Source organism: Tympanuchus pallidicinctus, unplaced genomic scaffold, assembly GCF_026119805.1.
Source record: "Tympanuchus pallidicinctus isolate F22 unplaced genomic scaffold, pur_lepc_1.0 scaffold23, whole genome shotgun sequence".
Lineage (NCBI taxonomy): Eukaryota > Metazoa > Chordata > Aves > Galliformes > Phasianidae > Tympanuchus > Tympanuchus pallidicinctus.
The window spans coordinates 8086897-8655224 of record NW_026294740.1 but is presented as its reverse complement, the minus strand read 5'-3'; the positions used below and the strand labels follow the sequence as shown (position 1 = coordinate 8655224).

The window sequence follows — 568328 nt, the reverse complement described above, 5'->3', positions numbered from 1 at the left end:
AATGGATGGGTTCATCCCAGTTACTGCTCAGGTAACTCCTGTGTGGGTGAGAACCACCCCTGTCAGGAGTTGCGTTTGCTCCCATCTGCCATGGAGCTGCCTGGCTCTGCCAAAATGGCTCTTTTCTGTCCTTCTCAGTGAGGTTTTTTCCTGTCAAGGCAATCTCAGTACAACTACTGCCACAGGAGTACAAACAGCATTCAGGAGCTGACACACGCCAAGCAAAAGTGTTGTCACTTACAGCAGCTTGACTTTGGATTGTTTTCACAGAGTTCATTGCTTGCACAGATCTTTCACTCTGGCTGTGCAGCTCTGCCAGCTTCTTCTTCAGTGCTGACTGCAAGAGAGGAGATGAGAGAGCAGTTTAGAAAAGGTGTTGCTGTGCTGTCGGTCAGGTCATGGTTACTGAAGTCAGAATCACAGTTGAGAGCTCTAGATAACCACTGTAAGCATTCAGTACTACTCATTTAAAACCCATAAGCCTGCTCCTTATGCTCTCCTGCATGCATGCAGTTTGTGGGGCCAGCAGCCCCACCTTTTCTAAAAGATGGGCGTCCTTGAGTCATTCTCCTGATAAGGGAGAATGCTCTCATCAGCAGAGCAGCTCCCAGCACTGAAAATAAACTTTGCTTTAGCTTTTACCCTGGACTTTGGGCACTGGGTAAATACTGCTGCTCACCTCTCATTTTAACAGAGCATTTTATTTCTCAGATGTGATTGGATCACTTCTGAGTGCTGTGAGATGCACTGGCCAGCTTCCTTCCCCACTGCCCCATGGATAACAGCTCCTGGCTCATTTTGCTCGTGCTACAGATCTCCCTAAGCTACTTTTATGATTCTTTGCTTTGTTAGAACACACCCTGTGCAGTGTCTGCTTGCAGTCTCTCAGGCCACACAGCAGACCCCGTGCAGAGGGCTGGGCGCTGTGCCGCAGGCCAAGCATTGCTGGGGCCTCTAAGGCACAGAGCAGGGATTGCCCTCAGCACTGCTTTGTGCTCAGCCACAGCACAGCCTTAGAGAGAAGGAACACACGCGCAATGGAGGCACACTCAGGCAAGTGTGGAAGGGCAGACAGTTACCTGCCAAACCACAGACAGGACTGCAGCCCATGTGTGGCTGCTGGCACTCTGCCACCCGTGGCCCCGCACACAACGGGCAGTTCTGCCATCACCCGGGGAGCGTCTGCAGACAGTTCTGCTCCTGGTCGCCCCGTTCTCACCTCGGCTTTGTCTTTGGCCTGCTGCAGCGGGCTGGTGTGGCACAGCTTGTGGCTCAGCAGGCAGAGCGAGCAGATGCAGTAGCTGTGCTGGCTGCAGAAGAACTCAAAGAGCTTGTTGTGCTGCGGGCACTTCCTCTGCTGCAGGTCCCGCACGGGTGGGCACAGCTGATGGTCGCGGAAGGCCGGGCTGTCGTGATGCGGCCGCAGGTGCTCGGGGCAGAAGGAGGCCATGCAGGTGAGGCAGGTCTGCGTGGCGGCTGCCTGCAGACAGCTGTCGCAGTAGATGGGAGCTGCCGCCTTCCGCTCTTCCTCCTCGCACTCATCGTCGTCCTTCTTGTCCCCGGCCCCGCAGCCCTGCAGCTGCTCTACCACCCGGCACAGCACCGTGTTCTTGCGGAGCTGCGGGCGGCCCGGGAAGGTGGCGCGGCACTGCGGGCAGCTGAAGTCCTGCACCTGGTCGGACCAGGTGAGCTCCAGGCAGGAGGCGCAGAAGTTGTGCCCGCAGGGCACCGTCACTGGGACGCTGAAGATGCAGAGGCAGATGGAGCACGTCAGCTCCTCTTCCAGCGCCAGCAGGTTCGGCTCCGATTGAGCTTTGGTCAACGCCGCCATCCTCCCGCTGCTGCCGCCCGGTCCACAAGAAACGAAACTCGGGTTGCTGCTTTCCTGAGTATTACGTGGCGTTTCCCCGCCCCGAGGGCGGCACGGCGGGTGCGGCCTGGGCTGCGCCCAGCGGGAGCGGCGGCCGGGACGGGGCGTGCGGGGCGAGGGAAGCGCCGGGGCAGCGATGTCAGGGGAGGTGCGATGCGCGCCGGGACGGAACGAGGCCGCCCCGAGCCGCGTCCCGCCGGGGGATCGCGAGTGCGGGCGGCGGCTGCGGCGTCACCGCGGGCTGTGCCGGATCGGCTGCTCGTAAAGGTGCAATCGGGAGTTGCTCCGACCGCCCCGAGCGGGATACAGCCCGGCGGGCGCTGGTGCGGGCGGTGCCGGCGAAGTAACTGTTTGTTACTGACACCGCTGAGTGCGGGCAGACACCACCCGAGGTGTTTCCTCTTGTTTTTTTGGGGGGGGCTTTGCTTTTTCCTCAAGCCCACAAAGTGAGTCAGGAGCAAAGCACGGGTTCGCGGCTGAGCAGGGAGCTCAAAGGGCAGCGGCCGCAGCCCTGGCCGCCCGCTGTGCTCGGGAGAAGCGGGGCGGGCCGCAGCGGGGCGCGGGGCTGTCCGGCACAGCAGAGCTTTCCTCGGAACGGACGGGTGCTGAACCGCGCCGCGCGGCTGCTCGGGCGTTTGTTGCAGCCGGTGCGGTTTTCTTGTTTTGTTCCGAGCAAAGGCAGCACAGACACTTCAGCACTGGAAGGGCAGAAGGGTTCGGCTCCGAAGGTTTTCAGAGCCCGCTGACAACATGCTGGGACACCATTTTGTCTGGGATTCATTTGTACCGCGCTGGTTCTAGGCACAGTTCTGTCACCAACACCGTTCATCTTCCTCTCTAAATTACGGAAGCTTAAAATCCTTAAGCTTTTCTTGATGTTTTCAGGTGAACCCTGTACAGAACTGTAAGGTCTAGGCATTTGTGTCACGCTCTGCGGTAAAGGAAGACTCATGAATGTCAATGTATATTGTTTTCAGTGGTGGTTTTTAATTATCCTTACAGCAAGCTCTGTATAGCAGATACACTGCTCTAGACAAAACAGAACATAGCAGCAGAGCTACCAACACAGCACAAGGTCATATTTTATATTTTCTATCAAACCATTCCAGTTTTGCAGCTCGCAGAAGTAGAATATAAAAACTAAGATTCTATTTAAAAAAAAAAATCGAATCTCTATTAAATCTATACTAAACAAAGCATTCTCGTATCAACACAAAACCATACCTTAAGAAAACAGTGTTTATTTTAAAACCATTTACGAAAAATAACCACCAGTGCACCTGCTGCCCTCAGAACTGGAAGGCAGCTTCTCATGAAACAAGTCCACACAAGTATTTACACGTGTTCACATCTCAGACTGCTCCGTTTTCAATGCCTGATCCATTAACTGGAGGCTCAACAATTAATCTGGGCTCAATCAGTGAATCCCAACTTTCAGTTATCTGGAAGCAAAATACAGACAATGTTAGCACGTACAAGGAGTACAGACAGGTGCAATTTCTTCTGCACCACACTGTGGATGTGAACAGCAGCACTACAGAACAAAGGTCACGGATCATTCCTCCAATTCAGTGATCTTCATCAGCCTTGACCTGCTGATGTGCAGGCAGGAAAAGCAGAACCTCATGGATAACTGAGCCAAGAAGTTACACACAATGGTGACCTTCTAAATCTAATTAATTGAAATCATACACAAGAATTTGTTATCTCACGATAATTCACATTCTTGTTAGAAAGGATTTTTTTTTGCTTTCATTTACTTTAATGAAATGCACCATTATAAAAGGACAGAAATGAATTACAACAGTGTTGTAAAGCAGGGCAATGTGCCAGCAAAACCACGGGGCCGCCTTCAGAAGAAGGCAGCACGTACCTTTGTGTCCTGAGGAACGGCGTACTCGATCAGCTCAGCCCCATCTGCAGACTGATAAACCAGATCAAACTTCCCTGGCTCTTTAGCAACTTTTTAAAACAAAGCAAAAAAACAACAGTTAACTATAAACAAAAAGCAAAAGGTTTACATTTTTACCATAGTTATAAAGTGAGGCACAGTTGGATGCATGCTTTTTTTGTTTTGTTTGTTTGGTAGGATGTGGTTTTTTGTTTAAAGTATTACTCCAAGCAGTTCCAATAATTGAGGCTCCATTCCTTCAGGCGATCACCGCATTTGTAGGAGTGTCACTCTGTACTTATCCTTTATCACAGCACTGTAACAGCACCTCACCTTACCAGCCTGTGTGGGATGAGCTCTCTCAGCATCTTTTGAATTGCAAGCATCTCAGCAATGGTTAGAACTCTCACAAAATCTGACAAGAATTGAATTCTACACACCAAAAGTAAGGTGGCTATCTAATAAAACCGTGTGCCTGAGAACATTCATCCAAATGTGCTGCCTAAATTTGAGAAAATGCTCTGGTGATTCATTCCCACCAGTATAAAGGTCAGGTGCCACACACAGCCTCGCTGCCAGGTCATTGCATGGGCTCCTTCCACACCCAGTGGAAGACTTTTTAAGGAAAGAATGGGGACAGAAGGAGGTTAAGAAAGAAGCTGAGGAGATTATATATGGTCCCAAGTGCCTCACACAGGCTGCTCCCCAGTGATGCACAAAGCAACAAGCATTCAGTGTCCCAGGGTACGTACTTTGGCTTGCTGATGAGGAAAGGATCTCAAGCTCGATCTGTTTTTTATCAGCATTCCAACTGATTATTCTCCCCTCCTTCACAAGGGAACAACAAAAGAATCAGATAGGATATACTTCAGCACTGGATAACTATTCCATGTTACAACCACTGTGATACTGGATTACAATTACAGGAAGTATGTGTTTGTTAATTTTTTTCTATCTCTATATATATGTATACAAAATCTGCAAGCTATAACAATTGAGCATTCTGCAGTTTCTGGCATAGATAAACTCATGATCCTGTCACTGACCTGGCAGTAGTTTAAATCATGACCTTTCTAGAAACCAAGTTATTTCAAGTAGGTGCTGAATTACTTACAGCAGAACCAGGAATTTGTCTTGACTTTCAAGAGCAATGCACTCAAATACAGCTACAGTTTTCTCCTTGAAGGCCTGCGTTTGTCATCTCTAAAACAGTGATATCATTAATACTCTAATACTCTTTGTTTTCTTTTTTAAGTAACTGCTACACCTTTCACATTTTCAATTAGTTTCAGGTTTTAGAGTTTTGATTTTACTGCTGCACCAGGAATAGTCTGCAGAGTGACATGAGAGATAGTATTAACCTAAAAATATTGAAGTTCTACCCCACATGATAGTTTTTTCAGTGAATTAAGGAGGGGGAAAAAATAATACCTTATATGATGAAACTTCAGGACTGTAGTTCTCATTTAGTTCCAAGCGCTGTTGAAAGAAACACAAATCAGTGACAGCTTCTCCTGATCCTCTCCCCAGGCACGGCTCCTTCAGCAATGGGAAGCACAGGGACCAAGGCACCCAGCTCCCAGTGCCTATCACTGCCAGGACTCACTGCTCTGAAGGACTCCGGTTCAGGTCAGGCTGTGAAAGGAGATCATGGAGAGGATCCAGTCTCCTCAGCAGCAATTATTTCATTTTTCTTTACTTCTTTCAAAAAAGTCATTTTATTTTGCAGTGAAGTGTAGCTATTTGTATGGCTAATTTTGTAATAATGCTGTAGAAACACTACAGAGAGAAATAAGAACATAGGGATGCTAACACCAAACAGTGGTGTTTTCTATTCTGTGGAAAACTGTTAGGTTAGAAAGACAGCAGGAGAGGGGTGAATGCCTTCAGAGCTGCCTACAGAGATTTGGACAGTTGGAAATTCTGAACCACACACTGAAGTTTAAAGCAGATTTTTGACTAATGAACAAGCAAGCGAGATTAAAATAATTCATGGATTCCTAATTCTTGTACTTTCAAGGCAACAGTCCCAGATCCAATTCTAAAATACAGGCTTTTGGTTGGCAGGACTACGTATGGTTCCCTGCAAAACTTACAGTGCCCAAATGAAACAACACTGACCTACTGACGTTCAGAACTTCCAAAGATGTTTACCTTAAAGGCAATTCTTTCTCCCACTTGTGGTGGGGCAGCTAGAAGTGGTAGAACACTGTAGTCTCTCTTGGGAACATCCACAGCATTCTGCAAAACAAACAGCTGCTGATAAATCCACCGTCTGCAAAGAACTAAGAATAATACAGCCTGGCCACACGTGTGCTAGGTTATAAACAACTCCACAGAGATTTCTGAGTTTCCCAGGGAAGCACTCAGTGTAACCAAGTGTGTGAATCTCACCTGGGGGGGAAGAGTTTTTAAAGGTATAGGCTAAAGAATTCAGAGCAGTGCTCAGTGAGGGGAGGTCGTGCCTTGGGGTGGGGCTGTGCTTTGGTATTATAACGAGTGCATAATGAGCAAAGTTCACCTGAAGGACGGCATTTTGTCTAAGAATGACAGACTGGCAGCCCAGGGTAGCACATCTACAGCTTAGTACCACCAAGTTCCCATGCCAGCATTGCAATTAAAGTCAGTAACATCAGTTCTCCAGATGTTGCCCAGGGAGCTGCTGTGGAACAGGACCTGGCTGTAGTCTCTGCTCCACCCACAGTGCCATCTGCTGGCACATCAGCTGCACTCTGCTCTGCACCCATGTGAACAATGCTGTGCCTTCATTTCCAAGTAGCCCATAGCAATTATTCCACCAGTACAATCACTTAAGTATTGTTTCATAAATGCTTCTGCAGGATATATACTGCAAACATCAGATTTACTGTTCAGATCTACCAGCCTTTACCCTACTTACATTTTTCAGCTTTTCTGAATTACTTTCATGCTGTACTTTATTTGTACAGTTAAAGCTGTGAGAGAGCTGGTCATTGACTGTGTAAGTCACTCACCTGGACAGGAACAGAAGTGTTTGTCACAGCTTCGTGTAACTGCCTCTGTTTCTGGCCTTCACTGCTGTAACTATAGAAGAAGCCAGGGCTTTCTCCTCTGCCCCGGCCCCTCACCATCCCCCGGAACCCCCGGCCCCTCGGTCCTCTCCAGAAGTTCCCCTCTCCTGCTGCACGCCCTCTCCCACGCCCCGGCCCAGCAGCCGGCCCTTGGATTCCCGCTGGTGACTGTTTGGAACCATTTGTTGCTATGGAATTACTCAGTCCAGCATTGGCTGCAGGTTTTTTAATGATGAGTGTTTCCGAATTGGAACTGTCCGACTCGGAGGAGGAGCTCCTGGCTTTGGGAGCACCAGTGGGCCCAGTCTGTGCTGCTGCTGCACTGTTGGGCAGCGCCTGCTTTGCAGTACTGCCTTGTGCTGCTGCTCTTTCATCCTCGGAGCTTGAGTCAGAATCTGAACTGGAGGACTGCGATTTCTTAGCGTTTTTACTAACTGCAGTCTTACTGCAATGTTCAGCATTAGACATTTGATTACGAGCAACAGCAGTCATTGCAGTTTGTGCTTTGTCTCTGGGAAGCGCTGTTGCTGCAGGTCTGTAGGAAGATTTACTGTGCTTTACATTTGATTCACTGCTGTCACTGTCGGACGATGCGCTGGAGGACTCCGATGTTCCCACCCTCTGCTTCCGGACCTCTGGTATCAGATTTTTGGAGGTGCTCTTAGCAGCCATCAGAGTAGCACTGCCATCTGCCCGCCCATGGGCCGCCTTTGCTGCCCGCTGCCCATCCTTCTCTCTGGCTGCCGGCCGCTCCTCCCTCTGTGCCTTCTGGAGCTTTGGGGGTCTGTCAGCACTGCCCTTCTTCCCTTCAGAAGATCTGGGAACCATCCCACTGTTTTCTTCCCTTCTCTTTCTCTTTTTGGATTTTTTCCGAGTGTCAGAAACATCTCCAGTGGTGTCCTCCCTACCAGAGGAACACTCCGGGTTACGTTTACTCTTTTTCTTTTCCTTTTGATGTTTTTCTTCTCCGCTTCTGGACATCCCTTGCGCCTTCTGCCTTCGTTTGTGCCTTTTTCTATCATCTTTCGGTGCGCAGAAGTCATCGTCCGCCTCTTCGCACCCCTCTGCTGCGATTTCCTCCAGCGTAACTCTGCACAAACCCAAACAAACGGCGCTCAGCATCGCCCCCATCTCCCTCCCTCCTTCCCTCCCTTCCTCTCCTTCCCCCCCCCCCCCCCCATCCCGCCCGTACCGCCGTACCGCAGCGCGTCGTTGTCCCGCACGAGGCGGGCGCTCTCGGTGGGCGGCAGCAGCGCTCCGTCCAAGAAGAGGCTGAGGCGGGCCCGGCGGCTGAAGCCGAAGCGGTGGCGGATGATGCTGAGCAGGTCGGTGACCAGGCGCGCCTGGCCGGGCTCCAGCAGCAACCAGCACAGCGCGCAGCCCGGGCTGCCCGGCGGCGGGAAATCGAACTGCAGCCGCAGCCGCACCGGAGCGCCGCCGGTAGCCGCCATCTTGGGGGCAGGGGAAAGGGCGGAGAGGGGCGGGGAGGGGCGGGGGGACGGCGCGCCGTCTGGGACAAAAAGGGCGGGCGGGAAAGGCGGACCCGGAGCTGCAGGAGAGCCGCGGCCGGGATGGTCGCGCTGCGTGCTGCTGTGGGGCTGGCGCTGTTCGCGGCGCTGGCAGCAGGTACGGGCGGGGAGAGGGTCGCTGGGTCGGGTCGGTTCGGTTCGGGGCCGCGTCCCGGGCAGCCTCTGGAGTCCGCGTGCGCGGCGTTTCTTGTGCCCCGTTGGGAGGGCCGTGGCTGAGCGGGGCGATCCCCGCGGCCTGAGCGCGGCGTTGCGGGGTACTTCTGTGTATCACACCCAAGGCTGAAATGCGATGTCCCGGGGCGAGTTCGGTGGGCCGCCCGTTGCTCCCCCCACTGACGGCCGCTCTGCCCGCAGGTGCGGCTCTGCAGCCCCCCCGGGAGCTGTGGGGGTACGTGCAGGTGCGCAGCAAGGCGCACATCTTCTGGTGGCTGTACTACGCCGACAGCCGCACCGCGGGATTCGCCGAGCTGCCGCTCATCCTCTGGCTGCAGGTGAGCACAGCGCGGTGCTGCGCTGCCGGCCGTCCCGTTCCAGCCCTTCAGAGAACGCTCGGGTTAGTGGGTAGGAATGCTGGTGGCTGAAGGCACGTCGCGGCTCTCGATAACCTGTCCCGGTCAAATCGCAGAAGCAGACGCTGCCGAGAGCTGTGGTGCCGCAGCGGTGCTCTGTGCCGTGCTGTATCGCGGCTTGGAGGCTCCGCGGTGCCTGCAGCCCGAGCAGTGCTGTGGGAGGGGGAAAAGCGGTCGGAGATCCGAGGTGAGTTCTGTAAGGGAGCTTCTGTAATCTACCGGGAGAGGCTGATTGTCACCGTGATTGGCCTCGTTCAGTCACAACTAATAGCGATCGTCAGTGTGTGCTCTTCATTCACCTCCAGAACAACGTTTCAGAAAAGAACATTGGATGTGGCCACTTGGTGACTTGGACCTTACCTCTTTGTGTTATTGCAGAGTAAAACGTGTGTGCTGTATGTGCTGCTTAAAAAGAGCAAACACCTTATGACTCAAACTTCTGTATTTTGGCTGATTTTTGTACTTGGGATTAAGGAAATAAGGGTAAAAGTTCTCAAACAGCATCCAGCATGCAGCTCATTGGATGCTTTCACATGTGGGCGGTTACTTCTCTGATCAGAAGCAGTGTGTGTGTAGTGGAAGACAGTGAGGAACAGAGCCCTCTTTGCAAGTTGCTGAGGAGTGCAAAGGGCACTTTGAACTTCCTGTGTGATGTTGTGCTTACTGGGTTGTTTTATTCTGCTCCTGTCTCCCACATCTATGGTGTGCTGCCTTCTAACTCAGTTATTTGCTCTTTCCCCTTAGGGAGGTCCGGGATCTTCAGGCTGTGGATTTGGGAACTTTGAAGAGATTGGTCCATTAGACAAGGAACTGAAACCAAGAAATACAACCTGGGTATAACAGAGTTCAACTTCTAATTATTGATTGCAAAACTTATTGCCTGTGTAAGCAGGTGCTTGCTAGGTTAAAATGCACACAGAACAGGTTTCATTTAAAATTCAACAGAACTGTGGTGCTTTATCTTAAAATAGTCAGACTAATAACAATGGCTTATATTAATAGCCTTCTTAAGAACTGAAGAGTAGGCCTGTTAATTTGTTTTGTTGGAATACATAGGCCTCCATGAATGTGTGCTGGGGGGCAAATGGAGTGAGTGGGGAATTTCTAGGAAAATGTTACTTCTGATCATAGCTTTGTTGCTTATAGTCTTGAGGGCTTTTCTAGGTGGCTGGCAACATATAAACAGTGGCTGGTAATTACAACCCTCTTATGACTTCAAGGGAAACCAGCTGTAATTACAGCTGCCTCTGGAAGTAGAGGTTTATTCACTGAGCTGTGAGCAGCTAAGAGTCTTAACTATCTGGGAGGTCCCTGGTTCATGTGAGTGAGCTGCCCTTGGATGGTTAGGAGTTCTGGGTGCCTTTCCTGTTGCACGCTGGGCAAATTGAAAGATGTTGTATCATTATTATTTTATTTTTTTTAAATAAACCTCATTGCTTTGATCCATCCTAGCTACCTCTGTGTGGATCCCTTGATTTTATTTGTGAGTTTGTAACTCTACAGCTTAGCTCCAGCTGATAGCTTTTGCTGCGTTCTGACAGACAGAAGGCCCACCTGTACCATTCTCTGTGTTGGACTTGTACCCAGTTTTTCTCCAGTTTCTTTCAGGTTTGGGGATGCAGTGGCTGTTAGATCTTTGTGCCATCAAAACTGAAGTTTGTACTGGTGCTCTGCTAGTACTGAAACCTTTCTGCTTTTGCAGTTGCAGGCAGCCAGTATCTTGTTTGTGGACAATCCTGTGGGCACTGGATTCAGCTATGTAGATGACTGTAGCTTGTTTGCCAAAAACCTAACCACAGTAGTCTCCGATATGATGGTTTTTCTTAATGAATTCTTCACACACAGAACAGAATTTCAGGTAGGTGATTTGAACTACGGGTTACAATCCTGTTTTTCTTTGCAATTGAACAGATCTCAAAAGGAATTGGTGAGCAGCCTTCTAGGTGAGGCAGGTAGCGTGCAGGGGAGGCACTGCAGGTATAACCCCACTGTCTCATATTTTCTGCAGTTCAGATGTGATATCATGGATTGCTGGTCTTGGCACCAGTGAGATAATCAGAAGCTGTGTTATTGTCTGTTGTGATCTGAGAAGCACATAGGCTCTTGGCTGTTCCTAGTTCCAAAATACTGAGGGGCCCACTTCAGAACTTGCCTTAGTAATTACACCAGGCTGTTATGGCATCTGAGACTCAAAAATCCCCAGGGTTTGGAAATGAAAGGTGGGGAGCCTACCCCTGGGTGCTGTGGGATGTGGGAGATGGCTGGGGGTCTGTCCTCCATCTAACAGGTTCATTGTGTGGCTTCTCTCACCAGAACGTCCCATTCTACATATTTTCTGAGTCTTACGGAGGTAAAATGGCTGCTGGCATTGCTTTAGAGCTGCATAAGGTAAGTAATTTGAGGATGTAGTTCATGTTAGAAGGTGATGTTCTACAAGTACTTGTGTTTCCTAGATCATGCTGTTTCTGCTGCCTGAGTCAGACCAGTAACTGATTGGTTTTGTGTCGTTTGGGTTTTTTCTGTGTGAAGAAAACTGGTTCTAAGGTCCCAACTAAAAGCAGGCTTGTTTTTGTTCTTCCTCTTATCACCAAGGCTGTACAAGAAGGAAGCATAAAGTGCAATTTTGCTGGAGTCGCTCTTGGGGACTCATGGATTTCTCCCCTGGGTATGTTGAAAATTCTCAGACTGTCATTGATTTTACTTTTTATTTTTTGGATTATTTAATGGATACCTGCAGTCAAAAATGCCAGCCTTGCCTTAAGTAAATGCCATCTCTAGAGAGTCTGGTATATCAAGTCACTAAAAATACTTCAATATATCAAGGAGTGAATGGAAGTGTCTGCCTTTGGAACGTATCTGAATCTTGAGCAACCTGAGAGCCAAGTCAGTGAGGAGCACAGCTGCATTTGAAGTGGAGTGTAGTGAAAAGTCTGTGTAAATTTCTACAGCCACTCTGGTGATTTGCATTTAAAGTGATGCCACCAAATGGTTCACAAGTTTGCAACTGAGGCTTTCTCACTATTTTCACAAGAAGACCTTGTGCTGGGGACCTGATGTCCTTGCTGACCTGAGAAAGGCAGGGTGTGTGTCTGGTGAAGGATGAAAAACTAGTTTGTTTTTTTTTCCCCCCTCAGTAATATTTGCTAATAGATCAGTTCAGGCTGTGCCTGGGAGGGTTCTCTCCCTGTAACGTATTGACGTGTTACAGTTCTGGGGTGAGAACTTCAGCAAGAGCGTGTGTTTCTTTGTTTTTTAAATAAATTTCAGTGACTGATGCTTAGGAGGCTTGTGGCACTGAAGTAATTCTAGGGGTTCTCAGGATTAGTGAAGAACTTTGTGCTGTGCAAGCTTCTGGCAAAACAAGCTGGCTGTACCTTTTTACTGAACAATTCTTGTACTTCTTTTGTCACAACCATTTTTGCTACAGAAAATGAAAAGTAAAGGTTTTTTTTTCCTTTTAATGTTTGTAATCTGTTGTTTTTGATTTTATTGTTTTTAGATTCTGTGCTGTCTTGGGGACCCTACCTTTATAGCACTGTGAGTACCTTAAACTCTTGGCCTTCTCCTGAGAACTTGTACTGCTATGTAGAATAAATGGAGGTTGATTTTTTTTTTTTTTTTTTTAATTAACTCTTGGTATGAAATTTCTGATATCTGAAGCCTGTTCCTGAGAAATGAATGTGAAACTATCAATAAAGCTGTCCTCATGTGTTTGTCTTCCAGTCTCTCCTTGATGATCATGGTCTAGCAGAGGTGACTGCTGTTGCTAAAGAAATAATGGATGCAATAAATAAAAATGAGTATGGACTGGCCACTGAGCTCTGGAGTAAGGCTGAAGGTATCATTGAAGAGGTGAGATCTTTGAGCAGCATTAACAAGAAGTCAGTGTTTAGGGGAGCACATAGCTTCAGGTTTTTCTTTCAGTGAGCCCTGGGCTCGTGTGCATCCCTCCAACATCCTGCCCAGCCATTTTCAGCTGTTTGTGCTTTATGATGTGTTGATGTAAAAGAGCTGTTTGCTGTGCACCACTGTGATTGCAAGAGGCAGTGGGAAGGGCAGCCCATGTGAGCCTTATTGTGGTTTAGTACAAGAAAAACTCTGGCTTCCTCAAACTGAAAGACTCATCTAGAGCTGCTTTTTCTCTCTGGTAACCTTCACATAGTTGGTGTCACTTCTTGCTCTTTGGCAGGAACTTGTGGTTCCCATTTTGTCTTTCTCCTCAAGCCTGCTTGTTTTTCCATTCCAGCTGAGATATCAACATAAGGTGCAGGTACTTCTTCCTGTAGTGTGACTCCTGTGTGCTGATTCACTACCAGTGCCTCTCATCTTCTATGATTCAACAGTTAAAGGAGAGCAGCTCTGCAAAACTTGAGTAACTTCTCTGCTGGCAACATTAACTGCACTTGTCCTATGGATGCAGCATGCTGTCTGCATTGGAGCTGTCATTCAATGATTCTTAGACTTTTCTAGATGTCATCAATTCCAGAAGAGGGGTGAGGGTGATGGCTGTCTGTCCCATGTTTTAGAGGAGGCATTTGGGTTGTTCAGGGGTTGTAGGTTAGGTGGATGTTGAGCAAGAGGCAGCACTGGGCTAGACTGGATCCAGCAGAACTGCATTTGAAAGCATCATCTGGTGTTGCAGCTGTCTCTGTCATGAGTAATAACAATCTGCAGTCACACTTGCAGCTTCCTGTAGTTTCACACCCTTTTCAGAGAAGAGCACAAACCACGTAGTCTGGAGAAAGCTCTTTATGGACTGTAGAACTGTTTCTCTATGAATACCTTCCTGATCTGTAGAAAAGTTTAGGACTTCCTAACCTCTCCATTTTGGAAGGGAATCTGTTTACAAAAACCTTCTGCTGTGAGGAGCAGTGCTGAACATCTTATCTTTTCAGAACACAGACAATGTGAACTTTTATAACATCATGACTAAGGAAGTTCCAGAAATGAAAGCAAATGAACAAGAAAATTTTCATCTTGGTAAGTCATATTTGAGTAGTTGAACTTCTGAGGCTCTGTTTGCATTCCATACTATCAGCTCAGACCATAGGAACAGCCTTGGGTCAGCCCATCCTTAAAGTGGACCTTTGGATCCAGAGGATATTGATGGTCTCTTGACAAGAACTTGATTGCTGTTGCGTAAATAGGGATTAACAGGAATGTGGAGCAACCCTTCTATAGATTACACCTCCACCTATACATTCTGCACAATTACTCCAAGGAAGTAGTTAGGTCATTGTGACATAGTTTTATGACACTAAGTTGCATCTTTATTTCTTTTGCTTGTCTTCAAGCTAGGATACAAAAATGTCCCATCTATATAAACAGTCTGAGTCTAGTTACATGGTGCTAATGCATGTAAAAAAATACTTGGCTTTTTTCAAGCACTTCATCTCTTTCTTGCCTTCAGTGAGGGGAGGAAATAGCACAACTGATTCCCAGAAGTAAAACATCACAGCACAAAAACAATTGTTTTGAGATGTATCTGTGCCAAGTGGCTGAAACAGAAGCTTCTCCTGGAGAAGTGCTGTGAGAGCCAGAAGTGAAAATGGATATTTGGGCTCTTCCCATATTACCTCTTGACTTATATGAAGATTGGCATCAGGGACTTTTACTATAAGTCTACAAACTGTTCTCTGTGGTGGTGCATTTTCACTAGAAGAATTTAGCTGTGACTGGAGCACTGAAAATTGTTATTTATACAGGATGACTGTCTTAAATGTGCAACTAATCCAAATGTTTTGTCTCTTTCAGTTAGGCTTTACCAGCGTCACGTGGAAGTCATGCATAAGAACAATCTAAGTGAATTGATGAATGGACCTATCAGAAAGAAACTAAAAGTTATTCCTGACTGTGTAAAATGGGGAGGTACTTTCCTGTCTGCTAGTGTGGATCTAATGAGTGTATTATGGCCTTCCTCTATATTGCAGTCTGAAGGGAGATATTTTATTGTAGTAAGCAGTCACATTAAATTTTCATTGTCCTCCATCCTAAAAAGAGGACTTACTGTCACAGATGAAAATGTAACAGCAGGCCAGTGGTAGACAGTTCTGGTTCTACTGCTTTTATCTGTCATTAGCCAAGCAGCTAAAAGTACAGGGACCAAAGAAGATCCTCAACTGATTTATGTCCTTGCAGTCTTACTGAGAGAATTTCAGTCTTTCTCTGCCAGAGTGCTGGCGTTGTGCAGGATGGTGTGAAGGGGAGGGTATAAAGCAGACAGGAGGGTTTAGAAGGACTGGTGGCAGCACTCTGTGTGTAATAAGAGCCAGAAGCAGCAGTGCTGTGTGAGCTCTGGTGTGAGTGTGGCTGCTTTCAGGTTCTCTTAGTTCCTCTAACTGGCTGCCTGATGCTTCGTGTGAAGCCTTGCTCTTACACAGCCATGAGCTGTATGTTGAGACCCCTGTCCAGCTGCTTCTGTCCCAGCTTGGGAGTGACATCTTTCAGCAGTTAAACTCTGTCTCCTTTCTGGTTCCATCAGGTCAGTCCACAAAAGTCTTTGAGAACATGGCTGAGGACTTCATGAGGCCTGTCATCGACATTGTTGATCAGCTCCTAGCAGCCAATGTCAGCGTCACAGTCTATAATGGGCAGCTGGATCTCATTGTTGACACCATGGGTAAGAGGCTTTTTGACTTGGGCTGGGAGCAGAACAGGTAATGAGTAGAATGTGCAGTCACCAATAACATTGGTAGCTAGATCTCTCTTCTGCAGATCTCCTTTGTAGCAGGCAAGACAGTTACAAATGAGCAGCTCTTAATGTTTTAGTAACACCCTTGTGAGAGAGACAGTTCTTCTCTCTCCATTGGTTTATTTCTATTTGTACAAAACTATTTGCATCCTTAGTAGCTTTTCTAGGCACAGCAACACTGAATCTGAGCATGCAGGAATCTAAATTCTTCCTAACAGGCCAGGAGGCATGGATCCGAAAACTGAAATGGCCCGGCTTGAAGGCGTTCAGCCAGCAGAGGTGGAAGGCGCTTTATGTGTCCCCAGAATCCACGGATACAGCTGCTTTCCACAAGGCCCATGAGAACTTTGCTTTCTTCTGGATTCTTAAGGCTGGGCACATGGTAAATAATATAGCTATTGGAGTAGGTAGGGTGCATCATTACCAACAAGAAAACTTGAGCATGTGTATGTTCTTGCTGTTGTCTTCTCTACAGCAGCTGCTTACTGTGTGCTTCATCTCCATGCTAGGTACCATCTGATCAAGGAGAGATGGCCCTGAAAATGGTCAGGATGGTGACCCAGCAGAAGCACTAGGGAAAGGGAGGCCAGCTGGTATGGCCTCCTGCTGAGTGCCAGTGTTCTTGTGGAATGCGAGTTTGAGAACAAAGAAGCTGCAGGAGGAACAACTGCTATTTGGACACAGCCTCTCTGATCGTCCTGATGTTGCTTGAAAGTGTTTATGAAAAGGCATATTTCTCCTTGAATAAGCTCTTGCTTTTGAATTTCTAAGATGTGATTTGCTTAATACTTAATGACTTTTCCAAGATAATTCCCGTGTCATAAACAACTGTAAGCTGTAAGCCTCTGCCTTTGTCTTGGGAGGATTTTGTGCTTTTGTAAAAAAGCTGTCCTCCCCATCTTGTTTGTTTGAACATCAAAACTAAAATGGACTTTTGTCCTGATAGATTGGCTGCTTGTTCCCCTCTAAGAGCAAACCTGCTTTATGAGGTTTTGAAGTATTTCCTTTCTTTGTCCTTGGGCCTTCGTCCTTGAGTTACCTGGCTGGATTAGAAGCTGCAGATTTGAAGATGCCAGGATAGAAGACCTGCACAAGAGAGTCTACAGTCCATCTCAGTGAGATGAGATATGTGAATTAGGATGCACAGTTCCTCAGGCTTTCTCACAGCCTCCCCTCCAGGGGAGGACTTGATCTCTTTCATCTGCCTGTTTCTTCATTTTCATTCACTTTTTAATGAATTTTGTCTTTAGCCTTAACACCTGAAGCACATCCAGCAGCAATTCCTGCTTTCCTTTATGCCGAAGGAGGAGCCCTGCTAATACCCTCTTGTGCAGAAGAGAATCCTAATGAAATAAAGCCTCCTACAAGCTTCTGAGCATAGGCTGGAGAGTGGAAAGCAGAATGTTATTGAAACAATATTAGCATAATACTGGAAGTCAATAGGAGTATCTAAAACAAGTGTTTACAAAAAGCCAATATTTATATTACTTTTTCTAGATCTCTTAAGTCCTGTAGAGACTTCCTGTTTTTGGAAGCAACATTTCATATGGAATACTGTCAAAAGAAGACTTGATCAGACATCATTTGACTTCTGCTGTGGAGTGTAAGGTGACCATTTTTTATCACTGTCTGGTAGGAAGCATAACAGCTTGTTCCAGCTGTCAGAATACCAAACGAATAGCAACCAGCCAATTCTTCCTGCAACTGAAACTATCATAAGATGTCTGATATCATTGGCTTAGCAAAGACTGAGGCATAATGATATGTAAACACACATGCAGTCTCCCAGCAGATGGAGTATTGGCACCTACTAATTGCTTTCCTTCTTGTTCTGTGCCTGAACTGTGTTCATGAGAACTTCAGCAGTGCAAATCCAGACTTTTCAAACACGTATCTTAATAAATACAAGAGGTTCAATGTAATTTATCTCTTGAGCATTGTACTGACTTCACTACTTGAAAATCTCTTCTGTTTTGGCTTTTCAGTGTAAAGCCTCTGCAAGTGGGAACAGATGCAGTCATACTTGAGAGTGAAGTTTTCATGGCTGTGTGCACGGTAAGAACGTGCTGGGTCTGCAGCCTCTCCCTCCCTTCCTCAGGATATCTTCCATAAGAGCATGAAGAGCCACCTGAAATTGCTAAGCAGCATCGAATTGGCAATTCGAATTGGTGAACATAAGAGGATAGCTCTAGAGGTGTGTAAACCTACACATCAGCATTTGTGGAATACTTCAAAATAACTCCAAGCAAGCATGTTTGTGTTGGTCTGTAGTCCTGAATCCTGCTATGCACAATACTTGGTGGTATGCCTAAACAGCCAGCACTGCAGGGCTTGGTAGAAGGAAAGAACTGAGAAAATGTTATTGCAGCATTTACTGCTATGTTTTTTCTAATAGGACATTCATTCATACTGCCTCCAGCTTCAGCTCTCTGAGTGCCATGAATACCTGTTTCTTGCCCCAACTTTTAGTTTCTTTAGGTTTTTCCACTTTTGTCAAAGAGATGGGGGGGGGGGGGGGGGTGGGAGATGGCTTCAAGAAGACTGGTGACTTGTTGGTTTTAGGGGCTATGCCAAACCTAAGCATGTTGGCTGCTGGAGACAGGCTCTTAAATGTGGCCATTTAAGTGCAAACAACAAATAAGCAGAAGTCCTTTAATATAAGGGAAGTTTAGTTCCATCTACTTTGCCAAAGGCTCTGTAACTGGTGTCACAGCACACGCTGTGCCTTAACCTGTGTGCTCTGGTGCCCTATGATTGCTAGCACACAGAATACTGGGAAGATGCACCTTTGGTCTGGCTTTTAGAGCTCTTCTGTGCAAGAGTCTGAGACTGTTATGAACAAATGAATGTGGGAGGCAAGAGATGTCTCACTTATGACCATGGCTGTGCAGGGGCAATATCTGTAATGATCTGGCATGAGAGCTTTGCTGGAGGAAGAGCGAATCACATGAGCTTCTCCTAAAGGGAATTTGGTACGTAATGCTCATTGGCTTCATGTCTAAAGTGTGAGGCTGAAGGGGGTGAACATGCAGATATGTGCTGAGCTGTCTCTCTGAGAAGATGAACATTTTGAAATGTTGCAACATCTGCTTATCTCATGATTCAAAGCTGCAGCAAAAGAACATCTGTGTACTGAGATGGGGATCTTGGAGCACTTCTTCACTGTCACGTTATGCCTGTTACCCTGTAAACATTCTGCTGTATGGCAGCACAATTTGTGTGTGTCACTTTGGAGCTCTGGGGTTTGCTCATGTTTTCCAGAAGACGTTCAGGAAAGAAATAACAATTTATTTGACTGGCAGGCAGTGGCAAAGGAATTGCAATAATTTGAGTAGTGTGGCTCACCCTCGTGAGGTTTCTTTGAACACTGCTTTTTGTGGGGCTTTGGTTTGTTTTTGTAGTTGCTATACAGTAGATTTTGTAGTGAGAAGAGCAGCTTATCTCTGCCATCCTGGTTGCTGTTTGGCGTGGGGAGATGTTCTTTATTTCTTACTGTGGCTGATGATTGAGGTAGGAGCAAACTGTGTTGGATATATCTGCAGATGTGGAGATATGCTGGATGAATGGTTTAATGCTGTGCTTGTCAATCCACCCCACTTCACAGACTGCCCGCTTAAAATGCTTCCAAGAAAAGCAAATTGCCCTTAAAAATTCCTTGTGTTGGCTGTTAATTTTCAATAGTCTGATAATCAGGTGAGGTAGTTCAGTACTGGCATTATTAGAGCATTGACAACGTTGATGTGCCAGTGCTCTAAACCAGATGGGAACATTAAGAGGCCTGTAAGGGACCTCAGAATTTCCAGCTTTGGGTTGAAATAGTCTTCAGGCCTTGCTGCAAAGCATGCTAGGACTCCTCCCATCTCTCCCCAGCCCACTGAAAGTAACTGTAAGGCAAGGAGGCAGAAATTATACTTTAGCTGAAACTACTTCAGATCTATGAGTTTATCTCTGTTCTCTTCCCCAGTTTTTATTGTCAGTATCAATACCAAGATTCCTAGGTAGCAACAAGGATAAATAGGGCTGTGTTGGTTTCTTAAATGCTGTGAATCATCCAAGTGTAACAAACAGCTGGAATAATTGCATCTTCAGCCTGTAGATCTGATAATGCCTGCTTCAATCATTTTTCGAAGGCAATTAGCTCAACCAGGCTGCTTCTAGCGGCTTTTCTGCTTTTCTAATTGTTTTGCTGTTCCTAAAAATGTCTTTTTTAGGGCTGTTTCTCTACAGGCAAGCTGCCTGCAGGCTCTCATTGGCACGGTCAGACTGCTCACACCATTAATCCAACAGGCAATTTGGTCCAGTGATGGCCATAGCAGTAACAGTGCTGTGCCTGCATTGTCTCACAGAAATATTCTCGTTCTGTGCTTTATCTCTTATTTGTCAGCTGGGTTGGACTCAGCTCCTGCAATCTGTTTTGAGATGCGAGTAATGGTTGTTTGGCTTTAGCAGCACTGTGCTATAGCGTGTTCTAATTTTATTATTCTGACCCAGATCTTGTTGCTAAATGCAGCAGTGAATGGGAATTGCACTTGTTCAGCTATAATAAAGTCACAGATGGAACGTGCTTTTAGAGCTGTACAGTCCTGTCTAGGATGGGGCAGGAAAGCAGAACTTCAGAAAGCTTTGTTTAGAGCTGTAAGAGTCAACTGAGTGAGCAGTTCATACGCTGCCTGTGCTGTGGGTGAGTCTGCTTAGGGAAATACATGGGCTGCAGGCATTACAGCTGCGAGGTGACTTGCAAAATAGCAGCCTTTGTTTTAACGAACGCAGGGTCTGTGCAGAAGTTCAGGTGCTTTCGAGCACCCTTAAGGCTTTCAGGAGGCTGCTGCGTGTTACAATCGGAGGCAAACAGAAGCTCTCCCTACTGCCTGCAGTGAGAAGTTAGCAGGTCTGTCCCCTCCCTGGAAGAAGGCAGCGTGGTGCCTCTTGGTGGATCGGTGCGCTTTGTGGAACCAACCGCCGTAACTGCAGGGTCTGACCGCTGGGGGGCGCGAGCGGACCTCCGGGTACCGCGGGGCGCCGGTCCGCGCGGCACGGCTGGGAGCGGCGCTGGGCGCTCAGCGGGGGCTCGGCGTGAAACTGCGGGAGCTGAATGGAGCGTGTTGTGTTTTAGGCACATCCTGCCATGACGGCACTGCTGCAAGCGGCAGCTAAAGAGGGAGAAAACTTCCTTACCTCCTGATTAACGGTGATGAGGTTTCAGGCAGGATAGCAATAGAAATAAGCTTGGTTTTGCTGCCTGTTGTTTATGGCATTTTAGTAGAGGATGTAACTGGTGAGAAGTGATAAAATTAAAAAAGGAATAATTAAAGACCAGAGTGCAGCTGTTACCTTGCTAATCAGAGCTACAGCTGCTGATGGGAAGCAGGGTTTGGCTCGGGATGCGGCAGGGGGTGACGTGCTGTTACTGTGCTGGAACACAACCCGAGCTGCAGCCCGTGTCACCAGCCCTGGGAGTGCGATCCTTAAACGCTCTGACACCGAGCTACTAAACAAAGTGGAAGTGGCACTGATGGAGGGTGGCGACTGTAACGAAATGCCGACGCCCGCAGCCCGTGCCCTTCGATGCTCCGTTTCCCTGGAGCCGTTTCTTCCCGCCGTCTCGCGGTCCCGCTCCGCCCGCCCGGCGCGCGCTCCCTCAGCCGCCGCTCGCGCCCGGCGCGCACCTGCCGCCCCGCCGCTCGTCCCACAGCGCCCCCTGGCGGCCGTCCTCCCCTCGCCGCCCCTCCCTCTCCATCACCGAGCTCTGCCCTATTGTTCTCCCTTCCCTCCCTCCCTCCGCCCGGAGCTCTCGTTCCTCCCCGGCTCTCCTCCTTCCTTCCCTCCCTCTCTTCTCCCGCGCTCGCCGTCCCCTCCCGCCCCGCTCCTCGGAGCTGATGTCACGCGCCCGCTGAAGGCGATGATGGCTGCTGCGGCCGCGCCGCCGGCCTCCAGCTAACGGCCGCGATGGAGCCGGCCGGCCTACTGCGGTTCCTGCGGAAGCTCAAGGAGGTTTTCGACGTTTGCGACGAGGATGCGGACGGCTTCATCCGGGTGGAGCATTTCGTCGCCCTGGGGCTGCAGTTCGGCCAAGGTGATGAGGTGAGCGGAGCGCCCCTCCACGCGGCTCGGTCCTCCCCGACCCCCGCGGGGCACTCGGCGGGTCCCGGAGCCGCCTCCCCGCGATGCTCGGCCGGGCGGAGCCCCTCTCGGGGGTCCCGGAGCCCCTCCGAGACCCCAGAGCTCGTCGGATCCCGGTTGCAGCTCGGGCTTTCCCGCCCGGTTCCGGTACGGCCGCTCCGTCGGTGGCACCGCTGTAAATCCGCGCATCGCGGAGCGGGATGCGGACCCGTCGAGGTGCCGACACGCCTCGGGTTCGGAGCAGTTCCCAGTTTGCAATGAAGGGCCGTAAACGCTTTCCCTAAAAAAACCTCGCTCGGCCGCTGCGAGGATCGGAGCGGCGCGGTGCGGGCGCTCTGCTGGCGGCCGAACGCGGCTGCTGAGCGGGGACGGCAGACGGAAGGTTGATTGCCTGCACGGAGCCACAGGTCCGCTAAACGGCTGCTGAATGAGAAGCCTTACTTTCTTGTTTCATGCACCAAAACAAGGCGGGGGGGGTATTGAACAATAGTAGAGAGCCTCGATCTGTGGGTTTATTTGCCTCCGGGTAAGTTGTACGCTTTTACATAAACGAATAGAACTGTTTCTAAACGCTTGCTGCCAGATGTGTTGTGTTAGAATCGCTCCGTCTGCTGCCGTGTTAATTTGGAGGCAGATCGCTGGCAGCGCAGAGGAAGGTCGGTCCCACAGGCTGTCACAGAACGGCTCGGATCGTAACAATCCGTTTTGGTCTTGGAAATTGATGTGTGAGGCTGTGAGGGACGAGCAGGTTCTGAAGGAGGATTCAGGTGGTCCCAGAGGCCCGGGGTGAATCAGAGCCTATTGGGAGGAGAATATTGAAATGAAACAAAGAAAAGAGTGAAACTGATAATCTCAACAGAGATGGCAGTAGAAAAGCATCAGTTGTCAGCGGTGACATCCTGCAGGTTTCAGGGGAGGCTGCGTAGAGACACTGCTGGAGCATGCTTTGCTTTAACGCATCAGGATGTATTTACTGCCGCTGAAAGCGAGTTTGAGGATGTTGCACTTCTTGGGCACAGTGCACCTTGTCTCCTTTTGCATTCAAAAGAAACCTTTCATTGGTATCACTAGAAGATTGGCTGACCCTGGGGCTGTTATTTGCTCCTTTTGTGAATGTAATTCTGGCCACAGAAGGGCCCTGTTTTGTAGCATTGTGGCCCAAATAATTCTGACTCTTAGCAATGGTCACATCTCTGTCCTTTAAGCTGTGCCAACCCGATACACTCAGCTTTCCATGTCTCTACCTTCTCAATCTCTCCAAAGTTTGCAGTCTATACATTCTCAGTGCCTGCTTCCCCACACCTCGTGGCTCAGGCATTCAGCCTTTCTGTCTTTATCTTTCTATGCCCTTTCTACTTCTTACTTTATTCTGGATGTGTGTGCAGGCAACGTGCTGAAATTTATTATTCCTGAAAGATCTACAGCTCTCTGAAAACTGTCCTAAGGAAAAGCATTGCAGCAAGGCAGCAACTTTCTGTTCAAGTAACGGGACTCATACCTGCTCACTCAAAGTAATGAATTTTAGAATTTCTATTTACTACTTTTTTTTTACTGTTTTACTTCAGAGGCCTTCACCTCTAATAATGTGATGCTTTTCTTTTCTCTTTTAACACCACACTGCTGCTGCTGATCCCCCACACAGCAATCCTTGTGCTTGCAGTCACTGAGCCCAGCCCTGCAGAGCAGTGTTTGTGCCCAAGCAGCCGTTCAGGCAAAGTGCTCCAGCTGTGGAAGCACTCTTAGCAAGTTTGCTTCCATGCTGCAATATTCTGTTGTTGTTACTGCTTATTAGCACCAGCTCTAAGTGGTTCTGGCTGTTTTCCAGCTGTTGCTGTGGAGTGCAGAGCTGTGGCCATCCCACATGTCCAGGACTTGGTCCTTAGCAGTGCCTGCAGGCACAGCGCCGGCCTTCAGCCCAGCCCTTATGAACATGGAATAGAAGCAAACCCCTGGCCTACCAGGCACATGTTCCAGTTGGATTAAGAAATGGCTAGGCTATTTAACTTGGCCATGAGCAAAATCACCTCTCTGTGGTGCTTGAGCTATCGCGTGTTACCAACACGGCCGTTGAGCCCTGCTTGCCCATAGAAACAGCTGTGAAACTTCTCACTCTTCCCAGCAATTCAGTTAGCATTCTGGTCTCTATTCTCCTTATCTGACTGTAAGCATCTAACTCCTCCATGGTCTCTAATGAGCAATTGAACACTCTGAGGTAACAGATCCCAAGGATGAAATTCATCCTTCAGAGGTGGTTCTTTATTTCTCCTGACAACAGAAACTCTGAGCGTGAGACATTTTGGTTCAGTGCTTAAAAATAACAGGCTTGGGCCTTGCTTTCCTGTTGCAGGGTCTGTCTGTGGAAGGATCTGCAGAGAGATGTGCAGGGCTGTTTCCAAAGCAGTGTGGCTGGGTGGTGTAAGCACGAGCTGAAGAAACACTTCACATAACACTGAAAGATGCCAGGAGTCTTTTGCCATCTGGTTCCCTCTCACTGGGTCGCACTCACAGCTGAGTGTCTGGGAGCTCTGAGCAACGCGTTCGGCAAACCCTGGTCTGGCAGAGGATTGTGTGAATGTGTATTTCAGGGTAGTGCCAGCTGATGTTTCGTTACGCCAGACTGTTTAAGCTCTACATTCAGTTTTCTGCAACAAGTGGAACACGCTGAATATGTGGACTATTTCTTTTTGAGAGTTGGAGTCATCTTTGGAGGTGTGCAGACTGCGTGGATGCTGAGGCAGTAACCTCATCGTGGTGAGATCAGCAAATGCTTATTGACTTGAGAGGGAAGCTGAGCAGCTAATAAAGTCTGTTAGCCAAAATCAATTATTCTGGTGATTGGACAGTAATGTAATTGAAGTCAGTGGTTTTCTAGTAGCGTAGAACAGAAGTAGCTGAAAACAAGTTGATTTTTTGTGTGGATAGATGAAACTTCTTGGCCAAAAGAAGCTACTGAAATGAGGAGAGCTCAGTTACCATGCTCAGTTGCTTCCATTTGATGAGTATCACTATTCTGGACTGACAGTAAAGGCATCAGCCTTGCATGGTACCCAGCTAGCAGGCAGTGGCTGCTGGCTGAGCTTGCACTGGCCGTCCTAGCAGACACCAAAAGCTCCTTTCTGACTTGTCCAGGGACACGTGGCAGAGCCCTGCCCTGAGCACAGGTCCCCCCATGCCCACATCCATGAGAAAAAAGGCTTTGGCACTGAGACATTAAAATGTAAGTGTTACAGAGTGTTACTGCCGTTCTCTGAATGGAGGCAGAATGGAGTTATGACTTCTCTGATATTCCTGGAAATAATTACTGTAAGTGCAGATCAGCTTGCCGAGATGTCACAGGATGCAAAGGGCTCTCCCATGTGACAGTGTTCTCTGAATAACAGCAAAGCTGCCACGCATACAGACTCCTTAAAAATCTGTTTACTAATAACCCAGATAATTCATATCATTTTGAGTTACTTGGAAAATGTGTAGTTGTGGAACGGTGCGAAGGGGGTATTTGGCTTGTGGATTAATCCTGTTGCTGCAGTTTTATTAATTCAATGCAGCCTCTCAGAGCAATGTGTTTAAGACAGCCTTTTGGTGTACACTGAGTGTGGATTTCCAGACAGCTGACAGAGCCAGCTTAGCACTTGCTGTTAATCAAAGGTCTTCCGAGGCGCTGTTATGAAGAGGAAGCTGTAGGTTTGCTGAGCGCTCAGGAGTTTAATTTGTTATGTAATATGTTTGCACTTCAAAGGTATGGCCGTGTGATTTTTTTTCTCTCCTTTGCTGCCATCCTCTCCCCACACCTCATTCACTCCGCGCGGTTGAGCTGTAAAATTGCAACATGTCTGCTGGTTCTCTAGAAATTTACTCTTGCACATCCAAGGGATGGTTTGGAGTTTCTAACACACACCGATTTTCTTCCTGTAACACGATTAAGCTTTGAAAAGTGAGTTATATGCAATTGCTTCAAGGAGGGGTAGATCTGGGAGAGGGGGGACATGCAGGGCCTTGCAGCCCTGGGGGTGATCCCAGCACGGAGCTTTTGGTGCTTGCTGATCTGTTTGTTACCTGCAGTTTGGCACGGTTGACTCACGCACTGCAGCAGTGCTTTTACAGCAACGTAGCAGGGAAGAAATCGCTTGCCTTATAATGTTTGGATACATAAACGTGATTTTTTTATTTTTTATTGTGTAGTTTACAATATCATTTCCTGCTCATTTTGTCTACTAACGTTTTGCAGTCCCAGAGCGTGGCTTTGTAATATAGCTGAACTGAGTCAGGCTGCCTGTTCGGGAGCTGGGAATGGAGTTCTGAGAGTTCCTCAGGTCTGCAGTGCTGTGTCTCAGACTGAGGGACCTGTGTGGCTGCTGGTGAGCAGCTGGCCATGTGTGGGGCTCCTTGTGGGGCAGTGATAAGAAGGTGAATGGTCAAGGAAGCATCAGGCTCCATCTGTAGTACTGAAACACATGGTTTTACAGCAGCACTGCCAATATAAACAAAGCGCTCTGAAATACATCTCAGCTCCTTCTTACTGAGGCTGCAACTAAAGGGCCTCACTTTGACAAGAGGCAAGTGGTTCCTTATGGCCACGAGTGTTGCCATCACATTCTATGTGCAGTTGAAACCAAAGCCAGCAGGGCTCTTTCCTAAGCCCTGCGTCCTGCTCAGCATCGTGGTGTGTTCTGCTCCAGCGGGAGTGACCAGAATGAGCTGGGGGGCAAAACAGACTGCAGGAGGGACAGTGACTGCACAGCACATGGGCTTGGAAGAAGTACACTGGAAGAAGTGCTGTTCGGACTGCAGAGCTGCTGTGGTGTTTACTTTGGGGTTAGCACTGCAGCTTTGGATTTGTTTCTTCATTAAGTGGAAAGCTTAGAGGTGGCTGAGACTTCCTCTGTTTGGTTTCCTGAAATCAGAGGTGCAGGTGGTGGGATTGCTATGGAGCAGGTGTGCTGTTGGCTTAGAGGAGCAAGAGGTATCAACCAACCCCATTTCTCTCTTCAGAGTGGTCTCAGCTTTTAAAGTACCTATATTGGAATGCTCAAATACATCTTCACAAGTGTAATGTTGCACTTATACCTGCGTTACCACGCTTCTTTTTTTTGCCCTCAGCTCAGGGCTGCCCTTGGGGCTGTCCCCATGGCAGGCTGTGCTGTGCTGCATCCAGCAGCGAGCTCAGGGCATGGCTCAGTGCTGCAGTAGCCCTCTGTTTTAGGAGGATCCAGATGGCTTCTGGAATATGGGGATATTCTTTTCCAATGACACTTCTGTTGTTATGATTAAAAAACCAAAAGAAATGAGCAGATAAAACAGCTCTATCCGTATGTTTGTGTGGTATAAATAGATTTGAGAAACTGTTCCCAAATATTCACTGTTTTTGTAGTAAGTGATTATAGGATCAGTTGAACATATTTTACCTAATTAAACCACATGATGTGTATGTTTGGATGAGTAGCTAGTAGAAGTTCAGAAAGTGAAATGCAACAGTGTAATCTGTCACCCTGAAGCAGTATAGAATCCTCCAGTAAAGGCAGGACTACATTTCTCAGTGCTGTTAGCTATTGGGAAAAGTAGGGCTGTCATTAGGAGGCTCTTGTATGTGTGGTATTGTGTCAGAATACAATAGAGTCTGCTTGGGAAGAGAGATAAAGGCAGCAGCGTGCTCCTAAGGGAGGTGTGCTGTTATGAAGGGAGAAGGGATGTAGGAAGAGAGATGTCACTGTCATTATGGGACGACAAGCAGCATCGGTGGGAGTTGGGCAGTTTGACCCAAGGAATCCTGATCCCATCAGAATCAGGGCCATGACCAGTGTATGTTGCAAAGGAGTAAGTGCTGACCATAGGATTTGCAGCCCTGGAGTAAAACCTGCCTTTGTTGCTGTTTCCTTTGCTGCTGCTTTATTTGCTTTTGATGTCCATCGTGCCACAGGTCAGGCACGGCCTTGTGGTCATGGCATGGCAGAAGTCAGGATCCTGCCATCTCCATGCTGAGCTGTTGTGGATGCTCCCCTTGTTGAGACCTCTGCTCCAGCTGCTGGTTGCTGTAAGGATGGCCTCAGCGTCGCCCAGTGCTGTGGTGGTGCACAGTGTGCTGCAGGCTGACCTGGCCAAGCAGGGATGGCCTCAGCTGCCCAGGCTGGCCTGTCTGAGCTGCGAGGGGCATGGGAACAGATGTGCCGGAATGGGAGCAAAGCAAAGCATTTTGGCCTCATACAAAAATGTATTTTGTGGGAGCGTAATTTTTGTACAGCATGATTCCAGGCTCTGTGCAGACTCTGTACCAATTGCTATATAGCTCTCCACTAGATCCGTGCACTGCTGGGTCCAGTTGTGCCTGGCAGAGCGTTGGCTTGCTGATGCAGTCCAGAGGGGAGTTCTGCTCTGTAAATGGAGGGACAGCCCTGAGCAGTGGCTTGGAGAAAGCGCCCTTGACTTCAGAGGCTGTTTGAAGTGCTGTGCTGAGTGAGGGCATCGATCTGGGAATTCAGGCTGAGGCAAGTGTGTAATAACACTCAGACCCTGGACTTAACTGTTCTTCAGATGTGTGCACAGCATCTTGAAGTACAGATGTTCTCATGGTGCAGTAATGTTTCTCAGTAGAGCCAGCAGTTTGGATAGCTTTGTAAAACAGAAGGGAGTTTTGCATTTGTTGTTAGAGGGAAATCTCAGGGAAAAAAAGGTTGCTGAAGAGTTGCAGTAGGAGCCTGATTTCATTGGTGCAGGTGGTGCTGAAGATAACGCACTGCGAGTGATACAGTGTGGTTGCTCCAATCTAAAGAGAACTTCCAATTTAGTTTTTTTCCTTTCTTTTTTTTTTCCTGACTTCAGGACTTTTCTATCTCTTTCATAATGAAAACTCATCACATCCTGAACCATTCCAAATGGCAAACAAAAAGTGAAAATTCAGCACAAATAATTCTTTTTTTTCCCCTATGAAACAGGAAAAAGGAAAAAAGCTTTTGATTTCTTTTACTTGCGTTGCAAGCTGAAAGAATCAATTATTTACCACATTGTGCATCAGGTACCATACAGAGAGTCTGCAGACTGTGGGAGGGAGAGAAAACAAGCCATTCAGTACATCTCTCTACTGCCTAATTGGAGCTATGTTCAGCACCCAGCTATCCTTGGTGTGGGGAAATAGAGCAACAGGTAAAGCCTTGGAAAGTGTCAAGCAGTCGAAAAGAGACTAGGAGCATGTAATCTTTGGTAAGAAATCTCGTGGATTTGTGCAGGAAGTCGGAGCAGCTCTAAAGCAGGATGGTACAGGAGAACAGAAGATTCCAGTTTTTCTCTGCTGTGTTTGTCGTTGCTCGATCGTTCCCTCAGTCTCTGTCTTTGAGCATTTGAAGCCTCACTTCCCTTGCTGCAGTTGGACATTGGTGAAACTCATGAATTTTAGATTGAAGTGTGAAGGATGAATTGCATTTTTTTGTTCTTCAGTTTTCTGTGAGATTGCTTGACAATAAAGAATGGCGGTGAGGTTTGGGACACGTGTTGAAGGGAGGTACAATAATGTCTGTTTTGCTCTTCTCACTGAGCAGTTACAAGGCATGGAAGCTTGCACTGAGGAAAGCTGCACCTTGCCTTTTCCCCTGGGAATGGTACGCCCCTAACCAAGCACAGTTTGCTGGGCAGTGCTGTGCTATTGCTCTCTGCCACACAGTCCAGAGTGTCACCTGTAGAGAACGAAATGGTTTTGAACAGACTGCTGTTGGAAACTATCATTTGTGGAAGTCTAAATTTGCTTTTTGCCTCTTGCAGGCAGTGTAAAGCAGTGTATAAATAATGTACATCAAGCATTAGGATACAACGTCTTCCTCTTACAGCTGAGACAGTGAGAAGATGTAACCAGAAAAATAATTAATGAATGACAAAATGATATTTGTCAAGGAGGACAGATTTCAGAGGGAATTAAAAATCCATTGATGCACAGGTTTTAATTAGCTTTTAACAGAGCTAAGCTGTGTTGCTGCTGTTGAAGTGTGGGAATCCTGCCATCCATTGGGCACACAAAGGGAAGTTTGCATCGCTTGCCTTCAGCTCCACCAGAGGCAGCTCCTGAGCCCACAACAGCCTTTGTTTCCCTTTCCTCACTATGTAGCACTCACTTGTTTAGGAGCTTGTGTCATTCACCAAGCAGTGGGTTTGGATCCCAGATACTGGAAAGAGTCGTTGAGTTCTGTGTCAGCCCTGGGAGGACTGGGGATGTAACAGACACAGTAGCACATCGTTCCCATGAAAGCAATTTTCCCCACTATGGGAAACTGCTGTTGTTGCTCTGTGAGCAGTGAGGGAGTGCTCGTTTCCTGTAGGTGATGTTTCCATGGTGTCTGCTGCTTGGTACTGTGCAGACCCTTGTTAAGATATGATTCTTGTGAAGATCTCCTCCAAGTGGGTCACTGCATAGCAGATAAGGTGAGCGCGGGTCAGAGGCTGTAAGTGAGCGTGATGGCTGTGTGACTAAATCAATTAGCTTGCTCGTGTGACGCTTTTACACTTTCAAAGCTTTTAATAGATCATGAATATTCAGGATCTGCCATGTGGTAGGAGACCTAAAATGGAGGCTTGGATTCCTACAGCCTGGCGCTTGCTCAGTAGTGTGGTGAGGAAGGAGGGTGTGTTGGATGGTAGGCAGCAGTGCTGCTTCACCCCTCCTTTTTCTTTTTGGTGCTGCTAGTAGGAATGCAGTGGTGCCGTACACTCACTAACCAGTGGCCGAGAAGACAGGTTTTATCGTGCTGTATTACTGCTCAGAGCCCATTGTCCTTTTAGCACTATCTGTAGACATCACATGGATGAGTATCAGAAGGGGACCAGAAGCCTCTCTGGCTTTTAGAAGCGAGTGGGAGCAGCTTCTTACTGCAGCCCTGCAGACAGAGCTGGGCTCCCCTCCTGCTTTTAAGGTAAAACACTCCGCTCTCTTGAAGTTTAGGTGTCTTCTTCAGCACACCAAAATTGCAAACGACTGCTGAGAAACTCAGTTTCCTCTTGGGTGTGGAGCTCCTTAGGTGAGTCAGGCTGTGGGTTTGTCAGGGTGACAGGAGTTTTGTTGGTGACTGCAGGGCTTGGGCTGCACTGTGCGGATCCCTGGGTTCTCATGGTTGGGTCGTGGCAGGCTTATTGGGCAGCAAGTGGACAGGAGATTTATCAGACCTTCCTGAGCACTGCTGAGTGACTTGAAAGCCTGTATTAATTCCTAATGTGTTAGTTTTTAAAATAACAGAAGTAGCAGGGAAGGAAAATAAAGATGCTAGAGTGAAGTTGGCCAAGTGTTTAAGATTTGTTAGCTTATTTTTGCTTGCGGTAGAGGTTTCTTGCCAAAACTTTCTGTGGAATTAATTTTAAAATCTGAGTTCAAGGTAGCTGGATAAGGGAAAAGGATTTGGCAGCACTGTGCAAGCCTTTAATCAAATAGGGTCTGTGCAGCACCCTGGCAGAGTTCTTGACAGAAAACGGAGAGCCAGAAACTTGGGATGACAGAGGATTTGAATCTGCAAGCATCTGATCTGGCATTTAAGCACATGTTTGGCTTTGAGCATCAGTGCCCTGACTTCAGCAGGCCTGCTTCAGAAAACTGTCCTACTGGGCAACTGGGAGCAGAAATAAGCATGTACCCTGCAGCTGTGCTGAGTTGGGGTTGGACTGCTTGGCTGCCCCACAAAGTCAGCTTCAGAATAGCAAAGCAGACTGGGGAGGGAAATGAGCTTGCTAATCCAGGTGTGCCACAGCGCATCTTCAAGGCAGGTCTGAGTCAAAGCTTTGAGATAGTGCCAGGCTAAATGATAACACAGCATATTCTAACAAGCTGCTTGATCTGGAGGCAGACGCTATGAGAAACTGCCGCCAACAAGCAGATGCATTGGGAGCTCCAGTCACCAACAGCCCAGTGCTACCACAGGTCACTGACTGCCTGTTTGGCATAGAACGTGGAAGTATGTAAATCAGGTAAATTCAAGTGAAAGATGGGAATAACTGTGGTGTGTTTTAATGGGGGGAGGTAAGGAAAAATACATCACTTCCACTTTATTAAGTATCTCTGAGAGTTGCCTTAGTTGCAGGCAGCAGTGAGAAAGCCTGCATGCACGTGCCACAAAATAAAATATTAGAGATCTCTGGTATCTGCTTCATTTACAGTTCACAGTTACATCTGACCTTTTGAAATAACCCAGGTGCAGAAAAGGTGCTCGAATCACACCCAAGATGAGCTTTGCATACACTTCCCTGTTTCCTGAGAGCTGTGCTCTTCATAGCCTGGAGCAATCAGTTTAATCAAAATAATCAGAAAAAGGAAAACACGTGCAGGAAATCTTTGGCTTATCCAAGTGCACGCACTGTCTGAATGACTTCCATAGTGAAACCTTGCAGACTTTAAAGGCAGAGACCTAAGACACGGAGCAATCTCACTGATGTCTGTGCTGCTGTTATGCATGCTAATGTGTAATGAAAGCTGCTAATTAGCTTTATATGTGCTCGTGCATAATGAAAAACATATTCTAAACGTTTTCTTTTTCTTCGTGTTTTGCTTTCACTCAGGTCTATTTTCTATTCCTCTGTCAGCTTCTCTTTCTTTTGCTGCCTACAGCACTACTTTGAGGCCCTTGGCAGGGCTGATTCAGGAACAGCAGTCTTTCCAGTTGTCATTTTCCTTTCTGCTGTTAAATCTTTCATATCTAGTGTCCTAAAAATATGTCCTATTCCCTCTCTGTGCTAAAGACAAGCTGCAAGAATCTAAGTAAGAAAAGGAACATGGCAGTGGAATCAGAGCTGTATTTTATATGCCAACATTTTGGGTGGAAGAAAGATGTTCTTCCTATTAGCATAGGTTTCATTAAAAAAAGAAAAAAGAGACAAAACTAGTGTCTGTATGTCAAAGTGCTGTAGTGATGGGTGTGATTCCGGTTAGGAAGGTTTAATCTGAGAGAAAATTGCCCCCCAGAAACTGTAATGCAATCATTTGTCTGCTGCCCACTAATGTCAGACTTGACGAAGACAACAGTAAAATTTAGTAATTAAAAAGAATCTCTTGACCAAAGAAAAATTTTGTCCTTGTCACACGATGAGTTTGTTAGACTGCAGGCAATGTGAGCAGCACTGTGATTGGCAGTGAAAGCAGCGGAGCTCGGTGTAAACGCTGTGAGGTCTTCTCTCATCTGCCTGCTCTTGTTCCTGGAGCCCCTTTAAATACTGCAGTTGTTCCTGGTCTGGAAGCCAGAGCTCCTCTGGGTGCTTCCAGCTAGAGAGGAACCACAGGATTCATTCATCTGGGGTTCTGCATCCTTGGGGAGCTGCTTGGCATGTAAGGGATTTCAAAGAGTGCTCGGACCCTGCAATTCTGAAGTGTCAACAGCACTGTTTATCCAGACCTAAATAAATGTTTAACCATCTACACAGCATCCTCTAAGTGGGGCTTTATCTGTGCACTAGATAATCTGTGTATTGCGAGCAAAAAGACGCGTGCAATTCTGTCTGGTGGGATTACAGTCAGAGGATAAGCGATAAAATAGGTTCCTATCACTACTTGAAGGTCTGTCAACATATTTTGACAGCGTGTTGCAGAGATGCATTAGTCAGCATGAGAGTGCATGATGTGCAGGAGCTGTATCTGTATCTGGCAGCAGTCTGGCTGAGCTACCTGTGACTCTCAGGATTCTTCTTGTGTCTTTTCCTGTGACTGACCACCGCTGGTCTTCTCTGCTGAAAATCCCAAAGGTTTCATGCTCTTTTTTTTATTGGCATAAAGGATAACAACAGAGAGAACCTCTGTCCTCTGATGCTCTTGAGAACACTGGAAGTACAAATAAGAGAAAACAGGCTTCAGTGGCCCAATGGGAAACCACATGAAAAAAAAAATCAGAGTTTCTCTGCTCGTGTTATTGGATGAACAAATTTCTGTTCAGGATTTTAGCACTTAGCTTTGTCCTTGAAGGGTGTAACTGTTCTCCATTACTCTAGTACTGCTGTAACTGTCTGAGCTGTAATGAAATTCTGATAGATGTCACTCTGAGATTGGAACAGGGCCTATAGTGTTTCTATTAGAGTAAAAGGAGCTGTACTGGTTTATGCTTCAAAACTGGGGAGCTCTGTTCCCAAAGAAGCTACGTAACACAGTGAAGAAACAAGAGTCAATTAATAAACCCCATTCAAAACATTAGCAGGTCTCTGGCTTGCTCCAGTGATGCAGGTACAGAGAGCTGTGGGCAAAGCTCCCTGCCCAGCTGCTGTGGGCTGCAAGGAGCCGGCGTGCAGGAGAGGGCAGTGAGTGCTGGCTGTCCTTGGGAAGCATGTGCTCACCAGTATTGGACTGGTCTCCTCCTTCCTGTGTTGCCCGTGAGTACTGCAGCTTACTGGCTGTACAAGGACTGCTAGGATTAAAATCAGAGTGTATTTCTTAGGGCTGCCGTGCAGAGTGGGAGCACTCGTGTGATCAGCTTTTTTCATGTGTAGCAGGGAGCAGAGGCCTTTGGCAAAGGGTCTGTCACTGGTAGGTATGTCTGCCCTTGCTCCTTTTGTATTCACACTGCATTAGCAGCCCAGAGCTTTAAGAACACACGGTACTTTAAGAGCTGTGTCTCTTTCTTCCATTTCTGTGGCTATTTTACATCAGTTTCACGATTTATTTTTGTTGAGCACTGTTTGTGCTCAGCTTCACAGTGACCCATGTTTACAGTCTTTTTCCTCACATACATCAGCTGCTGCTGGTACCATTGTCACTGGGCTGTGTTGGCTGCAGATATCTGTCAGCTTAGCAGTTGGTATGAAGTGCAAGCTTATGTTCTTGGGTGGAAAAAAGGAGTCTGTATTACAATATCCTAGGAGTATCTGATGGATCGTTCTGTGCAATAACTGTGTGAAATGTGGTGTTTTACTGCTGCCATCTGAATATTCCGCTCTCAGGTTCTTATGCTTCAGCCTTCATTGTTTCCTCCAAACAGCCCATGGGTTTGCAGTATCTTGCTGTCTGTGCTATTTCTAACAGCTGTAAAGGGCAAAATTTCCTGTTTGGAGGAAAGTAGAGCCCCCAAATCATTTCACTTGTGCAATGTCCTTGCTAGAAAAGAACAAGTTATGTGTACGTCAGACCCAGCAGGAGCCTTTCTGGACTGTCTTTCGTATGAGGTGACAACTAATAATTATACGAAAGGGCTTCAGGCTGCTTGTGCTCTGTTACCCCTGCACAACTCTCAGTGCATTCACTAGCAGAAAAAGTGGCACAGGGAGTCTGACAAAACCTTTGATTACAGGTGAGAATTTTTTTCCTGCTTGCTTTTACCCAAACCAGCCAACTGCTAAATCTTGCATCTGCTGCAGTGCAGTGTTGGGAGTGTTGCAGTTGTTTCAGCTCTGTGGCTGGAGGAGATCCTCGCACTGAGGCACACTTCTCTCTGTGCTGTGCTGCTCCGTCTCCATTTGGGATGTAGAGCATCTGTGTCAGCTTTAGTGGTACCTTGTGCCTCATTGCCTGCTCTTGCCATATCTGCCCATTTCTCAGCAATAACCTGAAGTCAATGTCAACATTACTAAACAAAGTAGTTGAAAGCATTAGGTAAAGTCTGGGTGTTGTGTCTGCTTGCAGATTGTTCCCAGGTACTCTATAAACTGATGTGATGTAATACAATGTGCTGAGACCATTGATCTACATAGGCATAATTGCTCTCATAACCTCTCCTAGTGCTTTTCGGGAAGCCTTTTTGCACTTGTGCAACTCCTGTGCAAGCATTACAGCTCGCTGCAGTTACATGGCAGTGGTGTGGGAAGGAGTGAGGAGCAGCATTTCTGCTGGTGTGCCATGAGCTTGTGACAGGACCCTGTGACTCAGACCAGCAGAGGAGGAAAGCTTGCACACAAGAATGTGATTTTGCATTGGCTTCAGTAGAAAGGTTTGTGCTGGGGAAGCACAGGGCAGCGTGCAAATGTGGTTCTTCTTATTTTTAAATGCAGTTTTACAGCTCATAGAGAGACCACTAGCTAAGTAGGCTTGAAACTGAATTCCTGTTACTGACTTAGCAGCTACATGTATTTGTCTTAATGGCAGGGTGATGTCCTGCATCGATTCACTGATGGCTAGCTTTTGTCTTGTCTGAGCTCTGTTTTGGCTGATTTGTCTGTCCATAGACGGACCCAAAATCCCTTCTTGTATGTCTTCTGCACATATTTAGGTCATGTTAGGCTTCCTGAAATGATCTGCCACTGAGCCATTAGGGAATGCAGCCTTGCTAGTAGAGCAGAACTGGAACGAGAGTTCCCTGGGAGTTGTGAGCTGCTGCCTCATCTATTGGCTGGGGCAAAGAAACAATTTCTTCTCTATTCCTCTCTTCCTGCAGGGGTTATTTTTAAAATCTCCATCTCTGAATATTGCTTGTGAGAGCTGTGTTGCAGTAAATGATAGTGCAAGCCAAATAGTTTCAAACCAGCTAGTCTTGGTGTCTCTAATGAGTTTTATATAAGACTGCATGAGGCATTTGCTCCTTTTTGTACATCTGTGATACATGCCACTTACCCACTGTAGTGCAGTACTGTAGTGTTATTCCAGTGCATGCCCATAATCAAAACATTGGTTCTGTGACAGAGCTGGTAATTTAACACAACTCTCCTGAGAGCTGAGCTGTTTCTTCAATAACAGAGGCTTATTTTTGTATGGCAGGAGGTGCTGGGATGAGTGAGTGTGAATGTACACGTGTACAGCATCCAGACCACTTCAGCATGGAATCAGCCTTATTAATTACTTGTCCTCCTTTCTTGATAGAGGATTTACTTAACATTTGACCTCCTTTAATGTACTTCAGCAGCCTAAGTTGGCTTTCCCTAGGAGATGAGTGTGCAGCTCTTTATTTGGGCAGAATTCCCTTCATGTGTGCTCATGCTGGAGCAGGGTCAGCAGCTCCTACTCAGGGTAAACCTTGGTCTTCTAGACAGGAGCAGTCTTCCCATCCTTGTCATTGAGTGTTTTATATGCATTGCAAGAATTCTGCTTTAGTGAGGGCAACAGTATGTATGAGATCTTGAGGGACTGTTCATCACTGCAAAAAAGACCATTGTAAGTGGATGGAAAACCAGCTAGGAAATGTAACGCCCACCTTCAGGCATCTTGTTATAGACAAGGCCTCCTGGGCAGATATTCAGGAGAGAGAAAGAGGCTCTCAAAATTGTCAGCTTGAGACCAGAGTCTGGTTCAGGGAGGAGTTACTGATATATGCAGCAATAGAAAATAGTTGGAGGTACTGACTTCCTTCCATCCAAATACCCACATTCCTGCCCTTGCTGCTCTCTTTCCTGATCCCTGTGCTCTGAAAGCTTCAGTCTCACCTTCCCTCCAGGGCAGCTTCCTGGCTTTATGGACCCAGTGGTGCTCCATGCTGTTGTCTCTCCTGAAAGAAGTTGCTCGTGTTGCTCTGGTTTTGAAGGAGGAAGACCCTGGGGCAGTAAATGCCAAGCTATGTTTGCAAAATTCCATGAATGAGCAGTCAGTACATGCAGCATAAACTGTCATGAAAGCACAGCATGGTGTGTTCTTTGAGAACAGCATCGTATTATATTCTTCTTCAAGCAGGTAATTTATTCGAGCAGTGACAGATTGTCTGGTCCATCTGAGGCGCTGGCCTGCAACTCAGGCCTGCGTGTGGCTGCCACAGATTCCCTTTGCTGTCAATGTGTGGAGTCTCCAAGCATTAAACAAGCTATCAGACCACATCTTAGGGCGCTGTGTTCGGTTTGAACGGCAGGATGAGAAACCTTGAGAGGCAGCAGGCTGTACCTGCTGCTATACAGCTGCTCTTCAGGCTTTAGTCTGCAGTTTTTGGCTTAAATTAAAAGTCTATATAGTATAGGTATACGAGAGGGTAAAATGGAAAGCTTCTCAGAAAGCTTCCTTCTTTCAGACTTTCAGCATCCCACCTTGCCTTTCATACACAGAGCTTTACTGAGCCCTATCACTGAAAAGCAAACCACATCCCTGTTACTGAACTGTTTTAGGAGAGCTTGCAGATGCCACGTGAAAGAAATGGTGTCCCAGGAGATGCACACAGAGCAAGCTGTGGTTTCTTGGGGCTGGCATGCATTTAGGTGCTAGGGGTGGAAGGGCTCCTCAGATCCAACGCTGCGCAGTGAAATGCAGCTGGGTGAGGGCCTTGTGCTGTAAATCTCCTGTGCTTTCTGCATGCTCTCACCTCTTGATTGTAACTCCTTTAAGACGTCTTTATGTTGGAGAAAAATAGATACAGGCACTTTTCTCTCAGTTTGAGAGAAGGCAGCAGTAGCTGCTCTGAGTCTGAGAGCAAAACTGCACTGTAGAAGATCGGGCAAACGCACAGCAATCAGCTTTTGCCTATTTAGGGATTTCACAAGGGATCAATAAATTGTCAAAAGCTTTTAAACTGATTAACTGTGAAACAAAGAAGAGTCCAGGAGAGTGTCTGTTCCTTTGTTGTTTTTTTTTTTTTGAAGGGATTTAGTTAGCTTAGAAATAATGTTTTGCTCTGTGTTACACCTATAGTATCAACCAGATGTAAGGATGGAGAGTATAGCATGTACTGTAACATGAAGCTCCACTATTCAGCTTCTAAGGCAGAGAAGAATGTATTTCATATGCATACAGGCTTTACATTTCACCTACACAAGTTCTGGCTAATTATTCCTCTAATGTCTTTCTCAGTGTACATCAAAGGACAGTGTAGATTTGTGTCATTTTATACGATGAGAACTTGCTCCTTTGCCGTTTTAATGATGCATTCCTATATGGGGGAATGGCTCGTGAGGTGGGAGATGGAAGTACGAGGGGGCTTCTGAGCTATTGCATTGCTCAGTGTTATCCTCTGGGCATCAGCAGTCCTAGCTCTGTGCTCCACCACTGCCTGCTCAGCTGTGCTTCCCTCGTCTTGACGTCAGTGCAGTCAGCTGCTGAACAGACCTGTCAGCCTCATTTCATACTTGGTAATTATCCCCCCATCAGGTGGTACTTGCTGCACATTCCTCCTCTGTTTTGCTGGGGAAGGATGCTTCCTCCTAGCCACGCTTTTCAGAAAGGTGAAGCATCTTTCTTTTCAGCTAAGTGGAAGATTGTTCCTTTAATCATACCTTTCAGCCTGATGTTTGTCATCTTAACTAATGTGTCTCCCTGTGCCAGATTCATCCAGTACTCAGTCCTCCTGGGATTTCTGTCAAAGCATTAATTTGCTGTGAAATTTCTTTCATTCAGTTTAATTTCAGGACTGCTACTTAGGCTTTTGCATTTGAGATCAGATCTCATGACCTAGATTTCATCCTCTCTGTCTGTGAGCATGCAAAAGGCCAAGCGTGCTCCCTTTTAACAGCTGGGTTCAAAAGTGATTTTGGGAGAGTGGGCTTAGAACTGAGGGTGTCCCAGTAGTGCTGTGTGGGGCAGCCCTCTGCTGGCTCTGTGATCTTTCCTGTTTGAAAGTTTGGTGTGAAACACAGCAGTGTGTTCTGGCTGCATGTGTATGGATAGTTTTATGCACGGAGGACAGAAAGTAATAATGGAAGCACGTGGTCAAGAGAAGAGACCAAGTGTAACCCCTGCTTTTTGTCTTTGAGGCTGGATATCCAACCTGTAAGGATTCTGCTGTCGAAACTGGGTGGTACTGTGTCTGGGGAGTCTGTGGTTGCACTTGGCCACGTTCCTGATAGAGTACCAGAATACAGCTGACAGAAAAGGGCCTTGTTCTGATCTTGCATATTTCTCATGTAGTTTTTCCATCCTGTTGTGATTCAGCAGCTGATGCTGCGCAGGCACTGGAAGCACAAGACACCGTATCTACAGACTCTTCTGCCATCCATCAGCCTGTATGTGAGTTCTCACTTCAAATCACTCTTGCACAGCCTGGACAGTACCTGTGGCGGTGGCATTAGCTTCAGATTCTGGTTCGGTCTATTTTCTGTAGCTTCGTTTTGGCTTTGGGTGCTGTTTTCTCATAAGTGAGAGGAGCTGGCACGGGGCATGTGAGGTTTGTGCTGTGCCCTGCGGGACAGCTCAGCCTCGCTCAGTTCTGCCGTCCCTCTGCAGCCCCCTCCTGCTGCTGTCTGTCCTATCGTGCCTGCTCTTTGTATCGTGCCTGCTCTTTGTATCGTGCCTGCTCTTTGTATCGTGCCTGCTCTTTGCATGCGACTGCACCTCAATTGGAGTGTGACTACAGATGTGTCAGCAAGGAAGGCGCTGAGAAAGAGTTGGCTCAGGAGCCGGTGCTGTTTGCCCCACCTCTCCCCAGTTTTCCTTTAAAGTGATAATTACTCCTGGAGCAGATCCCATTTGGCTGATGTCTCACAACTGGAGGCCATGAAAACTGTTATTTTGTGGAAGTTCCCTTTATGTTCTGGTGGGGATGATCACACACACCACAAGCTGCAGAGAGGGAGAATAATTTTTTTTTCTGATAATAAATCCATGCTGCATCACTTGTAGATAAGGCAGCTGCAACCCAAACATCTTCCTTTTCATTTGAAGGCAAAGCTTGCTGCGCCCACATGACCAACTGCATCTCTTGAGATCAGACTGTTTTGTGCTATATTTGACATGTGCTAATGGATGAGACAATTCGTTTCAGCTTGTCACAGCTTTTGCTAACAGCCTTATTTTTACAGAAAGACGTGGTTTCAGTTCTGGTAGAAGTGGAGGAGAAGGTGTTAATGCAGCCCTGTTTATTTTAGCAAGTGAGTGAATCAGCGTTCTCCTACGGTTCAGCACATTAACTCTTTGTTTCCAGAACAACACTGAAAAATCACTGGAGAGCCAACAGATGGCTCTGGCATATTTTTAGCCTTGCTCTCTGTTCCCATGGTATTCCAGACTGTGTGGGATTCCCCATAGACTGTTGTACCATCGGTGGGCACAGCCAAACGTTTTGTTTTGCAACACAGCATCAGAGGGAAGGAGGCGAATGGCCTTCTGCTCACGTTAGCTCTCTTGAAGTAACTTGAGTGAGAGCTTCTCACATATGGGCTGATGGATGGTGGAAGAGTCTGTGGAGATGCTGGTCTTGTGCTCCTGGTGCCTGCTCATTGTCAGCTGCTGCACTGCAGTAGGATGGACAAACTACATGAGAAATAGAGTTGTAGTAGTATTGTCTGTAGCAGCAGCTGGTGCAGTTACCTCTGCCTGCAGGTTGGATTTGGAAGAAGATGCAATTCTGCATCCTTGAACCAGTGAAGAGCCAATGAATGGACTCCCTTGAATTCAATCAGTTTTTTTGCACTGCAGCCACAATAGATGGATTTGGCAAGATTAGGAATTAACTCAAAGTCGAGGCAAGACTTCAGCAAATTGCTTACATCGTTTAGGACATTGTCCCAGGATCATCCTTCTAGCTGGTAAAATGGGTGTTCCAAGATAAAGCAGGAACAGTAACAATAGCTGCTGCTTGCACAAAACTTACTGACAAGTCAACTTTCGGCTTGAAGCCCGCTGGTAAAGCACTGAGGGACTGAAATCAAAATTCAAAGCAAACGTAAAGCCATTGTTTCCAGCAGTGATGTGTGTTCCTGCATGTGTTGGGATCAGACAGCAGCTGATGGAAATTCGTGATGCTGTTTGGAGTGGCATGAATAATTTATGAGACACAGTCTGCTGGTACTGATGGGCCGGGGCAGGATGTCTGTGGGACCTGTGGTTCCTAAATGCAGGCCCTCCACAGCTTGCCTGTGTGACATGGGGTCACACTTCATGGGCGTGAAGGCAGGTTCAGAGAGAGCACCAGGTTGCCTAGCATGGTGTCCTTAAATGGCAGCAGCACAGCTTTCAGCCCGCTTGCACTGAGCAAGGGAAATGTCAGGGTTGGTGCATCTTGTCTTCTCAAAAAGTCTCAGATAAACAGGAGTGGACTGCTTCCTTTTTGTAATTCTCATAGGTAACCAGCCCTGCTGATAGAAATGTGTGCCTAGTTTCTATTTTGAGCTTTTAGTTTGTGGTTAATGGCTCTTTGTTTTCCATCTACTGGACCAGTGTCCTTTACAACCTGCCATTTTCTGTTTGCACAAATCCGTATGCCTAGTAATGAATCAGCTCCTGGTCTCCCTTTTACTGTGAAAACTCTTAGCCTGTTTGTACGATGTATTTCCACAGCCCTTGAATGTTATGTCTGTTCTCTAATCTTTCTAGGTTTTCAGCATCTCTCATGAAAATGTTAATAACACAACTGTGCTAGTATGGTCTCTATACTGCAAGATAAAACATTGTACTCATCTTACCCTCCTTTCCAGAATTGCCAGAATTTAACAGAATCCTCATTCCTTTTGGAATATGTAAATCCCAGGCAGTCAGAACGCAGTCCTCCTCTCTGTACATGTGAACAGTTATTTCTTTTCCTTCACTTACGTATCCTTTTCTGTTCGTGCCCTTGTGTAGCAGTGCTTGAAACATATTCTGTCTGTGTGGACTTGGCTTACAAAGCTAACCAAAGGAGTATCAGACTGCACTGCTATCATTTATCAGTCGGAGGGTGGGAACAATCCTACCAACCGGCAGTGAAGATGCTGCTGTTCCATAGCAGTGTGTTCCTGTTGCCCAGGAGAGGTTCAGACAAGGTATTGGGAAAAAATTTCTTTGCTGTGAGGATGGCCAGACGTGGAACAGATTTCTTAGGCAGGTGGTGGATGATGCCACTGTCCCACACCTGTCAGTGTTCAAGAGGCATTTGGATAATACCTTTAATAATACACCCTAGCTTTTGGTTAGCCCTGAAGTGGTTGGTTGGACTCACTGTTAGTAGGCCCCTTCTGCCTGAACTGTTCTGTTCTGTCAGCCTGTGCAGCTCAGATATGGCAGGCTGGTTTTAGTAGCAGCCCTTTCAATGGAGCTCATTCCTAGCTAGGTTCATCATGTTGGGGCTTCATGTAAGCAAGAAAACGGTGAAGCCTGTAATGAACATTGTCTCTAAAGATACTAGGCTGCAACTTGCTGGAGGCTGGATGTCTGCAGCTGGCACAGGGCAAAGTAACAGAGGAATGTGCTGTGCATCCCTGAGCTGTGCCCCCTGGCAGTGATGGTGAAACAAACAGCCCCGAGCAGCGGTCCCTGGTGGGAGAGGACTCTGAAGCCCTGAAGTCCGTTCAAATTGAAGTGAGTACAGTTCTGCTGCCCCCTCTGTAAATTGTGAGGCAACCTCTAATTCCTCCCTGCAGCATTTACATGTGTAATCTCCTTTTGCTGGAAGTCTTTGTAGGCTTTGAACAAACGCTTCTGCTTCAGGAGATCCTGCCCAAATGTCTCCGCTGCAGCACGCTCTGACCTTTCCTGCAAGCACTTGTCTTGCCAATCCTGCTGCTCCCAGGTGCTCCCTGCGCGCACTACAGAGTGAGACGTGCTCACGGACTCCTGCAGTATGAAGGCAGGCTGCTGAATTATCTATTTTAAATGTCCTCTTCTAGCTGTGACTTGGATCCTGCTGAAAGGTTTTAGTGGATGGAGCCAGTGTGGGGGCCCTGAGAAGTAAATTGCAGCTAATTCTAACAGATTTTCTTGGTGTGAATAAATCTCCTCTGTGCTAGCTAGTTCTTGAAGAAAATTAGGGGAGGTCAGTAGAGGTCTGAGCTGCTTCTTGCCTGGAGATGGCAGCAGGATTGAGGTTCTTGTAGGAAAGTCTTTGCTGCAAAATAATGCCTCTCTGCTTTGGCAGCATGAGTACAAGAGCTGGGCAGGAGTCCTGAGCAGGGCTCCTTGGTCAGGAGGTGCCCATACATGAGGCTCTTACCTACAAAGTGTGTGCCACAGCACCTTGCCATTCACCTCTGTGTGGCAGCCAGAGCTTTTGAACTGTTAATGTGCATCTCTGCCACGGTCTGTGCTGATTACAAAACTGCTCCTTCACTCTGAGCTCTGTCCCTTTTCTCAAGGATTTTTTTCCTTCATCATAGAGGCTCTTTAAGTCATTCCTTGGCTGTTCATGTTTATCAGAAGGCAATGGGGAAAACATCACATTGCAGTGCACTCAGAATAGCTGGGAAATGCAATGGAGAGGAGGCGAATGCTTTGGCTGATTACACAGAAAGGATAATCACCCATTCATCCACACAAACCAAACAATAGGGACAAAGGGTATGATTTTCCCCAGTTGTTTCCCAAGGCAGAAAATGATTTATTTTTGCTCTTTGAGAATACTGGATGTCTACCGAGGAGCTCATTAGAGACCCTTGCAGCTGCCAGAAGAGCTGGATAGGCTGTTGAGCATTCAGCTAATTTCTGTCCCCATTCTTCTCTTCATACAATGAAGAAAGAGTTTGCAATCCAGGCCTTGCTTGTGCTGACCCACACGGTGGGGGATTGCTCTGTGTTGTAGTGCAGAGAAGAGTTTCTGGCTCCAGCTCATGTCAGTGATCTATGATGCTCAGCTCTGGAGCTCGTGGCACGTTCCCCATAGGCATTGCAGCAACCACCTGGTTGTTTCAGCACTGCATTTTGGCAGCAGTTGGTGTTGCAGTCCTTTGTCCTTTGCAGAGGGATCTGCACAGGAGGCAGAGCCCTGCACTGCCTGAAGGTGCAGGACCTCAGGAGTCCAACTGCATCCATGGCTGGCGCGTCCCATTCGCTACAGGGCTGAAACACTGCTGCTTCTGTTTGCTATCAGAGTGCTGTATCTGTAAGCCCATGAGGCTGTTGACTGCAAAGAAGGTTTTAATGTTGTGCAGCCCAGCTGTTGGACTGACAAGCCCTTAACCTTCTCAGGGCAATAAATATGTGCTATAACTTCTTCTGATTAATTGCTGGGAGCCAACCCCTTCTGAGAAGGCTAGAACATTATTTTTCCACAAAGTGGAACAGAAGGATGGTTGGCACAATATGGACAGTGGAGAAGATTTAGAGGTAGCTGTGATGGTGTTGCTTATTTGGCCATAGCTTGAAACTGCTGAATTTTAATGCCTTCAGTCTGGAACTAACTGGAAAGCACTGCTTAAACCATGTAGTGGATTTTGCTTTTGTTCTGACCCCAACAAGAAGCCCTGTCTGATGGTCCTCTTAGGTGTTGCAGATAAGATGGTCCCTGCAGCGAAGAATCTCAGAAAGCAGCTGTTAAACGTGCTTGATCGAGTGCACTAGGGTCTCAAAGCTGCACAGCTACACAGGGCTTTATGTACTGTGCACGTGTGTGCATTAGTGCTCTAACTGTATGCAGCTACCTACCTAAGTATAATCCTAGCTGATGAAAATCCTCGTATCCCTCGGCCTCTGCTGGGTGCTGTGTTGGTTAGTGCTGGCTGAGGATGCGAGCATTGATCCCGTGGGCTGTTCTGTAAGTTCTTCATCTCTCCTGAACTGATGTCAGTTATTTGCATTACAGAATCTAATTGAGAACCTGCCAAATTGGATTTGGGGGAAACTGGAGACTGAAGCACTTTGTTTAGGTGATAATTTCATTTACTGCTAAGACAGTGCTCAGACCTAAAAATGAATATATTCTCTGTTCTTCCATAACAAACACATCTGGGCATATAGTATCTCCTTTCATTTGATTAGAAAATGTAATTCTATGTGACTGAGAAACTGGTGGACTAAAATCACTGGATCAGCTTTCGAAAATGCACTTAGCATACCAGGCTTGCTGGGAACACCCAGTGACACTGCTGTGCTGTGGCACAATATTAAATTGTGCAGAGGCTCCCCAGCTGCCTGCAGGAATCTGTATTAAAACGTAAAAAACAGTTTGTTGCCTCTTAGCAAGAGACCTACAGGAAATAGGATTCTCCAGAGCAACCCTGCAAGCATCTGAAATGCTATTTACTTGCATAGCAACAATGGGAGCTTGCCATTTGTCAGGGAGAGTTATGGGCTGGTCTGTAGCCCAGAGGACAGGTGTCTGATCATCTGCTGCTGCTGTGTCTGTGAGGAGATTGATGCTCAGCTGGTGGCCACTCCGAGGTCTTCATCATTGTCCCTGGGATGGGGCTGTTACACCAACTGCCACATCTGTGTGTGGTACTCAGGAAGATTTTTCAGCTCTAAAATCTTGCTGCTGCCAGCCTCAATGGCTGGTGTGATTGTGCTGCTTTCAGTGCATCCAAAAATAGTCTGAAGAAAGGAATTTCTGCTGCTGCTTCATCTTTCTGTAACGTTTATGCTGTCTGTGAAGGTGAGCAGGATAACGGTGACCCTGCTTTCCAGTAGTGAGCCTGTATCTGTTTAATTGGATTCAGGAAGGATTTCCAGCTGGTCTTGCATGCATTAAACCCACACTGTGGTTTCTGGTGAAGTGCCCACCTTCTGGAAGCTTTGCTGCTGATGGGAACTGCAGAGCCCTACGTGCATGTTGTGTCTCGAGGGATGAGCAAGGTGTTCATTAGGACAGGTGTGTTTGTGGCTACAGGACCTGCAGCCCGAATGTCTGTATCTGCAGGGAACTGTGCCTGGTCTTTGTTATACATGGATTCTGCTTGATGTTTTGTCTGCCTGTATCGTATATTGAGCTGTATTTCATGTGTATACAAAATGAGATATCAGTGGGAAAATCCCTCTTGTCCCATCCAGAGAGGAGCCAGGCCTCACAGGGCACGAGTCTGGGCTTTGTCTGGATGCCTCCAAAATGAAAGCAGACAGTCTGAATTAGCCAGGAGATCGGTGGGAAGGAAGGTCTCATGGCTCTTTGAATGTAAAATGTGAATCTTTTTGACGATCCAGAATAAAACATCATGACAGAATTTATGGGTTGAGAGGATGATGTCTAAAGTCTGTGTCTGAATGGAGATCAAAGTTGCTCATCTGGGATATCTTGTGGTTCAGCCCTCCTGCCTAGAATAAAATGTCTCAAGCAAAGACTTGGAGGGAATGTACTCTTTTATCTTCCACACCTGCCATCCTCTGTACTGTTAATTTACTGCTGTGTCAGTGGTGGTACCCAGCCTTCATCCTGAGCAAGGAAAGCCACTGGGATTGTCTCCTATTGCTCTATTTGAATTCTACAACGGTACTGCGGGGTGTATGTTATCAATATAAAGCAATTGTCCGATTGCTGATATTTTTGTGACATTGGTTTCTGATAGTGACCCTGCCTGCACAGTTTTTCATTGCCTGTTATCTGTGTGACAGCATCACTGTTCTGTTCCATGCACAGCATCCAGCAGTGGTGTGGGGTGGATGAAGAGCACCAGGCAGCAGAGCTGGGGAGATCTTCTGCAGTGCTGCTAGGACTGGAGGGACAGGAAACATCCTGCAAGGAGCAGAAGCTGCTGTGTTTTGAGGAATTGCATCTCACTGTCCCAAAACCTTTGTTAGCTGTAGATTTGCACATCTTAAGTGAGGCTTTTGGCTAATTGAAGCATTTATTAGCATATAGAGAACTTAAAAACACAGAGAGAATCTGAAGGAAGGAAGAGGCATTATGTGCACACATTGCTGCTTTGTCTGCAGGGCTTTAAGAAACTGCTAGGTTTCTGCTAGCATGTTTATAAAACAGCAACACAGAACATTGAGAAATTAGGTCACCTGCATTCGTTTGTTGCATATCTTTCCAGCTGGGCTTTTGCTGTTGTGCAGGCTGACATCTCTGAGCTCATGCTGGAGTTACCAGGATGGCGCTGCACCCCACAGTACCTGTTGTTCTCACCTGCTCCTCTCATCTGGCTGCGCTCTGTGCAGTCAGGAGTCCAGCCAAGATCTCAGCAGTGCTGCTGATTGGGCAGTGAGAGGCTGTTGGTGTGAGATGTGAAGGCACAGGGATAAGAGGGGCTTGTACAGTGCCATCAGCAGATTCGTGATGGGAGAGCGGCCAGCTGGGTGTCCCAGCACAGACCCACCTCTCTGGGCTGCTCTGCCTCCCTCCTGGTTTTCCCTCTTCAGCTCTGTGTTTCTGTGGAAAGCTTTGCTTCCTTTATTCCAAACATCACAACACAACAGCCCCTCCTGTCAGACTGCTTTTCTCCCTCTTCATCAGCATCCCCAGGAAAAATCTGCCAGACCTTCTTTGGGGCAAATGCCAATTTGGTGGCTGTGTTTGAATTCAACGTAATCTCATTTTACAGTGAGTAGTGATCTGAACTGCTAAACTGTGAAGCTGAGATGATAAGCAATAACTGCATTGCTTGGCTGTACTGAACACATCACAACTTTTTTTTTTAATGTTCGTGTATTTTCCTGTTCAGACTTGTGCCATCTGCTGTGGCAAGGGAGTTTTTGTTTGATTCCAAGTGGCCAAAGAGCGTTGACTGTTTTTGTCTGGATTCTTCAGGGAATGAATGGGCTGTGCATATCCTTTCTCCTTCCCCTGTAACTTTTGATGAAGATGGAGTGGAGCTCAGAAAGGCTTTAACTTGTTAACTATATAAGCAATGAGGGCCCCAGGGGGAGCAGACCTATTAGCACTGTTCATTACAGATGACAGGTGAGGTCACACGGCTGCCCCCTGTTAAACACTCCAGGTCCGTGTGGAGGAGTACTGATGTGTCCCACGTGTAGAAACTTTGGTCAGAGCATTCTTGACACGGATTATCCAATTGTAAGACCTGATTTCTGCTTGCAGAGTGGTTTGAAGGATTCAAGCTGTGTTCTTGTAACTGTGGAAGTTCTTGTAACTTCTTGTGGAAGTTACAGACCAGTGGGACGAAAGGTGGTTCACCAATATCAATGTGCATTTTTATAATCTTTTCTTTCAGGTGGAAAAACTGGCAAAGTACTTGGACCCAAATGATTTGGGAAGAATCAATTTTAAGGACTTCTGCCATGGAGTTTTTGCTATCAAAGGTATGTGCATGTTTCTTAAAAATAACCCACTTCAATGCTACCAATGTTTCTCTGATTGCAGGAAATGTAAGGATCAAAGCCAGTACGTCAGCTAGGGAGCAGCAGGATGCTTTCCTGCTTCACACAGGCACAAACAGTTATAATCCCCAGCGGTCCATCTTGGCTTTCTTTTTTCGGTCTTTTAGGAATTAGAAAATAAAAACCCAGAGCTGAGTGTGTTTCTGAGCTCTGTGTTTGTGAGGATTGCTGGGTGACCCCTTCAGTGAGAGCTGAGTGTTCCTGGCCACGTCATTCGTGGTGTAGCTGGTGCTGCTTGGTGCAGCAGTGCAATTATGCCTTATCTGAGACTGGCTGATGTTTATGCAGCAGAAAGCAGCACGGCTGGACTGGCTGCTGCTTCTCTTGACTGTGATCATTTGTAGTGACAGTAGGGCAACTCTGCGAACAGAGCCAGTATATTTTTGCTTCTTGAGCAATTCATGCATCACTGGTGAGCAGTGTTAGAGTTCCTGCATGCACAGATGCTTGTATGTTGGTTTACTGTTAATTTTTCAAAGCAGATGTGATGTGGACATAGCAGGAAAAAATAGCAGAAGAAGGAGTAGCCTTATGGTTGGCAGGCAGCACCCAAGTCTGATGCTCTCAGGTTCTGGTTCTGCTGTTGATTTACTTAGGGAAGTTAGGAAACCCTTGAGCATTAATTTCCCTACTAGAAAATTTAAGACTGTTGTACTTTTCTTATCTGCAAGGTACAGCTGCTTCATGTTTTCAGACTACCTAGGTGCTTGTATTGGAATTAAGAGTTAATTACAGGCTGGACATGTTAAGGAGCCTGGAAGGCAGAGACCACTTAGATCAAACCAGAAGGCACAGGCACTGCTGTGCATTTATAGCATTGCCAAAGGACAGTGGGGCAAACGGCAGAGAGACTTCAGTTGTTTTAAGTCTTCTAGCCTCCCATAGCAAAATAACTCAGCCTGTCCTTTTCCAGACACCTGGTATGTCCTTAGTGAATGCAGAATGCCATCACAGCTCCCAGGCTTCGCTTCAGGGGCAAAGGGAATGTCACAGCAACTGCAGCCTGGTTGGGAGGAGTCCTCTGGAAAGTCTGCTACAATTAAACTCTTATGAACCATAATGATGCAAGAATGCGGCACCATAGCCACGTTAATTAATGTTTATGGTAACAGAGGATAGTGTGTAATTATGTGAAGTTAGTGAGAAGTTGCTCATAGTCCGTGTGCATGGAGGCACCTCCCAGGGTGATATTGATGTATTTGACAGGAGGCGCTGAAAAGCCCTAAAGAAAAGTTAACGCATTGATGTATAAACTCTATAGCCTGCACTAGACATTCTCCTTTTCTAAAAGCAAACAGGGTTCTAGGTTAAAGAATACACAAGCTCTATGCACCTGTTAACCCTCTGTAATTCACAGTCTAAAGATGTGCTCCTGGTTCACTCCTCCCCCCTGCTGCATTTGAGCACATCTGTTCTGTAATAGAAGTGCCCTTGTTCTCAGTAAATAGGAGCCAGTGGGCATTAGACTCAGTGAAGGAACGGGCATCTGCATTTCCTTTACTGAGAGGTGGACAGCGTGGGCATATTGTGACTTAGCAGACCTCCACCCCTGCTCACCTTGTGGGAATGGGTCACACATGTCCTTGGGTCTAGCCCTGCAAAAATATGGCTGAACCAAATACCCTGGAATATACCATACTCACAGTTTATCAGTACCTTAAAGTTCTCATGTGGAGCATCTTATGATATGCTTGATGGCTGTTAGTGTGTGAGCAGACACAGAGAAATCTTCCAATTCTGCAGCATCACGTGGAGCTGTCTTAGCACACCGTTAGCTTTGTCAGCATTCAGTGTCAGTGCCAAGTGCATGTATTTGCAGGAGCAGTTGCACCTATTTCTGATAAGACATTGTTACGTGTGCTTTCATAGCATCTCTTAGGAAGATCTGGCTCTATTTTCACATTATGAGCAAGTGGTATTGGTCTTTAGTTACAAGTTATGCTTTTTTCCCTTAGTAACAAAGTGGCTATGTTGAAGTTTGAAAAAAAGGTATTTCTGCCTTTCAGAATGGGAAGCTTCCACCTCTTGCTTTTCAGTGCAGCCACATCCCAACGATAGCAGCAGACTTGTTATTGAACAAAAGCAATTAGTCTTGGCAGCAGCAGAGTATGACTATGACTCTTCCCAGCCTATTGCAATTGCTTGGGGTAATCAGATTAATAGAACAAAATTAGATGCTACTATAAATCAGTGTTTTTTTCAGTGACGGAGTTTGAAGCTGTGTTATTCTTAGCTCATGAAGCCAAATGTCTAAAATCAAACTTTACTATCCTACTGCCTTGCCATATTTCTTATTTATGAGACTTCAGATTAAGTTATCTCACACGTACTTGCCTTAATGGTACACTGAAGAACCTTTTTGCAAAATACAGGGGTTTTTGGTAGTCCAATTTGTCTTGAATTGGTGTTTAAAACATCAGGCTTGAAGCGCCTAGAATAAATTCAAATCCCTTTCAGATCCAGGTATTGATCTTGGCTGAAAGCTAAATGTTGGAGCCTGAAAAAAGTATCCAAACATCAGATTGTTCAGTGTCTGCTCTGTAACTGAGTGGTAGCAACTCACTGCAAGGAGAAACCTCAAGCCCTGTGTCCCAAAACTGCACCTTGGCTGCTCTTCTGTGTAACCAGGGCACTGTTCTGTCTTGCATGGTAAAAATGCCAGGTGTTGTGGTGCTTTACAAGTGGACATCTGGCCTTGCCTTCTCTTAGTGCTCCTGAGCTAGATAAACCTCGTGGTGTGTGAGTCATGTACCTCCACAGCAGCTGCTGGGACTCTCAGGTGGAAGAAATAATCCTCAGCTGCTAAACAGCAGGAACCATGGGGAAGGATGTGCTGAGGAGTCCCACTAACAGCAGACATCTCCAGAAGTGATGGAGAGATCAGATCCAAGTGGAGGTGTCAGAGTGGGGGGCAGAGGTGTGCTGGAGGAGCTCGCTCCTGCTGTTCTCTGGTTGGAACACTACTCAGGTAGCAGCATGTTCTATTTATGGAAAGCTTTGCTTCTTTTTGCTTGTCCTTTGTGGGTTAAAGCACTTTGCCTCAGCATTTGAATGGAGCCCCTACTGTCTAGGCTATTTTCCCCATGCAATTAGGCTCTGCCAGAGCCAGGGACAGGCTTGCCATCAAATTTGAAGCTTTGAAGCAGTTTCACTTGAGTACCAGAGTATGACAGTTTTACTACTGCCTTTGCTATCTGCTCACTGCATGACTTTATTTCTAATAATTGCATTAGTCTGGAGAGCAATTGCCATCAAATAACACCTGTACCCTCTCACCTAGCAGCTGTGTCAAAGCCAGAACAGTGTCTGAAGTGGCACTGTGCAGGGATGTTGAGAGCAGCCAGAACATCATCCTCAGCCTGAATTCCCATTGATTTCAGCAGGGTCAGCATGGGATCCATTACAGTTTGCTCAGCAATGGCTGTTTTTGCTGGGCTGAATTTATTGCACCGTTCAGTAAATATTTTCAGCACTTGTAATGCTTGAAGGTTTGAGTGGAACTATTATCTCTAATGTGCTCGAAAGGCTGCTAGGTTCTGCAGCCAGACGTGTTTGCAGGACCAGGCTCTTGGTCTGTCTAGCAGGATCTAATTTGGTTTGATCTGTGCTTTCTATTTTAAGATTTCTGTTGTCTTTCCAGTAGTCCCTCCGCTTTGATACTTAAAAAAAAACCCAGCACTGTGACAAATGAAGGGCGAGCTCCCCCTGCTGACTCTGGTGTTGCAGCTCAGAGATGAGATGGTACCACGTGAATACAAATTAATGCAGAATCAGAAGAAAAAGGCGAATCTGTTCCAACTTAATAGCTTATTTTAACCACGAAAGCAGCAGTGACAGCTGTGCTGGACAGTGACTTTCATAAGGGGAGAGGCACTGGTACATGGGCTGGCTTTGGGGGGGGCTGCCATGGGTATGATGAAGAGCTGAGCTCTGCTATTGTCATTAATGCCATCACTCTTTAATGAACACTCTTTAATGATGTGGTTTGTTCTTAAAAGTATCGCAGTTTTCTAAGGCTCAATCTGAAACACAAATGAGTCTCATACACCACTAAGGATACAGGGTAGGTGAAGTGAGAAGCTATCAGTCTTAGGAAAAACGCCTGAAACCAACTTCATTCAATTAGGTAATCAGATTTTATTTCCTATGGTATGAAAACGGCTTAATTGCCTGTGAAAATTGCCTGACACAGGACGGGTTAATTCTCCTTCTAGCTTTTGCAGGAAATCAGTTTGCTGCAATTGCACTTATTTGTGGCCAGAATGTCTGTTTGCAAATTGAACGTTAGAGTGTGAAAAACTTTTTTTTTCCTTTTCAAATGAAACTGAAGGCAAATTTGTAAAATGATGTGGGAAGGAAAATCACATCTGGCATCCTGAGCAAACTGAAAATGTTAAAGGTTCTTCCCCTTCAGTGACTTGGAAAACGTTTGCATGATCTTTGCTTAGGGCTAAAGATGATCTTGTCCTTTCTCTGGGACAGGCAGCACTGTGTTTGAGAGTTTGCTAATCTTAGCTGGGTATTTTCAAGGGATATCTGTGTTTTCACAAGAAGAAAGGATAAATGATGTAGTGGTTATGGTATGACATACAATTCTTGTTCTGCAGCAGAATTTCCCTCACCAGAGACAAGTCGTGTCATTTTACTTCACTTTGCCTCTGCAAATAATTCCCACATCACACGTTTCTCCCTCATCCATCAGTGGCCAATGGAGCTGTGCTTACTTCTGCATTTTTAACAGTGTTAAATGGTTGGGGTTGTTTTGTTTTATTTGTGTTAAACTCCAGTAATTTAGACAGAACTAGAATAGAGAGGAACTCGGTGTTCTGTTGGGTGAGAACTGAGAACATGGTGGTATGCTCAGTGCTGGCTCACCTCGCACCTGTCTGGCCAGAGAAGGAAATTCAGCAGCCCCACCTCCGTCCTTCTGTGACCTGGTATTGGTGTTCACCTCCAGAGGTGAGGTTGTTTTGGGTCTGTGTCACCCTTTATGTGATGTGCAGCCGTTCTGCAGGGTGTTCTCCACAGAGGGCAGCCCTTTGCAGAGCTGTGCTGATAAATACGGAAGGACTTGAAGCTGTTCTTGGGTTTGCTCTGTGCCTCTTCTACTGCCTCACTGACTGCAGTGGAGCTAGATCTGTTTGCCAAGTGCAGCCCAGAAATGTACACGAGGAAATTTTCCTAGCCACAGCAAGGCAGACAGAATATTAAGCACGTTAAAATCTTGTGATGTAAGTAGGCATTCAAATAAAATAGCTCCAAACAGCCATATAAGTGGCTTTCAGTTTTTTTGTTTCATGGAAAATGAAATTACAGCAACAATAGAGCATTTCCGTGCAGGAGATCCTTAAAGTAGCCAGAAAGTATTCCTTCCTTTATTTGCAATGGGTTATTTATGGACAGATTGTAGCCTTAAGTGCACAGTGCTGCATGGCTTGAAATATCCATCGTGGCAGTTCTGCAAGCAGAGCCAAAATGTTTTTCCTCAAGAGAGACGGTAGCAGCAGGAAGCACCCTGTGTGCCAGGCCAGAGCACTCCCTGAGCAAACTGCTGTCCAATGCCTTCATGTTTCCACACTGAGATTTGCCAGACTAAACCTTGATTTTTACTTTTTAATTTCCTTTCTGTCTGTGACACTTGAATTTAGCTCACCGCTGTATCCCAGGCTGCAAGCCAGAATATGCTAAGGTAATAAGAAGACACATACACTGTATTTGAGACTGCAGGTTAATGCAGTCCCCTCTTTATGTTATGCCCCTTGGAGTACTTGCAAAATTATCATTCAGATAAGGGAAGCAAAAGGTGAGATGTTTTAGCACTGTTGCTGAAAAACACTTAGCAAGAACACTGATGTACTGACTGACAGTGTGCCAAACCCCACCTTCCTGGTGCTAAGGGTTGGGCCTTCCAGGGTTAAGGATTCCAGTTTGTGTCTTGGCAGGGGGAAAGAGCAACAGAGAATTAATTCTTTAAATACAGTTCTAAACAGGAATAAAAACAGTGGCACAATCCTAAGCTTCTTGGTGCCAATGGGCATCTTTCCATTGATCTGATGGTTGCTGAATCAGGTCCAGATGACTGCAAGAGCGCAGTGATGTTTTAATTATTATTTTAATAATCCCAAAGGAAAAGGACCTCTCAGCATTTTTCTTTTCTCCTTTTTACCAGTTGTAATAACATGCAGATCTTCCCAGCACAATAAGGAGACCCAGGCTGTGATGCCAGCATGCCAACCATGCTAAGCAAACCTCTCTCATAGGGGAACATCAGCTGCTGTGCCCTCAAACATCTTCTTAACAAAAAGTCACCTTTACAGAGATTGTCTCAGATGAACCTACATCCTGAGCCTGTCAATGTCGATAGAAATTCTGTCTGTGACTTCAGTGCAAGCAAGATTTGTCTCCATTTGCCAAACTGAGCTATGCCAAATTGGATTAAATGCCTGGTGATATTCTGGAAATGGATCAAAAGCTTGATTGGCTTCTGTGGTCTTGGACAGGACACAAAGCCCATGCCAGGTGGCTGTCATGAGGAAGTGGGGAGAGCTGCCCCATGCTGGTCACAGGAGAAGGCTGAGGGAGGTGACACATTGCTTATCTAGCAGGCTGAAATAAAGACTGACTGATTAGAGGTCTTCAGCTGGAAGCACTGCAAGAACAATTTCATTAGGAATATAAGGCTTAAATTTATGGCTGAAGGTATAACTGGGAATGTTTAGAATTGTGTAAACACATCCTCATTGCAGCAGTGTACATCCACTGCTGTGCAACTTTTGGCATTTATTTTCTTTCCTTCTGTCCTTTTGTGGAGGTAATTTGATGGGTACATGCCCCATATCACGCAGAGGCCGTTTAGCAGAGCAAGCTGTTCGTATCTGCAAAGATTGTCACAGTGAGTGCTGGCACAAAGCAATTTGATGAGTAATAAGCTTTTGATATTAGTGTCAAAATGCACAAAAGAAAATCCTCTTCTGGAAGAGGACCAGAAAGTCACCTCAGTCAAGCACATGCTGACATACAAAATACTGAAACCAGGGGAAACAAATAGCTCGTACGTGAGTCAGAAATGTTTAGAGACAGACAAGGCAAGTCAAGTAGAAAGATGTCTTCTCAAGGCAAAATGTTTCATATCTTGTCTCTTTTCAGAAGGTCACAGCCAAAGGTATTGCACTGAATAACTGCGGCTTCCAAGTGTGTGTGCATGCTGAGGTTTCACACAGTTTAGGCCCAAGGCTGTAAACTGGTTATTGTAAACTAACCTGGCCTGACACTGCTGCCTTCTGCAGCCCCACATGCCAAGTGCAGTCAGTGGTAATTAATGTGGAATGAGACATCTGGTGATTTCAGTGTTTCTATATCTGTCTCAGGTTTTCAGATGAGAGAAGGACTGAAGGAAATGCAGGCATTGATTTTTCCAGCTGCTCATGTGGTTACCAAAAGCAAACACAAAAGTTGAAAGTCTTCGATGGCAGTGCATAAATGTTTGCTTGCCAAACACTGTGTGCCCTGTGACAGAACCCTTTTTGAAGGGGAAATTGTGACATGTTGCCCAGTCCATCCCTTAGACAGGAGAGAATCAGAAGCAGCTTTGCTGATACTAACATCAGGTAGACACCAGTTAGCACCAGGTCTGTGAATCCTGAGCTTGGCGCTGGTCAGGGGTGGTCTTGATGCTGCAGAGCAAGTCACTGAACCAAATGATGTCCAGCTTTCCATTTCCTTGTAGCTCAGAGCATTCGTGGTGAGTCAACATCAGTGTGATGGTACCAATTTAGTGCCTCATGCTGGAGGCACAGCTTTCTTTCAGCTATTTATATATATATTCCAGAGTTAACTTTCAAATTTCACGCATAAAGATTAGCTGTGACTCTGCTTCTTCCTTCATTGTGCATGTAATCTCTAGGAAGACAAACTCAGCCTGATCATTTGCTTTTGTTCCTATTTTCCAGGCTGTGAAGAGTTACTGAATGATGTTCTGTCCCCTGAAAACTCTGGGCCTCAGCACTATGAGCTGCAGTATGATGATTACTATTACCAGGTAAGAGGAGCATTAGCTTTGTCTCATTGCGCTGAGGAAGTCTCAGGAGTGCTGTGTAGCTGGGTTGTTACAAATGCTGTTGTTTATGATCTGCAGAAGGGCTCTGAAGACTTGTTCACCTGTGAAGTTTGACTGATTTAATTAGATACAATCGGTGTTTTTCACTTGTGTGGTGCCAGGGAGCTTGTGCAGGATGACTCCCTTCACAGCCAAGCAAATAGTGAGGCTTGTAACAGCAATGCTAATCAAATCCTAAATTCTCTGAGGCCAGCTGACAGTTACCCTGTGTGAAATACAGCTTAAATCAGTAGGGAAGACCTGTTAATAGTCGTGAATCTAGGAAGCAAAAGTCTACAGGTCAAGAGCTGCCCAGCTACTGAGCCGAGAAGCTCAGCGGAGGAAGCACCAATCACCATTGCAGCTCTGACACATCTGGCTGGAAAATCAGACTACAAAAAAGAGTTTCACTTTGACTGAAGGTGTGGAGAAGAGATCCTCCCATTACACACATACTTTGTGTGATGAAAATTTTAGTGAGTCAGTGTGGAAGAGATTGGGAACTGAGGCCAAACAACAAGGCTGAAATCCAAATGTGTCATGCTGGTTAGAGGTGTTAACAGTTGGACTGTGTGCAATGCCATAGCTGTGCATGCCTTCCCACAGCATGCATAGGAGAAATCCTCATTTCTACCAAGATCTTGATTTCCCATTTTCCTTGTACTCCTTCGTGTGTAGCTGGGTTCAGCACTTAAACTTAATTGCCGGAGCATGTGGTGGGAGGTGTAAACGCCATGGACCTTGTCCTTGGTCCATGTTATCTGCACTGCTTCATAGTAACACACAAAACAGTTTCCATTTTTTGGGCAGAAGGTAGAGAAATTGCCTCACCTCAGTGCAGAGAATGTCTGTCACAGGACTGAAGGACACCTCTGTGACTGCAAACAAAAGGGCAGAATTTGGCCACAAACATTTTTCATGCACAGAAGTTGCCTGAGCTTGCTGTCTCTTTCCACTCAATAAAGATGACAGGCTGGCTTTAGAACCTGGGTGGTAGAGGGCTGACAACACTGTGTCTGCTTGTTTCTGAAACCGTATTGTTTTGTAACTGGTGACATAGATACCCGCAATGCTGTTGCTTGGTAACCTTAATAGATACCATAAACCAAACTCCCTGTTTTGCAAGAGATGATAGAGACTATAAAATGCAAAGCAGTCTCTCTGCAAACACTAGATGTTTTCCTATTGCTGTGCAGATGTTGCTGGCTCATTAGAAGGCAGGTGGCATGGCTGTTGGGTCTCTATTCCTCTGGGAGTTGCTATTAACCAAGGGCACACTGCAGAGAAGGTGCTTTAAGATGAGCTAAGAGACGTGGCTGCAAAGCTTCCCAGCAGCCAGAAGAGGTGGGAGCTGTGTTTGCTGCTAATGCTGAGAGCAGCTGTTGGCATTCCCTTTTGCATCCTGGATTTGTGCCTCTGGGAGAGGAACAGCTAGCTGTCTGCCCACTTTGGGTCGATGCAGTGTTTGTGTGGCCTCTGAGAAGTGGTGGTAAGAGGACAGGAAATGATGCACGATGTATGCTCCACGCTTATCTCACAGCTCCTCTGCACAGCTCTGCCTTCCAGGAAGAGCATCTCGTTTACCTGCAGTTTCCAGGTATTTCAGGTGCAATTCAGAAACTGTTCACTAGATGTCAGTTAAGGGCTGGGAGAAGGCAGAGAACAGGCTGCGTTAAGGAGCCCCTCCTATGGGGAAGGAAGATGAACTTTTCCATAGAGGAAGTTTTCTGAGGCCTGGGTGGATTTGAGGTTATCTCTGAATTTTGTGCTGAGCTCCCAACAAAGAACTCACTGAGAACATGAGCTCACTCTGTGTTTCCCAGGCCTTACTGAGTGTGAATTCCTGTAGCCAAGCTTATGGGCAGCTCCCAGTGGCACGAACTGCATTTGCCTATTAATCTGACGTTCATCCCAGTACACCCTTTGCACGTCTGTCTAATTCTCAGGTGCAGCCAGGAGAAGGAGGCAGCAGAAGGACCATCTGCTGTGGTGGCACAAGTAGGTACTTTAAAGGGAATGCATCTCTTTTATTGCACCTGAAAGATTGTGCTTAGACAAAGGCAGATAGATACTGAGCTGGTTTGTTGGTATGCAGTCTCTCTGCATTCATGATGTGATTTAGGAGTGAGAAAAGGAAGAGGAGATGTAATCCTCATTTACATTATTTCTCCTCTCCTCTGCTGTCACTTTGACTTTCTCTCCCATGGGCTTATTGCCTGTCCTGTAGCTTTCTGAAGTCCAAAGAAGCAGAAACCTGAGGAAGTGAAGGTAATGCCAAGAAGTGGGATGAGGTAGAGGCAGGAGCCGCAGTAAGGTGCTGAACTCATCAGCCTGTTTGTGTATTTCAAGTCAAATGGGGGAAGATGAAACTGACAAACCTCAAGCCTTTAATTGAAACCAACTGAATGCAATTTAATTTAAATTGATATGCAGGATCCTCAGATACCAGTGGGACATTTCATTTGACATTTTTTAAATGGTCTGTTTTTACCTATTTTTTTCTTTAGTGTAAACAAGAACAAAAACTGATGAGCTTTTAATATCTAAAACCTTTGCCCAAAACAGAAGGAAAAAAATATTCTGTGTATGCAATTTAAACTGCAAAGGCCATTCCATGGAAGGTTTTTAATGGCCTATAATGAGAGGCTGTGTCAGGATGGTATTTCAGGCCAACACAGAACTCATCCACTGAGCTCAGGTCTGTTGGGGTGTGATGCATAAATAGCAAAGAGCAGCAATTGGGTGTTACAGGATTCTCATATTAAAGGGAAGTGTCTCTCTGACTCAGCCCTGAGTCAGACTACACACAGTATGTGAGTGCATGCAGAGAATAGGAAACTCCTGTCAGATTTGAAACAAAATGTTTGAGTCCCTGCTCTGCCATACATCCTTGGAGGCTCTTTCACAGAGGTAGAAAAAGAGTTTGTGAGATGCAGCTGTGCTGGGAGAGGTGGGTTAGGAGGGACTGGGAGCTTCTGCTGAGCTTTTCCTTGGGCTGCAGTGTCAGGAGATGAGGTGATCTGAGTTAGCACCTGTTTGTGCCACTGCCAACCTTGTGCTTACACCACGGGGTTCTGGCACTATGCAGGAGAAGCTCATGTTACTACTGCTACTGAAAGTCCTCTAGGGTGTTAAGGAAGTGGTTATAAACACTAGGGAAGCAGGTCTCTTCTGAAACAAGCTACACAAGTTAGCAGCTGTAGAGCCTCTTGGCTCCAGGACCTGTGAATACTCCCACATTTCTGTGAGTGAATGGAGTCTGTTGATTTGGTATTTCGGATCTGTATTGTGGTCTGTTTGAGGTACTGCATCAGCAAAGTGCTGTCAGTGTAATTTCTGTCTCTTAGAACCCTTAGAGGGACAATAGAAAAATGCCCAGAGTGTGGCAGAAGCCAGTCTATCCACCCCAAATTCTTCCCACTGTTTGCTGTTGTAGCCAAAGCCAAAAGTCTGTGCAGGATTTGCTCCATAGCAAGTTTCTGCAAGCTCCTCAGAGCCCTGGGCAGCCTTTGGAGGTGAGAACCAACAGAAAGTCCACCGCTGAAGTATCTGAGTGAAAACCCAGACCCAGATTCAGGCAGCTCAAACAAAGCAAAGTGCCTGTGTCTCGCATTTCTGAACAGCTGGCTCTGGGCCCTGCTGGGCACCTGGCCAGCTGGGAGCAGGGAACTGGGCTGGCTACATCCGCATCTCTCTGGCCAAGGTTTGTGTTGCAGGCTCAGGGAAAGAGTTGCCTGGCTTCAAGTGCTCTTCTGTCTCAGCTCAGAGGAAAAGGGAATCGGCAAAAGGAGCTGGATTTTTCAGCACTTCACATGGCACGTTTTGGCTGTTCAGATTGGAGTGGCCATCCCCTGATTTGGTAACAAGAGCAGGTTGAATGAAAGATTTGAGAGCCTTCTCCCAGTGAGAGCAGGCAGCAGCATACCTCACCAGCCGCTTGTGAAGAGCAGGGTAGGTGTTCTTATAGATGAGGAATTCCTTCATCTGAAATCTGTGCCCAAATGCTGTACGTGCAAACCAGTGGAAGAGCCTTTGTAAGATGCAATGATCCCAGGGTCCCTGTTTTAAACAAGACCATTTATTTCCTAGTCACTGGTCCCGTATTGAGCTGCTGTTTTCCTTTTTTTTTTTGCTGCTCACATCTGTCAATAAGAGTGACTCTGCCTGTTAACAAGGTGCAGAATGATTGCTGCACGTCAGAGAATGAGCTGCCTTCTGTGTCCTGCATGTGTTTGCTGCCTGCCAAGTGATTAATTACACTGTATGAACAGCAGAAGAATTGTTGAAACATGACAAATAAATCGTGTTTGCCTCTGGGATGGATTTGGGACTACTAACTGATCCACTTCTTTGAAAATATTTTCAGTAGCAATTAGGAGTCCCCCACCGGCTTCAGAAAAGTCAGAAGTCTGTTCTGCCCGGTTTGGGTGTTATCCACCATGGAAATAACAGTCAAGGAATTGTACTAGCTTGATGCCTCAAGTTAAACCACATCTTTCCCAAAGAAAGCACCACACATCCTCCACAGCTTAACTGTTGATAAGGTTTGTTTTGTCTTTGGTGCAGACTTGGCAGGGCTGAGCCCCCAAGAAAATGTCTTTCCACGTGGATCACAAAGGGTCCGTGTGTGCCGGATGTACTGACCTCACTGTGCTTCCTTCTGGAAGCTGAGGCAGTTTGAGTGAAGGATATCAGATCTCCCATCTTAGCAGGAGCACAGAAGTGAAGTTGTGAAGTTGGAAATGTCTTCTAACTGAGAGCAAATTGAAAAACACGACCTACATGGTAAGGAGAAGCAGTGTTAAATACAGCAAATTGAAGCTTTATTTTTTTCTGTTTCTTATCAGCCTCCAGTTCTCTCCACCACCCACACGCTCTCAGTCATTCTTGGCTCCCCTTGTGCTTCTGGCATTGCAGATGCTCAGCGACTGCCTCCCTGTGCTGGGGGTTCTTGAGCTGTTCGTGCTGTGCAGCCATCAGCACAGAGCATGTTTGTCATTTGCTCCCCTTACCAAGGCGCTGGTGGGCTCTCCTGTCCTGCTGTCACTGTGGGACCCGTGCTGTGATTAGGGACAACCCATCCAAATGTCTCTCCTCCAGAAGCTGGAGGCTGGATCTTCGTTCCTGCAGTAATCAAAACTTAGGATGTCGATATATTCCAATAGTTCAGCTGGGGAAGTACTGCTCTGTCTCGCATCTCCCTTGGATGTGTTGATAGAGAAATCTGGCTTATGTTCGATGCTTCTAAATCTGCCAGATTCTCATTCTCCTCAGCTTTTTATTGCATCCCATGGGACAAGAGTGCAGTCAGCATCTTCAGGGATGGCCTTCTGAGGGGCCCAGCCCAGGGACTGATCCCAGCCTCTGCTTCTCAGTCCCTGGTAAATCTAGGCCCACACCATGGCATTCTTTCTGAGGCGTTTGTTGCCTGAATTTCCTACTGGAAAAGGTTTCTAAGCTCAGCTCTGTTTGAAATCTTCATAAAGCACAGCCATGCGGTTACAGGCAAAAATCCCCATGTTTCCAGGTAGGCTGAGGTAGGACTGTACATAGGTAATGGTGTGTTGTCAGAGATTAGAGTTTTGTTATAACCTCTAAGGGCAACACTCAGCAGCTCTTTTTTCCTCTATTTTCTCTAGAGCATCAGAAAGCAATATTAACTACATCTGCCAAGAAACCCCCAGTGAACAATTACCAAGAGCAATGAAAAGCACAGCGTGCTTCTATTTGAGACTAATTTACATGGAAATTGCCTGCTTTCACCTGGCGATGTTCAGAATTATATTTTATATGCTTGTGCATACATACAAAGTGTTCTTGGTACAAAACACCTGCATAGAAATGTGTCTCTCTGGCTGCTCAGACTGACTGCAAAGGCTGTCCTGGTGAGCTGCTGTTCAGAGGAGGAGCAGATTTGCACTCGGGGTAAGGGAGATGTCCTCCAACAAAATATATGCTGACTCCTCCAAAAGCAGCCTTAAAGGAGATTGTTTGAGAATGTTTTCTGTTTCAAAAGCAGTTTGAATTCTGTGATTTGGTGGAACATCACACACTGACATTTTTAGAGGAGAAATTACTTTTCCCTGGACTTGTTTCTGCTTGGTTGCTGTATTAAAGAACAACCTTAAGGTTTGACCTTCTCATCCTGAGCTGGGACAAGAAAATATTTTGAAATCTGGGTGCTCCCAGGCTGGGAGGAATGCTTTCCAATCCGTTCTTTCCGTGCTCTTCCAGATTCAGTCCACAGTCTGAGGCCTGAAGGACCTGGGCTGGGGAGCTCAAATCAGCAAGGGAGCAAAATGTCACAACGTTGTTCCTGGCCCCAGCAGGGTTGTCACCTTGCACATCTGCACCTCAAGTTATCCACAACTGTATTTTGTGTAGTTAGTTCCGTTCTTAGCCCAGGTGGAGTTTTGTATTCAAAAGCTTTACTATTTGAAAGCCTGTCACATTTCTCTCTGACAGAACCTATGTTTAAGAGACGTTTTCCATCTCATCTGTTCTTTCTTTCCAAAGTATTATCTTCAAGCTTTTCCTCTGCCCATTTTCTGGCTGAGCACATATTTGGGGGTGTTTTTTTTCTGGAATTGTCAGTTGCCATGGCAAAACGTTCCTCCTAGCCATGTTTCTCCATGGATAAACTAAGCTGGGCTCTTTGGGTAGAGGCTGGATAACATCTGAGAGCTGAAAGTTGGTCTCTTTCTATCAGGAAAGTTGCATCCTATTGATTTAATCCTTCAGGTAAGCATGGATTCGGTTTAGTCCTTTTGTCCTTTTATTTGCTATGCTGAGAATCCATCCACATTAATTACCTGTATTGAATAAACCATTATTAATAGAAGCAAGAGAAATACTGTGACAGCACACGCTATGCACTGCTCTCCTGTGAAGAAATACAGCTGCTCAGTCAGAGTGGTGAAGCTGTCCTGATTCTGAAATACGGCCTTCTGGGGAATGTCAACATGTCTGTAATAAAAGTGGCCAAATGAGAGGTGGTGTACATAGCATTTGGGGGTTCTTGGCACTTATGTGACGGATGAGGGTATCTTTGCCCTTCAGTTCATGAACTTGAAGCTTACTCGCTCTTTATTTGCTTCCCGTTCCACCTCTTTTCCATCTTTTTATTTTTGCTGTTGGGGAGATTTGTGCTGCGTTTATGGAAGATACAGGATTACACAGTGTTCTTTGCATATATTTGAGCAGGAAGGCGGTGCAATAGAAATATAAGGTCTTCTGTGGACTAAGAATCATGGTCTAAAGTAGGTTTGGATTTGTTTTATGATTTGTCTGTAGTTAGGAGAAAAGCGTGCAGATATGTAAAAGCTGTCTGATAAAGCCAAGGTTCCAGGTGGTTATGAAAGAGCAGAGAGAAAGCCAACCACAAAGAAATGTTCTAGCTAAACAAAGCCAGTGGAATCCCTCCTTGCATGAGCAAACAGAGAGAATTTCCCTGCATCTTTTCTGCTTTTTAGCCTCTCTGATCAGACTGAGAGCAGTGCGTTTTGTTGGAGGAAGCCTCTCTCATTTCTTCAAAACAAAAGTGCTTCATATACTGCTAGGAATTCTCCCATTTATATTTGAAAAAAAAAAACATATATAAAAATCCTCCCAGGGTGAAATCTTATGGACGATATTTCCATCACACAATTACTGCTGTGCTGCCTGCAGTGCTTTACGGTTCAAATACTCCATTTCAATAGCTTCAAGAATTGCCACCAAAATTACCAATGAAGTTAAGGAAATTTCTTGATGCTATTCTAGCTGCGAAAGCTTTGGGATGCCTTTCCAGGTTCCTTGTCCTCACATTTGACACCCAGCTCTTGAAAAGCCCCAGACCCCTTCAGAGCAGTGGGCTTTGGCCTCCCCAGCTCCATGCCCACTGCTGGCTCTGCACTGCTGGTGCTGCCCAGGGCCAAAATGGTGTGAACTGAGCTGATTAGACTTGCACTGTAGCACTCAGCTGGGCTCAAAAAAATTAGATCTTGATTATATTCTAATTTTAGAAGCTGGAGGAGGATCAAAATGCATTTTTTTTTACGTGGTACGGTGGGGAATTTATTAGATGGGGTAAAGGTGCACGTTTCCAGTACTGCCACACATCTGGGCTGTGATAAGCAATTTGTAACTGAACAGGGAAGTAAAGTAGGCCAGACTGCAAGAGAGTATCCACAAACTGCTCCGGAGGGATTTGCGCTGCACTGCCTCCAGCCGCTGAAATAACAGCATGAAATTGCCATTAAAAATTAAAAAGAGATACGGGCTACTTGACCTTCTTCTAATCAGGGACACAGAGGCCATGTCTGGAACAGAGATGCAGAGAAATGCAGCTTCTGTCAGGGAGTGCCATGCCAGGATGAGCTGCTGAGGTTTGGAGCGCAGGGCAGCAGGAGCTGGCACTGCTGCTCCGTGTGCTGCGGAGCCCAGCTGGGTGTGCTTCCAGCATCTGGCCAAACAGATGACAGTTTTTCCCCCTTTTTTCAACTATTACATTCCCTAAGTTTACAGAAATCCAAGGAAGGCTAATCAGACCCTTGAGAGGCTTTATTAATCGGGAGCTTTGCTGTTTGGCTCACTGTTTTGTATGGGCTGATATTGACTGTGGTGTCAGCTGGGGAACGGGCTGTGAGATACTGCAGCTCCTTTGGGTGAGTGTGTGCCCTGGAACTCAGGCTTGTTTTGGTACAAGGCGTTATGATAAGCTGCTGGCAAGATTAAAGTGGAGTAATAATGTAGCCATGGCAGCGTTGATACAGGGTTGATGCAAATAAGGAGTGTTCGGGGCTGACAGCACAAACCTGGCAGCCTGCTCTCCGACCAGCAGGGCTGGGAAGTGTTTGGAAAGGAAAGGCATCGATAGATACAGTAAGGTTATAAAAATGTATATTGAAAAGGCTGATTCCTTGGAGCTTTTCCCAGCCTTTGTCAATAGGGCTGTGATAACAAGCAATTTGTCTTTGCAAAAGAGTTTGTTTTGTTCCTGGTTGTCAGAGGACAGCTAACCCATGTCCTGTACAGCTTTATCCAGCTATTTTGGTAAAATAGTGCTATATTTAGGTAAACTTTCTTGCCCATTGTAGAAATACATTCATAACACTGTATAGAAATCCTAACCTTATTTAAAATTGGTGGAACTTTTAAATTGATACAGACCGAATGTGCTCCCATCATTTCCCAGCTGCAGAGCAAGAGACAGAACCTCAAGTGTTTTTGCCTAGCCCCCACAAGAAGCTTCCTTTAACAGTAACTGTTCCATATTTCTTGCTGGCACGTGCAAGTTCAAAGGCTTATTGCACTTTGTTGCTCCCATCAGTTTTTCATTACCGTGTCCTTGAAGGTTAACCTCATTGAGGAAGATTTGTTGGGGTAACTGGGGCAAGTGCCTTCTGTCTCGAGATGGACCACATGGCTGCTGTGCCCCAAGGAGTGCTCACAGGAGGCCAGGGAAGGGTGGGAAACAGGGCATGTTGAGGAACCATTAAGAACTGTTGGTCAGATACTTTGGTGCTCCTTTATTTTTAAAATGAACCTGTACAGATGTTTCCAAAGAAAGATTTGTGAGTTGCTTTTAATCCTGTGGAAAAGGGAGGAGGAAGACCTAAATAATGAATGAAGTCAGGATTTCACTGCGTCTGTGAGGTCTGATATGAGCAATGCGTGGCACTGTGTGAGACTAATAGATAAAGTTGGCTTTCATAAACATTTGTTTACCTCTGAACTCCCCAGCATGAAGATAACAGCCGTTCCTTTCTGAGTCACCAGCTCTGGGAGCTGCCACAGGTTTCTCATCTGTGAAGCTGTCAGTAAGTGAAAGAGTGAATTGCTGTGTTGTATTTCTGCAGTCTTTAGAAACTTCACACGAAACCTTTCTGGCTGTCTTATCACAAAGCCAACAGTGAGATATTACTGAGGCACCATCAAAGGGAGTGTTGTGCAGTGAATTCAGAGCTCTCACCTGTTGTCTGATAAATCTCTTCACCTGTAAAGGAATTCTGAGTAAGATTTCTCTTTTTTTTTCTTGTGCAGATTACTGCACAAAAGCAAAATGTTGCTACCAGGAAACGTCCCATGTTGTGTTGTAGTACTTGAAGGGGAAAGTCTTTGGACTCGAGTGCCACAGGACGTGCCCTGCCAGGCAGGGAGGTGTGCTTTGGCAGCACTGATTTGGGCTTTGTGAAACAAATCCTAGGGCTGGGGAAAGTCCTGGGTCACTTTCTTTACAATTAGTAAAAACGGCTGTTTTTTCCCCAAGAACAAAATTCTCAGATGTTTCCTGACTTAGAGCAAGGGCATCACTTGCTGTGCTGCTGGGTGGCACACATTTCCTCTAGCTCATATAATCTCTTCAGATCAAAAACCTGTACAGGAAGAGAGGATTTTCCTGGATTGCATTTGTACAGTGCCATTCATGTGGGATGTTGCCTCTCCTGTAGGAGAACAGGGCCTCTTCATTTTAGAATGAAGACATAAGAAAGGGAAGAAACTCTTCTTATTGATACTTACAAGACCAAAATGTTCATGTTTGGTTTGATTCCAGCTCCAGCAGTTTGGGGCTGCCTTCACACTCACACCACTTCCCCAAGAGCTGGTGGTAACAAGAACCACATGGACCCATAGGCATTTCTATTTCCTATGGTAATTTGCCATCTGTAGCTGCTTCACAGATGACGTGGGGTCCCAGAGCTTCCCCCCTGCTGATAACTCTGCCTAACAGGAGCTCTTTTCTGAAGCATCTGAATGCTTCTGTATTAAGTGTAATTAATAAGAAGGGAGAACCGAGCACTGAGGGCAGAGATCAGTGTTTAAGAGCTCTTCAGTATTTTAATTTGACTGGATTACAGAAGCAGAAACTGAAAGGTAACTAGAGGTAGTTTCCTCTGTCCTGAAGTGGTAAGGAAGCCACAGTGCATACAGCACAGGAAGGGTTCTCATAGTGGGGATGAAATCTGTCACAGATCTGTGCAGAAATGTGAAACTGTGGGGTTGGAGGCAGGGTGTCCGTGCCTGACCTATCTCACCTGCATCAGTGCACAGCCCCAGGCCTTTTGCCAGCACTACAGTCATAGAATCATAGAATCACCAGGGTTGGAAAAGATTTCCAAGCTCATCCAGTCCAACCATCCGCCAGCATTGCCCGCTGTACCATGTCCCTCAGTACCATGTCTGAACGATTCTTGAATGCCTCCAGGTACAGGGACTCGGCCACCTCCCAGGGCAGCCTGTTCTAGCACCTGACCACTCTTTTGAAGAACTGTTTCCTAATTTCTGACCTGATCCTCCCCTGGCACAGCTTGAGGCCATTCCCTCCAGTCATACTGACAAAGTCTGGGTTCATTCTTATCTTTGCGTGCGTGATGCTTACAAGCCCCTACAGGTAGCTAGGGCAGCTTTAGTGACAGCATGGTGTCAGTCCTTCCATAGGAGAGCACCAGGACAACTCTGCTCCTCCAACCAATTTAAATCTCCCACCTCTCTTCACTTTGCAAGCTGCTGGGACTTGAATCATGGCTGTCCTGCAGCCCAAGAGGTTCTCCCTGGGTCAGTGCAGCTTCACCTGTGTTGCAGGGCTGTTTCTGCCTACACAGCTGGTCCTGCTGCAGCTGCTGGGGAAGATCTGGTTTTGTTTCCTTTTAATGTTGTATATTCAAAAGTGTCTGTGCAGCACCAGAGCCACTGACAATGCCGCTGATTACTTCACATTACTATTTAATTAGGATGAAAGATAGAGGATGAGCAGACGAGATTTTTTCAGTTGGGAGACAAATGCATGTAGGGAACAATCAGGCTGTTGGCTCAGGCAAGCTTTCTTTTTTTTTAAAAAGCAATTGTTAAAAAAAAAGTGGGAGAAGTATTCCTGTCACGTTAGTTGAGGTAAATCAAGGAGCTTGTGCAAAAATATTCTTCTCTGCCTGTGACTGCAGAGATCTAACAATGGGGCAAAAATTGATCACTGTCAACTTCGGAGCAGCACCTTGGGGCTGAGGCAGGGAGCCTGGAGCAGCACTGCAGGGCCCTGTGTGCTGCTCCCTGTTGCTGGCTCACAGACTGCTCTTGCCATGGCAATGCACTGCTGGTGCACGTTGAAGAAGGTGTCCTGCCTTCTAAGCAGATCTGCCCCTGTCATTCCCTCTCCATATCAGGCCCAGCAGCTCATATGTGATGGCTTACCTCTGTCACCTGAGGCAGAATGTGGTTCAGATCCTCCTCACAGATAGGCTGAACCAGAGGTTATGCTTTTCCAGGTATGTCTGCACCTGTCAAGAAGATTTCTCGAGGATTGTATTTACACCCTTGTCCCTGAAAGAACTGTGAGATAAATGAAAGGCTGTTTTTTGCAACTCAGCCTGCTGCATTGTTTGTTGGCCAGGGAAGTCCAGGTTCAGCACAATTATACCTGTTCTGGCTGTTTGGATGGCAGGCAGGCTGGCAGTGCTCTCCTGCCTAGGAATGCCAAGCAGAACAGCCTCCTCTTCTCTTCCTCCCTAGCTCCAGGATCAGTCTGCATTAAAGCCTCGTGCCTGAGAGCCACAGACATGTCCTCAGCATAGGAGTTCTGTGAAGTTTGTTAGCCCTTCCACTCTGCTGGCATCATTCACTGTGGGTGTTCAAGCTTCCAGCCTAATGGGCATTTTTGAGATGACATTAACTCAGGAAAAGTGTCAGCAAAACCACAGGTCAGACAAGGACATATTATTATGCACCTTTGAAAACATAGGCAGACATCACATATCAGCTTAGCATGCAGCAATCATTAGTCACTCTGCATAATCACCTCGACCTATTTCTTTTTTTTCCCTTCATAGTGTCACATTTGAAAATACTGTCTAGAGCCGGTTGGGCTCACACAGACTCATTAACCAGGAGCTGTCTGGCAGAGGGGTAGCACAGAGGCAAAGTTCACTGCAGGGTGCTCAGCATCAGAGCTGCAAGGCTGTGTTCCCAGGGAGGTGACAGCTGGAGGCTCTGCGTGCCAACATGCATAGGGGTCAGTTCCTGCTGCTTCCAAAGGTGTTGGGCAGCTGAGCACTTTGCTTCATCTGGAATTAAGGATTTGACAGGACATGGCCCAGCAGAAGAGCCCTAATGACTCCACCACGCAGAAGGAGAGAAAGAGCCAAGAGGCCACACATCTCCATCCCAGAGATGTGGTCAGCATGGTCTTTGTCAGTGGGTGATTTTTAAAAGTGCAAAGCATGTGCAAAGCAGCGGAATTCGTGGGCTCTGTGCACTGATTTTCCATCATCTCATGAGAGGCTGCTCTCAGTAGTCCCAGAGAGGCAGCTTTAGGGTGACCATTCACCAGTGGCAAGATATGCAGGTGATCTGCAAACTTTGTACTGAGGCTTGTTACTTCTGAGGTGTTTATTCTGCATGCTATATATCTGTTAAACTCCTGGAGGAGGCAGCCACAGATATGTAGATGAAGGAATTAGCATAGAATCTACAATACCTATTCTATTATTATACTATCAAAGCGCTTCATGGGCTCTAATGAATTCAACTCATGGCGTCTCTGGAAGCTGGAAAATTGTTATTCATCCCAAGTTTGCAGAACACGAATTGAGCTCTGCAGTGCTAAGGCCCAAGTCAGAGGTGGGAGAGTGAGGCTGCTTTGCAGAGGAGCCAGGTGACTGTATGCCTCTGAGGTCATGGGAGACACCGGTCACCACGCGGGGACCTGTGCCTTTGTCTCAGCTGGTGCCTTGTCTGCTGGCCCAGCTTTTGTATGTGAGCACATGTAAAATTCAGCAGTGCACTTATGCACGTAGGTGGAGCTGAATACTAAATTTCATGGGCTGATAACTTTCTAGAAAGCTTTTTCTTGTTCCCTAGCTCTGCAGAGCCTGCCTGAACGAAAGGCAAAGTGCAAAGCAGGATGCTGTGCCTTGACCAAGGAGAAGAGGAGAGTTCTGATGCTGCTGAAGGCTGATTCCTTTCTTGCTCACCTACACTTATTTGTGAAGCCTAGAAAGATTTGTAGGTCTCAAATCTACTTCTACTTTATAAAAGCAATCAAGAGAGCCATTACAAATTTGCTACACCTTTGTACAAACAGTCCTGTTCAACTAATGAGGTCAGGCTGCAAGCTGTTAGGAGCTAGCACTGTACATCTTGCCTCTCCCCTCCGTATCAGCCTTCCTGCTTTTTGCTGGTGTCTAAGGAGCCAGAGGTACATGTGCTGTTATCCTCCAGTCAGGCTTCTATGCCTTATTGCAATGCTTGATGTGGAGCTGATGGTCACAAAGTGCATGCTTATGCTGCAATGCATGGGCTGCCAGAAACTGTTTCTCTCCCCGTGTAGGACTGTGAGTTCGTGGTTGAGTGGTTCATTTGGTGTATTTGAGGATAGTGTGGGTAGGATCTCACCTGGTTCTTGCTGTTTGTGAAGTTGTTTCCTTGTCTGGTTTTGACATGTCATCACAGGACTGGGCTGTGTCAGTCTGCCCTGCATTTTTCTGCCTTCATTAGACCCCTGGGTACTGAGCACTGCTGCCTGTGCTCTTTTGCTATTCCTTTCTGTGGGGATTTGGGACAGAAGTGCTTTATGCTGCTGTCATCATCTTGTAAGGAACGAAGAAGAAATGCAGTGTATTCCCTAGATGCCAGGATAATCTTGACAGAATACTAATGAATCATCTTGTAATCAGGTAATTATTTCCCATGTAGCTGTCCAATTGCCATTCAGTAGCCCAGAATTCAGCCTCCAAATAGCTAATATTTCCAAAGGAGAGCTTCAAGGAAAGAAATACGGTGGGCCATGACTCTTGGTGTAACTCCTCTGTCTTCCTTGAATCACTCGTGGGATTAATTTGGTCTGCCAGTTCTTTTAGGCTGCTGAACCACACCGCAGCCCTAATTATTGCAGGATTGGCAACAGGAAAAGAGTACAGCTCCACTGCTCAATGTAATGGACGTAGTTGCTCTACTGGAGCTGTTAATGTGTTCCTAAGTACACCCATATGTTGGCTCCCTAGGAGCTCTTACTAACCTAGCACATTATGAGCCAACAAGCTTGGGCCATACTTGTGGAATCTTAAAAGGCAATGATACATACTGGAGCATGCTGAATCTCTCCTTGGTAAGGGGAGATTTATGTGTAAGCCAGGGAAGACTGCACAGATAAAAACTGCAGTTTTTCTTCAAAGCTTACTTCTTATTTGTACCTTAAGTGTGCTTTCACTCTTTTGCTAGCTAATCTGCTTCTGTTTTAATTAAGTATCCCAATGTCTGTGCTGTGTGCATGCACTGTGTGTGTGTATGAGTCCCAGTCTACAAATTTAGACTTGTTAGAAAATTTTGGAAGACAGGCAGGTACCTCAACACTAAACTCTTATGGTTCATAACAATAGGCTTTTGTGTGGGTATAGTTAAAACAAGACAGGCCCTAATTTCTGTGGCTTTATTATTTATATTTACAGTGACGCTATTCCCATATGTGAAAGAAAGCAGTGTAGCCTGACACAAAGCTCTCTGCTGCTCGTGGGGCTGGTAATGTTATGTAGGTGTTTGGGGCTGTTGTTGACCATGTCCCACAGGGTCTGTGTCAAAGCTGTACAACTAATCCTCAGTGCCAGGGTACACACGCCTGCCTTGATGCTGCCCATGGACACAATGTCAAGTTAATTCCTCCCATTTTTTGAAGCTGGGAAAACTGTGTGACCCTAACGTCACAACTTGGGGTCAGATTTACCAGAATTGCAGCGATTTTCTCATGCTTTTCAGCTCTCAGCTGCACCCCACTGCCTTGTATGTATTTACAGCCTGTCTGCACCACCAGCTTCACGTTATCTATTGAGATGTGTCCAGACCATCAGACCTTCGCCCATCCCAAATGGCCCTGCAAACACTCTAAGGACATGGAGTATGTTTGCTATCCCCTGGCTTGTTTTCTTTCCACTGCCTATCTTCATGGTGACAAAGGCTGCTGCTTGTGACCTCAGGAGGCTGATGGGCTTCCTTGTGCACTGTGCACAGCAGGAAAGGCATGCAAGGCCTCAGCACCCAGCTGCATGGAGCTGCTCTGCAGGGAAGCAGAGACCGCATAAATAGCAGAGGCTCTCCAAGAATACGTGCTGAAAGAAAAGCAGCTAAAAATAGTCTGTAAGGGTAAATGCAAATCATCTGGAGAATAACTTGTAAAAAGTTCCTGCAAGAAAACCCTGCAAGAGGGAAGCCAGGATTCCCTCCTTCTGCCTGCCACCTTCCTTTACATCACTGCTGTTTGAAATCAGGAACAGAAGCCCTGCTGGGAAAGTGCATTTAACTCGTACTTTAGCCACATTACACATGATGCACACATGGATTTGTATGAGGAGTTCATTTTAAATTACTTACAGGCACAGGATGGTAACTCTGGGAGGAAAGAAGATTAAAGTATATCCCTGCTGAAAACACAAATCTTTGAACTGTTCGACTTCTCCCACTTTGAGAAGCACTCATCAACAAAATTAAGGGTCTGCGCATTTCCCGTGGTGCACAGATCTGAATGTTAGCAGTTCCAGAGCTAAACAGGCTTCAGTTATTGTTCATGTCATGTCATTTGCAGCAGCTCTAGGTGAAGCTGCTGCAGGAGTGACCATGTTGAGGCAGTCTGATGGTACACCTCTGTCATGAATGAGGATGCCCAAATGTAGGCATCTTAAGGGATACACACTGTGATGGGAACTCATGTTGTTTCAGTCTGAAGATAAACTTCAGCTGGTTTATGATTAACTGAGAGAAGAGGGCAGTGAACGTTTTTAAATCGAAAGATATTGAAAAACACTGTCTACTCTAATATGAGATGAGAAGTCATTACCAAAGTGTGATTCACAGGGGAAAAAAAGTGTTTTATATATATGTATAAAACATTTGTTAAATCGATCTGAATTCCAGAATGTAATCATTTTTATTCTTATCAATTTACCTGCAGAGACTAAGATAAGTGTTTAGTGAGAAAGCTGGAGTGTATTCAGCACCAGCTGTAACATACGAGCAATGGAAAAGGGGATCCTTAGATGCCAGCCCATTTCTTTTGGTTTGGTGCAGGATGCCATGAGCTGTGTTTTACACCACTAAGACACGGAATAACCATTGCCACAGTAAAAGCTTTCTGAAGAAAACAAGAAATTCCAATGAGTAGGAGCCTGAGATGTCACCTTGTGACTGGTTTGAGATGTGCAGAAAGATACTATGTTTTCAGAGTGAGGTTTGGCTTTGGCTGTGTTTTAGGCTTGTGACTTCCTTTCTTCTGTTTATTTCTTGCTCTCCACAGAGAGGGTTTGGACTGTGAGATCTTTTGGATAGGGTCTGGGGATTTATGTGGAACTGCATGACCTGACTGCCCAGGATCTGTTCCCATAATGCAAAAGGCGATTCACATGCATTGCTGCATCGCATGCAGCAGCAGGTTGTGTGAATTCTCTGTATTTCCAGACGGCAGGAATTGTTCAACTGCAGGTCGTGAAATTTTGGCATGACAGATTCTTTGAGTTATTCAGAAATAACTGATTCTACTGCAGACTTGGGCAGCAAAGCTGAAGACACACTTCAGTCCTGCCATCGCTTCTGCGATCTGCTCTGTCTGGCTAAGAGCAGAGTGGGAGGAACCGCATTTGTTTTGTTTCACAAGTAAGACAAAAGTAGCTACTTCCAGTTCCAGATAGAAAATGATTTGCTACACAAGCAGTATTTCAAACTGGAAGCACTGTGTGGAAGCTGAGCTGTACCTGCACCAAGGGGAGCAGTGCTGTTCCCAGCCCTGCTGTGCCCGCCGTGCTGGCTGCTCAGGCTGAAAGCTCCAGGAGGAATGCCTGAGCCCGGCGAGAGCACAGGCTTTGCAGTCTGCCCTGGGTTTCTTGGCAACGATGCACTGTGAGAGCCTCATCTGCACCGCACAGTGCAGTTCCAGCTCTGGCTTCATGTCCCTTTGAGCTAAGGCAAGGGAGAAACGCGGCTATTGCTTACAGACTGGAGACCCTGCGGTATCCTACGGAGATTTCCACAGCCCTTCTCAGTAAGTATAGCTTTAAGAAATGATTAATTGTCTTCCCCAGAGGTTTTTTTTTTTGTTAAGGAAGTTGTAGATCAGGGCAGTAAATCATGCTAAAAGACAAAGCTAAAATACACAGAATTCTGCTTTCAGTCAGCGTGAAACTGCTCCAACTAGCCATTAATGGGAAGGGGGGAGATTGAAGGAGATGAGTCTTAGCAGATCTTGCAGAGTGGGAAAGCTGAGCCCAACCCTTCTCCCTTTGTCAGCTTTTTCTTTTCATTGTGTGTGTGTGCTGCCTACAGCAGAGCTGCCTGTAGGAGAGGGCTGGGGCAGCCTCCCAGAGCCATCCCTGCCTTTGATGGGCTCTGCACATCCCTTCCTGCACTGCTGATGCAACAGGGCAGCCCGGCACTGCGGAGGGTGCTGAGCCCCTTTTGCACCCAGGACAGAAACCGTAGTACAGAGGTGTTGTTTCAAACATGAGATCTTAGCTGAGCTAGGCTGTACTTCCTAATTTCTCATGCAGAACTCAAACAAGCAGTGCACTCTGTTCCCCCTGAACTTTTCTGCTTTCTGAAGCATTTGTGCTTGCATTTAATGTGGGTAAAGTGACTGCAGAAACACCAGCCCTACAGAGGTTACCTCAACCCAGAAGAAAGATGACTTTTGTGGTTGTACTGTTGATTGAGCCGCCTGCATTTGTATGACATCAGGGAAAAAAGCTGGTTTTCCTGTGCACTGTAGCTGCCACTTTCAAAGAGAGTGCCCAGCCTTCAGTAGTGCCATGATGTGCTTGTGATTGGAGCATGGGCCTTTCTGCATGCCGTTGGCTCAGGCAGCTCGCACTGCAGGTATGCACGCACTCCTGGCTGAAACATTTCTTGGCCGAGACGTGCACAGACTGCAGCACATCTTCAATAGAAGCATGCTTGTAGGAGTATGTGCTCACTGCAGGGCTTGCAGGCACAGCAGGGGGCTGGGCTGGCCATTCTCCCAGCTGTAAGATGCAGATGACATCCTTACAGTATTTTGCCCTAGTTTGCTGCCATACTTGTTCCCCAAAGGCTAGTTAGGTTTCCCAACCCACTTCTCCCACTTAGATGAAAATGTTATATTTTAGTAATGGAGGAGGCTGTGCACAAGCATGGGGCAATGGGGCAAGACTCTCCTTGTCTGTGCCCTGCTGAGTGCACTTGTGTTCGTTCACTGAGCATCACCTTGGGCAGCCCTTGCCTGGGCTGCCAGCTGTGTGTTTGGGCCTCTCTGTGTCTCCTCTTCATCTCCTCATCCTTCCTTTCTGTTCCTTCCTGTATTCTCCAGTAACAGTGCCACCTAATTAGGTCATGGATTGTTTCAGACTCAAAACCTTTCAGGAGGTTTTCCAATGGCTGCAGGTTTTGTTACTCAAAGCCACTTGTTCTGCTTGCCTGGCTTTCCTGCTTTGTGCCTCTCTTAACTGCTCCTCACACTGAAATATTTCTTATTCATGTGGCTGTGGCCATAAAAGACATGTTAGCTCCGTAACAAGCTGCTTCTGCCTCCTCAGGGAGCTCCAAAAGAAACCTTTTACTCTGAGATAACTCTGCATTTCTACATTCCCTACTGTTTTATTAATAGAGATATTTTCAAGAAAAGACATCTCTCACATGCAGCCTTCTGCAGCTTGGGCTGCTCCCCTGGCAGCGCTGTGGCTCTGAGCTTGGTGTCCTGCTGCCAGCAGGCAATGGGAGCCACGGCTGGGGCACGGTGCCCACCTTCTGTGAGCCCAGCCAAGTGAGGCCAGCAGTGTGCTGACACCTCAGAGTACTGCAGGTTGCATGAAACAAGCCTAATCTGAAGCCTGGTTGTCCCAGATTTTGCGGTTGCTAGGCTGGTGGATCTCATTGAGTTGCCATAAGGTGTTATTTTTCCCTACAAACAAGTTCAGTTAGACCCTCAGGAGTAATTCCATAAGAGGTGCTGGTCACTGTAAGCAAGAAGTGGATATCTGTAACCAAAAAGTGGGAAATGTCAGATGTCCTGATTCCATCTGCAGGCAGAAGGCAGGGCTGCCCAGCAGGCGGGGTGGGCTGGCACTGGGGGGACACTTTGCATGGGTGTTTGTGGCAGAATCCCGGCCCATGGCAGGCATTGGAGCTCAGTGATCTTTAAGGTCCCTTCCAACCAAGGCCATTCTATGATTGTATGAAAGACAACAGACTGACTGACACAAAATGTCTCATAAGTCAAAGGAAGGTCTGTTATTGATGTCAGTAGGTTTGAACCTGGGCTTTGGTAGAAATGCTCACTGATTTATTGCAGGGTGCTGCCTGTATCTGCTGAAGTGTATTTGGATATCAAAGGATCATTGCTTTTCCTAGAAGCAGCAGATAAAAAATAAGTTTCAGCTGAGGAGTTCTGTGATGTACCTTATTATGATTTAATGATAAAATGCTGCTATCACTCAGGAGGGAAAGACAGCCGGTCCTGGCAGAGCTGTTGCACTCTGCTCAGAGCAGTGCTGCACTGCTGCAGATCACTGCCCACAGCTCAGTCATTTGTCTGAGCCCCAGTGAGCAAAAACACAGCTGAAGAACGGAGCACATCCTCTCTGCCACAGCAGGAAATTAATCACGTGAAATGCTCTCTCCCCATAGCACCCAGGGAAAAGGAAGGAGCAAAACCAAACACACAACGACAATATTTCCTGGTTGCAAACAGTTCTAGTGCTGTGCAGCATCCATCCTAGCAAGGTGCTTCGGCACAGCCCCAGTGGTGGCTGACTTGGTAAATCATAGTGCCCTACCTGAAAACAAAGAAAACCCAACGAAACCTCTCCAGAAAACCTTAACAAGCAAAATGCACCATGCAGCCTGTAACAGAATTAGTTGTTTCTCTGACTGAGACCCGCTTCTTGGAGAGAATCCCATGTCAATGTATTAGCAAAGCAAGTTGTCCTATGAATAGTAATGAAGCCTGGTTTATGTTCCTTGTGACATGCAAGTGCAATAACCCAGGTCTCCCCACGTCCCTTCTGGTTCTCTCAGTCTCAAAAAAAGAGCCTTTATTGGAATAAACTTGTAATATATGCAAAAACTACTGCAAAGATCCCAGAAGAAACCACAAACTGCAGGATGAAATCCTGACTGCTTCCAGTGAAGTACAAACAATAGCCCCATTTTACATCAGTTGTTATCACAGTTTGTATTTACCACAGTGATCTTTTGGGAATGTTTAAGACTGCATTTGTAACCTAGTGAAATGGCCATGAGAATCAGATTCAAAATCCTCGTGTTTCTTGCTGCTAGGATTCACAGCGAGGTCGCTTTGGTGTTGATGGATTCATGTGGCCACATCCTCCCTCCTTGCTGCTGCCACTTTGACTTTGAAAAATAACTGCAGAAGAAATGATTTTAGTAAAGACATCTCTGTTCATAATATCTTTGTGGCTATGGAGCCAGAAACTTCCTTATCTCACCAACTCTTGGGTTAATCTATCCAATTCAGAGTTGAATTACACTGTGAATAATTCCAGATTAACTAAACTGCGCTCTTTAGACTGTTCTGGTTAGAAGAATATTTGCATGAGCTGGGAGAGGAGTGAAACAAGGCGGCAGGACAGACACCGTGCAGGGGGTCAGACAGGGCATGGTGCTTCTGTGCCAAAGCAGGCAGTCTGACCAAAAGGGCTGGAGAAGCCCAGGCTAATTTCCCAGCAGAAACTAAAAATAAATTGCATTTGTCATTGTGAGCATTCGCACTTATTAATAGCCGTAATTAAAAAAAGCCCTCTGAGTCCATCTGTTACAGTTTCTGATTCAGGCATTGGATGTTCAGTGTCCTCTGTAAGATTTAAACACCTCTGCCTTGGAAGAGGTGTTCCAGCTGATTTTAAATGGTGACAGAGTTTCTCTGGATTTTCTTAAAATCGCTTCACAGTCCAGCTCAATAACTCGGGACCAAATTCTCTTTGCTACAGCACTGTCTGAGCAACAAATATGAGCAACAAATCAGGCTGTACATCACCATGTTAGGAGCACAGCCCCCCATTATCTGGAGTGGGGGGCATGAAGTAGAGGTCACATACGCAGTGAGTGATTGATAACTCACAGCTCCTGGATTGCTGCTTTTTCAGGGGGCTAGCGAGGAGATACAAGAATTATGCACTGGAAGATCTGTAAGGGAAACAGCCTTTAGGTTTTTCAGTCTGATCACAAGATGCCATAGCTGTGGGACACAAATCTAGATGATGGTGTGAACGTCCTCAGCACCATGCAAGTGGCAGTTTGGACACCAGGCTGAGGGATGCTCTCTGTGCCCCATCTGTGCGCTGGCGGGGGCAGAGCGCAGCGTAGCGCTGCCAGGACCTGCCTTGTTGCAGACAGCAGAAGCATTCGAGGGCGAGCACCTCTTATCAGTAGTTCCCATGCTAGTGGCCGGCTTGTCCCAGTGACTGACAGCTGTGATAATGAGGTTATTGTGAGGAGGCAATCAGTGCACAGAAATGTTTTTATGTCTTGTGGTCTGGGATCTTTGTGTCCCGAGTGAGGCTCTGGCTCTAGTTGGCTGAGCCCGAGCAAAGGGCAGAGCACGGAATCCCTGGACAAGGACAACCTGGGTTGCTTTCTTGTCTCTGTATCAGATGGCCTGTTTCCCACAGCGCTTGTGGAGCAGCTTGATGTGGTATTTGGACTGAGTTTTATGTCTTTTCTTATGTATTACCTGTGCTGTAGAAATACCTGGGGAGCAAGTCCCACTAATCCCATTCACCTGGGCAATACATTCAGGAGGGTTTAGCTTCCAAATCTTGGTGGAACAGGTAACGCTGTACTGGTGTATCTGTCTGGTAAGGTGAAGCAGCTGGAAGAGTGAGGAAAATCAACTGTTCTGAGATGCTGGGTTTCCAAATAAACTCCTTTGCTGCTCGCTCTCTCAGTGATCACTGACCTGTAGTGACTTAGCTCCTGGTTTCCTGCTGCTCCATGTCACAGTACTGTGCTGTGTACTCAGGAGCTTCGGCTCTGGGCAGCGCCTTGATTTATTTTGGAATAAAGTACTGAGAATGGGGTCTGAGATCTGGTGGCTGAGCAAGCATGGCACAGAGGAAGAGGACATGGCTCTAGTTGCAAGGTTTGGCACAGAAGGTTTGTCCGCGTGTTTTTGTGTTCAAAAGCACTACTTTCACCATGGCAAAAATCTTGTTTTCTTTCCTTCTTGCTATTGTTCCTCTCCTTACAGTGCCTCTGTGAGTTGAGGAGAAAACAACCAAACAAAAAACAACACAGCAGTGGCTCTAAGCTCCATCTCTTAGGGAAACCATGAGATCATCATCTTACTCCATCTCATCTTACTTCGAGGTGAAAATTCACCAGGATGAAATGCTGTGCAAAATATTGAGTTGTCACCCTCTGGTGCTGCAGAAAATTGGCTTCCTGTCTGTTCCTGCTACAAAGCAGAGCTGAGGAGAGTCGGTGCCTTGCTGGATATCAATATGAATGCCAACAGGGGTGAATGGGAACACAAATCGCAGAGATAGAGCGATGTGCTGGGGGTGGCCCAGGCTGGAAATTGGATTGTTTTGATGTCTGTATTGAGTCGTTCAGGTTGGAATACAATTCGTGTTTCAGCTGATAAGACTGTCCATGTGTGACTTTCAAATTAAAATCTGTATGTTCTTACCGAGATTGGACTTGTGTGCACAGTATCCAACCGAGCCTCTGAAATGCTTAGTAGGCATTACATGGAGAAAGCAAATTTTTTTCCATCCGTTTGTTAATATGCTGGTGGTTGCTATTTTTTAGCCTTACCAGAGAATGACAGTTCTGTTTCTGGATAGTGTGGCTGAGGCCATTCCTGACTTACCCTATGAACCACGATACTGAAACTAAGGATGTGATTTAGCAGAGGGTTGTTAGAGTTGGGTAGTGTGGTTAGGTTGCGGTTGGACTCGATGATCTTTAAGGTCTGTTCCAACCTGAGCAGTTCTATGATTCTATGAAGCAGACAGGTTTGCAGCAGCCATAACTTGGATATTTTATTAGCATTAATTACTGAAGCACACTTATCCTGACAAGCCAGTTCCTGCTGCCAGTTCTGCTTCCAAATGTTGTTGTACTTCTTGGACAGAAGGAACTAAAAACATCTGGTTCCTCATTTGGTGAAGTGAAGAGCTGGGAATGTAGCAAGAACGGAAAGACAGGGGCTGCAGTGAGTGCCACAGCTCACAGAAAGGCGAAGTAATAGGAAATGGAGCAATTCACATCTCATACATTGCATGGTCATGTTATCAGTCTAAACACTGTCCTGGATTTGAAAATGTCTATAAGCACAGATGTGCTCTGGGCACAGTGAGCTCATTGTCCCTAGAAAAATCGAAGGGAGGTCTTGAATGATGTCTTGTTTTATAGATGTTGCAGCTAAAAGCAAATTCTCCCAGCAAGTAAGTGCAGATTGTTTCTGTTATTGATTGCCACAGTCTTCGCTTCATTGAGACCACATGGCCCACTTTGTTTTTGTAGCTGCCTTTTATTAAAACTGACAAAGAGGTATCAGTGTTTGTAAAGATGAGTCTAGAGAGTCCCCGGGCAGTATTTTCATGGTGTAAAGTGATAGTGGCACATTTGATCCACAGATGCTTTTAAGGCACTAATAAAACAAAAGCCTCACTTCCCAGGGTGGTCTCTTGCACTACAAAGCTTTCTGTATTTGTTCGTGCTTGGCCAGATCCCAAGAAATGCAGAGAACCTGCAATTCTCTTACCTTAAACTGTGCTCTTGGGATTCAGTCCTGTGTTACAAACTGCAGAGAAAAATCCCTGCGTGCACAGTTTTACATGAAACGTTTTGCTGCTTTCCTGAGGGCTCATAAAGTCTTCTATATTCACATGGCTTCCAGTGTTTCTGGACGTTTGGAAAGTTTTTGTCCTTCTTTCTGGTGGCCAGCATGTAGAGCTCCCACACATCTCCCATCCTTGTACTGCCAGGCTCCACAAGAAGTCAGCCACAACTCCAGTTTAACATACAAACAGGAGATTTCTGTTTTGGTGTTGTATTTGAAGATATCTTAAAAAGATTAGATCTGAGACATTTCATATTAGGACCGATCGTGAGTGGATATGTTTGACCTCAATCTGTCTATGCAGCAGCTCCTGATCTGCAAAATGGGAATAGCATCTTCTCTCATTTTGAAGAGGCTTTATGAAGATGAATTAATCTTTGCAAAGCACTCAGATGTCAGAGTGATGAACACCACAGAAAGAGCTTGGGGGGAAATAAAGAGTTCTGTCTGCAGAGCAGGCTGTTAGTAGTAGCCGTAAATAAGACATGAAGCTACACTTTGATCAAGGAGACTAAAGCAGATATTGAATAGTTGCAGATAAATTGAACGCCATCCAACCCGTTTCCTGAATGAATCCAGACCAGTGGGAAACGGCATGTGGTTGTGTGACTGAAGGGATGCATTAATGCAAACAAGCAATAGCACTGAAGGGCAGTTGCACCCATGAGCTCAGTACAGGTGTTGCATGGCTTTAGGTTGCTCTGTTCTGCAGCCTTGCTGTTAGCCGTGTGCCTTGTAAGGCATGCTATGGCATGGCAAGCATGAATTATTCCTGTCCAGGCCAGCTAATTCTTTTCTCTTAAAGATTCTACTGCGCAGAGTATGGGCCAAAAACTTAAAAACTTGTCACTAAGACATGCTTAGAGCTGAAACTTCTGAAAGCTGTGCACTTTGTCTAGCAGCCTGTGTTGCACAGACTGTGAGGAGCAGAGCACCACGTCCCGCGTCCGAACCCACTGCCCTCCATGTGACCAGGGCTCGTCTGTTTGCTTGGCTGAAACAGCCAATAAACCTCCAGCCTCAGAGGAGCAGTTATTTTCCCACTTCAAAGACAGCTGTCTAAGGGTGATTACACCTTTCTGGTGTGACGTGGAGCTGCTTGGCTCCACCTTGGTTTTAGCTCAGAGGTACTTGCATCCTGCTCACACTTTCCTTTCTGAGCTTAGAGCTCTTCTGAGTGAGGTGCACAAATCCATGCCTTCGTTCTGCATACTTCTGGCCCATCTCTAAAGCACAGAGTATGTTTTTTTCCCTTAAGTTCTATCTTGTAGTTTGTTGTTTTATTTCATTTTTTATTTCTGGGCCTTTTAACAAAAGCTGAATAGAACAGATTGTGTGCCTGGCATATTTTGTAATGCTTTTGACAAAGGTGCTTTAATGTGGATTAACAGCTGCTGTTATGAGGCACCTTCAGAGCTTGATCTGAACAGCCTAATGATACAGACAGCAACAATCCCCATTTTGGAGGGGTTACCTCTGCAGCTCTGCTATCTGGCCTCCTCTTGACTTCTTATCCACAGGTTTTTGCAAAGAACCAGAACCTCTCCACAGCCTCATTAGGCAGCCACAGTGCAGCCTACCGATAGCAAAGAGGTTGCAAGCAGCTTGTCTCTAGAGAGACCGATGGAATACCCCCCCAAAACATCTTTATACTGTAATTGCATGCAGTAGTTATGTCCAACTTTGTTACAGGCCCAAGGAATTGATGCTAATGGGCCCTCAGCCAGCCCTGTCCTGCCTCCAGTGCTTTCCCTGCTGCTGTGAGCCCTCAGCACGACCCGTACTGTTTGATCTGCTGCCTGCCTGCCACAGCCGGGATGGCAGCGCACCAGCAAGAACTCTGCTCTTATTAATGTTAATGGGGATCACAGGGAGAGCAGCCCCCCATGGTCTGACCCACAGCATACAGCCTAAAGAGCTGCTTCCTGACTTGCTGGAGCAAGACTCTGCAGGCACTTGGGGCTTTGTTTTTGGAAGCGGGAGCAGGGCTGGAGCTGAGCCTGCTGTGTGCGCAGCATCGATCCGTGCTGCTGGAGCTGTGCACCGACCCCATCGTGCCAGGTGTGCAGCGTGGGGAGGGCAGGGAGCTCTGCCTCAATCTGCATCCAGCTGCTTCTCTGTACCCCAACTTCCTTACCCCTGCTGACTTCCCCACACACCATAGGAACGGGCTGCCCACAGGACAGCCTTCCTGCTGCACTTGCACTGCCACCTCTTCTCTTTCTCGGAGTCTTCGCCCGTTCTGACTGAGATCTCTGCGACACAGGCTGTGCATTCCTGCAGCTATCGGCCTAATGAGGGCTTGTTTTTGGTCGGTGCTGCATTAGTAAATGTGATTCATCATAACGCCGCAGTAATTCACGCCGTTCTCATTGTGTTTGCTTCAAGGGAAGCACTCCAAAATCAGACGAGAGGAGACGAGGTGAAGATCAGAGCAAGTGTGATGTGCAGAAGGGTCTGTGCAAAATACCGACACAGAGAGTGGCGTGGGAGGCCCCGATTGCAGATGCCGGTTCTCACGAGATAATTGAGACGTGGGTTTCAGTCCGTGCATCCCGGCGATGCCATTATCTTCATTATTAATCAGCCTCGCTAATGCACGTTTCAGCTCCAGCTCCTTGCGGCAGGGCGCTGGGGAACAAATTCGAGAACGATTCGTCACGGGAAAAGTCAACCGCTGAAATGGAAGAAAACAAAACAAAAACCAGAAAAGGGGGGAAAAAAAAAATAGAGTGAAAAAAGGCGAGAAAGGCGCAGCCCCCGCGCTGTGACGTCACGGCAGCCCGGTGCCGCGCAGTGACGCCGGACCCCCCGCGTCGCTTAGCAACCGCGGGGCGGGGCGCGCGCCGCCAACTGTTGCCGCGGAGCGGAGCGGGGCCGCCCTGCGCGGGGTGGGCGGCGCTACGGCGCCTCACCTCGGCACCTCCGTGCGGCACGGACAGATGCGGGCGGCGGCTCGGATCGGGCGGGTGAGTGAGGAGACGGCGGTGCCGCGGGGCCGCCTCGAGCCCCGTGCCGGCTCCGTGAGGGTAGGGGGAGGCCGTCCTCGGGAGAGGCTCTGCGGGAGGGGAGCGCCCGCGCGGGGTGCGTGGTTATCTGTCGCGTCCTTGGTGCGATGGTGCCGAGCGCGAGCGGAGCGTTTGGAACGCCGGGCTGCCGGTGGTACGGCCGGGAAAACACCCGTCTGCGGATCGTAGGCGGCCGGCAGCCCGCGTGGTCCGGAGCCGCAGCCCTCGTGTGCGAGCCCCGCGGCCGCCTCCCCGGCACTGCTGGGCGGAGCCGCGCGGTGCTGCGCCGCGGGGTCCCCGCGATGGGCGGCCCTGCGAGTACCGGCGGTGTCTGCGGTGCCGGCGCTGGGCTCGGGGTGGCGGCTCTGCCGTGCTGCGATGGCGATCGTTCCTCCGGCAGGTGTACGAGCTTAGCGGCTCTGCGGGCACCGGCAGCTTGATCTGGAAGAAGCCTCGCGGTGTGGGCTTTGTGCTACCTGTGTTCGAGCCCCTGTGCCAGCATAATGTGGATCTTGCAGTCCCGTTTGGTGTATTACTGTTGCTGCTCCCGTTAAGTATGGTCCCGCTCCTGCCCGGTATGGGATTGCTCTGCCAGTTGGGGCCGGGTTGCTTTTCCCTAATGGTTTCTTGGCTGTCGATGAGAAGAAATGAAGTGTGGTCTCACCAGCGATGCAGAGGACTTTCTACCAACGGCCCTTCAGGTTCCTGGGCTTGGGGGAGCAGTGTGGTGTTGCCACCAGACATTTGGTATCGTGAAGTGTTGTTCATGCGATGGGAGGAATGGTGGAATTTCTCATAGCTGTTTGGTAGTGACTGCCCGAACAGAGAGGAGCCTGAGCTGTTCCCGTTGCTGGATGTGGTAGGCTTTAAGCAGCTTTATAACTCCTTTCAGTTGATGTCCTTTAACTTTGCAACTGAAGAGTTGCAGCGGATGATGGCTGCCCCTGGGAAGCTGTGCAGATGGCCCAGCCTTGTGGGGGAATCTCAGCCATATGCAGAAGCTGCAGGGCTGAACGCTTCCCTTCCAGCACAGTGGAGGAATGGAACAGCTTTGCCTTAGTTATTGATTAACCAGCATGGTTCCCTGCGGGAGCACACCTTTATCCACTCTTTCAGTGTTTCGGATGTGGTGTTCTAGTGAAATGTTCTACGTGACTGTAAAACTCCTGGGGGTTGCTGTGCTGTTAGCTGGGCTTCAGAGTCCAAGTGCTCACTCACTGTGTTTGGGCAGCTGACCCCTTAAATTCTGAAGTGTAGCATAATAATTGAATTCCTGTTGGTCATCCTACAGTCTTTTAGGTTGAAGACTGCACTGAACATAAGGTGCACTCTGTAAGCACTTTCTGCCAGCATAACCATGCTTGGGGCACAGTGCTGCAGCTGTAGGGCTGCAGGGCGTCTTTGGATGTGACTCTGCTTGGAATCTCATTTTTGGTGTGCAGATGAATGTTATTACAAACATTTTCTGCTCAATCCCTGTTTGTTTTGTCTGTGTGGATTCAAGGATAGAAATATCTCCTGCTTGTGCATGGCTGCAAACTCCACAACAAACCATGGTGGGTTGTTTTTAATTTTATCGTGTAAGTGAGAAAGCAGCCTGCTGAATGTGCCCAAGTTCACCGGGATCTTAACTTGTCTTTGTCATGTTTTGAGCACTTGGTCTGCTTAGCAGACTTAAAGAACTTGTAAAGGGAAGCCCATCTACAAATACAGTTTATTCACTTTGTTCTAGGAATTTGAGTCTTTCAATAACAATAAAACAAACCAATCCTTTCAGACACAGATGGGGAGGCTGAAAACTGTCCAAGTTCAGAACTCGCAAGCTTTGCTGCGTGAAGGTTGCAATTCCAGTTCTTCCTGCAGCTCCTCAGCCTTTGGTTTGCTCAGCTGCTGAAGGGCTGCTGAGGTCCTGGAGCTCGTCCTGCTCACAAAGATCTGCACTTCAGCACTACTGCGGTGTTTCCTGAGCATAAAGAGAACTCGTTTTTTCGGCTTGTCTGTTTTCAGGCTGACCAATGAGCTCTGGGAAGTGCTTCCATGTAAACTAGAGCAAAGCCACATCCTTAATGCTTTCCCTCTGTTTGCCAGCATAAACTACTTATTATCAAGCGTGGCTGGATTTCTTTGTGTGCTATGGAAGCTTGGGATGTTTCTCCACCCCTTGGGATCTGAAATCACTCCTGTTCCTCATCTCTATAGACTGTAGTGTAATCTATCCCTCTTGGGTAGGAAGACAGAAATACATGGTATGAGGCAGAAGTCTTGTTTCCTTTATTTATCTTTAGGTGCTTTTATTTCCTGGAGGTCACTTAAAGTAATATAGAAGTACGTGCTGAAGTTCCCCAACTCCCTGTGGAAAAGGAGCTTGACCAGGGCTGCTGCTAAGAGCTTAGACATGGCAGAATTGTCACTGTGTGACAGCATGCTTCGTGCTGCTCCTCACTCTGCTCACTGCTGTTCCTGGATGACTTTTCCCTCCCCACAGCCCAGTGCTGTGTGCAGAGCTCTGTGCCCGCAGCACCTTGCAGGCATGATGCAAGGTTTTGCTGTTTATCCAGCACCCAACTAGGTGACCTTGAGGCTTGTCAAGGAAAACAAGCTATGGCATAGGCTCAGCTGCCTCCTCAGCAGCAAACAGTGGCTGGGAAGGGTATCCTGTAACTCACGGACATGGGTAATTAAACCGAAGTACAAAGTGAGTGCTTGGGCTGTGCTTGTATTAAGAGGCTTAAAATAAAGACACTTCTTTGTGAGCAGCCTCCTGCTCTCTTTCACACAGTACAAGTGTTCACATGCAGAGCTGTTTCGAAATAACGCAGACAGAACTCTGCTCAGACCCTGGTCTGCAGGCTGGTCCATACTGTGTGTCCAGGCTGAGAGCTGCAGCTCTGTGCTTCCTGCATGTCAGTGAGGGCTGTTGTGACACTGGCCTGTGGTTGGCCATGTGGTGCTCAGGGCACAGCAGCCTCTGTAATTTTGTCACTGGCTGTCCCTGCCAATGTGCTGATAAATGCTGCTGTTGGCTTTGTCCTACTGGTAGCTGTGCTGGCACTAAAACAGCATGTGGATCAGGGCAGACCCAAGTGTCAGACCCAGGACACGGTGTCTCAAATCAGAGTGACATTCTCTGTCCTCTCATCATTGCTTTGTGATGAGATCATCTCATCTCAAGGCCACAGCTTTTCAGGAGGCCGTCACACCTTACCTGCTATGGGGAGCTTTTGGGGCAGATACCACAAACACGGATTTTTGCTGTATACCCGTGCCCTTCAAACCAAGGGCTGGTGCTGCTTTGTGCAGAGGTGATGCTGAGCTGAATGTGTTTCAACTCCTGCTGCCTCTCTAGAGCACCCTGCCCCCGGTCAGTGGGTGCAGGAACACTGCTGCAGGCTGTGCTGGGTGGCTGTGGCACCAGGGGGCTGGCAGCTTGCACAGCCAATAGCATTTTGTGCCCAAGATGTTACAGATGCTTCTTCAGGTGATTAGGTTTTGTTCCTGTATTTAGAGGAGTGATTACCGTAGGAGTTTTTAATTGGTACTTGTGACATCCTTAACAGCAAGCCAGCATGAGGCCACTTGGCACTTCTTTTGATGGATATGTGGAAGGGAATGGAAGCTGTCCCGCCATCCAGACTAGGAGTGACCCTGATGGGTATTGGAACAGGGTGCCAAATGGCCATGGTGGCTTTTATCCTGAACTCTGGCTGATGTGCTGACCCCATCCTAAAGCTGCAGGCTGGGATGTTTTCTACTCCTGCAAAGGATTGCTCCCTGTTTTGAGCCTGCAGTGACAACTGGTGAGCATACAATAGCTCAGCAGTGGGAAGCAGCCCGGGGAGTGATGAGATGCAGCTTCAAAGTGCTGGGAAGGAGCCTTTCTTTTTATTGGTTTCTTTAGAGGATCAAATTAGCTGTCTGCTAAAGTCTTTTAATGTTAAAGCTTCCAGAGCATAAGCGATGACCTGTGAAAAGGAGTGTTTGAATCTGGCCCCTGTGCGTGATGAGGTCTGGCATGTCCATTACGGCCAATTACAGTGACAGGTAGCGGACTGTAAACATTCCTGCTCCTGCTGCTCCCAGGCTGGCTCCAGCCTGAGATTCCTCCTTGGAAAAGGCACATCAGCTCCCTGCCAGCACACAGAGCAGCCTTTCAGAACCTCTGCTCAAGTGGTTCAGCATCAGCAGCCCAGAGGCTGAGACTTGGGCTCTTCATCCAAACCTGCTGTCCTTGAATCTTACATTTGTGTGAGGTGCAAATGTTATATATGAAGCATCTGCTTGCAGCACGCTGCAACACATCCAGAATTTGCCCCTGCCTTGGGGCTTTCCAGCATGCTGCCCTGGTGGTAGCATTTGGATCTCAGGGATAAACTTGCTCCTAAGTGGCTGCAGCAGGGATGTGCAAGGGTTTGCCTTAAATGGAGCTTCAAGTGTTAGACTTGAGTAACTACACAATCGGAGGAAGCCATTGCATTGAGCAACCTAATTTGTGGCCCTGAAATAGCTTCTTATTTGAATAGCTTAGTAAAAACACTCTGCACAGTTATCTTGAACCCTTGGAGATTTTAAACTCTCAGCTATTTGGAGAAACATGGTGCCCTTCCCGTGCTGCAGCAGGAGATGGAAGCAGTTTGCACTGCCTCTGCCCTCCATGCTGCCCTGGGAAGCTGTCTGAAGGCTGCGAGGCATGGCAGGACCTGCAGCCATGAGTTCCTTCCTTCTCCTGGGCAGCGCTTCTGTGTCTTCCTCTGACAGTTCCCTCCTATTAGCTCAGAACAAACGGTAGGTGGACATCTCTATACCTGTCTGACAACTGGAAAATATTTTGAGCGAAGAACACGTGCTTTAAAAAGTTTACAGCTCACATGGTGTAAACGTACTGATGTTTATATGGGAGTGGTGTGTTTCTAGAACGCATCGGTTAGAAATGCTTCACACCCTTCTTGATCACCCAGGAATTAGGAGACAACTTGAGTGCAGTGGCTGCTTGAAGAAAGGTGTGTGCCTGCATTTCCTCCGTGTGGGTGTGCAACAGTGAGTACTATTTTATCTGAGACCCCCCCAAGCCTGGCATGCTGCCGTGTGCACCTCTTCCCTTCCCACTTCTGCTGGGAAGGAATGGAAGAGCAGGCTGCAGGGACCCCAGGCTTGCATCTCTCCTGCTGCTGGTGGGTTCAGCTTTCTGATGGCATGGGTCAGGGGCAGGATCCTTCTGAGGGACCTTGTTCAGATGATGTCTGTGGTGGTGCTGGCTCCTGCTGAGTGTGTTGCGCATGGTGAGACTCGGATCATCTTGCCTTCCTTGTTCCCTCTGGAATACTTTGAAGCTGTGGAAGTGTCAGCGGTGCTGGTGATTAGGCTGTGGTGGGAGTGAATTTTAAGTGGGACTGCTCTTCAGCGTGAACATATTGATGTGCGTGTGTCACACAGCCTGTCAGCCGAGTTACAGCTCCCAGCTGCGCTGTGTGCCTGCTTTATGGATTGCTTCCAACCTGGGATAAGCCCAGCCGGGTTGCTGCAGGCAGGGCTGAGCCGTCTTGCCGTGCCCACTGGGCATTGGTGCCTCCTCCTGCCCCACAGATCAGAAGCAGTGCATGGGAATCGCTGGCTCCTGCTTCTGTTTGGGGTGGCTGTGGGAAGGCAGACTGTGCCTGCTCATCTGTCTGCAATGCAGCCGCACAATTGGCTCTCTGAAGGAAGGGAATTCATTAGTTCCCATGAAGTGGCCTCGGATCTCTGGGCAGCAGGTGCTCCTATAGAGCAAACTGTTGCTGAATATTCAACAGTTGCTACACAAGCCTGGCCCGCTGCCTGTGAAGTACTTGAAGATATCTTAAGCAGCCAGTTAGAGTGCAAAGTACTCGGTGCTCACTGCCACTCACAGCTACGTTGTGTTGCTATCATTTAAACTCAGTGTACTTTTAATGGGAATATTCTGGTACCGTAAGCAGCAGTTTCATCTCTCTTAACTCAGCCCACACAAAAGGGTGCTGCATAGAGCAGCGGTGATTCACACTCAGGGCATCAGAACCCTTTTCTTTCTCCTTCTGGTTTTGGGTCATGCATGTGCTCTGAAAACGAGTGACTCAGGACAGAGGTGTCTCCTAATCTATAATATGATGCTTGGGGTTCAGCTAGCTCTTTTAGGAGTGCCTGAATAATGCTTGTTCTTGCTGAGCTCTAAATTGGTACAGTAGGTACCTAATTGTGGACGAGTCAATGGAAAGCACTGCACTCAGCCTTTTTTTTTCTTCTGGAGTTCAGTTCCCTTAGGTGTGGCCTGGAAAGCAGCACTGAAACCGGGGTGCTGTGAGAGACTGTGATCACTGAGCAATTGCACAAATGTAAATATCTCCCAGCATTACTCAGCAACACGTGGGTCCAGTTATTGTAGAGAAGCTCCAGTCCTGACTTCTTGTTGTGGCAGCTGTCTTAACTCGTGCTCTTGCTTTCAAGGTGTTTCATCTGTGTTCTTCTAAAGATTGTTGGGGCTGTGGGAGGAAAGCTTCCCATATCAGCAGTGTGGTGGTGGCTGCACTGAAGGGCAGTGCAATGGAGGGAGCTGGAGAGGCCGTGCTGGAGTTACTGCAGTGTATGGCACAGTCTGTGCTGCAGCTGGGGGTCTGAACACCAATACAAGTACATGGGGTTGCCAGAAAGTGATAGGGAGGGGAAGTGAGCCCTTAGTCTTTATACACAACACCGCACATTTAATTGCTTATGGACTTTTTTTTTTTTGAAGAGCATCTAGAATGCTATTGAATGCTATTATTAGAAAAAAAGTCTGTTGTTACCTACATGGAACTCTTCTTGGCCTTTACTTCCTTGTGAGAGCTTCTTTAATACCAGTGAGATTTCTGTGCTGTAAAGACTTGCTTAAGCAGAGACATCTCCAAGACCTCTCAAAAGAGATGCTAATTGGGAGGTAGGGCTGTGCAGAGTTCTTTTCTTCTTTCCTGCCCTGATTTGCAAGCTCATGCTTCACAGATCCACTGTGTGCTCCACTGTGTCTCATTTCCCAGCTTGGATCCGGCTTTTGCCAGCTGGTGCAATTCTATAATGGCAGTCAGAGCCTAATTGCATTAAATGTTTTAAGAGAAATGGGGGCTCCACGCCTGTGGGGCACAAAGAAGAAATGTTGGAGTAAACAAACACTCCTGGATACTGCTGAAATATTGGAAACGTGAGTTTACAACACGATTTTCAGGCATATAAATATTTCAGGAAAAAATGGAAACCGAGACCTGCATTTCTAATAGCAGTCGGTGCAAATGTGAGAGAGCTGCAGCTTCTGGCTGACTCTTATATTGAGATGGAAAAGCCACTAAGGAGAAATCGCTCTCATTGGCATAGAAAATATCTCTGGTTCTGAAAAAAGAGATTTAATTCTCAGTGGCAGTGGCAGAGCAGTGTCCTGGGCAGCAGAGGATGCCTGGAAGGCAGGTGGGTGCTGAAGGAGCAGCTGGGGCACACAGCAGTGCAGGGCTCTGGGCAGGAGGGCTGAGTGTTCCTGGATGAAATGCTTTGTTACGTGTGCCAGTAAACTGTGCTTTCAGTGTGTGGTTGTCTTGGCTTGCTGGCAGCAGTTCAGAGGTGAAGCTGCCTGTGTGGCTTGCAGGTGAGCGTGAAAGCAGAGCTGTGGATCAGGGCAGTGCTATGGGACCTCAGGTAGCTTTTGTCTCACTGGATGGAGCTGCCAAGACAATATTGTGTCCCCACGTGGCATAAAAAAGGACAGTGAAATCTTAGGCTTTATTTTTTTCATCAAAGAATCTTTTTGTTTGTTTGCCTCTCAAGGACAGGAAAACAGAAAGCAGCTTGCCTTGATTATTGTGAATGTTCATGGGGCAAGAATGAGAGGGAGGGGATGAGCAACAACAGGGGAGTGTTGCAGAGATGAGAATGACGCCTTAGTTTAGTTGATACTTGATGAGGATGTGGTTCCAGGAAGCAGGAACAGATGGCTTTGAAGCTTTTTGTTTTCTCTCTGGCTCTCTGAAATCTCTGATTGCCACCAGGACTTACCATAGTATTATTTTTTTTTTTTTTAAACAACTATAGATTTTTGCCTAGCCACAAAGACAAAGTAAGCTGTTGTATTTACCTGGTTTGCTTCTGTTAATTGATCATATTAATACATGAAGTGGCTGGGAGTTGGTCCTGTGATAATCTTCTTACAAAGGATACCTCTTTCTAGATTAAAAAACGTTTGAGGATATTTACTACTCTGATTGCATTTTGACAGTAAATGGGGGCAAAACTGACTGCATTTCATAACAGTCTTGTTGTAACTCTCCTATAGAATAGAGACAGTGGGTCAGGGATGCTATTCAAGCTGTATGGGAGGTACAAGCTACCCTGCAGGTTTGTAGGACCTGGTCTTTTGTAAAGCACATCAGGCTTTTTGTTTTACGGCTTTAATCAGTCCCATTCTTGCTTACCAGGCAATTTGGAGAGTGGGTTATTGCTTCCCCTGAATCCTCTTAGCTGCCTTAAAGGATGATACGAATTGACTTCTCATTCTTCTTTTGCTAGGGTGGTGAAATCCAGGACTGCACCTACTTGGACAGCGAAGGCATCTACAGCGAGCCGGAGCTGTTCCCTGATGAGGACGCGATGACTCTGGCACAGCAGGAGGTGCACCATGAGTCTGACATGGACAGTGCCATTGAGAGCGCCCAGAGCTCAGAGGCCTCCGACGTGTGTCGGGGCGAGGAGAAGGATGGCATGCTTGGTGTCCTGTTTCTGCCTGGTGACAAGTGAGTGGTGGCTTTGCCCACTGGCAGCCCTGTTTTCTGAGTCATATGTAAAAGCACCAAGGAGGAAGGAGCTCTTATTTGCCCGATTCTTGCTTGGGGAGGCTGAAGATGCCTGAAGGATTTAGAAATTGGGTATCAATTTAAAATATAAGGGAGGTAGATGTCTGAGCACTTAAAGGACCTGGACAGTCTCGTCCCTGGCTTCTGACATGTTCTGTTGACACCTGTAGGAATTATATTTTGTGTGTTGAAGTGACAATTTCAGGTTGTCCCTTTTCAGAAAGGATCCCTTTATTGGCTTCTCCCAGAACTTAGAACCTTCTGTGTTCCTGTGCCTTTTGTGTGCTGGAGTTAAAATACTTTCCACAGAGCAGCACAATATGGGGAATATTGCTTTAGTTTTCTGTATGTGTAATTATCTGAAGATATGGGCACTGCTGATTTGCTTTGCAGCTCCATGTACCAAGTTAATTCTGCATGTTTCTAATTTTATGTGACCATTAGTGTGCAGCAGTAACTTGTGTTTAACACAGGGTGTTCTGGCATGCGTGTCTATAACCACTGTTTGCTATTAACACAGGAATGTCTCAGTAATCCTAACTTGACTCTTTACAGGTGCATATCTGGAGAATGCTGGTAAAAGCTGAGTTGTAGGGAGAGGGACTCAATCTGATTTAATCTTGCTTTGCTGTGTTAATGCAGTACAGCAGGACAGAGCACAGCTGGGCCTGTTTTGTAAGCCTCTGCACTTTCTTCCTTACTTTTGGTTTGTCATCTTGGTTTGCTCCTCTTGAGTTTTCCTCACTTGTCTTCTTTTCTGGTCACTTCAGGTGTTCTCTGTGCAGCCTCATTCCTGCTCTCCTGAGTTTCTCAGCTAGCTGAGATCTGGCCTTCTCCCACTTGCCTTAGCAGTCTCGGATACTTTATCAAGCTAATTTCAGTTTTTTGTCAATTCTTCATCAAGCTTTTCTCCTTGCCTTATGACTCCTGGCTCTTCTAAGCACCTATCCTCAGAGTGATAGACTTTAGCTATATCACCTTTGAAATAAGTGTATTGCCTTCAAAGTGTATAGTTCAGGCTCTTATGAATGGGGATGGGATGTTGTGCATCCTGCCACCTCCATCTAGGGGGTTTGGGAACTCCTGGAAGTTATTACATGCCTACTAAAATCTTGCTTTATTCTCTGAGGTTGTCACAGATAAGGTTATATGTCACTGTAAGAGAGAAGAAGCAAAACTTACGTGACTTAGGATTTGTAGTGGCAAAGTCACAGATAAATAAAGAACAGGGTCAGACAAAACTATTAAGGAGAGTTTCCCATTGTGTCATGAGGTTTAGAATGGACCTGCTGGCTAACAGTTTGTCTGAAATATTTTATGTACAATTAGTGCTTTATATCACTCAAATCATATAGCAAGTCATTAGCAGATAATACGTCTCTCAATCTTGCAGGAAGTTTTGTGAGGCTGGCTAGTAGTCACTGAGTATCTGCTGCAGGTAAGGAATCTCATCCTTGAGGAGTGAGCCTGACAGGCAGCCCTGCTCCAGGGGCAGATCCTGTTGTGCAGCCTGCTGCTGTGCAGGGAGGCTCCAGGCTGTTTGCTTATGGAGCAAATGACTGACTACTGGTCATGTTTGTATCGGCCACGTTTGGTTGGTGCTGTCTCCCCCAAATCCACAGGCAGTTGCATGCATCAGGGCTGCCACGTGCCTGGCTCTGCTGAGCTGTGTGCCTTTGTCTGCTCCTGTTCTCAGGTTGTAGGACGATATTAGATACTAGTGGTTATAAAGCAGCTTCCTCTTGTGGTCTGAATCTCCTTTGAAAGACTCGTTTTGTCATGATGGAAGGAAGGGCCGGGAAATATCCTCAGATCTCATCTGTGGTCTTAGAGACCATCATATCCCAGCTCATCTGGCACGGGGTGAGCTGCAGTTTGGCTCTTGACAAAAGAGCGTGGCTGGAGCTCATGGGCTGTGGGAGAGGGCTTATGGAGGTTTCTGGGAAACTGGTTAGGGAGTGCAGTGAGTGCCTCAGTCTTGTACACATCCCTATTGCTAGCCTGTGCGTTTCAGAGATGTTTGCATTGTTCCTGCCTTCAGCCAAAATCCTATAAGCAGAAGTCTTCACCACCACATGGAAGCAATGGCTGAGAATTGCTGAGCTGTGCTACTCAAAGTGCAGTAGTGTTGATCCAAACCCATCTCACTGGTAGCTTGTTTGTAGATTCTCAGTGCATATCAGATGTGTTTGTCATTTGAATTTGTAACCTGTTTAAAAACTGGAGTGAAGGGACAAGCTGAAAAGGTGCAGCATTCCATGTGAGATGAGATGCTGTCAAAGATGGCCTTCCAGATGTTTCGACCTCTTGTTTCAGGGCAAGTCCTCACAACCCTTCTGCAGCATCTGACCTCTCCACTTATTCCACCGCCTCTCTGATCAGTAATGAAGAGCAGTTTGAAGACTATGGGGAAGGAGATGATGTGGATTTTACTCCCAGTAGCCCCTGTCCTGATGATGAGACCAGAACCAACGCCTACTCTGACCTTGGCTCATCTGTATCTTCCAGGTTGCTCCTTGTTCCTTAACAAACATTTCTTAAATTTTTTTGTTTTCCTTTTGAGCCTGAGTGACCATACTAGAATTTCCAGTGGTTACAAAGACTCACCTCAAAAGGAAAATATTATCAGCTCATTTTCTGCCCTCCAGGTAACAGTGTACACTTGATAATCAGAGCTGTGGCAAATAACTTTGTATCTGATAGTTATTATTGGGTTCTTCTGAAAAAAACTGTGCTTTTCTGCTTGTATAGTTACCTTTCTGTTGCAGGTAGGAGGTATCACAGTTAAGGGTTAGTATTGGAAGTTACTTGATGTAAGTCAGAAACAAGCTTAATGCTTTGAACTAGCCCTGGTGCAGTGGAGAAATCTGCAAGAGAGCTGTTTCTTGTTAGAGTTCAAATACTGCAAATCTTTCATGTTATCTTGTAAGATGAAGTTCCACATACAGACAGGTTGATTTGAAACAAGGCTTTAAAAGACTTAAAAATCTTTCCCCATGCAAGGAATTGGTTGAACAGAGTTGGTGAAGAACCAAGCACGAAGACTTTCCAGGATTTATCTGCTTGAATCAAAAACATATCAAGATCTCGTGCTTCATTGCTGACACAGAACAAGCTCACGCCATCCCACTGTTCCACATGCAACCCTTGCATGCTACCCTCTGTTTGAAGGAATCCTGCAATCCAACCTCGCTACCTTGGTCATGCATGCAGAGCCAGCACCTCTCTCTGCTGCACTTTCATGGTGATGACTTACATCCTTCATCTCTCAGGTTTATGCAGTCCTTTCCATTCTCATTCCTGAGGCTCTATGCATTTTGTGTTATGATTGCTTTCTTTTGAGTTTATTTTCCTCTTTTTTATCTATGTCTGCTTCTTCCTTTGTGTCACTTCTTCTTACCAACTGCTGTTTTTCATCTTCCTGCCTTTCTCTTGGAGAAAGGACTCTTCAGGTTGCATGCCAGACAGGGGGAAGATGGGCAGGATGAGAGAGGGGATATTGCTGAGGTGAAATGTAACTGCTTTTGCTATGTTCATCACCTGGACTCTGTGTGTCTTGAGCTATTCTTCCCATTGCCCAAACTGATTCTTTGCACTGATGCCCAGAACCCGTACTCTGTAGAGACTCAGCTCAGGCAGGTAGGCTTACCCTTAAATTAGTGTTCCTCATTGTTACCTCTAAGGTAAATGAGCTGTGGTGAGAGGTGGCATCTCGCGTCCCTTGTCTGTGATTCTGACACACAGTCAGGAGGAAAACCTGCTGTGAGTTGGTTACTGTAGCCAGTAATATCTCTCCTTTCCTGCAAACAGTGCTGGCCAAACACCCCGAAAAATGAGGCATGTTTATAACAGCGAGTTACTGGATGTTTACTGCTCACAGTGCTGCAAAAAGATAAATCTACTCAACGATTTGGAAGCCAGGCTGAAAAACTTGAAAGCGAACAGGTAAGCAGCCTACTGCAGTGCTTCTAGTAGTGTTCCTGTGAAATAGAACTAGTTAGTGGCAGGAAGAGAGGAAGAAAGAGCCCCTTCTTTCCTTGTGTTCCATTCTATCTTACACATTTTCTTGTTCTTACAAAGCAGTAAGAAACTCAGACCTTGACATCTAGCCTCAACTTAAGTGCAGCTCCTCATGAAGTAATACGTATTTTTCCGACTTGAGTTCATTAAAGCTGTCTACACCTTGAATACATAAACTAATGAGCTGTTTGATCTCAGAGTAAGAGTGACATGTCTGGGATTTTTTCTCTGGAGGTGGGGTCTGCTGTGCTTCTTAGTGCAGACCTGCAGTTAGCTGCCTGTTTCTCCAGGTGGGAAGGGGTGATGTGACACTGTTAGCTGATGTGCATAACCTCACATCTCACAAAGCTATTGGCAATGGAGGTACTTCATTCCTGTGCACGTTTTTATTTATTTTTTTTCCTTGTGAGAACTTGGAAAAAAAGTTGAATCATAGGGCAGAAATGACTTCTGGGGTTCCTTGTAAATTCAGCTGTCTTTACATTTCTATCCCTGTCACTCCAACCAATTCTGAGCTGTGCTGAGCACACAGAACTGCCACCAGTTAGGCTTTTTGAAGGAAATCATTTGATGGGCTTCTAGCTCCCCCTAGAAACTAAATGTAAATCCTGCCTGTCTGTGTAGTCTGTGGCACGGTGCACTGCTTCTTCTTTTGACACAGGAGGATGGTACTTGATCTGAACAGTGTTCCTGCCCTAGCAAGTAGTCTGCTCAAACCCAGACCATGCCTGGACAGATCTTAGGTAGTTTTATGAGCAGAGCTGTGTATACATGGCTGGAAGAGAGCTGTGTGCCTGAGTGTGCCCAGAGACGTGGCATCTTCTGAGAGCCAACTGGATATTTGCCTCTCCCAGATGGATTCATGTGGTTCTAATCTTCTAGTCTGGAGTGCAGTCCCTCCTTTGGATAATAACTGATCTTTGGCTGTAAAAGGAAACTGCAAAAATTGGAAGTATCTCAGTCCCTGTGCTGAATTGGGAAGTATTATGATGAAGGATAAGCTGTCTGTTTATAAAATCATCTGAAATTCGGGAATCCCAAATAAATGTCCACCTCTAACATCACTCGGTGTCCCTTTGTGATATTTCTAATGTTAACTTCACTCTGATTTACACTCACAAATCTGCTGAATATAACAGTACTTGCAAATTGACTTATTAACGATCACAGTAACTTGTGGCTCCACTCACCTTCACATTGTTAGTAACTGCAGCTCTTGCTTGAGGATATTGTTCACAGAATCTTTTTTTTGTTTTTAATTTCACAAAAAGAGTCAATGTTATGTTTCATTGTGCCATTTGGGTAGAGGCTAAACTAAGATTTATTTGATCGCTATTGAATTCAGTGTTTAATTCCTATGTCATTGCTTCTGTATCTTTGTAGCCCTAACAGGAAAATATCAAGCACAGCTTTTGGAAGGTAAGCATCTTCAACTTTTTTCTGAGTACTTCTGGGATCAACTTTAACAATTCCATAACTAACAGAGAAGGCAGAGGAGAAATAAATTTAGGAAAAAAAAAAGATGCCAAGATGGATTTTCAAGAAAAGAGGCTTGTGGTGATATTACAGAACACAGAAGTGTCTGTTAGTTCTGGAGCAGGCCCCTGAACTGGGAAGAGCTCTATTAAGATCATTGACGGTTTCTTCCTTTAAACTGCTGTTCCATCAGTCCAGCTATCGCTTCTGTCCCCCATCATAGTGTGGATATTTGGTATCATTGCTAAAATGCAAAGGATAGCAAGAGCATGCTTTTGTAAAGGGCATATGGAACTGTGGTATGTCATTTGGCTGAATAAATCAGCCCTGGACTGGGGGGAGCTCTAAGTTTCAAGCAGTACTGCAGATAATCTGTAATATATGTATTATGATGTGGTTCTGTGTTGGGAACTGATATTGTAATTTCTTTTGTGCCTGTTTATAAAGAAGCTCTTACTGTATGAAATTTATTCTAAATTAGCCATGCCAACCAGCATACAGTGACAACCTTTAAACTTCTAAAAAAGCAAATGCACCTTGGTATGTAGTGTGAATAAACCTCAGTAAGTTTAAAGCCATGCTAATGCTGATGACGGATCCTATCGAATCCAAAAGAGACTTCACACCCTGGAACTGATGTTGTGCTCTTTGTATGACTGTTTAGTTACCAGTCCTTTGTAAGGCGTGTGCTTAAGCAGAGGTAATTGTCACTGAGATGACTGAACATCTGGTGCTAAAATCTGTGCAAAGTGCAAAACCAGGCTGTAAGGCAGCACCTGGACTCTTTTTCTTCTCTCCTCATCAAGTAAAATAATTATCTTTGTGATCTTTCAGACAGCTCTTCCACAATAGCAACTTCAGCAGCAGTAATGGCAGCACAGAAGACCTGTTCAGAGATAGTATAGACTCCTGTGATAATGATATAACTGAAAAGGTGAGAAGCTGTGTGCATTGCAATTAGATGTGCCTAAACCAAATCCTCCTCGAGACATGCATCAACTGATGAAGCTCTGCTTGCAGTGGTCTGAAGTAGTTCATTCAAAGTGCCTAAGATATTCCATTAATAGTAAAACTCTGCTTCACAAACATGCAAGAGCTGTGAAAGTACAGATCTGGAGTCATTGCATTTGTACTTCTTTACTGTGTCGTAGCACTGATTCAGGCTTAATTTTGCCACCATCTTTGCAGGAAAATATGGTCTCTTCAAAGAGGCTACCATAGCAGAATGTTCATTAGAAACAGTGAAGGGCTGTGTGAAGAGAGATTCAGTCTCTTAGTTCTTCTTTTCCACTTTCTCCTCTTCCAGGTAACATACCTAGAAAAAAAGGTTACAGAATTGGAAAATGATAACCTGACTAATGGTGACCTGAAGAGCAAACTGAAACAAGAGAACACGCAGTTAGTTCACAGGTAATGAATCATGGAGCCAGTTCTTTTTGTGTCACAGTAGAGCCAGAACAAAGTTGAGGGTAAAGAACATCTCTGTGAAATATGGCCACATTTTCTGCATAGAACGGGCAGAACAAAACAAGATAAGGCTTCCTGTGAGAAGTCCGAGTGGAACAGGACTGCCTTCCTACATTTTCAGCAGGCAGATACCTTCCAAGCAAATTTCTTAATACTGTTACTGTAATGAGAACTTAGAATTTTTGTTATAAAAGGGGTTACCATTCTTGCTTTTCTGTTTTTGTATATATTTTTTTAATCCATGTAGAAAGGAAGTCTGGTTATTGTTTCTTGAGACTGAGAATGAGGAGATGGGTGGGTACTGCTATATACTCTGCATGTGTTGGGAAGATTGAATACCAAGAGAACTTTTGGCAGAAGTCAAGTGTTGAGAGAGAGAGAAGTAAAATGGAATAAAAGAGTGAGAAGGAAAGCAGGCAATGAAGTTGCACACATAATTTTATTTAAAAAAATGTGTGAAACTATTACTGAAATGGTTACTGGCTTCCTTAGGGTTCATGAGCTGGAAGAGCTACTGAAAGACCAAGAGACATCAGCAGAACAAACCCTGGAAGAAGAGATAAAGAGACATCGAGAAGCTTATAGCAAGTATGAAAAAGAGAAAGGCACGGAAATTGAACTGCTAAATACGAGGTAACGAAAGTCTTGATGCCTCCCAGGACAGTGTACAAATTTTTGTTCTCTTCTGTTGCATGTGAATGTAGGCTGTTCACACTCAGTGCACAGATGGTTACAGGTTCAAAGTTCCACGGAGTAGCTGTGCAGTTGCATGTCTAATGCCCAAAAGCAAGGAGGATGTTTTACATTAATGCTTTAATCCACATAGCCCATGTAGACAGCTTAGCTGGTTATTTGGCATGGATTCAAGGAGAGAATTGTGGCCAGCTGTACCAGGCACTTGTCTCTGTATTCATTTCATCATACTTGATTTTTTTTTTTATACATCAGTTGTGATTGAATATAAGAATCTGAGAGTCAGTGCAGTGTTCTTGGCCTTAAAAGCAAAAAAAAACCATACAACAGTGATTAAAAATGCTAAGATTAGGCAGAGTTTCTCTGTAATCTTTCTATGAAGTGCAAGTGAAATGGCTTTTTAGAGCACAATGCTTTGCATGTCTGCATTCATGAAAATACATTTTTCTCTAAGACTTTTGTTATTGACACAGGGTTCAGCAGCTGGAAGAAGAAAATGGTGAGCTGAAAACCACCGTCATGCGACTGAAATCACAAACAGAGAGATTAGATGAGGTAACAAAAATCCTGAGTGTTGATTTTGTCTTGGATGTCAAGTGCAATTTGACAGCAGCTTGATTTGTATAAAAGCAGAGTCGTACACTGGTTGGCTCAGGTTTTATAACTGGCCTTTCCTGAACAAGAATGTTGTTGGAATTAGAGCATTGGTCACCTTTAGTATCAGAGGTGCTCTGAGATGCCTCACAGTTTGTCTGGGTGTAGCAGAGATGTGTGTCTGTAGGCTTGTGTTGAAAAACTGAGGGTGGCTCTTGCACTTGCAAACTGGCTGTAAAGTACCCAATTTATTCCAGGAAAGGCAACGCATGTCAGATAGGTTGGAGGACACCAGTCTGCGACTGAAGGATGAGATGGATTTGTACAAGAGGATGATGGACAAACTGCGACAGAACAGGCTGGAATTTAACAAGGAGAGGGAAGCCACACAGGAGGTAGGTATGAGGAAGGTTGTAAGACCAGGCAATTGCATCTTTATCATGAAAGCTCATCTGAAAAAGTACAGGTGTACAGGATGAACACTGAAAATACAACATCTGGTGAATGTATTGTAGGATTGTGCACCTCTGACAGGGATATCCACAGGGCGATGAGTGTTGCAAGAATACCTAATAAATGATGATCTCAAAGGGTTTAATACTCTTTGAGAACTGGAAGCCTTGAATGCATGCCATAAGATTTGCTGTACTGAGCTTGAAAGGAGAATTATGCCTCTCAGACACCAAACTTGGACATCAGAAGGCAAAGGCTGTGCTGTATGAGTGTCTGTCCTTTGTCACAGTGCAAAGGTGCAGCACAGAGATGGCTGCTGCCAGAGAGGGCTGGTTGTGCAGAGGCTGCAGAGATGTGTTTCCTTGCAGCTCATTGAGGACTTGCGAAAGGAGCTGGAGCACTTGCAGCTCTACAAGCTGGAATGTGAGCGTCCTGGACGTGGGAGAAGTTCCTCATCCAGCGTGAGTGAATTCAATGCTAAAACCAGAGAGGTGGAAATGGAGCATGAAATAAAACGGCTGAAGCAGGTGAGCAGGGAAGGGCCTCGCAGTGTGTGGATGAGTCCAAAGGAACTGTGCAGGACTGCTCAGAAAAATCCTGGTAGCTGCATGTGCCAGTATGGTGTCTTAAGGTTTCTGTATCCCCGCTCACTTTAACTTAGGATGTGCATTACTTTTGTCTGGAACTTACAAGTTGTAAACTGTGTACCTAGGAAACACCTGCAGTTCAGGTGAGGATGACTCACTGGTGAAAGAGTTGTTTGCTAACTTGTAGCCTTATTGTATTTCATCCACACTAGCTAATTTTTTTTTCCGATGAATCCATGTAGAAAGAACTTAAAAGCAATTTTTTCATCCTTAAACAGGAGAATCAGAAACTTCGTGACCAAAATGATGATCTTAATGGACAAATTCTTAGTCTGAGTATCTATGAAGCTAAAAATCTCTTTGCAACACAAACAAAAGCCCAGTCACTGGCTGCTGAGATTGACTCTGCATCTAGAGATGAGGTAATATGCTTTCTTCATCAAGTACTGCATCCAAAGTCTTGATTTTTCAATGTAATTAACTGTCAAGGTTGATTTAATTGAAGCTGACAAATGAAAATCTGCTTTGCAAGGAGTTCAGGAATACTAGAAGATTAATTTAAATTGAACAGTGGTTCTGGGTGTTCCTTTTAACATAACTTTCTCACTTTTATCTCAAAACTGGAAATAGAATCTCAGTGAATTATTTTACAGGGGATTTATTTTAACATCTTCTATCTTGCAGGGTACTGTGCTATTGCAGCATTAATTTCATATAGAAATTGCTATAGCTGTTTAATTGAATTTTTACCTTCTGTTCTGGATTTAGTTCTAAGATACTTCAGTAACAAGCTTTTACTTAAATCTAAATCTGCCCTGTAGCAGAGCTGGATTCTTGCAGAAGGTGGGCGATGTGCAAGTGATAATGTGGTAATGCTCTGAAAGGGGACCATTGGCATGAGGGCTGAATCAAGGTGGTGTGAATTCCTTTAAGCTGCAGGGTAGATCATGAGGTCAGGCCAGCAGATACATGAAAGTTCCCAAAGACAAAGACAAGTTAGGGCATTGCTTCTTCTGGACAGAACTTTCTCTCATCTTCAAGAGGAGTTTTGAGACAAACCTTTTTATTCAGTGTGTACCTGAATGGCCCTGTTAGTCCCTGGACAGTCTCTTGTAGTGAATTACGTACTCAAATGTCTTGCTGAACAAAAGCAGTGTGACGAAAGGCTGTTTAATTGTAGAACTCTATTTGAATGGAAGCAAATTGGGGTTTTTGCTGTTGTTGAGACGGATCTTTATTTTTCCTTTGGAATTTCCTGCCTTTGGCTCATGCAGAGAATGCCCAGCACCACCCTATAGAGGAGCAGCATGCCTTGCAGCTGTGACCTAGGCTTAGTAAACCTCACAGACCAGTGTAAATCTTTCTCATTTTTCTCTTTTTCCTATATAATTGAAATGAAGGTAAGAGGCTGCAGGTTGAGGGTGAGACTTCCCTGAAGGCTTATGGAAATGGACACTCAAATCACATCAGCTTTAGGAGGATCTGGGGCTTTGACACGTCTGGGCAACTTTGGCAACAAAGCGATCTGTCTTCATCTTTGGAGGGATTAAAGGGTTTTTTTCACAGCTCAGAAGTTTAGTGGACAACAGCACGTTTTGAATGCAGGACATAGAACATCCCGTGGAATTTTCTTGAGTATACACAGCTAGGGTGTTTATTGTTGTTTTTTTTTAAGAGAATATGCATATGATACAGAGGGAATATGTGTGTTGTTCCCAGTATGTACCAGTGTTCTGTTCAGCAGGCTTGCGTGCAAATCTACTGAAATCTAAAGAGCTTTGTAGAAATTGAGCGCCATGAAGTTCTTCCACTGAGATGAGGAAGTTCATCCAAGGTGTGGGTGCAGGATTGCTGTGTTAGATGTGGAATTTCTATTTCGTATGACCTGCCAAAAGATTCCTGACGGTGACCATTCACCACCTTCCTAAATAATAAAGATCTTTAACATGCAGATCGTTTCTAACAGATAAAGAGAGGAGGCTGGGGTCGAATACTGCATGAGGTAATTGGTGATCTTGGCAGGTGATTGTCTCTTACCTCAATATGAGTTCGTGCTGTTTGGTTAAATGTTCTGCAAGAGTAAATCTGAAATGTTGTGTTTCAGCTCATGGAAGCCCTTAAAGAACAGGAAGAGATCAATTACAGATTGCGACAGTATATGGACAAGATCATTCTGGCAATCCTAGATCACAACCCATCCATCTTGGAAATAAAGAATTGAAGTGAATACAAAAAAGAAAAGCAGCAACTGCCCTATATTTCTGCACATGCCACTGGATCTAAACAACACTCTGATACTGTAAATTAGCCTATAAATATATATATACACTACATGTGAGTGTGGGTGCGCGGGTGTGTTTATATGACATTTGGTACACTGTTATTTGTCACTGACTTGGCTTGGTTAGACTTCCTTGCACTTTCAATACCTGTGTCAAGATAGATACTGTATATTAATGTAATAACAATATAACTGGATTATGCTGTTTTAGATACTGGACAAAATGACTCTACCTCTAGTTGTAAAGGTGGAAGAAAGACAATGGAAACATATGGATGTGACCCTAACTTTAGGAGCAAGATTTGTTCTTTCGTTCTTCCTGGAATTTGGGTATCACAAAGCAAACATTATACCCAGGTTCAGTCCCTAACTGGTACTGACTGTGTCATTTCCTATTCAATTGAGCTTTATTACTTAAGAAACACCCAGGAAAAGAACATTTGTGGAAAAGAGACAAAGTAAAAAGAGAAGTGGAAGAAATGGCTGAGTTTTTGCTATCTGTAAAATCACTATCCATTTGTTTGCCACTGTCAGCACCAAGTTTCTATAGAAAGCTATAGAAGATCACTCTGCTTTGGGATGCTTTGAGCCAACCCACTCTTTTGTGTGTGTGTGTGTGTGTGTGTGGGCACATGTGTATATTTTATGCCAGGGTTCCTGTAGCACTGAGGCTAGGAATCTCTTCAACTCTATTCCCCTATTTTCAGGGGTTCATTGTAGAATGGCGTGGGCCGGAAAGGACTTTAAAGCTTGTACAGATCACGCCACCTACTCTAGGCAGGATTGCCACCTACTGGATCAGGCCAGCCTGGCCTTGAATGCATCCAGAGATGGGGCATCCATAACTTCTCAAGGCAGGCCTGTTCTGCCTCTCCACCCTCTAGGTAAAGAATTTCCTCTGAACAGCTGACTGGAATCTCCCTCCCCTGCTTTTCAAACCCATTCCCTTTGTCCTGTTATAATCAGATTGTGTAAAAATGGATCTCCCTCTCGTTTATAAGCTCTTTTTCAGTACTAAAGGCTGAAGTGAGGTTTCCCTGGAGCCTTCTCCAGGCCCCACAAGCCCAGCTCCTTTGGCGTTCCTTCCCAGGAGGTGATTTGGCCCTTGCATCTCCATGGCCTTCTCTGGACTCATTCTTAACAGCAGCACATCTTGTGCTGGTCACCATATGCCAGGTGGGGCCTTGAGGGCAGAGCAGAGGGGGACAATCAGCTCCCTCACCTTGCTGGCCACCCCTCTTTGGGTTGGCCCAACACACAGTTTTTGTCCATCAGGATCCCCCCAAGTTCTTCTCTATAGGGCTGCTGTCAATGAGTTGTTCTCACAGTCTGTGCTCACGTCTGGGGTTGCTCTGGCCGAGGCACAGCACCTTGTGCTTGGCTTTGCTCAACCTCATTTGGTTCATGTGAGCCCACTTCTTGAGCCTGTCCTTCTCGAGTCCTTCTGCAGCACGTGGGCCATTCAAATGGATTCTGCAATCCCATATCTTCGTAATTTTAAATGTTTCACAGAAGGAGCATATTTCAGTTCTAAAAAAATAATAATAATAAAATATGTGTTGTTTTCTCACCATCAGACACTGCATTGCTTGGAGAGTGGCATTTTGTGGACAAGCTGTGGGAAGGGCCATCTGGGTCCTGTCATGGTGATAGGAGAAGCCTCATGTGAAGTGGCTTTTACTTATAGGGCAGTAAAAAATAGAAGAGCTTGGTCTTGCATAAGTTGTCAACCCGGGCTGAGTACACACGTGCTTGTCTGAAGCTCTGAACAGGGAATGCATTCTGGCTTACGTGAGCAGTTGTATGAGTGCTTAACTTTAAATGCATGCTGTGACTGCTCATAGAAGTCAGTGGGACAGGACATAAAGCTTTAAAATTGAGTGTGTGCTCAGCTGCTGCCTTAAGTAGAGATGGACTTCAACGTGTGCCTGTGTTTTCCTTGGCTGGATCTCTGTGATGTAGTGCTAGGACCTTTTTAATTAGTGATGTAGCTTATGTAGAAGAAGCTTATGGCATTGTCTGATAATTGAATGCTTAGAAGATTTTTATTCCGTGCACTTTTTTTTTTTTAACTAAAAATTTTACACTTCAAAATTCTTTTTGATTGATGCCAACTGGCACAGAAAGTAGGCCCTTCCTCATAGTGATGTGGCTCTTCCCACTGCCCAGAGCTGTTCCCTCTATTGAATGCGCTCCGCAGGAGAATGTGACAGTAGCAGTGACTGTGCTTTTCTGTGTATATCTTGCTGTTGGCAGCCTTGCCCCTAGTATTCTCTTGCTGTGTCTTGGTGTGTGTGTGTGATGCATTCTTCCTCAATTTGAATACATATCTGTATTCAGTTATGGGTGTAAATATATATATATATATTTTTCTGTAGTTTTTGTGCTCTTGCCTTCAGTGACGTGTTACTGGAGTGTTGGGAAGGGGAGGGGGGGAGGTACTGAAATTAGGCTGTCTTGAAGGCAAGAAAATAAAAACAATTTGTTTCTATGTATCTGCAATAGGCAGGTGTAAAGTAACTGGAAAGCCAGAGGGACCAGAGGAATAATGATGGGATGCAGCATCCCAGAAGCAAAGAAGTCAGTGGGACTTCAGTGCGCTGGGAGAAATGTTACAGTCTCCATCAAACAGTGATGTCTCAGGGCTGGATTCCTGAGGCCGCAGGGTAATCTGAAGGAAGGGATTTAAAGACTGTCTCTCTACCAGCTGGGAATGGTGTAAAATGCTCTGTGCTAAATTGCAGCAGCTTCTGTTTGTGGAGAAACAGGTGGATCACCCCTCAGTACGCCCTGTTCCACCACTGCTGCTTCTGGATGTGCCACCCAGCAGGTAGGAGAAAAACAGTTAAAGCAGCTTGGTGCTACCTACAGATACCTGCCAGGAGGACTCCTCGCCTGTGATGCAGTGATGATGTCTTCATCTGCATGGTGCTGTTAGTGAATTGTGCCAAGGACTTTGCTCTTCTTGTAGGCCACTGAGGACTGTTTCAGTTGTTGGGTGGCTGTTGCTAACGTCCTGTGTCGTGCAGGGCTGGGTGAGCCAGCAGCCCTGTTAATGGGGCTTCCTGCTTGGTAAGTTACACTTCTGTCCCTCTCTCCTGCTCTGGATTTACGTGTAAGTGAAGCTGTTGCAGGTCAGACTGGTGACTGAATGTTTTTCTCCTGAATATTTTGAAGTAAACTGGACTCAATTTTAAAATTTTAATAACTTGAAGCCCATTCTTGTTAGGGTAGAACATCAGCAAATGTTGAGGACTAGGACTAGTTTGCAGAAAACTGTGCTGAGCACTTGGGAAGCAATGCGCACAGCTGGCTTCACTGAACCTGCAGAGCTGAAGGACACGAGTGGAAGAAATGAATGTGGTAATATGCAAGATTCTGTGCAGGTAAATATGTAAAAAGTTAATAGTTACTGATAGTAACTCACCACTGAGTGGCTGCAATCCTGGAAATGGCACACTAGCTGAGGGTGCACAGCAGTGAATTTCCTACAGATTTGCAGGACTTCTCATTTAGCTCTGCACCCACTGGCTTTAGAATTTAAAAGGTGTTCGTTCCTTGCTCCACGGTGTTGGCATTTGAAGAGTTTTCTTACCACCACGTTGGTGCTGTTTGTAGCTTTGTTGTAGTGCAAAGAAGTTTCAATTCCGTACGTGTGGAGCTGTTGGCGTGGTACTGCTTTCAATTAGCTCTCAAATACATATGCAGACCCTTACTCTGTGTTGCAGGTGATGTGAGTTGGAGGTGGGAGATCCATTCCTTTGGCAGATACACTTTCCTCTACGGTATCCACCTCTAAAAATAATTAGATGGTAATTGCATCTTTAAGCTGTCTGATAGCAGCTCCCCAGTAACTACAGGCACTAGAACAAACCTGGGAGAACCCTTCTATCCTGCAAAATCAGTCATCACGTCTTATGACATAAAGGTAACTTGGCAGTAAGATCATCTTTGGTGGGTCACTGGAACAGTGGGGAGAGTAATTGGGTACCAGTTTTCCAAAGTATGTATATTTCAGTCAATATTTCGAACAGAAATAAGGTATAATCTCATTCTAGCAATACTCAAATGCAGCAAATGTTCTTGTGTTAAAATCATGATTCTCATTTAACCCTCAGGGATGCAAACACAATCCAAGGTACTATCTCTTGATCTGCTCTTTAGCTCCTTATACTGTAGGATCTGAAAAGCTAAACGATATTCTGATCAAACTAATTGCAAACCACTGCAGGTATTTTTGTATGGTGGAAAAAAGAAAACGAGTTGCTCCTGGCTAGCAGCAGTCCTTGGCCAGGCTGATCACACTCACAGGTGCTGTGGAAAAATACCTCTTCCAAAAGTTGCACTTAGGAGTTCCTGAAATGTGGTCTTTCAAGGTTTGCTGATATTGGCTGCTTCACTCCAAATACCAGCCTTCAGCTTCTGGTTTCAGAGCGTGGTGCTGACTTAAAACTAGATTGACAGCAAAGCATTTTTCAGCTTTTTTAGTAACTTGTAATAAAGACTCAAGTTGTTTGCTGTGTTTTGAAATGTGACAGTGACAAACTGTGGCCATCCAATCTGTTTGTAAGAGTCTTCAATACACAGATTTGTAGCAAGTGTCAAAAAGATCCATACAGTTTTGCTGCCAAAACTTTCCTTTTATGGTCTTGGGAGAAATTCAGATGTTTCCCAGCCAGCTCTGTAGGCATTTGAGTGCAGTGTCACTAATTAATGGGTATATCAGCAAGCACCTTGCTGTCTGACTGCAGCAAGGCTCTGTTCTACTCTCCAGAAGGGATCTTGGCCTGCTGTATTTAGACTGCCTAATCTGTTTAGGAATTGAAAGGTGTGTGTAAACCTCGACCGTGGCCTGCAGCAGTCGCTGTGCAGAAGTCTCCAGGTCATGATGCTAACGGCATGTGATGGGTCTAAGAACTAGAATTTACAAGTAAATACTTCTTTTCAGTGGCAGTGGATAGACAGTGGTTTTTTCTCACATACTGCATGGTGCGGGATGTTTTCCAAGGAAGGAAGGAAGCAGCAGCTGATCTGACACTTTCCAGGTCGGTGGCTTATGTTGATTTCAGTGAAAAGCAGTAACTGCATTGGTTCTGGCATAAGCAGTAATATTCATACTCTTGCTAGGTCGTTTGTTACTCAAGGAACATATTCAAGAAAGCAGGACTGCTTACGTAGCCAGCAGCTGATCTTGAAGGAAAGGAAATGTTCAGCAGCTGCTGGCACGTTGTTCCTTGGCAGCACCTTGGGATTGTTTTCTCAGTATTTCTCAATCCAAAATATTGATCCCAGGGCAGTTTGCCATTGAAGTGTGGAGTGTGTGTGAGTTTCTTCTCATTTATTGAAGCTTTGCACATACATTGGCTGGAATCCTATAATCCTTGCAAGGGTTCTGTTCTGCACAGAGGGAGGCTTCGCTGGGGCTTCTGTGGTTATTCTCTGTTTTAGGAGACAGTGTTGGTTCAGCTGAGCACTACAAACAAAATCTTTCAGTAATTTAACCAAAGGCTTGTGTGTTAGCACACAATAATGCGGAACTTGAGCTGTGGATTATATTTATTAGGGTTTTTTTTATTATATAGTGACTAGAAGAGGTGTGAAATCCCCATTGTGAGTAACTTGTTGTCCTTTTAAAAAGATTTAGAGAAAATTCTCACCTACTGCCTCTCACCCTTTGTTTTCTATAACCACTAAAGGAAGAAAAAAGAGAGAAGGGAAGAGTTCTGTTATGCTTGGGGAAAAAAATAAAAAGAAATGAAAAAGGAAGAACTGATGGCTCCCGCAGAGGAACCTCTCGTGGCTCCCCTTAGCACTGAGAAATGTTTCTTTTTTTTTTTTTCTTTTCCATCTGAGATCTCATTTGTGGTCATTCAGTCTTCTGTATCAAAAAAAAAAAACAGCAGTTGCTGGTTGAACACTGATGGACAAAGTTGAGGTTTACTGAGGGTTAAAATATGGATGAGTGCTTTGCACAGACCAGCTCAGTTATCCGTGATTCGTGCACGTCAGTGGTGATCTGTCTGGGAGGGCACCTAATACTGAGTTGGTGCTCTCAGAAAAGGCTCTTTCAGGCTTGCTGGAGCTCCTTGAGGGTGGGCTTTGTTCATGTGCTCCTCGTGCTTGCACCCCTTCAATGAGACAGGTTGCAGAGCCAAGGGCTCTGCCCTTATTTGCAGGGGAGGACGAAGGAAGCTGTTCCTGCTGTGTTTGCAGCATGCCAAGGAGCAGCCCCTGCTGAGGCTGAGGGAAATGCCACCTCAGTCTCACTGCGAGGCTGAACTCCGTCCTGGACAGACAGCACTGGGGCATCCCTGTAAGCTTTACCTCAGTTCTGAATAGCTATCCAGTGGCATGCTGTAATTGTACACTGTTTGCAGGCACAAACCTACTGGCTTAGCCTAGCAAGCATAACTTACGGATAATGCTGCCCATTCAGCAGGTTGGGTGAGTGCAGGCAGTTTGTGACAGTGTTACATTGCCTTCCTTATGCATTTGTCTTTTTCTTTTTTTTTCCTTTGGTTTATTGGCTTCGGTCTTGAATTTTATTTTATTTTTTTTTCAACTGTGAGAGCAGCACACACTGAAACATGTAACTAGGGAGAGAATATCTTTTAACTTAAACTTTAGCCTAGTGAGGAAAGCATTAATAACCACGGACTTCCTTGGTATATTTTGGCTACCTACCCCTAGGATCTGTGTTTGTTTCTTATGTAGGTGTTGTTAGTGGTGCAACTGTGACATTGGAGCTTTCACATCACTGCTCTCAGCAGAGTGAAATTCACCCTGGCAAACCTCTGCAAAGCCCTCTGTGCCCTGGCCAGGGGCAGGGGTTGCTCTGGTCGGTGCACATTCCATACACAGTAAGTAGTGGATGCAGAAGGGCTGCAGTTACTCTTCCACCTTACACCACCCAACATCAGCTCCATTTGATTTAACGCTTTATCCTTAGCTAAATCATTCTGGCTTTGGAGAAGGGAGATTGGAAGGGAGAATTTGGTATGGTGTGAACACTTCACTGTGCTACGGGACAGTAAATGTTGCACTTACAGTATGTTTCAATACTGTGATATTCTGAGAATTACTGTAAAACCACTTGTGGGAGCCGTTTGTTTTGCTTTGTTGCACAGGTTGTACTTACATTTTTGCATGGTTATACATTTTAGTATTCGTGCCTTTTACTTCTCTGTTGTGAGAATGCATTGTATTTTCACATTTCGTCTGCTGTTTTGGGTACTTTTTATAAAAGCTTTTTTTTTTTTTTTTTCATTTGATCTTCATCTCAGATTTTCATGTAATGTAAATGTCTGTATATATAAAATAGCTCAGATTTGTATTCATGTGCCTGAGATGTAAAAAATACTCATTTTATACAGGTTTTTTTAGAAGCACTAGGTCATGTTCAGAATTCCTTAGCAAATGAAATGTAATTTAATCAGCAGTTCTTTGTCTTGTTTTAGCAGTGTGCTGTCAGGTGGCCGGTCTCTTTATGGCAGTATCTCACACACTCCCTGGATCTGTTCTGGTGTCACTATGAGACCAATTTTATCTGCTTGTTAGTTTTGGTTAATTGGAAATAAAACACCCAGCTGTGTGTTAAGGTCCTGCCTCAGTGGTCGTAGTTTTTATGCACATCAGAGGCTATTTGTTTCCATCTGCACTTGAAATGGACTTCAGACAAAAACCTCCTTTGAACGCGTTGCCCATTTTAGGTTTATTTCAGTCCTGGGGTTATTTTTGTGGAAATGGGTGAGTGATTTACTTTGACTATTGGAATCAAAAAGGACAGCAGTGCCCATTTACAGGTCCTCCTTCTTAGGGTAAACCTCATTGGATTTGTTTCTCTTCCCTTCCTGCCTTCTGTGGCCTCTTTTCCTAAGGAAGGACCCTGGGTCTGCAAGGCTAAAAGTGCATGAAAAGTACGAAGGGGGCAGAATTTCTTACCCAGATGGCAAACTGTGCCTTAAGCACCTCCTGCAGACCTGAGGAATGGAGCGCCTTGCTTTTCACACTTAGCAGCTGCAGGGAAAACTCTTGGGTTTGTAGCACAGCAAAACGTGGCTGCGTTCATTGAGTGCTGACCCCCCCGCCTGGTCAGATGCTTGAATTGTTCCCTCTTGTGTCTCACGGAGCACCGATAAGCACCGCGGATACGGTGAGATAAATGGCGAGGCGTACAAAAAGCAGCACCTACTAAAAGCTCCAAAGCCCAAAGTTTTAATCTATAAAATGCAACGTTCCCTCCTCAGAGAGCTGAAATCTTTAAACTGAATCTGGCATCCACCTCTCAGCCCAGGAAGCTGCCTTGGAAGCAAGGAGGTGGTTTTATTTTTGGCTTCAAGGGTGGCTTGGTTGGAAACTGAGCAAAGTCCATTCGCTTCATTGCTACAGGAAAAAAAAAGCAGCCAACAAAAGCAGCATACAATTATTTGCAACTTCATTCTGTAATTTCCACCACCCGTGAAGCCATGTCAGTCCTGTCACACCCTGCCATTACAGTTTTCTCCTTACAGGGACAATAAAGCTGTCTTCGCTCCCGTGAACCCTTTCCCCTCGCTGTGACAGCACACGGCACCAGTTTGCAGCCCGACTCCCTCCTTTCCCGCACGGTTTGAAGGCATCGCGCGGCGATGCGGTGCCGGCACGCGGCTGTGCGGCTCCTCGTGCAGCGCTGCGAGCAAATCGAGCTCCAGCTGCGAGCTGTTGGCAGGCCCGCGGCCAGCTGCAATTAACTAATTGCTGAGCGGCACCTGCGGCTCTGCGGGGGATCCGTCTGTACTCCGCGGGGCCGCGCTCGCGCTTGCAGAGCGACGCTCCCAGCAGTCCGGGAGCTGGGGGGGGGCTGCGGGAGGCGGGGCCTCGGTTGGGACCCGGACCCGTCACAGGACCTCGCTTGTCCTCCCTCGTGGAACGAGGACGGCGTACCGCTGCCCGCCGCATCCTCCGGACCAGAACGCTGAGGTAAAGTTTTATCTTTATTTTGTAACTTTTTTTTCTATTTTGAGCCTCTTCTCCAGGTTTTGCTTTAATGGCTGGAGTAAAGAAAAAAGAAACGCGGGTCCGGCTGTGGAAATGCAGGGTGGAGTTCTGGAAGGTTCTGTGCCGAGCGGCCGCGTGCTGCCCCTCAGTGCTACCCCACTCTGCCTGTGTGCCCATATATACTGTGTGCCCATATATACTGTGTGCCCATATATACTGCGCGCCCATATATACTGTGTGCCCGTCCCACCGCTGTGTGCCCGTACTGCGTGCTCACACCGCCGCTGCACGGCGCTTCCACGGGATTACGGTTTTCCTCACGAGGAACCGCGCTCCCCCTCGGGGGGCTCAGCCGTGCCCATGGGAGGGTTACCCACAGCCCCCCGATGCCGCTGGGGTCGGTGCTCTGCAGAGATCTGTCCTTGAGGTGCGTAATTTAACGCTGAGGCTGTGGTGAGCTCTCTAAGGGAGAGGGAAGAAGGGGAATGCTCGTTAGCGATGCACATTCTCCTTTCTGAATCTGAGCTTATTTATTGTAGCAACGGAGTCTAGAGGCTAGTTTTATGTTACTGTATAAAAGGAGCGCAGTAATTAGCCTCCTTTACCATGCGGTTCGGTCCTCCTCAGCAATCACAGCACTTTGCTGTGCAGCTGATGGTTCCTGCAGCCGCTGTCTGCACTGCCCAGTATCTGCCTGCCCGCCGTTGGCTGGCAGCTGCTCCCGGCAGTAAAGGCACTGAACAGAGGGCACCCACAGTGCAACCCCTGACCGCTCGGCCTTTCCCTTTTCCACATTCCTTATGGCAGTGAAGTGTTGGATATTCAGATTTGTAACAGCAGGCCTTACCAGTGCCCCTCTATGTCTGTTAAACTGCTGCACCAAGGAAATGTGAAGCAGTTCTGCCCCAAAATCTCAAGAGCAGCTCCGGCTGATGTGCTGCACTACTGACCTGCTTCAGTCCATTACACACTGGCTCACAAAGAAGGTGGAAAATGGAAGGCTGGAAAAATGGACCAGCTGGTGCTGGGAGGGAGGTGCACGTCAGCACTGTGTCACGCAGCCTGGAACAGCTGTAACAAGTGGTGCCATTCTGTGCTCAGAGCCCCGCATCGTCGTGCAAACAGGACTGAGATGCCTGAGCTCCCTGTGGTGATGGTTACCCCTGCTCTTATCTTTTGGGGAAAAGGAGAAAGGAGTCCTGAAACCAGGCAGAGGTTCAGTGGGGCAGTAGCAGAGCAGGAATGAGATTGCAGGAGTTCTGACTCCTGGAACCTTGGGTGGGGGCAAGGAGAGCCTTTGCAGACAGAAAATCCATCTTGTGTGTGCACCAAGGGAGTGCACCGGCCTGGCATTGAGCACTGATCTCATCCTGGCAGATAAGCATTCAACATATGAGTCTCAAAGCCATGTCTGGAGGATGGGGTTCTGGGATGTGTTGCTCCCTTCTGAATCTCTCTTGACCTACACGCTGCAGCAGGGACTCTGCTTACGTAGCTCAGCAGCAGTTGTGCTCTTGGAGCCAGCTGCTTTTGGGAGGCAGGAAAGGGGCTGGAGCGCATGAAGAGTGCATTGACCGTTGTCTAGCTGTATGATGATTAAGAATTTGGGTTAATGGTAACTTTGTAGCATTGATACGTAAGTACTGTGATAGGAGGCATGCTTAGGCATGCTTACACCCCTATTTCATCGCACTCAGACCTCTGTGCATTAGCTAACAGACCTGTATGAAGCAGGTGGGTGATTAATGGGTGCCACAGCACCTAACACAGGGCTTATAAATCACAATTCCAAACAGCAAGAGGGGCAGGTAGCTGGGATGCGGCGCCGCACGAGGGCCGACTTCAGCACCGCCTGCGTGCGCTCTCTCCCACTTGTGCTGTAGCGCAGGCTGCCAAAACGCGGCCGGAATTGCATTCAGCGCTTCGGCGGGGAGCGGGCCGGGCCGGGGCAGCGGAGCAGGGAGCGGCTCCGTCCGGGCGCTGTGCCGGCGGGAGGCCGGGAGGTTCGCGGGGTGCTGCGGGGCTGAGCGCTGGCACTGCCCGGCTGCAGCCGAGCCTCAGCCAGAAGTCCTAGCGTGGAGCCCCAAGGAGGAAATAGGAATAACTGCATAAATCGGTGCTGCCCTGTTGTGGTGTGACGGCATAAGCAGAAGATGTAAAATGTGAAAATTCAGGCGGAGCAGCGGAGCCGAGCGGGGAGCGGGCTGCTTCCCGTAACCCGGGGAACTGAGGAAGGCGGAGGCCCGGGGAAGCTCCGACCGAGGGCCGTTCCCGCGGCCGCCGCCCGTTTCCGTGGCGCCGCCTCGATCCGGCAGCACCCGGCTCGGCCGCCCCTCCTTCGCCCCCGCCCCCCCGCCCTGCCGCCGCCCGGGTCGCTCCGCGCGGGGCGGGAGGCCGCCGCCTTCCACTGGCTGCGCGCGGCTGCTGCTAGCCCGTCAGGCGCGGTGGCCAAGTGGTAAGGCGTCGGTCTCGTAAACCGAAGATCGCGGGTTCGAACCCCGTCCGTGCCTGCTCGAGGGAGCGCGGCTCGCGGTGAGCCCCGCGGCGTGGAAGCCGCCCGAGGCCGGGATTGCGGCCGCTTTTTGTTCCCGGCCGCGGGGCTTCGGAGCGGTGCGGGTGCCGCGTGCCGTAGGATGGGCCGGCTGAGACGGCGGAGGAGCAGCGAAGCGAGGTGGGCCCGGCTGTGCGTCCGTGTCAGAATGGGCCGCGGTCCGTGGGAGAGGCAGAAGCGAGCGGAGTCCGAGGTTTTGCTGGAGGACAGCGGTGTGGGTGCAGTAAATCACGGCCAGACTGCAGGTGATGTGCGGTGAGCTTGGAAGCGCTGAGCCCTCCTTGCCGTTACTCTGCAGGTGCGGGTTTTGGTGTCTCGGGATGGTGGAAGGAGGTTGAATCCAGGAATAAAGCAATGCAGCCACGGAAGGCTCCATGCAGTTTGTACCTCTTACACCAGAATGAGCTCAATTGCCCGGTTCTTGTTGCATAAAGCTGTGCAGAACTTTGCACGCGTCCAAAAGGCATTTCTGCCAGCTATGTATGGCAGCACTTCAATTATTGCTGCTTCCAGGCGGCTCACAGGATGTAAAGAGATGTTTTGTTGCAGGATCTCCGCAGTCAGGTCTTTGGGAAGAGCTGAGCAGCCTCTTCCAGGGGCACCGCACAGGGGGAGCTGCTCAGCCCAATGCTGACTGCTAGGGGCTGCTGTCCTCCATAGGTACTGCGGGTGTGGGTGCATGGGGTGCGTGGGGAGTGCAGGGTATTATTAATGAACCATAAAACGTGCCAGAGTACATTTGATAGAAAAACAGGAAATGCAGTTTAGAACTTGCTTGCAAAAATATAGGCAGCGTTTTAGTAGGAAAATGCAGTGCTGTCAAAACTTTGCTGCAGGCTTCTGAGGATGAAAGCTTCCGCTTTGAAGCACTTTTTATCTTTGAAATTCTGTAGCGTCTCACATCAGAATGTCAAACCAAAATGTTTGCAATGACTCAAAACCCGTCTCACAGCTTCTGCAGAGAATTTCAGAGCTCTGTGGGTTTGCTTCCAGTTGCAAGCAGTTGCAAAAATGAGGCGCTCCTTGAAGGAGGTTTGCCATCAGTAAATCTGAGCAGCTGAGTCCTGCCCAAATGTGTGCTGTGAGCACAGGATAAGGAGCTGGGTGTGTGTCAGTAAGGCTGTGGCACTGCTGCTCTCTGTGGCTGTAACACAGGTGGTTCACCAGCTGCTTCACTTCAGTCTCTGCAGAACAGGAATATTTGCTTGTAACTCTCAGGTGAGTGTGGGAAGGGCTGGCAGGATTTGCTGCTGTGCATCTCACCTGCTGCACAGACTCACCTGCTGCACAGACTCACCTGCTGCACAGACTCACCTGCTGCATAGACTCACCTGCCTGGATCCCTTCTGTTCGGTGATGCCGGGTTCTCTGTGCATCCTGCTGGCTTTGTCACCTTCAAAGCTCCCCAGCTCCTCGCAGACAGCAGCTGTAGTGCACAGGCATCGTAATCTGTACAGAAAGGAACAGGTGGAGGCTTCACTATAGGCACACATCCCAACAGGTAGAGATTTAATGGCAGAGTGTGTCACCCCTGGGAAGTTCTGCTTGGCTTAGTGGCAGGGTTGGGCTGGTGTGTTACTGATGCTGTGCTGAGCCTCCTGGAGGGGGCTGCCAGCAGCCCTGGCTCAGCAGCAGAGGCTGCAGGTTCCCAGATAGCTGAGCGACTTCTTGCAGCAGCAGCTCAGGCTGTGAGCAGCTGGCTCCATATGTGTCCTTGTCACCTCACACACATGTTGCACTTGGCCTGCCTTGGCTGTGTGTTAGCAGAGCTGGAAAAACAACAGACCCCAACGGAGGAAAAGTAGCAGAGATCTGTTCAAACTAACAAGTTTGCATCAGCTTGTTTGGGAGCAAAGTCCAGCCTAAATGCTGAGTAAGAGTACCTGCTCATCACATCCGCAGTGCCCTCAGCTCCAACTCGCCAGCACTGCTGGGGCTCTGCTCAGTGCTGCCTCTGCACTGCTGTGTTCTATGGGAGCTCCTGGCACTGCAGGGCTGTGTTGAGGCAGATCCCTGCCCTCCCACCTCCCAAATGCCCTTCCTTCTTACATGGGAAAGAAATTTGAGTTGGGCTTTAATGTATTATTTAATGTCCTGAAGGTCGGTGAACTTTAATGAAGATGATTACACACTGACGGTAGCTGTGCTGAGGGGCGGTGTGGGCAGGAGAGCCTTGTTTGTTTTGGACACAAAGCCTGACCAAATACAAACCAAAACATTCGGATCTCTCATCCAAGTTGCTCTTTGATTTTGTTAAAAAAAAAAAAAAAAAAAAAAACACTGAGGAGTCTCCCTCTGAATGTGACACTAAATGAGGATTAAAATGAGGCTCCTTTTAGTTACATTAATCGTAATGTGTTTTTATTAGGTACTTAAAATGTGTGTTGCTGCTGAAAATCTTTACATGTGTTCAGGCACGGAACTTCCTGACCTTCTGAGCTGATGGGCTCCTTCACAGCGCAGACACCTTCACGACCCCTTTAAAATTCCTGTTAAAACTAAGTGTTAAAACAAATCACTCATAGCAGCGGTCTTTTCTGACTCTGTATTACGTGTGCTTTTGAGAGGCTGACAGAAAATGCTGGCTTTAGGAAAGCAAGATGTGAATGGGAACTAAAAGCATTGCGTTCTTTGTTTGGATTGTAATAACATTTACAGCACTTTGCAACTCTCCTGAGTGTCTGTCGTGTCCTCCCTGGGATCAGCCTTCAGCAACTGAAAAGCAGCGTTAGCAACGCAGGGGAAGCTGTGTGTTGGATTCAGAAATAGTGGTGAGATCATTCCTGAGCTGTGTGAGCACCTCGTGGTGCACGGCCAGGGCTGTCACAGGGGCTGCAGTTGGGAATGTGTGGAGCCGTCTTGTTAGTGCTTGTGCTTTTTGGGTATCCCTGCACAGGACAGCTGACATCTCTCTGTTGTTTGTTTGTTTGTAATTAAAAAAAAAAAAAAAAGTGGGGAAAGAAAAAAGGCCCAATCCTTGAAGCCCTGAGCTTGGAGGGAAAACCCACATGCCAGCTGTGTGCCAAGGTGAGCAGCTGGGTGCTGCGTGCTGCTGGGAGCAAAGGGGAACTGCTCACCGTGTGCCACGTGGGGCTGTGCAGATTTTCCCTGCAGGATAGACAAGGAGTGTTGAGAGCATGTCATAAAGGTACAGCTGGGTGCTGGGACCGCCAGCAAACAACGGGGGGATGGCGGTGGGTTTGGGTGAGGCAGGAGAACAGCACGGCAGTGTTGTCTGAATGGCAAATATGTGGTTGAGTAAATTAACTCCTGAGTAAATAAACCCCAAACTGTGGAAATCTTCACATGGCCACAGCAATGTGAGTCCTATTTCCATTATGCCTGGAATTTAATGGACTGCTGAAGTTTGACCAAAAGGCATTTCTTGTGTCAGAATGAAAAATTACAGATCAGAAGGGTGACTCTGCAGACAAACATATCGATCTGAAGCCTGGGTGACACAGACTTCCTGGAAGAGAGCCCAGAAGCATGTCTGTGTTTAAAGTCAAATGGCTGCAGCCTTTTATCACTGATGAATAAAAAATGTTTTTGTCTGCATGCCGAAGGCTGAAGCAGAAATGACTTGATTTGTTCTGCGGGAGGAGCAGGAAGGTGTTTGCAAATAGAAATCCATTGAGTGCTGCAGTATTCAGTAATATAAAGAAGTAATGACAGTGTGTAGGAAATAAGGAATTGTTCTGCTTTTTTTTTTTTTTTTTTTTTTCCTTTGAAAGCTATTTTATGGCAGCTGTGGGAAAGGCAAACTGAGCCTCCTTGCTCAGTGTTTGGAGGTTCAGGGTTACAGTGTCCCCTTCCATGGAGATGTGGGGAGGGGTGAAGTGGTGATGTTCTTTCATTGGGAACCATTCAGGAAATTGCACTTCTGCTGTGACAGAGGCTTGGTGCTGAGGATGCTGCTGCTGCACTTAGATGCTCACAGTGAGGTGTGGTTGTGCCCAGACCAGCATGCAGCCCCCTGGGTGAGGCGTAGTGTGGTGCTGGTGGCAGCTCAGGTTTGCTAATGAGCTGTGTGGCACCTGGAGTCCTTTATCCCATGGTAGGCTGTTCAGTGGCTGCCATTGCAGTGCTTGGTGCCTGGGTTCCAGCAGGGAACGTGTGAAAGCAGAATTAAGTGGAAGAAGTGGTGCTGAATGGCAGTGACTGCCAAGCAAGTGCCGGCTGACGTTCCAGGCAGCGTGCCTCAGCCAAGCTTCAGTCATGCAAGGGAAAGAGGAGCAGGGAGGGGGAGTGGACAAGAGATTTACAATCTCATCATCTCCTCCCCTATCATAGCAGCAAGGGATCTGCTGGTCTCAGAAGCCCCGTGTTTCTCCCTCATTCTCTCCCGGGTGCTTACTCATGCTCCTGACTGTAAAGTGTGTGAAAGAAATAGAGACCCAGAGCCCAGCCCTGTCAGGTTTGTGCACCAGGGTTTTGTCTCTGCAAGCACTGCTGTGTACCACTGAGAGATTACTGCAGGATGAAGGCCAGTGACATGAGTGCAGTTTTTGCTGTGGCTGGGTGTAGGCTGGAAAGAATTATACTGGAGCTGATGAAATTGTCTGTTTGCAAATGCAGTGCCATGGGAGCAGTCAGACCTTGGATTAATGTAGCTTCCAAACTATTAGTCTTCATATTTGAATGGGGAATTATTTCCTTTGCATTCAGCACAGTGTGGTTCCATGGGCCTAGAGATGATGGTGGGACACAGCCTGCCCTGTTGTGCCTTCTTGTGGGTGATGCTCAGCGTGGCTGTGGCCTGCTGGATTGGTTGTAGCAGTGATAACTGAAGCAGGAGTGCTGGGTTCAAACAATCAGCTAAACAAAAGAATTCAAACTGTGTACAAATTCAAGGCGAGGACGGCCAAAGATAGGGTTTAGTGTTTGCTGTCTTTGAAGTGCCTGCAATGAACTTACTTGGGAAGCTCAAGAATGAGATTGAGTGATCAGCTAGTGCTGCAGATCTGCCAGAGATCTCCTGGGGCCCCAGCCTGCTGCTTCTGTGTGTCACTGTTGGGCGCCACAAATGGTCACAAGAACATGGTGGCACTGTGCAGAGCATTACTCTGTGAGGACTGTGAGCTGGTTGAATCCTTGTCATTCACTTCATGGCTGTTGTAGCCAGGTTCAAACGCGTATCGCATCACAGGAGAAGGAAAGCAGAAGCAAGTGAGGCTTTACTGGCAGAACTGGGTTCAAAAACTTAGTTTTGTACCCTCAGGGTATAGATGGTGGGAGGATTAGTACCATGGCAACATCTTCCATTTTGTCAGTGTCTTGTATAGGCCCGCAAGCACTGTCCCCTCTCAGCAGTCACTGCAGTGCTTGGTGCCCCTGGAGAGCCCTGCAGAGAGAAGTGAACTCCCACGCCAAGCCTCTGCTGCAGCTGAATTCCTGACTCCTGTCCTTTCATCACTCTGGGCCCAACTTAAAGAGTACTTGCAAAGCTACCAAATATAGAACGCTCGCAGCATATTTCACAACTGAAACTTGCAAATGCTGGAGTGGATTTCATGGACTGAAGCCCCCCGTGGAGGCAGCATTATAGTAAATAATGTTAGTGCATTTGTTTAATCCCTGGGGATTGTGGAATGAAGGATTAAAGCAGGCTAAGGGGATTTCCCAATTGACAGCTGCTCCTCTGTGCACAAACACACCATTTTTTTTACACGTAACGTGTTCAGCCACAAAGAATTCAAACTGCATATGGCACTGTGTGTAACATAACCGTTGTTTCCACATCTGGCTGCACGGATCTGTCTCCCGTGGTAATTGTCTTTAATAGACACAATTGGGGATGAGGTAGTTGTACTAAGAGACGTAGTTGTGTGTTTGAACAGGAAACCATTATTTCTGAGCTTAATCATAGCTTGTTAGTGCTTTGATTTTTCTCCTCTCTCCTGCAGACACACGTGCTGTAAGTATGAAGGCCCCATTTCTGGTGGGACATTCATCATGTATTGACAACTGGCCTGGGGTTCTCAGGCTGGGCCTTGGCCAGCAAGCAGAGCGTGAGCTGCGCTGCTCTGTGAGCTGAGGCTGCAGCTCTGCGGTGGCACAGGGCTGCTCAGAGCTGGGCAGAGCTCACGGAAAGCAGCTCAGGTGGGCTGTGCTTCCATTCGTCCTGATGGACTGCTGGTGTTGTGCAGAGCCTGGGTCAGGCCTGATCCTTGCAGTGCACTATGTTGGAATGGTTCCGGAGTTTTCAATCATGAGCTTGCTATTGATTTTATTTATTTTAAAGAGCTGATTCTGGGCGTCTAGCGTGGATTAATGTTTTCAGGTGAAGGCCTGCAAGTTTCACCCTGTGCCAGCAGTGGACTTTCAGTTATTTCTCTCACTGATCATTGTGTTCAACTACTTTGATGATCCAGTTTCTTTGTCACCAAGGGGTGATGCTGAAATACCAAGCTGCTGGCTGCAAGCCATGCTTGCTCACATGCTGCTTAGTACCACATGCTGGAGAGTTAACAAATCAATGGCTCTGCTTGCAGAGAAAGGCATTGCGTGAGCGTAGGCAGAATTGTGAAAGAAGAACTCAGATTAATGCACGCATTCAGCAGGACCAAACTGCATCCTAGGGTCTGTGCCCCTGTCAGTGATGTGCAGCCCAGCCTCCCACCCACTGTGTACATTGCAGCAGTTCTCTCTGGACCTCAGAGGTGGCACATCAGCCTTCTGTGTGCTGAAGCCTTTGTGAAGACCCAGAAAGAAGCTACTGCTGGGTTATGGGTCTTGTAGAAATGTTTTCTTTTTTCCAAACAGGGCTATTTTCAGAAGCAATAGGATCTGCTGTTCCGTAGTTATTGTTCTGGGCTGCTGTTGGTCTTGTGTTATTAATATGTTAGCCCTTTGGCTGCCAAAACACTTCAACCAAACTGCTGATGTTTATTTTTAGAATTGTGGAAGTTGTGATGCTTTACAACGTGATCTGCTTGTGATGACATCCGAAGTGAATGCGGGGCTAATCCTGCTCCCACCTCTCACCCAGACAGGGGCTGCGGTCACGTTCCCAGCACACGGGTTCTTGCACGGTGTTTGTGGGAGGAGCTGCAGTCCAGAGACCTGACCTCAGGTACAGATGTGTCCCCTGCTGGGGGGGAGACCTGTCTGCCATGTGCCTGATCACCACCAAAGCACCGCCGGTGCCCTCGCTGGAGGCGGAGCAGGCTGTCGGCAGCTGAGCAGCGTCTCGCAGGACGAGGCTCCCTGCAGGCTCCTGCTGGGCCGAAGCTCCATGTGAAAGTCTTTCCCTGATCTCATAGGACGTGCTTGACATCCAGTATTGCCCGTGACGAGAGGAAGACAAGAGGCAACATTGTATGAGGCTACTGAAAATAGCAAATCAAACAGTTGGTTAGGAAACCAGCTGAGGACCGTGCCATGCACTGAACCGGGAAGAGTCTCACGCTCGTCCTTCCATACATGGAGGTAGGACACTTGCTACAATGTTTTGTGCTGGGTGTTGGTCTGTGTTGTTACCAGTGGTTCTTTGTCACAGCTGAAGAGCAAGAGTAGCAAAAAAAAACCCACAAAACTGAGAATAGGTAGTTGGTGGATGAGACTCGCAGTCTCTGCAACAGTATCAATCTGTTCATTTCTAAAGACTGTTGAGGACTTTTCTCTTTAAACCGAAGGGTTTCTACAGTATCCCGTGCCCCTCTCAGGAGGTCAGTGTCCTGCACACGTCTCTATTTCTAAATATTTCAGTACTCACTGAGCACTGCTCAGAACAAATTCCTGAGCATCGTTATTCCAGATGATAACAAATTATCATTTCCATACCTTCTTTTAGTAAATCTTGTTCACAAAGTCCTCGTTCAACTTCTCTCTTTCAAACCTTTTTTTTTTTTCCACGATTCACTTTGCAATCTACTATTGCTTTTAAGCAACATGTTCCTTGGCTCTAAATGTTCATCAGGCTTCCAGCCAAGGAACGTTTCCTTCTGTGCACAGGATGACTTTGCAGCATTGCTTGAGCGTCGCGGTTACAGTACAGACCAGTTCAAGTTCTCTTCATCCCATTCTGCCACACAAACCTGGTGGTCACTTGCCACAGCCATAATAATGCTGGTGCCAAAGCTCTGAGCATGCAAAGGCTTCTGGTGCAGCCTGCATGCACGTGGCTGTGTTATGGTCTCTGTGTAGATGCAGGAAGAAGTCCTTTACAGACACCAGGGATGCACGTTTGTGTTCTGCTGAGCCCAAATGTTTGAAAGATGAGTGCTGTGGGTGCTGGCTGCGATTTTTGTTAGCTTTAGCACCTGGAGCCCAGTTTGGAGCTTCTTACTCAGCTGATGTTTTCCTACCAGGTACAGAAGAGATGATGAAAGCATTCTTGTGTGCTGGTATTCCAGTTCTCCTATGGGAGTTCGTTCTAGTCTGCATTCTCGTAGCTGTGCTGCTCAACTCGATGTGGCTGTTCCTGCTGTGATCTTCAGTGAACATCACCATGATTGCTGACAGCTCGCAGAAACAGTAAGTGATGTCCTCTATCTTTGTATCTCACTGCTTTGCTATCATAAAGTGTCCGTGGGTGCAGTCATGCGAAGGAACCGGAGTGCTTTGCAGTGTGTGTGGGCTTTGTCCCCTGTTCCTCATAGTTTGTCACTGGGAGGATCTGCAGCATTAGATTAACAGGAGGTGCAGAAACTGGCAGCTCCTGTGAGCTGCAGGTAGGGCTCACGTGTGGCTTCACACCCAAAGTGTATGAAGTGATTTTTCCAAAATGTCTCTAAGCTCAACCACACGAAGCAGGTGAGGTTGTGCAGAGGAATAACCTTAAGATTAATGTGCAGGAAGGAAGGATGTTCTCTTTTCTCATGGTGTTTCAGGTGACCCTTCTGACTTAACCTTACATTACTGCAGGTATTTTCTTGTAGTACTTTTTAAAATGTGTATGTGTGACTGTGGCTTTATGGAGGCCTTACAGCTATAGGTTGTACACGTGGTCCAGCTGTGCTTCGTGCTCAGGTTTTCCCAGCAGTGCAGGCTCACCACCCAGTTGTACCACATGGAAGTGAAAAGGTGGTGGACATACAGGAGGGCAGGGTATGTCCTCTGACATCGCTGCAGCACACAGCACATTTACATAGAGAGGACGTGTGAGGGAAGGCTGGGCACGTAGAGACACGTAGAGACACACGGAGCGAGCAGCGTAACGCGTAACGAGGAGGTGCTGCCGGCAGCGACCCTCCGTGGGGTTCCTCCCGGGGCGACCTCCGCGACGTGACGCGGGGCAGAGGGGCTTCCAGGAGCGGCTTGGAGCGGCCGCGGCAGCGCTGCGGGCACCGAGCGGCCGCCAGGGGGCGCCCTCCGCCCTCCGTGGGCCGCGGGGCGCGCAGGTCGGAGCGGCGCGGCTCGGCACGGCGCTGCCCCGGCGGAGCGACACCGGGAGGAGCGCGGGGCGGCTGCGGGGCGGCCGCGGATAGCGACGGCCGCTTGCTGCCGCGTGCGGGGCCGGATGGACCGGCGGAGCTGCGGGGAGGGCAGGGGGTGGAGAGGGCAGCCAGGGAGAGCCTCCAAATTCGCCGAGCCGGGTTGCAGCTGGAGCTGCCCGGCGCAGGGGTGGGGACTGCCCGCTTCCTTAAACGGAGCGGGAGCGGCGGAACGGCCCCGTGTGCCGCCCCGGTGTGCCGGGCCGTGCCGACCCTCTCGGGACGCGGCCGCAACACGTGGATCAAACTTTCGAGGGATGTGACTGCAGCCGGACGGAAACTCCACCGCATCGGGATTGTGCCGTCACGTTGCACGGAGCGGCTCGCCTCTTTCTGGTTTGATGTTTTTGGGTGTTTCGTCGTTGTTGTTATTATATTTTTTCCCCCTCTTTTTAAATGGCTGCTTTGGGCTGTTTTTTCTTTTTTTTTTCTTTTTTTTTTTTTCCTTCTTCTTTTTTTTTTTTTTTTTTTTTTTTTTTTCTCTCTCTTCTTTGCCCTACTTCTCCGTGTTGGGTCGGGACTTTGAAAGCACGCCGGGGCAAACGCAGCGCTTGAGAAGCCGACAGAAATGTTGCAACGTCCCTGGTGGCAACGAATTTATTATTTGTTTCTTTTGCCTTTTGCGAGGGCAAAGAGGAAGGGTGGAAAAAAATCTCGATGTGATCAATACGGGCTTAAATATCCGCCTGCGAGCGGCCGGGGAGGCGCGGTTGGGGGCCCGCTGTGTCCTGCCGCTTCTCCGCACGGACTTCAGCCGAGCCCGAGCCCTTCCCGGGCGTAACCCCGCGGACCGGCGGCCCTGGGGAAAGGAGGAGGCCGCGGGGGTCCCCCCTCAGCCCGTTCGCCCGCTCCCTCTCCCACGGCTGGCGGAGGGCTCGGGCTCTTTCGGCCGTTGGACGCTCTCGGCGTTTTCGCTCTCCGCGCACGGAGTTCCCCCGGGCTGTGCGGTGCCGAGTCACGGCGCGCTGCGGGCCCGGCCCGGGCTGCGGGGAGCCGGCAACGGGGGCGGCGCGGGGCTCTGCTGCGGGCCGGGGCGGCGGCTGCTGCCCGCGGGGTCCCCCGTGGCCGCGGGGCGGGGACCGGGGCTCGGCGCTCGCGATAGGCACCGGCCGGGGAAGGGAATTATAAGAATAGTTTAATTTAAAAAATCGCGATCCCCGCCCGATCGGGCGAGCTGAGGGCTGGGTCTTTGCGGGCGAGATGAGAGGTTCGTGTCTTCAACTGGCCTACAAAGTCCCAGTTCTCGGCTCCCAGGACCTGCCGGGCTCGCAGCGGGCGAAGACGGAGCGGTTGGGGCCGCCGCCCCCGGGACACGGCGCGGCCCGGCCCGGCTCGGGGCGCCTCAGCCGCTGCCCTGCCCTTCCCGGCTCCCCGCGGGCCGTAGCGCTGGGTCGCAGCTCGTTCTCCGCGGACCGTAAGTGCGTCGCGTTCCTTCCAGCGCCGGGAGGCCCGCGGCCGGGCGCGTCGGGTCGGTGCCGTCGGTGGCTGTGCAGGATGCGGGCGGCCTTCCTCAGCGCTTTCACTTTCAGAAAACACAGCTCTTCTTTATTTCCTCTCTTATTTTCCTTTTTTACCCCTTTTTCCCCCTTTTAATAGAAGCAGTCACACAAGCACGGAGCAGCCTGGTTCTGCTACTCCTCGTGTTTATGTCGCTGCTTTCTTCCCTCGTCCTTCGGGTGCTCCTTGTTATTTGCCTTTGGTTTTGATTCTGCATGCTGCACTTCTGTGGATGCTGGTTTGTGCTTCTTTTTGGGTGCCGTACCCACATAATGCTGTATGTAGGGATGGCTGTTTGCTCATCTTGATTCCATGTCCTTCTATATTATGTTACATTTTAGGTTCTTAAGATTAGAATTATTTTGCAGCTCCTCGTGACTGCTTGTTTGTCATAGATGTCTTTCCTTCTCTCTTGTCGAGTCGAGAACAGTGATCTAGAATTAGGAGCAAGGCCAACTGGCAGCAGCGTTCTTGTGGCCACGTTCTATGAAAGCAAATGAAAGTTGGGGTTGCTCAGAAAACACACAGGACGGTTTTAAACAGAATTATTTCTTTGCTGTAGTGCTGCCCTCAGCGTGCACACAGACACCTACACAACTTTTACCCTCAGATCCTAGGAGATTTTTGCAAACAGAACCCATTTTCAGTGCCGCATTCCGCACGCTTTACCCGTGAAAAACATTCACTTTGTGTTTTGCAATTAGTAACAGTTTGTTAATGGCATTAGAGATCACCGCTCAGTTTTTCTCGCTTTCGTTCAGGCCTGTGTATCCAGCACAGCACACACAAGGTGTATTAATAGCTGTCCTGACGTGTGTCTGTGCACACATGGGTGTGCAGCACTGATCTGTGCGCAGTGTTACAGCTGCTGTGGACGCAGTTGGGCTGCCTTGGGCCCGTTCTCCTCTTGGTGCTGACTGGGAGCTTTCTTTGAAACCAGAACTTGAAGGAATTTATTTTTGCACATTTCTTTTCTCTGTTTGCCTCTTTTTCCAGAGGACTCAGCCTAGCAGCCACAAAAAGGGAAAGTATGCGAAAGTAGGGAGGAAAGGCAGAAATACTGCTCCCCGTTTTGGAGAGAACACTGCCAGGGAGGGTCTGCAGGTCTGCCCGTAGCCCTTCCTCCCCGCGGATCTTCAGCTCTTAACGAAATTAATCTGCAGTGAAATCACAGAAATCTGATTCTAATCATCCGCTGTGGAACCAGAGAGCTACAGGACGGCAAGCATGGTGTAAAAATACTTAAAGCATGCGGAGCCATATCATTAACATTAAAACCTGCTGGTGTGAAAGGGGGGAGCAGGGGGGAAGGTTTCTGTGCCTCCTTAGCACTCTCCTTGCAACTTCTTGTGCAGCTTCTCAGGTATCGCTGCCCAACAGTGATCACTGCTGCTGTTCGTGTTGCTGCTCGGTCTGTGTACTGTTGGGTTTTCTCTTTCATAGGAGACTTTCTTAACTGTGGTTTGCTCTGGAAAGCTGGGTGAACTGCTGGGTTTAGCTTTTGCCAGATTTAGCATAATCTGGATATTTTTTTTCCAGCAGTAATTGTTTTCTTCCTGCATGTAAGCAGCTCTGGCAAGTTTGGCCCCCAGAGCCCTGTGCTGCAGCGCTGTGCGGCGTTACTGAGGTGCTGCCTTTTGGTTTGTTCCTTCATTCAAGGTCCAGTCAAAGCGTGCTGCTTGTAGAGCTCAGTGCCAACATCGGGATGCGTTAAATCTGTTTGTTTGAGCTTCTGCCTCCTTATTTGCCTCTGGGAATCTTTTTTTTTTTCTCGTAATGGCATTTGTCAAGGTGAAAGGACACATTTTTGTCCCAGCAATATTCACCCATTTGAGCTAACACGGATGTGGTTGTTCATGGCTGCCAGAACTCTGCTGGTGGACTTTCTGATGCTAAGAATGTAATTTTTCTCCACTCATCTGCACTGTTTGCAGCTATTGTAGCCATGTGTGCCACATTGATAAGTGCTCCTAACTTCTGTTTGTGCCCCAAAGAACACGCAGTGCCACGCAGATGTATTTCTCAGCATCTGTTTTACACTGTTCAGTTTAAACATTCCCTCTGAATTAAAGCTCGGGCTGGAGGAGAGCATTCCCTCATGCCCCAAATGACTTTTCTGTGGGTCAGATTACAAAGCAGAACTATTTTATTTTATTTTTGCATAGTATTGCTCTGAAGGCTGGACTGGGGGTAGGCCACACTTCAGCACTTTCCAAATGCTAACTAAGATGGTTCGAGCTTCTGCTGCAAGTTGTGGACAAGCTCTTAAATTACTGCTTTTAGCTCAGGAGCTTTCAGTAACGTGCTTTGCTCTCTGGGATGCAGGCTCTATTATTTCCCCCCCACACCCCAGTTAATAATAATGGGGCTTTGTTTTATTTTTACTTCTAAACTTTATGCCTCTCTTACTAATGTTTCTGTGTGTACAAATGTGCTTTCTTCATCCGTCAGACTTGGCAATTCTTAAGCCACAATAAGCTAGTTCTGGCCAGTACAGCAAGGCTCTCTATTTATCAGGGCCTTTCTGGGGAAGTTTATTACACTGCAAGAGTGACATTTTCAGCCTGCTGAAAGAGTTGGTAAATATTTGGCAAGTCCTGCTCCTTCAACAAAAAAGGGGCCACATTTTATCTGTGATAAGGCCTGAAAGAAAACTGTCTAGGCATTAAGGGCCTGAGTTGTTGTGCAGAGGGGTGGGGTTCGTGCAGGATATTCTTTGAATTGGACCAAGAGAAGTCAAATGTTTGCCTGCAATTTAGGAACCGCTGGTCCTCTATGTTTGCAAATAGGGACCTTCAAGCCAGGGTTGTATTTGGAGTTGCAGAAGGGCGCTGAGCGTGGCAAGTGCAGTATCTGCATTACAGGTTTATGTGATCAAGGAGGGAAGGTTAGATGGAGGCCGTGCCTGCTATCGGCCCTGTTGTTTGTTCTGACCTTTCGCAGAAGCCTGGCTGTGTGTCACAGCCTTGCACTCTGGGTGTGCAGCCTCCTGTGGGCCTGAAGCACCCACCTCACAGACCTCTCCTTTCCCCTCGTTCTTGGCACCGTCCTCACATGGCAGCGCCACGTGCTCTGTGCCAGCCCTATTGCAGCCTGCTCCTTCCTCACACCAGCTGCAGGGATTGCGCTTTTCCCTCCCTACTGGCTTCATTGCTTTCCTTCCTGGGGATCCAAATTGATGTTCCAAAGGGGAGACGAGAGGCAGGAGTGCTTCCAGGGGCTGCAAGGCACAGCCTTCTGAGGCTTCAGCTGCTTCCTGCAGTCTGTGTGCCTTCCCTGTAAGGGACAGAGATGGGTGGCATCAGTGTGGCTTCAGCACAGTGTTGTCTCCCTTTGCCAGGTGTTATTTTTACTTGGTAGAGAGATTTCACCGTTCTGCCTGGGTTCAGTTGCTTTAGGAAAGGGAGTGAAAAGTGTGTGTGTGCACGTGGTGGTACTGATAGGGGATTGCAGCTGCTCGGATCCCAGAGAGGGGGGTATCAATGTGGGACTGGAAACCCATCCTTGCTGGGGGCACAGTGGGGCTCTGAAATCCTGACACCACTCTGTAGATTCGCACGAAGCTTACTGTGAGCCAGCAACAGTGTGGAAAAGGAATGATGAGGCTTGAAACTCTAGGAAATGACCCAGGGGTGATGCTGGTCCAGAAACAGCTTCTGCTTCCCTGTCTACCCAGTGGATTAAAGGTTAATGGCATATTGCCTTAGCATTAATAATCAAAGTATTTCTGAGGCATTGCTATGATTTTATGTGGATTTCCTGAATTTTACGTGGATCCTGGTGGCCTGTCAGCTCAGGAGGATTAGGTTGTTGTTTTTTTCCCATCCGTAGAAGCAGTGGACCTTTGTTCTTCCTCTCTTCAGACAGAAAGTTTTTCCCAGCGTCCTGCAAGTCCATGCAGGTGTGTGGTGTGCTCACATTGCATGGCATCATGCAGGACTGGAATATTTTTCCAGTGCAGATTAGTGACACCACTTACAGATCTGGGATTGGGGTCTTGACCGTGCCTTGCTGGTGCTGCCATTCATTAACGTTACCTTACCTGTATGACATCCCATCTGACCGAGGTTCTGCAACCTTGATCTGGCAGCCCATGGCACACTGCTGTCTGCCCTCGCTTAGTTGCACAAATGCTCCCATCACAGCAGGGCCGGGGCTGCTCCCATCGGAGTCTCCATGCAGTGAAGTGGTGTCACTGCTTTTTACTGCTGTTTCCAGTATTTCAATGTGCAGTTTGCATTTTTTTTGCAATTGTAGGCATAGAATTTCCTCAAGCTGTAAAATTAGAAAGCAGATTTCATTCAGCAATCTCTCTTTGAGTGGTAACTCATAACATACTGTGAGAAATGTGATTCGAAGTGCTAAAATTAAATTCAACCAGCAGCTTGCAGAAGCTGATAGACACTAGCCTGGTGCTGTGCTGAAGTTAACCGTGCTTTTGTGCTTGTGAGAAGAAAGGTAGAGCTCTTTAGGAGTGCCTCTGTGCAGTGCAGGGCTTGGCGTGCCCTGCTGCCAGGAGGGTTGACTCCCATACAGCAGCACAGGAGTTCAAGAAATAAAACCCAGAAGCTGCTTGATGCTGAGCTTCGTGACAGAGCACTGAGCGGGCCGGGTTCTGTAGAGCAGCTGTAGCTGAAACATCTGGAATAATATCACATTTCCCCAAAAAGGAGTTCTCTTTAAGAGCAGCAGCAATTGCTGATATTTGAGAGGGTGGAGCGAGCAGCAACCTACCAGTGCTGGAAAATGAATTAAGAGCTTATAGGGTGAAATGGTGAGAGTTGGTCGAGAATTCATTCTGATCAAAAGATGAACAAACCAGGGGCAGTGGGACCCGGAGGACAGTCAGCATGCAGGACGGGTTGTAGCAAACTGATCTGTGAGTTTGGAGCCAGAATCTGCATGAAAAGCCTTGCGTGAAAAGAGAGATTGTTTCATAAGGAAGAACTTGAATGTAGTTCAGTTAAAACGTGCTAGATTTTAAACTATTTGTGCTGTTTTGCTATTTTATGAAAGAGAGATTCCTCAGTCGGACGGCTGTGGGTGTATTTTAACTTGAAGGATACTTATAAAAGTAGATTCAAAGACTCGGTTGCATTTAAAATGCTTTAAATTGCAAAATCTGCTTTGACTACAGCAATATTTTGTATAATTGTGATTTTGTTTGTTAATTTTGAAAGAAATGTTTCTGGAGGAGGAGAATATTCCTATGCAAATACAGCTGTTCTGCAGAGCAAGAAGCAGCGAGGAAGGAACTTAATAACAAGCGAGCTTGCCCAGTTCAGTTTAATTTGCAGTTGACCATCAAGCCAAACAAATAATGCAAAGACTGGAAAAATGTAATCAGATATTTATGGTATACGTGGGGTTTTTTTTTCGGTGTTGTGGATTATTCAGCAGTACAGTTAAAGGTATTTTAATGTATTAGGAGTGTCTGTTTCACAGGAGTTACGTGGGCCCCAAACCAGTTTGAGTCTGCATTTTAAAAGCAACTTAGATTGACTTGGCTTGGAAACAATGGCACTGAAAACAAAATTCAGCTGAATAAATCAAAGTGAAATTCTTAAATCTGAGTTAGTGAGGAGCTTCAGAAACACCATCCAGAACAGTGTACCAAAGGAGAGAAGTCCAGCACAGCTCTGTGTGAGCTGCAGCGTTAGCTGCAATGCTGAGAGCTCTGTTTTGATGAGAGCTGTGTTAAATTTAGCTCCAGGATTCACATACTGCACTCACTTCATTGGAATGGTTTGGTTTGCATGTAGCATATTTCAGCTAGCTGTGCATCCCCTTGGGGAGTAAATCACAGCCTGAATGAGAACATTCACACACTTTTATGATATTAATGCTGTGTGCCATTGGAGGCTCTGCGTGCATTCAGACTTTAAAGCTATCACTATCTCTGCTCTGCTTCCTGGGATCCTAGTTTCTGTAACCAACCATTAAGAGCAGTGAGACACAACGAGAGAATGCTTTTTCTGTCTTGCAAACTTCTTTACGTAGCAAGAAGCTTCTCCCTTTAAGATTTCCATGGAGTGAGCTCTTCTCCCTCGCTTCCTCCAAGCGTGGCCCAAGTGAGTAACTGCACTTGTATAACTGTTGTCTCACATGCCCCAAATAAAAGTGTATGAACTCCAAAGAGTAAGGAAAATGCTTAAGAGCCAGTTTGAGGTGTTATGTAATGGTCGTTACATAAAGTTTTGGATGTCTTTATAGTTTAAGACATTACTGCCTTTAAAAAAAAAAAAAAAAAACTAAACAAAAACCCAAAACAACAACCCACAAACTGCAGTTTTGTTTCAAAACATCTGATAGGAATTTAAACTTCTAATATAAATTGGGATTGGAGGTTGTTTGCATCGCAGAATGAGTGTACAGCTCTGCAAAGACACAGCAGGTACACCCTGAAACATCGCTGGGAGCTGTGGGACCCCGGCAGGGTTTGCCAGTGCTGCGTCAGTTTGGTGGCTGGCAGTGATTGTGGATGAGCAGCCGTCAGTGCTTTCATCACTTTACAGCAGTGCCTTCAGAAATGAGCCTCTGCAAAGTCTGCAACTTTTTGAACTTTACCCCTTTTTGAACTTCCAGGTGCATTGTCCAAACAGAAATGCGTTGTAACTAGCTAGCCACCCTCCTTAGACACCGGTGCTGAGTTATGGGCAGTTGCACGCAGCCAGCAAGCACAGGTTTGAGTGTTTAAAAATATGTACAGCAAGGCTGCTGTGAGCATGGCGGGCTGTGCAGGATGCAGGTTGGCTGCAGCCACAGTTGGTGTTGCACAGACTGGTGCAGGGCAGTGATGAGTTCTTCCTCTCCTCCATCATCTCCTCCTTGAGTAAACTTATGTGTGAAGGGAGTACTTTAGTTTGGATGAAAGACATGGAATATATCCCAATTCGGCTTCCGGAAATGATCTCCACCAGAATGACTTCTAGTCAATGAAGTTATGGCCAAATACTTGGTGGTTTTTAGGTGATCCCCCTCACCTTCACTATTCTAGGCACAGCTTTGAGTGTAAGCAGCACTGCTGAGCTGATGGCCAGGAAGGAAAAGAGCTGAAAATAAAAATGAGGACACTGATAAGGTGTCTGACCTGGCAGCTACTGAAGAGCAGCAGGGAGCAGTCAGTGGGAGGCACCGGGTTTCCACACTCAGCACTTTGCTGCCAGCCAGCCCTGGTGCCCCTGCTCGCAATCTGCAACGTCCCCCAGTCTGTGGGGCCTAAGGGAAAATACCAACCTCAGGCTGTCCGTGGAAAGGACCCTAAAACTTGTGTTTATGGAGCTGCTCCTCCGATAGGGTGTGCTGGCAGCGCTTAGCAGGCCCCAAATGATGCAGTTCTGCTTTTCTGGATGTTGCTGTGACTTTCAAGTCTGTGGCAAGTGAATTTGGGTTTCTTTGTCCTGTTCTTATGGCTCTAAAGCATCAGTGATGTTAAGAACACAAGCTCAGCTTCGTGTTGCCAAGTCCTGTCTGGCTGAATTAATGGAATGTAGCAAATGAGGAGGAAGGTCCTGTTATTGCTCTAAGGAGGCTTCTGCAAACACAGGGCTGGACTCAAAACCAGACAGTATTCCCAATGTATCTAGCAATCTGTAGGAAAGCATTTTGAAGTTTACCATTGTGAAGTAAAGCTGAAATGAAAGAACAGATTGTGTCAGTTCTCCCAGAGCAGCATTACAGCTTAGCTGGGGGTTCCCTAATGATGCACTTCCACCCCCTGTGGAAGGAAGATGTTGCTGCATGTTGTACAATGAGCATGGTGAGCAGAGAGCTGCACAGCTCGAGTAAACAAGGTCAGTGTGAGAAGAGCAACCGGGCTCAGTAAGCTGTCTCTCTGGGGAATGGTTTTCTTTGCTCTGCATGCCCTGGCAGCCAAAATGAGCACTTTTTGTGAATGCACTGGCAACAAACCAAGGTGAGATGAGATTAGTTATGAGGAGGGTCCAAAACGTGTATCAACTCTTGTATCTGTTCCCTTTCTCAAAGAAGACCTCCTTTAGAGACAATCAAACCTCCTGTGCTCTCTGTTGCTGGTTGGAAATCGATTTGCATGTGCTGTGCTTTAATTGGAATCTCCTGGCTGGTCAGTGTTAAATGGTTCTATGGGGTGAACATGGGCGTAGTGCTCCCTGCTGTGGGGCTGTGGCACTCACACACCTGCATTTTGGATGCAGCTCTTGTCCATCCCTCCATGTCCCTGTGCATTGTTTTCCTTGGTCACTGAGGAGGCTCTCAGCTGTGCCTTAGGAAAGGAACTGTCTGCTCCCCTGCTCCTCTGCTTGCTCCTTCCTGGGGACTGGAGACAGTCTAGGCTCCCTGAAGTTGTTATGATCTAGGAATAAGCCTTTGCTAGGAAGGTGGACAAGTGCAGTGAGAAAAATGGACAGGGTGGTGTACGCTGCAGCTAACGCAACATGAATTTACATGGCCACCCATAGCTGATGTGTGTTTTATGGTTGAGTTCTTCCATGGGGTGAGTGCTGCTAGCAATGCAGCAGTTCTAATAATGTGCTTCATCATTTTTTTGAGAACTCTGTACACTCCTCAGACATAAAATACTACAGAATCATTATGGTTAGAACAGATCACCGAGATCATCTGGTCCAACTGAGTGAAAATGTTTGTGAATGAGGATAATTGCCTCATGTTTTCATGCTGATAAATAATATCCATACAGCTGTAATACCCATAACTGATACCGGGGAGGGTGTGGGGTGAATGGCAACAAAAATTGCAATTAAAAAAGCCTGAAACCAGAGTTTGGATGAATTCTTAGGAGTGCACAACCACGGGAATATTCTTAAAACCTATCCACTTATTGAGCCTCAAAGAACTGGAAAATGGGGAGCAGTACAATACCAGTTAGATCCAATTCAACCTCCAGGTCAGTAGCATGCTTAAGCACATGCTTAACTTCAAGCATATGATTAATCACATCCCTGGTCCACAGTGTAATTAAATGTGTGCTTAAGTGCTTTGTACAGCACAGTACCAGCCTGCAGGCGTACTCTGCATACTGGTGTGCCTGAGAAAGTGGTGAATCAGAAAGATTTTTGGCTGGAGTTTGGAAACCAGCTTGAAAGAGCTGGTTAGGCACCCAGGTCTCATATTTGAATAGCTATGGAAAAGCTAGTCTTGTTGGCAGAACGGTGTAAGTAGCAAGGTGTGGCCATTTATTTTATGGTAATTCCCTAGTTTTGTTTAAAATGAAGTTATTTAAAAATCCCTTTTGCTTAGCAATTTCCTGCTGTTCTCCTGTAATGCTTTGCTTTCCTTAATGCCAGCCAGACTTGATTCTGCTCCAGCAGAGCTTGCCTGGCTGCTTCTCTCCTAACTTACTGGTCCAAGTGCAGGTAGATTTCGAATTGGCGGCAGCGCTGGTGGGTTGATGACAATAGCACAGCTGCCTCTCCTGTAGATGATCAGTCCAGATGCAGATCTGCAGTAATGCCCTCAGCTGGGACCCAGCAGGTAGGTGTGCAGTGCTGCATGGCTGTACCTGTGGCCACTGCAGAGCTGATGGCCGTGTGTTTGGCGTGGTCCTGGGCAGAGCTTTGGCCTGGGACTTTTCCAGCCAGCCCTGGATATGATGTGAAAGTCTCCGTGGGCCATAGACCATTATTAACAGGCTGTTTGGATGTGGCTGCCCTGTGTTGGTGGCTAGGTGATTTCAGACTGGACTGGCTGGCCCCTGCACTGTTTAATTTACTAGCAGTCATGTAGCCTCTTTTAGCCAGCGCTCCTCCCCTGGCGTTTTTTCCTAGCGTTCTCCCTTCCTGTCCCTTCCCTTGTGCCAGCCACTTTAATGCATTCGCCTTCTCACCAGCAGCTCCTTCTCCGTTGCTCTGGGATTGTTTTGCCAACACGTTTGTTTGACCATGCAATTTGACCGGGCATTGCTGTCATCCTCTTGTGTGCCAGGCTGAGCTGGATAATGGTCTTTTGCTGCTTGAGGTGGGTATAATGTGGAGATTCTAGAAGACGTTTTGGTGACTAATTGTTCTATTTTATATACTTAAAGTCAGTTAGGTGCCATAATTTCCTTGTTCTGGGAGGTCTCTGTATATAAATGCTAGTGAGGTCATGGTAATGAGGCAAGTCAGTGCAGTATTAAATGCTACTATCTGAACTATTGGCTCCTCCATTGCTGAAAGGTGGGAGGATGGTTTTCCAAGTAGGCTCCATGGAAACTCTGTGTAATGTGTTTGATTATCCAACGTTGTCATTTTCAAAGGAACCAGTCAAGATTAACAGGGCCTAAATGTACCATCCCCTAAAAATAACTCTGGCTTTCCAGCTCCTGCTGATGGTGGCAGAGATGTGAGAGCAGAGGAATGATGCTCCAGTCGAAAGAATTCAAAGGAAATGAATTGTAAAATGTCTGTGGCCAAGGCCACCCCTTGCCAGCCCTGGAAGATGGGTTCTCCTCTACCAGTACCCAGGTGTGTGTTAATTGAGTGTCTCAGCACAATGAAGACAGAGAGCTTGATGTTCTGCATGGAAGCTGGGCTGCCATTGAAGACAGCAGCAGTCGGTCTGTTTTCTGATGACTGGCAAAGTGAGAAGCTTCCTGAATTCAACTAATGTCTATGTTTTTGTTTTCTTTTGGGTGAGAGAGCCAATGAGCCCTGCTAGCTGGTGACTTCTAGAACACGCTTGGGCTTGCACGAAGGACAGCCCAATCAGAGTCAGACTGTGGTGGCAGGACCCAAAGCTAATTAATGCCCTATTAGTAACTCATTTGTGGCTGAAGGGATTTCCCAAAGGCCAGGCACGGTTATGCTGTGCCAGTCTCTCTTGAGGCAGGTCTTGTTTGGCATAGATTGGACCGCATTCAGGCATGCATTCGTCCTCTTGCACTGCAGTTAATATTTTCTTGGGGACCTCTTTTAATTTTCAAGATGATGAAGTGTTGCTTTTGAAAGAAAAATCTGAGAAATGCTTCTTTTCAGAGAGCAAATCCCATGAATAACTGGATTCTGGAAGCCTGCTTTGCCAGTATTTCTCCACAGCAGCTCATTACTTTCAGAGCCTTGTTGGTATCGGCTGTCTTCTCGATGCCGTGTCCTGTGGCTCGCTCACCTGGAGCCGGCCCCACTTTTGGAAGGCAGAGTGCACACAGGGTCCCTGAAGCACGGTGCACACTCAGCGGCTCTGAAGGCTGCTCTTTGTCTCCATCAGGCTACCTGGAGTCAGCTCTGTGGCCAGCTGAAACCAGAGGCTGAAGCTGTTGGCTGGGCAAAGCAGGATGGCAGCAGGCAGCCGCTGTCACAAGGGCCAGAGCCTCTGCTGTGAGCGGGTGTTACTCATTTGGTAATACCAGTCTATTCCAGCTGAGGATCTGCCCCTTTGTTTTGTCTATAGGACAATTTGTTTTCAATTTTTGTTTCTGAAATGAAACTGTCAAGATGAAATTCACACTTAAAAAATTGAGGGAAACGGCCCTTTGTGCGTTTCTAACAATCCTCTTCAATGACTAAAGCTGGAGGAATTTTAGAAACTGCATTCACTTCCTACCTTTGGTTTCTTTTTGTGCTGTTCTCGTGCTTTATGAATTGAATTTCGAATCTAACAGGCCAAAAAGCTGTCAGTCCCAAATCTCCCTCCTGACCTGAGTGTAACCTAGGGACTTGCGCTCTGATGCTGAAGTCAGTCTGTGCCTTCTGTGGCAGCAGGAGCAGCACCTCCCTGTGTGGCACACGCAGCCATGTGCTGCCTTTCCAGCTCAAGAAGGAACACGTAGACCCTCCATGAAGGGGGGTTTCCCCAGGGCAGGAGACATCCGTCCTCCAGGAGTCTGCCAGCTACCCAGTGCAAGTAAAACAAAATCATGGTGAGAGAGCCTAACCAGGCTGAAATCTGCAGAGTCCAGCTGCCTGCTGTGCTCTGCCCTGGTGAGCTCCATCTGCTTGTGCTGCTGGGGAGGCTCCCTGCAGGGTCTCATGGGGTTGTCTGCTGAGCAGTGCTGCGGGGACCTGGTCCTCACCTGGGGCTCCTTCCAACTACAAAGAGCTGTCTATTGTCATTCCAAGAGGAAAAAAGAAAAGAACTTTTTTAAAATAATAACAGTATGCATCTCATTTTAATTTTAGTCCTAGAAACTACTTGGTGCTCATTACAAAGGAATTGATTCCTTAAACGAATGAAGCAGCAGTGCTGCTTGCTGTGTGGGACTGCTGACACTCTGACTCATGCTTTGCATCTCACAGGATCTGGCTTTTATGCTTCATTTAGGACACCAACGTCATTAGCATTCAGAAGGCTCCTGATTTTTTTTAATTTATTACCATACTGCTGTTACATTTTTTTTTTTTTTTAAGATGCAAATAATATTTGGATCAGAATCACAGCTCATGTTTTATTACCAAATCAAGGCATAATGGTTGCTTTCATTTAACTTTCAAGCGTTAGAAGAAATTCTAAATGAAAATGAGGTGTGGCTTTGTGTAGCAATGCGAGGAGCTGAGGCATTTGCCGGGTGCCTGGCTGGCTGCTGCCATGGAGCATCATTTGCTGGTGAGAGAGGTGAGGACATTCATCTTGTGCTGCACGTGGCTGGGACCTTGGGCTGCCTGAACCTCAGCATTTCCATTGCATGCAGAACAGCTGTGCCAGCCCTGCCCGTGTCCCTGGAGATGGCATGTTTGAACGGCAGCAACTCCAAACACGGCGCAGCTCTGCAGCTCAGCCCCGTTGTTCTGAGGCTGGATGTGACACAGCAGCGTGCAAGTGAGCCCTGCAGAGCGCCTGGGCCTGCCCAGGATGGCACCCGAGCTGTGTGAGATTGCTGCTCGTAGCACACCTTGTGCTACAGTGCTATAGTGCCGTGTCTGTCCTGACTCGTAACTGCTGGGAATGGCAAAGAGTGTCTTTTGTTGAGAGGCCGGGTGTTTTTAATGCAATAGGGGGAGAAAAAAATAGCACTGCAAGTCCTCAGTGCTTCCCTGCTCTGCTCCAAAGGCCCTTGGAGTCCCGGAGCAGCTCTCAGAGCTTTGTCCTCATGGGCAAGCACTGCTTGCCCAGCCCATAGGGTTTCCCACAGCACGCATGGGGGTGGTGTGCCCATCCAGCACCCCACAGTGAGCTCAGGGAAACAGCAGGGTGGGAGCATGCATGGGAATCTGCCTATGGATTCTGTTGAGTCTGCTGCCATCAAGATTCAAATTAGCAGTGAGTTAAAAGAAAAGTGCTACTCCTCGCCCTACGAATGTGCAGGGTTGGGCTGGGAATTCCAAGAGGATTTGTAAATGAGGGTTGAAAATTCCCAGCCAACCACTTGGCACCTTTTTAGTAGGAGTATAATTTAGTAAGTATAGCTCTTAAAAATCACGTAAACTGAAAGCGGTTGAGAAATCGGTGGCAATTACTTACTTGAACTCTCGGCTTTATTAATAAATGAAGAAGAGCTGCTCGTGCAGCCGGGCAGAGCTGCAGTCACAGTGCACACACAGCAGGTGCCCACCGGCGCTGGGACCTCTGTGTTCCATGGACAAAGCGCGGTGCTTCGAGCGCTTGCAGGAGCGGCCATCGCTTCATTTTGCCCCAGTGATTCGGGGGCACGTGAGGGTTGCTTACAGCGAGGTGTGCTTTGTCTGATGGCACTTCTGCCGAGTGACAGACGAGCCATCTGGCGTTACGCTGAAGTGCAGCGCAGCGTTTTCTTAGGAGGGAGCCTGCAGTGATGACAAAGCAGTTCCACACCTCCGCTGCCTGTGTCACAGCAGGGCTGCTGCTGGCGGATCAGCAAAGCCAGCATGAGATGGCAGAGCCGTGCTGGAGCGAAAGGAGTCCATCAGACCTCTGCCCTCCTAGGGACGTGGAGGGGACTGAGCGGCAGCAAGAAAAATGAGGGACTTTCAGGGGCAGCTGTGTTTTACTAACCCAGTCATAATGCCCCTAAAAATCCTTATTGTTCTTGCAATGGTCAACTGTGACCTCCGGCACGGGGAGGCCTGGAAGGTAAGCACGAGTGCTGGGTGCAAAGCGAGCATGGTAGGGCAGGTCTGCCTTTGGGAAGGATTGCTTGCAAGCTGGAGTGGTGTTACAGGCTGGGGAAAGTGGTGTTACAGGCTGAGTTTCCATCAGAGGTGGATTGGAAAAGCTTCACTGTTAATGGTGGTATGGAGAGTGCATTGTTGTATGAATCTGAAGGCATGAGAACTGGAACACAAAGTGGGAGAAATGAAAGAAACCAAGTACTTTCCCTCTCTGTTTTATCTCTCTCTCATTTCTGGCTATCAGATCAAAATGCAGCCAGGGATGTTCTCAAACCAACCCCAGAGACACACAACCCTGACCACAGCACTCCAGCAGGAGCGTGGCTGGTTAATAGCAAGGGACTGGGGAGTGGGGGAGCACCCCGAGCCACAGAGATTTACTGGTCCTTTATTTAGCATTATAAGTTGCTCCACTGATTGCAGGGCAGTCACAGGACGTGGGAAGGTGGCCATGCAGCATCACCAGTGTGCCTGGGCAGCAGGGAGCCACTGACTGCTCCACTGATGGCCATGGGCTGGGCAGTGCCTGCCTGTGTCACTGTGCCCCTATTCTGTACAGCTGTCTGCTTGCTGATGGAAGGGCTCCATCCTGCAACGTTCCTGCTCATGTCCCTTCCTGTAATATCACAGGACTGTGCTGCCATAAATGATTGCAGTAAGAAGTATTTTAAAAAACTGTTTTTTCAGATTTCAGGGCAGTGATGTCTGCTATTATTGCATTATTACATCTGCATTTCTTCCCTTTTTTTTTTCTTTCGGTATTCAATTTATTCTTTTCATGTTTGGGAAAGTGTTGGTGGTTTTACACTTAATGCCTTTCATTACATTGGGAACTGCCCTCTCCTTGCTAACTCCCTTCTTTACTCCTTGGTCTGCTGAATTGCTCTCAGCCATGGCAGATCTCTGCTCGTTCTCATCATCTTATTCTGAGCTTCATTCCTGCTTAGGGCAGAGATGCAGTGATTGTACAAAGAGAGGCAATTTGTTAAACAGAATTGTAATATTCAATTATTCTCCATCATGCATTCTAACACCTTGTTTGCATTTCTGAGAGCTTGTATGTGTTAAGTTTTTGTTTTCATTGAACTCTACAACAAAAAGCTTTTCTCCTTTAATAACTTTACCTAGGGAGATGGATAATCAAATTAATCTGGCTCCGCAACACTAACTGTCCCCTTCCCAGCGTCTGGTTGTTTTAATCATTACCTGTTTGAAAAGGCTTTCTCTATCAATTAATTGATATTTTTATCAATGAATTCTGCTCCATGTGACTGCGTCAATAGATTAGAAATGCATGCTTATTTTTAGTTTTTTCCTTCTCTCTACACAGACTGCACAGACTTGCCTTTACACATCACTTACCTATTTTTAATTGGGCTGTGTGGCTCCACAGCAAGCATTACTCATTTGTTATTTGTCATTCTCAGGAACATTTCAACTGCTTTTCTTAAAGCTCAACTCTATGTTAAGGAGAAGTGACTAGAAACCCCAAACTGGGTCCTGGGTCTTGCTTAACTCTGTAAAGCACACTGCCTTGCTGACACGACTCCAGTTAAGGTATGGTATGAATCAGGAGCTCCAACAGCCGCTGTGGAATGAGCGCGTTCACGTGAAGTCATCCTGCAGCAGCTATTGCAGAATAGTCAACTGCTCTGTGTAAGCAAGCCCTAAAAGACAATCCTGGTCCCAGCAGTTGTGTGATTAGGTAAGGGAGGTAATGGGCACAAGAAAGGCATATTCTGTCTGCTAAGGATGGGCTGGGAGCAAAGAAACCTGTGCTGCTGAGGGCTGCCTTGCAGGTCGCTGCCTTTGGAGTTGTTTGCTTCAGGACTTTCTGCTTTGATGCCTTCGATTTCCGAGACCGGTCCAGCATACGAAGCCACAGACTGTTTCCTCATGTAGCTGATGCAGTGCCTTCACCTGATACCAAAACAAGATGTGAGGAATTGAACGTTTCCCCTGGTGAGATGTGTGGATGGAACTAACCTGCTTTTAATCCAGTATCTACCGATCAAATAAACAGAAGCACCACCACTACTAACAAGAATGACTGACGCTTAGTACTGGAAACAGGAAGATCCAGAAGGGGTTTTTGTTCCTATGTTACAATTTTTATCTTTAGTATTCACATCTTACTCAAAGTAAGAATATTTGTATGTTAAAATAACCCCCTTTTTGCTTTGTAATACTGGATTGAGCCTGCCCAGCTTCTTCCTATCACAGCTCTGCCCCGTGGAGAGAATCCAGTGGTGGATGTGGAGGTCAGAAGAGCTCCTCCAAATGCAGGGGATGTGCACAGGACAATCCTGCAGCTCTTCCTGAAGCTAGTGCATGGATGAATGGATCGTCTTCTCATGTGCTATGGGAACTCTGCCCATATAAATGTCTGACAGACTCTTCCAGTGCTTTATAACCGTGTTTCTTCTACCTTCTGGTAAGCCACAGTTTCCTGCTTGTGCATCTCTGTCATTTAGCATCTCCAGTCTGGCTTGGAAAATGCAGAAATTCCTAAAATAAATGTGTTTTGAAAAGTAGACACGGGATTTTTTCAGTCAGTCTCAATGGTGCTGCCCTAGACTTCTTGAAGTTGCCATCCCTAGAGTATGCTAAGTAGTATGAACATTACAATAGACCCTGCCAAAATAAAGCATTCCCTACTCGCATGCAGATAATTCTGCATGGATAGCAGAAGATGTACTAAGCTTGAGCCACCATTCATATTTCTTTGCACATCAAAGCAACTGCTCCAGAATCTTTCAAGCACCAGTGTTCCAGGCTGCAAGGAGCCTCTGGCTGCACAGGACCTTTCTGAACTGCCCTGTGATGTTATCAACTGCTTTCAGTGCACAACATCTGCCTGGATAATTTAATCTGGTACATTCATTCAAATAGAAATTGTGTGTCAGCCACATGATCTGAATTAGACCAGTGCAGGAAATAACATTTTGCAGGCGAATTTGGTGCCTTCTGTCACTGGAGCCCTTTGCTACTTTTTGATGAATAGCTGTTTCATGGAGGAAATGTGGTTATTAAGGCAAACTTTCTTCATGATTTAAATTGCTTTCAGCAAAACTGAAGAAATCCAAGCTGCCAAGCAACCTTTAGTTTTAGCAGATTACTGCTGGGCTTTGTCTTTTTAATTAGGCCAGTGTTGATCAAGTTTAATTAAGAGAACTGGTGAGACAGCCAGGACAGCCTTCCTAAGAGCTGGACTCTGTTCTGGGGCCCAGCTGGTATTGGTTGAGATTTAGTTCTCTATAAAGAGAAATAAAACAAAATAAAGCCTTAACAAAATGAATAGACGCCTTGAGTCACAGCACACAAACTCATCAGCTGGCGTAGGATAGTGGGACTTCTCTACCTACCTTTCTCTGCAGCATCAAGTTTTAAAGCTGGTAACAGGATGTGACTTCTGAACCTGACAGCCCTGCAGACAGAAATTCCTCGTTGCTGAGGATGATTCTGCCTTATATGCAATTTGAAAAAAAAAAAAGAAGTACGTAGTTTTACTTGTCTATTAAAGACACAAGAGAAAGATCCATGGTTTTCCATGTAAATAACTGTCAGAAGAGATGAGTTAAATTCCACATTTGAATTCTTGATATTCCTCTGTTTGTCATTGTGCCTTCAAGCTGATGTGCTGTAATTATCCCTGAACAGCTCCCTCATGACCAGGGCACCTGCTGAGCATCACCTATTAGGCTTTTACATCTATAAACTTCACCTGCTCCCTCCCTCTGTGCAAAACCAAACTGGTGCTTTCTCTAAGCTCAAAAGGAACCTGTTTACATATGAAGAGTAAAAGCAGAGAATTCAGAGTTGTAGCAATCAAGTTTATAAATCAGGTAAGCCCAGGGAGAGGGGAACAATACATTTATTAGTCTGCAATTAAGGGAGGGCAGGGAAGTTTTCTCAGACAACTCAGACTCCTGAGGCTGCTCATCTGCCTCGTGAAAGAAGCAAAGTACACAGCTTCACTGTGATCCTGAATCTGAGGCTGAGCAGTTTGTTTTGCCCTTGAGCTTCCTGTGACTTCAGTGCAACATTTTTAAAGGGAAAATTGAACAAAGATTTATGGGTTGCCACAGCCTGCAGTTTTCAAACATACTGCTAGTTCATCCACTCCTCCCACCGTGGACTAACATGCCCTAATTATTGCCAGCACACACAAAAAGCATTTTTAATCATTATATCATAAAGTGGGACAGAAGTGGACTAATGATACAGAAGGGACCAAATACATTTTCAGAGCTCCAGTACACAGGACAGGGTTTGACCATCAGTCTATAGGCAGAAAGGTTGTCACAGACAGCCAGTCACAATATATTCTGATCTTTTGCTCACCACAGATACTACCTGCAGTACCAAGCTTTGGCTCCATGACAGATGAGAAGCAAATCTATGGATTCCAGTGCTTGCACTTCCAAGTTGTTATGGCTTGCTATTAAATGGGGAAAGGAAGCCAAAGGAAATCATGTGCATTGGAGTCAAATACCATTTTTAGGAGTGGGAACTGCATGAGTATTTCACCAGTGATTAAAATAGCCAGGGACCAGGGCACACTAATGATTAATGATCTCTTTCTGCAAGCTGAGGACATGTCCTACAGGATCTGGCCCTCCTGAGAGACAGTCATGAAGTACAGTTTGGAGGAGCATATTTAAAAGGCATGAGCAAAAAAGTACAGAAACAACAGTACAAGGCATTGCTACAAGAAAACTCTGGTTTCAAGTGAGGAGCTTCTGGGAGTTCCTCTTTTTTTTTTTTCCCCAGCTGCAGGGAAGGGTGAAAACTATCAGCTATAAAAATATTACAGTTTATGCTGTTAAACAAATCATAATTTGTCAACAGGTAGCTGAATTATGTCCAACTCCGCTGAGAGCCAAAACTGATCTTTTTTCCCAATGCTGTTGTATAGTAACAGCTGGCAGAACACTGTCAAGCAAAGCTGTGCTGGGCTGATAAATAAACCAATGATCCTTAGTGTAGGAGACAAACCATCTCATGGAAAGACTGCAGCTCATGCTGGGATGTGTTGAACAAATACTTGTTAACAATCTGCACACAGGCAGAGAGTTGCTTTATGAAAAGGTGCTAGAAAAATGTTATTTGAATAAAACACAGCATTCCTAGGGTTATCAAAAGAACCAGCCAGGTTTTAGGTCTCAGAGTCTCTAAAGCACAGCAGCAAACCAGTGAACATTAGCATTTCTTGTTCATTCAAATGGAGAGTTTGGTAACTGGATTCTGGATGAGTGGAAAGACCCAACAAGTTCTAAGATACAGCAAGGCAAGCCAGAAAACCAACAGAGTGATATCTGCTTCTATTTGTTTCAGAGCTCCCAAATTCTGCTGGAGAATTTTTCACTTTTCAGTTGTTTCTGAGGCAGGAGGAGACTTGCTCTGATTGCAGATGCTGTGTTGCCTCTAAGCCAATCAGACTACACTGTCCCATGTGGGAGAAGGAAGGGTAACAAGTGAAAATGTCCCATCAGGAGATACAGCTTTATGCTGGAGCTCAGATCCTTGTGCAGCCACCATATTATGCTCTGTGTTTTGTACTTAACACCATGCTGGTTTTGTCCTTGCTTTGCAGGCATTTTATTTTTATCATGGGTAAGAACAGGAATGTGTGCATTTCTGTGAAAGAACGAGCACAGGGCTGCAAGCTCCATCTCAGTGCAAATAATATTTTGGCAGGAAACCTGCAGGAGATTAAATTAGGGACCTAAAGACTGAATATTAAAACATTTCAAACTTTTGAGTTCTTTTAAATAAGCAGCAACAAAATGAAGCAGTCTGACAAAATTAGCAGGCCCAAAGTGCTAAAGGAATCCTCTAAGGTTCATTTATTTACTGATGCAGATTTAGGAGAACTTTTTAGGCTATTTGTATTAGTAGCTGCATATGTCAACATGCTATTTCCTAAATGCATTCTGAGTCCAGATTAGCTAAAGTTTTAGGTGTTGGCAGACTTGCTACAATAGAAGGGAAATGCCACTGGAATAACTTTAAACATGATCCAATCCCTGATGATTCACTGGATGTGTTAAAATTTCCTTTGAGACCATGTAAGTAATGCAGGGACTGGAGTGCAGAGTGCCTGTGACTCAGCTCTCTGCGAGGCAAAGGGAGGATGTCAGAATTACTCACAGGGACAGCAGGAATCTCATTTATCTATTTATAGGCAAGGCTGAGATGAGCTCGTGCCATTGAAGAGCTGAATTTGCCAGTTCTCCTTAGGGGGAGGAAAAGGGAAGGCCCTACCTTTAGCTTCCAAACCCAAGGACTCTGGCCAGCTGCATTTTCCTGCCCTCGGATGAGCAGCACGGGGCACCTGGCGCAGACCTGTTGGAGAGCAGAGCAGCCCCAGCCCCTGGCACCAGTTGCTACTCAGCCCCTGCTCCAGAGGGGCTGCAGGACGGGGAGGTCCCATGTCCTGAGCTCAGGGGTCTCTTCCCACTGCAGGAGCATCACTGCAGCATGTGTGTATGTCAGCCAGCTTCATTTAAGAGGTGCCGGTTAGATGCCAGCACTCACTTTGCCAAAAGCCTGTTTACTGCTTCTCTTCAAAGAGGCACAACATTATTCCCTGTGCAGGCGTTTTGCCTAACAGGCCATCAGAAAAGGAGAGCTCCAAGGGACAGAGCGGGGAGCTGAGCACACTGCCTGCCTCCAGCCTCTGCACAGCCTGCAAGGCACTGACAGTGTCGAGACAGCAATTCCTGAAGGTGTGCTTTCAGCAATGTATATTTAGGTTTGGGAGGTGAAAGATGGTCACATTTTGGGTAAAAAGCAAGAGCTCAAGCCCACAGCAAAATGTTTTAGTGACACTTTTTCTGGTACAGCCAGCACTTAGCAACACAAACTGCAGCCTTGTTTTCTTACCGAGAAAGAAACCACTCCATGGTACGCCCTGCACACCGCACTGCTCCATCACTGGGAACACCTTTGTGGTGTTGGTTGGGCAGTTCTTTCCACTCCCTCCATTTAGCTGCTGTGGCTAATTCCCTTCCCAAAAAAGAAGTTATCTAGGAATGCAGGGCTCTGGATTACTGATCCAGCCTCCTACTGTTACATTCAATTACATCATATTGTGCTTTTTGGCAGGCTGTCCCAGCACTTCATTTAAAATTTTCAGCTTTAATATCATTTGTTCTTGTGCCAGCATCATAATTTAGTTTAAACAATTCTCTTTTTCCTCTGATCTTTACCTATCAGATATATTTACTGAAAACAATCCTATCTCCTCTAGCCTTTGTTTTGAAAAACTAAACAAATGAAAGTCTTCTAGTCTCCTCTTGTTCTAAACCCTCTGATCATCCTCAGTGCCCTTCTCTGTACCTGCTAATCTTCCTCAAACATGAGTGAACCTGTACCTTCTAGGATTGTGTTTGCCTCTCCATATCAGATTGGTGGCTCACAGTTATCCCTGGGAGCAAGTATGCTCTGCGGTTTTTTTTCCACCCCCCTGCCTTTGTCATCTTCAAGTGAGTAATACGATATTCTCGTTATTAATTTCTAACTGCACGTCTTACTACTTTGTCCATTCTATTTCAGATGAATTCTGTCATTCACTCATTGCTGACTGATGTTCTGATCATCCTCTGTATTAAGAAAGCCCGTGTCCTCAGCAGATTTCTTTACTACATTCCTGCTGCTGTGCCAGACTCATTAATGAAACAAACAAGACTGAACTCAACACTGACTCCTGAGCAGTTCCACTTACTGACTGCCTCTGTCTGGCATTTCTTCTCTTCTCACAGCTCCCCTTTCCTCTGCACTTTAACAGTTTTGCATTCACCATCCACACTAATCCCCATCGTCTCAACTTCAACTAGTAATTTCCCCTGTGGTATAATATCAGATTCTTCACTCAAGTCTGGATAGAGTAAATCACCTGTATTTCATTTACCTAAAAAAAAATCAGTCATCAAAGAGAAATATCAGGGTAAGCTGAACTCATTTCATGTGCCAAATCCTGGGATGGAAATCTGCCAGTGCACCTTCACCTGAGCACACTGAATTCTTCATGCTTTTCTTTCCACCTTACATGCAGTGATTTTCATTCCCTTACATATATTCCCACTAGAAATCCTGTCTTTGTCCCACTGCTCAATATGATCATCTCTACTGAAAATGTGGACAAGGTGTTTTTAATTCATTTTTAGACTATATGTAGTTGGGTCTAATCTCAACCCCATTCTCACTCCATAACGACCACGTTTCTCCTCTTTTTATTTCTCCAGTTGAAACTCTCTGCCATCTGTTCTAATTTCAAGTCCAATTCGCGAGCTCACCTTTGACGTTTCATTCTGTCTCTACCTTCCCCATCCCAGCAACTTCAAATTGGACAACTGAGGCAAATCCTGCCTCCAGTCTTCTGCTCCACCACTTCTCTCCAATGCCACCTTTGTGGCAGTAACTCATAAGGCAGGTCCAGAACTGCTGCCCTGAACACGTCACTGGAGTAGTGGCTGTTCAGGACCTGCAGGGTAAGCTGCTTTGTCAGCCCTGTGATAAGAGTGATGGACTCCATCAAAGAGCAGAGCAGAGCATCGTACTCTGTAGCAGTTCCTCTCCAGACATCTGATTTCAATCCCTAGCTGCATGCCAGCAGAATACCCTCATGCCAGTCAGAACTTCTGCATGTCAGTTAATGCTCCCCATGTGTTTGGGGCTGGTTATTTATCCACTCATCCATGGTTATTTATGGTTGGAGCATTTCCTGTCAGGGTTAAACTTCCTGCATGTTTCAGCTACTTTTGGAATCCAAGTTCCATCACATTCAATTCCTCAGCTCTGCAGTGCAGCTGATTCCACTAATTAGCTCCCTTAATTTCTCAACATTTGCCCTCTTTGAGATGAGTTTGTGTGTCACTACAGACGGTGCTGAAGATTCAGTCCTAACGAGGTGCCTTTAAAAGCTGTGTTTCTTACCCAGAGTCCTCAGAGGCTTTGGCTGACTCACAACTTGGTGCTTTAGAGGCTGTGAAAGAACTGCACTCCCCTTTGTGCACGAGGCAGACTCTGTATAATCTTATCATTGCTCAGTATTATTCAGCATTTTCATTCTGTATCCAACTGAGACCATAAAGAGCCTAAAAGGCCACATTTCAAAACATACTGCACTGGATGGAGAGTCCAGTTAAGTCCCTAAAGTGAAGTCCAACGCTTCCTACCCCCACCGTGATCACTGCAGCACTCTGCTAACCAGCTCTAATTACCAGAACACAGGATGCCCGTACCTGCCTATTTGCTTTGAATTCTGCTAATTTCCTGCAGAAAGCAAAGCCCATCCAGACTGCAGCTGACCAGTCTGTGACGTGCAGACTGGTAGCAGAGGCCTAGCTTAGACTGTGCTTAGACCAGCACAAGAAGAGAGAGCCGTGTCCACAAGGGACTTCTGAAAAACGCAAAGCACCTTTAAAAATCCAGGCCTTATTGCCAGGACTCTGCATGTGACACATGTCCTCTCTTTACCTGCTTCCTCCAGAGCGGCAGCAGCACGGCCCTCTTCCCAAGCCAGCATGCAAATGATACAGCCACAGTGCTGGGGCCACGTTGCTATCTGAGATAGATGGAAGCTGTCTTCTGCTGCCAAACTGGTGCACGTTCAAACTCTGTAGAAAGAGCTGAAATGGCAGAGCAAAGTAAATTTCTCTCCTTCTCTCCCCTCTCTTTCAAGGGGAGCAAATATGCCCCTTTCCCAAAACACGTCTGCCTTGAATGCTCCCTGCTCTGCTGGGCACCTACTGACCTTGGCACTGTCACAGGACTCGTGTTTTTCTGAAAGAGTAACCTCCTTGTCAAGAGGCTTATTGCTTTGGGAAACACAAAGCAGTCTTGTCCTCCAAGTGTCCAAGCCTTCTTTTCACGTCTGTTTATTCCTTCACTAGCATTTATTTTTGGCCCTGAAAAAAAACAACCACACAACTCCACATTAAAGGGATGGCGTCCAGTTAAAACCCACATGCTGCACCACCCCTTCACACCCCTTTGCAGGGGAAGGCAGCAACAAAAAAACTCAAGAAAAACTGTCTCCTGTTGGGCACAAAACTGCCTTTGCTTTCTAGTGAAAAGGCAGCAGAGCATCCTCAGAACCACAGAGCACATTGGTCAAATAGGCCAAATCCTGCATGCCTGAGGCTTGTTTGTATATACAATCAAAAATTCAAGGGCCAAATTTCCATTTGTCCTGGAAAATCTTTCTAGTTGGTATTATAAAAGGAGCCCAGGAGAGCAAGATGCCAATGTTCCACAATGTCATACTGAGTTTGAGGCATGTGTAACTCTTGGGCAATCCCAGCCTTTGCAACACAGCTTATCAAGGATGTAAAATCAGAAAGGCAGTTTCATGCTGCTTCTATGCTGATTCCACACCTGTTTGGGCTACTAGAGCAAGAACATGGCTTCTTATTCAGTATAGAAAAGCTTAAGAGGAGCAGCAGGTGATCGTTGCCTCCTGAGGCCGGTGCCAGCTGTGCTTAACCGCTGCTCAAGGCCAGTGTTAAGGCAAACAAAAGCACTTAGGCCACCAGCAGAGTATGCTCACCTGTTTGACTTTGCAGAGAGGTAATCACAGAGCCAGTGCCAGCTTTGTGCCTGCCACCTCCCAACTGAGAGCTGTGACTGTGTGTGGGCTGATGCAGCTGCAGAAGGACTGTCTAAGGGCTCACAAAGCTGAAGTCCGAGGCACAAAGTTCAAGTCCAAGGTCCTGTATTGACAGTGTGTGTGGTCAAGACCTGCGTTCCTGTTGGAAGATGGAGAGAAGGAAAGCAGGACTGCATCTTGAGCTCTTTGTACTGGCTCTGCAAGAGCAATTGTGCTCACTGGCAGTATCTATGACTTGGACCACCCAGCAGCATCCAGCACCCCAGATCATGTAGCTGTGCTCCATTCCTTTAGCACAGTGACTGAGTTGGGCACCTGAGGACAAAGTCATTAAAGCAGTCTGCTCTCAAGACCTATGTGACAGCAACTGCATCGCTGTCTGCTTTCACTGAAGTCAACGGGACTCTGGCCACAGGCCTGATTCATCTATCTCCTACATCAATAGATTATCTTTCAAGTCCATTGGCTCCTATGAAATTAGAGCTGTCAAGCCCTGGATGTACAATATGGCATGGTTCAGTCAAAAGAAATGGGGGACATGATAGAAATTGAAACCTTTGGAAAGACTTGGACTATCTTGTATGCTTATCAAGTCAGTAGAATATTAATGCTGCATCCATCATTCAGAGTAATGGCTTCTGGATGCTTGGCTGACTTTGGTAAGGGGCACTTTGAGAAGAATAAAACTACATTTTCACTGCTGAGAATCTTCCTACAACATACAATGTGGCCCAAGGGATGCTGACAGCCTGCTGGTATTGTCTTCAGAGTCTACATAGGGGCTAACACTGCTAAACTGTATAAACAAGTGCTTACCCCAGAATATCATTTGAGACCAGACAGGATTTACAAACGCAGAGATGGCCAGAGGTGGGCTGTCCTTCCATCAGTCTGTGAATCTACAAAGAAAAAAGAAGATGATTTTGTATTCTTTCAATTACATATAGAACATAATTAAAGTAATCACAAAAACAGATGCATGATATCAGTAACTGGCAAATTAAGAATTCGGTCACGGTTGTCCAGGAACTCGCAGCCTCCGTGCAATACCAATAATAATTATTTATAGCCTACTATGCAAGGAAATTAGTCCAGGAAAACTGTCTGCTTATAACATAAAGAGTCACCCCAAGGGAGAAGTTCAGTGCAGTGTGCAGGGAGCAAGACATCACACCATTTTCTTGTCTAGTATTATAAACTTTACTGCAAGTAGCATTTGTGTATTTTGCAGAGAATGTCTCGGTTCCCCTGTAACAAATGCCTATTGTATTCCTGCTGAGTTTCATTGAATTTACTCTTGATTTATACTTAAGATCAGAGGCAGATCCATGTTACTTCTTTCTATATAAATCCCTGAGCTGCCTATTCACAAGGATGAGCAACTTCGCAAAAGAATGAGTTGAGAGAATGAGCTGGGTGGCAGGCTAACTATTAGATCTGATGGCATTACCATAGCATCTGGAGAAGCTAAATGCAGTGCTAACTCAAGGTACAAGAAAGCTTCAGCCCTTGAAAAGAGCTAACAAAGACAAAGCACAGAAAGTGGGAGGTAGCAAAGAGGCACAGAGAAGAGAAGCGGCTGTGCAGCATCACAAAGCAGGGAACCCAGAGGGGCAGGAGCAGGGCCCTGTCTCTCAGCACCCTCCAGCTTCACACTGCCTTTTGGTCCTTTCTGCATGTGGACCTCATGCATCTTTAATTAAAAGCACAATCCAAAAATAGAAAATCTTTTTTTTTTGTCAAGGGAACTCCTGCTCTGCAAGTTATTTCCTGTGATTAATACCTGCCTCCTCTGCTGAAGACATCCATCTCTGCGTGGATCAGGTTCTAGTAAAGCAAAGCTCACCTCTTAGGAAAGAGAGCTTTCCATTCTCTTTCTGCTAACATTCCTCCTCACCACTGTCCCTGCTTGGCCCTGCAATCATTTTATGATGCAGCCCAACATAACTCACAGTACTTCCCATTACTGTGTGCCACCAGTGTTAGCAGAGCCCTTTTTGTGGTAGATAGCAGCCTTCAGACACCCCGTGTTTCCTGTTCAACTGGAGCCAATCACACATTATTTGGTACTGAAAGTCCCTAATTAATTTACACACAACAAGGCCATTGTAACGATAACGTAATGGAGATTGGCCCATTAGCAAAAAGTGTGGATAAATTATTTTCTTTTAATGCTTCCATCAATATTAAGACCCATTAATCATATTTTAAAAAACCAACTTTAAACATACACGGTATTTGTAGGCATTTCTGATGGGATGCCCGGCAGCCCTGCCTTTCAGCAAGGAAATCTCTGCCATGTTCTGAGCAGAACTGGATTTTTACTGCACAGAAGATAGCACAACTGGTCCAACTCCTCTGATATCCTCTTTATAAAGTGAGAATATAACAGTTTTTACGAAAAGGAAATCAACATTAAATGCAATATATTCTGAAGGAGGGAAAAATTCCTAGCAGCTGCTGAAAGGAAAGTGAAATTCATAAATACCTCTTTCATCTTTATCAAATTACTATTCAGTACAGTTACATTTATTAATAACAACATCCCTTAAACCACATTGTGAAAATCCATTAGCAAGAAATGCTTTAAAATGTACAACAGGCTGCAACAGATGGTTTATCAAAGGCTGAAACAATTCAACAGTATAAGCAGAGCGGGCATTTTTATGGGCTGCTGAGCGTGCCAGAGTATCACTGTGACACATCCACAAGTGGGCTGTTTGTGTTGTGTAACTAAAACTTTCTCTTGAATCCAGTAATCCACATAACCAAGAGCTAATGCAAACTCGTTCTGTGCTTTGGATGTTTTCCCCATACATACCTGTGCCTGGAAATGCTGCAGGCAGTTTCAGAGCTGAGTGCAGCACTGAGCAGGCAGTGCCACAGCTCTCACTGCTCACAGAGGGAATGCGCACTGACTTCTCCATAACAAACCCTAATGAGAAGAATCCTCAGAGAAGTCATAACTTTGCCCATGAGAGTCAACCCTTGCAGGACCAGCCTGGAGCCAATCACTGCATCACTCTTCAATTTTTCAACACAATTTGCCCTGGAAGTTTACATATTCCCTTCTTCTTTTCTTGATTTTTTAAAAGCCAACAGTTTGAATGTCAATCACTGAGAGGGTATGAGGCGAAATCCAGACGAGGGATTTTGTCATCGTCCTCATGGCAGAAGCTGCCAGCTATGCCCATTGTGCACATCCTGCACCACTGGAGCCGTGTGTGCATCCCGGGAGGGCTGTTACAGAAGGGCTGCTGCCTTGCCCTGCTCTCGGTCGCTTCCAGTTTGCAGCAGAGAACAATAATGGCACAGACAGCGCAGCATTGCTGTGCGCTCGTTCCCCAGCAGTGACTGTATCTGTCACAGCCTCCTGCTGTATCAGGGCAACGATATTTCTGAAGGCATTTTCTTTGTTGCTGAACAAGGCGAAGTCTGAGTTGGGGAGTACAGGAGAGGCGAAGGGACGGAGCGAGGGATGTGTCTGCAGCTGGGTACAAGTGCACAGCAGTGCTGGCAGATCAGCCTACACACATTCTCCTTCCAGATCTGATAATTCCCTAGTTCTATAAAAACACACCCAAGGCAGGGGTCACAAAGTGCCTAAGGTGGATACGCAGTCTGCAGCTAAATGCATCCCAGTTCCCTGGAGGGAGAAGTCCCTTCAAATCCATCAGCTGTACATGTATCTCACCTCAGCAGGCTGTGCCACCACCAACAGCTCACTGGCTTCATCCGTCCCCGCAGTGTGTTCCACTTAGGAGGGCAAAAGGATGGCAGAACAAATCAGTGGCAGAATGTATCATCTGTAATCACACACAAGTCAACTTGTTAACCTGATTTCTCTTCCAACTGAGGTTGTAACTCCATGATTACTTTTGACCGAGCACAGCTAGAAAACACATAATTACATGGACCAAAGCACAGAGAATGGTGCCCACTGCTTTGCTGGTAAAGTGCAGCACATGAGGGGAAAAGAACCACTTGGAAATGAAGTGTACATTCACACCTCACACATCCTCACAGCAGAGTTTCTGGCTTTCAGGCTTGGGTAGCATGAAAGGCGAAAATTTCTCAGGAGCAATGATGGATTGCGTGGCATGAAACACTGCAAATGGTGTCAGTGCTGGGGATGGGGGTTCCACCATCCAGCCAGATGAAAGCAGTCCAGGTGAACGCTGGTGAGACAACACTTGGCACCTTGCAGGAACGATCTTTCTTGGCTGTAATCTCCCCCTCCTGGGGCATTTCCAGTTTTCTCTGTTGTTGACCTGCAGTGAAGGAGGAAAGGGGTTGGACATAGATGGTGCTCTGAGCAGGAGTCGGGTCTGCTGGAGTGGGAACAGCTGTGGGGCTGGGAGGGAAACAGAGATGGGAATGAGACAGATAGGTTCCCCTCTGGGAGGATGGGCTCAGGCAGCCTGAGGAAAATAAAGCTAAAATGAAAGGGAGGAAACCAGAGAAGAGAAGATGGAACTAGGGAGATCACAGAGAACAACAGGAAGCAGTGCTGAGATGTCAGACATGAAGGCTGGGCTTGTAGGAGAAGAGCAAACAGAGTAAAAAAAAAAAATCAGGATTAGTGTGCAAAAGACAGAAAAAAATTTTTTAAAGTCCTATAAAAGTGCCAACTACCCAGCTGCAGTAAGTGAAACTCCAGTACACTTACGTCAACACCACACCACAGATCAGCACCAGGGGAGGAGGTCTGGGGTTTTTTTTTAATTGCTTGGAAAGGCTTTCAGCGATGCAGAACATGAACTCCAGCTTCCACTGATGTCAAAGGGATTTAAAAGTGCTCACAGTCTCTCAAAACCAAGACCCAACTTGTCAAAGTACACGAGACAAGATGCTGCATTAATCCCTCGAGAAGAGCCAGCTTTGCACACTGCCTGGCCCGCACCTCGACGCCGACACACTTTGATGGCACACATGTGGCAGGGACAGGGACACAGCCCAGCTCTGCCCACCCCATGCCAGGCTTTTGCTTTGCTCTCCCTGATGAGCAGCGAGGCTCTTGGTTTGCACAGCCAGGCGTGAGTAGGGGTAAGAGGCATCCGCTTTGCTGGTTGAAGTGAAATGTTTGGCTTATTGGCACAGCTTGTTTAGATTGGCTCCTAGCACTCAGTCGATGTTATTAGAGAAAGCAATAAAAATGCATTAAATACTAGGAACTACATTAAAACAACATGGAGCATGCAACACAAACCAAGAAAAGCAAGAAGCAAGGGGCTGAGTATGGAGTCTGCCATTCCTTCAGTCATGAGTATGAATATGGTGGAGCCATGTCACAACGACATTTGAAGAGGTAGAGCTGGTGAGTTCTTGCATGCTGCAACATGGAAGATTTCATCCCCTTTTCCTCTCCAAACCACAGCTTCTAGAAAGACTTTGAAATGCTGCAGTCAGCTCCTACGCCTCCCTGCTGAGCTCCTTCCAGACTGAGCTCTTAAATTTGCTATGTTTTTGCCAAGACCTAATTTTCTTTTGACCACGTATTAAAGGGCAGATTCCCATGCCACAGGGAGGGACTGTGAGATGTCATCATGGACACATCTGTCACCTGTCTGGTTGGAGCTCATTGCTCTACCCCACTTCGGCAGCTCCGTCAGACATCTTAGTTTCTTCTTTGGTCTTGAGATAGGACTCCAGGGGCTCTGGGATTCCTAACTTATCTGTTCTGTTAACTGATTTCAGCCATAGCCAGATCCTCACTTTTCTACTGTACTATGAAAATCACAACTGCATGTTACGCCTGGTTGAACAGCAAGGTGATTACTGTAAAGCCTGGATTTCCCAAGGGAATAAAGCTTTACATGGAGCACTGTGTGAGCCCAATGTGTGCAAGTAGTTCTTGATCGTGTCAGACTATTTCAAGGAGACAGAGAGGAGATTTCTCAGAGCCCCGAAGGTCCCAGACAGGCAGATGACAGACGGAGGACACGGACACCATTAGCATCCCCTGAGGAAAAGACAGCAGTGAATGCTCCCTCTATACCAGATAGCAGAGATGCCACAAAGGTGAGTGCTGTTCATTCAACTCACTGATCACGAAATTACTCATTAATCATCTCTTTGTGTGATCACCTTCTAATGCCACTCACCTGCCCCATCTGCCTAGGGCTGCACCCTGCACAGCTGTCCGGTAACCACCTTCCTCACCCAGCTGCCCATCACCTCCAAGGCCTCCAGCAGGGATCCATCCGTGTGTTGCTGCAGCAGCACAGCAGAGAAACCGGAGAGAGGATCAACACACAAGGCAACAGGAGCTGCAGCAGGGCAACAGCTGTCCCTCAGCACATCCATTGTTCTTGTGCAGAGAAGCAGCTTTAAGAAAGTGGTGTAAATTACAGGAACTGGATCACTGGCTTGAACAATGTCAGCACGTCCCTTCGAGGGCATTCACTCCCCCCACGCCATGAAACGACAAGTTATTATTTAACAGCAGACCTCACACAGAGGAATGTTTTTCTGTATTCATGACCTCTAACAAGTATAGCAATTGTTTACTATACTCTGAGTGATCCAGAAGGAGCTATAATGTGATAATTATAGAGAAACCTTCCTAAAAATATATTTCTGATGCATCAGCAAAAGCTCAGCAGGCCCCTCCAGCTGGCACTGTACATATGAGTTAAACCCAATTTGAGAATCAGATCATGCACTACATTTTGTGCAGCTGTGCAAAGACTCCAACCAGAAGTTCTGGAGCAGATGTCTTGTAGCAATGGAGGGAAGGACACGAAGAAGAAGAGAAACAGAAGAGGCCAAGGCCACGTTTCTTGATTGAGTGGTCAGCGACATAGGAAAGTATCAGTTCCACTTTCAAGCTGGATAAACTGAGGCTCTGGAAATCGGCATTTTCTAATCTGCTCACTGACCGGTTGGTGTCTGATCTTCGAGGTCCAGCTTGACTCCAGGCTGTGCCTGCTTCCTCACAACTACTGAGCCTCTGCACTGTTCATGAAGGGATACGTTTCATTATGATCATTTTTTATATTTGTATACCTGCTCTGTGCTCACCGTTTCCAAACCCCAGCTCATGCACTTGGAAGAAACACGCAGAAAGGCTTCGGGACGTTCCTGCCTTGTAGCCAAAGCCACTGAAAAGTCAACCTGCTGCTGCTGCCCAGAGGTGCTGACCTAACTAACCCCTCTGCTGCTGTTTCCGCTGATCAGACTGTGAAGGGAAGCCAGGGCACAGGTGTTTGTTTTCTTCGCCCAGCGCAGCACTTTTCTGGAGACAAGCTGGGACTTCACAGTCTCTGTAGCTCCTTGGCAGCATCTACATTCTCCTGTGCCTCAGTTTCCTCACCTACAGAAAGGCCCAGATGACAAACCCTGAACCAAGGGCTGTGTTAAAGTTTGGAAAACACACAGCACCTTGAAAGAGGGCTTCTGTGGAAGCACAAACAGTCATTTATTGCTTCAATTAAAAAGCGTGTGCCACAATCCACAGTCTGTTTATACTTACACTTCTTATGGATATCTCTCTGAAAAGAACCCAGCCTTGGTAGCTCATGGATTTGGCACGGCACACCAAATAATAAGCAGGCTCACCAACCCTTCTACAACACACAGTGCTTCTGTGTAACTTTGCAGGCTGTGTTTGACTTGTCTGAACTTGAACAGTCACCACTGATTGATTGGCTTCTAAAAATACACGTATGCCATGGTTCGGAGTCCAGAGAGCTCCTGTTGATTTAGATGGAGACCTTGCTGGGAAGAGGCTAAGACAGACACCTGACACCAGGGTGCTGCCATTGCGGCCACGTGCTGCCTCCTGTGCAGGGTGCTCTGAATGCGGAGCTCTGCCATGCTCAACAGCCCTCCATACCTCTGAGTGGGGAAAAAAGCAGGAAGAAAGCAGCCCTACGGATCCCTCCCCTTCCTACAACTCCATTTCCAGGCTGCCCTGCCGCTGTTGGTGAAAAGTGGAGCGAAGCTGCACACATCCTGCTGGAGGGCTGAGCTCAGGCACTGAGCCCCTGCGGTTCCCAGCGGTCGAGGGAATGCTCAGTGCCCTGCTGAGCTGGGAGGGCTCCCAGGGCCAGGGATGTGACTGCTGCAAGGGAGATGCATTGCACTGTACCCTGGAGGAGGCCGCAAGCACGTGATTATTGCAACAGAAGCCGCTAGGAGAAAAACCAGATTACCGTTTTCCATTGAAGGTAATAGGTGCCTTGTTGATTTATAACTCTGTCACTGCTGGCCATTAAGCAAACGGTGTTGCAGCTCCTAGATCCCATTCCGTAGCACTCTCAGTAAGCTGCAGTCTCTGGCGCAATGTCTTGGAGAGCTCCACTGTAGGGCATAGGGCCACAGCTTTCCCCCTCAGTGACAATAATGTTAGCACTCCCAGTTACACACACCCAGATCACTACAGCTGAAGTTTCAAAATGCATTTTGGAAAGGGGAGGAGGTGTGGGGCTGCAAGGAGCCACGGCACGAAGCCCAGGAGCTCAAGCCCAGCAGCTTGCCACAGGGAAACTGCAAAAAGACAGGAGCAAAGCAGTGTCTGTGCATTCTGGGTGTGATGCATTGACAGCAGCATCCTGGGCACTGGTGAGGAATGCAGAGCACCAGGTTTGCTAAAGATGTGAAACTGCGACAGTTTCCTACACTGTGCCCTACACTGGCAGGTCTCAGGGCCACTCTGCTCACTTACCTGCTGACATCGGAGCTAACAAAAGACAAAGCAGAGTGCAGTCAAATATATACACTGGATGTTGCCATGCTACTGAATGCAGCTTAGCACAGCAGGACTTTTTCTAAATAATGTATTGTAGCTGAGCTAAAACCTAAATAATAAAGCTTACTTTGGCTCTCTGGAAGATCACAGCTAGACAGCTGCCTGTGGAATTGCAGGGCCAGTGGAAGAAATTATTGGTATTCTAGGAGCACATGGGACTGGAGATGATCACTGCAGCCAGATTCCACTTTCACAGCATCACATGCCAACCTGTTCGTGTGTGGGTTATGCAACAGGACCTGGCTCTGCTCTCCTGATGCAAGGTCTTGCAGAACCTGGTTGCTTCAAGGCCCAGAACCCTCATTTCCAGCGTCAGTGTTTTCCATGCCAGTTTATAGTCACTCTGTCGTCCAAAGATTTACTGTCATTTATGTAACCTTCTTCTTTCTGCTGTGTCTACAGAAGCCAGCGCCCTCTCTTCAGCTCTGCCACACTGAACATCCCACACAGCCACTTCTGTGTCCCTCACAGTCCAGTCGTCTTCTGAGTCCTGCTTCGGATTTCTCCTTCCCAAAGACAGATGATGGGAACTGGCTGTGACTTTCCAGACGGAGGCTGAGCAGTTCCTTGTATGGTGGCAGGAGTGCTTCCCCATCTTTACTGGAAATATCTTGCCTAATAAACCCGATGATCTCACTTGGCTTTTGTGTTCAGTTTTAAAAGGGGTATAAAAGCAGGCTCTCCAATATTTCACTTCATTTTATTTTAGTGTTTGTTATCTGGAAAAAAGAAGGTAGTTAAACGGCCTTTTTAATTAAATTCCTTTAAATCTCTGAAAACAAGAAAGAAAGAAAGATAGTAAACAAAGTAAGACAGAAGAATTACCATGTGTATGAGCAGAGGTATTTTTTTTCCCGTAACACATTTATATATAAATCTCTTTTTCAAAAACTTGCAGAATTTCTCAGTTGCTCAGTCTGTCTCCTGGGCAACGTGACACCTCACAAGAGGAGCCTTGTGGGACATCAGTGCTGGGAATTCTATTGAAATTCTCGTCCAAATAAAAAGTATTCCTAATTTCTTGAAGGTGAGAAGAGCTTGCAGCTCTGCATCCTTCTGTCTTTGCTTGTCTTCACTGTCACACAGCTTATGAAAATAAAAGGCCATGAGCATCAACAGCTTCATTAAACAGGGGGGGGTTCTATGGGGTCCCTTTAGGCATACAGCCTCTTTCTAAAGGTCTGCAAAATGCACCAAAGAATTTACATGAGCAGCAACATAGTAAATAAGAATAGCTTCTTGTAAAAAGAGTTCAGGCCCCCAATGTGAAACATTCAGACTTCCATAAGTAGGAAAAAAAAGTCTGGAAATCACTGGTTTAGCTAAAATAATCTGAGAAAGGCCTGCCTTCACTTCTGCCACCAGCACAGCCTCTACAGGATGAGATCTCACCACGTATGCTGGCTGTGGGAGAAAGCGTGTCTGAAGGCTCAAACCTGCTGTTCATGAGACAAGACCTTACCAAAGGACTTGAGTACAGAGCTGACTCCTGATTAAACCCCAACTGTCAGCACGGCAGGTCAGGGCAACTGGAAGCATCAGCATGGCAAAGCTGGCAACCGACATCTACCTCAGCTACTGCTGGCGACAAGTAGCATGGAGTGGATGTCAAACACTGCAGGTTGTTTCCTTTGAGTTCCGAGGGCATTTAAAAAATCACAGTACCACTGCTGTATTCACTGGAAGCCGGTGTGCAAGTTGCTCCAAGGGAGCTGCGCAGCCCCAGGCAGTGCCACAGCCAGCTCTGATCTGCAGGAAGTCTGCACAGCTCTCCAGAGCTGCAGCTCTGTGGTGGTTGGGGCTGTGTGAGCACCGAGCTCCACCAGCGATCCTTCAGCCTGTCCAATGCACACATTTCAGAAGTAAGACCACAGGGTATCAAAGGCCACTTCCCTGCCTATCAGATGGCTCTGAAATGTTGCCCAGTGCTTGCTTTTAGTAATATTTACTCTATCTTCTCTACAACTTGCCAAATGTACATTTTTTGTCTCCTGTTGCTTTACTCCATTTTTTAAATAAGGAGACGATGCTTTCTGTGTCTCCCTCCTCAGATACCAGCACTCTCCCAGGGAACTCTCAAACACTGAGGCCAGAAACCAACTCCAGGAATTGTAGGTTGCAATTAATCTAAAATTGGTGACTTGTCAATTTTAGTAGTTTTAATTTCCCAGCTGTCTGCTTGGGTTACACACATAAAACTTCTAAACAAAATGCCTTCTCTCTCTCTGCACACGGAAAAACAGATTCCCTGTCCTCCTTGCAGTATGTGACCTTTAGCTGCTCTCCCCTGCTTCCCAACTCAAGGAATTCGTTCAGCAGCCCCACTCACTCACCACCTTCCACTCGCATCCCTCTAAAGGCTCCAGCAGCTCCCTGCTCAGCTCAGAAAGATTTATACTTCTGTGCCCCTTCGTATCCTTCCTCTTTAGGCTTTGATTTACCATTCCAGCTTCCTTATCGCTCTATAGCACTTCCTACATGTTTGTCTTTATCGCTCCTCGTTTTCCCTCTTTGGAGTCACCAATGAGTTTTGTTTCCTTAATTGCAGTGGGAAAAATTCACCCAGCAAAGAGGTCTTTACAGGGAACTGTGCAAGTCCAGGCTCCAGTGGAACATAAATGGCATTTTACTTCTGAGGCGGTCTCTCAGCACAGGAAGAACTTTCAAGCCATATCAAACTTCCTCGTGCAGTTCTCAGACCCTTCCCTGCTTTACATTTCCTGTGCATTCATTAAAGGAAAACTCTGTGCCCCTCACAAGGCACGAGGAAACACGACCTTGTTCACCTATTTTCTTAGTGCCTCTCTCTGCAGAGAGCTGCTCCAACTCTCTGCCAACTCCTCCAGCAGCCCTTCCCACAGCCAAATGTCCTGGTCTTCATTTTCTTCCTGTCCTTCGGTTTGTGATCAGTGGGCTGCCTGTGGTCATCAGCACCCTAAGGACCTCTCATGGGGCCACAGACACACTGACTTGGGGCACTGTGACGGACCAAAGGAACCACAGAGCCCTTTCTGCTCAGCTGCCCTCACTGCTTCATGGTGGGACCTGAGGTTTGTGTTCCTCACCTTTTAACTCAGTCTTTGAAGTTACTTTCACATTTGTTCTCCTACCCCTCAATATTCCTCTCTGCAGGGATTAAAGCTGGTGGTAAAATATCCTGTGAATGTTTACGATCACAATTACACCTGTTCTAGAAGGATTTCACAGTCGATTGAGTCTCATTATTCTTTTCATATTGGTCTTTCCCGCCCTGGTATCCAGATTTCCCAAACACACAATCCAAGCTGAGAGCCGTTTGGTTATGATTTCAGAGCATTTTTAACACAAATCCTGCCCAAATACAGACGTGAAAGTCTGGCAGGTAATGAAATACCTTTAGCTGGGGAAAAAAAAAAAAAAAAGGCAGAGGGGAATGTTTTCTATAAAGATTGCTTCTGTAAAGGACTGGGATGTGCATGACCAAGTAGCCAGGCCAGCTGCTATAAATACTGCAGAGTTCCAAGTTAGATCAATTCTACACAAATTGAGGCATTCCTGCTTCAGATCACACAACTCTGATCCCCTGAGGGGAAATTGCTGATCTGGGTATGACCAGTACTCGAGCATGCAAGATGCTGGGCAAAAAAAACGGGAAATTTTTAAGCTTGCTTTGGCATTAATTCAGGCTGAATTTCCCAATAGAAAAACAAAAGATCGGCACTTTTGGGTGCAGCTCCCCCACAGCACAATAAGGCTGCCTCTTAAATGGGAGTTAAGGCACGCAGAGTCAGGCCACTTGGAAATAAACTCTAAAAAGTCACACCAGCAGCAGGAATGGGAACCAGAGCTGCACTCCTTCACAGCAGGCTGTCAAGAATCCACTGCTCCCACCAAAATCACCTGGAAATCCCAGGTGTGTAAGGAGAGGAAAGACCTGATTTGTAAAATATTCCTGCTGGACGGAGTTCAACTTTACAAAAGATGACTGCCTTTCAGCTCCTTTTCTCTTGTAACCTACTTTAGCTGTTAGTGCCAAGCAGCAATAAAACTACATTCATGTCCATTCAGAAATCATCTTGAAATGTCTTTGTGCAAAGGGAAACAGTTTCATATTCTGCACTTCTTCAGATTTCACATGGCAACTTCTTTCAATTTCCAGCATAGAACAATTTTTCCAACAGGAAAAATCAAGTCCTACAGCAAAGGCAAATCTAATTCAGTATCTGTATTCACAGGGACTGTCCTCACCTGGGAATGCCCATGAAATGAGGCTGGTAGAAGACTGTGGTTCAACTGCATGAAAGAGCTAACAGACAGCAATGGCACTGAAACTCCAACATCTGCCCCAGAGATGGGGACAGCATAATTACCCTGCAGTTAAAAGGAAAATACTGCTTCTCTCTTCCATTGTGATATGGTAACTTTCAGCAAAATGTTCAGGAGTCACAGATCTGTCCTAAATCTAATTGCACAGCATGGTAAAAAACAGATGCTACAATTAAAAAAAATGTACTGCAATGTCAAACACCACTACCAGAAAACACAGTGGCAGGCCTTAGCCCTGCAAAGCCTCACATAGGAATTCTGCTTTTTCACACATTTGGAATAACTTTTCTAAAATCAGTGAAACCATTCAGAAAACAGGCAAGGGCTTTGGCAGCATCAGGGGACTGCTTCACCTGCATTGCCAGTGGAAAATTAGATCTGTTCACTCCTATATAACCTATTTCAAATCATACTGAATTACCTACAAGTTACTAAAATTAGACTAACAAATAAATTACCCTGTAGCTGAGCTGATAAAACGTGACTGTTTACATATGAGTTAATACTGGAGACTAATGCTAAGATTAAAGACTACTTCAAACACAGCCTTTGCCCAATATGTAGCCCAATATAAAATTCTGTTTGGTTTTGGCAGAGCTAAGAACAACTTTAACAACCTTGTTAATCATAGATTAAGAATGGAAAAGATCCTATTTGGCACCAGGCGTGCCATTAATAACAGGCAGGGGTGCAGCAGCAGAAGTGACCTCGCTTAGTGCCAAGGAGAGGGCTTGGGGTGCTGGAGCTGCACCAGGTCTGAGGGCACCCAGCAGCAGCTGGGCACAGTGCTGGGAGGTCTGCTTCGAGCCCTTCACATCTCCTTTGTGTTTTGATGCTCCTCAGTCTGTACTGGATCTGTTTGAAAAGCCAGCAAATATCCCTGGGAATCCAGAACTGCCTAATAAATGTTTTCTAGTCCTAATGAAGTCCGCTGCCTTTCTGAAGGTTTCTGTCCTTGATGAAATGAGGCATGAGGCTGACATTCCTCACACCACCTTTCTCTCTGCAGTGCACAACGTGCATTTCTTTAACACAAAGCTTGGTCCCTGTCCATTCCCAGGCTGTGCATGCAGTGGAGCTCTGTGTGATTCCTGCCACCAACACCCAGCCCTGTGCTCCCCATGGCCGGCTCTGAGCCCAGCACCTGGGCACGTCTTGGACTTTTCTGCACCTTCTGTACTCTTTTTCTGCACTCCCTGCTTCTTGCTATCCTCTGGCTCTCCATCCCCAAAAGGCTCTTCTGCTAGGGTGGCAAATCAGCTCTTTTTGGTTTTTGCAGCATCTGTTTCTCAGACACTTACAGGCACTGTCACCAGAGTCAACGTGATGAAGGTCTAACATTGCCCCAGGATTGCATGACCCAGTGCTATTGATTTCAGCCCTGCATGGTCCTTCCTCCTCTCTCAAGGCCAACGCACTGCATGGGGCAGAAAAGAAAATCTGTTCCGTGTTAAATCTATCAGTCATTTTTATGCATAACTCTAAAGACTTCACCTGAGCAGCACTCATCCTTGTTTCCCATTCAACCCCCAGGTTCCCCAGAATGGTTGAGTGGGACTTTGCACATCAGAACAGTCCAATTGTGACAAACACCCCATGGATAAGCACTGGACGTGACAAGCTTTCCTACCAGCATTTCTCCAGAGTAACCTTTCAAGCCCATCTTCCACCTTCTAGTCCTTGCTCTGCACAAACAAGGTCTGTCTGGGTGGCACGTGGTCCAAGCATCCACTTGGCACCGCCAGCCACAGCCCATTTCCAGCATGCACACATCCCAGAAGGCAGCACAGCCAACCTGACCACAGGCCACTCCCAGTTCTTGTAAGAAAGGCAGAAAAGATAAGGAGGGATGGACCTTTCTTTCCCTGTGATCAGTGTAGAAGTTTTTTACTGTGAATCTCTGAAAGCTAAAAAGAAGATCTGGTATCCTCCTTTCTACTTTGCAGAAGATAAGCTGTGATTAAGCATGGAAGTCCTTCTGAGTTTCGCCTAGTTCCCATTACCACAGTGCCCAAATATCCCATTGTGAAAAGAAATCCCCCCCTCCCTCCATGCACAAGAAACATCAGGGGGTTTTCAAAAGAGAAGAGCAATCCTGGCGCCTCATATTCTGAAAATGCTGTGCAGCCGACCTTTGAAAAGCAATTCTGAAATTCTTCTCATCAAAACAGAGACTCCTAAAATCACTTCTTCTGTTTATTAATGTCGGTCACATCTCTGCCCTGATGGTTTTGCAATGGAATGCAAGTTTATGGTCTGTACTCTATAGCCTTTAGTTGCTGCAATTTAATGCATACTTAAGACCCAAACAATTGCAAAGAGCATGAACAGAATCCTCTTGCTGCTTAGACTACACATGTTTTACATTGCTCGGTTTTTATGGTATATTCCATGCTATTCATGCCTTGTGTTTCTATAGCATCTCCCACGTGAAGGGCTCAAAACACTTCAGAAATGTAAATGGAACTGAAGCGTCCCAGCAGGACTGGCAGAACCCCCTGCTCTTTCTGCTTTTTGGTGCCTTTCTGCTCCCCTGTGAAGCCCATGATCTTCCATGGAAAGCTGCCAAACCGGTGCAGGACCAGACTAGTTCATCCCTGCAGTTCCTCTGGCAGGCACTGGGTAAGTGACTGAAATCTTTGTCCCTCCCAAAGCACAGAGCCTGCGTGCACCCAGTTCTGTGGAGCTCTGGAAAAGGGCAGAGCTGAGAACTCCTCTGCTGTGCAGCCAGCCCCCATCCAGCCCTTCTTCCCCTGAAGCCCACAGCACTTCAACGACAGACACTCTCCTTCCCCCTCCCAGGGGGCTCCTGCCAGCACTTTACTGCTGTCACTACCAGAAAAGCAGGACATTCTGCTGAAACTGCTCTGAAAGAGTCAGGGAACCAGGAACGAATGTACTAACAGTGGTATTTCTTTTGCACAGAGCTGCCATGTGTTCAGTCTTTCCTGGATACATTTTTTTTTTTCTCCTACTAGTTTTGCCTGGCAGAAGTAGAGGGCTCTGAACACTCACCCAGGATTCCTGGATGTCTGGCAGCCAGCCTGCAAGCAGCAACTGTTGGACTTTGGAAATACTTGATTTACATACACAAGGATCGATCCTACACTGTATGTGTGACCCTGGGAGACTTGAGCCTGCTCTGTGCTACAAAAGACCCAATTGACTGCACACACAGGTTGGGTGCTTCCTGAAAGCACTACACTCACCTCACCAATAAACAGATTTCTGCAAGTCTAACCACCAACCTGACTTTTAGCAAGTTCTCTTGTGCCACAGCGCATCTGTGGGACGCTGCCATAAATCTGCAAAGTTCAGCAAAAGCCCAAAAGGAAAGATATCGTTTCAGCTGAATGAAAAAGGGCAGCCAAGAGCAGCACGATAGCACAACCATCCCGATCACACCAGGTATTCGTCACATCTTGTTCCTGCGTGCTGCTCCCACATCTCTCTCTCTGGACTCCCATTGGGCCATCATGCCTCTAACGATGCCCACATACAGAGACATATGCTCTGCTTTAGTTAAAATTGACTTCTTGTCATGTTATGCAACTGAGCTCTACTCAGTGTTATCTTTTGATTGACTCCTCCACTATTCCCCTCCCAGTGCATTTATCTGAGGCCACTGACAGCCAGCAAATACTGACTACATCTCTGCTCTTTGGCAGCTCATTCTGGCAGTGTTTTCAGACAGTTTGAGAAGTGGGTGTCACTTACATTAGCTCACTCTAAAATGCATATAATCCCTCCTGCAAATTCTAGGCCATGGATTTTAACAGAGTTTCCAATGTAGGTGTGAGGACTGCTCTAGCTGTGCTAATTTAGTTCCTATTGATTTATCTTGTCTCCTTTCACGGCAGCAAATTGTAAATACTTCCTATGCTTCACTCAGCGTTTGCTCCCCACATGACAACTCTCTAGCACTGACAGAATGTGTTAGTGAAAAGCACCTTGATGTCTGTTTTCAGTATCACAGAGATGGAGCCATCATCTACTGCCAGTCTTGCTCCAGGAGAGCTGCCTCATCCAACCCCTCCCCGCTTAGGAGAGCTGGGCCACATAATGCAAAGGCTCCATAGTAAGAGACACAAAACAATCCTCACAGGAAGTGAAATAGACCTGCCTTTGGGATGAGATGCAGAACTAAACTACTGACCCTTTTTTATTCCCTATGGCAGATGCTAAACCAGTTACGACCATGAATTTCTTTCTCTGAAGACAGAATCAGTTGTTGCTGTCTTCTTTGGTCAGCAGCAGACTGCACCCTGCAGCCAGACTCCTGCTGCACTTAGTTCTTTATGGGTCCTACTTTAATGTCTGAAATCTAATTTTATCCTCATTTAGATGTGGCTAAAAACTCTAGCAGCTCGTGTTTTCTCTCTAGATGAGCCCCTATTTCTATAAATGGAACAGACATTCTTTTGAAGTTGTTTCAGTTCAGAGATGTAAAAGGAAAGCCTGATGCCCAGCCTCACCCTCTCCCACCACCTTCCTCCAGCACTTTGCACAAGGCTTTCCAGGTAACACTCCTGATTGCTCAGTGGCTAGTACCTGTATCCTTATTTCCTGCACAACTCTGTGGCACCTGGAAGCAACTCTGAGACTGTGCACAAAGGAAGAAGTGCTATCAGGAGAGCACGTGCTGCACGGTGCTCAGCAGCCAAGGTGTCCATGCAGAAGCTGAAGGCTTTACATCAGAACCCACACAGCTGGAAGCTGGGAGGCAGATGGAAGAACACGATCTTCCTCTTCCAGCAGCAGAAAACTATAATGCAGGTCAAACCACATCAAGAAATCATGCCTGAATTCCTATTCTCAGGAGTCATTTAGTCATCAACCTCCAAAGCTGCTTAGGGAAGCAGAGAAAACCAGGCCTGCAACTTGCTCTCAGCAGCAAGGCAAAGAAGTGGAAGTCTGTGGTGTACCAGCATGATTCAGGAAGACTGACACTTCATTAGTGTGAGTAAAGGCGCCACCACCTAGTCTTTAATATGCATGCTTAGCTAGGTCCTGATCCAGCCATGAGATCCCTGTTGCACATGAGCAAGGCGTGCGTTCCAGTTGCTTTTAGTCCTCACTCATGATACTTTTTGCAAACATCACATGAAGCATTCCCTTTAGGGAAGGGAAAGTTTGGATGTACCCTATAAAAACCATACGTTTTCTCTTCAGTCTTAACTACATGTTGCAATAGTGTTGTTTCTTAATTAACAGAACAAGCAACTTAATCTTTATAATTACACACCTTGGGAAAAAAGTTTGCTACAGACGCATTTTGCAGCGAGCCTCCTCACCATCTCCACTGGGAATTCCAACATTTGCCTCTGAAACAGAGATATGTTGGGACTGGCATTTGCCACACTCAAATCCACAAACCTCTGGTTGTGTCCGTTCCTGAATTACAGACCTCATGTCTGCAAATGATTGGTTTTCAAAGCGAGGGCAGCCATCCTTCCAAAGGCTGAGAAATAAATATATCATAAATCCGCGTATGTGGCTTTCATTTATAAAGATCTAATTAAATTTTGTTCTGTAATTTCTCTATGCAGCATATACATGCAGTATATATTTTTTTCCTTTTCTTTTGGCCATAAATACAAGCAATACGTCATATAATTCTCTTCCTCTGTAACGTGCCTGGTTTTTGTGCTGGTAAAGTAACATCTTATGCTTTTGTAGTCTGCTACAGTGCACTATAGAATTTTTATTGTATGTTACAGTCTGGTTTGGAGATCATCCAGCAGAGCTATCTGCTTCCTTTTAAAAATAAAATAAAATACTGTATTTTTCATAAAGTGTATAAAGCCATGCAGAAATCCAAGCATGGAAAATAAACACAGTATTGCCAATACCAAGCATTTACCAGGCCTGTTCTGGGCCACAAAATCATGAGTTTGCCTTACAAATCTTTAGAATTCAAAGACAAGTAATTTCAGGTTTCCTCGACTTGTCTCTTTTTCTTTCGAAACTTCTTGGTTGTTTTCAGGCTATTCCATACAATCAAAGAGTCGACAATTTACCTTCAATTTTAAAGAATGCTGAAACTTGCACATAATTACAGGATTTGGGGAACCAGAGCTTTCAAAAACAACTGTAACAAAATTTGTGGTAAAGCTGCCAAAGCTGGTGCTGCTGTAGGCTGAAATCTGGTACCTGGCATAGGGCTGACACATCCTCATCCCCATTAACCCTCACCACTGAGATGCAGACAAATAAGTGGTGCTGTGACTGACTCCAACGTGTACAGCTGCTTCTCTATACTGCCCTTTGGAAACTCCAACTTTCTGGCTTACTGCTTGGCAGGCTTTCCCCAAACTGCTCCCCAAACTGAGACAAAAGTCCCTTCCAGCCCTTCTGAATGTCATACTGAAGTATGTTTATAACTCATTATTGGCAAAATAAGCAAGCAGACAGACAACACCTCGCTTGCTCCCACACATGTTCATCCTGACCAGGCTGAGGAGTGCCTGAGGTCAGTGCACACCACCCACTGCTTTCAGAGCCCTCTGCACAGTGCCCTTACCTTGCAGGTGTCTCTGAACAGAGTCTCAAACAGCCCTTCCAGCCCAAATTTCCAGGGCTCAGCACAGCCTGCAATGCAGTTACTGCTCTGCAAGGATCAGGGCTCCAGCATCCTCTCACAGACCCTCATCCCAGGGGCAAGGTGTGACAAGAGACCACCAGGATGGGATTTACAGCGCTGGCTCTGGTTTAAAAAAAAAAAAAGGGGGAGGAGGGGGGGGAGAAATTACCAAGAGGTTGAGCTATTTTGCTCTGACATTTGCAAAACAAAACATTTCAATTTTCTGTGTCAAAATGAAACTTTGACTTTTCAAATAAAAAAAGGTAGAAAACTAAAAGAGCATTCCAAACTAACATGAAATTTTGCTTCAAACTAAAATATGATTTCCTTTAACAGGGTTTGAAGTTTTTTGGCTTTTTTTTCCTCTTCAAGAAAACACTGAAATAAAAGATGGTTCTGATCAATCTCAAACTAACACTGCTTCTCCACAGTTTTTCTACATAACTCTTACACTGAAATTAGCTGTTCTCTCTGCTGTGGTGACACTCCCAGTCCCCAGTGGCAACTCACAGCCTATGGATCCATGTGCTGGTCCAGTTCTCATGGGCAAGGTCACACCTGTACCTGCTGAAAGGAACGGCAATGGCCTGACAGCAGTGAGTGCTGAGTGAGGCATTCTGCATGGCTGGGACTCACCATGGGATAGGAGCTGCACCAGGGGATTTGGGGCTGTTTCATGCACAGGAGTCATATGGAGTTACCACATCTGTACAGCAGAGTTCTCAGTTGTGATGTTTGTTAAAGAACAGAAAGGGGCAACGTACCGTCTGAGGTGCACAGGGAGTGCAGCTGGGGAGGGCTGCAATGCATTCCCATCGGTGCCGACATCCTCAGGGGTCGTGGGATTGGCCTGTGCGTGAAACAGGGCTTCCCTGGCAAAACAAAAGCATTTCACTGCAGTCAGCAGAGCTGGACAAACAGCAGAAGATGATGGATCATCTGTTTTCTACAGCCCAGCCCCAGGCAGGACTCAGGGTAACAGCACTGACAAATACGGGTGCCAAGTGCTGTGCCTTGGCTCTGCCCGAGGTGCGTGCAGCTAGATTTTACTGGTGCTAAGAGAAGCACTAAATCCTGTGCAGAGCAAGGCATGTCGCTCACCACTCCAGGCAAGGCTGTTTTCAGTTTCCTGAGACAGTTGTGAATTCATTTTAACTCAAGATTTGAGCACAAGATCATTTTTCCCTTCTCTCATGATGGGAAAGGAGCTCAAGTACACCTCACCTGCTCACCACTGCCAGCCTGCAGTTCTTGCACATTTCCGTGCTGGTTTCATGGGAATCATTCAAGAGTGTGTCAGCTCACATCCAAGCCCAGCCAGCATCATTCTGCAGCTCAGATCTTCTCAGAAACAGCTTTGGTGTGCAAGGCACCAGTTTCTTCACATCTGATACACTGAGTCTGCGGTCTGAGACTTCACATCCAGAAACCAACTTTTGTCATCCAGACACAAATGCTCAGGATCCAACCCTGCAAATGATGCACTAAAGGTGCCTCGCTCACACAGGCAGCCCCACAGCACATACAGGAGTGCCTGCCCCAAGCACAGATCCATTTTCAGATGATTTGTTATGAAGTGCATTAATTAAAGGGCGTCTTTCACTGCGGCATTTGTTGCTAGCAAGTGGGCTGTGTGTAGCAGTGATATGTTTCAGTGTTGACCTGTAAGGGTAGCTTCACTTCAGCAGTGATAGGGAGGTGTTGATGGGATAAAGCCCACCCTCTGGTACCTCCATTTCTGCAGCTGCAGCCATGCCAGACGTGGCATGTTTCTCTGTTCCACAGTCCCAGGGTTAATATTAGCTTAGCAAGTGCCCAATGACTCCACTGAGAGTGCAAAGACCTCACTTTGTGCTGGGTGCTGAATGAAGTAAAAGGCAAACCTTGTATAAAAGCAAAATAGAAAAAGGCAGGTGGGAAAAGGGAGATGCAGGGTCGGATCCAGTTTAGATACCCAATTCCTAGCAATAAGTCACCCAGATTTTGAAGGGTGAGGCATGGAGGCAAGTGAGGAGTGCTCCTGCAACTAATGGCACAGCTTCCACAGCCATTATGAGGGTCCCCATGTGCCCTGCAGGGCACTGTGCCCCATTCCATCAGCTACCTTTGCTCCAAGAAAAGAAAAGTAACACAGTTCTCTGTAAATTTCAGTTGTTAAATACACCCTTACATTTACATCAGGTCACACTGTGAGTCAGTGTGACACATAAAAGAGCCATTTTGCAGCACAGTGCTATGTGCCGTAGAGATGTGATCAATCACACAAAGCAAATAACCAGCTCCTACAGCTCCCAGCTCCAGCAAGGGCAAATGTCAGCCCCGTGCCAGGAACAAGCCCACGAGCTTTCCCACCCACATGGGGCAGAGGCTTCAAAGGAGCCCACAGGATCTTGAAGGAGATGGGCTTTAGGAAAGAGATGGGTGCAGCAGCTTCCAGTGCCATTTCTGCCTCAAGAAAGCAAAGTGAGTCCTGCCCAACCTTTAGTCCAAGGCAGGTCAGCAAGGCTGCGGGGCTCCGGAAGCTGTCCTAATATTTACCTGTGCTCAGGGCACTCACAGAATCACAGTGTTCAGTCACACATGGTGGCTAATCAGACTGGGATGCTGAGAGTCTGCCAGCCCAGCCCAGGCTCACACCGTAGCATGAAGAGTAGGTGAGGAACCACGGAGAGCCAATATACAGCGGAGAACTGTTTGGGAATGACTTGCTGAAACAGCCCCTGAACTCCATGAAGATTTTGTAAGCAGCACTGTAAAGAGTTTTCTTCAAGGCTTTAGCCCTCGCCTGGTAAAGGAGAACTCACAGCTTCAACAGACTGCAAAAGTAGGGAAAACAGCAACCCAAAGCGCCACAATCCCCGAAAGGAAAAAATCTTTATCCTGTGTCCGGGCAAAGACCGAACTCAGATTTAATGGCAGAAGCCTGTGCAGCTGCTCGGGCAAGGTTTGCTCCCCGGGTTCTCGGGGGAAGGAGGCAATGCGGGGAAGCCGCCTGCAGGGAGCGCAGCCTCGGGCGCCCGGGGCCGGCACGGGGCGGGCAGCGATGGCTCGCAGGCAGCAGTGCGGGCTGCGCTCGGGTCTCGCTGGCTGCCGCCTGCCCGGACCGGGCTGAGCGCTGCTGGGCTGGCACTCAAACCGCTCGGGGTTTGCCGGGGTTACAGCAGGCGGCAGCCACTCCGCTTCCCAGCGTGCGAGAGGTCCGACTTGTATCCTCGTAACCTCTGCTCTAAACAAAGCGGCAACGCCATTAGGCAAGACAAAAGCCAATAAAAAATCTGGATGGTGAAAGAGCCCATGTGTGGGGAAAACGCACTATTGACCCAACAGGGCAGGGAGCAAAATTGCAGTTAAGATCTTATCCTGAGACAGTATGGATTACCCTGATTTGTGGCAACACACTTAAACCTCTCTGCCACAGAAGCTGCTTTTCTGCAAGACACCGCAGAGCAATATTGCAGCAGGAGCGCGGCAATACCCAGCTCGAGGATTGCAGGGGTAAATCCTCTCTGGGGAGGAGCCAGCGCTCCAGGAGCACTTAGCGATGCCAAGACAGAGCTACAGAGCTCTACAAAGAGCTCTCCTGCTAATTGAGCAAGTGAAGGCTTTTTGGAAGAAAAACAAATATATTTGCAGACAGGCTGAAACAATAAAGGGAAATTTAAAAAGCTGAAGAAAGGGACCGGAAAGTCAACAATAGGAATTAAAATCTCAGAAGCTGTTGCCTGCAAACAGGCTGCAGAGGGTGTGCTGCCAGAGAGAACTCACAGCCTCCGTCCTTTCCTCTGTGCTGCTGTGCGTTGCCTGCATGGGAGAGGAGGTGGCTCTGCGAGAGGCTGCAGGAATCGACGTGGTGCTTCAGAGAGCAATAAATCAGCAAGCATCAAAGCCAGAATCTATATCGAGGATTTAAAGATCACAAGTGTTGAAACTAAGAACTTTCCTTGGGGAGGAGCCAAACGCCAGGGAAAGGCAGAGCTGGTGGGGTCTGAGCTGCGGGGAAGCACAGGGCCTGAACGGGAGGTGGCTGTGCAGCACGGCATGCAGCTGGAGCCCCACTGCCCCTGGGAACACTACAGCTATGGAGCTACAAGCAGACCTCTTCCTAACAGGAGAATGCCAAATTCATTCCTCCTGTGGTTCAACCATCTCCATCAGCCGCGATTCCACCCAGCTACAGGGTTGGGATGTAAAAGCCCAGGTTTTGTTGCGTTGCTGGGGTGATGGCTGGGGATGGGAGCACTGCTCACAGCCACTCCAGCACGAAAAACCCCACGCTCTATTATGCACTGACATCCAAACTCACACAATGTAGGAATCAGCCACCAGGAACACAGCAGAGAAAATCACATTCTTACAGAAGACATCCATCTAGCAGTTGGCCATTTTCTCCAGCACAAACCACAAGCCTTTGATGGATTTCCAAGGAGGATTAAACCGTTTCTCAGTTTTGAGAAAAAATTAGGGTATGCCTAAAGTCATTTGCAGTGCCCACATTTAAGCAAGATGCTTGAGTGTATGCTCATATCCCTGCATTTCCTTTAATGTCAGAAGAAGACATGAGCTCCCTGTGCCACTCACAGCACCCAGTCCTCAGATGCCCCTGGGATGGAGCCTGCATTCCCCAGCCACAAAGAAGCTCAAGGAGCTGGGTGCCAACCTCATGCAGCACAGTGAGAAGCACCAACCTTCCCAGCCTCCAGAAGCAATTCCTTAATGCAAGAACCCACCTAGATCCTGCTCCAGCTGCTAAATTAGATGCCAATCACTGCCGTGATGCTCAGTTCTTCCTGACACTGCAGTGAGAGCTGCTGCCCACTGCAGTGCTGCCAAAGGTGCTGCAGCTGAGGGGTGATTCAGTCTGCTTAACTCAGACCTTCTCAAACACTGTGGGCCAGGTTCACATGATAAAATCCAGTCATTCCTTTGAAATGACTTTAGTTTTTGCTATTACTGAAAACTACTGGCTTATTTCATCAGTGTTATTCTGGATTTACAGCAGTGAAAATGAAAGAAAAAACTGAAATTGCCTATCATTGTCAGTTAACTGGGGTTAGCACAGGGTGTGAATTTAAAGCAGAACTGTCACTGAATTCCTTCCCAGATTACAGCAGAATTGGAACAAAGACACAATTGGTTCTGGATTAAAATAGCAGGATTTGAGAATGTGTACTGCAGAGCAGCATCCTCTTCTGTTTTGTAAGTCCAGAATAGCAAGAGTAGCTGTGCAGGCTCAGCAAGGTGGCTCTTCTATTCTGACCTTCTGGGCATCAGGGAGACTGCTTCCCACCTCCTTTCTTTTCCAAACCCAGCTGACTCTCCTGAAAAAGGTTTCTGTTCACACATACAGTATGAAATTCTATAGGGCCCACCTGCATCATTTCCTTTCAGCATTACCTTTTATTACTAAACTCTTAATTTATTTAAAATGGAAAAAAAAAAATTCTCACAGAAAAGCAGAACAAGGATTTGTAGGAGCACAGCAACGTTTTCCAAACATGCTTTCCCCATGAGTCAGGGTCCATCCTGTGCACCAACACATCCTGCAGACTTGCACTAACCTGTGGGCAAAGCTGGAGGTGAGCACAGCCCAGGCACATGAAAGACACCAAGAGAAACCAAAAGGAGAACTTTACATCCCAGGAACAGCCCTACAGGATACACTTTCCCAACAATTTTATTCCCAGGATATCAACACACTGCTAATTCTGCTCCATGCTATGAAAACTGCATCCCTGCTGCTGGACTCACAGGGTTTTGGAGGAGCTCTGACGTCTCTGCAAAAGCAGCAATTATAATAATCATAATCACCACTGCCCTGTGCTGCCCTCACTGCAAAGCACAGGGGTGCCCGAGCTGAGGGTTGTGCACTCACACACAACAGTTACTCCTGTAAAATGCCTCACCTGGACATATTTATTCTGAAATAAAATGTGACTTGATACCATTTACTTTATTCCTTTGGACAGTTTGGTTGCTTTCTTTTAAGGTGGATTAGGTTAATGCAAACCAATGCTATTTACTCCAAGAACCATACTGTTTTTACACCAACAACTTACACAGGAGTGACATTATTCCTTAGTTTTAGACACAAAAAGCACACAATTGCATATGTTACTAATCAGTATATATCATTTCAGTGTCTCAAGGACCAAAGAGCCTTCCTGATGAGGACAGATTGGGTGAGTCCCTGTGAGTAAGGCTCCCTCCCCCAAAGCATCACCATCTGATCTGAAAGGCAGGCAGTGATTTTCTAGCATCTTGGGCTGTGATTATAGGACAGCATATCAGCCCAAACATCCTGAATGCTCTTAATTAAACTCTGAGGGTGAAAAATTAATCACCACAGGTATTTTATTATGCATGACCAGTTAAATTAAAAAAAAAAATCACTTTAAATTTACATAATGTTGAACTGAAAATTATTTAGCAGTCACACTGAGACTTAGATAATTATTAATTATTTAACCTGTCTTTCTATCACCAGGGAGGAGCAGGCAGTGCTTTGCCATCACTCTGCTGCATGGGGGATCTCAGGAAGAGGCTGCAATGCTGCATTCCTGCCCTCCTGCAGCAGCCATGCTGCACACCCTGCAACAGCCCTGTGCTCATGGGGACTGCTTCTGCTGCCCTCCCCACAAATAGCTCTTTATCTAACTCCACAAATACTTATGCTCTATGCTACTAATTAATCTCCAAGACAGACTTGTGTGGAAAACACTGTTCAGAGTGCTGGGCAGGATTATAGGCAGGTTTCTCCAGCAGGCAGAGAACGTGATGGGACAGGAGTTCCCATGCAAGTACTTGCCCTGCAGTGCTCCCAGGACAGCCCTGCTCAGCAGCACTGCCATTGCTCTGGGATATCCCCAACACTTGTGCCTGTGGGAGCACACCAGACCTGTGATGCTGGGAAGGGGCACTTCCATCTCCTGAGTGTATTCACTGCTCTGTCCACAGTGCCAACATATCAGCCCAGGAGAGATCCCTCAAGGTAAGACGATAACCCACCTTATCAAATAACCACTTTAATGAGCCAAGATTGCAAATAAGAGACAATCGTGTGCGATAATGCCTGAGTATGAAACCAGATAGAATATGGACTGCCATGATCTCTGCAAAACACAGGAGGCAGTTTATATAGATTTTCCTTAACAACAGGTATAGCAAACATCAAAATTCACCTCAACATTTTGAAACCAGGCCCCAAAATTAGCCTCTTAAAAAGTCCAAGGGCAAATGGTACCAGGTAAATGATTCCCCACTGCACTGCATTTTAAAGATAACAATAGTGACTGTAGCAAATTACTGCACTATAAGAAGCTCTGCTACACATTTCATCGACTGCAAGAAAATCTTGGCCCATGATAACATCAGCAGGAGATCAGCTCAGATCCTTCCTCATCCTAAGCAGCTGCCAGCCACACACCACATGGAGTGACTCTGCTCTCCTTTCCTACTGACACCACATCAAAAAGCCAGTCATAGATTCTCAGCTACTGTGCTGCTCAGGGCCCTCAAGAACTTGAGCAGACAACTTAGGGAACGTGAGAGGCTTTACCATTAGTGGCATCTACCTGCTTGGGTGATTCAACACACCAAAAGTTTCACTTCTAAGTAATTCTCATTTCTGGTCTGTAAGTCACCAAAGCAACAGCATGCACAGGGACTGCATTCTGACACAGCTGGAACCTCCCCTGCTGCTGGATGAACATCTCGGAGCTCTTACAAGTAGAACCATAAATGGCAAGGCGACACCACGAGGTGACTTACGCACAGTTAAATCTCCTCATCTGATAGCCCAAAAGATAATCCAATTCATAACTCGCTGTGTGCCCATGCAAAAATGTGACTGGGCCAAAGCTCAAATAGGAGGGAAAAAAAAAAGAAAGATCTGAAAGCTAAGACTTCATTGGACCTCAGACAGGGAAGAGATGGTGTTAGCCTGGCCTGTATGTATTTATATACCAGCCTTCAGAGAACAGCAATGCTCAGTTGTCCTCATATGTTTGTCTGCCTGGGGAGAGGTTTCCAGTTACACAAATTTATGGCTGGGTGATATTAACAGATCTGATTTCTTGAGAAAGATAATGAAGTCCAGGCAAGGAGCAGAAATGTCAGTACGACAAGCTGATCGCTTACTACACCATAACTTAATACATCCTGTGCATGTTTGGGAGGATGTTTTTGATGAACTAGCAACTTAAATTAGCAAGGAATTTTTAGCATGTGCCTGGTCTTCTCATACGTCAGGTATCAGGATTCACCTTCAGAGGGGAGATCATTCCCTAAGCATGACTCCATTTGCTCCAGCATCACGATTTATGACTGCAAGGTGCTTAGAGGGATGAGTGGAGAAGTGGAAACATCCACAATTATTCAGGGAGAGCAGATGTTATTGGACAAGAGCGTGCACCGTCAGTTTCCAGATAACACAGCTCTCTTCTGAACAGGACAGGAGAAACCACAGCCAGAGCTGCCTGCCTCGCAATGACCAGAATAACAAAACACAGACAGAAGCACCCTGTTCTCCAAAACCAGAGGACAGGTGTGGAGCAATTTGTAACACTCCTGAGCCCAGACAACTAAGTCCTCCTTTTGCACATCCCTGCAAGATCAAGGAGTGAGACTGGTGACTTTCCTCCTCCAGCAAAGCAAAAGACTGTGCAGGGCAACGTAAACACTGCAAAGGTGGATCACGGTAGGATGAAACAGAATGGCTGACACGAGCCTACTGGCAGTTTGTAACAAAACTGTGACAGAAGACAGGTTTAGGCCTCCTGCTTTGTTATCTTACTGTAGTCAGATCCTATTTACAAGACCAGTGAACACAACAGCTAGAGAAGTGAAACTGTTTACTTGTAGTAAACTGCTGATGCTCATAGCTTTTGCTCCATGTGCCTCTCATGTTGCTTTCCCATCCTTCCAAATATAGTCTCCTGTGATAGCCAAGATCTGGAAGGCTTTTAAGCAGGAGTCTGTTCCCAAAGGGCAGCGCGCTGTGCAATTTGGCCTTTGCATATCACTGGCACTCAGGATAGAGAAAGAAATAATCTTCCTGGAGATTAGACAGAAATCTGTACAAACTCAGAAACAGGGAGATTAATTGCTGGAAATATTACCAAACCTGTGTACCATGTGAGGTACATGCTCATGCAGGGTGTTGCGTATGTGGATCTTTATATAGCAGGCATGGTGGGCGTATGTACATACAATCTGCCCAGAATTTCACAACTTAACTGGGTGGAGGGCAAAGAAAGCTGTTGTGTGGAGGGAACAGAAGGATCCTTCCATTTCTTCTATTAACTGTATAATTTGTTAATTCTCAGTGACCTGCTGGCTCAGCTGGCCTATAGCTTTCAACTCTGACCCAATCTATGAATTCAAATCCCAATCCTCTTTTGTAGCCATGGGAAAGTCCACAGACATCCTTCAGATCCAGAGCTAGAAGGAAGCAAAATAATATCCAAGAGCCATAGAGAAAGCAGAGGCCTGAAGACAGAAAATAGTGACACAAGTGACAAAGACTGACCTGCATTTTATCAGCAAAGGAAAAGTACCTCAGGTACTGCCAGAGCCCACAAAGCTGCCCATGCAACAATGTGCTTTGAGCTCCTTGTATAAAGTACTGAGTAAAATGCTGGTCCACTGAAGTCCGTGGGAGCTTTGCCATTGACTTCAATGGTAGTTCCAATCCTGCTCTTTCATTTCTTCTGCTGATAACACTGTAAAGAGCTTCACTAAGTTAGGAAGTGGAAACACACCCAAGGCACTGTGAATGATGAGCTGCATGTCTGGAGATGGTCACTAAACTGTAAATAAAGCTGTAAGTGTTTGGACTTTGCTCACAGAAATGTGTTTGGTTTTTTTTTTCCCCAACTGAAAATTCAGGCTTGATAGAGAGCAGGGAGAGCACAATGACTTTGAAAACCTCCTGGGGCAGACTGACATGAAGACCAAGCTGATGCCAGGAACACAAGTAACTGACCTCTCTCTTAGAAAGTCATTTGTGCTAGCCAAAATACAGGGTATAAAATGTGTATTAGCAAACAATTAAAACTTCTGACAGCAGCTGACAGAAGGACATGCCAGAGAACAGAGCTCTGTGGGCCCTCAGCCTTTTGTTCCTTTCCATATACATTTTCGCTTTGTTTTACAGTTAGCTCCCTGGCCCACACCTCCCGGATCACTGAGCTGTCCAGGAACCTTCCAAATTCCCATCAGTTTTACAGAGAAGGCATCACATCTCTTAATTTTCAAGGGAGAGCTAGAGCTCATCAGACTTGGTAACTATAAAACATTGCTCGCAGTCTGGGCTTTCTTGTGACTGCCTTCCCTTCCCCAGGCAGCAGTGGCAGAGCAGTTGCCGCAGCTGAGCAAACACAGGCTGGTGTGCTGAGCTGGGAGAGCTGGTGAAAAGCACGGCTACACCCCAAAGTCATGGAGCACAGAGGGAGAGGATACCTGTATATGAAGTTTGGTTTCAAGCTTTAAACAAGAAAGGCGTCAGTAATCACAGGATTTTGATATTTCTAAGGGCTAGCAGGAAAACGCAGAATGACGAGGTTTGACGTAATTCCTGAATTACATCTTCCTTCTCTGGTCCATACTGCAAATTCATGCATTTCTAGGCTGTGTCACTCGGAAAAGTAAGTAGTATGGCTTCATCAGACAGCTCTGCCCGACGTCACGCTGACCACAAACACCTCTCTGCTGCTCTCTGAGGGAACCCTTCAGTATCATGCTAGCTGTACACAAACCTGGAAGACATGCAGGTGTTTAGATCTCCTAATCTGAGCTCCAAATCTCACTCAGAGCCATCTTCTGGTTCTCAGTGCATCTTTTGATCTAATCCTTGTCCTGACTTGTATCGGTGATAATGCCACTGGCAACAGGTGAAGTCAGGAATGTGAGAACAAAGAAATGTAGAACAGACGGAGACCATCCAGGCCATAAAGCCCAGCTTTCTGAAAAACTTATGAGCCTGAAAACTTCTAATTCTTCTACCCACTTCCATTTCATCAAAGAAAAGTTTTTAAATCGCCCTATAAGCAGACATGTATTGACATTTTCCATCCAATGAATGAACGGCTGTTCATTTAAGACCAAAAATCATTTTCACATAAATGAACCTAAAATTAATTTTCATCTTCTAGATTAACAAAAACTGAGATGCTGTTAGAAAGTATTTTACAAGGTTGATGCAGACTTAAGTTAGCAAGTGCCAGAGTAGCTGGCACCTCGCTACCATGCCTGGAAGAACTGCTAACCCCAGCAGAGCTCCTCTGACCCCCTTGCACAGCAGCCCTGCTCCTGCCCACCAGTCACCCATTGCAGAGAGCACCCAACGCCCTGCACGCATCTGCTCAACAAACAGCAGAGATGCACACTGAGCTGTACAATGGAAAGTGAAATGAGAAAGGATGCACTCCCTCGATAGCATGAGACTCAAGACATGAGAGCAGTAGATGCCAGAAAAGCAGACAGAAAGAGCTGCAGCATCTATTACCATTTACTGGGTACACTGTTTTTTGCACATAAAACACTAACTCCTGTTCCTGCCAAAGTTAAAAGCAGAATTCCCACTGGCTGGCCTAAGAATCAGGCCCACTACGTATTTTAAAAAGTTAGATCAGCAGCTTTCAAAGTCTCTGGAGGGTTTTCATAACACTACCTAATTAATTCACAGGCAAATAGATTATTTCTCAGGAGGTGAAAAGCAAGAATTATTTAAAAGCAGCCTTTAGGCAAACTACCAGGGAATAAGAAAAATATAACTACTGGTTATGTCAGATTTCATTTTCCAGATCAAAAATTATTCTATCAGCTCCTTCTCTTTGCTGTGAGTCTTAAAAGGTGTAACGAGAACCTGCAAGGGCAGGAAAAGAAACTGCTCCATGCAGCTCCAGATACCCATGATCCACACTGTAATGCACTTCTGCTAACAAATATCTCCTAAATGGGACCACACCAAGGCACGGCAAGGAGGCACAAAGGTGGAAGTGCTTTCCCCTCATCTCCAAGTCTCTTCTGCGTGGGGCAGAAAAGCTTTTTTCATATTGAATTATGCAATGCAAGTGACATTACAGGTCACAGCTTGATGTAAGCAGGACAACTGTAACCCCTTAGCCCAATATCTGCGTAAAACAATAATAAAAGACCTTATCCAGAGGTCTTATTTTCTAAGTGCCATGAGTTAGTCTTGGTGGGAAAGCACAGCTGCTGATGAAGTCCCACAGAAGGTTAGTGACAGTGCTGGAATGAGTCAAGGTCTTCTCACTGCCCTGCTGACAAATGCTGCCTCCAGATTTGCAGTTGCTGTAGTTCAGCACAGATCTACTGAAGCAACTGAAACTACACCTGCTTACACCAGCACTGTTTTGGCTTGAAAGGGTGGTAAATGTTTTTCGAAATTATGTGTGGAACATCAGAAGATGAAAAAGGCATTAAAGTCTGAGGTCCTAGTGGAAGTCAATACAACCAAATTCTATAATATCTCTTCAAAGAAGCCAGCTCAGATGAGAGTGATAGGAGAGCTCTCATGTTAATACATCACTTAGCTGATAATTTAGAAAAGCTTACTTAGTATTAGCTCTATGCATAAGAGGTTTGTGCTTCTTAATCCCACCTAAGCCTTTTAAGACACTGCGTTTTTTAATTCAAGGTTTTACAAAGGAGAGGGTGTTAAACTCTGTCCTACAACAAGAAGAAAATGGTGCAGGCTGGAGAGCAAAGGACCCTGTGAAAAGCACAGCAAGTCAAAGATGTAGCAAACCATTAGGGGCAGCTTTGTGGCATTCCCATGTCCTGTGCAGGCAGTGGGAAGGAGTGGAGGGCACAGCACAGGCTGGTCGGACCCTGCCAGGGTGAGCAGAGATGCTGCAGCCAGGACGAAGGGAGGCTGCTGTCAGGGCAGCAACTCCAAGCGGGGGAAAGCCCAGGATATTCCCCCATCAAGTTCTGTGAGATAACTACAAGAACAAATCAAGCAGATATCAGGTGACCAATAGCTAGATCATCGGCCAGAAAAGCATCTCACTAAGACTATTCTGCAAGTAGCAGTATTATTTCTGATTTGCTGCAATACTGCTGCAGTTGCTGTTCAAAGCTGGTTCTCTCTGCTTTGCCTTCAGGATGTGGGAATCATTCCTATGCAACAGGAGTGGTAAAGGGCTCTGCATTATTCAGCCCTGCTATCCCATCAGCCTTACTCCTTCTCCCCACACACTGAACAAATTTCCCCCACAGCAAAACCAGCTTCTGGAAACTCCCAGGTTGGGATAACAGTGTCTTTGCTCTTGGCACAGCAGAGGTGATGGCTGCTGCTCCCCTGCCAAAGTCTTGGTTTGGGGGAACTCTGCTGCTGAGCTGTTTTTCTTTTGGGGGTGTTAAACAGCAGTTTTGAAAATCTTTAAATATTCAAACTTGGGCTTAGCCAGTCAGATCCAGAAAGCACTCAGAAAACACCAGCTTCTGAGCGGGCTGGCGCAACCTCCTGTTTTTCTGGGATGCCCTCCAGGTACCTGAGGACTGTAAAGCAGAGAAGAAGGGAGAGTCAATAATTCACGCTTTTACAGGACAAGATTCAGATAAGCCTGAGCAAACCATGTGCTCTGCTGGGGCTTAGCTGCTCCAGTCCTTACATATTTTTGGCTGACAGCTCCTTTGAATTCTAAAGGAAAATTAAGAAGCTTGCTGTTTTAAGAGGTTTTGCAAATCTCCTTCCTTTAATTCTCCTCATGTACTCTATATGGGTGTGTTCTCATTACAGTTAGGAAAGACCTGAAGATCTTGTTTCCAGGCTCTTCAGAATGGGGCAGATTTGAATTCAAGTCACGGGAATGTGAAAACAAAAAAGGTAACACTGAAGGATTTCCTTACTCACCATCCTTCCCTAGACTTGACTTAGATCTTGGGAGTTTTACTGATTTCTGTATCTTTTCACAGCTACAGTGCCAAAATTGTATTTGATGTTAACGCACTCCAGACGAGATATTTACATTTCTTCATGGAGTCATCTAGATTTGAACGCATTTGGCCCAAAAAAGCCCCTAAGAGCTGACTCATGGTTGGTCTGTACAGTAAGGCAGGTATTGTGGCAGTCGCAGTCAGAGCCGCGCGGAGTGGTCGAAGGGAGATTCTCATGAGGACACTTAGGATTATTTTAACGATGCGCACAGAAAACATAATGCAAGCAAGGACTCATTTCTGTTACATTCAAGAAAATGTTTACGTTGGCAGAAAATGTATCTCTTCAAAGCCTATTAATGCAGCATTACAAAAGGCAGAACAGTCAGTTCCTCAAACCGGAGCTCAAACCTGTTTACTTTGGTGAAATAAACAGTTAAAGGCAACAAGGGGTGCAGCGCCATTGGACAGTCCAACGCGCCGAGCCCAATCCTACAAATGCTTCCTCTTACGAGGAAGCCAAAAATCAAACTAAATGATACTAATCAAACTTAAATGACGTTAATACACATAGCAGCTCTGTTCTTGCCAGCAGTAGCTAGAAATAAAATTTATCAGGCTATTTGTCAAGGTGCAGTCTTGCAGAACACAATGGCATAAGCCTAAATAACACATAAATAAATAACATTTTCATTAAGTTTTTCAGCTGCTTTAGCCACAAACTGGCAGTCACGCTCACCAGCCAGAAAATGGTTGTTTTTTAATAGGCTGTTCTGAGAGTGGCAGGCAACAGGGACACTTCCAAACCGTATCTTACTATTTTATCAATCCCAGCCATGCCAGGACAGACGCTTGGGCTGCCTCCAGGCAGGACAGCTCTGTGTGACCGTGCTGCTCCCAGCAGGCAGCCACAGCGTCTCCATCCTGCATTCCTGACACCAGGACACCAATCCCATGCTGGGACGAGCACAGTGCAGACATCCAAGCATGTTGCATGGAGCCAGCCTGAATAGGAATTGGTGGTGCTGAGCCAGAGCTAATAAGTCTGGCGAGACCTGAGCTGACTCCTGCAGTCATGAGCACAGGGAGCCAGGTCAGGTCCAGCACTGTACCCAGGCATTACCCTTCCCAGAATCAGGAGCACTGGGAAACACTGCACAGAGAGCAGCTCAGCTCCCACAGAGCTTACTTAGCATCAGTCAGCCTTATATCACACAGAGCTGTCTGCATATTTCACACTGCTCTTTCCAGAACTCACATTAGCCGGTTTCCTTCCTTACCTGAACCATCCCAGTGTCTAACATGCAGTGGTGAGCTGAAACTAATTTGTAACAAAATTAAAATATTCTGATGAGTTGTAGCCAATCTGTAGTGGAACCGTTTGCAAACAGATGGTCAGACTTATCACGACCATTTAGTCTGATCTGCTGGTTAACGTGGGTCACAGAAGTTCCTTCCTGTTGGTGGATTACTTCTGAGAGCTATCAGCCAGCATAGCACTGGGCCAGCACTGTTCTCCATCACCTGTGTGGTGACTTGAACAGTGCAGTTGAGCAGCATGGCTCTTTTTCCAGCATCACAAGATTCAGAAAGGTGCAAGTGGGCCCCACTGTGCTGGGATTCAGTAGGAGCTGTAGAGGGCCACCACCAGCTCCAGGAGCTTGTACTACCAGCTCCCATTGGCAGGGGGCTGTCACAAAGCCCTGCCTCCACTGGCAGAGAAATCAAGCGGAATTGTGCTTAAGTAAGGGCTGAGTCAATCATGAGTCAGGACTCGTGGACTTGGCCCAAAGCATACATACATTTTAAAATAATTGCCTTGAGTGCTTGGATAAGTTTTCAGCAACAGTAGGGAGATGTGAATAATTTTGGTCCAGAATGAAGATCAAAGACTGGTGAACACATCCATGCTACCCAGCCTTGTGGGCACTGTCCAGCCCAACCACAGGAGCTGTTTGCTTCCCAGGGTGAGAACCTCAACCCATGAGTGTCGAAGAGTGAAATCATAGCTACTCTTTGATGTATTTATATGGGTGGAGATTCCAGGTCATGCAATGAAATGGGATTACTCACACCCTTTTGTTCCCAGGGATTAAAGCCTTTATCTTCACATTCTCAGCAGGAATATCATAATGTTTTGGGAAAGAAACCTTAAGATCTATACCAGTTACACACTGCTGTTCTTTTAAATATATATGATATGTGGTTAGCCTTCAGGATAGAATACAGAAGCATAAGAACAAACAAATGAACTAACAGTAAAGGACGGAGTACAACTGAACAACTGAGCACGGTCTATCAGTATGGGCCCAGTCTTTTTTTTTCCCTCACTCCCACAGAGCACTCATCACTTGTAATCATATGGGAAAACTGCACCAGCAAAATAACATATTGTTAATATTCCTACGTTGATTCTTTTCTGCCTGTGATATCTTGCCCTAGCTTGAACTGCCCCAGGCACATCTATTACATTCATCCAGTGGATATGGCTCCTTCAGGTTTGAAGGTAATGAAGAGATCCTTTAAAGCATTTGCCTGCTTGGTACCAAGTTCATATCTCAAAGGATGAGCGTGACCCCAACATACAAAGTCAATTTAGGAGCCAGAAGAATAAGTCAATTTAACAGGTATCAGCACTCCACAGTAAGTATCTCAGTGCTTGTTCTGACCTCTTGGCAAATGCAAAGTAAGCCAAAGTAGTTCTTCCCTTCCACAAAAAAGGGGATAGCCACATTGCTTTTACTGGGGGTATGAGCATGAACAAGGCAATTATGGTGAAGAAGCTGGCATGCAGGAGCTTGCTATGCTCAGGTAATTTGCCTGCACATCAGAGCCCGCAGCACAAGCAAGGCTCAGAACCAGCACAGATTGTAAAGTGGGGTCAGAAATATACAACCTGGGCAGGCACAGCTACAGAACCTCAGCACCGCTGTCATGGGTTACATAGAAACCTTTCTGCTATACATTGAATTCATGCTCTGTCATTTGGCATCACGGTAACTGACATAACATACATGTGAGTAACACACACACAGGTTCGTTAGCAGCTCAGAAATTCTCCTGTGCTAAGAGGAAGAAGAGATGGTATCACAGCACAGATGTAAGAGTGGAAATGGCGCTTCGGTTCAGGACCAGAAGAACAGATCTCTGTGACAGCCCATGGGAATCCCAACAAGATTTCCCTCCAACCCAACTGTTTCTATTTGTATTTGTTTAGGTGATGTCCCTTTGTAATCTGTCTTAGCTAGGCAGAAGAGGCATGCCATAGGGAAGCTATTAGCAGTAATTAGCATTACTGGCCTTCAGCAGATGCTGTGAACCAACTGCAGAGTGCGAGGTGCTGTACAGGTCAAAGCAAGGAACAGCTATGCCCCAGAGAATATGAAGCTAAGTGAGTAAGCAGTACGTGTCAGTTCACAAGTTTAAAACATGCCTTACAGTGCTTCTCAACCAAATAGCAATGACAGACTTCAAAAATCTATTTTAATTCCTCATGTCAAACCATGAGGTGAGCATCCTGTCTCCACTGCAGAACACAATGTCTCGTGCTCACAGTCATGAGGCAAAGTGTAAGCAAGAATCTCAAGCACACTGTGAAGCAGAAAAGGAAAATTCCAATTAAAGACTATTCAGTTAAAAAACTTATCACATGTCTTTCTGACACTATTTTTAAAAAATGTTCAGGCATGATAGCAACTTGGTGAAGTGCAGAACAGGTTAGAGAAAACAGATGAAGAAAGAGAGAGCAGGAACTACATGCAATGAGAACAGCACATCACGCAGCAGCCACACCATGGGCACTTCAATCACTGCTCAGGATTTTGCAGACGTATCTAAGAGAGCCTTAATAAGGGATTTCATGCTCTGTTCCTTAAAAGGACAACCAAAATTGCACTTATCTGCCATCAGAGCAGACCACTGACCATAGGCTCAGAAAAAATGCTTTCACAGAGATCCCAGTGAGAGTCTCTCCCTCATCCTGCCATTACTTGGTAATCAGTGTGACCCAATTGGGACTGAGGGGGCCAAGGACTTGCAAAAGACTTATGCACATGCTTAAGACTGAGCACAAGAATAGCTGCAGTGAAATAAAGCACATTTATGAGTGATTTCATAGAGTAAGCTGAACTCTGCAACTGCTCGGCATTTCTGCTGATTGCACATGCATCAATAAAAGGATTGTTTTGCTAACAAGTATCAGCTGGGCGTTACATGGAAGGGAAAGGTGAAGACATGAGAAATCAGGATGGAAAGTTGGTTGCTGAAGGAAAATCAGAGACTGAAGAAAGAGTGTTTGGCTCTTCCAGCAATTACAAAACCTGCCCAGATCCCAGAAGGGAGAGCTCAAGTGAGCTGCCTGCCATAGCTGTGCTTCTAGTGCTCACAAAGGTCAGCCTGGCCACAGGAAAGTGCGGGCACAGCCAAATGCCAAGAGCTGTGGGTTATTCCTGCAGAACAACCACAGATAAAAGCTCCGCTCCTCAGTTTCCCCCCTCAGTAAAATGGTATTGATCTTTAGTGAAGTTCTACTTGAGAAATCCTCATATTTCAGAACAGTGGTAACAGTGCTCTGCCTGACGGATATATATGTGCTGTAGGGCACGAATGGTGGCATCACAGGGCTGCTGCCTCCATGGGGCTCTGCAGAACACTGCTGCAGCAGGAACCACAGTTAAATGAATTAGCACTGTGTGCAAGGATCTGAGCTACTGCGTTTGGTCAGTTATTGGAAGGGTGACCAGAGCAAGAGAAATTTCTTCTTCTCTGAAGGCAGGGAGCCAAAAGACCAGCAATTACCAAACAATGTGCAGACAGAGCATTGCAAGCATTCCTCATGGGAAACGTAAGCCTCTGCTCCAATCCATGTGTGATGGGGAGCACTGTGGGCAGGCCAGGACCACGCAGAGCCATGGAGATTGCATTTGAATCCTTAAGCCTCAAATTGGGCTCTGTTCCCCACAGGAGTGTCCAGGGCACAAAGGCAAGCTCTGAGCACAGCTTGAGTTCCTCCTCTGGCTTGCAGCAGCAGGGGCTGCCTAGCCCTCTGTTCTGTTCCAACATACCAAAGTGGCTTCTTCTCTTTAGATATTTTTTAAAATGCATTTCTGAGTGCTATTATTTTTACTTTTAACCGTAGGGTTCTGGGAACCCTAGAACCTGGTCCAAGACCTCAGGAACCATCCCAGAACATGCCCTGGAAGCCCAGAGTCCCAGCGGGACCCTTGCAGCCCCTATTCAACTCCAGCCCTGAACCGTGGCCCCTCATTACTCCTCCATAAGGCCAGCAGCCAACACAATTCCTGCTCAAAGAAGGTGGCACATAAATATATACCAGGTGTAGGAATGAGCATGAAACCAATCAAGCAGTGAGAGCACAGCAGCATCACCAGATTGCACAACCACGTATGTGTGTACATACACTCACACACGTATCTACATACAATTTTCCCTTTTCCCGTAAGGCATTTTATTGTTTTGTTAATTCCCAGGATATAATCTGTTTTGCATTAAGTGGGATGTTAAGCATCTAATTGTCAAGTGCTGATAAGCCATGGGAAATTTTATGACAAGATAAACATCAGCTGAATGGAGATAAAACACTTCAGATGCTAAGGCAAGATTCCAGGTGAGATCAGCCTGCACGCTTGTGAATACCAGCATGGAAGGCATGCCAGGAGGAGCTGCAGAAATGCTACAGGTGGAAATGGACAAACTGAAGAGCTGAAGATCAGAATCAACTGTTACCAACTGCTCTACATTCCCAGCTGTGTGGGGCACTGACACTTTGCACCTGGACTGATGTCATCATCTGGGAATGGCCTCAAGTTTCATGTGTTTGATGTAAAACCTGTCATTTACTCCTAAAGTACCACAACACCTACAAATAGTGTCAAGTACCCAGAAGTACCATAACACAGACTGTAAACATGTTTTTTTGCCCTCTTTTATCTCTTCAAATCAGACTTTGCAGCATGGCCCCAGCCCAACAGCTAGAGCCAGTCCCTCGCCATCTGGCCCTGCCACGAGAAGTTCATGCCCTCGTAGGTGAAGATGTGACATTTCTGCAATTCAAACTGAGCTTGTCAGCCCAAGTAACTGCTTGATCTTATGAATGCCAGCATTACGTTCCACTTCCTCCTGTCCATGTATGTCACACTATCCTACTACAGGCAGCGAGCTCTAAGCAGAGACTTCTCACGGCTGCAGCAGCAGCCCCAAGGCTGTGTGAGTCAGCACACTACCTCACACCTACTACCAAGACCCAATATTTGGGTGTCACTTTTACTTTGGGTACTGGCCCATTGGTTTTGTGATTACACCTCTTCAGTTGTCAGTAAGCTGCTGTCTAGAGCAGCATAAGCACAAGGGAAGGAAAACACATCCACTTTGTGCTGGCTCTAGACTAACAGCCCCTCCATCAGCCTCAGTGTTGCATCAGCTGGCTCCTACTTATCTCCATGACCTCCTGCTACTTGCCACTCTCTGTCATGATTTTGGAACAGCAAATGCAGCGATTGGGTTTTGTGATCCTAGAAGACTTTGAGCTTCTTAACCTCAAGCACTGTTTGTTTTGCTTGGCACATTCTCTATGACCGAACAAGAATGGGACTGGCTCTCCAGAGCAGCCTCGGGGTTAGCTGCCTCCAACCACAGCCTGGAAGTGACAGTGATCCTGCCTCTAGCCCACCCCACAGACCTCTGACAGTCTTGTCTGGAGAAGCTGCACAGTAAAGGAAAGGTCTTACATGTTGTGTGAATTGACTGGGAGCTAGAAGAGAGGAGAAACATATTCCATCTGCCTCTGGCACTCTGCTTTCAATGGACACAAATAGACTTTGCAGGGCACCCAGTTGCTCCAAAACAACAACCTAGCATCCCTGTCCTGTATCGTCAATCCACCAGCACAGCTGGCTCATACCTGAGCTTAGCAGGCTCCTGCTGAAACCAAGCTGAAACCAAGGTCTTTTCCTCGCAGCTCTTCCTCCCTCAAGGTTTTGCATCATACAGCTCTCTGTTGAGTGAACAGCTCAGCTGGAATTCTCTTTTCCTACTCTCTGGGCTGCCATGACGATTTTCTCATGCTCTCTGAGACTGGTGGGGATTTCTTCCCTCTTTACAATTCTTTTCTATTTTGTTTAAAAGATGACTATTTTCAGGGACCTGAAATTTCCTGGTAATTCAGCGTTAAAAAGCAACTGGCAATAAGCTCACTTCCAGTACTGAAGAAGCTGCTTTTTTCCTCCTTTTACTTTCTTTTCTTTTCCCATTTTTGCTATACAAAGTGTGAAAGGAAGCCAAGAAGGAAGCACTGTAAAGTTTCTACGTATTTTAGGGACAAAAGCAGTTGTCACTTCAAAGGGTATTTTTACACTTCATCATATCTCAGGTGAGTCTATTATGCACAGTGCCACTGCAAGCCAGGTAACAGTCTTACACTGCATGTAAAATGAAGCTCACATCCCCAGCAGAATCAGAGCTGCGAGCCCGGCCTGGGGCTGGGCACTGGTGAGTCAGCACTGACCATCCCAGAGCTGAATCAGGCCTAATTCCATTTTAGCCTGCTAAGTGAAACACATTTCTGACAACTGCATTTTGTAGCTTCGAGTTATTTTTTGTCTCTGCTCTAAACTAACTTCACCTGTCTTTTTGTCAAAGACAACATCTCCCCACTGGCTTCTTGACCTGAAATGGATTGAATTTCAACACTGAAGCTCTCTGAGCTCAGATTTTGTGAGTGTTGCTTGCAATTACTGTAGGGATCTGAGAGAATTTGACATGAAATCCTTTGGCTCCAAATCAGTGTTTTACAAACACAATACTTTTTTTTTTTTTCCCCCCCTCCTTTTTTGGCCTGAAGGTGGAATGTACATTCTTTGGGTAAAAAAGAGAAAAAAAAAACAAGAAAAAAACCCCACCAATATCTACTTCTATGAGGAGTTCTAGTACACTGCTATTAAATCATTTAATGTAGGATCAAGCACTCCCCAGCAAGCTTAGCATGACTTGTTCACTGATTTGAAGTTACCTCTACGTGAACTGATGGATCACTCCAAGTGCTGCTCCTTAACGAGCTGTGGCTACCGAAAAGCACTGTTGCTACATTAACTAATGCATTAGAAGACTTAATTCAGATGACAAGGCAATTTCTTGCTGGCCTTCCTTTCACAGTAACATCTCTCCTTGCTCCTTCCCCAGGGCAACAGAGGTGCACTCTGCCTCTCAGACCTTCGCCAGCTTTCTCTAGGATGAAATTCCTAGCGGTAAAAGAATCTTGTTAAAAAATGTGAGGGGGAGGGATGAAAAAATTTCAGTTGCTTTGTAACTAATTTTGCTCTGCTTTGTTGCCCCTGATATTTCTAGCTGGCTGACTACAGCCCAGCGCTGCCTCCCCACGCACAGCCTGCAGGAACACCACAAGGACCCAACACTGAATGACCCAGATGTGGACTCCTTGCAGCTTAAGGTTGAAGCCCTACTACAGGACTGGCATCTGAAAGCCGTGTACGTATCTGAAGTCATCTGAAGAAAAATTCTCCTGAGTCACTGACCGTCTGCATGGAGATCACTGCACAGCTGGCATCAGTTTTTGCATTGCCAGGGAGGGCTAGCAGCATCGGGGCAGTGGGGATGTTGCCTATTCTGGCATTTAATTCAGCAAGGCCTAGGTTGTGCATGCTGGGCAGCCGCTCATGCTGATGCCAGCCTGGCTGCACTATGCCAAGGCTAGCCCCTCAGCATGCATATGGGAAAAACACAGCACACCCACACTCAGAGTCACAGGCTCCAGTCCCAGCTGAGTCAACTCAGCCCCATGTTTTTGCAGAGAAGATACGTGGAATCTGATTGGGCTTATCACGTGTGTACAGGGCAGGGAGTGGCTCTTTGACTTCAAAGAACAGATAAGGCCATCAAAGTAATTGCCATCTTTAAACACTGTCTCCTTACTCACTAGATCACCACTGAATTCAGACTCCAAGCCTCTCACTCCAGTAACCAAGTGGATGCATTTACTGCTTGCTGCTCCTGTTTTAGCTTGCAGAGTCAGCGCCGCCCTGGGGAGAAGAGTCATCAGGAATGACTTTCTGCTTAAGGATCAACAGCTTCTGGTTAGAAGCTTTGTCTGAGATACAACATGATATAATGCCCACTGCCTGGGGACTGTGAGCCCCCCATGGGGCTGTAAGCGTCAGGCTGCCCACACTGGGAGCAGGGACTGCCTTTCCTTTATTCCCTGCATAGCACTCCTGTGTTTGGGAAGTAAATGTATTAGGTTATGGTGTGGGCCTGAACTGAGAAGACAGTCACTCGGAAAGAGGGGGGTCCTGTTTAACCCCAAGGGCCTGTTCCTGCAGAGCAAGTGCAAGAGAGCACAGCAAGCAGGCAAGATGACAGGTTCCCCACCCTGAGAACAGGAGATGGGAGACACCACCCTTGGAAGAGCTGGGATGCCAGAGGAGAGGCAGAGGTGGATGAAAACAAAGTGAACTTTGTGGCTGACTCAGGGCAAGACACAGCCTTCTGTCAAGGGCTCTGCTTCACCCAGCACCACCTTGTTAGGACTCAGATGGAAAGAATTTCACTTGCGGGCAGCAGAGCAAGGCAGATACACTATCTCAGCACCCCACCCCATCTCTCACTAGGCTTGTCTCAGGTTTTGATATGCAGCATGCAAATTTGGAATGCATTCATAAATAAATGTCAAATTCTCAGATGTATTGTCAGCCTTAAAGAAAATGAGTGGACTTAATTAAAAATCCCACTGTTTCTTTTAGTCATGACCTGAGTCACATCTACAGCCTTACTGCTATGTAAATGTGTAACACATGCATAGAAGTGCGACCAGTACTTACTGACTGTGAGAAGCCAGCAAGATGACTATGCCAGTATCTGAGAAAATCATCCAGAAGCTGTAGCAACAAGAGGTTCAACAACTCTGAGGATTCCCTGCGCAATATACTTCTAAATGATACGTAGATTGCAATTACTTTCAATTACAAGATGCCAAGAAGTTTTTTTTCCATGTTTCTCATCCAATACATTTTGCTGTATTTCAAATACTTTGCTTCATCGGGTAAAAGCGCAGACCCATACAGATCCAGATGTGCAATAATAAAAAACGACTCATAGTAGGCTGACACCTATAACCCCTAAAAACATATTTGTCCAAGTTGACATTCCTGACACCTATTTGGTTTCTGTGCTGCAGCTCCCGTATTTCTGACCCCCGAAATGCAGCACTCCCGCCTGGTGCTCAGTGGTGGGAATGTCAGCTCCGAGCACTAAGGCTGCAGGACACCCTGGGGCTGGAAAATTCCTGGCCCAAGGGGCTGAGGGCTGAGGGAAGGGCACTGTTCCCCATAGGCTGTATGTAACACGGCCACTGCTGTCCCCTGGCTCATCCTGCCTTGAGCATCACCCTCACTGCTCATGTGCTTTCAGTGGGATAAAAGAGGAGCCAGTATCAAAAGCTGACCCCAGCAACACAACTGACATTAAACCAGCAGAAGGCACTCGCCTCGTGCACACAGGATATACCTGCCCATGTTATCCCATGAGAAGGCTTCATCCAAACCACAACAAAGGCTTCCATGGGCTTTGGATGAGATCTGCTTCAAAGTTCTCCCTTTTCCAGAACAACCTCATTCTGGATTTATGTTGGCTTGTCACAAAACCAGTGGCAAACATCCAATGACTTCAGCAGTAAGTATGTTTTAGCAAAACTCATTACAAATGGGGTTAACTCTCTCCTAAAGAAGATAGCAAGCACTGCTTTTCCTTAGAACACACAGGGGGCCCTTGGCTGGCCATGTCCTGCTGGGCAGCCAGTAGCAAACCCCTGGAGCACCGGGAGGTGGCTTTTTCCTGGCCTGAGCACACTCAGCCTCTTGGCTTCCCTTCATTCAGTTCATCAAGCAGACGCACAGACCAGCTGACCTGCTTTCTACAGTCAGAGTTCCACCATGTTACTGGATCTTGTTTGCTGTTAATAACAGGCATTTACACCTGATGTGTACAGGCACTTACACCCAATGACTTGCACACAGCAAACAAAGACAATGGGCCAACTCTTGTCCTCTTGACACTTACCATTTTTTAGCTCTAGCAGCGTGCATGTAAAAGCAGGCAGAACACTGCTCAGTAATTTTGCAACCCGGGCTGTCAACCTTCAGTGCCAAGAACTCTACCTGTTGCAATATGAACACCACAGCATTATAATATCTGCAGTGCCTGCTCATGTGATTAATAGAAGGTAGCCATCTCCTTTTTTAGTGAAGCAACATGGTTTGTATGTAGGATTTTCCACTTTTAACTCTTTTTTCCAAGAGATTAGAATTTGGTCATAAAAACCATATTCTGGAAAGATGTTTAGCAGAGACACTGCCTTGGCTCAATTGCAAAAAAACCTTTTGATAGCAAACTTAAATCCTCCATTCAAGCTGTGAAGTGGCAGGACTGTGACACCAATGCAAGCATTTTCACAGAGGTTTTTCACATTCCCATCTGTTCCACCACACCCTGGCCCATACAGAAACCATGGTCTCGTTTAAGACTCACAGAGAGCAGTGGGAATTTTCCCATCACATTGCAGGGCTCTACCAACACATAACTCACTGCCCAATTTTCTTTCCTTTGCCTTTTTGCTGAGCATGCTCTTACCTAAACCTGGCCTAAGCTCAGCAGGCCAGCTCTGCTTGGTACAACATCTGAGCATGTGCCTTAGTGCCAGGATTCAAGAATGCTCTTAAAAGCTTTGCTGATATCAGAATTGAGGGGCCTTTAGGTTCAGTTTTCATTCCCACAGCACTGGTAGAGCTGCTTTCAGGGACTGCCTGCTCCTCTTTACCGCTCGTGAAGTGCAGAATCTCCAGCCCTGTTGGCAACTACAGAAATCCCTCTCCACTCTGGGAATGCATCGTTAATTGTGGAATTTGGAAATAGTGGATGTCCTTGCAGTTTTCAGACTCTCACTGTTGAGAAAGTAGATCCTGTAAGAGGACTCTGTGGGACTATTTCCTGCTTAGAAAATAAAGAACATCCAAGTCCAGGAATTTAGTCCACTGTGGATGTACTGAAGACTGAAGGTCAGGCTCTAACCTCAGCCACTCCACTGCCAGTCCAGAACACATGCTGAAAAGTTAATGGAATGACTTCAGACTTTCCCCAGCAGAGCTGAGCGCAGACACGGGCCCACACTGTCTGGAGATGGAGATATTCTGAGCCAGACTCTTCACCCTCAGTCTTGGGAACGTTTTCATAATGGAACATGATGTTTGCAGAAACTAGTCCAGAGGTGGCTTCTCCATCTGTAAATATGTCAAGAGCAAATTGGCAAGCTGACTGCTCCATCCCTGGAATGTGCAGGAAATAGCTGTAACTATACTTACCCATAAAAGAAATAGCTTCATTCCCATCACCAAAATGGTTTCTAACATGCCATGCTCACAGCAGCTTTGATAAAAGGCCGCAACACACTGTATGCCCCTTAAATGGCTTTTAAATCTCAGCCCAAGCGTTTCATTATGAGCTCATTAAAAGATGACTGTTCCTTCAGACTGCTGTGGTCACACAGCAGAACACGAGGTAATTGGAACCACTTCCCCCATCCTGCATCAACGTGTAATATAGCAGTCAATGTAAACGCTTGCTTCGCTTGCCAATGTTGCCATACAAATCAGCACACCAGACTTGGCAGCAGTTCAGCCAAATCTGGCACCAGCTCCAAGCTCATTCGTTTCACTGTTGTTAAGAAAAACAAATCTGTATCATGAACGTGCTTCAGAACCCTCACATTTCTGTTTCGTTTTTGCACAAAATACGGGTGAGATTCTGCTCTGTTTTACTTTGGTGCAAATCCAGAGTAACTGCACTGACTTTAATTCTTCCAGGTTCTCACCAGTCTGCGTGTGATCTCAACGCAGCCCTAGATCTGACATAAGGGATGATTCATCAGCCAGAATACATCCTTTACTATGTCATTAGCATCACAAACTCATTCACACAAAGCAATTCACATCAGAACGAATACAGGAAGCAATATCAAAGCTGGTACGGACACAGGGATTGATGCTGGTGTAGCTGAGTCACTGATCTTGCTAAAAGTCCATGTCAGAAACTTTCTTTAACAATATTGATTTTCAAGTTCATTAACTGCAGGCAATAATCCAGTCTGCATTAGGACAAGCAAGAAAGAACATAGCTTGTTTTACACCCAATTTACATCCACAAGGGACAAGAGTTTGTCTACTGGTTGTTTGTTGGTTGCTTTTTACCCTCCAGAAAATCTTACTAGATATCTGTGAAAAGCTATCACTGTCTTAAATTCGGATTCTTTTTTGTAAGGGGAGAGATACCGTGTGTTTGGTATTACACTGTGATGGGGACTGTGGGTTTGCTCCCACCATGGCATGCAGTGCTGTGCAGAGCCCACGCTCACCCTACAGCTACCTGCACAGCATTTCACGGCACTGTGCAGACACAGCTCACTTCAAAAATCGACGTAAAACACAGCAGGGAAGTAGAAACTCAGCAGAATAAGAAGGGCATCTGGGGAAGTGGCGAGGATGCCAGTGCAGCCCAACCAGAGCCTTTAACACCTTCATGAATGTCCAGGAACCCCAAATCTCCAAGTTCAACGTGCAGGAATTTGTGCCACTGAGGCTTTTCAGATACATGGTAGAGGGAGAGTGAAAGTTAACTGAAATGCAAGGGCCTTAAGAGAGAGGGACCTGAAGCATACGTTCTGTAACAAAGAGGAACTCCCACCCCGTCAGTATGACAAAACAACACATGATGTGTTTGCGCAGAATATCAGTAATATTTGTCATACAGTATTCCTAAATACTCAGTAATTTGGATACACATCATACCCTTGAAATGAAGCTATGCCAGAAGCGTAGAATAGCAACTGCCAAAAATAGGGTTTTTTTGCACAGCAATTACAGGAAAGAGAAGGAATGGGGCACGCTCTTACTGTGCCCCGTGGGACCCTGGGCAGGAAAGAATCTTCCTTCTGCTCCCACCACATTCTGTAGTCTCTATTTTAGCTCAGCAAAGCCTCATCTTAATTCCTTATGCACTCTGGCCACCTCTTTCTACTGCAGGTGGCTTCAGACCCTTCCTGCTCTGTACGGACTTCCCTCAGCTTCCAGCTTAAATCTACCCATGGACAGCTCATAAACACTTGTTCTCTGGCCAGAACTGGGGTTCAAACTGATTCAAACCCATTGAAATTAATGAGGGTTTTTTTCCCCATTGACTTCAACGAGCCTTGAACTAAGGCCCTGTGTGTGGATGAAAATGCTTTGGGCAGCTTTTGTAAAAGGAGAGTTTTATCCTGTTGATCTTGGCCTCTCTCTTCAGCCTGCTGTGAACTGTCTGCCTTATTTTAATGCTGTATTCTTATCCTGTTCTAGTGCAAAACTCCTGTTGAAATCCAGCACGGTCTTGCCAAGTTGTTATTAATTACCGTGGTTCTCGAGGCTCAATCCTGCAAACTGATCTGCATGAGCTCACAGGTCTCTCTTAAAGGATCTCCTTTCAGGATTTCGGCTCTAGGTCTACAAAGCAAGGCCCAGAGGGAAAATGTGATTGGCAGTGCACGCTCTCAGCTCTGCCTGCCCTACCAGCACCACTACAACCTTGAGCACATAAGCCCAGCACTGCTGAGTATTAAAGGAAGGGCAGGAGGACAGCGGGGACACGGGCACGAAGAGCCTTGCCTTCAAACTTTTCAGTCCAAAACAACTTTTGCTTGTTAGAGTTCATTTAAGTAGAATTCAGCTGTGCTGGAGGAGGGTACAGCTCAGGTGCAGCTCTGAACAAAGGGAAGAAGGCCATGCAGCAGGGCTGAAGGGGAACAATTTGATTTTACTTTGGGGTCTGCAGCACAAGATGCTTCTCATCCTAACAAACAGCAAGATTTTGCACAGGATGCATAGGAGCACAAAGTGTTGATGTGTGGGCATTTAATTGTATCTCCAGTACTAGGAAATCCTTCTTTGATTAAAATAGGGCTCTGGATTAGTCTGCTCTGCCTTTATTACTGAACTCAGTACTTGCTAGTGCCAGGATCACAATAAAAGCAGGTTTAAGATATACTTGTGTTGTTCGTTTTAGCTAAATGGTTTAAAAAAAAAAAAAAAAAAAAAAGATGGAAAATGCTGCTTACCAGTGGAAATAGAAAAACCTCAACTAGTTATTAGAAAAAGTTATGAGCTCTTCAATTAGACCACAGGTGCTTTATAAAGCAAGCAGGTCAAGATGTACTTTACTCCTTGAATCTGAAATGTTAAAATAATCATGTCAGGTATTTGCACAGAATCATTCTGGATGCGTTCAGATCTCACTAATCTAGCTGCTCAGATGCCTGTAAAAATAAATAAGACCCTAAAAAAGAATGACATCAGCCATAACTACTTATTCTACTCCAGATTTGGCAGGTAAAAAATCAGCAAGAAACCAACTGCATTATGCTGACTGGGCTCCGCGCCTATTTCCCATCATGTAGGGAGCCATGCCAAATCCTTGACACAATAGCAATTTTTGCTCAATGCCAAGTATTCTCAGCCTGGCAGTGTGAATGCACAGCCGTCTCCTGAGGTCATGGAACTGTAATGGCATCCAAACTGCAGCGAGCATCGCTGCTTTAGGAGGTGAAATGGTTGTTGCATGAGGCCATTTCCACTCAGCCGAGCTGCCAGAAGGTGTGTTACAGTGACACCAAACCAGGGAACCCTTAACGGAGCCACGGTGCATGCCAAGCAGCCAGCAGCTCATGGAGCAGTGGCCTCCAGGGAGCCTGGAAAACAGCTGGGTCAGGAGAGCTGCTGACCACCCCAGTATCAGGTATCTGTGCAAGCTATGACATAGCAACTGCCAGTCACGTTAGGTGACAAGTGGCTTCTATTTAGACGTGCTCTACTCAGTCAGTACAGAGATAACAAAAGTGCTTCACTGCACTGCATCTTTCCATAGGGATGGGGACACCTGACAACAGCACAGCAGAGAGCTTAGCTGCTAGGCTGCAGTGCAGGCACAGACAGTTCTTCCTCCACTTACAGCTGAACATCATGCCCTGCATAACAAACACTGTAGAATCATGCTGGCTTAATAGTATACTTCTACAGAGATGGACATGCTCAAAGGATGTAATTAGATGTTGTCAGCCACTACGCAACATGTCCTGTGCATGTTTGGTCTGTATGGCAGACCCTTGTTTTCGTGCTGGAGAGTCAAAGCAGTACACTGAACCTGCCCAGCTGACAAGGTGCCAAGCCTTTCATAAGTCACTCAGGAAAGTCAAAGCGTCCTTAAAGCTCACAGGGGCATGAGTTATGAATGCTGGAGTACTCAAGAAAGGCAAAACACAACATTGCTGAGTTCCTGTATCCACAGAGCACATAGGCACACACTGCTAGTAGTAATTCTACAGGTACTTTCACCACAAATCATGGGGCATCCCCAGCTGTGATGAGTTCAGCTCATGCAAAAGCCATACGCCTATTCCTATCAGGCCCCTCATTTACCTGCTGCTGTCCTTGTGTGTTCCACTGTAACACAACATGATAAAACATGGGAGCAGCCCTAAGGCATCTCAACTGAATAACTACCAACAAGACATATAGCCAGCAGCACAAAGCACTCTGACCCAGACCCCTGTCAATGGCAATATCTGACAGAGAGGACTCAGGCTCTTCTCTCCACATCTTGACCCTGGCTACAGCAGTTTGGATGATTACTGAAATCTCATGGCCCTAACAGCAGGATGGCAAGAAAAGAAATATTCCTACCACTTTCCCTTGCTAAGTGATCCAATCTATATTCTATGATCATAAAGGAGATGAAAGACATGTAACACCATAAAGAGCTGATTCACGCAGCTGTAACTGGCTTATGCACAGGACTCACCATGGTTCTTTCCCTAGATTAAGCAACAGTCCTGTGCTTTATGCCAAACCCATCTCACGGAGGCACTCCAGTGTGCAAAGCCATCACCTGAGCAGACATGGGCACAGCAGGCACGAAGGAGGCTGACGCACACACGCACACACACACACACCATCCCCCAAGCCAGCAGGAGCAGCAGAGGCAGGCAGCCATGTCACAGGTACCTGGTGCTTTCAGGACAGACTTCCCACCACCCCACACTGCTCCCCTTCTGCTCAGCCAAGTCAGGTGGGAAAGGATTCCCAGTGCCAGAAGAGCCCCAGGCAGGTGGCAAGCAGCTGGGAAGACCACGCTGCTGCTTTCCTAAGGCTCTGTGATCTCTCACTTGCAAGGCTTCTTAAAACCTTTTCTTCCCACCGCACATTAGCAATTCATTGGGTGGTTTCTACAAGTCTGAAAGGGAACAGACAGACAAATTTCTAACATATGGAGAGCTGGGGTAGAAAAACTGCAAAAACTTCCCTGTGAGACCAGCAGCAAACCCCCAGCAGCAGGGCCACTATTGCCCCAGCAGTGCAGGGCTGCCGTTCCCCCAGCAGTAGGGCCACTAGCCTGCAGCAATGCTCCAGGGAAGGCACAGCCAAGGGCACTGGGGAGGTCAGCAGGCAAGAAGCTGGCAGCAGGAGAGCTGCACATCTCCAGCCACCTTGTGCCCTTGGTAAGTCATTGCTCTTCTCCAGTTTCCCTCTCCATAAAGTGGTGATCAAACTTCACAGCAGACTCAATTCATGAATGCCAAAAATATTAAGATACAACAGCAAAGATTCTGTATGTAAATCTGCAAATAAAACAGCATTTGTTGGGGAGGAAAAACCACAGGTGGGGCTGCGAAGATCCAGGTTTTGATGTCTTCCTGCAGCAATCTCCTCCCCCTGGAAAAAGGCTGTTCTGAAACACAAACTGCTTCTGTAATGCGAGTTTTGTCCAGCAGTTTAGTAGTATTATTTTTAAATTTACTAACACTAGATAGAAAGCCATCTGCAAGTTTACAAGCTCTCACACAATTGAGAAATTCCAAACACTGGGCTGTATTTTAAAAATGGCTTTGAAAAATCTGGTTTCGTATCACCTTTGGTTGCTAAATAAGCTTGTCTGGTGATTAACCACAGCCCACACAAAAATAGTTACAAAACAGTTTTATGACTAGAAATGGTTTTATGAGTAGAAATGGGCGTTGGTAAAGCAGACTGTTTTTTATTTTTATTTTTTTTAACTGAAGTTGAAATGTAAAAGAAAAACAATATGAGCTCTGTGAGCAGATTCTTCATGGTAAATAAATATGCAGTGATTTGGAGAATGCTAAGCGATCGTTTTTAGGACATTTATTTTTGGCAGGGTAAACACTTTCAGACCCCAAGCAACTTCCCTGTGTGTACAGAATCTCCAACTGTGAAAACAAAACAAATAGCTGAGTTTCATTTGTTGCGATCAGAATTTTTTTCATGACTGTTTAGAATAAAGTTGGATGGTATTTGGAAATGCACTGTTGAAGCATTATAATCTCCACTGGTAAACATCCTACAGTATGTATATAATACAGAAACTATTCTTGTACTTCAAAGCCTTCCCTCTTAATTTGGGAGAGCGGAGGATACAAACAACCTTTTTTCCCCCTTCCCTGCTTCCTTCACCTAGCAGAAATCCCTCACTGTACTGCTGCAGACTCCACGCACTCACACAGAAAAATTAGACAAACATCAGACAGCAAATTGCACTTGAGAAAAATAACTCTCTTGAGAAATAGGATATAATGGGAGGACTGTACAGTCTGGGAGCCTTAATATTTCCCCACTTGTCTGGGCAAAGGCTTTATTTTTTTTTTGTACAGGAACTCACTGTTGACTCTTCAGGATTGAATATCCTGCTGATGAGGAAATCTGGGACACGAAGGGCAGATGCTCAGCTGGTGAGACCCCAGCCCTGCCAGCCCTGCCTGCCCTTCTTCCCTCACCACCATGGAGGAGCACAAAGCACAGGAGCAGAGCTGAAAAACACACCTCCTTTTTTTGAGCGATCTAATTGAAGTCTGGCTGCTCACCACTCCTGAAAACATCCATCCAACCTGTCCCACGCTGCGTGTCCAAGGAGTGAGCAGCCAGCATTAGTCAACGATCTGGGAAACGTCGGCTTGCCAAGGTCACGTAAGTCTGTGGCAGGAGAAGGAGCAGTAACAGCAATCTGGCTCTTCTCCTGCTTCACAGCCACAAACTTTCTTCCTCCCCTAACAATTACATATGTGGGTTTCCTTAACAGTTTCTTTTTACATTCCTGTTTAAACAGCATGGGGAAAAGGAAGAGGAGACTTGATGTGGAAAATTAGTTTTGGAAATGCTGAGTGCTGTGGATTTGCCAACTTCTGCTCCTCCAGTCAATTCATTTCAGACACTCACGGCTCTCACCGAAATGCTTTTTTTAGGTTACATGTCAGATTTCACAACGGAGACTGACAGGATTTTTCTGAAGGCTATTCCCTGAGAATTAAAAAGGAAAAACAATGTGCAAATTCTGCTGGCACTCCACTGCAGCTTCTCCACGGCAAAGCTGCAACAGACCCCAGCCTGGCAGAAAGAGCTTGCTCGGCATGTACCAGGAGATCACCAGCACGAGGGAGATGTGCAGGCCTCTTACGTGTAATGAAGCCACACAGAGCCTGAAAACGTGCCAGAAGCGCTCTGCAGCAAAGCAAGGTGCAGTTGTGGAGCGGGTCTGTAGAAAGCACAGCTCCTAAATAGAGCCATCAGCTGCTGCAGGCGGTGCCAGGCTGCTCCCAGGGCACCGGGGCTCCTTGGCTTCACCACTGCATTGGCACAGCGCTCCGTGGGACCCGCAGAGCTGCAGTGCTGTTCCTCGGTAGGGGAAGGTCAGAATTGCAGAGTGGCACCTTTTGGTAGAGTTAGCAAGGCCTCCAGCAGAGGCTGCAGTCTCGCTCATATTACTTGTCGAGTCCTTGTCACGCTGTTGGACACGCACATTAAGAAATCATTGTTTCTACCCAGTTATTTCCTGAAGCTAACAGGTGTTTGAAGCCAGCTTCCAACTCTGCCTTGTCATCCCACAGATAGAAACTGAAGCACTGCGGGATCTTCTTTGTTGTTTGTCTTTTTAGGGGCAGACCCTGTGCTTACAATCCTTGCTGGGGCTGTTTTGGCCAGCCCTCTGCACGCTGACAGCCCTTGCTGACAGAACAGGGATGCAGTGGCAGAGTGTCACCTGCACAGAAAGCAATGGCTCGACCTAAAAAAAGCACTGCTGTAAAAGCCATGCCACTGCAGCATCACAGGGCATTTTTATTTGATATCCACGTGGATGTTTAAAACATCATCATAATAGGATAAAGCAGGAAGTGTTTCAGATATTCCAGGGCCACTTCTGCATAAGTTGCTCAGAATAAGTCATCCAGTTACATTTCAGTTTGCACATCAGTGTGTGCAGATATTTGATTACACAGCTCTACCAGAGAAAACGTGGAGTCACTGTGTGAGCCGAGGGCGGTGAGTTCACACAGGTGGAATTGAGCACAGCATTGGTTTCCCAAGGGTTTTCTGGTGCTTCCTGAAGCTGACAAGATTAATTTAGCAATTTGGAAATCTGTTGCCAAGTCCAAGTCCCCAGAAGACTGCATAGCAATAGGAAGATTAAAAGCAGATGGCTCAGCAACCAAGGTTTTATAGTTACACTTTTAACAGACTTAAAATTCTTGAGCTTCATATCAGATCTTCATTCTTTCCTTCAATTGAGAGCGTTAGTACCTTCTGAGAACCTCCGTAGGAAGTAAAGCCAAGCACACATCATGCTAACAATATGACCTCAATTAAAATATATATACCTGTATGATGGGCTTAATAATACGTTAAGGAAATGTTGATTCTAGCTCAACCAAAGCACTATGCAATTAGACCATCCCTATGTTGCATTGCTAATTTCCACAAGAGAACGCAGGAATTTAAAACATGAAGAGAATATTTCATGGAAGTGCTTCTGCAGCTGAGCTTGTTAAACAAACCTTAATGCTGCTGCAGCTCACAAGAGCCTCCCCCATGAAGGTGAGCTACCTGCAGCAGGCTGGGGGTGGCTCCAGGTCCCATCACACCTCCCAGACCATGCTGCCAGCTCAGTTGCCAAGTTCACACACACAGAAGATCTCTACCAGGGGCTCATCCCTCTCCAATGTCTTAGAAAACACCTTCACAACACGAGCTCACAATCACAGCTGACACTATAGCCACCTATGGAGGAGCTGCACACCCAGCTGGCAGGGACATGATGGTCCTTCCCTCATATCACCCACACCAAGTAACCTCAGGATTTCTTTCCTAGAAGTCATTTCAGCGAGCTCTCTCAAAGGCACTCTGAGGGGCCCAAGCAGCAAACATCTCTCCCCTATGAATGGCAAAATGCTGATATGCATTAATAAATGCAAATGGATATTCCTGCCCAGAGCACCTTGTGATAGAGAGCAGCCTTCACACTGCCAGCCCCAGGGGCCTCGGGGCGCAGGGTTGAGGCAGTGTTCAGGTTTCCAGCTCTCTGGCCAGCCCATGTCAGCACGCTCTGCTGTGCTTCAGAGAAGTAAACCGCAAAGTTTGATACCAAACCCTTGAGCCAGAGGACACAGCCACACTGATTTTTCCCATCGCTGCAAAGAGACTTGTGGGAGTGGTTCAGATCTGGGGCTGCCCATGGTTCATTTCTGCTTTCCTCTCTCAAAATTGCAAAATGTACTTTGCCTTCAAATTGACATGACAAAAAATGGCACCTGCAAAAACTGAGAAGGCCTGCTTTGAAAACCCAACCCCCAAAATATATTTGGACACATGAATATAGCGGCCAAACCTCAACTTAAATCTTCCATATGAAGTGTAAGGAATCAAATAACCATCCAAAAGAGATGTCTGCAAAACAACTTGGCTCATAACATTTTCATTTGGATTAAATTAAAGTAATTGTAAATCTTCAGTGCACAGCACGAGAGCTTCATTCTATGTAACACTGTACGTATCCCATTAAGCTTTATACTACAAAAATGCTTTGAGAACCAGACTAAGTTGCCATTCCTTGGGAAAGCGAGTCTACACTAATAAGAAAACTACAAGAAAGCAGAATAAGCTCTGTGAGTAAACCTCCTCCACTGCAGTTAACCAGAGCTAAAAGAGGCAAAGGAAAAGGAGGGGCAGAAGAAACATTCCTTGGAACGAAGTGCAAAAGCATCATTGCACACTGATCTCATTGAGCAGTGTTAAGCGTCAGCTGTGCATGAATTAGAAGCTAGTGCCAAGCTGACTGTCTCACATATAAACATGGTTTATCTAATGATCCATTCTTAATTACCTCCAAGTTATGACTTCCTAGGCATCTCAAAGGTTTCAGGAGAGAAGGTATCCAGCCTCCAAGTCCTCATACACATTCAGCTGAGCCCTGCTTGCTGCAACTGAGCTCTGTGGGGAGCAAGAAACCTCAGCCATCATCTGTCAGGCTTTTCTCTAAATCTAGAGGATCAAGAAAAGCAAAGGAGGTGAAAATCACCTCCATTCATAACCCTGTTAAATCACTGCTCATCACCACAGATCATATTTTGATAATGTGATGAGAAAGCTCAATCCACATGTCAGAATATGAACTTACAGCACTGCATATACGTAGTTGCCTGTGAAAGCCATGCTAACCTCTGCTGCTCCCCCTTCCTTTTGGATCATCATCTCATCTCCACCATCCTGCCTTGCCAAGGATGAGGGTATCTGTAGAATTTGTATGAGCAGAACACAGGAAGGAGCAGCATGCTTGCAGATCCTGCCTTCACTTTCCTAGCCTCAGGATGGTCCTGGGGGGGGGAATACAGACATTCTGTGCAAGAGGGGATTGCTCAGCTTCTTCCCAGACACTGAACAGTTGCATCCGGCCTCGTAAGATGATCCCATAATGCAGATGCTACTGTAAAAGCACTGTCTGCACCCTGGACCATCTCTAACCTGAAGACCTGAGCTCTCTTCGTTAGCTCAGCGAGCTGCCATGAAGGCCAGCATACCTCTACCCTGCAAATACAGAAATTCCTGAAGGCCCACCACAGTGTGCTCTCACTGCAAGAGGAGCTGCACCTAGCAATGGCAGTGAAACACGCTGATACAAACACACTGATATTCCCTACGCCGTTCCTGAACATCACCCTGGGTTCTCCTGGAATCCCTCAATTCCAGCTTTCCTCCACATCACATCATGTAGGCACTCGATCCCAGCCATGCAGGAAAGCACAGGAGTCACTGAGGTCTGGGTCTTACCAGAGCTTTCATTTGATAAGCTTGGAGTTAATCACTCCATTTCTCCAGCCCAGCAGTAAACGGAGTATTAAAATCCCTACCCTACAGTTGTACTGGCACCATGTGCCAACCTAAGGGAGCGTTCAGCAAAGAGTCTTAAAGGAGGCACAGAAGGGGAAAGATTAATGAATAACTGGCACAATTCTGCTCATTAGATCTTGCTGAAGAAGAGTTCAGAATAAGTTAAACCCCAACATATGAATTTATTTCCAGAGCTCTTTCTAAAATTGCTTCTTCATCTTGGTGCCAATAAATCTAACATTCCAGCCATACTTTTCTAATAGATGCAAACATAATTTCTTATTTCTTGTTGGCCAGATCCACAATGAAATAATAATAATAAAAAAAGGAACGAATTAAGCAAAAGCAGTGTCTAGTATTTATCTGTCTCTATCCTGCATCCTTCTTTCTCATTACTCCTGCAGCTCTCCTATTCAAAGGCAGCAGCTCTGAAACAAGAGTTATCCAAGGATTACAAAGTGCTCTGCAGACATTCATAATTTAAGATAACTCACATCCTGCTGAAGGGAATACCGGATCCTCACTTTGCAGATGAAGAGCAGACGTGTTAAAACATTAAGGGGCTGAGGGGCACAACGAGGTAAGGCAGCACAGAACAATGTCCTCACCTATTTAACTGCCTTTATCTCAACCCAAATGTTCACACACACTCTCCCCCAGTTCTCCCTGCACAACCCACCTATGGAGAGCAAGTGAGCAGCTGTGTGGTGCTGAGCTGCCTGGCCTCACACCACTGCTCACGAGTCCACACATCACAACCACCAGGCCTTGTGATGTTCAGGCACTGCAATCTTTGCCATTTGCTTCTGAAGTTTGCTTTGTATAAACCATTTCTCTACTTCATCTCCTGAATTACACTCTTAAATATTGTTATCCCACCCCTATTGCATTCTTCTTCCTTGATCCATTGCTGTTTCATGCCCATGTGATCACGCAGTCTGTATTACACTGTCAACAGTCAGTGATGACAGTGGAACCCAAGGGCATCAGACAATCCACATCGCTCAGATATGATCTGCATTGGTGAAGCAGCTACAATGGTTTAGTTCTTTTCCCTATATCAGACTAGAATTTTACTAATAACCCGTTAAATGTACCCTACTTTAACTTGACTTCTCTGCCCACACTGTGTACTTTCTGACATCTATGTCAGCTATGGATTTTATGGAGCGAGCCATCATTTTCAGGAGGAATTTGAGCACTAGTTGTGTTAAGCAGCCTCTCTTTTAGTGCGGGGTTTTTATTCAGCATAGACTCTGCTTAGAGAATATCTGTCAAAGTCCCAGAGCCATGCTGAAAACTTCTAATTGAAACACAGAATAAGTTTGATAAGACATCTCCTGGTGAACCCCTCCCCACAAACCACACGATCAGGTAACTTAAAAGCAAAGATTTTGCTCTTCTACTTCACTGTCATAGAACATGTCTTCTCACTCTATAATTAATCCCAGTGAAAAGAAACACAGCAGCCTAACAGATTGACCTGTTGTGGTGCACAGTGCAGGGAGGATCACTGAGTACACAGCTGCAGAGATGCAGTTCAGATTTTCTAAAGTACCTCTTTAATGAGCACCACGTACACAGGACAGGACAGAGAGACAGTGACAACAAAAGGATTCTACAGCACTAGACAGAAGTGAAGCAGAGTTGCAGCATGCTAAATTATAGATGAGAAAGGCAGAGTGCATAAACAGGCTGTCTCACAAAAAGCCAAACCCAAATAAAAGGCATGCTCCAGCCAAAGTACAAGCTGATAACAGAAAATCTGGTTTGCTTCTGAGCTGGCCTGAAACAAAAGGCTGAACCCGCAGCTAAGGAAGAGCAATGAAAAAGAGACCGAGCCCAGAAAAGCAGCAGGAAAGTGCATCTTCAGGCCCCTCCTGGGAGCCACCCCAAGGAGCTTTACCTTCCACATGAACGACCTGCTGGCCTCCCTGCTCCCACCCAAAATGCATCCTCTAGATTACAATTCCTTCAAGAGCCATCAGTACCCTAAGACCAAAGAGAAAAGACAACTTTGTGGAGCTTGAGAGCATGGAGATCCCTAAAGACAGAACTCCGGAACTCAACCAAATCTTCTTCAAGGTGAGACCAGCACTGTTAGAGGAGCTATCTGACAGGTAAGCCATAAGCTGACGGCTCCAATCCAGCTGTTATACTTCAGACTCAGTTTTTGATGAACATACAAAGAGACTGCCAGAGGCTGCTAAGTAATGGTGCAGGAGGATCGAGCAGAGACAAAAGATGAATATTATGGAAATGGAATAATGATACTTTAAAAGAATGGGATACAGAGCTGACATTTTGCTGCTGGACTTAAGGAATCAGTCGCCATTACCTAATAGCAATTGGAGTATCCTAGCAAAGGATGTATCACACAAAAAAATCATTCCAATCTCAGCTGAATTTTAACTGTATCGAATAAAGTTGTACAACACAGTCCGACAACAGATAGCAAAGCTTATTTCAGGCAAGTATTTATACAGTGCTATTAAATGACAAGGACTTGGTCAGTAAATGGAGCTGGAGGTTGCTAAAGTAGTCTCTAGCAACCAAGATGATTGCTAGGGCAGAACAAGTTGTTTTACTCTGTTTAGCGTGTCTGCATTTTAAATCTTCCAGACATTATAGTAAATGTAATAATAATATGGCATAATGAAGATTGGTTGAAGTAATGAGTTTGGGAGGGTGAAGCAGTGACTTGTGCAGCAATATTTCACCAGGCATGTAGAGAGAAGCTGATGGAGTTTCTGCCTGGAAAGGGGTGAGGAACAGCGGATCACCACAATAAACAAAATGGGTGTGCTTCAAAAACAAGGCAACCTAGTAGATAACTGGGATGGCTTTTGCCTAGCCTGAAGTGCTGCAGTAGCAAGAAAGCTTAGTGGTACTGCAGGCAAGAGCCAGAGATCTAGGAAATGGTTTAAAGGGATTTGGAAAGCAGAGGCAGAGAAATCCACATTTTTTATAACCTTTAATGCAGCACTCATTCAAATAGACCAGGCATTGTAGCACCCTTCCTTCCAAGAAACAAGATCAAGAGGCTGCACTGGCCACCAAAACACCCTTGCAAATATCAAACAGTTCCCTCAGCATCTCTTTACTCTTCCACATCTCCAAAAGAAGATGCAAATATCAGCAGATGCAAATACATATGGAGTCATGGGCCAGCATAATTTGCAACAGCTGGAAATTTGAGCCACCTATTCAATGCAAGAGAAGAGTCATGAGTTCTTTCCTGCTCTATTGACTCAGCTCTCCCCAGCCCTACTCTGAGAACTCTTTGGGCACTGGGTTATCTACTACAAAAAAGCTGAGTGAAAATCTCCAGCCAGGAGAAAAAACAACAACAACACAACAACCAACAATGTAAGTTTAATAAACTGTTCTTCACAAGAAGAGATGGGAGAGGGAAAAGGTTTGTAGTACTGAGATCGTGAGAGTCCAGCCATGTAAGTGATGACTCAGTGTAATCTTGTGTTTCAACAAGATGAAGAAAAACATGTTTTTGAAATTGTTGAGTCTGGTGTTCCCAGCCAACATATATTCTTTTATTGGCCTGCAAGTGACCCTTTAAACTTGGGCTTGCTTCCAGCAATGGGTCCATGGCAATGATTAGAGAGTAGAAAATCCCTGCTACTGGCCAGCTGTGCTCCAAATTACCTTACTCAGCTGTGCCTATAAATGTAATTGCTTGTTTCCATGGAATTGCATCAGAATGACCTGCTCACCCCTCACATAATTCATATATCTGCAATTTCTCCCTCTGTAGATAAAAATCTCTTTCTTCTGCATGTGTATGAAAGAACTGCGAGGACGCAGTCTATCCTTCATTAATCAGGGAAATGGAAGGAGCCAATAACCCAGAAAGACGCGCAGAGTTGAAAGCACAGGTAGGTGACATCCTGAAACACACACTAAAAATATGGAAGCAGAGAAGATGTGGGTGCTGCTGGCTGTAACACCACACACCAGCGCAGGTGGACACAGTGCACCAAGCCCAGCATACCTCTATGGGATTGCTATGGGGAGGGAGCGAAGAAGACTTCGGAAGGCACTGGTGAAAGCCTGGGTAAACAACGTGGTTCTGAGGCAAATTAAATCTACAGTTCATTTTCAGGTCAGCCATGAAGACAGTTGCAGATAGAGAGTAGAGAGGTAAGAATTTGCCTCCTTTGCTTTTAAGAAAAAAGCCAGAGCAAAATCATATAATGATTCAGATGGTGACACAAGCAAAAGGTCCAGGAGGTGATTTTCCTAGAAGCGAGCTAACTTTAGATCTGTGTTTTAGAGTATAAATGCAACTGCCATAAGGACATAATTGAGCTCCCTCCATCCAGATGATGCCACAGGATGCAGCCATCACTGCACTGCACTCCCTGCCCCGCCGTCATTCCCCACCAGGCCCTCACAGCTCAGGCTCTCCCTAACACTGACTGAGGCTCAGGACTATTGTAACCAAAAATTAAAATATGTTCCCATTAAAAAATGAGGATGATAGCAATTAATTCCACATTTTCGTGAATAAATATCATGTGTCTGATGCCAGAGCAATTTGGCTTGTTCACAGAAGCTAATGGTGACACATAAATCCATTTTCCCTGTTGCTCAATAGACCATCTCACGCTGCAGACCAGATTTTGCACTGGAAAAGGCTTCTTTTGTTTCTGTTTTTCACTTTCCTTGCCATCCACCTTCCTCTCAACCTACGGGTTACATCATTCATTCAAAGCAACTGAAGTCAAGGTTGTCTTGGGACTGTTTGGCTGCTCAGCAGCCACTGACCCAGGTGACTTTACGTCCAGAAGCTGCCCACTGTTTCCCAGAAGTGACGTTACTTGACTGGAGCCAATGACCTGGATCTGTTCCCTCTCCTGGAGCCAGTCCCAGCAGCAGAGATGTGCCAGGAGCATCCCTGCCAGCATGACCAGTCTGCTCATCCTGTGCAGAACGAGGAAAGAGCCCTCTTCCAGCATGTGTGGTCCTCAGCTACTGAGCCACAAGGACAGACCAACAGCTGAATAAACAGGCAAAGCCATGCAGAAGAAAAGCTAATATGCTCCTACCTCTTCTCAACTGTATTATTGGACTCCAATGATTCCATCATATCAAAAATCATTGGCATTTTAGAAGTGTAAAAGGAAAAGCTGTATGGATTCTGACTATTTTGAAGTTTTACAGATGTTTGCTGGCCTAACATAGGAGGAGTATCATTATTTTATTGACCAAACCTTTTTTTTTTGTTTTCATATGGAAAATCTCAGTGGCACTTCACTCCGTTTGTCTTTTTTTCTTCTTTAGTCATATGATAATGTACACTTATAACCAGTGAATCATCCCCCCCCCAAAAGTCATAAAGAGAAAAATAGCTCATATGTGTGCCTCAGCGGCCAATGAATCATTGACGACAGGTATAATGGGAATAATTATATGCTGTTGAGAAACTTTACTCAAAGCCCAGCTCAGAAGGCTAGTTTCAAAACTTCTGAGTTATGCAGTTGGATCCAAGGTTGAGTGTGCCAGGTTAGGAAACAGCCAGGAGAATTTCAGATTTGTGTTACTGCAAGGAAATATCCTCTCCAAGCGTCTGTTATGTGTTGACAAATTGTTTATACTTAATGAAGCAATAATAATGAATAGTCTAAATAGACACTGATTTCTATGTTTTTAATTCACTTTTAGTGGGAAAAATATCCTGGCAACAGAAATAAAAATGTCAAACTTTGAATGCCAGCCACAGTTATAACTGTGCTATTTTAAGCAGTAGTATGTATTATTGAGTGTAACTTATATTTTTAGGGTCTAATCCTGGAAGTTTCTACTCTGAAGAGCTGCAGACTTCCAAAGCAAGTTTCTGAGGGCACGCATATGAATGTGAATTTGTAGCAGACAGCGTCCTGACAAGGAGAGATTCCAGCCTCAGTGGCACTTCGCACCTCCTAGAAATATTGTTCCAAATATGAACAATTGAGAGGCAAGTGCTCCAGAATGCAAATATAAACCCTTCCTAATCCAGCTCAAAGAAACACAGAAACAAGAAGGCATGGCTACTGCATTGAGTCGAGCTACAAAAGGCGGCTCTCCTAACACACGGTACAGTGACACAGCGTGTTTTGAACAGTGTATCTTATAGCCATCAGCCTTTTGCCCATCATTAATCAACATGGAGCCAGGTCCCACAGCCACACCTTGCAGACAAGGCCAGGGATACTTTGTTCTCGCATCTGTAGAAGCCTACTAGAGAGAAAAGATGCACAGCGTGCCCTCTCACAGACATCGTACCTGTGTCCACTCCTCTCAGCCCACAGCATGAATTTTTCAAAGTGCAGAATTCCTCAAACAGGGCAAACTAACATTATAGCTACGGGATAAATCACATCAGCTGAGTGCAGCATGAGCCCAGCCATCTGCCAATGGCAAACTGAAGTCTGCAAGTGCTAAATATGCTGTCCCCCCCAGTAGTGCAAGGGGATGGTGATTAGCACCATGCTGCTTCAGACACGCTATGGAGCTGTACAAACTCCAGCACCCAAGGCAGTGAAACGAGAAAGGTCCTTACTTGGGAGGGGAGGGTAGTGACACCAACTCCTCCAGTGGAGAGAAACGGGCACCTTCTGAGAGCAATTAATCCCAGCTGGCTATTTTAGGACAAGCTGAAATCACCCTCTGAAGGTTTTCATTTCTCCTCATCAACTGCAAGAGGAGTATGGCTCCAGCTCTGACCAGTTCAAACGTAAATATCTGATTTCTGCACGCCCTGAATTTGTGCAAAAATATCTCATCCTCAGTTGGGAAAGTAGTTGAAAAGAGATGAGTAGCTGCTGTTACATTTCTGGGAAATGTGAGATATTATATGACCTGTTAATTTATTCCAGAGTTCCCCTTTATGCTTTAACAATAGTGTTCAGTATTCAATTCAAGTCATAATACTTAATGGCTTGTGGTCAGCTAAGCTTATCCTCCATTTCTGTGCCAGCTTAAAAAATAAACAAAACTGTATCTACTGAATGGCACAATTAGTGGGATTTACCCTGCCCCTGCTACCCCAAAACCCACATTAGAATGTAAAAATACTGTTTCTGCTCAATTTGGAGAAGATGGGAAGAGTCTTACACCCTCCTATGGAAGACCATGAGAGCTGAACAGTTTGCTCAGATGAGAACATCAGGCTTTAGGGGAAACAAACACTGGGGATAGCTTCAAATTAAAGCTACTTTCACTTCAAAAACGTCTGGTGGCCTCAGAGTAGACTGGAAATGAAACATGTTAGGGGCTGCACATTTACTTAGGACTTGTTTCCACCAGTGAGTTGACTCGGCTGATAATCAGAGGGCTGTCCTCACCCCAAGTTCCATTCACACAGAAAGTGTGGAGTCAGGGTGCTTTTAACAAGGTCTGTTACCCTACACATAAGCAAACAACATAACATCATCATATATGAACCACCCCTCTGTCACCTCAAGTCTGTAGCTCACTTGAAAAGAGCAAACTCCGCTGCAGTTAATTCCGTGCTGCAGATAATCACCCCAGCAAGAGATAATCCTTGTCATGAAGAATCTACAACCAAAACCACCATGCAAAGCAGGGCAGAAAGCACAAAGGCAGAAGGAGGCGCAGCAACTCTTACACAAGCTCATCAGTGGTGCAGCTGGGAACACAGTATTTAATACTCAGCTGCCCTACTATGGTGCAAACGAAGTAAGTGCCAACTTGCCAAAGACACTCCACATCTCAGGCAATGGGAACAAAACCAGCTCCTTCAGCTTGAAGATCATTTTCTCTCTCAAAGACACCAGATCTTAAGCAAAGAAGGATCACAAAATTGTCTGAAAGCCAGTACCGGGGTTTGCTCTTAACTCCCATTACTTCTGATCCCCTCAGGTTTCCTGCAGCCCTCTTCTCCAAGCTTCAGTAGCACAGAAACCCACCCGATACACTGCTGTATCCACTGCTAACTGCAGTCAGCCCCTAGAGCTGCAGTCTGAATACCAGCAAGCATCATGCAATGAGACAGGATGTTTTATCCTACCTTACACAGAACTTCAAGTGGTTTCTTAAATTTATCTTAATAAAAGCACAGAATCAAACCACGAGGCTCTTTCTAAAAATTCAAGCTATTTCCCAATCTAAAACCATGTTTCTACCACTGAGAATGCAGATGGCTGATCTGAGAGCACATGTGAGGAAGAGAGGGAATATCTTACAAAATATTTCTGATGAACTTTCCTGTACTACACGGTGCAGATTTCCCACAGATCTGGACTTTTCCAATTGCACACTTTTCTCTTCCCTCCTGTGATAAGCAGAATCTAACTTCTGAGCCTTTTGTTCTCTGTCTTCAACACCTACAGTTCCCACAGCTACATCACTGTAATCTACAGATTCATACCTGATAACGCTGAAGTTATTCTGTAGCATCTTCTGAAGTGATATTTCCAAACTGTGAAGCAAATGCACGTTAATCTGCAGATCAAAGCTTCCATTTTCACTACATTAAAACTGACCTGGTCAACGTTATGCAACACAGATTCAGCAGAACCTTTGGAGCCAGCTTTACCAAGACCACCTGACGAATATCTTCATTTAACAGAAAAGGCTCTGAGAAGCCCCAGTGACTCCTGACAACCTACCTATCAGCACTGCTGCCTTGTTATGAGGACTGGGAGACAGGCAGTGGCTCCCTCCAATCATGGAAGATGACGAAGGGCACATCGTAAGCAGCCGACCCCAGACACCTGCTGCTGTGAGCACAGCTGCTGGCCAAATACAAGATTGAACACAGCTGCTTCACAACACTTTTCTCTAAAATGGAAGAGAGGGAAAGGGCAAGAGTGCTAAGGGGGACATCAGTAAATTCCGAATCCTGCTTGCTCACTATGTTGTTGCTTTTTCTTTTTTTCCTTCTACAGGGTGCTCCACTTGCTGTTTTGTTTTAGATCTCAATAGGGGAAAGTGCTACTCATTTTGGCTAAGCCCCCAAGTTGTGCCACTGCAAAAATTCTTCAGTAACTTGCCTCTGGTATTTTCTATTCTGAACACAAACCAACCAGCCTACTGCATAGCGAGGACTTGATTCAAAGGCAATGGAGGCTGGCGGCTTTTCACTGGGGCTTGGATGCAGCAGGAGATGCCTGCAAGCACATGGCAGGCTTCCATTGCACCAACACTGCCATCCCAGGAACTGTAGAAACTGCTGAGCTGGGCACAGACACAGTGAGCACAGGGAAGATTCGGGGCTGAATGAAAAGCATTGGTCACCAGGAACCAAATGATTCATGCTGCAATGTTGGTCCTGTGCAGGACTGAAACACAGCCTCAGCTTTCCACTGACCAGTGTGCAGCTGCAGGGCAGGCAAACCTTCATGCCTCAGTTTCCAAATCTGTCAAGGAGAGATTACAAACATTTCCCTTGCTTCAGATGGGCTTGTTGAGACTTGGAGGCTTGTGGTGCAAGATCAAAGGATCAGAATAATATTATATGTCCAATACAGGCCCATGCGCTATTTGCAACGTCTGGAGGCGTGACGACTGCTTAGCTTGCAAAGGAAAGCATAAGGTCTGTACATGGCAATTATGTTGGCTTGAACTTGAACTTGTCCTCTATGAGATGGTCAGTCAAACTGTTATCTCCCAATAAGCACCTAGCTCACAAGCTAGCAAGATTTTCTCTAACGTTACACCAGAAGGGAAGATATTGAGCTGATTCCTGTCTGTGAAAGCAGCCTTTTCTTAAGTTTATGAGTTCTCTCTCAACCATTTGTCCCACACAAACTCTGTTCTTTCTTTTTATGGCCCTTCAGTTTGTTGTGAAACAGAATACGGATCTTAGCATTCACATTACTGCTTCAGTTTATGGCACCCAAAGAGGTCTCACATTTCTGAAGTAATGGCTCTTACTCTTGTCACAGTAAGCCAAGGTCCTTCTTGCAGCAGCCACATACACAGAAGAAAATTAATGTATCCCAGGAAAGCAAAAAGATGAGATCACCGTTTCAAAATGAGTCTGCTTTTATAAACAAATACAGACAAATACATATGGTGTGGATCTCTTGTTCCAGCTATCAGGAAAGGTCACCAAAGTTAGCTTGTCTGGGGATCTCTCCAGAGTGAAAAGTTTTCTGTTTCTGTAGCTGATGGAATCAGTTCTGCCACCCTCAACACCAGCACAGCACAAGGGCTCTGTCTCCCCGAGCTGCTGTCTCACAAGTGTTCACACTGATCATCCAAATGAACGGAGAATGGAACACAGGGAACCCTCTGCATCCCTTCCACCATGCTGCCACTAAGATGTAACTCTACCATGGAATGAGTCAGGCCATCACCTCTAACCAGTCCTTACTCCCACCCATCAAAGAAAACAAGCTGTGCTTGGTTTCCTTTGCAGAAGTATTGTTTTGATCTTGGAAAATAACCTCTACTCAAAAAAAGTCCACAGAAGCACACTAAAAATTACACCATGCTCACACACCACCCCAAATAAAGGTCTTTACCACACACCCAAGAGCTTATTATGGCTATCTGGAAGCATACTGACAAGTCAAGGAGAAAAGGAACATGCTTGTCTTCCTGCCAAGTCTTTTAAGGAAGACAGAAATAAAAATAAATGGACAAAAGGACACCATTGCACAATAATATTATAGTAATATAGTGAGCATAAATGAAAAAGAAAATACACTAATAAAAGTCTACAAAGCTGTATGCTGAGATAAGGGACAAAAAGGATATTGGAGAGTGCAACGAGTTGGAATGTAACACTTTCCATCTGTGTGGTGAGAATGTTTCTCACCCTAATATTCACTGAGAAACTGCTGTTCTCATATCCCAGAGAAACTGAAGCAAAGGAAGTTTCCACAACTTGCAGAACATCCTCTCAGACCCAGGAAGCAGCCTGTGGGGCTCCTCACTGACTGCACTGTCAGCAGCAAGAGGGACCCTCCCAGCATACAGCAAAGCTGAGCAGAAACCAGGGCTACCACTGTTTGCTGTGCTCATGATTCACAAGGCAAAGTCCTGCAGATACCTGTCTTAGCACAGAGGTTGACTCTTTCTGATAAAAAAGTTTAGAGTACAGTACAGCAAGCCCACACATCTTACAGATCCCAGAGTCTCATCTGGAATGAATCAGTATCAATTCAGGCTTTATTTAAACATATTGTTTAAATACAGTTTATCCCTCTTGATGCTGGGTTGAGAAGTTCAGTCTTTTAAGTATTCTCTTTCTTACACTGAAATTTTCTTCCATTTAGGAACAACTTGGAAACACATGAACACGGAATTAAACGCTCAGATATCTTAATCCTATTATCAATAATCTGTAATGCTTTTCACAGGCCGTTAGACTGACATGTCTGTATGAGACTGCACATATCATACCAGAGCAGTACAGTTCTGGCTGGGAGTAACTGCAATGGGGACCATATGAGCCTACAGCCACATGCACGACGTACACAGCTTCAGTATCTGGAAAGGAAGCTCCCAGGCCAAGAGACTTTAAAGCAAAACATACAGCACAGCAGCTATAATATCATTTCATTTATAGCATTACCTTTCTCTGCATCAAACAGTATTTTCCTAGGGACTCAGAATTCAGCTTAAGTTTGTCCTCAAATGTTTTTTTGCTGTTTCTCCCCCAGATCATCTCCCGTTGTTCCCTATATTAATTCCCTCTTGGTGAAATACCTAGTATGGTCAAATGAGGGACGGATGGCAAACTTTCCAAGTTTGAGCATGAACTTGTCCAGGAGTAAACCTTTTAAGGACACTTTAAAGAGACAGAAGCTTAAATCCCATTTTCAACAGGAATCAAGGACCAGACTGTAAGGCTAAGCTGGCATCTAAAGATTTAGAGCAGTTCCTATTTTTATCCTGAATGGCCATATACCCTTAAAAAAAAAACCAAAATCAGGCTGCTACAAACCAAAGGCAGTGTTTACACAGACTAAGGAAGGAGAGTACAGACAGCTCAGAACAGCCGAGCCGTCCAATGCCCTCCACAAACTGAAGGAGAGAACCAGGCAGGAATACAGAGCTGGGCCCTGAATCCACCGAGCTGTGCTGGCAGGGCTTCAGCAGCCCAGGGAACCACCTGGTGCCACAGCTCTGCTCGAGCTGCTTTGCTGCTCTGACTCCAGAGTCCTTCTGAAACGGTCTGCCAAAATCTCACCCACACCTGCCAGCCCCTTTTTCTCCTTAGGGCAACTAACGGTCACATCATTAATAAAAGATATCCAATAAACAGCTAATAAGGATTATTAACATTGACAGGAGAGCTGTACCTTGCAGAACTTCACGACCAACAGGTGCTACCCATCCCACGTGCCCCAGCTGTGAGCACTCAGCAGCAATCTCCAAACCCTCATCAGTCAGTAACGTTTACCAAACTGCTTTTTGAATTCTGATGAACAAAACTTACTTTTTAAAGAAATGACTGAGCAAACTGGGAGCGCTACCCTTTTCAGCAGCACAACGGACCCCAGAGGGGAAGTATTGCCATTGACAGTATTCCCCATGAGAGCATATTCTGTCCTACCAGGGTGGGAGATATTTTTGTCTTCTACAGAAGGCAGCACAGGGCAGAGCAGGCGCTGCTGCACACACGTGGGCACTCAGACCATCCCCTGCTTCCTTGAGTGAGTTCCTTTGTTGCAGCGATGGCACAAGATGCCCAGCCTGAGGCAAAAAACCCTCTCATCCAATGCAGTTACCCAGAGAATATGAGTTCAAGAGCTGTCCCCACAGCTCTGGGTCAGCAGACCATGCCCTTCAGTTTGTCCCCATTCAGCAAAGCAAGGAGTAAGGCCATGCCTCAAATGAACCATGTGCTGAAGTGTCTTCCTGGCTGACTCTAGCCTGAGCTTTGAGACCAACAGAGCACCTTGTGCCATCCTGCAGCACAGAGACGAGTAACTCCACTGATTTTCACACTTTCCCAGTTGGGTAAGCATTGGCAAAATCCAGCTCAAGAGTACCACCTAGCCTTCCTACAGCATTCTACAAACACTAACCAGTGATCCTGACATCACCAAATTAGGCAGCTATCAACTCTTGTACCTGTCCTATAAAACACAGATTTAAAAGACTGATGACGAACTCTACTGTGGTGGTGAGGACAGCAAAACGACAGACCTTTGTGCAGACCTTGTGAGCAAAACAACGTGACAGCAAACAGCAGTATTTTATGACAGATTAGCCTAGGAAATGGAGGATGTGAACCCACTACAGGACATGGCTCACGGTCAGTACCTACAGCCAGTCTTCCTACACAGCCAGTCAGTGGGAAGTACGAGATGTGGTGTGGTGCAGTAGCTGCAGCTTGCTGCTCAGGGATGAACCAGCCTGAGCCTGGAAGCAGCTCAGTTACCCTCCTAGAAGCATGGCTGCGAAGCCAGGGCAGCCAGACAGCTTGTGGGCATGTCTGGAGGCCACGCAGGGCTGCTTCATGCCCAGGGCACTGACTGGCTCAGACCTCCGATCGCTCAGGAAACCTATCCAACACACAGTGTAAACATACCCAGTTATCCAAGCTGGAAGCATGCCCGACCACTGGCATGAAATCTCCTTTACTTGGGGAGAAAGAAAAAAAAAGAAAAAGAAAAAATAAAAAAGATGATCTGAGCAAGCAAGAAGGGACACGTTGCAAGGGCAACGCAGGAGATTTGTGTTTGTTCTTAGCTCCACCCAGCCCTGGTGATGATAATCCTTTGTTTGCCTTTTTTCTCTATTTAGATTGTGAGTTCTTTAAGATAGAGACAGTCTCTTGGCATTTGTTTATATAGAGTTTATATATCAGTCCCCAGGATTACTACAATGATTAGAATAATCTTTAATGACCACAAATCATTGCAACCCATGTTTTATGAATCCTCTGAGCGCATGCATGTCAAATAGGTGTACAAAACGAGGCTCTGAGCAAATTACAAGATCTAAGATAAACACTACTTTCTTCACAACAATTTCACAACAATTTCTGTCCATTGCATCCCTCCATTTTGACTTGACAGTGCCATAACCTACTCGCTAGAGCTACAGAAACAGCAGTTGAGCCCTAATGTGCCTGGGAACTCAGCGCCTTTCTTCCAGCAGGCCCTGCAGTCAATGGAAAGGTACTTTCCTATTTCATCAAGAGAGACCAACAAAGACTGGGAGAAACTCAACACTTCAAAGCGACTAAGATAGAATCCTCTGGAAACTGGAAGCTTTAAAACAGAAGAAGGAAGGTCCAAAACAGGGTTACTGACTCTAAATGCATACATGGGCACACGCAGGAGGAAAACAAGAAAGATGCCAAGAGTGGGAGGGGTTCACTGATCAGCATCTGTTAAACTCAGACAGGCATCTTGACTTTGCTTTTCATTTCTGAGCAGCAGTATCAAGAATGGGGGAGAAGAGGAAACAAGCAGCATGACAATCATGGCCCAGGCAAACCCAGGTCCCTGCAGGAGCCTCACTGCCAGCCTTGTTTCCCCAGGATCGAGTGGCTTTTTCCAACAGCTGACCACAGCTCCTCCAACTTTATTCATCTGCTACAGACGATGTTAGCACAGCTCTGCAGCTAAAACAAATCAATAACTGTATTCTGTAGTGACAAGTCTTTCAAACCAACAAAACCCCTGGTCAGATAAGTTTGCATCCTGCATATTGTCCAGGATAAGTGGCATCGTGAACGCCATAAACCCAAAGCTTAAGCGAAGATGGGGCTTTGCTCTGCAGCCATGAACTCCCTTCAGTGACCATCCCCTGGCAATGAGTGTCAAATCCTTCAGCACATCCATCCCACAGCTGCTCATCCGAAGGCCAAACAAAGTCACCAGGAAGGTTTCTGTTAACTTATTGCAGGTTTGGGCTTCTCAGCAAAGCAGCTCTCTGCCCCAGTGATTGGTGCTGCCTATTTCAGCTGCTACCCTTCATTACCCTTCCCCTCACACCACACAGACCTGCGTGCTGCACTGACTCATAGGGAAGCAGCAGCAAATCCAAACAGAGCTGTTCTGAGATTAGCGCAGATGAAATACAGGTTTGCCTGTGTGTGCATTGCGAAGCCAGGATTTGTTTAGAAAAATGGCTCTGGTTTACTTCACATGTCCACCCCTATATGCTCTTCTTCTAATTGAGATAATGAACCTTCTTGAGGAAGCATTGATTGGTCTGTAATATTTGTTCAGTTGTGTAGAATGAAACTCATTTTGGTTGACTGAAGTCAGTCCTATTCAAGTGAAGTGTTTGTTTGCAGTTAAGATCTTACTGGCAGTTAAGATGAATCAAGGTGCTTGGGGCTGTCAAGTTGAAACCTTAATATCGTCAAATTGCTGCCCAGGTTACTTTGAAATATTTATGTAATGTACCTTTCTTTTCTGGCAAATTACCATTAATGGGAAAGGAGCTCAGTATTACCTAATAGAAATAGCCACGTCCCTTTAATGGAAAAAATTATTCATTCTAACCTTTCCTTCTTATTTTTTTTCATTGTAGTATCTTAAAAATACCTGCATTCCAGCAAAATGTTTCATGTTAATCTCAACCCTGATTCCATCTCACTCATTCTTCTCAAAGCTGCTGCCTTGAGGAATCAGGCAAAGCAATAGATAAGCACTGATTTCACTGTTCTAACAACGCTTTTGATGTGAAAATCCTTTTGCTAATGTAGGCTGTTTTTAAACAGGCTAAAACCACTTCAGTTGGAAAGCGTACTATCATGGTATCAATCAAGTCCCATTGAAGCCAAATGGAAAAATTCCAAAAACTGCTCCTCAAATGGGTTAAAAAGTCAACAGCAGATATTTTCATAAGGAATTACTCAATTCTAACCAATTATCATAGTCAGAAAGGTCACAGACTTGCTCTTAGCTATCTAAAATATTCAGTAACATGTTTATCAAAGTTCTTTAAAAATAAATCCAGAAGAACCCATTTGAAAGAAGACTCTGAGTTTTCAGCTAAATAACAAAGAACAAAATACTTCCATAATGCAGTGCTTATACAATGCCTCATCCCCTCCTCCAAGGGCAAAGTCTGCTATTGAAAATCATTTAAGGGAACTGCAGGAAACTTGGGAATCTAAATTGTACCAAAGAGGAAGAGAGGTTTGTGACTGTGCCAGGAGGCAGGGCATTCATGGGATCTGGGTTAATTTCCCAATTTTGCTGCAGACTTCCTGCAAGACGCTGGGCAAGCTGCCTGCTCTCCGCTCAGTGCCCACCTGCAATACAGAAATACCAGCACCTCCTGCCTGCCTCTGCCCCCTTTAGATATCTGTTTCTTTGGAGCAGACTCCTGACTCTGAATTGCCTGTCTAACATGTATCAGCCCAAAGTGATCCCACTGATGTCTCCCAGGCGATTTCTGATTTGCAGGGTTCTTTTGGGTTTGCTGCCATGTGTTGTACTTTCTGCTGTTCTGTTGTTTTCCTGTCAGAACATTGCACTGTGATGTCTGGGGCCTTTTAATTTACTCCAATGCAAAAAAAGAGGAAAAGGTTGCTTGTGAATTACTTGCTGTTGCTGATCTAGGGGAGGTTTCCAGGGATGTTTGTTCCAGCAGGAGAACAAACTCTTTCACTGAGGGACTGCATGAAAGACAGGATGCTCAGCTGTGTGCTAACAAGTTGCAGGGACAAGGCAAGGTCTCAAAAATATCAATATGAAAGTTGATATTATTGCCCTCTAGGAGAGCTGAAGAAATGTAAAGACAGCAAACTGAATACAGGTTTTAGGAAAAAAACTGGGAACTGCTCCCCTTACAGGCACGTTGCAAATAACGAGGCAAACAGCCAAGTTCATACATGCTGCACTCTCTTCCTTAAGCGGAGAGCAGTGAATACGAGGATGATGATATTTTCTTGTGAGAACAAAACAAGCTAACACCAACAAAAAAATGGCACCCCTCCCAGGAACAGCTGCCTGTTTAAAAAAAACCCAAATCCATTAAGGCACTTGGGGAAATGGAATACTCCAGTTCCGTCAATAGCGAGCAGGTAAGCAGCAGCAAGATCTAAAAGCTATGCAGGACTCTGCAGCTCTCAGGGTCCAGTACAAGTACTTATCTTCGACATTATTGGTTCCAGATCAATCTCATATGCCCAACATTTACCTATCTGAATTTGTGCTCTGCGCTCTCAGACAGCAGGATGGAGAGACTTTTTTTCTTTTTTTAAACAGATGTCTAGACAGTTATCTTCATGTCAGACAAAGTGATCACACTGGAAATCCAACGAAAAAATTGAATCGAACTGCTACAGCTCGAGGTACTGAGGATGCAGACAGCAGCTCCATGCCATGGCAAGGCTCCCAAGGTGGGGTGGGGGACTCACCGAGCCATCGCTCAGTTCTCCTCTGAGCCATCCTGAACACACTGAGGTGCCCTATGCAGACCCCCATTACTTATGTGGGTGTGACACCAGGATCAACCTCCCCCACTTGAGTCTCGAGTCAGTTCTAAAACAGAATCTGATGAAGGAAGTGTAATTCACATCAATCTGGAGCCACTGAGCGGAAAATAGACATCAAATTGAGCTCCTGTTCCTTCCTCTTTTAAGCACAGTGTGCTAAAAACACAGATCTTTGAATCATCTTCTGATTCATCACAGCATAATACAATGTATTACATTACCTATCTGGTTACAGAGGTAGGTGACACATGAGCCAAGTTTCAAAAGCAAAGAAACAATCTGGCTACACAAACAGAACAGGTGTGAGCTTGATTCCTCTATTTTCATAGTAACCACATCTCTATAGAAACTTACTGAGAAGAATTCTTTAAACGAAAAATTAAACTACAGTCAAAACAACATAAAACATCCCGTTCTGAAGAAAAATGCATTGTCATGGATGTTTTGTTTTAGATAAAAACCCGTATCTCAATTAAGGCCTTTCCCACTGTGCATGTTGTACCATACATGCACATCTTATACTTCAGCATTCTGAAAACCACAGAGGAAACGAGAGTGGAAGAAGACAGCAGATACAGATGGGGAATGCATGCCCTCCTCCTTAGAGCCTCCACCCATTCATCCCAAAGTCTCAAGGCAATTTCATTGATAGTGGTGGTCTCAGAGAAACAAAACATTAGTGAACTGAGAGCTTAAATTCTTAAAGAAAGGCTCCCATTGTGTTAATATGAGTGTTTTAAGGCAAAACTGACTACTCAGTTACTGTTGTCACCCAAATGACATTATCTGAAGAAACTCAAGGAATAACACTCCAGAAGCAATTACTTCAGTTTCTATAAAAGTACTGCAAAGCATCAAGTAAGGCAGTATTCATGTCAGACCAGCTGGAACTCCCAAAGCAAACAAGAAATGAGGATTCCTTGTGGACTCTTAACAGTCCCATAACATTTTTCTTGCCTTTTTTGGTTTTCAAATAATATACAACATTTTTTACTGCCAATAAAGTTTACTGGAATTTTCATGGCTAACGGTCACTCGTGGTGGAAGTGGGAGCCAGGGATTAAAGCAGACAGGATGCTATTTTCATGCTTCTTCTGGAAGGAATGGCTTCTCTTCCAGCAGGGGAAGGAGCTGTGGCTGCACAGTGCCATGCAACAGGTAGGGCCTGGCTGTGCAGGGGAGAAGCTGGAGGGAGGGATTGGGTTTGGGTTCTATTAACCACTGCATCCATTCTTTTAACATAAAAACATGAGGGGAAAAAAAAAGGGGGGGGGGGGAGAGGAGGGGAGGCACATATCATTTATTCCCTATCAGAAAAGCTCAAAAAGGAGATGAGTAGCAGATTGGCTTCCATGTCAAGCCAACCTGAGTCAAATTGAGCCAGCAAAGGAATTGCTGACAGCACAGGGGCAGCAAAGGCTCAGCTCCGTGCTGTGCATCACGGTGTGCACAGGACAGCAGTGGCGCTGCTGCTGGGCACACAGGTGCTGTGCTTGGCAGGCTGTCAACTCTTTATTTGTTCAAAAACAAAAAGTGAAAAATGCTGGTGTTGGAAACGATCCTGCTTGGAAGTGTCTAAGCAGTGATGCGATCACACCTGTGGTCCCCTGCAGCTTTGGCATTATTCTTTCCTTTTCTTTGCCATGCATTTGCTAAACCTCCTAAGTCTTCTGTTAGCCGCAACCATTACTAATGCATCAAACAACAGAATCCTGCTTATGGCATTGCCTCTGCACCAGCAACAACGAAGACGACAAAAATCATCCAGCATCTCAGGAATATTAAGCCATCAGGTGTTTAAAGAATCTGCAATCTAAAGATTGGAAATTCAAAACATGCAAGAATAATGCACAAACCAAGAAATCATGACAGCGGGGCATCAAAGCAAGAAGCCATAACTCGTTCCCATCGTGTAACCAGCTGGGGGACACGGCCACTGGGTGCTGCTGGGTGCTCAGGGCAAAGGCTTTGCCTGTCTGTGCCTCAGTTTCCTTCGCTGGAGCAGCAGTTAGTGCTGGCCATGTGGGCAGCTGCGGGGAGTGTCTGGAGCCAGGCAAGAGCTGGGGTAGGAAATAGGTGGAATTCCTGAGCCCGCTGGAAAGGCTGGCAGCAGCAATCCCACAGCCGGCGCAGAAGCAGGCCTGTTGCTTTGTTTACCTCAAGCTTTATTTTTTAAAGCACCGTGACAGCTCTGAGACTCGCTCTGTCTCAGACTAATCTATTTTCCCCTCATCACCTTGCAGCGAGCCGCCTGCCAGCTTCCTGTCCAGACTGGGGGTCAGCAGCTCCCTGAAGGACGTCCCCGGCTGCTGAGCTGCAGTGGCCATAGGAGAGCAGCAGGAGCAGCACAGCCCTGCTCCGCCAGCCTGGGTGCACAGGAGCTCCTTGACCTCAGGCCTGGCACACAGCAGGCTCCCAAAGTCAGAATGCGTGACTCTGAAAGGTTCCACCCCGGCCAGAGCGAGGCAGCAAAGCTTCCAGAAGCCAAAGCAGCTGCAGTGAAAAACACTGTTTTCCACCACTTCAGCTTTGTGGAGGTTCAGAGCAGGTGATTCCCATTTCATCACAGTTCTGTACTTCATAAACTCTAAGGCTGAACAAGGAAAATGCTATTACGCACCAAGGATTCATGAGCCTTGTGTTAGGCTGGATATATCTCACGAGCATTTTACCAGTATTTCTAACACTAACCATTTAAATGCATCTTAAAATCAAAAGCTGGTGTTTTCTCAATGTCTCAGTCATGTTTCCAAGCTCCTCCTGAACACACACAGACAAAAAAATTGTTGCTTAAGACTCAGCTTTTATATTAAAACCCAGCATCTTAATTCTAGCTGCTGAGACTTCCCAAATAGCACTAGTTAGCAAAGCACCCATGATGAGATCCTAAGAATTGATGCTATAGCTTTTGTAGACTAAATAATAATGAAATCAATCATTACTATGCCTATAACTATACGTGAGGCTATAGATACCTCACATAAAAAAAACTGCTCACAAATGGGAATCCTTAAGTTTTGTATTTTGTTTGTTCTCTGTTTTGTTCGTAAACTTGTTTGGGCCAAACCTTTCACAGTGTAAAATGAAAAGGGAAAAAAAAAACCAACAGTGATATAAAAAACCAGGGCTGGCAGCTCATGGCATCGCCATCCTGCTCTGTTATAGCAGCCCAGGAAGGATCAGAGCACAGAGGAGAAAGTCAGTCATGTTTAGAAGACAGCAAACCCTATGAATGAAGTAATGAACACACCAGGTGCTCCCTGTTCTCTCAGCCCCTGAAATAAGAGGATTCCTACCAGTGACACCTCATCTGGCTCCTCTCAAAGCCTGGATTTCAGCTGGGAGAATTCAGAGCATTTCCATCCCTCTCCAAAATCCATCTGTGTTTATTATTTTTTTTGCCTGCAAGGCTGACAACGAGCAACCCTGTTCACATATTTTCTAAAAGAGCACAGTTTGTTTATCTGTCAGCTGTAGGTGCCAATGCTTACTATGTGTGGGGTGACAAAAAAATAAATGGACTTACCAGGCTGTACGATGATCCTTTTCCCATCCCCACGCAGCCCCAGCACAGAGCTGTGCCCCTGCTCTGCATGCTTTGATGCTTAGAGGGCATGTTTTTAGTGGGATTTTTCTCCAGGACTTGACAATTTATCATCCCAAAGGAAAAATGATTTCATGAGGACAGGCCCTTTCTAAATGACTGAACCAGCTTCTGCCACTTCAACCACTTTCTCACACAGAAGCAACAGAAGAATTTCATCAGATTTAAGGCCAGCAACAATTTTTCTTCCCAGCTTAGGAACTGGCCTGAAGGGAGGAGAAAGTGCCTGCCATGTACTTATGGAACAGCTCAGTTCCATTTAATTCTTAAACCCAGAGTTGGACAGAAGTGGTGTTTTTTCCTCAAATGAATTTTTACACATAAAATATGAAGAACCCCCAAAATGAAAATTAATGTCAGAAACCAAAGTGTAAAAAAAATCAGTTAAAAACTGTAAAATTTGAATTTTTGGCTAAAACACTTCAAGTTTTGTGTTTGCTGCTGAAAACCAAATGCCAAGGAAAATAGACAAACTGGAATGTTGCTGTTTAGTTCAAAACTTAACTTTCTCCCTTAGAGCCTTTGCATTCTGCACACAGGATATTCAAATACAAATGCTGCTCAAACTGATCTGCTTCATCTCCTATCACTGAACGACTGAACATCAAAGATTAATGATAAGGGCATCAGAGTTGCACGCAGCCCTGAGCTCAAAGCAAGGCATGGGCCAAGTGACCTGGGGACTCTTACTGGGCAGTGGCAGCCTGGCACTGGCAGCACCCAAGGCCTGAATGCTGAGGTTTAGCTCAGCAAAACCAAGAGGGTCCAAGGCAGAACTGGGCAGGAAGCAGCAGGCTCTAACCAGCAAGAATGACTTTGCTCCCTGTACATAGGAAACCATTTATCTTAAGCCTGTCTATGTGATAATCGTATCAAAAAGCACCAGACTTATGGTCCTGAGCAAGTCCATGTTGTTGGCAGGCTTCTGCAGACTTGGTGCTTGGCTGGCTTTTGGCACAGCAACCTGGATCAATGGGAGTACAAACAGCACCCTGTGCCATGCTGTCTGCAAAATTATTTGCTAATCCAGGTGCACGCAAATGAAAACTCCTGATAGCAGGAAAAGGGAAAGCAAGAACTAGAACATGAGATCATCCCTCAGTAAAAGCAACTAAAACACCTCAGATAAGTAAAACTGCTCTGTCTGGCTAAAATGGTAGAGATTCAATTTTCTTTGACAGAGGGGGCTGATGCACATGGAGGGCTGAAACAGCTCCCAGGTATGGCTCAGATCACAGCAGCGTGAATAACTGAGCCTACCCCAGCCCATGCTTACCCACCTAAAGGTTTGCTTTGCACACTGCCCCCCATACTGGGGCTCCCACACTTTGTGTTGTGTAGGGCCAGCCATCCTGTGGCAGGGAGGGATTTCTGGGAGCTCTTTCCCAAGCATTTGCTGCATGGATGTTCAGCTAAAGGAGGATTAAACCAGTCAGAGACTCAAGTTTTCCATACTCAAGGATGTACCAGGCCTGTCAGTCACATCCTGCTAGATTAAACTAAAGTTAGGTATTTGTTCTCCCTTTCTATTAACGTAAAGAACCTCTAGTGTTACCATACAGGTAAACATCAGTGAGAGCAAGATAAGGGAGAAACACTCAGCATTTTCAAAAGTTACAAGAGTTAGGGTCCAGGGGGAAGGAAATTCAGCAAGCAAAGTTAAGAAAAATGTCACCAAACTGCCAGCTTAATCAGCTTCAGCACATTATTTACTGTAATTGAACAGCATGGGATGGTTTGGGAGGCTTAGCATCAACCGCAGCAGGCACGCAGTGCCTCAGTGAGAAATGGGCAAAATCCCTTACTAGTACACAGCAAACTTGCTGAGAAAGATTTTGTTTGCTGGGAAACAACATCTGGCTGCAGGAGGAATCTGCTGCCCAGTTTTGGCCAGCGGAGGGGACTAGCAAGCCTAAGGCCAACATTCATTCTTGGCTGGGCTTCACACGAGACTGCCATGGCCTCTCTCATCAAATCTCATGGTACTGCACAAAAGGGAATACTGAAGAGACAGAGCAAGCCTCACCTTGAAGGGACTTCCAGCCTGGTAGGGTGAGATTAGGACATTTTTCAAACATAAGGGGATCAAACCTGGGGCTCCCAGATTGCAGCTGAGCATCTTAACCAGTTAGTCACATCACCGTGTGAGTGCCAGCACTGCCTCTGCCAGCTCTGCAAATCTCTCTATGTTTTCTTCCCCATAAGTACAGCAGCCCAAAACATCCTATGTGAAGCTGAGTGGTAGACGGACTGTTTTGTTGGGCACAGCAGGGATTCTGTTCCTTTTCCCTTAACTTTTTGGTTGCCATGTATGTATACAGGTCATCTGTGAAATATGCAAGTTAGGGAGAAAAAAAAACACACAAGTATTCAGCCTAACAAACTGGTACTATTATCTCCATCTTCCCAAATAGCATGAAGATATCTTAAAATGATGAAAATCCTGCTCTTGTAAATGTAAGAACATAAAGCCATCGAACCAAGAGTCTAACCCAAAATTGCCCCCCATCTCCCCACATTCCTACGGAGATTTATGAGGATCAGCTCTAAAGATCACCGCAAGACTAAAACACTTATCTCATCAACTGGCCCCCATTTCCTCAAGTCATCCAGAAATGCTAAGCTCAAGCAATTTGTCATCTCTGCAGTCATTTGAAAAATATGTACAGAGAACCATTATATTAAAACCAAGATTAAAATGGCTGAAAACTTCCACTGCAAGCATCTTCTGGTGGGGGAGAGAAATATCACTGAAAAGAAAGACCACAACTCTGCTGGAGTAAATCTGTATCTACAGATTCGCACCATCTGAGGATCCTGGCCTCAGAGTTGTCTCAGAAAAAGTCAATGAACAAACCAGAGAAGCTATGTGTCAGTTTCCTAATAAGAGTGCCTTGTCTCACATTTCTGCTGATTTCTTTCATACCTTCAACGTTGTTACAGCAACTCATAAAGAGAAAATAAAGATTAGACAAGCCTTTGCCCTTGAGACCATCCCTGACCTCTGGTTTGCCATTTACATTTATTACAGAAGAGCCCGAAAAGTTTCTGAGGCATGGAAAGGCATCTGATGGCTACAGAGAGTTTTGCACCAATAATGTTCTGCTCGCCGAGTTTCCTCAGACAGAACTTTGCAAGGATATTGAAACTCCCTCAGTCACAGGCAATAAACACAACTGTGCCAGAGGCAGGAGGAGGGAGCAGAGGGGGATGCTTCCTTGCACACCACCGTTCTCTTATCCATCTGGAATTAGGAAAGCACGTCTGGAAAGAAAAAGCCAGCAGCTTTGGATCAATCAGCCAATTCCTCTGCTATGACATATTCATCGTATGCATGCGTGTGAGAAAACAAGCAAACTCACTTGACTGTATTCAGCCATTTAAAGTAGAATAAGTTAAAAGACTGAGCACAGTAGTAGCAAACCTACTTTAACAGATCTGCAAGCCAACTCTGCTAAGCCCTTCCCTGCAAGAAGTGAAGCAGACTGGAGTTCAGCATCAGATCTGAAAGCATTCCCATCTGGTAAAATCTGACCCCAGATCAATGCTTCCCTGCAGGCAGCACAGAGCATCCTCCCCTGCCTCCATTCTTTATAGCTTCAGTTTTTCTTTATTAAGCCAGATAGGATTTGTCCATGACTCTGCAGAATAGCTAAGCTATAGCTTCCTTTTTATCCACCACTCATGAACTGCCCATTGCTACCACATGCTGCACTGCAGCCTAGAGGAGAAAGGCAAACTGTTTCTAATGAGTGTTCACATATTCATTTCAATTCAATTTAAAGTGAGCTTCATTATGACCTTGTTAGCACTCCCTCTCCTGTTTACTTTCCATTAACATTCAGGCTGTCAAACTTTATTAGCACAAATGACCATAGAAAGTTGGAGCTGCTTGAATTCTCACTGTTTGAAAGATATTTAGTAGGTGAAATTCAATCTGTCCATCCAGCTCAGGGAGCTCTCTGCCACGCACCAGCCTGCTGCTAACTTGCACATTTTCCAAGCACCCACAACCGAAATATGATGACAAGAAAGAGTCAGTCTGAGTTAGGGAACATAAACGACACACATGGCCAGCCACAGGTATGTTAATTTTGGATATCTTAATATCACACACTGAAGAAAATGCATATGAGAAGGAAAGATTTGTATTTGTTGTTGGTTTTTTTTATTATAAAATAGATATACTAGAGAAAAAACCCAAGTATACCATACAAAAAGATTAAAAAAAAACAACAGGAAAAAAAAAAGTCAAATAAATTGTGTGATTCATGGAACTCAGCAAACCACACAAGTATTTTGTATGCAGCCCATAGCAGCACCTCTGTCTCAGGAGAAGATGACTTCTTTACTGAACTCACCCTTCCCTGTAGTCTCAGTTAGATTTCTTGTCCCCAGAAGAATATTATAACATATGGTTGACTTTTTCACATAATACCTAGTTCACAATCTTACACAAAAACTTCCACAGTATATGTCATTTTGACACGGGTTTAAACATGATAAACAATGTAATACAATCTCCAGCTGTTTGAGCAGTTCTGCTCATAAAGTGCCTCGCTGCATTGTCATCACGTTCCTACACCGAGCCTTTGTTCTTTTATTCCCTACATTATTTCCACTTCCACTCGGAGACATTTGGAAAGAAAAATGCATAAGAACAATGTTAAAAACAGCATCTCCTTGGATCTCTGTGCAAATGAGGGCCTCCGCTTCTTTTTCAGGGATGGACAAAAATACAGTTGTGTTGTGGTTGTTATGGGAGAAAGTATATGAAAAGAAAATCAAGGAAAATCTGAATGTTTCTAATTTTCTAAATCTAAATCTAATCTAAAAAATCTAAATCTAAAAAATTCTAAACCTAAATCTAAATCTAATCTAAATTTCTAATCTGTCAGCTCACAATATCCATTTCAGTATTCAGTTCTCTTTTGCTAAAAAGAGAAAAACTTTTAAAGGTAAAAAATTTGCAAGCAAAACATTTTGTCTATTTATGTAGTTGTCACCAAAAAAAAGTTTTGTTTTTCAATTGATTACGATGCCTTTTTTCTCTATTTTTATTTAGGGCGGCCTAAAAGATCACAAGTTCCCCTTTTTTGTACGAGAATAGAAACATCCAACAGCAGCAAATGTCGATCAGCAGAGCTTAATACCCACTGGCACATCGTTTTCTAACCCCCATTTCTGGAGGCTCCCTGTGCTGGTGGGTTATGAAATCCTGTCTGCCTCGCTGCTAACAACACACGGTCTGGCAGAAATCTCTGCTCTGAATGCTCTTGCAACATTCTACAAACCAAGAGAATACAAGTTTTCCTGTTGTTCCAACCGGACGGCACAGAATATGACGGAACACTGAAGGATGGGAAATGAGACAGCAAAGATGCCCCTGCCCCAACCTACAGCTGCCTGCAGTTACTACAGAGCCTTTCCACTACAGTGACGCTTCCCTTCAGTGTTTCAGCATGGCTGCATGTTAAATATCTCCCTGCCAACCCAGGTGTGGAAGACAGAATATATTTTAATATCATGCGAAACACTGAAAGAACAGATAGGAATATTTCACTTCATTAGTGGGCTTTAAGAATGGAAGATGTGAGATAAAGATGAAGGGGAATTTAGGGTAGTTCCCCAGGGAAACAGCAGATGCCCCATCAACCGAGATGCTTAAACTCAATAAAGCACGAGAAAGTAGATGGTGCTAAGCAGCCCCACATCAGCAGAAGGCTCTGCCACATTAAGAGTCTTTTTCACAGAATCACAGAACAGTTTAAGTTAGATGGGACCTTAAAGATCATCCAGTTCCAGCCCCTACTCCTGGTCATTTTTCTTTCTGTTCCCAGTTTCTCTGTCTCTCCTCAATCATGCCCAGGCATCCTGGGGGAGGCACTCAGCATCACTGTCACTCCCCAGACAACGAAGTGCAACCTTAAGTACTGTAACTGGGTTAGCTGTAGCTTTACGTCACATTCCTGTCTACAGATGTAGATGGACACATTTTTATACGCTTATTTGTGCTGAATAATAACTTCTTCAGGCCTCATTTGTAGCTTCACACTTAGCTCCAAGCAACTGAGGTCACTGTACCACCACCCAGAGAGCCAAGAAGGAACTGGGGGGCTTCGCACTCATTCTTACCCCTCTTGATTTCACCCTGACCACAAGGCCCCATGCAAGGGACAGCCAGCAGGTCCCAGGGCCATGCTCACAGTGCTGGAAGGCAGCTGAGATTTTGTGCAGACACTGATGGCAAAGCAGCAGTGAAAGAGTAAGACAGGTGCAGATAACTTTCTGTTCACTGTGCAAATCTGGGTAAGACTGGGATAGTTCTGGCTTGCAGATATGATGGGGTTATTCCTAGTGTAAGAGGAAAAAGTACCAAAATCAAATAGATTAAAATCCATGTTGGCTCATGCCAGGAAAGCCATTAATATAACTGAATACTGTTGACAGGGAAAAAGATAAAAATCGCATGTTAAAGCTGGGGAGGGGAGGATTTGATTAAAGATGGCCTAACTGATTCAGCAACAATTAAGGTAGCTCTTCAAGTGGTGTGGTCTGCTCCTGCCAGGAAGGAGGCAGTGGGCCCAACTCCCTCCTCGTTCACAGCAGCCTTACACCAGCAGAATCCAGCCACCTCTGCTCAGACTGCTGCTGACACAGCTCCATACAGAGCAGGGCAGAATCAGACCCCAAAACGCCTGTGGCAACTGTACAGAATCAGATAAGATACCTCAGGAATGCAGCACTGAGTGGAGCACTTTTCTAATGCTTTGATTTCCATCCTTGGCTTTTACTCCATCCCAGCTTTCATTAAGAGGCGAAACAGTGGTTGGAGGAAAAGTTTTTGCATGAATTAGTTTAAAGGGCAGGAATTACATTTGTGTTTTAATGGTGTGGAAATGAATAATCTGAACAGGGAGAAATGAATGTGGGAGGGGCTGCTCCATGTTTTCCATTTACCAAATGAATGTAACACTTGGTTTCTTACTCAACTCCCTCTGCAGTTAACTGGCAGCAGTCCGCCTGACACCAGGCTCCGGCCCTGCAGAGCACACAGATGCCCTCTGATGCTCATAATTCAGCACTCTACAGGGACACAGGACCAGCACACCACACAGCACCGAGGGACTAAAAAGCAAAGGCACGACAGCCGTGATTGCAGCCACAGGTTGGTAGGATGAGGACCTTCAAAAAAGTAGAGCTAAGAAGAGCTTCACACGAGCGTTGTTGCAGAATCTCATCCTGAGCCAAGAGCCTCACTGCAGTCAGTGGGAGGCACTCACAGGCATCAGCTGAAATCCCTAGCGTGCTTGGATATATCTTAGAGCAAATACAGTCAAACAGCTAGTGCGTGTTACAAGGAGTTATTACATTTGCACTGTGCATAAGTGGCAAAAAGCCAGATGGCTTCATGCACAATTCTTTTCTAGCAGAAAAAAGCAAGACTCCAAACAAAGCACTTCCAATGAAAGGAACCAGCTACAGATACAAAACAAGCTATGGAAGCCATCAGACCTGCCTTGTCTTTGGATGCTTATGCATAAAAAAAAGCACTGATTCAATTTAGGCTAAGGTTACACCATATTCTTTTATTTTTAAGCAACTGTGCGATATCCTGCCCTGCATTTCCCCAGAACAGAAAATGTTTTTATTGTGTTATTACGATAAGGTTGCTATTGATCTCACACAAGCACTGTATTTGTAAAGTGAAGTATCAGCACTGCAGGATTTTGTACATTTGTCTCATACTGAAGAGTCTAAAAATGCTTTACAAGTTATTAATTCCAAATGCACCTGTTAGGGAGTCAATACTTCTATCTCCATTTTATCAATACGTAAACTGAGATCCAACGTGCCAAGATGTTGCAGTGAGTCAGTGGCAGCCAGGGACAGAAGCCAGATGTCCTATTCCAGTGGGAGTTTGTTCATCAGATAAATATGCCTGGCATATTTATTTATTGCATAAACTAAGGGAGACAACACACTTGCCTGAACTTTTACAATGAGTCACTGCAAAAGCCTGGAAAGGACCCCTGGAATACCCTTCAAAAAACAATAATAAAGAACGGCTTTGCCCTTCAGCATTTTTACAGTATGTGCTTCACTACCACACTGACACTTGTAGTGCAAGGTTCATCCAAAAGAGGAGCAATAGTGAGGTCCTGCCGTGGGCACAGCCAAGGCTTTTTATTTTTCCAAGGAGAATCCCACAGACTAAAAGGCATGCTTACATGTCACTGATCTGTCCGAACTTTCTACAGCTAAAAGAGGTCAGGCACACGTGGATGTCACCTTTCCCAAAGGACCTGGCAGGAACAGGCAACCAAAGGGAGGGGGAGATCTCGAGCTGACTGCGATGGAGCCTGCCCTGCAAAACAGAGCACCAGGCTCTCTTTGCCGTTTGCTCTCGGCCAGCAGCACGTCAGCTCTCCCCTAGGCGGGCTGGAGAGCACAGCGAGAGCTGAGCTGACACCTCGTCTGCTTTGGAAACGCAGCAGTAGGCCTGCATGAAACGCCTGACTCCGGTGTTTCTGGAGGGAGACATCCTGGGAGGAGATGCTCTGTTACTTCCTTCTTTACTGACGACTCAGACTGCTGAAATTGCACCACTTAAGCCCAGGACGAGAGGCAGCAGCTGCATCTTGTGCCCCATTTCCAATCAGGCTCTTGCCTGAAACCTCAAAACCACAAGACTAACCACCTGAAAATACGTAATAGAGACCAACAGGGCAGTCCTGCTGGCTTAATACCAAGAAAACATGAAGTTGGGCTTACGTCACTAACAGAACCCATTTCTTCAACTTTGTCTACACAAAGACATACCTACTGACTTCCATGGGAACTCCACACACGTACTGATAGTTCTAAGAAATCAGAAGTAAAACCTTGCATCCAGCATCAAGAATTTTTTTGTGAATATGCAGGTAGCATGTGCAGGTACACAAACCTGTGTGAGTAAGCAGGCAAACCAGCTCCCCCTCACACATACTGATCCACGGATCAGGTTCAGAAAAGTTACGCCATCATGTCTGGGAAAGGTTCCTTGGTTGCTTTTTCAGTACAACAATTTCGTTTGCACTACAAATCTTTGAAGAGAAATGATCACAAAGAGCCTGCAAATAATCTCAAGCACGACTGCCCCTTCCCCAGGGTGCTCTCTGTCACAAGAGCAGAATCCAGTTAGGGAAATTAAGCAACTCTTGTTTGCTAGCTCTCTCAAAAGAGCATCCCACAATACAGTAACAACAAAAATGATGGAAGAGCAGGTGTGTATGTAATAGTGCCATCTGGTGATTGCATCCAGAGCCAGAGCCATGTATTTTGCATATATGCAATTGGATGTGTTCTTACATGACATATTCAGTACGTATTTGCCATAGTATTGCAAATAGGATTTTTATTTATTTCTGTGCACTGGCACTGAAGTATTGCCACTGATAAAAATATTTACTAATTCTTTCACCAACTCTTTTGCTGTTGACAGAGCTTCATACCGAAAAAAAAAAAAAAAGCTGGGTTGAGTTTCTTCAGGAGCGTTGGTTCCTTTTATAAATCAGTATTCCTTAGGGGGATGAGGCCTCGCCAGCTAAATGTCAGTCTTGTGATTAAAAGAAGCAATTTTCAGCCAGAACACAGGCACACACATTACCTGAGAAAGACCCAAGGACATAAGAGGAAAGAAGCAGGTACAACTTAGCTTTTTCACTAAAGTTGTTTTCTGTAAAGAGAGCTATGAACAATGAGCTCTAAAGAAATAAAGAAACCCAGGGAGAACAGTGGAGCAATCTGGAACAGACAAAAGGAATCTGATGTTTACGAAGGGTAAGGACAGAAAAATGTGAGTGGGGAGAATATTCTAGGATGGCACCGACCCATAAAACTGATGGTGATTAATCTTTGCAAGAGTAGGAGCTCCTCTTTTGTTCCATCTACTTCTGATTACTGTCCCGCTCAGCTCTGGGCCCAAGTTGAGCAATTCAAACTCAACTCCAAACCATCCAAAGTGTAAAAGATTTTGGAAGGCACAGAAATTGGAATATCAGGCTAAAATTGCAAGGTCCGTGGCATTTATGCATGAACATGTAGTTAGTTCATGCATGGCTGCCATAACGACACACAAGCACACTCATTAGATCATGCACGAGTGCCAAATTATTTCATCCATGCACATCTGATCAGTTTATGCAGGAGAAGTAGCTCATGTATAAGCACCCAATAAGAGTGACTAATCAATCTGTTACTCATGAGTGCACAACCAACTCACGCATGAGCTCATGATTAATTTATGCATGGATGCTTAACTGGTACTGCACCAATGAGCGTCTAATTGGGATATGCTTGAAAGCCCCATCAGGTCATGCCTGAGTGCTCAGGTGCTTCATGCATGAGCACCCAAATAATCTGTGCTTGGCAGCCATATTTTATGCATGAGTACCCAATCACTATGCACATGAATGCTCCATGAATTTAAGCTTGAGGACTCAGGTTCCATGCAGGACCCCCCAGGCACCATGCACAGGAGCACCCACTTGGTTCCCACCTGAGCATCCTGTTGGGTGTTTGTGGCACATTTCAGCAGCCCTGGATGCAGTGGTGCCAGTGCCCAGAGAACTCGTTTAATATTTCTTCAGGAGTTGAAATCCCCCATTGTTAATGCTGAAATTTAACCTATCGGTGCTTGCAATCAGGGAGACCATCAGCAGTCTGTGGTTAAATCCTCAAGAGGAGATAAAGCATCTGAACACCCGTGAATGCCTGGATTTAATAGGCTCTCAGCAGAATTTCTTTCTGCCCATAGTACTTATCATAAACATGAGCTGCATGAGGAGCCACCGACCAGCCACCCCTTGCCTTTTCTAAACACAGCTTTCTCCTTTTGTCCTGCCTGCCTACATGGAAGTTTCCACAATAATACTGCGAGCTGTCAGCACTGTCCTACACACAGCAGTGTTAGCAAGGAAAAAGAAGGAAATAAAAACTGGATATAATTAGGATAGGATGTGATGTCATCAGTGAGATGAGGTATCATGAAACGTGTTGGCCCAGTTAACGAACGGTAGTTCATAATTTTAAAGGCATGGATAATTTTTATGTAACTAATTGGTTTATAAATCACTGACATTTTAGATATGAGCATCGGTGAATTTCCAGATGCAGAGAAGGGATGTTGCAAGAAAATCAGCAGGATGATCTAGCAGCCTGCTGTCTTGACTGCTTTTAAACTGAGTTTTGCAACTAGGTGAGAAGATGCCCTGTTACATGTCGACTTAGTGTACAGATTCAGCAGTTGAGAAACAGTACAGCCTAGAAACAGAGATTCAATCTAATGCATACAGATAAGAAAGCCCACACTCTGCTCCCACTGAAGATGAAACATGAAAATTCAGACCTCGCATGTGCAGAGCTGCTCCTGCTTTCCTGTAGTCTTAAGTACATGCCTGACCCTGAATACCACAGCACCTCATCAATACCTAGCAGAGCACTCATCCTCAGCACTGCTGTAGAAAATGCCTTAACAGCAATTTACAGATATGAAGAGGAGACAACAGGAGATGAATTGACTTGCCAGAAGTTACAGAAGAAACCTGCAGAACACAAGTTTTTCAGACTTCAGGTCAATGTCAGAAGCCTGCATTTCTGTTCATAGCTCCCTCTTTGTGAAAGATCCCTTGGCTGCAGCTGTTACTTTCTCTCCACATCTTCACAACTGATTTGTTTGTAGAAAGATTACGCGTGTGTGAAAGATTTGCCCATGAACCACGCTGGGGTTATTTCCTTTTCAACTATCAGCTCCAAACATTCATGAGTTTAAAGTAACAGTTACCCCGTCCCTGCATGCTTTCTGTTTCATGCTCTTGTTTTTAGGAACTAACAGAGTTTTTGCTTCTATCATTCCTATATCATTTGTTGGCCCCACAGCAGCTCTGGACCTGGCAGTGGCACAACATATCCTCACTAGGAAAGGATCCTACACTCACTGAGCAGCAGGCTTTAACAAAACAGAGGTCTGCTTTCATGCAAACGCCTGGACTCTTCTCCAATTCCATTACAAGGCTGATTAACAGGCAGGGTCACTGAAGTAGTACAGAAGAAAATTTTGTATGGAGCTGGAATACATCAAACTTTACAGCGAGACACAACCATCAAGAGTTCTACTTCCAGTGCAGTTGCACCTTTCCAGAGGCATCAACCAGGGGACAAAGGCATCAAGGAAAAAGTTCAGGATCTGTCTCCATGCTGCATTAGGGTCACGGAAATCCATACGCATTTCAGGAAAAAAATATGTGAACCTGCTTTCCACTGACATACCTTCTTATTAAAAGTATCTGAAGCACACTGGATGCATTTTTTAGTATTTTCCATAATAATTATCTGACCTTTCTTTTTCACCGTTCATTTTCTCAGCACTATTGCTTTTCAAGGCACATAGCAGATATTACAGCAAATGCCTTCATAAGTTATTGTGAAGGACTCTTTGCTTTTCACATCTGAAATTCCCTGCCCATAAAAGTTCTTCAGAAAAGAAAACATCAGTGAGAGACTAAATACATGCCAAAGAGAAGAGAATCACATACTCTATTAAATCTGCTTTTATCAGAGCAAACTTTCATCCACAAAGAAAGGAAACACACTTATCTGATCAGCACTGTTTGCAAAGGAAATGACAAATGGTGACTGTTTATAACTTTAAGTGTTTTTAATGAGCTTAAGTGCTGTATTCTAGTCTTGGAGGAAAAGTACTTAGAAAAGCAAGCAATATAACAGAGATTATGAGATTTGTTAATTCCCCTCAAACCATTCTGTACTAGTGTGTATTCTTTCACCATCTTTGCCAGTCTTGTTTTCTGGCCTGTGGGATAATTGCAGCCTGGCATACAAAGAACCCGTCTTCTGCCAAACGTGAAAGTGAGCTCCTATGTCATCTCCCTGCTGGATCCAGTGGGGCCCATGACTGAATCACCAGCCATTTGCAGCCAGCCTGCTCACTACATGCCACTTCCCAAAGCGAGTTTTGCATGACAGCCTCTGAGTGAAGCAAAGCACGTTCCAATTTTCCTGCTTCTGGGTAAAAGACAAGGGCTATGTTGCAGGTAACAGTGCAGATGAATCCAAGTCTGAAACCAGTTAAACACCAGTAAGAGACAGCAAGTCAGAACAAGAATCTGGGAGTGTAATAATTTCATTAATCATCTTCATTATCTTGGCATACATCAGGAATTCACTAGCAAAACTCAGCAGCTAAGCAGATGAATATGAACACTCAAAAAAATTGCAATTAAAAGAGGACAACAAACACCCAAGGGAAGATCAAATGAACACTAACCTGTTAAAGAAGGAACCACATAGAACTGTGGAGAACAATCCCCTATTGCCAGGATGCACCATGCACCCAGATCCTTCTGCCTCCCGTGAGCCCAAGGAAGCTTCACTGCTCACTCCCAGGTACAAAAGCAGGACCAAAGCATGAGGGCCGTAAGCATTGTGTACGTGAGTAGGCAAAGACTGACCATACAGTAGAGTAACCCTAAGCAAATCAAAGGTAGAGATAACAGCTGGGTCAACTTGTAATGGGCTTACTGTCAAGTCCTGGGCCTCCGTGTATTACCAGGTTGCTCATACCTCCTTTAACACATGGTGGTCTCCGCAATAAAATCATTTAATAGGCCAAAGGGAAAATCCAGTCCCTGCTGCTACTCAATACGAATGACAAATGGAGACAGATTAAAGAAATCTCCAAGAGGATTTCTGGGAGAGAGGTTCACAGACAAGCATTAGAGAAAAATATTTTGCACGGTATGTAAAATCTTGCAAATTTGGACCAAGTTGAAAGCCAGCTGCTTGGAGATTATTTTGTTTGTTTGTTTCAAGATGTAGGCTAAGGCAGTGTTCTTGCTTAAATTTCACAAGTGGAAAGTCACAGTACCAACCTGGCTTTAGCTCAGGAAAACCAAGGGCTGTCTGGGTTTACATGGAAAAACTGAGACTTGAAGGAACACTGAGCCACCAGTACTCCCAAGGTAGTATGATGGCAGACACTGAACTCTGGACAAGCCATTCTGTTGTGGAAACAACAGGCAATATAATTCTAGCTGAGCTATGTTGGCAAATGCTCCTAAGCATTGCAAAAATTCCCTTTTAATTCCAAGTGACTGGTCTTGCAAGGATTTTTGAAAGCCCACAGCACATGGAGCCTTATTACCTTCAGTACAACTGGAAAATAGAGAATTGTCTCCCAGTGACTTTGGCATTGAAGTTAAGGTAGAAGGGGGGCATTCATAGCAATACAAGTTGAAAGGAAAGGCAGTCTTCTATACTGGGATTTCTAGAGAAGGACATCTGTCCTTCAGGAAATAACAAGCAGAGTTCTCAGTAACTTCAGAATGAAGTAAGTATGCCTCAAAATATGTTCCTTAACCACAACTACTGAAAACGTCACTTTCTAGGAACAGATTGAAAGAACCACTTGGTTTACAGCTGGTCAGGACAGTATCAGAGCTCCAAAGAGAAAATGAAATAGCAGGTGATATATAAATCAACTTATACATAAAGACAATTAAGAAAAGGCAACTCCCATTCTGCCTCCTTCTCCAAGCACCCAGCAACTCACTGAAACGCTTAAACACTTCAGATCTAACCTCATATTTAATACTCATACCAGTTAACACCACCTTGAGGGTATATAAAATAGCCTATGTGTGAGCATAACTAATTAGGTATCATCAAGAATTCAGTCTCACATTGCTTGAGGTGGAAAAAAATATTCATTCCAAATGCAACTTCATTTTGGAAATGAATTTTCATGACTGATCAGCATATCTGCTAATCATCATATCTACAGTCTAGTCCTTCACCATGAATGCCAAGAACAGACAGTACTGAAGACAAAAGATGATACAGCCTGCACGTTCACTGAGTTATTGGTGCTTGATGGATACTCTGTGCCCTTGGCAGAAAATTAAATGTGATTGACTGGAGTTGGAATGGATGAAGATGAAGTCCATTTCAAAAAATCTGTGTTTTTTTTTCTCCAAACCTATAGCCAAGAGCAATGTCCCCAGCACACAATCTTATCATTCAGTGCAGAATTTAATTTCACAGTAGCTCTGCTTAGCATGCCACTCGAAACACCGCAGGAGGATCTGGTGTGCCACTATTACCATAGGCTGTGACTGTGGACATGAACTGCAAACTGAAGAAGGAGCTGCAGAGCACCTTGCAGTGCAGACAACTGTGCCTCTCATCCACGTTGACCCTGACAGACACTGCCACAGCAAATCTCCCTGGGATATCATGACTCAGATCCAGGAACCTGCTTGCCTTAATATGTTGGAATAAAACCGTGGTAGTTTCAGAACAGAACAGGTAAACGGTATAGAATCTGGCTCACAACTGGAACCTGCTTCCCGCTCATCCTTAATAAATCTCACTTTGAGGTCTACCATTTTCTAGCTAATGAGAAAAATCTGGAGAGAAAAGACTCAGTTGTTTTCTGCCTCTTAACTCAACCCTTACATTTTGCTGCCTCACCAAAGGAAAAAAAAAAAAAATAACAGCAAAAGCCCATACACGTGATGGCATTTCAAGATTGACCTAGTTACTGTAGGTTTGAATCCTTCGCATTCTTGGCAGCCAACATTTGCAACTGCATACATGAAAACCAGCGTACAAAAAACAGGGATTATTTTTCCCATGGCACTTCAAAATAAAGTAAAGGTTCAAAACTGCCTGGAAATCCACACTGAATGAACACATCTGTCTGCAATCTTCAGGCTGTAAACAGTGATGCTGGCAACCAGGAGAATGATTATTTGAAGGAAAGAAATATCCCAAGCACGGTGTTTTGCTGCACCATGCCTGCATTTTTATCCAGTACCAGAAGACTGCACACCAGTAAATGCACACCAACTAATTAATAAGTCTAAAAAAAGAAAGGCCACATGTAATGGTCTGATTCCCACATCCAGATACTCCTTGGAAATACTGTACTGTGAACTTTGATAGCAGTAACTCATCAGAAACTGAGTACTCTGGTACATGTTCTGTAATGGTGCTCAAATTTGGCTCCTGCTACTTGGCTTATTATGGGAAGTACAGAGATGCGATAGACCTTCTTTCTAGCTCTTCATTCCCATCCAGTGACCTCAGATCTTGTAACAGATTTGTTATGCAAGGTTACCCATTATTCAGTATCAAGGATTAGCTGCTACAGCTAAAGCCTGGGACCTGGTTTCAGACCTCAGAGAAGAGTCACTACATTGGGCAGTCTGTAGTTCAGTCTGTAGCAGTGAAAATTTAAACAATCACTCCGGTTTGAAAATCCCAAGCAGACAGGTGGACCAGGCTCAGCACATCCAGCTGGCTCCTACAGGATACCAGCATCACACCTGTACCAGTACAGCAAGGTGACTCTGTGTGTGCAATTTAAACAGGTACTTTCAAGAAAGAAAAGCTATAATGGTACTACATTTAACCTGCAGCTAGGTTTATGTAGCTGAGCACACTGCTGCGTGTCCATTTGGCACAGCCAAAGGAAAGTGCACTTTATCCTGCATTCGTCAGTGGCAGTGACGAGCAGATTCCACATAAGGGCATGAAACAGCACATTTTGGCAACAAGGTATTCATAAAAAATACGTGAGATTTAAACAAGAATTTCTTTCTTTGTACTTCTGTCCTGAAAGGGTGACTTGGGATGACAGAAGGAAGGAAGAATTTTTTTCCAGAAATTTCTAAGAAACTTCTACTGAATGACAGTAAGTTTTCCTCTCCCTGCACAGTTTCTGACACGCTTACAACAGCTGGGAGCAGTGCTGAGCTCTGTGCAGCTCATCTGAATTCTCACTCCAATCTGAAATCTCTGCAAAGGAATGCAAGCTCCTCCTCTCCAGAAGGAAGAAAATCAAATGAAAGAGCAGCACCTTCAGCTGAAGTGGAACTTTTCAGAGGCCAAGGTCATGGATGAAGTGGGGAAATCAGGTAGCAAATGCCTTGAGCTCTGTAATCAAACAAGCCCGGCACCTGGAGCAGCATATTCAATTGGGTGGCTCCTCACCAGGGAAAACATCTCACTGCCCTGTGAATCACAGCCATGTCTTATTCTGAAGTACTTAATACAGTCATACAGAGACCTATTTTTTTTTTTAAAACCAGCAGATAATTACCAATGTAGTACAGAAGTCAATGGTTACTCTTCTGGGGATCACTTCTCACTGTACATACAAGATAGGCAAAAAACCCCATAAAGAGTACCTTATGCATTAAGTACAAATCTAAGCATGTTTGTAAATGCACACACGTGTGTGGACACTGTTGCCGTATTTTCCTTTCAGTTGTAGGAAAATCTGAAAATCCATTTTGGCTAATCAGTTCAGGCTACACAGAGGCAGCCCATTTCTGGAATAACACATGCTCCTAATTTATCCTTCAATATCATGCCTAACGTTGTCACAATTGGATGCCAGAGTCCCTAATTTGGAGCACCGCCTGTCAGAACAGAAATGGCCATGCAGAGCTCTGAGCCACTCTGCCATTTGAAATACTGAGATCTATTAAAAAGGAAAAAGAAAAATCAAGCCAGAAATCGCTGACCCATGCTGAAACGAGAGGGCAAAGCTACATGGACACTTAGTAAGAGTTGAAATTGAGGCAGAGGAACAGAACCAGAAATAGTTTGTTGGTGAATCAGAGGCATGGAAGGAGACAGTGAGCAACGGAACAGCACGCAGAGATCTGTTGGAAAACAAGTGCACACATTATCATGTACACAGAGCAGAAGAAGCAAGACCGAAACAGAGCTATTCCAGAACAAATACTTCTGTGAAAATCAAACATTTTAAAGTAATTTTCTTCGTACCGAATCTACATAATTGTTGTTTTGTTTGCATTTGTTCGATGCAACTCTTTCATCAAGTAGTTGCGAACAGGAACGTTGTAAACAAGAACACTGTAATCATATGTTGGCATGGACTCAAGGAATTCATGTGCAAAAGCATTTTCACTGAAATTCTGAAAGTTACGTTCATCCAATCCAAAAAGTAAAACAAAATCACATGTGGAAAGTGAAACAGCACGTTATCTGAAGTTAAAATACACTCTTGCCAATTCCAGCTGTTTCAAACATAATCAGTGAAAATCTTTGCTTTCCATTTTTCTCACAGAAACTGGTATTAACGATTAAAAGAACAATCATCAAAATAACAAGGCAAGAAATGTAGCACTGACAAAAATCTCACACATCTTTCCCCACTCACTGTACCGACTGGTCTAATAGAGGCTATTACCTCCCTAACAACACCGTGTGGGTAGGAGGAGAAAGGCAGAACGAAATTAGGCTGAGCGAGCTGTTAGAAAGCTGATCATTTACAAGAGTTTAGCAGCAGCTGGAGTCCAGTGACTGGGAAATAAATGAAGATCTTAGATGAGACACCCCCGTAAAGCCACTGTCCCAGAAGTACACATCTGGGTGGGCTTCCGAGCACATGGCAACACAAGGAGTTGACAGCACACTATCTTTAAATGTCAGTGGCACACAGGCAATAAAAACTGGAAAGCCACTGCAGCCACTCATTATATATAATGAATAACAAAAAGAAAACTTTTTGTTGCAATTTACAAGTTCTTCTATGTGGAACTTGAAATGGAAATATTGATTGGCTTTATGAGGAATCAGTGAATTATGCACCAGTCTTTGGATATCAAAATGCAGTAATTAAGCAAAGACTTCTAAACCTGCAGCAATTTCATCTTAGAAAGGTTTCTATCTAATTAATTGACAGCAGGTGCATTTCTCAGGCTATACCAAAGCCAAGAGCTGACAGAAAGGTTTAGCAAGTGCAGGTCTTTTTGTGGGAGATAGTCTATTTAACAGGCATGAAAAAGAGTGAACTTCAGTCTCAGCTGCGGTTCCCCTCACAGCTCCCCTGCACTCCATCCTCACTGGGCTGCCCAGACCAACATGGGCTGAATGCAGCCACAGCCCTTCTCTACATTGCCAGTAGAATCCCTTGAAAAGGAGCAGAGGTTTACCCCCCCCTCCGATCATTTGGTTCCACATTTAACAGAAGCAGTGGAGACTTCAAAATATGAAGTTAGTCGCAGAAGTCACACGCCACTTTGCTTCTGCACTTTTATATATAAAGAGTAAAAAAAAAAAAAAAAAAGCAAATTTTTTTGTATTTATTTTTCAACACAGATAAGGAAGTTACCATGGCTACCGATCTCCAGTAGGATGAAAAAAAAGGATGAAAAAAAGAAACCAGACTGAAGCTTGAAACAGCCAGGTAGGTCACAGTGCCCAATACCACAGTGTGTGTAATGGTGAACTGTGGCAGGAGCAAGGAGTGGAGTAGAAAGATTCAATGCTGAAAACAAAACGAAGGAATTGGAGATGTGCAAGTCATGCTTGCATCTTCAGACTTTTTGAGTAGATGGAACATCTCAGTAGGATCTCAACTGCCCTACATTTAAAGGAAGTGCAGTACAGGCCCTGAGATTGTATATTCTTACATTTCAGAAACTGAGCAAAGGAGATGTCAAATAAAAGCCTAAAAGAATGTGTGAATGTGATTCATTTTATACTGCTACACACATTGTCCACAAGAATTTAGCAACATTTAAACAGTGTAATACATTTGGAGAAGGAAAAAAATACCTGGCTGCCACAGGACGATGCAATTCATTGTCATATCAGTGAGCCAGGCATAGCAATAATTTATTGAGAGAAATCAATCATTTGTGCTCATACAATTGGGGACACGTGGGGAAACTACAATGTTTAATACTTAAATGATGAATATAAATGCAGGCCTCACTTTCTGACAAGTGACCTCTGTCCCACCTCCAGCATCACCCTTTATTCCCTTACTATGGATATCAAGTATTTAGAAAACATCTCCTCCCACTGTGTACACATCTGCATGCTGCTCAGCCCCATGCAGCGAGGAAGGCCCGGTCCTTTCACATCATCTGCCTCTTCTCCATTTGTCTCATTCTACATTTTCTCATTACTTTAAATCATACGAGCAAACAACAACAACAAGATGCCCCCCTTGGCACTGCCAGCAGCATCAGCAAATTCTAACAATAGTTTGCTTGTGTGCTTTTCAACCTCATGACGGCCTCTGCGTGTCTGACTCGAGAGCGTGAGGTTTGTTGAAAATCCCACAGTGCCAGGAGGACAATCGTTGTGAAGGAGTTGTAAATATGAATAGTTTCCAAAAGCATCAGGAAAACCTCTCTCTGAGAAATGAGAGGACAAACAATTTTGTTATATATTTAAATTTTAAACAGCCCTAATTACACAAGCAAAAGTTATCTTTCTGCCAGTAAATTATCCCCACATGCCATTCAGCCACAGACCAATGAATTGCACAACTACTGCATCCCATGTAATGAAGCAATTTTTCCCCCAGTCACTCAAGCACCACCTCGTACAGAAATGTGACAGTTCAAAGCATGGGTGCCATTTTAATGAAGTATCATGATCACTCATTAAAGATGGCAACTATCACTAAATTGTGGATTCCCTCCTGTTCCCATGTTATGAATACAAATGAATGCTTACTTTCTTCCAAGAGGTACAGAGCCGAGCTGAGGCAGCATGCTGCTGCAGGGACTGTTCCAACAACCACCTCTGACAGCAGTGTCTCGTATGGGGCTCTGATTACCACAGTTAGACCCACTTTATGGGTCACTTGGAAATTAAGATTACACATCTTCTTAGAAGGCAGGAAAATAGGATTGGAGGAATAAGTTCTAGTGCAGAGGCTTTTTTTTTTTCCCTCCTCCTTAGGATGGAGATGTTTATGTTCCTAATGAATACTAATTTGTAAACGGATGAACACAAATGGAAGAAGTAGAGGGGAAAAAAAAAAAAACAGTAAAGAAGAAAAGCAAATAATTGTTACGTGTGGACTAGACATGCCTTCTGGAAAACAGCATGGGATTGACTTCAGCAGAATGAGATGCACAGGGGAAGCACCTGAACCACTGACAACTCCACCAGAAAGGATGCAGAGATGTGCAAACATTCTGTGCTCAGAACTCCCTATGAATTTTGAGGACACAAGTCCTGGTAGTCAGCAACCCTTGTCAACCAGTTCCCTTGACAAGCTTTTCCAGGATCCTTGCAGGAAGAAGATCCTAGATCTCCAGAGCTGGAACACTGTGCATTTACAGGGAACCACCCTCCATCCCTGCTGCAACCCTTTATGGCAGTCTTCTGCCTACAAAGGTCTTTGAAATTTCTCTTAATTGAATAAGCTGCAACGTTCAGTTATCTATCACAGGAAGCTGGCAAGGACAAACATGCATTAGCTTTATTCCTTGCTATACAATCAATACTGTGTGTGACCTTAGCAAGTCATCAGCCTCTCTGGGCATTATTTTCCAATCCAGTTTTAAAAAGTCTGATTTTCTACATAGATGGGTCAGATCTAATGATCCAGATCTTTGCCATTAAAAAGTTCCTCAACTCTGTTTTGTATCTGCAAGGAATTTGGCTCAGCAGTTCTGCTGGAACTGTTCATTGCTATTGCAAACAAAACAGTGGAAAAACTGAGAGAGAGGCTGAGAGAGTAAGAGGGCCCTTAATTTAAATACTAGATGTTTAAATGCTAACAGCTTGGCATGCCTGATAGAGTCAAATCCTTCAGCCAAGGAGATGCCCAGGAAAAGTCTCCATAACAATAAGAAAATGATTTGACAGGAAAAGATACCAGCAAAAGCCCTTGGGCAAGCTGTGCCTTTTAGCAGTCAGTTTTTTGTGTGTTCTCATACTGAACAGAACAAAGGAAAAGGTTGAAGGGGAAGTAAGATCCTACTTATTCACCAGATTTACCATAAGAGACATTACTGAAAAGAAAATGCATCGTCACCACTATGGACCGATCAAGAAGGGCACTGAACAGCCTCCAGCGGGTTCACTTGGGAATACCTCAAAGCTTTTCTCCACATCAAGAAAAATTACTGACATCCTCCAGGCTTCCTATCGGGCTGTAGCACCAGAGGTTCCACAAACACAGGTTGGAGCAACTGGGTGAGGTGACCTCATGCCATCCTGGCACTGCCTCAGGGCTTCCTGAGGAGGAAGGGCAGAGATGAATGCTACATTTACACCACATGCCCCCATACTGCTACACTGGGGGAGAGATTTCAGCAGAGATGAAGTCCTCTTCAGCAGGGTTCATCTAAAGCACCTCCTGTCCTGTCACACCTCTGTGTTTTCAGGGCCCTGTGAGCTCCTGCCTGGCAAGGAGCAAACCTTCCCACACAACCATTTCTTCCTTAAGAATGGATCTCTCTAGCTTTTTCCTACCTATGATACTACTTCTGAAAGACTGCACCAAATACAAGAACGTCTTTACAAACTGTCCTACTAGGACAACAAAGTGGGACTTCACAAAGCAATTTATCAGACTTCCCCTTTACAATCTGCACTTTATTACAGCCACCAGCATAACCAGAAGGGACACCACAAACCCAACAGTCCTCTCCAAGCCACTCATTTCCACTTCTGTGAGGTGAGATTCCTGAGAGCATCCTTCTAGATTAAGGTATACAGTTCCCTGATTTATGCATAAAGTCATTTAAAAGAAACTCCATCTACCCACATAAACAAAGTTACAGAATAACCTACTGCAAAAAAATTCTTTATTCTGTTGATCCAACAATGCATTTTCCTCTTTTTTCCTTTTTTTTTTTTTCCTGCCTTTTTTTTTTCCCACTCATATCCTAAGGCAATTTCATGACAAGTAAATCCCAGGTAATAAATATTTTTGTTGAGTCCGATCTGTGAACTATCAAATCTAACGGCATACTGACACAGCACGTTCTTCACATCATCCAGAATTTATCACACGCAACTCGAGTACCTCTAAGAAGGAAGAGTTCACCATTTTTTATTTATGTGGTTTGAAAGGAAATGCAATTATAGCTTCGTAACTTTAAAACATGTCCACTTTGTCTTCTGCTAGGCGGGTTTGATCAGAGCAGAGCCTGCAAAACCAGGCTCTCTTCTGCGGTCTCCTTTTGAGAGGGGAGAGAGTTGTTTTCGTGGCAATGATCTAGCTGGGGAAAAATGCCGATGCTAGCACACCCTTGTGTAAAACACATTGCCAGCATTACTTGGCACTGCTGCCAGCAGGTCAAGCTTCTGCTCATGTCAGCAATCTTGGCTCTTTTGGAGGAAGCTTAGCAGGGTGATGAAAAAAATCCTTCACCTCCTTGGATGAATCCTCCTCCCTTTCCTCTTCTCCCCCTCTGGACATCAGCAGCCATGTAATAGGATGGTGCCGCTCACCTGGCCTAGAACATCATCTAACACTATTTTTAACCAGAGCTTTCCTCCTGGGAGAAGATTTACTCAGTTCCCCTGGTACCTCCCAGAAAGTTGTAAGAGGTGGGAGAGAAGTAAGGAAGTCAGCAGCACTACGAATCACGAGGAAAGCAGAGGCACGTTGAGACAGGCTAAAGTGACTTGGTTAAACGACTGATCAGAACTCAAAATAAATCATATTAATATCTGTCATCAGAAACAAGTACACTTTGATAGATTAATACACATTACTTCACGCTCAGTGCACCTGAACACTGCTGCATATTGACGTGTTGCAACATATCCCTGTCAGATGCTAAGTATCCCAGCGAGTGTTGCACTGGCTCTGAGAAAGCGCTTTACAGAAGGTGAGAATGGGCAGGATGTGACTGCCTCAGAGATGGGAAAGAGGAAAAAACGTCGGAAATGAAAATAGGAGGAAGATTCAAGAGAGGAAACTACTCTGTAAAGCACAGGGCTGACTTGATACTTCACGCTACAGTGAAGTATTTCACACTGGGAAAAGCCAGGATTCTGATCCCCACACCCCATAAACAGGGCTCTTGACTGAAACCATTTGGTGCATCAGCAGTGCCAGGACTGGGCACGCAGCTGATCCTGCTGTCTCCATGGCAGGGTAGAACTGCTCACACATTAGACATTATGACACAAGAACATTTACATCATCTTATAAACTCTGTGACTTCAGCACCAAATTTCCCTTATGCAGTTACAAACGACTTTGGTTGGAGGAAACAAAGCTTGCTATGAATAGACATCAGGCAGCTGTAGGAAGAAGTGCACAACTCCATTCTTAAGAAAGACCTGTAAAAGATGACAAATTCACCTCTGCAAATTGCAGCTGTGGTCTCACAGTCAGGATAAGGAAATTCCAAGAGCAAATGACTGAGGAGGCAATGAGATAGGCAGGAAGAGTATTTACAGAGGGGGATTTCACACAGCAACAATATGTAATGGAAACCTGGTAGGAAGTTGCAACCTCTGCTGCCATACCACCATAATAAAACAGGAAGCATTACTTCTGGAGCAGCCTTTGTACATTAAAAGACGGTGACAGTAATTCCCAAGTTGGGAGTCTTAGAGATAGGATGCCTTATACAGAGACAAAGGTTTAGCATCATTTAACACTACTTTTACAGACAGGTGTTAACCAAGAGCAAACGTTTTGAAGTCAGTGGGCTTAAGGCAGCTTAACTGAGAGAAGAGGCAGGGTCAACATTAAATGGAGACAGAGGCAGGGATTTTGAGAACTGCCTGTGGAAAAGTGTTCACACATGCCTTGCACACATTGCTGTATGATTAATGTCTTTGTGCATGCACAAAGTACTCAAAACGTGGGCTTGAACTTGCTAACTGCAGCACTGTGAGAATGAACTTGCAGAGCAGATCCTCAGCTGGAGTAAATCAGTGTAACCCTACTGAAGACAAAGGATCTACATCAATTTATAGCACCAAAAGATCTGGTCTGGAAGCATTCCAAAACCACATCAGGAAAACAAACCCACAGGAAAAGAAAAAAAGAAAGAAAACAAACAAACAAAAGAACAAGAGGAAGTGTTGCAGGGGATATGTTCAGGGACTCCATTGCTGGTTAAGAGACTTACAGTAACTCAGCCCCAGTGCTACACACTGCCTCTCTAGATAGCTACTTGAGGCCTGGTAATTTGAAACCTTTTTTTTGAGCCCCCATCATCCTGGAAAATCCAGTGTTTGAGTCTCACTCACTGTGCTTCCGAAATTCACTGAAAGCAGCAGGTGGGCTGTAAGGAGCCATTTGTTAGGAGCACGATGCTGCCAACCTAACAGTAACTCTTGATTCCCCTCAGCGGTTAATGGTCAGCGTGCTGCAGAAGGGCACGAATCAATTCATTGAATTCCAAGTATTGATACTTTTCCTCACAGAAGTCTGGAGTAATGAGATACATGGAGCCAACTACTCCCATTAAGTCACCATCCTCATGGAGCCTGCAGGTTTCTTACTGGTCACAACCTAGGGCGGCTCTCAGTCTGAGCTGTTCTGAAAATACATCACTGAAGATCAACCCTGCATACAGCAGAGGCTCGATTTCAGAATCTCTGGTTCAGGACCAAGCTATTATTATTTTTGCACTGCAAAACACTGAAATACACCAAAGAGGAAATGGATCCACAAGGAGAGCAAAAGAAAGCTTGGAAGTGATGTCCTTTCTAAATGAACTGGAAAACAAATGCTCTTACTGCTTTGATAGCAAATCACAAGGTAATTGTTTCTTCTCACAGATATTATTGTAACACAGACAAAACTTGGTCACCATTAAACCAAGTTTACTCAGTGGCACTTTTACTGTTCTGCTGATGTGCCAGTTAAGAAAACACTGAATAAATTATGAAACAATAAAAGAAAGATGACTCTTTATAAGCGGCATTCAATATAACAATTTTAAAAGGCTATAACACAAGTTTATTGCATTTGGCAGCACTTATAAATCCTAACTCCCATTACTGCACTGCAACTTAAAAAGAAGCACTCTTCAATTTGTCACTGGAAATTTCAAGTGTAAGTGGTCCCAGTGCAAAATGGCAGCTTACATGCTCAAATGCTTCCATATGCACACCACAGGTCAAACATTTGGCTAAATGCATCACTCCGTTCTGCTGCCTGCCCCATGGATGTAAGCATCTTTGAGACATTAGTATTTATTTATTTATCCTTTTGACCAATTATTTATATTATTTTTTACTTAATCAGCTGTGGTTGTTTGTCTTTGGTTTGGTTGTTTTTAAGAATTCAGGCCATCTTTAATAGCCATGATCTGCTGCTACATCACCTGTAGCTGCAAATGCTTTACTGTTCTCCTCTGTTCCCAACTCCAGACCTCATTCCAATGGAAGGTTAGTGTAATAGCTCGCTCTAACAGAGGAAAGCTGGATTTCAAGTAGCATTTCACAAGCTCATCAAAACAGCCTAATAGACAAGCTACAGAGAAATGTTTTTCCTGGAGTAGGTGGTCCTTTCAGTCTGTCTGCAGGAAGATAAACTGCATTTTTAATGTGACAGAACGATGGGTAAACAGACTTTTAGAGTGACTTGGCTGTGAAATCTATTTTTAAGTCCAAAAACTGCTTTTTGGAGTTATGTACTCCAGATCTGCCTTGAATGAAATGAAGCATCATTTAAAAATAGAATGAGAATATCCATAAAACAGAGACAGATTTGATATTCCAGAGTCATAAGTAGTTACATTAGAGGCTTTACGTTCCTATCTTGTGTTTCTGTGAAAGCCCAGCAAGTCAACTGACAAGCTCCATGTTTCCAGCAGATCTGTGATGATGTGATGACTCTCCAGCTCTACTGGCTTCTGAACACCAGCCTTCATTTAAGAGCTTTCCTTCAATACAAGCAATAATATTTGGACAGCTCCAATGGAGCAGGATTTACTGCTCTGCTTCTGCAGCCCCTCTCACTAGAATGAGTGCTTTTGAAATACTAATGATTTTTTTAAGCCTCCTTTTCTTGATGAGGCACAGAGAGACTAACAGCTTCGCCCAAAGCCAAGCAGAGCAAATGGAAAGAGCTGTTCCTTAAGGTCACACTGCAAACCCAAGGCAGTGCTGCGAGCTGCGATGCTGCCTTCAGAGCGTGATTCTCAGCTCTCAACCAGGAGCTGCTGAAGTTGATAAGAGTCTCTCTACTGACTTAAATGGGCAACAGACCAAGACCTTTTGGCCTTGACCTACGGTTTAATCCTTGTCACAAACCTCAAGGTAAGTAACTGCAGAGCAGCTGTGTATTTTACAATGCAGCACATCCCAAAAACAGCCGAATTTGCTTGGTGTGAACTAAGAATGTACGCAGCACTAACAGCACAACCCACACCGACCACATGACTGAAATCCTCAGAAATTTTTAGTGCAATCTGCCTCTTAGAAAAACAACATTCCTGTGCACATTTCACGTCACCCCCTTTGTTAGTAGAGTCACGTATTGCCCAGGATCCAAACTTCTATTGTTCATGTTTGCTAGATATCAACAAATGAAGGACATTGGATCCCAGTCATTTTCATACCTACTGACACGTCCCCCCCAAAAAAAATATGGGCTGAGAGTTTTCAAACTTGCAATCAAATTTAAACAAGTATGAAAACAGATAGTTATAAAATAAGCTATGAAGAGGGAGATTTTGCTACAAACTTTCATTTACTTAAATCAAGTATTCTGTGAAGCCACTGAACTCCTACACAACTGAAAATCCAGCTATACTTTGATCCAAGGTAGACGGTGACTGTATGGTAACAAAAAAAATTTAAGTACAGTCTAAATGATACATTCCAAGACATCCTTAGATTCAAAGCAAACAGAACATGAGCATTGATGCACTTTACAACAACAAGCAAACCAAAAACAACTGTATTCTTAGAAGCTGCGTTTTATGGGACATTTCGCACACTGTTGAAGTCCTGGACTTTTTGCCAGAGCCAAGATTAATAGTCCAGTTTAAAGCCTGAAAACATTAACAAACTGAAATGCTAGTGCCAATGGCTGAGCTCCCTCGTGTTCCACTGAGATCAATGAATTTGAAAGCATTTGGCATCTTACATAATGGGCAAGTTTTGCTCTAGCTACCAAATCTTGATTAGCTCAAAATAGGAGAACTTTGAACACAAACTTGGAAGAGCAGAGAGGAAAATGTGAGCTGTCATGGAAGAGAAGTAAATTTTCTCTCTGCCAACCACAATAAATCTCTCTATCATCAGCTTCCCCTTCCCTCACAACCCCAAAGGAAAAAGAAAATGGAGTTTAATGGACAAGACTGGACCACCTGATGGTGTGTTTCTGACCAGTTTTGTACAATCTCTTGGGAATTTCAAGAAACATCATAAATAAAACCAGGTGGGAAAGTGGTTTCATTTATTTTCATTTCACACAGAAGTTCAGACTGAAATTGAGTTGTTTACAAAGCTACAGGACCTTCAGGGGCCAGAAGAGAAGCCTATATGTCAATCTAAAATCCACAGAGCCCACATATCACTAAAAGCAACAGTATATTTATGGTATGGGCCCAGAATTAGCAATAAATAAAGAAACTCTGTTAAGACGCACAGGCAAAAATCTTCGTTTACACAGCTGCACCAACCCAAAACATTTTATAAAACTATGTGGTACCTAAAAAAAGGTTGAATCACAGTCTCTCCTATGGAAGAGTTTCACAGCAGCTCACAAGCTGTGAGGGTCACCAATACGCAGTCTGAACTACATATTAATTTTCAAATAGGTAGAAGATGCTGAAGTTTAGCCCAAATAGAGGAGTAACTTACAACACTATTTCCACAAAGCTGACAAGTCACTTGAAATTGGTACTTCATCTCACTGAGAAAATAAAGAATACCTGATTGCATGACATAAAAAGACTCAGTGAACTACTGCTCATCACAGGTATTCACAGAAAGTGAGCCACTATGTCCAAGGCTACAGCTGTTGATGGATTAAAGTAATATTAAGTTCCAAATTGCCTCACACAGGTACAAAAGTGAGGATATCACCTGCCCAGATAGTTGGCTCTGCTATACAGGTGAAAATAGAAATAGATGAAAGATCAGAGTATGAATCAAGAAGACACAGGGAATTGATCAGTACGTGACAGGTAACCCCAGCGAGCCGAGTCCTACCTCCAGCATTTCTGAGTTCTACCTCTTTACTTCTGTGTCAACTCCGTGGTCATGCAGCCTCCCAGTAGAGAGGAATTTCCTCTTCTCTATGCTGCATTAAGAAGTGATCATGACTGCCTTCCATGACCCTGGCGTTGCCGGAAGCTGCCCCTTCCAATCGCACAGCAACACCCAGCCAGATTACCTACACACATCTGTGATTTTTATCTTCCCTAAAGCTGAAAATGGATGTAAAACACAGGAAGTTAACAGAATTTATTTTTTTTTAAATCTGATTTAAAAAAAAATCTCCCTAACATGAGGAGTATTTTTAGCCGATCTCTGCTATGGTCTGAGTGTTCTCACATGAGACATAAAACAAACTTCAGGAAGATTATCTGTTTTCCCTGTGCCTTGGTACTGCCTACAGTTCCCTAATAGAAGAGTATGACAAGCATGCTAACAGATGTCTCAAACATCTAACTGGAACAGCTTATGTTGGTATTTCATTGACACATTAAGACTAGTACCAGCACAGCGCCAGATTGGGATCACAAGAGCAGCAGGCAAAAATATGCAAAGGCATCTTCAACTCAGACAGACAGAATCTTCCTGTTAGATTCTGACCATTAATTATTTCACCTTCATTGACAGCTACTTGCATTAGAGAGATGTTTGTGGCCAATGATTCATCTACATTTGCTGAAATAAGGCATGAATCCAGGTGATGTGGAAATAACCATAGTTCTCAGGCTCTGGTTAGAAAGCTATTTTTCATCACAGTCCAATATGCATTTTTGAGAACCAAACATTTGTTTCATTCACAACATGCCTGCTATAATGGCACAGAGAGAAACCAGTAAACCAAGACTGAAGACTACACAATAAGTAGATGCAAAATAAAATGCAGTGAGGGATCTCAAGGCAAGTGCTTATTCAGAAAGTGGAGTCACACAGAGTAGAGGCAAAGCATGCACTGAAAACTCACATTAATACAGGGATACACATCTCTAAAAAGCTTCATTAATCACTCCTGTAAAACTCATACTTCAAAGAGCCTTATTCTTTACCCAGAAGCCAATATAACCTTAAAAATCTCATGTGATTATTCTTCACAACATCTCTAAAATTAGTCGTTTTCCCTTCTCTTCATACTGTCTTGAAAAAGTTAGAAGATTATCACCAAAGTAGTAGTAAAGAGCAACCAAGAACTCAGTGCTTGGACAGGAGGTCTCCTAGAAACACTCAAAGACAATCCAAGACTTGCATGCACCATCCCAGCTGCGCGTTTCAAGGCTCAGTTTGTGGATTTTCAATAAATCAGACCTCAAACTTTGGCAGTAAGTCTGCTCATACCCACGGTGTTGTGAGTGAAGAAGCATAGCTCCAAAAAATAAATCATTAATGAGCTGGGATACATTGTTATGCAACTCAAGAGCATGCTGTGTACTTGGTATCAATGACATCTTGGAACAAGATGAAAGACATTTTTGTCAACACTCAATTCCAAAGACTTATTAAAGAGAGCTTCCTTCTGCTATCTCCTTCCCTTGCAGGATGAACAATTTCTATGTCTCTTAAAGCAATATGAACTACTAACAGAGAGCTGTCCTGTTCTCTATGCTGCTGACACACAGCAATGGTTTATGTCAACAGCAGTTATTTGACAACTTGCCCAAAGGTTTAAACCCACCAATACTGTATATGCAAACTGAATAGATGTATCCTTGCTCCTTCATCACGCACACACCAGAAGGGCAGTGACAAACTGTTAAGGAGATCAGCCTGATCCTGGGATTTTCCAGAAAGACCGGTGTGCTCACTCAGACTGCTTCCACAAAGCCAGCCCTATGGGCACGATACAGTAACTATGTGAACACATCCCTACCTGTTTCCTCCAGCACTAGAGTCTGATGCAGAACAGAACAGCTCAGGAGTCTATCCCTAACAGAATAAGCTATGGTTAATACAAATATGCTTACACTCTTCTCCCCATTTAACTCTATTAACAAAGGAAAGTGGTTCAAAGGTAAGGTTTGTTTTACTCAGTGATAGAGAGGAAGGATGCTGCTGTGCTGGGATGAATGATATGGAAACGAACTGTCACCTTCACTCCATGCATCACTGAGGAAGTTATTCCCTTCTCTATACCTCAGCTGCCAATCTGTAAAACAGAGTAACACTTACTGGACTGTAATTCTTTAGAATGAATTCATCAACCTAAGCGTAAAAAAACCCAAACCCACAACTTCCATTTCAGGCCTTTATATGCTTTGAATGAGGCATCCCCACTGCTGCTGTCCACACAGCACCCTTTGCACAGCTTAAATCTTTGCCTGAGGTTTGCTAGCTAGAAAGAAAGCCCCATCCCCACCCACAGACAGACAGCAGGAAGATGCACCAATGAATAACACCTGAGCAGTAAATTTCCAGAGGGAGTGAAGCTCCACTGTTGCTTTATTGCAGCTCCTGACAGCTCTGCTCAGCCTGTTTTCTGCCCTTGGTTCTCTGACTTCTGCTAGGCCAAAGAAGAAAGGATGCTATCTTCTCCATGTCAATCATCATTCAGATATCACAACAGCCAGGCTGAAGGTCACTGATTTCCACGGATATTCAATTCAGGAAAAAAAATTAACTTTTATCTTAGAAACTACGGCAGTTGTCATGCAATTGAGTTACTATAAGACCAAAGCATCCCTTTGGTCTTGGTAATTATTTTCATTGCAGACACAGGGCACACACCTCTTCAAAATGAAGAGTTATTTCACAAAAGCAGTTTCAAAGCTACAGTCCAATATGCTGCTTACCTGTCTGCAACTTTGCCAGTGATCTGAAGACCAAGTTGAACAATATCATCAATGATAATAGTTCTTTAAGATCCGAGATTCTCAAGGTACTTTAACAGGAAATAATCCATAACATCCATGGGAGATAAGTGTCCTTATTATAGCATATTCCACAGCGAGATAAGAATTAACACACGGTAAAATTAATTATCAGTAACATTACTACAGCAAGTCAGAAACATAATGAAAATCTGATTCTCAGTTCCCAGCCCTATCTGAGCTGAGCTGCTTCCCCAGTTGCACAACTAGCACAGAATCCTGCTTGTCTTCACTGCTGCAGGAATTGAGAAGAGTTGTTCAGGAACAGCTCTTCACAGTTCAAAAGAGATTACTTTTTTTCTTGACAAAAACTCAAAATGCCAACAAAAGAAATCCCCTTTGGCAGGAGAGATATTTACATTTGGAAATGCTGCCAGCGTTATCTTGTGGGAGTTGTAACTTAGGCCCATAAGAGCTGACAATTTGCTACTGAATGGCTGCATTCTTACCTTGCCACAGTTCTACTTTCTTAAGCAGCAGCACTCCTGAATATCTGATCATGGGAGACTATGAAAATATTCATAGCAGGTAGCCCAATCTAAGAGAACATAACATGAAATGCCTTGGAAGAAATTTGGCATTTCCTAAAAGAAGAATACTTCATTACCTCAGAAAGTAGTATTTCAGTTCTCAGAAATCAGGTATTTCAAAAGAAACAAACAACAACAACAACAATATTTTATTTACTTCCTCCCTCAAATGGCTACAATTAAAAAAATGTCTAAAGTGTTTTTTATTTATTCTTTTTCAACCTACTATTAATCCTGAGCATTTAAGCTGATGTTTGAGAGAAAACATCAGAGCATCACCGGATGCTCCACACCTTAAAAAGAGCCACCATTTTAAGGTAATACTAAGAGGATACCACGATGCATTATTTTCCCTCAGCCTCCCAGTGCCTTGGATCCTTTTGCCTGTTGTGTCCATGTCCTACACTGTTTCATATCAAATCTAAAGCCTGAGCACAATGACAGCAAAATGAAGCCTTGATCAAGTGCTCTGAGCTCTACTGTAAATACATCAGATAGGAGAAGATCTTCCCATTTGCCCTCTAAGCTCTGGATCAAGTCCAGGACAAAGAGAAGTTTATTAATGCGCACACATTCCTACTGGCCTTTGAGCTCTTGGACAAAAATTGCTTTAACCAGGCCCCTGTAGAGATTGAACGAGCAGAATTCAAATATTTACATCGAACAACAGAGTTAATTACACTTGAAGACATTAGTAAGATTCGCTTTGCTGCAACCTCAGCAACATACTACAGCAAACCAGCAACATAAACCATTTTCCGCCATCTGAGGTGGGCAGCTTTCCATCTGGGTTTCAGCTAAGGCAGGAATGTCTCTGCCTACGTACAATAGAACCTCACTAATCAGCACTTCACTAATCCACACATTTTATTAACTTCGCCAAAAAACTCGCAGCCTCTCCCTGCCCCTCAGCAAAGGTTTAATAGCAGAGACCTCAAGCAAGGTCTTTCATTACCTAAACACATTTTTGGGCAAACGTTACATGCATTCAGTCAGACGTTACAAAGCACCTGGATAAATAATTTGAGCAAAACTAGAGTTGGAAAAGAAAGAGATGGATCCTGTGTACATGCGGAGAAGAAAACCCAAGGCAACCTAGAGCTGCTTCTACAAAGCAATACTTTACTAAAAAAATTTAATCCCTTAGTATCTCTCAAGATTTGTCTTTCTGGGAACAAAATAACACAAACTAATGAAATTTACTTCCTTCTAAGTTCACATTATTTTGACCACTTACTTACTGGCTCACAAATTCAGTGACTTTCAAATCAGTCTGCCTCCAGCCACCTCTGAACACTTCATTCTTCCTTTCTCACAGTAGTCCACATCCTTTAAGTGGAAGCCGACAAAACCACGACTACATTTTGGAATGAAAAGTTTTGTCCATCCCAGTTTCGTGTTCAGTGGCTCCTCATACCTCTCTGAATTGAGTCATGTAATTCAGCCCATTAGCTCTTGAAGTTTGTGATTCAGTTTTTAAGTTTACTAGCTATTATCCAAATGCTTTCCTTGAAAACAAAACTAAATGATAGCACGTCATTAAATTCCAAAAGACACTTTTAAACAAGTGAGAAGATAACCAAGTATACCAACTTGATGGCTTTTTTCCTCATCAGCTCTGCTTGCTATTGGCACGGAGTATGAATAACACAATTTATAAATTATGTACAGCATTTATAGAGCATCGTAAAGGAAATTCATATACAGAAAACCAATACGTTGGATGACATTCATATTGATCCATTTCTACATTTTTATATGAAATATTTATCCATTTAATTACACATAGAAAACATCCATACTGAGAGTTGTATATCCAGGAAAAACTACACCGTTTGCTAATGCCCGTTTCCCAGCAAATAGGAATTCAAAAGCCCAGGATTTACATCTTTGTACAGTTTCTCAGCAGACTGGCCAAGCATTGAATATGTGCACAAAGACAACAGACAGAATGAAATAATACACGTTATTTAGCTTAATCCCTCACCTAAATTAAACAAACCAATGGACCAGAAGCCAGATTTATGCAAAATACAGTTAGGCAACCTTGGAAAAATTCACCTGTTCAAGAGCCTTTGGTTCCCAGGCAATGCTCTGACTTTTCTGTCACTCAGAAGGAGCGAGCACCTGAGGACTCTGCCAACTCCACTTTGCCTATGACCACATTCACATCTCACCAAAACCACCTCTCCTCCAACTCCTGTGCTGTGTAGTGCAGTGCAAGCATTCACCAGTTCTTTCTGGAGTGCCAGATCACAGTTGCAGGCAAAGATACAATGCAGACCCTGCGTATTCCCCTTGAGACTCAAGGAACAACAGAAAGAAAGCCTCAGTAAGTAGACAGAGTACAAATAGGAGGGGACAAAGCTGTCATCCATGCCAGCATGCTCCAAAGGAGCACTCACTGCAGATGCTCTTGCACAGCACCCATTTCGAGTCCATCTTTATAAACTATCACCTGGTGGACAAAGAATAGAGGCAGGCAGATAAAGCCAGTTTGTCTCATCCCCATTTGGCTCTGGGCTCCTCACAAAATCCTATTTCCCCAGTTTGGCAAATTTCAGATGAATACATTAGACTTAATTCTCCAAAGCTCTTGGCCCTGGCAGCAGTCCCAGCTGTAGATGCATTGTGCTGGATTTACAGTAAGCAGTGCCACAACCCTCAGGAATATAACAGCTTATATCCGTTAGTGATCTATCTCAGTTTATTACATAGACTTTGATATTTTAAATTAATTTATGCTGTTAAAATAAAGAAGCAAAGAAGAAACCTGACGAACTGTAACTTTAAGCGAGACCAATGAAAGGAAGCAATCTATCAAGCAGTGGAACTGTCATGTGACTGCATGCTCAATCATTACTGTCATTTATTCTCTTACTCAGTAATTCTGTAAACCTTTGCATTTAGGTCAAAACTGGAAAATATCGCACTGCATTTAAATACTTGACTGCTGCTTCAGTCCTTGAGAGCTGAAAAAATGTTGAGACCTTCAGGCTCTCTAATCCCAGATTCCTCTTGCCTCCTGTTGAATGGCATGAGATCGGAAGGACGGACAGCACGGCTGTTTCTGAGGAGACAAAATTCATCAGGTCTTTGTCTCCACCTACTGTCAGAAAGAATAATACCTGCAACTCCTCGAAGGACGCAACTGTTCAGGATTAGTCCTTCCCTAGATAAACCAGAAGCTAACATAAAGTTTCTCTTTGCAAGGGAAGAGAAGCACCAGGATCTGCCTGAGCACAAACCAGGGAAGCCCCGAGGTCCATTGAAACCCTCACTGAAATTGTCAGGCTGATGGCACAGAAGCAGCCAGGCTGCACAGCGAGGGGGCACAGATGCACTGCAGGCGATTTGATGCTTTCATTTATCCAAACCACACGATGTTTGCAATCCTCAGAATGTTTTCAGGCAGCAGATTCAAGGGAAAGAAACTGAACTTCAAAAAACACTGTATTGGTAAATAAGCTTTTTCAGAAATATGCACTGGATGGGCCTAAAAATGTGTGTGAAGGTGCATACTGGAAACACTTCATTTTTCCGAGAACCATCCTGACTGTTGCAAATTTGTGAGGATTTTCAACTGTTTTCAAAACTGCCTACAGGATTTAAATACCAGTTCCTATCAACCTAGTATAAAAAAGAGGATATGAAAACCAACATGACATTAACATTTCACATTTTAATCCCTTTCTCACTGTAGAGAATTATACTGACTGCTTTTCTCCACCTCAAGAACATGCACAGAGAATAAAGGCTCTTACAAAGAAGGACTTAAAAGAAACAACTTTCACTCGGTTCCTCACAGCCCTCAGAAGGTCAGTACAGTACCTACCTCTAAATTTCATCTAGAATAAACAGCTTTATAGAAGACATAGGCTTTATGTATCCATCCAACCTGTAACGGAACTTGCAGTTGACATCACTTCACTGGCTGTTTTTCATTTTCCCTTAAGGAAGCTTTCAAGAACTCTTACAGCAGAAGGATGGGAGCCTGCACAGATCAGCGATGAATCCAGCCACAAGCAGTACACTGGGGACCCACATCCCTCTCCTCTGTGCTTGCAGCTGGCTGAAAGGAATCACAGCATACCCTTCCAGCTGGGCCAGCCTAACCCAGACAGGCAGGGGTGCAAGGAAGGGAGTGGGGAACTGCATTCCCAGGAACACCATGGCTTGGCCAGATATGCACACCCACAACTGACTGAAAGCTATCATGTATCCTGACGTTGTTTTCTTGAAGGAGAAAGCTTTGCAGCTGTAAAGCATATAAACTTAATTCAGCAAACACTTTCCCCTCCAATTCTTATTTATATGAACACAAATGTACATCTTAAAAAAAAAAAAAATCAGAACAGGTACGGCCCAGTAAAAGAGCCATCTTTGCATAATAACCTCAGAGGACACGTCAGGAAACACCTAAGTGCAACTTCTGTTCTCAATATAAATGGAACAATCCCTGTCAGAAGCAAACTGTGTCAAAAGCACTCGATCTTTGGCCTCTGCTGGGCAGAGGCACTGCTCCTGGAAGCCAGATGACAGAGCAAAATGCTTTGGTTTTATTTCCTCTGCTTCATGTGGTACTGTTTTTATAACCTTGCTAATACTGTTGTTTGTTGAGCTCTAGAAGGAAAGCTGCACAGGAACTGTCAAACAGGATCTCACCAGCGGGCTTACATCCACTCCTCCACAATAAAAACAACAAGTTTTGTTTTCCAACAGATTTGTGAGCGCACTGCGGCAATTGGCCATCGCGATGACCGTGGCAGTACTGTAGCTGCAGAGGAAACAAGCCCCAACAAAATAATAATGGCATTTCCACACCACTGCAGTCATTCCTTCTTAACTTCTTCATTTGCTAGTCACACAGGCACAAGGGCACAGCGGCCAACTGGCTGATGAACACAGATATGCATGCGCACAAAAGAGACCCGCAGCCGTTACAGCTCAAAGTTAACACACACTTGGTGGGCCGCGTGAGCTGCACGTTTCTTCCCAGCCCAGGGCCAACTCTGCCCTACAGTACAGATCTATTAGATCTAATGAGATTTAATTCAAAAGTCCTGTAAAACACAAGCATATGTCTTGGCAACAACTGTATTTCTGGCTTTTCAGATTCCTCATGGCAACAAGTTCTACCAAGTCATGCAAATTAAAACCATTTTTTTAAAAGTTCCATTTGATTACAGTGAAAGGAGAGGAAAAACAAAGATTCTGTTTTGAAATGAGATGCGCTGCCATTCTAGAACTAGAGAAGCTTTGGTAACCATAGCAACATAAATTCCACTGTAAATTTTAACAGACAGTAAATTTGGTAAATCACAGGCCAGCATTCAAGGCGTTTTTCCAGCAGATCCAGGCTTTTCAGTACATGAAGCTATTCCTGTTTACTGGCAGTGAACTCTGAAGCACTCTTCAACAGCTACCTTTCAAACATCATTTTCACATCAGCCTTGACAAAGAAAATTCACCAAGTGGTTTCAGCTTCTGCTATTATTGCCCTTGACAACTTTTTTCTTCTTAAAAAGAGCGTCCACAGTCATTTATTTTACAGGCAGCAGTCTGCAGTGACTAACTCAAATACTGTTAAGAGTAGTTGAAGTATTTTGTCTTCCAAATGCTGTTCAGTATCCGCATTACCTCAAAACTATTTGCTGTATGGGCAGAATATTAGTGAGTAAAACCAGCAATGAGCCATGGCAGAATACCTTCATCAGGACACCTGCAAAAGACTTTCTCAAATTCACTGTAGAAGATAAGGCTGCTGAGCAGTAAGAAATGTGTTGTTTATTATTAGTGAGCTGGATTAAGCATTCAGGCATGGAGACGTGCCCCAGCACAGAAAAATAAACTGCATTCCTCCCACAAATAACTCTGCAAAAAGCTTGAAAATAAACAGCAATTTCAAATTGCTCTCAATCACAACAAATCTTAAACGTGATAGAAAGCCCTGTGAAAAACAGATCTGTCAGATCTTGCATGTTTTGATTTTAATACCCACAAGCAAGAACTAATCAAACTAGAAGGTAAAAAGTGACTCAAACCAGGAAAGTGGCAGCTGGTTAGAAGAACATAGAATGCACGGTGCTGTTAAACACAGCGAGAGCAAAGGGAATTATTGTGCTAACAAATCCAGTACTGACACCAGACCAGAGAGCAGCAATGACTTCTGAATTAGCACTGCAGCATTCACAGGCCCCACTGCTGTGCATTCATTTCAGATTACTGCTTGTCCAGTTTCAGACTGTGACATAATGAGCTGCAATTGAAACCAAACCTGCAATCTTCATTTATATGTTCTTCCCTACCAGCACGATGCGTCCCTGATTTACTGACTCTTCCTTGAAAGTAGCAGAATACAAAAACACCTCTGAGAACCAAACATCAATTAAAACACAGCTTAGCAGGGCAGCCATTCAGGACAACTAATTTCTTCTCAAATAATGACAGTCCAGAAGGATGAGGCTGACTCCAATTAAAGGTAAAATTTTAGAATCATACAGGAATTAAAACCAACCGAATCTATGTTAATAACAACTTCTTGGTGATCTCCTTCAAGCCTACTCTGAGAAAGGTGGCTTTGCTTCCACAGAATTCTGTTGGCCTCATCTTGATTAATTCTGATGGGATTCACAAGCATAGTAAATACAAAGCCAGTCAAGTGAGGTTGTTTTCTCACCCATGGGAGAAATTTTCCATCTACTAAGTATAACTTCAGAGCAAAACAGAAAATGAGAAGCTAATTAGGGCCATTAATCAGTCTCACTGATTAACGGGATAACGGGGCTTAGAAATCCAGCCTAAGGATCTGACACTTGCTGGTGAAACTTCATACCAGATAAAAGCACTGAACAGAATAAACCATTTGTTGCTGCCCTCTGCAGGGTGGCATTAACATCTGCAGCTGAGGCCTGGGAAACTGACAAAAAGGATAACAAAATGAACTTTCACAATTTACTGGTATATACTTACCTTACTAATCTGTGCTTGACTCATATTTATTAGTATTGAATTGAATGAGTCAGCCACACTTAGAGTTTTATTCTTCTTGTTCAGGTTAGAAAAACTCACTACGTATCCAAGCCTAGGCAAGCATTTGTTCCAACTAATGCAGAACTCCTCTCAACAAGCAGCTGATCACACAGCAGCCCACAAAAGAAAAATACCCCCAGTGCCACAGCACAGCTAGGGCTTTCTTTCTGCTCAAGGCAAGAACAAATTGTCAGGCTATGCTTCTGTGTACGTATGCGTTCTGGAGGCATGCTGAATTAAGTCTTGGCAGAAATATGACCTTTTGGAGGACTCCATCATATTGGAACAAAAGAACAGGCCCTCAGCCACAGAATCACCAGCCAGCTTCTGCTCTTTGCTTTGCTTCTTCACCTCATACTCAGATTTAACTGGGGACTCCCATGTAACAGAAAAAAAAAAACAGACTCATCTGAGCTCTTGTTTTCCTCTGCTCTCAAAGAAAACATTAAACAAATGTTACTCCAGCTCATTTCCTCCTCCCATGCTAATACATAAGTTAGTCTCACACACCGGATAGGTTAAAAAAAAGTCTTCCAATTGTGTTAAGTCCTTGCCTGAGAATAAACAAGGGTACAGTGCTTCAGCATGTGTCAAAAAAGTCATCAAAACGTTCTTGAGAAGAAATATGAGCAACAAGAGACTGTTTTTGTAAGAAGTCAGTCATACAATCCACTTCCATTCTTCATTTGAGAACATTTCCTTTAATTCCAAAGCACAGGCAAAAAGAATACAGTTCCAGTTCCAGCTATTCTCTTGGAAAGTTTATGGAAGTATTTTGTGTTCTCATTTCCTCATTTATCAACACAGAAATAACAAGTATCAGTAATACCATGAATCTCAATTCACTGCTGTTTGCAGGATGCACTGAGGATCAGATAAGCATATTTTCTTTGTCATTACATGTCTTTAAAACATCCTCACACAACATCAGACTACTGGAGACTGGAAGATAATACACCTGAGCACAAGGTCTGATGTGCAGAAACCTTTCCTGGGAGGCTGACAAACACCCAGCATCTCTGTAGGAAACAAAATCCCAAATATATGCCTACAGGTGTGTTACATACATGAAGACGTTTTGCAAATTCCTTTGTATTGAAACATGTCAAACCAGAAGAACTTATTTTGTACTGTCACATCTAATTTTGTCATGACTAACGTGGAGATGCAAACTGCAACACAGAAGTACAACAGAGAAGTTGGAAGGAGGAAGAGTTTTTAAGATCGATTCCATAACAAATGAAAGAAAATTACAGGTTAAGTGTCCAGACATGAAAGTACCAAACATGCCAAAACTGGCAACACTTTGCAATCAAGGTAAGATTAGGAATTACATACTTCCTCCCAAACAATGAATTAGCAACACAGTTCTATGTAACACAAACAGAAAACAGTCCACAAGTGCGCTAGCAGCTTACAGCTGGCACCTGCAACTCAGTGAAGAATAATCCAACTCAGAAACCAAACTTAGTTCTGACCTCATTCATCAGCATCATCAAACTGGCCAACCTCAGTCATTCTAACTGGCAGGGGAAAAGCAAGGCAAGCTGCATGGTGACAGCACGGGTTGTACAGTGAATCCTCTCGAAATGAGTATGAGGCCAAAAGATTATTTTCCTGAAAGCTTCCGCAGTAGAGATCACCAGCATCTAAAGATCAAAGAAAATATCACAAAAGATATTCAGAAAGCCAGTGGCAGATCATCTTGCAGTTCCGCAGCATCTTCCAGTCCAGAGTCTCAGTCTGATCTACCAGCACTTAGATCTACCAACAAAGCAAACAGCTGAGATTGGCAAAATCTTCATTGAGAGTAAGTTCCTGACACAGAGACAAAACAGTTATCTGAAAAATGCAGTGATGTACTTGAATCCAGTACGTCTGACACCAGCATATACATGCATGCAATTCTTCTCCTCGGGCATAGAAGGCTCATAAAGCTATCATGCTTTTTTTCCCTACTTTTTCCTGTTCTCTCCATAACCACATTCCAAATTAGGGAGCACAGATGTCTCCCAAAGGTTGTGTCACTGGATGAGGACAAAGGTGGAGTCCTGTAAAAGCCAGCTCACAACAGTACCTCCACTAGTCTAGAATTAAGTGTAATAAACCAGTTAATTTACCCTATTTTTATGCCAAGTTGGTTAACTCTTTACACAGAAGCAGAATATTTCTAGTCAGCAGACACTGGAAGCACAGTGTATGCACTTCCAGCCCTTATCTACGGTTACCCAGCATATAAAGCCACTACTCTATTTTCACTTTAAAATCAGAACAATCTCACAAGAAGGCTGCAGCTCCTCCTGTTACCAGCTTACGGAAGTGGAGAACAAAAATGAAAGAGCCATTCATGGAATTAAACCAAACAAGCGAGCAAACCAACAACCAAAAAAAGCACTCTGCCACATAACAAAGCAAAAGTACCAACAAATCACACTTAGAGCAGAGACTGAGTGTTTGCATCGCTTCACATTCAGAAAGTCCAGCTCTTGAGAGACACTATGGCTGAATTCCTGGAGAAAAGGAACATTTGCCGAATCTCCCTTCTGTTCCAGATTAACAGATGCATTTTAGTAGAGTGTTGATTTCTGAGGTGAAGCTCAATACGTACGGACAATCCTTGGAATAGTGAGAAGGACTGTCTATGCATATTGACCTTCACTGCAGAAGTGAACTATTCCACTTCTCAAGAATTGCTCAAGCAGGAGTTACACACAAACTTCACAACACTGCCTCTAAGCCCTGTATTTGGCAACCAAACTGTACATGACAAACCCATGAGGTAAACAAACAAAAAAATCCCCAAAACAGAACATGGAAATTTTCAGATGTGTTCTATAGAGCATCTACCTCCACATGCCAAACAAAACTCAAATGAATCACAAATAAATTCGTACTTACCATAAGGACTACATTCAGACTCCTCCAACTCTTTATCCCAGTCCTCCATCTCATATGTCAAAGCAGCTGGCTGCTGAGGGAAAGTTGCATCCTCAGACATACGAGAGAGTTCACCACACAAGTCCTCCACGTCAGTGTTTGTATGCAGACTGACAGCATCTTCACATGCAGAGACATCGGAGAATTCACTTCCTTCAGAGTCACTATCAAGAACACACAGGGCATTCTTCAGCAAATGTTCTAAAAATAACAGAAAGAGCCAAGAGATAATTAGAAATTAAACAGGAACAATTAAACACCTGCAACTGAATAATGCAGTTAAGTGTGTTAACATTGTTTGTAACTACTAATGTAATTAGATCCTATTCCATGTGCTGCTTCAGGTTTCAGGTGCTTGGGGAGATCAGATGCAGCCCTATGTCACAGCATTAGCCCAAGTAAGGATTTTTTGTGGACTCTTGTTGGAATATTGCTCTTTAAATCAGAGCACAGGAGCTAGCAGACCTTCTTTGCATTTGTATCTTGTTTATCTTGGGGTTTTTCCTGCTCTTATTTACATATGTTGAAAAACCACAGCTCTGACTTCCTTTTTGTGGCATTGATTAAATACTCTCTGTTCCACTTACGAAGAAGCAAAACTTCTTCCAACAAGTGCTCGATGATTCCAGGCAACGTATTCACAGGAAGAGCAACAGCCATTCACAGAAAGAACAGAACTCACCCAAGTGGTGAAAGGGCCCTCTGGCCATACAGCACAACCCCGCAACAAGCAGCCAAGGTCCAAAAGAAGCTTTCCTGTTCGAGGCTGGCCCCCTTAAGAGTCCATGGGGGGCTGCACCCTGCGTCCAGCCCTTCTAGTTACACGGGGAGCACAGGTGTAAGCAATGTGCCTGGGCCAGACTTCACCAGGTGCTCAATCACCAGTATAAGCCAGGACCTAGCAGCTCCCCTACACTCCTGTACATAGGCATACACAAATATCTAAGTACAAATTATCTAGCACAGTAACTAAGATTTCCATTGCAGCTTCTGTGAACATTTCCCTGAACAGGAGTTCTGTTACTTACCATCTGCTTTAGTTTGCCCTAATATTTTAGGCTTAACATCTCTGGGTTTCCAGGTCATAGTTTCCTTCTTGTTAGGAGGCTGCTCCTCAGAGCCTCTGTGCTCCAGAGTGGCAGCCATCACCTACAAAGCAGTTTCAGAGAACTCAGTTACTCCTCTCCCAGACTCCTCCAGCGAGGCTCCTGCAGTGCTGTTGGTTTTGTGGAGCCCTCGGGTACCATCTGTTGGTTCTCTTAATGAATCAGACAGCCTTAGGGAGGATCTTTCTCACACCTGGCAGCACGAGGCAGCTCATGCACACCAAATTTTGGGAACAGCTCCTAGAACGCACCCGTGTGGTACAGCAACCAGAAAAGGCAGCAAAGGTAACAAAGGCCTAAGCGGCAGCTGTGTGTGTATAAAGAACAACGGTTATGGGCTGTCCACCTCGTGCGAGGTGCTGTGCTAAGAAACAGCGGGACCAGAGCTGCCAGCAGCCCTAAGGAACCGGACAAAGATGGAGGACACACAGCAGGAGCTAACACCTCAACGGCTCTGATGGTCCCTAGAGGGAGAGCGAAGAAAACAGAAGTTATCCTCAGAGACAACTGAGGCACAGATAACACCTCTGCACGACAGGCTGCCCGCGCAGCCCCGGGCACGCGCCTGCTGCACGGAGCCGGAACGCGCAACGCGGACAAAACGCGGCGTACGTCGGGCAGCTCCGCGCCGGCGGCCCCTCCTCCTCCTCCTCCTCCTCTTCTTCCTCTCCCCGCACGGTAGAAACGAACCGGCCCTACACCGCTCCCGCCCCGCAGGATCCCACCGCGGCGGCCGGGCAGCGTGGAGGCAGCGGCCGCGAGCGCAGTTCTGTCCCCGCGTCAGGCGCGTGCCCGCCCTGCTCGGCCCCTCGCGCCTCAGAGCTGCGCCCCGCTGCGCTGCGCCCGCTGACGGAGGCGGATCGGCGGCTGCCACGGTGCGGCGGCTCGGCCCGCTGTACGGCTGGCACGTGGAGCAACCGGTTACGTGCCTTATCTGCGCAGACACCACGCTGTTAACTGCCTTTGAATACGTGATACGTAGCTTCTTTCACTGCTACTGGAAAGCTTCTCCAGTCATTGATAAGGGGAGAGAGGGGGAAGAAAAAAAAAGCAGAAACAAGCGGATAAATCAGAGTGTAAGGAGGATTCACCCAGCTGTAAAAGGATCGACACCTGCCCCTGCTCCCTGGGGTTCTGTCCAATCGGCAGAAGGAAGCAGGAAGGCAGAGCACAGCAAAAGCACATGCATGCAGGTGGGATGGAGCTGCAGGTGCTCTGTGAGCAGAGATCCACCAGAAGGTTGAAGCACAGATCGCAGCTTACCCGTCACAGCAGGAACATCTGCGACAGAGCTCTGCTCGCCTGCACTGTGCACAGTCACTCAGAATTACTTAGGAGGAGACAAGGTGGCTGTAGAAGTTGTTTGGCTTTTGCAAAGAGGATGATACATGACTTCAAGGTTAAGAAACAAATAAATACCATCATTTTACAGATTGTTTATCCAGTGTTCCATTTTTTCCTTACTGAACTTGATGTTAAGAACTGCCCCCAGGGGTACAATGGTTTATTTTGTATGTATGTGTTGCAGTGTTAGTTTGCCAGTGTAAAAGCTGATGCATTGCAACTTCTATCTCAACGCACAAGGCTGGAGGAAAGCTCAGAGATGCCTCTGCCATCTCCAGCTGTGCACACGAACATGACACTGACAGAAACACCAGCAACAGCTGTGCTGAGACAGAATTCTTTTCACACATGCAGTAAAGAAAATGCACTTTAATATCACAAAACATATTTACCTTTCTACACAAGTTTTGTTTTAAAAATCCACAATGTCGTGCTGTAATTATTTTTAGTTTTTCATAAGTGTCCAGTTTGCAGTAAAGTGTATTTGGAAATGAAGTCTTCCACCTGATCTCCCTCTAACATCTTCATAGCTCGCCAGTGAATACTCCCAGAGTTTTCTGGTTTGCCCTGGGGATGACTCAGCTCCTCCTTGATGTATTCCAGCCAGAGATCTTTAAAGGAAAAACATTCTGGTTAGATTTTGATTGAATATTTAGTAAACATACTAAACCTAACCTAGAAACTCTCTTTTTCTAAGCGTTCTTCATCTTAGTGCAGTGTGGTTTAGTTGATCAAACCTCTTCCTCCTGCTCCCTTGAAGTTCAAAAGCCTGGGTTCTGCTATCTTAAGAAACAATGCAGCTCTTCAGCAGTAGCTTCCCATGCCATCAGAGAAATTGAGCTATTTATTTTCTATTACAAAAACATGGCTCCATACTGTTCACAAATGTAAATGAAAGGTGACGAGCATCTCCTATGCCTGCCAGTGTCAAAACTACTATTTGCTGGTAGTTCTGCTGAAGCTATCCTACTGTGAACAAAGGCCCCGGATTGAAAAGTGTGGGCTCACTGCAGAGTGTCATGCACTGAAGATTTGAGCTCCACTCTGCATGATAGCAATCTAACAGCAGAACAAACAGCTACTGCCCCCAACCCCCAAACAGAAATCAAAGAGGTAGCACTGAACTGGGGAGGGAGAAGAAAATCTCCTTACCAGAATCTGCTGAACCGAACTCTCTCAAAGCACGTTCATAGTATTCTCTCAGATGAAGCATTTTGCACGATTCCTAACACAAGAAGGTATTAAAAGGCCATTCATTTTGTACAGAAGTGAGTCTGCAGCTTGATTACATTCTGACAAAGTGAAAGTCATGGTAATACACACACACACATCGCCGAAGATTAGTTACCATGAAACTTGCTTTTATATTGTATACTATGAATCAACATCAGAAGGTAAATATTGATTACAAAAGACACTGCTCACAAGCCTTTAACTTCATATCAAAGTTAGAAGTGTATTTTACAAATACAAGGCAGTAATTAGATATTCAGCAACTTACTTGTTCCTTTTCTATTTCAATCATCTTCCTGAAGAAGTCAAGTGAAAGTGGACGACTTTCATACAGGCTAAAGTAAAAATAGAAATAACTTCAAACTTTATGCCATTTTTTCTTTGCTATTTGCCCTAGAATAATCAGATTTAAAGTGGTTTTCTTGTTACCTGGTAAAGACTTTTCTTACTTTCTTATATCCACCATTCCTGTAAGCCCAGTCAAGATACTTTTCTTTCATAGTCACAGATTCAGCAGGAGCTATGGCATATAAGCACCTCTGCAAATTTAAAACAAACCAAAAACTACATAAGCTACAATTAAAAGGTTACAAGAAGGATGAAGCAGCATCTTCTCTCTCTCACCAGACACCTGACACTCATGGGGCCTTGTGTGAGAAAGTATTAACAAAAGCATTCTAAATAATGTCTGAAAAAACAGCATTCTGTAATAAAATCGATGTTAGTTGTAATCTAAAACATGTCTCCTTCAATATTCCATAGCATTTCTGTACAGCTGACTTTTGAAAACAGCTTTACTTGGAATGCTTTGATACCAACACATCCACTGAAGTATGCAGCAAAAGCTTTGTACTGCAGCTACTCCATCCGCACACACAGCTCCTGTTTACTTAAACATCACCTTATGAAGATTTTTGTTAGCCAAGTACCTGGTAGAGAGCTTCTGTGTCTTCCTTGCTATTTGCGACTTCACTCCACTCCACCCAGAGGGCCCACAATGGTAAAGTGCCCTACAAGATAAACACAGAAGTCAAACGATTGAAATAGAGCAACTCAGAGTGATTTTCAGAGACAGCAAGGTAATTACCAAGTTCTACATTACTGCTTCTCTGAAAACTATCCTTAAGACACAGCTCTTAAAAAGAACTTTAAACTGCAGACTGAAATCCCTTCTTGTCTCCTTTCTAATTCACGTAACAAATACTACTTAGATGGACTGCTGCTAGATATGTTGCCAGGAATGAGAGAAAAATTCTTGTTCATCAGCACTGAAATACAGAGATAACTTAAAAGAACAGGGAGGAGAAGGAACAAATGAGCTTCTTGCTTCCTCTGTCACTCCTTGTAGCCCAGTTTGAAATGGAACAGCAAAAAAGCATGTAAATCATTTAAAGCTTGAAGTAAGAAACCCCACGCACAAACAATTTGTAATTCCTCAGTGCTCCTGAAAGTGCAATAGACCTAAATAGCAGCCAGGGAATCTAAGTGCACTATGAAGGAAAAAAATCCTTTACAAAAGTAGCAGAGATTTTCCACCTGATGCATGCATGCGAGTCCATAAAACCAGCACAAACCTTAGATTTCACATGCTTGAGGGCTTCTTCAAAACACTGGGTCACGTTGTCACTCTTCAGCTGGATCAGCACCTGCAGCCTCATCTGCCACATTTCCACTGACAGGCTGAAACGCTGAGTTGCAGCTTCTGCCACCTCTGCAGCCTTCTGAGAAAGGCTGGACTTCAGTAACAGCTGAAGCTAAAAAAACAGCAGATAGCACAAGAAATGTGCAGTGTTTTGTTAAAAACACCTTGAATACAACAATGCCTACTTTGTTAATTACACAAAATGGCAAAGGTAGGCATGCATCAATGCAGGACAGTCCACCAATCTATTTTTCTGAACCAACTCTTACCCACTGCTTATAGAGAGCTTCTGGCAGCAAACTGGACTCGTGGGCTTTGCTGAACACATTCAGTGTCCTCTCCAGCCTCTAGAACAAAAAGTGAGGAAAATAAGCATTATTCCTTCAAAAACAAGATCCTAGCATTACCAGAAACCCAGTGGATTTGTGTATCAAAATGTTACTGAAATCCAATAAAATTTATAAACCTGATGTTTTACACACTCCTATTATTTACAAGATAAAGGTGGAATTTGAGCACTTGAATTACACCTCTTCTTTGAGGAGCAAAGAACAACATAGCAATGTAGTAAAAGGGAACCAAGCCACACAGAACAACTACAAGTTTGCACTCAACTTCCATACAAGGAGCTCATAGCACTTCACTGACAAGGCTGATTTGTGCCTGAGGTATCCACATTCAGGCAGCCCATGTGTGTCTAATGGTAACACGCCTTCCCTCAGACAGAGACTGAGTGATTTTTAAGAGTTACTTGTCACTATTTCTGATAAAACATTCAAACATTAACTCCTTGTCTGAAAGAGAACAAAAGCCTGTAAAAACAGGGTTGTTTTGGTACTATGATCTCCTAATGGCCTTTTACCTTTTGCTTTAATTCTTCACTGTTGGTTTTCCTGTTACATCTCTCTAAGCAGAAAGTGATGTAGCATTTCCACATGTCCTCTGCAGAATCAAAGACATTCTGTCATGCTTTGTAGAATCACAACAGTAAGCACAAATATTTGTCTTTAAGGTAAGGGATAAAAAGAATCCAAGCACGAAGGGTTAATGCCAACTTTTTTAAAAATATACTAGAAAGGGGACCCTGCTTTAAGACATTAAAAACTGCTTCCCAGTATAAGCTGCAATCAGTAATTCCTTCTAAAGAGCATTAAGCTCTTAGTTAAGCTGAGGCTTCAGAGCACAATGTCACAACTAATTTTCACTGCACCCTTTTGCCTGTATTTTCAATGGGTCTGCAGAAGTGAGAACATTCACAGGCAATTGAGAAAATCTTCCATCTGCCTAACATGACAGGCTATGTAAGCAGCAATTTGCATCTGCTGCATGCAGTCTCTGCACAGAGTCTTGAGAATACAGGTAATGCCAGATACTAGATACCCATCCATTGGCAACTCAAAAGCAATGCTTACTCACAGCTGACCAACAATATACTTCACTTCAACACGTTTCCTTCATTTAGGAAATTTCATTTACAATTCCCACACCTCTGTCCTCCTGTATGCACACTTCTATTGTTAAATCACATTCATAAAAGTAAGCAACAGAAAACACTTTAAGCAACTCTTTCAAGACCAAAAGTACATTTGAAAACAACCTCAGTAACACACAAAAGAGATCCCCTAAATGGATCCCAAACCCAAAGCTACTTGCATCCTCCTTCAAAACTCTCACAGTACACAGTATGCGGAGATAGCAGGAAAAACTGATGTTAAAATGCAGACAGAATATTTCACCCGTGGGGACTGCTGTCACAGCCTCTTCAAAGACTGCACTGCAACGTTCCTCTCTCTGGGTCATTTCAGACACCTTCATCTGTTTTGTGGTGGGTTCTGTGGGCTTCAAGGATCCCAGCTCCAGCTCTCGACGGGCCATGTAGTCCCACATCAGAGGATTATCAGCATACTCAGCCTGCAAACTAACATACTATATCTGTGACATCCATTTACTGCCATCGCCTTCTGACAAATGTTTAGAAGGATTGTCATGCTGGTTGAAGGTATAGAAATGTACCTAATTTCTAAGTAATCAGATAAAAGAGACAATTCTCTTCACCACAAGAGAAAATACCAGGGTTTTTTGGTTTTGTTTGCTATTAGTATAGATATTCTCCAATAATACAGTGAACTAGGATGGCACCTTTCCAGAGAGATCTTTCTTTTGAAAGAAGAAAAATTGGAGAAACTAAAGAAACAGAAGAACCACTGAGTAAAGCAGTTCCTGCACTTCAGAAAACTAAACTTGGAATAATTCAGCAACAACTACATTTTACCTAAGAGCTTCTTAGCAGGTTTTCAAAGCTTATAATCAAGTTCTCTCATGCATCCTTTTCATAAAAGTAGACTTACTTCAAATACATTTTCTTAGAAGTACTTCCCATACATCTCCCATAACATTTTATCTCCACAGAGGAACAGACTTCAGTCATTAACCTCTCACCTCACTACAAATTAGGAAAGTTAAGAGAGCGCTTATTGAAAAAACCTCTCACCTTTCAAGAATTTCTTTTTGCAAATCGTGTGTAAAATCAAAGAGCTTCGCAATAGAAAGCAGAGCCAGACAGAACTCAACACCTACAGACCAAGAGGGAAAAGAAATGTACCAAGTACAGCATCACATCCCATCACACACTTTGCATTTCTGTATCCCTGACAGCCTTTTTCAAGACACACATATTATTCAAGTGTCCAGACAGATACTCTTTTCTGTAAGCCTCAGCATTCAACCCATATGGTAAGCCATATGTTAGGATGTCAACTGCCTGGCTACATGCTTCAAGATTTCATGCTAGACAGCGACAAAAAAGAAAAGTCCTCAGGCAGGCGCATTGCAGGCTAAGAAGTGCTAAACCAGTCCTGTCTACTGACATGCTTACACATCCTTCTAACTTGGCTCCACCCCCACCACTCACTCATTCAGTCCTTTCACAGAAACACAGAATGGCTCTACACGAGTCAGGCCTATTGAAAACTGCACACACTGTCAATGCATTATAATCCATCATCTTGTAGCTTCCTAATTTATCTTTGAGAAAACCAGGTGACCTAAATGTGACAGTTTTGCTCCCAAGTAAAAGAAATGCTAGATCACCTTTAATTTTCTGAACAGCATCCCTGTAGATTATGTGAGCCATTTCCCCATTAAGAATCTTCTCAGAATAATTGAATTCCTCCTGTAATATGAACACAGCATTGTTGCAAGTTTTCCTTGTTCAGCTATCGTTTTTGCAAACATAGAAAAATACCAGAAAATGGTAATTATGTTTCATCTAAATTTATCTTAACCTAGTTTCCACAAGCTAACTATAATGAAATAATATTTCAGTATTACTTTCCAGAAATGGCAACTAACTTTCAAACTGATATTAACAAAAGATGTTAGAAACATCAAGAAAAATTGAAGTATTTAAATTCAGCATCAGACAACACCTGGGAAGTTTAGCATAGCTACAGAGCACGAACAAAAACTCCCTAAGCAGTCCTCAAGAGAATCATTAATAGAAACCCCTTGAAGTTCAACTTTAAAATGTGTGATACACAAGCAGAGAATATTTCAGAGTAAATCTACATGACCTACCAAGTTCATCTTTGCTCGTTCAAGTTCTTTCTTTTCCTTTCTCTGCTTTTCTGCATTCATCAGTTCCATTCTGAAATACTGCAAGAAAGAAGATACAATTAAGTGATGGGAAGGGAGGGTGGATCAAGCATAAACATATTCAGTTCACAAACATGAGGAAAAGGAAGGTCTGCCTGAGGAGGTACAGGACTCAGCCAACACATCACACATGTCTGTGAGCCTCAGCTTATACAGATCTGTGCTTATAGGTACAGGGGTCACACATTCAGAAATGCCCACCTTCGAGGCATTCTTTAAACCACATCAATCTGAGCTTTTGCCAGACTGATCTCAGAAATCTGCTGGACTGGTTTGCTCTGACTGCTCAAACAAGTTCTCATAAGTAAACCACAAAGTTACCTCTTGGTAAAGTTTTGGACACTCTGGATGGAAGCGCAAAGCACGCAGGAACAAGTGCCTAGCACTCTCTGAGGAGAGGCGTGTTTCCATTTCCCATTTTGCTGCCATAATCCACAGTGCTGTAACAGAAGATGTCAATTCATTTGAAAGCTAAGCAAGTGTCTGCTCATGAGAATCCATTCTGAAACTGTTCTCCAGGATGTTTCTGTCACTGTACTTACCCCACATGCATAAGCTCAGCTATGAAATACAACTGATCATCCCCAGAGTGAGACCAAGTTAAATATGACTAGAAGCCAAGCAGGAAGTTTAATCCAGCACAGCTACAGATCCAACAACGTAAAATTACGTCTTCAATTCCCAAAATCAGCCACTAGTATTTAACATCTGCCTCTGAAATGTTTATCTAGCTCCCAGTCTATGTGGGGAATGGTCATTCAAAGCAGTGGACTCTCTCTTCACATCACCTTTTGATTGCTCAGCACAACCTGTCAGAGGCATCCTTTCTGATGAAGCAGCGAGGCAACAGCTGGAATTGGATTCTATAAGAACTCGAAACACCACTCTTCAGCCTATACTGAATTATATACACAGTGCTCAGCTTTGTTTTGTTTACCTGGTTTATTGGGATGAATGGCCAACATGGTAGAAAACACCTTGCTAAGCTGATGTTTTGCATTCTGTAAAAGAAATAGCTTTGTTTTACCATCTGTAGAATCAAACTAAACCAACAGGACTGAAATTTCACTAAGAACACTCATAAGTTGCCATGCAATCATACTGGAAAAGATGTTTCTCTCCTACTTTAACTTTAGATCAAAGTTTTTGGCACTTATTCAGTATCAACCAGCTTTCAATTGTTACCAGCCTCACGAGCACAGTTAACTCTTCTGCACCTGGACAACTAACACAGATGTTGCCTATATTACAAATCTCACTGACCACTTTTAAGGTAAAGACTGCATTTTTCTTCAGTCATTTTTATTACTGCGCTGAGATTGTCTCCTTCAGTACAAGAAGGATAACAACTGGATGCTGGGAACAACATGAAGACTTGCACAGAGAACTTTAAAGAGTACTAGACTGCCACAATTCCTTGTCAGCACAATCACTATAAGAAACGTTTGAAACAAAAATCACCGTTCACAGGCAGGCGATTCATTCATTCCACAAAACGAATGAATGCTCTCAAGCCAAAAGGTTATGTTATGATACTCATGTTGCAGTACGATCTGTTCCCCTGCCTTACAATACAAGTTCCAGATGCCTGCCTGACCGGCAACCCCGTATCTTCAATCAGTAAGAACAGGATTTTGAAAACTCACCCACTGCTTGCAAAATGCAACGTGTGACAGCCAAAGCTGGACATCTTCCTAGTGGAAATGCAAGTGGGAGAGAATGAAACTTAGAATATGTACTAAAGCACTCTTGCACACTGAGAAGCAAACAATATGCACTTGGTATGTACTCTTGGCATGAAGAAGGGAGGAATTTTTATTCCAAAATTCACTTTTTTCCGATATCCACATTCCTGCAAAACGTCTGAAGAAAACCATCTCTCCATCCTAATACCTACACTCCTGCTGCCTCTGCAGTAACATCTGTATTATGCTTGACTCAACAGAGAACTCACTAAAATGATTTCTTATGTACCTCACATAGGTTTTACCACAAGAGCTATCAAGACAATCTCTGCCCAAAGTAAAGGAGAGTTCTTTTCATTTCTAATCCTTGCAAGCAGATGCACAAAACTCACATGGCAACATGTGACTCAAGACAGATGATAAATAATGATTCAGAAAACAAAATATTGTTTCTCTAAAAATAATAATAAAATCTGACACGAATGACCTACTTCTGTGTCACTGCTACATGTCCAAATTTCTGCTTAGATTTTCTGTTACATTTCTCTGCATAACTGAAAATATCTGGTAGCAGAGATATCTAGGTTAACTTTTACATCACAACATACCGAAAGATTATTTTCCAAGCTGCTGCTACAAACAAAAGAAACAAACTTACTTTCCATTTTCCTGTGGCACGTTTGAAGAGGCTGTGGACCCTATGCATAATAGAGCTCTCAATTTCATCCTTCTTAAATGAGTACCCGGTGCGCTGGGAGAAAAGAAGTATTACTTTCACTGCACAAGAAAATGTAGTGCACAGTGATTGCACTTGCAAAAACTGGCAAACGTACCGCTCTTCTTTTCTTGATCAGTTCCAGCAGATTAATTTCATACTAGAGTGGGGAGAAAAAAACACATTTAAAGGCAAATGAAAAGATGTATAATAATAAAGAAAAAAATAACAACAAAGATGAAGTGTTTTACAGCTGGTCGCACAGATAATAGAAGTTACACCCAGGAAACCACAAGCAACAGTTTTGTGAGCAAATCACTATTTCTCTAAGGATGACTAAAATTAAGTTTTAGCATTTTTATTGCATGTGGTATTTCAGCCCTAACCCACATATTCCTAGAATTTTAATGCATGTTCCAGATTCTTCGCACTACAGAAAATGAGTTGCATGGAAAGACAACTTGCACAGCATGTCAGAAAACTGAAGTCTCTATATCCCCAGAGAGGAAAGGAACTACAGAAAAGAGTCCTTTTGAGAATAAAGTTTCTCTTGTCCCCAAAAGCTCCAAACTGCTGTCTAAGCTTCATGCCTAACCTGTGCTTATAAAATCACCCCACCATGGTTTGGGTTAGAATGGACCTTAAGTACCACCCCCACCGTGGGCTGGGTGCCCCCCCCAGCTCAGGGCCCAGCCTCGGGCACCTCTGGGCAGTGCCAGAGCCTCATCAACATCCGAGTAAACAATGTCTTTCAGATATCTGGCCTAAACGTAACCTCTTTTAGCTTAAAACCATTGCCTCGTATCCTAACAGATCACTCACGAGTAAAGACTACCAGCGAAGCGAGGACACCCTCAAGCAGCAGGTTTCTTACACAGACAACTACGGAACTCCTAACAGAGAGAGATCTATGCGGTTAGTACCGCCAATCAGCGCGGCCAACCTGAATATAATTGATAAAATCCTCCTTCCGAAGGGCTCTCCGCTGTATTTTGTACTCCAGAGCCGTGGCCTTCTTCAGGACAGCCCTGCACGAAAGAAGACACCGGGCCATCAGCACCGGGACCTCAGCACAGGGCCGCCCCCACCGGCCCGGGGGCCGCCCCACCTGATCTCCTCGTGCGTGAAGAGGCCGACCCGCTCCAACTGCTCCAGCTCCGGCACGCGGTCCTCCAGCCGCTGCTCGACGCGCTCCGCCATGGCTGCGGCACCGCCGGATCCACGCGCGCACCCACGCCCCCGGTACTTCCGCCCGCCGCCGCAGCCACTTCCGCCCGCCCCGCCACGCCCCGCAGGAAAGTCCGCAGAGGCGGCGCCGAGCGGCAGCAGGGCCGGCAGCGGGAAAGAGATGCGACGGTGGGGAGACACACGTGGGTATGGACGTGCTGAGGGCAGGAAGGAGAGAGGAGCTTTCTCATCTCAGGAGCGGCAGAAGCGCTCGGTGCTGCGCCAGGCCCGTGCCTCCCGAAGGCTGAGCGGTGCGTGCCCGGCGGGGTTGTGCCAGGCACGGGGCTCTCCCCTCCCGTCTCTTCTGAGTACGTTAGCATAATAAAACCAGGCACGGCGTGTTTGTTTCTTAGATGTTGGACATCCCAGGGAAACAACTAAGTGAAGACAGAAGGGTGGTCTTTTTATAATACCTGCCATCAGTAGCACTGCCCGTACGCTATGAGCTGTCACCTTCACAGCCGCGTTCTGCCCTGTTGCTTGTAAAATGGATGAAAAAGCAGGAGGTGTTTGTCTGAAAAGGCAAGAAAAAGGGGAAGACACGATGGGCAAAGGGACCTAAGGAACAGGAGGGTTTCTGCCACAACAGTTTTCACGTACTATAGCCAAAAAAAAGGTGTAGGTTATCTTTAGGTAAAGTAGGATGTCCTAAGAAGTGTTACTGACTGCAGAGCAATTGACTTACGTTAAAAACGCAAATGAAACACTGCAGGAACTATCAAGTTCAGTGGCAATTTTTTTACCTTTTCATGTTTGTTTAATATTGGGTGCTAATTTGAAAGGAAAAAAAACGAGTTCTTCGTGGGAGAAGCTCAATAACTTCCAAACAACAGGAAATAGTGGCACTGTTTTCCACGAAGCAATCAGACAGGAAGGCTACCAGGAAATGCAGAGGCAGCATCCAGTCACAAGGCCAAGACCTACAAACTACTGAGGTCAGGTCCTCGTGGCTGGGGCAGCTCTGAATCATGGCACTGCTTTCCCTGTAGCAACAATGGCAGTTCCAGATGCAAGCTGTCAGCACTGGAGATCCCCATGTCTTACACTGAGCTGTCACTAGCTATGGTTCTGTATGTTACAAAACTCTCAGTTTGCATTTTCAAATCACAAGAGTATCTGCAAAATTCAGCAGCTGCCAGCTCTGTAGTAGGAGGAGGAACTTCCCACTGTGAGGACAGCAGGAGGGGTGATGGGCACAGCCGTCCTGTGTGAGCAATCCTGGCTCATAAGGCAAAGCCATCAAGCTCTCTGGAGCTAAATTTAGTACCTGCAAGTCCCACTGAGTTCAGCATTCACTGAAGCAGCACAACAGTTTAACCATTCTCAAAGCAGTGCTGTAAGAATATGATTCATGATCATCAATAACACTTCTAAATTACCTGGGGTTTGATTTTTTTTTTTTGAGATGCATCAGCTCAAAGTGACCCTCATGTAACTCCACAGACTTATTAAAATAGTCTTTAAGGAAGTTTGGGCATGAAGAGTGAAGCTCTGTTAGCATACTGAATGACTAAGCCAGAATATGATTGGAATCACTATGCTTGATTGTATACCTTCATTTATTTTGATATTTCTGCAAGTGATTGCATGATTTTACTTTACTGAAGCCTTTTGTGTTTAGAGCTTAAATGTGATGGTGCACTTAGTTCACAACACATAAATAAGAACACCATATGCAGTGTAGCACCTCAAATCTTAGAATTAGATGTCAGTTGTTACCTGGAAACTTGTGGGACATTGTCTTCTTCCTCTCTCCGTTCTTTAAGGCTCTCATTTGGCTGAAAACCAGCACTGCCTGCAAACAGACACAAACAGAAACCACACGGTCTTCTCCTGAAACTTCACAGCTGATTGTTTCTTAGTTTGAAAACATTTTTGTGATCAACATGCACTGCTTTGCCAACACAGCTAGGAACTCTAAAATTCAAAAAACATCACTGATCAATGCACAGCTGTTTTCATATAGATGTTACACCTTTATACCAACAGCCTCCACCTCTGATTCTGTCTCCTGGAAATTCAGTCACATGCTCTTATCTACTAACAGGTCTTTGACATACTTGGGAGCTATTCACATGCCATCCACTCACCAGTAACAATGTGTGTCCACCAGTGCTTCTTAGGGCATTAAATTCCTTCTTAGCACTTGTCAAAGCACCACAATATCATCAGATAGAAGCACACAGGCATAGTACAAACCGCTCTGCAGGACCCATCTCTGTGGGACTTAAAGGAAGAAAGAATGGTGTGCACCAAAACAATAGACTCCCCAGGTTACTAGTTTAGGGGCCTAGTATTTCTCAAAACACACGTACACAATAACATTTAAAGTACTGAACTTACTGATGAACTCACAGGATTACTTACAAACAGATCAAACCCAGTTTGAAATCATTTTCTACTTCCTCAGATATCCCTCCTTTCCTGTACATGGAAAAAGTAGAACAAGAACCAAAATCCTTTCCTTTTCTTCTTCCAGCAAAACAATCCTTAGAACAATTAACATTACAGACTGTCAAAAGTGTTCAAACCAAAGTGACAAATGCAGTGAGTGGCAGGCAAGCCCAGCCCAGCCCTCCCGAATGCTGCATGCTGGATTTGTCATGCAAATCAAAATGGAACCTGACATGCTCTTTGTTCATTTTCCTTTCAAAAAATCTACTTTAGATGCCTCCCATGTGCCTTGTTTTAGAAGCTGACATTCCAAATGCATCACAGCAAATTAAGGGAAGGATCCATTACCAATAAAGATGTTGAGGTACAGACTCTCACAAATCCTGTTGGGAAGACTGAAGGGAGAACTGCTGCAGCGTGCACCTGTAGGGCGACTCCATCTTCTGCTGCTTCTGCTTTTGTGAAGCTTCTTTACAAAAAACTCCAATCAGTAGGTGCTGCATGAGAAGTGCTGGCAGGCTGTCACAGCCTAACATTTATAGATCACAGTCTGCAAAAACAGATACATTATGAATTAGCAACAGAAAAAGTGCTTTAGCTTACCTGTAGTAAAGTGCACGATCGTTAATGTGCAGTAGGCAAATATTTAAATGATACACTGGTGTAGATACATCACCTATTTCTGCTGTTTCACTAACTCACAATTACAGTTAAAAGACGTCACCAAGATACTTATTATTTTACAGTTAATTTATAGTACATGAAGATGACTTTCAAACACTGTCAGTGATGTCCTGACATCATGAAAGTAACTGGGAAGTTTACATTGATTTCAGTTGAGTTGGCAGTTCATCCTGAACACATCTGTTAATGAGACAGTATGGATTTCACTCTAGAAATAGACTGTCACAAACTTTGAACTACATTAATTTCACTAGTATTGTAATTAAAAGAATTGATACGATTGTTTGGCTTGCATCTGCCAAAACTGGAATCAAAAACTGTATCAATGCACAGCTTTATTCTTGCAGCTTACTGACTCTTACCCTGCAGCATTAGATTTGAATGCTTCCTAGAATTTGTTCACTCATCTCTTCAGCTGTTTTTAGGAATGATAAATATTTTCATTCAGTGTCTAAGCAGAACTATTATCTGATAATTTACTCTTACATACAGTCTCTTCAAAAAAAAGGCAAAACCTTTCTTTTCTGTGTTAGCTGTGAGCTAATTTTTATGAGTCCGTTTTCTCCCTGCTCATTTTCAGGCATCCTGTTTCTCCTCAGTTACCCCAATATCCAAACTTGTATAGAGGGACTTTTCAGTGAAGAGGAATTATGCCTCTGGAATTGCTTCCCTGCCAGTTCACACCTGGTACTTGGATCCAAGATCCATCTGTTTATTCAGAGTCTCTAGGGGCTTGGTACAGTAGTGGCTGTAAGTCTACCTTTTAATTTGATGTTGTCATTTGGCTGCTTAGTAAGTAGGTGACAGTCTGTCTAAATGCAGCAGGGCAGTTAGAACGAGTCAGCCATGGTATTCTGGCTGATACTTCATAACCAAGCCGAATGCCAGTCATATTTTAACAATTTAAAACTATATCAATCATCTCCTACATACTCCCAAACTGTCAACACTGTGACATGTATTGCTTAATGAGCTCTCATTTAATATTATTTCTTGCACACACATTTTTATTTAGTAGTTTTGCAAGAGCTCTAAAGAGTGGAGTCTTGCTAATCTTCATCTCCCAGGTCTGCTTAGGTTCAAAAAGGTAAAATTGTGCCATAGTTTTGGGTGACACATGAAAAAAACAATAACAATAACAACAAAAGACAAGGCAAATAAATACAGAATTTCCTTAGAGAAGTCTTGATCTTTTACACTGAAAGAGTCAGTGAAGATGACATACCAAAGAGCATAAATTATGCCAGATAAAGATTTGTTTCTCCACCCAAAAAGTGGGATTAGGATTGGCGGTTTATCCTTGTTGGTCACAATTTGCCTCCTGCTGTGTTTCTCATCTCCTCATGTGGAGCTTTATTTAGCATGGTGAAACTGCTTCCACCACAGTCCTAGCAACAGCCAGTAAAACTATTTCTGCAAGTATGGTTAATTCACATTACAGACTACAGTATAAGCAATCTTGAGCAGTGTTCAAAAAACAAAGTAAATTCTTATAGATGCCATCTGAAGCAAGCCCTACACATAAAAGCTCTGATAACACACTCACTTTTCCATGAAAAGTTTAGATAAGCTTCACATTTGTGAATTTTTTGGTAATGAACGCTTCTGCTGTTATTGGATTTGTGGGCTTACAGTTAAATACTTAAATAATTACAGTTAAATTATCCTAAGAGGTCTCCTACCTTTCTAGACCAAAATAATAAACTGGAGCTGTGCTTTTCGCAATGCTTTTGTAACAATTCTTGTAGTTTTTATAGTCCAGTATCTAAACTCTGAAGAAACATATTACTGTTAAAAACTCATCAAGCAAAACCAAATAATTATCTGAGAATCAAGAAATAAATTTCTCGGTGGGTGAATCATTAAAACTGTATTAAAATATCACTAAGAGAACTCTGAGAAACAAGTCCTGAGCACGCATTGCTACTCAGCAATAAGGAACAACAATTATCACTCGTTTTTCATAGTAGGAATTCCGAAGGTAAGAGACCTAGTGTGTGAAACATGGTGTGCATTCACTTCTCGTGCTCTTCAATAACTCGAGACAAGTAAGCAACCTGCTGACTGCAAGCTGGGCATTATGGGTGCCTTCAGATTCCCCCAGGGCCCGGCTGCCTGAGCACTGTGCTCCTGGAATACATTTGAACAGCTCTGTACAAAAGCAGTCCTCAGCCAAACACGTGAATGAGAATCACAAGTGGCTGCTCTGCCAATCTTCCTGCATGCTGCATTCATAGCTATACATTAGAATACTGGGATTGCTATGTAAGATCTTAGTTCTTCTTTTTGCCACGCTTCAGTAAAGATTTTTCCCTTACAGTAAAGTTCATTTTCTTTTTTTCTTAGTTCTCTGCTTACAAAAACAGGGCAGCACTAGACATTAACATGCAGGAAAGCAAACTCCCAGCCACCACCCCAACTGCAATATGATCCTGCCATCCTAAATATACTCTGCACCCCGCCTACCCATTCTCACACCATTACCCAGAGGGCTGGAGCAACTCTCTTCCTCTAGTTGAAATATCACCTACCCTTTCACCGTCCACAAGAGACAGGGAGAACACTGTGTGGGAGTTGAGTTCTGCTTTCCAAGTACATAGTGAAGATTAGTTTATCTAATTATATCTCTGGCCTGTTATTGCTAATCAAATGTGAATCAGACTGAAGATAAAGAACATGAACTGAAGAATGAATTAACAACTACTGCAGGTGAAACTTCTGCATCTAGCAAAACTCACTTGAGAGGCTTAAGGGAAAGAAAAAGGAAGAAAGAAATGCCAGTGAAACAGATCTGTATTTTGGAGCACAGCAAATCAGCAGCAGGACCTATACCTTCCAAATGTACTAGTTTTAATTTTGATGCTCACTTCTGGTGGGTCTTGGTGGGCTGAACAGAGAGACAGTAAATAGAACCTGAAAGCATAAAGAATGCAGCTACAGAAGAGGAGCTGAATGCTCTTGAATTGCAGTCAACATGATCACGATTACATGGGATTGAAACACAGCTGCCCAGAACACTCATTCTGGATTTGTTATTCTCAGCAACACCCTGCGTGGCAAGTTTCAGTTCCGTACCAGTGAGACGTCGTAGCACTCCCTAATGAATACTGGCAGTGGCTTACATGATGGCCTGAATCAGTAAGCAAAAGTTTAATGCTTGAAAGTAAGTTTATATTCAGCACTATTCTTTTGTTCCAAATTTATATGTAAAATTATCAGGAAAGAGAAACAGATATGTAGTAGTAACTCTGACCGTGTGTATTTGCTTTAATGACAGGGCTCTTCTGCAGGGCTCACAGCCACCTGTGTGATTGTATCTGTTCATTTCTACCCATTTCTAGATGGACAGGTTTAAAGATGTAGGGAGAACAGTAGAATTATTACAGACAAACAAGAAAAGCATGTAACTATGAAATAAAGAAAAAAATCCTGAAGTGAAATAGCCCATGTGTGGTTGTTTTCCTACATATCTGAAGAGGTACTCTATTGGTATAAAATTGGTGCACTTCAGCCTTTTGGAATGACAGGAATGCTAAGTAAGTACATGGCAGTAAATCTTATGAAAAAGATTTAGAAGTAGCATATGCATTCAATCAGCCAAAAACAAATGTGATCTTTCAGATATAAAATGCAAATCCCAGTATTGGTACAGGAAAATATGACAGGATTGGCCATTCTGAGCCATGAACTCTGACATATCATGAAAACATTCTGCCAACTGTTTCTGCTTTCACTACCAGACATTTAGTCCAAGAACACACCTTGTTTGCAAATGACTGTTGCTTTAATTTATCACATTAGCCTTATGAAACTGGCCTTTTTTTTTTTCTTTTGCATTATATTAGGATATCTTCTTATTTATAACAAATGCTTTTGCTGACTTTGCAGTCATTTGCTAAATATGGCCTTTTCCTTCTGAAAAGGAGTATTTTACAAACCAAAAAAAAGAAGCTCAAACGACTAAAACTTTTAAATTTGGCAGTCACTGCTATGACTCCACAGGGCTCACACATATACAACTTTGTTGCACTGTCCCACCACACCCAAGGCTAATGCCTCATGCTTAGTTTCTCTTTTCTCAGGCGGGTCTCAGTCCAGCACCAGAGATTAATTACCTAATTATCTTTCTTACTCCCGTCTGGAAAGTTGCCCTCTGGCTCCTCCTCCTGGTTCTGAAATTGAGAAGGATGCACCACCAGAAGCAGCAGAGGCACATAAACAGCAGGCAGGAAACAGGGATAGATGACAGGCAGTGAACAACTTCCAGGAACAGCTGTAGATACACAACATTCAGGAGTCTTTCTCTCACCAAGTTGACTGGCACAGTGCATCACTGGCCTCAAGATCAACCTTTGATCACCTGGAGATGCTCTGTGGCTATTTATGCTGACAGAAGACTGGCAGACACCCAGTGCAACACCAGCATTAGCAAGAAGTCCCCTGGTGTTATGAGAGAAGCTACATGTACGTTTCTGAGGAGCTTACTGCTGCCAGAAGGTGACTGAGGGTACATTCAGCAGCAGCAATGAACAGGCTGGGGAGTGCAGGGAACCTTAGGGAACACACTGCGGTTGCAATGGACCATCTTAGTGGTCTTTTCTTAATGACTCTGTGACTAAGAAACTGCAATACTAAGCAAAGACTGATGATGAACAGGATAAGGTGTGTAACGTAATCTTTAATAAATATAACTTCTTTGGAGGCACAAAAAAAGGGAGAATGTAGGTGAAAAGGTGGCAAAGATGAACTTAAAGTGCACAGAAATTAGTGCATATATAAAAAACTCAAAATGTAAGTTTTGAGTAGCAGACAAAAAAATAAGCAAGAGGTAATTAGAGACATATAAATATTCAAGTACAACAAGCAAAACTACGCAAGATAGAGCGCAAAAGGAACATAAATAGCCAATAATGACAGTTACCCACGTGTGTGTGGGTACGCGTACCGACATTTCATTAAAGCACAGACGAGCGACAAACGTCAGCTGAGAGCCCCGCCGATAACGTGAGGCAGTTACAGCACCACCGGCCCCGGCCGAGCTTCGCTTCCCGCCTGTCATCGCTTCAGAGCGCCGCGCTTCGCACGTGGGCGGGAAAGTTCTGTGGAGAGCAAAGGGAGCGGCGGGGACAGCCGGACCGGTGGGACGGGGCAGCCGTGCCCGTGGGACAGCCGCTCTGCTGGCCGCGCGCCGCTGAGCGGTTTGGAGGACGCCAGGCAGACGTTTTGCCTCAGCCTCGTTCACCCCGCGCCTCCTCCCCTCTGAAGGAACCCCAGGGCTGAGGGTGAAGGTTCCGCAGCAGCCACACCTCCGCTCCGACGCAGCGCGGCCACTTTTACCACATGAAGCGATGCCGGCTGTCACCAGACGGGAGGCTCGGACCGAGCCGGCTCCTCAGGGCTGCGGCGGGTCGCCTCATGTGAACGGGGCAAGTGGCACCCCGGGCGGCCGCGGAAGCATAGCGAGAACGGAACGCCCAGCCGAGCGGCGGAACCGCGGTGCAACGCTGAGGGCCGGGCGGCGGGGCGGGCGCCAGGCGGAGGCGGCCCGCTTTACCCAGCGTGCCCCGCGCCGGAGGGCGAGCGGCCCTTTCCCGCGAATTCAGTTCAAAGGAGGGGGAGGGGAGAAGCGCCAAGCGGCGAGCCGCACCGACCAACCAAACTCTTCCAGAACCATCCGTGCGTCACGCGGGGGCGGGCCCGGCGCCGGCCAATTGGGCGCTGCGGCGCCATCTTCGGAGCCAATGGGAGAGTGGCGGAGGCGGGCGCGTCGTGGTCGTCGGGTTCGGCTGGTCGTAGCGCTGAGGAGAGCGGAGCGGAGGAGACTTAGAGGAGTTGGAGCTCGGCGCTTCCCCTCCCCCCTCCTCGCCCACCCGCCCCGGCCGCCCCCTCCCTCCCTCCCCGCTCGGTCTCCGTCCCGCCGGGGTGCTCTCGGGGCCGGGCCCATGGCTCCTCAGAAGCACGGTGGAGGCGCGGGGCCCAGCTCGGGCTCTGCCGGCTGCGCGGCCGGAGGAGGAGGTGGAGGCGGCGGCGGCGGAGGAGGAGGAGGAGGAGGAGGAGGAGGAGGAGGTGGCGGCGGCGGCGGCGGCGGCGGCGGCAGCGGTGGTGGTGCTGCTGCTGCTGCTGCTGGTGGTGGCGGCGGCGGCGGCAGCGGAGGCGGAGGGTTCGTGGGCTCCGCCGCGGCGGCGGCTCCGGCCGGTAAATCCGGTGGGGCGGCGGGAGGAGGCGGCAGCGGCGGAGGAAGCGGTTACTCGGGCGGTTCCTCGGCCTCCTCGGCGGCGGCGGCGACGACGGCCGCGCTGCCCCCCGTGAAGAAGCCGAAGATGGAGCAGATCCAGGCCGACCACGAGCTCTTTCTTCAGGCCTTCGAGAGTGAGCACCGGGCCGGGGGCGGGAGCGGGGCCGGGGCCGCGGCAGAAAGGGCGGGAGGAGGAGGAGGAGGAGGAGGAGGGGAGGGCTGAGGGGCTTCCGGGGGTAAACACGCTTGGGGGAGGGAGGGGGGCTCTGCCGGGGGAGGCGGGGGGCCCGGCGGGGCTCGGGCGGAAGCGCGGGGCCGGGAGCCGAGCGACGGGGCCGAGAACTTGGGGCCGGTGCGGCTGCCGGGCTTCCTCCGCTCGGGGCGGCGGGGGCTGAGCGGGGCCGGTGCCCCCCGGGGCTTCGCGGGCCTCCGAACGGGCGCGGGGCGACGGATGGTGCGCCGTGCCGCTGAACGGGGCGTCTCTTTGTCTGGTAACCGCTGTCCCCCGATCGGGATCGCGTGTTAGAAATCGACCTTCGGGAGCCGGGCATCACCCTGCGGCAGCAGTGGGAGAGAGGAGGAGGAGGAGGATTCCCCTTGGAAGCACCGGAAAGTTATTTACGGCAATCTGATTGAAAAGCTTAGAGCGGCAATAAGCGTGCGGTGTGCTGCGTGATTCCCGGGGCAGGAGCGGAAGGAAGTTTTCAGTGTCCCACTAAATGCGTGATGAGGTTCTGGGATCGGTGCTGTCACCGCCCGCACTCGCTTGCTACAGACGGTGACAGCGTTTGATAAGGCGCTGGAGATTCTGGTGTTGTATCAAAGCCTTCCTCACGCCGCATCCTTTCAACCTCACTCTTAGTAAAGGAGCTGTATGATCGATGAGTGCCGTGCTGCAAATAGGTCGGGCTGCAGGCGGGAGGTGTGAGCTGTGTCAGAGGTTTGGGGGACGATGTCACTTTTCTCCCCCATCTGTCAGCAGAGAAAGGAGCGGTGCAGGTGGGGCCGGGCTGTGTCGCAGTGGGTTAATGCTGTGCGGTGGATATCGTGGAGAACCTGCAGGAAGTAAATTGTGGGTTAAGAAATCCTGACAGACGTGGCATTGAATCACATTTGGGTTGAGTGTTTTTGTCCCTTTGCGAGGTCACGTGCTGGAAAAAGATAAAGATTTATTTTAGGCTTTTGCTGAGAAGTATGGACTTCTGAAACACATGTCGGCTAGCAGGGTGAGAAGCGTGGCATGGACTTTTCCTGGTTGGAAGGCAGAAGTTGAAGCAGCAGCACGCTGTCTTTTAATTAACACACATTGTCATGAATGCAATTTGATGTTTTTGTACCTTTCTAAATGATATTACCAATTTTTTTGGAGACTAAGAACTAAATTAAGGTGCTTCTTTCAAAGCTGTGGCTGCTCAGTGTTTTCACTTTCAGCTGAAGCGGATGGTTCCTTTCTGTTCTTTCCATTTAAAGGTTTTACTATCTTGCAAAATACAAATGTCATGATGATGTTAGTTTCTACTTTGCTTTAAATCCAATTCTACTGGTTTTCATTGGACTTCTAAAATACTGAGATTGTTGTACGATTTCCTTCTCAATAATAATGCACCTCTCTAATGATTGGTTGTTTGGGGTCTTATGTTCACGTATGTAGAAATGAGGCTCAAACATATCTAAAAATGGATGAGGATCACATGATGCTCGCCTTTTTCACTTCTAATATCAAAATTCTGTAAATCAAAACCAGGTTTTCAGTGATTAAAAATAAGACCTTGGCAGTAGTTGAAGAGTGAGATACTGTTTATGTATATATCTATGTTTGTTTGGTTCTGTTACATGGGAAGCAGTTGCATTGCTAGCAGCCTTAGCACAGGCATGCAGGCATTTGCTGCTCTCTGCCTCCTGCTCTCCATTTGTTTTACAAGTCGCTTCCACGCTTCCTGCTGACGTTACCTAATGAAGGTGACTTCCATTTCATTCTAAAATGAGTACTTTTCAATTTAGTTTAAATTCTTAAGATATAACCTGATGCAAACCTTTTCATCCCGATCTAACTTAATTGGTTAAAACTTAACCGTAGGTTTCCTTTTCTGTAAGCAAGTGTTGCTCTTCTGAACTTCGGTTGTTAGGTCTGTTTTAGATGGTGCTGCACTGTCACGTCAGTGTGGAGTACAGCTCTGTTTACCCATCAGTCACTCTGGAACAGTAACTGCTTTACTAGAACCAACATTTTTCTGGCTCAATTCGTATTTAAGGTTTTTGAAGTTAATTTCTTCGTTTAAACGGTCTGTAATGCATCACTGTCAGTGGTCACTCCCTGCTCTTGTTTTGGTACCTTGTGCGAGTGACCTCAGTGCATTGGCCAGGATGAAAAATGAGACATGATCATTAACTCGGCAAAGAAAACTTACCTCTTCAGCAACAAATTGCTCTGTTTGGGTCCTTCTTTCTGCCTTCCTATGATGTAAAGTCTGTAAGAAGCGAGTTCTGCAGAGAAGGAGCAGTCGTAGTTGCATGAGTCGTTGCTAAGGGTTTCTGGTAGCTTAAACAAGGAGGCACTTTGTGTTTTACAGTAGGTAGAATAATGACTTGTTTACTCGGAGTTATTTAGACATGGTGATGCAGTGCTTAAACTGCCACTTGTGTGATCATCGTTAAGAACAAATAATGTGTTAAGTGGGATACTGTCGCATCGTTAAAGGCTGTTGTAGTAGAGGTTTAAGGCATGGTGGATAATACCTGTTTCTTTTTCTCAGAACCAACACAGATATACAGATTTCTACGGACCCGGAATCTCATAGCAGTGAGTAATCGGGTTTTTATCACTTTTACTTTGGACTTGTGGCAAGCTAATAAAGCATTTAACCTTTCTCATTTCTTTTCCCGCAGCCGATATTTTTGCACAGAACTCTTACTTACATGTCCCACAGAAACTCCCGAACAAATATCAAAAGGTAAAACAACTGTTTTGAAAAGTAATCCTGAATGTTAACTCCAAAAAATTTGATGATCGCTTTGCAGTTATTTCTAAAGCCAACGAGTTTTTCTGCCTTGTGAAGCACGTGTGATTCTTATAGCTGTGATTTCTGCTGTGGGGAGGACTGCGTTGTGACTGCAGAATCCTCATCGAAATTATCCATGTCTGCTTTGTTTTGGGACTGAATTTCTTAAAAGTAAATAAATTAACTAAAAGCTTTTTATCATCTGGGCTTAAGAAATCAGTGATGCTTAATCATGAATATTTAAACGGTGAGCTTTTTAAAAAAAGAAAATAAATTAAAAAAAATAAAATCGAAAGAACCAAAAAAACAAAATCCCCTTATGTCCCTTTTGTTATTTAGGATTTGAAGAAACCACTGCTCTTTCCTGTAACTGTTTTAACCAGGTGAAAAACGAATGAGGTTAATTTGTAGCATTTCACAAAAGATCCATCCAGAACTTTAAAAAGGTTGCTTTGAACTGCACCTGTCTGAGCAATGGGCTTTGGTTTTGGCATTGCCAAATCGTTGCTAATGTCCAATGAGTGTTAGAGCTGCATGTCAGTAGCCTAAAAGACATAAGTATTGCAGCATGAGAAGTACATGTGTTGGTGTGTGTTGTTTGTAGAACTGCAAAGTCCCTTCAGTTTTTTCCTCTCACAGAAATTCCTTTGCTACATTTGGGATTATTTCTGTAGCTTGAACAGGTCGTGTTTTAATAGGGAAGTTCTCACTGTGTACCAGTTGCTGTGGGACAGAAATAGTTGATAATGAACACAAGAAATTGCAGCAATCAGATTTTGCAGACAATTCTGCTTTATGCTGTATTTGTGTCTAAGCAAGGTAACTTTTGAATGATCCGTTGAGCAATAGAATTTGTGACATTTAAATCAACTTAAAGAGGCTATACTTAGCATCCTTAGGTCACTTGGGCTTAATTTAATGTTCCTGCTGTTTTATTACAATCGCATCAATAACGTGCAGCTTCAGGACACTGCTTGCATCTTATCTTTTGATCAGAGTTGCTTCTTGAAGTTGCTGCTTTTTCTTACAGAAGTTACCAAAGTGGATTGTTTGCATCTTTTAAAGTAGGGCAGAGCCAAATTGGAATGAGAAAGTGTTCAGGTGGCTCTTATGTCTGTTGTTTTTTTTTCCTTAAACTAGAATTGTGCAACAGGAAATTGTTCTTGCTTAGTACTTATTTTAATTTATAGTTGATTGATATGCATGTGATCTTTTACCTGAATCTTACTCTGTTTCTGTGAGTGTTTGCTGTCGTTGCTGGGAAACAAGTGATACTGTGCATTACGTTGTGTTGTCCACTGCTCCAAATTCCAGTTCAATTTCAGCAGCACAAACAGCTTAGTTTTCTAAGTTAGTCTCTGAAACATACTGAGTTATTTTAGTGCCCATGGCACCCTGTTCCTGAAGTGTGATTTTAGGTTGGGTTTTGATTCATAATTGGCAGATTAGCAGCCATTTCAATCATTAAGAGGTTTTAGAAGAGGGAAAATACCCAAACTAGAGTGGAAGATTTTACTGCGGCTTGTTTGGGAAGATTAATGTACCTTGCTTCAGTACGGTAAAAACGTTGGGAGAGTTCTGGTTGCAAAGAAGTATCTTCTGGAGCTCATCATTCTTGGTCTGTTTACATTAACCTTTACAATATAGGCCTATTTATTTATTTTCCCTCTAAGACAGTAATTTAGCCATTCTTAAATTCCTGGCCGTTGTTTTGATGGCCATTTTGATCAACAATGTTGTATGTAAAAAAGTTATCACCAAACTTGATGCAAATTAACTCTTTCAATGATAATTATCACTCCACATCTCTTATAACCAGCCCTACAATAATCTGAGAAAAATCCCAAAGTTTATCAGTGGGAAGTAAGGAACTACAACTGTATTTTTACCAAGGAATTTTCCATTGCTCTTGGTAGATGTTTAATATGGAGACTGGTATTTGGAACAGCCAGGATGCCTCAAGTATAAGGAGATGCTGATAGGCAGTAGCTAATGAGCACAGCTTGGGCTGTGTGCTTTGGTAAAGTGGTGCCTAATGGAAGATTGAAATGGGCTGTTGGCCTGTGGGTCAGTGTTACTTTCGTATTCTACCAAATGATGTAGGTGGAACAAATGCTTTCCATACAGCATTTTGATAATGGAGTTTTTATTTATTGGCATGCTACTGGGATGCGACTTCTAATACTTTGTTAATTATTGCTACACTGGATAGGAGTGAGAGTGGGTGGTGAGAGGAATGTGTAAAATGAACACATTCTTACCGCAAGTAAATGCTGCCTTACAAACCCGAGGTGTTAAGGGCTGCTCTAAGCTCAGTTTTGTCTCTGAAGTGACTGTGTTCTTTATTCATGCATGAAAACAGTTACACTGTACTTCCTTCTGCTCTTAGAAGTTACCTTCGAATACAGCAAATTTGATTTAATGGGTTTTGCTGTGTTTCTTTGCCATTTTTACTCTTTTTCTGAAAGATTTTCTGATGTCTTTTATTTTGCCCACCTTGACTTTGACATTTGGAAATGCGTCATTCTTCTTTTTGAATTCTTAGTGCTTGCAAGTATTACATGCAGGCTGGAGCAGTTCTTGGTGTAAGATGTGAAGGAAGGATGCCCTCACTGGCTTTGTGCTTTCTGTTGGCCTTTGGCTCCACACATCCCATAAAGAGAAATGGAAAGATTATTCCAGAAACTATGGAGTAACTGATGTTCGTGTGTGAACTTCATTTAACTATGGCTATTAAATGGTGCATATGTAGCAAACAGGCTGAATACAGAAGCACAGACAGACTGATGTTGAAATGATCTGAGGTGGTTCTTCTCTACAACATTCTGTCATGATTTGCCCCCGCGTTTCCTGCGAGTGAGCTCCATAAGTAGGTTCAAAATTCAGTGTGCTTTGTGTGTGTGTCTACTTAATGCAACTTTGTGGAGGAAAAATCTTCTCTCATTAGGTTTCTATTTTGCTCAGATAGGATTTTAAATGATTTTCATGATTTGATCAAGATGAAAATAGCAGTGACTGGAGAGAGTTTACTTGAACACTTCTGATTGTGTTAAGTGTCACTAAAGCAGGAGGATTTGTTTGAGCTAAGCTGGGATGCCATTAGACACATCCATAGCCAGTTCAAAGGCACTTCCTATGAGCAGCCATATTACTTGTCAAAGGTCTAATTAATTATTTGTGCTATGTTTCTACTGCTTGAAAAGCTGTATTATGGTGGTATTCCTATAATGTATGTGCATAATGTACAGCTGAAAATTTCCAAAAATGGGTTCTTTGTAAATGGAAGGCTAAAATTACATGTATAGTTCTTGATAAATAATCAAGTCAAAGTTCAGACTGAATACAGCTTTTTAAATATTGTGGGGAAAGTGACTATGCTCAAACTCTTCTCTTCCTGTTTCTCTACAGGAAAACGTTCAAAGTAGATGATATGTTATCAAAAGTAGAGAAAATGAAGGGAGAACAAGAATCTCACAGGTAATGTTGTGCATATATGTATACATGTTTGTGTTTGTGGGCCTGAGTTGAAAGGCTTTTTGGCTGACAAAATTAAGGTGATAGAGTAGTTGGTAGAACAAACTCTGCTATTGAAGCATAGATTCCAAAATGTTGAGTTGAGTGATGTGTGCTGGTTGTAATGTTGAGGGTTTATACAACTGTATACATGCCCTTCTTAAGCCTGTGTTTGTAGTTGTGTGGGGAAAAAAAAACAAATTGTTTCTAGGCAGTTTCCATTAAACTGACCTGTGCTGACAGATGCCTGGGGAGCACCCACGTGCCTGTGGTGGCAGCATCTCATGTCTTCACACAGCATCCTTTTAAACCCCTGCCTTTCCTCCGTTTTACTCACTGTCAAGTCATAAAATAGAGTTAGTCTTTAAAGAGAAGGCTGGTCTATAGCTTTGCATTCACTGCAACTTAATGGGTGCTGTTTCCAAGCAGTTTTTCAAAGCAGTTAAAGGAAAGGACTCCATTATTATGGTTAGAGCTGAAACAGTGAGTGGGGGCTGCTGTGTGGAAAAATTCTTCTTGTTCTAACATATCCTTTCTCTTTCTCTTAGCTTGTCTGCTCATTTGCAACTTACGTTTACTGGTTTCTTCCATAAGAATGGTATGTTTGCTTCACTCATTGCACCATTAACGTGTACAAGTTTGAAATTCATGTAGGTCACTGAGAGGAATATTTAAATGATGTGTTACAATCTCTGCTGCTTAGATGCAGATTTTAACTTATTTATTCTCTATCTGTCCCACTAGTTACAGGACTTCAGTGTGAGCTTTGAATATGTTTTAGTGTGTCTGTATTGTTAAGCAGATAAGCCCTCCAGGTTTTTAGACAAAACAGTGACTTTGCCATCATCCATTCAACCTTGAAATAGACCTTGAGGAAAGAGTTCCTGAAGAAAATGATTTTATGGAACTGTGTTGTTGAAGTATCGTTAAAAAAACACAGCCTACCACCAAGAAAGCTCCAGAACTGGAACTGGTCAGCAGATTCAGTGCTCTGGTTTTGTTGTTCTCTTTTTTTCCCCCAAGGCACAAATGTGAGAGCAAATCGTATCAGGTAGAGCCTAGAAATCAGGCAAAGTCGTGTCAGAGACTGAGAGTGACTGCAATCATTTACCAGTGACTTACAATCATTTTATTGTCTTTCATGCACGTAAGGCATTACCTCTCAAAATCAGAATATTGGACTTCCCTGACCAGAATGAAGGGTTCCGTTCCCATAACGAAAGCAGAAGTTACATGCTTTATGCTCTGTAGGCATTGGTAAATTCCCTGTCTTTTTACTTCCCTGAAAAATATTACCTGTTTGTACATTAAAATTAAGTGGTATTTCTGTTGGTTTTTTTTTCATTTGTAAATATTCTGAGTTGCATATTGCTCCTTGGGTGTAAAAGCTGCTTCCAGTCTTTCATTCCAGAAAGATCACATTTGGAAACTCCATGGCGTTAAACCTGACACAGGGTCAGTAGCTGTTCTGTAGTGCTGACAGGCCTTGCCTTTCTCACTGCTCTTATACTGGATAGCCCTACAGAGATGCAGGCTATAGGAGAATTTTGATACATTACTGGATTTGTTGGTTTCTGTATTGTTAACTTTCATTCCAAACTTGCATTTCAAGAGAGGACTGCATGTAGCAGGAGCGTGTCCAGTGCTTGTCCATTGACCATTGCTAATACACACAGTGTGCACTGCAGCAAATAGGAAATATAGAAAGTGTGTAAATTAAGGAAGCTCACAACTCATACACTCGTTTATCTGGATAGAAAGATACGTTGGAAATTCTTTCAAGAGAGTACAGAGGCTTTTTTATTCTGAATTTGTGTTTTCTAAGAAAAGCTTTCCAATGTATCTTGTGTTTAAAATTGAAAACAAATCCATTTTTTCATAAAACTGCTGGCAACTCCACATCAGCTACCAGAATTCTCAACTGGAGCGCATGAAACTCGTTCAGGTTTTCCCCTTAGCACCTGGTTGTTCACATGCAGTTTGCTGTTTCGGGGGTCGTCTTCACACTCATCTCCGTGACTCTGATTCCAGAAATGAAGCTTGTATTTTTTTTTTTCTGGTTGTGATTTGTGACAAAAGTTAGAATTATTTTCAAAGGAAACCGAGAGTAAGTGTGCTATTAGATGCTAAAGATGTTTTTAATCTGTAAATAGTTATTAGGTAGGATATGTTCTAAAGTGGGAATTTGGAATGAATATGGGAAGAATTGACACTTAGAATCAACTGGAGTCTTTGTGCCTGAGTGTAGCTATGGCTCAAAAGTACATTGATGTACTTCACTGAACAGCTCTCTTACTTTTTCAGAGCTTAAAATACTTTCTTCTCTTTAGATAAGCCATCACAAAACTCAGAGAATGAACAAAATTCTGTAACCCTGGAAGTACTGCTTGTGAAAGTCTGCCACAAGAAACGAAAGGTAGGAGTGGCTTGGCAAACTGTTAACGTGCAGCAGAGCAAAGCGTGGTTGTGATTCTGGAATGTCTCATTACCTTTGCCACACAAGAAGCTAATAGTGAAATTATGTTTCTGTTGAGATTGATTTAGTGTTTACCTACTCATCAATAAGAATTGTTTTCTGCTGACTGAATTGAGGCTTCTTCAGAAGCCAATACATAAATCTTTTTTTTTCTCTGTTTACTGAGAAATAAGTGGAAGTTTTACAAAGGCATCCCACCTTATTTTCGTTGAATTTCACTCATTGTAAGTCTTCAGGTCTTTCTCTGCTTTTTCTGTACCCACGTTTATGCACTGACCATCTCAGTAATTGGAGATTTTAGCTACTATGAATCATACAGAGTTTTCATCCCTTCTTTTTCTGCTTTAGCTATGTTTCACACCAGCTGACAGATCACCCTCACAGCTATGGGTGGCTCGGTAATGCACACCATAATTTTTAACCCAAAAGGGAAAAGTCACAGTGAGAACTGTATATTTTCCCTAAGAATATTGAACTGTTTCAGCGTGGTTTTAAGAGTTAACATTTTGAAGTATGTTTTGTTGCAGATTTCATGCTTAGACCATCTTGCCTTGTTTTGCCAATATTTCACAGTGTTCCATGATCTATCTGAGAGATACTGAATATAATAAATCCTAGGCAAGTGGGTCTTTATCTCCCTGATAGCACATAAGTGCACTTTGTAATATTGGAAGGAGAAGACAGGAAGCCCTTAGAATGTATATATAACCAAAACATTTCATTTCTCTAAGTAAACAGAATTAAATTAGCATTAATGACTGTTCTGCAGTTTTTTCAGAACGTCTCATTAATTTAATCACTTAGAGAAAGATGGCTGTTGCTAAAAGTTGCCAGTTTTATGCACACTTGGAAGTGTATTTTTCATTTAAAACCTGGCATTCTCCTTCTGCTCTTGTTTACCCCTGTTACAAGGCTTATTTTCAAAAAGATGACAGCACAATCCATAAATCATAATTTGTAACAATTAATGTCAATTAATTTTGTATTCTAAAAATCTAAACCTTGGCTTTCTTGTTTTCCTGCAGGATGTCAGTTGTCCAATAAGACAGGTTCCTACAGGTAAAAAGCAGGTGCCTTTAAACCCAGACCTCAGTCAAATCAAACCAGGCAACTTCCCATCACTTGCAGTTTCCAGCAATGAGTTTGAACCAAGCAACAGCCACATGGTGAAGTCTTACTCATTGTTATTCAGAGTAACTCGCCCAGGAAGAAGAGATTTTAATGGACTGATTAATGGCGAGACTAACGAAAACATTGGTAAATTCAGTCTTCAAATATTAATTTATGAGGTTTATCTTGTAGTTGTCGTGATCAGATGTAGGTTAATGTAGGTCCTACTTGGGGGAGGCAGTAATAGAAGAGTGACTGAACTGACTTGCACTTGTTTTCAGTCTTTTCCACATAGGGCTGAACTGTAGTTTTTAGCTGGAAACTGTGTGTAAATTTAGCAGCAATTTGTATTGATTTGTGTGATGGTGAAGTTGTTAGACAGTGCTGATAGGGAATAATGTAATGTGGTCTCTGGATCTGATTTTAGGCCTGCATTAACACTGGTCACTGCTGACTCAGCTGTGGATGCTCTCATCAGAATGAAATGATTATCCAACAAATACTTCCTCAGAATGTGTTACTTTTTAAATCTTATCAAGGTGTTCTGTCACACGTTGCAGCTTCGAAAATTGCATATGGGATGCAAACTTTCTTGTCTTACTGTTTTTTAACTAAAAAGGAGGAAGGCAAACTCCAAGTTTCTTTATACTAACAGGCTAATGTGGCTGGGCTGTAAATATGCACAAATGTGTCTAAAATATGATTGCTGTGCTGCTAAGTGCTCTTCCCATTGACATTTAGCTGTTCATTAAATACTGTGTCATTCTGTTGTGTGCAGAAGCCAGTATAACTGTGTAGAAGCTGTTCTGCTATTCATGTTTGTGCCTTGGTAGTAATTGAGTGCTGTGTTGTTGTGTGCAGATGTCAATGAGGAGCTTCCAGCTAGAAGGAAAAGGAATTCTTCTAATCGTGAAGATGGAGAAAAGACATTTGTAGCACAGATGACTGTATTTGATAAAAACAGGTAATAATTCCAAGGAAATATTGCTTCTGTTAATTATTAGAGATTTCTTTAATACTAAACTTGTTCTTTAATTCGTTGGCTGTCTCTTACTGCGTTTCTATGCAGGAGATACAATCAGATCTTAGTCTTGCTATCTGTAGATTTCGAAGCACACATTTAAATTTGCCTGAAAAAATGCATTTAGTTTCATGGCAAATTAGTTATTGTGATGTGTATTTTACATTTTCATAAGCAAACAACACAATTAAAAATTAGTTTTATTACTCACGAGACATGCTTCTCATTGGCAGACGATTGCAGCTGCTGGATGGAGAATATGAAGTGGCCATGCAGGAAATGGAAGAGTGTCCCATCAGTAAGAAAAGAGCAACATGGGAAACAATACTTGATGGGAAGGTATGGGTTGTTCTAGTAGCTGAAAGACTTGTCCTCACTTTAAATGTTCTGCATAAAGCTGAAAAATAATTCCAAGTGCAGTGGCTGTTGCTCTGAAAATGAAATAGGCTGAACAAGCAACAGTACCTCTGTTTCAGGACGTGTGGGAACAAGTTCAAATTGAACTCCTGGTTTAGGAAAGCTAGATCATTAAAAAGCAGATGTTAGAACTATTTTTTTCAATGATTTATACATTTGTCTTAGGAAAACACGCACATTGTCTGGTCTTAAGAGACACTAATTCTAAGGGAGTTTTGTCTTTGCTTCTTTTTTTTTTCCATCAGAGGTTGCCCCCGTTTGAAACATTTTCTCAGGGACCCACACTTCAGTTTACTCTTCGTTGGACAGGAGACACAAATGATAAGTCTACAGCTCCTATAGCCAAGCCTCTGGCAACACGGAATTCTGAAAGCCTGCCTCAAGAGAACAAACCCAATTCTGTTAAACCCACTCAGACTATAGGTAAGCAAACTTCAGTCCTGGTGCTGAAGAATCATCTCTTAGCACTTCTGTTTTTCAAGGTTTCTTTGTACAAGAATATTAAAGGCAGATTTCTGCCTTCTGAATTGAGTATTTTATCTGAGCGAGGGATGGCAGAGACTTAAACTTTTTCGTAATTCCTTATAGATAAATGGCTGACACTTAAAACATGTGACTGTGAAGTAATTTCTGATAGGAGAAAGGCAACAGAAGCAGGAAAGTACTTGAACTTTCACTGTCGGAGTTGTTCTGCTCTGTTTTCTATTTCCTTGTGTTTTAGAATTTCTACTGTGTGATCTGTTAGGCAGGTTTGTGGCTTAGACTTGTGAAAGGAAGTGACTGCTGACCAGCAATAGAAGGTGTGTACTGGTTTACTATGTAATAATCAGGAGGAATAGGGATGTGGCATGGCTGCATTATTCATGCACTGTTAGAACCAGCATTTTTAGCATCAGAGAAGCTGAGTATTCCAGTAAGTTGGTAAAGTCAGTGTTGCCTTCCAAAATAGTACGGCAGACTCTTACTGTGGGAATATACAGTAGTATGAAAAGCACAGCGTTGCAAAGCACAGCATTGGAGGGTACTTGAGCTGCTTTCAGTCACTGCCAAGAAAGGAGTGGAAATGGTAGGAAACTCGTGTCAATCAGAGGTTCTGATAAGTAGAAGAGAGGATCCTGGTGCATCTTTCCCAAGGGTGTCTGAATCCAGTGCTGTCATCATACTTCAGTGCGTTTCCAAGGCAGACCAATGGAAAAAAGACATCAAAGGCATCTACAGCTAAAGAATTCTGTCTAACAGGAGAAAGGAAATTTTTACCCAGCTGTTCTTGAGTTCTCTGAAGATAATTTTGGAAGTGGTGGTTTTACCTGTAGATTTGTAAAAGAAACTAAGCACCAAGGCTTTCTGCTGATGTGAGCTACTTGCATCGAAGTTCAGAGTGCTTCGATCCCTTCCCAGCAGGGAACCCTGCGTGGGACTTCCATCTTTTCCTCTTTACCCTAAACTGAGATGTGTGTTTATAAGTGTGGGGTTTTTTTTTTCAGCTGTGAAAGAATCCTTGCCAGCAGACCTTCAGACAAGAAAAGAGAGAGATGTTTTAAATGAACCTCGACAAAAGTTGCGAATATTTTACCAGGTATTGAAATAAGAGGGGTGGTGGTGGGGAGGAGTGTAAATATTGTGAGGGACTGTAACGTTCACATCTGAGTTGGGTGAAAGGTTCAATTGTGGCTGTAGAACACTCTCTTTTGCTGCCTTAACGGATGCCCTATGAGGTCCCAGATTCAGACAGGAGGACCCAGTCCACATGTTTCTATTCAGGAAGTGTTTTAGAAAAATCAGTCTTCTTGGGGCCATGTCTGACATGTTCCAAATTGGACATCTGGGAGGGAGTGGTGGTCTCCATATGGAGGAAGGGAATCCTCAGTAAAGTGAGCTGATCTGGTATTCCCAAAAACTTACTGTAGAGGTTTTCTGAAATGAAGTCCAGCTTTGTTTTCCGGTTGGAAGGTTGATGAATGAAGTTCATTTGATGCTAACACTGTTTTTTCTTTGTTTGCATCAGTTCCTTTATAACAACAACACCAGACAGCAGACTGAAGCCCGAGATGACTTGCATTGCCCGTGGTGCACGCTGAACTGCCGGAAACTGTACAGTTTGCTCAAACACCTTAAGCTTTGTCACAGCAGATTTATCTTTAATTATGTTGTAAGTAGCACTGTGGTAGTTTAATGGTTTGAAACGCTGTACAGTTTGTTGTGGATTATATGATGCAGTAACTTCATTGCTAACTAATTAAGTTGGAGGACTATACCTACAAATTTGCTGCAGCTTCCTTTGACTTGACTTAACATGAAATTATCTGAATGTTGACCTTTCATGTGAGAAACAAACCTGCTGTGTTCTTACAGCAGGTGCCTCTTCTGCATTAGCATATTCTTTTTCTGTTGTAAAAAGCAATGACTTCTGCATTTGGTTGGAAGTCTCTAGAAGCTTTAAGAAGGCATTTTAAGTATTAAATTTAGTCATGCTGGTGAAGTCCTACCAATGTGATCCTGAAGATAAATTCTGTTTTCTTTTTGTTATGTATGCATGTAGTAGTTTTGTGGGCCCACTCCCCTGCTCAGAAAATTACTCCAAATCTTAGCTCCTTAGCTAGTTAGGAATGTTCTGGTTTCTAGGTTTCTTGTTAAGCAAGCTTGTAGTACTGTTGTCCTTAATTTAGTACTTTGATGTATTCTGAGTGTATTCATGCGGAACAGTAAGACAGTGCAGAGCAAGGAAGCTTTATGTCATTTGTTTCTGGAAGTTAAACATAATTTGGGTGGTGTAAAGGGGATCTAGAGCGACGTCAGCGTACTGACAGGGCGTTGTTTAAGGTACTGGGAACTGGGAAGGTCGCTTGTTTAGACCTGTGGCGTGCTGCTGAGCGGGCTGTGCTCTGTTTCAGTACCACCCGAAAGGCGCTCGCATCGACGTGTCCATCAACGAGTGCTACGACGGCTCGTACGCGGGGAACCCGCAGGACATCCACCGCCAGCCTGGGTTTGCCTTCAGTCGCAATGGGCCGGTCAAAAGAACTCCTATCACACACATACTCGTATGCAGGTAGGGAGATTGGAAAGCATGTCTGTTCAGACTCGTGCAATGCAGCGTGTGGCTGAGATCTGCAAATCCAGCTGTGTGTGAGCAGTGATACGTTGCTCTGGCGTTAAAGTACAGCTGTTCCTGATTAAATAAAATGTTGTTGAGGAATGGTGTCTTTATCTCTGATTTTACATCTGTCGAGGCATTTATGTCATCGTGAGGTAATTTATTTTTTTTTAACAGCCTTGTCCTTGTCTTCCCCAAAAGTTAGTGCAGTTTTTTGGGGAGAGGGGTTATGGGTAGGCTTGTTTTTTCTTTTAATGGGGGATATTACACTGTTAGTTTTGCAAGCTGGAGCTTAGAAGAATAATTTGTATTAATCAACTGCCATAAATAGTATTTGCATGTTTGATTGAATGGTTGAAAGCAGTGAATGTTTCTCATTCTGCCAGGCCAAAGCGTACGAAAGCAAGTATGTCTGAATTTCTGGAATCTGAAGATGGAGAAGTAGAACAGCAGCGAACGTACAGCAGTGGGCACAATCGCTTGTATTTCCACAGTGACACATGTTTACCTCTCCGTCCACAAGAAATGGAAGTAGACAGTGAGGATGAAAAGGACCCTGAATGGCTACGAGAGAAAACCATTACTGTAATTATTTCACAGCTGTTTTTGGTGGATTGTGGTTTTTAAGTGATGCTCTGCGGTTGCTTTAGGGAACAAATTGGGCATCCGTTGTGAAAATTATGCGTTCACTTGGGGAGTCAACAAAATTGTGTTGCTCTGCCAGTAGTGATGTAAAAAAGTCTGTATTTTCTTGTCTTCGGTTGCAGTGCTAGCTCAGTTCCTGTGAGTCCTAGCAAGCTTTGTGCAGCGTGTGGCTGTGTTCCTTCACAGAGATGGTGCTGCCACTGGAATGCAGCAGTGTGTATAAGATCTGGAAATGATTGATGGCAGTCTGTGATCCAACGTTCTGACCTTTCTGACTGCAGTGCTCCAATTTTCAGTCACTTCTCTGACGCGTGGGTGACGCGTTAATTGTAGGCGTGCTGTCACTGCTCGTAGCTTACATGCAGTTCTCACGTTTTCCTTCTGTCCTTCTTCTCGCTCTTTTATCTTTCCAGCAAATTGAAGAGTTCTCTGATGTTAATGAAGGAGAGAAAGAAGTGATGAAATTATGGAATCTTCATGTTATGAAGCACGGGTATGTTACTGTAAGCTTAATTTTGATACAACAAGGTTACGTGTTTGGTTGACTCTTTTGCTAAGCACTATAAATTCTGTGCATAGAAAGGGATTGGTAAAGGCCAGTTTGGTGGGAAGCTGCCTGTTCAGTTTAAAAGTAGGTTCTTGTGCCTCGTAGTGCTGCAGCTTTGAAAACAAGGAAGTTGCAAATAATGCTACTGCATCCAAGTCTGAGCAGTCATCCTGCAGCTCGGTTCGTCCGTGTATCATCTTGGTTTTGAAAATATTCTGCTGTAACAGTTGGTTTCTGATTTGGCAGGTTTATTGCTGACAATCAAATGAATCATGCCTGTATGCTGTTTGTTGAAAATTACGGACAGAAAATAATTAAGAAGAACTTGTGTCGAAACTTTATGCTACACCTGGTCAGCATGCATGACTTTAACCTCATCAGCATAATGTCAATAGACAAAGCTGTTGCCAGGCTCCGAGAGATGCAGCAGAAGTTAGAGAAAGGAGAATCGACCTCCCCAATGGATGAGGAATGTTCTGAGGAGCAGAGTGGGACAGCAAACGGATACAGTGAAAATAACATGAGAGAGAGGATTTCAGAAATGGATAGCATCTCAGGTGTCACAAAACAGAGCAAGAAACAAAAGCTCTGAAGTCAGAAGCGAAATTCCATTCAACGGACAGCATTGAAGTGACATTCTAGGGTGCATGAGCTCTATAAAGAATTACACACAAAAAAATGCAGATTCCAAACAGGCACTGCTGGATGGAAATAAATGATTTCAACAAGGATTTCGTTTTAACAGGGTTTCTATTCAGTTACTTATGCAAGTACTACATGTATATCGGTTTTGGTGATGTAATGACAATATTCTAAGAGTTTGAGCATGAAGAGCAATATGAAAATCTTTTTGTAATTTTAGTAATTAGTGTCTTAAGAACTTTATGGAATTTACATAATTTAAATATATGTAAAACAGTTTTTATATTAAGATTTTTGCATCTGTATCTGGCTGTTTTTCCTACCATGAAGTTGTGAAACGCTGGGGAAAAGGGGTTTGGGATACAGTTTCTGCTTCTCTTATTTAGGAATTCTCCAGTTAGCTTTTGGTGAAAATAAGGTCTCGCTATTTAAAGTTTAGCCTGGATCCTTGCGTTTGAAATCATTTATGCAGTGATGGCAATGACAGACTCACGTTACACTCAGCGTAGAAGTTGGCGACCTTAGCACTTCCTTTGTCGTGTGCCTGTTTGGAACGATGTTGGCTTTTCACGTTGCAGACACAGTGAAGTTCCTCCTTGGCTTTTTGAGGTTACCGGCAGTTTGGTTTATGGATAATTCTGATGCGTTGATCACACAGTGTACCATTGAAAACTTGAACCTTAGCTCCTTTTCTAGTTTTAGTACGCATTTCCACAGCCCCGCGACCGGACGCAGAGCTCCTGGGCCGCGCGTCGCAGGGTGCCGCGCTGACAGCCTGCAGCTCAGCCTGCTGCTGTGTGAGCGCAGCCTGCGGGGCCGGGCCGTGGTTTGGCTTTGGCTTTTGAGATGCCACTCTTGAGGGAAAAATGCACTGTAAAATTGGACCAGAAAATGTGTTGCACTTCTTATGCAAGTATTCTGTGATGTATTGTATTCAATACAGATGCTAAGATGCTGACTAAACTATATTTGAGCAGTTTTGCACTGCTGTTAACACATTTTATGCATACGTTTACAGATTTTTTCCAATGGAAAGTGGTTTCACTACTGGTACAGTATCAGCACCGAAGGGTTTATTCCAGCAAGCACTGTGGTTGAGTGACATCACCTCAATTTTTTATTATCCTTAAAATATTGCATTTTTCATATTCTTTATTTATAAAGGAACAATGCTGCTGTAAATACAGGTATTTTTAATTTTTTATTTCATTCCATCACCATGAGATGCAGTTCCCTATTTGTTTAAGGGGTATATAAGCTTTCTAATGGTGTCTTCAGAAATTTATAAAATGTAAATACTGATTTTGATGGTCCTTTAAGATGTGTTTAACTGTGAGACTATTTAACTAATGGTGTGGATGTGATTTGTCATCCAGTATTAAGTTCTTAGTCACTGATTTTGTGTACAAAATAGGAAAGAGGGAAACTGCAGCTTTCATTACAAACTTCTTGAATTTGCCAGCACTCTGGGTTTTAGCGAGCTCTAATTATGCCTCTGGATAAGTACATCAAGCATTTCTCTCTGGCTTTAATTTGCTAAAGCTGTGCACATATGTAAAAAAAGAATAGATTATTTTAGGGGAGATGTAGTTTAGAATTATTGCTTATGTCATTTCTTAAGCAGTTATGCTCTTAATGCTTAAAAGAAGGCTAGCATTGTTTGCACAAAAAGTTGGTGATCCCCCAAAAAACAGTAATGAAATTACTTCTGTCCAGTAAACTTTGTATGTCATGTCAATTTATAATAAAAGCTGAAAAAATCCCTTTGTTTTCTATTTATAAAGATGCCTTTTCTATATGTACCTTTGAGAGATTTTGAAGATGCCGTGTAAGCTGGTTTAAACAATTTGAATGGTACAATAGATGTTTAAGAAAAAAAAAAAGCAAAAACAAACCAAGTTCAGTTGTTTAAATGAACCATTGTTTTTACATTAAATGTTTTATTTGAAATCGGCTTTTGTACATAAAGTTCAGTAATATAAAACGTGCCACGCTGGTTGTCTGCTCCTTTGTGTGCATGCAGAAAGGCCCAGCAGCGCCCTGCGACTCCGCTGCGCTCACCTGCAACTCGGCCGGCTGCTGTCTGCTCTGTGTGCGAGGGGCCTCCACGAGTTCCTGCCCTGCAGCTCTTGTGAGCACTTCAATTGCACGCGTGAAGCGATGGCTCGGTTTTCTGCTAGGAAAATAAGAGCAGTCGGGTTTTGTTTCTTCACGTGCAAGCAGTTGTTTCAAGCAGATCTTGACTTGCGTTTAATCGTTAGCAGTTTCAAACAGTGCATCTCCTATTGCAGAGGCCCTGTTCTCTCCCTGCTGTAGAATTAAGCAGTGAGTTGCAGTGCTCACTGCAGTAGCAGGGGCTGAAGAGCAGACGCTGAAACCCTTTTTCTGTGTTAAAAGTGAATGGGATTTTCAGATGCAGGCTGTGACCGCTGGATTCGGCGCTATTGGTTCTGCGGCCCTCTGGAACCGTTGTTCTAACTGAGCTTCGTGTGCTGATGGCAGATTTCTGGTACGTTTTCTGGTGCTTATTTTAACACAGCCGGTCTCTGAACCCCAAGTTGCAACCACCCACTTTACTTTCATATTGAATGCAGTGTATTAGATACTCTAGCCAAAATTGTTAGGTGAATGTATACTGTTAACCTTGAGCACCGTAAGCACAGTTTCCCTATCAGCCCTTGAAAAGCAGGGGGTTGTGATGGGAGGAAGAGATTTGCTTTCTGGGATGAAGCAGGCACAATTTGAACTGTGCCGATTACAACCTCGGGGAGTCACTTAGAACTAAAACACGTAACCTGCTCCAAACGAGCAGCTTACCTCTGCCAATGTGGGAGCTGATCTGTGAGGACAATTTGATGATCTTGTTCGGTGTTCACAGAGCAGTTTGGTGCCATTGCTGAGTGCTGGAATGAAGGCCTTCCTGCTGGCCCAGCTCCTCGTAGATCTGCTCTCCCATGCTTGCAAGGCCATGAGAAGAGCTTTGGGTGAAGGTAAGCCTCTCCTTCCAAGGCTGTGGTATCTGCTGTCCTGAGTTTGCTGATGAAGGTCTGAAGCTGTGCTCTTCAGGCAGAGCACCTCAAGTAGGTTCCTTCATACCAATACTGTATTTATGGGAGCTCTCTGCTGTCAGCTTCCTTACTTACTGGTTTCATGAGTTAGGTGTGTTGCCTTCAAAAGACACCAAAGAAATGGAGCAAGCTGCAGGTAAAGCAGAACTAGGGGAATAAGAACTCTGTTCAGCAGGGACTTCTCTTGATGTACTGCTGCTTGCTTAGTAACAGGAGCCAGAATCTATATTAATGAATCTGACAAAAGATGCCAACAGTAAAACAGACAAATAAGCTGTGATAGAATATTGAGAATGTGACAGAAATGCTTTGGTAAGCAAAAAAAAATAAGGAAGAAACTTTGTTTGCAAGAGCTATCGCTATAGATGTAAGTTTTACACGCAAGTACACAAACTGCACAACTTGTGTGGGACTTTGCAGGAACTGAAGATGAAAGTGAGAGAAACGAAGAAGCTCTTCAAGGGAGCTGCAGTGCTCCAGAATGCATTTGTGCTCATCAGAGGAGCTCAGCCGTGCCCAGTTATGCCCCAATCACAACTTACAAACGCGGCTGTGGGATAAAACTTTATTTAAAAAAATTCAAATTTCACTCGACACAAACATCTTAGTTGAGGTAAGTGAACGTACGAGCTTCAAAAACGCTTGCAGGACTTCCCAAGCAGTTTGCTCTCTCTTGCAAGGCTCCGGTAGCTGGAGGTGACAAAGCTGTGAAGGAAGGGCCCAGTCCTCCACCTAGCTGAACTCTGCTGAGGAAGAACGGAATTTCAACGTTTTTAATCCAAGCCTCTTCTGGTTCTTGGGATACCTTGTTATGTAATTACTCAGCTCTCTAGCCCTGGGATTCTTCACCCTTCCCAGGTTTAAGCGTACAGCTTCTAGGAGGTGGCTGAGCAGTACCTAATACTCACTGGGCAGCTAGTCTTCCTCTGAGTTAGAAGTCCACCAGGGATGCCGCCCTGGTCACGAGGAGCTAAAAACCCAGGTCACAACAAATATTGTGTCTTGCCATCCTCAGCTCTCAAGGGGAGCAGTAGGGATGTCCTGGGGCAGCGCGTCCTGGGACAGCCCTTCACAGTTATCTTCAGCTGCTTGCTAACTATGCTCTGAACAAACGAAGCATTCCATCTCTGGAAGTACCTGAACTCGATTTTTATGTCCCGCAGTGCTGGTAAACAGCAGCAACATCAAGTCTGACCAGACCCTCAAAAAGCAGGTGGGAGGTACCTGAGCTGCTGGCTCCTCACAAGTGCAGGCATCTGCTATTTTAGTTTTCACAGTACTGACTTGGAATTTGTACCTGACCCCTGGACTCTTACAGGTAAAGTTACTGAATCGTCCCACCGGAGCACGACTGACTGCGACTGCAGCACCGCCAGCCTCTGAGCAGCACTGACTCAGCTGGAACCTCTGCTCAACCTTTGTGGCTACAGCAAAAGAACAATATTGGAGATGGCAGATGGGACGCAGCACTGTTAGCAACATTCTTCACGCTAGGTAAAAGGAATACTGGAAGTACAGCATATGCAAGTATCTTTCTACTCCCTAACACTGAAATAGTTTTGCTCGAGAAGTGGACAATACAGCGGGCTTTTCCTTGCTTGCACAGATCAGTCTTACCTGCAGGTGTCCACTCTTCCACGCTTAATAGTAAAATCCAATCCACTTCCACTTTCCATCTATCTGAATCAACCCATGGTTTTTCTAAGCTGTATTACCGGCCACCATTCTCCTTTTCTGCAGTTCCCTTTCACAGATGTTAGCAGAAAAATACAGGCAGGACAGCTGATCTTTTTGTACTGAGGGTGCAAATGGGGGGATGCCATTCCAATCCATTTATGCCAGCATTAGGGGTAATATGGCATGTTGAAACTGAACAAAAAGGGCAGAATGATTGTCTAGGTGTTATTAAAAATATATATATTACTAATCTCACATACCTGAGGTAAGAAAGTCTGCTTTAAGGTCCTTGATGAGCATTATTTAAAAATACTCCTTGAATCCAGCAGTATCACAATTCCATCTTTTGACCAAATAACCTGTTTGACAAGCTCATCGTTATAAATCTTATTTGATACTTCTGGGGAATACTGGTAATTTTATGCACAGTTTCAATTAATCCTGTATCTCTACTACAGAGAGATTTGGCGCCATCTGCTCTGCCCTGCCTGCCCCAGGTTCAGTCTGTGCCGTGGGCTCTGCCTGCAGCCCCAGCCTGCCTGGAGCAGCTGAGCACACAGTTTGTGCACTTGTGGGAATCCCACACGTGGGAACAGCTGCTCAGTGCAACAGAAAGGAAGTGGCCTCTGCACTGCGCAGGGCTATGTGAAGAATCACAGCTTCCTTCCATCTACCTGTCAAACAAAAGTACCAAATCTCCAAGATTTGCTCGGATTAGGCTACAAAGTATAACCAGGAAAGACATTCAGACCAGATAAGGTAACTGTCCTCCTGTAGGTGTTGGTGCATGTGACAAGTGTCAGCATTGAGCTGGGGCTGTAAGCATCACTGTGGAACTACTCTAGAAACCACGTTCCAAGTGACAGTACAGAAAACAATGCAGAAATACCTGGAAATAAGGCACATGAGTGAGACGTTGAACAGATTAGCTCCATATCTGAACAAACACCATGGCTCAGACATCCTTGTTCTGGAGGAGTGAACAGTACCGTGCATAGAAGAAGCTGCTGTGGCCTGCAGGACCTGCTGTCTGTCCTTATTCTGACGGCAGCATTGCATACAAGGAAGCGTAGCAGAGCATCGCTGCTCTAAATGCTCTGCTCTTTTCAGGAGTGGCATAAATACAACTTTGGTCCATTACCTCCAACTCCCTAAAAGAGAACAGGCTTATTTCACAGAACAGCAGCATTAAGCAAAGTTAATTTCATACAATAAGCGTACCCTGAGCCTAGAGTACAATGAAATACTGATTAAAAAAAAAGTCAAGTCTGGAGGAAAAAAAAAAAAGTCTTGCTTTTTTAACTTGCTTTCAATTGTCTACGTAACTGCCTGTTCGACCTTTTCCAGAGTAACAAATCCACTGTTTCACAATTATTTTTTGAAATGAATCCAGCAGGAGTACAATATAGTGGAGTTCAAGTAGTAGAAAGATTGATATAAAACGGCTGGAAGCCCAGGCTGTGACACCACGCATTACAGCGAGAATCTTCACTCTCCTGAGCTGTTAAAACACCAGCACTTTCCAGCCTGGGTATGAAAAGGAACATCCAAAGTACAGAGAGACGCAGCACTGATCCAGCACCCAGTCAAAGACCACTTCCCTGTTGTTAGAGCTGATGGTTACTCTCAGCTTGAAGCTTCCCCCCTCGGTGCTGGGAGGCCCCAGCTGCACAACTTCCATGTCAAACGTCACAGTCGATCCAGAAGTGACGGCAGGCAGTTGGTTTGTCATCTCTTTTCCGTTTACAAAAACTGCCCCTGAAACAATCAAGGGATCAAATGTTATTTCTCATTTTTGCAGGCAAATGAAAGTGAAAGGCCGTCCTGCCATGTTGCTTTCTGCCACGTCAAACGCTGCAGGAACTGCGTGCAGAAGGCGCAAGAAAACCTGAGATTTCAGAAAGGGTTTTAACTGTGAGCAGAACAGACACGTGAAATGTGTGTGAAGGTGCTCCTGTGTTCTCCAGGGGCACGAAGGACGAGGTGCTGAGGTTTTGGGGGAGAAAAATGGGTCGCGTTCTTCAGCCCTGTGACTCAGACTCACCATTTGTGCTAATGCACACAGCTTTATCTCGCTGCAGAGAATCGTAGCCGTTCTGCTGCTCCACGCACACTCCCAGGCTGTCCCGTCTGTCAGGCTGTCCCACGGTTTCAATTCTAGCAGGCAAAAAGTCAAGTCAGACCCCAAAGCTTTACATCGAAACATGCAATGAAATCCACGCAGCGCTGCCCTGCCACGTCAGCCCTCTGCCCTTTGCTCCAGGGCTCTCTCCAAATTCATCCAGCCTTCAGGAGAGATCTCTACAGCGTGACCAGCAGTCCTGGCAGCCTTCCCCACAGCTCTGCTATTCCATACAAATTTCCACTGCTGTTTTCTAAAAAATTCCCTGCTGTCGCACCTTGGGGTCTTTTGAAATGATTTTCATGAAAGACGTCTTAAGAATTGGACAGTAAGTGCAAAACCAGTCACTGACATCTTGGTCAACATCATCTTATGGAAAAATGAGATTTCAGCAAGTATTTGATGAGCTTTAATTAAAACAGCTTTGTTGAGCTCTGCTACATCCTGTTCTGAATAGGTTGTGGGGAAGGTTGATGTTCTGCTGGTGGTGTTTCTGTTGTTTTGTGTAAGAAGTAAATCAGCTTGGTACAAATTGACATCAAGAGTAATGCCTGGGAGAGCACTGACCATCTGGCTTCTGCTCAGCTGGATTTTGGTCCTGGGAAAGTCTCCCAAGAAAAAGCAGACAAGTGGTGCAAAGGGCCGGGGCTCCAGCAGCTGAGTGAGGCTGCAGTCCGTGCCCCAAACGGTGCCTGGGTCCTCTGCTCTGCACGGCCATTTCTGAGAGGTACTAAATCTACTTCTGGGAGCCCAAAGAGGCTCTGAGAACTCAGAAACTCAGCTGGTCTTTCCTAGGAAGTAAAACTATGGGGTTTTTTTGTTTGTTTTCTGTTGTCTTTTTGTTTGTTTTACAGTTTAAGAGAAAGCAGTAGCGATTCCTGATTGCTGTCATCAAAAAATATAAAATCTCAAGCAGAAACTTTTAAGCACTGAAAATTAAGCTGGGCAATAGAGCAGCACACGATGGGTTAACTCGTGACCAGCAGGGAAGATAAAATTGGAAGCATGCTTTACTTTTGCACACATAGGTTATTCAGTCCCCTGGGAACTCACTCGATAGCAAGAGCCTTGTGCTGCAAAGCAAAGCAAAACAGACGAGTTCAGCTACCCAGGGATTTCAGTATGGAAGCGACAGTGTTTTCCTAAAATGAAACTTCTGAGTTCATTTTGGCACCCCATTCTCTATTTCAAGCTCTAAGTGAAGTTTTACGTACAGCCACGAGAAAGGCGTGCATTTGTGCACAAGATGATGTTAATTAATTCCATCCCCAGGTAAGGAAGAGTTTCTTGAGTCATCTGTCTGCACATTTATTTCCAACCCAAGAATGACCCCAAAAAACCGAAAAGCATACATACAGATCCATTAAAAAGCACGAGTTGTATCCTACCAATCTGCACCTCACTTCCTCATTTACATGCACCCTTTTCTGCACAGCACTGTAAAAGTAACCGGGATCTGCAGCAGGAAGGACAAAGCATCGCACCAGCAGCAGGATGCAGCCTGACAGAAATGCTGTCTTCCCTCAGGGCAGCTCCTGAAGGCTGCCAAGGGACAGGATGAGTCTTCACTTAAAGCAGTGATGTTATCCTCCAGCCTGTTCAGAGGCCTCACCGCAGAGGAAAACTCAAGCAGTCGTCCTTTTCAAAATCACTGCATTTATCACAGCTTCCCTTTTCACTGATGCGATATTCCTATGTCCTGAATGCACAAAGCTGCTTCACAAACATCTGTAACATGAACCTTGCTTATTTGGTTTGCAAGCTGTCAATCCCCCTGTGAATAAATTTCATTTCAGCAGATGGAGGAAGCCAAGCACCAAGCATTTCACTGCCTGGCAACATCTCACGCACTTGGAAACCAGAAGCTGCTCTGAACTTTGGAAGAGGAACACAACTGAGTTTTGAGGTTGTCTTCAATCTTAACATCTGTGTCATTACAGTACACAGGGACATGTGCTTGTTAGTGCTCTGCCATCCTGAAACAATCTCATCTTGGAGAGGAGTCCACACAGCCAAACTGCAAAGTAAAAACTGCTCATGTGCTACCAATAAAAGAAGATAAAAGACATTGGTCTGAAACAGAACCAGACACTGGCCTGAAACCTCAACGTTCTGCCTTTAATTTCACGGGCACTTCTGAGCCAAGAGATGTTAAAACTAGCAACAGATTTCAAATGAAAGCTTTTGGTCTTTTTATCCCACCTCAGACAGGGCAACCGAATACATCCTCATACCACCAACCACCTCAAGGTAATTCATTATCAGGAAGGGAGAAACAAAACACTGCTCCATATATCATGAACTTAAATTGCCTCTGGGGGCTGCCTACTGTACAGCAAGTAGTTTTATTTAACCAAGAGAAAGCTGGAATAAAGCTTCAGTCTGTGAGGTCTGTAATTACAACCAACATTTCCAAAAGGAAGTTCCTGGTACCCCATTAAATGGCATCATCTCAGCAATGCAACAGAGCTGCCAGGGATTTTAATTTCTTTCTATAGGAAATGAAAAGTTTGAGGCTCCAAAGCCTTAAGAGGCTCTGCACTCAAGAGTTCCTCAGGCCAGTTGTGAACAAGAATTTGGTCAACATTCATTATGTCAGAGATTAAAGACATCAGTGCAACTCTAATTCTTACCTGATCTGGTAAAACATGTAACATTTTGCCAGCCAAAGTCATCAAAATACACAGTCTGCAAAAAAAAGAACCCATGGGCCCAAAGCTAAAAGGACTCAGTGAGAGTCTCTGCTGGTGTTTGACCTCTCAGTTATAGGTGCTGCAAAACAACAAAAGCTCAACATCCCACACTGTTTGCTCAGCAGAGGCCATGTTCTACCGCCCCTCGGAGTTCACTCCAGCCTCTGCTCCAGACGGGTGCAGGTCCTACAAAAACATTTGGTGTTTTCTTATGGCCTGGAAGTAGAAGTGAAAAGAAGGAAGCTCAGACACAGACACCTCGCTTCCATTAGGGCTGAGCTGATGTGAGAACTCAAACATGGATCACGACTCAGGTTTACATGCAATTCAAATACAACAGAGTACAGAAGGAACACTGGTTCGCAGTGGATGCACCAAACAACAGCTGGTCAGAAGGTACTTGCCTGAACGTTAACGTCTGCCCACAGAAATAAGTAGGAGCTTTGGAGTAGAGCACACCACAGGACTGAGAATCATTGCGAAGCGCTATGTTTCTCCGGCTGCTCAGGCTGTACCCCTCCAAGCCAGCTGTCCATTCTTCAAAGAAACAAAAACAACAAAACACAGAAGCATGAACTCAAGCAGACCAGCTGCTGCCCGTGCAAAACACTCCCAACATCCACTCAGTTCACTCCTAGGAAGCTTAAGCTACGTAAAGCACACGGGCTGGTTTTGCCTACTTCTGATGGAAAATTTTCTTACTGAAATCCCCTACAGTCACAGAAAATATTCTCCAGCTCACAGGGCTCAGCAGAACTTCACTCTTTACAGCAATCTCGTAGGTAAACCTTTATGAACCACTGCATTTAGAAATTTGAATATGAAAAGAAAACTGAGGGCTTTTCTCTCCAGACAGGAGAACTTATTATGTGACTGCGGGTCATCACAGAATGGTTGGGTAGGGATGAGAGATGAGGAAAGAAACCATCACTTCTGGTCTGCAAGCACTGGCTGGCTGCTGCTTGCCGAGGCTAAGCTCGAACCGCTCACCAACTCACACGACAGAGCTGAAATCCAAGTCAACTACAGAATAACCTCCAGGATGAAAGAACAGACAGCTCACCACACGTTACAGACATAAATCGTAGGGAAGGAAACCCCAAAATCGTACAGGAAGTAGACCCATAAACCAGCCATAGGCCTCCAGGAGTGCTGCACCAATGACACAGGCAGCAGATGAGCAGCAGCGAAAGAATACCGTGGGGAACCAGCGAGGTGCGGCCACTCTGAGGAACGCTCCATGGGCTCCACTCCTGCCGTCCATCTCCTCGGGCACAGACTCTGAACTGGTAATCAACGTTAGGATCAATGTGCAGCACTATGAACTCTGTCTCTGAGCCGACATACACATCTTCAAAGTGACTGGCAGTGCTCTTACGATATTGCAGCCTGTAATCTTGTGGTACAAAGTCATCATCCACCTAGAGAAACATTCCCCACATTAGTAAGAGATGCTGCTCTTGTTTTTCTTGCAGCTCTGAAGCACAGCGACAGCACTGCAGGCAGTCAGCAAGGGCAGTTCAGAGTCACTAGGTAATGAAGAGCAGAAAGCATTCCTCATTGAAAACAAAATCAGTGTCCAAACCAACTGAAAGAAAGAAGAATGCTGTGAACACAGTTTAAAAGTAGCTACAGAAGAAACACGTAACACAATGCTGTGCAGCCTAGCAGAGCAAAAGCTGAAACCAAACACAAATTTGGATGGGAAATTCATTGACAGCTTTTAACAGCGAGGAGAGTTCACACCTGTCCTTTGTGAACAGTTCCAGGGAATGGCTTCCAACTCTTTGGTATTTCTAACTCAAAAGGCTTTTTTCACAAAGGCTCCATGACCACTGAAACATGGCTGAATTCAGAGCACTCCTTTTGGCACAGAAAGATCAGATGTGTGTGACAGCAGCACCTCTGGTTTTACACTCAGAACCCACCTCCCTGCCAAGGCACAGCCTGACAGCTGGCTGCTGCTGGAACAAAGCATTTTGAGTGCTGCCACGAGCACAGAGCTGTACAGCAACAACTGAACCACACCAGAGCACAGCGATGATTTAACAAAAAACCTTTCTGTATATCAAAGAGAGGCTACCTGAGCAGCTAATGCCAATATTATTATTTTTTTCCTCTTTCTATTCACTTTCCCTAAGAACCCCAACACGTTTAGGTATAAAAGCCTAACAACAGGTTAGGTGAGGTGCGTGGATGATAATCCTTGGTCTGCTGAAGTGTCTTCAGAAGGGGAAAGACAGCAGCACCCAGCAACCAAGGCCAGCCTCAATGACAGCACTTAGCTTTGCTGCCCTTCAAGAGAACCACAGTGCTGCAGCACAAATGGCCTCCGTGGGAATCACATCTCTTCAACACCCACACCATGATTCCTCAGTCCTGTTTGTTTGACATCATCACAGACACATCACTATTGGCTTGTTTAGTGGGAAGAGTACATAAAGGAAGCCCTTCCAGTGCTGGTTTAAGCACAGGGAGAAAAGGCAGGCAGCATTTCCAGCTGTTCCTCCAGACTCTTCCATAGACAGGGAAGGGGAGCACACAGCCCGGGAGCATTGGTGACCACCTGGCAGAGGTGACCTGTCAGGCAGACACGAACCTCAGCACCAAACACAACATCGCTACGCTACCTTGCTTTTAAATGTGGCCACTGGCATAAAAATCTCTTCCGAAGTTTCTAACTACACACTGGAGTGCAGTATTCCTTTGAAGGCACAAGAAAATCCAGAGGAAAGTGGCTTTGTTAAGTTTCTTTCAAGAAAGCTGAAGTCTGAATGATTTTCACCCCGGATTCTTTACCTACCTTACACCATCGGACTAAAATGCCTCCAGGCTTCTCAACAAATTCCTCTAATTGTACAGGTGGGCGAGAGGCTACAGTCCCATGTCTGAATATCTGATTTCTCAGTATAGTAAGAAGACAGTCATCCAGCTGGGCAGACAAACAGGGCACATCGACCAACGAGGGCACTTCTGGTAAGCTGAGAAAGGAAAGTTTGCTGTAGTGAAAGGAGCCAACTTCTACAAATGTATGTTTTGTCCACACGCTTTAATCTGTGCAGACTTTGCAAAGAGAGAACAGCTGCAGGAATTGGCGTGTGCATTTCAAACGTAGAGACTCGGAAATCACCCAGCCCTAACCAGACCGTCTGTTTCTCAGTAAACACTGAAACACAGGCTGCTCCACAGGGAGCGGTTCCACCACTGACAGACAAACAGCCCATATTGCTGCAGAGCACACGTGGGTTGAAAACTACTTCATCTGGTGACTGCCAACCCCAGGGAAACACTATGAAGTAAGGAGGACAGTAACAGCTTGGGTAAATCTCTCAGGGGAACGGAGGGGGCTGGTTTCAAAGGATAAGAGAACTCCTGCTCAGGACCAGCACACGTGCCACTGCCTCAGACCAGCTCAGGATGACAGTATCTTACCTATCTAGCTGAATATGTAAAGCTTTTTTTGTAAAGCTGCAAAGTTTTTCATTATGTTGTTCCACATCTCCACAGATTGCACTCTCTCCTGGAATCAAATGGTAAAAATATTCCTAATGAGAAAAATGTCCAAGAAAGGCATTCTTTGCTTCAAAGAATAACGAGCTCTGACACGAACAGCCAATTAAACATGAAGCATTCTCAGCATTTTTTGCTAGACGCTCAGCTAGAAAATACAATTATAGTTAACATCATAAAGCCTACGTAGCAACATCTGAAGCTCTCAAGCTTCCTGCAGACAGATCTGTAGCATGTAATAATTTGCCTCGGGTCTCAGACAAAAGCAAAACTGGAGTCAGATGCCAGAAACCAGAATTCTTAATCTTTTCTCCATCCACTTTAAAACAAGAGGCAGAATACCTTCTCTGAGCAAAGAAGACATAAAGCAAGAACTTAAAAGCCAACTATTATTTCAACCATTGTTCTCTTTGCTACAAAGCAAGGTCAGTATTGTCATAATGAATGAAGTAATCCATGGATTGAAGTGTGCAGATGAACAGAAACCTCACCATGGGCTTTCCATATCAAGTAGTGTCCCACACTTCAGCTTGCAGAGATGCATGATCCACCTGATGACTTTATGGTAATTCACAACACAAGCAGCTCACTGCACATTCCAAATGGAGGATTACAAACATTGCAAATCTCTAACAAAACGCAAATGTCATAATTGGCAGCAAGAGATTTAATAAACGTGCAGCTAAACTCTTTTCTGACTCACAGGCAACCTCTGCTCATTTTAATGACATGCCTTAGCCGTGTTACAGAGAGCCACAGCAAGGAAAGGCTCAGCTCATCAGGCTCCTGTGAGATCTGACAAAGTGATATAAACAGCCATCTTTGTCACCACCCTTCATTAAGATGAGGTGCAGAAAACAAGCAAGGTGATTGCCAGCTGTGCCAGAAATAAACCAATACATTCCTTCCTAAAGTTTGTCACTATTCTTGTGAACAGGGATCACAGAGCTATCAAACCAGCATGTTTTTTAAGCACTAAACTCACATCTCAGTGCAAGTTGGTGGATTTCCTACCATGGGAGACTGCACGATACACGTCAGTTCATGAAACCGAGACCATGCTAAAAGAAAACTTAAGCTGAGACATGAGAACAATGCAAGGAAACTGCCAACACAGCCATGGCTCAGACATGCTGCCACTAGGTTCTACAATGCAGGCAGAATGGTCAAGAGTGGCATTCCTTTCTGGCGAGGTGCTCAGCATCAGCATGGTACAAACTTGGAACAGAAGAGTTCAGCAGGAGAGGACCTTCAAGACCATCCAGACCAACTGGCCCTTACACTGATATTCCACGTGTCTCATTTTGTCATAATATTGGAGAAACCTTTCCCACATAGTGGCCAGTCCACTCCTCACAATTCTCCACACTGTTGGTAACATAATCACATTTATTAGGGAAAAAACAATCCTTACTTCAGTTGCTGTTCCAATAAGCTACAGGTTACTCTGTCAGTTACAGACATTCAGTCACTCAGCTGAGCATTAAGTCATTTCCATTTCATTCTGTAGTAAGAACTATTGGTCCACCACAGATGAAGTTTATCCTCACACAGGACTGATGATTTTTCTCAACTGAAATTCTACTGGAGTCAGTTGTTAATTTAATAAGACCAGAAAAACAATTTGTCATTTTGGTACCCAAGATGTACTTTGTTTCAAAGCAGTGTGATGCGTTCATTCTAGAGTGGCAGGCTGCAGGATGCTCCTGCAAGCAAGGCCTGTGCCCAAAAGCAGATGCTCTCAGTCCTTAAGAAAGGGCAACAGCCCAGGAGTGGAGTGAAATTAAAACAGGAGGTAACTTCTCGTGAACCTACCCAAGTTTAATCTCTTTTTAATATTTCATTTGAGAGGAATGCAGAACAAGCTAAATATGCTGACTTTAACAGGAACACTCCTGACTTTGAGAGAAGACACGCTGGAAGGCAGAACTAAGACACAGCACAGGTCCTGCCTTACCTTCCCGGAGCAGATCATCAGCTGTGCTGACTCCATGCTCTATTAGCTTCTGGCATTCATCCAGTGGTTTGATGCTGTCTTGTTCTATAGTATCCACTTCCTGCAGCAGTGACATCAGTCGCTCATCCAACAGCTTCTTTAGGGTCCCTTTTAAATCATTAAAATGTTGCTCAAGTACATCTCTGGTCAATGTTGCACTTTCTCTGATCTAAATTCGGGTAAAAAGAAGGATTCAGGACAAAGACAGAGCATTCGCATCTTGTATTTCTCAGAGCCACTTCATCTGTGCATTAAAATTTCTGCATTCAGCTTTAAAAAAAAGCTCACGAGCAGTCAGTAAAAGAGGGGAGGAGGCAAGGAAACGAGTCTGGACAAGAAGGGCACAGGAGCTGAGCACATCGAAATTAACTGCTGAAGCTTGAGCTACGTGCAAATTAGATTATTCCTACTGCAGCCAAGGAATTCTTCTGGTCAGAAAAGTCTGAAGGTCGCTCCTCATAACTGCATGAAGAACTACACAGACGCACTCTCATCCCTTCACTGCATTTCTGAAGTCCCTTTGAAGCTCTTCTCTTTTCAACCACTTTGAACAGCCCCTCGACCCGTGTGGCTGCTGCCGGTGATGCTGCGGGGCCAGCAGGTCGGGCCGGGATTGGGGAGGGGCAGAGCACAGAAGCTCCTACACGCATTTATCGCGACGCTGGCAAACGTGCCGGATCTGATTTTTAGGGAAGCAAACGCATTTGGGCACCCCGGACCAAGGCACAAAATCAGAAATATTTTCCTCTGGGCGCTTCTACTCCGTGCAGATGCGGAAGCGCTGCGCCGTGCACATCGCTACGCCTAACAGCCCCGCAACTACCGGCAGCCATCGCAGGAAGCCCTCCGGCTAAGCGAAGCGCATTTCCTCTTCATGTCGTTCTCCGAACCGCCGCTCAGCTCGGCTTCCCGGCTCTGCCGGCGTCTCACAGAAAAGGAAGCGCGGCGCTCGGGGGGCACGAAGGGATCCCCACTCACAGAGCCGCCGCCCGGCCCACAGCGCCGCCTGCAGGCGGACCCGCGCGGCACGGGAGAGCGCGGAGGCAGCCCGGCGGTACGGCCGCACGGCGGGGTTCGGGATAAAGCCCGTTTATTTCGGTATTCCACGGCACCGACTGCGCCGAGGCGGATCTCACGCGCACCGGACCGCGCCCGGCTGGGATCGTCGCGCACGTCCCCGTGTCGGAACGTCACCCAGCCGCGCCGCAGCCCCGAAGACGCCCCACGCGGCAGCCGCGACCACCGCCCCCCGGCCCGCCGCGCCTCGCCACGCACCGCCCCCGCCCCCTCACGGCCCCTCGCGGCGCTCCGCCTGACGGAAGGAGCCCGGCCGCCCGCCCACCTGTTGCCGCGCCTGGTGCAGCCCCCGCAGCCGCTGCTGCAGCTCCCGCCGGTAGCTCCGCGCCGCCTCGATGCTCTCCCGAGCCTCCTGCAGCAGGAGCCGCGCCTCGGCCTCGGCCTCGGCCTCCATGGGCAGCCGCGGCGGCGGGCGGGCCCCCGGAAGGGCCCCACATCCGCGGGCGGGGCGGGAAGCGCGGCGGGGCGGAGCGGCGGTCGTTGACGCGGTCTGGCGTGGGGGGTAGAGGGGCGGCGCCTCGCGTGTCGGTGCCGTGACGTCACGCGGCCGCCGCTCCGCGCGCCGCGGCGCCAAAACCTGCCCGCCGGCGGCGGACCGCAGCGGCGGGCGCGGCTCCCCCCGGCACGTGACCGGAGCCGCGAGGGTGGGGCGGGAGCGGCCGGCCTCGAGCCGGGCTCACGTGACGGCAAAACGCGGACGGCGATTGGCGGAGCGGGTGGGTCACGTGGACCGCCGTAGCGCCGCCCCCTTCCGCGCGGAGGTCCGAATTCCGTCCCGCGCGCGCTTTTCTGCCCGCGTCTGTCAGGCGGCGGCCATTGGGCCGTGGCGGGGCCGCTCCATGGCAGCAGCGCGCGCCTCCCGCTGCGCCTGAGCGCTCCGCGCCCCGCAGCACCCGGGGCATGGTGGGCAGGTTGGCCGTGGCCGCGGCGGCCGCCTCTCTCCCCGAAAGGGACGGCGACGTGCAGGTGTGCGGCGGGGAGGAGTGCGGTCGCGCTTGGGGTCGGGCCGCACCAGGACGGCCGGGTTGCCGAGGGGCCGGGAGCGCTCCTGGTGGCGGTGGCCGAGTGCAGCGGGTCCGCGAGCTGAGCCGCCTGCTCGGGAACGGGCGGCTTTCCGGCTGTGCGCTGCGGTGCGCTGCGCTTCGTTCTGCGCGGCCTGCTCGGCGGAGCCTTTTCCCTCCCGTGGTTCTGTGTGCCCTCGCCGCCCCGGCAGGAGCTCCGCGCCGGTGTCGCCCCGCCGTGGGGCCGGAGGAGCCGAGCTGCTCCCAGCCCCGGCCGCAGGGCTGTGCTGACGGCCCCTAACGCGCTGGAGGTGCCGGGGTCGGAATGGGGTCGTTCCGCTGTTGTGAATCGGCAGCTCCGTCACTTCGAGCTGGGGAGGTTTGGGAGGACGGGGTCGAGCGGTGTGTGCGGAGACCCACATTAGTTCGTTGTCTTCCAGACGTCACTACACGAGCTCGGATTCCGTGCCTGATTTAACCATACCACATCTTTGCAAGGTTTTAATAGCCAGGATTAACGTGGAGCTTTTTTCTTATAGCCACGCAAGAAACGGCGAGAGGAAGACGTGAAAACAATCACGAGATATTTCTCACCGTTAACAAAAGCAGGGGGTAAAGCGTCGTCACCTCCAAAAGCCAACAATATATTGGATTACTTTAAAAAGACGTCTGCAGCTGAGAAAGCTCCAGCAGTTGCTGGGGAAATTACAGTGGAGTTCAGTGATGATCAGGATTGTTATATAGCGCCCTCAAAGCTGAAGAGGAAAAGGAAGAGAGCTCATCTAAATAATAAGCGAAGAGAGATGAAAGAATTGGAGAATGAATGTGTAATAGAAATTAATTGTGATGACAGCGTAGGAGCAACGAGGCTGAAAGAAGACAGTGATGATTTCATAGCTGCCTGTGCTTTAGGTGACCAGAAAGGTGGAGGAGAATTAGCTGAAGGTAATAAGCAAGGTGAGAATTTCTCAGATGCAGACATCTATGTTAAAAGTGATAAAGTTGGTCCTGAAATAGATGCAACAAAAAATAGGGTAAGAAAAACAAGGAAAAGGAAGAACAAAGTAAATGTGGATTTATCTGGAAGTTTTTCGTTTGAGAACCAGCTGAATGAGAAGTGTAGAAAAGAAACGAAAGATAAGAAAAAGAAGGTATCTCCTGAAGTGGCAGAATGTGTTGCTGTTATTAGTGACTCGAGTTTTGAAGTCCATACAGATGATAAGACATCTCAGGCAAATGACAGTATAGTAACAGTGTCGTTTGAGGACTTCTTGAAAAGCCAAGGAGAAAACTATGTAGAGGATGTTGAAGAAGGCACAAAGCCAATGCTGGGCAGCTCTGTTACAGTAAATGAAATGGACCAAAGTGGTACTGCTAGTGACCCTGAGAAGTGTGAGGGATCTCAGCAGCTACCACTGAGAACAGTAACTGTTCTTGCACAAGTTCATTCCATTCCCCCCAAATCAACTTCTTTACGTAATGAGCAAAAAGGTTCTAAGAAGATAGCTTCCATTTTTTTGAAGCAGAAAGTCTATGTAGAAGAAGAAAGCAGCCCACCTCTTCTGGAGAGTGAACAAACCGAGCAGGTTACTCAGAAAAGAAAATCTAATGTAGTCATTGAGGAAGAGGAATTGGAGTTAGCTATACTAGAGACTGCAGGATCAGATTCTTTGAAGATGAAATCTACTCTGGAAGAAAGGCATCAGTTCATGAAAGCGTTTAGGCAACCAACATCAGATGTAAGAAAAAGTGGAGTTAAAAAGGCACCTGGGAAAGCAAAGCAAGTAATTGGAAAGTCTTCAAAAGACAGAAAAGGCCCTGAGGGTGACAGTGTTTTAAATAAGGTATTAGAAGGTGGGCTATCAGAAGATGATGTGGACAAACGCATGCATTCTAGTCCTGAAAACAATAGAAGTAAAAACAAAAGACCGAAAAAGTTTCAGAGAAAGGGAAGCAAAAGAAACAAGGCTTTGGGAGCTAAGGAAAAATGTCATTCAAGTACTAGCAATTATAATGAAGATAAAGAATCGGTAGGTAATGATCAGATGAAGGAAAGTAACTTAGATGTAAGAATTTCATCTAGTCCAAAAGTGAATGAGTTGAGGAGGAGCTTAAGGCAAAAGAAAACTGACACATCCAAAACTATTACACCCAAAAAAACCAGGATGAGAGGTACCTGTTCTGAGAACGAAAGTGTGTGGCCTCTACAGACTTCCACACCAAAGGCAAGCAGGCAGTATTTGAAGAAAAGCAATGTGTATAAGGCTGAGGTGATTACAGTGCCCTCTGATGAGAAGAGCCCAATAAGGTAAGTGTTCTGGAATAGATTCTGGCTTTTTGCACTTTGTTTTGTTTTCCTGCAAGTATCTTAAGAGAAAGTTGCAGTTATAATTCCTTTCATTAAAAAGTAATGATTTCATAACACTTTTCCCTAATTAGAATGAGGTTTACACGGATCAGTGCAACTATAAAATCAAATAAAGGTGAAGCAATGAATAATGAAGAGCTTAACTCCAAAAATCTAAAGGTAAATCATGTAACAGCTTGTGTTTCAGTATGTTGTCATTTATTATATGCATATAATTGTTAATATTCAAATTGTCTAATATAATAAAGCATGGTAGTACACAGATGTCCAATTGAAAGAGAGCATTACTGGAATTTGCTACAGAATTTGAGGTAGCTTCTTGTACACTTACTGCACCTTTGACTTTAAAATGTTATGAAAAGCAGCTTTTACAGATATAAATAACAAATCTGATGGGATGGCATGCTCATCTTTGGCATGTTCTCAAGGTGGGACGTAGTGTTTGGGCAGAACAGCTTATGCTTAGGAACATCATTGCCCAGATGTCCTGTGGAGTCCTCCCACATTGTCCTGTGGATGAGCAGGAGAATCCCCTGTGGGTGCTCCCATTCCCCCTTAGTTTGCTCCTCCTGACTGTTTCACTTTTTACCTGATGCAATCAAAAGTTGATTAGAAATAGTATGTTAGAGATAATATAATGTGCACCACTTAATGGAGGAATTGCTATTAATTGCTGGATATCTTGATTATTTTGTACTTTGTTTGCCAATAGATAAGCTCTACTTCTAAAAACATATCCAAAGCCAAACAGCTGGTGGAAAAAGCAAAAGCTATAAGGCACAACAGGTCAAAGGTGGAGGACTCACCAGCTCCTGTGAGGCGCTCGTCTCGGCAGCAAGCTCTTGCTGAAAGGAAAACATTGCAAGAAAATGAAGTAAGCCTATGTACTTTATAAGGGGAAACATACTCAAGTTCTTGTGACTTTAAGTAGCAAAAATGTTCCTTAGAAGCATTTTTTCTTTAAGTACAAAGTAAGGTAGATAAAGATAAAATAGTACAGTGAATGTCAGCTATGTAACTGCCAGGCTGGAAGGCACAAGTGATGCAGAGCTGTGGAACGCAGCAGGAGGTCATGCTTTAGGAGCGGCTGTTTCTCTGTCCTGATGGACAGCAAGGTGTCTGTTCCAGGTGTGTGTGCTGTAGGCATCTATATTGAGAGGGGAGTAATTTGGGGCTTTGCTTATACATTGGGTATCTTATTCTGTGTATTGCTTCTGTGTAACACTACTCTGTAATTTTATTAATCTCCAAATGATGTTTGGTAACTTCTAGGCTCTGTAGCAGTTCCCTCAGCACCTGTCACTGTTTGTGTTGCTCATGAAGGAGGAAAAACTGTTTCCTTTCTAAATTTGTTTCCTTTTCCTCTAGAAGTCAGTAATAATTTTACATTCAAGCCAGAGTAATGACAGTTCTACAATGCAGGATGGGAAGCAAAAGAATCTTCGAAGCTTAAATGATGTTTTGGGGAAGTCTAAAAATCTGAAGGTTTCTAAGAACTCAAAAGGTAATTGAGTTTTACTAAAAGAGTTATTTAACAATCAAGTTCATTGATCAATTTATTTTATAATGCTTCTGCAGTAGTATGTTTATCTTTTCCTTTGATTTATTTGGTATTCCAATGTGCACCTTTAATTTTTATGAAATGAATGAATGCTGAAGAAGTTACATATAGGTGCTGCTTTGTTTCTCTATCTCCATTCAGGGAAAATTACATTTACAGCTTACTAGATTTGTAAGTAACTCCCAATGCATACTATGTTCTGTTGTCTCATACTTTTTTAAAGGATTTTTCAGTGTAGTGATGAAATAACTAGAAATGTAGCTGCAGTGGATCTTATTAAAATATTTGTTTGCTCTTTAAGAAATAGAGCTTCCCTTATGTTATTAAATGATATGTGTAGATAGTGAACATGGAAGCAAAGTTACAGTGCACATGTGATGAGAGAGAGAGACCCTTGCATGTCAGTGCTGACCTAATCACCATTTTATTGCTGTTTCTCTGAAGGAAAACTGGGATATGTGCCTCCACTCCTGGGCAGGAATGCTCGGAAGTCTACAGATGAACCAGTTGTGATTTTTGATGATAGCAGGTCAGTGTTCAAAACTGCAGTTGGTTAAGAATCAAAATATACACATATGACAAACGTAAAACACTTACTGAAATGTGGTGTAAATGTTTGTGCTGCTTATCCTGACAGATACATTAATCTGCTTGCAAAATCTGGGGGGGGGTTGTGAGAGTTGAAAACTGTTTTTGAGCCATTTTAGGTGGCTGAAAGTCTGGAGTGCCATAAAACATCTCAAATAGCATATAAAATACAAAAAAAATCAAGAGATGGGACTTTAATAACAAAATTTGAAGTTTTAAACCAAGCTTACTGTATTTAAATTAAGTTGAACAGTTCTTCCAGACTGCATAAATTCATACATGGAATGTGATTAGATTCTGTCACAAGCCTTGTATACCTGGTAGTATTAACAATGTTCTTCCATTTCTGTCGTTAAAGCCAAGATGCATCTGAAAATTCTCAAGATGATGATCAGTTCAGAGCAAAACGAGAATTCTTGATGAGTGGTTTGCCAGAATTACTGAAAAGACAGATTGCAAAGAAAGCAGCAGCTATGGAAGCATTCTTTCTAGCCAGTTCGTATTTCAAGACTGTTGTTCATGTACAGCAGAAGGATGACTGTAAGCTTTTGTTCTGCTATTTATCAATGTGTATGATTTGAAGTGGACTTTTAGGCAATCTATTCAGAAAAAAGGGAAGCTGAAAAACAGCACATTAACTGGAATAACTGACAGTTTGTTCTTGTTTCGTATTACAATAAGAAAACAAAGGAAGCTTTCAGGGAGATGCTTTTTAAACACAATTCTCACATTAAATTGGTGCAAGAGTAACATATACTGTGGGAAGGGAAAGAATATTCAAAAGGTAGTCGTTCGAGATCTAATTTGGAGGATGTTAATCTTGTTGGACTTGGGCACAAGACATTTCCTTCTGACAAAAGCAAAGTGCTTCTCAAGGGAAAAGACCGACCTTTCCTTTTTTCCTTTCCCCACTAAATTAGAGAGTCTGCTCCAGTGTTCTTATGAAAGGGCACAACAGAAAACCAGAAGGCAAAGTAACACTGAGCAGTTTATATCTGAATCCAACTAATGAACCAGCAAAATCCTTTGGAGTGCATCAGTCCTCCTGAGAGCTGGTAAAGGTGTGGGTGTTTGTTGGGAGGTAGCAGAACCTGGGGCTGGTTTCCTGCAGAAACACTGTGTGCCAAACTGTGCCAATTTGTTCTGCTTGTGGGAAGTGGAATTAGTGCAGATAAAGTTGGTGCAGTGTAAATTGAGTAGATTTGAGTTTGATGTATGATGATGGAGTAAATGCTCTTCCACCTACAGCTTTCTTCCTATGGGGTTTTTTTGTCTGGTTTTGTATCTCTGTTTATCAGATTTATGGGGTTTTTTGTTCCTCTTCTTTTTTTTCCAGTTTGTCCGATGTGGAAATTGAAGTCACCATTGTGTCCTGCACTAACTAAGCTAAGGAAACTGAGTACTGAAGTCACTAATGTCACAAAAATAGCCATCTCACTTGGTGAATTTTCAACTGTGAAGTCAGAACTGACTGGAAGCCGTTCTGCACCTGTGGTTAGTACTTCAAAATGGAAGGTTTTATTACAAGAAAAATGTTGGGTTTTTTTTTTGTGTGTGTGTGAACTTGATTGGGGGTTATGGAGGAGACAACACACAAGCAACACCAAAAAAACCCTGTAGTTTGAATCCTTCATTGTTAAAGAGGTTTTTTGTTTGCTTATTTTCTTTTGTGGCTGTGTGTAACACCAGACAATTCTCGAGTCAGGAAGATTTGTCATAGACAAATCTCAGGTCTTCACTGGGCAGCTACCGTTGTTATCTTAAATTATGCAAAACTGTAATTGTTATTCTTTATGTTAAGTGACCTTTTATTTTGTATTGCAGTTCTCTGGCCACCGGCCAGTTTTCTCTGAGGCATTCAGGAAGGGTTTGCTAGAGGAGGTTGTGTCTTCTAACTCTCAGTTTCCTGTGAGAAAATACTTCTACAAGTTTCTGAAAAAACAAACAGAGCGGTTGCTTTTAGAAAACAGTATGCAAGGTGAGTAATCTGCATAGGAAAAATAACATGTAAAGCCATGTAAGAGGCAAGTTGGCACTTCAGGAATGTTTCAGTGAAAGAATGTTGTTGGAAATAAGCTGGTCCCACATTTTATGTTATTTTTGACCAAATTCTTCAAATGTGGCTTGAACTGCAGTTGTAATACCATAGCTTGAATTCTTTTTTCTTAACATTTTCAGAGTTCTTTTTTTCCATAGGAAGCAGAGATGCCTCTTCAAATTCTGAAGTAAATCAAAAACCTTCTGACAACTGGAAGGAAACCAAGAGGAAAAGGAAAGAAAAAGAAGACCAAAAATCAAAAAGGAGAAAACAAACAGAGAATAGAGAGATTGAATTAGAATCCAGAGTTCCCAGGAGTGTTATCACTCCTGTACCTGGAGGAAAACAAGCAGATGCAGAACAAGCAACACACTTGGAGAGAAATAAAAACCAGAAAGCAGATGTTAGGACAGAAGATACTGAATGTTTATCAGAGACAAATGCACTTTCAGGTACATGTGTACTTCCTGTCTGATTTTAGTTCTCTTTGTATTGAGGAAATTGAGATTCCCATTAGAAGCCCTGTGCAAGTCTTAATAGTTAGACATGAGTAATGGACAGTGCTCAATTAAAAAGAAAATTGACTTTTTTTTCTGTAGGTGTTGAAGATGTGCTTTGGACAGAAAAGTATCAGCCTCAGGACTCCAGCGAACTTGTAGGGAACAAGAAAGAAATTGAAAGGCTGCATAGGTTAGTTGTGCTTAATTACCACAATTTAAGTGTAATTATTCTATGCTGTGGGTAGGGTGTGTCTGGCTTTTGCTTTGCATTATTCCTGAAAAGTTGCAGAAACAAATTAGCAGTTGATATGAATTACATTCTAGTCATGGCTTCTTGGATAGCAATTCCTTGGTGTGTAATACAGCAATCCATCTTGCAGACAGCACTATACGTGGCAAAGTGTTTTCCACAATTTAAATAGTTCACAAGGTGATCTAACTTTATACAAATCAACTAATACAATAGGGAAGGAAGGAGTTGTTCTTCACAAAATAATCACACCTGAAGATCTTTTTTTTTTTTTTTAATTGTAAGGAACTTATTATGCTTCTAAGAAAGATAGTAAGTGGCTGATCACAAGTTGTATATTCTCTTCCATCTTTTCATTTACTTCAGCAGTAATTTTTTTTTGTTATTATTCTGTTCCTTTTATAGCTGGTTAAAAGAATGGAAAAAAAGAGCTGATTGGGAAGAAAAGCGAAATCAAAAAGGGGAAAAGGAGGACAAAGTGCATGAAGGTGCTGATAGAGTTCAAAATGACATATGTAGTTTCCCCTTAAAGCTGACATTAAAACGATATGAATTGGTAATGACTTGAACAGTCCTTTCTCTTTTAAATAATTCTACAGATTCTTTGGATAGCCTTGATTTTAAAGATGATAAATCTGATATTGAGGAAGAGAATAACCTTTGCAATACAGTTCTGATAACCGGCCCACCAGGAGTGGGGAAAACTGCTGCAGTATATGCTTGTGCTCAAGAGCTTGGTTTTAAGGTTGGTGGAGTTTTTGTCAGTACTATTTTTCTTATTTGTACGTAGTGATATGAAGAGACTTGTAACACAAGATGTCTTTATTATTAATTACTTAAATACACTTGCAGATATTTGAAGTCAACGCCTCGTGCCAGCGCAGTGGCAGACAAATACTGTCTCAGCTAAAAGAAGCTACTCAGTCTCATCAAGTGGACAAAAAAGGCATTAATGCACATAAGCCTTGTTTTTTTAACAGCTGTAGCAGTGCAAAGTCACCAAGTAAGTTTCATAGTTATGTTGGAACTCTTTAGGAACTGAGCTCCCAAAAGCATTTTTAAACATGAATCATTTAAATAGCAAAGTTTGTCCTGCCCCTGCAATAACAAGAAATGCTCCATAGGTTAACACAGCTATGTACCAAATTAAATAATGACTTTATCAAATTATCAAAATGACTGGTTCTTGATTCTCTTCCTTGATTATTTCTGTAGTGTTGGAGCAAGTGCAGTGGTGCTTTGAATAGAGAGTTGAACACAAAGCATTTCCTGAACAGAAGAAAAGTAAAATAAGCAGAATTCAGTACAGTAAAGCTGTCCTGTCCCGTACGATAAACAAAACTTGACTCTGCTCTACATTTGCTTGAGAAATGCCATCTTGAGATTACATTTCAAACTTAATGTAAACATGTCTTGCAGAGAAAATGTACTCTCCGAAGAAAATCATCTCACCAAGAAAACCTCCACTGTCACCAAAAGGAGCAGGATTGAAACGAAACCTACCCCCTAAAACACTTGCAAACTACTTCAAAATGCCTTCCAGGTGTAAAGGTAATGATGGAACAGTGACAGCTCAAGAAAAAAATAAAGGTAGGTGTCACTAATTAATAGCTAATTATCTTTAGCAGTGGAAAAGCTACTGTACTATTGTATAGCTGTACAGGAAATAGTTATTACTCTGTATTTTTTTCAGAGACAGTGAGGAGGAATGCATGAACAAAGTGCTGGGTGGATTTGGAGCAACAGTGTAGTCCACAAATTTCCAGGCAACTGTGCTGCATTGTCTTGAAAGGCTTACAGAGCATCTATGCCATGCCCCCAAGATATCATAGATTACAAGCAGATTTGGATTTGGTGTAGAGTTAATTTTACAGTAGTCAGCCCTTCGCCAATGGCTGCTGAATTCCCAGCAAGTTTCTTGTTTCCCTTTTAAATGAGAGATATCAAAAATGGCATCATGCTTATAAACTTGTGTCAGTGTAGACTTTAAGTAGGTTGTGCACAGGGTGTTTTGTAGAGTATAGTTTAGAGCATGTGTTTAAGCAGTTTCTGTCTTTCTCTGTGCTCAATTCTTTACTTATCTGCAGGAAATGCTCAGAACTTGTGTGAAGGAAGAAATGTTCAAAATAAGTCAATAAGCAAAGAAGTAGAAGATGGAGAACATAACAGAAAGAGTGCAACATCTCTCATACTTTTTGAAGAGGTAAAATTCAAGTGAAACATTCTGATGTGAGCAACACATCCTGTCTGCTTAGAGAACTTTTTTCCTTCTTCCATGGGACTTTGAGGTAGATTCAAAGGCAGGGATCATCAGTTATTTTAAAAGTGAATTTAGTATTTAATGGCTTCATCCTCCTGAGCACTCTTCTTTAAGTAGCCCCAAGTAATTGTTTGCCTTATCTTCAAAAACTAACTTTAGAAGATAATGGAGCTACCTACGGGCTGTCTGTCAACTGTTGTTCACTGTTGGAACAGTTTGCAGAATTCTACTAATGCAGTTTATTTGATTGTCAACTATTTTAAAGTTGTTTTCTACATGTCTGCTCTAGACACATTAAAACAGTTACCATCAACAGCCCAGTCAATAAAGCATTTAAGTCCATATTAAATTCTCCTCTATGCTTTTACCTAAAAATACAGCTGAATCTTCAACAGACAATGCAGAGGTGCAGCCAAGAGTATTGTTTCAAGGAAGTAACTGAAGTGTAGCAGTGTTTTAACTGTGGGCTGATCTATAAATCACTGGTGCAATGCTACTTAAAACAAATAAATCAAGGAAAAAACTTCACAGTCCTGAGCAACCTGTGTGGTGTGAGCAGTTAGAGGGGAAGGAGGGAGTTGGACGTGGTGATTGCCAAGGGCCATTGGAACCTCAGCCAGCCACTCGGTGGTCCTGTGAGCTACAGCATAGAATGCCATGATGTTGTGTGCTGACAGGTGTCGTTCCTGATGCTTTGTACTATCACTGCCTCTTCAATGTGAAGTCTTGCTCTGCAGTTAACAGACTGCAGATGCACTAGCTGTTATTTTGTATTTCATTTGTGTTTTCTATAGGTAGATATAATATTTGATGAAGATGCAGGATTTCTAAGTGCAATAAAGACATTCATGGCAACTGCAAAGAGACCTGTAATTCTTACTACCAATGGTGAGTAGAGCTTTTTCCCATAATCAGACTTTGCAGACAGAAAGGCCTCTTTGAATAATAGTAATTTAAATGGGAATGGTTGAATGCAGCTCATAACTGTAAAACTTAAGGTGTAGAAACTACAAAGGAAACCTTTGAGTGCTTAAGTAAAGAAAACAATCTGTTTTGAGCAGAATGTCACTACAGTTCACCAATCTCTCTTTATATAGATCCAACGTTTAGCTTAATGTTTGATGGCTATTTTGAAGAAATCAACTTCAGAACTCCTTCCTTGGTAAGTCTGTGCTTGGAAATGCAGATTATGTCCTAAGCAAGTTTTTTTCAGCTGATTTAAAGTTACTGAAGTTTATAACTGTCTGATGGAATGGATCTGTATTATCAGACAACTCCTATTTTAGTTCTATGTAAGATGGTTTTTATCTTTACATGTCGAATTTAATATTAGCCTGGAGGAATTTTTTTCATAACTATTTAGTATTTGAGATCACTTGATCACTTTAGTCCTTAAGGTATAGTAAATAATTTTGTAGGATCTAATGGTTTTGACCTGAAGACTGAACATGCTGGTATTTGTTTGTTCATAAAAGATAAAACAACTCCTCTAGAAATTGTATGGGGTATTCCTTTAATATTAATCTTTAGTGTTCTATATAGCAAATAGTTTTACCTGCAGCAGTGTATCAGATTAAAAAAAAAAAGAGGGAAGTAACTTCTGAGATGGGAGACTTTCCTAGTGCAAAAATGAAAATCCTTTAGGATATCAGAAAATGCAGATTAGAAAGAAAGAAAAGCTTCCAGCTGAGACCTCTTCAGTAAGGAACGAGGTTTACGTAGCTTTGGGAATGTAGGTAGAATGTGAGTGCTTACTTCAAGTTGAATTTCTACACTGGACTTAATTATCTGGTGTGGACTGTTTGGGTCTGGGACAGAACTCTGAGGTTTTGATGCAACTTAATGAAACTATTTTATATTACATAGAAAAAAATGTATTTCAAGTTTTTTGCTTTTGTGTGACATCGCAGTATTAACTGGCAGAGTTGTTCTCAGTGGTTTTTGTTTAACTTTCAGACAAATGCTGCTAGCTACCTGCAAGTGCTGTGCTTGGCTGAGAATCTGCGAACAGATGTAAAAGACTTAGCTGCTTTGTTAACCACAAATAACTGTGATATCAGGCAAAGCGTTCTCTACTTACAATTCTGGGTTAAAAGTGGAGGTGGATACTTGAAAGACAAACATCTGGTGCTTCGTGGTAGGTTGATTTTAATTAAAAAACATTGTCCTGTCTTAAGATGACTGATTAAATGAAACTGTTTGTAACAGTGGGTGAACACAAGCTAACTTTCTGTAAGATCTGTGAAGATTTGGTGTGTTTGGGGGATTTTTGTCATTTTTGTAATGCGTTCTCTTGTACTTCAAAACCTTATATTAAAAATACATGTATTCATATATGCATAAGGGATGTTTATCTTTGGAATAGCAAAACTGCACAGAGCAGAGAGCCAGTTGTGTCCCTTCAGCTCAGAGTTTGCAGTTTGTTATCCATTAGTGGAGTTAGAGGCAACTCACCTGAAAGACAGAACTGAAAATGGAGAAAAACTGAATAATTAGCAAGGGAGCAGCCGTAGGATAAAGGATACAGGAGGAGCATCTTCAGTGTGAGCATGTTACACAGATGCATATAACAAATAATTTCTAATGGCCACGTGCAAAAAGGGAGAGTTTGAGAACTAAGGAAATGAAATGGGCAAGACTGGGGCAATTTCAGTTTCTGTACGCAGTCAGAACTGCAGCATTCTTTGTAAAAGGAATTAAGGCAAACTGGGGGAGGAGGGGAGAAAAGCCAGTAAGTTGATGATGTAGCTTTTTTTGAAGTGATGTCCATTGTCTTTGTGCAGGAGAAGGTGAAACAAATCCAGCAGATCAAGCAATTAATTCTGAAAAGACTGCAGGTCCCAAGATTGACTTTTCTCATGATGCCCCACCTCAGGAATCTCCAAAATGTGACACAGGCTGTGTGGAGACATTGCTTGGCCTCAAGAACATCCTGTTGCCGTCAGAAGATTTGTTCACATTTCTTAAGGTATTTTGCTCAATATTTCAGTGCAGTTGTCACTATGAATATTATCTTGGAAGGAAATCTTTTTGAAAAAGTTTGTTGTCCAAGTTAATATATTCTCCAGTAATGAAGCAAAATGCGAATCGAAGCAGTTGGCAGAAAACCTCATCCTTTGCCTTGTAACTAAAGCTGGGAATATGAGGTTTTCTGTAATATTTTCTGCATTAAAATACTTTTTTTTAAATATATATATTAATATACTTTTCCACAACTATTATTTTACAGCAGAAGATCACAACCAAGGAGAACTGGGATAAATTGATACAGCTTCTCACAGAATTCCAGCTGAAGAAAGTGGATTTTATATATAGTAATCTTGAATTTCTTCTCCCTTTACCAGTGAATTACCTTTCAAATCAGTCTGAAGCATCTAACCCTATACCTGAGAGGACTGCCATAGTTTCTTCAAAAAACAGTTCCATTAACAGTTACTGTTATGGGAAAAGTAACTCTGGGAAAAAATCTAGAAAGACAAAGAGCAAGAAAAGGCTTGAAGAATTGGATGATAGTGACTTATTTGATACTGGACTGAACTGTTCAGCTGAATTCTTAACTTTGCCATCAGATAGTCCTCCACTGTGTGCCAAAGTGAATGAAGAGGAATCAAAATTGATGAATAACAGAAAAGGAAAAGAAATGAAAGGCAGAGCCCCATCAAATGACAGAAGATCTGCTGTTGTTGTTCAGTGTCTGAATTCTCTGACTGAATTTGTGGAGGACATGTCTTTTTTGGACTGCTGTGTAAACAGTCCTGCAAAGGAGCCACTGGAGTTCTCTAAAGATGAAGGATTCAACTGGATGAATGGCAAAATCAAGAATGGTCTGTGTGATGAATTCAGTATTGAAAATACTGATTGGTGGAGCTCTCAGAGCTGCAGTGAAATAAAAGCAGCTATTGAAGCACTTAGCTTTAACAAATGTTCTGTTAGTATTTCTCAAAACTTGGAAGCCCCTTTGAGCACAAGTAATACACCTGGAAGTGATCAACTTGAGGGACTGACTTTGCATGTGTCAGACACGAGAAATTCTGTATCTTTCAATCAGTCAGCTGATTTAAGGTAAGGCTTTGCTGGAGTTATTTGTCCAGAAGAGCATTTCTCAGTGTAGCACTGCTTCAGATACTGTGCCAACATGGATGTTTTCAGTAGGCCTGAGAACACTGGAATAAGTTGTTAACTTTGCTTAAATGAGCTCAAATTAACTGCTTAGCAGTTGCTGCCCAAAATAACATTTGAATACCCTGACCATAATGTTCAGGAATGGTGGCTGTAATGTGGTCTATATACTTTAAATTCAATTCACACACTGCTACTCCAGTAAGAAAAACAAAAATTTAAAGGAATTTAAAGGCTTTTCCCAGTCAGTTGGACTGAAATTGGTTCTGAAGGTACCAGAAATGCAATTTTTTTCATCTAGTGCCTGGTTATATTGAGTCTGTATTACATGTGCAGGTGCTACCTGGTGAAGATAAATGTAATCCAGAGGTACTGCCTTTCTGTAATCCGTACCCAGAAGAGCAGTGTCAAAATGGATGTTTCTAACCTGTGACCATGTGTGGCCAACACAGCATATATCCAGAATGGCAGTTACCTGATTCTTCTATGTTTTGAAGACCACAGATGCTTTTGGCTGTGTGATGGATGTACTCAACCTCACATACTTGACTAGACTGTGAAGACCTCCCCAGGCTAGACTCTGTATTTGAGCTAAGAACACTGGGAAAACTATCTGCAGCCCCTCATGTTTTTAAGGGCATCTCTGTGATGCTGTGTAACTAGTGCAGGTATCCATTGAAAGCAGATTTGGGAACCAGTATCTCCTTAGCAGTTTAATCAAGTGGATTTGATCTTAAAGTTGCAGATACGTTCTTGAACAAGAAACTGTAAAACTTCATTCTTTGTTTTAGCATCCACAAAAAAGCACAGAAGAGGCTGGCGGTCATCAGAACTGTATTTTCCAGAGCTCCTTTGAACCTTGGAAATAAGCAAGCCAGCATACTTGAGTATCTCCCTACTCTTCGTAGCATTTGTAGGTCTGAGAAGCTTAAAGAGCAAGGAAAGACAAAAAGAAGGTAAGCTTTGCTTTTCTTAAATCTTGCTGTGCTTCAGTCTGCAAGGTAGTTCAAGAATTTTGGTAAAATATTTTCTTAAATCTTTCTAGACAGAAAGGGTAGATGTTGCTTTTCTAAATGTTTTATCTGCCATTTGGAAGTAATTTTGTCGTCTTGTAGTCATTCTTCCTTTTTCTCTTTTTAGGTTTTTGCATTATCTTGAAGGAATTCATCTTGAAATACCCAGACAAGCAATCAGCAGTCTGTCTCTAGACTTCCCTTAGAATCACTAGCACCAGAAATACTTTGTGCCTAATGGTGGTATTCTCACCATAATTGCAGGGTTTTTTTACCACGTTATTTTATTGTATATTCAGAGCCATTTGTATATTAAATTTCTATAATTATTTAAAATACTGTAAATATCTATTGTCATAATATTGCTCTCCACATCTGAAATGTGGGTTTGTTTGGTGCTTGTCAGTACGTGCGTTTAGAATATTAAATGCACCAGCTGATCAGTTGGTACTACTTTGGTTTCAAACATGGAACTCTCAGCTTCAACAGCTTGCTTTCTTTTTCTCCTCCTCTTTGAGGAGATGATTGACTAAAATAGGCCTGATTCATTCAGAATTTGCATATATGTTAAATAACCCAGAGTGAGAAGGGAACAGGGAGAGAAAGCAAATGCTTTTCTGAAATGTAAATGACTGAAAACAAATCCCTCCTCAGTAACATGCAGATAACCAACTAAGTCATTACAGAGCACTGTGCTTCCATGTACGTATATTTGTGTACATTGGTTTCACTTCATTCATATTTTCAGCTGACCTGCATGTTAAATCTCCTTAAAAGAATAGAGAAATGAATCCTGTAGTACAAGATGAACTCAGACGTTAGGTGTGATTTTGTAAATAACAATTATTCAAGTATTACTTCAAGTTCAGTAATATTTAATTGCTTCCACTTTTGTATATTGTGTTCTATTTTTATACTTCATTTTCTATTTGATGACTTCAGCCTCATTGTGATACCATCTGTTTTTATACAACAATATATCTGATAAAGTCTTACTGTTCCTATCAGAAGCATCCAAAACTGTAGCAAAGTCTCTAAAACAATGTTTTCCATCTGTGAAAATGTATGTGAGGATGTTCTTAACTGGAACTACTTCATCCATATTCTTTTCTGACTTTGTACTGCAGTTTCAACTGTGTTTTTCTTCTTCTCAAACAGGGATTGTTGCAGCACAGTGGTGCTGTGTTTACCTCCTTGTTTCTGTAACAAGGCCGTTTTCTGGTACCTTCTGTTGTCATTTTTCATGAATGAAAAATAATTATGGAAACAGTAAATTATGTGAAATAACGGTGCTGTAGATAACCTTTACACTTTACTCTTTCAGTAGCAGAGAACTATCAGTGAGTGAAATAAAGTGGTGGCTGTTAAAATTTTAATGGCTTGTGCTGCTGAGTCAATGGTTGGAGCGACTTCTGTATTTATTTTTTACAAAGAAAAAGAAAAATCACTTCTTTATAAAGGATCACAGTCCTAGGGTAATTACAGTATGGACCTATGTCTATCAGAAAAAGGCTCTATAAACTATTGTTCATTTCAGGAAGTAGATGGGAAAGGTAAATGAGGAGTGAGAGGTAACTCCTCCTGAACTTGGTTGTCTGGTTCTACTAACTGCCTTAAGAATTTTTGTTCAGCAATCTCCAAGCTGGTGCTGAGTCCAAAAGGTAAGGAGGAATTCAAGTATTTTCACTCTTTGATCCTCTGATCTGTGACCTGTGTGCAATTACCTCATGAAAACAGCTGCAGCTCTTTTGAATGAAGGATATTCTACAGGTGATGGTTTGTTTGAAGTGCTAACCCTTACACTACAGTAGTCAGGAACTTAAGTAGTGTCAGTTCAGGCCCAAGGACTGGTGTCAATTCAGAGACTAAAGCAAGGGCTGCTACTGCTGCTGTGCCAGAAAAAAAACGCTGTCCAGAAAGGATGGCGCTGCTGCTGAGGGAAAAATGAGCCGTGCCCCATCTGGGCTCCCTGAAAGCAGGAGCCTTAGCAATACTTTTTCAGACCGGAAAGAGGGAAGTTGGTTGTGGGCAGCTTGTGCGCTCGGTTCGGGGCTGTGCGATGATCGAAACTTCAGTTTCAGCGCGTTGTTAGCAGCGCGGCTAGAAGCGTTGCAGCAGGGCTGCTCGCAGCTCGCCGCGGTTCCCGACCGGTTACTCGCAGTCCGCCGGTTACCGACTCCCGGTGCAGTGCTGGGGCGGCTCCTCGGCGCGAGGCGGCCCCCAAGGAGTTCCTCCTTTCGCGTGCCGGGGCCGAGCCTCCCGCCGGGCTCCACCCGCAGAGCTCCGCGCCGGGCGGCGGTGATGGACCGCGACCGCAACAAGACGCTGCTGCAGGAGCTGCTGAAGGTCACCGGGAACGGCCGCTGCGCCGACTGTGGGAAGCCGGGTAAGGACCGGGGGCTCCTCTCGCAGCCGCCGCCCCTCGGCGCGGTGCGGACGGGGATGCGGGGCCGTGCCCGCCGTCCGGGCGCCCGCCCATCCCGTCGCGGGTGCGAGGCGCGGCCGTTCTCTGTTTCTGTCCCTTCTTCTGTTTCATCGCCTTTAGCTTCGCGCACCCCAGGGGCGGGAGGACGGAGCGGGCGGTTTCCCGAGGAGGGCAGCGCCGCGGCAGGTCGCTCGGCGGAGGTCGCTCGGCCGGGCTCCGGGAGCGACGAGGGGCGCGCGGGCGGCGGGGCAGGAAATGGCCTCCGGCCGCTTCTCCGGGGCTGCGTGGAGCTGCCGCCGCGCCGCAGGAGAGGAGCCGAGCCGGCGGGTGGCTGCGGAGCTCGGGGGACCCGGTAGTCGGTCGGTAACCCTCAGCGGCTGCGAAGAAGCGGCAAGCTGCGATTGTTCGGAGCGATAAGGGAGAGGCGGCCGGAGGAAATGAAGTTGCTGGTGCGCTTGCAGCGCCTCTCAGCATCGATTGGACGCGGCTGCTGCAGGCGGGAGCTTCCACTTGCGGTCCCGGGCGGCTGCGCTCCGTGTGATCTTAGTTGTGCTCGCTGTCCGAAATAGCCTTCCAAATTCAGCAACAAGAACCTTCTACGATGAACTAATAATTAGCTTAGCTTCCACATCGCTGCTCGTCTGCCTGAACGGTCACGTTAATTTTTAAACAAATGCTCTGTGAAAAAGTTCACAGATTTCAGGGCTGCATTCTTCAATGGGAAAAGCAGATGCTGTTCCTCTAAATGTGCGCAAATGGCAGCCGTAAACAGTGGGGTGGGATTTGATGTATTAGGTGTGAAACCTGGGCTGTGCATCAGTGGCTGTGCCTTTTCCCAGTTAGTTATACCAGTATTATAAAGTACATTCTTCTTGTTTGTGTCTAGATCCAGAGTGGGCTTCTTACAAACTTGGAATATTCATTTGTTTGATGTGCTCCGGAATCCATCGCAATCTTCCTCAAGTCAGCAGGGTCAAATCCCTTTGGCTTGACTTCTGGGAGAACGATCTTATAGAGGTACGGAAGGAAAAGGAATAATTCACTTACTTTCTCCGTATTTCAGCATAACTTGTGACTCAGAATTTGTGCCATCCACCATGGACAGAGGAGCAAAGCTACACAGAGCAAAGTTAACTGCATGGGTAACTTCAGGGATTTTCTATGACCTACTCGATCAAATTACACTGATGGGTGGTGGTATTTCTAACAGGCCGCAGTGATCTGCATATCGAAGCTTAGATCCCACTGATATGTCCAGATAGTACGTTCCCTTTAGTAATGAAAATAACCTTAAACATTGCTTCAACTTGTCATCTTTCTGTGGAAATGTGTTAATAGCACAGCCATCACTTATTCCTAGGGATAGGTGAAGATAAAGGGAGATCGTAAATATATATTTTCTTCCTTACTCTCTTCTGTCATTTTAATTAACAACCACAACGTTGTGTTCCCTCCCATCTGGTTCAGAACTTAGAGTACTGAAAAGGGCCAGCTATCTAAAAAGTGCAAACTACAGTTCTAAAGGAAATCTATAAACTCCAGAGATGCTGAAAGGTAGGGTGAGACTGAGCAAAGTGTGCAGTGTTCCCTTTGATCCAAGTTTCATTCTGTGTTTGTTACATTATATTGGTTTTGTATTTGCAGACCTAACTGGGTCGTCTTCTGTATTTCAGTTTATGAAGAAGCACGGGAATCTCTGTGCCAAAGCTAAATATGAAGCAAAAGTCCCTCCCTATTATTACATCCCCCAGTCCTGCGATTGCCTGTAAGTTGATTGTTTGTTCAGTGCAGCAGACCTTCACAGCTATCAAACTACTGCTTCCCTCTGCAGGTCCTTTGGGGTGGTTGGTGAAAATAGGGTAGAGGCAGATCAGCTTTATCCATGTTTTCCTCTTTCAGGGTTTTAAGAGAACAATGGATTAGAGCTAAATATGAGCGTGAGGAATTTGTTGCCACCCGAGTCTGCCAAGATCCTTGTTCTGCAGGTAAAAGCTAGGATTGTCAGAGAAAAGATATTTGTTTCAAGGCCAACAGCGTGGTATTTTGTCTGCACTTTTGAAGGCCTTTAGGGATGGCTTGCATCGAATGAAATGTTGGATATGCAGTTCTTCAAGTGTGTGACTTTGAGGAGAAGCTCCTAACAAGTGCAGAGTATGTTTAGCTCATATATGCTCACACAGTTCTGTAGTTCTCCACTGGTTTGTTCTATTTGAGGTGAAAATTCTCAGATGGAAAAGAAACTTGAAACTCTGTGACACATCAGATAAAAGTGCTGCTGCTGTGCTGCCTTTGTCTGACGCCTGTCTCCACGCAATACGCAGGTAGCCATGAAGGATTCCTCTGGAAGCGTGGACGGGAAAGCAAGCAGTTCAAGCAGAGGCGGTTTCTCCTGTCAGCAAGGGAAGGGGTGATGAAGTACTACACTAAAGAAGTGAGTTCCCAGCCAGGGTCAATTGCAGGTAGCTGGTCCACATCCAGCCTCAGGCTCTGCTCCTTATCAGCTGGAAACAGCACAAATAGCTTTGTCTCTAGCAGCCTGTATTAGGAGCAACCCAGATGTTTGCACACTAACATCTGTGGTATCTTAGACAATTGCTCTTTTGGAATTAAGCCTTCTCCTCCCTCATCTCCTCCCTGCAGCCTCCTTTTCCTTAGTGAACAGAGGAAGTGGACAGTGAATAGCAAGGTGAAGAGGAGATCTGTTAGCAGCTGCTACCTCTTACATTACCAAAATATTCTTTTATCAGCTGTTGCAGCAACATCCTCAACATGTTCCCCTTCCATGGGAGAGTGCAGCTAATTGACTTCCTACTATGAAGTTGCAGACACATCACTCCAGAGCCAAACATTTTCAGGGAAAGGGAGTCGTGTAGGTGATTTTATGTAACATAGAACTTGAGCTTTTATACTCCAGATATATCGTGTTGTCAGGCACTTTCTGATCAGTGAGGATTTAGTTCTCAGCTAATCTGTCTTCCATTGCCTTTCTTTTGACCATTTTAATACAGTGATGCTTTTCACTTTCACAGTCCAAAGATCCAAAAGCCGTTATCAGCATTGAGAAACTGAATGTGATGTTCCAGGCAGAGAAAATCCATCATGCTCACGGGCTGCAAATCACATACAAGACAGATGGTCAAACAAGGAACCTTTTTGTCTATCATGAAAGCGGAAAGGTGAATGTCAGAGATTTTGGAATGAGCAGTACTGTCAGATGTTGGGTCTGTATTTTGGAAGAGCTATCTTGTTTTTGCAGGGTCTGATTCAAAATCACTATGACTTGTATGATTTAGAATGTTGCTGAATTTTACACTAGGAACTGCAACATCTTGGTCCTGTTCTGTTGGAGTGTTCAGCTTCACACACTGAATATTCTCACAGATTCTTTATGGCACGTACATAAGTGTCTAAGATAATGTTCTGAAGGTTTTATATAATTCAGTGATTGTATTCTTTGAAGCCTCTTGACGCACATGAAGAATATAGTTGTTCTGCATTATTTCCAAACAGACAATGGTGATTTTAAGAAGCATGTCTACAGGCTTTGTTAGATTTCTGTTTCTTCCCTTGATATAGTTCTGAAGTCTTTCCAGGTATGAGGGTTTCTAAAGAGTCCACAACTGAAGCAACTGAAAAAGCCTGTCCAGAGTCTTCTTGGAGAGGCATTTAAAACTTATTTTGGAAGCTGAGTGTTTTTCAGGTGTCTTGGACAAGTCACTGACTCTCTCTGGCCATTGGAGAGAAATTCTGTATTTGCAAAGAGATTACAAGGAAGGAGAAAGGCCTTTTTGGAAAGGCATCATTCTTACCCCTTCGTGTTATTTTTGTCTTTTTGTTTGTATTGCTCTTTTCCCTAGGAGATTGTTGACTGGTTCAATGCCATTCGGGCTGCACGTTACCATTATCTCAGAACTACCTTCCCAGCTCTCTCAGAGCACGAGGTGAGAACTTAACAAGGCATGAAGCAGTCTGTGCAAACACATTATGGGAAAGCATTTTCCCACTTGTGCCAGAACCAGGTGCTCAAACAGCAGCATGCAGGCTTGGAAATGCCAGCTGCCATCGTGCTTTCTCTAGAGAAAGAGGCAGGCTCCTAGTGTGCCTCAGCCTGCTTCTAATACTGTGATTTGGAGGCAGCAGCTTTAAAATACGTAAAGCTGGTATAGGTGTCAGTGGAACTGTGGACAGGCTCTGTGTGATGGCACTGGGAAAAAATGAATCTGCAGAGCAGATGCAGTTGTGTACTAAATAGATAGAGAGCCTAGTTGAGAGACCATCACGCTTACCTACGTAATATGGCAGGAGATGGTGCTTTTGTTCCCCTCTTATTTGATATATTTGAAGCTTGTGTTTCTGCACAGCTAGTGCTGACAGTTACACCTCATTCTTTTTTTCTCCTTCTGGTTGACATCAGATATGAAAGCTAAATCTTTGTTTGCTCTTCAAAACATATCTGCGTTTAGCTATACCAACTGCGTGTAATCACTCTAATCATTCATGCTCAGTGTTGTGATCACTCTAATCACTCACGCTCACTGTCTCTGTTGGTGCCAACAAATATTCCTTAGTATTCAGTTGTCTTAGAGATGGAAATGAAGGTAAGTCTTTTAATGGCAAGCACAAACTAAAACTCATTTGGCCCTCTCTTACACTGACCCGTTGATCATCTCCTTGCTGGGCAGGAATATCAGGTTCTCAAGTAAACACAAAGATGCTTTGTCCCACTTTATTCTTTTCTTTGCAGTGAGCATCACTGAATTTGCTTCTTTTTCTGCTGTATTCCTTCACATTCCTTAAAACAGTCACTTTTCTTATCATAGATAGGTAAAATTAACATCTCTTTGAAAGCAACCAGACAACAGTCAGCCTATATAGCATGCCAAATTAGTAGTAAGCCTTGAGATGGACAGAAGATGAAGAGAAAAAAGAGTCACACTGTGGCTAACATGCAGAAAGGAAGTAAACGCTTAAGGCCAGAAAGACTCCGTTTCCTTTTATACTGAAATCTGTCAAAAATCCTGTGTTCCTTCTTAATTCAGACTTCCCTTTGCTGAGCAGCTGAAAAAAAAAACCCCAAGCCCTAAAAGCCAAAATTGTCAGTGATTTGCTTTGACAGAAAAAGGACAGAAAAATGAGCCTGAATGAGATGGCAGATATTTATGTGCGCTTGTTCTAGATCATACCCCGGATCACAAGAAACTATATCAAAGAAGGATATATGGAGAAAACGGGACCAAAGGTAGGTTGAGATGACCTACTTGACAGAAGCAAGATTCTCCCAGAAGGAGATCGTTTGATAATTCTATGGTGCTTACTCATAAATGATTTATTAAGGGGGCTGGGTCAATAATGACATTGTATTCAAGGCTGTTGTGTTGTTTAGGATCATGTTTTACTTAGTATGGAGAAGAAAACTGTGAAGGAGGATCCTTCTTGAAGAGTTAGCAAGATGGATTAGTAGGCAGTGGAAATGCAAAGTACTGTTAGGCAACACTAAATGAATTACTGTATCAGTTGCCTACTAATTACAGCTCTTGAACTGCAGCTACCTCTGGAACTGAAAATCACATGCCAGCCCCTCTATTTCCCTATTTATCTGAGTTAGTAGCACAGAAGTCACATCTCTTTACTGTGGCAAATTCTTCAGTGTTAAACCTATGGTTTGGGTTGGTTGTTTATTTTTGTGGGAAAGTACTTGGGCTACTACTTATTGAAACATTGAGAGAGAGATTTCAGGCTCTGCTAAAGAGCATAGGAAGACCTGAGATCTTGTTTGAATGCTGGTACTTGTTGCCTTGCTCCTCTGGATGAACTGCTAGTCAAAGTCCTATTGAAAAATTTAGTGATTAAATACTGAATATTGATGGTAGTTTTTTTTTTTCCTACCTCTGTGCTAGCCTCCCAGTACATCTTCCTGCAGGTACTTGTAGAGAGAATACTCACAGCTTCAAGCATGTTTTGGCTTGCTTTTTTTCCTGAGGCCTAAACTCAAACTGGAGTGAGCCCTGGAAGAGGACTCTTCAGCACGGAGCAATGAATATCTCAGGGAATGTTTCCATGAGTGCAGTTGATGGAATTAGCACTTTAAAAAATAAATGCCCATACTGCAATGGCAGGGGCAACATCCCAAACCAAAATCCTGAAGTTGTTTGCACGCTCTCCTTGTGATAGCCACTGGCCCACGGATTGTTTTCTGCAGTGATTTTGATTAATCCACGCACTGTGGTTGTTTTTTTAACCTGGTTGGGTTGTTAGCAAAATGAATTTCTGTGCTTTGTCCAAAGGATTGCCACTAAATGTAAATCTCCAGTTGCATACAGCAGTGACTCACTAGTTGCCAATTAAGAGGATGGGTTAAACTGAATTCGAGCTCAGAGTCACTTAAGCAACCTTGGGATCTGCTCTGATTGGGAAAAAATTGTCTTTGGGACTTGGTCTTTAAAGAACTTCTACCATCTACTTGCAGCAGAAGGAGACCTTTAAGATGCGCTGGTTCAGCCTAGACTCTGAAGAGAGGAACCTGCTGTACTTTAAAAACCCACTGGTAAAAAGAGTGTTCTTCACTATTCCACAAGTTCCTTCCTGTAGATGGGTGGGGAGAAAGGGTCTGTTATAATCTAGCTCTCCCAGTAGCTGCATAAAACAAACAAGGTAATCTCTAGAGCTAATCTCCTTTGTCGGAGGTATCTTTGAAGCTGAGCTGTTTGGGAACTCTGGTCCTCAGAGTGTTTGTAAGGGAGATGTAAGTCTTTTTGAAAGGTAGCTGCTACTGCTGTTAAGTTTTATAGCCTGTTTTTTTCCCAGCCAATTTGTAGTCACACATGGAACCTCAGGCAAGATGTGTGATATTCCAGAGGGCAACATCCTGTTTCCTACCATTGCTCTTACAAGAATATCCTACTATGCTCCTTCTGAACACCCAACCAGCTCTGCAGTTATAGGCTCTTCTTGCTTCTGAGAATGCTCGAGAGTGTGAAACGGCTCTAGTATGTTTTCTGCCTGTCACCAGTTCAGTGACCCTTTCACTCATCTCCATCTCCTCCTGCTCCATGTCAAGGATGGAATAATGTCTGCTAGAGCTGAATTGTCCACTGGCTAATGAATGTCTTTTGTTTCCTTCCTTCTAGGATGCATTTCCACAAGGCCAAGTTTTTATTGGAAGGAGAGTCGAGGGCTATGAAGTAAGAGCTGGCTTGCCCCAGGGAATATCTGTAAAGAAGAGGAAATCAGGGATCACCATGGTCACACCAATGAGAGAGTTTTTGTTTCTGTGTGAGAACGACAGGGAGCAGAGGGAGTGGATAGATGCCTTGAATGGAATAATTGCCCAGCCCTTGTCTGGTTGAGACTAACACTGAGTTCCCGTGAACTGCACTTCTTGGGCTCTGTTTGGCACTCATCTGCATCCTCTTTGTGTCAGCAGGGATGGTGCTCAAGCCCATTCAGTGACTGTGCTACAAAGGGCTTTTTCCTTCAACAGCTACAGGCGCAGGAAGGGTGGCAAAATAAATGAGTGAGGGGAATGCAGATATTCAGAAATTATCTGTCCCTTCTTTTGAAGTGCATTCGCTCTTCCTTACATTCTCTGCTTTTGAGCAGATGAGGCCTGCTCAGGCTGATGTAGGGATAAAGTCAGTGTAGAAAGTTTGTCCATAGAGGACTGGCACGGATTTCCTTGAGGATTCCTGAAGAATGTACTTGACAATGCAGCCATGACATATATTCTGATAGTAAATGTGACCATCTGTTACATGCTGCACAGAACAAGTGACCAAGAGACAAAGCCATCAGCACCTGCCAGGACAGTGCAGCATGTCCTGCTGCATAGATGAAAGATAAAAATACATGCTGGAATGACTGGATGTTTTTCTTGGGGGGGAAGAGGGGGTGGGGAACAGGCAACTATTCTACCTGCTTGCATCTTCTGTCCAGCTAGGGACAGGGTTGTTGTCCATGTAATGGTTTTAATGTCATTTGCAGTGTTGTATTTTCATCACTGAAACTGTATTAAAAAAAAAAAAAATCACAAAAATCAGAGGGGGAGGAAGGGACTTCTGGAGAGCACGTGCTCCAGCCCCCTGATAAAGTATGTTTGTATCATCTATCTCACAGTTCCTAAGCTTATCTTGTAAGGATGTTCTTGGGGTATGGTGTCAAAAGCCTTGCTGAAGTCAAGGCAGGCAACATTCACTGCTTTTCCCTCATCTACCCAACCAGTCATGACATCACAGAAGGCTACCAGATCAGTCAAGTATGATTTTCCCTTGCTGCGCCCGTGTTGACTACTCCTGATAACCTTCTTTTCTTTCTTCCACTTGCTTGGGCTTGGACATGACATCCAGAATTAGTTGGATGGAGGTGAGGCTGACTGTCCTGTAGACTCTTATTATTTGAGGATCTGAGAAACAAGTCCTCAAAACTAAAAGTCAAGCTTGAGTTGCGAAGAATGTCGTGGAAGCATTCTAATAACATACCCTTAGATCCTTGCTTTCAACAGTTGCTGCTATTTGATTATTTTGGAAGCAGCAAATGCAGTATGTAGAAACCTTTTCTTTTTTTTTTTTTTTCCTCCAAAGCAGCCCCACCTACTACTCCAGTCAAGACATGAGTTCAGGATGAAGGCACTGGTCTGTGTCAGCTTCTAAAAATGGGGGAATGGGTGAGGATTTATATTTGTTGATACAGTGCACTGAGTATTTTCCTGCCTCACAGCCAAGGCTGAGATTTGGTTCTACTGAACAGTTATTCAGGTACTTAATTACTTTTTTTCAGATTCCCTTAGTTGGCGAATCAAGAGGAAGTCTTGCAAACTTAAGTTTCTGATCAAGCTTCCACCTTTTGCTGAAGCTTGCCAGCCAGTATGAGTTACCCCAAATAGTTCTCTTCAACAGGAATGAGGAAGTACCAATATGTGCATGGATTACTAAGATTAACTCTTTCTACAGCAGCACAGAAAAAAAATAAAAGATAAAAAAAATTAGGTCATCATTCTGCCTGTCTCTTATCATCCAACCTTGAGCAATCTGTGTCAGTAGTTTTGTTTCCTGATACATGCCCATTAACTTAATTTCCCAGCTCACGTGCTGGTTCAGATCTAACAGCCTATGCCTGTATCCTCTGAAATCAATAGCAAAGCACTTTCAAGATGAGCTGAATAATTCAAGATGATCTCAGAAGAGTGCAGTCCATCCAGTAACCTCAGCTTCATGGACAGGGCTGCTTCTGTGGTGGTGCTTGCTCTCCCACTGTGTCAGCAACATTGATGTGACTTTTGTTACAAAATCAGGAAGTTCCTTGAGAAAATGAAACTCTGGAGCAACACAACAGCATCTTTTTTGTAGACTCAATAAAAGTGAAGGCCAGGTCACAGGGAGCTAGCTCCACGTGACAGTTCATTTCTACAGTTAACCCAAACTTGGACCTGTATTAAGCGCTCTGACAGACCTGGGAGCTCCTTGCCTCTGCCCTGGGGAGCTCAGTGCTGCATGCTGGCTTGCAGGGCACAGCACCTCAGGGCTGTACAACAACTCCACCCAGCCTGCAGCTCCCTGCACCCCACACATGGCAGCAGCACAAGCCTGTGGGAAACGAAACTGCACTATGGCTGCTGCTGTTGACTTTGTGCGACTGCAGGCAGATGTGGAACTAAGCAGCCTGAACTACTTCATGGGCCGCGTGTGGATCATGGGTTGAACCCACAGCTTCTGCCAGTCCTGCATTACCAAGTACAGCCAACTGGGAGCTGGCCACTCTGGTGAACTTAATCCCCAGAGAGGTGGAGGAAGAAGACTTAGAGGCCTAGAATAAACCCACATTCTCTGGAGATGGTGCCCATTGCAGCCAGAACTCTGTAGGGCAGGGCCCTGGGGAAAAGGTATGGGCAGAAGCAGACAGTGCTTCTCCCCACTGCACCTCAGCCACTATTCTAAATGCCCTTCAGTGGGGCCATGAGACCCGGCCATGGCTGGGACTGAGTTAACTGCACCTTTCATCCTGCCTTTTTTTTCCTTTTTTTTTTTTCTTTTTTCTTTTTCCCCTGGATACTTTGTATTTCATGTGTTAATACTGGCATTGTTGTAATAGTGTTGCGTTTTGCTGACTCGGGCAGATAGGTTTAGCTGAAGCAGTGTGGAGTTCACTGGTGGTGTCTGCAAGTTGAGGATTGCATTTTTTGAAAGAATTAATAGCAAAATGTGCTCAGCTGGTCTAAGGTATAATAGCTAGCTGATCTTAGTGCTGGACTTCTGAACTCCAGGAAGTGCCTAAATCAGCAAGCTCTCAGGTCAGTTTAGAACAGGGAAGGGTGTGAATACTCAGAGAAGAGATGGGGCTGCCATGAGAGGATACTTAGAGGGCTCTAAACCTTTTTATTCTTCCAGTTAAAATCTGTAATGAGCAAATGATGTAATCCCAGTGCATTTCATCCTTTGCAGGAGGTTAGTCTCATCACATAGCCTTGAGCACTGAGCATCCTGGTGGGCAGTTGTTTGGCATTTCAGTCACCATCAGCTCTTTCCCTCTTCTTTTCACAAACCACTTCTGTGTTGCTATTTACTGTGTGAACATTGCACAGGACACTCCTGAAATGAAACATAAACCAGTACAGTGCTACAGCTCCACCCAGCTGAACGACACAGAATGGAACTGGTTCACTGTCTCTGCTTACAAAAACTCTCAGACCTTGTTGGAAATGAGCAAAACCTGACTGTTGACTTTCATTAACACTACAAATACATACGTCTAAAAAGTCTTAAGTCTCTGCAGTCATGCAAAGAGCTTAAACTCATACATATATTTGTATATATAACTTAGGACTGTTGAATGCGAACTTTACTGTGATTATTCACACAGTTAGATATGTTTACCAGGCCAGTGTTTAACTGACAGTAAGGTAAGGATTTTTATTATCCCGCTGTTTAACCTAGTCATGTTTTCTCTGAGGATTATACAGATAAGTGATCAAATGTGTCACTTTAAAGAAGGAACAGATACAAAACATCTCCAAGCAACTGAAACAATTGAAGAGGACATCAACATCTTGAGAAAGGATCTCAGTGACACAAAGGTACCTCTTGTACTTCATTACCTGCAATTAGCTTGTTCCCTTGTAATTCTGCAACAACTTGGAATCCCCCGACTGCCCAAAATTTGACTGCAGGCAATGCAGGACAGTATCAAGTGCATTTTATTCCTTTAAATACATCTGGGTCTTTCTGGTCAAAGAGCATGTTAAATGGGACAGTAAACTCTTGTACTTCACTTATCTTCTTTTATAACAAAAACCGGATCTCTGTGTTTTCTGCCTTTCAGGAATATACATCTAGGATCAAAAGCCGTATTACTGAAGTTCAGTGTTCATTGAACGGGAGGGCAAAGCAGCTCAACAGAAGACTGAGGAGAGTGCTCAGGAAGTGAACATCACAGATATCAAAGCCCAAATTGAGAAAGGACTGGGAAGTGATGAAGTGGCGGGTAGAAACTCGGCACCTCTGATCTCCCAACAGTAATTCGTGCTGGAGTGCGCAGGAGCAGCGTTTTACTACATTTTGTTCAGCAATTACTACACAATTTGCCTCCAGGGAAGCCCAGCGCGAGGCTTCTCCTCAGCGCAGGCGCGCACAGCACAGCGGCCTCGGATCGCCTCAGGGTGGCGCGCAGCGGTCGAGCGCGGGAGGCGCTCGCGCAGGCGCGCTGCCGCCCCTCGGCTGCTGTCCCTGCCCGGCCGCCGTAGGCCGCCCGCTGTGCGGGGGGGGGTGCGGCGCGGAGGGGGTCGCGGCGTGAGGGGCGCGCAGGCCGCGGCGGCTCCGCTACCCCCGGCGAGCCCGATGTGAGCGCCCCGCGGCGGGGCCAGGCAGCGGGGCCATGAAGAAGGACGTGAGGATCCTGCTGGTGGGAGAACGTGAGTGCGGGAGGGGCCGGGCCGGGAGCAGGGTGGGGTGAGGCCGAGCGACCGTCAGAGATCGGCACGGTGCTTTGGCGCCGTGAGGGTCGCACCGCCTCGGGGCGCTGGGCCCCCCCACGCGCGCTCGGAGCGCCGCGGCCTCATCTCGCCCCGGGCCGGAGCGGAGGGAGGCGGGAGGGCTCTGCTCTGCGGGGGGCCGGGGGCGCAGAAGTTTGCCTCGGAGTTGGTGTCTCCTCGAGAGGCCGTGAAGAGGGGACGGGGCTGAGGCGTTCGCCCCGCTCGTGGCCGCGTCCCGTCCGAGCCTTCCGGTGCCGGCTGGACTTCGCTCCCTCGATCCGAGGAGTCTGGGAACCAGTAGCGCCGCTGGGGCAGATGCGATTCGGGCAGCGGGACGGGGCTGGCAGAGGAGCCCAGCGTCTGCCGCCGCCTGGGTGACCTTGGATGCGCGCCGCAGTTACGGCTGGGCTCTGCTGCTCGCCGCGCCCCTGAAACTCCGGCCCTGCGCTCACATGCGGGCGCCCAAATAAACGGCCGGGCTGCCGGAAGCGCGGCTCCGCGCTGAGGGAAGCGGTACCGCGGAGGCTGCCTTCTGTCAGCTTGTAGAGCGCTCTGAAGTTCCTCGCGAGAAAAGAGAACCACGTAATTACCAAGTGCCGTTAATAAAATTGCCTAATTATACTGAGGATACAGCGTGACTAGCCTTGCCTTCCTTAGAACGTGGTGTGCGTACACAGTGCGGCTCCTGCGGTGCCCCGGGGTGCTTCCAGCACTGCTTCGGGATGGAGTCCTTGTGGAGATTACTGGAGAAGTTAGCTCATGAAGTTTGTCTGCTTTTACAAAGCTTGGTTTATTCCAGAGCCTTCAGAATGCACGGCTGAGTTCCTCCTCAGGATGCATACATCCTTTACTTTGTTTGTAATCTACCTTTACTTTCTTTGGCAATGAGCTGAGGGTGCAAGTTTTAGATTTATATCAGATGAACTGCAAGGTGACTCACAGAGCGTACTGTTTAAAGCCAGACTGAGCCTTTGCTTGACTTGAAATTAGTTGAGTTCTGTTTATAGCAGATGTGTATCAGTTTTGTTTGTATAAAGATAATTTAGTGAAAAATAGGGAGAAAAAAGTGTGCAAAATCATTTGAATTAAAAATCTGTGGAATACGTCAGTTTTTCTAGTAATACTGCTAGTAATGTTACTGGTGCTGTTTTGTATGCATGTCTTTTATGTGTACTTATTTGCCTGAAACAAGTCAATCCAGGCCATGCTGTACCTGCCAGATGATGGCATATTCAGACTCTGAAACAGCAAGACCTGATGAAAGCCCGTTCCAAAACACAGTTTTTTCACCCCTAGTAGTGGTCTTTTCAGATTTAAGATTGTTTTGGTTCTAGTACCCCAGGGTGTGAGCGTCAATTTTTAATTGCCCGTGACTTTCAGAATGTATCCAACTTTTTACTTCTGTACATCATGTACTAAGAGCTTCCATATATGAGGGAAAAGAAGACCAGTTAATCATTCCAAAGTCCTGTTTTCCTCAGCCGATGTTGTTTAGGCTGATACTTCTAAGACTATAAACAGAATGGGAAAGATGGGTGGCTGACCCAGATTTGAGCAAAATAAACCAAATCTCTGCTGTTGAACCTATGGGTCTTCACAGAAACAACTCTATAGTGCTTCACATCTATCAGAAGTTTGTACGCAGAGTGTCTTTCCTAACACGTGGCCCATAGCCTTCTATTTTCAGTCGCATTAAATTAAAAAAACTAATCTGATTTTTGCAAAGCAGAGATGCTTTACTCCATGTCAAACAGGAGCTGGCTTGGTTGGATGCAGAATATGCTCCAGTATGTTCTATAATTATCTCATAACTTCATTTGCCTATCAGGAAGGTATTTATCTGAGGAAACATGGGAACTTTTAAAGCCCTTCTCATTCTGTCAGGATGAATCTTAAGGTGTGGCAGGAAGACACCTGGTAGTGTAAGTTCATGTTTTAGCTTGTATGAACATCTGTGATGGAAACACAACCATCGTACTGTTCAGAACTCTTCGTCTCAGTGCTCTCCAGTTAATGCCACAGAGGGAGATTTGTCTGTTCTCAGGAGGGGAAACAAAAGTCCCCCTGCAAACAGTAACCTCCTCTTTGCTTTTCATACTTTTGCAATATCTGCTTTTTAACATACCTTGAAGAAGAGAAGCTTTCATTTCTCTGTGTCAGAAAGCCCTTTGTTATTGTGCCACAAATAGGTTTGGATAAGTTGATTTCACTTAGACTGGATCATCAGTTCCACAGTACTGCTTTCTGCTTGGAAACAAATTACTCCTAGAATTTAATTTCTTCTTCTTTGTCTCATACGAAGGATTATATACAATTAAATAGGCGAGTGGAAATGCAGCGATGACAGCAAAGTAGCTTGTGTCACTAGGTGAGATTTTTTGATAGGAACATTGTGGGTTTTTTTGTTTTCTCTTTAAACATTCTATCTTAAGGTTAAAAGATAAAAAAGATGGAACAGGATTTTATTCCCTCCTGGATGAAATGTAGAATTGTGAAATAGAATCAAATGTTTTGCCACAGAAGAATTCTGAGAAAGCTGCCGCTATCAACTTTAAATATGGTTAAAGAGCAGATAAAGAGCCTTTAATGTGGTCAGTTAGAAACTATTTTTAAAATACTTCTTTTTCAGATGGGATGGAACTGTTAAGTGTAATATAACCAAATTATCTAATCTCTGTTTTTAATTCTTTTGTAGCCAGAGTTGGGAAGACATCGCTAATTATGTCTCTTGTCAGTGAAGAATTTCCAGAAGAGGTAGAGCGTCCTCCTTTGTTTTCTTCATATTATTTTACTTTTTGCAGAGAGCAAGATAACGGCTCTGCTTTAAAACAATGCTCTCTGTACAACAAAAAGTCTGAAACTTCAGTGGTGACTTCTGAAAAGTGCTGTAGGTTGGTTCAAATGCATCTCTTTGTGATGATTAGGAAATTAAATTTGATCTAAGTTGCTTTCTTGTTTTTCAAATGCCCAATAAAGGTTTTTTTAATACCTGAGAAATGTTAGTTTTCATCAGCATTTGAATTTGGCCATAACTTGTGGCGTGTGCTGGTTTGGTTTGTTATATTTAAAGAGAAGAATAAGTGAGTAGAAGAATGAATGAGAATGGGGAAGTAAAAAGTTGGTGTATCGTTTACACTTAGCCATTTTTTTTGTAACTACACAACGTATTGCATTTATTTCTATTTTTGAAGAATGTTTTCCCAGCTTTGGTGGAGTGCAACCAGAAAACTTCCTTCCAAAATAAAAGTAAAACTACTCCTAGATTTTATTACTTTATAAAAAAGCAGCACTCAGTTCTCTTTACCACGAAAAGAACTGCAATTGCTCTGAACAGTTGAGCTGTTTACATATAAACTTGAATGTTTATTTCTTCTGATCACAAGTCTTAAAATAGACATCATGTGCTGTTCTTTGAAACTATGCAGTGTGTTTAATGCAAATCATTACGTTACCACAGTTCATGAGTCAAGATCAGATTGTTTACATAGCTGAATGTAGTTCCCAAGCTTGCAGGTTAAAAAGAGCTCTAGCTTCTGTTTGTTCTTAAAATGTTCAGGGAGCCATTCTTTGGCAGGCTGCTTGTAATTGTGTTATAGCCCTCTTCCCAACTTTCTTCTGTGTAGTTTAGTTATGTTTTTCTGTTGAGAGAAAAGCATCACTTACATAAAACATGACATCTGCCTTATCCAGTAGCAGACCATGAAGGAGCAAGGAAGTAGCACTGAGTTTCAAACATCACAAAAATCCACGTGCTTGCACTACAAACAGAGTCTTAAAGATGACTAATTGTCAGGAGTATGGTTGTATTCCACTGTCCTAGCAATCTGAAGTTTTCTAAAGGCTTTTTCTTGCTGTTTCTTTACAACCCAAGGTTCCACCACGTGCTGAAGAAATCACCATTCCAGCTGATGTCACCCCTGAAAGAGTGCCAACACACATAGTGGATTATTCGGGTAAAAACCATGCAGTACAGTTAGAGTTGGTATGGAATTGACCTCAGTGGCCTGTCAGCAGTCAAACTGCTATGGGACCAGATGTAAGTGTAGGAAAAGACTAGATTAAAATGGCAACTGATGAGATAAAACTACGTCAGATGATGATGGCTTCCCTGCTTGCTCTCAGTGAAGATGTTCATTGTCTCCACAATAAAATTAATGTGTTGTGTGTTGTGGTAGAGGTAGCACAGGTGGTGCTGCTGGTGATCGTAGGGGATGCAAACTGACTCATTCCAGAGAGAACCTGTCTTCAAATGTCAGGATTCCTCTTTAAAGTACCTGCTGAGAAGCCTCTTGTGCGACAGGCCATTTCTGCCTCATGAGTTAGTGGATCTTTTTCATTATTGTTATGGTAGAATCAATTCTTAGTGCATTTTATAAAAAGCCATTTAAACAACAGGACCATCTAATGAGCATTGTGAAATTAGTGTTAATGATCATCTTGTTCTGTTGAATTGCAGAAGCAGAACAAAATGATGAACAACTCTATCATGAAATCTCACAGGTGAGTGTATTTTAATGTTCAGTAAAAAATCTGCTTTCAAAGGAATGTTTTCCATTTAATTTTTCTACTGTTAGAAAAATTCTCTTGCTATTTCTTGGCATTTCATTTATTATTGTTTGGAGCCTTGAGTTACATCAACCTCTGCTCCAAGTGAGAAGGGGGGGTACAACCTCTGCTTTGGGGAATTGAGCTTAAGCTTTGCACTTCCAAGGGACAGGTCAGAGCTGAAATAGCTCTTAATCAGGAATCCAAGGAATTCACAAGTTGTCTTTTTCTCTTTTGTTTCCTTTACTTCAAGAGTTTTCAACTATTGTTTGGGCCATAAATTCCATAGGCGAGTCAGAGATACAGCTTTTGACCAGTGTTGGAAGTGCTCTTTTTCTTTGTCATGTTCTTAATCTTTGTTTCTCCAAAAAATTCTTAGCAGTGAATTTCCATATGTTTTCTTCATTTCAGGCCAACGTGATTTGTATAGTATATGCTGTTAACAACAAGAATTCCATTGATAAGGTATGCTAACACATTTTATCTAATTATTGGTTGATACGAGTGTTAATTTTTAGGCACGGTGAAAGCTGTGTTAGGCATTTAAAATGCATAAGAGGTCAGGTTGTTAATAAAATACACTTGTGCATTCGTTTGCTTCTGGCCCGTTTCATTATGTGGGTTTTCAGTCCTTTCAGTCATCAAAATTGCTCATTAAGCAACTCCAGGTTTTATTCCTTTTTTTTTTTTTTTGTGAGTAAATGTGTGACCTCTTGGAAAGAGGTAGCATTTATAGTCAACTCTGTGCACAGCTCAGTCTGATGAAATTTAAACCTGTATTTTTTGTGTCTTTTTTTAACCCCACTTCAGGTAACAAGTCGATGGATTCCTCTCATCAATGAAAGGACAGATAAAGATAGCAGGTGCATAAATAAAGATAAGAAGTGTGAATTAGGCTTCACAGCGATGGGTATCAGTGGACAGTGTTGAGGATGTTAATTAAGAAAATCAAATACTAAACTTAAAAGTTGATGTAAGAAGTTCAAGCAACAAGGGATTTAAAGTATGTAGGTCTGTTGTACATTTCAGCAAAGCTATTTATTTTGAGTTGCATTGGCAGCTTTTACCAGGTGTGTCTATGTTTGCAAAGATGTAACTTGTTTTGACTGCATGGTCTGTAAATGTTTTCTACTGATGCTGTTTATTGTAATATGGCTTGTGTTTAACAGTGTGGGGTACATTTCTGTTTGATTGTATTTCAGATTAATTTACTGCTGTCATCTCATTTTGCCTACTGGCTGTCAGTGCTACTTAGTTACATCATGAAAGTAGTACAATGGCTTCTGGTGGGAGGAAGAATGTTAAATTAAGATAGATATTTCTATCTCTCTGTTTTTAAAGCTCTTAATCCTTTTTTTTTTCTTTTCAGGCTGCCTCTTATATTAGTTGGAAACAAGTCTGATCTAGTGGAGTACAGCAGTATGGAAACTATTCTTCCCATTATGAATCAATATACAGAGATAGAAACATGTGTAGAGGTATGTAATCCTATATTAGAAAGAGTACCAAAAAATACCTTCTTGCCAAACATACATGGCAGCATGTAATAGAAATAGTGATTTTGTTGTTGTTGATCAAAATACTTATTTCAAATAGAATTATTCTTCTCACAGTGAGTTTGTGTGCTCTTTGTTTTTTTTGAGAAAAAGATTCTGCTTTTGATTAATTAAATTAAATGCTCTAATATTTAGAGCCTTTTCAGATCTTTTCTTTAAGAAAGTGTTTTAAAAACAGCATTAAGCCAGCAACATATTTGCTAAGTATTAAAATGGAATGCAGATCTTAGGATATGTTTGGGGCTTTTTTTTATATTAAGTGGATACAACTTTTTTTTTTACTGATATGACATGGTCAGTATTAATTACTGAACATACACAGGGGCTGGGTGATGGTTTTTGAAAACTGCAGTGTACTGCAAGAGGAGGCCAGAACTTTACAAGCTTGATTCTTACGTAGGCTTCAACACAGATCACATAGTCAAAAACTATCAAATAAATCTTAAGAATTTCTCTTTCAGTGTTCAGCTAAAAACTTGAAGAATATATCTGAACTATTCTATTACGCACAGAAAGCTGTTCTGCATCCTACAGGTCCTCTTTATTGCCCAGAGGAGAAAGAGGTATTTATACATATTTTTAAAAATAAGTAATGTGGGGGAAAAAAGATGAGTACTGTTTTATTCTTCTCAGTGAATTTTGAAGTTTTTTGTGTTTTGTCTTCCCTTTCTCTTGCTTGTCCTCCCCCAAATATCAGATATTGGATTCCAGAACCTGGTTACTGCTTTGTGTTGTATTAATTCCATCCTCTTTCTTTCTTTAAAACAAAGAGGACAGGTTTTTGTTTTCCATCTGAGCTGATCAGTAAAATGATAAGCTTTGGTTATAGGATAAGTTTTAAGTCAAAAGTAATGGTGAAAAAAATCATGCATTCAGTTCATTTCTCCTTTAGACCTTTGTTACACAATAATTCCATTTGTTTCAGGGAATGTGCTCCAGTCTTACCCTGATTTAAGGGAAGGAAGGTTTCTGAGCATCTTGTGAGGCTTTGGCAAAAGGGATCAAAAACAAGTGATGTGGCTGTTTGAAAATACTGTAGGTAGTTAGCATATTATGGAGGAGTATGGTTGTTTTTTGTTCTTTCTTTTAACACATTAATTTCATGATCAATTATATATAAGCTACGAACTTAATCCCCACCCTCTTGCATTACTGGGCAGTAGGAAAGTTGTCTCAGTCATAAATTCTTTGTTGAGAATGAAAGAATAACTCTTTTGATTTCTTCCATCAGAATCATCTGTATGTGTTAGTAATGTGATAAAATTGTGCTGAAATATTTTTGGTTTTTGAAAACCAATCTCTATGCAATATCTGTGACCTCTATGAAGAGAAGAGTCCATCATCACACTAGTTGCTGGGAGAGAATTACCACTGTTTTCCTTCACATGGAAGGTATCCCAGCAGTTCTTCTGTCATAGTGGCAGTCCATATCATCAGTGCTTTGCCTGGTAGATTAATAAACTCTGAAGTTCTACAGTGTTTGTTGTCTGAAGCTTTCTGAAGTCTTAGTTGAAATGATGAACATAGATATTTTGCTCAATTAGAAAGAGTAGGCTGTAGTTCTAGAGCTGTTTGCTTTTGCAGGGCACTGGGATAGCCAGGCCTTTCTGCACACACACACACAAAAAGAAGAAAGAAAATCCACCACTGTTAAAGCTTTCTGTAGCAGTAGAACTGAACTTAAAGAACTGTTAGTGTTTTTAAATTAACTGTTGCCACCTTCAGCTTGAATAATTGAATATGAAGACATTTATTGTGCAATGACTGCTTTAAATTTTTGCATATTAATTCTTTAGGTCACAGTTTTGTTTCCTCTTATTTTTGTGCCTGTGTGTTTGAATGTCTAATTAAAAAAAAAAAATAGATTGAAGGCTAGTATTTATTTTAATGTATTTGAGCTGCCTGGGGTCATTCAGTGTACTTTTTATATACTGAACTTTGCTTTATTCCTTAGATGAAACCTGCCTGTATTAAAGCACTCACTCGCATTTTTAGAATCTCTGATCAGGATAACGATGGTACTCTCAATGATGCAGAGCTCAACTTCTTTCAGGTGACTGTTTTGCTTTTTCTCTCACTGTGCTTAATGATTGAACTCTGATAATGCCAGAAAAGCAAACATTTATTTTTCAGGGAACAGCAGTGAAGTGAACCACAAGGAAATCAAACCTGAAAATTAGAAATCTTGGGTCTGGCATAAAAGAGCATATTTATGAAAATTGAAATAGTCTTGATTTTATTTCTAACCATAGTTCAAGCTTTAGTTCTATAGCAAAAAAACAAAAAACAAAAAACAACCCACAACTATTTAAATGTGCTTGTATTTAAAAACAAAATGTGAAGTGTTTCTTTTCCTTTATTTTCACTAATTGGGTTGCATTATCCTAGCTTATCAGAACTTTTAAAGCTGCATTTTACACTGGACATGATGTTTGACTGGCTTAGTAGCTATGGTCCTAACATGTTCTTTTGGTTTTTGTTAGAGAATTTGTTTTAATACACCATTGGCTCCTCAAGCTTTGGAAGATGTAAAGAATGTAGTTAGGAAAAACGTCAGCGATGGAGTTGCTGATAATGGATTAACCTTAAAAGGTAAGCCTTACTTAGCTGTGGGCAAGTGTCTTCTGGTAAAGTTGACAGTCATCTAATGTAAAAATAAAAACAAAAAACAAACAAAACAAAACAAAAAACAAGCAAGTCTTTGGGAATATGATCTTTTCTTTTAGGAAAGGGCTGAGAGTCTCAGTATGATGTCAAAAAGTGATTAAACTCTGGAATCATGGACATGGATAAGAATATGGTTTCTTCTTGTTACAGAAGTTCAGAATCTGAACTCCAAAATGACGATAGTGATTCAAAGGAGATATTCTCCTACATAAGGAGATATTCTCCTACATAATTCCAGGCTTACTGGTTGCAATGGTTGTCAGCAAGGTGTGGTTTGTCAGAATTTTAAACACTGCGTTATACAGATTTGCTCAGAGCATATGGCAGAAATGAAAGGAGAAAAAATGTTTTCTGAGCATCGTTTTGTCCCCTTTGCTTGTGGAGCTTACGTGTGATAGAACTAGTGAGAAATTTCCAAGAGAGGGAATCCTAAGGCATAGCCTTACTAAGCAGTGAAATCTCAGCATTCGTTAAGCTCTGGAAAGTGCAAAGCCAAAATCCTACTCATTTTTTCTGTGTGTGTAGGAAAATTAAAGACACTCTTCCATGAAGCTGCTTTCCAAGCTTCCTGCTAAGTGTGTTACTGTTTTGAACTCTTGAAAATATCATGGTTTTTATTTTTATACAGCTAAGTTATTCTGAAATGCTGGTACTGAAAGGCCAAACAGCAACGGGAAACTAAGTGTATTATTTTAAGTAAAAAATTGTTTGAAAAATACTTTTTAAAGTATTACAGATTGTGAGCCCACAATCTGTAACAGATCATTATGTAATATTACACGTTTGGTTTAAAGTCAAATGTGTATTCCTTGTTTCAGTCTGTTACTGTGAAACTACCTCGAGCAGATGAATTTTTGTCATTTGATTTTAGGTTTTCTTTTTCTACACACACTTTTCATTCAGCGAGGAAGGCATGAAACAACATGGACTGTTCTGCGTCGCTTTGGTTATGATGATGACTTAGAGCTTACCCCAGAGTACTTGTTTCCTCTGTAAGTATCGCCTAGTTGAGCTCTCTTTAGCTTATGCACATTTAATTTATGCTGCTCTGTGGTTGTAGTGTTGTCTTATTGTTACATTAATGATCGTTCTTAGTTTATGACCTATCAGCTAGAATCTACGTATGAAAATTACAGAGGAAGAGCTCCTGTCTTAGAGTGCCAAATTGTGTACTGCCATCTCTGTTTTCTTAACGGCAGCCTCCTCCCCATTCAACACTGACTGAATATAGTGTAATATGAATACAGCCACTCATAGAATTCCTAAAACAAAAAAAGTATGGACCTTTGATCTCCTTGGAGATTATGAAAACCAAATGAGAGGTCAAATGCCAAATGCTTCAATTGTGGAATTTGTTGTCTCGAATTACAGCATCCTGTATGTTGCAGACTTAACACTTCTTGTTTTTCTTTTTGGTAAATAGGCTAAGAATTCCTCCAGACTGCACAACAGAATTAAATCATCATGCATACTTGTTTCTTCAAAGCATTTTTGATAAGCATGATTTGGTAAGCTTCTAATTTGAGTGTGTATATACTTACTTTGCTAGCAGTTTTGCTAACAGAAAGCATGTTTTTGTCATTTCATTCAGAAACTGTCTGTGGATAAAGCCATGTAGTAAAAACTGGTGGTACAACCATTACCCTCAACTCAAATAACAGACTAAAGTTGTGCTTTGTTTTGTTTTTTAACTTCCTCATATATTTGGTCGTGTTTTAAATAAAAAAAATAACAGACATTGAGAGAGATAAAGCTCCATTGTTTTTGGGTTTTTTTTTTGTAGACCATTTATTGAACTTTGCAACTGTAGAGCAAAAATGTGTCACTTCAGATTAGGTGTGAATTAAGGATTTATTTATTTATGATACCTTGTTCTTGTTTTCAGGACAGAGATTGTGCTTTGTCTACTGATGAACTGAAAGATTTGTTCAAAGTCTTTCCTTATATGCCATGGGGGCCTGATGTTAACAACACTGTTTGTACAAATGAAAGGGGGTGGATTACCTACCAGGGGTTTCTCTCTCAGTGGACGTAAGTGTGCTCCATTGCATTTTGGTGGGTGAGAACTTGAGTATGACAAGATTGTTTCATTAGTTGATAGAATTGGATTTGTGGAATCTGTTTTGAAACTCCTTTTTGTTCCCTCTGCAAGACTGACCACGTACTTGGATGTACAGCGTTGCCTGGAGTACCTGGGCTACTTAGGCTACTCGATACTTGCAGAACAAGAATCTCAAGCATCAGCAATTACAGGTAATTAAAAAGAAATAGATTTATTTCAATTTAGGAATTTAAACTTAAGAAATCTGCCCAAGAATAAATTTCTTAAATAAGTATCTGTCTTCTTCCACTCCTTTAATTTCTGCAAAAGTCTTGATTTAATATTTTTGAGAAATAACATTTTGTGTGCATTGTGATGTAAATAGACAATTAGTTCATGTGTTTATATTTACATTACATTACATACATTACATACATTTACATTAATATGCATCTTTTGAAAAATATTTGGTTATTTTCTTCCAAAAGTAACAAGAGATAAAAAGATAGATCTCCAGAAAAAACAGACTCAGAGAAATGTGTTCCGATGCAATGTTGTTGGAATGAAGGGCTGTGGGAAAAGTGGAGTTCTTCAAGCTCTTCTTGGAAGAAATCTAATGGTAAGAAGGCTCTTGCTCATACTCATATGCAGATGTCTTTGAGTTTATTTTAGACAACATTAGAATTGTACTCATTGCTACTGAATTTGGAGGTTGAATTTTTGTTAAGAGTAGCAAATAGACAAATGGATATTGCATATTTACTTGTATATCTTGGATTAATAATAAATAAAAATAAACCATAGGTAATCATAATATTCATTCATAATAATTGGAGTAAAACAGCTGTTCAAATCTACTTGGATGGCATAAGTTGCTGTGATCTAACATGAAATTCTGCATTTTTAGAGACAGAGGCAAATACGTGCAGAGCACAAATCTTACTACGCCATAAACACAGTCTATGTGTATGGACAAGAAAAATACTTGCTGGTAAGATTGCTTCATTGTTGCTTACATGAGACTTGTTAACCTTAAAATTCAGTGAACTATTAAAAAGCCTTCTGCAGACAAATAGAAGGAATGTCTGTCATAATGTCTCTTCTTTCTAAATGTCAACGCTTCATTAAGCCATCCTACCTGCCTAGAAAGCACACATCTGTCAGGTGGGTTGATTAGAATGGCCATAGTTGATCTTCAGTGGCTGAAATACTTTCTTCAATGGCTTACTCCACTGTAGTTTTCCTTTATGATACAATATCTTCCGTTGGTTTCCCAGCTCCCAGTCCTCTGCTCTGTGATTTTCCTCTGTAGAATGAATGCCTTCTTTTTGGTGTGTGTTTAGAAGTAAATGTAACTTTTCCTGTTGAGACTGTGATCACCTGTAGATGTTAACAGTTCACATATGTTGGCTGTGTTGATTAATTTCTCTTAATTGTTTTTCATTAATTCTGCCTATTGTCAGTCCATTAGTTCTAAGGATGCATAACAATGAGTTGTAACAAGAAAAAATAAAGTTATAAAGTTCCTTTAAGTACGTGATAACAAAGCTTTTCTCCCTTTCCTACGGTCTGTTTTTCCAGCTACATGATGTCAGTGACTCAGAATTTTTGACTGATGCTGAGACCGTGTGTGACGTTGTCTGCCTGGTATATGATGTCAGTAACCCTAAGTCCTTTGAGTACTGTGTCAGGATTTTTAAGGTTTGTGTATTTTTTTTAATGTATATGTAAAAGAAAAAAAATATATATATGTATGTGTGTGTGTATGTGTGTATATATATACATATATATATATATATACACACTTTGTCAGTGTGTGTGTGCCACACACACACATAGATATAAACTATCAATTACTGGCCCATACATCAAGCTCCAGTGTTTACAATTCCTTTTGTTTATGAGTACAGGTTATATATGGCTGATGCACTAAAAAAGCCATTTTGCAATTTATATAAAAGTAAGACCTATATAAAATATTCTGCTTCTAGAATTGTCTGACTGGAGTGCAGTGCATATATATTAATATGCTACAACCAGTAACACTTTGGCTTTTCCAGATTGTACATATCGTGTAATGTCTCTTTCACTTTTTCTTCAACTTTGCAGCAACACTTCATGGATAGCAGAATACCGTGCTTAGTGGTAGCTGCAAAGTCTGACTTGCATGAAGTTAGACAAGAATATAGTATTTCTCCTGCTGAATTCTGCAAAAAACACAAAATGCCTCCACCTCAAGCCTTTACCTGTAATACTGTTGATATGCCGAGTAAGGATATCTTTGTTAAACTGACAACTATGGCAATGTATCCGTAAGTACTCGAACCACTGTGTTTTTCACACTGCATGAACCATGCACTGTAGCACTGCATGCCACTGTTAACCATGAGGATGGAACTGCCTCACTGAGGTTTAGCAACAGAGAGAGACAGAAGTGACTTGTGTTTACCTTCCAGTGATTTCAGATGGAGAAAGTTGGTATCAATCCAACAGATGAAACAGTGCCAGCTGTTGTGTAAGCTATTTTTTAAAGACTACACTAATTTATTCAGCTCGTGTTACTTTTTAGGCATATCTGTTCAATTAATGTGTAGAGTTCTGTTGCGAAGGCATCACTTTGTATCTCATTATTCATATCTTGATGTTTTAAGATAATTGTATACAAGTTGTACTGTCACTTTTGCAAATAGTTCAACTTCACAGTTGATTAACATTAATGACACTCTAAACAACAACAGTTTCCCCCAAAGCAGTGCTTGAAGCTTTTTGTTTTGAGGGTGCTTACTGTTTGCTTTGTGAATCTGACAGATCTTAGATATTTCTTTTTTAATAAAACTTCTGTATAAAGGTTTCAGATGCTATATTTTTAAGCTTGCATTCTTTTTCATGGCATATCTCACTGTTGCTAAGCTTAGTTTGCATCTCTTTATTTTTTTGGTGGGTGGAACTTTTAATATAGTGATGAGCTAAATAAATATTACAGCAGATGGAGTCTAGTATGACAGCTGACATTTGCTTTAAAGTAAATAGAACTAATGTCACTTTCACCCAAGATCTAGGATTTTTTAAAGTTATATATTTGAAACCAAATCTAATTAGATTTGTAAAATTTTAATTTAGTTTTTGTTCTCTTATTTTGTTATGCTGGAGTACTGGAAACCACAAAAAGCATAGCACCAACCAAATGTTGTCTCAATATTCCTGCTTCTCCCTTAGTTCTGAAGCATGTGTGTTTGTTAGGGTGGGAAAAGTAGAGGTTGCTGTCACTGTCAAGTGTGCATTCAAACCGATAGAAAATGTGGCTTACTTTCCTTTGAAAAAGGGGTGTTATCTATTGCTGTGCAGAGGTACTCAGCCTTTAGATGTTTTCCTTACAAACGTAAATAAATTCAGCAGATGTTTTCATTCATATTTGTGCTTCCTACTAAGAGCTACGTGTGGTGGTAATGCTAAAATGTACAACATGTAGAACATCTAGCCCTAAAATTCTGCACAGCTGTAGTGTTACCCTCGCTTCCCCAGTGTATTTTTTTCTCCTCTCCTTACTCATTCAAATGTACCTTTTATTCCTGAATCTCTCTTGTGGCACAGTCCTAATGTGCACCTGATTATGTGAGCAAGATTTCAACTCCTGTCCTTCTGTGTGTTTTCGCAGCCATGCCCGGTTACGCTGTATGTGCGCCTGCAACAGGTGTACATTTTGCATCTGTCAGAACTTCCTCAACTCAGACTTGCTGCAATCTGTAAAGAACAAACTCTTCACTGCAGTTCTTAACAGGTCCTTAACTTTATTTATTAGGTACCAGGTGTGCTCTTAAAAGGTTTTTCTTGCTTTTTTTTTTTTTTTTTTTTTTTTTAAAAGCAGTTGGTAACCTGTGCTACAGATTTCTCACTCCATATCCACTGAGTAGGCAGGTACTATTTTAGTAACTGTCATAAAATTGTCAAGCTTTGATCTATTTAACTGAAGGGTGCTTTTGGTCCTTTTGAGCTCAGTCCATTGATTTCTATGAAACATTACCAACTTGGTGGTCAACTCAGGCACTCTGATTACAAAAATGCAGTGGAGGAATTGGAACGGTGTTTTTCAGGGAGCTGGTAATGGACAACAAGTAATGCATATACATCTCTGTAATGTCTCACATGAGGCTTTATAGGTTTGTTTAGTATTGATCTGAGTTAGTACCTCTTATCAATTATAAAATTACTTTCATTTAAATAGCGTAGGAAAAGGCACAGCTTGACTGTAGCAACACTGTATAACATATGACATGTTTATAACTGCTAGTTTGCTATTTTTGGGAGCTGATAGAATTTCTGTGTGTATGTTATGTCTGGTTTATATAGAGTGGGTAAGTTGTGTAAAAATCTGGAGCTTTGAACATCCAATTCCTTTGAATAAAATGCAATATGTAAGAAATGGCAAACAGTTAACCATTTCCATTTGCAGATATTTTGGAAAAAGCAAAGGGTAAAAAGGACTGGTTTTCAGCATTGAAAACAGTGCTATATCTTGTCTTGTGTACTGCACACTTACAAAACACCTTGCTTTTGACACGTGATGTACTAACAGCTCAGCACTTGTCACCTTGACCCAGCAGATGGGAGTTCAAACCAAACAATTGTTGTGTTCGCTGGAGTCACAGATTGTGATAAACATGTTTATGTGAAGGCCTTGCTTACAACATGCTGATGTATCCTCAGTAGATCTGGTCTGTATTACTTCTCGTTACTGGTTTTAGATGTAGATCCTCCGAATAAAAGTGGGTGTTTCCTTCAGAATGCAAATTACATGTACATAGTAGGCCTAACAGTGTGTCCATTTACAGTATGAGTACCTTTGTGAAATACTGCTTTAATCTGAGATGCATGTTGTAACCACAGAGGGAGAATTTAGAGAAGAGGGAAAAGTTCATTAGCTCAGGAAAATATGATGAATATAAGTGAAACTCCTCATACTGCATCTCTATAGCTTAGGGTACAGCTCTGCCCTTAGCCAAAAATCCCTTACAAAATAAATCTCTTTGCAGATTATCAGTCTAAAACTTCATTCAGCAGTTACTGCTAGGAAATCCTAAGTCCTCGTAATGGAGGCTGAAGCCACCTATGTGTCCCATCCTTGCTTTTTGGAATGGTTATGGATTGCTGCGCTAATATTGTGGCATGTTTCTCTCTTGTGTGGGCTTGTTTGTGTTGTTTTGTTTCTTTGAGCTCTACATTAGGCACTGTACTTTGTTCCTCTGAGGCTGGGAGGCACTGAAACCTTTGTTTGAGAAGCCCTGGGATGCTGTTTTTCCTCACTTTGTCACTAAATAGTATGGAATAAATATATGAATCTACTACCAGCTAAAAGTCTGTAATTCAAGGTGAAGAGAATTCCTCACTGCTTCCTGCACTGATCCTACAGAAAGGAGGATTATTTCCCAGAATCTTTGTCTGCAGTCACTATGTTAGTTGCTGAGGTTTGTTTTCCACCAGGCTAATGTCTTTTTTCTACTTGCCTCCTAGTTACCTGATCAGGATTTCTCTCTTATGGAGGACATTGTGGCAGGTTATTCACCATTCATTGTGTAAACAACTGTATGTATAGGAAAGAATATATAGAAAGGAGCTGAGATAGGTGTGAACAACAAGGAATGACCTCTAACTGTAAACCTGGGAGGGTTAAGGTAGTTTTCTTCTTTAGAAATGTTAACTTTTTAGAAGCATTCTAATGATTTTTCGCTAGAGAAAGCATTTGAATCAAGCAGGATTGTCTGATGTAGCTGATTCATATGACTTCTTAAACTTTGCTCTTACAGATATTTACCATTAGGTCAGGAAATTCAGCAAAGGTTAGGTGAAAAATGGGCAAAAGAGGCTCCTCAAAAGTTATTCTGATCTCCTCCTATTCTGAGGCTCTAGGTAGTAGAAGTAGGTAATGTGAAATCTTTACAGTTAGATTCCTTCCTGTATTGTTGCTAAGTAGTGCTTAAACACTGTTCCCAAAGCAAAAATATAGTAGTGCATTAGAACATTCCCAGTTAGAGGAAGAATGAATGCAGCTGAAAAAGCTGTTCGTGCCCACCTTTAGTTTCTCTTTTGTGGACAAACTTCCAAGATTCTCCTGAGGCCTTATAGGCAAGTTGAACAAACATGGATGTTCAGTTTGGAGGTGCTTGCTCTGCTGAAACAGGATTGTTGGTTTGAACTACCCAGGATCACACTTCATTGCTGCTTTGAGGAAGAAAGCACTGCATTCAGAGTGCTGTACGTGCGTGCATGAGACTTGTGACTGCTCTGGTATTTTTGTATTTTTGTTCTTTCCTTTAGGTGTTCATTGTATTTGGCTGGCTGGCACTTAATCTTTCCTTCCTACCTTGTTTTTTAAAAGCAAGGCTTCTGTGCATGTCATTCTGACCCCTTCTTTAATTACCAGCTTTTTTTTTTTTTTTGCTTCTTTTTTCCATTCCCTAACTCCAGAGCATGGATTTTGTGTGGGTTTTTTTTCTGCTCTCTTGGTTTGAAGTCCTTGCTGCATTTTACTCGTATATCAGTGATGTTTTTCTGCTGACTTCATTTCAAAATAATTGTTACACATGATAATTGTGTTGTTCAGTGAGGGAGACTTCTCAGACCGTTTTATTTTCTTCCTTTTAAAGTTTTTAAATACTATGAAATGAAAGCAATGTTGTACTTCCATATAAAAGCATAATTGATTTGGGAATTGTAAGATTTCTATAAAAACCTTCCTTCTGTAAAATGAAACGCAAGGCAATAGCCCCATTTCTTTATAACAGTGGGAAAGCTGTAAGAATATAACCCAGGTTTTATTTTTCAGTATGCATACTATGAGCAGATAACTGGTTCAAACTGTAGGAACCTATCACCATTCAACCTGATTGCAGACATCTGTCCCTTCACCCTGTCCCTAAAATCAGGAGAATATAACAATATTTTCTCACCTCTGCTCTTCCTTCTCTCAGCTGTTCAGTACACCATACTCAGAGCTTTGCAGAGCTGTGTCCTCTGCTCCTTTCCAAATAGGACATATTAAATGGACATTTTGCATTCTTTTTAGGTGCTGTATATGATAAGATGTGCTTGGCACTTCTCACGTGTTACTTAACTAATGCATGGGGGAAACTAACTGCTGGCATTAGGAAAGTAAATGCCTGAAGGGAAGCTGCAGCAGCTTGTATATGTTGTGTAATGTTTTTGGAGTTTAGTTGCTTATTTTTATACTTAGAACCTACATTCTGTCAGAGCACATTGCTGCTACTTGCTGACTGCATTAACTTGCTTATACTTCTGATGTGACTAGCCATGTGACTTGTATGTTGGCCTCACCACTGTGCTTTTAAAATGCATTTGTAGTTCATATGGAAATGTTCTTGAATTTAAATAGTTAAGATTAAACCTCCCCAGACTTGGGATTCTTCTGCTGACGTGGGGAGAAGTGCTGGCATTGGCCCAGAACTCTCTGGTTTTCTGTGTTAACCATGAAAAGCATGCTCAGTTACCTGCTTGGTCAGTGCATGCTGCAGACTGCTTGAGTTATTGAAGCCTCTGGAAAGAAGGACTGGATGGATCTCCAAGATCCCATTCAACAGCTTACTTAACCCTTTCCAAAGGGCTGAGTGAAAATGTCATCTTTTTCCAAAATGTGCACTAAAATCTGAATCTTCTGACAGAGGCACAGGCTCCATGTTTAGACTCCCTTTATATATAGCAATATTTGTGTGATGACGTACATGCACGTCTGCTTTAAAAGTTTGAAAGCTGATTCCTCATCATCAAGAATTTTGAATACAACCTCGATGATGGAGCCCTAACTACTGCACATTCACAAGTGTTTATTTTTCCTCTGGGGAGGATAATTTTTCTAGTTTTGAGCTAGTGAAAGTGTCAGATGTCTTTTATTAGCAAGGCAGCAATAATTTCTACCACTGGTGAAAATTCTTGCCACAAACACAACTACTGAAATAAAATGTATTTACAGTATTTACTGAAGAGGCAGGATTTTCATGAATTGAGCAATGTTTGTGCATTACAGATGCATTCAAACCAGAGAACCTGGGCCCAAAACAACCGTCAGTCTTTTTAAGTATTTCAGATTTCTTTTCTTACTGTAAGTTGATCGGTATTAGGGATTGATGTTGCAAAAATGGAATTTATTCTCAGAAACACTGAAGTAAGAAATTGGATTTATTTTTGGAGGGGTGAAGAACTGAATTTTAGTATATTTGGACCTTCAGCACTTGGGCTGAGATGTTCAGAAGGCTCAAACTGGCAAATCCCTGCCTTGATTTAGTTTCTTCCTTTAAATGAAAGAATCTGTAACTTGGAGAAGGGATCAGGGTCAATTTACTCTCCCTTTAGAAGAGGATTTTATAATGACTGATAATACATTAATTGTTTCTGAAAGGATGAAATATACTCAGCAAGTTAAATGTGGACATGTGCAGAAGTCAAAACAAATCAGAGATAGGAATCAGAAAATCTGGATATGAGTATTTTACAGGGCAATGCAAAAGCACTCGTGTGCACTTTAAACAGTGGTGTGCACTGCCAAGGGGGTGTTTTTATAAACAGTTGGGCATTTGAATTAAGCAAAGTGATCTTGGGGATCGTGGCACAAATATCCTGAGCTTGTCATGTAACCTGTTAACATCCTGTCACGTGCAAATGACTTATTTTACATGAGTTTTTATAAATTACAAATTGAGTTGTATAGTCTTTTATTAAAAAGAAAAAAGAAAAAAAAAAAAAAAAAGCACAGATGCCAAAGCTGTTGATAGTGACAAAATACAGTCTTGATTTGAATTATCAACAGTAATGAGACCATCAGTCGTAGGGCTGATGTGTTAAGACTCATTCCGTAGAGCACAGCAGCTCTCATTCGTGCATATCTTGTGGGTACGTGCAAGTTGACGCTTTGGGGATGGAGTAGGAAGAGATTTGGTCTCTTGAACAGTTTTCCTTGTCCTTAAAGCAGTAGCATTTTCTTACTGAAAGTCGTGCATTTTAATTTGCTCCTCAAAAAGTACAAAGCCATTTATTTATTTCTGTTTTCTCCCAAGCAGTCAGTTTTTAACAGCTGCACGAGAATCAGAAGTTAGATGGGTAAAAATGATGAATTCTTTGGGCTTTGACATTTGCTCTTATTTGAGATACTTACTAATGTTGAGCCACACTGTGAACTGCAAACTGTGCATGTGTGTAAAAAGGTTAAGACCCCACATAGATGAGTTGGGTGCCATGCTGTTAGCAGACGAGGAGAGCAGTATTATGCATCAGGTGCACGCCGTCAGCTTTGTAGAAGATTCCATCTTCATGGAGTCATCTCTTGGTCCACGTTTGCTTGAAGACAGGTAACAGCAGCCAAACCGAGGTGACCTTGCCATTGCCTTTTCCCTTTCTTTCCCTCAGCAGTCTACTTGACACGTAGTTTGCAGAGAGTTTGTCAAAAGCAGCTGTAGAACTAATGCTTGTAGGAATTCCTGAATCTGATTCCATAACCCAGCAAGATGTTTTTAACTGAGATCAGTAATCTTTAGCCAACAACTGTTTTGCTGTTAATGCACCAGAGAATTTGTGCCTGTTCTTTAGCTTGTGTTATTACAGCACACGGATTACCTGGATGGCTTATATTGCTTCTGCAAGTGTCTACTAAATACTATCCTGAACTGGTTTTGTGTATTTTGATAGTAAGTGCAGTTCCTGCTTTACTAAACAGCTTCTCAATGACAGCTCTGCAGTTCACACTACATCAACTTCCTTGTGCACTGTGTGTGCTTAGGATCCCTGCACAATCCTGTATGCTCCTTGGACTTTGATATTCCTGCAGTTTTCACTGAGTAACCTGTGATGATAAAAGCAGGCTAAAACAGATAGGCGAGTGAAGCTATTTTCTATCTGAAAAACAAACAAACTACTATTATTTAGGAACTTGTTGTGCTTTGAATTATAGCTTTATGATAACTTAAATGGTAGTTCCTGCTTTATGGTAAGCTGTCATACTTGAGACTACTTTGAGGATGCCTGGCAGTGTTTAACTGAGCATGCTCACAAACTCCGCAGCGTTTGGAGACTTGGGCCATTGGCTGTTTGCTGTCATGCAAAGTGTGGCTTTTTGTGTCATCTTCACACTGCTGTTGGATTTTGCCTTTTTTTGTTGACTCCATTGTCACTGCCTGTTTCACCAGCACAGTCTCTTAGCTTTCAGCTTGGTATTGGATGACTGTTTCTGTTGCCATTCTTGTGATTGTTTGGGAAGAAAGGGGTTTACAGACTGCCAGTTTTTTTGGTTCGAGCTTTTGGAAAAATATTACTTGCTACTTGTCAGTAACCTTCTATTGGGGGGAGTAACATAAGTAGATGTTGAACAGGACTGGAAAGTTTTGCAAGGAGAAGCAAAAAGTCTGCAAACTCGAATTTGAGTAAAGTTCTGTTTTGCAGCGATGGACTTTGTTCTCATTATGGATTATGATTTATTTGCTGACTGTTTTTATTTGCTGGGTGTTAGTTGGTGCTCTAAGATGGCTGCCTTCCCCATACTCACTGCTGATTAATGGCCTCCTCCTGTATCCACCCTCAGCTGTGTGAGCCCTGACTTTAGTAAGTTTACTCGTGTGATCATGGCTGCAGATCAAACCCTAAGCTTTAAAAGAGAAACAGAATGACTGCTAAAGTATACGCAGGGCAGAAGTGTAAGCTCCTTGCCTGTGACAAGTGTAGTGATGAATTTCCAAAAGCAGAGTTGCTTAGCACGACTTGGCTGATATTCTTGTCCTGCAAATAATTTGTGTTTTTTTTGTGTCAAATTTCAGGCACGTGACACAAGCGGACCTCAAGAGCTCCACGTTTTGGCTCCGAGCAAGTTTTGGTGCTACTGTCTTTGCATTTCTGGGTTTCGCTATGTACAAAGCATTAATAAAGCAGCGGTGATCTGAGAAGAAGCACATCTGGCCCTACCAAATGGAAATAAACTTTTATGTACATTCTGAATGCTTTAAATTCCGCTAGAAATATTTATATATGCAGAGTTACTTTATTAATATTTGTAATTCATGCATAAGATTATTTTAAATTATAGTTCTAACTGCAGTATTGCAAAATGGGGGGGTGGGGGGGAGGGAGGAATCACTTCTAAGCAGCCAGCTCCAGGGGCTTGACGGGTGAGGCCAAAAGGGAACTTGTAAATAACCTGTACATAGGAGAGCAGGACAGCATTGCTTCCCAAGGAGTTGTTCAGAATGCTGTTCTGAGGGCTTTCACCACAGTGACATCCTGCTGTATAGCTGAACTTCGTTTTCCATAGAGTAGGTTCAACTCGAGGATCATACTTCCTGAAGGATTGCTTATTTATTTCACTTTCATTTGAAGTGACTGCATCGTTTTGGACTCCAAACTCAATCAGAAATTGTGAATTTCTTTCTAACAGCCAACCTTCCCCCCTGTAATGTATTTCCAGAACGAGCCCTGGCCTTCGGTTTTGTATGCTGTATGACCAGCGCCATGCTTAGCACTCAAGTATTTCTTTTAAAAGGAAAAACGTAAACTTCAATGACTGCCAGACCAACTTCACATGCTGTGTGCAGCTGTTACTCATTTTCCACTACGCTGTGTTTTATATCCCTTATCAATCAGGTGAGAACATTTGTACATTATAAATGTTAATAACTCGAGAAGTGCTGCTGTTCAGTTTCTCACGGGTGTCAGTTGTACCTGACAACAGCTGTGCATCAGATAGAACCGAAATAGTACACAGTGCCTATCTGCTGTAGTCTCTTAGTTGCATGGTTCACAGTGCATTCTGTACCTGGCTAGAGTTACCTGTAGACACAGCTTTTCTAACAATCGAGTAAATATTAATTCCGCCCTCGTGACAAACTTATTTTTCCATTGCTGGCCTTTTCAACTATTTCAATAAAATAACTGTGTACTGTGTTGGCCTTGATCCTTTTTTTTCCCCTCCGCCCTGAAAAGTGACGCCTATAAAACCTCGCGCTGCGTCCTCGAGGCGTTTGTTCGGAGCGGCCGCCAGGGGGCGCCATGGGCCCGCGCAGCCGCGCCGCTCCGTGCCGGCACTGCGGGCTGAGCGAGCCTCGCGGAGCGGCGGGCGGGTGCGGAGCGCGGCGGGATTTCAGCCGCTCCTGAGGAAAAGCGCTGAGGCGATCTGTGCCACAGCGGCAGCGGCCGCGTCTGTTTTACGCTGTGATTCCCGAAATCCTCCCGGAAGGAGGCTGGTGGTGTCAGGACGGAAGCTCACAAGCACGTCTTTAAGGCGCCATCCTGAGGGAACTGTAAGAAATCCCGTTATCTTAAGTGAGTCCCTGAGCGTTGGTGCCGCTGGCGGCGCCGAGCAGCGAACGGCTCGGAGCTGAGCTCAGCCCCGCTCAGCGCCTGGCTCACACGGAAGGTGCAGGCATTGCACAGGACCCTGCCTGCAACTGGCAGAGCTTCGGGAACATTCTGAGCTGCGTGCAGAAGTGAAGAGGGACCGGAGGCAGAGCTGTGTGCGCCATTGGGCACGCTTTGTTTGCAACAGCCTGTCAACGTTTTCAAATTATTTTTTCCCCTTAAAACAAACTCCGTCTCCACTTCCTGTTCAACCTGCGACATAAATCGGCTGGCCTTGGTGCAAAGGCACTGAGAGAACAACGATCTTGGTTCACCATCCTTGGAGACCATCCTTCACCCCTCAGCTTCGGCCTCCTGCCTGAAAGCTTGCCAGTTCTGGATTAATTGTAAGCATGGCTTGATTTTATGGTGAAAATTAACCCTGGGTTACTGATTGGTCTCATTTCAAGCAGTTGTTTTAATTTGGAATGAAGCCATCTGTGTGTGTTGTGATCCCATCAGGTAACAGATGAAAAGGTGCAAAGACATCTTAAACATCGCGGGGCTGATCTGATAAGAAGGGACTGGAGCTCGTTTTTGCTCACTGTTTCTTCAGGAGGGAAGGCATTCACGAACGAGGCAGATGCTGTAAGTCAGGTCATATGGTCTGATTCACATTAACCCTAAAGTGTGAGGCTGATGTCCTCACTCAAAGCACCCTCTGTCCTGCTCCCTTTTGGGCACAGTTCATACAGCCTGTGGTCCTTATAGATCTTCATGAGTCTGAATGGGTTAATCTGACTGGCTCGATCCAGCTGTAACTCCATAAGTGCTATCTACCTTCTTGCTCGGGTGCAGTGCTTTTGGCTTCTGATCCTAAATAGTGCATTTTGCTTCAGAAGTAGCCTTCCAGGTTTAAGTCTCTGTCTGAGCTCCGATGCAGTCATCAAGCTGCATAGATTCCTCCATTTGGTTTCGACTGCGAGAGCTGTGCAGTTTTGTAAAAGCCCTTTGGGGCTTCTTTGGGTGGAAAAAGGACCCATGAACCAACTGTTTTGATTTGTTTTGGGAGGCTTGGCTGACAGATGTTGGCTCGTCCCTTTGAGAGCTTTCACATTGCATATTCATTAGTTGACCTTTTTAGCCACTTCCCATGCAGGAAGGACCCGTATCTACGTTTTGTTTGCAGTATGAGGCATATCAAGGATTGCCCATATAACTGAAGGTGATCATGTACTGGGGTCTATTATCTCAAGCTTCGTCTCTCTGAATTCCTTCTGTAACCCTTCTGTGTTGTTTGCATCTGCTCTGTGTTGGCCCACAGCTCCCTGGTGTCTCTAGCAATTACTGTTTTCCAAGGTAGAATCACCAGGGTATGCAGTGGGGAGAAATGACAATCTAAATTAAGAGGCTCGCACAGACTTGGAAGACGATCATTTGTCTGTAACAAAACTCCTCATTAGAATACTGTTAATTTCCTTTCTGTGACAATTATAGCACAGCACTGGCTCGTATGTGCAATGTGCAGAGATATTTCCCTGGGGAAGAAAAAAAAAAAAAAAAAAAAAAAAAAAAAAAAACCCAAAAAAAAAACCCAAAGCATTCATTGGCACTAGAATGAAACATTCCTTACAGAAGAAAAATGAACTTATAATTTCAAAGCAGTTTTCCAGTTTAATGGGAATTTGGTGTTAAGGTAAGGCTTTGCAGCTCTCCCTGCTGTTTACTGCGTTTATGTTAGATCTCATGGTTAGTGTTTTCCTGCTAGCTCCTGGAATAGAGGGCTCTTGACACGGCAGTCCCAGCTGCGTGGAACCTGTTACCCCTGAAATACATCTCATTTATTCTCTTTACTTCTAAAACTCTCCTCCTTCCTCCCTAAAGACATCTTTAAATGACTGCTGCTTCTTTCTGCTGGCATAGTGCATTTTTTTCCCATCCATCTGTTTTGGAGTTTTGATGAGGTTTAAGTTTTTAATCAAAAAGAGATTGTCTTTATGTTCATGGCCTGGAATATTTTGGCAGGGATGGTGTTTTACAAGGGCTGGTGCTTCTCAAGTGCCGGGTTTGGTGGCCTGCCCTTAGATTTTGGAGGAGCAGATTGGAGGGGCTCTGGACAGCTGCCCAGCAGCATCAGCCCAGCTGGGCCTTTGCCTTCAGCAGGGTTGTGCTCCTCCCTGCCGCGTGGTTTGGGTGCCGTGGCTCACAGCTGAGCACCCAGCGTGGGACTAATTTGACCTAGATCAAAAGTGATACACAGCATGGAGCTTTTGGCAGCTGTGGATGGAAGAGGGAATCTCTGCTGTGTGCTGCTGCTGGATGGAAGATCCTAGTGCAGCTCTAGAGGTATTCTATCTGCGTTCACTCATTATTATTTAGCTTTTCTTGTTGCTGGCTGCCTTCTAAACAAATCTGTAAAGAAAAGAAGGAATTCTCGCTTGGTTCTGTCCTTGTGGTTGAGGTCTGTGTGACCTGCTATTAGAACTCCCGTGTCACACAGTGTTGGCCTGAGGCTCTGGATCCTCTCCCCTCGGCCCCGTGCTCCTCTGCCTGCCAGCACGGCGCAAAGCAGCGGCAGCATCAGCCCGGCCTGCCGCCCTGCCCCCGCCAACCTGCTATTCCCGTGCTCGATTGGAAGAAGCTAAAACTGCTGTATTTCTGCCTTCCGTCAGGGCATTCCTCAAGTTCCTAATCCAGGCTCCAGATGATTAAGACGCCCATCTTAACGTATAGGGACAAATAATTACGGTGAAGGATTAAAAAAGCCGCACCGAGCCCGAATCGCGAGCATCCCCGGGCAGCAGAAGTTAGGTTTAAAAAGCCGCCGTAACCCCGCACGCCTCGCCGCCTGCCCGCACTTGCTCAGCGAGACCGAGGGCGCACGGAGCCGCCCGGCCGGCATCTGGAAACGGGACCGGCGGGGCTCCCCGCGGTGCTCCCGTACCTCTCCTCCTCCTCCTCCTCCTCCTCGCCGCCGCCCCGCCCGCGTCCTCCGCCGCGCTCCCGGGCTCTGCCTCCCGAAGTCCCCGGCGCCGCGCGGCTCCCCCCGGTCGCTCCGCGGGGCCGTGCCCGGGGCTGGGGACGGCGCCCGGCCGCGGGGGCGGGAGGAGGGGAGCCGGCCAAGTCGGCGCGGGGAGGGGTCACCACCTGCCCCGTCCGGAGCCGGCCGCCGGGATGCCGCCTGCCCGTTCTGCCCGCTCTAATTGGATGTTCCCTGGATGGAGGATTTCCTCCCCTCCCGGCTGCGGGAGTCATGAAGGCAGGCTCGGCTGCGCTTGAAAGTTTGCCAAGCGGCAGCTAGGTTTAATTTCTTTAAGGATCCGAGGAGAAGGGGGGAGGCGGGGGCTGGAGGGGGACCGTTTCCAAGCATGGGAGACAGGCTGCCGGAACCTCACGCCAGCTCTTCCCCTGCTGTGGCTGCCGGCTCAGAAGCGGAAGAAATCGAGGTGCTCGACTCCGAGGATGTCCTACCTATGGCCGCAGAGGATGTAAGTTTCCTTTGCTCAATGTCTTCACCCCTTTCCTCCGGGCCCGGCTAATCGGCTCAAGCTATTTATAAATGAAGTCCGGGCCGGGGGGAGGAATAGGGCCGGTGACCCTCTAGGACGAGGTAAAGACGCCGGCTCCATCCCCGCCGCTCCCTGCCCCGTTCTCCCCTTGCCGCCGGCGAATGCGGACTCCGGCAATCGTCCCCGTCATGGAAAGCCGTCCTCCTCCTCCCCGTCCGGCCAGGAAAGCCCCGGCTGCGGTGTCTTGCCCGCCCGGACCCCCTGCCCGCCCGGAGCCGCACCGGTGGGAGACGCAGCCCCGAGTGAGCTGCGGCTGCCGGGCTGCGGGCAGGGGGAGCGGGGCTGCACGCGGAGGCGTCTCTGGAGGCAGGAGAGGGGCTGCTGCCTTGGCTTGAGGGGTTTCCTGGGCACGGAGGGCTTTTTCAGAGTCCCAGCGTCTCGGAGGTGACTGATGTGAGCACTCCCCTTTTCCTCTTCCAGCTCCCCAGCAACAGAGAAGGAAGTTTTTCTCCCAATTCGACAACCTCCCTTCACCCTCAGGGCTCCGATTGCACCTGAGGATGGGTTAATTTGGTACCATTCTGTCTCTGCTCACCCAGCCTAGAAGGACACCGAGTAGTCCTGCATGCTTTGAATCAGCTCCTGCCGGGCTGAGCAGCAGAGCCTGCAGAGCTGAGCTGGTCGTTCTGCATCTGCCAGAGGCAGGAGCTCGCTCTGCACCTGTCTGGGGGGGAGGGGGAAGAGGGGGGGACACGTATGTGAACAGATCCTGCATTCCTGGTGCATCCTAGGACTGTTTGCTGCTCTCCTTCCCAGCAAACTCTGGCAAGTGTCTGCTCAGCCTGCAGAGATAAGCTCAGGCTCTGTGCCTGCCTACAGGAGGATGAAGCAGTGATACTGCATGTCTTTCTGGTGGGCTGTCTCTAGGACCTTGCATTGGGTGAAAGCAGCGCTTGTAACTTAAGCTTCCGGCAATGGCACATCTTCTTTTCCCTCTACTTTTATGATGTTGCTAGTGGAACCCGCACGGAGCTGTTAGGGGCAGTGCTGACTCCTGATCCCCCAGCCCCTTCCGAGTCCCTTAGAATTTGGTTGCTGAATTTTCCTCCCAGAGGGCAGCAGAGGAAGTACACTTGCCTGCTGGAGCTGCTTTCCCCAGGCTGTATTTCTTAGTGCTGAACGTTCAGAAGGAAACGTACTGCAGTTTGTCCTCTGCTACAGAACTGCCAGACAGCTGGCAGTGGAGCATGCCTGATCATGGGAATATGACGTTTTCATAGGGAAGGATGGCTTTCGAGAAGCTTTCAATGAACATGTTTCCAAATCCTGATTCTTGTGACCTTTTATTCTATGAGAACTGTTGTGCTTTTGTGTCCAGGAGAAGTGAGGGGTTGAGAGCCTGGCAGGATTGGGGTCCTGGCTCAGTAGGCTGCGAGCTCTCCTCAGTGAAATCTAGATTATCATCCTAGTTCTGCTACTGACATGCTGCTTGACCTTGAGGTAGGACTGCTTGGGTCTGATCCAGCTCGCAGTGTTACTTACTTTGGGATCTGCATTGTTATTTGACTCTTGTACCTTATTTTGTTGACTGCAGGAAACATAGCTAGAGCCTGCAGTTGCATTGCTTGTGGGAAGCTGCTGAGACCTGGCAATAGATGATATGGCAGAAACTTGAGGTATCGTGTATCATCTGCAAGTCAGAAGAGCAGGAAGCGGTGTAAATGCCCTCCTTCTCCACAGCCAAGGATTTCCTGCTGAAAGAAGCAGGCTGCAGAGCATCATCCCTGAAAATTCAGACTGCTCTGTGCTGGGAGTGTGCTCCCCTGAGACCTGACTTGGGGCTGATTTTCTGTTATTACATTTGAGACTTTGATGTGAGCTCTTCTGCTTGGCCTTGCTGACACAAGGTTGGCTCTTTGTGTGTTGTTAGCCACAGAAATATTACACAGTGGATGTTTGGCTGTTACAGCCTTGACAGCGTGTGAGAGCTCAGCTGTGATGTCATTACAGCTCTCAGAGCAGCATTTCACAAGGCCAGGATTCAAGCAGTCCCAAAATGTTCTCTTTAAAGTGCTGGGCTGATTTATGATGATGAATGGGAGTTTATAAAGGGGTGGGGATATGGGGAAGGTGGGAGCCAACAGCTGAACTGATTAAATGGAATTCAGTGTCCTGATACCCCACTGTCTTTCCAGCCAGTTCTGCTTTAGATCAGCCTACCAAGGGAAAGAAAATATTCTTAAGAGAACTGGATACCACTCTCACCAGAGCTTTGTGTTGCATGTATCCTAGTGAGGAGATTTGCTTATGTGAGTCTCATGTTTGTTAATTTTCTCATTTTGGTTTTCTGGGAAGCTGAGCGAGGCAGCAACAAAGTGTTGTGCTGAACAGCACTTCAGGCAAGGAGAACTGAGAACATGCAGGTTTGTAGGGAATACAAACCAGCAGTTACCCGGGTCACTTGCTCCATGGAATGTTTTCTCTTCTGACCCCAAATCATAGAGTCATAGAATGAAAATCCAGGAGATAAGAGTTAAGCACTTCACTAGGAATTTCCTATATTCCAGGCACTGTGAGGCAGCAGTGATGGGGTAGGAGGTGGTGTGGCACTGGTCTTTGTACAGTGCATAAAGTGGAGCCAGTCATCGGCTTGTTCTTTCTGTTCCCTAGTGAAGAGAAGAACTTGTGGAGTGTTCACATAGTAATCTGCATTGAAATGGATCTTCTTGCTACGCACAGCCTTTAAGACAGATCTGGTCCAGAAGCTATGGGGATAAATCTGTGTAATAGATTCTCTCCATCCTTCTGCCCTTCCACCTTGTACTAGAAGTATTACCTTAGATGTGCACAGATGTGATTCTGAGACCTGATGGGTTGTCAAAGGCCTTGCAGCAAATCCTTGCCAGAGTTAGCAGCAGGCAGAGGACAAGGCTCAGAACCAGACAGGGCAGTCTGTGGGTCAGGGCTGGGCCACAGGGATCTGTAAAAGCATTGCCGACTCCTCCCTCCCCTCAGCATACACCAAGCTGTCTTGATCCTGGTGGATAAAAAGCCTTTTATTCCTTACTTGCTTGCAAGTAGACAAAGCAGAAGAAAACAGAATTAACACATGAATGTTCTGAGTTCTTCTTAATTTGGATTTGTAAATGAAAACTCTACTCCCTGTGGTTGGTAGATTCCCCTGCCTCCTCCCCCCCGGAAGGGTAGGTGGTTCTGGGATGAAGAAGGATATTGGAAATGGCACTAAATCATTAGGTTATTTCTCTGGAGAATGTATTTCTACAGTTTACTGCATATTAATGTCGTTGCTCTTATACCTTTTTGTTCTTTTTCCTCCCTTTATGCTTTGCCTCTCAGCACTGGAAAGCTCTGTTTGATCAGGTATGTGAACAACTGATGTATTGTCTCTGTCTTGTGAGCAAAGAGTGTAACCCTCACTTAATTTCCTCTGTACTAGATTTTGTGTGCTTTTAACATACCGTCTAGGAGCTCCGTGTTCCCAGTTCCCAGCATGCAAGTCATTATCATCATTACTGCTTTGGGCCTTCCTCTCTGTTCCTCATCAGAGCTGCCAGCTACAGAAGTGGGCCCAGCCTGACCACCCTCCCAGCACAGCTCTGAGCAGAGCTGCTGCAGCAGGTGCTCTGAGCATTGCACTCACTTTGCTCACTGGGTGAAAGGATCTCCTCTCTTTGAGACTGGCAAACAGGGACCAGTGCTGTAAAATCAACGCTTTATTATTTAAAAAGGTTCCCTAGTTTCTAAATTGACTCGTGCAGGATTACATCTATTTGTTCCAGTGGAGGACCTGCTACTTTTAACTTCTACAGGATAAGCAAAATATCTGCTTTTCTACCAAAGGCTGTGGTCGTATCAGATAAGTACTGGGGCTCCAATCTGCAGCCAGGTGAAATGCACACAGCTCTGCAGAGCTCTGAGTTAGAGCTGCTGAGAATTTGGGCTGCAGATTCCAGTTTGTAAATTATGCTTTTAGCTGCTTTAACTGACATATGCCAGTATGCCACGCCGTGCCATGTATATGCCACGCCGTGCCATGTATATGCCACGCCGTGCCATGTATATGCCACGCCGTGCCATGTATATGCCACGCCGTGCCATGTATATGCCACGCCGTGCCATGTATATGCCACGCCGTGCCATATCTGAGGCAGAGCCAGGCACAAATAGCTGATAACAGACTTTCAGGTGCACCTCTTCACTTATCACTTCTGGGGTCACCTCTGTTTCTAAAGACTTGTTTTCCTTAAAAAAAGATTGCTTAGGACACTTAACAGTGTGGTGTTGTGATAACAAAACCCTGTGAGGCTTTAGTTTTATGCCTGGGCTCCTCGTGCCGCTGCTCCTGAATTTGTTTTTGAAATCATTTCATGCAGCAGAGCTGTGGGAGTGGAAAGCAGCGCTCTCCTTGTCCCCAGCTGGGAGTTTCTGTTCTTCTGGTGCTGGTGATGGGACAGGGCTCTTCGAGGGAGCAGTGATGGAGTGAGGAATGGAGGGAGACGGGGCTTGTTTTGAAGCAGGGTGCTTGGCACATAAGGAGCAATGCACACAGACTGGTGCACAGATTTGTTTAGCAAACAATAACCTGTGTTTTGTGGATGAATAAATAATTAACCTGATTTTAAAAGAAGGAAAAAAGTAATAATTTTGCTATCTGCAGACCTCCTCTTCCTGTCTGCTGGGCACGAGTGGTGTCCTCACAGCTATGTGAGCATGTCTTGTGATGTGTGGGTCTCTGCTTTGCAGATGGGAATGGGAGCACAGCATGGGGGAGGGGGTCGTGAGCTCAGCACCTCTCCTGCAGGGTCTTCTGGGTATGAGGAGAGCCCTCTGTACCCTCATGGGGGTTGGTTGCTGCCCCTCTCACATCAGCACTGCTGTTCCTTGTGTTCCTCTATGCCTGGAGCTCAGGAATGACCATAGTGACCAAAAGGCTACAACTCCCTTTCAGGTTTGTGTCACCATCACCTCTGAGACTTCTGCTCTTCCACCTGCTCAGACTTTTGCTTCCCTGAGGCTTTGTATTTTATTCTATTTTAATTTTTTTGATGCTGAGGATGCTGCATGTTGGATGCAAGAGGCTGAGTTGAGTACAATGGGTTGAGTTGAATGCAGTGGGGTTGGATGTAGAGGTTTTCTCCCTCATTTTCCTGCACTTGTACTGAGGAGATGACAGAAGCCCTGGGAGTTCAGCAGCAGGAGTCTGGGGAAAGCAGCTCCTCATGCAGGGAAGCTGGCAGTTAGCACATCCACTGACACCCAGAGCAGGATCAGGCAGTGAAGGTTGGACATGTGGCTTCCTAATGCAGAGGAATGGCTGTGTGTCCCTGTGGAAGCCCCAAGTGCCTGATAGCTACTGCGTAGCGTGGGTTGAAAGAGAAAGTATTCTCCTGTGGTTTCTTCAGAGCTGTTTCTGCTCTTCCTCTCGTTGGTGGGGCAGAAGGAGACAGTGAAGACCTTTGTTCTGGCTTGCTATCACTGGTCCGTGGGTGTATTTAGGAGATCTTATGCACAATGCTGCTCTGCTGTTGTTCTTTCTTTGCTGCTTGCAGAAGTGTTTCTGTTCAGTACCAGGAAATAAGTGCAACAAAGCCCCCCAGATCCTCACTGTGTTAGGACTGAATAGGAAAAGAGAAAATGGAAATGCTCAGGATTTGTCCTGCACAGAACCCAAAAATATCTTCCTTGGAGAAGGAAAGGGAGAACTCTCAGGTGTTCCTGTGCCACTGTTGTTTCCTGCTTATTTTTCAGACACATTTGGCTCCCCAGCACCTGTGTCTGGGGGGAGGAACCATACATTTGAGGTCACTGGGTTGTCCTGAGCAGCCCCAGGCAGAACTTGCTGCTTTTCCCCAATTCCTGCATTTCCATGGCCAAAAATGAGGCGGAGAAAAGAATCCTCCATATGTGCCTTGCCAAACACTCACAGATGCAAGCAAAGATGGCAGCTCCCTCTCTGCAGTACCTTCTCCCTGTTCTTTTCATGGTGTTGGGAGCCTTCTTTGGTATCAGATGCCGAGTGTGTGTTTGCTGTTTATGTGCAGGGAGGCTGGAGCTCCTATTTCAGTGCATGGAAGGGAAATGGAAGAGTAGTCATATGTGCTGATTGCCTAATTTGAATAGACTTTTACTTTAGCTGCAACTCTGGCAGGTCCACCTTTGAATATCAAGCAAGGGCACGTCATGTCGGCTAGTCTTTGTTTTTTTGCAGTGCTGCCCTATGGTTTGGGAGCTCGGATGCCATGCCATATAGTGCCATACCATGCTGTGCCCTAAGCCATATATGCCATGCCATATATGGCATAGGGCACAGCACGGTACAGCACGGCAAGCCAGTGCCATATATATGCCACGCCGTGCCATATATATGCCACGCCGTGCCATATATATGCCACGCCGTGCCATATATATGCCACGCCGTGCCATATATATGCCACGCCGTGCCATATATATGCCACGCCGTGCCATATATATGCCACGCCGTGCCATATATATGCCACGCCGTGCCATATATATGCCACGCCGTGCCATATATATGCCACGCCGTGCCATATATATGCCACGCCGTGCCATATATATGCCACGCCGTGCCATATATATGCCACGCCGTGCCATATATATGCCACGCCGTGCCATATATATGCCACGCCGTGCCATATATATGCCACGCCGTGCCATATATATGCCACGCCGTGCCATATATATGCCACGCCGTGCCATATATATGCCACGCCGTGCCATATATATGCCACGCCGTGCCATATATATGCCACGCCGTGCCATATCTGAGGCAGAGCCAGCACAAATAGCTGATAACAGACTTTCAGGTGCACCTCTTCACTTATCACTTCTGGGGTCACCTCTGTTTCTAAAGACTTGTTTTCCTTAAAAAAAGATTGCTTAGGACACTTAACAGTGTGGTGTTGTGATAACAAAACCCTGTGAGGCTTTAGTTTTATGCCTGGGCTCCTCGTGCCGCTGCTCCTGAATTTGTTTTTGAAATCATTTCATGCAGCAGAGCTGTGGGAGTGGAAAGCAGCGCTCTCCTTGTCCCCAGCTGGGAGTTCTGTTCTTCTGGTGCTGGTGATGGGACAGGGCTCTTCGAGGGAGCAGTGATGGAGTGAGGAATGGAGGGAGACGGGGCTTGTTTTGAAGCAGGGTGCTTGGCACATAAGGAGCAATGCACACAGACTGGTGCACAGATTTGTTTAGCAAACAATAACCTGTGTTTTGTGGATGAATAAATAATTAACCTGATTTTAAAAGAAGGAAAAAAGTAATAATTTTGCTATCTGCAGACCTCCTCTTCCCTGTCTGCTGGGCACGAGTGGTGTCCTCACAGCTATGTGAGCATGTCTTGTGATGTGTGGGTCTCTGCTTTGCAGATGGGAATGGGAGCACAGCATGGGGGAGGGGGTCGTGAGCTCAGCACCTCTCCTGCAGGGTCTTCTGGGTATGAGGAGAGCCCTCTGTACCCTCATGGGGGTTGGTTGCTGCCCCTCTCACATCAGCACTGCTGTTCCTTGTGTTCCTCTATGCCTGGAGCTCAGGAATGACCATAGTGACCAAAAGGCTACAACTCCCTTTCAGGTTTGTGTCACCATCACCTCTGAGACTTCTGCTCTTCCACCTGCTCAGACTTTTGCTCCCTGAGGCTTTGTATTTTATCTATTTTAATTTTTTTTGATGCTGAGGATGCTGCATGTTGGATGCAAGAGGCTGAGTTGAGTACAATGGGTTGAGTTGAATGCAGTGGGTTGGATGTAGAGGTTTTCTCCCTCATTTTCCTGCACTTGTACTGAGGAGATGACAGAAGCCCTGGGAGTTCAGCAGCAGGAGTCTGGGGAAAGCAGCTCCTCATGCAGGGAAGCTGGCAGTTAGCACATCCACTGACACCCAGAGCAGGATCAGGCAGTGAAGGTTGGACATGTGGCTTCCTAATGCAGAGGAATGGCTGTGTGTCCCTGTGGAAGCCCCAAGTGCCTGATAGCTACTGCGTAGCGTGGGTTGAAAGAGAAAGTATTCTCCTGTGGTTTCTTCAGAGCTGTTTCTGCTTTCCTTCTCGTTGGTGGGGCAGAAGGAGACAGTGAAGACCTTTGTTCTGGCTTGCTATCACTGGTCCGTGGGTGTATTTAGGAGATCTTATGCACAATGCTGCTCTGCTGTTGTTCTTTCTTTGCTGCTTGCAGAAGTGTTTCTGTTCAGTACCAGGAAATAAGTGCAACAAAGCCCCCCAGATCCTCACTGTGTTAGGACTGAATAGGAAAAGAGAAAATGGAAATGCTCAGGATTTGTCCTGCACAGAGCCAAAAAATATCTTCCTTGGAGAAGGAAAGGAGAACTCTCAGGTGTTCCTGTGCCACTGTTGTTTCCTGCTTATTTTTCAGACACATTTGGCTCCCCAGCACCTGTGTCTGGGGGGAGGAACCATACATTTGAGGTCACTGGGTTGTCCTGAGCAGCCCCAGGCAGAACTGCTGCTTTTCCCCAATTCCTGCATTTCCATGGCCAAAAATGAGGCGGAGAAAAGAATCCTCCATATGTGCCTTGCCAAACACTCACAGATGCAAGCAAAGATGGCAGCTCCCTCTCTGCAGTACCTTCTCCCTGTCTTTTCATGGTGTTGGGAGCCTTCTTTGGTATCAGATGCGAGTGTGTGTTTGCTGTTTATGTGCAGGGAGGCTGGAGCTCCTATTTCAGTGCATGGAAGGGAAATGGAAGAGTAGTCATATGTGCTGATTGCTAATTTGAATAGACTTTTACTTTAGCTGCAACTCTGGCAGGTCCACCTTTGAATATCAAGCAAGGGCACGTCATGTCGGCTAGTCTTTGTTTTTTTGCAGTGCTGCCCTATGGTTTGGGAGCTCGGATGCCATGCCATATAGTGCCATACCATGCTGTGCCCTAAGCCATATATGCCATGCCATGCCATATATGGCATAGGGCACAGCACGGTACAGCACGCCACGCCGTGCCATATATATGCCACGCCGTGCCATATATATGCCACGCCGTGCCATCTGGTGTTCTTCCATCTGCTAGGCTGAAATGTGAAGCATCTATAAACTGAAGGATTTTTCTAGGGTTGACTCGCTTCTAAACTGCAGCACACTCTGGGTGTCATAAACTTCTGTGGTCTTCTGTAAGTGAACTTACTGTGATGCTGGCATTGTCCTGGCATTGCTAAAATTCTGATGGGTTTTTGTCCCCGCATTACAAGGCAGCAATCTTGCTTCTGTATGGCTGAACTACAGAGCTGAAGGCTGCTGTGCAGTCTCTGCAAAAGTATGCTCTTGGTTCCTTGGGGGTCTTGTTATCATCCAGCCAGAAACTAGTTCTGGTGAGTGCGTGTTTGTATCTGCTTAGCTGTGACCAGCTGCTAATCCATGCATCTGGACTGCAGCACATTTGATGTTGCTCATTCAAGCAACTGGCAGTGAGGAATTAGGTTGCTATAATTGTTGTTCACACCTAAGTTGTGTGGTGTATTTGAATTTGCCGGGGCTCGTAGGAAATGCTGCTACTCCAAACGTGGGTTCGAGACAAGCTGTTTGTGATCTGAGCTGAATGTTTGCTGCAGCCACTTGGAATTCTCTCCTGTCTCTAGAGTTGGACCTAATTTGGAGTCTGATTCTACAAGCATCCTTTGAAGTCATTGAGTCCTTGTGGGATGGGGATCTTGGCTGGTAGCTACCTCAGGCTCAAAGGAAGGAATGGGTAATTTCCCCCTGGACTTGTCTGAATAGTAGATGTCTTTTTTTTTTTTTTTTTTTTTGGGGGGTTGCAAAGACAGAACTCTGATAATTAGCTATGTTTCAATTAGGACTGCAGTGGAATTCTAAGCCTTGTCTGTAAGGCTTTGTTACCAAAGAGAATGCAACCTGTGACTGCTGGTTGTGAGTCCTGAATGCATCAATAAGGTCCTTGTTGCCCATGGGCAAAGCCGAGGAGCTGACGTCTTCCTGGAGAGCAATATCAGCTCTGCAATGCAATTAGCCCTGCAGTGAATTACAGGATGCTGTTTGTCGTGGAACAAGGTTGCTATCTCAGCAGCTCTGTGATGGTAGGAGAGGAGAATGTTTTGTTTAGCTCTAACTGGCATCTGTGTGAAACACGAGGACAGTCTTGTTGCGGCTCTGCTGGGAGATGTAGCCTGGCCTTAAATGTGTTTAGGGTGGAAAGGAATGGCCAAAGATTTATGTGCCCTGTGCAAGTGTGACTCGTGGGCTGGGACCAAAGTTTAAGTCACCTGTTCAGGTGGGGCATGTGGGCTTCTGCATTCAGCACCTCCCAGCAGAACAAGAGAAGACCCTGGCAAAGTGCTGGAGCAGTTGGGAATGCTCAGGCTGGGAGTCTGCAAGTCTCTTGTTTCCAGGGTGATTTTCGTGTGATGGTAAACGGTGCAAAGGAGAGGTCAGCAATCCCCTGTTCTTGCTCTTGACAGTAGTGAGAATGAAATTACTATTACAGCTTTTTATTTTTTTTTTTAGGGGGGGGGGGGGATGAAGTTTGCAAAACTTTTCTTCAGGCTTACTGACAAAAAAGTAGTTTTCTGTTTAGGCATATAAAACGTAAAGGATTCTGGTGGTGGTTTTGAATAAATAATTAACCTGATTTTAAAAGAAGGAAAAAAGTAATAATTTTGCTATCTGCAGACCTCCTCTTCCCTGTCTGCTGGCACGAGTGGTGTCCTCACAGCTATGTGAGCATGTCTTGTGATGTGTGGGTCTCTGCTTTGCAGATGGGAATGGGAGCACAGCATGGGGAGGGGGTCGTGAGCTCAGCACCTCTCCTGCAGGTCTTCTGGGTATGAGGAGAGCCCTCTGTACCCTCATGGGGGTTGGTTGCTGCCCCTCTCACATCAGCACTGCTGTTCCTTGTGTTCCTCTATGCCTGGAGCTCAGGAATGACCATAGTGACCAAAAGGCTACAACTCCCTTTCAGGTTTGTGTCACCATCACCTCTGAGACTTCTGCTCTTCCACCTGCTCAGACTTTTGCTTCCCTGAGGCTTTGTATTTTATTCTATTTTAATTTTTTTTGATGCTGAGGATGCTGCATGTTGGATGCAAGAGGCTGAGTTGAGTACAATGGGTTGAGTTGAATGCAGTGGGTTGGATGTAGAGGTTTTCTCCCTCATTTTCCTGCACTTGTACTGAGGAGATGACAGAAGCCCTGGGAGTTCAGCAGCAGGAGTCTGGGAAAGCAGCTCCTCATGCAGGGAAGCTGGCAGTTAGCACATCCACTGACACCCAGAGCAGGATCAGGCAGTGAAGGTTGGACATGTGGCTTCCTAATGCAGAGGAATGCTGTGTGTCCCTGTGGAAGCCCAAGTGCTGATAGCTACTGCGTAGCGTGGGTTGAAAGAGAAAGTATTCTCCTGTGGTTTCTTCAGAGCTGTTTCTGCTTCCTTCTCGTTGGTGGGGCAGAAGGAGACAGTGAAGACCTTTGTTCTGGCTTGCTATCACTGGTCCGTGGGTGTATTTAGGAGATCTTATGCACAATGCTGCTCTGCTGTTGTTCTTCTTTGCTGCTTGCAGAAGTGTTTCTGTTCAGTACCAGGAAATAAGTGCAACAAAGCCCCCAGATCCTCACTGTGTTAGGACTGAATAGGAAAAGAGAAAATGGAAATGCTCAGGATTTGTCCTGCACAGAGCCAAAAAATATCTTCCTTGGAGAAGGAAAGGAGAACTCTCAGGTGTTCCTGTGCCACTGTTGTTTCCTGCTTATTTTTCAGACACATTTGGCTCCCCAGCACCTGTGTCTGGGGGGAGGAACCATACATTTGAGGTCACTGGGTTGTCCTGAGCAGCCCCAGGCAGAACTGCTGCTTTTCCCCAATTCCTGCATTTCCATGGCCAAAAATGAGGCGGAGAAAAGAATCCTCCATATGTGCCTTGCCAAACACTCACAGATGCAAGCAAAGATGGCAGCTCCCTCTCTGCAGTACCTTCTCCCTGTTCTTTTCATGGTGTTGGGAGCCTTCTTTGGTATCAGATGCCGAGTGTGTGTTTTGCTGTTTATGTGCAGGGAGGCTGGAGCTCCTATTTCAGTGCATGGAAGGGAAATGGAAGAGTAGTCATATGTGCTGATTGCTAATTTGAATAGACTTTTACTTTAGCTGCAACTCTGGCAGGTCCACCTTTGAATATCAAGCAAGGGCACGTCATGTCGGCTAGTCTTTGTTTTTTGCAGTGCTGCCCTATGGTTTGGGAGCTCGGATGCCATGCCATATAGTGCCATACCATGCTGTGCCCTAAGCCATATATGCCATGCCATGCCATATATGGCATAGGGCACAGCACGGTACAGCACGGCAAGCCAGTGCCATATATATGCCACGCCGTGCCATCTGGTGTTCCTTCCATCTGCTAGGCTGAAATGTGAAGCATCTATAAACTGAAGGATTTTTCTAGGGTTGACTCGCTTCTAAACTGCAGCACACTCTGGGTGTCATAAACTTCTGTGGTCTTCTGTAAGTGAACTTACTGTGATGCTGGCATTGTCCTGGCATTGCTAAATTCTGATGGGTTTTTGTCCCGCATTACAAGGCAGCAATCTTGCTTCTGTATGGCTGAACTACAGAGCTGAAGGCTGCTGTGCAGTCTCTTGCAAAAGTATGCTCTTGGTTCCTTGGGGTCTTGTTATCATCCAGCCAGAAACTAGTTCTGGTGAGTGCGTGTTTGTATCTGCTTAGCTGTGACCAGCTGCTAATCCATGCATCTGGACTGCAGCACATTTGATGTTGCTCATTTCAAGCAACTGGCAGTGAGGAATTAGGTTGCTATAATTGTTGTTCACACCTAAGTGTGTGGTGTATTTGAATTTGCCGGGGCTCGTAGGAAATGCTGCTACTCCAAACGTGGGGTTCGAGACAAGCTGTTTGTGATCTGAGCTGAATGTTTGCTGCAGCCACTTGGAATTCTCTCCTGTCTCTGGAGTTGGACCTAATTTGGAGTCTGATTCTACAAGCATCCTTTGAAGTCATTGAGTCCTTGTGGGATGGGGATCTTGGCTGGTAGCTACCTCAGGCTCAAAGGAAGGAATGGGTAATTTCCCCCTGGACTTGTCTGAATAGTAGATGTCTTTTTTTTTTTTTTTTTTTTGGGGGGGGTTGCAAAGACAGAACTCTGATAATTAGCTATGTTTCAATTAGGACTGCAGTGGAATTCTAAGCCTTGTCTGTAAGGCTTTGTTACCAAAGAGAATGCAACCTGTGACTGCTGGTTGTGAGTCCTGAATGCATCAGATAAGGTCCTTGTTGCCCATGGGCAAAGCCGAGGAGCTGACGTCTTCCTGGAGAGCAATATCAGCTCTGCAATGCAATTAGCCCTGCAGTGAATTACAGGATGCTGTTTGTCGTGAACAAGGTTGCTATCTCAGCAGCTCTGTGATGGTAGGAGAGGAGAATGTTTTGTTTAGCTCTAACTGGCATCTGTGTGAAACACGAGGACAGTCTTGTTGCGGCTCTGCTGGGAGATGTAGCCTGGCCCTTAAATGTGTTTAGGGTGGAAAGGAATGGCCAAAGATTTATGTGCCCTGTGCAAGTGTGACTCGTGGGCTGGGACCAAAGTTTAAGTCACCTGTTCAGGTGGGGCATGTGGGCTTCTGCATTCAGCACCTCCCAGCAGAACAAGAGAAGACCCTGGGCAAAGTGCTGGAGCAGTTGGGAATGCTCAGGCTGGGAGTCTGCAAGTCTCTTGTTTCCAGGGTGATTTCGTGTGATGGTAAACGGTGCAAAGGAGAGGTCAGCAATCCCTGTTCTTGCTCTTGACAGTAGTGAGAATGAAATTACTATTACAGCTTTTTATTTTTTTTTTTTAGGGGGGGGGGGGGGATGAAGTTTGCAAAACTTTTCTTCAGGCTTACTGACAAAAAAGTAGTTTTCTGTTTAGGCATATAAAACGTAAAGGATTCTGGTGGTGGTTTTGAATAAATAATTAACCTGATTTTAAAAGAAGGAAAAAAGTAATAATTTTGCTATCTGCAGACCTCCTCTTCCCTGTCTGCTGGGCACGAGTGGTGTCCTCACAGCTATGTGAGCATGTCTTGTGATGTGTGGGTCTCTGCTTTGCAGATGGGAATGGGAGCACAGCATGGGGGAGGGGGTCGTGAGCTCAGCACCTCTCCTGCAGGGTCTTCTGGGTATGAGGAGAGCCCTCTGTACCCTCATGGGGGTTGGTTGCTGCCCCTCTCACATCAGCACTGCTGTTCCTTGTGTTCCTCTATGCCTGGAGCTCAGGAATGACCATAGTGACCAAAAGGCTACAACTCCCTTTCAGGTTTGTGTCACCATCACCTCTGAGACTTCTGCTCTTCCACCTGCTCAGACTTTGCTTCCCTGAGGCTTTGTATTTTATTCTATTTTAATTTTTTTTGATGCTGAGGATGCTGCATGTTGGATGCAAGAGGCTGAGTTGAGTACAATGGGTTGAGTTGAATGCAGTGGGTTGGATGTAGAGGTTTTCTCCTCATTTTCCTGCACTTGTACTGAGGAGATGACAGAAGCCTGGGAGTTCAGCAGCAGGAGTCTGGGGAAAGCAGCTCCTCATGCAGGGAAGCTGGCAGTTAGCACATCCACTGACACCCAGAGCAGGATCAGGCAGTGAAGGTTGGACATGTGGCTTCCTAATGCAGAGGAATGGCTGTGTGTCCCTGTGGAAGCCCCAAGTGCCTGATAGCTACTGCGTAGCGTGGGTTGAAAGAGAAAGTATTCTCCTGTGGTTTCTTCAGAGCTGTTTCTGCTTTCCTTCTCGTTGGTGGGGCAGAAGGAGACAGTGAAGACCTTTGTTCTGGCTTGCTATCACTGGTCCGTGGGTGTATTTAGGAGATCTTATGCACAATGCTGCTCTGCTGTTGTTCTTTCTTTGCTGCTTGCAGAAGTGTTTCTGTTCAGTACCAGGAAATAAGTGCAACAAAGCCCCCCAGATCCTCACTGTGTTAGGACTGAATAGGAAAAGAGAAAATGGAAATGCTCAGGATTTGTCCTGCACAGAGCCAAAAAATATCTTCCTTGGAGAAGGAAAGGAGAACTCTCAGGTGTTCCTGTGCCACTGTTGTTTCCTGCTTATTTTTCAGACACATTTGGCTCCCCAGCACCTGTGTCTGGGGGAGGAACCATACATTTGAGGTCACTGGGTTGTCCTGAGCAGCCCAGGCAGAACTGCTGCTTTTCCCCAATTCCTGCATTTCCATGGCCAAAAATGAGGCGGAGAAAAGAATCCTCCATATGTGCCTTGCCAAACACTCACAGATGCAAGCAAAGATGGCAGCTCCCTCTCTGCAGTACCTTCTCCCTGTTCTTTTCATGGTGTTGGGAGCCTTCTTTGGTATCAGATGCCGAGTGTGTGTTTGCTGTTTATGTGCAGGGAGGCTGGAGCTCCTATTTCAGTGCATGGAAGGGAAATGGAAGAGTAGTCATATGTGCTGATTGCTAATTTGAATAGACTTTTACTTTAGCTGCAACTCTGGCAGGTCCACCTTTGAATATCAAGCAAGGGCACGTCATGTCGGCTAGTCTTTGTTTTTTTGCAGTGCTGCCCTATGGTTAGGGAGCTCGGATGCCATGCCATATAGTGCCATACCATGCTGTGCCCTAAGCCATATATGCCATGCCATATATGGCATAGGGCACAGCACGGTACAGCACGGCAAGCCAGTGCCATATATATGCCACGCCGTGCCATATATATGCCACGCCGTGCCATATATATGCCACGCCGTGCCATATATATGCCACGCCGTGCCATATATATGCCACGCCGTGCCATCTGGTGTTCCTTCCATCTGCTAGGCTGAAATGTGAAGCATCTATAAACTGAAGGATTTTTCTAGGGTTGACTCGCTTCTAAACTGCAGCACACTCTGGGTGTCATAAACTTCTGTGGTCTTCTGTAAGTGAACTTACTGTGATGCTGGCATTGTCCTGGCATTGCTAAAATTCTGATGGGTTTTTGTCCCCGCATTACAAGGCAGCAATCTTGCTTCTGTATGGCTGAACTACAGAGCTGAAGGCTGCTGTGCAGTCTCTGCAAAAGTATGCTCTTGGTTCCTTGGGGGTCTTGTTATCATCCAGCCAGAAACTAGTTCTGGTGAGTGCGTGTTTGTATCTGCTTAGCTGTGACCAGCTGCTAATCCATGCATCTGGACTGCAGCACATTTGATGTTGCTCATTCAAGCAACTGGCAGTGAGGAATTAGGTTGCTATAATTGTTGTTCACACCTAAGTTGTGTGGTGTATTTGAATTTGCCGGGGCTCGTAGGAAATGCTGCTACTCCAAACGTGGGTTCGAGACAAGCTGTTTGTGATCTGAGCTGAATGTTTGCTGCAGCCACTTGGAATTCTCTCCTGTCTCTAGAGTTGGACCTAATTTGGAGTCTGATTCTACAAGCATCCTTTGAAGTCATTGAGTCCTTGTGGGATGGGGATCTTGGCTGGTAGCTACCTCAGGCTCAAAGGAAGGAATGGGTAATTTCCCCCTGGACTTGTCTGAATAGTAGATGTCTTTTTTTTTTGTTTTTTTTTGGGGGGGGTTGCAAAGACAGAACTCTGATAATTAGCTATGTTTCAATTAGGACTGCAGTGGAATTCTAAGCCTTGTCTGTAAGGCTTTGTTACCAAAGAGAATGCAACCTGTGACTGCTGGTTGTGAGTCCTGAATGCATCAATAAGGTCCTTGTTGCCCATGGGCAAAGCCGAGGAGCTGACGTCTTCCTGGAGAGCAATATCAGCTCTGCAATGCAATTAGCCCTGCAGTGAATTACAGGATGCTGTTTGTCGTGGAACAAGGTTGCTATCTCAGCAGCTCTGTGATGGTAGGAGAGGAGAATGTTTTGTTTAGCTCTAACTGGCATCTGTGTGAAACACGAGGACAGTCTTGTTGCGGCTCTGCTGGGAGATGTAGCCTGGCCTTAAATGTGTTTAGGGTGGAAAGGAATGGCCAAAGATTTATGTGCCCTGTGCAAGTGTGACTCGTGGGCTGGGACCAAAGTTTAAGTCACCTGTTCAGGTGGGGCATGTGGGCTTCTGCATTCAGCACCTCCCAGCAGAACAAGAGAAGACCCTGGGCAAAGTGCTGGAGCAGTTGGGAATGCTCAGGCTGGGAGTCTGCAAGTCTCTTGTTTCCAGGGTGATTTCGTGTGATGGTAAACGGTGCAAAGGAGAGGTCAGCAATCCCCTGTTCTTGCTCTTGACAGTAGTGAGAATGAAATTACTATTACAGCTTTTTATTTTTTTTTTTTAGGGGGGGGGGGGGATGAAGTTTGCAAAACTTTTCTTCAGGCTTACTGACAAAAAAGTAGTTTTCTGTTTAGGCATATAAAACGTAAAGGATTCTGGTGGTGGTTTTGAATAAATAATTAACCTGATTTTAAAAGAAGGAAAAAAGTAATAATTTTGCTATCTGCAGACCTCCTCTTCCCTGTCTGCTGGGCACGAGTGGTGTCCTCACAGCTATGTGAGCATGTCTTGTGATGTGTGGGTCTCTGCTTTGCAGATGGGAATGGGAGCACAGCATGGGGGAGGGGGTCGTGAGCTCAGCACCTCTCCTGCAGGGTCTTCTGGGTATGAGGAGAGCCCTCTGTACCCTCATGGGGGTTGGTTGCTGCCCCTCTCACATCAGCACTGCTGTTCCTTGTGTTCCTCTATGCCTGGAGCTCAGGAATGACCATAGTGACCAAAAGGCTACAACTCCCTTTCAGGTTTGTGTCACCATCACCTCTGAGACTTCTGCTCTTCCACCTGCTCAGACTTTTGCTTCCCTGAGGCTTTGTATTTTATTCTATTTTAATTTTTTTTGATGCTGAGGATGCTGCATGTTGGATGCAAGAGGCTGAGTTGAGTACAATGGGTTGAGTTGAATGCAGTGGGTTGGATGTAGAGGTTTTCTCCCTCATTTTCCTGCACTTGTACTGAGGAGATGACAGAAGCCCTGGGAGTTCAGCAGCAGGAGTCTGGGGAAAGCAGCTCCTCATGCAGGGAAGCTGGCAGTTAGCACATCCACTGACACCCAGAGCAGGATCAGGCAGTGAAGGTTGGACATGTGGCTTCCTAATGCAGAGGAATGGCTGTGTGTCCCTGTGGAAGCCCCAAGTGCCTGATAGCTACTGCGTAGCGTGGGTTGAAAGAGAAAGTATTCTCCTGTGGTTTCTTCAGAGCTGTTTCTGCTTTCCTTCTCGTTGGTGGGGCAGAAGGAGACAGTGAAGACCTTTGTTCTGGCTTGCTATCACTGGTCCGTGGGTGTATTTAGGAGATCTTATGCACAATGCTGCTCTGCTGTTGTTCTTTCTTTGCTGCTTGCAGAAGTGTTTCTGTTCAGTACCAGGAAATAAGTGCAACAAAGCCCCCCAGATCCTCACTGTGTTAGGACTGAATAGGAAAAGAGAAAATGGAAATGCTCAGGATTTGTCCTGCACAGAGCCAAAAAATATCTTCCTTGGAGAAGGAAAGGAGAACTCTCAGGTGTTCCTGTGCCACTGTTGTTTCCTGCTTATTTTTCAGACACATTTGGCTCCCCAGCACCTGTGTCTGGGGGGAGGAACCATACATTTGAGGTCACTGGGTTGTCCTGAGCAGCCCCAGGCAGAACTGCTGCTTTTCCCCAATTCCTGCATTTCCATGGCCAAAAATGAGGCGGAGAAAAGAATCCTCCATATGTGCCTTGCCAAACACTCACAGATGCAAGCAAAGATGGCAGCTCCCTCTCTGCAGTACCTTCTCCCTGTTCTTTTCATGGTGTTGGGAGCCTTCTTTGGTATCAGATGCCGAGTGTGTGTTTGCTGTTTATGTGCAGGGAGGCTGGAGCTCCTATTTCAGTGCATGGAAGGGAAATGGAAGAGTAGTCATATGTGCTGATTGCTAATTTGAATAGACTTTTACTTTAGCTGCAACTCTGGCAGGTCCACCTTTGAATATCAAGCAAGGGCACGTCATGTCGGCTAGTCTTTGTTTTTTTGCAGTGCTGCCCTATGGTTTGGGAGCTCGGATGCCATGCCATATAGTGCCATACCATGCTGTGCCCTAAGCCATATATGCCATGCCATGCCATATATGGCATAGGGCACAGCACGGTACAGCACGCCACGCCGTGCCATATATATGCCACGCCGTGCCATATATATGCCACGCCGTGCCATCTGGTGTTCCTTCCATCTGCTAGGCTGAAATGTGAAGCATCTATAAACTGAAGGATTTTTCTAGGGTTGACTCGCTTCTAAACTGCAGCACACTCTGGGTGTCATAAACTTCTGTGGTCTTCTGTAAGTGAACTTACTGTGATGCTGGCATTGTCCTGGCATTGCTAAAATTCTGATGGGTTTTTGTCCCCGCATTACAAGGCAGCAATCTTGCTTCTGTATGGCTGAACTACAGAGCTGAAGGCTGCTGTGCAGTCTCTGCAAAAGAATGCTCTTGGTTCCTTGGGGGTCTTGTTATCATCCAGCCAGAAACTAGTTCTGGTGAGTGCGTGTTTGTATCTGCTTAGCTGTGACCAGCTGCTAATCCATGCATCTGGACTGCAGCACATTTGATGTTGCTCATTCAAGCAACTGGCAGTGAGGAATTAGGTTGCTATAATTGTTGTTCACACCTAAGTTGTGTGGTGTATTTGAATTTGCCGGGGCTCGTAGGAAATGCTGCTACTCCAAACGTGGGTTCGAGACAAGCTGTTTGTGATCTGAGCTGAATGTTTGCTGCAGCCACTTGGAATTCTCTCCTGTCTCTAGAGTTGGACCTAATTTGGAGTCTGATTCTACAAGCATCCTTTGAAGTCATTGAGTCCTTGTGGGATGGGGATCTTGGCTGGTAGCTACCTCAGGCTCAAAGGAAGGAATGGGTAATTTCCCCCTGGACTTGTCTGAATAGTAGATGTCTTTTTTTTTTTTTTTTTTTTTGGGGGGGTTGCAAAGACAGAACTCTGATAATTAGCTATGTTTCAATTAGGACTGCAGTGGAATTCTAAGCCTTGTCTGTAAGGCTTTGTTACCAAAGAGAATGCAACCTGTGACTGCTGGTTGTGAGTCCTGAATGCATCAATAAGGTCCTTGTTGCCCATGGGCAAAGCCGAGGAGCTGACGTCTTCCTGGAGAGCAATATCAGCTCTGCAATGCAATTAGCCCTGCAGTGAATTACAGGATGCTGTTTGTCGTGGAACAAGGTTGCTATCTCAGCAGCTCTGTGATGGTAGGAGAGGAGAATGTTTTGTTTAGCTCTAACTGGCATCTGTGTGAAACACGAGGACAGTCTTGTTGCGGCTCTGCTGGGAGATGTAGCCTGGCCTTAAATGTGTTTAGGGTGGAAAGGAATGGCCAAAGATTTATGTGCCCTGTGCAAGTGTGACTCGTGGGCTGGGACCAAAGTTTAAGTCACCTGTTCAGGTGGGGCATGTGGGCTTCTGCATTCAGCACCTCCCAGCAGAACAAGAGAAGACCCTGGGCAAAGTGCTGGAGCAGTTGGGAATGCTCAGGCTGGGAGTCTGCAAGTCTCTTGTTTCCAGGGTGATTTCGTGTGATGGTAAACGGTGCAAAGGAGAGGTCAGCAATCCCCTGTTCTTGCTCTTGACAGTAGTGAGAATGAAATTACTATTACAGCTTTTTATTTTTTTTTTTTAGGGGGGGGGGGGATGAAGTTTGCAAAACTTTTCTTCAGGCTTACTGACAAAAAAGTAGTTTTCTGTTTAGGCATATAAAACGTAAAGGATTCTGGTGGTGGTTTTGACCCTCCCCTCTCATCATCTTCAATTAAAAACTCAGAACTTTTGGGTGAATATTGCTGCTCAGCCTTAAAGCCGTGCTTTTCCCTATTTGTTTTGAAGGGGAAGCAAAAGACACTGACTTCTGGAAGAATTTTTCTATTTGTTTTGATCCAGTTCTGTTCTGTCGCACTGGGAGTTGTCAGTGACTGAAGCCACAATCTCCTGCCAGGTTGCATCTTTTTAAGAAGTAAAAACTAAGATTTAGCAAACCGTCAGGTCCAGCTCTGCTTCCTGGGCTTTGATGTTCAAAGAAGCCCTCCCCAGAACAGAATTCAGAGCCTTTGGGGGGGGGTGGGGGGGTGGGGGGTCAAGATTTCACCCAGGAGTTTGAGAGCTGGCAGGCAGGCAGCTTTCCAGTGCTGCAGCCGGAAGGTTACAGTACAGCTGCTGCTTCATGCCATGCTGAAGAGATGCATTTTTTATTATGAGGCCATGGCCCTCGAGCAGCTCTAACTCACTTTTATATGGGAACTTTTATAGGGTTTCATACATTTATTTATTGTGCTCATAAACACCCTCCACCCCCACACAGGCATTAACTCTGCATCTGCTGCCTTCTGCAGAGCCTGCACTGTCACTGAGCACACCACAGTCTGTGTGGAATCCAGGCTCTGAGCAGAGCAAGGCATTGCCTTTCTCTGTTCTCCACGGCCACTTGTATTGCATTCTTCAGTGGCCAAAAACGTTCTCTTTTGCTCATCTTCAGATAATCTCAAAAGTGTGACAATCCCAGTAGCTGGTCCTGGCAGTTTCATACTTCTGTGTGCTACTAAGGTCCCTCGTTAATTCCCTTGCATGCATGTCCTATTTGAATCCAAGCTGGGTGATTGCTCCTGCTTTGCTATGTCCTTTCTAAGGCCTCGGGTGCCCTGCTTTGACTCTGTGTCCCCGGTGTCCCTGCTTTAGAGAAGACTGTAGCTAATCGGTATTATGCAGCCTTTGGCCATACTGGGTAAAAGGGACTATCTGAGATGATGGTGTTCCTTATTAGGACCAAATTGCCTTCCAGAGGTGGCTTTTAGCTGCTTTAGATTCCAAGAGCTCTTGTCTTCTCTGTCTCATCCCCATGGTTGCTGTGACTTCAAGGGTGAATTTATATTATCAGCCCTCATCTTGGAGTTCTCACTTCTTCTCACCCGTACCTTGGCGTGTAGTCATGACAACAAACTTGTTTTAAATAGCCCCACACGCAGCTCTCCCAAAAGACCCTCCTCTCTGGCACAGCACCTTGATTCTATTGCTTGTCAATCCAGGCTGTGTTTTTGTTGCAGCTGCTTTAGGAATCCTGGATTGTGTCCTGAGACTTGCACGTGGGTGTGATGGCAACAGATGAACACAGTTTATGGGGAATGCAGAGAGATGCCAAGTTACCCAGTCTGTGTGGGCAGCTAATGGAAAAGTTGAGCTCAGAATTGAGACTGCATGATTCTGGACCAGGCGTGTGCTTGTCAGGAAAGGTTCAGTTGCTGACACTACCAGCAGTGGGTGCAGCTGAACCTGCTCTGTGACAGCCTCTGAAGCATTAAAATGTTCTTGAAAATACGCTGCCTTTGCAGCCTCCTTAAATCCAGGGCTGGTTCCTGCATGACTGAAATTGCAAAAAGCAATCCATAAAACCAGGCCAGCTGTGATCGTGGTTGGTGGTAACTAAGAAAGGGAATTATGTTGAACTTGATGATCTTTTATTTTAACCATGCCCCTTTTCTCAGGAAAGACTTTAACACAGCTGAACTATTTCCCATGCTATGAAAGAAATTCCAGCTTGTTTACTGGGACGCTGTTGAACTAAACATCCCACTTCCCTTTGAGGAGTTTCCCTGGCTGCTGTTGCAGGCTGAGGGCTGTGGCTGAGGCTGGAAGCTCCCTGTAGGTTTGTGCCTGGTGATTTTACCACTTTCTGTTGCTTTGCTGGTTGGTGTGGCTCACTGGGAGCAGGCAGAGGAGAAACTGCAAGATGGAGAATAGGAAACGATGTCTGTGTGAGCAGCAGCGTGGGTGGGAGTCATGTGCTACCTTCAAGTCGTTACCTGGATTTTGGACTTCTGCTCTCTCTTTAGATTTGAGCCCATCATTGTCTGCATCTGAGCAGCATGGTGCTGCAAAGAGGAGGTTACAGGAACTAGAAATAGGAAATGAGACAAAGTAATAAACTTTGACTCTAATATGGATGGGAGAATCAGAGGTGCTGATGGAAAGACTGTTCGGTATGACAACAGATTAGCACCAGGGTCTGCCTTGTCTCCTTATTGGACATGTCTATGAATGTGACTAGAAGCTTTCTCCCTTTTCCCCCCTCCACCGAGCTGTGCATTGTAAAGGGGAAAGACACTTTACAAGGGTCTCTTGGCAATGCACAGAGGGGGTTCTGCATCTGCCCCACGCCTTGAAGTCTAATCTCATTTACAGTTGTCAGCGTGGGCTGCTGGAGGAGATGAAAGGCAGAGGACAAGGAGGGAGAATAGATTAGTCTCGAGCAGAGGGCGCTGGGGTGCACCTGCCTCTGCCCTGCTACCTTGAGGAGGGGCTGCAATGGCAGCTGGGCATGTGTCATCTGCTGCTCTTTGAGGGGCCAGCCATGGAGCACACGATTAATGGCTCAAGGGGCTGGGCTTTTATGAATGATAAAGCCCTGGGATTTAGGCAGGGGCTCTCAGGCCTTTTTTTTCTGAGCAATGCCATCACTTTACATTTCTCAAGTGGCATTTAGGGTGCAGGGAGCTGCTGTCTGTGACCACAATGCTTGCCTTTCTCCTCCCTCCCCAAACTGCGCTGACCTTTGTCATGCAGCATTAACCCTTTGACTCCTTCATTTTGGGTTATGGGGTTAGGAAAAAAAAAAGATTCCCTTCAAATTCATTGCCTTATGGACAGACTTGAAGGGTAGAATGGGCTGGTAACAGAGGATCTGTTTTTGCTGAAGGAGATTGGTTTGCTGATGCTGTCTGGATTGTCTGCCCCTTGCTGCCTTCTGCTGTTTTGAATGCAGCAGTCCCCAGGAAAGGGGAGATGGGAACTTACCTTCCCTTCAGTCAAGGAGGGAAACTGAGGCACTGAGCAGTGAATACTTCTGCTGAGTAATGCTTTGTATTTTACCCTATCTAGATCAGCCTGTTTCTGTCCCCAGTGTTGTTACGATGGATGGCAATCTCCCAACACTTTGGGGCTTATGCCAAGATCTGGCTTTTAGCCATGATAGCCTGGAGTGATTGCTCAGCATGAGAAAGCTACCTAGAGATCATTAATCTTCCCACTTCTTGCAGGGTGAGCAGCAAAATTTCCCCAAGTTCCTGCTTCGTGTTCCAATACCACTGCACAGTGAACACCAGCCAGGCCCTGAGCTTGGTAGTAATCCCTGCAGCATGAATGGTTTGTGATCAGCCACACCACCTCCCCTTTCCCTGGCTGCTGGGATACTCCTCTCTGCGGTCCCCACCAGCCTGTATGCTGACAGCTGGCTTTGCTTGATAGCCTTGAGCATGAAGCTGGAAGTAAAAGCCATCAGTGTGAGCAGACATCAGCAGTGCAAGAAATGCAGCACAGTGAGGCTTGTGCTGGTAGAATGAGGCACCTCCTGAAATGTTTTAAGGAGTCTTAAGAAACACACTGAAAAGCACATGGAGGCTGAGTCAGTCTTACGCAGCTCGTGAGTTAAGACCCCACATAGATGAGTTGGGTGCCATGCTGTTAGCAGACGAGGAGAGCAGTATTATGCATCAGGTGCACGCCGTCAGCTTTGTAGAAGATTCCATCTTCATGGAGTCATCTCTTGGTCCACGTTTGCTTGAAGACAGGTAACAGCAGCCAAACCGAGGTGACCTTGCCATTGCCTTTTCCCTTTCTTTCCCTCAGCAGTCTACTTGACACGTAGTTTGCAGAGAGTTTGTCAAAAGCAGCTGTAGAACTAATGCTTGTAGGAATTCCTGAATCTGATTCCATAACCCAGCAAGATGTTTTTAACTGAGATCAGTAATCTTTAGCCAACAACTGTTTTGCTGTTAATGCACCAGAGAATTTGTGCCTGTTCTTTAGCTTGTGTTATTACAGCACACGGATTACCTGGATGGCTTATATTGCTTCTGCAAGTGTCTACTAAATACTATCCTGAACTGGTTTTGTGTATTTTGATAGTAAGTGCAGTTCCTGCTTTACTAAACAGCTTCTCAATGACAGCTCTGCAGTTCACACTACATCAACTTCCTTGTGCACTGTGTGTGCTTAGGATCCCTGCACAATCCTGTATGCTCCTTGGACTTTGATATTCCTGCAGTTTTCACTGAGTAACCTGTGATGATAAAAGCAGGCTAAAACAGATAGGCGAGTGAAGCTATTTTCTATCTGAAAAACAAACAAACTACTATTATTTAGGAACTTGTTGTGCTTTGAATTATAGCTTTATGATAACTTAAATGGTAGTTCCTGCTTTATGGTAAGCTGTCATACTTGAGACTACTTTGAGGATGCCTGGCAGTGTTTAACTGAGCATGCTCACAAACTCCGCAGCGTTTGGAGACTTGGGCCATTGGCTGTTTGCTGTCATGCAAAGTGTGGCTTTTTGTGTCATCTTCACACTGCTGTTGGATTTTGCCTTTTTTTGTTGACTCCATTGTCACTGCCTGTTTCACCAGCACAATCTCTTAGCTTTCAGCTTGGTATTGGATGACTGTTTCTGTTGCCATTCTTGTGATTGTTTGGGAAGAAAGGGGTTTACAGACTGCCAGTTTTTTTGGTTCGAGCTTTTGGAAAAATATTACTTGCTACTTGTCAGTAACCTTCTATTGGGGGGAGTAACATAAGTAGATGTTGAACAGGACTGGAAAGTTTTGCAAGGAGAAGCAAAAAGTCTGCAAACTCGAATTTGAGTAAAGTTCTGTTTTGCAGCGATGGACTTTGTTCTCATTATGGATTATGATTTATTTGCTGACTGTTTTTATTTGCTGGGTGTTAGTTGGTGCTCTAAGATGGCTGCCTTCCCCATACTCACTGCTGATTAATGGCCTCCTCCTGTATCCACCCTCAGCTGTGTGAGCCCTGACTTTAGTAAGTTTACTCGTGTGATCATGGCTGCAGATCAAACCCTAAGCTTTAAAAGAGAAACAGAATGACTGCTAAAGTATACGCAGGGCAGAAGTGTAAGCTCCTTGCCTGTGACAAGTGTAGTGATGAATTTCCAAAAGCAGAGTTGCTTAGCACGACTTGGCTGATATTCTTGTCCTGCAAATAATTTGTGGTTTTTTTTTGTGTCAAATTTCAGGCACGTGACACAAGCGGACCTCAAGAGCTCCACGTTTTGGCTCCGAGCAAGTTTTGGTGCTACTGTCTTTGCATTTCTGGGTTTCGCTATGTACAAAGCATTAATAAAGCAGCGGTGATCTGAGAAGAAGCACATCTGGCCCTACCAAATGGAAATAAACTTTTATGTACATTCTGAATGCTTTAAATTCCGCTAGAAATATTTATATATGCAGAGTTACTTTATTAATATTTGTAATTCATGCATAAGATTATTTTAAATTATAGTTCTAACTGCAGTATTGCAAAATGGGGGGGTGGGGGGGAGGGAGGAATCACTTCTAAGCAGCCAGCTCCAGGGGCTTGACGGGTGAGGCCAAAAGGGAACTTGTAAATAACCTGTACATAGGAGAGCAGGACAGCATTGCTTCCCAAGGAGTTGTTCAGAATGCTGTTCTGAGGGCTTTCACCACAGTGACATCCTGCTGTATAGCTGAACTTCGTTTTCCATAGAGTAGGTTCAACTCGAGGATCATACTTCCTGAAGGATTGCTTATTTATTTCACTTTCATTTGAAGTGACTGCATCGTTTTGGACTCCAAACTCAATCAGAAATTGTGAATTTCTTTCTAACAGCCAACCTTCCCCCCTGTAATGTATTTCCAGAACGAGCCCTGGCCTTCGGTTTTGTATGCTGTATGACCAGCGCCATGCTTAGCACTCAAGTATTTCTTTTAAAAGGAAAAACGTAAACTTCAATGACTGCCAGACCAACTTCACATGCTGTGTGCAGCTGTTACTCATTTTCCACTACGCTGTGTTTTATATCCCTTATCAATCAGGTGAGAACATTTGTACATTATAAATGTTAATAACTCGAGAAGTGCTGCTGTTCAGTTTCTCACGGGTGTCAGTTGTACCTGACAACAGCTGTGCATCAGATAGAACCGAAATAGTACACAGTGCCTATCTGCTGTAGTCTCTTAGTTGCATGGTTCACAGTGCATTCTGTACCTGGCTAGAGTTACCTGTAGACACAGCTTTTCTAACAATCGAGTAAATATTAATTCCGCCCTCGTGACAAACTTATTTTTCCATTGCTGGCCTTTTCAACTATTTCAATAAAATAACTGTGTACTGTGTTGGCCTTGATCCTTTTTTTTCCCCTCCGCCCTGAAAAGTGACGCCTATAAAACCTCGCGCTGCGTCCTCGAGGCGTTTGTTCGGAGCGGCCGCCAGGGGGCGCCATGGGCCCGCGCAGCCGCGCCGCTCCGTGCCGGCACTGCGGGCTGAGCGAGCCTCGCGGAGCGGCGGGCGGGTGCGGAGCGCGGCGGGATTTCAGCCGCTCCTGAGGAAAAGCGCTGAGGCGATCTGTGCCACAGCGGCAGCGGCCGCGTCTGTTTTACGCTGTGATTCCCGAAATCCTCCCGGAAGGAGGCTGGTGGTGTCAGGACGGAAGCTCACAAGCACGTCTTTAAGGCGCCATCCTGAGGGAACTGTAAGAAATCCCGTTATCTTAAGTGAGTCCCTGAGCGTTGGTGCCGCTGGCGGCGCCGAGCAGCGAACGGCTCGGAGCTGAGCTCAGCCCCGCTCAGCGCCTGGCTCACACGGAAGGTGCAGGCATTGCACAGGACCCTGCCTGCAACTGGCAGAGCTTCGGGAACATTCTGAGCTGCGTGCAGAAGTGAAGAGGGACCGGAGGCAGAGCTGTGTGCGCCATTGGGCACGCTTTGTTTGCAACAGCCTGTCAACGTTTTCAAATTATTTTTTCCCCTTAAAACAAACTCCGTCTCCACTTCCTGTTCAACCTGCGACATAAATCGGCTGGCCTTGGTGCAAAGGCACTGAGAGAACAACGATCTTGGTTCACCATCCTTGGAGACCATCCTTCACCCCTCAGCTTCGGCCTCCTGCCTGAAAGCTTGCCAGTTCTGGATTAATTGTAAGCATGGCTTGATTTTATGGTGAAAATTAACCCTGGGTTACTGATTGGTCTCATTTCAAGCAGTTGTTTTAATTTGGAATGAAGCCATCTGTGTGTGTTGTGATCCCATCAGGTAACAGATGAAAAGGTGCAAAGACATCTTAAACATCGCGGGGCTGATCTGATAAGAAGGGACTGGAGCTCGTTTTTGCTCACTGTTTCTTCAGGAGGGAAGGCATTCACGAACGAGGCAGATGCTGTAAGTCAGGTCATATGGTCTGATTCACATTAACCCTAAAGTGTGAGGCTGATGTCCTCACTCAAAGCACCCTCTGTCCTGCTCCCTTTTGGGCACAGTTCATACAGCCTGTGGTCCTTATAGATCTTCATGAGTCTGAATGGGTTAATCTGACTGGCTCGATCCAGCTGTAACTCCATAAGTGCTATCTACCTTCTTGCTCGGGTGCAGTGCTTTTGGCTTCTGATCCTAAATAGTGCATTTTGCTTCAGAAGTAGCCTTCCAGGTTTAAGTCTCTGTCTGAGCTCCGATGCAGTCATCAAGCTGCATAGATTCCTCCATTTGGTTTCGACTGCGAGAGCTGTGCAGTTTTGTAAAAGCCCTTTGGGGCTTCTTTGGGTGGAAAAAGGACCCATGAACCAACTGTTTTGATTTGTTTTGGGAGGCTTGGCTGACAGATGTTGGCTCGTCCCTTTGAGAGCTTTCACATTGCATATTCATTAGTTGACCTTTTTAGCCACTTCCCATGCAGGAAGGACCCGTATCTACGTTCTGTTTGCAGTATGAGGCATATCAAGGATTGCCCATATAACTGAAGGTGATCATGTACTGGGGTCTATTATCTCAAGCTTCGTCTCTCTGAATTCCTTCTGTAACCCTTCTGTGTTGTTTGCATCTGCTCTGTGTTGGCCCACAGCTCCCTGGTGTCTCTAGCAATTACTGTTTTCCAAGGTAGAATCACCAGGGTATGCAGTGGGGAGAAATGACAATCTAAATTAAGAGGCTCGCACAGACTTGGAAGACGATCATTTGTCTGTAACAAAACTCCTCATTAGAATACTGTTAATTTCCTTTCTGTGACAATTATAGCACAGCACTGGCTCGTATGTGCAATGTGCAGAGATATTTCCCTGGGGAAGAAAAAAAAAAAAAAAAAAAAAAAAAAAAAACAAAACAAAAAAAAACCCCAAAGCATTCATTGGCACTAGAATGAAACATTCCTTACAGAAGAAAAATGAACTTATAATTTCAAAGCAGTTTTCCAGTTTAATGGGAATTTGGTGTTAAGGTAAGGCTTTGCAGCTCTCCCTGCTGTTTACTGCGTTTATGTTAGATCTCATGGTTAGTGTTTTCCTGCTAGCTCCTGGAATAGAGGGCTCTTGACACGGCAGTCCCAGCTGCGTGGAACCTGTTACCCCTGAAATACATCTCATTTATTCTCTTTACTTCTAAAACTCTCCTCCTTCCTCCCTAAAGACATCTTTAAATGACTGCTGCTTCTTTCTGCTGGCATAGTGCATTTTTTTCCCATCCATCTGTTTTGGAGTTTTGATGAGGTTTAAGTTTTTAATCAAAAAGAGATTGTCTTTATGTTCATGGCCTGGAATATTTTGGCAGGGATGGTGTTTTACAAGGGCTGGTGCTTCTCAAGTGCCGGGTTTGGTGGCCTGCCCTTAGATTTTGGAGGAGCAGATTGGAGGGGCTCTGGACAGCTGCCCAGCAGCATCAGCCCAGCTGGGCCTTTGCCTTCAGCAGGGTTGTGCTCCTCCCTGCCGCGTGGTTTGGGTGCCGTGGCTCACAGCTGAGCACCCAGCGTGGGACTAATTTGACCTAGATCAAAAGTGATACACAGCATGGAGCTTTTGGCAGCTGTGGATGGAAGAGGGAATCTCTGCTGTGTGCTGCTGCTGGATGGAAGATCCTAGTGCAGCTCTAGAGGTATTCTATCTGCGTTCACTCATTATTATTTAGCTTTTCTTGTTGCTGGCTGCCTTCTAAACAAATCTGTAAAGAAAAGAAGGAATTCTTGCTTGGTTCTGTCCTTGTGGTTGAGGTCTGTGTGACCTGCTATTAGAACTCCCGTGTCACACTGTTGGCCTGAGGCTCTGGATCCTCTCCCCTCGGCCCCGTGCTCCTCTGCCTGCCAGCACGGCGCAAAGCAGCGGCAGCATCAGCCCGGCCTGCCGCCCTGCCCCCGCCAACCTGCTATTCCCGTGCTCGATTGGAAGAAGCTAAAACTGCTGTATTTCTGCCTTCCGTCAGGGCATTCCTCAAGTTCCTAATCCAGGCTCCAGATGATTAAGACGCCCATCTTAACGTATAGGGACAAATAATTACGGTGAAGGATTAAAAAAGCCGCACCGAGCCCGAATCGCGAGCATCCCCGGGCAGCAGAAGTTAGGTTTAAAAAGCCGCCGTAACCCCGCACGCCTCGCCGCCTGCCCGCACTTGCTCAGCGAGACCGAGGGCGCACGGAGCCGCTCGGCCGGCATCTGGAAACGGGACCGGCGGGGCTCCCCGCGGTGCTCCCGTACCTCTCCTCCTCCTCCTCCTCGCCGCCGCCCCGCCCGCGTCCTCCGCCGCGCTCCCGGGCTCTGCCTCCCGAAGTCCCCGGCGCCGCGCGGCTCCCCCCGGTCGCTCCGCGGGGCCGTGCCCGGGGCTGGGGACGGCGCCCGGCCGCGGGGGCGGGAGGAGGGGAGCCGGCCAAGTCGGCGCGGGGAGGGGTCACCACCTGCCCCGTCCGGAGCCGGCCGCCGGGATGCCGCCTGCCCGTTCTGCCCGCTCTAATTGGATGTTCCCTGGATGGAGGATTTCCTCCCCTCCCGGCTGCGGGAGTCATGAAGGCAGGCTCGGCTGCGCTTGAAAGTTTGCCAAGCGGCAGCTAGGTTTAATTTCTTTAAGGATCCGAGGAGAAGGGGGGAGGCGGGGGCTGGAGGGGGACCGTTTCCAAGCATGGGAGACAGGCTGCCGGAACCTCACGCCAGCTCTTCCCCTGCTGTGGCTGCCGGCTCAGAAGCGGAAGAAATCGAGGTGCTCGACTCCGAGGATGTCCTACCTATGGCCGCAGAGGATGTAAGTTTCCTTTGCTCAATGTCTTCACCCCTTTCCTCCGGGCCCGGCTAATCGGCTCAAGCTATTTATAAATGAAGTCCGGGCCGGGGGGAGGAATAGGGCCGGTGACCCTTTAGGACGAGGTAAAGACGCCGGCTCCATCCCCGCCGCTCCCTGCCCCGTTCTCCCCTTGCCGCCGGCGAATGCGGACTCCGGCAATCGTCCCCGTCATGGAAAGCCGTCCTCCTCCTCCCCGTCCGGCCAGGAAAGCCCCGGCTGCGGTGTCTTGCCCGCCCGGACCCCCTGCCCGCCCGGAGCCGCACCGGTGGGAGACGCAGCCCCGAGTGAGCTGCGGCTGCCGGGCTGCGGGCAGGGGGAGCGGGGCTGCACGCGGAGGCGTCTCTGGAGGCAGGAGAGGGGCTGCTGCCTTGGCTTGAGGGGTTTCCTGGGCACGGAGGGCTTTTTCAGAGTCCCAGCGTCTCGGAGGTGACTGATGTGAGCACTCCCCTTTTCCTCTTCCAGCTCCCCAGCAACAGAGAAGGAAGTTTTTCTCCCAATTCGACAACCTCCCTTCACCCTCAGGGCTCCGATTGCACCTGAGGATGGGTTAATTTGGTACCATTCTGTCTCTGCTCACCCAGCCTAGAAGGACACCGAGTAGTCCTGCATGCTTTGAATCAGCTCCTGCCGGGCTGAGCAGCAGAGCCTGCAGAGCTGAGCTGGTCGTTCTGCATCTGCCAGAGGCAGGAGCTCGCTCTGCACCTGTCTGGGGGGGAGGGGGAAGAGGGGGGGACACGTATGTGAACAGATCCTGCATTCCTGGTGCATCCTAGGACTGTTTGCTGCTCTCCTTCCCAGCAAACTCTGGCAAGTGTCTGCTCAGCCTGCAGAGATAAGCTCAGGCTCTGTGCCTGCCTACAGGAGGATGAAGCAGTGATACTGCATGTCTTTCTGGTGGGCTGTCTCTAGGACCTTGCATTGGGTGAAAGCAGCGCTTGTAACTTAAGCTTCCGGCAATGGCACATCTTCTTTTCCCTCTACTTTTATGATGTTGCTAGTGGAACCCGCACGGAGCTGTTAGGGGCAGTGCTGACTCCTGATCCCCCAGCCCCTTCCGAGTCCCTTAGAATTTGGTTGCTGAATTTTCCTCCCAGAGGGCAGCAGAGGAAGTACACTTGCCTGCTGGAGCTGCTTTCCCCAGGCTGTATTTCTTAGTGCTGAACGTTCAGAAGGAAACGTACTGCAGTTTGTCCTCTGCTACAGAACTGCCAGACAGCTGGCAGTGGAGCATGCCTGATCATGGGAATATGACGTTTTCATAGGGAAGGATGGCTTTCGAGAAGCTTTCAATGAACATGTTTCCAAATCCTGATTCTTGTGACCTTTTATTCTATGAGAACTGTTGTGCTTTTGTGTCCAGGAGAAGTGAGGGGTTGAGAGCCTGGCAGGATTGGGGTCCTGGCTCAGTAGGCTGCGAGCTCTCCTCAGTGAAATCTAGATTATCATCCTAGTTCTGCTACTGACATGCTGCTTGACCTTGAGGTAGGACTGCTTGGGTCTGATCCAGCTCGCAGTGTTACTTACTTTGGGATCTGCATTGTTATTTGACTCTTGTACCTTATTTTGTTGACTGCAGGAAACATAGCTAGAGCCTGCAGTTGCATTGCTTGTGGGAAGCTGCTGAGACCTGGCAATAGATGATATGGCAGAAACTTGAGGTATCGTGTATCATCTGCAAGTCAGAAGAGCAGGAAGCGGTGTAAATGCCCTCCTTCTCCACAGCCAAGGATTTCCTGCTGAAACAAGCAGGCTGCAGAGCATCATCCCTGAAAATTCAGACTGCTCTGTGCTGGGAGTGTGCTCCCCTGAGACCTGACTTGGGGCTGATTTTCTGTTATTACATTTGAGACTTTGATGTGAGCTCTTCTGCTTGGCCTTGCTGACACAAGGTTGGCTCTTTGTGTGTTGTTAGCCACAGAAATATTACACAGTGGATGTTTGGCTGTTACAGCCTTGACAGCGTGTGAGAGCTCAGCTGTGATGTCATTACAGCTCTCAGAGCAGCATTTCACAAGGCCAGGATTCAAGCAGTCCCAAAATGTTCTCTTTAAAGTGCTGGGCTGATTTATGATGATGAATGGGAGTTTATAAAGGGGTGGGGATATGGGGAAGGTGGGAGCCAACAGCTGAACTGATTAAATGGAATTCAGTGTCCTGATACCCCACTGTCTTTCCAGCCAGTTCTGCTTTAGATCAGCCTACCAAGGGAAAGAAAATATTCTTAAGAGAACTGGATACCACTCTCACCAGAGCTTTGTGTTGCATGTATCCTAGTGAGGAGATTTGCTTATGTGAGTCTCATGTTTGTTAATTTTCTCATTTTGGTTTTCTGGGAAGCTGAGCGAGGCAGCAACAAAGTGTTGTGCTGAACAGCACTTCAGGCAAGGAGAACTGAGAACATGCAGGTTTGTAGGGAATACAAACCAGCAGTTACCCGGGTCACTTGCTCCATGGAATGTTTTCTCTTCTGACCCCAAATCATAGAGTCATAGAATGAAAATCCAGGAGATAAGAGTTAAGCACTTCACTAGGAATTTCCTATATTCCAGGCACTGTGAGGCAGCAGTGATGGGGTAGGAGGTGGTGTGGCACTGGTCTTTGTACAGTGCATAAAGTGGAGCCAGTCATCGGCTTGTTCTTTCTGTTCCCTAGTGAAGAGAAGAACTTGTGGAGTGTTCACATAGTAATCTGCATTGAAATGGATCTTCTTGCTACGCACAGCCTTTAAGACAGATCTGGTCCAGAAGCTATGGGGATAAATCTGTGTAATAGATTCTCTCCATCCTTCTGCCCTTCCACCTTGTACTAGAAGTATTACCTTAGATGTGCACAGATGTGATTCTGAGACCTGATGGGTTGTCAAAGGCCTTGCAGCAAATCCTTGCCAGAGTTAGCAGCAGGCAGAGGACAAGGCTCAGAACCAGACAGGGCAGTCTGTGGGTCAGGGCTGGGCCACAGGGATCTGTAAAAGCATTGCCGACTCCTCCCTCCCCTCAGCATACACCAAGCTGTCTTGATCCTGGTGGATAAAAAGCCTTTTATTCCTTACTTGCTTGCAAGTAGACAAAGCAGAAGAAAACAGAATTAACACATGAATGTTCTGAGTTCTTCTTAATTTGGATTTGTAAATGAAAACTCTACTCCCTGTGGTTGGTAGATTCCCCTGCCTCCTCCCCCCCGGAAGGGTAGGTGGTTCTGGGATGAAGAAGGATATTGGAAATGGCACTAAATCATTAGGTTATTTCTCTGGAGAATGTATTTCTACAGTTTACTGCATATTAATGTCGTTGCTCTTATACCTTTTTGTTCTTTTTCCTCCCTTTATGCTTTGCCTCTCAGCACTGGAAAGCTCTGTTTGATCAGGTATGTGAACAACTGATGTATTGTCTCTGTCTTGTGAGCAAAGAGTGTAACCCTCACTTAATTTCCTCTGTACTAGATTTTGTGTGCTTTTAACATACCGTCTAGGAGCTCCGTGTTCCCAGTTCCCAGCATGCAAGTCATTATCATCATTACTGCTTTGGGCCTTCCTCTCTGTTCCTCATCAGAGCTGCCAGCTACAGAAGTGGGCCCAGCCTGACCACCCTCCCAGCACAGCTCTGAGCAGAGCTGCTGCAGCAGGTGCTCTGAGCATTGCACTCACTTTGCTCACTGCGTGAAAGGATCTCCTCTCTTTGAGACTGGCAAACAGGGACCAGTGCTGTAAAATCAACGCTTTATTATTTAAAAAGGTTCCCTAGTTTCTAAATTGACTCGTGCAGGATTACATCTATTTGTTCCAGTGGAGGACCTGCTACTTTTAACTTCTACAGGATAAGCAAAATATCTGCTTTTCTACCAAAGGCTGTGGTCGTATCAGATAAGTACTGGGGCTCCAATCTGCAGCCAGGTGAAATGCACGCAGCTCTGCAGAGCTCTGAGTTAGAGCTGCTGAGAATTTGGGCTGCAGATTCCAGTTTGTAAATTATGCTTTTAGCTGCTTTAACTGACATATGCCACGTGCCATGTATATGCCACGCCGTGCCATGTATATGCCACGCCGTGCCATCTGGTGTTCCTTCCATCTGCCAGGCTGAAATGTGAAGCATCTATAAACTGAAGGATTTTTCTAGGGTTGACTCGCTTCTAAACTGCAGCACACTCTGGGTGTCATAAACTTCTGTGGTCTTCTGTAAGTGAACTTACTGTGATGCTGGCATTGTCCTGGCATTGCTAAAATTCTGATGGGTTTTTGTCCCCGCATTACAAGGCAGCAATCTTGCTTCTGTATGGCTGAACTACAGAGCTGAAGGCTGCTGTGCAGTCTCTGCAAAAGAATGCTCTTGGTTCCTTGGGGGTCTTGTTATCATCCAGCCAGAAACTAGTTCTGGTGAGTGCGTGTTTGTATCTGCTTAGCTGTGACCAGCTGCTAATCCATGCATCTGGACTGCAGCACATTTGATGTTGCTCATTCAAGCAACTGGCAGTGAGGAATTAGGTTGCTATAATTGTTGTTCACACCTAAGTTGTGTGGTGTATTTGAATTTGCCGGGGCTCGTAGGAAATGCTGCTACTCCAAACGTGGGTTCGAGACAAGCTGTTTGTGATCTGAGCTGAATGTTTGCTGCAGCCACTTGGAATTCTCTCCTGTCTCTAGAGTTGGACCTAATTTGGAGTCTGATTCTACAAGCATCCTTTGAAGTCATTGAGTCCTTGTGGGATGGGGATCTTGGCTGGTAGCTACCTCAGGCTCAAAGGAAGGAATGGGTAATTTCCCCCTGGACTTGTCTGAATAGTAGATGTCTTTTTTTTTTTTTTTGGGGTTGCAAAGACAGAACTCTGATAATTAGCTATGTTTCAATTAGGACTGCAGTGGAATTCTAAGCCTTGTCTGTAAGGCTTTGTTACCAAAGAGAATGCAACCTGTGACTGCTGGTTGTGAGTCCTGAATGCATCAATAAGGTCCTTGTTGCCCATGGGCAAAGCCGAGGAGCTGACGTCTTCCTGGAGAGCAATATCAGCTCTGCAATGCAATTAGCCCTGCAGTGAATTACAGGATGCTGTTTGTCGTGGAACAAGGTTGCTATCTCAGCAGCTCTGTGATGGTAGGAGAGGAGAATGTTTTGTTTAGCTCTAACTGGCATCTGTGTGAAACATGAGGACAGTCTTGTTGCGGCTCTGCTGGGAGATGTAGCCTGGCCTTAAATGTGTTTAGGGTGGAAAGGAATGGCCAAAGATTTATGTGCCCTGTGCAAGTGTGACTTGTGGGCTGGGACCAAAGTTTAAGTCACCTGTTCAGGTGGGGCATGTGGGCTTCTGCATTCAGCACCTCCCAGCAGAACAAGAGAAGACCCTGGGCAAAGTGCTGGAGCAGTTGGGAATGCTCAGGCTGGGAGTCTGCAAGTCTCTTGTTTCCAGGGTGATTTCGTGTGATGGTAAACGGTGCAAAGGAGAGGTCAGCAATCCCCTGTTCTTGCTCTTGACAGTAGTGAGAATGAAATTACTATTACAGCTTTTTATTTTTTTTTTTAGGGGGGGGGGGGGGATGAAGTTTGCAAAACTTTTCTTCAGGCTTACTGACAAAAAAGTAGTTTTCTGTTTAGGCATATAAAACGTAAAGGATTCTGGTGGTGGTTTTGACCCTCCCCTCTCATCATCTTCAATTAAAAACTCAGAACTTTTGGGTGAATATTGCTGCTCAGCCTTAAAGCCGTGCTTTTCCCTATTTGTTTTGAAGGGGAAGCAAAAGACACTGACTTCTGGAAGAATTTTTCTATTTGTTTTGATCCAGTTCTGTTCTGTCGCACTGGGAGCTGTCAGTGACTGAAGCCACAATCTCCTGCCAGGTTGCATCTTTTTAAGAAGTAAAAACTAAGATTTAGCAAACCGTCAGGTCCAGCTCTGCTTCCTGGGCTTTGATGTTCAAAGAAGCGCTCCCCAGAACAGAATTCAGAGCCTTTGGGGGGGGGTGGGGGGGTGGGGGGTCAAGACTTCACCCAGGAGTTTGAGAGCTGGCAGGCAGGCAGCTTTCCAGTGCTGCAGCCGGAAGGTTACAGTACAGCTGCTGCTTCATGCCATGCTGAAGAGATGCATTTTTTATTATGAGGCCATGGCCCTCGAGCAGCTCTAACTCACTTTTATATGGGAACTTTTATAGGGTTTCATACATTTATTTATTGTGCTCATAAACACCCTCCACCCCCACACAGGCATTAACTCTGCATCTGCTGCCTTCTGCAGAGCCTGCACTGTCACTGAGCACACCACAGTCTGTGTGGAATCCAGGCTCTGAGCAGAGCAAGGCATTGCCTTTCTCTGTTCTCCACGGCCACTTGTATTGCATTCTTCAGTGGCCAAAAACGTTCTCTTTTGCTCATCTTCAGATAATCTCAAAAGTGTGACAATCCCAGTAGCTGGTCCTGGCAGTTTCATACTTCTGTGTGCTACTAAGGTCCCTCGTTAATTCCCTTGCATGCATGTCCTATTTGAATCCAAGCTGGGTGATTGCTCCTGCTTTGCTATGTCCTTTCTAAGGCCTCGGGTGCCCTGCTTTGACTCTGTGTCCCCGGTGTCCCTGCTTTAGAGAAGACTGTAGCTAATCGGTATTATGCAGCCTTTGGCCATACTGGGTAAAAGGGACTATCTGAGATGATGGTGTTCCTTATTAGGACCAAATTGCCTTCCAGAGGTGGCTTTTAGCTGCTTTAGATGCCAAGAGCTCTTGTCTTCTCTGTCTCATCCCCATGGTTGCTGTGACTTCAAGGGTGAATTTATATTATCAGCCCTCATCTTGGAGTTCTCACTTCTTCTCACCCGTACCTTGGCGTGTAGTCATGACAACAAACTTGTTTTAAATAGCCCCACACGCAGCTCTCCCAAAAGACCCTCCTCTCTGGCACAGCACCTTGATTCTATTGCTTGTCAATCCAGGCTGTGTTTTTGTTGCAGCTGCTTTAGGAATCCTGGATTGTGTCCTGAGACTTGCACGTGAGTGTGATGGCAACAGATGAACAGAGTTTATGGGGAATGCAGAGAGATGCCAAGTTACCCAGTCTGTGTGGGCAGCTAATGGAAAAGTTGAGCTCAGAATTGAGACTGCATGATTCTGGACCAGGCGTGTGCTTGTCAGGAAAGGTTCAGTTGCTGACACTACCAGCAGTGGGTGCAGCTGAACCTGCTCTGTGACAGCCTCTGAAGCATTAAAATGTTCTTGAAAATACGCTGCCTTTGCAGCCTCCTTAAATCCAGGGCTGGTTCCTGCGTGACTGAAATTGCAAAAAGCAATCCATAAAACCAGGCCAGCTGTGATCGTGGTTGGTGGTAACTAAGAAAGGGAATTATGTTGAACTTGATGATCTTTTATTTTAACCATGCTCCTTTTCTCAGGATAGACTTTAACACAGCTGAACTATTTCCCATGCTATGAAAGAAATTCCAGCTTGTTTACTGGGACGCTGTTGAACTAAACATCCCACTTCCCTTTGAGGAGTTTCCCTGGCTGCTGTTGCAGGCTGAGGGCTGTGGCTGAGGCTGGAAGCTCCCTGTAGGTTTGTGCCTGGTGATTTTACCACTTTCTGTTGCTTTGCTGGTTGGTGTGGCTCACTGGGAGCAGGCAGAGGAGAAACTGCAAGATGGAGAATAGGAAACGATGTCTGTGTGAGCAGCAGCGTGGGTGGGAGTCATGTGCTACCTTCAAGTCGTTACCTGGATTTTGGACTTCTGCTCTCTCTTTAGATTTGAGCCCATCATTGTCTGCATCTGAGCAGCATGGTGCTGCAAAGAGGAGGTTACAGGAACTAGAAATAGGAAATGAGACAAAGTAATAAACTTTGACTCTAATATGGATGGGAGAATCAGAGGTGCTGATGGAAAGACTGTTCAGTATGACAACAGATTAGCACCAGGGTCTGCCTTGTCTCCTTATTGGACATGTCTATGAATGTGACTAGAAGCTTTCTCCCTTTTCCCCCCTCCACCGAGCTGTGCATTGTAAAGGGGAAAGACACTTTACAAGGGTCTCTTGGCAATGCACAGAGGGGGTTCTGCATCTGCCCCACGCCTTGAAGTCTAATCTCATTTACAGTTGTCAGCGTGGGCTGCTGGAGGAGATGAAAGGCAGAGGACAAGGAGGGAGAATAGATTAGTCTCGAGCAGAGGGCGCTGGGGTGCACCTGCCTCTGCCCTGCTACCTTGAGGAGGGGCTGCAATGGCAGCTGGGCATGTGTCATCTGCTGCTCTTTGAGGGGCCAGCCATGGAGCACACGATTAATGGCTCAAGGGGCTGGGCTTTTATGAATGATAAAGCCCTGGGATTTAGGCAGGGGCTCTCAGGCCTTTTTTTTCTGAGCAATGCCATCACTTTACATTTCTCAAGTGGCATTTAGGGTGCAGGGAGCTGCTGTCTGTGACCACAATGCTTGCCTTTCTCCTCCCTCCCCAAACTGCGCTGACCTTTGTCATGCAGCATTAACCCTTTGACTCCTTCATTTTGGGTTATGGGGTTAGGAAAAAAAAAAGATTCCCTTCAAATTCATTGCCTTATGGACAGACTTGAAGGGTAGAATGGGCTGGTAACAGAGGATCTGGTTTTGCTGAAGGAGATTGGTTTGCTGATGCTGTCTGGATTGTCTGCCCCTTGCTGCCTTCTGCTGTTTTGAATGCAGCAGTCCCCAGGAAAGGGGAGATGGGAACTTACCTTCCCTTCAGTCAAGGAGGGAAACTGAGGCACTGAGCAGTGAATACTTCTGCTGAGTAATGCTTTGTATTTTACCCTATCTAGATCAGCCTGTTTCTGTCCCCAGTGTTGTTACGATGGATGGCAATCTCCCAACACTTTGGGGCTTATGCCAAGATCTGGCTTTTAGCCATGATAGCCTGGAGTGATTGCTCAGCATGAGAAAGCTACCTAGAGATCATTAATCTTCCCACTTCTTGCAGGGTGAGCAGCAAAATTTCCCCAAGTTCCTGCTTCGTGTTCCAATACCACTGCACAGTGAACACCAGCCAGGCCCTGAGCTTGGTAGTAATCCCTGCAGCATGAATGGTTTGTGATCAGCCACACCACCTCCCCTTTCCCTGGCTGCTGGGATACTCCTCTCTGCAGTCCCCACCAGCCTGTATGCTGACAGCTGGCTTTGCTTGATAGCCTTGAGCATGAAGCTGGAAGTAAAAGCCATCAGTGTGAGCAGACATCAGCAGTGCAAGAAATGCAGCACAGTGAGGCTTGTGCTGGTAGAATGAGGCACCTCCTGAAATGTTTTAAGGAGTCTTAAGAAACACACTGAAAAGCACATGGAGGCTGAGTCAGTCTTACGCAGCTCGTGAGTTACTGGCAGCTTGATGTCTCTAGATTTGTAAAAGCCTTGGAGGCTTCCTACTCATTACACATTCGTGTACCTTTGCTGTCTGAGCTTCCTGAATACCTGTGTGTTGGAGAGTAGCATCTGAGGGGCACAGCAAGCTGCATTCGGGCTGTTGTATCCCTGATCCCAGCTGCAGTGAGAGGCTGCAGTAGCTGCGTTTTGCCATTCCAGCTGAATGTGCTGGATGGGTTTTAGGCACATAGATCTTTGCTAATGCATTGTTCTCCAATCCTGTGTTGCACACAGAAAATCACTGAAGCAAACAGAACATTTAAGCCTTCGTGTTTAAAAAGAAAGGAGGGTAAAAAAACTGTAAACACAGACTGGATTGATGCCTTTCTGCAAATCAGCTGGTGCACTGTGCTCTAGCTATGTGCTCTGTTATGATGGAAGGGAGAGAGGAGGAAGAGATCATCCTGTCTCCTGAGGAACAAACCCAGCTGCCTAGCAAGTTGAAACAGTTTGGAGGTGCTTTTCCAAGCCATCAGCATTTATGCCTTGGCATTTACAGGCCTTTTAAACTTACTCTCTACCAGACCTGGAAAGCGTGTAGTAGGAAGTATGACATTCTTGTTACCTTCATTTATTTGCAGTGAACACAAATGTACCTGGGCACACTTGCAAATTAAATGCAGCATTGGGCATGTTTGAGTTTGGCAGCAGCCAAGGAAGCTGTGATCTCTCTCTGCCACCTTATTAGGTATCCTACAATGTTTTGGCCTGAAATCATCTTGGTGCCAACACACCTTGAAACCAAATAGCTAAAGTCCAGTGATGGGCTGAGCTCTTCCAAAGCTCTCCCTGGAATGTGGCTGCTCAGCTCCCTGAAGCTCCTTTGGATACCCTTGTCTCCTACATGTGTGTCCTGCATGCTGCATCCTTCCAGCACCTACCTGGCAATTCTGAGTCAGTAAAGTGTTTGTGTGTGTGTGTATTTGAGTGGATTTGATCTTATTTATTTACTTATGGCGTGTTCTGTCAGAGTAGAGCTGCCTTGAGAGTGACATTTTGCCTTGGGCTGTCTTATGCAAAGGCTGCTGCTGCTGTTTCATCAGCTGCTCCGGGATCAACACAGAACTTCCCGAAAGCAACTTGTCTTCCGTGTTTGAAAAACACAAACCAGTGAAGAGTTGTAGATCTCTGGACGTGACCTTGTTTAGCAGGTACTAATTAACAGAGCCAGTAGGTTGTTCTCAGTGCTGTGCAATTACGAATAGAATGCACAGAAATCTCATATGGACCTTGAGTTCGTTCAGCTCTAAATATTAAATTCCCAGCACTGGCAAGATGCAGAGGATGTATGTATTCTTAGTATATGTTCCTGTTGCTTAGGAACAGCTGTCTGCAGTGACCCTGTGTTGCTGGTGAGAAGAGTAATGGTGTATGAAACTGATGTTAAACAAGCAAGATCAATCTTCCCCCTAGGAGCTGCTCTTCGTGTTCTTTGATACTTGACATCCTCTGTAAGCAGTGCATACCCTGGAGTTCCCTGAGTTGCACGAGGGAAAAATAAGCGAGGTGGTTGGAAGCAAAGCTGTTTGTGACTGCCATCACACCTCACACACTTCTTCAAGGAGCTGTTCTCCAAGGAAGAACCTTCTGTGATCCTTCACAATTAGGCACCAGTGATGATGAAGGCCTTGTTTTGTGTAACGTGCTTGTTTGTGATGTATAATTGTGGTGGAACTGCTTGCTGATGGCAGCCTGCAGCCAGTGAGCCATTTCCTCCATGCTTACTGCTTGATAGAGAGAGGATCAATGTGCTCTGAAGTGGAAAATGGGAAGTTTGACAAAAACTACTGGAAAACTTCACCCTGTGTGCTCTGAATTGGTCTAGTGGAGCACTTGGAAACAAGTGTGAGAAGGGTCCCAGGCCTCTGAAGGAATTGTTGGACATCCCACCTTCAGGGTGACTACTGCAATGCTGTTCAGTCAACCTGCCCAAAGGCTGTGCTGTGCTGGCTGGTTTGTGTGTTCTTCACCTGACTGGAGCCTTCTGCTGCAGTAACTGCCTTCCACAGCACGGGGTGGCTTCTCCCAAGGTGATGATAACTGGATTATCTCTCAAAGGATAGCAGTGTGTTTGAAACAGGTCTTCCAGCCTTATTCCCTCTGTGGCCCCAGAGCTGAGAGTTGCCCTTGCTGCATTGATTTATGGGATCATTTAGGATTGGTGCTGGTGGCCAAGAAGAGCTGGAGCAAAAAGTCATTTGCTAGCTGCTGATTTATGGCTATAGTAAACAGTCCTGAAAAGCACAGTAAGAATTTTCTGGACCTTTTGCAGTTCCAGCTGACTGGTAGCTCCAGGCTGTTATTTGACCATGTGGAGTAATAAAACTGAGAAAACTAATTAAATTTTGGGCCTACCACAAAACAAGCTAGTTCATGCAAAAAATTACTCTGCACTTGCAAGCAACAGTGACTTTATAGGCTTACAAACCTGTATTTAATGACCAAGCATGTGGTATGGTGTGTGAAGTACAGCATCTCTCTGCTGCACCCCTACACAGATGTGGATGAGGGGGTCTGTCTGCATCTACCTGGGTGAAGGTGGTTTCTCCCTTCCTGGGGGAAGGAGTTGTGTGCTGGCCAGTTCTGTGTCTAGATCTCATACTGACATCTTTTTCTCATGTTTTGGTAAGATAATTGTCATGATTGCCAATCCCAGAGCAGATACATGGAATTTGAAAGAATGCATCTCAAAGAAAAAACTGGGAGGTGATGAGATTTTAAAAAATATTTACAAGCTTTCCCTTCTTTTTTCTGATGGATGCATTTGGATTGTCATGGCACTCAGTGCCAGATAGCATGCATCTATCCCAAGCTTTGGTTTTCTCCTCCAAGCTGAGTGTTATTGCAGAGCTATTATTTGACCTAAAAGAAGTGTGTGCATACTCAGTGCTATAGAATACTGCTTTTTCACACATCAAATCAAGTCCCTGTAGATTTTCACCTCCCTCCCAGATCTGGCAGACAGTGAAAAAGGGAGCTATTTTTACTCAGAAATGTTCTGTTTCAAACCCAGAGTATTAAATGTAGTTTTCTCCTGACAGGCTTCTTGGCTGATTGCTGTAAAACTCCATACCCATAGGAAGGAGAAAACATTGGGATCTTGGGGCTCACTAAATCAAGTGGGTGTTTCAGCCTGATCTTCATCTCAGTGGTGTTGCACACCAGATATCTCAGAAGTAACAGAAAGAGACCTAATGTCTCAGATCTGATCAACCTCTATGACTTTACTGTGTGTCTTGATTGGATTACATGTGGAGTTTTTTTGCTGTTTTCTGAAACAGGTGCTTATTGCTGTGATGTCTGAGGCAGGCAACAAGTAGGAAGGCCTATGAATGAATGAGTGGTGTTTGCTTCTTCCCACTGCTCACCTAATTCTGCCCTTCCTTTCTGCAGATTTTCTGTAGCTGATGCCTGTGAGATTGCCTGAGTGAACAAGATGTGGGTCTCAACCAGCAGCCTGGGTGCTGGACCAAAGAGCACCTGATTGCTGGCTGCAGTTCTGTCACTTTTGGGAAAGACTCCTGATGAAACTCTGCATTAACCTTCCATATTCAGTTTCCTTTTTCTGAACATTTTAGTTACAAGGGCTTGATTATTCTGCATTGCACATTTTTTTTATTTTGCTTTTGTTTTTGCTTGTATCGTAGCAGTGGCTGTGGGCTGTTGGGAATTGTCCTTATTCAGCACTGCAGCGGGGCTCCTTCAAGCACTTCAAAGCTCATTCTCCAGTGTCAGTTCAATTAGTTTCACAAGTTGGAGCAGAGAATAAGATCACTGATCGTATCCTGTTACAGTGGAGGACAGGCTGCTACAGACCTAACAAGAGGCTGGACTTGTGATTGCCCCTCACTCCCCCAGGTGCTGCATAACTGCATGGTGCCCAGTTAAGAAAAAGGAGAATGTTTTTACGTGACGTTTATCCCATGTCCATCCCTCTGCTGACTTTAATTTCAACAGACCTGAAATAGAAATCTTCCTTTTTGCTGTAGCTGTAATTGCCTTGGGTTGGACACTGGAGAGGCTCATTCACCTATGTAGGATGATAGAAGGTGCATGTGCTGCTCTTTCATCTGTTTCCATATAGCTGTGCACAAAAAAAAGAAGTGAGCTGTAGGTGTGATATCAGATCACTGCTCTGTACCATGACAAAGAATAGGTGTACCAGCACTACTTCAGCTGTTGCAAGATTAAAAGAGCTGTTACGTTAAGGATGATAATGTCTGGTTTGGCAAAAGAGCTGAGAGTTTGTCTAGGGTTGCAAAATATGTCCAGGTAAACTGTCTTCTTTAGTATGCAGTAGCATAAGCTTTAGTGACCTGGTGGATGTAGGATGCATGGAACTTGAATGCATTTCAGTTGTGAGCACTGCATGTATTGCATTTACAATCTCTGGGGTGTTCAGTCTCCCATTGTATCTGGGGTGCCTTCATGGGCTGTGTGTTTGTAAGTCATGGACTTGGTGGTGCTTCATATAAAGAAAATATGACCATTAAGTTGAATTATGGTGAGCTTAGTTTCTTCTTTTCTGATTTAATGTATTAATGTATTTCACACCCGGTGGCCCTTCAGCAGCTTGCAGGCTGGGTATGTAAATTGGGAGCTGCAAAGGATGGCTGATCCATTAATAGGTAGAATTTGATGCTCGTAGAAATGAATGCATTTAATGTTGCATGGCAATGGCATGCTTGAATTTTTAAGTCGCCTAAATATCTCTTGTTTGAATTCAGTGGCTCAGGCTATATTTGCTACGAAAGCAATGCTGATAGAGAGGCCATATGGTTCTAGAGGAGTGGTTGTTGTATCTGTGAGTATCACTTACACCGTTTGTGTATCAAATGTCATTCCAAAGAAGCTGTGAAAATGTGAAACCCAATATTTGAAAACAGAGCATCGCAGTTCAGATTCACGGTGTCCATAGGAATAAGTCCTTGGAGATGTGTTCGTGTGTTCATAAACTGTTCTTCAGGAAAAGACAAGTTTTATGCTTCCATGGTGGGATGTACGTGACTGAAAGGATTCTGTTGGTCTTTATGGATCTGCCACTGTGGGGTTTTAAACACCAGACAAAATCATGGCCCTTCTGAAGGGCCACCCCTTTGCTTCCTTTGGGCCCCATGCTGATTTCATTACTAATTTCAGAAGGGTAAGGACTTTTCCTGATTTTTATTTTATTTTTTTTAGTGTTTCTTTAGGCGTGAAGGTGTGGAAATATTTGTTTTCTTTTGAGGATTTTATTAAAGCAAACACAGCATATGCCAACATTGGGAAAGTGTTTATATGATAAATTTCAGTTTTCAAGCACGTGAATAACGTGGTGTAATGTTGAGAGGTGCACTCTGAAATCATTGCTGCTTCTCGCTTTTCCCTGAGCTCTGAGACACAAACACTTCAGCTCTTCATCTCTTATTGCCAACCTGGGATGAGGGTTGGAAGCAGCAAATATGCAGAGAATGTTGTGATCTGCACTGCAGAGTTGTGGCAAGGGGAAAGATCATTCAAGTCTGGATATTCCTTTTTCCCCATGGTTTCTATGGTTATTTTAATTAGTGAAGCACCAAGCTTTGGGTGGAGGCAGCAGGGATTTGCAGTCTGCTATGGGTTGGTAGCTGTGGTAGTTTGCGTGGTAACTGTGCTGAAGTTCTGCTATTGCCTGAGTAACCCTATTTTTGAAGATGGCTTCTGCTGAAATATCTGTACATAGGAAGAGCTGAATGAAAAGCACACTTCTTCCCTCTCTGATGGGGAAATACTCAGACTCACAGTTCACATCTCGTACCAGTGGCAGGTTTGTGTTTATCCTGTGTGGAACAGAAGTAATGCAGATCCCAGAGCAGCTTTACAGCTGGGCCATGGTACTTGCTTTCAAATGAGAAGAAATAGTGAGACTGTCACTGCCTCACATCTGTTGCTGCAGGTGCAGTGTAGTTACTGTCCAGTGCATGTCTATATGTAGTGGTTACTGTGGGGCTAAACAACATGAAAAGTCTTACCTGTATGTCTCCTGTCCAGCTCCTCCAAGACTTTCACTGTGATGAGCAGAACCTGGTTGTATTCATTTTCCATCTATCCTCTCATTCCTCATCTTTGCTATCGTTAATTGTTAGCATCTGGCTTGAAAGATTGCCTCTTAGAACGGTGCTGATGGGGCGCTTCCACAGGGGATTAAGGCTGGACTGGATTGACGAGGGGCGGTCTCCTTGCAGAGGGCAGTTTGCCAGTTGTGTGCAGGCTCATTGCTGCTGCTCTTCCAGTTACTCCAGTTCATGTCAGGTCACAGGCAAGAACTGGTTGCAGCTCCACTCCCTCACTGCAGCCAGCTGCTGAGATGTGGCCTCGTGCACCCAGCAGCTGTGTGGCTCTACAAGACTCTCTTTACTTCAGCTGCATCACCCCATGGAAGTGTTGTCATACCTGCATCATTGGGTGGTTTTCTACTGTGCAATTGCAGTGCTTTGATCAAGGATGTGGGTAATGATAACAGCACTGTGGGGCAGGGGCAGTAGTTGAGATGTCATTTCTTACTGTAACGTGCTCCCTAGGGGGCAATGTGTCTGTGAATCACACAAGTGCTTTCCTGCAGCTTTGCTTGCTTTCTGTTACCAGTTTGGCTGCCAGGATCTCAGAAAGCACAGGCTCCTGCACTTCTAAAAGTACTTTGCCTGTATTTCCAATGCCCTGAAGCACAGCTGAAGGCCCCACTAAGCTCACTGAATCCAGGCCTTGAGAGATTATATTTCTTTTTGCTTTCTTTGGTTTGCTTTCCTGTGGAGTCTGCCTTTTCCTTTACATGCACAAAATGCTGGGGAGAATCCGCTGACATTTCAGAAGATAGGAGCTTTCCTCTTGCTCTGTTGGTTTTCTGATCTGCCCCTAACAAGGCCTCGGAATCTCTTGTCCTTTCCCAAAGGAGATGTATGTCCTACCATTAAGCAAACTGAATCTGTTTCCTTGCAAGGACACTGTGGGGCCTGAAGGCACCTTACGTCTAATAAGTCTGTAAATTTAAATCTCAAAGACAAATGAGTAAAACCAGCAGAGTTTGCAACAAAGGGCTCAATTTTTAGGGCTTCTTGGGGGTAATGTTGAAAGTTATACACAGAGTTTAGAAATGTTGAATTATTATTATTATTATTATTATTATTATTATATGAAAATCCCACTGGCTTGTATTCCTCTGTCATTTTAAGCTCTTTGAGATAGCATCTCTTTTATTTCTTTCATTAAAGGTGTTCTTACCGAACTGTGAAGTAGGAATTGTAACACTGCTTGTTATTTCATTGCCCAGGTGTTCTTCATCCCATGTCCTTTCGGCTTTCCCCAGCTCTCCCTCCTTTCCCTCCTCAGCTCGCCTTGAAGGGCTGGGAAAGCCGGCACTGCTGCATTATGTTGCCTGTCTGATTGTTGTGGGGTTGTGTTTGTGCAGGGGAAGGTCACGGAACAAAAAGACCACCAGGCAGGGGTGGGCAGGGGGGTTCAGTCCCTCTCCTTTCAGTCCCTGTGGCAGTGGGTGGGAAGAGTCTTGTTTGTATGACAGGATTTCAGGGGCTGATGACTTTTTGTTTAGGTTTCTTCCGTGGCTGCTACACGGGCCCTGGAAGGCTACAACAATAGAGTGCTTGTATGAGATTCGTGGGGCTGAAAAGCGCTGAGGTAACCCAGAGCTGTCATTGCAGGGCTGGGTGTGTGGATGCTCTGGGTGAGGTGTTTGTGTCATGTCCAGATTTGGCTCTGCAGAAACTCTTCTGGGATGCCCAAACTCTGTGGACTGAGATCCTTAGCTGGATAAATGCTGCGAAACTTTCTCTTTTTGTAGAATGAAGGTTGTAAGGTGGGGAGACAGCTCCATGGATCTGTTGTATGGCTATGCTTCCCTGAGTATTTTTCAGACTTCAGTCAATGATTTTTATTTGCAGTATCTGCCTCCTTCCTTGCCCATCAGCTCTACATTTCCAAGAGCATTACTGCTTTTAGACAGGACTTGCTTCCCTATCATCACTGTCCTCTCAGCCCTCTCTTGCCCTCCACCCTTACAAAACATCTCAGTCTGTATTTACTGTTGACTTATACAAAGACCAACATTGTCAGGGAGTCATTGCAACTGGCCTGAGTTAATTGTCCTGTAAAAGGATTGACTAGCCTGTGGTAGTGGTTTTGCCTTGGCTGTCTGATATGGGACACTTAGATCTGGGGAGCAGGAAAGAGCTAGAATTCCATCTGGATGTGGGTTGGGGGGAGGGGGGCAGTTTGGTTCCTTCCTTCATGGATGCTGCAGCAGCCCTTTCTGGAAGGGGATGACTTGTCAGTCACTAGCTGCTGGCAGCAAAGTCTGTCTGATTCAGAGGTAACAGCTGCAACTTCCCAGAGATGTAGATTCCAGCAACCTCCAGCATGCCTGAGCTCCTGAATGTCCCAACTAAGAAATCTGTCTTCTGCATAGTATTTATGTATGTAAGCATTTGTTTTTAGTAGATGCTGACCCTGTTTGAATGCTTCTAGACTAAATAGTGAACTGCCTTGTGTTGTCATTCCCCACAGTACTTGTAACCTCTCCTGCCTGTGTTTGGATTTCTTCCAGAGAGCTAGCCGTTCCTGCAGGCAGGCACTAAAGGGAGAGGAAGGCAGCTGGGATGGAGTGCAAATCAGGAAGCAGGCTGAACTGGTATGATCTTTTGACCCAAAGCAATGGCTGGTGCTGTTAGAGCTTGCTTGAACTGCAGCAGCTGCGCAGCTCACATTCCTTTCATTAAATTGAGAATTATTCATATTTTCTCACCCTCCTGCCTAGTGCTGTATGTAATGTGATGTGCTAGTACCCAGGCTAATAGATAGAAAACTAAGACACTCTTCTGTTCGCAATTACATTTCTTCATGGGCTCAACTGTCCTGTGAAGCTGCAATGTTCAAAGCTTGCCAGAGCATCCTTTCTACAAACTCTTGCTGTCCCTCTAGCACTGCTGTATGCTTGTGTATTCCTGTGCAAACACACATCAGCCTCACGTCCCTGCTGTCTCCAACAGAGACTCACTTGGACATCTCATCTGTAGATATCATCAACCTCAATATACTTCCTGGGAGTGCTTTGACCTTTTGTCTGTTTTAAACCCTACTTAAAAATCCCCCCATGAATGTTTGGCAATTTCCAATTTTTACTAGTCTGTTACTAGGTAGGAGTGCTACATGGAGGTGGCTGGAGCAGAAACAACTCATTTCATTTACAGTCATGTTTTAAGTCTCCTGCATCCTTGGGTGAATTAGGCCACTGCCCTGGGTTCACATTACCTAAACACAAAAGACAATTTTCTAATGAAAAGCTTTAAAAATGTTATTGCCCACTATATTGACCTTATGGAATTTGAGGGAATTTCCTCTAAATGATCAGTGTTGAAAGCTAAGGCAGATTCACGGGAAAGTCTTGGCATGACTGAAATCTCCAAATTTTACCTGGAAAGGTTTGTTTTGAAAACATTATTCTGGTGTTAGAAATTGGTGGGAAGCTCTGTAGACAACACAGATGATAAGCAGTGTTTCTGTGTTGCACATGCAAACTGTATGTAGTTGGACAGCGTTACACTTGCATCTGTTGGGTTGATCCTTGTAATTATCTTGCTGCTTTATCCCACCAGCTATTTCCACGTCAGTGACTCAGTTTTGCTACAATCCCTTTTGATGGGGGCTGTTTGGCCTTTGGTGGCTGCTGTTTGAGTTGTGCTGGGTTCATGAGAATCTGCTGACTGGGGGCAAAGAAGGTGTCTGATGGTAGAGGGATTATGCAGGGGTAGACGATGGTAACACTGTCTGCTCCAGGCAGCTTTTCTGCTCCTGGATTAAAGTTCATGCTGTGTTACTTGTCTCCCTCTCTTTAAGGCCTTGTCAAGTCTGTGTGGGAAGCTATTCTGTTTGCAGTGTTTAACTGTGTGCTGCTCTGCTCTCTCTCTGCCTCATTTCTCCTCCCTCTTCCCCCTTCCATTCAAGCAGCATCTTTCACTCTTTCCATTCAGGCCTGTCTTTGCTCTCTGCCCTATGTAAAGCTCTGTGCCTTCCTTACCATTCATCACCTTTTTGCTCATTCACATCCCTGCCTGCCTTTCTCCATTCATCTGGGCTTCCTCTCAGCCTGCCTGGGCTGCCCTCTCCTCCTGCCCCTTCCCCAGTTCTCCTTTTGTGTCTGTGCTCTCCTTTTTCTGTGACCATCCAATCTGCAGCAGTCTGCAGCAAGCTCTATGAGGATGGTCTGCTAGAAGTTCATCTCTCTTGGTGGTCTAATTAATCCCCAGTGGGACTGTTTGAGGAAGATTTCTCTCTTGCAGGTGAGAAGGCTCTTCCCACTTCCCAGCGTTGCAAGAATGATGCATGAATCAGAGAAGTATTGCCATGTCCTAAATGTCATTTTCAGTCTGGTCTTCCTGTCCCTCCGTCCTGCCTTGTTTTCTCCTTTGTTTTCAGCTGTTGCAGTTCTGGGGTTGGGGAGTTGAGTCACTTTAAATTTTCTATTGCTGAGGAATGTGACTTCTATTCTCTCAATTACGGTAGCTCTCTAATTATGGTTGTTAACCTGTATCTTTGCTTATTTCTTCTAAAGTCTGTATTTGGGCTGTTTGTTGTTGTTGGAAATGTTAGAACCTAGACCAGCAAAGCATGCAAAGACAAAGCTATGTGGAGATTTGGCCTGTGGTTGTCCAGTTAGTCAGCAGGGCTGGACTGGTGATGTAAGATTTATGACTTTCAAGACTGAGCTGTAAGCTGCCCTGCTTGCCTGGCCTGTTGCATTTGTTGAGGATGTCTATCCAACAAAATGTGCAATATGACCAGCCCAGGGTCAAGATTAAAAACCATATTTCCATCTAAAAATAAATAAATAACATTGTTTCAGTGCCTCGGCTTCTTTCCATTAGTCTTAATGCAGTTTCATAAATAATAGAAGAGGAAGAAGCAGAGCTGGAGAAGGCTGAGTCTATAAACACATCTTTGTGCATGAAGTCTTGTGGCAGAATGGAGGGCATCTCCTGCCATCCGTGCCATCTCATTAATCATGTAATTATCTCCCTCACTTTCAGTGCTACGTCGTCTTCCTCATCAGTGTTGCTGATAATGGAACTTCTGTTTACCCTGGCTTCTTTTTAGGGTGTGGCTTTGGTTTCAAAGCCTGCACGGTGGCCTATTTTGAATAATTTAGTTCTGGGTGGCTTGAAGGCTTTGTAATTTGTGTTCTGCCAGGAGGCTGATCTGGAGCACGGCAACAGGGTTGCTCAGAGTGGTGGGTCATTGAGGCAGCAGAAGACTGAAAGCTGATTCAGCAGGCCCTGTGAGTGCATCTTGGCTCTCTCCTCTCTGTGTCTCTGGAGGACTTGCATTCTGAATCCCACAGACATAGGAAGGAGAAGGAAGAGAGCTGCATTTAAAAATGTTCTTGGTGGTGGAAATGTGGATTTTGGGTACTTGCCTGAGCATGATAGGCTTTCCCAGCAGGGAAAGAATTTCCTGGGGTCTCTGAATGCAGGCTTTGCTTAGTCTGTTGTATATCGGTAGTTGCTTGGACCAGGATCTAAAATTCTACAGCCAGGGAAGTAAGGGCAGGAGTTCTTTGTGGTGTCTGGCTGATGGGCCCTTGTCCCAGTCGTCACTGGCTTTGGTTCTGGAAAGGCTGATTAGTTTCTCTATGTGAAACCTTGGCAGAAGGCCATCTGTGTTCATGTTCTCCCCGTACTGCTTGGCCTTGTGGCTTGCTAATTGCACTTTGTTGTTGTAGTTATCACCCTGTCATGCTCTGTAACTGCTACCCAGCACTCACTGTGCAGGGCCATGAAGGCACAGCTACATCGCTTTTGCCTTGTAGACAGGGATGTCAAGGCACTCTGAGAGACTTGTTGGCTCACTCCAGAAGTCTGCAATACCAAGGATCAAACCTTCCCAAAACCTTCTTTCCTGTTTGCTTAATAACTCTACAGTGGTGCATTCCTGAATCTCCAAAGAAAAGGGCATCCTAGACCAGCTCCCTCCATTTCCACTTTGCCATGTGCTGCACACAGAGGAATGGTTACACACATCCAGGTGATGGGCTGTGTGTTCTGCAGACACTGCAAATGCTGAGCTGGAGAGTATTTTGCTCTCTTACAGCAGCTCTCCTATGGAGTGGGTGATGTCTAGGGGCCCTGTCTGGTGAGTTAGTGAGGTTATTTCTTTTGTGCTTAAATATAATCTGGCTTTTGAGAGCTGGGTGATGTTTCCAGCCCTCAAGTTCACCTCAGGTCAAAGCAATCTAGCATGTGTTAAAAGTACAGCTGGACAGCCCGTAATCACTTCGTATTGACTGAGCAGTGGTGGTTGAATTCATTGTTAACAAAGGAAGAGAGTGTACATCACTGAAGCCAGCACTAACATTTTGCCACACATGTTCATGAGACTCGGATTTGGTGACTTAATGGTGAAAAGATGAATTTTGAGGTGAAAGGGTATACATTGGGCTTCATCTCTTCTGGATTAGGGTTCCTCCTCACATGTGCACTTCATCCTGTTAGAAGAGACAGCAGGATCATTAAGTTGTTGGGAAAGTCATTGCCACCAGATAGTGATGAAACTCTTAAAGCAGACCTTTCTCCTGCCCTCCCCTAGATATTATGAGGCAGTTCCATCTTCTGCCTTGTCATTCCTTTAATTTTCATCAAAGCATGAAATGCTACATATCCTTGCATGTTTAAAAAAAAAAAAAAAAAAAGTGAGCTCCCAGCATGACTCCAGAGACTGTGAAAAGATAGCGAATGAGCTGCTCTGATAAGATATCTAACTTATCTTCAGGAGATCTTCAATGCCAATCCTACATATCTTTTCACAGCCTGGACTTGGAGTCTGTCAAATTCACGTGTTGACTCGGGGTCTGTTGCTTTTACTATAGCATGGCCCTTGAGGCTGGAGGTGGTCTGAGTTCCCAGTGCACGTTAGCATCTGTAGATTGCAGAGACTGTGCTCTATAATGGTCGTAAGTTCAAAGCCAGCAAACTCTGAGTTCTTTCTGAACCCATCAGAGATGAAAAAATAACACAGTTGGCTCTCCTTTCTAGTGCCAGTCATGGGAAGAAGCCTACATGTGAGCAAGAAGCAGGCCTTCTATTGACAGCTCCTTTGTGGTGAAGATAAAGCAGCAGTTGCCATTTCTATGTCTCAAGAGGAGCGGCTAAAACTCGGGGCAATTTCTTTTCGGAACCTGCCTCTTAGTGCAGAGCAGAGCTGGGGGCAGTGCCAGGAGGCCTGACAGCCAGGCTGGTCTCTTCCACAAGTGAAGGCATTGCTGAACCATGAAACAATTCTATTTTGAAGGGAGTAATTCAATCCCCAGCTAACATCCAAATTAGATAAATTTCTTGGAGCCTTGCCCATTATGAAGAGAGCTTATGATTGGAGTGACATATTCTCTCCATGCCAAGACAAAGCCCCTCAATGTGAGAAACCACGGTTGGTAGGAAATTCTCTGCTCCTGGGTCAGATCTGCAACTCCAAACCCAGCCAAGCACCAGTGTGCCCAGTTCAGCTGTTGACTCTCCAGCTGCACTGATGCCCCAGAGGGCTGTTTGCCACGGAGCAGAGAAGCAGCTGGCCGTGCTTTGTGAAGTGTCTGCCTTTTCCCAAGACACCAATTGTCTGTCTGCAGCATCAGCCTCCACCCTACTTGCTCACTCAGCCGTGGCTGATGTGTCTTTAATTAAAGAGGAGGAACAATGTGGGATTATTTTCTTTCCTAATCTGGTTTCCTACTTCTATTCAGGTTTTGAGCCCCCTCCTCTTATTTTTGTTTTGCAGTGCTGTCCTTACTTTTATGAACTATTTGCTCTAAAATAAGAAATAGGAAAACAAACAAAAAAACCCAGGTTGTTTGGGCTAGGGAATTAAGATCTTGGGTCAGATGGCTGCTGCAGTCATTAACATATTTACATTTTTGCTTAAGAGCCTGGTTGAGGATCAAGGGAGTTAAGAGTGATTGTCATTGAAATCTGGAGGAAACCTTGCATGAAATTGCCGTTAGTATCCCGTTGTTTGGGAGAAGAGGGGGGCAGTCGGCCTTCCTTAGCCCTGCAGTGGTTGGGTTGCACTTGTCTGTCCAAGTACGTGTACGTTTAGCAGAGGCCGAAGTAACCAAGCTTGAGGAAGCCACTGGGCTGCCTTGGTGCTGGGAGGCTCAGCCCTGTGGGGCTGGGGCTCAGTGCAGCCTCTCTGAGACAAAGGTGCTTGACTGAGCTTGTGGGAGAAGTGGATCATCATGGATAAATACATGAAGCGCCTAGCAAAGGTCAGTTGCCTCTTTTTTTTTAATTGATGGACCCAATTGTTGTGAGCGTGCTGTCACAGCTTGCTTTTGCTGTGCATGGAGAGGCTTGTTCTGCAGGACTGGCTCAACTCCTCGATTTCTGTGTTTAGCTGCAATATCGGAAGCGGGTTTGAGGTGGTTTGCTGTGTTGGGATGGATTTTGAGTGTTGTGGAGACAGATGAGTTTAAAGTGTCTTGATTTGATTTGATAGAAAAAATACTTAAAAATAAGAGAATTCTCTTACAGATGGGGTTTACAGTAAAACATTCTGTTCCAGGTTGTCAATGGAAGCTGTATTCTAGTCCTGTTCTGAGGCAGACATTTTCAGTTCAGATGCCACTTATTTACTGTTCTCTTTCACGCTGCCCAAATCCGAAGTTTTATTTCCAACTTATTTCTAATTGTTATCATTAGCTTAGCCAAAATGAAAATTACACATAGTAATGTGAAAGAGGGAAACGTGCTGCCTAAGGCAGTGACAGCGTGTTGATGTCTGACGCTGGGTTGGTGAGAGAAGCAGCAGAACCTTGTGTCCTTGTGGGCTGGTTCGAAGTTTGGAACTGCTTATGTAATCTCTGCTCCTGGTCACTAAGTGTCTCTTTTCAGCACGCTTTAAAGCAGAACAAAGACTGGGGAAAGTGTTTTGTGATCTGAGTAGCTCTGTGTGCTTTGGGAGCCTGCATGCTTCAGCACTTGTATCTCTTTTGACCTTTGAAGGAATATCGATGTTTCCCACTGCTGTGGCCATTGGTCTTTCTACAAAGTCAAAAAGTGAGCTCACAGCATGGGGGAGATTCCCACTCTTCTCTTACTGACCCTGGCCCTCAAGCTGGGAGGCATTTAAGCCTTCAAAGAGCAAAAGGTTTCATCCTAGACAAGATACATTCTAAATGCCCAGATCTACTTAAGTAGAGCTGTGGTTGGGCCAAACGTTTTTAGGAAACGAGGATGAAAACAGTACAGTCTGTGGGATAGCAGGTGTTAGTTCCATTCACTGAATGAGCCATCTCTCTGCTTCTGCTGATTCCCTTGAGAAAGGTCATCTCAGGTATTATGCTAATAATACTTATTTAATACCTATTTCCTTTATTTGCTTCTGGGATTAGGAATCGCAAAAGTCAGCTGCCTGCAACTTCCCAGCAAGAGCCAGAAAGTATCAGGGCTGAGCCTTGTGGAGAAGCCCTAACATTTGAATTGGTTTTAAGATTCAGTTTAATTCAAAGCATTAAATTGGGGTGACTGAAGTAGTGGAGCCAAACTTGTCCAGGGATTAATACTAAGCCCTTGTTTAACAGTAAACAGCTGATGGAATCCACCTTTGGCTCTGGGTGCCAACTGTCAGGAAGCATACATCCAGGCCACCTCACAAGGACAGAAGAACCCTTTGCAGATAGCGAGTACCCAGATCTGACTGCCTGCTGGTCATCTGGTTTGTCTTGTTTTGTGTAATCCAATTCCCCCAGCAGCTTCTGACAAAATATCTTGTTCCAGCAAGGGACTGTGATCTTCCCAGCTCCATTTAGGCAGCTCCTTCTCTACACAGCAGCCAGTGGTAGCAGTCACCAGTGGGAGAAAAGTACTTGGCTTAAGCCAGAAGGAACCAGCGCCAAGTCCTTCAAGTCCTCACACGTGGTGCTGCAGCCTCTAAACAAGCTGCCCGTGCTCGAGGATATTACTTCAGCTGTTCTGCTGATGGCAGAGCGGTGCCAGCCCTGCTGCTGGCAGGCTGCATCCTCTGCCACATCGCTCTGCTCACCCGCTCCCTTGCCAAGGCAGCCTTTACTCCGCTGTGTCTGATTGAAGGCCTGGCGCCTGCTCAGCTTTTGTTCTGTTAAGAAAGAGTGAGGATTGTCAGGAACTTTAGGGCTCTGCCAAGGCTCTTTATGTCCCAAATGTTACCATGAAAAGACTCTCTCCTGACCACCCTGCCCCTGACAGCCATTCAGTCTAGCCAACAAGCTCGATATCATTATCTACAAAAGGGGGCCAGTAAGCACCAGGCTGCTCAGAGCCAAGTTTGGGAAATCAAAGACAAATCTCCCAGCAACGAAGAGCTGGCAGAGCTCAGACTGCACCACGGCCAGTGCTGGATCGTCTGGCCGCTTGCATGCGCTCAGTTTCAAAGACAAAAGAAACAAACATGCTCAGCGTGGTGCCAGGGCAGGCTTTGCTGGGGCAGTGTGCCTGGTGGAGCACTGGCAGCCCTTGGCTGAGTGCCCTGGGGAGCTCCATGCCAGTTAGGGGCTGGAAGCAGTTCTAAGTTCAGACAACTTTGCAAAGCTGTCTCCTTTTGTTCAGTGTCACTTTCAGGAGATGAACCATTTGGACTGACAGAAAACAGTGACTTTTTTGGTCAGAGTGGGATTCCCTCTAAATCTCACCTGGGACTTTCTTTCTAATGAGTCTCATTTATATTCTGAAATAGGCATGTGGCTGCCTTGCTATTTATAGTTTGGCTTAATGCTTTGCTTTCTGTCCGAAGTCTTGTTCCAATTCATCTCTAAAGAGCTCTTCAGCATTGAAAGCACTTAAATGTTGAAGTTAGAGATGGTCTGGAAAGTTATCATGAAGACTGAACAGAAAGTACATGAGCAGGGATGATGATCCTGTGTTGAAATTGTGTTAGGAAAGATAGGTGTAAAACTCATTCCAGTATGCTTTGTCTCACAGGCTTCATCTCCCATCTGCTTGATAGTCCAGATAGAGTAGGGTATAAAAAATTGCCAAGAGAATTGATAGGGAGGGAGGGAGGGTGAGGAGAGACAACTTACCTGAAGCTTGTGTGGAAGTGGGATAATGACACATGGATTGGCTCATCTCTGCAACAGGGTGCTCTGTAGTTTCCTTGGCAGTAAAAAGAAGCCGAAGATCACTGGAGCATCCAGCAGCCCTCAGGATGCCTGTAGGTTTGCAGCACATAATGAATACATAGGAGGTCAGAGTTTTATGTAACATGGAATGGTTAATCCTGACGCTTTCCCTTCCTATTCCAGTTTGATCCTGACAACACCGGCTATATCAGCACGGAGAAGTTTCGTTCCCTTCTCCAGAGGCACGGCTCAGAGCTGGACCCCCACAAGCTGGAGGTCCTCTTGGCCCTGGCAGACAGCAACTCAGAGGGGCGGATCTGCTACCAGGACTTCGTCAACCTGGTGAGTGCTCTGGCTGGCAGGGCACAGCCGTCGTGGATCCAGGTTACAGACTCAATCAAGCAGTGTCAGTATGAAGATGAAATTATGGTGATATAGTGACATAAAATAGATCTACTGGATCTAACTAAAGTGTCTTAGCCCCCTGCATGTGTTTATGTATACAGAAAAATAATTGAAGGAATTATCAAATAGATCGCAGTGAGTTTGAGGTTTCCCTCAGCTCCAGCTTAATAAAGCGTGGTCAGTTGTGAATTTATAGTAACAGCTGCTTGTTCTACTCTTTGGTATATTCAAAACACCACGTAAGCATTAGCAGCACAGCACTTAGGCGGTGGGAAGAGGTATCTTCTGAGTTATTTTACAGAAATGATGGCCCAAGGCCAACCAGTGTGTTGGCAGCAGGCTCATGAATAGTGCTGGGCTTTTTCTCTCTTCTTACTCCACAGAACTCAGAGCTGTGCAAGCTAATGAGAGGTAGGTGGGAGGTGAAAGACATGGGCAGCAGCATTCTCCTTCTTTGGGAAATGGGAGACAGTAACAGTCCACATCCACCTGAAGTCATTTCTGCAGAATGGCAAATTTCCTTCACTCTATTGAGCGTCTCCTGTAAAGAAGCCATTGATTTTCTATCATCAGCTCTTCTATCCTCCTCATCTGCATTTGTTGCCCTTGCTAATCAATAGGTAAAGCAAATGCCAGAACGTTACTTACAAGTGGCATCTCTTTTCTCTCTCTTCCTCCAGTTGTTATCGATTTCCAACATGTAAAACTTGTAGGGCTTCTTCTTTCCCTAGTTTTTTGCTGCAAAACCTTCCTTGTGAACTTCCTGATAGAAAGCAACATCACAGTGGAAGCAGACAGAAATGGTACTGCGAAATTGGTGGAGCCGTCCTGATTCCCTTTATAGCTGTCAGTCTTGGTACAGGCAATGATGTGTAGTGAGGTTAAGTACAAGCTTTGTGCTTGATAATGATCAGTCATCTTTGTTTCTTGCTAAGGATCAAATCTCTAAAATGTCATTGATGATGTCATCAAACAGGGATCATTTCGACCTACTGACTGTAATAGGAAGTAGAGGTTGCATTTTATTTTATTTTTTTTTCTTCCAGTAAGTAACCAATAAACTTTAATGAGATTTTAAACTGACATAAGAAACTCAGAACTAGTAGCTGTGTCACCATTAAAATATATGTTGTCTTAGAGTTTTGCAGCTACTTCTGTCTGATGATGTGATGTTTTGTTGTTGCTTTTGTGTACGTGTTTTTGGCCGTTGCTCTGTAGACCTTCTACTGGCCAAGTGTGCTGCTAAAAGAGGACTTTAAGGCAGCTTCTCTGACTTGAGAGTTTTCTTTTTGCAGATAACTTGGAGCACAGCCTTACTGCCAGCAGTTGCCAAATGAAAAGTTCACATAATTTGTGTCTGTAAAAGAACTTTTCTGCAAACTCTCAACATACTGTTTTATCTTAACAGAGTGAAGGTGGGGCAATATCCCCAGCTGGACACAGGATTTAATAGGCAGTAGCCAGTCATGTCAGAAGGATCAGTTCTGCAAGGTGCTGAATCCCTCCTGCTGTTCCCTCAGCTCTCTTTACCCTCTTGCTCAAGCTGCTGCCTCCTTTTCTATTGCTTTTTAAGTCTTCAAAATGTGGCTGCTTGTAGCTGAAGACATTTGCCAGTACTGTATGGTTGAAGCCATTTGCTCATTTCAGGCACTCTGGTGATAAAAGCAGAGCTTGGTCTGTCCCCTGTGAGGATTCTGCGTGTGTGCCTTTAGATTTTTGTGGCTATCCTTTCTGCTTTGAAAGGAAAGTAACTCTAGCTCCTTGCAGTTCCAGTGCTTGTAATGGTAGCAGTTTTACTTGGGGGTACTTCCTCCAACTTGGCTTGAGCTGAAATGAGAAGAAAGAGGGGAAAGCGAGTCATTGCTGGGAAAAGAAAAACTTTTAACATTGAATTTTCTCTTCTGGCTTTGTTAGTGTGCATGTGATAGCATCAGGAGGGCTTTCTTATCTTTGTGGAGGTGAGCTTTTAAGAAGTTATACATTGTATTTTTTCCCCAGATAATAGGGGTTGAGAGAGGTCCTTTAAAACTTTTTTTTTTTTCTGATGGTGCTTAGAATTACTTCATAGTACAGTCACAGAACAGCTATAAATTCCACTTCCAGTGTCTTTCCTTGTCCTTTACTGAACCAGCTGACAACTTGCATTGAAGGCTTAGCTGAACAATGCTTTGCAGAAACTGCATAGAATTATTACCTGAGTCACTGGGAAAATGAGCAATAAACCCTAAATCTCTGATTCTCAGGGGAATCTTCAGTAAGACAAAAGTCTGCCTGAATGAATATCTCCTATTCCTGCTAAGTTCTTATTCACTTTCTAGTGAGTTTTTAAGCTCTCTGTTGCAAAATAATCCCAGTCTTCAATTTTAGTGGCCTTGTCTGATGAGAATATAATTATAAACACTAAACACTGTTGCTAACCTGAAAAGTCCTGTTACAGGAAAAGCTGCAGGTTTTGTGCCTCCTTCTCAGCTTCTTTGTGCTTCCCATTAGCTGCACAATTGAAGCAAATACTGTGACAAACATCAAGATGACTCCCATCACTGACATCAGTTTTTCCTTCAGTGTTCAGTGGGGCACCCTTTTAAGTGATTTCTCTGCCCTTGATTCACACTGTCCTGACTGAAACTATAGGACTCTTGAGTTCTTATCTTGGTCTTAGTTCAGAGATGTAATAAACATTTAATTTTAAAAGGGTTTGAAAATCTCTTACTTCTCTATTTGATCTAATATTATGCTATGCCGAGTAAGAAGCATGTTTTCTTAATAGACAAATGGTTCTGCAAAGTAATGGTCGTCTGATCGTGTCCCTGTCCATCCCTTATCTCCCTGTGTGTCAAAGCCCTTACTGGGGTGCAAAGTTCTCACTCCATGGAGCACATCCAGGAACCAGATACCCTCCTCACAAATGTACCTCACACTACCTTTGTGGTATTTTCCTTCCCATTTTGGAGGAAAGTGAGGGTTGTGTCATTTGTAGCACTCCAAGGGCCACGTGCATCTCCTGAGGGGAGAAAAGGTATCAGATGGTCAGGTGAGTATCTTGAAACTGAATAACTGGCATGGAAGAGCTGCTTTTGGAATCTGTTCCGCTGATGCATTGATCTGAGTCCATTAGGTACTGCCTGCATGTAGCAGCAGAAGAGAGCTCTTTCTTCCAAGTGAACTCGTATGGCAAATAATTGCTATGCCAACTGAAGTGAAGCTTAGCACAGAAATTTCCATCCTTAGCCATGATTCCTCATCTGTTTCCAATCAAGTGCATTTGAAACTTGAGAAACAAGATGTCAACTTAAATGGTCATTTTAATTGTGTATCTATCTAATGAACATAAGTGAATGGGAAATATTATAAAGGCTTTTTAAAATAAAAATGCTTCAGAAAATAAAATCTGGATTTCACTTCAGATGCAGAATCCTTCCCAGGACCAGTGAAAAAAATGGAACGTGTGTCAGGGTTTTGAGGTTTCAAAGTTTGTTGCGTTTTGACAGAACACAACTGATTTGAAACAGTAAGTTAGTCTTCGGCAAGTGCTCCTGTGCTTAACTTGAAATACAAACTCAGCTTATCTTTTCTAATGGAAGAGCTGGAAGCCTGGGATGGGCAAAACGTTGAGCAGGGAATACTCCTGCAGGAACAATAATAACTTATTTGGCTTCCCCTGCCTCTGACTTTCCATGAATTCCCAGAGGAAACCACTGCTTGGTCAGAGAAAATCAGGATGTTGTTTCCTCTAGTCTCCATTTGATACTTTTTGGGAAAGGACAGTGCCACCAGGTTGATGCAGAGGATATGAACATCTGTGACAGATAAACTTAACGCTGAGCTGTGTGTTTTGGGCAAAGCAGTCTTTAACCACATTAGCATTTCAGAGAAGTGACTAGTGGGGGAAGGAAATAAATGTGAATCTTGAAAGCAGAATTGATTGGAAAAGCTGCATTTGTGAGTAAAGTGGGTTATAAAACTGGAGCTGACAGAGGCTTTTAAAAAGCATGTGCTCACTTCTGATTTTAGTTTTCTGCCTCTTGGAGGAGCAGAGCTGGAGTGCTGAATGCCTTGCCTTGTCATGGTCTTGGATGTGTTTAAAAATAGCTGTAGACCAACCTCAAAGATGCCAATACCTGGTGGGCAGAAGTCCATGGTTCTCTAAGCCTCATGAATAGGGATGAATAAAACCCGTAAAGAGGGTACGGTGCCCCACACAAACTGTGCAACTGGGGTGGGGAAATACTGTATGATTTGGTTAGTAATTATCATACTCTTGTGCTGCAGCAGCAACAGTGGTACAGATAGCCAAGAAACCCAGAGAAATTGATCTGCTAGTGGGAATAACCAGATTGTGTTGCAAGTTATAGATTATCTGAGATTGATTCTAGACTGATATATCCTGAACAGAAGCAAGACTTTGTGCTCCTATGAAGTTTCCGCTGTCCCACACTAGGCTCTAGGGACTCATCCTAAATTTTAACAGTTTAAATATGGAAAACAGATTCATGTCTAAGTGGGCAAAAAATTATCCTTCCTATCAGCGCATCAAAGACACCCTTTGAGCAGAGCTAAGCCTTCTTTTGTTTTGGTATGTTAATAGCAAGGGCAGAGATGGCAGAGAGTGGTTACAGGTCATGTCAAACTGGCTGTTTTGCAAGAGAAATGTCTCTTTGCATAATAACTATTTGCAGGCATGAAAGACAAAGGGAATGTGCTGTTTCCTTTCTCCTAATTCCCTATATACTATTTTCTCTACCCATCTGCCTGCAACTTTAATATCATGCTCATTAAAGAAGTCCCACATCAATTGTATGAAGAGAAGTGGGGTGGGCTGCCCTGAGCTTCTGGGCTTGTAATAACATGCAGACCAACAATGGGCTAGTGTTCTTACAGCTGATGATTAAATACTTGGCTCATAAATACCAATATTATGTAATTCCAAAATTAAGTCAGCAAATTGTGACCATATGGGAGACTTTGGGAAGGTTTGGATATTTTAAAGTCACTCTGTGGAACAAAATAGGCTCCTTATTAAGAGTTGGTGAGAGTAGTGGTAGTGAGAGAATCTTCTGTCTTTTCCTTATGCCTTGGTTTCTCATCACCTAGCTTGAGATTAAAAGCATGATCCTAAGGCCTATGGAGTTACACGAGTAGGGCCAGGACTGTTGTGTTTGCTTGAGGTCCAGCACTCAGCCGTGCTGCCTCTTGGAGCTCCTTTCCCTGTTGGCATAGTGGTCAGTGGGTGCAGGTGGGGGCTGGCAGGATGTGCTTTTACTGAGAGGCCTAATTTTAACAAGGGGAGTACATCCAGTCGCTCGTATCTTAAGGATTGTGGGTGCTTTTGAGCATGTGTTTCTGATACTCTGTGTCCCTGCCTAATTTGGGTGTAAAACCATGCCAAGGCTATGAAGCTTTATAGAGAACCTGGCCTTCTTCCCATAGCCTTTGCTCAGAAGGAGATCTGGCAATTTTTTTTGTGTGTGTTTCTACCTGAGGTGGCAGGATGTTTAGCTAGATCTCTTAAGGGCTCTGAAGAGTTAGTTGTAATTACCAAAGGCTTTTGATTTTCTAGGTAAATTGAAACCTGGCTCCTACTGACACAGCACCTGCTGTTGTTGGTAGACACAGGGAATCTCTTTCTTACTCATTGCCAGTCGTCTTCCCTCTGAGGATCATGGTGTGAGTTGTAATCTGGGAAGAACACACTTGGTGCTGGATTTTTTCACATGCTTTGCAAGAGACTGCAGTGATTCAAGACTCTCCATTTCATTTGCGGGCAGTTTTGTCACTGCCTGTTTGCTAAGAGCTGATGAATTCCCAGCACACCTCCTGTTTAGCCACCTAAGAAGTTGGTTTCAAATGTCTTCTCTATCTCTAAACGCTCTGATCCTATTGCCTCATGTCTAAATTAGCCATAGTTGATGCGATGCATCTGTTCTGTTGTTTGGATACCAATTGGACAATGCCTTATGGTGGGCAGAAGTAACCTTGTTTGTGTTTGAGGCATGCAGGGTCTTCAGCAATCACATTTGTTCCCCACAGAGCTGCCAGCATGTTGCCCAAGGATTTCCCTTTCTCTTGTAATATCAACGTTTACTGCTCTCCCATCGTTACCAGTTAAAATAACTCCTAGTGTTTTATCATCCAGATGTGACCAGAAACAACCAAGATGGAACACCTTGTAAAAATGATTGAGTGTGAGAACAGGTAGTTGAAAGAACAAAGCTACAGCTGTCTTTCATCATTCCATGGAGGAAATCATTGTCGTAAGCTTCCTTTTTATCAGGTAGACAGTCCTGTGCTTTATTTCCCTGTCTTAGAAGAGAAAGGTAGAACTACTGAACAGAAGGGCTTGAAGTCAGTGCAGCCCAGTAATCACAGAAATCTTGCAACCTGGATTCTTCCACTGACTCTAATCTATGGCCTTGGACAGGTCACTTAGCAATGTGAGGTCCAGCTGCTCACCTCCTCTGAAGAGCCAGGCTTCATTTGTGTGAGATCCACAGTGATCCTGCAATATCCTTCGCTTGTCAAAAGCAACAAGGCCTTTCCCTTCTGCATGGTTATTACCTTGAGGAATGCCTTCAGGAACATCACCCAGATGAACTCTCACTGCTCTGACTAGTGTTGGAGTTCTTTGAGCAACATTAGCAGTAATACAGGAAGCATAGTTAGTGGTTTTATCTTGTTAAGCCTTCTCTACCAAATGTTCAGCCAGTCCAGACAGTGACTGTGGTGCAGTAGGTTTGTTTGACATCAGGGCTAATTAGCAATTAAGCGAATTTTGGAGCAAGCACTTTCAGACCAGATTTTTTTTTTTTTTTTCCTCCCAGGCAGGCTAGCATAAAATTCCATCTGCCTCATTTGCAAACTCAATTGCTTTAATTATGCATCCAAACTGGGAAAGTGTATACTCAAAAGATCGTTAATTCTGTGCACTTCTCGTGATAATGCAAAACAAATTGGCCATATCCTCTGAAGTCTGCACCTTCTCAAAATCTGCCTGTTCTGAGTATAACTTACCAGAAAATGGATCCTTTCTTCTTGCAAGTTTACGAGCAGCTAAAATAGCCTGCTCAACACTTCAGTGTGTGTCCTGTTGGTACTGCTCACTGCAGTTGTTTTGGTTTTAAGGGGATAATTTTCCTTGAGCAGAGCTAAACTTTGCCAACGAGGATCAGAACATACAGGTTAGATGCTGTGAATGTACCTACTGCTGCATTCAAGAAATTTCCTGCCCCTGTTGATGGAAGGTACAGGGAAGTTCAGTGCATCAGGGGAAGCCAAGGGAAGGAGGCTGGTGAATGGGCTGGAGAGTTCAGCTGGGTACATCAGCAGCCTCTGCTCTGCTTTGCCAGTGTTCTACTCTGACCTCATTTACTGGTCCCAAAATAGTGAATCCTGCAACTGTTTGTTCTTGCACCCTGCGTAGGTCACTTTGATCAGACTGAGGCTTGGTTCCTACAGCTCGAGCCCGATGGCGGTTCTCCTGACCACATGGGTCTGGTGCTGCCAGATTGGTACTAAACTCCCCGAAGGTTGAGCCAGGCCTTCCTTCGTCCTCATGGTTTCCTGTTTTTCTTTTTACACAGATGAGCAACAAAAGGTCGAATAGTTTCCGCCAAGCCATCCTTCAGGGCAACAGGAGGCTGTGCAGCAAGGCGCTGCTGGAGGAAACAGGGCTGAGCCTGTCACAGAGGCTGATCCGACACGTTGCATATGAGACCCTGCCGCGAGAGATAGACCGCAAGTGGTACTACGACAGCTATACCTGCTGCCCTCCACCCTGGTTCATGATTACCATCACCATCGTAGAGGCAAGTACCTTATTTAATGCCCTGATTTGAGGAACTCGCCTCACACTGCTGAGGTTTTGATGTGGGCTGAACAAAGGCCATCGTGGGGCTGGTGTGGATCCAGACAAGGATGAGCATGAGGCTGAAATGGCTCTTTTGACTTACCTACGTGTATGTGTAGATTATGTAAATGGAGGCTGTGTTCCTGTCTGTCTCCATTTGTGGTTATTAGTCATTGAAGCAACTTGTATATGAAACTACAGAATTTGGGAAAGTAAAGCTAAATTTTTTGAGAAGTGAAAATCTGGACAGTTTAAGGGGTAGCTCAAATAATAGAATTAGAAATAAACTCTTGTATGGTTACCTCTGCTCTTTGAATGGGGAGAAATTGGAGGGAGCAGAACTGGACTAAAAATTCTGACCTGCTCATTTCTTGCTCACAAAAGAGCTTTGTGCAGTAGTTAAGTGATGCTTTGGAATAAACAGAGAAGGATATCCTATGGCACTCTGAGGGTGCTGAGCTCCTCTAACTTGGTGACTGATCCGTAATGGAAAGCCACATATGGAGTTAGGCTGATGTGTTGCAGGTTTCTCAGAACAGGGAACATACATGCTGTATAGCTGTCAGGTGGTAGAAAAATTTGTTTTTCAGTTGACTTCCTTTCATGATTTTGAGTTTGCAAAGTGCTTTTCACTGAGAGAAGGCATTTGCTAACCAAGGAATCTTCCTGCTCTTCTAGGTTGCCTTTTTTCTTTACAATGGAGTGGTGCTAGACAGATTTGTGCTGCAAGTCACCCATCCCTTATACCTGAAAAATGCATTACTTTACCATCCTCAACTCCGTGCTCAGGCTTGGAGGTACCTAACCTACATATTCATGCACGCAGGGTGAGTACTTACAAACTGCAGAGATTTTCCAGAGGCAGTTCAGGTTCCTCAGAGAGTGGGAGGAGAAAAGAGACTGAATCAACTCAGAAATCAATTGGGAAAAAAATGGAGAGCACACAAACAAAACCAACCCTAAATTATGTATTAAAATCTGAAGCTGTTGTGGAGTGTTGGGCAATGAGAGGCAAACCTTCACAGCTGTCTGAAGGGAGGAAACAATGTAAGGAACTTTATAGATGCTGCTCCTGTCCCTGCACTTTTGGGATCACACCAACCTCTTAGTATGCATTCCTGTGCTTCCTAAAACTGACCTAAAGCTGAAGCCCATTGTCTGTCTAGAGGAGATGTGCAAGTGATGTATTGAGTCTGAAAAGATGCTAGACTGATATTTAAGAACTAGATATTGTATTTTTGGTAGACTTTCTAGTAAAGGTTGGAGAAGTGGATGAAATTTCCCATGCCTACTCAGTGTCATCGCTTAGTAATGCTGTCTCTTCTGTAAGGACTGGGATAATGCCTAGAAATCTGAGACAAAGCTGGACTCCCATTTTGTACAAACTGTACTAACAGTAGTGTGTTCCTTAAGTTCCTTAAGAGCTGACAGTCTCATCTGGACAGATGGACAGAGAATAGTCCGTCTAATGTAAAATGAAGGTGCAATAAAATAAAATACATTGTCCTTCATCCCATGGGAGGTATGTAGCAGAATGAAGAGAACACAAGGCATGGGGATTCTAATTCTGTGCTTGTGGACTGTGCTGGTCCTCTCAGGATTCAGAGACTTAATTATGTGACGTTTGTGATGCCATGGTGACGAGTGAATGTCACAGAAAAGTTCACCTCTGTACAAAACACTCTACCCCCTCAACGTGCTTTCTCAGATCATTATCCTTACACATTCCTGGCAGATAATTGCAATTTTCTTTAATTTTGTCATTGAAGAATCAGAGCAACAAGCTTTTTAACAGTGGTTTATAATTTGAAACGGAATGAAGATCCTTTGTTCTTAAATAGAAAGCTTATATTCCCATCAACCAATGATCTCCTTTAAAAGGCCAAAAAGATCAAGCAGATCTTTTCCTTTTTCCACCAGGAAGCTGATGTCCCTTCTCTGCCATGGAAATCCAACCTGTGCGTAACTGCCCATAAGCACAAGATGTGCCCCAGATTTCTGGATTAAAATTACGGTTGGAATAGAGCAGACTTGACCCAAGGAGAGTAGAAAAAAAATTATAGAGGAAACTTCTAAATGTGGTGACATCTGTACCCTGCATTCTACATTCCTCCGGTAAATTTGATTACAGAGGCATCAGTCTACAAGTGCAGACTGTTGTGCTTAAATGTGAGGCTGGTTATGTAAAATGAGAATTAGAAAGGTGAGGAGAAGTGGGTTTGTAGAAAAGAAGGAACACAATTTTAACTCACACAAACTAATTTGTATCTGATTTTCATTCTGTTTCTGCTGTAGTCCTACTGTTTCACTTCTATAACCACAGATTGCTCGGGAATTTGTTTAAGAGAAGCACCTGCACAATTATAATTTTGCAGCACTTAAATATGTGTCCCTGTGTCCCCTGTGGCATTCTTTCCTATCTGTGCAAAGTTGCCCTAACCTATAGCAGGCAGTGCCCTGGCATTCTCCACACTTACTGTCTGGAAAATACATTAGCTTTACTTCACACCTGTGGCTGGCTTTGCCACGAGCAGTGGTGAAATTGTTGTGCAAAAGTCTCATTGCTTTTGTGATGGATTCCAAATTCTCCAGCTGTTACAGCCTTCAAAACAGTGATGAGTCCTGCTGGAATAATAAACCCCGTGACTTATTTGCAGTATCTGGAGTTAGGCTAACTGCTCGTTTATGGCTAACACATAACGTGTAAATCTCCTTTCGTATCAAGAGGGGGGATAAATCTTAGAAAGATAATAATGCTTGTAGTGGAAGTCCATCACTCTCTGTTTTTCAAAGGAGAGGTTAAGACAATGTCATGGGGTTTATTGTTGTCCTGTTTCCAGCTGAGACTTTAAGATGGTAATATGGACTGTTGCTTAATTTAGTGCACTTGGTCTGTGCACTGAAGTCAGAAGGTGTCCAAAAAGGCGGCAGTTGCTAAGGCTTGGCTGGCTGTTTCTCTAGAAAGATCCCAAAAATGTGTGGACTTTGTGATGGTCCTGGTGCAGGGAGCTTTGTCGAGAGCTGAAAAGCCAGGCAAAGTTGTAAATTCTGCCCTTTGCTTTCATGGAAAGCTGACGTTGATTATCTGAGGCCCACACATTTGTAACACTGCCATAACTAATGACTTGCATTGATTCTCAGTCCCGTTTGTTTGGTCCCAGGGAAGGAGAAAGTCTTTAATAAATCAGGGAAATTGTCATTTCAAGAATGACGCATTCAGCACCAGCAAAGGCTAATTATATTTTATGGGTGCTTATTGACTATGGAGCCTTCAGTGCTATTAGCATGATGGGGAGGAAGAGTGAATAGGATCGCTCCTGCAAAGTCTTTTAAGAACAGCTGTGATTCGGGGCAGTCACTTTCGGGCTGGGGATAAACTTTGCTGAGCCCATACAAAAGCTGCCTTTGAAAAATAAGACCCAGTGCTTTGTGAGAAAATGTCAGGCACCGCCTCGTGACACTGGCTGCCAGCTGAAGCTTCTTTCCTCCCCGTGTAAAAGGGCATCTGGGTGCTTTGACTCCTTTCTGTGATCTCTGTTTGACCTTTGCTCATTGTTCCTAATTTAATTCCCAAGTTCTGTGAACAACCAGGATCGGAATGATTGCCAGAATGCACCCATGCCCAATGGCTTCAAGAGCAAGATGATCGACATACTTGGTTACTTTCCATAATTCCCAGTGATGGTGAATTATGGTGCTGAGCGTCCCATGCACAGAGAGAAATTTACTCTTAGAGAAAAATTAAGTGATAACAAACTCATTAAGATATCTGGAAAAGTCATTTTTCTGCAGTGTCATTTCTAGCAGCTTTTTCTGGTCCAACTTCAAATTCTCCTTCATGAGACAGTTCTATCATTAGTGCATTTTATCATCAGCATTTTTTTCTGATGTGTATGGGAAATTGCTATGGTAACACGAAGAAAGTCCAAAACAGTGAAAATTCATAGAACTTAAACCAAGTATTGCTGGGTCTGGCTGCAAGCAATCCGTTTCCTGTATGAAATATGACATAAACTTACAGTGCATTAGCTACTTTGTGCTTTTTCCCACAGAAGGTGCTAGTATTGTGTGTTGAGGGTGTGCCATGGTGTCATTTAAATCTACCTGCTTCGTAAGCAGTCAGTCCTGGTGTTACAATCTCCCTTCATGGAACAGATGCTATCTGATCTCATTCTGAGATATCTCTGTCACAAGGGAGAAGGGAGACAGAAAAGAGTGCAACTGTTGTTTTTCCTCACTGCAGGATAGAACACCTTGGTCTCAATGTTGTCCTTCAGCTCTTGGTTGGGGTTCCCCTGGAAATGGTGCATGGAGCTGCAAGGATCAGCTTTGTGTACGTTGCTGGAGTCGTGGCAGGTAGGTTACACTTCTGCATGCCCTAGACAGAGAGGCATCTGAAAGTAGTCTGGGATGACTTTGGCAAAGAAGAAATGTTTTGTGACATTTGTGTAGAGGAGAAGAGCAGTCTGATCTGTGTTTAGGACACTTGTGGCCCCACTGTACATTCCTTGCAACCCGTAGAAGGCTAGCAGAAATGTGGCATCACAGGCTTCCATCATCCTCCTGCATGAGGAACCTTTGTCCCACCCCACCCTGTCCCCAGGTCCTGCGCCAGCTCTTCCATTTGTCCTGCACTGTCTGGTTTCTACAGCCTAAGAAAGAAGTATTTAGTTGTATGTTGTGATCAGTGCAAAGAAATCTGGAAATTAATTTGATCGTGAAGCTATAGGTTTTGATTGATGTTTAGTTTGTGCTGTACTTCTTTTATTTATGTTTGGCATTTCCAGCACTTTGGAGGTGATGAAAGTTAGCTGACAATAGATCAACATCTAATTAAAACAGGAGGAGAGTGTGAGAACAACAGAGGGCTTCACGGTGGAACCTGGAACAAAGAATTGACTGCCACAGTTCAAGATTTATGTAACTGGGAAAAAAATCACCATAATTTTGTTTTTTCAATAATGAGCAGATAAAATCATTGTAAGATAGACTGCATTCCTGGAAGAGGCTGTGAAAAAGAATAATTGGATTAGGGCACAGGGCAAGGCATGGTACAAGCAGCATCTCATTAATGCAGAGAGAGAAGTGAGCAGACCAGCTCTGGTGTTTCTTGCCTATTATTTTAATAAGCATTAAAGTGGTTCCCAGTCTGCAACTCTCCAGGCACAAAGTTTTCTACATAGATCAGTCTGCAAAGTCATGGGGCTTAATTTGTACATACACACTGCACATCTGTGCCAGGTAAGCAAAGCAAGCAAGCACTGAACCTGCTATGATTGAGCCCAGGTGAGCACTGCAAGTTGATGGCAGGGGAAATTCTCAGTGCAGGTTGGAACTATGAATGTGGTTGGACAACCCCAAAGAAGCATTACATAAGCATAATCCCTCTGTCTCTTTCTGTTGTTAGCCAGTTATTAAATGTGCTTTGTTCTTTGACGTATGTCAGGAGATGGAGGAAGGAGCCTGAGGATGTGGCGATATAAAGATAATGCAGCTCCTAAACAATCAGGAATAAATAGTAAAATGTGGATACATGCTGCAGTAGCCACTCCCTACTTTTGTGTTTTTCTCATTTGTCTGGCTTTGACAAAAGGATATGTGGAAGTGTAGATGGAGAGATGCAGTTAAGTGCTTGGGTCCTGCAATGAGCGCATGGATTCTGATTACTCCTTTCTTAACTTCTGATTAACGTGTCCCTTAATGGCATTGCTTAAGAGCTGAGAAGTTTCAGGTCCCTGTGGTGAAGAAGGGAGCTATATGCTGGTGGAAGCTCAGCTCTTTTTTGACCATAATCACCTAAACAATTAGCCAGGAAGCCTATTGGAAGATTCTGTACGACTGATGACTCTCTCCAGAGTAGTCATTGTGATTTTTCCCCATTTCTGCTCATCACAAACGTCTTCATTATCCCTGCTTTGTGCACAAAGTCTGCCTTTGTCTCTCTTTATCTTTTCAGTTACCTCTAAAGTTTGCTATATCGTAGCTTTGAGCAGATCCAGGCCTCTAATTGGGATAAAGAGAAGCAGTGTCTATGTTTGAAAGTATTTCTATTAGCAGTACCTTTATGTGATTGAACTGACATTTTGCCATCTCATGATGACTGCTTTCATTCAGGTTATTTTTAGGAAGCTTTACTCTGCAGTTTTATAAGTAACAGGCTGAACATTGATCAAAGTCCTGGGTTTAAGTGATCAGTCCCCAGTCTTTTAAAGTTTGCAAATATTTATCTTGTCAGTGCAAGAGCAACTTCTATTTTATCCTTTGGTGATGAACAGGATGAAGGCACTTGTCCATCTTCCTTGTTGTTTTTTTTTTAAGCAGAGTGTATATATACTTTTTGCAGTATAGGTTCAAAGATGCATTGCTCCCTCGTGCTGGCTCGCAGTCTTTTTAAGTAGGTACAAAATAATTGGACTGATTTCTCTTTTCCCCCTTCCTTTTATTTATCTCCGTATTGCTGACCTGTAGCAGATGATGCAGAAATAGTGGTTATTGTAGAAAAGTGATTTTATTTGGCTGATAATTCTGACAAAGCCTTGTTCTAATTCCCAGGGTCCCTGGCAGTGTCAGTGGCTGATATGACTGCACCTGTGGTTGGCTCCTCCGGAGGCGTGTATGCCCTTGTCTCGGCTCACTTGGCCAATATAGTCATGGTGAGTAGCAGAATGCCTTTCCAACCTCTTTGAAGGTGAGCACCTCTGGGATTGGGAAGAGGGCCTGACCGAGCTGTTGGTCATTCAGGGCTTGCTCAATGGTCTCACCCCAGTGGCCTGGTCCTGGAATATTACACTATAGTTGGTGGATTGGTGCATCAATGACTAACAGTTTGTAAGCTGAATCCGAAGGTGCTGTTAATATTTATTGGTATATTTGAAACTATCAGTTTTTATTGAATGGATTGAGAACTCTTTGGAAGAGAAGGAGCTGACGGCATCTACAAAAGTTGCGGAGCTGTTTCTGTCTGCAGTGTGTCATATCATGTTAGGAAGTACCTAAAGAAATTTTTTATTTGTTGGATTCTTTGTAGAATATCCCTTATTCCCTTTCATAAAACTCAAACTGACACTGAATTCTGATCATAACAGCGTTGCTATCTTTTAGCTGTTTCACCTCATGAAGTACTTCATAAAGGTCAGTGAATATCAGCACTGTAATTTCTGGAAGATCTAGAAACAGCAGCTCATCCAGGGTCCTTACAAGGGCTGTGGCAAAGCCAACATGTCTGCCTGTGCAAGCCCTGAGCTTAGCACTGGACAGCAGTGGTTTTGCTGAGAATGCTGTTTTTCACATGGTTCAGATTGCTGTGTGGTGGTACAGGAGCACGCATCTGTCCTTTGCTAGCAGTATCAGAGCAGAACAACCATAAGAATAGTGGTAATTTAGCTCCCAGTGGGATCTGTGTGAGATGATAATGTGAGCTGGATGCGGCAAAGACAGAGGGTTTGATGTATGTGCTCTGGAAAACACGTGCGTGTGTTGTGGTACTTTTATCAAGCCTAGAAGATGCTCTTCCAGTGCAGATTTGAATGTAAAATCCAGATATCCATGCAGCATCACTTTGTTTTCTTTGTCTCTTTTCCAGAATTGGTCTGGAATGAAGTGCCAATTCAAACTGCTACGCATGGCTGTTGCCTTGATCTGTAGTAAGTATTGTGCAATACCTGGTGAATAAGCAATCCTGTCTCATTTGTCTTTGTCCTAAGGGTTTGTGCTGACACAGGGAGTTCTGACTTTGCAGCAGTTTTGGTAGGAACTTGCAGCTGGAACTTCCTCATGCAGAAGTCACATCACTCTCAAATGCTGATTTTGGTTTTCAGCATAAGCATTTTTAAATGAGGATTTGTTGTTAACCAGCATCTGTAGCATATGGAATTGTGAAGATCTGGGATTTAAGCATCTCCTCTCTGAATTCACAAACAAACAGTACTTTCATAATGCTCATGTTTAGGCTTCCTGGAGCACTTGCTGTATGTACAACACCATTGTACATACATCAGTCAATTATCTTCCAGACACATCCCCAGGGTGCCTTGATGAGAGAAACCGGATTGTATATTATCAACAGAAAATTGTCTTCAAATTCTGGTATTTTTTTTCCTTATTTTTGATATAAACTTTGAAAGAGAAATGTTCCTTTGCCTGTCTACACTCTGACAAGCCCAGACCGCAGGGGAGATCTCATCTCTGTGTGCCTTACATAACCATGGCTTCCCAGCCTCCCTGTGCTCACTATACAAGGCAGTTTCTTTTTCACTCTTTTTGCCTCTTCAGAAGATGTAGTGCTGCCTTGCAAGGTGGAGTTGAGAAGGGATAGACTTAAACTATTAATTTATTTTGTCCTTGTTGTTCCAGTGAGCTTTGAATTTGGAAGAGCTGTGTGGCTGCGATTCCACCCCTCTGCCTACCCTCCATGCCCACATCCTAGCTTCATGGCTCACCTGGGAGGGGTGATGGTTGGAATCACCCTCGGTGTCATTATCTTGAGGAACTATGAGCAGAGACTTCAAGATCAGACTTTATGGTGGATCTTCCTTTCTATTTATCTAATCTTTGTGTTGTTTGCCATCTTCTGGAACATTTTTGCCTACAGCCTGTTGGATTTGAAGCTACCTCCCCCTCCTTGAATGCACAGGACAGGAGACTCTGGAGAGCAGAAGCAGTCTGCCAGCTGCATTATACGAGAGAAGATGGAGGTTCTATTTTTATATTTAACTTAGGGGAGGATGATTATTTTGAACACAACCGTGTGTGGAAGAAGATGCTTAAAGATCTCACAAGTGAATGGACTGATCAGTTTGTTATTAAATCTAGCAGGTACTGTAATGCTGGCTGGCCTGGGCCCTGCAGTTTCTTCACTGCTAGGGCTTCCATTGGGCACCTTGAACTTGGACATTTATCACATGGTTTGTTAGCACACATCAATATTCTGTATGGGATATTTGCATTTTCCTGGTCAGTGCTGGAATTACAGCCAATTGTTGAATGAATCTCCTCAATATTACTAAACACAAGATGGAAAAAGAGCAGTCAGTTACTAACTAGACTTGCATGACACTCCCAAGGCAGACTGGGTTTGGTTTCTACAGATACATTTGACTGTTCAGCCATACCAGTGCCACTGTCTAATTACTTGAATGGTTCCTTAAAATTTTAAGCCTTTGGTGGAACTTGTTTTATGCACCTTTGAAAGGGATCAGCAGAACTTTGTCACCCAAAGTGATGGAGACTGGTCTTTCAACTACAGGTCAAATGAAATTGCACTATAAACCTTGGAAACTCTTTAGAGTGATGTGGATACTGGGCTAGAGGTGAATTTACCATGCACGATTTACTTGATTTATACTTTTTTTCCCAGCCTGTTGTGGCTACAGCTTGTGGCTGGGGTTTCTTTTTGAGAGATGGAGGAAAGGAAGGCAAATGTTCAGTTTTGATTTTGTCAGTTGACAATGGGGTTTTTCTTCTCACTTTATTTGGGGCTGTATTGATTTAATGCCTGGCCTGCAGTGATATCTAAGCAGGGATCTCAACTCTTCCAACAGGCTCCAGCTTTAGAGCCATCCAGTCTGTTTGAAGCCAGCTTTGTCCACTGAAGGTATTGGGTTAAATCAGGGTATGTGTCTGGCTTCCTCCTGAAGTGGAAAGAAGTGTTACAGTGAACGTTGTGAAGTTCATAACACTGGTTTTCAAATGGCTGCTAAAATCTGAGGATGGCAAGTCTTTCTGAGGCAATGGAAGTTCAGAGAAAGCAACAGTCAGTTGCACTGATGCCTTTTTGCTTAGCATAGGTCAAACCCAGATTTTAGTAATCTGGTTTGAAACACAGTCCATACAGCCACACGATGCGTGCTGCCTGAGTGAACCTGGGGACCAGACTGGAATGTCTGCAGAGTGTGTGTCTGTGTAAGGTGCATATTCAGTTTTGCCTCTCACTTTGGAGAGCTGCCAAACTACAGTTGAGATACTTGGATGCCTTTCTTTTCTCTCCCCTTTGTCCACCTAGTTTGGTACCTTGTATAAAGCAGAAATGGGAGTCTTTGTAGATGAGCTCCTTTTTTCCTTTTTCTTTGCAGCTTGGTGCCCAGCCACCGCCAGCTTTCCGTGGCACATCTTGTGGGCAGAGCAGCAGCTGGGTTTTCTCTGTGGCTAAGTGTTTTTGTATCGTAGGCTTTATTCTCTCAGTTGTGTAATTGGTGAAACCACAAACTGGTGGGAGCCTGTGTTTCTAGAGGGGACGTTCCCAAGAAATCATCAACTGTAGTTCCCTTATTTGCCTTTGCAGGAGAAATCTCTCCAGAAGGTAGAAGTTCTGCTCCTGTGGTATCTGCTCGTAAAAATCCTGTTGCCTCAGGGAAAGAGAAGGGGGAGAAGGAAGAGTGTCTCTACAGCTGGGAGTAAGCGTTACGTGCAAAAGAACCAAGTTTTGCTGTTTGTGCACAGAAATGGAATCTCAGAGGGCACCTTTCTGCATGACTGGCATGTTTGTGGCCCTCAGATCGAGGGACAAGGGTCAGAGCTCTATTCTGTCTGAAGGAACGGGCTCATTCCCTGTGCTATTTCATCTCAGCAGATTGGGTCCAGGTCAGAGCGGTCACAAAACTTTATGTGCATTGCTTCAGGTCAGGAGCTGGTCAGCGAGTTCCATGCTGATGGAGATTGTCTCCCTGGAGAGCCATAGACAAGCAGGAGGGGGGAACTAGAATGCAGAGAAAAGCATGGCTAATGCCATTCTTTCTTCACCAATTGTTAAGCCTTTCTGAATACAGATGCCTTTAAACCAGAGGTGAGCAGGAAATGGGAATTGCCAGATAGGAGCTGCACAGAGCAGTCTAGGTGCCCTTCCTTGGTCCTTCATCCATAAATGAACATAGTGAACACAAAGTAATTTTTTCCAAAAAACCTCTCACTGAACTTGTGAGTTGTTCATCTTTCCAACTTCCATTCCTGTGTTCCCATCTGCTGTCTGAGCAAATCTGAAACAGCCCTGGGGATCAGAGAGGTCAGACTCGAGCAGTACTGGATTTTTGTGGGTGAAGAAATGAAAGCCTCTTTCATTCCTGCTCAGCAGAGCTGAAATATCTCCCCATGTATAGAGCAGATCGTATGCATAGCCTGTTCTCTATTAAGAATATCAGCTTATGGAGTCAGGAGCATTGTGAAGTGCTGAAGTTTTTTATAATTATGTTTATATCACTGAAAGTATATTGTGAAAACTTGTTATATTTTTACAGAGTATCAGGAAAGCCAGTTAACAATGTTTTTTAATGCACCCAGAAGTGCCACAGCACTGCAGTGCCAGAGAGCTAACAGCAAACAGGCTTTGCTTTTACCTCCAGATGTCCTTGATGCTGCTGGCTTATGGCAGAGCTCTGCTATTCTCCATCCTGCTCACTTGTGGTTCCAGCTGATCAGTGGCAGTGTGTTCCTGAAGGAACCATCCGCTGACGACTGGTTTTGGTGGTTGCTTCTGTTTTAGTCCAGATGCTGCCAAGATTTTACATTGCTCAGATAAAAAGATAAAAAGTGAATCTTTTGTGTGAATGTGCAGCTCCAGAACGGCAGACAAGGACTGTTAGCAGTGCACAGAGTGGAGATAACGCATGTTGGAGGAGTTTATTTCGTGCCCCCGTCCTTGAGTGAGGACACAGCGCAGGCCAAGCAGCCGTTCCGTGTGTGATTGCCGGTCAGGCAGCACCGCAGGGCGGCTCTGCAGCTCCTTCGGGGACACCTGCCGGCCGCGCCGACACAGCGCAGAGCCACGCTGAGCCCTCGGCTCGGCCCATCCGAGCTGGGAGCAGCAGCTCGGACAGCTCTGGCAATGGTGGAAGACAACCTGGGAGAGCAAAGTCCACGCGGCTTGCAGACTGCGCCTGTTATTCCTCGATTCTTGGATGCAGGTGGAGATTAATTTTGCACACATCAGTAATAACAAGAGGAGGAAGGAGAGGATGGGTGGGAGCGGTGCTTACCAGGAACCGTCGCTGACTGAGGTAGAGAGGAGTAAAAATGCTGATGAATTCACTTTTGCCAAGTTTCTAAGCCAACACCTTTCTTTTTTTCCCCCCGTTAGTCAGTGGGGCAGCTGGGCACTTCTGTGGCACATTGTGTTTCTACACTGCTTGCTCTTTCAGCAGAAGGAAGTATCTTGTCAGTGGGGACAGGGCAGGGTGGAGAAGTTATTGCCTAAAGCTGCTGGACTAGACATAAAGCTTAAGGATTTTGTGTCCCAAGACCTTGCTTCTGCTGCATTACACTGCCCTTGTTTTTTAAGTCAATTATATAGCTTCATTTTGAACTAGGTGTGAAGGATGGAGTCTGACACATTTAGAACTGATACAAAAATAACAGCTATCTGCTGGCCTTATGTGGCTGCTGCTGTTTTGTGCCAACATTTAGGCTTACAGGATCACAGAGAGGGTCTTCACACATCAGTGAGTAAAGAAAACTTGAGTCTGTGTAACTGCACAGAGTTCCACTTTGGAAACCCCACTGGCTTTACCTGAGGTGGAACTAGAAAACATGAATGCAGTTCAACACCAGCAACCTCTGGAGGCAATCCAGGATCCAGAGAACAGAAACACCTCTGGGATTGTAGGCTCTCCGACTATCACTGCTGTTCTGTTTCCTTTGTAGCAGGGGCTGCTTCCCACTGCTCTGTACTGTGACTCAAAACATTCCTCCTGCGGTCAGTGATGCTGAGAGCTGGTTGTAAAGGAAAGCAGTGCATTTTGCAGCTCTGTAAAGAACTGCACTAAAGACAGAAACCAAGCCCGTTCAAAGGTAAATGTACTTTGAATGTCATCTTTAATCAACAGCACTTAATTGGAAAAAGTTTTCTAATGAGATATTCCTGAAATGCCAGTAGTAGTAGTTCAGAAAATTTATGTTTCAGGGTACTTGACAATACAGAGCACAAAATATTCCCCAGGCCTGATTCAAGTAGCAACATCTTTAATTTCTAATGAGCTTAATAGATATGTTAGTCACTGTCTCCTGACTCCCTCAGTGTCTCATTAATTGGCAAATAAAGCTAGTTGCTCAGCTTTTCTTTTGCTTACACTACTAACCTAACAACATATCCAAACGTTAAACACAAAGCACTAAACAATGTAATTTTCTGCCTTAAAATACTGAGCAAATGATACTTTCCCGTTAAGGGCTAGTAAAACAAAATATTTGCAAGGTAATTACACTATGGTATGTTTTCAAATATTTTTGTATTGTGTACATTCTGTATATTTTTGTTGTAACAATATTATTTGAGCGCAGAATCCATTAAATTTTTGTTGGTGGATTTTTTCCCCCTATGAAACAGAGCTGTCTTCCATCACATGCCAAAAATCATCCAAGGAGAATCTTCCAGTCAGTTTTGTAAGTTTGTCTACAATTACAGTATTTAACCAAAGGGCAGTCGGCTGTAAGAGCTGAGATGTCATCTTCTAATAACGACATCAACGGTTCATTTTTATGTTTCTAAAGCTGTCTGATAAAGGAGAAAGTGAATCGCTGCTGTATTTCTCCACGAGTTAAACAAGGACAGACGTGGCTTCTGAGTGGCATTCAGACACATCTTGTCCCACCACATAACAGCTGAAGCTCCATGGCAGCAGTGATCTCAGAACTGAGGGGAACGAAGACCAATTACATCAGACTGCTTAAAACTTTTCCCTGGGACGGAAGGGTTGCAGACTAAGCGCACATCTCAGCATCTTCTAAGCATGGCTGCACTTCTTCCTCAGCTTTTCATAGTTGATTGCTGGAGACAGTTGTGTGTCACACCCTCCAGGCATGTATCCAACTAAACTAGCTGCTTCTGTGTTATTTATTAGGCTTTTTGTTTCTTCTTTTCTATTTAAAAGTATGATTTTTACTAGGATTATGCCAACACAAGGAAGTGTTTTCAATTCTTTTTTTTGGACAGTTTATTTCAATTTATGAAGAAGTTTTATGAAGTTAATATTGACTCTAGAAAATCTTCACGATTAATTCTTCACTACATACAATTATTTTCATTATACAAAAGCGATGCTAGGAATGTACAAAGAAGATCTTGGTCACAAAAATATAAACAAATGAATTGGATTCATAATCTAGTCTGGGAATTTAACATGCCTGCCCAGCACATACATGAACAGACTGAAGCACATACCAGTTGAGTCCTAAAGCCCTGCCCAGGCTTTCTGTCTCCTGTCAATAAATAACTTGTTTCTTCAATCATAGAAGAACAAAACTGTTGATGTGAAAGTAGGAAGTAGAAACTAGCTACAGACTTTTTATGTTCTCTCACATGAACAAAGATGAACTCATTTACTGTCATTTATCTAAATGTTTGTGCTTCTTTTTCTACTAAAACAAGTAAACGGATCTTAATTATTAGACATGATAATTTTAAATATACTTAAAATATTTAAAATACTTTCCTTTGTCATGCTAACGCTTTAAAAAAGCAAAACAAAACCCACAAATGTAATGATTTTCTCACAAGATGAACACATCAGTTCAGGAGAATGTTAAGCAGTGAAAGTAGTGTTTTTTAAGATCTGATATTTACACATTAAAAAAAGCTCATGCTGCTTTCTCTCTAAAGGGAGAGAAGGAGCTGAAATTGCCACTTAGGTTTGACTCAGGTAATGCTTTTAAAAGAAAACTTTCTGCAGTAGTGAAACTAAGCTGCACAGAAGAAATTAATGATTTATACAATACTCTCCAACAACTGTAGGATAATTAAGATAATTTTAAGCCACTGCTGTTTCTTTCATGAATTCCTCAAGGACAGTCACTACGTTTCTGGCTTCTGGCATTTCTGCATGTTCTACTTTAACTATCTTCAAAAGGATGTCTCCACTGCCGCAGTTCTTTAAGAACATGTAACACTTGAACAAGGCGTAGTGGTTCATTTCAGCCTGTCGAATAAACCTCTTCAGGTTGTTAATGTCCTGTATTGCCTGGAATGACAGTTACAGAACATTTTCTTATCTTTGTATGTGGAAAGAAAATACGATGTGGAAAAGTGAAGGAAGAATAGAGACAAATGAATTGACATAAGAATTGAGTGATGTGTCTTTACCACACACCAACCATTACCTTCAATTTAAAGTTTTCCAAAATTTGCCGGAACAGAAATGGATTTCCACCTTCAGCACCATTTACAAAAGCATGCATCCAGTCCTCACAGAATCTGTTGCTTCCTGTTAAGTATTCAGGAACACAGAGAAGGCGTGAGCAAAAAGTAAACCAGCTCAATATGGATACACAGCTGCATTCACCTTGTTTCATACAGCTGACAATATGTGAGCCAGGAATTAAGCCTGAAGGAAAAAAATACACATGGAAAAGCGAACACAGCTACAGTGGCTGCATGAAATCCTGCTCTGATTGTTGAATTCACAATTGTCAAAAATCCAACTGGGGAGAAAAAAAAAAAAAATTCAGCTTCCCAGAAGTGTATACATTATAGTTTCATAGTCCGCAAAGTAGAACTGCTAAAACAAATTACTACCTGATAGGAAAAGCAGCGTTTTAGTTTCCAAACAGAATCCAGACTACATGGGCATGAACCTATGAGCTGCTGAATATCCTCAAATACCTCTAAAACCAAGGAGTCTCAGCAGCCCAGAGGAATACAGGGGTGTTAACAACTGTAATCTCACCTGCATTGTGCAGCTGAAGCTGGGCTCCAGTACAGTCTACAACCATTGACTTGTGCTGTTCCTCAGTCATGGCAATGCACAAGGAGGTCATTGTGCCTTCCTGAACAAGGCCTTGGAGGCTAGCAGCTGCCAGAAACCTAACACAAAAACTATTGTGAGCCACTGTTTCTACATGGTGTCTGAGTGAGGAGAAGAGGAAGGTATCACACACGAAAGCAGTTACTCTCATGTTCCTCTGTCTCATAACATCCTTACCTGCTAATGTCTTTTTCTGTTCTTTCATCTGCATTTTTTACTTCCACAGGAGTATAACTCAGTGCCTTAAAACAAACAAAAAAGTTTAGAAGTTAGACACGAGTTGGATATTACTTCTACTGCTGTACTGTATTTACTAGCAAGAAATACAAAGCATATTAATTTTGCTCTTTTCAGAGTAAGAGAAGAAGCCAAGGGAATATTCCACATTATAGACGTTGCAGCTGGCTTTGCATTCAGAATACAGTGATTATACTTAACTAGCTATTCCATCCAAAGCCAAAACAAACAACAATAAACAAACAAACAAAAATATTGCAGAAGATGTTTCTAATTTACACCTGTTTGAGAAAGGAAACGTAAGCAGCATTTTAAACATATTAGAGTTGTGGAAATAGCTGCTGAAGCTCTTCTATTTAGTTAGTTAAAAATACACATACAGCATGTAACAAGAAGGCCAGTTTCTCCTGGAAGAGCTGTACTACTCTCTGAATTGGGCATATGGAATTCTCAAACCAGCTTCTTAAGTAGGGGTTAACACAAGTCTCCAACGTTTTCTGCTGTAAAACATTAAAACATGAAACCGTTTAGTCACAGGTTTGATTTCTACACACACAGAAGCCTGTTAATAATCTATTCAACCTAAAATATTTAGATGTCAAGTAGCTTTTCATTGCAAACCACACTAGATCAAAATAATCAGTTTGACATTTAAAGCCATGCTTTTTGCAGTGTAAGCTGTGAAGGGAAAGAACTGTAATATATGATACAAAACATTATATCACATTATGATGCATACTCAGCAAAGAGTCTGCTGGAGCATGCAAGATGAAACAGAAACATAAAATATACTGGTGACAGGACAACCAGTAGAAATCCTTCCTTGCTGTTGAGAACTGGCAGGGCTCTTGGTAGACACAGAGACCCTTCCTGTAGATTATTACATTTTCTTAGTCATTTTTCTCTTTGAAGCTAACTGCAAGTAACCTCTAAGAGATTCATGACTGGCACAAAGAAGTCCCTCTTTTTTTCCCCTCTTGACTTTTGTGGTTAACAGTACTCTAGACATTCACTGTCTCTACAGTGAAGCCTGTATCCATCTCTGAGTGTTTGTTTTCTACACACTACATCTTCTGGTTGGCTTGAGTAACACGTTTGTTTAAAATGTCATTTTCACCACTTAACAAATGTAAAAAGTTAGATCTTACCTCCAAGTCAAGGCTTAGCTTCAGACTTTGAACGTATTTGTCCAATTCAAGTCTGAAAGTATCTTCTTAAGGAAAATAAGATGCATCAATTAAGATCCACATTTTGTGCTTTCAGTATATGCTTGTTTCTGATATTTTAAGTTACATACATAGTGGAACATATGCATAAGTGTGCTGATTTCAAGGAGAACACGGACAAAAAGACAGTATCATTTTTCCATCATCTCCCTCTCCATACAGATATGGAAAGATAATGGTAAGGATATAGTTCCAGACCTTTCTCTGAGCCACCTAGGAAACAAACTACATATTCTGGAGCACTGATTTCCGATTCTAGTGTTGCTGTTTCTAGAAGACTTTCATGTTGGAAAAGACAGTAATAACAACCAACTTTACATTCTGGTATACTGTGCAAAAAAAGAAAAAAGTTGTTAAAGATATTACTATAAGTTAATGTGGAAAGTGTTCACTTACAGCTGTTATTAACAGCAGCAACAGACCGGGAGCATGCAATCACAGCAGGTTTAAAGCTAGGTGATGGCAAGGTGTGCCATGCTACCAATGTTTCTCAGACCTTTTCATTCACAAGTAATTTTTAAAAGCATATCTTACCTCAAATCCACAGTTGCTACATTCCCCATCCCTTCGAAAACAGCTCCTTTGGCCAGGCGTTTAGCAATAAAACCACGCAGTTCGGTTTCTGCTTCAGCTGGTAAGTTTGTGTCCAGCAAAGAGAGGCTTTAAAAAGCAAGATGAAAGCATTAGCAAGTAACAAATGTTTTGCTTCTGAAGAAGAGCAGAAGCGCCTGCATGCCGTCACGCTCTGCTTCCAGGAGGAGCACTGTGGTTTCTCTCTGTGCCTTCAGGCCCATCAGTGCAGTCAGCAGTTTGCCCACCACAGCACAGCCTGCAGTTGTGCTGCAGCAACGGCGTCCTGAGGGGACGGGGCGCGGAGCGCCGTACCTGAAGTCCCGGCCGGGGGGGCTCCCAGGTGCCGCGCCGCCATCGCCGCCATCCGCTCCCCGCCGCGATGACCTGAAGGCAAGGAGCTCTTAGCACGCCTTTTGCAGGCAGAACGGGCGCTGGGAAAAGGTACGGCCCGAGGGTGATATAGCGCAGGAAATCAGAACGTTACAGGAGAAAAAAAAACAAGAGTCTTTACGGAAAGGTGCAAATAAAAGCAGAATGGAGCGGCTGGCAGCGCGCAGGGCCTGGGAACGCCCGCCCGCGAGGCCCCTCACCTGCGGCTCCGGTAGCCGTACAGGCTGTGGTAGGTGCTGCCGTGCCGCTCCGGCCGCCGCTCGTCTCCCGCACCGCCGCTGCCCTCCTCGCTGCTCTCCAGCTCCCGCTCATCGCCGTCCGGCAGCGCCGCCAGCATCACGGCCCCCGCCGCCCAGCCGCGCCGCTACGCCCCCCACCCCCGTTCTCCGCCCCGAGGGCTGGGCAGGCTGCGCCTCAGCGCCTCCCGCGGCTGTGCGGTGCGCGCCGCCCCCTCGCGGGGTGAGGGCGGTGCGGAGCCCGCAGCTCAGGAGCGGACCGGATCAGTTGGTGCGCGCAGCGGTACCCAGCGCAGGACTGAAGGACCGAGTGAGCAAAGCAGGACGGCTCGTGCAGCCGCAACCGCCGCTCACGTGATTTATTGAAAGACGCAGTAGACGTTACAGAATCCGCACCGCTCTACCCAACCCACCTCGCAAACCCGCAGCCCGCCCCTCAGGCTTACACAAAATGGCCGCTCCCGCCCTCAGGCATGCCGGGACGGAGCTGGTCACGTGAGCGGCCCCCCTTCCCGCCGTCGCGCGGTGCGCTCTGGGAGCTCGGGGGCGGCCGTGCCAGGAGGTGCGTGGCGGCCATTTTGTGCCTGCCTCGGTCTGCGCGGCGGCGGTTGTGGGCGCTGCGGCTCGGCGGGGAAGAAGGTCTGCCGGTCTTTTTTTTTTAATTATTATTATTATTATTAATTTTTTTTTCTGCGTAGGTCGCGTGTTCCGTCGTCATGGGCCGTAAGAAGAAGAAGCAGCTGAAGCCTTGGTGCTGGTATCCTTGCGCTGTGTGGGGCGGGGTGGGGGAGGGGCGCAGGGTTCTCCTCCGGTGTCTGCGGAGCTCCGCGCCGACCCGTGAGCGCCGATCTTTTTGTTGTTAATTTTGTGGGTTTTTTTCTTCTTTTTTTCTTTTTTTTCCCGTTGGATTCGTGCTCACTCCCTCTCTGTGCCCTCATCCTGGCCCGGCCTACCCCGTGTCCTTCCTCTCTAATCCTTCCCCGCCCCCCGCTGGCCCGGCCTGCCCGCTCGCCCTGCGCTGGGCCCGGAGCGGCCGTTGTTCCCCACGAGGGCATCGCATCTCCGTGAGCAGCGCCGTGCTGGGCGCTAATCAGTGAGGCAGGAGTGGTTGCAGGAGTGAGAGCTGTTGGAAAGCTCATTTTAGAATATAAAACTTGTATTTGCTGCGTCAAAACATCTCGGCATGTAAAAATATCAATGGGTTCTTCACGAGGTAGCCCTTTTGTAATCTGCTTTTTGTTGAAGAGTGATTGCAAGCATACCTCTCTGCCGTTTTTTTTATTAGTCTTTAATAAAGGAATTTATAATCCGGGTGGAATTTGTTTACCAGGCTTTGTTGAAAGTGAAGGACACGCTGTTAACGGGAAGCAGGTTGTACCCAGTGTAGTTCTCCTGCTTAGCAGGATGGCTGCAATGCCTGCTGAAGCCTTCTAGCTGAGCTGCACAAAAGAAACGGCCATTTGCCTCTCATTACGCAACAGCTCGAAAAGTTCTTCAGATGTTTCAGTTTAGAAACAAAGTTCTGTTATGATTACAATGAATCTTGTGATGTCTTAAAGTTTTGGTCAGTTGGGTGGCTGAAAAGGGAGTTCTCCATTAAAACTGTATTTTTTTTCTTCCATAAACGTTAGCTGCCAATATGTGTTATTAATTGGGTGCTTCAGAGTATTTGGTGTTGCTTCCCATTTGTGGATCTGTCATCTTTCTCCTTTGCTGCTCTAGCAACATTTTAGTAATATTTAAAATTTACATTTGAAAATATGTAAAGGAGGAAGAGGAGTCCACTTAGAAAAAACTGTGACTTAAAAAAGCATCTATCAGAATGTTATGATTATGGTTGCATGGGCACATCTTGCTGTTCTCTGGTTGTTGTTACTGGGTGATGTGAAGAGGGAGGTTTGGTTTCAGACATGGATGAAATACTGGTGCTCTGAAAACTCAGGGTTGCTTTCTGTGCTTTCAGTTTCCTTTAGGAAGAAAAAAACGACAATACTAATTAGCTCACTTTCAGTGTGAAATATTTCCTTAACGTCTTCAAAAGGTATTGTAACAGGGATTTTGATGATGAAAAAATCCTTATACAGCATCAAAAAGCAAAGCACTTTAAATGCCATATATGTCATAAGAAGTTGTATACAGGACCTGGTTTAGCTATACATTGCATGCAGGTAAGAAGCTTTAGTCTTGCAGAAAACTTTTTTGACAGTGTCTAAAATTGGAATAATCAGCTTAAAAAAATGTGTTCTCTTGGGGTTTCCACAATCCTGGAAAATGATGAGAGAAAATCAGTAGTGTTAAGCTTCACGAGCAGGTCTCCTGATGTGCTAGCAGTTTGTGTGGTGGGTATGCAGCAGAGAAATTTGTGGTCAGTTTTTGAATGTAGGAGTGGATGAATTGCATTGTCTTGGTGATTAGAGTTTTAGAAACTAGTTTTAGACGTCAGTAGTTACAGTGACTAGAGGAGTATCCAGAAAATGGCTGACTAGAGATATGCTTCCCAATAAGGATGTTTTGTTTGTCTTTTGAAATTAAACTAGTGCAGACAAACCTAAATCTAACCTGAATTTTGATCAGGAGGTTTTTTTCCTTCCCTTCTTAGGTACATAAAGAAACAATAGACGCTGTTCCAAATGCTATTCCTGGGAGAACAGATATTGAACTGGAAATCTATGGCATGGAGGGCATTCCAGAAAAAGACATGGAGGAACGGAGGAGGTTACTTGAACAAAAAACTCAGGGTAAAGTGTGATCTAGCTGGTTATCTGTCATCTCCGTGGTGCTTTGCTTAAATTGTTTGATCTGTATTCTTTGTGTGCACTGTCCACGTTGAATAGTGCGTCTTCAGCACACAGTAGGCAGTATTGCTTTGTCTTGAAATCACAGGTCGATATTTTATTGTTCTGATGTGTTTTGCCTGCCTCTCAAGACGTTATTTGTAGGCTTTGGGAAGAAAGCTGTTATTGATGTTTTGGGATGAGTGCTTTTTTGAGGAGTAGGGGAGTTTCCCTCGTCTGTTTTTGGATTTGAAAATTGATTTGTGGTGTTTTGGCCCTGTGTGATACATGTCTCCCTCCTTAAGAGTAAGAGCTGACTACACTGCCCTAACTGCAACCCTTGACATGACCTATCACGTAGAAAGACAAGTGATGATACTTCTTTTTTTTTTCCTGTTCAGAAAGAAAGCATTCAGCTTACAGGGATGATGAATTTTAGGGTTTTGTTTGTTTGTTTCGTATAGACCAGGAATTACGTTAGTCTGACAGGGTAGGAATACTTAAATCTTCTTTGTTCTGGAATTATGCCTTTGAGTTGTTCTGGCTTATTCTCTCCAGCCAGAGGCTTATGTGAAGGTAGACCCCTGTTACACTGAGAGTTGCTATAGTGTGAGTCACTTCCCTTTATTTTCTGTACATATAATAGTAGACACACAGTTTCTCTTCTCTAATCATGTGAATTTTTGAACATGCTGATAAGACTCGAAATGATTGTCATTCCAGCTACAATACTCCAGATAAAAATTAATTTCATAGAAATTGTTTACTTTCCTCTGACCATGTGCGTTGTATGATTCAGCAGAGAGCCAGAAGAAGAAGCAACAGGATGATTCTGATGAATACGAAGATGATGAATCTGCAGCTTCCACTTCATTTCAGCCCCAACAAGTTCAGCCACAGCAGGGGTACATTCCCCCAATGGCACAACCAGGTTTGCCTCCTGTGCCGGGTGCTCCAGGGATGCCTCCTGGTAAGGGTGCTGTTTTTGAACCAGTTATTGAAAGGCTGAGTAGGAATACAGATCTCTACTTGGAATTATCATCTGCTAATTGGTATTCTCCAATGCAGTGGGTTTGTGCTCTGAAAATAGTTTAGTGAGGTGCATGTGAGCAGTTCTTCAGGTTCTTCCTGCCCCTGGTGCAGGAGGTGCACGTGTTCCTCAGTAAAGCAGATGAAAATAGCTAATGTTTGCATCTGGGTAGAAAAACTGTCAGTGTGATACTAAGACAGATCAGCAGTTTAAACATAGATCTACTTTGTGATACTTTGTAACAAGGTTTTAGAAATAGAAGGCTGAAGGGATACCCTGGATTTGTGCTAGCAGAGGATGGAGAGTTTATGCACAGAATACATACAACTTTATTTTATTTTTATTATTTTTTTAATTGCAACTAAACTTGCAAAAAGCACTTCAATTAGTGACAGTGAAAACTGCCCTTTCTGATGTTTTCTGCAGTGTTGAGGCGTGCTCTTTAGAGATTCTGCTAAGAAAGGTTACAATGGGTGTCTCGCAGAGTTTGGGAGCAGTGGATCAAAGTCAGATTTATAGATTACCTTTTATATCTCATAATTTGTAAGTGACATTATTTCAAAAACAAGTATTTTACAGTTTCCTGCATTGAATAGATTTGGTGATGAATATACATTGTTGGTGCTTAAAATTTATTTTCCTTTTTTTAAGGTATACCACCATTAATGGCAGGTGTCCCACCTATGATGCCTGGAATGCCTCCCGTTATGCCTGGAATGCCACCTGGGTGAGTAGCTAGAAAGATTTACAGTGATGTTTCCATGCTTTGTGTTTTAAGCTGTCACAGAAAGAGTAAAGCTAATTGGAAATAACGTTCAGGAGCCTGTGAACTCTGTAACCTTAATGTTAAGATACAGCAAAAATCTGGATGGCTATAAACCAACATTAAAAATACAGCCCAACTCTGAATCTATGTGTAAAGTATGTTGCCTTTCTCTTGATCTTATTTAGTAATTTCATAATGGTTTTATAATGTGTTGTGTTGGTTTAAAGCCTTACGTGAAGCTCTGTTTGTGTATGGCACATCTTGTACCATCTGGCTGTCAGTCATCCAACCTATCCAGAAAAAATACTGGATAGTTTAAAGTTCTTTAAATATGAGAATAAAATTCTTGTGTTTTGGGCAAGAGTAAGTTGTTGGTATTGATGTTTGTTTGGGATTTACACCGTACCCTATCATAATGTGTTTGGAAAAATCACAGTTAGATTTTTGATTTTGTCATAAATTTTCACAGATTACATCAACAAAGAAAATACATGCAGTCATTTTGTGGTGGAAACATGTAAGCATCTCATTAATGTAATTATAGGTACATTCATTATGCCATTTTATGTTGTATATTTGATAAGATTGAAAGTTGTCTTACTTGAAAACATCTGAATTTTGCTGAAGCATTTGGGGAAAATGTCTAGCTATGTTTTGTTGTATCATGAAGCTTTTATTCTTTATCTAATTGCTTGTTATAAAACTACACGTTGCAGGAAGCACATCCTGCAGAATATTAATTAAATAGGAACTTTGGGTTTTATATCCTTCCTTGTGTCAGAGTGCAAACAGCTCCATGTGCTTAGTCCTTTACCTGTAGGACTTAATGCAGGAGATTTGTTTTTTAAAGCTGTTCTCTTCTGAAACACTGGTATTCTTTGAACAGTCTTCGAATGTAGAAATAACATCTTTATCAGACATCTTTGTGGATGTTCATGATTGCAGCTTTTCTGGGTGGAAACTGAACAGAATTTTATCAAACTTGCTGGTGTTTAGTTCTCCTTAAGGTCTTTGTTAATTGCAGATGAACGTAATGTGTAGTAAAAGAAGCAAATCAATTTGCCAACAACTCGCTATCTGCAGTTTTTCAGGCAGTTACATTTCTGGTGGCAGCAGCAGCACCTTCTAGGTTTGACAGTTGTCCAAACAGATAGCAAGACTGACTGCCTTGTCCAGACTTTAATCCAGAAATGGAGTGGTAGTAGTGTGTTCCCAGCTGTGCTTCTGCGCTGTTGTTCCCTTAGTAGGCAGGTTGAGAAGATAGTGTGGCTGGGTTACAAGCTGCTATGGAGAATGAAGACTCACCTCCTCATGATTCATTTTGATTTTGAAACGGGAACAGTAAATGTTTCTTGGTTTTGCTATGTAGAATAGAAATTGCTTCATAGTGATGATTTGGCACATATTGGCTGCTACAAAACTGTTCAGTTTCCAAAATAAGATAATAGATGTTCCTTCGTTCTGCTTCCTGTAATCCAGCTTCAAGTGTCTGGAAATATTCTGAAGTGTATATCACGAGGAACACTAGTTCTGGAATCTGATAACAGAGGAAGTGAATGCTTGGGGAATGAAAATTCAAGTGAGATGTATTTGGAGTTTAAATGTTTTTATTTCTTTGTTGAAAAACACATAGCTGCAGTGAGCTGGTTATTGATTGCTTCCTGAAATTATTTGCTGTGTTATTTATCTAATACAGGTAATGTGCCACTGTTTTAGTGGTCTATTGCATGTGTTTGTTCTAATGATCACTTTACTCAATAGGATGATGCCAATGGGTGGAATGATGCCTCCTGGGCCAGGAATACCACCTCTTATGCCTGGTATGCCACCAGGTAAGTCAGAGCTGTCAGACAGATATTGTGGTGAGAGATGTTTACTTACGCTGAGATTTAGGATTTATGTAAAGAGTGTACAGATGTTCACTGCCAGCTTTTTGCAGTTCAGTTGCTGCAGAAGCCACTCTTGTGCAGAGGTGAAGTGGTTATTTCTGGCTTTTGACTAAGATAAGTCATGGTGTTTGATACTGCTGTGCAGGTAAAAAAAAAATTGAATACAAATTTATTCTTCCTATTATTGTTCGTCTGGCTTTTTTATTGCCTGGTCCATCTCCACTCACTTATTCTAGTGTCTGTTTTATAATGTAAATATATATATAATGCATATAATACAAAAATAGGAAACTATTGTGGAGAATGAGAAACAGTCTTGGTGACACTCAGATAAAGGTGTCTTGACTTCTGATTGCTTATGTAGCTAGAACAGAGCTACTTCTTGAGCTTCTCAGCTTGTTGAGCAGCCTTATGTTCTGGTAGTGATGACTTGAGTCACTGGTTTGCCCAATTTTCTCACTGGAGAAGACGAGCCAGTAGGACAGTCGTGCTGGTTCTGCTGCACAGTGTGTGATGGAACCTTTGTGTGCTGTTAAGTTCTGTCTCTGGACCTCTCCTAGACCCCCCCACATACAAAGTACATGTTTTGCAATGATAGGCTACACAAAAATTTTAACTTATTTTCAGTTAACTCGCATGCTAGCTTGAGGGCCTTTTATTCAAAGGAATGAGGAATGCTAATTCCTGTGTCACCGTCTGTTGTGCTGAAGGTCCCCAGCAGAGTGTTTCAAAGTACTGATACTATTCAAGCAGCTCCCTTTTTTAGATTTTGTAACAATCTTAGCTACAGTCACGATAGCATAGAAACAGTGTTCTGGAAGCAGAGGCTGTGCTGATTGCGTTGATTTATTTGGGAGTGTAAGCTTCTCTTATTGAAGCTGTAATGGAAATGTACAACTTGATTCAGTATTGCTCTGAAGTGTTTAAGGTAACTGCCTACGCACGGACCTTTGTTGGTGACCAACAGTAAATTAAGGTAGTAAAGCTTTGTTTGAATGATCTAGAGAGGGACATGGAGAATTAACAGTCTTGACATGAGCCTGTGAGCTCTGATCTAGTTGCTGTGTATGGTGACTGCAGTCTAGACCTGTTGGCTGAAAAGTGTATCTCCCTAGGAAGGCTTTGTCATAAGGAATACTTGGAACAGAATCCTCTAACGGGATGTTTCTGTTCTTGAGCCTGAGACCTTACAGGTTCTTTGTGGTTTGTAGGTATGCCACCACCTGTTGGTCCTCGTCCTGGGATGCCTCCTATGACACAAGCACAGCCTGCTACAGCACCGGGCATTCTTAACAGACCTCCAGCTCCTGCTGCATCAGCACCCACCCCGCAGCCTCCAGTTACTAAACCACTCTTCCCAAGTGCAGGGCAGGTAAGGTGTCTCGGCTGGAATCGATGGGTATAGTTTTCAAATTACCGTGTGTCAGTTTCCTCTGTTATTAGGAGACAAGAAATGACTGGTTACACTTCTTGCTTGTGTTGATTATTAAGTTTAATCCACTGTAGCGTTTGAATGAATTTTAAAAGATTGTTTTGTTTGTCTTGCAACAGCCATGAAACCAGACAGAAGTTCTTGTAAGCAGTGGGGAAGAAAGTAGGAGGCAAAACAGTTCTTTCATTAATCCCTTTAGTTTGCATTTTATTTGGGCTCTTTGGGTGGGTGAAGGGAGGCATCAGTCAGCTGTAGGAATCTGATTGCTTAGAACTTAACCTAAAACTGCTTAAGTGTAAATCTTGACAAGACTTAGTCTCTCTTGTTCTCATAATAAGGGGTTATTTGCCAGCAGAAGGCCTAATTAATTCTATCATTCTGTTCAGACTGGATTAAGCATTGTCTGAATGATTTAACTAAGGCAGTAATGCTGTTTAAATGTTTTGGGAAGGGAAGTGGGAATTGACAGAATGGCTTGTGACCTCTGTATTTTGGTTTCTCTTGCTATGTGTAAGTCCTTAAGTATTTAACCTTCATGGTGTCCTATTTGCATTTTGGACTTCTACAGGGAAGGTACTCATTTACAAAAACGCAGCCCTTAGCATAAGAAACCCTTTCATCTGGATACTTTCCACCCATTTGTTTGGAGACTTTTCACTGTTTCCTTTCTTTTATGCTACAGATGGGGACACCTGTCACAAGCTCAAGTACAGCTTCCTCCAATTCAGAAAGTCTGTCAGCGTCTTCTAACGCTCTGTTTCCTAGCACAGCACAAGTACGCAGGAAGTCACAGTTAAAAACAAATTGCTTTGCAACTTAACCCTTTGGACCGTTCTGTAAAATCTAAAGTGGACTAAACATCTTCAGATCATTTCTTACATTCCTGATTATGTTTAGCTGGTAAAATTGCAGAGTCCTTAACTGTGAGTTGCATCTTAGTGGAAATAAGCATGTTGAAGTGCCCAATTTTTCTTAGACAGCGTGCAAGTATGAAATGCTATGTCCTGGTTCTAAAGGGTTAAAAAAGCATGAAAGCAGTTAAATGCATTTTAGTGGCAGTGGTTAGCTTGATGCATGGTGAAGGCTTTTTAGTTCGATGTTTAATACAGTATGTCAGAATGTAGGGGATTTTGTGAGATGCATTATGTGCAAAAATGGAGTTATTTTTATTAGAAAGTTCAGCAAAGTATTGTAAGCATCCAGTGACCAGAAACAAAAGCATTCTCTCGTAACTAAGGCTTGTTTTGAGGATTGTTGCATCTTCGGCCTGATAAAGCCGATTTTTCTTCTAAAATTTTCAATTAAGAGCAACGTAGGAAAGCGTAGATGCTGTGATCTTAGTGGACCTTGTGTGCTTTGAGTTGATTCTTTACTTAGAAATGATACTGAAGATCTGTAGAGAGACGTAGTTCTTTAAAGAACACTGCAATACTTTCAGAGAGAATGCTTACAACGAAAGACCTGACACAGTAGTTTTCTTAATGTTCAATAACAACATTTTTAAGTACCTAATTTTAATGAATGCTAACACTCTGAGCTGTACTCTAAACTAATGGTTGCTAAAGTATGCTAGTTTATTGAGAAAATTGTGATTTTTATGCTTATAGCTGTTAATAAAACTGTAATTTAGGAAGGATTTAGGCATTTACCGACCTCAGTACTTGAGGTGAAAACTTTGGTAGGATTTTTTGTTGTTCCTTTTTTCTAGTTGTGGCTTTTGACCTGCGAATTCTAGACTTTCCTGTGTGTGTATGTTTGTATGTATGTATATACTGGGTTTTATTTTGTCTTGTTTTCAGTTGCTTTAGTATGTGATAAGGCTGAACTTTACTTTTGTCAAGCTTATTTTAAATATGTATTTCACTGGAAGGTTTCAAAGGTCTAACAGATGTAATTTAAGTTTTCTTATGCTTTAGGAAATAAATATTGATCCATCTCTGTGCTTCACAGGCTGCAGCAGCTGTTCAAGGTCCGGTTGGTACTGATTTCAAACCTTTGAATTCTACAGCAGCAACAACAGAGCCCCCCAAACCTACATTCCCTGCTTACACACAGTCTACAACCTCAACCACTAGCACCACAAACAGTACTGCAGCTAAACCAGCTACATCTATAACAAGTAAGCCTGCTACCCTTACCACAACCAGTGCAACCAGTAAGTTGATCCATCCAGATGAGGATATATCACTGGTAAGTCAACATATTTTCATTATCTTGCTGAAAATGCTATTTATGCTGATATGGTTGACTTAATTAGAATATACTCTGTGCACTGTGCAACGCTTTTAGTAAAGGTGAGACAACAAAACGTGCAGAATTAAAAGAATTATGCTTTGATGAAACATCCTTGGTTGACAAGTAGTGACTGGTATATTGCATTGATCCTGCAGTCAGAAGTCTTACTTCTGGTGATAAGGAATTGCTTAACCCAAAATGTAACTTGGACTTCATTTCATGTGGCTTAAGCTTGAATTTAGCTAAGTACAGCTGGTGAGTGTCAAACAAAAGGCTTAACGTTTTGAAGTTATCTTGATGCTATTACAGCAGTCAGGAATCGAGACTGTGGGTAAAACAAGCAAACCTTCAATTCAGTTCATGTATCTCCAGATTTGCTTTTGTCTCATGTTGTGAGGAAAGGACAGTCTTCAGAGAACTTGTGTTATATACTTGAGTGATCAGTGTTAGTGCAGTAACTTTGAGGGAAGGGAGAAAAAATCCAAATGTTACCATGGAATGTTCACTAGTAGCAATCTTAAATTTCTAAAATGATGATAATTCAGTGCCTTTAATCTACTTTATTACATTTATTCACTTTTTTTTTTTGCAGAGTTTTAGTCTTAGAGTGTGTTATGCTTGTCTGTCCTCATTTTAGGAAGAGAGAAGGGCTCAGTTGCCCAAGTATCAGCGTAATCTTCCTCGTCCGGGACAAGCTTCCCTGGGTAATCCACCTGTTGGACCAATTGGAGGTATGATGCCACCACAGCCTGGAATTCCTCCGCAGCAACAAGGAATGAGGCCTCCAATGCCACCACACGGTAATTAGACATCTCTGCATTTTCTTCTCTTTGAAAGATTTATTGGCTGTCTTTTTTAATTTTGAAATGTCAGGTGCTGTGAAAAACAGCTTTTCACAAATGCAGCTGTGCCCATTTAAAAAAAAAAAAAAAAAAGAATACTTTGCATCTTAAATGTTTTGTTTGTAGGTCAGTATGGTGCTCATCACCAGGGCATGCCAGGCTACCTTCCTGGAGCAATGCCTCCTTATGGTCAGGGACCTCCGATGGTGCCCCCGTACCAAAGTGGACCTCCTCGACCTCCAATGGGAATGAGACCTCCTGTCATGTCGCAAGGTGGCCGCTACTGATGCTACTACACACGCTCTAATAGGTTTGGAGATTAAACCTTTTCTCATCTTGTGCTGTTAATATAGCCAAGCTTCCGTCAATTAAAGCTTCATTGTGACTTAAAAAAAAAAAAAAAAAAAAAAAAAAAAAAAAAAATAGTATCTTCCCCACATGCAAGGCAACTAGGAACTATTGGACATTCTTATTTTACATGGGAAAATTTATTTGGAATATTAACAGGAACTTTTCCTGATGTTGCAATTTATACTGTATGGCTTCTTTTTCATGTTTCATCTAGGTTTTTAGAAGTGAAGTATAGTAAATATGGTTCGTTAAATTGTGAAGGCGCTGGAATTACATGAACATACCACCTTAAAGGCAAGTTCTGTAACATTATGTTGCTATTTGTGAAATGATGCCTTCACAGCACTTCAGGTGCTGTTGGACTTCGTGTCCCCAACATAGTTTGGTGAGGGCTGTAACTGTTCCCAACTACTTGTACATTTAAGTCTGAACATGTAACGATATTTAATGTATTTAGAATTCCTCCTGTTTCAGGGTTCAAGTAAACTGACCCACTAAGGTCGTGTGACTTTTCTGTACTGTTATAAACTTCATTGTAATAAAAGAAGATAAAAATTTATATGCCTTTTTATTCATGACCAGCTGCGGACAACTGCCTGAAAGGTTTGTACAGATGCATGCCATGGTAGCTGTTGGTGTACTGAACACACTGGTGCTGTTTTCATGAAGCTGAATTTGTTGTTACAAAAGTTGTTTAGGTGCACGTCTGAGTAGGCAAGACCTGTACACTTATTAACTGACTATTGAAAAATGAGAGTGCAGGAGGCACATCTTAGATCTTGGTTGTGATTTCTCCCAATGGCATATGTCTCGTTAGCCGTGCTTTCTTGTCCTCAGCAAATTTTAAATGATTTCTAGCCTGGCGTTTACTTGCAGGATGTAAAAGCAGTTGCTGCAAGGTGCATCCTAGTGCCAGACTTGTCCTGTTAGGTCATTCTTCATCTGATGCTTTTTAATGTTCAAAAGGATACCCATTTCAAGAGCCTTTTATTTAGGTGGAGATTTCTAGAAGCTTAGGTGCATGTCACATGGGTGAGTGACTTCCAGTTTTTGTATTGAAGTTGACCTGCAAAAGAGAAAAAAGAACTTCATCCCAGGGTGTGTGAAGGAGACAGAGGGGCCTAGAACAATGTTGTGTGCTGTATTTCCACTTCCACAATACTCAGAACTTGAAATTTCATCATTCCTTGGGATGAACTGTCCATTTTGTACTCTGATGTGATACAATGCAAGTTTCCTGAGGTGATTAATGGAAGTGACCTCCTCATCGGTGGTCCTACTTACAGTTATAAAAGAGAAGTCTTATCCATAAAGATTATTTATCTGTTTATAAGTAAAGTTATAGAAGGCCACCCAGATTGTAGTTCTCTGCATGTTTGACATGACTGTGTTAGCATTTTGTGTTTCTGATGAGAAGGAGAAGGCAGAGGGCCATGTTCTGGAGGGAAGAGAAGTGAGAAGAGCGTTCCTGGTCTCTTCACAGCAAGTAGGGAGGTGAATTTTCCGTTTGCAGGTCAACTTTAAATACATGTTCCAGCCTCAAGCCTTATCCGTGCAATTTAATTTGTGGGATTGTCTCTGTTAGGGTGTGCTAGAAGGAATGTCAGCATTTTTGTGTCAGTGTAAGTTCCACAGTGTTTCTGTTATTGATGAATATTTTTTTCCCACTCAATCCTGAGCATTGTGGCTCTTTTACTTGAAGGACCTGAGGGGTTTTTATCTAAACTTAAGTACTCCACGTGGCTTTAATGAGTGCTTCCTGCAGTCATTTGGAAGTGCAGTGTGGTTAGAATACTACATAGTCTCAGCATCAAATTTTTTGTGTCACAACACGTCATAAAGGCACTGACACATCCAGTACTGATGCCAGCTAACAGCCTTTGTAGAACCATGAAGAATTGTCGTGCTTTTCCTGAAGTGTTGTTTTCAGCCCATAACTCCAAGCCTCTGTTGAGAAGCAGTTCTCTCTGATCACTGCTGCCTGCCGCTCACCTGTCAGATGTGCAGCATTTGGCTTGCAGATGTGCTGAGTGGGCCTTGATGTCTGATCTTCTGTTAGCTTTTCATCTTGCTTTATGCATAAGTCTAACAGAACTTACGCTTACACAGTACTTTTATATTCTGGTTTACCTTAGTTTACTACTTGGTTTTCTTCTGTTTATCTAATAGGGATATCTGGAGCAAAGCACTAGAGAGATCTTTAATGTGTTTTATTTATCCCTTGTTGTAATGATACACATAGAATTCTTACATTATACATTGATCTTAACTTCTGCTTTTAGAACTTTGCAAATTCTTGCTTTTTCTGAAGGTTGTATTGCTGTTGTAAGAATGCTTAGCCTTCCTGCCCCTAGTAAAGTAAATGCCTTCTCCCTCTGGTGGCTTTCTGTAACCCTTTGGTATGTTATTTTCAGATTCCTACTTTTCCTGGGGGTGTAGTTGAGAAGAGTACTGCATGTACTGTGAACGTAGCTTATTCTGCAAGTTGTCTTCACCAGGAGTTCCCCCCATCAAATAATAAATGTGTGATTTTTCCAGTAATAGAATCATTCAGTAGCTAATAGTACCTAGGCTTAGAGTGTGGACACATCTTAAAATGGAGTTTTCCTCAGTAGTAATGCTGTTACAAACCCTCAGCTAAGCTCTGCCACGTGTTACTCATGTTGTACCCTAATAATATGCAACAAGCAGTTGAAAGTTTTTTTCTTTGTGATCTTCCCTTGGATACTCCCTTTGCTCCTGTCCTTTCTGTGCTGTAAGAGCTGCAATGTAGCTGTCTGCAGTTACTGTTATGTCTCTCGTGTACTCTTTGAAAACAGGCAGGTACTTCTGTGCGTTTGTTGTCTGTTGGTCCCTGCCTTCATTTCTTTGGATACTGCTTCTTAACGTTCAGAGAGTTGGATTTATGGTGCCCTTCCCAAAAAGGGTAAAACAACTTTGAATAATTGCTTGTTTAAAAACTCTACAGTACAAAGTTACAACGAAGCTGTGCATGCAAAATTGCTGATAGAGTGCAAGCATGCAGTTTTTTTGCTTTAGTTCATCTTTCCCTAAAAGGAGATTGCAGCAGTGTTCAGGACTACATATCTTGTGTTATGGAACCGTAATGACAGAATTATAGGCAGAAGCTTTGTTTTTTCCTTGTTGTCTGAACTTGTCGCAGCTCTCATAGCAAAACGAGATGTTGCAGTTGGGTCAAAATCTTCAGTTAAATTTGAACGCTGTGCCAGTGTTGAATTAGAGGGGAAAAAAAAAAGGAGAAAGCTCTGACCAAAGTGGGGAAAAGATGTAAAAGATGTTAAAGCAAGGTAGGAATATCTTGAAGTTCTGAACAGTCTATATATGGTCTCTCAATACCATTATGAGAGAGAGGCTTATCTTGTTACATTTGCTGAATTTTAGAGCTGGATGTCTGATACTGACATGAGGAAATCTCAGAGGAGTTCAGACTAGTTCATCAGAAGGCTTGCTGGGATTGTTTTCTTCTGTCCTTAGGATACCTTTCTACTTTGACAGTCTGCTTTAAATAAATTCCTGAAAATTGATCTTGTGTATACGGACCAGAAAGTCTTTATTTTGTAAAATGCTTGGAGTTTGTTTTTTTTTTCCTTCTAGAGATGAGATTTTTAGGTGCTGATAATACATTTGAGGCTGGGATGTATATGTAATAATTTCAGTGGATTACTGTTCCTTGCTCTGTGCATGCATAAGAGAACAAAAGCAAGCTTCTAGAAAGACATTCAGCTGCATCTGCCTTCTATGGTTTCTGCTGTTGTTTTCCATATGGACTTACTGAGTGATAGCTAAATACAGCTATGTCACTTGCTCTCTTAAAGCTTGGCTAAAATTGAATCTGTAACCTGGAGTTACTTTGCAGAATCAAAGCATTCGGAATACGAGATGGAAAATTAAATACTCAGTTTTCTAAACAGCAAGAAGGGCATTCTGGCTCTTCAGTTAAGCTGAGACTGATATCCGGTCTGTGAGCTGGGGCTGCAATTTAAAAATTAATACTATTTAAAAATAATAGTAAATGTCTTAATAATTGTACTGGTCTAGCTTCTACATAAAAATTAAGGTGAGTGTGAACACATTCAGTGGCTGATGGAATCTTTCCCTCTTCTTTTGGTGAACTGGAGCACTAAGTACTGTCAGTTAGGGGAGAATTGCCCCAAAACAATTGGCTTTGTTCCACTGATCAAGTTACAAAACAAAACAAAGTGTCCAGGTGAGAAATAGCTACAAACAGTTGCGTGGGCCTGCCGAAATAGGTGATGTAGCAGTCATTTCCTTTGGTTTGCTTGATCACTGGAATTTTGTTAACTTTGAATGCATGTCTTTCACTTAATTGGGTCATGTTTTTTCTAAAACTCCAATTTTTCTTCTTCCTATAGCCCTGCCATAGGACAGGCTGAGGCAGAGTCTCAGTGTTGCCCTGTTCAGTCTGAGGCAAGTGGGATTTATTTTATTCGTTCTGGGGGCTTTCACAGCTTTATGGCTGTTGGATATTTATGTCCCCAAACTTGCAGCAAGTTTGGTGAAGGCCCCTACTTTTATTTTAATTTAGGTTTTTAATTCTCTTTTGGTAGATGGGCTCTATATTAATATTAATCTTTTTATTATCACTGTTTTTTTAAGAGTCTCGGGGAGGGAACGTGTTTTGAGAGGTTTGGGTACTGTTTCACTTATGGTCAGGGAGTCCTTCAGCCACACTGTACCCCTGCCCCCTTCCCCTGTGTTTTATTTGTGCTGTATTTGTTCTGCTTTTGACAATGTGACTTTTTATACATGCTGCTGGTTCAAAAACTACAGATTAATTACTAATTTTTCTTCTGGGAAGATGTATTTAACAAAGTGCTTGAAATACTTAGGCTTTAACTAAGAAGTGACATCCCTTGTCACACAGACTTGCAGCCTAAATTACAGTTGCTATGGAGGAGGACGTTGACTGCTGTATTTGTAAGCTGCCCCACAGCAAATGTTGGTGTAGTGCCCTGTAAAGAACTAGAGATTCCAGTCGATGGAAGAATGAGAAAAGAAAGCTGAAGTTCTTTCAGCTTGTCACTTTCAGGAAAACCTTTTCATTGATCACTTAAATACACTGAACTTCACAGTAATTTGTTGCATCAGTGTACTGGGAAAAAAATCATCTTACTTTCTTGAAACCACGTGGGCTTGTTGCATATCCAAAATTTGCTGAAGGTTATGGCTATCTGAATTTACTACTTTTGCAGAATAGCTGGCAAAAACTTCCATCCTTTGTGAAGAAAAACTGGTGCTGCTCACTTGGAGTACGCTGATTTTGAATGCTTGAGGTGGCTTAAAGAGAGCTTCAGAAGAGCAAGTTTTGTCCAAGGAAGTTGTTAATGTTCTTGTGGAGCACAATCTATATTTCATTTCTCCAGGAGTGGGATCAGTAATGACGCACTTGGAGATTTTCAGTAAGTGGCATTGAAGGATAAGGAGTGGATTTCTCATGGGGGGCCCAAGTAGTCTCTGACTGGAAGTTGCCGTGTCCTCTGCTTACTGTTTCAGAGTAATTGCTGATTTCCTTACTGTGGTGCTACACTTAGTGCTTTAAGATACACCAGCACAACTGGTCATTATTTCACTTATTCAGTCTCTAGGAGCATTTGGCTTAGTTCTTATTTCCCCAGGGTATCTAAAGAAGCCATTTAACTAAGTGTTCAGCATGACTTGTACTTCTTTAAGTAGCTGAATCTCTGAAAGACTCCAGATGGGGAAAAAAAAAAAAACAAATTTTGGATGGATTGTGTTGAATTTTGTCATCAGTTTTCATGTAAGAATGATGCAGCATGGGGTAGTTTTTAAGCAGCTACTTGTATTTAGCTTGTGTCACAAACATGTAGCTGAAGTTCACACAAGTGCTTCATTGTCTGTAAATGAAGTGCCCTACTTAAATCCACTTGGGCTACCTCAGTACATTGATATTCTGGTGAGAGCTGAACATTCAAACTTCCGTTTTTATTGGAGCTAAGTAGGTTTACATGTTCATGGAAAGTATGTGCCAGGGATGCAGTTCCTGTCTCCCTTGTTGATCTAGCTGTGTGTACTGGTACTTCAGGGCAGATGAGCCATTTCTTTGTATTTTTTGCATGATTTCACACACCACGTGGCACTTCATAGCATCACAATGCTATGGATTTTTTTTTTTTTTTTTCTTAAAGCTTTTGGAAAATTTCAAGAAGATGAATTTCACACTGCTTCTGAAAGATGCATTTGACTCCAGGATAATTCCATGTACTGCTATTCCGTGACAATACCTTATGAACTGAGGCTTTTTGCTCTAGGTTTTTCCTGTTGTTCAAACATTCTTTGCTTCTACCCTTTACATCGCTGTCCTTTTCTGTAAGTCTCCATGGATTGGACAGGACCAACCTGTTCCCTGTTTGGGTGTTGGTGTTTTTAGCAGGCTATATCCGTGTTACTCTGACCTGTTACCACAGACTAATGTTTGTGCTTAAATTTACAGCAACTAATGATGTGCATTTTCCGTTTGCTTTGTGCCTCGTCCTAAAAGGTATGTGTGCAGAGTACTGCTGTCTTTCTAGTCCAAAGGATGGCATGCTGACAAGGTGCAAGTATCTGCTCAGCCTTTAGAATAGCTGCCCTGTCGTCTCTTTAAAACAACCTGAAAAGTTCCCATAGATGGCAAAGGGTTCACATCTTGTTCTTTTGGTGCATCTTTGTTGGTGACCTCCTTCATGCCTTGTGGATCTAAGGAGGGTAGTACCAAAAGAAACTTAGACTGTAAATGGAATTTATTGATTTGGAAGGTTGGCAGCATTTTTACTGGCACTCCAGTGCGTGCTGTCAGTATTGCAGCAGTGTCATAAAGCTGTATAATGCTCTGTGGAATTTCATTTCTAATGACTGTCATATTTTAGTGAGTTGACTTTCATAGGCAGTAGTGGAGGCAGGTTTTGGAGAGCTTGGTTTTTAAGACTGTGGAGTGCTATGTGACTCTTCTTAAACATTAGGAATGCCTGAAATTCTGCTAAACTGAATGAATTTTAACCCACTGGTGCTGAGGAATGAAGGAGAGACGTAGAAAAGTACGTAGCACAGCAGGAGTTTTGACTGGCTTTAGAAGTATTCTGTGCCATGCCTGATAACTGCTATGACCCGTAGTACTGTGAGGGCAGGCCATCTCCTTTTAAAAGCTTACCTTTTAAAAGTACATATGTACCTGCAGTCAAGGCAGCATTACCAGTGAAATGCTGGCAGTTGCTTCAGAAATGCAGTGATAGCGACTGCTGCGATTTTCAGTCAGAACTAAGTGAGGTAAACAGGAGTTTGGGAGTGAGAAGTCTCAGAGGCAGCCCTGCAGGGGATGGAGTGAGTGTTCATTGAGTGGCTGAAGTGTTATGTATGGAGCTGATTTGTTTGGGAAGTTCTGGAAAAAACTTTCTGATAATTTTCTTGTATTCTCCTTTAAACAGCAGCTTTATGCAATCTTTTGATTATCAGAGAATGCAGATTTTTATTCAGGCTCTACTGGAAGAAAATACAATTCTAGTACAGAATTCAGAGATTCTGTTGTATAGTGAATGCTCTTTTGCTCCGTGGAAGGTCTTGGGAGGTGTGAGGGAGCCAGGCGCCTCGGCGTGCCGCCTCTGCAGCCAGCAGCATCCCGTCCTGAGCTGTGTGCTCCTGGCTGGTTCCTTCACTCCTTTGCTCTCAGCGTCCTGATGAGTCTGTGCTGGCTGTCGGTGAGGACTTACATTTGTGCACCGGACCTCTGTTGTGAGTAATAACACACCTTGTCCCTTCTGAACAAGTTTATGCTGACTTGTTCTATTGCTTTAGGCTCACCTGCAGTAGTACCAGGCAGCAGCACTGCCGCTTCATAACGATGAACTGAGCTTCTCTGCAGATAAGTCCTGAGCATACCTTAATGCTCGTGTTTCTCAGAGAAGCTGAAACATTCTGAGAAAACAGTAGAGATTGAGTGCAAGCAGCATGTTAACCACAAGCAGATGATCCACATGTTGGCATTACAGTGTGTTAGGTAACTACGTTGCAGCAGATCCAGGTTTCTCATGTCTCAAATTTTATCTTAAATCTTCCCTACATCTTAGCCATGTTCCCAGGTTCTTTTCAAAGAGGGTAGGTGTTGAATTTCAACTTCTGCTGCCTTAAGTAATTGGTATCTATAAATGGTTTTGGATGGTAGCAACTTAGAATTACCCAAAAACTATGCCATACAACTATGGAAACTGTTTCAGTGTCCCAGCTTAGGGAAGTATATAATGCTGTGAAATAAAGATGTCATGCAAAGCTTCTTTCTCTTTGTCCCCCCATTGTGTTGTAGAAGTGTGTGATACAAGCAGGCACTGACTTCTTTAGCTTCTAGTGGAAGAAAATACATTTTGCTCTTTCATTTGTAAAGTCTAGAATAAGAAAACACTTTATGAGAGTATTTAATGAAGGACCCTGGCAATGTAAGTATTGTGATTTCCTTTCTATTTGTGTTAGGCAGTGGGGTTACCTTGTTAAACTTCTGGCTTGTTATCAAAATAACAGAAACGTAAAGGCAAATTGAAAGTGATTTTGTAGTTGCCTTCGCTTCATATGCTTTTCATAAGTGACAAATTGTAGTAATTGAAGTTTGGCAGCTTTTTTAATTGAAAAACTAAATTACAGGTTGAACTCCTTGGTTTAATACAATTTGTGTTTTTGTCAACTAGCAGCAGAATTTCAGCATTTGCTACTTACTGGTAGAGAAGAAATATCCTACAGCACTGCCAGTACAGGTTAGTTTAATCTGTAAGTACCTGATGTTCCTATTTGAAATAATATGTTCAAATGATACCTTTTAAATACAAAGGGAATTTTGATCTCTGAAATGTCACTGTATCTTTGTTACCTACTGCTGTGCTCAGTAGTGAGTGAATACCTAGATAATCTTTTGAAGGTCTCTAATGATTTTAACTGTGCTTGTGGATTAGGTACTATGTGCAAGCCAGGCTGCCTTTGGTGTTTTAAAGTCAGCCAGTTCTCCATTCATTGCCTATTGCAGAAGGCAGTTTTATCAGTGAGCCAATTACAGGATACTTGTGCTGGGGAATAAGCAGTTCAGTTTGTAAGCATTTGTAGCTGTACTGTAACCTTTCTTTAGTTGTTATTATTGTTGCTACCAATAGAATTTTGCTCTGTATAGCTGGTATGCCAGGAGCTGCTTGTTCTCTGACTTATGGCCCACTTCTAGTTAAGCCTCATATGCTTCATCTCCACACATCAGTGTGGGAGATGAAAATCTTCTGTGCTGTGGCACATAGGATAGGTTCACTGCTGGATAAGCTGTGAAACTCTGTGCCTTAACTTACACTTGCTAAGTGAATTGTCACACAGTGATTTTGAGGGGCTCTTGGAAACCATTGGTGGATAATTACACAAGCATGTAGCAGTGCAGAACCCAGACAGACGTTTCACTGGCTCACGTAATGCTTTTCACTGGTTAAGAGTGAAGTGATGCTTCAGCAGTATTGCTTGTTTGGGGGTTTTGAACTTGTATGTAATGTTGCAGATCTTATCAAAGAAAGGTGAGGTTTCAAGGGGATTCCCAGTGCTTGTAATAGTTGGACACAGCCCATCTCCCAGCATCTTCTCTGTGTTGGTTTTCAGGCATTCACACTGAATTGCTTTGCAAAAGTAGTGATGTGTAAACTTTAATAATTTTGCTTGGGTGTTTCTCCCTAGAGGAGAACAAGAGTTGTGTGATAAATTTTGTAGCTTATCTTTGCCTCTGCCTCCTACAACTTCATGGCATGTTTAATAGGAATTCCTCGCTGTGAGGCTGTTATCTTAACAGACCTCTTCCTTCTGCCTTGTGTAGTTGATCCTCATTTACTGAGCACTGTAATAATTATTGTAAGAATAAGTAACGGATTGCTTTTGGCTGCTGGATTACTATTTGAAAACTCAGTTCTGCCCATGGGTGAATGCTGACCTGCACTACTTGTACCCCAGCTTGGCAATTAATGAGGTTCTTTACTGTTTCATCAGCAAACTGTATTTCTTTGGGATAGATCCTAGTGTGAACTAGCAGTAGGATGTTATCTTTCTGTGAAACTTCATGGCAGTTGGAGTATTTTTGGGTAGAATTAAGTTTATTTTCTTTTGAGATGGGACAAAACAGGAGGAATCTGAGCTTTCATATTCAAGTGGGCAGTCTTAAGACGTAGCTCACCTTCTGATGCAGTTACAGCAGTTCTCCAGTCTGATGCAGTTCTGAAGGAGTAAGTGGGGAACAGGGAGCCAGTTCACACTTTGATTCAGGCTTCTGCTTAATGACTTCAGGTTGCCCATTTGGAGACTTTAGTTACTGTACAGCAAACTCAGACTCCTGTTTACCTTCCTCAGGTGAAGCACATTGTTGAAATGTGTCCCTCTCTGCAGTAGCCCAGCTACAGATGCCAGTATGTCAGGAATGTTCTTGTAACTCGATGCAGCTCTTGTGTAAGTGGTATGAAGGGGATGGGATCAGTGATCTTTGATCAAGGGCAAAATATTGATGTTGAATTTGATTTCAGAAGGATTGGTAAGTATGTGCATTGCTTTAGTGCATGCAAGCACCAATAATTGTAGCTTAATTTTTATAGCATTCAGTTTACAAAGAAGATTCAAAGAAAATATGGAGCAAACATCATTGGCATCCCTTGGGAACCTTCTGTGAACTGTATTTCAGGCATAGATAACTGCGCATACGTATGTATGTATACAAACTGCTTTGTAACAGTCTCTGATTAAATACAAGTAAAACGCTGCTTCTGTGTATTTTTTTCTCATCTTGAGACCTATTTAAATTAATGCAAGAAATGTTAGCTGTTTCACAGTGTTTATGAAACCCACTTTCCCTCATGTTATTTAAACCATAACTTTTTACTCGTTCTGTGTCTGTAAACCATTCAGGAACTTAGCAGTCTGTACCTGGAGACGAGAAGTAAGTGAATCTTTTTTAATATTTAACTTTTGGTGTTAATCCACTGTCCTTTTTCTGAACTGATTGTACAGAGAAATTAGATTATGTTGGAGAGGGAGGGGAATGTTGGGGGGAAAGTATCTAGTAGCATTTTCATGAAACCTAGTGGAGGGGACAGTAAGTGGTCTGTCTGTTCTGAACAGCAAAGCACTGGAGAAATGAGGATGTTTGTCCTTGCAGCTCTCCTGCATGGATAACTGCTAGGCAGGTTGGTCTCATTTAATTGTACTCATTGGACTCACAGGTTAATTTCTTGAGAGATACTGAAATATTAAACCCTGGATTTTCAGTACTGTGTGACATGATGCAGTGTTTGTCCTCAGGCCGTTTCAGCAGTGTCTGAGACATTCAGAAGGTGTGCTCTGATGGCCTACAGGGGGGCCTAGACAGGAGCTTTGTCACCGGGCTTGTTAAAGCTCTCCCAAATTTGATTCAGTACTCAGATTGTTGGGGTATTTGACCGTGACCATGTAAAGGATGAGCCTGTATTTAATCTGCCCCATGACTCCTGTTTTGTAAATAAAGCAGGGCCACCCTGAGTGCAGGTGTATGCTTTTTCTCTCTTGGCTTTTCTGTTTGTTAGTTTGGAGGAAGTCAGATAGTAATTATCTTTGTAATACAGTGAAGCAGAGTTTGAATCGAGGCCCTTGTGTTTCTAAGAGGTAAGAATGGGTGCCTTTGAAAAGAAAGACTCCTCCTTGTGTGTTAGAGGGAAGACTTTCAAGTCTGTAGTGGTGTGGACATTTATATATGTATATATATGTTTATATATGTATATATATGTTTATATGCATTCCTTTATTTCTTGTTGCTTCTCCCCCCTGCCCCCCTTCCTCCTGTCCTGCACCACAGCTGGAGCTTTGAATAGCAGGAAGGGGGGTTTTATGCTAAAATATGAACCTGAGGTTGGTGTGACTGTGCTGCTCCCCTTCCCTTGCACCTTCTCCAGCCCTGGTTCTGAAACCTGCATTAATCCATGTGTGCTAGCAGTGTAGCTCACTTCATCACTGAAGTCCTTTTATGAGAGTACAAGTCTTTATTTAGTAGAATTATAAAAGATCTTTACATGAGAAATACAAAAATAGGAAATAGGCTTTAAATCTCCTTAGTTAAAAGTACTTTTTTTCTTTAAGCTGTAGAAATAGTAAATTGCTCTCACACACTGTAAAACTAGGAAAAACCTTACAGTGAAGTGTTCCAGTACAGTCACTGTAAGTGCCCAATCGCTCACACACAGAACAGTCCATGATTTATTAGTTGGAGACACAATGGCACAACCAGGTCAATCTCCACTTTTCCTCTAGCTAATGAATTTTTTGAAAGATGCAGTATAACTTTTCCAGTTGCTATGATTAAATATAAATACAAAAATGATTAAGGAAGATTTGGCATGCTTTGTACTCGTACCACTTTTTACTAGGAAGTGGTATCAAAAGTTATTAAATAAATATAAATATGTTAAATAAATACATTGCAGACGAACACACCCACCTCTGTCAAATTAGAATTCAGCATTTCTTCATCCTTCGCACACACTTGATGCTTTGTGTCACAGCTTTAGGGCCAAAGAAGAGAAATACTGCATCTTTAGAAACACAGGTTCCCATGGACATAAAGCAGAAAATGAGGTAACTTTGCAGCTTTCTTCCTCCTATCAATTCACTGCTTGATACGTCTCAGTTCCCATTCAGCTTCTTTTACCCAGGACTCATTTCTTACCTCTGGCTCTGCAGCTGCCACTCCTTTTCCTTAGAAGAAAGGAAGGAATGCTTGCAGTGGGTGAATCATTGCCATTTCAGGAGCAGTTCCTTGCTGACATCAGCGTATCTCCTGAAGTTACTTGGGGGCAGACGCTGGTTTTTAAGTCAAGTACTGCTCTAGCTCTCCTGTGAATACTGGCTGACATTAAAACAGTGAGGTTTGCGAAGCCTTTAACTTTTTTCAAGTTTTCTAACTTCATCTGCTCAAATAGGAGGGTCTGTTTCCAGGGTAATGCTGATTTAACATGGGTGAGTCTTTCTAGAGGTTTTGCCTCACTAAAAACAATTCCCTCTACCCTCACTGCAGTGTGCCTAATGCAGTGTGGCAGTAGTGCAATGGCAGGCTCTGATTTGCTGCAACTAAAAGGTTCCTTTTGCGGGTCCCACCCCCTAGTAATTCTATAATTTCAGTTACTGTATTTTGATTCTTTGCAGTAAAACGCAACTTACAACATCAAGTGCAGTATAGGGATAGTGGATGATGCTTATATCCAGCTTTTGCTCTCCCTCTTCACTTTCCTGAGACCTTCCTTGGGATAACTCCAGCACCAGGGTTCATTGCTTTTGCAGCGTCATTGCTCCTTGGTCTCCTACTATCTCCTGATCCAGTGCAGGCACAGTACAAGGCACTTCTTGGAAGCTTGGTTTCCTCAAAGAGACAATTCAGCTCTTTGATCCTGCTTTTCCCTGCAAAAGGTAGGCCTGTTTCACAGCCTTGTGCTTGGAATGTTGGTTCCAGAGAAGAAAGTTTGCTCTGCTCTCAAACAGCATCTCCTGCAATGCTCTTCTCTGCAGAGTCCTGATCATAGTAGTGCTGAAACAGTCTTTCGTGGCAGCAGATATGCATTGCGTGGTAGGTATGTAGGAGCAGGTGAGGGAAACGAGCTGTGAAGTAATGTACAAAATCATCTGGGATGGAGCCCAGGGTCTCCTGCACCTCAGGAGGCAGTTCTCTGTAATGGTGCTTCTGTAAGAAACAAAACAACAGGGGAAAGCTCAGGTGGAGTCTTCCAGTCTACCTGTACAAGGTGTATTTTCATGCACAAGTAACCTGTTAGTCTGTTGGGTTTGCATATGCAGAAACTTTACCTTATTTCTCATTGCCCTCAGAAGGTCCCGTACTGAGCCTCCTTTATACGATCTGAATTTTCGAAGATCTGCCAAAGAAATTAATGTTTGTTTTGATGCTGGCAGTTGTAGTTGCTGGCCTCAAAAGAAATGTATGCTTATGAGGTGTTCATTTATTGAGTGAGACACATCACAAAATTTGAATAAATGCTGTGGTGACAAGGAAAAACTGTGCCAGAACTGAGACCCTGTCCTTACTTTCTTGTCCGTGCAAACCGGGGATAACAGAGAACTCGCTGCCGTTTTGACAAGACACCATTTGTTACCTGTCTGAAGAGGAACAGTGATGTGCTCCCTCCAGTCCATTTTCACCACCTCTCTTCCTCCTCTTTCTAACTGCTTGACTATTGGACCATCTAAAGCTTCTTTCTCTATCCGGTCACTGACGTCCTGGAAGAGACACTCCAGTTATTTTCAGTTGCATTCCTAAGCATTTCCCAGTTATTTCAAATTACAGCTTCTGGCCTCCTGATAATGGAGGTGATTCTACTTTGGGACAAATACTACGCAAGGAATAATGCTTGGGATGAAGATGGTGAAATACAGTCACAGAAGACTATCTGCCAAAAGCTGTATTTCTTTTTAATCACTGAATAGAAAAGACTGGAAAGAACCTCAAGTCCTCACCCAGTTCCCACCCCACGCTTAATACACACATTCACCACAGCAGTCTACTCTCTTCCTAAAAACTGGCTTGGCAACATATTATCCTGCACTGTGTCACCTCAAACATGCACAAAGTAGGGATGAAAACAGTGAATTCAAGATCTGATGGTTGTGACAAACCTGAAAAAACTGGAGCTGCTTTTCTAAACTCCAAAAGAATGGGTGTTTTAGCACACAGCTGGCAGACGGACGTTTCTGAGGGTCCATGTTTATCATTTGCTCTATTAAATCACGAGCCACTATGTCTTCTGCAAGGAAAAGGGTGAGCATTCAGAAGCTGCAGGGAAAGCTAATATTCTGTATGAAAATGGTTAAATTTCCTATTTCCTCCTACGCAATCCCAAGCAAGAGCTCAAATGACATCCTCACAGATACTGTAGGCAACCAACAGAAGGTTACATGGCATCAATGCAATTAGGAAGATCTTTCCTACCCTTTAAACTCTACTGTCAAGCTTGCAGGAATCCAGATTTTTCCAACTAACTGAGATGCTTTTGGAGAGGAATACTAAGAACTTCAGGAGCTTCACTGCAGGAGTACAGCTTTCACCACTGCCAAGTGGGTTTCACTGTGGGTTACAGTTTTGCCTTTTCTATGACAATTTTAGCACCCACTGGATACTCACTGAGTTCAGCAGTGATCTTTGTTTGCCTTTCTTACCGTGCCTCCCTGCATCCAACAATTCCAGGCTGTATGCACCCAGCAGAATGTTGGCTTGTCGCTGTAGAGATTTGCCAAAGGGGTGGCTGCCCTCAGATACCACATAGTAAAAGACACAGCCTGCTGAAAAGATGTCCACGGTGTACGTCTGCAAATAAGCAATAATTTATTATTTAATTAATAATAATTATTTAATTAATAGCAACAAGATTTTTCCTGTGGAGAATGTGAGTCTCATCATCAGGTGGTTATTTGCATCTGAGCACAGAATACGACTCAGAATCACATCTTGCTATTTAAGACTTGTTACTAATTGAAAGAAATGGCTACATGTAAATAAATACTTACAGACATACGTGAGAGAGAGAAGTAGAGTTTAAAAAAGGTAGTGCTAATGTACGTCAGCATGAGTGCTGGGGCATCCAGCACTGCACATCTTAAGGTCTGTGTGCAGCTGTGCAACCTGCTGGTTGTGCTGCCTTCTCGCAGGGAGGTCTGAAGGGAAGGCAAACACTTACAGGGTTCTCTTTGCAGTCTTCACTCAGCATCTCTGGGGCAATCCACCCTTCTGTTCCCGGCACCCCCGACCGTCTGCTAAAGCTGTGTCTGCCCACTGCCAGCTTCTTGCACAGGCCAAAGTCTGAGATCATCGCTTTGACTTTCCCGTGGGCATTAGGCATTGAGATGAGGATGTTATGGGGCTTCAGGTCCCTGTGCACTGTAACAGACACCTGTTGATGCACTCCAGGCAATCCCAACACAATTTGTAAATTTGCACTGTACGTTTTTCACAAGGCTGACCCACTGCTTATTTCATCAAACTGTCAATGGCACGTTTTTTAATTCCATCACAAGTCACTGTTCTGCAGACACACTTTGCATGTCTTCTCTCCAAAAAACATGCAGTGCTCTGAACAAATGGTAATGGCTACCCTAAATGCAGCAGAATTTTGAAGGCAGAACATAAGAATCAGTCTAGTGCTAGGACAGACCGTATTGTGTGCTGCTAGCACTAGGGGAAGCCAATCACTTACAGGTCAGCACCAGACCAGTTCCTTCTTCATAGTTAAGAAAATGTATCAGTCTGTACTGAAAATAAAGTCATTCTTACCAATACTGAGGGAGTGCAGGTAAGCGAGACCAGATGTCGTCTGTTGCAGGAGGGTAATAGGTTGTAAGCCATGGTGACTGAAGGCCTTTTGTTCAACATACTGTACATGACAACAGAAAAATAGAAGATAGAGCCATAAAATCACTTAATAAGTTTCTGCATAGATAATATGCAAAAAAAAAAACAAACCAAAACAAACAGGAAACTGTGGGCAGTCTAATGCTAGCTGGGGATATGCACTAGCCTTTCTGTCTGAAGGTGATGAGCTGTATAAAATCATTCAGAGTTAGAATTCTGCACAGCACTGTTTTTCCAGGAGCAAGTTTTGAGGGTCCAGATGGTAGGAGAGGGATGCCTAAAACAGAGTGATTTGCAGGAGTATCAAAGGACAACTTCTTCCCTTAGGTCAGTACAGGGTTGGAGGATACTCCTGGAGTTCTAAGAATATTCCTGTTTTAGGAACATTTAACTTTCACAGATGGCAAGAATAACTGGGACATGTGCTGCAGAAGCTAAGGGAAACTGAAGGCCTTCCAGCGAGAAGACTCAAAATCGTTTAGGTTTGCAGGAGACTCAGCACCTCCTGCAAGGTGGCGGCGCACAGCTCGATAGCGATGTACTGGAACTGCCGGTCCTTCTCCGTGCAGAAGTAGCGGATCACATTCGGGTGCTCATCCGACTCTCGCAGCAGCTGCACTTCACGGTCTGCAAAGCTGAAGCACTCGGGAAGAATTCTTTTCACTGCAACATCACGGTTATCAAACGTCCCCCTGCAGGCAGGAAAGCCACCTCAACCAATTATTAGAACAAGGCTAACGTGGACAAGGTACAAAACAAATGACAACACAGGGCATTTCACAAAGGCATACTGAAGTATTTTTCACGCTGGACGCAGATACATTTGGTCATTTAAACATATCTGAGTAGTTTTTGCTAGAGCAGAAACACCATGAAAACACACCATACAAAATACTTTAAAGTATTTTTGTTCACCATAGGTGTTGGGTTTGTTTGCTTTTTAAAAAATAATGCAATAAAAAATTGGTCTGTTAAATACTGAATGCAAGTCATTTACCTGTAAACAATTGTTCCTTCAGCTCCATGCCCCAGTACATCTTTTGGGTTAAATGAAATCTTGCCAACCATCACTCTGTTGGTATCGTCATCTAAACGAAAACAAGAAGCAGAAAGACTGCTTTAGGATGGATCAAGCCAGCCCTGTACTACTGTGCACTGTGCTGGAAGAATGCTGGAAGTAAAAAAACATTAAATTCACAACACAGATGATCAAAAGAAATGAACAGCTGCATTTTGGTACTCGTGCTCAGTAGGCAAATCCTGGTGTGTGATTCAACTCACAGTTTCAAACATACTCAGTACAAAACACCTCACGTAAGTCTGAAAAGATCATGTCTTGGACAGCAGATAAAATCTTTCTAGAAAGTTCTGTTGAATTTGCACAGTGATAATTAAAGGAAGTGGATTTAGTAGTTGTTTCCCTGCACAGCCCTCCAGAGGGACTAAAGACTGTGTAGAAAGATGAGGCAGGGGTGGCAGAGCACACTGCAGAACTCATTCCTTGACTATCATTCATACATAATTTTTATTCATATGAAACGCTTCCAGCTTAGAATATATCCTCATGCACAACAAAAATCCCTCCAGTGACAACTCTGAACGGGATGTTTCTCTAAAGCAAGTATTTCTGCTCCAAGTCAGTCGTGGACACCTGCCTGATGTTTTGCCACAGGCAGACTAAATGAGGATGATGGTCTTTTTCAGCTGTTTTATATAGAAGCACAGACATTCGCAATCAAACGCACTAGATTTACGTTACCTCCCTCTTCTTGCTCTGTAGAAAGGCAGCTCCCAACATCAGATGTGGAGATGCTGGAATATGCAGAATGGTTTGATGCTTTGGGCGACATATTTGGTGTGCTGGTAGCAGAGCTGTCTGTCTGTCCATAGGAGGTGTCCAAGAAATCTTCTGGTGGCAGATCACTGGGAGCACGGAAGGGCAGCTTCTGTTGTTGCAAGAGCTGTATCTTCTCTTCCAGCTGATGCTGCCTTTGCTGTTGCTGATGTACACTCTGAAAGAGGATCTCAGTTCATAAGTGAGAGACTGAAATTCCTTACTTAAAAGGAACGCTTCAGCTATTAGAGTAAATACATCCAAGAGACAGGGGAAAACTTTCTTATAACACTGCCAGCTAAGTAAGCTGGAGAAATAAAGGGGCTTTTCCTCATGTTCTCATCTTCATTCTCAGCTTTCACAGCAAAGCTGCGCAATCACAACAGATTGGTTAATGTGGCAAAAGCTGACTTAGGCTAACTAGGTGTCTTTTAACACCTTTATCCTGCTGCAAGTGCCAGTCAGAAAACATGACAGAGGTTCAAGTGAGCAAATGGGGAGTAAAGCCTCTGATGTTAAGACGATATCTGTGAAAAAGAGTTAACAGATGCAAAAAAACAGAATTTGTAGAATGAAAAAAAATAATCTCCAGCATTGGCACATATGGCAGTGGAAAGACTGTTCAGTCAGATATTTAGCCTTTGCAACCCCCAGCACATCTGGGAGTTAAAGTGAGGAGGGGAAAAAAAAAAGAATTACAGTATTTCCTAACTCCTGTATCTCTTCTTGGGGTTAGCTCTCAAATGCAACTGCTCCTCCCAAAGCAGAAAACCCCATCAAGACAAGTCAGCATTACCATTGGATAGGCGATGATAAATGCCACCCAGCCCACGAGTAGGAAAGTGCTGAGAATGATCGTGGCCATGTCTTTCAACATAGAGTCCACAGGAGCTTCTGGCCGAGCAACAGGCTGAGCAGGTTTCTCCTCAATATCCTTTGGAACAGCAGGAGGCACTTCTGGTGCAGAACCTTCAACGATGTCAATAACCTACGAGGCAGAGAATGGTGTTTTAGTTCAGTGTCTTCGTGGGTACTGGGACACTGACATGCTTTTTTGCTAAGCCCCTCCACGGCTTCTATTCCTCTACATTCTTTAATCATAAAGTAAGATGATTATCCTCATCACAGACCTTCTCAATAGTGACTTTATCAGAGTCAGCTGGAATCACATTTTCAGGCCTCCTAGGTAAGTTGCTTGGGAATTTCTCCAGGATCTTTGTAGGGGCAGATAAAGGAGTTTCATGGTGCCCTTAAAATAAAACACACGTGTTCAAATGTTGATGAAGACCGTAGATGGAAGATGATACACAAAACACTTGAGAAAAATCAAAGTACAAGATGAGCTTAAAACTTATTTTTTCCTCTGCTCTGCCCCTGCAGTCACAGGAATGCAGTCACTAAGAGGTCTCTACTCAAACACTGACTGTGCATTTAGTTCACGAGCTTCTCTGTGACCATAACAGGAATACACATTACAATCCCTCGTAGCTGGCTCCTTCCCAAGTTAGCTTTGCTTCGTGATCTGGCCTTGGAGCAAAGATCACATTTGAGATTTAAAATGGTTCCAAGGATGACACTGCAGAAAAAGGGAAGAAGAACTGATCCTGCACTCAACTGCAACTGCTCTTCACACTCCTTTGGCTCGTGTTAGCCAAGTACGAAGAAGAAGAATCTACTGAGCTAACATCTGCAATTAGACAGAGGAAGATTCCTCATAATGTATAGAGCAGGAAAGGGAAAAGATGGAGGGCACAAACCATTCACTGCAGAGCATAGTGGAGAAATGAGAGCTGTTCAACAAGAGCTGCTTCACATACTCTGAGAAGTGGACAGCATCACAGAAAGAAAAGGCAGCAGGTAAGGCAGCTGGAAGTTGCATTCCTGTCCCTGTCATAGAGGTCAGTTATGGCATTTACAGATTATAATCATGTATCACTTCAAGAACTGCCATTCGGTTTGCTTTTTTTTTTTGAAGCAAAATTTTTAAGTGTCCTGGAAAGTCAACTCCGAAATTTTGGAACCCGGGCCACACAAAATAGGCTGACACTTCGTTATTCTGATCGTCAATGTCTTACAGTTGTGAAATGGGGGACAGACAACACTCTGATGGCTACAGTGAGAATTAAAGTAATACTGTGCACAAGAGAACAGAAACGTGAAGGAACCGGAATGCAGCACTTATAGCAATGGGGACAATAAAGTGCCTTATACCCCTCTCTGGATGAGGGGCAAAATAAGCAATAAACAACTTTCTGATCACTCCTCGTCCACTTTACTGAATGAAGCAGATCAGATGCCTTGTAAAAAAACAACCACCAGACGTCTACTTAAAAACATCAACGCATATTTTAAGGGGCACAAAGCGCCAATTATTACTAGAACTCAGTACTTGTCTCAGTTTAGGCAGTCATGACTGAAGTACAGCAGTTGAGAACAGCTCTGAGGTTTGGAGTAGGACAGCCACCAGCAGATGGCAGTGGATCCTGCCTGAAAGGCAGACGCAGGCTAAGGGACCTCACCTATTAACAGCAAGTCGTTCCAATAGCTGAGTTTGTTCTTTCCTTTCAGTCTGCCTGAGAACTTTAAATCTGTACTGGGAGTGATGACACATTCGCCATTGTCTTCAATTGTGACTCCTTCTGTTTTTGGACCCTCTAATAAGGGTATGGCACTGCCACGGGGCTAGAAAGAGAGATTATCATTACAATTAATAATGCAGTGAATCTCCAGAATATTTCAGCAGGCAAACAAATTAAAGAATGGAGGGTCAGAATTGGTGGGAAAGCGAAAACTGGCCACAAAGTCACCGTGAGCAAACACTGCCCCTTATGCCCTCAGCAAATGCTTCAGCAGCCTTGGACATTAGACCTTCTAAGCTACACGTTGCCTAGGAGATGAGATTATTCTCTTTTTAGAAAAGTGAAACAGGAGCCTTATCTGCTGTTTGGACAGCCATTGTGAGCAGCTTCCTATCAAGAGGGAGTAATTTTGATGAAGAAAAACATCAACAATTTTAACAGTAACCACAATGCACCAATACTACACAGCAGCCCCTGGTTCACTCCTGCCCGACTCCTGGCACACGACCTAATGACTACAGTCACATCTCTGCAGCATCTGAACTTATTTTGGAAAGACAGCCATGCATTCTAACACCTATTACCATTGTTTCATTAAATATTCAATTTGCCATGTATTTACCGATTCAAATTTGCAATTTAAAACCTAATTTCTGCAAACATACAACCATCAGTATTATTTTTTATTTTAATAAGGAGCCCTTTTCAATACTGGAACAAACTTCATCAGTTCACATGATCTTCCATTACAGGACAGAATGGTTCTTGCAGAACCATTTTATGTAGGAACGTGCATCATGCCTTAATGGAAGCAATCTCAGAATTCCAGATGCATTCAAAATATCTTTGTTTTAGACATATGGAGGCTATTTCTCATTTAAAATGAGAAAAATGCACTTTAAAATACTTCTGTACATTTTGTTGAAATTATGCTCTAGTGTCTTTCTACTCAAAGCACTGAATTTCAACTTTAATTAGTTTTTTTACATCCTAGAGCAATACTAATTCTGCAAAGGCAATTTCCAGCAGGTGCCATTCATCTCTGGCAGCTCTCAACTTACCACGACCGTTACTCCTTCGTGCACCATCGATGGCGATGCATACAAACTCGTGGAGTATTTCCCTACATAAAGAGTTGGTCTGGAAAGAAAGTAGTATGTAAAAATGAAATAGACAGATGGATGTTTTACCATGTTAGCTAAAGCCTAATTCACAACCAATGCATCCGTTTCCAAAATCATCAATATTTACTTCTTGAAAACCCCGGATTCATAGACAGAAGTGCTGTGATCAACCCATTTTACTTATGAAAGTTGTCATAATTATTCATTTCTTATTTGTGATAATTACTGAAATCGATATTTGCCAAATGCTCAGCATCTAAACAAAAGGCTCCACATCCAAAAATATTAAGTCAACATTAAACATCTGATAAAAATAAGGAACACATTTACTAAGTAGATGATTTTTTGTGTATCTCTGCCTTTACACAGTAAAAGATCAAATATGAAAGACAATCACTGCTGGAGAGCGAGGGCCGCTGTCAAAACCTGACTGATAGATAATGAGAACAACAGGAATACTCATGCTCACGTTAATTTGCTCTTGGTCTCTGTTTCCTTTGGAAAAGGATATTTCCACTTGGTAATGTGTCCGACCTCCCCAGACATGAATGTCAAGTATCGCAGAGTTTCTATCCCCACATTTGTGTGCATAACTTTCCGCAATCCTTCACGTTGCCAGATGTAAAAAGCTACCACAGGAGAAGCGTAATTCTGAATCCACAGCACGTCCCCAGACTCACTGTCTACAGTCACCACCAGTCCATCTCCATTAGACACAAAGTGGGACATTTCTACAATATACAAATGTATAGGAGATTATCTGGATTGCTGCTTACATGCAATTTCAGTAATACATATTAACAAGCCTCGCATAACTGTGGAGTTCACTGCATCTTGGAAATGAAAAGCTGTCAAACATACACTGATAAAAGCTTGGTTCAGTCAGACAGCAGGAAAAGCAGGTTTAGCTCACCTCAGCATGTACAACAGCGAGTCTTGTAGACCTCACCGCTAAACCTGCCGATTAACTAACACACAGATCATGTCTTCAGCATATGCCGAAAGGGGAGCCTTCATGGGTGAGAAGCGACTGAGAAGTCTCTTACTGAATGACTGAAAGCTCTGCCATCCTTTGTTCAGTGTCAGGATTCTGAAGACAGCCCTGCAGAGCTGCTCTGTTATTGAGAGCAAACAGGCAGTCCTTGCAGACTCCAATTTGATTAACCTCAATGTAAACTCGACTGTGGAAGACAAACTAACTGTAAGTGTCCCACACGCTGGGCAAAAACAACAGAGTTGTTCAGTGGCTGTGCATCGCAGTTCAGGTTTGCTTCCTCTCCTGCCATTTCCCACTGCATTCTAAGAGTCAAAGGTTGCTCTGACCTGAAACTAACAGGCTTGAGACATTAAGCCAAAGGCTAAAAACTGATAGATATGAATTCCAAAATTTAGTCAACTTATTCATTATGGAAAAAAAAATAGGTTTGCCTGTATACATTGCCTGTGGCCAATATCTGAAAAAGAAAAGACTGCAATTAAATTCTTACTATATTTTACGTCTTCATCAGGCATAGTAGCTGCATAATCAAAATAGGTGGCATTCCATCTCAGCTCCTTCTTCTTGGTGTCATACATTGTGATTGTGTACTCTGTTAAAAAATACACAGTCTGTGAAGCAAAAAAGCCTCTGGAGCACAGCAGCCATCATTGCAAATGCAAGACACAGCTCAGAACACCACACGCTGCTCACTGTGTTCTGCATTTCATTTTCCCCACACTCCTAATAAAGAACCATAAAGTCACATGGCTGAAGACAACACCTGATCCATGCACACACTCATGTCAGTCTAAAATCAAAAATGATAGTATCATCTAAAATTGTAATTTACAGGTGTTATTTCAAGATGTAAACTTCAAAACATGATCACAAGTCATTTGTTATCATACTAGTCTTCAAAAATTGCAACAAAAACAAGGAAAAATTCTATTCTACGCTGCAGAAAAGAGCAGCATCTGACCTGTTCTCCCAAGATACAGCAGGGATGTTGATGGACAAAGACTTTCTGCAAACGAAGAAGTCAAGGTTTGCTGTTTCTCCCCAGTCATGAGGTCAATCACATACCAAATATCCTGCTTCTTGCCTGAAATCACAATTTAAGTGTTACTCTTCAGTTGGAAAATTGCACTTCTGTTAAGTTTTTCATCCTTTTTTCTTTAGGAGGCTCATGAGCTCAGAATGAATGAGCATTTAAATAAAACGGTGTCTTTCAGTCTGGCTTCAGTTCAGCTTTTAGAGCTGATGGCCAATTCCAAACACTGACATCAGCAACTGAATTCAGTATTCAGAAAGGTAAGTACAACTGGCCATGTAATTCCTAAGATAATTCTCAGTGCAAAAAGCCCTCTGAGCTGGCAGAGGACGCTGAGGTGCTATGGTGGAAGGACAGCAGATGAAAGAAATGATGAGGGACCACACGTTCCAAATTGATCAAGGACTGTAATCCTATTAAGACACAAGAACAACAACAACAAGTAGTTCTTCAACTTTAACACACACGTCTAGCTTAGAAGCTCAGATGGACATTCTTCACCCTTTTAATGGAGCAATATAAAGTGGAGAGCCAGAAGCAGGCACTGGATCTTCAAATTAAAAAGCAACACTAAGTTCATCCTGATCCTTCACACATCTACTGCTGTCATACACAAACTGTCCTTCCTCCTCCCTTCCTCATCCCAAATCCACCTGCAGTTAGAATGACACAGGCCAAGTCAGACACAAAATTGTTATTATATACAAGTGACCTGACTGTATCTTGGGTAGTGGAATGTGTCCAACCCTGTTGCAGTAAGATTCCTAATGCAATCACTGTACTATAAACAATCAATAACATTTGTAAACATAAGACTCTAAGCAGAAATCCCTTTTTGTTGTGAGAGCACCTATAGAAGTGAGAAAAACAAACAAAGAAACCCAACCATATCGGCTGCTCACTGCTCAGAGCAGCTGTTCTCTCCCTCAGGAAAAGTTGTTTTTTCAATTTTCAGCAATTCAATTTATATCAAATCAATTTTCTGTCATCAGAAACATTTGTGAAAAACTACAATTAATACCCAGAGTCAAACATTCCCATGTAGTCTGCCTGGGACTTCATGGTTGCTGAGCATGTTACAATCTTAACAAAGCTTTAACTTGAGCTCACCCATGTAAAGGATCCCATCTGAACTGCGGCAGGGAGATGCCTGCACTAACTCTGGGATGGTAAATGGAAGTTTCTGGGGAAGAGAAAAACAATAAAAGTTTCTTTACATTGCTGTGATAAGTCTTTGCTCTTGTTCATAGAAAAGAGCAGCCAGAAAACTTTGGAAATCTCAAATGACACTTTTTAATTATTTGCTTGTATTATTGCAGTGATATCCCAAAAGTTCAGGTCAAGGCCCTCCTCTGAAAACTCACAACAGCCAGAGGCCTGGCTCAGCGACTTACAGCAGGAGAAGTGCATGAAGAGACCACCTGCAGCAGAGGGATTTGGAGGCAAAGGCTCTTTTTAAGGCCTACCATCAGCACTCAGCAGCTGTCTAGCTTTCAGCACACTGCCTAATTGCCTCACATGTAAGGGGTGTGAGATGTTTCTACAGTAACAACTGTACAGTAACAACTACAGTAACAACTGTAAAGGCTAGATAACTTCATCCAGGTGAAACTGTCATCAGGGTGAGGCAGTAATCTCTGACCAGAGAGTTCCAGAGATACTGCCAAGGCTGCACTGCAGGCAGAAGATGGGTGAAGATTCTTATTGTTAACAGACTTTTATAAGGATGGGGCTACAAGAGTAATGGACAAGCTACACTAATAACAAAGATCGGTCCTTTTTTACTTATGAAACTTGTAACAACAGTGATTCCAAATAGAAGTTTGATTACTTCAGCTCAAGAAGGGAGATTAACAGAACAAAGGAAACTTTGTTAAGATGCTTCCTGGATTCGCCCAGGAAAAGAATCAGGGCTCATTCTGCAAGTTATGATTTGGCTGTGCTATGGGGAACAAGAGTGGTGAGTAAATACTAAAGTATTTAAGAGTATTTAAATTCTTAGAGGAAATTGTATCAGCTTTCAGAGAAAGGAAAACTCTGGAAAGCCAAACATTTTATGAGTTTCATCACAAGATTTAAAAATAAAAGCCCAGCCCAAGGTTTGCTAACATCTGTGGGTCACACAGATTGGTGAGTGTCTGAAAGGGTCAGCATTTTTGTCTGCTTACTAAAACTAAGACATCTTCTACAGCTGTCAGCAAAGAACATACATTAATCCTATCTGCTGGATGGTTCTAGAAAATTAAGTATGAAGGTGAAAGAGTTGTACCCAGTTTGTATCACTTTGGGCACACCTTTCCCATCTGGCTGTAAAGAGATGGCCTGTTATTTGGATTACAGACATGTAAATTGTCACCATCATGACGTCAGCCAGTTTCAATAAAACAGGACGAGTGGACAAACAAACATGTCTGCTGTTGATATTTTCAAGTGACGGTGATTTCCTGGCGGTCACAAGGTGGGAACGTTCCATTCTCAGAAAGCATGGTACTGCTCAGCAAAAGCAACAGCAAAAGAACGTGAGAGCACCATCAGTCCAAAAACTCGCACGTATGACAGACGTTTGGCTTTGCTGTGATCCAGGTTTTCCAAAAGACTGGTACAACTCCACTGAACAATAAAAAGCAGCGCTGCTGAGGAAGCAGAAAGTTCCTTCAGAGACTGATGTTTGTGTGAGTCTGACTGGCACTGGTCTGAGAACTGTGAGAGAATCTCCAAAGGACACACTTACAGTCAGGCCTTCGTTATTCTTGCCACCAAGCGTATACAAACTGCCATCGTTTGGGTCTGGAAGAAATGCTGGCCTAGGATTTAAGCAGCAATTAAAAATGATTAAAAAAAGAAGTACTGTGCTTCTCAGAGAACAGGAAAGCAACTGTGGTCAATGCCAGCTTTCCAGAGAAGTTCATCTAACTCCTTCTAACACTGTATGTTTTGACTTCGTATTACCTAATCAAACAAAACCAGGGAGCATAAAGGATAAGGAACAGCTGTCAGAACTCAGTAACTTTAAGAGGGAAATGAAAGTCCTCACCCAAATAGCAAACCTCTCCCCTCTCCCCCCCCCAAAAAAAAACAACCCAAAAGAGCAAACTCAAAAACAAAACCACACACACATAAAAAGGATTTTACCACACACTACAGAGACATAAAATTAAAGACATAAAATCAAATTTTCTAGCGCAACGTGACGGCTGTGCTGGAGGAATGAGTGAAGCAGCAGTGCGAGGGTTTCATCTGAAGATTCTGGTAGCAGCTGTGGTTTGGGTTTCCAGTGCTTCACTATTTTTAGTCTTTTATTTGGAGAGATTAAGTGCAAAACCCAGAGATCACTCGCTGTCTGTCTCTATCACTTTCAAAGCTGCTCAGTAAGACTCTGGCAGTGATCACACGTAATTGCTAAACCTGATCAAAGACTTGAGAGAGAACAATCTACAGACAGGAGGTTTCATCTTAGTGTTATGAGAACTGTATGCTGCTAATTACATTCTTTCAGCATCAGCTCTTTCAACAACTTAAAGTTCACATGCACAAGGTATGACACCAAGAACGCACAGGATTTTGTTTCAAAATAAACCCAACCTCAACATGCCACAAGCAATAAATGACAGAAAAGAAACAGACTTACTCTTCCACATGTATTGGCACCTGCAGGACAGGATCTGCACAAACAGAAGAAAGAAAAGTCGTAATGCTGGCTATTTGGTTCCTTCAACTCTGCTGCTTTTCAAATGGCTGATGCACTGAGTTTGCAAGGAGCACCCCAGCAGCCTCAGTGAGGTTGTAACCTGGTTGTAACCACATTTGTAAAATGGGAAAGTGCCCAGAAGTGTTTACAGCTTCTGAAGTTCTTTGCTTACTTTTATCCACACCACTCCCCAGCTACCGATGGAAGGAAACGCAGATGAGACAGCAGTTCTCTGCCGTACTTTGAGCTTTCTTATTTCACTCCTGGCTGGAGCACAGTCTGTTAGAACTGCTTGCATAAATACTCACAAGAGCTCTTGCTGTCAGCAACGTGTGATTTCTGGGCACGGGCTGCCCAGGAGGCAGCTCACCATAATTTGCAGCAACTGCTGTCATTACACAGCCTTCAGCAACCTATTTTACTTAAACACAAGCTACAGTTAGCAGAGAGGCTGTGCATACTGTGCAGTCCCTCCCCACATCCCAACCAATGCCCTCTGGTGCTGGAGGACACACACCTCAGCAGTGCATGTGGACTTTGGGCCATTTCCCCAATCCTACAGTGGGCCCCAAAAGAGGCAGAAGAAACAGCCTGCTCACATCAGCTGTACCCAAGCCTCATGCATAGGGCAGCAAAAAGCTGAAACAATCCAGCTGGTACCATCACCAACCCCAGGCCCTGATATCTATTCACACAACCTATCTTGAACAGTTTTTCTTTCAATAAAGAATTATTACTGCTATCACTGTTTACTGATGTAAGATGGGAATGATATGCAAGTGTACAGCTCCAAATCACATCAAGAAATCCACTTAATTTATTGAAAACAGAAGCAAACATCAAAAGTCCTTACAAACAACTACCAACATTCAGACAGAGAAGCTGAGGGGTTTATCATCCTGCATCTACCCTACAGATCACACTACTCCACTGATCTACATCACGCAATTCATTACTAGCCCTTGCAGGAAGAAACAGTTTTCAGGGTATGCTGGAGGATCCAAACTTACAGCTGATCATATGCCAATTATTTCTCTGTGTTTGCTTCAAGCATTCCACAAGCTTTAGGATATCTAATGCAATGCAAATGTTGACTTGCATCATCTCTCCTCTACTAAAGAAATGCAAGAAAGAAAAAGCATTAGATGACTATTACATAAAGGGGCTCAGCTCTGGAGATGAGCCCAGTCCAAAGTACCCAAAGCAAGCACCAATGAGTCCAGCTGAAATGAGCTGAAGTGAGAAAGACACGTTAACGACCACAGGGTAGGGGTTTCGTAACCATAAGTGCTTCATGGGAAGTTAAATCCTCTGCTTCCTGAAAGAAACAGCACCATACATCAGCAGAAAACGGCACCTGCCTCAGTTAGGGTAACATCTAATGCCAGTGCTGCAGATGCTGCAAAAGGTAAAAAGCCAAATGAACTTTGCAAGTCTCTCGATGAACTGATTACACAGAGAATGTCTCGCTTGGAAAAAGTAACCCACTGCCTGTGGTGAGGATGACAACAGTCGTCACCAACTGTGCCTCCCAACTTTGTCTATCGCCAGCGATCACTCACGATAACAAAGCTGCACAACTTGTTTCTGAAGTGATAACTGGCTACGTGTGCACTCTGCAAGTACAGAAATGCAGACTGCTATATACACTGCCCTCCAGTCAGCCTAGGCGAAGCGAAAGAAGATAGCTTATTGTCAGTCACAACAATTTCACCAACAAATGCGTTCTATGTGATCACAAGAGAAATCCACAGATGTCTTTTCAGCTTCTGCAGCGAGCTTTCCCAAAACACTCCTGTGTATCAGAATACATGAAATAAAGGCTTCCAAGCTGCTCAATGAGTGCCCATACGGAAGCATCACGCTCACTTTAGTCCTTACATTTTTCTTCTCTAGTATCATGTTTTCACTATCAAGAATGGTGCTTCATCAGAAGTGGAATAAAATTGAAATCTTCCTTTTTGTTTTCTCAGTAACTGAAACTGAATGTAGTAGCAATGATAAAGTGTAGATGGAACAGATTAAGCCACTGCTACGAAGCAGCAGAACAATTCTGCAGTATTTACTGGCACAGGACTCAGAACACTGATGACTCTTGAGGCTCCCTGCAACATTTAAGTGCTGTATATGAACTGCTGGAAAGCATTTTGTATCCAGGCACGCAGTCTTGATTCATTTCCACTGAAGGGACAATTTGCAATGAATGAGCACAGATGGAGGAAGTTTTTTCTCTGAAGTTACTGAAATTTTCACTACTGGCATTTTCCACCTGGAAAGGCTCACTGGAAAGACACCTCCCTACAGCCCCAGCTATAGGGGTGATGTACATTTTCTCACTTTCTTCACACTTACATTGTTTTGAAGTTGGGGTGGGGGCCTACAGAGACACTGAGGAGTTCATGTCTGTCCTCGTGTTCACCTTCATGTGGTCTGGGACTTATTCCACTTTTATTTCAAAGTTTGTTTTGAAATAAGATTTCACTCAGAGATAAAAGAAACTTGTGAATTTACTTTTTGTCAGGTCCTGCAATTAGCTTTCATCCACCTGAATACCAACTGGTGAAAAGCCACAGTGAATCATCTTTGAACTGAGCTCATCTTCTGCTCCACACTGAGTCAAATGGAAGACACTCTTGCAGAACTCAGAGGCCTTCTTTTCTCTTCAGCAGCTCAGCAATCGAGAGTTAACATGCTGAGACTGGAATCACATATCCTGCTTTCCAAATCTCCCTCAACGACTGCACCCTGTAATTATGTAACTCATTCTAATTGCCCCGATCTGTTCCAATACCAACAAACGATAACAGCCACTCAACAAGGTGGCAAGTATTCAACATGAGAACAAAAACTTCACAGAGAAAATGTGATAAAACTGATTAAATCCATCTGCCCCTCCCTACAGTTTCACTCCCTGTACAAAAGGAAAACCGAATTTCTTGCAATATCCTACATAAATCATTTGGCACAACTTGCCCCAAAGCTTTCAGTTTCCCAACAAAAAGTCATCAAAACCAAAATGAAGTATGGAACCATGAGGCAGCAAGCAAGACACCATCCTGCACATGTTCCAGCGCTCAATGAAAGACTGACATTTCTATAGATACTTCCACGGTTTTCCAATTGTTTTTTCCTGCAGACTCCACTAAGGCTGAGCACATGAACCACTCCGGCATTGACATCCTACCAACACACCCTAAGTTTGGCATTCAGACCTGGTAATGCACACATGTGTAAACAAACACATGCATTTGTGAAATTACTGCCACGCAGTACTCAGCAAATTCATTTAGCAGATTAACACCCCCCAAGCACAGGAAGTTCAAGGGCACGCAAAGAATAACAGCACTGTTAAGATGGCTGGTACCTTTTTCTGTGTCATTATGAAACTACCAAGTCATTATTTGCTAAGAATTGAAAGGCTTCGATTTTAAATTGTTAGACTGAAAAAAACAGACTCAAAAAAAGCAAAAGGACTGGTTCTAAATTGTAAAGATTTATTCTAGAGCTCTGTGTTCAAAAGCAAAGCAGTTACTGGAAACTTGTTGGTGTCATTTATGTCAGAGACGTTTTGGCAATTACTGGGCTCAGCTATACTCCACTGAACTGAACATTCTGACCTGGGCAGGTAGATGCCCCTATAAAATTGTGGTTGCATTATGACCAGAAATTATTTGTGCCTATATTACTCGCTTGCAATTCCAACCATATTTTGCATACATATGTGGAAAAAAGCCATAGATACAATTTTTGAAACCACAACACGAAACAACGGCCCTTTGACTTTGTTCCATATTTCACAAACGTGATCAAGTCAAAATCTGCCCCTCACCCAGGTCAAGAACAAGCCTTTTTTAATGCACAAGACAGAGCAGCACATCTTCATCGCTGTGATGTGCCTTAGATAGAACATGCAAAACCAATAACTGAAAAAGGAGAAGTGGAAGATTCTGAAATAGCAAGCAAGTAAACTCCTGCCCACTGGAATGAGCCAGAGGAAACGATTTCCTGACCTGAGGCCCTTCCATAGCATTTGGGCTAACGGGCCAATTTAAAATCGTGTCATCTCTGCTTGCTGTTGCAATTACAGAAAATGAGGTTAGAGATAGTAACCCACCATCCTCTGAAATGTGATAGAAAGAGAACCGTCCTACAATCGTTCTGACAGTCACTATTAGTCAGCAGTCACGCACAGAGTATTTCTTCCCAGCTGGGAATAAGCACTTCTAATAGAGAGGACCTACAGATCTCAGAGCAGTCCTTTAAAATTTACATATCGGATATCATCAATAGATAAAGGTTTTATATCTCTGTCTTACTGTGACCAGTCCACTGTTGTCAGTAAGTTGTAATTGAGGTATCACCAATCAAAACCTTTTAAATCAACTTTTGTTGCCCACAGATTTTTTTGATTGCTAAAGATACCTGCAGTTCATAATAAGGTTTCTGCAGGCTCTAAATCTAGACCCAAATCTGTATATACTTTATGCTCTTCCTTGAACCAGTTCCTAGAGAAAAACCTTTTAAGAAGCAGGTAACTGAAGAGTTCAGAAAGACACGTTTGTGATTGACAGAAGAACAGAGAAATATTTGGTCTGAAAGTACAGTTTGAAATATTACATACTGAATATCATAGTTCAATATTCTGCTCATTAACTCTGGAGTTAACGAAGTACAGAAGTACAAAGAGTAGCACAGGATGATTTTTAAGAAGACACAAAAGAAAAGTACAGACTTAAGATTACATTCTTCAAATTCCTACTGATGCCAGAATTGTAAATGAAATCTGACATGAAGAAGGAGCAGATTCTCCAGCTCCACTCCACAGCTCAGGGGATGAGTTGGTTATGCAGCCACCAATGCCCTGACAGCTGACAGACTGCATGGCCCACAGAAGCCAACAGAAAATGAAGGCATTCATACCTGTACCCTCAGCAAACAAGTCCACAACCTGCCTATGTATCACTGCAAGGAATACAGCTGTATTTCTGAACTACTGACTGAATCCATTTTTGCCTGCATTATGGGGAGCACAAGCATTCTGACTGCCCTTCTTGGCAGCACTACACAAAGGCAGGAAACCCAAACACATTATTGTGCTGATAACCAGCGGTTCATTTGCTCTGCATACCTATGATAAGTTCCAGCCTTACATTAAAACTAACCATACACGGCAAGATCGCCGTGTTTGTTTAAGCACTGTCTGATAAAGAGCACCACCTTGGTTTTTCTCCCAATCAAAACAAAATGCATACAATTGCCCTTTGTTAAATACCGCTGCTAAGCGCGCTGATAAAAACCTCTTCCTGCAGTGACCTCCACAACTCCTCTGCACACGTGAGATGCACAGCACATGGCTCACCGACAGCACGGGGACAGCAGCACCTGCAGGAACTCGGCCTGCAGTGTGTGCTGCTTCCCTTCTGTTAATTCCATGCAACAGTGCGCTCCTGCTGCTGGCAAGGAGATGCACAGAGGCTGTGTGCAGGCATTAATGCTGTGTGCAGGCATTAACATGGAATTCTGCACTGTTACATTTCTCCAGGGACATAACACCACAAGCTGGTGCAGACTGTGATGAAGCACCCTAACACACCTGATGTGGGCAGCGTACAGAACTTAACACAGTGACAGAGAGAACAGGTAGTCCTATAAAACTAGATTATCCGGTCTTGTCATTGCACTGTATGAACAATAGCCTTGCAACACTTTAAAGAAAAAATTTCCTTGAGCAACACACTTTGATTGAAGCCCTTCTCACTACAAAAGTGCCTTTATTTCTTCCTCAAGAAATCTCCTGCCACTTCCTAAGCCTGTCTGCCAAAAAAAAATAAAAAAATAAAAAAAAATGCTGCTTACAACACCCTTCTGATTTAGGACAATGCACTGTATATCCAATGCAGAAGTAAGAGCCAGCTAATGCTTCTGTTAAAACCATAATAGCCTATACAGCAACAATAAAGGAGGAGGATAGGTCTAAATTTAAAAGGGGAGACAGCAGGGAGAAAATATAATCACATCCAGCAACAAAGATCCTTTAAGAACGTGCTTACCCCTTTTTACCCCAAGAATAGCTACAAAACCAATTTTTGCTCCTTAGTGAAGTTAACTTTTTGTCTAGCCACATTGTATCTAGATACCAGTGGTCTCAGAACTAAGAATAATTGGCTTGTATTGCATGCATCCAGTATGCACAATTCATTTCACACCATTTCAGTTCACCTACCAAATTGACACGAGGTTTCATCAGGTCAGAACTATGCAATCACTGCGATTCCTTTCCACCTGACCTGCTTTCTCATTCATTTCCAGACACGAAGAGAAAGTTCTGCTATCATTTCTACTAAATGTAATCAGATTCCCACTAAAACAAGTTCTATTAAACACTGAATTTGTCACAGACAAAAAATCGCCTCCAGTCTCTGAGCAATGTTAAATTCCTGTACCCGAGTGCAGCTCTTTTATGTAAAACCCTGTGCTGTTTCTAGACAAAAGGATGCCATGTGTGTACCCCATCCACTGCATGCTGGAGATTTCAGGGATAAAAATCAAGCTTCCTCTGCCAACAGTCCGACGAGATGACATCTGCTCTCTTCTATGCATTCTTACACTCTCACATAACGTGATTCCTACTTAGCCAGTGACAGCACTACAACTGAAGTGTTCTGGGGAAAAAAACAACAAAACCATGCACAAGAAAACCACAAATGTGGAAAAAGACCTGCAAGTCAAAATACGAAGCTCAGCACGACTTCAGAAACACCAGCTTCATTCAGAGTCTGGAGAAAGATCAAAAGCAAAAAAAAAAAAAAAAAAAAAAAGGAAAGAAAAAACAAACAAACAAACAAACAAACAGTATTTACCAGGCTCTACAACAGTTTGAGTTGTCGATTCTAGCACTGAAAAGAGAGAGCACCAGGACATCTCCTCACCTTCTTTTAAAGTCCACTTGATCGCTCCCGTCCGCTTGCTGACAGCATGCAAACTTCCATCAAGAGTTGAAACAAACAAGAGTGTTTCAGGCACAGTTACTGAGCTGGTATTCTAGAAAAGAAAAACCCATACACTGAATGTCACTGCTTACTACAGTTTTTTACTACTGCCTTGTCAGACAGTAAATTCTGTAGAACATCATCTTTATTTTCATCACACAAACTGGAAAATCTGTCCTTCTCAATTCAGGGATTTTGTTCTGTGACCACCACAGCACTGCTAACTGCACTCGGCAGTGAGTAACCTATCCCCAACTCCACATTCAATATGATATCAAAGCCTTCTTGCACTAGGCTGTGGAGAAAACACAGACAGGGACAACTTAGGAAACAAACAGAAAGCAAAGCCCGTGTGAGAAGAGACCCAGGGTAAGGAACTCCAAAGCAGCACAGAGAATGCAAGTGTTGAAGTCACAACCATGCCACTACAAAGCTAACAGAACATATTTTTGCCAAGATTTAGTCCCCAGAAGATAAGAGAAACGTGGCTGGGTAAAAGGTGGGATAGGAAACAACAAGACTGCTCTGCAGGGCTGGCAGCAGCCGAGGGACGAGCTGGAGCTGCATGACCAGCTCTGAGCAAGGACTAAGCACTTAGGACTGAAGCATAAAGGTAGGAGGAGTAAGGTCTCTTCAGCATGTTACTGCATCTCAGGTCTCCAATTAATGCATTTCTGCCCCAAACAGCATTAAGCAAATCCACATCTACGATCACATCTGTAGGCCCTAGAAAGTAATCCATGCTACAGGACTCAAGCCTTAACCTGGCATTCTGATCACTTTGCCACTGGGGAAATGCCTCTCCATTCTTCACACTGAGGCACAGTGCTGTCAGGTGCCTGCTGTTATTTCTACAGCACAAGCAGCTGTTGAGCCTGGACATTGCATGTGATTTTATTACAAGGACATCACCCCAACACTCAGACTCAGAACTATGAAGCTGTTGCAGGATCAGTGAGGATAACTCCAAGGTGTTTCAGTACACAGAGCAGGAAAAAAACCCACATTAATCGCATGCTTGCTTTTCCTGCCTAAAGATGATCTTACACACCCTAAGGCCGACCCGTTCCCATTTACTGAGTCCCAGGTTACTGCTCAAGTAAGCAGTAATTTGTGCACTGCATCTGCACTGCTGGTCTGTGTGCCACCTGCCACCACTAGAAAGTTTCACTGTTAAATATAACCCTTAACCCGCCGTAGCTCATGAAATGAAAGTGTGTGCATTTTACATAACCAGCAATGTCTTAAATGACTTAAATTTTTGAAAATAATTACTAGTCATGCTAGAATTATTGCAAAGAAAATGCAAATTAAGATTCCTGGATATTAGAGTAACAGCCTCTTTGGAAAACTGCAGCTAAAGCATCAGACTGAGGGAAAGCACAGAACGAGAAGAATCACTCACAAACATTACACACAATTCTTCCCAGCCACAACGAAAAGGCTGGAGTGGAAACTGGGCACACAGGGCAGAAAGAAAGAAGGCACAAATGCTGAATGCCTTCCTAGAAACATTCACATTCATTCCTGACCATCCTGGATTCAAGCAATTAATGAAGAGCAGAATTTCCAACACGTGCTGATAACAGCATCATGATAAACATCAGAAGGAATGGACTGTATTCAAAATTAATTGGAAATCAGCCTTTGTGCAGTAACATTCTGGACTTGTGTATTAATTTGCAGCTGAAGATCACAACATATTTTACTAAAAACAATCCCAAGCAATCCCAGTTAGCAGTGACTGAAGACAGACAAGGAATTCTTCATCCTATCCCTAAGAATGTTGAAAAGCTGGCTCACTTTTAAACTCGCACACAGTTTAGATACGATGTAACACATTTAATTTCTTCCGTTGGCCGAAAGCAAGAAATGGAACAACAGCCACAGTTGTGCAAAGCTGCCTGCTTACAAAATGGGAACTGAACAAGAACATGAACCAGAGCCACTGAATGAATATTCCAGCTCTGCTTTAACAACCTGCACAAATTGGCCCATCAGGTTAATTACAGCTAATTAACCATCATCCACAGCAGCCAGATGTTGTCCAATGCCAGACAGAAGGCAGCTGGTTAAAATGCTCCCTACATATCTGCATGAGTGCAAGGAAGAAATCACAACAAAATGCAAAATTTGGGAGAAAAAATGCATGCAGCTTTTTACTCAGGCCACTGACAAAGCACACTGCACCTCCCTCATTCCAAACAAATGCCTGTTTTCAGTGCAGAGGTACTTGCAAAACACGAACTCTCTGCACAAGTCTCTTTATCTTACACAATCAATATATTCTCAGCATTTTCACTTCCTTTCTCCATTGAGAACAGAATACAAGTCTGCATCCTCTTCACAAACAAACACATCTGTAGAACAGAGATCCTAATGAGTGCAGTTAGATACCAAATCTAGTGCATCCGCAGGTATGGCATGCTACTGGCTGCAGCTCCACAGTCCTAATACTCAACATGGGAGCATCTGAATTGCTGCTTGTGCTGGAACCAAGGTTATAAAGACGATGGAACTAAATGTGAGCTCTGAAACTCCCATCAAAACATCAGTAATCAATACTATTGTCCAGGTGACCGATGTTTGGAAAGGCTGCTGGTTCTGGGGATTGAGGGCAATGCACTGGACGTGCAGAGTGCATTCTGCAGGCACAGGAATCCCCTCCAGCACATCAACACGCTGAACGATGCAGCCAAGCACAGCCAGCTCTCCCTTTCAGTTTCAGCAGAAAGCAAGATGAACACCTGAGTGCTGCCCACATAACAGAGCCACACAGCAACCTTCCAGGTAGGACTGAGATCTGAAATCACACTTTTTTTGGTCTTTTCAGTGCAATATTGCTGATCTGTTCTGTCAAATATCTCCAGTAGCACCTGAGAAAGACTTAGGGAACCAGCACAATAGAATGGAAACAAGGCTTTATTCACACAAGTGGCATAAAACAAAACTCAAAAATGAACAGGCAATTACCTGTATTTCACTTGGGAATGAAAGCAGGCTTTTCTTTTATAAGACTGCAGTACCAAGGTTGCAAATACGGAATGGATTTTATTTTTAGAATAAACTTTGCAATTGATTGATTAATGGATTAATTGAAGTCTGGACTTAGCACCATTACAAAAAACAACAAAAACGTGTATGTAAAAAGCCAAACCAACTGCCATTTTTGTGTGAACCATTTCAAACCAAAACCAAAAACCCATAATAATCTCAGTCCTGGCACAGAGTCTTTACAAATACCGGTGTGCAGACATTGTGACGTGGTGCTCCCTGCAGATGGGGTCTGACTTGGGATGCAGTGCAAATCCTTGAGAGCAATGACTTTACATTGCTGTTTTACACCGAGGAGATGCAACTCAATGCAAGAAGAACGTGGCAGGCTGTGAGTTTGCTGAGTAAAAAGAGCTCAACTTCCTGGGCACAGAACACAAAGCAGAAACAAAATCTCTTTTAGTTCTTCTGTTATTTAGTGTGAAACCATACCAAGGAGCCTCTCTGGCATTCAGTGAGTTCCAGAGCTCTGACATTCCGTATTCATAAGAATCTTCCACCACAGCAGTGACATCAGGAGAAGGACTTGCAGGATTTTCAGACTATCTGCAGACTGCTTTCCAATGATTTTTTAAAATAAATTAATTCAGAACACATTTCTAATAACAGTTATGCGCTCACTGAGTTAAACTTTGACAAATGTTCCAAAGCACTGTTTGCTAAGAGTCTGTAAGAGCCTGAAGCACGGGACTGATGAGGGCATTTATCTACAGATACCAGCTCACTGACTACAGCAAGGATCTTCCCCTCTCTCCAAGCCTACCACATCTTCAGATAAAATGGTGCTTTAGAAATCAAAGTAACAAAATGACTCCAAACAAGTCGGAATGACCCAAGAGTGAAACGAAGGACAGCAAAAGCTGCAGAACAAGTTTGGCTGTGTTTGTAGGCCTGTGGTACAGTTCAGTGTCAGAGATGGTATCTGAACTCAACAGCACTTCACATGTTTTCAAGGCTTACCACAGCAGTGCCCTAATTTGTTTTATTGTGCCAGAAGAAAACAGATCCCCACAGGAGTCATTTCTTCCATTAATTTATCTTCTTAAAAACAGCCCTTCTGAAATGCAGGTTACTGAGTTTGCACAACCTCCCCTGAAGCCTGTGGGTAAGAGCAGACAGAAAAGCAGGCTGCTGGGCTCCTGGAGGGGATCGCTGTGTAACCCAGAAATACGTCTGCTCCGGGGCTGACAGCACAGGAGGCTGCTTCTCACGCACAAACACAGAACAGAAAAACACTCTGCATCAACAGTGGATGTGATGCTCGATTTCTAACTCTGAGAACTGACACTGATTTCACAGAAACACTTTGGTGCTTGCCAGTAAACAAAGCAGGGTGCCGTTACCAGGTAGTGTTGTTCTTCTCTGAGTCTTAAAGGAGTACATACACACCACGTGTAATTTGTCTGGTCTGATGGAAGATCAAGGATGAATTACTTGCTACCCACCATTTCAATTCTACTAACTTCCTCATTAATGCCTGGCCTACCAAACAAAAGAGCTGAGATGTATGCACTCTCTCAAGAAAAAAATGTCTACATTCCTCAATACATAATTAGTCTAATATATATCAGTCAGTGCATTTGCATTTTACTAAAAAATTACTAAGGAACAGCTTCAGCATGAACAGCACCAGATGCTCTCCTCTCCAAGATGAGGTCCAGACCAGCTGTGCTGCTGGAAGCACAGCAGACAAACCAGCACAGAGGCACAGTAAATCCCTTATAAAGCTCAGCACGGCACACGCAATGGCCATATTCATCAGGACAGCCCAAGATCCATCGGCCCTGGACAGCCACCCTGTGACAGCACTGCCAGCCTACGGGCTGCAGCTCAGCAGGCATAACAAACACACCAGGGAGAAACCATCCCCTTCAGTGAACTGTCGGGGGAAGCTCTCCAGTAAAAGTAATAGTTAATGTATGAAAGAAAGCTGCCAACAAAGAAACTACAAGAGGAAATGCAGAACTATGGGATGTCCTTCGCAACTGCCCTCTGACTTGATGGAACCTTGAGCGATGCCCTGCACTGTAAGCTCCAAGCTCACACCAGGATCAGTCTGCAAAAGCAAAGCTTAGTTCAGTTTCACAACATGCTACCAATCAGAATGAGTAGAGCAGGGCTATAAATACATGAATGTTAGTTCAAGACAGAGCTGGCCATTGGAGCTTTAGGTGTGCAAGGTGAGTTTGTATTCCTCAATACAACCTACCAACCGACCCCAGCATGCGAGTGGTTTTAGTGAGCAACCAAGGAGACCTGCAATTCAGAACATACTAATGTGAACTAATTAACTCTTGAAGATGTCCTCAGTGAAATCTTCTGTAGTCCTGCATAGATTTTCACACCTTTCAGCTAACTGGCCAAACGCCTGCTGAGATAAGGAACACATTAGAAGAAACAACACCTGGGTAAGGCTGGGGTTATTCCCATGTTGAGCACAGCCCCACGTGCTGCCTGTCCTCCCCATGTAACGGCACTGACACCAGCCCAGAGGCAGCAAGGCAGAGCAGCACTGTGCTCTAAGTGACAGATTCATTCCAGAGAGTTTACTACTTCTAATCAGCAGCAACTCCATGCTGGAAAATGGGAAAAGTCTGGGACGTCTGGCTGCAACACAACCCATGAGGAATGAGTGAACATTTCTATCATGATTACTCCATGGCTCAGAAATGTTTGTTGGTTTGTTGTTTTTTGTGGGTTTTTTTTTTTTTGGTTTGTTGTTGGTTTTTTTTTTTCCTAATTACAGAGAGCAGTAAATCAGCAGTATATAATATTTATACTGACTGCTTATTTCCTAATGGCTCTACTGCACTTCTCATTGCCGCATCTGAGATGTCACCCTTTTATAACGTGTTCCCATGTATTGCCAGGGCAATTCCAAGAGCTGTTCAGTCTGTCATTTCAATAACAAGGGATGGGATTTCATACTGCAAGGAAAAGATGGGAAAGAAAGCCCTTAAAGAAACATGTAAGGTAAAAGAAAGCACTATTAAAGCCAGGATATAAAGTACATTGATCAAAGAAAACATGCAGCAGCAAACCATCATCTGTAGCCTTGAAAGAAATTAATAGAAAGCACGAGCTGCACAGATCTTTAGGCAGCCTTGTGTTTTTCACACTCCCTCAATACCAAGAATTGTATGTCAGCCTATTTAGTGGGCATTTATCTCTCATGTGACATGAGCAGATCTCAGTGAAATGTGTTAATGATGAGTAACTGAGACTAGAACCAAAGAAATGAAAACGTATTTAGACAGAAATCGATCTCAGCCAGGGATGAAGGCGAGGACTCGTGCTGGCCGGGCTGTAGGCTGAGAAAGGAAACAGAAAAGGAGAAGCCCAGATCAGATACCAGACTGAGGGACAGGGAGAGGAGGGAAACCCAGAGAGCAGGAGTGGAGAGCTCTGCCTGGGCCCAAACCCAGGCTTTTATGACTGCAAATAAAAACTACACAGAACCTAGTTTTAATCTGTTGATTTTTAAATTATTTTTAGTTTAAAAATACTTTTTAGTACTCTTATTGAGTACGATTTTTAAAACTGGATTGCACGAGAGTTCCCACTGCAAAATATTGTAACCTAGAACCATTACCATTCTTCACTAACAATTTTCATGTCATTTTTGTTGACACTTTTTTTCCCCCAGTTTCTTGCTCAAGTAACAACTCTATTACATAGCTCCATTACCCACAGGTGTTTACTTTTAAAGAATGGGAGTGGAGCTACTATATCCTAGATGAAAAACAAAGCCTACAGCTTTGCTTGACCAGAACTGTAACCCCATGCATTACACCTGTATGTTCAAGTAACAATAAGCAAGGAACACAGTGGAAGGAACATAGTGTAAAACCTGACTGCGCTCAGATACAATGGAAGCAGTAAATGCCAGCTGCCCTTCCATGCTGTGACCCAATCCTAAGAACTTACAAAGCAAAACATCTTTCAGACCAGTACTGTGGGACACCATCTGATTTTATATACAACAGACAGCCCCCATTTTAAGGTACGCTGCTTACAATCATCGCAGCAATCTGCTCAGTGTTCATTTACTTTGGATTGGCTTCGCTGCAGGTCCTTCTCTTTCTGCTCCATGCAATACCTTATAACTAAACTGGTTACTTCTTAAAACGTTCTGCATTGCAGCAACTTGCACGCTTTGTCTTTCACATCTGAATTCTGAACTACAGCCTCCGCTGAATGCCAACCAACCATCTGCAAATTCAGCACACGCTGCTACCTTTGTTCTGGAAGGAGAATGATCAAAGTGTCCAAGCTGGGATTGGGCCACATTCCCCCGGCGTTTGCATTTGAACCCGAGCACAGGTGGGCTCTGCTCATAAAGCAAACAAGGCCCTCCACCTGTGCGGTCACAGCCGTATCAATTGGAGCAACGAAGTGAACCCTCCCAAGTTCCACTACCCACCTACAGAGCTTCAGCATGCAAAAGTTTACTCACCCTACTGTCAGCGGCAACTTTAAAGAAAATTAACCGCATTTGGACATCTCAAGGGATTTTATGCGCTAGGCGTTCAGGTCCACGCACACAGCGCACAGCCGCACGGAGCGCTGACGGCCACCGCGGGCGAGGCGGGCACACGGCGCCGAGCTCAGTCCCTCCCGAAGGCGGCCAAGCTCGGACCCGCGGCAGCTCCGGCCAACTTTCGTCGCAGCCCGGCGGGTCACTCCGCCTGCCGCCCGGGACGGGGCCCGGTCCGCCCGAACGAGGCCTTTCCCCAGCCGTCCCCGCAGCGGGCAGAGCCGCCCGCCCTCCCAAGCCCGGCATCAGCCCCAGCCCGCGCCGCGCTTACCCCGAGGCTCGGCGAGAGTAGCAGCAGCAGCAGCACCGCGGCCAGGCCGAGCGGCGGGCGGCGCAGCGGCTCCATGGCTGCCACCGCGGCCGCTCCCCCAGCGCGGCGCTGCCTGCCGGCCGCGGCGTGTCCGGCGCTCCCCGCGCGGCGGGGCGGAGCCGCCCGCTTCGGGCCGACGACGTCAGCCGGGGGCGCGCCCAGGTGGTGCCGGCTTTGGCGCGGGTCTCGTGCCGCCGTGCCGCCGGAGGAGCGCTCAACCCGGTGTTCCTTCCCCGTGAAGCAGATCGAGCCCCGGCTATCGGCACGGCTCCGGCTTTGGCAGTCGCTGCTGCGTAGCGTAACGCCCGAAGTCAACACAACGACGCGCCTCCCCCGGCCATTAGCGCTGCCCGAGCTGCTATGAGCAGACCTGCACGCGCGCAGCGGACGGGAGAACCGCAAAGCGCGGCGTGCACAGCGCTGCACTAAAGGATGAGGGCTCTGCTTTTCTCCGTCGCGCACGCAGCGCTCGCACCACCACGAAGCACAGTTATTTACATGGGGAGACCCAGAACCGGGGCGGGGTACGGGGGTACGGTCGGGGGATCCGGGGACGGAGGAACAGCCGCCGGGGCTCCGAGCGGGGCCTACACTGGTAAGCGCTGCTGCTTAGCTACAGCGAAGCGTTCGAGCACCAGAACTCCAAACGATTACATTCGATAGAAGCGTTCTGCTTCTCCGGAACTTCCCCAGGCGGCGGTCAGGGCACCGAACACAGGCTCGCTCAGAGCTTTACCTTCTCACCGCGCCTCCCTCTTCGGCCGCCATGTGGCGCAGCGCTGCTCCGCCCGCTGCCGTCTCAGCGCCAACGGCTCCCCACGAGACCCCGGGTTTGAATCCTATTGGACACTCACCTCCTCCGGCCCGGCACGTGCCCTGAGCTCTGAATCCTATTGGCCGAGACGAGCAAGGGGAGGGCGTAGCGAAATGGGAGCGCTATAAAGAAGCGCGAGGCGGCAGCGCGGCCTTTCCGTCTGCGCAGCGCGTGGAGGTGAGCGCTGCTGGCTGCCAGTGGCGGTCGGGAGAGGGGGACGGGACGGGGCGGCCGGGGCTGGGGCTGGGCGGCGCTGATGTCTCTAGACGCGTGTTAGACTTCTGATACGGATGAAGTAAACCGATATCTGAGCGCCCAAGCTGCCGCGCATCCCGCGGGGCGGCTGCCCCGCACCACTCGTGTAACCTCTCCTTTCCGCTCTGTGTCTTACAGGGGCCGAACGACGAGCGGCGCGGTCAATAAAACTGTGCGACCCCGCGGATGTGTCTGCCTGCTAATTTGTGCGCGCTCCTCTCCCCGCACTGCCTTTGACCCGGCGGAGTGCCCTCGCGCGGCGCCGCCGGCCAAGCAGCAGTGCCAGAGCGAAGCCCTTGTTCCATAACTGGCGCTGCGCGGCGCAACCCGCGCGGCGCTTTTAACAGCAATGCACAGCGCGCATGCGTGAAGGGGGGGCGAGGGGTGGGGTGAGAACGGAGGATATGGCGTCCGCATCGGTGATGAGAGCAGGGAGCCCAGCCCCTGCAGCAGCAGGAATAGAGCACCGCAGCCAAAGCGAGCGCTCGAGTTGGAAAGACGCAGCTCTGTGTGCTCTGCAGCCGATTGTTGGAGTCTTTTTTATGCGTACAGCAAAAGGGAGGCTTGAATCCCTTGCTCCAAGCTGCGGCTGTTCTCAGGGCCTGCATCTTACCCTGTGTTACAGCTGGGGGCTCGGTGTCCTGGAGGCAGCAAGGCTGGAGCCATGGCTGCAGGCTGGAGAACGATGTGTGCAGCCACAATGAAGGCAGCATGGGATGCTGAGGAGCTGCTGAGGTACAGAAGGCTACAAGGTGAAGCTTAAGGTCACGCCCCAAGATTACTGCAGCAGGTATCGCCTGCCCCTGCTGTCCTGTGATTCTGAACCAGTTCAGGCTTTTCAGTGCAGAACAAAATTGTGAAGGTGTGGTCTTGGTGTAAATGCTGACAGCAGGGAGTAGAGTGAAGAAAGAGGTGGGAAGGAGACTGTTGAGATGTGCTGAACTTCAAGAGGATAAAACAAAAAAGTCTGCTTCTAAAGCTAGAACAGGCTCCAAGTGGGTCAACCCTCCAATCATAAGCTGTAGTTATCCTGTGCATATACTCAACTTGGGTGTAAAAACAAAAGTCAGTGTAGTGAATTGCATTCTAATGACTTTTGAAAGCCTGCAGAAGGAGGGGGCAATTAACTGTGGGAAATTAACTGAATAATTGATGAGATAAATTTATTTAATAAAACAAAGCAAGCAGACTGTAGTTACCCACAGTTTATGAAGTGCAATATGACAGTCTCGTACAACAATCTAAATCTGTTTACGCATTAGTGCATCTAGTCCTTTGACTTTAGTTATTGCACATAAAAATTAAATCATATAAAAGACCTGCGTACAAGACATGCAGACTTCATGAGAGGCAGATAGTGCCTACATAATCAGAGCAGAACCCAGAATATACACAGCCTGGAATGGTCAAGGAGGAGTTCAGGTAACAAATATAACCTACTAATATTTTAATTAAAGGTAACCAAAATAGGTGTTCAAATATAGAATTAATTTTAAATATATTAAATGCTAGTTTTCTTTTATGTTTCAGGCAAGGTGCTGTTTAAAAAACCTTCAATATAATAGCTTCATTTAAAGATGGTAAATCATCAAGTTACACATGGAAATTTTGATTTACATCAAATGTGACAACACAAAGTACAAAAAAGTTCTTAAAAAATTACTTTTAAAAAAAAAAAAAAAGCAAATCATGTTATAAAAGGAGAGCCGGAACTCACCCTGTGTAAACTAAAACGTTTTCTGACATCCATGAACTGTTGGCAACAATAAGTATCAGAAAAATATTGTGTGTGGTAAGTAGTGGATATGTAGTGTTCAAATACCGAATTTACTGCGTACATTTACTCGAGTCATCACACCAGATAGAAATAAGAGGCAGTTTCCCATACCCCCACTTAGTTTTGGCCGTTAAGTAGCAGAAACAGTCTTTTAGATCACGATCAGCTTGAATTCCTATTTCAGAGTCCAAAAGAACAATGCATAGGGGTCAAATCTTTCCATCACAGCTGTTTCACAAACATCAAGAGACTGATTTGCACAGCTGTAATGTGAAAATTTGGTCCTGTGCTTTGCATGTAAACACAGTGCAATGGAAGAGTCACAGCAACAAATTCTCCTATAAGAAAAAACTGTTTCATCATAGCAAGAGGCTCTATACACAGTAGGGTAACTAAGTACTTCTGGTAATGTGCAGTATTAAACATTTCCTGTGTGTGCTCACGTCTTTATAAACATTCAGAATTAATCATGAATCAAGGTGATTGTACCTCACTGTAAGGCTGCTTGCTATAGTTTGGTCTCATGGCTTTACCAACCTTTTTCTCCTCATTTACAAAAATACAACAGTCCCACTTTCACTGATAACTGTGTTTTATGGCTAGTTGCTTCCCCAAAAAAAGCACAAGTCCTATATGAAAAAAGTAACATGTATATACCACACTGAATCACAATATTACCTATACACCCAATTTACATTCTTTAATCCTGAAAGCATTTCATATTTTGATTGCTTGACACAAGCTATTGACTGCAGAAGTGAAAGAACATAAAACAGTTCATTCTACACCTCCAACTGCCTGAGAAAGAAAAATATTCTTCCAGTTTTTATAAATTCATTCCTTATTTAGGATTTTTTTTTTCATTTGGCACGCAGTTTCTTTGCTGCCAAACAACCTTGCAATGTGTTAACGCACACCAACGTAGCATGAAAACATCAGCTGTGTCAACAAGCTCCTTGATCTGTTATAGTTAGGTTCTCCCTCCCTCCCCCGAAGAACAGGTCATCTCAGCCTCCAAGTTAAAATCCTGATGGTAGCCAGTACAAAAACAAATCAGCTGCTTAATGGAATGAAACCATGTCGCTGAAGTACACAGAACAATAACCAGGCAAGTGAGCACAAAGGTATGGTTATAGGCAGACCTTGGGGAGGGGGAAAGTGGCACAAATTGATGATAACTACAGCACAGTTTATAAAACCATGAGAATAACCTTTATAATACTGTAAACTGCAAGTCTTCACATCATGGCTGATCAGGGGCCTCCGTGACCAGATCTTTAGGAGTGTATGTAGAGGAGCGGGGATCCATGGCTGAGTGCATTAAAGGAATATAAACATCATCCATGTTTGGCATGACAAAGATTTTCTGTGAAAGAGATGCATTTAAATCAAGTTACATTTCATATGCCACTCTGAAATGTATTATTTTGTCTTCAAGAAAGTAAAGAGAGCCCTTACTGCCTCAGGTGTTCTTAATTTTAAACAGCTTGACCCTCCATCCACTAAGAACTCGCACCATGCTTCTGTTTCAACATTACAAAATCTGACATGCCATCTATTTCACAGAAATGTCACGTTCAGATTAAAATAATTCTGACAAGTGCGGACCAGATTTCCATCCAGGCCTATACAGAATCTTAGGACTACCCGAGAAGTCAGATTAATTTTTAAAGTGCATTCCACTGAACAGGAGCAGTGGAGAATGCCTGCTAGTCATGAACAAAACAGGGAACATGGGAAAAATTAACCCACCAAAGCTATAATTAATGAAGGGAAAACGTTAAGGAAACACACCTGAAACTCTTGTTCCAGTTTCCTCTCTATCCATTCAGTTACATGAACCAGAGTGACTTCTCTCTCACCAAGTTTTGGCCGAGCTTTTAACTCCAGGTAGGGAGGTCTTCGAAAGCCATACCTTGAGACAGTATACAGGACAGTTTTATTACCAACACTCCAACAAAACACACTTGAGTGTGTTAAATACACACTCCTAACAGCAGTTCATACTAGCTCATACTGTACATCTTCCAGAACCCATTTCAGCTATATTTTAGCTTTAGGTAGCACAGACCTGAACCACTGCACAGACCTTGCAGTTAAGTTCCTCTTACCATATTCTGTCAGTAGGTGGAGGTGGAATGTTAATTACTAACGTTCCTCTGCACTCTTGTACTTCAACTGTTAGCAGCAATGGAGTATTTGAGACCTCTTCAATTTTCTTCTTTATAAACTCAGTCTCTGTTGCCTTTTGAAAATATTTTGACTTGGTTATTTTATCCACAATTCTCATGATCTTACTTGTCCGATGTCCTCCAACATACCTTTAGATAGAAAACAAAAAATTACACCAAGGTAGTTTGGCAAACTATTGTTTGCTAGAGTCAAAGGATTTCCTATGAAATCACTGGAGTATAAAGGTGCTGGAAAAAAGGGAGGGCAATTCTGGCAGCGTGCAGAATGATATTCCAAAATGGTTAACCATGCCTGCTAGTTTTCCTGGCAATGCCATGCAGCAACCTAGCTTTTTTTAGAACAGATGCTTTAAGGACTGAGTGTCTTTTTTCATACCTATCACATTTCAGAAACACATCCTAGTAAGATGTATTTTCCCATATTATATCATACCTGACTGTGGCTCTTGTGTAGCAGAGAGAGCCTTGCTAAAGCCCTGCCCTGCAAAAAATAAAAATCACACTCCTCCAGCTAACTAGAGAGTGGTTACACTCTTACCAGATTCTATAGCAGATGTAATACAGATTTCTGAATGGTGTAAAGAAATTCCTTCAACATCATACTTGAGTTTTTTTGTTGTTCTCCTTTGTCTTTCTGATACAGAGTTCTTCATATGATCTATATATTTATAAAAGCCATGAAATGGATCACAGAAATCATCCCAGTAATTCATCATGCAGTTTTTCAAAACGTTTAATGAGCAAAACTCAGAAAACTGCTTAGAACATTCTGAATGCATCATGGAATCTCCTGGAATATTCACTGTAAAGCTCAGTGAGATGTGTTCAGACATAGGAAATGTGGTTACCAGACGTTTCAGGCATGCTGCTGATTTCTCACTGCAGCCACTATTTCAATCAGATGTAAAAAGAAAAAAAAAATAATCAAAAAATAATCAGAACAGCAACCAAAGCAAGGGATGACGTGGCAAAACTGACTTGAGGAAATTTTCTTTAGAACTCGTGTGCAGCATTAGAGGGCAGCATTGCATAGCTGAAGATACTTAAAGCTATTCAACAAGGGAAGGGGGGAGGGAACAAGAAAGCCTGACTTGAACAACAACTGTTTGATATCTTTTTAAAGAAAAGACACTGGAAACAAGGCATCAACAGGATCAGTATGGATATGACACTGTATACAAAAAGTGTTTCAAGTTAATAAACAAAATTCTATTTCAGACTCTGCTTCCAAGCAGGACAGGCTGGGGAAGTTTCCTGTAGGATCTCCGAACCAAAGACTTGGCTGTTTCTGTTTTCAAACAGTGAAGGAATCAGGAGGTGTCAGAACAGCACACAGCTTATGCTGCAGAAGTGCTGAATTGAGAACAAGGCTCCCAGCAGGATAAAACACATGGCAAGAGCAGCTTTTATTTGTGATGTGTACATGGCTTGATTGCTGCTCTTTACTCTAGAAATGGCTGAGTTTTGTTTGTTTCATTGCTTGGATACGCTCACTCTGACATCCTCTGTCACAAGGAATGTTATGGGACTGGACCATGACAATAGTTATAGTAAAGCATCTGGAAACAGAGCAGGGGCAATAAAAGGATTAACAAGAAACACTATGAAGACAGCTCACCCTTCTGCTCCGGGAGTCACCTGCTTCTCTCCTGCCAATTCAGGAGCATCATCCTCTTCTGATGACCCAGCACTGGAGGATTCCTCATCACTGTCTGCAAGACAGTATGCCCTTGGCCTGAAACTGAAAGAATGCAATTTCCAGGTCAAATCCAATATTCTTAAATAGCTATTCATCATGCACAGCTCTGATTGCCATTATGCATACTCAGATTCTGAAATATCTTTTCTTCTTTCTATGAACTCTATCTAAAAATGTAAAATGCTCTGAAAGCAGAGTGCCTTAACTAGCTTCAAAACACAAAAAATTGTTTTCTTCCAGCAGAATATAATCCTGCATTAAAAAAAAAACAAGATGGCAGGGGAACATCTACATATTCAAATTAAATGTTTTGAAATTATTTAAATACATCTGAAAACATTTCTGCTGCTGCTTGTGCCTTTCCACAAACGGGGAGCAGTATGTAGGTCAGACAGGCTGTGGTTTTTCAGTGGTTGTTTTTAAACTGACAGATGTCTATAAGCTGAAAGGTGGGAACAAAAGTCTGTCACTTACAAAAAGCAAACCTAGGGTTCTGGCTTCCCATGCCAATGTCTACCAAGCGAATCCCAGCATCTCTCAGATGCCCCCTGAGCTGCTCACACACACCTCATCGTCACAGCGCCTTCAACCCAAGCTCATCAGTTCCATTTTGTCGAGTCACACACAGCTCTTGCAGTGTAGACACACTTCCAGCAACAGTATCACATGCAGAGCACAACCCAATCCCATCGTTTTTTATTTGTTATTATTCTTTTAAAGTGGGATTAAAAATTATTTATTCTTGAATAGAATCCAGGATTGAATAAGGCCATCAACGTCACATTGAGAAGAGGGAAGTAGTAAAGTAAGTAATAAAGAAGTTCTGCTCTTAGGGTACAAAATACAGCACAGTAGCAACTAATTCCTGAGCTTCAGCTATGGAAGAATTTATGCACACAATCACACAAATTCAAATCTTTTAAACGGATTAAAATCCAGGAAGGATACAGTGAATGCAGTATTCACAGATCTCCACTTAATGCAAAAGCTTGTAACTGTTACACAAGCTTCAAAAGCACATTTTTGGCCCTCGGGACTATACTCAGCATTCAAGTTCTCTACAACCTGTCCAGAATACAAGGTGTTGCTGCATCTTGTTGTTTTTCAGTTTTGGGGGATTTTTTAGTGTGTGCGTTTGGGCTTTTTTTGCATGCTCTAGGAGACTTAAAATGTTTAATAACCTCACACAGAGCATGCATGGACCAAAGCTGCTGTCTGCTATTCTTTGCACAGAACAAACAGTTTTACTGCATGAAGTCCTAATGTAAAAGGACAGATCAAATGCAGCTCACCAGTGCACAGCACTCCCTTCTAACTGCCTGCTTAAGAATGAGAGCAGCAATCCCATGACCTCTCTGCAGCACAGAATGTGATGTCTAGGCTAACTGCAATGGAATAAGCCTCTTCTACCCTGAGATGTATTTGGATCTGCAAAAGAAAAACAGCACAGCAAACTGAACCACCTCCCTGAGGACTTGGGAAGGAGAAAGGGGAGTCCTGTCACTGGCTCACATAGCAACGCTGGAGCTATTTCTCACGTTTTTAGGTCAAACTATGTATTTCCTACTTGGGTGTGACCCGACTTCCTTTTCCTGTCCATGTGATACCACTCTTACAAGAAGGCACCTTATTTGCCTAGGTGTAGGATCCTCTGAAGTGACTCCAGAAGCACATATACCTGCTGGTTGAGAACAGGTCTCCTCGCGTTAAACAAAGCAACAAGAAATATGCTTTAGTAAGATTTCAAGGCATCCATCCTACAATGGACTGTCCATACAAGACAGATGCTAGCAGAAAACCACTTTGAAGCTGCAATAATTTTCCTGAGCAGACTGCCCAATATTTTATGAATTACCACTTGCCAGTTCTTTTTCCCACATGGTACACAAACGCAAGAAAGGACTTACAAGGTATGAAACTGCAGTAACTTTGGGTTAGCCTGCCTGCGCTTGCCTGCTCTCTGGTTTGTTAGAACCTGCTACTGTATCCACTTTATAAAGTTAGCAATTAAATCTCCTCTCTTGTGTTTCTTTGTGACAGCTGCATTTGCCTGAGAGCACACACCACAGAATTATTAAACTGTATTGCAGCACACTTTATTTCAAACAGAAATGCAGCAGCAGTGATAGAATGGACTATAATACAGAACCATTGGTTTCATTTCATACTGACAATATGAAAGGACAGTTAAAACTCAGTGCCAAGTCTCCCCTACTCCTCTCTTTCTGGAGAAATAGATGCCTTTCTTACCTGAGTTTTGTTTGTTCTGCTCTTGAGTAACAGAATTGAGCAAAAGCAAACATGTGGGATTTATAGACAGTGCAAGACACAAACCCATCTGTAACAGTTTGGTTTATCAAAACAATTGTTAATTGATAATTAAAAACTAGTAAAAAGAACTAACTTCTTTTCTGGTAAAGCTGACATGATATTTGGCCTTGGGCATTTGAATCAGAAGAGGGAGCATGAAACGTGCAATACAGCATTAGTGAATGGTTCCACCTTAACGTAATTGGTTGCTTAGCTACAGACATTTACATTTGCTTTGCTGTAGGCCTATTGCTCACTTAGAAATTATGGTCATTTTTAAATATGAAATCCATCTGTTCACTATTAGGGACAGGTATAAAAAAATACACAAAGAAAATTCTGTAGAGATGAGAATAAAAACAAGAATTCCACTAGAAAAAGATATTTCCATCTTTAAATCCAACGTTTTGGAGGACATAATTAATGGGATCTTTTGAAAAATTGTAACAGGTAAATAGGAAGCAGAAAGTTCAGAACAATAGTGACTAAGGAATGGGTGTGATTATTTCTCATGATACAGTAAAGGTACTGCGTAAGTCTTCACATAATATTTACTGTTATTTACTGTTACATGCTTTATAATAGTAGTTTTAAGCAGTATTGGCACGTGTGTATATCTGACATTCTTACTGGCTAGGACCCCAAATGAAGTGTAAGGCAAAGGTCAATGTTTAATCACACAACAGTTTAAATTCCTACTGAACTATAAAAAAATAGGATTCCTCTACAGAAGCTGTCTATTAAGACAGTTATCAATAGTGTAGTCCAACATTAAAGTTACATAAAAGACAAGAAGCTCTGCACTCGTACATACACACCTCCCTGCATCTCCTTTCAATCTATTACAGAGCCTGAGTTGCTTATGCACAAAGAAATTTCAACTTTTTCACCAGGAAAAGTCAAGTTGCACCATCACTACCATATCTTACCCTTCCTTGCCAATCTCTCCAACCTTCAGTGCTTCGCCAAGAGGCTCTTTACCAAGTTTGGTCAAATTCATCTTGGTCTCCAGGGTCATTAGAAAAGATCCATTGTAAGACATTTCCAAATCAATCCAAAGCCCTAAAAAATTAACAACAGGCTGTAGTTTTCAGTCATAATAATTTTATTTTAATGTCAAGACAAAACTTTAAAAAAAAACAAAAAAAAACAAAAAAACCAAATCCACTCATCACACTTTACCCAAAGAGAAAAAACACTTCTTTGCCAACTGATTATATCATTAATTCAGAATGAATTACAAGCTTATGAAAGCAAGTTGTTTTATAAGCTGAATGTGAATACAGGAAGTTAAAGGTTAAAATATGCATCAAAGGCAAGGAGAAAGACAGATCAGTCTGGTAATATAGGCTAATGACCTATAAAAGGAACGTGATGTGATTTGCGCACACCTAAACCGCTTAAGAGATCTGAATCAAGATAAAGAACATAGAATACAATCAGGGATCCACTTCAAATACTATCTGCAGCACTGCTCCAAGCCAAACTGCAATCAGGACACCCCTTGGTGTTACCCCCTCCAAACGAAGCTGAAATCCCAGAACAAGGTCTTTTGTTACACAACATGCTGTTTGGCTTTGCTTTCAACAATGGCTTATTGAAGCAGCATGAAAACCTTCTCTCAGTAACTCAACTGTCTCACAGGTCATTACTGAGAACAGTCCCGGATGTGCAGGGTTAAGTACATCCTGTTGTCTGGCAAACCACTCACTCACAGTATCACCCAAAAAATCATCTTAAGGAACCACTGCAACATTACATCCCACCTCTTAAATGACACCTGCTGTCCTACTGAATGAAAAAGCTGTTGGATATTTGCCATCCAGAGATGAGAATTCAGATGCCACTAAGCACAGATGACAAATTTTTCTTGTCTAAATATCACAGCTGCACACAATGTGCCTTATCGGTATCTAGCATATCAGATGTGCTCCCCACTTTTATTTGGAAGCAATTAAAGGCAAATACTGTTTAGTATTGACTGATGTAGAAGTAATACCCTTTATCAATTAATTAATGACTGTTTTCTTTTCTATGAAAGCACACCAGAAGAATGCCACTGTCCTCAGATTCCACCTGAGAAATACACACAGCTCCCAGAGACCAGGGCACTGGCACACAAAGACCTTATACACCAGAGAGAGCACTGACTAACCTAAATCACTCTTTTCCATCAATTTTCTAATCCTGTATAAGAACAAAACACAAGAACTCAAATAGAAACATACAGACACTTTTCCTCTTTACGGTAATGAAGTAAGTGTGAGATCATCAGAAATAAGAAAACAGCTAAAGAGACCTTTTAGATCATTGCACAGTGGTCTTCAGAGTTAAAACTGTTTTAAGAGTAGATCAAAATAATTTAAGGATGCCAACACTGAGGGGGGATAATCTTTCTCATCAGAAAATGTTCATACACATTTTCCAAAGGAAAAAAGGGAGGCAGAGGAGGAAGAAGGGATGAAGGATTGGGCAGATGGCACCATTTATTCAGATAGCCCTGACAGTGTTTCAGCCTTGACACTGAAATAGAACTGCATTAACGGAAACAAGAGTTTCTTCCCGTAACAATGTCTGTTAATATATTGAGTTACTTTCCAATCTTTCCTTTGTTATCAAGCACTGATAGAAAAGTACGGATGAAAAAAATCAAAAAAAGCAGCTGTCTGAGATTTAAAGCCTTCTGAAAGGTAACCACAAATGACTGATTGTCTCAAGTAAGTTAAAAAAGTCTTCGAAGTGTTTATGTACAAAAGCAAAGCAAAAGGTTATTCCTGTAATTGCTCAATGCAAACACGTAGAAACTCAGCAACTACGAGTTCACGTCATTCAACAACGTGAAAAATTACACTGGATTACAAATTCTATAATAAATGTTTGCTTGCCACAGTTTAACTGAACAAGAAACTGAAGGAGTTGTTGCTGCTGTTGGCAGTATTTAATAGAGCCAGAAATATTCAGTCTCCTAAACCCAATCTCATGACTGAGAATGGCAATCCTTGGTCAGAACTGGAGTTATTAGAACAGAGAGAGAGGAATTCAAAAAATGTTCAAATCTGTTTCACTCAGATAACCTCTTAAAGAACAGAACAAAACAATCATGTTAACCCAAACAAAGCCTGGCACACTAAGGAATTTAATACAGCTTTGTTGATTTTCAATTTATTTCAAACAAGATTTAAAATTTTCCTCTGTACAAAATACTGAATGTATATCTTTGATCTACCTCTAGAGCCCCCTGCATCTCTGGCAGAGGAGATATTAGCTTATTCCATCTATTAAGTTTTTATTTTTCCCCCCAAAACAGTCAGTTTGCTCTTTTCAAACAGGTTCTTTTATAAAGCTCAGCTCTAAGAAGCTGTGAGAGCAATGTACCCCGTGCTGCAGAGATAAGGCTTTCCCCAGAGCTGCAAGTCTCAGGCAAGAAGCCAACAAACAAAACCATTTGGATTCAACACGTACAATCTGCAGTGTTTGCTTTCACGCAGCTTTGGGTTGTTTGGTTTTGTTCTTTTTAATTTATTTTTGTTTAAATGTTCAAGGGAGTTTTAACAATTCCCCAATGTCTGTTCTGTTCTCGCTTTAACAAGCGAAAGGTTAGAGTTGCTGACCTCCTCAGCCTTTAAGCAGTGCTTTGAACAGCAAGTCTTTTACACTACTGATAGAATTTTATTTAATTTTCCCCTAAATCTTCACATATCTTCCATTCTTGCAAAAGTCTGATGTTAACTGTTCATCAGAGCTAGTGAAAAGCACTGTAGGAAGAGTGCCAGTAATCAAAGCTACAGTTCAATACATCTTGAAAGAGACCACATCCAATCTGTGTGACTGTGTGATCCTAATTCTGACCCTTAGGAGCAGAGGAACAGAGGTTTTGAAGGAGCAGAATGATCCTGCAAAGCCTTAAACTCATCCCAGGTATATCCGTGAAATTTAACAAGTGTTACTTCATTAAATCAGAACATATACAAGAAAGTCTTAAATATTAAGAACATTTACAATATTGAAATATTGTAAAATTGAAGCAGAGTAAATTTGCAACTTTTAAACACTCACAATCAAATCGGTAAGAAGTGCAACAACAAATAACCCAGTTATCTGTTCCAACTTTGCTCTGTTTGTTGTTATTCTAAATATACTACTGAGATTTGCTGAAGTTTTGGCTTATTTTTGGCCCATAATTAACAGCCTCTACAGAGGTCTCCAATATTCCTAAGTAGTATCATCAGTTCATTAAATTCCTACCATCTCACTACTGGCTCACTGGTTCAGTACCATCCAGAAATGATTTAGTCTTCATTTTATATGAAAGTTGGAAGAGCAGTTTAAAAGTAAGCTGTTTGTCATGTGATCCATAGCTGTACCACATCAGGTCCTCCAAGGAGATCTTTCCCTTTAGACCAATTAGAAACCGTTCCACCTCAAGTCAGATAATTCTCTTACACATCACCCATCCACTGTAACACGGTAAGCAAAGGAGTGAATGGACTGAGAGCAGACAAGTTATGAAACCCTTAATAAACTCAAAAACAACTTCAAATGAAGGAATCACAGAAGATTGCTCTGATTACACACCTTAGAAGAAAGGTAACGACTAACTCTTCTCAGCATGTAGGAGAACAAATGCTTCTGAAGCTAAAATTCATTCACCATATTTTTTTTTTCTTTTTGTGAAAGTACTTAGGAAACAAGAGTACCCTCCAATACACTCCTGCAACTAAATTCAAGCCAGGAAGAAGAGAAAAGGGGAAAAAAGCAAAACTTCTAATCCATAATGTAGCAGTATGAAAGTCATTCAGCTTAAAGAAAATTCATCTTTAACAGTGGGCACACAGACATTTTAAAATAGAGTTGTTTTGTATTTTTTCCAAAGCAACACTACAATTTTTGTTTTCCAATTTATTATTATTGTGTTTTCTGAATCACTGCTTTCAAAGCAGAGCAATTTCTAGAGAACCAAATCTATTTTCTGCTGCAGTACAGAATCAGTTCTTTCCTGATGAGATGTGCATTGTTCTCTGTAGTCCACAACAGAGAGATGCATCTGCCACTTGTATGCTAATTTTGCTTTAGTTCTGTAAATTGAATCTATTTTTCCCAATGGAAAGACAGGCTTACATGTCATTAATTTCTGCATCTGCAGAACTATGTTTATACCAAGCCTGCGACAGAGATCTCTCAGTACCTTGGTAGAATAAATTCTTACTAGGTGTGCCTTCCTTAAATTGAAATACCTGCAAGAGCAACAGATCAAAACTCAGTTCTACAAAGATACAAAGGCACAAACCTGGCGAATATAGAAGAAGAAACATGTATTTTACCTCTGTAATCAATAGAAGGTTTGAAGGCTTGAAGGATCTTCGGCACTGCTATCCCCATGTCAAGCTCAGTCAGCGTTAGCTCATTCATGAAGTATGGCAGCTATATGAACAGAACATCAAAATCAAGTTCATGTTGTAAAACTATTCACCACCATTTCCTGAGAGTAGGAAGGTCATTAAATTTAGGGAATGGATTGAGCCACCAGTGAAAGAAAACAAATGTGATTACACAAACTTCCTCAAATTCTAAGATTCCACATTTGTTAGTTCAAAATATTATTTCAGGAAGAGATTTAGCATGTGAACTTTAAAAGAATGCTTTTAAAGCTATGTTTAGGTTCAGATGTTGACTTCAAGTTTCCAGGATGCTCTGTAGTCCAGGATGCTTTGAGAGCAGCTCAAGAGCAGTCTAATTCCTATTTTACTAGGAATACAATTAAAGATTTTTTCAGATTTCAAGTTCAGACAGATACTTGAAAGTTGAAGTCACATCAATGTTTTAGCTATTTTTATTAAAGGCAAATTATTTCATAACATTTCAAATACATCTCAAAATCTCAAAGTTACAATACTAGGAGTATTTCAGTTATTTGAGCATCTATATACTTGTAAGCATTTCTAATTGTTAGAATTTCTGTCTCTTAAGAAATAAAGCTTTCGCCTATCAAAATACATTCATCCCCCATACTTAGTCTTTCCACTCAACTGTTTCCAATTAGATGTTTGAATATCCTGCTGTCACAAATGTGGAAACAGCCAGGGCAGAATTAGGTTACTGCTTATTTCCCAAAGCACAAACAACACTATCTCACAGCTGGTGCTGGCAGCTAAATTTCAGAGCTCTTGTCAACAAGCCTACATCTTCCCTCGCCTTCAGGAAAAGGCAAACTCCTCCCCCAGTGTCAGGAGCTCAACAAGCCAATGATTAACTGCTGCTGTTCAGAAGAGTTACAGAATGCAAAGGAAAGATCCAGAAGTCACTCAAAAGCAGCACTTCTTTCACTTTTAAGCTTATCCAGTCAAACAATTACATCCCATCACCTCGGAGCTTAACTACTACTCCCACCAACCTCTCCTGCAAGTGCTGCGTGCCTGAAGGTGGTTCTCTGACCTCCCCTTTCTCCATAGGAATCTGCTGTTTCCCATAACAGATTTCATTTAAAACTCTATCTTGACAATTCAGCAGGGAAAAAAACAAACCTAAAACATAAGTACAGTAACCCTGGCAATAGAGACCTGATTAATAACTTATAACCAGCACTACTTACTCTTAAAGTAAAGACAGTAATATTTCTACCTTTTAACACAGAAACTTTACAGACACAAATAGTTGATCAGAAACTGAAGTAACAAAGTCAGCTTGTCACAATCCTACTGTGAAACAGATAGTGAAACTCGCTTGAAACTCTGTATCACATTTATTTACCTCAATTATTTTTCTACGTATCCAAACCTCTGTTAAAAGAGTTTCTTCTACTGATTTTGAACTCAAAGAAGCGTGTGAAGTACATGTGTCCAGATTAGTTACCTTTATTTTACTAAGTTTCATTTGGATCTTCTTTGACACCAGATCAGACCAATATTTTTCCCCTAAAAAATCCCAAAATATTCTTCCAAGCAAAGCATTCACCCAGACCTCCTGTTCTTCTTCCTCAGCTTTCACGGGGGCATCAGGAAACTGAAAACACAGAGCAGGTTATCAGCTGTGGAAATTCTACTCTAAGGTCAGAAAAGGTCTCATTTATACCAGGAAGTTCCGTGTTACAGCCTAGGTCAGCTAAGAACTCTAACATTCAACACACATGACAGCTTTACAGCCATGTCAACTGGCCTGATATAAGCTTGCTTGTCATCATCCTGACATGCAACAGAGTAAATGAGACTATGCTGCTATGACTTCACCTCTGGCAATGAAATGAGAGGGCTGTACATGTTTTAACCTCTGGCAGAAAAAGCAGATCATCTCAGAGTGGGCAGACCTACACACGTCTGTGGCAGAGATGCTCTCCCTTCCCAACAGATCCTGTAACAGCTATGCTACTGTTTTTATTTAGGAAAAGAGAAAAGCAAAGCCCAATATTACATACAGTTCTGAGAAGTCACAAATTGAAGATAAATACAGTACAAGGAAATGTACTCTTCCTTTCAATGGTTGTATATAAGTTTCAGGAAACTATTGGTCCTTTGGCTGCATAAAAGGTTTTGTTTACAGTCCAAGAGAGTTACATGTTGGTTTACTGGAGAAACCATCTCAAAACACATGAAGATACTGCATATTCAGATGTTGCACCTCTGACTACAAACGGGAAAGCAAAGATAGCTGAAATAATCTGGAGGGTGTGCATAACACCATCTATTTTATTAGAACCAGTAGGCTGGTACTTTATGAAGGCAAGACAAGATATTTAATGTCTTTGAACTACCTGCAACGAAAGGTGTTTGTCATTATTGCAAGTAGAAAGTCTGAAGCCAGCAGAAAAGCAGGGCTTTCTAAGAGCAATCATGTAGATGCTACAGTTCTCTGAGTATCATTTCTTGGCAATGATTGCTCTCACTGGCTGCAACCTCTCATAGCAGCTTCTGCTTTCACTCACTGCATCCAAGTTTCCCACCTGTTGATCTATTTATAGAATCATTTTTGATCCCTGCTCAATTCAGCAGTGAATTCGTCACTGTTTCTGGGCTGTCAGGGGCCAGACTGGCTTTTTTCCTGGGGGAGCTGCAGACATTTTTTTTCATATGCTTTACTGTGGCTTCTGGTGCCTCTCTGAATGTTTATGAATGTCTGTCAAAGATGCAGAACACGAATTACACCTTTGAAAAGAAAGGTGATCATATTTCTTGTTAAGATTCCGTCTATTAAGTGTTGTGTTTTATACTACTGTCTTATAGATTGATTCTTAAATGTGTTAGTTGTCTTCCCCCCCCCCCGCTACTTATTTCTAAATGAAGTAGTTAACAAGATAAAATAAAACACTTTTCGAAGCATTTTTTTGGGGAAACAGTATTACCTTTTTCACAGCTGTAGGGCTGCTATCTGCACTGAGGACTGGACTACCCGATGGGCTCTTTTCCTGTGGAACACACTTTGCCATATAAATATTGTAGTCCAGGAGCATTTTCTGCCTCACATTGCCAGCCAGATCCTTGTGTTTAGGCTGGGATGCAATTTCTTCCACGCTTCCCTTGCTGCTGCTACGACTGTGTGTAAGAACTCCTGACTGACTCTCCATTCTACCATGTGCTGGCAAGATCCCTAAATCAGAAGAAATAATACTTGTTAAACAGAAAAGCATAATCAAACATTTCAAGGAACAAAATAAGCTAGCAGATTTAATTTATTCTGAAAAAGACCAACGTAGTGCTTTCTTCTTTCAAAGGACAGAAGTAAATTCCACAACTCTGTATTCAGCTGGTCACAAACTTAAGATATCCAATAACCTCAACATGACTCAGCACTTAGGATATGTGACTGGAAAACTCAGCTGATCAATCCCACGTTTAAATACAGACACTCACACATGTACAACATATGGCAGAATTCCCAACAGTTCTGCTGGGTTATAAAATAAAAGTCAGGCGATTAAAACGCACCTATACCTAATTTATTTTTTAAGTTTAATTATAGACTGTTACAATTCAAAAGACTGTCAAAAGTATATAACTAACAGAATTCTAATTATCCATTAATTTTGCATTTTTATTTCAAGAAATTGTAGGCCAGAAATAATGACATTAACCTTTAAAAAGCTTCTCAGAGAGATGAAGAAAAGCATGAGTCATTCTGATTTAAAATCAGAGGATGGTTTAAAATTAAACAATCTGGTAATACTTGAAGTGTTGATATGTTTATTGGTTTGGATATACATTAGGTCTTGTATTCAAAAATTGAAAAAGTGTTTTGCTGTGATGTTAACCCAGTAATAGGGATTGTATTCTTTAGAGCAGACTGGAGTGAAAAAACAGGTAGCAATAGGACTAAATGCAAGTGTTGTTATTTGTTCCAGCAGATGAGAAGGAAAACAGATGGAACAACTAATCCTTACAAAAGTTACAGTCACTGAAAAACAGTTGTACTTACATAAAATAGCCTAAAAATAGTAAGAAAATTTGAGGTCATACTGCCAAAAATGCAACCAAAAGAGGAAAAGCTGGTATACAACAAGGGGAATCAAGAGGCCAAGATAAGGAGTGTGAGGGTGCCTTTGGTGTTACTTGTCTGTTGAGATCACAATAGCTCCACAGTTGCTAATAACTATCACTGTGAAAACAGTGATTTGATTTGCTCCTTTTAATAGATAGTTTTACTGGGGGAAAAAAAAAACCAAACGACCCATGTGATATATGTATGAATACCTGGCTTGCTGGAAGGCTTCTTGGCTTCAGACTTCAGCTTGGATGCTAGAAGGAACCTTCTGAACCACTCCTCCTTCTCCCTACCTGTCCTTCCAAAGAGATAAAGCACTTGATCCTTTTGGCTAGTGTACTTGGCTCCATCCTGAGCTTTCTTGGAATCCTCATTGTTCAAGTCTACCTTCTCAGAAGACAACTTTTCCTCTGCATTCTCTTTATCAGTCTGGGCTTTAGCCATGAAGTCATCCTGCCTAGCAAGTTCAATGCAAATAGGGTACTTCTTATTCCAAATTCGTTTTCGTGCCAGACTTTTGGGAACCAGGGAAATCTGAAGGATAAAGGAGAGAATTAGGTTCACTTATTTTGTGGTTTTATCTTTTATGTTTCAAAAAGTCACATGTATAACATTAGAACAAGAGACAGACAGATCCTACACCAGACCTCCTGGGTTTAACTGACTCTCAATTTGTAGCTGCTTGTCATCCCATTCACCAGGTCTGTGGTGAGTCACAGCATTTACAATCACAAGTTTTGATTTTTAGAATGGGAGGCAGGAAATAAAAGAAGGTTTTCCTCAATGTCTTCTTGGTCCTTCTCTCCCTCCCACTCCCACAGTCCTCAGAAACACAGTTTCCTCCTAATCTATACTGCCAAAGTCCAATACTAGTGTAGCATCTTATTAAAAAAAAAAATCAATTATTTTAATAATGAGGTATTGATACATTACTTAATATAATGGTCATGGAATCAACTTTACATTGCCTCCCTCAAGTAAGTGAGAAGCTGCTAACAACCTGTAGGAAAACTATTCAAGCACTATCCTTGACACACACTCCCAGCTACAAAATCCTCATTCAGTGAAAGTGGAACGCAAATGCTGTCTCTGCCTCAAGGCAGTTCAGACAACAACCAAGGATTATGCATTCCACTGTAAGCTTCAAAACAGTCAACAGGAAATCTAACACACAGTGAACAATTCTATAACCTCCCAGGTGTTATTTTTTTTCAAACAGACAAAGGAAAACTCATGTTTTTCATTTATGTGTAATATGGATTTGTTTTCCAAATCCCAATCAATCTTTTACACGTTTGCGCAAACAAAACTGTTTTTGTAACTGTGATAGCATATAACTAGAGTAATGAAAAAAAATGAGGTTTCAAAGTACTCTGTTAACATCAGATATAAGGAAAGCACCCTCACCTTGCTCTCTGTAAGTTCATAAATTTTCTGGCTGACATACGTGACTTCAGGCTTTGGCTCATTGTACACAGCTCTTCTGGAAATATTTTTATTAGGTTTTGAAAGCCTTAAGGTGCTTCCTTCAAGTCGCACGTAGACAGAATGAGTCAACGTAGCATGGTATGTTTCTGGATCATAATTATAAATTTCATTCATCCACCCCTAGAGAGGAAAATACTCATTAACAGGCTTTTAAGCAGCCAGAAAGCCAAATACGGTATGCACATAAAAGTTTAAAAGTCTTCAATAATTATCCAAGCTTTTGTCAAGCTTGTGTCATAACACAAATACAAAGCAGTAAACACACAAATTGAGGTAGCACTCAGCTGACAGGGCATGAGATGAGGACCACATCCCAAGCACACAATCTGGTTTTCCACATAAGTCATTTGTGTGAGCAGCTCCTCATCTCAAGGAGCAGCTCTCACCCCAGCCCACCGCACTGCAGACACATGGGAAGGCCGTGAGCCAGCTGGGAAGGACATGTGCAGAGCAGCCTGCCTGCTTCCACAAGGCTCTGACATGTTAATTGCCAACAACAAGGGCAGAGCAAGCAGCCTGCTTACGGACAGCACCGATGCTGTAATCAGCCACAATCCAGGACCACGATGGAGTTTGTTTTAACGCAGCACTGCTGTTTTACATCATTGAACATGCTGTGCAACCGTGCAGTTGCAACACAAGTCAGACGTGGGGATTAAATTTCAGTGATTCCTCTGCAGTGAGGAAAAAAAAAAACAGAAGAACAGCCTTGGCTGTAAGCAGGCTGCAGGTACTGATTCCAACCACGGAGGTGACGTCACTCTGCACTAACATCTGCTTACAGAAAACACAGGATGACAAACAAGGCAGGATCAGCCAGAAAGCTTTCACAGCACACAAATTTTCCTTCTCTTTGCCTGCCAGACAGCATGCTTGGATAATGACCTGTACCTGCTAATAAACACCTTAATTTTGCACATATTCATTAGTGTCAATAGACAGAGGAAGAAAGGCTTCCAGGGAGGTTCATTGGAGCACAAAAAGAAGTGGCAGCTTCATGGGTACCTGGGGAGCAGAACCTGATTCTTCAAAACCACCCAGAAGTTCTCAGTAGGTGTAAAAGATCCCAGATCTTACTGCAACATTTTAACTTCCTGAATAAGTTTCCACCCACACACTGAAACGTAACATTTATTTTAATGCTCATTTGCTCCAGCTCCATACAGACAGCATACCTTTTCTGAGATGCCATAGTAACAGTGGCATCTATTTTTTGCTTACTCTGACACCTAGTCCTATTTTCAACATAAATTCTAAAAAAAAGAAAGCCACCTGGATCAATTACCATCCTTTTTGTGTTCAGGAAAGATTAAGTCATCTCCACTCAGCTCCAAGACTGATGTCCTCATTATTAACAGAAATACCAACGCATGCTCACTGAAGCAGCTTTGTGTGCGGCTGTTTGCTTACACAGGGTTACATACAACTGCTACATAAGGAATATAATGCACAAGGAAGAGCTCTCCATAAACCATCAGGGCTCTGCACAGCAGGGCTGGTGTTTGTTTGAGCATATCCTATTTACTGTTATATCTTGACTATTAAGCCAAGACATCTTTGAGCAGACAGCAATTAATTTGCAGCCAGGAACTCCAGCTGGACTTACTGAAGCACAAGGACATAAGTGACTTGCCTTGAGCCACTGTGCACCATCCGTCCTCTCAGTGCAGAACCAAGACACCCATATGGCTCACAGGGCTCTGGACAGGCTCCCACCTGCCCCCAGATCAGGTCTCCAGGCTATTTCTAGCTCAGACAACAAGGTCTGGAGGCCTGCAGCCAGGGAAACATGCAGACAAAAGCTTATCATCCTGTCCCGCAGTGAAGCTCCACTGAAGAGCAAGCAAACCTGCACCAACAGGAAGGAACGCATGGAAAGGGGCTCATTTCACAAAGCTTAGCCACAGGGGCTGGTTTTATAGCCACCATAACTGGAGCTTGGCAGGAAGAAGGCTGGAAAACCCCAAGAATGCAGGGTTCCCAATAAGCAAGGAGGGAGTACACTTGAAGTTTCTCTAACACCCCACATGAGACAGAACCAGCTGCAGGTTTCTGACAGCAGCACTCAGCTCAGTGGAGGAGGTCCAGCAATGAACAATGCCTGATTTATGCACTGCTCTCAACACCACAGTACCATACCTAGAAGCAAAAACCCACAAGCATAGAGATGAGACCAACACCTCTGTACACACACCACATGCATCACCCTTGTGGCACTTTCTCAGCAGCTACACAACCATTACCCAAGACCCTTAGGGTGACATTTGAATGGCTGATAGCAAAGGGGACAGCATTAAGCCACTAGGTCACCCACTGCACCAGCACCTGTCCTACCCAGCTTCTCCCCTTTTGAGTTTCCTTATTTCTAAGGATGCGTTCCTGCCTTTTCCCACTCACATTTCAAATTATTTTGCAGCACAAAGACCACGCAGCTCTGAGTGGAATGCTAATAATGTCTAAATGATGACTCTTCACTCTGTTAATGAATCTGAAAACATGTGCCCAGTGCAGAAATATTTTCTCTTCTATCCAACAGTGTTAAGAGATGGGATGATACCACCTGCCCCCTCATTTTCAGCATTTTTCACTGTTATATGGTAAACCACAAACAGCTTTTAGTTTCTCCAAGAAGCCCCAGTTCACTCCAAGTCTCCACATTCTAAGGACAATTCCCGCACAGAGGCCTTATCATCTCTCTTTGCAAAAAGAAATTGAAACAAAAGATTCACAGCCAAAGGAAACTACTTCTCAATGCATCTGAACAGAGGAGTTCCATTCCTGTAATGTACCAGCAACAGATAAGTTCTGTCAAACTACAGAAGCAACAATGGATTTCCTTGTGCAGGAGAGGAGAGACTGTAGGATGGTTTTTTTCCATACCAGCGAAGTTGTTAAAATGAGAAATCTAGTCATGCAGGGAGGACAATGCCCACAGTCATGCACTGCTCTGCAGCTGCTTGCCATTTGCACTGATCCTGTGATCTCCAGTTCTGAAGGTCAGCAGCTGCTCGGAACTCACAGCTGAAAATGGGAGAAAGTGCCTCCCGAGCAGCACAGTACCAAACCTGAAAAAAGCATCTGGTCAGAGCAGTGGGAAGACTGCTTTTATGGCAAAGGCCACAGGTGTTGTTTCAAACACAGACACAATCTGGATCTGTCCCGTTTGTTAGCCCTCACACACCTCACCTGGCACAGCAGCACTACTGCTACACCAGGATTCTGTGTGATAAATGAGAAAAATACAGGACAGATTTTTGAGGTTTTTTGACATGGAACCTACGAGGAACAAACCAAACCAAAGCAAGGCCAAGGAGGGCAGAAGTAACCATCACCTGCACTGAAAACATATGCGCCATCTGAGGCCACCACTCAACACAAAATCCCCAGAGTGGTGCACAGGAGCAGCATGCAGCCAAAAGCCCCTCCATCTGTACAACATTCTCCTGCACTGCCTGCCCATAAAAGTCTTCCTGATGGAAAGGGTGCATATATCTGCATTTTAGCTGTTACTTAAAACCTTTTGTATCAGCCAGCACAACACAAGGGAGCACCTATCTGAAAACACCAACAGTGAGGTTAGAAGAGCCAAATGCATTAGAAAGTAAAAAAGCAAAACCAAAAAACAATCCGTGGATGGGACAAAAAAAGAAAGGAAAAGGAAGCCAGAGAAGTGAATCTGTGGGAAGAAGAGGGTGAGGCAGCGTGCTCTGAAGTTGCAGAGGGATTGTGTGTGCTCAGGTACCTTGGCACCTGCTGGTGGGGAACTCCCATTTTCCACTAGGTGTTGAAACTCAAGGAAAACATAACGGCTGTCTGAGAAGTTTGCATGGCAGAGAACATGCACGTGCTCATGCAGAAATAGTGTGACAGTGGTTTGGCAGAATCCCAACTTCCAGAGCCCCATAAAGGGGCCTTACTTCTAGTTCTTAGCACATCAGCATGAAATCAGGTCAGGCTGGAACAGAAGACCATTAAGCTCTGAAGACATCGTCCTCACGCTTGTTCCACAAACTTGGTTCTCCTGCATTCACGTGGGTTTTGTTACAAACTTTTCTCCCATTTGGCAGAAGATCAGAACTGCCCAGTATTGTTTTGACAGAAGCAAACATAGAATATTTGTACAAGGGAGGAATAACTTGCAACCTGCTTAATCGTATTATAATGCTCCAGTACAAGCATGAGCTGCATTTTCAACTCATGAAGGATTAAAAAGCATTTCTATAGGGCTTTTACATATTAAAGACAATTACCATGTATGTTAACAAGCACAAGTAGTACTCATTAGGTCATACACAACATTAATCTACATTCATACAGATCCCTTTGCACAGTGCATTTCTTGCCTACAGCTACTCTCTTAAAATAGACCTCCTGAATAGAAGCATTAAGATGTATTTAAGGTTCCTGACTAACAACCAACACCTTCAAGAGCCACATTAACAGCAGCCAACAACGATTATCAGGATCTTTATCAACTTTTCATGTATCAAGGCAAACTGATACACAAGATCTCAGCATCCAAGGGACAAAGGACAAAAGTGAAAGTCTGTCAAGATTTGTACACGTAAGCAGTGTGTATATCCAGTGGGTAGACAGGTGCATTCAGTCTGCATTCACAACAACCAATTAAAGACTGCGACTCACATCATTCAAGAAAAATAAGCAATATCAAGATAAGTGGGCATGCAATTTCTGTCGGCAGCCAGCAAAAATTGGCTTTTGTACTCCATCCCTAACTGTTTAATTAACTAATCCTTAAGGACATTGAAGCCACATGTATTTTAGAATACTAAACCATTACAGAATCCATCCCTCAAAGCCAACTGACCCTATGCAAACACTAGAAATACAAATGGTAGTAATTCAGATCACTTACAACTTCAGAATATCCAGTTTACTGCTCTGACTCAAAATAACACATACAGACAAAGTACCATGAGCTCACCTTCAGTATTTCAGGTTCCTTGATGTCTAGAGCTCCTGTATTCCATTGCCTTTTCATACTTTCACGAAACTTGAGATATTCATGAGTACGTGGAGTAAGCAGCCAAATCACACAGACAGCTGTCATAAATCCAAGGGCCATTCCAAAGAGGAGTCCACTTAAGTAGCCAGGGAGAGGAATAATAAAGTAAGCATAGACTAACAGTGTTAAGAAGTATAAAGTTTTTACTGGTATTTTAGGCTGTTGCACACACAGATTATTTTCTTCTTCACTACTGAGCATAACACCATTTTCATCAGTCATCTCGAGATCGAGCAAAGTTTCAGAACGTTTATCGGTTTTGCTTTCATCCTCTATCAAGGAAAAGTCTTCAGAATACAGTTCACAAAACTCCTCATCCTCTCTGCTTGCTAGTGCAGACAGTGAACATTTTTCAAGTACGAGTGAAGTTTTCGAACTCACATCCTTTGTGCTTGCAGACTGAGAGCTTTTGGTCTCTGTCTCTTTTGCATGCTCCTCAGCTGTTTTTGACTGATCGCTCTTACTCACGTTAGAGTCACTTCCATACAAATCCCCTTCAGAATCACATTCCTCTTCCTTAATGCTGTAGTTGTTATTGCTTTCCAAATGGCCATTCAAACTGGAAAGGTTTGAGAGTTCTGAAGCACTTGAAGATAAGGCTTTGGGCCTGTGGCTACTACTTTCATCACCCATTATTTTACTGAGCAGCTGAAAAGGCTCATAGATCACTTCAGAAAGGCGTCTTTTAGTATCTTCAATTTTAGCCTCCATTTCAGGTACTTTAAAAAAGGAACGAGTGTCAGAGGGAGATGTTAATGGAGATGAGGGAGCAGTTTTGGAATCACCACCTGTAGCTCGAGGCTGAGTGAACTGTTTGAACAGATGCAAGTTCAGTTTCGAGTCCGGTGGTCTGTATGACACAGCTTCGGATTCTTGTTTAGAAGTGTCCGTAGACAGAGATTTCACTAAGGTTTTCATTAACTGTCTATGTCTCATCGGTGGGGTTGGCTCTTTTGGTTCCACATCTGTTGAAAGGGACTTGACTAAACCCTTAAAAGGCTTGGAACTAGAAATGGTGGATGACGCACTAGGGCAGACAACTGATCTGGAAGGAGATGAGGATGGGGAAGACGAGAAGTTGGCCTTCTGTTCCACAGGTGGTGACGCACCCGACAAGCTAAACGTATGACAAGAGTGTGATGAGGGAGACAGGACTAGTGGCACTGCACTGAGTACGTGGGATGTGGAAGGAGAATCCAACAGCTTTACGGTGTCTGCAGCTGGCAGAACTGCAGGTGATGAGGACAGCAGTGATGCAGAGTTGGCCATGTTAAGCGAGGTAGCTGGACCAGAAAAATCATGGCCGGTATGCTCAAAGCAGAGGTCTTCCTTGGCTTCAAGTGCTGTTACAATGCTTTGGTCATCTAGTTCCTCATCAAGAAATTCCTTAAACTCCTCTTCCTCCTCTTCTTCCTCCTTCCCAAATGCAGAGAAATGAATAGTGATGGTTTCTCGGGAGACAGATCGTTGGACCTGCACTTTTGGTGCTGGCTGCTTTGAGGACATTTCACCAGTTTTCTCTGCATGGCTACTGTTCTGACTTGTCATTGCAGGTCCCACAGATGCGTCAGAGTCTGTAAAGAAAACATAAAACCACGTTACATGCATTTTTTTTTGTGTCTCAAATAAAGCAAAGCTTGAAACTCAAAGCAAAGACAGAAACATGTACAAGTGTTCAGGTGGTCTTTTCATATTTTTTGTTTTTCAGCTGGAAGTATGACTGGATGGAACACAAAATTAAGCTGTCTACTTAAAATAAAGAATTCTAGGACTAAATATCCTAGAAATGTATTTGAGCAGAAAGTTAATACAGCAAAATGAATTAGATCCGAACATCTCAATAGCAGACAGCATCAGCCCTTCCTCACGGAGCACAGCTGCGTTGCAGTGCAGTAGCTGAGGATGTGTTCTGCACCTGGATGACAACACATTGTCACCACACCACAATTCACCTTCTGACAAACAGGAACACCCAGAGAGAGAGCAGGTGTTGGGCAGCACGTGGTCGACTCAGGCCATGACACCTTTTAGCAGTGTTGCTGCACTAACGTGTGCTCTTACTACATTTTGTATCTGACTAATTAGGGGATGACTAATTGGGATGCCTATTAGCGAGAGAAGGTTTCTGTATTTGTATCCTATCTCCTGCTCTCACAGCACATGTCACAGAAAGGACTCATGAGAATCAGCTTTGACAATTCCCATTCAAAGACAGGAGGAGGAAAAAGTCAGATTTTACTCTGAGACCTTGGGAGTGGAAGGGTGGGGAGGATGCCTATGGAGATATCCAAGCAGTCACGCTTGTTTACCTTAACTACCTGTATATTCACCATTGTGCACGGCATCCAGAACGTGTTGTCTATGTCCATTCTGCTCTCTAACAAAGATATCAACTGTTTGTAAAGCAGAAGCAATTCAGCCAAACAGAGGCTACAGCTTTTCCAGTAAACCACAGAAAAGCTCAACCCACAGCACAGGGAGACCTCAAAAGGAATTAAGTTATTGCAGTAATTTTGTTAGTATGCGACTTTTGGCTATGGTAGTGGAAATTTATGTTACAATTCTTTTGAGTAACCTGAACTCTGTATTACTAATAGGCAATGCTAAGTTTTGACCTATGATACACATCTCTGGTTACAATCACAGCTATGGTGAGCAGACAGCCCATACTTGCATGAGAAGTGGGATAAGGTTCACAAAGCAGATTACTGTCAAGAGATAACTAAAGCTTTGGACCTCCACTGCTGATTAGAAGGATATCAGCAATCAGGAACTCACAGAATATATATACATACACAAAGAACAGAGATATTGTACGATGATGTTCAGAGTAAGTCTACTTCTGTCCTGTCTGCAAACTAGAGAGCAATCGGGTGCACCTAGGCTGTTTAACTGAGCATTTACTCCCTCTCCCATCACTCACAAAGCACAGCTGAATGTGTTTCATCATGTAAACCAAACTTCAATGCATTTCCAAGCTAGCAGTAACAACACTTTAAACAATTCATGTGTACAAACATCTGCTGCTAATCATACATTTGGCCTTCAATTGCTCAGTGAGGATTCTGCAAGCTACACCAAGCTCCTTAACTAACAAGGACATTTACCTGCTTGCTGTATCCACTTGGAAAGAAACAGGCAGAGCACAGAAGAGTCATTCAAGGAAGGTAGGAATGATTCAGAACCACACTCTTACCTTAGAGAAGCAGCACATGTCAGCAACTAAATCTAGGGGAAAAGTCTGGCATGGGGGAAGAGCAACGCAACTTCAGCCCAGCCACCAGACGCGCCACAGCTCACTGATTGGGGCCACTTTCAGCACTGCACATTTAGGTCTAGCTTGAGGGTGGGAGCATATTATTATAGACCTACTCTTAGCAACCCCTGTAAACAGGGAAACAAACAACCAATGCTTTCATACACTCTTTGGAAGGTGATTGGGCCTTTCTGCCTTTCAAGCACCCTCCAAATCACTGGGGGTCCTTTCAGAAACTGAACAATGGCATTATTGGTAACCAAATCTCTCCTTGACCCAATTAAACTCAACAATTTCACATCTAAGACAGAGCCAATTTAAATATATATATATATATTTTAGAAAAGAAAATCAAATCCAAACAAAAACTTTTGAAAGGATTCACCCCCACTCAAACCCTCTATAATACAAGAAGTATCAGGGTTGTTTCACAATTGCACCAAAATTCCTCTCAGTTTCACTCAAAATGAGAACCCTTAGCCTAGAATTTTGAAGTTTTATCATCTTCAAGTCCACAGGTTAAAAAAAAAAATTAAAAAAAAAATCTATATCCAGTTCTCTTCCAGGCCTTGAGAATAGGTTGAGATTGTCTTCTGTTTGTGTAACCTCTCAGCACTCACGAAATCAAGTCAGTCATATATTTACACTTGCAAAAGGAAACCTTCTGTTATGAGCAGTGATACTTAAAAGGCACTGCACTGCCTACTTGAGACAGTTCCACTGTCAACTTTACAGACAAAACAAAGCACTTTCACGCTAACAATTTAGAAAGAGATTAAACCAATGCACAAAGCAACAGAGTTGGAACCAACTTAAAGGAACAGATCAAAGTTGTGTGCACCATGCTTACTTTATCCACCTCACACACAGCTCAATTGAGCCATATTTATTAACTGAGGAAGGAAAATTCAGTCGAGCAATTCAGAGCTTTTCGTAATCGCTCAGTTGGACAAAGATTGCAAATTGGGTGACTGAGTTCACACATTGCAACAGGCCAACGATGCAGCCACACCGCTATGACTTAACGCAACATCTGCACCAAGGGAAAGGGCATCTCCCCTCACAAATACACTTGCAAAAATCTGTAGCAAGGTTCATAAACGTGGCAGGGTATTTCCAGGCCTCACTGATGTTAAGCATAGAACAGAAAAAAGTGCTTTACATAAAACACGAATTTGTTCCCTGCTGAGTGAAGAAAAGGCCCTACAGATTATTAAAAACTATTTTAATTTTTCCCCCCTTTATCTATCAATTGCATCAGAAGAACAAGCCCTAACTGCTATTGAGGAAGCCACCAATTTGATTACTTAAATGCCACACTTTGACTTCATGCAGATTGCCATCACTATTCAAATGGAAAGACTGTCTGATTACATCTCTGCTCACACCTACTTCCCTCTGTGCCACTGCTCTTTAGAGATGCAAACCTCTTGGCAAGCTTCTGTCCCCCAGGCTGGGGAAGAAGGAGTAGTTCTTTAGAGGATCTATTTTGTCTCTTGGGTTATTCAATAGTCATTTCCAAGTGTCAAACTGAAGACAGATAAATGATTCATACTGTAAATCTACCCTCCATTTGGGTAGGAAGGAGAAGTGATGTGTTTGAGACAGCTATTCCACGTGGCAGAATTGCTACAGATCTTTCTTACATTAACATGGACAGGACAATTCTGATGCCAATATCTTCTTTCCAACACTGAGATACGGGAGGACTGTTGCAATTCTTCAATACTCATTTAAAATACATAGCAGAAAACTCAAAGCATCACATAAAATTCCTTCCGTTAAGAACCAGAAGTCTCATTTCAAGTACTTCAGAACACAGCATGAGTACCAGCGATCCTATTGGTTACAGACATGATTTAGGCCACAGTGGCAGCCTAGGAAGCCAATTTCAGTGCATTTAGTCCAGAATGATCTGAGTGAAACAGAGAACACAGCTCACGAAACATTATCTGCCATATGAATTTCATCTCATTGAACACATTTATACTGCAAGAGACAGAAGAAGATACAAAACCCCATTTCAACATCCTTTGTTATCACTCACCATTCCAAATCTCCCCTAGAATCTCCATGAGTTAATGTATTCCATGGCTAACACCTACTACTCTTTTAACATCCTCAAGTCATTACTTTTAAATGAAGTACATAAAAGCTGTTGGTAATTAGCATAATTAGCATCACATGATCGCCCTGTGAAACGTGCGTGTCAGAGATCCAGTTACCTGAAGTTAATACTTTGAAGCTTGTTTCCCAACATGACTAAGAAGAATGTTTTGCTTCACCTTTCAAGTCAAATGCAACTGAATTTGAGATGCAAGTGGGAAAAAACAGTGATAAAACTTTCCCATAGGAAATCTGGAGTCACAAACAGGGAAAGACAGGCTTGAAAGAAACACAAATATTTTATATCATTCAAGAACTATTGGAAGAATGCAGTCCAATGTGTGCAACAGGAATCAACATCAGGATTACAGCAAATAGCCCACACAGCCAGAAGAGGTGAAGTCACCCTCCACATACCATATATACCAATTTTCCATAGAGCATACCTCTAACAAAGGTCAACCAGGTTATCATAACTAAACTAGTTAGAATACCTATAAGAGGAGTTCTTTCTGAGCCTCATAAAGGAAGGATTATCTTTTGTGCAAATGCATTTAAGGTTAGGAAAATCCAAGTTAAATAATGAGCGTTCAGATACATCAAGGAGAACTTGAAATCTTGCTTAGGACTTTTCATATAAATGTACCACCAATGAGAACGCTTATAATGAGAACTATAAATCAGAGATGTAAGAGGAGTTATTTACCAAAATCTAGGACAGAAAGGTCAAATACAAATTGCAGTGGCAAATAGCCTGATAGAAGTCCCAGCAATTTTGAATACAGACAATGCTAATAAGGCCCTTCCTACTAGCTCCTATCTACAATGTTTCAAAGAAGAACAGAGAAAAACTGTTTAATGTTAGCTAAGTGGGTCTATTCTATCTTAACATTCTCCCCAAGGACTTCAGAAAGGTCAGCCACCACCTCAGCTTCTCTGCCTCCTCCAATAAAAGATTACTGATTAATCTTCTCCATTCTCCTTCCATGACACATCCCTTGCATCAAGAACTTCATAACTCTGCACCAGAGTTTAACTGTGACAAACAGAAGAGGAAGCAGTTAGAAGCTGCCCCAAAGCCCAGAAAACATTAACTTGCTAAATGCCACTGTGAAGTGACACAGCATTTACAAGAAACAGAATGTTTGGAAAGAGAGGAAAAAAGTTAATCCAAAGCACAGACCAAAACATGCAAAAACACACAGAACAGCAACCGATGGGTGGAGAAGAGTCACTACCTCGCCATTTTTTGCAATATTTATTATTTTTACAAACGAAGACATGCAAAGCACAGAAGGCTGCTGTCAACTGCCTGCAGTGCAGCTGCAGGACAGCGGGGCTCCCAGCCCCTTCCAGCCCATGGCCTTGGGTTCCACTCACAGAGTGATGTCTGTGCTGCTGGACAACAGAAGCAAGCCTCAGCACCAGCAGCCAAAGCAACTCACATTGGCATTAGATGAAGCACAGGGCCAACAGCAAGTCTGCCACAGCATGAGACGAAGCTAGCTGGGAAAACATAGCAGCACAGTGCGTGCACATCCCCAGAGCTGGGAGCAGAGGGCTGCAGGCAGCAAGGAGGAAAGACTTCAGCAGTGCAACAAACCTGATGGCGTGCCTGGACAGCAGCTGTGTAATGTCACTGCAGGCAGTGGATTCCCAATTTGCACAAGGAGAGCACGTTCAACTTTCAGCACATAATTCCTGCTTTCCTCCTGTTAACTATTTCATTCTTGTTTCCTCATCATCCACAAACGTCTCTATTTAGTACTCCTGTGGAATGGGATTTAGAAATAAAGGCACTACCAACAGGGCAGTGGAACAGATGGAGGATGAGCCTGCGGCACAGCCTGCAGCCAGCTCTCCCTGCCCAGCACAGGAGCTGGGTTGAGCCCATCTCCCAGAGCTGCTGCACCAGCCACCAACACACACCCTTCCATCACATGATAGCATAGAGAGAGCAAAAGAGCCCACTGGTTCCCATGCAACCCAGAGCACAAAACAGAACTGCTGCATTTGCTTTCTTCTAAAAGGGAAGAGAGGACAAATCTAAATTACTGGCACTGCAGAAGCTGTGTATCTTTAGAATCACGGAATCACCAAGGTCAGAAAAACCTACGAGATCATCCAGTCCAACCATCTGCCCATTACCAGTAGTTCTCACTAAACCATGTTCCTCAAAGACAAAAAAACTCAAAAAGATTTACACCTCAAAAAATTACATCTTATGGAGAGGGCAGATGCTGAGGGACAGCACGAATGGACATAGCAGCAACTCTCTCCTTATCTCACCGGGGGGGAAAAAAAAAAATAAATCAAAGAATCCACTCCTCATTAATCTGATGAAAGATTATCTAAAACCCCTTTGGATTACTCCACAGTTGAGAATGCTGCCCACATCACTGATTAAATTAAAGGTCGCTATAAAAAACTTTGGGGGAATGTCACTAAGTGACTTACAGAAACAGGCTGCTCTGAATCCTCAATCAAGAAGGGTTTACCAGAATGGTGTTACACTCATTCACTCAACCATCCAAATGCATTATCAGCAGGAGGAACTGCACACAGGGAACAAGTGAGTGTTCAAGAACTTCTTTACATTTACATTCCTCTCACTAACACCAAAAAACCTCACATCTTGTATGATATCGAACCAAACAAACTTGTGTATTATCAGGATGCATCTCTTGAAAGATCTGTGGTGTGGTCTCTCTCTTTCCTCATTGCTTCCCTCCTTTCCTCAACAGAAGCACAGATGCCTTCAGGTGCCCAGGACCCGCACGCCCCAGGCACGTTGTTATCTGAGGATTAGCTGCTCTCTGACCTTTCATCCTCCAGTTCTGGTGGTACTTTTTCAACTGTTGGACAGCAAATCCCCAAGCAGTTGGCAGAGAAAGTAAAGAAAAACAAGCAATGTTAGGCTTGGTGCAGCATCTACCTTAGATACACACAAATCAAGAAGTATTCATATGCACAAAGGTAGATGAACTCTAATGGGAAAGTTCATTAGCCTAAGACACTCAGGTACACAGCAAGCCATGGCTGTTAAAAGAGAGGGCTGCTGACAGAGGGGGCCCTGGTTACACAGGCCTCCCTCCTTCCAGCTCACCTACCCATGGAAGCAAGAAGTCTTTGATGAATGCAAAAAAAATGCCTTCTAGATAGGGCAGACCAGAATCTCTCAGAAGTCTGTAAAAGTAATTCCCAGAGGGCTCCAAAGGAAAAGGTCACTAACAGCACATCTTCACATCCAGTCTGCTCACAGCTGTGAATTTTCAGACTTTGAGAGGCGGTGGAACAAAAGGAATTCAACAGTAATTCAAACCAAAAGTCAGCGTGTCCTGCAAGATTTGTTTTAGTTCTTAAATAGTTCTTCCTGCTTCAGGTGCTTCAGCCAGGAGGCTGCTTTGCAAACAACTCTGCTCTGCCACCGGGTGTGAGGAAAACCAATGAGGGTATTTGCTACAACTCGTGCTGCCCAGAAACTGCAAAGGCAAGCAGCACACATCAGCACCATGCCACCAAATAAAGCTCTGCATGATCTGATTTGGGAAGGAAATGGTTTGCAGACTACATTTCCAGACTTCTTTGACGGACCTGTGCAGGTAATCACATTATTTGGAGTTTTCAAATTGTAAAGGGAGCGATAAAAAATGTTGTTACCTCACTGACAATTAGTGCTCATACAGTGCCTCAAACTAATCACATCATATAGAATCTACTAACTTACCAAAGGGGCAGTAGCAAAGACTAAAAACCTGCTGAAGGTGATCCAGCCCATCTCATTCTGGCAACCAGTATGCAGAAATCATAAGCTACCAGTAACAGCTTAACATATTAAGCTTTCCTCCCCAAAGCATGATTGGGGTAATTTGTGTTTCCAAAAGCTGATATACATTTTAATTGCAGTATATTATAGGTCAATTACAGACTGCTTGAGTGTAACAGCTGCTTTACAGGCTTGATTCTTATTGAAATCAACTGAGTCAGAAAATGATGAGCACCTCCCACAAAATATTTTTAAAATCTTAATTGCTAAGAAACTATGGCAGATAGATACATCAACGAAAAACAACTTGGCAAGTAATCTGAATTAACAGGATCCTGTTATAGAAAAGAAGATATAAACACAATGCATCTGTCATAAGAAAAAAAAAAATCAGCATGCTCTGAGGCCTTCACGTACCTCGGAGCCCTTTTGCTCGCACCCTGACACAACTAAAGCATGAGAAGGTCCTTCCTGCTCCATTTTTCTCTCTCAAAACGTAAGTACTGGTAGCAGTACTTCAGAAAGATGCTTCGTCATGTGAAGTCTCAAAAGAAGTAAACAAAATAAGACTGGTGGAATACAAACTGCATTCTCCTTCCCCTTCAGCACCACGTGGCTTCTGCAGCACCTGCCTGGTCCTGAACTTAGGACAAAAATTAACGCAAATCTGTTAGAAGGCTTTGATCACTTTCTCAAGTTTTCAGCACTCTGCAAAATGTTCTCACTCCCCCTGGTGAAAAGTAGTTTCCAAAGATCAACAGTGCAGGACGCAATGCAGCCATTACTCATCCTTTCAGCAATTATTTGTTCCTCCAGGGTTTAATTCACTCATCCAGCACGCAGGCAGATGTAGGCCCTTCCCACAGGGGAGAGAAGACCTCAGGCAGTCTAGGGTTAACGGGACAACATGTGTACACAAAATCATTCCTCCAGGCCTCTGTATGGCAGACACAGGCAGGAGCCCCAACCTGCTGCACATAGGGCTGCACACGGAGCTGCAGGTCCCACCTCCCTACATGGGAGCAGAGGGAGCTGCTTCCAAGACCCCATCTGACAAACCCAGCAGCTGAAAACAAGAGCAAACAGTCAGTGCCTCGAGGCCACGTATACCCAGATTCCATTGCTTCCTGCTGTATTAATATTGCAAGACTAAGAAAATAGCTTCTTTTTGGCCTAATCATTTTTCAGAATTCCAGCTCTACTTCAGATTCAACTCGTATTCATGCAGGCTTGCTGCTTTTACTCTTCTTTGCACTTTTTTTTCAGTTAAAAAAGGACCACAATAATCCTGTTCTCAGCCTGTATTTGCTATCCAATAAACAGCTACTATCTTTGTTATGTTTATCTAACAAAAGTTGCCAATGACTTCAACAACATAAAAGTTTCCACCACTGCAGAGATAATGTCTGTATTCTCAACTACTTGATAAAACTGAGAACCAATTCTCTCCCCTGTACATGGGTTACATTTTGTGTGCACATTCACAGAAAAAGCATCATTCAAGTAGCTGCAAGGAATTTTACTGTAGGTCATTAACGCTAAGGTCTCAATTTGCTGAGAGATAAAAGAACAGAAAGCCACCAGATAGACTCAAAAGGGTAAAGGGAAATATCTGTCTTTGAGCCACATCCTGCTTTCTTCAATTACAGTACTGTGCAGGCAATTCTCATCTCAGAGACAGGGCAACGTTTTTGTATACATGCTTAACACATCTACCCCACACTCTTTAGTTAGAGTCAATCAGCTATAACAAACTCTAAATTACATACATTAATAATTCAGTAAGCACATACATACTTCCTCACACATCACCATACAGCAGGGGTGCAGTCATTTAAGAGAGGCTTTTAATTAGTGAGCAATTGTGTCAGGGAAGCCAAGCACAGGTGTCAGCTCTGCCAGTCATCCAGGATGAGGTGGCAAGCAGCTGACAACTGGAGTAACCAGGGCAGGCTCTGTTATGCTATATATAGTTAAGACTTCACAGACTGGCCTGGGTGCTCTTTTGGGGAAACTGAAGAGCAGTGCCAGTGGAACCCAGAAGTGCAATGGAAATCTGTTCACCTTGCATTCACCACCATGCAGCGAGACAAGCTCTTCTCCATTAAACAGCCTCACTGGTAAATACACTGCTTGTAGCACCTGGATGCAGGAAGCAGAGTTTAAATATATATATTTATATATACACATACACACACACCTATGAGAGTGAAGTAGTAAAACAACACCCACAGTGCTGTACAGCCATTTACTCTTCTTTATCACCTTAATTTTGAACTTTTTGGTTGGTAGAAAGAATAAAAAAATATCTAGCTAGAATTTTAAAAATCTGGCTACTAGAAATGACAGTGAAAAGTGATCCCAACAGAAATCACACACTTATAACATCTATTCAACACTCAAGAACCAACCCCTAAAACTTCACAGTGAAAGGTCAATGCAAGCAGACATTTATGCTTTTAAATCTAACCCAATCTTTTCTTACAGCCTTGGAGTCCATGTGTTTTTCTAGCAGTGTTAGGCATGAATCTTCAGTTTCTTGTAACACTAGTCAGTTCAGCATCCTGGAAAAGGAGGCCTGTTATTGTAAAGGGAACAGTAACAGGAATTACAGAACAGGAGATGGCTGTCGTGTACAACCGCTCCTTCCTCCATTTACATCTCTCACAATTCACACAAGTAATAAAATGAATAGTGTTATCATTTTCCTAAAAGTGCAAGAGTTGCCATGCATTTGCTCAGAAGGATTATTAAAGACCTGGCAAAATCTTCATTAACCTGCACGCTTTTGAGCTGACAGATCACCTCCTCTTCTTTCTTATCCTCTTCTCCCAATTCATTTAGTACTTCAAGCCAAGTCACACAGAAAGACGTGTGAAAGCAATTTGACAACAAGCGCCACCGAGAAGGTCTCGGAATGATAAGCCTTATCAAACTCCACAGCATTTACAAACCAGGACAGAAATACACTTCATTTACCACCAAAACACATCTACGTATGCATTCAGCCCCAAACGTTACACAAAAGTATTGGGACAGAATGCAAAATGGGCTGCACAGTTTCCAGGCTCAACCAGAGGATACTGTGAGCCAAACCCAGGCAGCAGCTCCCACTCTCTGCTGTCACGTCAGGCACTATTTCCCAACCAAACTACCACAGCGATGAGCATGACTATCTCCCTTCCTCCCACAGAAGCCTTACTCTTTGGCTGTGTTTGGGCTCATAAAACATTATTATTCCTCTATCTTAAACTTGGCTTCCAATGACACAAAATGATTTTTGCAGCTATTTAATTTCAGACTATAACTTCGTTGCAGCTCACAACAGGTTGCAGTTGAATGTTTCAGCCTGCCATGATGTGCTTTGAAATTTCCAGTGTCAAAGGTAGACAGTAGCCTGCTTTGTGCCTGTATTTTGGCAGTCCTATTCTAGAACTGAAATCAAACACAACACTCGGAATGCAGAATAAGATCTAGAGTCTCAGAGCTCTCAGTCTTCTGCATAAGCTACTTAAACCCAGTGTAGCAATTTTTAGGACTCAGACTTCTTAGGATGTCCTAAATCCTGAATAAGCATTTTGAAACTGTTTCCTGAGACCCTCTTTTAAACTGACCATCCCATCTTCTTACAGCTTCAGGGTAAGAATCCACCGCCAATAGGATAAGCAGTCCAAGATACCCAATACTTGCTCCAGCACCAACGGACACTTTTGCCATGTTCCTGTCATCCAGCACCAGCAGGGTCAGAGGGCAGAACAGTTTATAAACCACAGCTCTGCTGGGTAATGAATATCAAAGCCCAGTTCATACAACAATTCAATTGTGCTACCCTCCTGGCCCTTAAGAGAGAACACCAGTGTTTACTACATTTTATTGATCTTGCCACCCCGTGTCCCTCAGTCACCTTCTCTCCTAGAATGCCAACTTAACCCTTATGCAGAGCTTGGTCCAAACCCAGGCAACTCCATTCATCTCCAGGTCTTCTGAGGGACAACACACCCAAGTGCTGACTCTTCAAGAGGTTAAGTATCAATCCTCAAACACCCCAGGTGAACAGGCACACAAAGGCACTGCCATGTAGCGCAAACTCTTCATGTTTTGTTGCCTCAAGTCATAATGGGATCTTGACTGATTATTATTAACTTCCTGCCGTCAAAATTCTGAGCCTGTTAACAGAAGCCTGTGGTACCTCTGATGGACAGACAACACTGTACTTAGCAGTCCTGCTTTTGCTCCCTTAATGTCAAATACTCCTCCAGCTGTTAGGCTGGAGGCACTGTCACTGGGCAACAGAGAAGAGATGGCTCCCTGGGAGGCAGCCTTTGCACCAACTGAGCTCAGTCAAACTCAGGAAGAGGTTGAAGTAGTTAGAAAGCACTAACAGTCAAAAAGGCACCTGGAAAATATGCTATTTTCTGCACACAAAAGGCAGTGAGTAGGAGAATTAGACTAAAGGAACCAAATCTAATAAAAATCAATAGAGCTACTAAATTGCTCTCCATCAAATTCTTTTTTAAGTCTCTCCTTTCTCATAACGCCTTAAAAAAGCTTAATAGTTGTACCATTAATACACTAAAAATCACTGCCTGCCCATATTTTCTCACTATTGCTTTCATTTAGTCATTGCTGCCTCCTGAAATACAAAGCACTTCAGAGAAGAAAGTATCTTTTTCAATCACTGTAGAGCACCTTGGAATAATGAAGTGTTTTATGAATAGGGCTCACTGATGCTATGTGCCACTGCAGGCAGGTTGATGTTTCCTCCAGAAATGTAAGTGAAAGTCTAAAATACAGTGATCTTGCTTATAACCTGAGATATCAAAATCTGAGAGAGATGATGCCCTACACTGAGCACGGAAGTTACTTTTACGCTTGTCATTTCTTTTCTATAGCACTTCTATAATAACAAAATAATAACAAAATAATAACAAAATAATAACAAAATAATAACAAAATAATAACAAAATAATAACAAAATAATAACAAAATAATAACAAAATAATAACAAAATAATTTATGCTGAAAGAGAACTCTGGAGTCAGTTTGGTCCAGCTCTCACTCAACAGAGCCAAGGTTGAGCCTTTCATCAAGGGGAGGACCCCAGGAATAAGGTTAGTCACACGGAATGTTGCAGGACTGGCTTTGACCTTCAGAGTTCTCAGGTGTCCATGTGAAAGAGAGTACATGAATGTTCAGACAACTCTGTGTAGAGGCTTTTCTTTGAACAAGTCACCATGTCCCAGCACAAAGCCAACACTGCCTTACTTAACCTCCCTCATTTGCCCCTTAAGTGCTACATCCTTCTTCAGCCCTGACATGTACCATCACTCCCTCCATATTTCACTGTTTCAACATCTGTCTCCTTGAAATCACAGGGCATTCTTTCTAGCATCCACTTTACATTACCTAGAGTAAGAAAAGTCACTGTTCATTCCCTTTATTGGCCACACATGGCATCCTTATGCATTTCCAGAGTACGTTTCTACTCTGAATATATTATGGCTCTTCCGATACCAACTACGTGCTCATGAAGGCTCACAGCATTAACTCATTGTTATTTCGCTCATATCTCAACCTACATTGCATTCTCCTTTTCCAACATACGTTGTCATCTAACTGATTCACCTTGGGCAGTAAGGATTTCCAGGACATAATGCCTTTATTCAAGGATAAATGTTTCAGAGCACACTGAATTGTGTGCACCATTTACTGCAGATATCTGACAGCAACATTTCTAGCTTGCCAACAGAAAAGAAAAAATATCCAGAGATTTTAAATGACTTTTTCAAGCTCCAAGAACGTACATAAAACCAAAATTTATTCTATTTATTTCTCAGTCCCTTGAAACTTACAATTTATCCTAACTGAGAAGCTCTTTCCTTCAGCTCCCCACACCATAAGCTACATATCTCCTGGGCCACAACAGGCTAAGGCTTGGTTCTCGGCACTGCACAGAGAACAGGACAGGGGAACACCATCACAGGCACGTGCCTTTACGTATGTTCAGCGCTGAGCTCAGAACCGGTCACCTGTCCATCCCATACAAGACAAGGTCAGTAACCTCTCAGGCTTGCTGAAAGTGATTTCTTTACTCTGATTTCACCTAACGGATCAGGTTCATGTAGCACAGAAAGGTGAGGTTACAGCAGCACAATCTCAACACTTATCAACATGATTTTAAGCTTATTCCTGTTACTTTACTATACTTTACTATAACTTTCACTATCACCCATTGCTTTATTTACACTTACAGCATAAAAGGGAAATTGCTTGCATTGAATATTCTGCTTATGTTTCCAGCTTCACATTCCTTAGTTTGTAATTCAGTCGTCTTAGACTTCATTTACTTACAAATAACCACCATCAATACTCAAAGCTACTAGACAGTTTTACCACCCAAACTAAAAGCAGTAAGCAACTGACAAACATACTTTATGGGGCTGTGAACTTCAAGTTTTCACTTTGGATTTCATTAATGGATTTTCTTTTCTAAAATAAAAGCAACAAAGGTCATTTAAAGAAATTCTCTGCACAGACCAAAAGTTTCCCAAAGGCGTGCTGAGCTCACCAGTACAATGCACAGGGGATATCAAGCAGCAGAGTCTGATAAAAGACGCCTCTGAGCACAGGATTATCTTTTTGTGCTTTTGCTCAAAAGACAAAGCTCCTTACTTATCCCCGCTCAGAAACACTGCCTCATACCTCAGCACCTACATGGAGAGTTAATAACATGCCACCCGCAGCAGGGCACTGCACTGGATCAGCTTTAAAGGCCATCACAGTGGTAACCTCTTATAAATGAACCTCTTATACAAATGAACCTGCGTCTTTAAAGCCAATTCTAACACTAAAAGTGTTACTTTCTTTTGCTTAAGTTAAATTGCTTTTATCTTCAAATTTAACACCAATTCAGAGACAATTGAAAGCAAGTACTCACACTGCCTAATTTTATTCAGATTAGGAATATAGTTACTATTAATTCCAAAAAAAAGCCCTGAGATTGTGAAACTGCCTTGTTTCCCTGAGTTCTGCAGGCAAGAACATCTTGAAAGAGGAGTTATGTGAAGACAGAGGAGTATGACAAAGCATCTTAACAGCATTCCAGGCTCACTGTGATTTACCTCGCAGTTACAACGGGGGAGTTACAAAAGTTTCATTTCAGCCGCACTGAACTGCCCGAGATGACAGCTGCTGCTGCAGCTCCTTCAGACATTTGCCGACAAATACAACCATCAAAAAGTTGAGCACAGACATTTAGAAGGAACTTGATGAAACGTGATGAAACGACATTCAGCTGCAACAGACAGGTAAAATATAATTACATTAACAATTAAAAGAGACTCAGGAGCCGAAACGCCGACACCTGGGACAAGAAAAAGGAAACAATTCGAGGTGACGGACAGATCAGCTCTCTGCCCTCGAGTTCCACCAGGAACACGCGTTACAGCCCGCTGTGCCGCCTGCTTTTAAGGCATCGCTTCCACTCCGGCGGCGGCCCCGGCTGAGCGCACCTCCCGCCTCAGCCAACTGCGCCCCGCCGACCCGCGCCCAACAGCGGCACGGATAACGGCGGGTCGGCCCGCACCGCCAGCACGGCTCACCCGCCGGCACCGGCCGCAGCCCGGAGCGGCCCGAGCCCGGGGAGCCCCGCGGGGCGCCCCCTCCCGCCGCTTCGGCCCCGGCCCGGCTCAGCCCTGCCCCAGGCCCAACCTTCCTCCGCCGCCGGACGCCCCTTCCCCTCCTCGCTCCGTGCCCGCACCCCGCCTGGCTCTGACTCTCACACCGAGCGCTGCGGCGCCGCTTCCCGGTGCGGCGGAGCGGAGCACGGCGCCGTGCGGAGCGAGCCGAGGCGGCGCGGCCCTGCCTTGCCCTGCCCGCTTCCCTTACCCGCGGCTCATGGCACTGCCCGGCGCGGCCCCGGCGTTCCGCGGCCCGCGCCTCCAGCGCCGCGCCGGGCGGCAGCGAAGGGATGAGAGGCGGCGGAGCTGCCCGGCGCCGCCAATCCGGGCCCCGCGGTGGGCCGGGCCTGCCGGAGCCGCCGCAGCGCCGGCTGGAGGGGCGGGGCGGGGCGCGGGGCCGCCGCGAGCCGGGGGAGGCGGGGCGGGCCGCGGCCTGGCGGGGCGGCGGCGGGGACGGGCGGGGGGCAGAGGGGAATCGGCCCGAGCGCGGGTGGGCGACGCGCTGCCGAAGTTTCGGTCCGAAGGGAGCGATGACACGAGGAACGGCTCTGCCAAACGAGAGCGGCGGATGACCGACGGGGGATTAATTGGGATTCATTGCTCTGCCGCTCACTCGGAAACATCCGCGAAGAACGAGCGCCCTGCCCGGAGAAGCGCGAGCCGAGGCCGCGCCGCCCCCCCCGTTCCCCCCCCCCGCTGGGAGCCGCACCGCGTGCCGCCGCTTCTGCGGAAGACCGAATTTAGTTGGGGTGTTTCTCTCGGCTGTCAGTGTGGGTTCTGCGTGTACATTTTTAGCTCTGTAATCACCGACTGCATCATTGCATGGCAGCAGCTGCTGACGGCGGGAAGTGTGTGTGCGAGCAGACAAAATAAAAGTTGTTTGGTGTCAAAACAGTATGCAAATGCTCAAAATGTGTTACCCAAACAACCGGCCTTTGCTCTGGGAAACACGCTGTGTCAGAGCACGTTTTATGCCCTCCTAATATTTCCCAGTTTGCTGCAGACTGAGAAAAAGGTTAATTCCCTTTTTTCAAAGGGGTTTTGCTCTCATAACAGTCTCATGCAATAAGAGACCACAGCCCAACCGCTGCTCTTCCCTGTACAATGTTGCTCTTCTTTTAGGAAACTGCTGGTTACAACATCTTCACTGGGTTGGGCTGACCCTGGCCTTAGCTACCCAGATTTCTGTAGCTGCTCAGTGGATTAATGGGGCTGCAAGAGCTCTCCTCGCTCCTCTTCTCTTAAACATTTTAGGTTTGAATAAAAACAATTCAATGCCTTCCCTCAATGTGGAAATGAATTCTCACTAACCATCTTTGGGCTCTTTAAGGTTCCTAGTAGTGATTTTTAAACCTGCAATTCTTGCATACAGTTCTAAAAGGAGAGGTGACCGAGCTGTCAGCACCCAGCAAAGTGTGGTGAGGGCCGAACTCACCAAATGGAGGGCAGGTCTTCGAGCTGTGGCTGTCCCAGCAGCATACTCATCTGTCTCACCTCTGCCTGACCTGAAGGAACCCAACAAAGACTGCACTGTGTGATCATCATTCCATCCATTATTATGCAGTCATTTTTTAAGTTAAAAATATAGCATTATGTTTAAATATATGTAAAAAAGTATTCCATCGTCTAAGATAGGTTTCTTTTTATAGCTCTCATAGTAAATAGGCAGACCTTTGAATCATTATACAGAGCTGGTATTAATGTTTCCAAAGTCTGAAGATAAGATAACGGTTGTTTTCTTTATAGGAGGTTATCCCTGCAGGAACAGAAGCTATGGCTGAAACAGAGCAATGGCTTGTTGTCAGCTCTGTTAAACTATGACCAATTCACAAGAAGCTTTTTGTAACCTCTGTAGCTCCTGACTTAGGAATCATGTGCCCTGAAAGGCCTGGCCTTGAGAAAAAAAATGTTTGAAGTTGAGTGCTCGGCAAAGGCTTCTTCCAGAAAGGGACAGAGCCCGAGCAAAGGGCGAGCCAGGTGGCAGGGAGCTGAGACATGAGCTGTTACCTGCCTTGGGGCTCCGCGGTGCGTCTCAGCTGGGAATCCTCTTCACTCACATGGCAAAAGGAAGAGTCTCTGAGTTTGAGTCATTCCATGTTGTGAGAATAAATCCTTTTGTTGGATAATTCATTTTCCATCCAACCTATAAAAAGACAAGAGAATAAAGCCATGTCTATGTATTTTTAATATTTCCGTATCCCACATGTAAATATGCAGTCACTTTGAGAAACAACAGGCCTGCAGGCACTAGAAATAGGCATCTCCAGTCAGGAGCTCCTTTTGAAAATAATGACTTTAATCTTTCAGAATATGTGAGGGAGACATTTAAATGCCTTCTAAAAGCAGTGCTTGAGCGGGACTGTAAAGCAAGAAGTAATATTTCTTTCCCAGAGCTACTACTGTGAGATTCAGTTAATTTCTCTGTAACATCCCCATCAGAATTTCACAGCTCAGGACAGTTCTAAGTTGGTACTTTTGTGAGAAGAGAACATTACAAGTACTGCCTTGGGTTTGCAGAAGGTTTTGAGGAGGATCAGTGCGGGCACTGTGCTTCTCTGGGAAGACCAGCAGCAGCAGAGCAGGCCTTCTCACCATCTTGTGCTGCAGAACTTTAAAACAAATGAGGCAGCAGCTGTGTCTGCACACATGAATTGTGACAGTTTTGTATGCATGGGAACAGCTTTACTACTGTTTTATTGGCTTCTCTGCACAGCATCAGATGCAACAGAGAGAAGTTTCACACAGAAAAACAAGCAGTGCTGCTGCCCAGTTGGTGCAAAGCCAAGGCTTCCTGCCAGCCCTCACCTGGTTCTGACTGTGGCTATGGAGCAGTATCAGCTCCCCAAACACTCTTTTCCCACAGTGCTTGTGTGCAATACATTGGTAGGAGAGCAACAGCCTCTCATGGCAGCCGGGTCAGAGCAATGCACGGAACAGGCTGCAGCCATCTAAGCAGGGAGTGCAGAACCAGAACTCTGGCCAAGCACTGCCAAGGTGACACCTGGAGCTCCCAGGACAGTGGAGCAGCTGGATTGCTGCGAATTTGCATTTGCTGCTCAGGCCTGCAAAACCCTCCTGATGCTTCTCAGGCTGGTGCCATGCCTGTCACTGCATCCCAGCAGGGAAGATACACAGGCCGCTGCACACCCCTCTGTGGTGCCACCCATCTCTGGGTGTCCATGAGCTACAACAAATAGCCGTGTGCACTCGAAAAGCCACGTGCATGCTGCCAAAGTCACATGAAGGTTGCAGGAGCTGGTATCTGGATTTCAGTGTACCTGGCAATTGCACAAAACTCTAAAAGGCTGAAATGTGATCTGCACATGATGGAGAAGTCAATACTTCTCCCTCTGCAGAGACCTTTGTGGGTTAGGGTATGCTGGCTGAGCGCTGGAGCACTTCAGAGTACAACTGTAATAAAACACAAGGCTGGGAGGAGGCACAGGGGATACAGTGACTCTTCTGTACATTTTTCCTGCACAGGCATGAGTCAAAAGTCCTTGACAGTAACAGCAGATGATACAGACAATTTTCTCTTAATCAGAAAAAGCAAAGCACAAAATTAACAGCAAGCATCCTGACCTTTTAGCTGACAAATTGTTCACCTATTTTAAATCTACAACTAAATTTAGTGCTCCTGATACAGAACAGCTGAAGTCACAGGTTTAAACCAGGCAAATCCACAGTAACTTTTCCACAAGCACGGCTTTAACAGTCAGCAGTACCTTTCAACTCTTGCCTGGACAGATGCTGAGATTCTACACTGGTGTGCTCAATAGAAATGGTTACTTGAGAGGAAAGAGCATTGGCTATAAAATAAAAATGAGCATCAGCCTTAAGACCCAGAGCTCCAGATCAACGTGTTCAGTATTCAAGAGAAGCTAGGTCCGTAACATTTAGAGAATATGGCAGAACATGTGGTCAGGTCCTCCACGACAACTTTATTGTCCCTTGTCTTCACAGGAGAAGACAAAAAATTAATACAAATTAATCACAAGTGTGATTTGAATGTGTTTACTAAAGTTAAACAAGAGCCCTGCATGAATGCTGTTACTCAGTATTAAACTGGATTTCATTTGATTTAGTTTCCTTCCGTTTCAGAGTGAAGGATCCTAGATCAAATTAATTTCACTTAATTCTCAATAAGAATATCTGCAATAAGGGCTAAATAGAATGTAAATAATCTACTTTAAAAGCGATTCAGGTAAGGCCTCCTGAGTGTATCCTCTGAAGAAAGACTCATATCAATAGGCTTAATGGGAATTGTTCCTGGATCGTGCTTGTGTGAGGTCAAAACATCTGTCAGCACTCACCAAGAAAGTAGTGATGTGTCACTCTGAGAGCACGAGTATCTGATCCACAGCTGAATGTATGCCTGACCATGTGGAACCAGAAACTGTAGGATGGGGTGAATTCCTTGTTAAAAAAAAAAAAAAAAGAGGAATTAAACTCTGAAGAAAGTTTGGTTTCTTCAGCTGAGATGGAGAACTGGCACAGGTGTAGCCTTGCACAGGACATCCCCCGTGTTCTGAAGATGTAAACAAAATGTGCACTGTTTTTGTGAGGCTGATTTAATTTAGGCTGTTGCTATCAAATGCAAACAGTTTCACGTTGTACGTATGACTTCATATTTCATATGATCTTGTTTTTTTTCACATTTAAGAACTGCTCCCTGCTGTTTAAGAGTGAGTCATGTCTTGTTCAGAGTACCAAGTCTTTCAATTAAACACTGCTCAGTAGTCTACCCAACCAATTTCCCTGAGTCAGTTTCAAGTGCTCACAGACAATATGTTTTCCACATTAATCCATTGAGACATACTAAAGAGCCTAATAAATACATACACAGTCTGCTCAGAAAAAGAAGGAAACTAAACACAGCCATACGTTAACTCTTCAGAGCATCAAATCACATCTCAGAATATGAACAAATTCTGAATTTGAGCAAGACGCACTGACTGCTCAGTGTTGCTTTACATTGCATTTAGAAAGACATTCTCAGTAATCAAAGCCTCCCCAAACTCTCATGTTTTAAAAATAGAAAAATGTATTTCTTTTGAAGTATGCGCTTGTTACAGCTATTTAGGAATCTCATACTGAACTCAGATGGATCTTGAACCTCCCCTGAGGATGATTTAGATGTCAGCATTCATTCATTAACAGATGGGAAGCTGTCCAGGACAATACAGCAAGAAAACACATGATGTCCAGGCTTGCTTTCTGCTTCTTCCTGTCTTAGACAGGATTTTCTGTGCAGTTCTTTATAAATA

At 44.4% G+C, this 568328-nt stretch overlaps 18 protein-coding genes, 4 long non-coding RNA genes and 3 other non-coding genes across 72 annotated transcripts in view; 15 read left to right on the top strand and 10 right to left on the bottom strand.

Annotated features, from left to right (window-relative positions):
* TRIM25 (tripartite motif containing 25) overlaps positions 1-1877 on the bottom strand; it is a 9291-nt gene extending 7414 nt beyond the window's left edge. The window contains exons 1-2 of the mRNA XM_052688380.1: positions 1220-1877; positions 242-337 (exon numbers count right to left, since the gene is read on the bottom strand). Coding sequence (XP_052544340.1) covers positions 242-337; positions 1220-1831 — 708 coding nt within the window. The 5' untranslated portion in view covers positions 1832-1877. The remainder of the gene's footprint in view (positions 1-241; positions 338-1219) is intronic.
* DGKE (diacylglycerol kinase epsilon) overlaps positions 1-5917 on the top strand; it is a 27759-nt gene extending 21842 nt beyond the window's left edge. The window contains exon 12 of the mRNA XM_052688386.1: positions 5292-5917. Within this exon, the coding sequence (XP_052544346.1) occupies positions 5292-5375 (84 nt within the window). The 3' untranslated portion in view covers positions 5376-5917. The remainder of the gene's footprint in view (positions 1-5291) is intronic.
* COIL (coilin) lies at positions 2838-8286 on the bottom strand. Its single transcript, XM_052688383.1, has 7 exons — positions 8012-8286; positions 6755-7901; positions 5916-6002; positions 5193-5240; positions 4514-4589; positions 3744-3832; positions 2838-3312 (listed from the first exon to the last, which is right to left on the bottom strand). The coding sequence occupies exons 1-7, from the start codon at positions 8260-8262 to the stop codon at positions 3223-3225; spliced, it is 1788 nt and encodes a 595-aa protein (XP_052544343.1). The 5' UTR covers positions 8263-8286; the 3' UTR covers positions 2838-3222.
* A 45-nt stretch (positions 8287-8331) lies between these two features.
* Positions 8332-17522, top strand: SCPEP1 (serine carboxypeptidase 1). Its single transcript, XM_052688392.1, has 13 exons — positions 8332-8437; positions 8695-8831; positions 9654-9743; positions 10612-10767; positions 11223-11297; positions 11502-11574; positions 12409-12446; positions 12633-12761; positions 13805-13889; positions 14664-14777; positions 15391-15528; positions 15819-15982; positions 16110-17522. Exons 1-13 carry the CDS (start codon positions 8383-8385, stop codon positions 16173-16175), a joined length of 1320 nt encoding a protein of 439 aa, XP_052544352.1. The 5' UTR covers positions 8332-8382; the 3' UTR covers positions 16176-17522.
* A 3875-nt stretch (positions 17523-21397) lies between these two features.
* RAB11FIP4 (RAB11 family interacting protein 4) lies at positions 21398-112331 on the top strand. Of its 7 annotated transcripts, XM_052688373.1 has the most exons (15): positions 21399-21681; positions 48289-48376; positions 56404-56492; positions 92880-93103; positions 95480-95671; positions 96974-97108; positions 98567-98602; positions 99494-99593; positions 99966-100069; positions 100619-100759; positions 101293-101374; positions 101671-101808; positions 102235-102393; positions 102732-102875; positions 104558-112331. In XM_052688373.1, the coding sequence occupies exons 1-15, from the start codon at positions 21547-21549 to the stop codon at positions 104672-104674; spliced, it is 1884 nt and encodes a 627-aa protein (XP_052544333.1). In that variant the 5' UTR covers positions 21399-21546; the 3' UTR covers positions 104675-112331. The 7 variants fall into 7 exon arrangements, with proteins under 7 accessions (XP_052544336.1, XP_052544333.1, XP_052544334.1 ...); XM_052688374.1 differs by lacking the exon at positions 95480-95671 and having other exon boundaries at positions 21421-21681; XM_052688377.1 differs by lacking the exons at positions 21399-21681; positions 48289-48376 and adding an exon at positions 56040-56195.
* Positions 112332-113582: 1251 nt separating this feature from the next.
* Positions 113583-161195, top strand: LOC128083302 (uncharacterized). Of its 8 annotated transcripts, none has more exons than XR_008208021.1 (6): positions 116071-116506; positions 123253-123336; positions 123527-123692; positions 124574-124739; positions 142620-159978; positions 160962-161195. It is a non-coding gene; the product is annotated as an uncharacterized LOC128083302 (long non-coding RNA). The 8 variants fall into 8 exon arrangements; XR_008208019.1 differs by having other exon boundaries at positions 116071-116559; XR_008208024.1 differs by having other exon boundaries at positions 116071-116559; positions 123253-123692; positions 142620-143333; positions 143416-159978.
* Positions 116149-116220, top strand: TRNAT-CGU (transfer RNA threonine (anticodon CGU)). Its single transcript has one exon. It is a non-coding gene; the product is annotated as a tRNA-Thr (tRNA).
* Positions 116553-118271, bottom strand: LOC128083305 (uncharacterized). The gene is made up of 3 exons (XR_008208028.1): positions 118145-118271; positions 117593-117710; positions 116553-117445 (listed from the first exon to the last, which is right to left on the bottom strand). It is a non-coding gene; the product is annotated as an uncharacterized LOC128083305 (long non-coding RNA).
* On the bottom strand, positions 141935-217190 carry LOC128083303 (uncharacterized). Its single transcript, XR_008208026.1, has 12 exons — positions 217018-217190; positions 194300-194402; positions 172212-172319; positions 171388-171570; positions 170110-170188; positions 160627-161278; positions 154629-160140; positions 152624-152706; positions 151748-151946; positions 150953-151106; positions 150676-150827; positions 141935-143112 (listed from the first exon to the last, which is right to left on the bottom strand). It is a non-coding gene; the product is annotated as an uncharacterized LOC128083303 (long non-coding RNA).
* A 51188-nt stretch (positions 217191-268378) lies between these two features.
* On the bottom strand, positions 268379-273838 carry COPRS (coordinator of PRMT5 and differentiation stimulator). Its single transcript, XM_052688408.1, has 4 exons — positions 273677-273838; positions 272987-273107; positions 271920-272159; positions 268379-270670 (listed from the first exon to the last, which is right to left on the bottom strand). The coding sequence occupies exons 2-4, from the start codon at positions 273102-273104 to the stop codon at positions 270501-270503; spliced, it is 528 nt and encodes a 175-aa protein (XP_052544368.1). The 5' UTR covers positions 273105-273107; positions 273677-273838; the 3' UTR covers positions 268379-270500.
* Positions 273839-274554: 716 nt separating this feature from the next.
* On the bottom strand, positions 274555-284587 carry UTP6 (UTP6 small subunit processome component). The gene is made up of 19 exons (XM_052688382.1): positions 284446-284587; positions 284281-284365; positions 283456-283497; positions 283281-283373; positions 282584-282631; positions 281875-281938; positions 281259-281377; positions 280860-280937; positions 280374-280455; positions 279775-279856; positions 279020-279201; positions 278146-278225; positions 277553-277630; positions 277216-277395; positions 276571-276651; positions 276071-276180; positions 275910-275976; positions 275561-275633; positions 274555-275019 (listed from the first exon to the last, which is right to left on the bottom strand). The coding sequence occupies exons 1-19, from the start codon at positions 284535-284537 to the stop codon at positions 274862-274864; spliced, it is 1794 nt and encodes a 597-aa protein (XP_052544342.1). The 5' UTR covers positions 284538-284587; the 3' UTR covers positions 274555-274861.
* An 8982-nt stretch (positions 284588-293569) lies between these two features.
* Positions 293570-312104, top strand: SUZ12 (SUZ12 polycomb repressive complex 2 subunit). Its single transcript, XM_052688364.1, has 16 exons — positions 293570-294011; positions 296631-296677; positions 296764-296828; positions 300285-300353; positions 300938-300987; positions 302720-302805; positions 303891-304122; positions 304837-304939; positions 305230-305335; positions 305659-305836; positions 306898-306989; positions 307419-307562; positions 308305-308462; positions 308894-309092; positions 309566-309645; positions 309946-312104. The coding sequence occupies exons 1-16, from the start codon at positions 293585-293587 to the stop codon at positions 310289-310291; spliced, it is 2382 nt and encodes a 793-aa protein (XP_052544324.1). The 5' UTR covers positions 293570-293584; the 3' UTR covers positions 310292-312104.
* Positions 312105-313960: 1856 nt separating this feature from the next.
* On the bottom strand, positions 313961-327386 carry CRLF3 (cytokine receptor like factor 3). The gene is made up of 9 exons (XM_052688273.1): positions 327353-327386; positions 326750-327159; positions 325369-325576; positions 323334-323421; positions 322705-322882; positions 321100-321322; positions 320306-320438; positions 317131-317243; positions 313961-316844 (listed from the first exon to the last, which is right to left on the bottom strand). The coding sequence occupies exons 1-9, from the start codon at positions 327384-327386 to the stop codon at positions 316591-316593; spliced, it is 1641 nt and encodes a 546-aa protein (XP_052544233.1). The 3' UTR covers positions 313961-316590.
* On the top strand, positions 327233-343216 carry ATAD5 (ATPase family AAA domain containing 5). 5 transcript variants are annotated; one of them, XM_052688355.1, is made up of 23 exons: positions 327235-327450; positions 328025-329793; positions 329925-330012; positions 330566-330727; positions 331276-331357; positions 331859-331943; positions 332361-332542; positions 333339-333496; positions 333827-333980; positions 334199-334492; positions 334640-334730; positions 335196-335278; positions 335390-335535; positions 335643-335793; positions 336210-336380; positions 336878-336993; positions 337845-337938; positions 338148-338212; positions 339007-339187; positions 339834-340018; positions 340280-341112; positions 341961-342125; positions 342310-343216. In XM_052688355.1, exons 1-23 carry the CDS (start codon positions 327385-327387, stop codon positions 342386-342388), a joined length of 5400 nt encoding a protein of 1799 aa, XP_052544315.1. In that variant the 5' UTR covers positions 327235-327384; the 3' UTR covers positions 342389-343216. The 5 variants fall into 5 exon arrangements, with proteins under 5 accessions (XP_052544316.1, XP_052544315.1, XP_052544313.1 ...); XM_052688353.1 differs by having other exon boundaries at positions 331225-331357; XM_052688354.1 differs by having other exon boundaries at positions 331222-331357; positions 340283-341112.
* A 115-nt stretch (positions 343217-343331) lies between these two features.
* On the top strand, positions 343332-354966 carry ADAP2 (ArfGAP with dual PH domains 2). 2 transcript variants are annotated; one of them, XM_052688391.1, is made up of 10 exons: positions 343332-344568; positions 345671-345749; positions 346281-346372; positions 346507-346592; positions 346929-347038; positions 347637-347783; positions 348465-348548; positions 349784-349846; positions 351074-351151; positions 351735-354966. In XM_052688391.1, the coding sequence occupies exons 2-10, from the start codon at positions 345705-345707 to the stop codon at positions 351951-351953; spliced, it is 924 nt and encodes a 307-aa protein (XP_052544351.1). In that variant the 5' UTR covers positions 343332-344568; positions 345671-345704; the 3' UTR covers positions 351954-354966. The 2 variants fall into 2 exon arrangements, with proteins under 2 accessions (XP_052544351.1, XP_052544350.1); XM_052688390.1 differs by lacking the exon at positions 345671-345749 and adding an exon at positions 345494-345624.
* Positions 354967-356351: 1385 nt separating this feature from the next.
* On the top strand, positions 356352-379306 carry RHOT1 (ras homolog family member T1). Of its 7 annotated transcripts, none has more exons than XM_052688365.1 (22): positions 356352-356506; positions 359262-359320; positions 360438-360519; positions 361023-361066; positions 361523-361576; positions 361922-361974; positions 362481-362589; positions 363129-363230; positions 364622-364720; positions 365151-365259; positions 366206-366326; positions 366758-366842; positions 367220-367365; positions 367487-367587; positions 367864-367994; positions 368283-368366; positions 368957-369076; positions 369485-369687; positions 371031-371153; positions 371826-371846; positions 376585-376728; positions 378187-379306. In XM_052688365.1, exons 1-22 carry the CDS (start codon positions 356470-356472, stop codon positions 378302-378304), a joined length of 2145 nt encoding a protein of 714 aa, XP_052544325.1. In that variant the 5' UTR covers positions 356352-356469; the 3' UTR covers positions 378305-379306. The 7 variants fall into 7 exon arrangements, with proteins under 7 accessions (XP_052544325.1, XP_052544328.1, XP_052544327.1 ...); XM_052688369.1 differs by having other exon boundaries at positions 356386-356506; positions 359266-359320; XM_052688368.1 differs by lacking the exon at positions 371826-371846.
* A 3548-nt stretch (positions 379307-382854) lies between these two features.
* Positions 382855-462173, top strand: RHBDL3 (rhomboid like 3). 6 transcript variants are annotated; one of them, XM_052688395.1, is made up of 9 exons: positions 382855-383187; positions 432187-432270; positions 440902-441060; positions 448701-448925; positions 449645-449793; positions 453210-453322; positions 455519-455619; positions 456549-456609; positions 457319-462173. In XM_052688395.1, exons 1-9 carry the CDS (start codon positions 383068-383070, stop codon positions 457588-457590), a joined length of 1284 nt encoding a protein of 427 aa, XP_052544355.1. In that variant the 5' UTR covers positions 382855-383067; the 3' UTR covers positions 457591-462173. The 6 variants fall into 6 exon arrangements, with proteins under 6 accessions (XP_052544355.1, XP_052544356.1, XP_052544358.1 ...); XM_052688396.1 differs by lacking the exon at positions 432187-432270 and adding an exon at positions 386566-386589; XM_052688394.1 differs by lacking the exon at positions 382855-383187 and adding an exon at positions 413907-414219.
* LOC128083304 (uncharacterized) lies at positions 407629-409404 on the top strand. The gene is made up of 2 exons (XR_008208027.1): positions 407629-407766; positions 409227-409404. It is a non-coding gene; the product is annotated as an uncharacterized LOC128083304 (long non-coding RNA).
* CUNH17orf75 (chromosome unknown C17orf75 homolog) lies at positions 461737-467760 on the bottom strand. 2 transcript variants are annotated; one of them, XM_052688401.1, is made up of 10 exons: positions 467318-467760; positions 467040-467111; positions 466689-466814; positions 466343-466483; positions 466077-466134; positions 465309-465425; positions 464869-464933; positions 464614-464750; positions 464048-464151; positions 461737-463908 (listed from the first exon to the last, which is right to left on the bottom strand). In XM_052688401.1, the coding sequence occupies exons 1-10, from the start codon at positions 467452-467454 to the stop codon at positions 463699-463701; spliced, it is 1167 nt and encodes a 388-aa protein (XP_052544361.1). In that variant the 5' UTR covers positions 467455-467760; the 3' UTR covers positions 461737-463698. The 2 variants fall into 2 exon arrangements, with proteins under 2 accessions (XP_052544361.1, XP_052544360.1); XM_052688400.1 differs by having other exon boundaries at positions 465309-465428; positions 467318-467756.
* Positions 467645-490217, top strand: ZNF207 (zinc finger protein 207). 14 transcript variants are annotated; one of them, XR_008208009.1, is made up of 15 exons: positions 467645-467663; positions 468052-468110; positions 469395-469521; positions 469953-470091; positions 470927-471097; positions 471809-471884; positions 472393-472440; positions 473685-473755; positions 475024-475184; positions 475927-476019; positions 477195-477434; positions 478117-478279; positions 478448-478631; positions 478887-478966; positions 483067-489462. XR_008208009.1 is itself a non-coding variant. In XM_052688389.1 (13 exons), the coding sequence occupies exons 1-12, from the start codon at positions 468070-468072 to the stop codon at positions 478606-478608; spliced, it is 1491 nt and encodes a 496-aa protein (XP_052544349.1). In that variant the 5' UTR covers positions 467923-468069; the 3' UTR covers positions 478609-478631; positions 478887-479231. The 14 variants fall into 14 exon arrangements, 2 of the variants coding, with proteins under 2 accessions (XP_052544349.1, XP_052544347.1); XR_008208008.1 differs by lacking the exon at positions 467645-467663 and adding an exon at positions 467855-467915; XR_008208011.1 differs by lacking the exon at positions 467645-467663 and adding an exon at positions 489608-490217 and having other exon boundaries at positions 467923-468110; positions 483067-487449.
* Positions 490218-490693: 476 nt separating this feature from the next.
* On the bottom strand, positions 490694-522041 carry ERN1 (endoplasmic reticulum to nucleus signaling 1). Of its 3 annotated transcripts, XM_052688361.1 has the most exons (22): positions 521187-521305; positions 513265-513376; positions 506276-506309; positions 505379-505451; positions 503758-503830; positions 502576-502698; positions 502105-502206; positions 501087-501348; positions 500555-500633; positions 499434-499596; positions 498045-498163; positions 497711-497902; positions 496840-497092; positions 496078-496168; positions 495583-495772; positions 495003-495102; positions 494410-494609; positions 493892-494039; positions 493352-493479; positions 492832-492955; positions 492527-492594; positions 490694-492404 (listed from the first exon to the last, which is right to left on the bottom strand). In XM_052688361.1, the coding sequence occupies exons 1-22, from the start codon at positions 521259-521261 to the stop codon at positions 492198-492200; spliced, it is 2916 nt and encodes a 971-aa protein (XP_052544321.1). In that variant the 5' UTR covers positions 521262-521305; the 3' UTR covers positions 490694-492197. The 3 variants fall into 3 exon arrangements, with proteins under 3 accessions (XP_052544321.1, XP_052544322.1, XP_052544323.1); XM_052688362.1 differs by lacking the exons at positions 513265-513376; positions 521187-521305 and adding an exon at positions 521962-522041; XM_052688363.1 differs by lacking the exons at positions 503758-503830; positions 513265-513376; positions 521187-521305 and adding an exon at positions 521962-522041.
* A 248-nt stretch (positions 522042-522289) lies between these two features.
* On the top strand, positions 522290-522352 carry LOC128083309 (small nucleolar RNA SNORD104). Its single transcript, XR_008208030.1, has one exon. It is a non-coding gene; the product is annotated as a small nucleolar RNA SNORD104 (small nucleolar RNA).
* Positions 522353-522518: 166 nt separating this feature from the next.
* On the top strand, positions 522519-522653 carry LOC128083311 (small nucleolar RNA SNORA76). Its single transcript, XR_008208032.1, has one exon. It is a non-coding gene; the product is annotated as a small nucleolar RNA SNORA76 (small nucleolar RNA).
* Positions 522654-523440: 787 nt separating this feature from the next.
* TEX2 (testis expressed 2) lies at positions 523441-565090 on the bottom strand. Of its 3 annotated transcripts, XM_052688358.1 has the most exons (13): positions 563270-563284; positions 562504-562676; positions 546174-547828; positions 541148-541348; positions 539950-540274; positions 538605-538849; positions 537122-537271; positions 535594-535693; positions 531202-531334; positions 527882-528004; positions 526183-526392; positions 525866-525986; positions 523441-525437 (listed from the first exon to the last, which is right to left on the bottom strand). In XM_052688358.1, the coding sequence occupies exons 3-13, from the start codon at positions 547800-547802 to the stop codon at positions 525315-525317; spliced, it is 3360 nt and encodes a 1119-aa protein (XP_052544318.1). In that variant the 5' UTR covers positions 547803-547828; positions 562504-562676; positions 563270-563284; the 3' UTR covers positions 523441-525314. The 3 variants fall into 3 exon arrangements, with proteins under 3 accessions (XP_052544318.1, XP_052544319.1, XP_052544317.1); XM_052688359.1 differs by lacking the exons at positions 562504-562676; positions 563270-563284 and adding an exon at positions 565069-565090; XM_052688357.1 differs by lacking the exon at positions 562504-562676 and having other exon boundaries at positions 563270-563399.
* Positions 562564-564483, top strand: LOC128083234 (translation initiation factor IF-2-like). Its single transcript, XM_052688272.1, has 3 exons — positions 562564-562621; positions 562854-563909; positions 564434-564483. The coding sequence occupies exons 1-3, from the start codon at positions 562564-562566 to the stop codon at positions 564481-564483; spliced, it is 1164 nt and encodes a 387-aa protein (XP_052544232.1).
* Positions 565091-568328: the final 3238 nt, after the last annotated feature.

Coding starts and splice junctions, on each gene's coding strand:
- COIL (XM_052688383.1), bottom strand. CDS start 8,262: ATGGCGGCTACCGGCGGCGCTCCGGTGCGGCTGCGGCTGCAGTTCGAT. Junction 5,241..5,915: donor GAGAAAGAATTGCCTTTAAG/GTAAACATCTTT, acceptor TTCTTTCAACAG/CGCTTGGAACTAAATGAGAA. Junction 3,833..4,513: donor TTCCTCATCAGCAAGCCAAA/GTACGTACCCTG, acceptor TGTTTTAAAAAG/TTGCTAAAGAGCCAGGGAAG.
- SCPEP1 (XM_052688392.1), top strand. CDS start 8,383: ATGGTCGCGCTGCGTGCTGCTGTGGGGCTGGCGCTGTTCGCGGCGCTG. Junction 8,438..8,694: donor GTTCGCGGCGCTGGCAGCAG/GTACGGGCGGGG, acceptor CTCTGCCCGCAG/GTGCGGCTCTGCAGCCCCCC. Junction 15,983..16,109: donor TTCTTAAGGCTGGGCACATG/GTAAATAATATA, acceptor TCTCCATGCTAG/GTACCATCTGATCAAGGAGA.
- RAB11FIP4 (XM_052688373.1), top strand. CDS start 21,547: ATGGAGCCGGCCGGCCTACTGCGGTTCCTGCGGAAGCTCAAGGAGGTT. Junction 98,603..99,493: donor TCAAGCACAGCTTTTGGAAG/GTAAGCATCTTC, acceptor GTGATCTTTCAG/ACAGCTCTTCCACAATAGCA. Junction 101,375..101,670: donor AAACAGAGAGATTAGATGAG/GTAACAAAAATC, acceptor AATTTATTCCAG/GAAAGGCAACGCATGTCAGA.
- COPRS (XM_052688408.1), bottom strand. CDS start 273,104: ATGGCTGCCACTCTGGAGCACAGAGGCTCTGAGGAGCAGCCTCCTAAC. Junction 272,160..272,986: donor AGGGCAAACTAAAGCAGATG/GTAAGTAACAGA, acceptor TGTTATTTTTAG/AACATTTGCTGAAGAATGCC. Junction 270,671..271,919: donor GTCTGAATGTAGTCCTTATG/GTAAGTACGAAT, acceptor TTTGATCTTTAG/ATGCTGGTGATCTCTACTGC.
- UTP6 (XM_052688382.1), bottom strand. CDS start 284,537: ATGGCGGAGCGCGTCGAGCAGCGGCTGGAGGACCGCGTGCCGGAGCTG. Junction 283,498..284,280: donor ATTTTATCAATTATATTCAG/GTTGGCCGCGCT, acceptor TCCCCACTCTAG/TATGAAATTAATCTGCTGGA. Junction 276,652..277,215: donor TCAAGCATGTGAAATCTAAG/GTTTGTGCTGGT, acceptor TTTATCTTGTAG/GGCACTTTACCATTGTGGGC.
- SUZ12 (XM_052688364.1), top strand. CDS start 293,585: ATGGCTCCTCAGAAGCACGGTGGAGGCGCGGGGCCCAGCTCGGGCTCT. Junction 296,678..296,763: donor GGACCCGGAATCTCATAGCA/GTGAGTAATCGG, acceptor CTTTTCCCGCAG/CCGATATTTTTGCACAGAAC. Junction 305,837..306,897: donor TAAACCCACTCAGACTATAG/GTAAGCAAACTT, acceptor TTTTTTTTTCAG/CTGTGAAAGAATCCTTGCCA.
- ATAD5 (XM_052688351.1), top strand. CDS start 327,385: ATGGTGGGCAGGTTGGCCGTGGCCGCGGCGGCCGCCTCTCTCCCCGAA. Junction 335,279..335,389: donor GGAGGACAAAGTGCATGAAG/GTGCTGATAGAG, acceptor ATAATTCTACAG/ATTCTTTGGATAGCCTTGAT. Junction 342,126..342,309: donor CAAGGAAAGACAAAAAGAAG/GTAAGCTTTGCT, acceptor TTCTCTTTTTAG/GTTTTTGCATTATCTTGAAG.
- CRLF3 (XM_052688273.1), bottom strand. CDS start 327,386: ATGCCCCGGGTGCTGCGGGGCGCGGAGCGCTCAG. Junction 325,577..326,749: donor TGCACCAGGCGCGGCAACAG/GTGGGCGGGCGG, acceptor ACCCGAATTTAG/ATCAGAGAAAGTGCAACATT. Junction 316,845..317,130: donor TGTGTGCATTAGCACAAATG/GTGAGTCTGAGT, acceptor TGATTGTTTCAG/GGGCAGTTTTTGTAAACGGA.
- ADAP2 (XM_052688390.1), top strand. CDS start 344,127: ATGAGCCGTGCCCCATCTGGGCTCCCTGAAAGCAGGAGCCTTAGCAAT. Junction 344,569..345,493: donor CGCCGACTGTGGGAAGCCGG/GTAAGGACCGGG, acceptor GTTTGTGTCTAG/ATCCAGAGTGGGCTTCTTAC. Junction 348,549..349,783: donor CAGCTCTCTCAGAGCACGAG/GTGAGAACTTAA, acceptor CGCTTGTTCTAG/ATCATACCCCGGATCACAAG.
- RHOT1 (XM_052688365.1), top strand. CDS start 356,470: ATGAAGAAGGACGTGAGGATCCTGCTGGTGGGAGAAC. Junction 363,231..364,621: donor ATTGCCCAGAGGAGAAAGAG/GTATTTATACAT, acceptor TTTATTCCTTAG/ATGAAACCTGCCTGTATTAA. Junction 366,327..366,757: donor CCAGAGTACTTGTTTCCTCT/GTAAGTATCGCC, acceptor TTTGGTAAATAG/GCTAAGAATTCCTCCAGACT.
- RHBDL3 (XM_052688395.1), top strand. CDS start 383,068: ATGGGAGACAGGCTGCCGGAACCTCACGCCAGCTCTTCCCCTGCTGTG. Junction 383,188..432,186: donor TACCTATGGCCGCAGAGGAT/GTAAGTTTCCTT, acceptor GATTTCTTCCAG/AGAGCTAGCCGTTCCTGCAG. Junction 453,323..455,518: donor CGTTGCTGGAGTCGTGGCAG/GTAGGTTACACT, acceptor TCTAATTCCCAG/GGTCCCTGGCAGTGTCAGTG.
- CUNH17orf75 (XM_052688400.1), bottom strand. CDS start 467,454: ATGCTGGCGGCGCTGCCGGACGGCGATGAGCGGGAGCTGGAGAGCAGC. Junction 466,135..466,342: donor TCAGAGAAAGGTCTGGAACT/ATATCCTTACCA, acceptor TTAAGAAGATAC/TTTCAGACTTGAATTGGACA. Junction 464,934..465,308: donor TGGCCTTCTTGTTACATGCT/GTATGTGTATTT, acceptor GTTTGTTTTAAG/GCACTGAGTTATACTCCTGT.
- ZNF207 (XM_052688389.1), top strand. CDS start 468,070: ATGGGCCGTAAGAAGAAGAAGCAGCTGAAGCCTTGGTGCTG. Junction 471,098..471,808: donor TGCTCCAGGGATGCCTCCTG/GTAAGGGTGCTG, acceptor CCTTTTTTTAAG/GTATACCACCATTAATGGCA. Junction 473,756..475,023: donor TATGCCTGGTATGCCACCAG/GTAAGTCAGAGC, acceptor TGTGGTTTGTAG/GTATGCCACCACCTGTTGGT.
- ERN1 (XM_052688361.1), bottom strand. CDS start 521,261: ATGGAGCCGCTGCGCCGCCCGCCGCTCGGCCTGGCCGCGGTGCTGCTG. Junction 503,831..505,378: donor AGAATAACGAAGGCCTGACT/GTAAGTGTGTCC, acceptor TCTCTTCCCCAG/AAACTTCCATTTACCATCCC. Junction 492,595..492,831: donor CACTGTTCCTCTTCAGACAG/GTAACAAATGGT, acceptor TTTCTTTGGCAG/ATCTTCGAAAATTCAGATCG.
- TEX2 (XM_052688359.1), bottom strand. CDS start 547,802: ATGACAAGTCAGAACAGTAGCCATGCAGAGAAAACTGGTGAAATGTCC. Junction 526,393..527,881: donor GTGACTCCCGGAGCAGAAGG/GTGAGCTGTCTT, acceptor TTCTATCTAAAG/GTATGTTGGAGGACATCGGA. Junction 525,987..526,182: donor CCACCTACTGACAGAATATG/GTAAGAGGAACT, acceptor TACTGTCTCAAG/GTATGGCTTTCGAAGACCTC.
- LOC128083234 (XM_052688272.1), top strand. CDS start 562,564: ATGACAGCTGCTGCTGCAGCTCCTTCAGACATTTGCCGACAAATACAA. Junction 562,622..562,853: donor ACAAATACAACCATCAAAAA/GTTGAGCACAGA, acceptor CCTGCTTTTAAG/GCATCGCTTCCACTCCGGCG. Junction 563,910..564,433: donor GCAGCTGCTGACGGCGGGAA/GTGTGTGTGCGA, acceptor TCTTGCATACAG/TTCTAAAAGGAGAGGTGACC.